General features: G+C 42.6%; 1 protein-coding gene, 1 long non-coding RNA gene and 1 other non-coding gene across 3 annotated transcripts; 1 reads left to right on the plus strand and 2 right to left on the minus strand.

The window, feature by feature from the left end:
* Nucleotides 1-89,679: 89,679 nt before the first annotated feature.
* Nucleotides 89,680-125,196, plus strand: LOC124795487. Its single transcript, XR_007016705.1, has 5 exons — nucleotides 89,680-89,787; nucleotides 107,256-107,306; nucleotides 118,968-118,991; nucleotides 121,995-122,084; nucleotides 124,974-125,196. It is a non-coding gene; the product is annotated as an uncharacterized LOC124795487 (long non-coding RNA).
* Nucleotides 125,197-158,754: 33,558 nt separating this feature from the next.
* On the minus strand, nucleotides 158,755-414,483 carry LOC124795629. Its single transcript, XM_047259700.1, has 5 exons — nucleotides 414,363-414,483; nucleotides 251,096-251,272; nucleotides 208,260-208,371; nucleotides 199,659-199,847; nucleotides 158,755-159,047 (listed from the first exon to the last, which is right to left on the minus strand). The coding sequence occupies exons 1-4, from the start codon at nucleotides 414,481-414,483 to the stop codon at nucleotides 199,715-199,717; spliced, it is 543 nt and encodes a 180-aa protein (XP_047115656.1). The 3' UTR covers nucleotides 158,755-159,047; nucleotides 199,659-199,714.
* Nucleotides 414,484-465,639: 51,156 nt separating this feature from the next.
* On the minus strand, nucleotides 465,640-465,712 carry Trnas-cga. The gene has a single exon. It is a non-coding gene; the product is annotated as a tRNA-Ser (tRNA).
* Nucleotides 465,713-576,716: the final 111,004 nt, after the last annotated feature.

Genomic DNA, 576,716 nt, shown 5'->3' on the forward strand with positions numbered 1-576,716 from the left:
AGATGGCAGCTATTTTTAAAATTCTCTGTTGCAACTGTTCAATGAAAACTGTGATGAAAAAAAATCGTTAAAGCACAGTGTGTTTCAAAAGCTGTTGTTCATTTCACACAAAGCCCCCGCCCCCCCCCCCCGCACCACCACCACACCGCCCTATCCAACTACCTATAAAAATATATAGCTGCTGCCGCAACTACTGGCACGGCCTAAGGCACCACCCCCAGAGCCTTGGGGCTGCCTCCGCCGATGCTGCTGAACCCAACGCCGGCGAATTAAACTGTCCAATACACTGAGAGACAGCCCAGGGTCCGTGGCTTATTGGGGCCCAATAAGCAGCTACTAGCACCCAACTGTGGGGGTCCGTATCTCAAAGTGTCTTATTGAAGTATGAAATAATAGTCTTGAAACGATGTCACTTATTCAGTAGTGTCTTACGTACCTGCTGAACTGCTTTGTCTACACATGCATACTATTATTTTAAAAACACATTAAGTAGGAAAAAGTCATTTATTGTTTTCCATTTTACAAGTAAGACTGATCGCACACCCAGCAATATGTATTTGTTTATAAAGAGAGCTACATGTGTGTGAGTTCTCTATAAAATACTCTGCATGCCAATGTCAGCCCATAGTCGACATCATGACTGAGTGGACGAAACATCCCTTTCACAAGAGTCTTGTAGTAACTGACTAGTCCATCAGTGATGATGCTGGAAACCGGAAGAAAAAGAAACAGTATGGATCATTACTTTCCGATAACATACGTGCTTTAATTATTGGACTTTGAGACTGTGGAAAGACAAATCTTGTTCTAACACTGTTAACACTTCCTGAGGGGATATGCTTCGAGCATGTATATATTTTTTCAGCCAGAATATCAGCTACCACAGGAGATTTTGCATGGCATTAAGGGAGCAGCTTAGCAGACCCTCAGGGCAAGTGGCGATATTCCACCGCCTGAAAAAGTAAAGCCAAACAGTGTATTTATATTTCATCATGTGGCAGTGGAAAATCAGAGCGAGATCTGCAAATATACTTGCTTTGGCCGCCATATACAAGTTCAAACATCTTATTTGAGCAGACATACTCAAGGACACAAAGGCAGTTGGTTCAGGATAATGTGAATGTTATTATTGCTTTCAAACAAGACAATCTGAATGAGATTTTCACTCTGCAGTGGAGTGTGTCCTGATATGAAACTTCCTGGCAGATTAAAACTGTGTGCCGGACCGAGACTCGAACTCGGGACCTTTGCCTTTCGCGGGCAAGTGCTCTACCAACTTTTTTTTTTTTTTTCGTTGCTGGTCGTTGTGTTTGGTCGTTGCGGACGTCATTTGACAACCGTTCAAGTTCGTTTTGTTGATCCTTCCACTCCGTTTTTTTTTATTACAGAGGCCAACCAGCTCTCTGCCCGAACACGCTGATCTTCCGTGCCGGCGACCAACTGAGTTACTCAAGCACGACTCACGTCCCGTCCTCACAACTTTACTTCCGCCAGTACCTCGTCTCCTACCTTCCAAACCTTACAGATGTAAAGTTGTGAGGACGGGGCGTGAGTTGTGCTTGGGTAGCTCAGGTGGTAGAGCACTAGCCCGCGAAAGGCAAAGGTCCTGAGTTCGAGTTTCGATCCAGCACACAGTTTTAATCTGCCAGGAAGTTTCAAGACAATCTGAATTTAAAGCATATGTACCAAGCTCACGTACGAACCGACATGTCATTGGATGAATTTGTTACCATGTGTGGAGACTGCTGGAATAACTCGCAGTACGGCTTTTTGGTTATTGATAAAACGAGGAAATTGGATGAAGACCGATATAAATGGAACTTCAACGAAATTCTGCATAAAAGGCAGCGAACTAAACGCAACTGTGTCAGTATATTGTAGGCTATCGATAAATTCGCACTTATGCGGTGTGCTCGTTCCAGTGGGATGAAGCAGAAGCGTTTATACATCAACAGAAAAATCGAGACAATCAACGCAAGATAAGTGGAATTCGATATCAGTGTCAAGGCGGCGGATGTGAAATGTGAATCTCAGCTGAATGATAGAATCCAACGAAGTGAGCAAGTAGTCAACACATAGTTAACGGATTTGGATAGCATTACCAATGCAGCAGTTACGAAAGTTTAATCTAAGGTGGAATAGTTGAATCCATATATGTGGGAGACATGTAGAGCCAAAGATTGAAGCAGTCAGCGGAAGTGTCAATGCTTTATTAATAGGTTTATCAAGAGAAAGTCTATGAAAGTCGAGTAGTATGAATCCATGATGGGGGAGGCGAATTAAAGAATCCGTCGACATGAGCCTGAGATAGGAGAGCTAAGAAGAGGTGTGGAAAGAAATTCGTTGTAAAATGCAAGTATTAAAACTGGGACAGCTGGCGTGTGAACAGTCTCTCTTTCAAACACTTAGACCCATAACAGAAAGTGTTCAACAGCTCTCATACACAGGACAAGAGAAGAAGCATATATCATCACCGATTTCATAAACTGTCACAGTGCTAGTCGAGATCAGCCGTATAATCTAGGGAAGCTTAACGGCCGACCGAAGTGGCCGTGCGGTTAAAGGCGCTGCAGTCTGGAACCGCAAGACCGCTCCGGTAGCAGATTCGAATCCTGCCTCGGGCATGGATGTTTGTGATGTCCTTAGGTTAGTTAGGTTTAACTAGTTCTAAGTTCTAGGGGACTAATGACCTCAGCAGTTGAGTCCCATAGTGCTCAGAGCCATTTGAACCATTTTTTTGAAGGTTAACGAGGAAAGCTTAACGAGGACACTCCACACGTTAGCGATAGGGAGTTTCAGTGGACACTGTTTTAGTGTGAAACGTCCCCTTTGAAAAATTATACATGACTGTGCTTAAACTGACACACAATATTTTTTAGCCCAACGCAATCTGACATTCAATAATCCCTACAAAAGAATGGCCCTGACTAAATTAACCTATACGTTTCACAAATCACTTACCTCACAAACATCTTCGTTACTCGAACTACTGCAATACAGCGAGCGCCACTACTGCCAGCTAAATAAAAGATTCAAACTACGGAAGGCACTAACTACTGATAGGCATAGTTAGCAAATGAAATATTTTAATAGAGAACAAACAATGTATTTACCTTAATAGTCATAATATATATAGCAGTTCATGACATCCATTCTTACAAATGTACTGTTTCTGATGGACACACCTCCAGATTATCCATTCTCAAAAATCCGCCATCTCACTTTCCCACATCCACCACTGCTGGCGGCTCGCCTCCAACTGCGCAACGCTACGCGCTGTTAACATCCAGCTGCCCAACACTACAATGGCAGACAACAATGCAAACTAGCCACAGACTGCACACAGCACAGCCAGTGATTTTCATACAGAGCACTACGTGGCGTTATCAATAAGAAAACCTAAACAGCCTACTTACATAGCCCCCATGCTCCCCACAAAAAATTTTACAAATTGTTTTGGGCAGTGGCCAATACAGATTTGAAAAAAATTTTCATAATTACGATAACAAAGATATCAAATGCGCACACTTATTGATACACTGCTGGTCAAAAGCTAAACTTTTCTCACAGGCCATAAAAACAGTCCTGCTCGTTCATCACAGTAAGATTACAGTGTTTTTTTTTTGTTTTTTTTTTCTTTCAAAGTCTGAGCAGTAAAAGAAAATGCACACGGAAGTAGTGGATTTCTATGCAGCCTTGAACAAGTAGTGTTGTCCTTCCAACAGAAAGACAGTGCTGACTCTTGACATGCAGACACGTAATGGGCCACAACAGAGCAAACCCACAGCAGAGTCAGTCGAAGTTTTGAAGATTATTGGTAGGTAGGTCATCACAGAGCAGACCCACTGTAGTCTCGGTAGAGATTACGGTATTGGTGGGCCACCAGAGGTGCAGTCCCAGTGCAGTCACTGTAGAAATAATGGTATTGGTGGGCCATCAAAGATGCAGACCCACTGAAGTCCTTGTAGAGACGGCCAGCAGTCATCTGTTGCGACTATGCAGGTGCACAATCACCGTCGAAGAGTCTTGCAGAGAATATAGCAAGTCCATAAAGCACCACTTGTGCACTCGCAAAGTTTTTGGACTTGTCCTTAGAACCAGCAATGCTGTTAACCAGTCCCTTGCTGAATTATTAACACACGTCCAAACACTAACAGTCCTCTTTTTTTCACATATTGCGCATGTACTATGACCAACAGAAATACACTCCTGGAAATGGAAAAAAGAACACATTGACACCGGTGTGTCAGACCCACCATACTTGCTCCGGACACTGCGAGAGGGCTGTACAAGCAATGATCACACGCACGGCACAGCGGACACACCAGGAACCGCGGTGTTGGCCGTCGAATGGCGCTAGCTGTGCAGCATTTGTGCACCGCCGCCGTCAGTGTCAACCAGTTTGCCGTGGCATACGGAGCTCCATCGCAGTCTTTAACACTGGTAGCATGCCGCGACAGCGTGGACGTGAACCGTATGTGCAGTTGACGGACTTTGAGCGAGGGCGTATAGTGGACATGTGGGAGGCCGGGTGGACGTACCGCCGAATTGCTCAACACGTGGGGCGTGAGGTCTCCACAGTACATCGATGTTGTCGTCAGTGGTCGGCGGAAGGTGCACGTGCCCGTCGACCTGGAACCGGACCGCAGCGAAGCACGGATGCACGCCAAGACCGTAGGATCCTACGCAGTGCCGTAGGGGACCGCACCGCCACTTTCCAGCAAATTAGGGACACTGTTGCTCCTGGGGTATCGGCGAGGACCATTCGTAACCGTCTTCATGAAGCTGGGCTACGGTCCCGCACACCGTTAGGCCGTCTTCCGCTCACGCCCCAACATCGTGCAGCCCGCCTCCAGTGGTGTCGCGACAGGCGTGAATGGAGGGACGAATGGAGACGTGTCGTCTTCAGCGATGAGAGTCGCTTCTGCCTTGGTGCCAATGATGGTCGTATGCGTGTTTGGCGCCGTGCAGGTGAGCGCCACAATCAGGACTGCATACGACCGAGGCACACAGGGCCAACACCCGGCATCATGGTGTGGGGAGCGATCTCCTACACTGGCCGTACACCACTGGTGATCGTTGAGGGGACACTGAATAGTGCACGGTACATCCAAACCGTCATCGAACCCATCGTTCTACCTTTCCTAGACCGGCAAGGGAACTTGCTGTTCCAACAGGACAATGCACGTCCGCATGTATCCCGTGCCACCCAACGTGCTCTAGAAGGTGTAAGTCAACTACCCTGGCCAGTAAGATCTCCGGATCTGTCCCCCATTGAGCATGTTTGGGACTGGATGAAGCGTCGTCTCACGCGGTCTGCACGTCCGGCACGAACGCTGGTCCAACTGAGGCGCCAGGTGGAAATGGCATGGCAAGCCGTTCCACAGGACTACATCCAGCATCTCTACGATCGTCTCCATGGGAGAATAGCAGCCTGCATTGCTGCGAAAGGCGGATGTACACTGTACTAGTGCCGACGTTGTGCATGCTCTGTTGCCTGTGTCTATGTGCCTGTGGTTCTGTCAGTGTGATCATGTGATGTATCTGACCCCAGGAATGTGTCAATAAAGTTTCCCCTTCCTGGGACAATGAGTTCACGGTGTTCTTATTTCAATTTTCAGGAGTGTATGTGCAGTGAAATGAATGCTTACAAGTTATTTAATTTGATGAACTGGTGTCAATTACAATATTATAACATGAGAATACAATAACAAAGGTACAAAATACATTATTCAAGAACATAACAATACAGATAACATTTGTGGTAATGCAGGCTTTACAAAAGAATCGAAATGACATATACATCAGTGTTACAGGTATTATGACATAAGTAAATACATAAAAGGTCAGAATAACTTTCGAAACATCAACTTCACACGTGAGCATTAAAACAAAACGGAATAAATAATGTCTAAGCATATTTACAAAGTAAATACCACATTATTAGGAAAATTCTACAACATATCTCTTATCAGAGAAACACATAAAGACAGGAAGAACACAAATACACAAGGGTACACAAACATATAGCGAAATGATACAAAAGGAAAGGACAGGGTTTGTTTTACTGCAGTATTTTGCATGGAGATCTCCCTTCGTTCATCATTATTCCCAGAAAGTCCTATCTAAGCCTGCTTTCTGTATTCTATTCATCCTCTTTCAAAATCCTTTTTTGGCCAACCATTTTCTTATAGCTTCTCAATGCATTTCTTCCAATTCATCATAACTCGTTCTCTTATATAGCCTACCCCATCTTAAGCTAACTTAAATCTACTGAGCTCAGATGCTAAACTAAGGGACGAGGTAATGCAGCAGTGCAAAACAATTAACACAAACAGCAATGATAAAAAATGCAAATTGGCAAAGCAAGCAGCATAAATTAGCAAAGCAAATGCAATATTACAACCAATATAAGGCAATGCGCAGCAAACAAAAAAAATATATCATTAGTAAAACTGGCTTAACAGAATACTACAAAGTCAAATTCAGTAACACTATGCCTGGCAAACAGCAGCAGCAAATGCAGTAACTTATACCTAAACATGACATAGCTCAAGCAGAAAAAATATTACACTAAAGACAACAATGCAGATAAGGGAAATGTCTATTCACATCTTAATGTCTATGTAATTAAAGTGGTGCACCACAACTTATTCTATGAGAAATATTACCAAGTAGTTGAAAACAAAATTATGTATGCAAGTCCTGTGAAGGCAAATGTCTTTTTGTGCTCCTTCGTTTTTTTTAAGTAGATCATAAAGTTATTATTTACTGGATCTGTAGGCATAAAATATCTATATTAGTACATCCATTAAATTTTATTGTAACCAATGCTGCAGTGCAGCTAGAAACTAGATATTAAACAAAATAGGCACATGTATATATAAAGCAGCAAATGAAAGGTCATTCACTAGGCAAATGGCGTCTCACAAGGCAAAAGAAATCTCTCAACTAGAAAGAAAATAGATGTAAAATGTTTCTCATCATTTCATTAGGCATTTCAGTAAATATCATAAATTAAGAGATCCACAGTGTAATTATATGTTTTCAAGTTTGAGCATGTCGTATTTGCGATACTTTCGACAAGGAAATGTCAATAGCGAGGATAATGGCCTCTTGTTTTTTCTCCACCTAATGGCTTTCTTTTGTCAGATGACTATCTCTCAGCTGGGCGCCCAAAACTCATTATGTCAAGGTCACTTACCTTACTTACCAAAATATTTATGACAGCAGTTTCTGCTACAGTCACAGTCTCATATAAAAAGAATTTCACAGGTCAAGAATTTGCGTTACAGATCTGTAGAAACAAAATCCTATAAATATAACAGTGTCCAAAAAATTTTCGCCGTCTTTGTGATACATTCACGCATGTACATACATTTCATAACTCTTAAAGTACGATTCTTGGTTTCCAACAACCTTTTTCACAAACCAGAGTCCCTAACCACTACTCATTATTCCTTACCTTATTACACATATACATATTCATCGACACTTCTTCAATATTTCATCATAACAAATACATAGCATAATCAAATTCCTCATATAGCATCAGCTTATTGATCATAAACATACCTCAACAGCATACTACACATTGTCATCATAATAATAACATCATAACACCTCAGTCAAATCTCAAAAAAGTTGTAGCTTTCTGCAATAACTTCAAAACCTAAAAAAATTCTCTACTCATTTCAATAGTGTCATCTACCTCATTCGTACTTTAAAAATCTTGATCCCATACCAAATACATCATTCAAAGCTCTCACAGCATCACAATGGTTCCAAAAAAATATGAACAGTTCACAAAGTACAGACAAAATACAGTTTCACAAGTGTGAAGTTATCCAACTGTGTAATTATGTAAACATCTGTCACTGATGTAGTAAAATAAATGTTTGTATCTCCCAGTTAAATGATCAGATAGCTGTGTAATTTATGTGTTAGAGAAATATGGTACCGATGTGTAAAGTTGCATAAGCAAATACCATATTAGCTAGGGCTCCTTGTGCTTGCCAAACACATGGTGCACAAAGTAAGCATGTACCCCCCTGAGGATTAATGGAATTATACCCTCAGGTGTTACAGATTACAGCAATGGAATGAAATGTATCATGGAAAACCTTTGTATCTTTGTAATTCAAAAATCTTTAAAAATAAATGTTTAAGTACAAAATTAATCACTCAAATACGTGTACTGTAACGCTAAACTGTGCGTCTTGATGTAAGATAATCTCTGTGGAAGTGTCGTAGTTATCGTCCTCTGTAAGCAAAGTTCTGCTCAAATCAATGTACTTCCCTCATCATAAACAAAAGTGAAATGCTTTGCGTATAGATATTGTAGTTATTACGTACCTTACCGTGATCAAGAAAGTACTATAATGTAACGTATTGTTGTGCTACGAAAAAGGCTGTCTCATTGTAGCTATACCACAAAAGTTACTGCTAAAACATGTTTTACTTTCCATAAAGAATTCAGAAAAACTGTGCAGATATAAAACAGAAACATCTCAAAAGCAACATTGTAAATGGTCACTCATTAGTATCGTCATGATATAATCGTGTAGCTGTCAAATAAACTAACCACTGTGTCATCTGGTATCTCTCAGAAAGTACTTTAAATCCAGAATGTATTTTCAAGTAAACCAAAATGTTGCATTAAAATCTCATTAGCAGTACCGGTATATGTTCTAAGTATGTGAGTCTTATAGTCGTTACGTAATCATGCAACTAACAAGCAAGAATGTACACACACAATAACACTGTGTCATCTGTTCACTATAACAATGCACTCATAAATACTGTCTAAATATGTTCCCTAGGTTCTAGACTGGATAGTTAACTTCAAAACATTGTTGCATGTTAACAGTTTCTAAGTGTGAAAACGTGTACTAGTAGCGTGAAGTGAAAAATTTTATGGCAAAGGCTAAGTTAAAAAGCAGATTATCTTTCAATAAACGGTTTTACATGTGAAGTGTGGTGCAATCCTTTACTCTTCCTAGTACGCAGAATTTCAACTTCAACGCAATTATCATGTGGTATACGCCGGATTTTGTAAGGTCCATTGTAAATCAGAAAGAATTTGTGACTCAAGTGTTTCTTCATGAAGATTCCAGGTTTGTATCCTGGCAGGGTCGCCATATGAAACGTCCCCTTTGAAAAATTATACATGACTATGCTTAAACTAGCACACAATATTTTTTAACACAACGCAATCTGACTTTCAATAATCCCTACAAAAGAATGGCCCTGACTAAATTAACCTATATGTTTCACAAATCACTTACCTCACAAAAATCTTCGTTACTCGAACTACTGCAATACAGCGAGCGCCACTACTGCCAGCTAAATAAAAGATTCAAACTACGGACGGCACTAACTACTGATAGGCATAGTTAGCAAATGAAAGATTTTAATAGAGAACAAACAATGCATTTACCTTAATAGTCATAATATATATAGCAGTTCATGACATCCATTCTTACAAATGTACTGTTTCTGATGGACACACCTCCAGATTATCCATTCTCAAAAATCCGCCATCTCACTTTCCCACATCCACCACTGCTGGCGGCTCGCCTCCAACTGCGCAACGCTACGCGCTGTTAACATCCAGCTGCCCAACACTACAATGGCAGACAACAATGCAAACTAGCCACAGACTGCACACAGCACAGCCAGTGATTTTTCATACAGAGCGCTACGTGGCGTTACCAATAAGAAAACCTAAACAGCCTACTTACAAGTGGAGCTAATATTCCGACAAACTTCGAAAGCCAAAAAGGATTTGCGGAAAGAAAAGAGATCATACACTGAAATACTGTGTATGACTAACGTACATAGACAGGACAAAGGTCCAAAAGGACGATTGAAAAACCCAAACAGTAAGAAATTCTTTAACATTATTAGACCTGTGTTAATAATTTACAAGTTCAATGTAGGCGATTTGGTGCGTGTTTCGAACTACAAAAGTCTTGAGTCGACAGAGTCTTGAGTCGACAGAGAACTTCATAGTGTCCAAAGTACAGAGGACAAACCTGATAGTTTGCATCTCCTAGGACAGTGACGGCGAAGAAATAGCAGAGGAATTACAGAAAAGTTCTGAGCTGGACGTGTTTCTTGAGTTGTGGGAACAGGAATTTAGTGAAGTGGTTCAGCTTTCCAGCATCACAAAACAGTTGGGTGAACACTCTCGATTTGGCATATAACGGTGTGTACAAACCTCAGACAGTGCAGTAGCATACCATGAGTGCTAGGAAGTGCATCAGAGGTCGTGATGGTTGTCTCCATCAATGGCCATTTGAACTTAATATTCCTGTATAAACTTTCTGTGGACTCTCAAACGAAACTGAAAAATCATTTGGCTCACGGTGATATGGGGTTTAATCTACCTGATGAGCTCTGCAAGAAGAAGGATTTATCATAAGCTGTAAATTAAGGTTTGTCAGATCGCCATGCTACAGATCCAATTTTAACAGATAAAGCTAAGCTTATACTTCAAAGAAATGACACTGGCATAGGGAAATGTATTGTGGCATTCAAATTTTATAAAGCACTCTCTGCTAAACTTAAATTGGGTGCTGGACTAAATTTCAAATTGTAGATCGTCTATAATAAAGAAGAACAAACCTATGGGGTGTTTCAAATTGTGTTCAGTGAGCGATGGTATCGGCTAAAAGCGTCTTGAAATCACTTAAGATGCCAGTGCTACCATTTCTGCGTTTCGATCGGATTGTTGAGACCTGGAACAACTATGCTAGCGTCTGGAGCAGTACTACGTCAAGGTTTAGATATCAGATGATGTCCGTTTTATTAGCATTGTAGACCCCACTGCATTTCAACTCCTTCTGAAAGTGTCATCTACATGCGAACCTATTACTCTCTCTTATTCTGATTTTAAAGAAATTATTGTGAAATGTTTTGATTCACAAGTCCATGTTGCGGCTGCCAGACACAGATTCTTTTTTTCACTCCTGACTCAAGGGCCTGACTAGGGAATGATGTTTATCACTTGGCACTACTACCCACTCATTGTGGATTTTTGGGTGTGACATGACACTGTTTGCATCTAAAATTTTTTCAGCAACTTTGTATTTTGATCATCTGATGACGGCCTTTGCCCGAAACGCGTATTGCAATAAAGGAAGTTCTCCTATCATCTTGTGACTGTTATTGGCGATCCACCAACAGTCATTATAATTTTTATGGAGCGAAAGGCTATTTATAATTTGTACAGAAACCAGATGGCAGTTATAAGAGTCGAGGGACATGAAATGGAAGCAGTGGTTGGGAAGAGGGAGAGAGACAGGATTGTAGCCTCTCCACGATGTTATTCAATCTGTATATTGAGCAAGCAGTAAAGGAAACAAAAGAAAAGTTCGGAGTAGGTGTTAAATTCCATGGAGAAGAAATAAAAACTTTGACATTCGCCGATGACATTGTAATTCTGTCAGAGACAGCAAAGAACTTGGAAGAGCAGTTGAACGGAATGGACAGTGTCTTGAAAGGAGGATATAAGATGAACATCAACAAAAGCAAAACGAGGATAATGGAATGAAGTCGAATTAAGTCGGGTGATGCTGAGGGAATTAGATTAGGAAATGAGACACTTAAAGTAGTAAAGGAGTTTTGCTATTTGGGGAGCAAAATAACTGATGATGGTCGAAGTGGAGAGGATATAAAATGTAGACTGGCAATGACAAGGAAAGAGTTTCTGAAGAAGAGAAATTTGTTAACAGCGAGTATTGATTTAAGTTTCAGGAAGTCGTTTCTGAAAGTATTTGTATGGAGTGTAGCCATGTATGGAAGTGAAACATGGACGATAAATAGTTTAGACAAGCAGAGAATAGAAGCTTTCGAAATGTGGTGCTACAGAAGAATGCTGCAGATTAGATGGGTAGATCATATAACTAATGAGGAGGTATTGAATAGAATTGTGCCACAAACTGACTGGAAGAAGGGATCGGTTGGTAGGACATGTTCTGAGGCATGAACGGATCACCAATTTATTACTGGAGGGCAGCGTGGAGGGTAAAAATCGTAGAGGGAGACCAAGAGATGAATACACTAAGCAGATTCAGAAGGATGTAGGCTGCAGCTTGCAAAGGATAGAGTAGCATGGAGAGCTGCATCAAACCAGTCTCAGGACTGAAGACCACAACAACAACATAGTCTCAAGCCACACACACAACGTTTTGTCTATTTGAAATTTAAATTTCATTTTGTTAATGACAAATGTACAAAATCTTACGCAGAATCTCTAATTCGCGATATGCTTATCACGCACTCAGCTGATGATAAATTGAAGAGGGAGCTGCTTAGTCAAAAAAATACATATTTTCAAACTGTGTGTCACTGATTTGTGCATATGTTGTTGTTGTGGTCTTCTGTCCAGAGACTGGTCTGATGTACAGGAGGTATTAGACGATGTTTACACTGGTAGATGGATCGTCACAAGTGGCCCTATTATTTGGCCCGCTTGGTCGCCTGATTTGCCATCGTGTGGGGATGTTGTTGTTGTGGTCTTCAGTCCAGAGAATGGTTTGATGCAGCCCTTCATGCTACTCGATCCTGTGCGAGCTTCTTCGTCTCCGAGTAACTACTGCAACCTACATCCTTCTGAATCTGCTGAGTGTATTCATATCTTGGTCTCCCTTCATGATTTTTGCCCTCCATTCTTCCCTCCAATACTAAATTGGTGATCCCTTGATGCCTCAGAAAGTGTCCTACCAATCGATCCCTTCTTTTAGTCAGCTTCTCTTCTCCCCAATTCTATTCAGTACTTCCTCATTAGTTACATGATATACCCATTTAATCTTCAGCATTCTTCTATAGCACGACATTTCGAAAGCTTCTATTCTCTTCTTGTCTAAACTATTTATCGTTCACGTTTCACTTCAATACATGGCTAAACTCCATAAAAATACTTTCAGAAAAGACTTCCTGACACCTAAATCTATACACGATGTTAGCAAATTTCTCTTTTTCTGAAACGCTTTTCTTGCCATAGCCAGTCTACATTTTGCATCCTCCCTACATCGACCATCATCAGTTATTTTGCTCCCCAAATAGCAAAACTCATCTACTACTTTAAGTATCTCATTTCCTAATCTAATTCCCTCAGCATCACCTGATTTAATTCGACTACATTCCATTATCCTCGTTTTGATTTTGTTGATGTCCATCTTACATACTATTTTCAAGACACTGTCCATTCCGTTCAACTGCTCTTCCAGGTCCTTTGCTGTCCCTGACAGAATTACAATGACATCGGTTTTTATTTCTTCCCCGTGAATTTTAATTCCTACTCCAAATTTTCCTTTTGTTTCCTTTACTGCTTGCTGAATATACAGCTTGAACAACATCGTGGATAGGCTACAACTCTGTCTTACTCCCTTCTCAACCACAGCTTCCCCTTCAGGGCCCTCGACTCCCGTAACTGCCGTCTGATTTCTGTACAAATTATAAATAGCCTTTTGTTCCCTGTGTTTTACCCCTGCCACATTCCGAATTTGAAAGAGAGTATTCCAATTAACATATTCAAAAGCCTTCTCTAAGTCACAAATGCTAGAGACGCAGGTTTATATTTCCTTAATCTATCTTCTAGGATAAGTCGTAGGATCAGTATTGCCTCCCGAGTTCAATCATTTCTACGGAATCCAAGCTGATGTTCCCCGAGGTCGTCTTCTTCCAGTAATTCTTCACGCAGTATCGTATCTCCCATTTCATCACCATCTACGTCCTCTTCCGGTTCCATAATATTGCCCTCAGGTACATCGCCCTTGTATAGACTCTCTATAAGCTCCTTCCACCTTTTTGTTTCCCTTCTTTGCTTAGAACCGGTTTTCCATCTGAGCTCTTGATATTCATACAGGTAATTCTCTTTTCTCCAAAGGTCTCTTTAATTTTCCTGTACGCAGTGATGTATGCCTCTACATGCTTACATTTATCCTCCAGCCATCCTTGATTAGCCATTTTGCACTTCGTGTCGATCTTATTTTTGAGGCATTTGTATTCCTTTTCACCTGCTTCATTAAGTGGACTTTTATATTTTCACCTTTCATCATTTAAATTCAATATCTCTTCTGTTACCCAAGGTTTTCTACTTGCCCTCGTCGTTTTACGTACTTGAACCTTCGTTCCCCTTATTATTCCATCTCTCAAAGTTTACTATTCTTCTTCTATTGTACTTCTTTCCCCTGTTCTTGTTAATCGTCCCTAATGGTCTCTGTGAAACGCTCTACAATCTCTGGTTCTTTCAGTTTATCCAGGTCCCACCTCCTTAAATTCCTACCTTTTTGCAGTTTTTTTCAGTTTTAATCTACGGTTCGTAACCAAAAAATTGTGGTCAGTGTTCACATGTGCCCCTGGAAATGTCTTAGAATTTAAAATCTAGTTCCTACATATCTGTCTTACCGTTATATAATCTGTCTGACACATTCTGGTGTCTCCAGGCCTCTTCCACGTATACAATCTGCTTTCATGATTATTAAACCAAGTGTTACCTATGATTAAGTTATGATCTGCGCAGCATTCTACCAGACGGCTTCCTCTTTCATTGGTTACCCCCAGTTCATATTCACCTGCTAATTTTTCTTCTCTTCCTTTCCCTACTATCGAATTCCAGTCCCCCATGACTATTAAATTTTCGTCTCCCTTAACTTTCTGAATAATTTCTTTTATCGCATAATACATTTCTTCAATCTCTTCATTATCTGCGGAGCTAGTTGGCATATAAACTTGTGCTGTTGTGGTAGACGTGAGTTTCGTGTCTATCCTGGCTACAATAATGCATTCACTATGCTGTTCGTAGTAGCTTATCCGCGCTCCCATTTTTTTTATTAATTTTTAAACCTACTCCTGCATTACCCCTATTTGATTTTGTATTTATAACCATGTATTCACCTGGCCAGAAGTCTTGTTTCTCTTGCCACCGAACTTCACTAATTCCCATTTCCCTTTGTAAATGTTCTAACCTACCTGCCCAATTATGGGATCTGACTTCCCTTACTCCGGTACGTAGAACACCAGTTTTCTTTCTCCTGATAACGACGTCCTCGTGAGTAGTCCCCGCCCGGAGATCCGAATGGGGGACTATTTTACCTCCGTAATATTTTACCCAAGAGGACGCCATCATCATTTAACCATACAGTAGAGTTGCATGCCCTCAGGAAAAATTATGGCTGTAGTTTACCCTTGCTTTCAGCCGTTCGCAGTACCAGCACAGCCAGGCCGTTTTGGTTAATGTTACAAAGCCAGATCAGTCTGTCATCCAGACTGTCGCCCCTGAAACTACTGAAAAGGCTGCTGCCCATCTTCAGGAGCCACACGTTTGTCTGGCCTCTCAACAGATACCCCTCTGTCGTGGTTGCACCTACGGTACGGCTATCTGCATCGATGAGGCACGCAAGCCTCCCCACCAACGGCAAGGTCAATGGTTCATGCCGGTTTCTCCTAAGGCAATAGAGTGCGAAGCCACTGACGTATTCACTTCACGTAAACAGCAGGCGTGGCCAAGTGACCAGCACAGCCAGACCCAAAAAACATAGGACACTCACACTAATCGACTGAAACAGTCAGTAAATATGTTTACGAATTCTAGCTTGTAATCTTGTTCGATCTATGGTGTAAGCCACGAAAGAGACAAAATTTTTGTTTGTTTTGTTAACGCACCTTGTAATTACTGTAGAAAGATTTGACTTACGGCTGACGAGTGAAAACAAAGCACAATCGGCAGACCAAGCGGACACTCAAACATACGACTGGGCTTAACAATAAAAATTTAAGTAATGTTCATAACGAACATGTACAAATTGAAAAACTTTCACGGACGAAACGTCACACGAATGCTATCTTTTCTGGGCATAACGAGTAGTAATCAGTAAATCTTCGTGTTAACAAAATGCCATTCACTTTTCAGATTCACATCGGATTGGCAATTTCAATCGTTAACCTACAGGCGTACGGAAAGCTTTTTTGTTTTCTTTTATCCTGAGTCATTAGACTTTTGGCTGGTTTGATGCGGCCAACCAAAAATTACTCTCCTGTGCTAACCTTTTCACCTCATAGTAAAAATTGCAAATTATTTGTTAGATGTACTCCAATCTCTGTCTTCCGCTAAAGCTTTTACCATCTACAGCTTCCTCTAATACGATGGCAGTTATTCCCTGATGTCTTAACATACGTCCTATCATTCTATCTCTTCCTCTTGTCAGTGTTTCCCCAAACATTTTTCCCATACTCTCCTTCCTTCGTCGATTTTGCGGAGAACCTCCTCATTCCTTATCACCCACCTAATTTTCAACGTTCTTCTGTAACACCACATCTCAAATGCTTCGAATCTCTTCTGTTCCGGTTTTCCCATAGTCCATACAATACTGTGCTCCAAACATACATTCTCAGAAATTTCTTCCTCAAATGAAGTCCTAAGTTCGATACTAGTAGACTTGTCTTGGTCAAGAATGCCCTCTTTGCAAGTTCTGAACTGCTTTTTATGTCCTTGCTCCGGCGTAATGGGTTATTTTGCTGCCCATGTAGTAGAACTTTGTTCACTTCGTGATCCCTTATTCTGATATTAAGTTTATCGGTGTTCTTACTACTTTCAACTTTCTTCGATTTACTCTCAGTCCGTATTCTGTACTCATTAGACTGTTCATTCCATTCAGCAGATACTGTAATTCTTCTCCACTTTCTCTGAGGATAAAAATGTCATCAACGAATTTTATCCTTGATATTGTTTCATCTTGAATTTTAAGCCCATTCTCGAACCTTTCTTTTGTTCTCGTCATTGCTTCTTCGATGTATATTTTGAACAGTATGGAGGAAAGACTACACCCCCGCTTTACATCCTTTTTAATCCGAGCATTTCGTTCTTGTTCCCTCCTGGTTTTTATACATATTATAGATCAACTGTCTTTCCATATGACTTACTCCTATTTTTCTCAGAATTTCGAAAACCTTGCATCATTTTATGTTGTCGAACGTTTTTTCCAGGAAGACAAATCTCATAAAGGTATCCTATCTTTCCCAGTCCTACTTTCACTAACAAGCGCTATATCAGAGCTGTCTCTTGGTGCCTTTAAGTTTCCCAAAGCCAAACTGATAATCATATAATGGATCCTAAATCTTCTTTTCCATTCTTCCGTGTACTATTCTTGTCAGCAGCTTGGATCCATGACAGGTTAAGTTGATAGGATAGTTCTCCCACTTATCTATCATTACTATCTTCAGTATTGAATGAATGATATATTACCAAAAGTCTGATGGCACATTGTCAGTCTCATAGATTTGCCCCAATGATTTTAGAAATTCCGATGGGAGAGTGTATATCCCTTCTACCTTATTTGATCTTAAGTCTTCCAAAGCTCTGTTAAATTCTCATTCTAATAGTGGATCCCCTATTGCTTCGCTAGCGACTCATGTTTCTTCTTCTTTCACGTCATCAGATAATTCCTCCCCCTCATAGAGGGGTTCATCGTACTCTTTCCACCTGTCTGCTCCCTCATCTGCATTTAACAGTGGAATTCCCATTGCACTCTTAATGTTACTGCTCATTCCTGTTTTGATTTTCTATATGCTGATGAGGAGAACAGGGCAAGTGCCATAAACCAATTTCTCGGAAACCTCGCGCAGTGGAAGAGCAGTCAAAATAAGTGAAGACTTTTCTCGGCTTCTCCGTAGATACTCGACTGTTTCTGTGGAAACGACGGTCAAAGTTTTCGACGTAATTTACATGTCTTTTAGCGGGCTATTATCTCAGCCAATTGATGGTAGAGTGGTAACGTTTACAGGTTCTCACTTTTTCGTCCCGCGTTCGAAATTTATTTGTTTTATTTTAATGTTTTCTGTTTTTCATTTATCTAACCTTGTCCGCAGAAGGTTACTACACCAATGTTTTTGATCAAGTTAGGGGATACAAGGGCGTTACATTAATTGTAAAATCACAACTAGGTTTTATAATACGTGTCATATATTTATTATATAATATACGAGTGTGTGGTATTTTCAGGGGTTAAAATCTTTTTAAATTCTCATAGTCTTATATTTCATTCTTACATCCATCCTTATATTAATTGGTATCTATTATTCTTGAATTTATTCGACAGGAAGATTTAGTGCATTCACTTGTATGCACGAGGAGCATCGCTCGGAGGCAGGTTCACTACAGTGACATTTCTTCGTATCAGTATTACTGGGGATGGATACGCCGTTAACATTGCTGAAGATTTCACTCGTTGGCAATAACTTCGCGGCAGTCTTTTGTGAAGTATCACTTTATCAAAAATTGGAGCTTCCAGTTAATTACGGATAAAGATACACTACAGATACATCAGCAAAAATAATTTCCAGTAATTTTATAATTTATTTATTGTTTTTTTTTTACATTTATTCATCAGCCATATAATTAGTACCCGGCCGATGTGGTCGAGTGGTTCTAGGCACTTCAGTCTGGAACCGTGCGAGTGTGTGTGATGTCCTTAGGTTAGTTAGGTTTAAGTAGTTCTAAGTTCTAGGGGACTAATGACCTCAGATATTAAGACTCATAGTGCTCAGAGCCATTTGAACCATATAATTAGTAGACGAATAAGGACAACATTATTTCAATATACATTGCGAAACATTCACAGAGAAATCTTCTGTTGATATGGGTAGATAAGTGAAAAACAAAGATAAAAATGGTAATCGAACTCGGGGCGCAAAAAGCATGAAGCTTCGACGCTAACGACTGTGCCACCGCTTCAGCTGATCTTTGTTGCTCACTTAAAGGCACGTAAAGTACTTGAAAACTTTGACCGTCATTTTCTCAGAAACGGTCGAGTGCCTATTGATAAGTTGAGACAGATGTTCGCTTATTTTGATCCCTCTTCCATTGAGCGAAGTTTCTAAAAAATTGGGTTATGACACTTGTCATGTTTTAGTCGTGAATCAGTCCTTCCAACAATTGTTTCTTTTTCGATTTCTTCAAATATTTTATGCAGTAATTTCACCTTAGCTTCCCTGCACTTCCTGTTTATTTCATTCCTAAAGGATTTATACTGCTGTATTCCTGTCTTGCCCTGAACATTTTTGTGCTTTCTTCTTTCGTCAAGTATTGGAATTATTTCTTCTGTTAATCAAGGTTTCTTCGCAGTTACCTTCATTGTACGTATGTTTGTCTGTCCAACATTTGTTATTTCCATTTTGAGAGATATCCACTCTTCTTCAAGTGAACTGCCTACTGATCTACTCATTATTGCAGTACCTGTAGCCTGAGAGAACTTAAAGCGTGTCTGTTCATACCATAGTACTTCCGAATCCCATTTCCTTGCGTACTGATTTTTCCTGACTAGCCTCTGAAACTTCAGCCTACACTTCGTCATTACTAGATTTTGATCTGTATCTGCTCTTGGTTGTGCTTTATAATCCAATAACTAATTTCGGGCTCTCTGACCGACCAAGAAGTAAGTTAACTGGAATCTTCCCGTCTCTCCCTCGTTCTTCCAAGTAAACCTCCTCCTCTTGTGATTCTTGAACAGAGTATTCGTTATTACTAGCTGGAATTGATGGGTGATCTCAGTCAGTCTTTCTCCTCTCCCATTCCTACTACCAAACCCGTATTCTCCCGTAACCCCTTCTTCTACGTCTTCTCTTTTTTTTCTTTTCAGATGCAGGCTAATTTTAAAACATGAAGCACATCTTCTTTACCTTTTGCTCGCCATAGTGTTTCACTGAATAGTAAATTTTGGCGAGAAGTGATGGGTATGCCTATGATCTTTTAGCGCTTTAAGTATATTTTAGACATTGCTTTATTAATTTTAATCTCCACAAAATGTGGTGACACTGTACTTTGCTTTTTACCAGGCAATTCGCACCTGATGATGCGGCTTTAGGCAGCGAAACCGGTTGTGTTTTAATAAACAACAATTTTACCATCTGTTAGCGGAGATCTTCGTAACATGATGCACTTTCCAAGCCGATCACCACTTGTTGGTAGTGGAATCTAATAAGAATCTGATCGCTTATTCAAACAAAGTGATCGAAATGAGGTAGCGCCTGATAGATCTGCAACTCACCTAACATATAGATAATGCGGTTACGAACTTAACTGACCAAGGCTCCTGGGAAAACTACACTACTGACCATGAAAATTGCTACACCAAGAAGAAATGCAGATGATAAACGGGTATTATTGGGCAAATATATTATACTAGAAATGACATGTGATTACATTTTCACGCAATTTGGGTGCATAGATCCTGAGAAATCAGTACCCAGAACAACAGCCTCTGGCCGTAATAACGACCTTGATACGCCTGGGAATTGAGTCAAACAGAGCTTGAATGGCGTGTACAGATACAGCTGCCCATGCAGCTTCATCACGATACCACAGTTCAACAAGAGTAGTGACTGGCGTATTGTGACGAGCCAGTTGCTCGGCCACCATTGACAAGACGTTTTCAATTGGTGAGAGATCTGGAGAATGTGCTGGCCAGGGCAGCAGTCGAACATTTTCTGTATCCAGAAAGGCCCGTACAGGACCTGCAACGTGCGGTCGTGCATTATCCTGCTGAAATGTAGGGTTTCGCAGGGATCGAATGAAGGGTAGAGCCACGGGTCGTAACACATCTGAAATGTGACGTTCACTGTTCAAAGTGCCGTCAATGCGAACAAGAGGTGACCGAGATGCGTAACCAATGGCACCCCATACCATCACGCAGGGTGATACGCCAGTATGGCTATGACGAATACACGCTTGCAATGTGCCTTCACCGTGATGTCGCCAAACACGGATGCGACCATCATGATGCTGTAAACAGAACCTGGATTCATCCCAAAAATTACGTTTTGCCATTCGTGCACCCAGGTTCGTCGTTTAGTACACCATCGCAGGCTCTCCTGTCTGTGATGCAGCGTCAAGGGTAACCGCAGCCATGGTCTCCGAGCTGATAGTCCATGCTGCTGCAATCGTCGTCGAACTATTCGTGCAGATGGTTGTTGTCTTGCAAACGTCCCCATCTGTTGACTCCGGGATCGAGACGTGGCTGCACGATCCGTTACAGCCATGTGGATAAGATGCCTGTCATCTCGACTGCTAGTGATACGAGGCCGTTGGGATCCCGCACGGCGTTCCATATTACCCTCCTGAACCCACCGATTCCATATTCTGCTAACAGTCACTGGATCTCGATCAACGCGAGCAGCAATGTCGCTATATGATAAAACGCAATCGCAATAGGCTACAATCCGACCTTTATCAAAGTCGGAAACATGATGGTACGCATTTCTCCTCCCTACACCAGGCATCGCAACAACGTTTTACCATGCAACGCCGGTCAACTGCTGTTTGTGTATGAGAAATCGGTTGGAAACTTTCCTCATGTCAGCACGTTGTAGGTGTCGCCACCGGCGTCAATCTAGTGTGAATGCTCTGAAAAGCTAATCATTTGCATATCACAGCATCTTCTTCCTGTTGGTTAAATTTCGCGTCTGTAGTACGTCATCTTCGTGGTGTAGCAATTTTAATGGCCAGTAGTGTATATTTTAGACATTGCTTTATTAATTTTAATCTCCACAAAATGTGGTGACACTGTACTTTGCTTTTTACCATGTAAATCGCACCTGATGATGCGGCTTTAGGTTACGCTTCAATAAACAACAATTTTACCAGCTATTAGCGGAGTTCTTCCTAACATATGCACTTTCTAGGCGGTTCACCATTTGTTTGTAGTGGAATATAATAAGAAGCTGATCGCTTACGCAAACAAAGTGATCGAAATGAGGTATCGCCTGATAGGTCTGCAACTCACCAAATATACAGATAACGCGTTTACCAACTTAACTGACCAAGGCTACTAGGAAAACTACCGTAGTCTAATCTTTCTTTTGACTGTCTACAGTAGCCTACGGTAATTTTACAGCTCCAGTCCTGCGGTATCAATTATTATGTCGTCTACAAAAAATTTTCACTACAGTTTCAAAAAATTTTTTGGAAGCCATTCATTGTTAACTAGCATTAACACAAAGCAGCTAACACAACAACATATGAATGCATGACGTCTATTCTTTCGGACATGTCAAATAGTGCAGATACCACACATTCATATAACTGATTCACCTCAATGAACTATGAATCTACCACATTCAGCACAGATGCACAATTACGTCCGACCTCAAAGTAGTGAGCATGGAAGACATGGATAGGGACTGCAGGTAGGTGGCGCTAGGTGGGAGTGCGGGTTAACTCAGGTGGGCGACAAGATAGTCCGACCAGTTGCGCAGTGGTTAAAGCAGCTGTCTTGTATACAAGAGATCCTGGATTCGAATCCCAGTCCGACATATATTTTCACTCTTAACCGCTGATACCGCACAAAGATCTGATGCAGCTGATATGATAGCCCCTTCCCTTTTTTTTCTTTCTTGCCCCTCCTCTTTCAATTTACACAACACAATAGTAGATCACGTGTACTATTGCCTGGGACTGAAGAGGATATTTGGACCAAAAAATACTGTTTCTACACAGACAGCTCAAAGTTTCGAACGGTGGGCGCTACTTCTGTCGAATTATGACTACTAAATTATATTCAGATTCAAATCACAACATGTGAAAGCGCCCAAAGGGTTTGACTGATGAGCTGATGTTTGTTTTTAAGTAGATATCAGTAGTGAAGACACTCTGGAAAATTTCCCAGTAAATGAAAATTTAATTGCCTAACATGGATAGAATACAAATGTAAGGATGTAGAAGCATATCTCACTAGGGGTAAGATATATACTTCCTACAGGAAAATTAAAGAGACTTTTGGAGAAAAGAGAACCACTTGTGTGAATATCAATAGCTCAGATGGAAACCAAGTTCTAAGCAAAGAAGAGAAAGCATAAAGGTGGAAGGAGTATATAGAGGGTCTATACAAGGGCGATGTACTTGAGGACAATATTATGAAAATGGAAGAGGATGTAGATGAAGATGAAATGGGAGATATGATACTACATGAAGAGTTTGACAGAGCACTGAAAGACCTAAGCCGAAACAAGGCCCTGGGAGTAGACAACATTCCATTAGAACACTGATAGCCTTAGGAGAGCCAACCCTGACAAAACTCTACCATCTGGTGAGCAAGATGTATGAGACAGGCGAAATACCCTCAGACTTCAAGAAGAATATAATAATTCCAATCCCAAAGAAAGCAAATGTTGACAGATGTGAAAATTACCGAACTATCTGTTTAATAAGCCATGGCTGCAAAATACTAACACGAATTCTTTACGAATGGAAAAATTGGTAGAAGCCGACCTCGGGGAAGATCGGTTTGGATTCCGTAGAAATGTTGGAACACGTGAGGCAATACTGGCCCTACGGCTTACCTTAGAAGATAGATTAAGGAAAGGCGTTTGTAGACATACAGAAAGCTTTTGACAATGTTGAATGGATTATTCTCTTCCAAATTCTGAAGGTGGCGTGGGTAAAATACAGGGAGCGTAAGGCTATTTATAATTTGTACAGAAACCAGATGACAGTTATAAGAGTCGAGGGACATGAAAGGGAAGCAGTTGTTGGGAAGGGAGTGAGACAGGGTTGTAGCATATCTTCGATGTTATGCAATCTGTATATTGAGCAAGCAGTAAAAGAAACAAAAGAAAAATTCGGAGTAGGAATTAAATTCCATGGAGAAGAAATAAAAACTTTGAGGTTCGCCGATGACATTGTAATTCTGTTAGAGACAGCAAAGGACTTGGAAGAGCAGCTGAACGGAATGGACAGTGTCTTGAAAGGAGGATATAAGATGAACATCAACAAAAGCAAAACGAGGACAATGGAATGTAGTCGAATTAAATCGGGTGATGCAAAGGGTATTAGATTAGGAAATGAGACGCTTAAAGTAGTAAGTGAGTTTTGCTGTTTGGGGAGCAAAATATCTGATGATGGTCGACGTAGAGAGGATATAAAATGTAGACTGGCAATGGCAAGGAAAGCGTTTCTGAAGAAGAGAAATTTATTAACATCGAGTATAGATTTAAGTGGCAGGAAGTTGTTTCTGAAAGTATTTGTATGGAGTGTGGCCATGTATTGAAGAGAAACGTGGACGGTATATAGTTTGGACAAGAAGAGAATAGAAGCTTTAGAAATGTGGTGCTACAGAAGAATGCTGAAGATTAGATGGGTAGATCACATAACTAATGAGGAGATATTGAATAGAATTGGGGAGAAGAGGAGTTTGTGGCACAACTTGACAAGAAGAAGCGACCGGTTGGTAGGACATGTTCTGAGGCATCAAGGGATCACCAATTTAGTATTGGAGGGCAGCGTGGAGGGCAAAAATCGTAGAGGGAGACCAAGATATGACTACACTAAGCAGATTCAGAAGGATGTAGGTTGCAGTAGGTACTGGGAGATGAAGAATCTTGCACAGGGTAGAGTAGCATGGAGAGCTGCATAAAACCATTCTCTGGACTGAAGACCACCACAACAACAACTTGTGCCTATCTACCCCGTATTGCCGGAGATGAAAAAGTATGTTTAGAGGGCGTGGAATAATGATAAGAAGTTAATTAATGAACAATAGATTAAGTGTTACTGGAATATGAGGCAAGGATTTACAGTGTACAGATGTGTAATTTGTGTAAACCTAGAATCAGGCAAGACATGAGTGATTATTACTGAGGTACTTACACCTAATCTACTACAGATGCTACATTAATGCCACAGGGGCAATGTTCGTATCAGACGCTTTGCTTGAGGGTGTAGTTACTCGACAAATATTTACAGAGACGTTGAAATGGTTAAGTGCCAGTTAAGTCAAAAACATCAGTCATCAACGCCTCGATAATATTTCCTGTGGCCACAGGCGTTATTAACCTGGTCACGTCCGCATACTGATTTTGCAGGAGCTTTCTCTGCAACCACTGGCTCTTCCTTATTGACCCCTTCTCCAAATTTCGATTTGTGATACAGATGTGGTAGACATTTCAACAAAGACTGGTCAGGCCTTATCAAAGGTTTTCTCTACTGAAGGACTGCCAAACTTTATTGTTACTGACAAACGAACACAACTTTCTTCTTAGGAATGGCATTTCACACTTTCAGGATTGCACCGTTTCAGCTAGAGACCAAGTGACTCGCTGAAAATTTGTACGGACTTTCGAATCGCACATGATGAAGCCAGTTCAGCAACACTGTAAAGATAATACTTTATTTGTCTTCTTCTCTCAGCACAGAGCGACTCCAAACGACGAACAATCTCTAGTGGAGAAATTCCGTGGAAGACGCCATCGAACATCAATGTATACTTAATAGCCGTTCATCTATCCACGGGCTGAGGTTCGACAATAGTCCAAACGAAAATATTTTAAGCTGAATGGTCAGGTACTCATTTCAGTGTAAAGGTATGGGAAAAAGATGTGGGTGCCAGGCATAGTCACAGAGAAGCTCAGCGATGTCATGTTAAATACTGAAGCTCAAATAGAGTCGCAAAGCACCATAAAAATCTAATCCGACAACACAGCGTTCAGATTCATATAGGCAGACCTCCTGGACCGTTTTCTTTTATAAAATCAGAATACCTGTTGTCTGTGGGACCTTCCGATGTAGCTGGGAGCTGCCACTGCCAGCGCATCCAGCAGTGGACCCCAGCTGCATCCAACCAACGAAGAACCGACGGAAGTGGACTTCTCACCTCGCATCTCAGACCAGAGAACAGACATCAAGATGACAAACGCTTGACCAGCTGCCCCTCACTGCAGTTTTGAGTGGGCTTCTCACGGTACTGCAGGTGAACGCCAGGGAGCAACATAACGCACCCACCAAATATGCACAATGGCAAGGAAGGATGTAGGACGCTGATGAAGGCAACCGGCTTCATCAGTTTTCTCCCGCCCCTCTAGCCTTGCCCCCCACCCCTCATTCCCCGCCAAGCGACGGATGATGTGTACCGGGCGCAATCGAACAGAGCCTCAAGATGGCGTTTACAAATTCGGACCAGATTCTGCTTCCACTCCGCATCCATCTTTACATCATACTCATCCGCAGACAGTGTTGCCAGCCGCCAAAGAGAGTGCTGTCCTCCATGGACAGAATCCTTCTGCCGAGCGGCAGAAAACACAACGCACCGCAGACACTTGCACAGTTTCCATTCAGCAGTCAGGCAGCACGGTTCAGTACCAGCTAGGCAGTTCAGTACAGCTCCTGCAATTACACTCCGAAGCACAGATTTACGACTTTCATTGAGAAGACAACATTCCTAGTTAGCAGTCGCTATTGATGGAGAACTATGAGAGTGTCCGCAAATTGCATTGAGTCATAGTGAGAATATCATGGGGTGTGTAGAGACAGCAGAATTATTTAGACGTCTAGGCACTACGAGGCACGTCCAATAGGTACTGCAACACAATTTTTTTTCTGCCAGTTTCGGGCGAAAAAATACTGAATATGTTACTGGACATAGTAGAATATTCCGCTTCAGTTCCAGTAGTTTCACGAAGTTTCGATAGGTGGTGGCGCTATACATAGGCTCCAAAATGACGTCTGTAATGGAGGTGAGTTAGAAGTAGAAAGCTGTCACTGAATTTCTTTTTGCGAAAAATCAGAGCATCGCAGACATTCATAGGAGCTTGCAGAATATCTATGGAGATATGGCAGTGAACAAAAGCATGGTGAGTCGTTGGGTGAGGAGTCTGTCTGATCTCCCGCATGCCGGACGGCCGCACACAGCTGTGACTCCTACAATCTTGGGACACGCGGTCACTCTCATTCGAGGTAGTTACGGTTCTTAAAGATATGCGAATCACAATCAATCATCTCGCTGCACAACTGGACGTCTCTGCTGGTAGTGGTGACACACTCATCCACCAGTTGGGGTACTGAAGGGTGTGTGCCCCCTGGGTTCCTCACCCCCTGAAGTAAGACTGTAAAGGGCAACGAAGAAGAATCCGTGCTTGCACATTACAGGGCTGATCATTACAATCTTTTGTCAAATGTCGTCACAGGTGATGAAACATAGGTTCATCATTTCGAACTGGAAACAAAATGGCAATCCATGGAGTGGAGCCACATTTATTCTCCTCTGAAGAAAAGGTTCAAAGCCGCACCCTCAGCCAGAAAAGTCATGGCGATGGTCTCCTGGAACTCTGAAGGGGTTATTCTGTTTGATGTCCTCCCTCGTGGTGCAACGATCAATGTGAAGTCTGTTGTACTACGCTTAGAAAATTGAAGATACCACTTCACCGTGTTCGTCACCACATAAAGCAAACTAACTTCTCCTTGTCCAAGCTAATGCAAGGCCTCACACAAGTCTACACACCCGAGAGGAGCTCACAAAATTTCATTGTACTGTTCAGTCTCAACCACCCTACATTCCGGATCTCGCATCTTCCTACTTCCATCTGTTTGGCCAATGAAGGATGCACTCTGTTGGAAGCAGTACACAAGTGACTGGGAGTTTTTCATGCAGCAAGATGTTGGTCCCAACGTCGACCAGTAGAGTGGTACCATGAGGGTATATAGGCCCTCTCAGTAAGGTGGCGTAAGGCCATCGCATTGAGCAGAGATTATGTTCAAAAATAGGATTTTGTAGCCAAAAGAGTGGGGAATAATATCGGGTATTGGAATCCTGAATAAAACCTACTTTCAGAAAAAAAGGTGTTGCTTTACATACTGAACGCCCCTCATAGGTTACCCTTCAATGGTCTCAACATACCCTCCAGACTCACCTTGACCAGTTTACCACTTTGTGCAAACAGTGGTTCCTTGATATTAACCCCTCCAAGACCCAGGCAAACATCATAGGCCACACCATCTGCCCCTTCTGTCTCCATGATTTCTACCTAACAATTTATGGTTGTCCAATCCAGCTCACCCCCACCCTGAGATATCTTGGCCTCACCCTCGACCGTCACCTCACCTGGACTCCTCATCTCCTGATCATCCAGCAGAAAGCTCATACCCGCCTCTGCCTCCTGAAACTCTTTCCATCTGGATATGGGGATTGCATACATCCACCATCCTCCACACCTACAAATCCCTCATCCTCCCTATCCTCTGTTATGCGAGCACTGCCTGGATCACACCCCCCCCCCCCCCCCACTTTTATAAGGCCCTCCAAATCCCAGAATGCCACACACTCCGCCTTGCCTTCCGTATCTGCCTTACATCCCCCACATGCCTTCTGTATGACCTCATCCCTTCCCTACCTCCTCCTTTTCCTCCAACATATCCACATCCTTTACACTGTCTGCAGGCTTGATCACCCACCCCCTGGTGCCCTCCTTCCTCTCCACCCCTGCCCATTGCCGCACCTCTATCGCTGTGTCCCTCCCTCTCTCCAACTCCACACCTTCCATCTCATTCATCAGGGAAATTTCCAGCACCTCCCCCTCCCAGACAATGAACTTTGCAATTACATCTATCCTTCCTACCAACTGTAGCGTGGCCTTGTTCCCCTCCTCCCAAGGGTCCACTCCATTTCCTCTCCCCTCCTTCCACCAAATCGGTTTTTCCTGCTTCTCCCCTCCCCCCTGAGTCTCTGCACCCCCTCCTCAGCTGTTTCCTCTCCTGTCTTTCCCTCACTGACCCTCTTCGTCGCGCTCCCTGCCCTGTCTTCCCTTCCCTTCTCCCCTCTAGCACTGTCCATTCCCTCCCTTTCTTCCCTTCTCCCTCGTATCCCTACCCCTGGCAGATCCTCCCACTTTGTTCTTCATTGTCACTGTGCTACATCAGTGTTGTGTCCACTACTGTTCTACAGTGAAGTCAAGTGCTGTGGTTTTAATTGTGTGCCTGCCTTGTCCAAAGTGTTGCTGTCCGTGATTGTTCTGTGATATGCCGCTCGTCGCAACTTTTATGCTCCGGCAATACTTCGCCTTGTGTTCTTTTAATCGACACAGGGTGTGGTTTCTTGTGTACACTACTTTTTTTTAGATTTTTATCTCCATTTTTACAGTCGCCCCCTCTTGTATGTGATCTTCCATTAAGTTCCCCCTTTTTTATATCTCTGTTTCGCCATGTTTTCTTGTTTATGTTCTTTTAAATGTCTCTATGTTCTGTAGTTAATTGTCTCTCGGCTGAATAGCGGCCTTGTTCCCCTCCTCCCAAGGGTCCACTCCATTTCCTCCATATGCCGCTCGTCGCAACTTTTATGCTCCGGCAATACTTCGCCTTGTGTTCTTTTAATCGACACAGGGTGTGGTTTTTTGTGTACACTACTTTTTTTTAGATTTTTATCTCCATTTTTACAGTCGCCCCCTCTTGTATGTGATCTTCCATTAAGTTCCCCCTTTTTTATATCTCTGTTTCGCCATGTTTTCTTGTTTATGTTCTTTTAAATGTCTCTATGTTCTGTAGTTAATTGTCTCTCGGCTGAATAGCGGCGCCTATGCTGCTGCCAGCCTGCCCCAGATGGGGAATTGAAATTTAATAAAGAAAAAAAAACTCCTAGCAGATTTAGGACATTAAGTGCCACACATCGAAATATACGAAAGTTCTGCATGGTATCATAGTTCTTAATAAATGTTTCTGGTTGTGTACTGCCACATTTCTGTTCTAGTGCCGCCCGTCAGCCGAATGTTTATGATCTTGGTCGTAGTGTGCAAGATGCTAGCGTTAAGGAACTACAGCAGTAAAGCACTCTACTGTTACTGTGGATGTTTGGACTGAATTAATAGTAACATTCAGTTGCAACATTCCCGACAGTGACGAAATTCTAGTAGTGGAGCGGACTTTATGTCTTTCGTGAATGATGGCCCTATGTGTGTTTCTTTGTAATCTTGAGGTCTAATCTTGAGTTCTCTTTATTATTTGTTTCTCCTATCGCCTTTGACGAGCTTTGACGTTATATTTAAAACGTGTGGCAACGTTTGGCAGTATGATGTTGATTCTTTTTGTGGTATTGGACACCTCGTGGCGAGAAACTTGTATTTTGTTAATAAAAAGCCCTTTTATCAGAGAGAACTCGATCTATGGACATATAGGATAACCACATGAATAATCTCATGGTAATAACGAACTCGGCCACCGCAAGTTGGCCTTTTCCTTTGTACATCCATAGCTTCCGACATAACAGCCTGACACTAGTTACACTGAGTACAATGAACCTTGACATGCACGGGGACACGTTCCTTGAACGGTTGCTAGGGGAATAATTAATTCTTAACAGGCATGCTAACTTGGAGCTTTCTTGTTCCTAGAGTGAATGATATCCCACGTCTCGTCGAGAGGTGTTTTCACTGATCCATTCAGTCGAAGTCTATTCGTGTGACATGGGACCATACTAACTCAAATTTATTCCTGATTATAAGGTTGTTTTTTATGTTGAACTGAAACTTTATATAATAAATATGAGATTTCTATGAGAATTAATCTTCAGTTTTTAGTTACCACTGCAAGACTCCCACTTTGTAGAGGCATCTGAGAAGTGCACTAAATTTAGAAATGTGAAATGAATGTCAATAGAGTAGTTCGTCACCAATATGGCCATACGGGATTTCAAACATTTCCTTTGCGTACCTTTGTCATGAAGATCATTAGAGCTTAATTTTTTAATCCGCCACGATTCAGTATAACCCTTGCAACTATGTTGGGCGACGTTTCCTCACCAATAGGAAAGGAGAGATTACGATTATCAGCGATCGATCTCAAATCCATTTCACACCACGTAGAATGAGACTCCCTAGAAGAAGGTGGTGGCACACTAAAGGAGAGTAAAGCCCAACGTTGCATGACTCTGCAGTTAATTATAAAAGGGGAGAGATAGGAACCATATTTATTGCCTCACAATTTTTGATAGCAAGGGCTTACAATTTTGATAAATAGCATACCACTGTTATGATAATGCAAAGAAACTTGTGCAAAAGGAAATATGTAAGACTGATTGCTCCCCTGTTTAACAAGTGGATGCATTTCAGAAACTGTATGCATGAAATGTAATCACAGTTGCGAATACGGACAACCATCAGCAGTCTAATGGAATGACAACAATGAAAATTTGTGCTGGACCAGGATTCGAACACGAATTTCCCGCTTGTCACTAGCGACTCACGATCAGACGCAAACTTCCATATGTTGTCAACCGTGAGTCTACAATGTGTACTAGTACATTCATCACGTTTTTTTCCGTACAGGGGAGACATTTTAATTGAAACTCGCTTGCACGGTGTCAGCGGATAAATACAATATTGCAATGCCTGTGTTCTTCCGAACTACGATGCAAAGTTCCCTGGGGAAATGCTAGCATGTTGCAAGGAACAGGCACTGCGGCAACTACGCTGTTAGGGGAAATACATTCACAGTTGCGAATAAAGACAACCATCAGTTTCATAAATGATAATAGCTGTAGTCGCGGCCGCGCCTATTTCTTCGAAAATTCATGCATGTCCTACGGAACTTTGCATCGTACTTCGTACGAACACAGACACTGCAATATCCTGTTTTAGAAACTGATTTTGTGATTCCAAGATGTATTTGTAAAAATATATCGAAAGTTTAGGAAATTCAGATAAGTGCAAAACCTAACGATCCTTTCTGTCTGAGCCCCTTTTCTGTTCTCTTTCCCCGCAAAGATGCAGCAATTGACAATTCATCTGATCAATATAATAGTCACCTAATTGTTGCAAGCAAAGGTGCTGGTGCAGTTCGTTTGGTACTCGGCTCCCTTTCTGTTAACAAAATGTCTGCTTCTGCCAGAATAAGATCACAGGGCATAAAAGACAACAGAGATTTTGTGGAATTAATTTTACTCACATATTGATCTGAGGATGCCTAACTGCCTAATCCCTTCTCAGTAGGACAAACGCTATTATAAGGCATTTATTTGAATGGGGAAGAATACCAATTTAATTTCCTCTCCGGATCAGATACTAGGTCCTGAAATAACGGAGAAACTACAAAGTTTTGTAAACGATTTAACGATTTGTTGCCAGCTTCGACTAGTCTTGTATATGATTTAGTGTTCTATGCTTTCCGGATGTAGAAAACAATTTGAAGAGATGTATTGGGAACTGTAGGTTGGAAGTGGTGAACAAATAACTACTGAGATTGACTTCTTGAATCTATGAGTCTGGAGAAACACCATCAGACTTTGCGAAAATACTATCCTGTTTATCTCAAAGAAAGTTAATTAGTTAGTTAGTCGTATGTTCCATGGGTCACTCTGCATGATAAATCGTATTGTCATTTTATCTTCGCAGCACAAATTAAGTGTTATGTGGTAGTTTTTTCCGAAACTATTCCTTGACCTGTTTAATAATTCAGAATGCAGTCAGTACGCAGACCGACTAGTAAGTCACGCCAAATCACTAATGCTGCATGAAAGCTGCAAGCAGTGATAGCTAATGCCAGCTATTGTACGCCTAATTAGCTCTGTCCCTTTTCGTTCTGGTACCGTGACAGATTATCGTAATGTGCTGCAGCCTGGAGCTTTTAGCTCGCTGGAAAAAAGTAAGAGTCATGAGAGGAATTGCATAAGTTGTAAAAATGTTTCTGCACAAGTTGTAAATGTTTCTGCTGAAAGCCAAGTCCCAATCAGGGACGTGTTGAGAAGAGAACTCTGCTGTCCGAAAGCAGTGGAGGCGACTGGCGAAAGCGGTCCAGCCCGTTATAAAGTTTCATTGTGTGCTAAGCATAAAAATGCCTTTTAGCAAAGATAAAGACCAGTGTTGGACCAGCCATTAGACCCAAAGGAGACCAACAAATTTTTGTTCAGTATTTGGTAAGGAAGTTCATGTTTGGCTCATAGCAATTATTTTTTTGCTGAAGGAGAGAAGTTGTGTACATGCACACATTGTTGGTCATTAACTAGATATCTGTCACATATTGGGGGGAGGTTTTCTGCCTTCTACTACAGACGAAGAAATGTGCTTCATTGGTTAGCCGTAACACAAACTGTAAGAGTAGGGAATTTGTTCGTATGTTTTTCAAATTATCATTGTTGAGAACTAACTATGTCTGTTGCAGTTACCAGTAAGATTCCGGTGTTGGCACAAACAGCTAAGGTTTGTAGAGGGGAGGAAGAGAGCATTTGCTCCACAGGCACCTTAGTGAATGCACCTTCTTAGGGCATCATAGAGGAGACTTCTCCGCAGGGCTAGAGACAGTATGCTCGTCATAGAGCTATAGAGTAAGATGTCTCCAGCTTGGAGCAGAATTCAAATGTTGGGGCTGAACTTAGAATTCTCAGCCATTATTGGAGCCACCCTCTGACATCTGCATCACTAAAGTGGTACATTTGGGTCATATTTGCATTACAGAGACAAGACGAACGTGAAGTCATTAGTCTTGCATCAAGATTTCTATTTACTTGTCTAATTTTCACAGCTTAGGCAAGAACACTGGAGTTTCCGGGACTTTTCTCTAGCTTAGTAACTTATTCATCAATGATTGGTCCTATTTACGAACACGATTTTTTTATCGTTTCTATCATGTACCAATCCACCCGTGCCAAGGCTGTTGTACATGTTTGCAATCACTAGTTCCCTCGTCAGTATTTTTCTCCAATGGATAAACATGTCTTTCAGCAACAATGTTGTCCCTTAGTTTCTTGTGGTAGATTGATAGCACCCATTATCAATATGTCTATATAGGAATCAGTATCTACAATTCATGGTCGACTGGGACACCCATGGTAATTTAATTAGACTACTGTTTTCCATTCCCTGACTTTATTTCTTTTAATTCAGATGATATTATGGGGAGCTATCTACCACTGTAAGTCACCAGGTAGAGATTCTGTAGCATCTAAGGGGTATGCTAAATGCTCAATCGACCTCCAACAGCAAGGGCAGATAAGTGCGAGAACTATCGCTCTATCGTCTTAACAGCTCATGCGTCCAAATTTCTGACTAGAATAACACACAGAAGGGTTGGAAAGAAAATTGAAGATCTCTCAGATGTCGATTAGTTTTGCTTTAGGAAAGGTAAAGGCACCAGAGGGCAAAGTTCTGACGTTGAACTTGATAATGGGAGGAATATTTGAGAAAAATCAAGACACGTTAACAATATTTGTCGACGTAGAAAAAGAGAATGCGTTGCAAATGTTCTAAATTCTGAGAAAAACAGGGTTGAGGTGTAGAAAAAGACGCTTAATACAAAATGGACAAGTGCCAATTTTTTCAATATTATGTGAAGATTGTGGGAGCGGACGTAAAACACTACTGCTCCACACCGAAGCTTGATGGTTATCTCAGGGTAAGTCCTTAACTTGAATATTCGAACGATGAGATGACTTACAAGCTTTTATGAATGATATTTCTTTTAAGTTAAAAGTTCATTTGATTGTTAACACAAGATTTATTGTTAGATATGTTTGAAAAAATTAATGAATTAAATCTATCTTTACAAGAAAAACTGACAATCCGTTTTCGATAATAATATCAAAATAAACAATTTTAGAAAAAAACTATATTTTTTATTGTTTGTGTTGGCAAGAGAGAACTAGAAATCTCTTTAACACTGAAAGTGTTCGTGGATGAGACAGCAGAATTACCGGAAGAAATATTTGAAAAATTGGTGTACTGTCTACGTTATATGCCCGCATCTTCCGATACGCATTTTTCTGAAGAGCAGAATACAAAACTGAAAATGAGTTCATGGGTTCACAGTCCTTTTGTACTTTTGCAGAGCCAGAAAATGTGTCAAGAGAAAGCTGTGAATCCATTTTGTATATGACGTCAGATCCATTTTTCAAAACAATGTCACTTGATTATTTTTGGTGCGGGTTTCCTAACGAATATACAAAACTTGCCACACAGCATTTGACTGTTCCTCTCCCCATCCAAACAACATGCTAATTAAAACGGGACTCACGCCATATGCAGCTACAAAGACAAAATACCGCATTAGACTGGATGGTGAACTTGCATACATCTTAAACTCTCTTCTGTCAAGACGTGTCATAACGAGTTCGTCAAAAATAAAAAACAACTTCCTACTTCCCGTTAAACGGAAACAATTTTATCAATCTACAGCGGAATCAATACAATATTGTTTTGTGTATTGTATTGTTAGATGTTGTTTTGTATATTTTTGTAGAAGTTAATATCGTATATGAACCTATTTTTGCATGGCTTTCATTAAATGATTAGAATTAAAGTATTAATATAATACTAAGTTTTGTTAATTTTAGGGCTTCGTAAAATAATTAGTATCTCAGAACGGTTCCTTTGCCAAAGATGCTTTCAAACGCTGGTCTACTGAGAACACAGTGTGGATGGAAAGCAAACCAAAGAAAGCGAAGGCTATGAGGAATAGCTGAAATGAGACTAGCACTAGACTTAGCATGGAAACTAGCAACCATGAAGCAGACTAAATGAAGGACGTCGTAGCAAAATAACACACGAAGGAGAGAGCAAAGAGGAGATAAAATATAGACTAATACTGGAAAAGAGGCCATTCTTGTACAGAAGAAGTCTGCTGGTATCAAGATAGGCCTTAATTTGAGGAAGAAATTTCTGATTTATTTCTTTAGGCCCGAAGACCATACAGCAAATGTTTCTCGTAATGAACAATTGGAGAATGGTATTGTACATAAGTGAAATATGGACTGTGGATAAACCAGAAACGAAGAGTATCAAAGTCTTTGAAAGGCGATGAAAGGAGTGTACTGGGGCACATTTGTATGCATAAAGTGATTTTATAAACGATGTATATCTTTGATAGGGTTTATATTGCTGACTGACTAAGACCGCAGACCCAGAGGTACTGCTCTGGTCAGAGATTATTATAGTGTTGGAGTAAGAGAGAGCATGACACTCAGTTGTAGGTAGCTATCTGTGAGGAAAAGACGATGGAGTAGGCAGTTTTGTGGTGTGCTGTGTGAAGTCACGAAGTTTAAGATTGATTTAGGTATATCAGTATTGTCTTCATCTATGCAAGGTAAAGATGTTAAATAATTCTGATTTTTGTTTTTTCCAGGGCTTTAGTATAGATGAGTTGGTTGATAATTTGTAATTGTTGAGTAACCCTAAAATGTATGTAAACGCTTTTGATAAAAGGCTAGTTAGATATTTCATTTTTGTAATACTTCTAAGATTTGTTAATGGAGTTACATGTAATTTGATGATTTGTATTTATACTGGCTTAATGAAATTAGATAATACTTGCTGTTTCAATCTCATTGTTTGTGAATCAAATGCGAGTAATTGTAACTTCAATTGTCAGATTGTTTTTGAAAAGTCAAACTTATCTTGCAATATAATTTTGCTAAAAAAACTCAGTGTTAGTAATTCACCATAATCAATACCGCCTCCCTGTCCAGGTCATATAATTTTCAAAGAAACTGGATTTTTTAAAATGTTTTCGGTTATCAGCCAAAAGAATTTCATGTGCATTTCAAAGTATTGGGGCCAGCATTGCACACTGCTGAGCCTGTACTTAATATAGTTTTGCGTTTCATGAGAGACTACAATATATCGCGTTGCTCCATTGCTGTTTTAGAAGTAAGACAATTTAATTTATTTGTTATGTGCACAGGGACCAAAGTTACCAGTTTTGAACAGGGCCAGATGATTCAGTCCCTAAGGGGCTGAATCTATTTTGCAGTGACTGTATTTCTTTATTGGTTTTGGGAGTTGCATTGCCTAATCAATTCGTTCAAAGTTTTTGCTAACCACTTACAGTTGCAACACGCTACACAATAATTCGAGTTCAGTACACTTTCCACAGTTCAGTCAGTCATTCAACGTAATCGTAAAGATTATTTTATTTATTTAAAAGAACGCTACAGAGGTGCAATGAAAGGATTTCGAAAATTGCGGCTTGTAAGTTAAGAAGTGAGGTGGTTTGCCGCAGAATCAATGAGAAGAGAAACTTGTGGAAAACCTTGTCAAGCAGAATGGATAGGATGAAAAGACATGTATTAGGAACTCAAAGAATTACGTCCTTTGTACATGAGAAAGCTATAGAAGAAACGTGAGATGACCCTGATGTGGAAGATGCCTTTCACTTCTTTCACTAAATATGAAAACGAAAACGAATATATTGAAAAGGAAGTTCCATTTGTTCCATAGTGTGTTTTTTTTGTATGTGGCAGTGTTCTTCAGTTATAAATTTCTGTGGAACGCTGTTATGTCATTTAAGAATTTTTAAGCTGTCGCTCGATTATGGCCTTACGTGCTCTTTACAGTTATTCTTGAAATTTCTACATGTATGCCGAACGGAAGCGGTAGAAACCAGCCCTACCTGAATTCAATTGCTTCACTCCTGCCGACAAATGTACATATCTCACACTAAAATATAACTGTATTTTCGTAAAAAGCATCCCAGTATGTGTAGCTCAAGAGATGCTTTAGCTCTGGGCTGTTTCTAGTATACAGGCATATGCTTGCAATGCAGTGCCTGCCTTGATATCTGAACCCCGCACCTGACATATTTGGCCCATACATGAGTAGAAGTTAAACGTTTTCTACGAATCCGTGCTCGGCTCAGAGTAACAAAAATGATTCTCTAGAGTTATATTCACCCAAATGACCGTGAAAGATTGTAGTGGTGACTGGGGTTTTGGGTTACTGACGACAAGTCGTAGTTTATCGTTGTTACCAAACATCACGAAAAGTTCTGGAAAGATTTACTTCAGATTTTTACACGATACTCTAATAAACGTTTGGGAAATTTTATGCGACACTGTAATAGACGATCGGACAGACATAGCCTACATATTTTTAAATATATACGGTATATAAGTATTTATGAAAAAATCTATAGTTCTAAATCAAGACATGTAATATTACGTTGTTACCAAAATATTTTGGAAGGTTCTTCATCGATGTACTTCAAATTTTTACGCGATACTCTAACAAAAATTTGAACGCACATAGGCTATATCGTTTTTAATATATGTAACATATAAATACGCATACCAAAAAGGGGAAACGTTGTTAGTAAGAATCTTGAGACGTTCTTGATCCTTTTACTTCAAATGTTTGCACAATACTCTAATGAACATCCAGTAACTCTATTTTTTTAACAAAACTGTACAGGTTTTATGTTAAAAACGACTGCGAGAAAAAATTGGTGTGAAAATGTGTGGTGTAGGTTTCCTTCTCGCAGTTAGTTTTGACTACTGTATCAGGACATTTGAACCATTTATTCTGTATATATTCGTACTCCTTATATTTGTAATTTTAAACAGAATTTGTACACACAACAATCCGCTGTTTCGTTTTGTTTCTCGCAGTCGGTTTTAACAAAGAAAAAGTACGATTAGAGCAATACTGGGGAACCTGAATCGTTCCAACCTTCGCAATCGTACCAATCGCAAATTAAAAATATGGTAAATACTGTCACTGAGGCTGCCATCCTGACAATCCAGCACCTGAAGAGATCCCCCGCATACCCCGTGTACCAGCCATCCCAGCAGATTTACCCAATCATTTTAAGAGACTTTAGTTTCCATTTCAGGGTTTCTTTGGATTCCTTCGCAACACAAATACACGAGGGTAAAAATAAGTAAAAAATAAAATAAAATAAAAATAAAAAATAAAAGGAGGAGGAGAGAGAGGGAAAAATGAACATAGAGTGGGAAAGGAAATGAAGAGATGGACAGAGGGAGGGGGTAAAGGAGTTCAGATTGTGCTGTATATCGAATTCGCGTACATATTTATCAGTTCGAAGCGTTTCCGGGTTCGGAAGCTAATTACAGTTTAATTTCTACTCGAAGGCGTCCTCTGTATAATAAATGAAGGGACTAGGAACGCCAGATGCAAGAACAAGTGAATTGTCACATATATATATTCGACAAAAAACAGTGTTATGGACCACAGCTACTACATACTTTACAAATCACTATAACTAACGAAATTAGATGACCACTAGTATAAGTAACGAAATAAAATAATAATATGCCCACTAGTAATAACATAGAACTGTCAAGGTAGTTACCAGGTTTTCAATCGTGGCTGCTGAGAGGCAAAACAGATCTGGCAGGCGGACTTTGATGAGTGTTGTACTGCAAGTAATTTACCGGGCGATGGTCAAGCCACTGGCGGTATCTCTGAGTGCACGCTGGGGTCGGCTGGCGACGTGGATGCGGAGGGTGGGGAGTGTCTTTCGGCAGCTGCTAGAACTGGATCTCCGGCCTCAGCGGCAGTGGCGCTTGGAAGCCAAGTCACACCAAGGCCGTCACCGATGTCCTTAGTCCGACCTCTGGAACAGTCTCTCCTATCGCATCTCGTCAGTCTCTGTCCGGCTCTTCCCAAGTCCCCCACTCACACCATCTTGGTATTCTGCAGAGAGCCCTTTCTGGGCGCGGCTGTCCAGCATTTGTTATTTTTCTGGCAAATCAGATTAATTTTCAACAACCTTCTTAGCTTGATGTGCTACCTACAATTCTCATGGCAGAAAGACCACACACAACAACCGGGCATATCCACGTATCGAAATTGGCATGTCGTCGGTTAAGTGCTGACGTTTCGTCTTTCATATCTGCCTTTGCATTTACAAACTTTGGCTTTCTCTCCAGCCTGACAACATGATTTCCCTCCACAACTTGTCCGATACTTGTTTGAACATAGAACAGAGGTTGGGGAAGGCCTCTAGGCGTCCCTCAAAGTGCGTCTCCAAACTTACATCGATGTGAAGTAGCTGTTGTATCGGGGCGGTGGGCTGAGCGTTTCATCTGCTCGATACATTACAAGTTTTAGTGAGTACTAAAGCACAGTCCTTCAAAATTTGATGCGATCATCATGGCAACATACAAAACAAACATATAAGAAAAATTACTTTTAATTTGCAGACTCGGAAAAACAGTCACCAAAAGCTTCCAATCCTAACAAGATGATTAAAATACAGGGTGTTCGGAAATTTGCGTTACAAACATCTAGGACTTGTACAGGGGAGTCAGTACATAATATTTTGAATAGGATCCAAATTTCGGAAACCTCATCCAACGACGCAACAGAGCTTCAAAGTTATAGGCGCCGGCGCCTGTGAATGTGTATCTACAGGGTGGTCGAAAATTCCTATTACAAACTTATAGGACTTGTAGAGGGGAATGATTACATAATATTTCGAACAGGAACGCTACGACGGTTTCATTTCAAATGCTTAATTCATCTATTTCTGTGTGAGGAACTGAAATATGGGTGACCCAATACAATTATTAGGTAGCAATCCGAAAACAAACATCTATTTATCAAAAAATGGTTCAAATGGCTCTGAGCGCTATGGGACTCAACTGCTGAGGTCATTAGTCCCCTAGAACTTAGAACTAGTTAAACCTAACTAACCTAAGGACATCACAAACATCCATGCCCGAGGCAGGATTCGAACCTGCGACCGTAGCGGTCTTGCGGTTCCAGACTGCAGCGCCTTTAACCACACGGCCACTTCGGCCGGCGCTATTTATCACTTAAACAAATTTGTTGGTATTAACACATAAGCATTACATTCTGTACGTACAGTATGCTGGGTTCTTTTTTGTTCTGGAGTGATGTAAACACGTAATGTTTAAGTGCTAACACAAACAAATGTGCTTAAGTGATAAATAGATGTTTCGTTATACGAGGGTTGCCCAGAAAGTATTGCACCGCATTTTTTTTCTCAGACAAAAACAATGCTACGAATGCGAAACTTAATGTATGTATTATTTGAAATCTCTTTGAGTGAGTGCGCCAAGTTCCCATCACTTCCGACAGATTGTGTAGCCGCAGGACAGTTTCAAAATGGCATCTGTAGGTGATGTACGTTACAAGCAACGTGCCGTCATTGAATTTCTCACTGCAGAGAAAGAAACTGTGGGTAATATTCACGAACGGTTGTGCAAAGTCTGTGGAGCACTTGCCGACAGAAGTACAGTTAGTCGCTGAGCACGGAGGGTGAGGCCATCAGAAGGCGGTTCAGCGGGGCTCTACGATTTGCAGCGGTCGGGGAGACCATCCAAGGTTGTCACACCTGACAGCCTTGACCTAGTCCTTTCGGACGTTCACTTGTTTGGGCCATTACACGATGCCATTCGTGGAAGACATTTTGAGGACGATGAGGAGGTGACACACACAGTGAAGCACTGGCTCCGCTACCAGGACAATGACTGGTAACGACAGGGCATACACGCCCTTGTTCCGCGCTGGAGGAAGGCCATAGAATGAGACGGAGATTACGTGGAAAAGCAGGATGTGTAGATAAAACACCATTCTTTCGTGTGTGTAATTCTCATTATGTTCAATAAAGAATTGTTGAAGAAAAAAATGCGTTAATTACTTTCTGGGCAACCCTCGTATTTACTTACGAAATGCGAACTAATAGTCGTGTTACGTTACGCTTAATACAGTTCCTCAGGCAGAAACGGGTAAGTTAAACATCAGAATTGAAACCGTCGTACACATGGGTTCCTGTTGAAAATTTTACATACTCACTACCCTCTACAAGTCCTAGAAGTTTGTGATGGGAATTTCTGAACACCCTGTGTAGTACCAACATACAATGACGAACCAAAACATTGAGACCACATGCTTAACAGCGTGTCTCTGGAATGCAAAACAGCAGCGATTCTGAGCGGAATTGTATTGACAGGTCCTTAAGTTTCTGGAGGTGTGTGGCAGCAGATGTTGACACACAGCTCACGCAGTTTCCGTAAATTATGGACCAGTGGTTTGTGGAAGAGTAGCTACGACTCTATAGCTTCCCAGATGTGTTCAGTCGGACTCAGATGAGGAGAATTTGGTGGCCAAGACGTCAACGTGAGTTCACTAGCGTGCCCACCAAACTATTGTACTATGATTTTCTGGACTTATGACACGGACAATTATCCTACTGGAAGAGCCACCATCACTAGCGATGGCATCAAGCATGAAGGGATGCAGGTGGTACGCCATAAAGATCATGTAAGCCACAAATGTCATCGTGTCTTCGATTACTACAAGTCCCATGGAAGTACCACGGTGAATGCCTCGCATAGCATAACAGTGGCCCAACCAGCCTCTTCCCCTGGCGCAGAGCTTGTTTCGAGCAAACGATCGATTGGGTGATTAGAGTACCCGGACAAGACTTTCATCCGACCAGGCCACACGTTTCTAATGATGCACGGTGCAGTCTCAATGATCCCGTGCCTATTACAGTCGTAGTTAACGATGCAGTTTGATATGCAAGGGAGATGTAGGGGTTTTCTGTCGTGAAGCCCCATGATTAGGTATGTACGGTGAGCAATGCGCTCCAGAACACTCTGCCGTTAGATCTGTTTTACAGAGTGGGCCAGGCTCGATTTCTACGTTCTGTGATGAGGCTTGGATGTCCAATACTATGTCGCCTACTCGCGGTTTCACTGTTCTCAAACACTTTCCACAGATGCTCACGGCAGTAGTATGCAAACAGCTGAGAATCTTCGCCGTTTGCAATTTGCTCGTTCGCTGGCCACGGACCATGATAATCTGCCATTTGTCGAATTCATTTACCTCAATCGATGTCTCCATTCGAGGCCCGTATTGTCCCTAGAATGAGTCCTCATTCGTCTCTGCTCCTCTTATATACACTCCTGGAAATGGAAAAAAGAACACATTGACACCGGTGTGTCAGACCCACCATACTTGCTCCGGACACTGCGAGAGGGCTCTACAAGCAATGATCACACGCACGGCACAGCGGACACACCAGGAACCGCGGTGTTGGCCGTCGAATGGCGCTAGCTGCGCAGCATTTGTGCACCGCCGCCGTCAGTGTCAGCCAGTTTGCCGTGGCATACGGAGCTCCATCGCAGCCTTTAACACTGGTAGCATGCCGCGACAGCGTGGACGTGAACCGTATGTGCAGTTGACGGACTTTGAGCGAGGGCGTATAGTGGGCATGCGGGAGGCCGGGTGGACGTACCGCCGAATTGCTCAACACGTGGGGTGTGAGGTCTCCACAGTACATCGATGTTGTCGCCAGTGGTCGGCGGAAGGTGCACGTGCCCGTCGACCTGGGACCGGACCGCAGCGACGCACGGATGCACGCCAAGACCGTAGGATCCTACGCAGTGCCGTAGGGGACCGCACCGCCACTTCCCAGCAAATTAGGGACGCTGTTGCTCCTGGGGTATCGGCGAGGACCATTCGCAACCGTCTCCATGAAGCTGGGCTACGGTCCCACACACCGTTAGGCCATCTTCCGCTCACGCCCCAACATCGTGCAGCCCGCCTCCAGTGGTGTCGCGACAGGCGTGAATGGAGGGGCGCATGGAGACGTGTCGTCTTCAGCGATGAGAGTCGCTTCTGCCTTGGTGTCAATGATGGTCGTATGCGTGTTTGGCGCCGTGCAGGTGAGCGCCACAATCAGGACTGCATACGACCGAGGCACACAGGGCCAACACCCGGCATCATGGTGTGGGGAGCGATCTCCTACACTGGCCGTACACCACTGGTGATCGTCGAGGGGACACTGAATAGTGCACGGTACATCCAAACCGTCATCGAACCCATCGTTCTACCATTCCTAGACCGGCAAGCGAACTTGCTGTTCCAACAGGACAATGCACGTCCGCATGTATCCCGTGCCACCCAACGTGCTCTAGAAGGTGTAAGTCAACTACCCTGGCCAGCAAGATCTCCGGATCTGTCCCCCATTGAGCATGTTTGGGACTGGATGAAGCGTCGTCTCACGCGGTCTGCACGTCCAGCACGAACGCTGGTCCAACTGAGGCGCCAGGTGGAAATGGCATGGCAAGCCGTTCCACAGGACTACATCCAGCATCTCTACGATCGTCTCCATGGGAGAATAGCAGCCTGCATTGCTGCGAAAGGTGGATATACACTGTACTAGTGCCGACATTGTGCATGCTCTGTTGCCTGTGTCTATGTGCCTGTGGTTCTGTCAGTGTGATCATGTGATGTATCTGACCCCAGGAATGTGTCAATAAAGTTTCCCCTTCCTGGGACAATGAATTCACGGTGTTCTTATTTCAATTTCCAGGAGTGTACTTCCCTTACCACCTCACGTTCCCTCAACGTGACCATCCGGTATTCTGTTTCGCCGTAGGCAGTGGTCATAATGATGCTGCTGATCATGTGTATAAATAAAAATTTGAGTGTTCGTTTGTTCAAAATCGTATGTATCCGAAAGTTATGCACAGGCTCCATTGAAATTTCGACACAACGTTGCATTCAAATACGAGCGTGTTTTTATATACCTACAGGAGCGCCATATGGTATCTAAATACATATTTAACAATAAAGATGATACGTTTTTAGCAAAAACTTCATGTTCGTTTGTTGAAAATCTTAAACCTCTGAAAGTTCTTTACCGATTGCTTTCACATTTTGACACAACGTAGCAATCAAATACGTACATGTTTATATATACCTACTGGAGCGTCACATGTAATACACATGTGCAATAATTATAGGCGAAATCTATACGAAAATGTAAATGTTCGTTCGTTCAAAATCTTAAGTACCCGAAAGTTCTTCACCGATTGCTTCTAAATTGTGACAAAACGTTGCATTTGAATATGTAAGTGTTCTTATAACGTATTTCTAGCATACACAATATACTGTAGAAATAAATAAGTAGTATGTAAAGGGGAAACGTTTTTACGAAAAATATCTAAAAGCTCCCGACCGATTTACTTCATATTGTTACATGTTTCTGCAGTAAACCTATGGACACATATAGCCTGTATTATATAGTGAAACACTGTTAGCGAACAGGAAAGTTTTATTTATGGTTTATTGGCTTATGATCGGAACCACTAAGCTGCGCTAACAATAAGCAAGGTTCACGGCCAGAGAGCAGGAGGAAATAGGAGATGGCCAGAGGGAAGGGAGGAAATAGACGTAGAAAAGGGAAAGGAGCAGATGGACAGAAAGAGAGGGAGGAGGTGACCGACAGAGAGAGGAGGATGGAGGAGGAGATGGACAAAGAGAGGAGGAGCAGGAGGAGACGGAGAGAGACAGGGGTGGGAGAAGAAGATTAGGACGTATACACAATGCCAGTTCACGTTAGAAAAGTGCGCCTTCTCTTTCCATTCTTTTCCATTTGACTACACTGAGCCTCAACTAGATGGGAACAGCTAGTTGTTTAATATTTGAATAAATCTTCATTCGTGGGAGCTCATTGTTTCAGAGCTCATTTTTTGTTTCTGTCTAATACTTCATTCTGAAGTTGCTGCTTTGGTCAGACATGAGTTACTGGTCAGTAATGTAAAAGTTTGCATTTACACTGACTAATGTGCATATTTTATGCAATTTACATTTGTCCTCTTCATGGTGTAAGTTGTTTAGAACCCAAAGAAAAAGAAGCTGATTCGTGTAGCCTCGAAAACATCGTACTCTATCCTACTTACAGGCGTGCATCAAACAGTCATTTGGTACAAAGATTAATAAGTATAAACCATCGAGATGTTGAGAGATGGCGATGCCTTCCATGCAGGCCACTGCCGTGGTGATACTCGTCAGCCACCTCCCCTTTCATTTTGTTCCGGTGATTATCATACAATTTCATTCGTCTTTGGTGTATCGAAATTTTCCCTGATTGATATTAATCTGATGGACTATTAGGGTTAGTGTAAACCACTGATTGATGTCACAGTACTTGCACGACTTGAGTAGCGGTAGTAGAGTTAAACTCGGCTATAGAGACAGATTTTTGGACGCTGGAGGTGACCATTGCGTTAGGGGCAGCTTTAGAACTTTCCCCGAGAAGCAAGCCAGTTCGTGGTTTCCTTTGGAGTCACCGAAACGGGCCGTGAGCCTGGCAGGGCAGTGGTTTTTGGGCCGCCATTCTGGTGGCCGGCCTTGTTCCGGTAATGGCCAAGCAAGAGGGGGGCAAAGTCGTGGCTGAATGCAAAGCGCCACTTCTTTAGAGACTGGCGGCGCTGGGCACCCTGGTGCCTATTAGTGAGTGGAAGTGGTGTGGGAGTCTGGTCTCCTTATTCCATGTGCGGGTCCAGGTAAAGTGCCGTCGGGCTGACGCCTGGCTAATGTGTTTATTACAAGAACAGCGTACCTTGGCACGACGAATGTCTCCGGATGTCGCGTTTCTTAGATGCCGCCGCTCCCCACCAAAACGGCGCCCACTAAATCGTTTTATGGACGAGACGGAGCTTGTTTTCACAAGGAAGCTTTCCTCATCTTGTGAAATGAGGTGGGGGTTTGGCTGCAGGATCTCCAGGAATTGTGTGCTGTTTTTCCAGAGAACAGAACGTCTACTGTACTGCAGTGATTGGTTGAGGAAGGTCGGGTCTACTTGCTAGAAAACATGATTGGCACGGTAACAACTGCTGGGCCATTATAGGTTTATTCGAGAACATCAGGGGGAACGGCTGTTTTATGGAAGGTTTTGAGCAAAAGAGAGAGGCGTGGGGCTTGCTTCTCGACCGTCGCGGAGTACAGTCGCCAGAGCTCTTCCGTTTCTACAGACAAAGCAGTTAGTTGTAAGGGTATCTGGACACCCGGGGGAAACTTTATATTTGCGCGGACATGAGACAATCACCGGCGGACGTGGAGTCATCTACTGCAGTACGACGCTTCGGCGGCGTCTTCCCGCAGACGACGGCGTCTCATCTTTCACCGGCTACATCGGTAACGTTGCGCAGCTTCGGCAAATTCAGAAGCCTATCAATCGTTTTCACGACCATCTTTTTTCATAGCAGCCTTGTACTCGCAGTAGTCACTCGCAGTGTCCATTGGATGCTTCATTGTATTTTGACGCGAGAGACCAATCAGTGGAACGATACAGCAGAGTGTGCCTGCCTAGGTTGGCATCCTTCCACTCACAGTAGCCAGTCTCATTTACACGTAAATTCCAGTTAGGTTCCCCAAATCTACTGCCAACCAACCTGAGTTAGTGTTAATGAAATGTTGCACCGTTAAAGTTTCTGTTTATATGTTTTTTCTCACTTGACCTTGACATTAGTTCAAAAATGGTTCAAATGGCTCTGAGCACTATGGGACTTAGTTTCTGAGGTCATCAGTCCCCTAGAACTTAGAACTATTTAAACCTAACTATCCTAAGGACATCACACACATCCACGCCCGAGGTAGGATTCGAACCTGCGACCGTAGCGGCCGCGCGGTTCCAAACTGTAGCGCCTAGAAGCGCTCGGCCACTTGACATTAGTTAAATAATCTCTTTGATACCGTTGGTCTTTGTTATTAATTTTTAAACAACACCCATTCTCATTCCCTATGATGTCATTTATTTTGTTGTGGGTTTGAAGGGATTAAATTAATTTTATGTCAAGTTAGCCAACTCAGGGGTGATCCACAGTGGGGCCACTAGTCAGATTTCCTTGCGCTATTGATAACCGTGGCACCTTTTGGGTCTGGTGGTTACGACTTTTTAGTCGTTTGGCAGACGGCGAACTGCTGTCACTACAGGCTATCTTGCAATGTTAGGTGAACACGAAGGGCCATAACACAGTTTCAGCACCTGAAAGAGCTTAAATTGGACTGGCTAATTGTAATGCACTGTACTCGAAAGATTTACAAAAAACAAAGCAAACAAGTATTTCGCACTGAAGTCGGAGGTAAAGAGTTTACTAGTAATGGTTATCAGGTTTCGTCAAGAGGAAAAATAGCACTCAGAAAAGGTTAGAAGATAAATGTCTTCTCATTTAACGAAAGCCACTGTAGGGGTGGAACGATGAGAATTCTGAAATGATAACTGTGAGCAATGAAAAGCGACAGTGAAACCTGACGGAGTGTTACCATCTTACCCAGCGGTCATCAAACAATAGCCCGTGGGCCGCATGTGGCCCGAGTGAAATATTCGTGTGGTACGCGGTTGTTAGCCGTATTTTATAATAATATGCATCTATCGACTGACAGCCGAATCCAGAAACGTCCACTAACGTCGACCCGTGGAAGCCATGCAATCGTTAGGTTGTCTTAATCTGTCTCTGCCTAAATTTCGGGTACGTGTTTACCTTCCGCAATCACAGTGGATAGCCGGCGCTTTGTCGACTGAAGAGAACAAGTCACGGTCGCGCGGTGAGTCTTCTGCCGTAGTTAATGAAACATTTACACCGGTGATGAGCTAGGGGCGCTATACTGCCATACGTTTATATGTTGTGGCCTAGTGAAAAAGTGCTACTTGACGCCTTCTTCTTTCGGGAGGTTTCTGCAGTCCAGACCTGGCTGTTAACTAAGAGAAGCGCCTTAAGCAGGAAGTTAGCCTGAATTTATCAGTTTTGGAAGAACTTGGAACTGTTACTTCAGGACGATCACAGAGGAAAAGATTATCTGTTAAGAATTTAATGCTAAAATTGTCTCTGCGGATCTCACCGGAAATTTGGCACCACTGTCACATCGGAGTGCCGCACTAGTCGGCCTAATAGAGCCCACCAATGAGGTCACTTTCAAACTCTGTCAGCTGCTGATAACACCGTCATCTCAAACGAGGATGTGGCATCACCGTGTTCTTTACAGTGATCACTCATTATCTGATGCTGTACTCGCCCTTCTATGCCCTACTAGACCTGGTAGCAGCACTAAATATGAACAACACTAATACACAGTGGTGTCCGTTCAACCTGTCGCAGAGAATTGTATCTCTAATCATTTATATACCTGCTGACGGTGTATAAGTGGACTATATTACATTGACGTCCAGTCATGCCTTCTTGGTGCTTCACTATTTTTATCAGGCAATGTATATTAAAATATGCACCCTTTTAGGTCTCTCTCTACTGAGTATTACACTGGAGTAACAAAAAATATGGGTTAGCGATATGCACAGAACAAATATGGTGGTAGCGTCGCGTCCATAAGGCATAAAAGGGCTGTGCATTTGCGGAGCTGTCATTTATACTCAGGCGAATCGTGTAAAAAGGTTTCCGACGTGATAACGGCCGCACGACGGGACTTTGAACGCAGAACGGTAGATGGAGCTACACGCATGGGACATTCCATTTCGGAAATGGTTCAGGAATTCAGTATTCTGAGATCCACAGTGTCAAGAGTGCGCCGAGAATACCAGATTCCAGGCATTACCTCTCACCGCGGACAATGATGCACTGGCCGCTGGTCTCCTGTTAACGACCGAGAGCAGACGCGTCTGCGTAGAGTTGTCCGTGCTAACAGGCGAGCAAGACTGCTTGAAAAACCGGAGAAATCAATGTGAGACGTACTATGAGCGTATTCGTTAGGACAGTGCTGCGAAATTGGGCTTTACTGGGCTACGGCAGCAGACGACCGATGCAAGTGCCTTTGCTAACAGTTAGACATCGCCTGCAGCGACTCTCCTGGGTTCGTGAGCATATCGGTTGGACCCTAGACGACTGGAAAACAGTGGTCTGCCAGATTCGTTCCGATTTCAGTTGGTAACAGCTGATGGTACGATTCGAGAGAGGTGCAGACCCCACGATCCCATGGACCTAACTTGTCAACAAGGCACTGTGCAAGGTGGTGGTGGCTACGTAATGGTGTGCGCTGTCTTTACGTGGAATTGACTGGGTCTTACATCTACATCTACATCTACACAGATACTCCGCAAGCCACCGTACAGAGCACGGTGGAGGGTACCACTAACAGTCAGTCATTTTCTTTCCTGTTCCACTCGCAAATAGAGCGAGGCAGAAACGATGCCTAAATGCCTCCATAAGAGGCCTAATTTCTCGTATCTTATCTTTGTGGTCCTTACGTGCAATGGACGTTGGCGGCAGTAGAATCGTTTGGCATTCAGCTTCAAATGCCGTTTCTCTAAATTTTCTCAATAGTGTTTCTCGAAAAGAACGTGACGTCGCCTTCTCTCCAGGGATTCCCATTTGAGAGCCCGAAGAATCTCTTGTAACATTTACGTGTTGTTCGAAATTCCCGGTAACAAATCTAGCAGCCTGGTTCTGAATTGATTCGATGTCTTCCTTCAATCTGATCTGGTACGGATCCCAAAGACTCTAGTAGTACTCAAGAACGGGTCGTACCAGTGACTTGGCTGTGTCAAGCAGGGCACTAGTAATACTGTATCTGAACATTACTGGTTATGTCTTCCTACTCATCCGCATTAACTTACATTCCTCCTCATTTAGGGCCAGCTGCAATTGATCACATGAATTGGAAATTTTGTGTACATCGTCTTGTATCTTCCTACAATCACTCAACTTCGACAACTTACTGTACGCCACGCCATGATCAGCAAACAACTTCAGATTGCTGCCCACCCTGTTAGCCAAATCATTTATGTATACAGAGAACAACAGCGGTCCTATCACAATGCCCTGGGGCACTCGTGACGATACACTTGTCCCTGATGAACGCTCGCCGACAAGGACAATTTATTGGGTTCTAGTATTTAAGAAGTCTTCGAGTCACTCGCATATCTGTGAACTCACTCCCTATGCTCCTGCCTTCGTTAACAGCCTGCAGTGGGGCACCGTGTCAAATGCTTTCCGGAAATCTAGAAGTATGGAATGCGCCTGTTTATCTTCATCCATAGTTCGCAGTATATCATGTAAGAAATGGGTAAGCTGAGTTTCGCACGAGCGATGCTTTCTAAGACCATGCTGATTCTTGGACATAAGCTTCTCAGTCTCAAGAATGTTTATTATATTCGAACTGAGAATACGTTCAAGGATTCTGCAGCAAACAGAAGTTAGGGATGTCGGTCTGTAATTTTGCGGATCCATTCTTTTACCTTTCTTATGTACTGGAGTCAGCTGCGCTTTTTTCCAGTCGCTTGAGATTTGTGATGGGCGAGGGATGCACGATAAATACAAGCTAATCAAGGGCCATTGCCATAGAGTACTTTGCAAAACTGAACTGGGATTCCATCCGGACGTGGTGATGTATTTGCTTTCAAATCTTTGAAATGTTCTCTAAGCCAGGTATGCTTATTACTATGTCGCCCACACTGGAGTCTGTCCGATAGTCAAATGGCGGCATGTTTGTACGATTATCTTGTGTCAACGATTTCTTGAACATGAAATTTGGAATTTCGGCATTCGTTTTGCTGTCTTCAACTGCCACAGCAGACTGGTCAAGAAGGGACTGAATGGAAGCTTTAGAACAGCTTAGCGATTTTACATAAGACCATAATTTTCTCCGGTTACTAAGGTGTGACGGTGGTAGTTGTTTGCTTACCGCATAGATCTTTCCACAGACGCAATCTTCGCTAGCCGTCATTTGTGCGTTTCCTCTTCAACTGAGAGTACAATAGCCTCTGCTTCCTCAGCATCTTCCGAATTTTGTTATTAAACCATTGTTTATATACTTTCTAGGCACATCACTCTCCATACTACGCCTTATACTCTTAAACTTTGCCCATTACTCTTTACATCCGTCTTAGTGGAACTAAGTGATGCAAATTCACTAAGTGAGATGCTAGTAACTGCTTATCTTCTCTATCTAGCAGAAACACTCTCCTAGCCTTCTTGATTGATTTATTAACTTTCGTAATCATAGTTGCTATAATGACATCATGATCGCTAATCCCCTTTTTTATACTGACATTGTCCATAAAGTCCGGCCTATTTGTAGCTACAGGGTGTAAGGTATTTCCATTGCGTGTGGGATGTCGAGCTAGCTGCTCAAGACAACTTTCAGAAAACGTTTTCAAAAGTATTTCTCATGTCTTTCTGTCTGTATCCCCCACAATGATTCCACAGACTTCCCAATCTGTACTCAGTAGGTTAAAGTCGGCTCCAGCTAGTACTGCATGATCTGGGCCTTTAAGCGCTGTTGAACGTATGCTTTTTTTGAATGACTCTAAAAAAACTGTCACAGCAGAATCAGATGACCAGTAAAAACATCCAACAGTTGACTTGGTTTCACCTACACCTGTTACACGCGACCAGATAACTTCACTGTCACACTCAACTTCGACCTCAACGGAGAGAATACTTCTGTCAACGGCAATGAATACTTCCGCTTCTATGGCCTCTAATCTGTCTTTCCGATATACGTTCCACGACTTGCTAGTGTCTGAGCTTTACTCTTCGGGCTTCAGCCAGCGCTCGGTCCCAAGAATGATTTCAGCGTGAGGACTTCCTGGAGGGAAGTAAATTCGGGAACTTCATTATGAATACCTCGACAGTTTACTGCTAAAATTATTACACTCGAAGTGTCTTTATTGTGAACGCAATCTGACTTCCCTTGCTGTGAATCTACTGGCGAGTGTTTATCAAAGAACCTCAACTGCTGTCTAGCCTAAAAAAAAACCTCATGTGGACTCCACAAGTACTCTGTGAGCCGTGCGCGGTTCTTGTTCATGCCATTTATTGTTTGTCATCTTCTTTTACGGTACTGCCACCTCGTTTCCTTCTCCATTTACTGGCGTCACTAACTTCTGCCTTACTTGACTGTGAGTGGCAGCAGCAGCGCTGTTCGATAAGTGCACTGTCGTACCATCTCTGGAGCTACCGAGGCCGCGCGGGATTAGCCGAGCGGTCTAGGTGCTGCAGTCATGCACTGTGCGGCTGGTCCCGGAAGAGGTTCGAGTCCTCCTTCGGGCATGGGTTTGTGTGTTTATCCTTAGGATAATTTGGGTTAAGTTGTGAGTAACTCTACCATCTGGTGAGCAAGATGTATGAGACAGGCGAAATACCCTGAGACTTCAAGAAGAATATCATAATTCCAATCCCAAAGAAAGCAGGTGTTGACAGATGTGAAAATTACCGAACTATCAGTTTAATAAGCCACAGCTGCAAAATACTAACGCGAATTCTTTACAGACGAATGGAAAAACTGATAGAAGCCAACCTCGGGGAAGATCAATTTGGATTCCGTAGAAATGTTGGAACACGTGAGGGAATACTGACCCTACGACTTATCTTAGAAGAAAGATTAAGGAAAGTCAAACCTACGTGTCTAGCTTTTGTAGACTTAGAGAAAGCTTTTGACAATGTTGACTGGAATTCTTTCAAATTCTGAAAGTGGCAGGGGTAAAATACAGGGAGCGAAAGGCTATTTGCAATTTGTACAGAAAGCAGATGGCAGTTATAAGATTCGAGGAACATGAAAGGGAAGCAGTGGTTGGGAAGGGAGTGAGACAGGGTTGTAGCCTATCCCCGATGTTATTCAATCTGTACATTGAGGAAGCAGTAAAGGAAACAAAAGAAAAGTTCGGAGTAGGTAATAAAATCCATGGAGAAGAAATAAAAACTTTGAGGTTCGCCGATGACATTGTAATGCTGTCAGAGATAGCAAAGGACTTGGAAGAGCAGTTGAAGGATTGGACAGTGTCTTGAAAGGAGGGTATAAGATGAACATCAACAAAAGCGAAACGAGGATAATGGAATGTAGTCGAATTAAGTCGGGTGACGCTGAGGGAATTAGATTAGCAAATGAGACACTTAAAGTAGTAAAGGAGTTTTGCTATTTGGGGAACAAAATGATGATGGCCGAAGTAGAGAGGATATAAAATGTAGACTGGCAATGGCAAGGAAAGCGTTTCTGAAGAAGAAAAATCTGTTAACATCGAATATAGATTTAAATGTCCGAATGTCGTTTCTGAAAGTATTTGTATGGAGTGTAGCCATGTGTGGAAGTGAAACGAGGACGATAAATAGTTTAGACAAGAAGAGAATAGAAGCTTTCGAGATATCGTGATACAGAAGAATGCCGAAGAGTAGATGGGTAGATCACATAACTAATGAGGAGGTATTGAATAGAATTGGGGAGATGAGGAGCTTGTGGCACAACCTGACTAGAAGAAGGGATCGGTTGGTAGGACATGTCCTGAGAGATCGAGGATCACTAATTTAGTATTGGAGGGGAGGGTAAAAATCGTAGAGGGTGACCAAGAGATGAATACACTAAGCAGATTCTGAAGGATGTAGGCTGCAGTAGGTACTGAGAGATGAAGAATCTTGCACAGGATAGAGTAGCATGGAGAGTTGCATCAAACCAGTCTCAGGACTGAAGACCACAACAACAGTGAGTAAGCTTAGGGACTGATGACCTTAGCAGTTAAGTCCCATAAGATTTCACACACATTTGAACATTTTTGAGCTACCGATAGTATGTCCGCGTCGTCGTGCGTCTGGAAGTCAGTTGGAGACGCACCAGCAGTGCAGTTGGGGACGGAGCAGCGATCGGCGACGAAGGAGCGTCAGGGACGGACCACCAGTGAGGTGCGGACAGCCAGTAATTGCCGACCACTGGCAACACACATGCACTGTCCGACTGGAGACTGGAGTGGGAACGACCATTGGTTGGTCGTTCGGTCAGTCGTCCCATCAGCCGACGTCTGTTTGGTCCTTTGACCGTTTCGATGTGTGGCAGTCGGTCGGTTGGCGCAGAGCAGCCAGGAGGTCCCTGTCGCTCGGAGTCGGGCCGGAGCCGCTGGTGGCGTGCACGCGTGGTTAGAGTTGTGAGGCGCTTCTTGCGAGGGTTACGAAGTTCGTCACCCGCTGATCTTGGACTCTAAAGTTGAGTGCTCACTTAACCTACTATTAAGCCTCGACTGCTATCACTTCTCTTCGTTTGATCCTGGTTATTGCTTTCTGTGAGAGTCCCGCGAGCAACAACGTGTGTGTATTGAAGCGGCTATAATTGCAGCTGTTTGCTTGGATGGGATTGAACTTCAATTTAATTCACTCCTTCATTAATGAAATGCACCAACGGTATCTTCTGCCTTGTGGCCATTAACGTTCCGGCTACCTGCCGTGGGCATTGACGTAGTTTTTGGCAGTGTATTTTCCTCGTCGTGTTGTTGCTGTCCAGCACGGCGTGTAGTTCGACAGCTGAGGTGTTGTTGGTAGTTTTGGGCGTTTATTCTGACTTGTCTGGATTGCGCACCAGTACGCAGAACGTTGTGCTATTGACGTCTTGTTGTCGTTTTGCTCGTCGGGTGGAGCAGAAGTGATTTTGTTGTTTGGTTTGTCGGCTGACCTTCGGTTGGGTTGCCTTTCGATTAAGACGTTGTCGGTCTGGCTGCCTGTCTCACCTAAACGTGCGTTAGTGTTATTTCCCTGGCCGATCCTTGGAACCTTCTGAGCGCCGCTCCTTGTGTTTTACATAGTGATTTCCTGTTAGCCTTAAGTTCTCTGGGTGGCCTTCAGCCGTGTTTTAGCGTATTAAAATTGTAAGCTTTTTCTTCCTAGGCCTTAAGCCTCAAAATTGATTTGGCATGGTGTGTGTTTTTCAGACGAGTTTTAAACTCTCTTAAATTAAAATTTTGTCTTGCCCTTAGGTCATAAGATTGGTGTTCTTTAGTATGTTGCCTTCAGCCGAGTTTAATCTCTCTTACATAGAAAATTCAAAATTTTGTATTGCGCTTAAGTCATAAGATTGTTTTTCTTTAGTATGTGGCCTTCCACCGAGTTTTAATCTCTCTTAAACTAAAATTTAAAATCTTGCTCTTGCCTTAAGTCATAACATTGTTATTCTTTAGTATGAGGCCTTCACCCGAGTTTGCATGAAATGTTTAAGCTAAGGTCCTCAGTCCGTTAAATTGAAAGCTCTTCATCCTAGGCTTTAAGCCGTTAAATTGCTTGGTTGATATACGGCCTTCAGCCGGGTTTCAGCCTATTCAGAATTAACACTGAAAATCTTTGTTTTGGCCTTAAGCCGAACACTGTTCTTGCTTAATGTGTGGCCTTCAGCCTATTTTTATTGAAATAAAAAAAAATGTATATATTTTTTAAAGAAGTGAAACTTCTAGAAGAACTCCTGTACCTCAATTCCTTGTTTAGGCCTTGGGCCCTGGATTTTCGTATGTGGCTTTCAGCCGATTTAAATCAAATCAAAAGAACTCTTTCATTAAAACCTTGAGAGTTTGTAATTTTTGCTTATGTTATTGTGTGTTTTGTTCAAAATGTTCAAATGTGTGTGAAATCTTATGGGACTTAACTGCTAAGGTCATCAGTCCCTAAGCTTACACACTACTTAACCTAAATTATCGTAAGGACAAACACGCACACCCATGCCCGAGGGAGGACTCGAACCTCCACCGGGACCAGCAGCACAGTCCACGACTGCAGCGCCTTAGACCGCTCGGCTAATCCCGCGCGGCTATTGTGTGTTTTAACTAATAAAATGTGTATGTTGAGTGTAACTGACAGCAACTTATTTTGGCCCCTTTCCACAAATATAACCTCACCCGCCCTGTCCTGCTAGTCCAGGGAGTTCACTCTGTTAACCGAGTAGCTGCTTCCATTGTGTAGCACACCCCTGACCTATCAAGGAGAGTCTTACAAATCCCCAATAGAGACCGCAGCTCTAAAAATCTGCAGCCAAGACCGTCACTGACTCGACGAATCCTTTGGTTGAGACCCACCACTCGGCTCCAAACCAAAGACCCCGATCAACTCTGGGAACAATGCTGCAAATTGCAAGCTCTGCTGACACCCCGCGCGCGAGACCAGCAGTCTTAACCACCTCCTCCAGCCGCCTGTACAAACTGAGGATCGCCTCAGAACCCATACGGCAGGCGTCGCTGGTACCGACGTGAGCTACCACTTGGAGACGACTGCACCCTGCACGCTCGATAGCCACAGGCACGGGCGCCTCCACATCTCAAATAAGGTTCCCAAACAGACACACCGAGTGCACATAGCCTTTCTTTCTAGCCCTCAACGCTATCTGCCTACGGGGCTCCAAAACGCGCCTAACATTCCCAGTAACTAGTAACCTCTAGCCACCGTGTGCCTGCTCGGACCATGCTGGAGGAGCGGCCACCTGTCCACTCACAGGATGAATGGGCTAGGCCAGCCGCCCAGTCTTCGCACTGGCCCTCCGCCTCGAGCATTACCCCCCGCCACTCACCCTGCTATGAGGGTGGATCTACCGTGTCGGGTGCACTAGAAGATGCCTCGGAAGCAGAGCACGTGGACGAAACAAGCGACACTAGAGGTGTGCCATGCGACGCGCCAGGTTCTCCGCCACCGCTACACCCCGAAACAGCGACCTGAAGGTTGACACATAGTAGCTAAAAGAGCATTCAGCTGTTGACGAACTGCGGCCAGCTCAGCACACAGCATGCACACATCCTAGCCGTCCTAGCAAGACTAACCGGGAGAAATGGCCCAAATGTTGACTCTCTCATTAGCATTTATACGTCTTCTGTTTCTTGTGTATAATGAAAAAACTGGACAGAATTCTAGATATGCATCTCGCTAACCTCCCGATGTGTCACCAATGGGCGCAGATTCATTAATGAGCTATGTAGCTGGCTGTCCAGCGAGGAGCAACTGTGCTACAGAATGAATGAATTTGCCCTTACAAAAACGCGGAATTAAACCTCCTCAGCAGAGAAAAGCGCATGAAATTTAATAAATATATCACGAGGGAAACACAGAAAAAATAAACATTTAACTCGACGCTCTGTAGTTTTATATCAGCTGAGAGCTAGAGCTTGACTGACTTTCTTCCTAAACAAAAGGATGGTTGCTGCGAAACCAAAACAAATGAGCAACAACTACAACGCCTCTGTTCCAAGTGAACCGGTCATTGACTGGAAAAGCTACCTGGAGACCATGTGCTGCAATTCATGAACTTCATGTTTCCGAACAAAGATGTTATCAGCCCACAATTGTTCGTGATTGGTTTGAACAACATTCTGGACAAATCGAGCGAATTATATGGCTACGCAGACGTGAATCCCATCGAACATTTATGAGGCATAATGGAGAGGTCAGTTCGTGCACGAAATCATACATCGGCAATACTTACGCAAATATGGACGGCTACAGAGGTACCATGGGTCAACACTTCTGCAGGAGACTTCCAACGACTTTTTGAGACCATGCCACGTTGAGTTACTGCACTACGCCGGGCAAAAGGAGACCTAAGACGTTAGCAGGAGGAATGCCATGACTATTGGTACCTCAGTGTATACTAAGTTGAAAACTACCAAGTGATAATATAGTTTAAGGTTTTTTAAATTTTTTTCTACTTCTTTAATGTCGAAGTAAGTTGTTTTGTACCACCAGTATCCGTCTACTTTTTATTCTGCTACTGCATGAGATGCGATATTTGTTTCTGTTTTTTTTTTTTCCCGATGCGACTAGTTAATTTTGTGCGACCGCGTGTATATTTGCACTAACTCTCCCAGGTGTTTATTAGCCGCCATCTCGGAGAAGTGTGTGAAGCCTGTCTGTTGGGGAGAGAAAAGTGATGACGCTGCTCGCTTCTCTGAAGAGGCGTGACCAGCAGTCGTTTGTTTGCGGAGACGCTCCCAGCGCCGCCTATAAAGGCCGCCAGCGCCGTGGCAAGCAGCATTCGCTGGCGCACCGCCATGGCCTTCGAGGTAAGACTGCACTGGCTACTAGTTCTGCGGCAGCGTACACACCAGGCTCCGATTCATCCGCTCTTGAGCTCCGTAGTGCATTTATACTCGTACACACACTGTTGACTGCTCGAACAGCTGAACGCGCAGTGCAATAGCTTGCCAGGATAGGAGGGGAGACAGGCCCGGGTAGGAGCCATCGAGATCTAGTCCAGATGCCAGTCTCAGTGTTGTATTAGGCAGTTTTCCCACCTTCTTTAGGCAAATGCTGGGATTGTTTGCAATTTACACCACAGAAAATACGATGCCCAAGCGGTTAACATACGACGAATGGCTCTGAGCACTATGGGACTTAATGTCTGAGGTCATCACTCCCCTAGAACTAAGAACTACTTAAACCTAACGACATCACACACATCCATGCCCGAGGCAGCATTCGAACCTGCGACCGTAACAGTCGCGCGGTTCCGGACTGAAGCGCCTAGAACCGCTCGGTCACAACGGCCGGCTTAACATACGACAAGTCATAGAATGAAGTTCATATGCATCACAGATAACGCTCACGACTCTCTCTGTACAGTAGGCTCATTACGTTTCCGAAGGTTTACTGTGGCGATAAGAAGTGCATCGGCTACAAAGTTAAAAATAAATTTGCCAAATTATGAAAACAACGGACCACCTATGACAGGATAAAAGCTAAGAAAGAGACACACTACATCTACATCTACATGATTGCTCTGCAATTTACACTTCAGTGTTCGACAAAAGGTCCACAGAAGCGCTTACAGATCATTTCTTCACATTTACAGTCTCGAATAGCACGCGAGAAAAATGAGCATCTAAATTTTTCCGGGTTAGCTCTGATTTCTCTTATTTTATAACAATGGTTATTTCTCCCTATCTAGCTGGGAGTCAAGAAAATATTTTGGCATTCGGAAGAGAAAGCTGGTGATTGAAATTACGTTAAAGGTCCCGCCACAATGGAAAACGCCTTCATTTTAGTGATTTCTACAACAGGCAGCTTATCATATCCCTGACACACTCTTCCATACTGATAATACAAAATGAGTTGCCCTTCTCTGAATGCTTTCCATGCCCTTCGTCAGTCCCACCTGGTAAGGATCCAGGACGAGTAGCAGTGCTCATAACAGAACGGACAAGCGTAGCGGTGGCTGCTTCTTTAGTAAATTTGTTGCATTATATAAGTGTTCTGTCAATAAAACGTAGTCTTTGTTTCGCCTTCCCACAATATTTTCTATGTGATAGTTTCAATTTAAGTAATTTGTGTTTGTAATCATCATTCAATTGAATCGACAATTCATAAATACCCGTGATGTATTGTGTAGCCAAATTTTAACAGAGTTTTTTTTTCAATACTACAGTGGAGATCACACACTTTTTCATGTTCAGATTCTATATGTGTTCGTGGGTACGCCGTACAATCCAATGTCTGATAATAGAATCTCTGTACATCTACATCTACATCATACTCCGCAAGCCACCTAATGCTGTGTGGTGGCTCTGAGCACTATGGGACATAACTTCTAAGGTCATCAGTCCCCTAGAACTTAGAACTACTTAAACCTAACTAACCTAAGGACATCGTACACAGCCATGCTCGAGGCAGGATTCGAACCTGCGACCGTAGCGGTCGCGCGGTTCCAGACTGTAGCGCCTAGAACCGCTCAGACACCCACGCCGGCTGCTGTGTGGTGTAGGGTACTTTCGGTACCACTATCTGATCCCTCCAACCCTGTTCCACTTGTGGACAGTGCGTGGCAACAATGATTGTCGGTAAGCCTATGTATTGGCTCTAATATCTCGAATTTTCTCCTCGTGGTCAATACGCGAGATGTATGTGGGGCGAAGTAATATGTTGACCGACTCCTCCTGAGAAGTGCTGTCCCGAAATTGCAATAGTACATCTCTCCGTGATGCACAACGCCTCTTTTGTAACGTCTGCAAGTGGAATTTGTATAGCATCTCCGTAACGCTCTCACGCCAGCTAAGCGATCCCGTGACGAAACGCGCCGCTCTTCGTTGGATCTCCGCTATCTCCTCTATCAGTCCTACCTGATAGGGATCCCAGATGATGAACAACACTCAAGATTCGGGCGAACAAGCGCCTTACAAGCCACTACTTTTGTGGATCAGCTATATTTCCTTGAGATTCTTCCGATAAATCTGAGTATGGTATCTGCGTTTCCCACTATCTGTTTTATGTGGTCATTCCACTTAAGGTCGCTCTGGATAGTTGCGACTAGATATTTTACGGCAAACGATGTCTCCAGCTGTTTGTTATCAATAGTGTAGCTGTACAGAAGTGGATTTCATTTCCTATGTGTGCGCAATATGTTACATTTATTTACGTTCAGGGTCAACTGCCAGAACCTACACCATTCATCAATTCTTTGCAGGTCGTTCTGCAAATTCTTACTATCTTCAGGCATTGCTACTTTGGTATAGGCGACTGCATCAACTGCGAATAGCTTTAAAGAGAATCTTATTCTTTCTACTAGATCATTTATATATATTATAAGCAGCAACGATCCTATCACACTTCCCTGTGGTACTCCGGATATTGTTCCGTTAAGAGCGAGTTATTGAGTGCTATCTGCAAGAAAGTCTTGAATCCGATTGCAAGTCTGCTCCGATACTCCGTAAGCTCGTATTTTTTCATCAAACGACAATGCGGGACGGCGTCAAATGCCTTAATGAAGTCAAGGAACACGGCATCAACCTGAGCGCCGTTGTCCATTGCGCTGTGGATCTCATTGAGGAACAGAGCGAGCTGAGTTTCGCAGAATCTCTGTTTTCGGAATCCATGATAATTTTTTAGCATAAAACATGTTTCATAATTCTACAACGGACTGACGTCAACGATATAGGTCTATAATTGTGTGGATCTGTCTTACGGCCTTTCTTAAAAACGGGAATGACCTGCGCTTTTTTCCAGTCGTTAGGTATCTTTCATTGCTCAAGCGATCTACGATAAATTACTACTAGAAGGGGAGCAAGTTCTTTCGCATAATCTTTATACAATCTTGTGGTTATGTCATCTGGTCCTGACGCCTGTCCACTACTAATTGATTGTAGCTGCTTTTCAATTCCACGGTCGGTTATCTCAATATCTGCCATTTCGACGCTCGTACGACGATTGAAAGGAGGGACAGTGCTACAATCTTCCGCGGTGAAACAGCTTCGGAAGACCGAATTCATTATTTCGGCCTTCTCTCTATTCTTCCGTTTCGGTGCCGGTCTTGATGCTGAGAATATGAATTGATGATTTTTACCCACTTTCTGATTTTACATACGACCAAATGTCTTAGGGTTTTTGCTCAGGTCGGTTGACAGCGTCTTAGTTTCAAAACCATTGAACGCTTTTCTCATTGCTCTCTGTCTGACCATGATGTAACCCAAATGAAATCTTCTGGGTCTCCAGCCTTATTCTAAGTATGTCTCCTCCGCTTGTGGTTTTTGAACAGTGAATTTGCCGTTAACAGACGAAAGTTATTGCGGAACTCATTCAGCCATTGTCCTCTCCCATTTACACTACCGAGTCTATATTCTTCCCTATATCACGTCCTAATCATCCACATGCCGTGTCTAGTACTACTAGGGGAAAAGCGCCGGTTCCAGAGTCATCTGCCACCGCCAGGGGTGTGCTGTGTACTATCGCGGTTAGCAGCTACACTACGAAGCAAATTGCTTGCCTATTGACTGATGGACAACATCAGTACGTTAACAGCCATCCAACTCAGCATCACTTCCTCACTGAGGATCAGAAGTCATGATGGTATACATTGGTAGGTCTGGATGATGGGGTACAAATAAGAATGCAATATGAGGCGATGCTGCTTTTAGGCTCGTGGTGGAGGTATTTATGTGTGGGTGATCTTCTCATGGGATGACACGTCTCTCACCGGCGAGAATTACCGAAACCTGCTGTTCATGCATGTGCACCTTTTTGTTCGTTTACAGTTCCTTACAGGGGGCCTGTAGTTTCAGTTAGACAGTGCTCCGTCACATCGTTCCCGAATTCTGGTTAGTTCTCCAAAGACGTGAATCTGCTTGTGTAACCCCAGGCCACCTGATGTCAGTCCTATTAACAACGTCATTATTGCGAAAGAGGTTTCTACATGAAATTTTCTGGCGGACTAAAACTGTGTGTCGACCTGGGCCGCGAACTTTGGTCCAAGTCACGGTACGAGAAGTACCCCTGAAACATCACAGAACCATTTCTGCTCTGAACTACAACCTTCATTCACTGCTGGTTAAACGCTTCATTGGCCCTTCGGTGCAAGCGACGCCCTGCATCATTTGACAAGAGATACATTCGCTACTCGTCGGGCCATACTGCGAGGAACGTTCTATAAGTAATCCAACACGTATTTTTTCTGAAAGCGGGTTGGTTTTATTCAGGGTTACAATCCGTCATATTATTCCCCTCTCTTTTGGCTACAAACCCGATTTTTCAACAAAATCTCCGTTAACTGCGAAGGCCTTACGCCAGCTCACTAGGAGAGCCTGTATGCCCGCAGAGTTCCATTCTTCTGGTCGACGTCTGAGCCAACGTCTTGTTGCATCAATAACCTCCCCACCGTCTACGTTTTGCTTCTCGTGGAGTGCAACCTATATTGGGCCAACAGATGGAAGTCGGAAGGTACGAGATCCGGCCTGCAGCTTGGATGAGGCAGAACAGTTCAATAAAGTTTTGTGAACTCCTCTCGGACACGAAGCCTTTTGTGAGGCCTCGTGTTGTCATGGAAAGTTCATACCTTTTTTTCTGGCGAGGAACACGCTGAAGTCGTGTCTTCAGTTTCCTGAAGATAGCGCAATACACTTCAGAGTTGATCGTTGCACCACGATGGACGACATCAAGTAGGTAACCCCATCAGAGTCCTAGATGAGTGTTGCCGTGGCTTTGCAGGCTGAGGGCAGGGCCTTGAACTTTTCCTTCAGAGAAGAGGTGGTGTAGCTCCACTCCACGAATGGGCGTTTTGTTTCTGGTTCGAAGTGATAAACCCATGTTTCATCGCCTGTGACAAAGTTCGACAAAAATTGTCAGGATCAGCTTCCTACAGCGCAAGCAATTCCGCACAGAAGGCCCTTCGTTGGCCTTTATGGCCTTGTATTAGGCCGCGAGAAATCCAGTGGGCACACACCTTTGAGTACCCCAAATGGTGGACGAGAGAGTCAGCACTACCAACAGAGATGTTCAGTTGTGCAGCGAGGTGTTTGATTGTGAGCTGTTAACCACCTCGAATGAGAGTGTCCGTACTTTCCAAATTTGCCGGAGTCGTAGCCGTTCGCGGCTGGCCGGCACGCGAGAAATCAAACAGGTTTCTATGACCTTGCTGTGACGATGACAGACGCCCTGCCCAATGACTCATGTGTTTTTGTTCACTGCCAGGTCTCCTTAGGCATTCTGCAAGCGCCTATGACTATCTGCAATGCTCTGGTTTTCCGCCAGACGAAACTTAATGACAGCTCTTTGCTTGGAACGTGTCTATGAGGGTTGTCCAGAAAGCAAGTTCCGATCGATTGCGAAATGGACATCACAGTGAAAACCCGATGAAGCTTTGTACAAATGTGTTGGGTAGCGTCTGTAGTATGACCGTCGATCGCATCAAGACGCTCTTTTCAGTTGTGAGCGAGTAAAGGTGTTTAGAACAACGATGTCTCCGGCCAAGGAGGAGGGCCCGATGAGAGGCTTCGCCATAATGAATGCAACCCACCCAACACAACTGCCACGCATTTCCTTCTTCATGGCAATTGAGGCATTGAGATCAAAAAGGGAATATGTCACTCAACTGATGTTATGAGATATGTTGTAAAAACTGTATAACTCTGAATAGCGTTATTCCCAAACCTTATAATTAGTCCCACAGACTTGTGAGGAAGAATACAATCTGCAGTCTTAAGATTAAGGCAATTAATAGAACACGGTAACAGAAGATGAATGACAAATTCCCTTTTTTATTTAAACAACAGATATTGTACTGAAATGTTGTATAACGAAACAAAATACCATATATACAAGCAAAATATTATTTTTAATCATTTCCACATGGTCATACACATGTAACATGGGAGAGTTAATTCCACATGTTTTACTTATTAAACAACCCTTTTTATATTGACAGAGATACATGTTCATAAATTTGTCACTCTTGGTCACTGTCCCAAACTTCAATTCCAGATTCATTGGCGTCCTCTCGACCAGTCAGTTTATTAATGTCGCATTGCCTTAGAGGGTTATCAAAATACTCACTGCAAAGGGATAACGTCAATCATGCGTGCAATATCATTCAGTTTCTTAGGTTTCAGTGGAATGACGTCCATGTATGTTCTCGGCACATTACGGAAATGAGAGACTGTCCCAGCATTAACCAGACGAAAATCATGTTTCATTATTGCACTGCTATTGGGTGAAACAGAGACACATTTTTGACTGGTCAGTGTACTCAAATAATTTGTAACGTGTAACAGCCCATTTATCTCCTTTCACAGTTACACACTTCTTAAAAAATGAATCTGGATATTTCTGATAGTCAAGAAATGCGTCTTGTGTGCATCGTTCAACATGCATGCGTTTCCTTGCTTTCTGAAGTACTGTGAACCATTGGTGGGGAGTATACACTGTGTCCTGTTTCCTTTTCCGTAATTCCAGACTTGTAAAATCCCTATCACAGGCATTGTAGGAATGCCCACGTGTTGGGAACATGTGGAAAACGTTGGAAAATCTACCAGTATGAACTAAAGTCTACCAAAATTGAACCATTGTGCGATTCCTATTCTGCCCTGTACAAGCATCTGAAAATGCATACAATTTTTTCACAGTAGAGGCCACATGTTAAGTTATCAAATCCATAAGAAGACAAACCACTGCATTAGGACCCTTCTTAGCGGTTACTTCATCAAACAAATAAATGAAAGCTTTGTTATCATAAAATCTATGAATATCAAATATAAATACCCATGGCTGCCACAAATAGAACATATCAGTTATCGGTATTTTTGTGGCGGCGTTCGTAGGGACAAACAATTCGCTGTAGAAACGGCTTACGAAGTCACCGCCACACTTTTAATAGCGGGCCGACCGGTCCGGTGGAACAGTGAACAGAAAGATGAAAACCCAAACACTCTGATTAAATAAAAGTCGGTACTTATCTTTATTAACGAAGATACAGAAACACAGTAGTGAACTCCGTGTCTACAGAGATCTGTCTAGTTCGAGTCAGAGCGGCTAGGTCAGCGTCGGCTGACGACAAACAACAACTCTGCTGCGATGAACACACAACTGACTAGCAAGTACACAATTCGGTGGCGAGTATACAACTGAGCGGCGAATACAGAACTGTCCTAGCGCTCGCGACTCCAGCGCTTAAGAAACCAGAAGCCAGCGGTGGCGCGCGCAGACTTGCGGCGATTTCCTGTCTCGCTGGCGCTGCTTATGCGGACGGCGTCCGGACTTTGATGCTGCCAACCTTTTGGCAGCGGGCTCGGGTGGCATTACTGGCTAGGATATAACACTCCTCCCCCCCCCCAAATCGCCGCACCGTCGTTGAATAATGACGTGGCGAGCGTCGACGGCGGGGGAGGGGTCTGGCCGCAGGCGTAGCGGACGAGACCGGGGCGGAGACTGTTGTCGGTGGCAGTCCCTGGTCCGCACCCCAGCATTGGCTGCGCGGGGCCTCGGGAAACACCGACTGAAAACCGAGGTCAGGGTGCACGCCTGTGACCACGGGCGCAGCTTCTGGTACTGGACGCGACGGGGCGTCGGGACCCACGAAGAGAGGCAGCGTCTCCTGACGCTGCGTCGACGGCTGCTGAGTGGGCGCCGGACAAGGCGCTGCGGTGTCGGACTACTTGGGGGTGCCCAAGGAAAGCGGCTGCAGGACAGGCTGCACAGCCACCGCTTGGGAAGGCGGCCCGGCTGAGGGGTCGACGTCCATCAGCTCCGAAGGCGGTGGCGACTGAAGAGGGACCGCAGGCGCCGGAGCGACCACCTGGGGCGCTCCCGGATGAAGCTGCGCGGGAGGCATCAACGGGACGGGCTGTCGGCGTGGTAGCGGCGACGGCTGCTGCTGCTGCCCTGGGGGCGGCAGCGAAGTCGGAAGGCGCGGCTGGAACCCGCCGCGGACCAAATCTGTGGACAAAGAACGAGCGGCAGAATCCGGGCGGCCAGCGCGGCGCAACTGGTTCTGATGACTCCTGTGCACCCCAGTAGCACCTTGAACAGTATAAAAACCGCGACCCTGGACGCTTATCACGGTACCACGTTCCCAACGACGGCGACCGTGATAAACTCTGAAAAAAACGGCGTCGTTGCGCTGAAAACGCGTGCGATGCTCAGAAGCGGCGGGTCGATCCGGGGGGTGCAACAACCGTAGTAGGGTGCGATGACGACGGCCGTGGAGAAGCTCCGCAGGCGAAGGGCAGTCGCGTGGCGTGGTCCGGTACGACGACAGGAACGTGATGAGGGCTTGCTGACGAGAGTGCGTAGCACGAAGGTGGTCCATATGATCCTTGAATGTGCGTACAAAACGTTCCGCTGCACCATTCGATTGAGGGTGGAACGGCGGAGTAAGAACATGGCGAATGCCATTGGCAGAACAAAAACTTTCAAATTCAGCAGAGGTAAATTGTGGACCATTGTCAGACACTAAAACTTCTGGAAGACCCTCAATACAAAAAATTGAAGTCAACGCCTGTATAGTTTGTGCAGACGTTGTAGACTGCATGGGCACAACAAACGGAAAATTACTAAATGCATCTATCACGATGAGCCAACGAGAATTCCAATATGGACCAGCGAAATCAATATGTACTCGCTGCCAGGGACCGGCAGGGCGTGCCCACTCAAAATAGCGTTGAGGCGGAGCAGCTTGGTGTTCGGCACACGTCGAACAATCGGTAGACATCTGCGTAATCTGCTTATCAATGCCGATCCATGTACAATGACGGCGGGCAAGCTGCTTGGTGCGGACCACTCCCCAATGACCTTGATGCAACAAGTCGAGGACCTTGGATTGGAGCACTTGGGGAACCACTACACGAAGCTGGTCATTCTCGGTGCGTAACAGCAAAACTCCGTGCGAAACAGACAACAGATGACGTTGCGGATAATAGCGACGAACCACAGGATCCGATATGTCCTTTGCCTTGGACGGCCAACCACGTTGAACAAAACGTAATAGTAAACTCAGATGAGGATCCGTAGCTGTCTCACGTGCCACCTGACGATAATCAATCGGAAAATCCCGGAGGGATTGATGCTCATCGGCGTCAATCTGATGGCAAGAGTCGTCAGAGGAATCGAAGACATCATCCGCAGCAATCGGCAATCTAGAAAGCACGTCAGCGTTTGCATGCTGAGCTGTAGGGCGATATAGTATCTCATACTGGTATTGTGATAACAAAAGAGCCCAACGTTGTAGTCTCTGAGCTGTCCGCTGAGGAACTGGTTTAGACGGATGAAACAGTGACGTCAGGGGCTTGTGATCTGTTACTAAATAGAATGGGCTACCATAGAGGTAGTGATGGAATTTTGTGACACCGAACACAATAGCCAACGCTTCCTTGTACGATTGGCTATAATTACACTAAGCTTTGTTTAGCAATTTAGATGCGAACGCAATAGGACGTTCGGTGTTACCGACTCGGTGAGACAACACAGCACCGAGGCCGAAAGAAGAGGCATCACAAGCTAACACCAGAGGCTTGTTAGGGTCGTAATGGACCAGACAACAATCATTCAATAAAGCCTCTTTAAGCTGCTGAAAGGCTGATTGGCAATCAGCTGACCACACAAACGGAACATTCTTACGGTGGAGACGATGCAACGGTGCAGCAATCTGTGATGCATTAGGTATAAACCTAATATAATATGTCAATTTGCCAAGAACTGCTTGCAATTCATGCAGATTGCGAGGGGCGGGCAAATCACGAATAGCTGCTAAATGTGACTGGGAGGGATGAATGCCTTGAGCATTAATAACATGTCCCAGATACTCCATCTCCGTAAGGAAAAATGAACATTTATCGATGTTGCAACGTAGGCCTGCCTGAGACAACACTGTAAACAAACACTCCAAATTACGGAAATGTTCAGCAGGCGTCCGACCGGACACAACAATATCGTCTAAATAGTTGCAACACGATGGCACATTAGCCAGAAGTTGTGACAAAAAACGCTGAAAAACAGCTGGAGCTGACGCACAACCAAAAGGCAAACGCAGAAAACGGAACAACCCCAACGACGTGTTTATGACAAAATACTGTTGTGATTGCTCGTCGAGGGGCAATTGCAAATATGCTTCACGGAGATCAATTTTGGAAAAGAAACGAGCTTCCCCTAACTTATCCATCAGCTCGTCCGGTCTAGGCAAAGGAAAAGTCTGAGGATTAACTGTCGACTTAAAATCAGCACACAAACGTAACTTGCCAGACGGTTTCTTTATAATAACTAAGGGAGAAGCCCACTGGCTCGCTGAAACGGGTTGAATAACACCGTTGTTTTGCCAACGACGAAGTTCATCTGCTACAGGTGCCCGGAGGGCGTGAGGCACTGGACGAGCACGAAAAAATCGAGGCTGAGCATTATCTTTTAACGTAATATGAGCGGCAAAGTTCGCAGCACAACCTAGTTCGTCTTTAAATATGTCACTGTATTGTTTACACAAATCGGTTATGCTGTCTTGAGGAACAACAACAGAATTAATTTGCAACACATTGTCTTGGATAGACAGGCCAAACAAGTCAAAACAGTCTAATCCGAAAATGTTTACACTGTCTGTAGCGCGGAGCACTGTGAATGAAACTGTTTTTGTATTGCCATGGAATGTGGCTGGCACGCTACATACACCTAACACAGGAATTTGTTCTCCACTATAAGTAGCCAAAGAATGTTTTGCCGCTGAAAGTTTAGGGCGGCCGATAGCCGCATACGTAGCACTATTTATGAGAGTCACAGACGCACCAGTGTCTAATTGAAAATTGAAGGTCTTATCCTGGATGCGTAGCTTCACAAATAGTTTATTACACTGTCTCTGGATCGGTGCAGTGGAGGCGGAAGACACAAAATCAGCGCGTTTAGCGCGTGTTCGCTGCTTACGACAACTCGTGGGTTGGGCGGGTGGAACAACAACTCCCGCTTCACTTGCAGTCTGTACATTACTTTTTACAGCGTTTGAATTACGCCTGGGTCGCATAGCAGAGGGCTGGGTGGGTGGCTTATTGCGAACAAGTTTATTACCCACACGAACCGCGGAAGAGTCTTTAAACGCGACCTTCTGGGCGGGCTGGCTTTGAAGAACATGAATATCCATGGGCTGGGCAGCACTAGAATTGTTCTTGCGTTTACGCAAACAAACAGTCTGGATGTGTCCTTTCCTTTGACAAAAGTGACAAACCGCGTTTCTCAACGGGCAACGTTCACGAGGATGAGCAAGAACACACTTAGGGCAAGACTTAACTATCATTTTGCACACGCGGCTGACGAATGTGTTTAACATGACGCGGCCGGCTAGTGATTACAGTCTGACTCTGCCGGTGGGGCCGCGGGCGTGACATAACTTGCTTAGCACAGGCAATTTGAGAAATACATGGCTGATCTAACTCACACTCAGCATAGTCAAAAGTATCTTGGGATTCAATGATGTTCATCACAGTCTCTAATGACGGGTCAGGCAACTTTAAGATAGCAGCACGAATACGAGAATCTGCAATGTTTTGAGTAATAGCGTCTCGTAACATGACATCACTGTAGGAAGCTCCACACACACAATTAAATCGGCACTGACGGGTGAGGCCCCGTAAATCTGTTAACCACTGTTTATTAGATTGATGTGGCAGTTTCTTTAATCTGAAGAACTTGAATCTGGCTGCTGCCACATGAACTCGCGACTCGAAATACTCAGCAAGCTTGTTAACAACAACGTCATAGTCTAAAGCTTCTGGCTTGGATTCCGGGAACAACTTACAAAGTAGTCGATAGACTTCCACGCCTGCAGTGGAAATTAAATAAAACTGCCGCTCAGTACCCGTGATTTTGTAGACTGTCATGTGCGCCTGCAACTGCGCGAAATATTCTCGCCATTCTTCTCGTGATGCATCAAAAGCACGGAAAGGTGGTGCTGCCTGTGCTTGTTCCTTTTGTGTTGGAGGATTAGCCGCTTGTTTGGCGATTGCTTCCACCAGACTTTGTATTTGCTGACTCTGTAACAAGATCAACTGTTGTAATTCGGCAGACATAGTGAACACAAATTAAACCAGCCCCCAAAATTTTATCGCTATAATTAGTATAACCAGAAACAAGTTGAACCAGCCCTGCACACGAGTTCGGAAGCCCTCGTCGCCAGTTTTGTGGCGGCGTTCGTAGGGACAAACAATTCGCTGTAGAAACGGCTTACGAAGTCACCGCCACACTTTTAATAGCGGGCCGACCGGTCCGCTGGAACAGTGAACAGAAAGATGAAAACCCAAACACTCTGATTAAATAAAAGTCGGTACTTATCTTTATTAACGAAGATACAGAAACACAGTAGTGAACTCCGTGTCTACAGAGATCTGTCTAGTTCGAGTCGGAGCGGCTAGGTCAGCGTCGGCTGCGATGAACACACAACTGACTAGCAAGTACACAATTCGGTGGCGAGTATACAACTGAGCGGCGAATACAGAACTGTCCTAGCGCTCGCGACTCCAGCGCTTAAGAAACCAGAAGCCAGCGGTGGCGCGCGCAGACTTGCGGCGATTTCCTGTCTCGCTGGCGCTGCTTATGCGGACGGCGTCCGGACTTTGATGCTGCCAACCTTTTGGCAGCGGGCTCGGGTGGCATTACTGGCTAGGATATAACAGGTATGTGTGGAACAGTCACGTTGTGCATGAAATCGAATGTGATCATTTCTGATTTTCCCACCTATTCTCCTTGTACAAGTTTTTCACAACGTGCCCTTGACCGTTTTTTGTTTAATCACATTCCTCTTCCACGATTGGGGGCGTCTTTTCTCGCTTCTAAATTCATGTAAATTGTCTTCTGACTCGTCTGACGGTTCCATCGCCGAAGCCGTTTTGAAATTTCACAGCTGATTACTGCAAACCGCTACAGTGCTGCCCTCACACCTCACGTTCTTTCGTGCAATATATGGCCTTGTCTTTGTGACAAGTCTTCTTTCTGCACGAAACGTAATTTCGACACTGGTTTTAACAGGGGAAAAAGCACTGAACAAGTCCCATTTTAGAACCAACAGATGCGGAATCGTGTGAAAATGCAAACTATAGTAATAACTCATACACCCGAAAAATGATGACAAGTCCCTTTTCTGATTTCAACGCCTCAATTCTCAGCCGCACTCTGCATGGCAGTGAAGACGCTCCAGCAGCCTTTTCGATGGGAAGTGTTCGATCACCCACAACACAGCCCTAATTGGCTCGTCCTGAGTACCATCTCTGTTCACATGAAACGCTGGATACGAAGACAACACTTGGGCGCAAGCTACGCGCTATAGACCAGCGTAGAGAATTATCGGAAAGCACAGGCGGCTGCCTTCTATGACGATGGTGTTGGAAATTTGGTATAACACTGTTACAAATGTATAAGTCGGAGAGTCGACTATGTAGAGAAGTATCTGGAAAGTGTAGCTAACGCTTGCAAATAAAATGTTTCTGATTTTCATTGTGGTTCCATTTAGCGACCGATCAGAACTTACTTTCTGGACAACCCTCGTATTAATATTTTCCTGTTTTCGATATCTTTTAATAATGCCATTTCATCACTGTCGTATAGTATACCGAAAATTCTAGGAAGCGCATTTAAAACGCCTACCGCTGTGTCCGGTATCGCCTTCCGCCGACAAATTTCTCCTCCTGTTTTGTGCACTTTTTGCTGGGTGATATAAAGACGTCTGTTCTGGTTGTAAGGTCGTTTTTATTCGTACTCGTATTTTTGGCGCCTCAAATAGTGTAAGGTACCTTTTTATTACTTACTGATTTTTCTTTTAGCTCATTTCTTCTTTTAAATTGTTCCTTAGACGTTACCGAAACGTCGTACGCGTCACGTACACGTGAATACTGAAATTCAACGGCATCGGTTTCGATCTGTTAATCATATAGAAAATCAATATGTTTTAAAGAACTTTTCTCGTGCATAGCTAGCCATTCTATGTTTGACTTTAGCCGGCCGCGGTGGTCTTGCGGTTCTAGGCGCTGCAGTCCGGAACCGCCGGAGGAAGGTTTATCTGTTTAGCAAGAGTAATAGAAGGCAGATTTCAGACTACCTAACAGATCAAAACGAAAATTTCTGTTCCGACACTGAAAATGTTGAGTGTTTATGGAAAAAGTTCAAGGCAATCGTAAAATGCGTTTTAGACAGGTACGTGCCGAGTAAAACTGTGAGGGACGGGAAAAATCCACCGTGGTACAACAACAAAGTTAGGAAACTACTGCGAAAGCAAAGAGAGCTTCACTCCAAGTTTAAACGCAGCCAGAACCTCTCAGACAAACAGAAGCTAAACGATGTCAAAGTTAGCGTAAGGAGGGCTATGCGAGAAGCGTTCAGTGAATTCGAAAGTAAAATTCTATGTACCGACTTGACAGAAAATCCTAGGAAGTTCTGGTCTTACGTTAAATCAGTAAGTGGCTCGAAACAGCATATCCAGACACTCCGGGATGATGATGGCATTGAAACAGAGGATGACACGCGTAAAGCTGAAATACTAAACACCTTTTTCCAAAGCTGTTTCACAGAGGAAGACCGCACTGCAGTTCCTTCTCTAAATCCTCGCACAAACGAAAAAATGGCTGACATCGAAATAAGTGTCCAAGGAATAGAAAAGCAACTGGAATCACTCAATGGAGCAAAGTCCACTGGACCTGACGGGATACCAATTCGATTCTACACAGAGTACGCGAAAGAACTTGCCCCCCTTCTAACAGCCGTGTACCGCAAGTCTCTAGAGGAACGGAGGGTTCCAAATGATTGGAAAAGAGCACAGGTAGTCCCAGTCTTCAAGAAGGGTCGTCGAGCAGATGCGCAAAACTATAGACCTGTATCTCTGACGTCGATCTGTTGTAGAATTTTAGAACATGTTTTTTGCTCGAGTATCATGTCGTTTTTGGAAACCCAGAATTTACTATGTAGGAATCAACATGGATTCCGGAAACAGCGATCGTGTGAGACCCAACTCGTTTTATTTGTTCATGAGACCCAGAAAATATTAGATACAGGCTCCCAGGTAGATGTTATTTTTCTTGACTTCCGGAAGGCGTTCGATACAGTTCCGCACTGTCGCCTGATAAACAAAGTAAGAGCCTACGGAACATCAGACCAGCTGTGGGGCTGGATTGAAGAGTTTTTAGCAAACAGAACACAGCATGTTGTTATCAATGGAGAGACGTCTACAGACGTTAAAGTAACCTCTGGCGTGCCACAGGGGAGTGTTATGGGACCATTGCTTTTCACAATATATATAAATGACCTAGTAGATAGTGTCGGAAGTTCCATGCGGCTTTTCGCGGATGATGCTGTAGTATACAGAGAAGTTGCAGCATTAGAAGATTGTAGCGAAATGCAGGAAGATCTACAGCGGATAGGCACTTGGTGCAGGGAGTGGCAACTGTCCCTTAACATAGACAAATGTAATGTATTGCGAATACATAGAAAGAAGGATCCTTTATTGTATGATTATATGATAGCGGAACAAACACTGGTAGCAGTTACTTCTGTAAAATATCTGGGAGTATGCGTGCGGAACGATTTGAAGTGGAATGATCATATAAAATTAATTGTTGGTAAGGCGGGTACCAGGTTGAGATTCATTGGGAGAGTGCTTAGAAAATGTAGTCCATCAACAAAGGAGGTGGCTTACAAAACACTCGTTCGACCTATACTTGAGTATTGCTCATCAGTGTGGGATCCGTACCAGATCGGTTTGACGGAGGAGATAGAGAAGATCCAAAGAAGAGCGGCGCGTTTCGTCACAGGGTTATTTGGTAACCGTATTTGCGTTACGGAGATGTTTAATAAACTCAAGTGGCAGACTCTGCAAGAGAGGCGCTCTGCATCGCTGTGTAGATTGCTCGCCAGGTTTCGAGAGGGTGCGTTTCTGGATGAGGTATCGAATATATTGCTTCCCCCTACTTATACCTCCCGAGGAGATCACGAATGTAAAATTAGAGAGATTAGAGCGCGCACGGAGGCTTTCAGACAGTCGTTCTTCCCGCGAACCATACGCGACTGGAACAGGAAAGGGAGGTAATGACAGTGGCACGTAAAGTGCCCTCCGCCACACACCGTTGGGTGGCTTGCGGAGTATAAATGTAGATGTAGATGTAGATGTACGGTCGCAGGTTCGAAGCCTGCCTCGGGCATGGATGTGTGTGATGTCCTTAGGTTAGTTAGGTTTAAGTAGTTCTAAGTTCTAGGGGACTGATGATGTTATGTTAAGTCTCATAGTGCTCAGAGCCGTTTATGTTTGACTTTGTTTCTGTTCTATCCTTAAAATTCATGCTTCATTTATTTTGTTCGCTCTCTTAAAACGTAATCCTGGAATGTGTGTAAGTTCAGCTCCCAAGTTGGTCGAATCCTTTATGTTTGTTGGCGGAGGTATCTAATATTGCATCTTACGCAAAGGTGATCCGAAAAGAATGTGGATACCATTTCCTTGCTAATATGATTATCTTATAAATTCGTTGTCTCGTGAACTCTATGGAATCCGCTTAGCGATCTGCCGCTGATGGAGGTGCGTTTAGCTGTAGTGGCATATTTAATTTCCTACATCACCATTTCATATTTTACGACTTTGCGAAGTTCTCTAGAGCAAACGAAATTTAAACGTCGGTCTTCTCTGCTTAACACGGAATTATAGTCATCGTCAATAAACACTTAAGCAAGGCTTCCTTTTTTATAAATATGCTATATCACTTTCTTTATCCTGTTGTCTCTCGCATTTATTATGATGACAGTAAAGGTTTCACAGCTAATTGTCCTCTTCAACCGTAAGAGACACATTTATAGTGACACTTTCCTCAACAAGAATCGTAGTGCCACAAGAGGAGTCAGGTTACAATTAAATATTCTTGCTAGTTTTCCTCCAAAAGGACTAAATGGGTGTCTAATGTAAACTTTCCTTCAACACAGCACAGCTAATTTCGCTATAAACCGTTTTATTATTTATATTTAGAGTACAAATAAATTTGTTTCACTGTATGCTGTGTTGTAGTCACACAGTGCAGTACTTTTTTTTATTGTTTTTAGTTGTTTGGTTCGAAATTTCGTTTCGTTTGTTTTAAATTTGCTTAACCTCTTCCATCTGCGTATTCCTTTTCTCTTGTTTCATCTTCCACATCTTCCACCCAAAACTGTACTCAGATTGCAAACCTTGCTGCCAAGATTAAGAAGTTCCGTGGCTACGATTCATTATTGGCCTTCCTTCCTGGTTTGATTAATATGCGAATATCACTGACAAACTTTCCCTGCTGAGAAATCATCGTGCCGTTGTTTCACCTTTTTTCCTCTGGCCTTTTGTTCTCCCGTCGTATTTCCGAATTTCTATTTTACTGCGGGATTTGTAAGTTTTGTCGCACAACGTACAAGCCTTCAGTTTTTATTTGACTTGGTTATTAAGCCAGAGATGATACTGTGGACTCTGCAGACAAGTTGGTGGGAAACGTTGGAAGCGGCGGGGGGGGGGGGGGGGGGTGTCACTAAACTGACTAAGGTGCACATAGGTATGTGGAAGAGATAGTTATTGTGGTAGAAGGTGCAGCATTTCCTGTTTTTTGAAGTTGGGAGCACAATTTCTCTGTTGTGAGGTTTTGTTCGTGACTCGGAGTTTTTCCGTAGGCCCCCTGGCTCGCGCTCCGATGCCTCGCGGCCCAAGGCTGCAGCAGCTAAGAGACTTGCATGCTAATTGCGGGACACGGAGGTGTCGATTCGTCTACAGTAAGGTGCGGAGTGTGTTTTCCGTTGCACTCAGCTTGTAGATGATACAGAGAATTACAATTCACGCAAGTATACCGCTGGTCGTCGCATCTTACTAAAGTATTAAGCCCACAAACATTTATGTACGATGGTACACGTTGCTATAACACTGTTTTGTATTATCTGACACCATTCAAAAGTAAGAACATTTGAAGCGCAGACCACCTCTCAGATAAATTTCAAATTAGTCTACCATGTAAAACAAAATTTATGATTGCGCCAGTAATTTTAACACTTTCAACACTGCCCTCTTTACATCCGGCACTTGGCTGTGAACTGTCACATTTAATGGATGTTTGAAATTAGATTGCAAAGAACAGAGAAATGATACGAATATGGTTCTTGCATCATTTAAAATGAAAAAGTAAGAGTTTTCAATGAACATGAGTTTATTTTCCAATATAAAATACAAATGACACAAAAAACGCCGATAAAAACTTTTTCATGATCTCTCTCTTGAGTAGTGTCATTATTACTGTATCTAAATTTAAAACAAAATATCACTGGACCGTCCAGCTGCAGGTACCTGTAAACTAGAGCATTTTAATAGTTCAGATGTAGTTAGCCTTTGTGTGACAATCCTGGAAACACTGTGGGAAGCAAAGGCCAATGCCACAGTCCTAGCACCACCATCTACTTTCCTTCTTGATGCGCTTACCCGTCTCTTTCTTCACCCTGTCTGAACATACTTTGCAATACCTTGTAGTATTCACCTTGTTTGCAGTGGTGGGACCTTCTCTGGAAAATGCCTTGCAAATGTCCTCTCAATTTGTGAGGATGAAGCAGCTTGTTGCTGAAAAATATTTCCGCTCTTCTGAGCCAATTTCTTTGCTTTATATAAAATAAAACTGTTGACAGTTGACACGATAAACAAGTGGAAAAACAGCTTTTACCACCACTTCAAAGTTTTTCGTGCAAACGGATAATAGCTGGAGAACTGATCTGCTCTGTCAACCCCAGCTTTATTTTTATTGTAATCAATAATAACGTCTAGATTTACAATTTCTACTATTCCACCTTTTGCCCTCACTTGAATACTAGTGCTGGTAGACTTATGCTTTGTGGAAAGACAAAAAACATCTCGTTTTGACTTCCACTTCACTGCCAAGAGACGGTGTTTCCTTTGAAAAACTATCTTTTTTTTATTTTAGTGCTCTGAATATTCGTCGCAAACCTTTCCTGTTTTTCATTACAGTTACCACTCCAAGAGCTTTATTTTCCCACAACATGTCCAAAAGAGATAGACTGGTGTAGTACCTATGCATATAAAAGCAATATCCTTTGCCAAAGTACTGTGAACACAACCTTTTTACAAGGCCCTGGATACTATTGTCAACACTGCCTGCAGAACCTGTATATACATCACAGTTTAGCATATAACCAGTTGATGAATCGCAGAGAGCATACAATATTATTCCATATTGGTTTGTTTTTCATGTATACTCTGAAGCTTGTTCTACCACGAAAGGGACACATTGCCTCATCTATTGTCAGATTCATGCCTGGACGAAAACTAATTTTGTTTTTATTCACAAAGAAATCAAACAAAGGCCTCACTTTGTGAAGTGGGTCGTGCTTTCCTTCCTCTCTGCTAATGAACGGAGCATTGTCATTCAAGTGTAATATCGACATTGTAGCGCAAAATCGCTCAGGACTCAACAATTTACTCGCAAATCCTGTCTGTGGAAACGAGTCTGTTGACCAATAATCACAGATTTTCGGCAATTTGACGACGCACATATGCAAAATAATACTGAGAGACCAGTAAATCTCTTACAATTTTACTGCGGACCACTTATGCCAAACAGAGTTTTTTTTCAGGCCACCTTTGCGTTTCATTGTCGTAATAACGTTATCAGCGTACAGATTCGTTTCACTTTTGATGAGCCGAATAAGGTCGTCATCAAAGAAATAACTAAAATATCGAAGCTCCTCAGTGGCATCTGAAAAATGCGATGCTACGCCGACTACATTCTCGAAAACCGGCAGTGCTGGCTGATGGTCTGGTTCCGACCAATCTTGCTCGTCGTGCTCAGTGAGGCACACATGACCAGGTACCACAGATGGTGACTGATGGTCTGTACCACTGTCTGCATAGAAAAAAATAGTGCTAAGATTGGTACTAAAAGGTACTAAATGCAAGTGAAGTAATGAACATTACTCACAATACAAAATGCGGTAATGAACTCTTCACTTTATGAACAATTGAGACATATACATACCTGAATCATCACTTGTACTTTCGTCTGGAGAGTACGAATCCTCTTTGTCAGAGTCGTCAGTTTCAGATCCTGCATCTCCATAAAGAATATCTAATATCTCTGCCTCCGTCAACTCGCTGCGCGATATTTTCACGATCGTAAACACCTGTGAATGAAGTGCAGGTAACTTCGTCTTTGCAGTGCTCACGGCCGCTCCCAGGATGAGGTAGCCGATAAGTGATTGCCTCTTGCGGAAGAAGAATGAAATACCTCCACATTAGTTGACTAAACTGCTTCGGAGACGCGCTAAACGCGCTTACGGAGCCAAATAAAGGCTCGGCCGTACGGTATACGGGCGGCCGCGCGGGATTAGCCGAGCTGTCTGGGGCGCTACAGTCATGGACTGTGCGGCTTGTCCCGGCGGAGGTTCGAGTCCTTCCTCGGGGATGGGTGTATGTGTGTTTGTCCTTAGGATAATTTAGGTTAAGTAGTGTGTAAGCTTAGGGACTGATGACCTTAGCAGTCAAGTCCCATAAGGTTTCACACACATTTGGTATACGGGCGCCGTCGCCAACGCCAGGATGGCCGCGCCCGTATGGCGTACGGGCACCGTGCTGTAATTGCTAAGGAGAATCTCGACAGTTCTTATGGTTCTTATTGCGAGCCCAGCAACTTACACAGTGCCTCAGCTACGACAGAGTTTTATACTCCCTGGGCACTTTTTCGCAATCGTGTTGTATAGTTCAGCACTGTCCAGCTGTCTTCACGTCTCCGGTATCCAATTTTCTGTTCCTTTTGCCATCTACCTTACCAGTTCTTGATCAAACGCAATTTTTAGCGTATCTTTGCTCTGTGAGAGGTAGAATGGCTACCCCGATGCATTAATGTTGAGCTTCCTGGTAGATTGAAATTGTTTGCCGGACCGAGATTCGAACTCGCGACCTCTGTCTTTCGCAGGCAGCTGCTCTACCGACTGAGCTAACCAGGCTCCACTCATGAACAGCTTTACTTTTCGGCGGTACCTCATCATCTACCTTCCAAATTTCACAGAAGTTCTCCTGTGGAACTTGCAGGACTAGCACTTCTGGAAGAAGGGACATAGCGGACACATGGCTTAGTCACAGAATGGGAGATCTTTCCAGAATTAATTTTTTACCTGTAGCTGCGATTCCAGAAAATCATTCTGCGATGTTTAGAAGTCAGGAGATGAGTGACAGAAGGAAGCTGTGAGGAGGCGTCGTGAGTCGTGCTCGCGTAGATTAGTCGGTATAGCACCTATGCGCCAATAGTGAAGTCCTGAGTTCGAGTCTCACTCTGGCATACTGTTGTAAACTGCCAGGAAGTTTCATACTTTGCACATTCAACTGCTGTGTGAGAATTTAGTTGTGGATGTATTAATGTTATTCGTGTTTAGTGTTGTTATCTGGCATAGCGGGGAACAAAAGTAGCGTAAACATCTACATCTACATCCATACTCCGGAAGCCACCTGACGGTGTGTGGCGTAGGGTACCTTGAGTACCTCTATCGGTTCTCCCTTCTATTCCAGTCTCGTATTGTTCGTGGAAAGAAGGATTGTAGGTATGCTTCTGTGTGGGCTCTAATCTCTCTGATTTTATCCTCATGGTCTCTTCGCGAGATATACGTAGGAGGGAGCAATATACTGCTCGACTCTTCGGTGAAGGTATGTTCTCGAAACTTTAACAAAAGCCCGTACCGAGCTACTGAGCGTCTCTCCTGCAGGGTCTTCCACTGGAGTTTATCTATCATCTTCGTAACGCTTTCGCGATTACTAAATGATCCTGTAACGAAGCGCGCTGCTCTCCGTTGGATCCTCTCTATCTCTTCTATCAAACCTATCTGGTACGGATCCCACACTGCTGAGCAGTATTCAAGCAGTGGGCGAACAAGCGTACTGTAACCTACTTCCTTTGTTTTCGGATTGCATTTCCTTAGGATTCTTCCAATGAATCTCAGTCTGGCATCTGCTTTACCGAGGATCAACTTTATATGATCATTCCATTTTAAATCACTCCTGATGCGTACTCACAGATAATTTATGGAATTAACTGCTTCCAGTTGCTGACCTGCAATTTTATAGCTAAATGATAAGGGATCCATCTTTTTATGTATTCGCACCACATTACACTTTTCTACATTGAGATTGAATTGCCATTCCCTGCACCATGCGTCAATTCGCTGCAGATGCTCCTGCATTTCAGTACAATTTTCCATTGTTACAACCTCTCAATACACCACTGCATCATGTGCAAAAAGCCTCAGTGAACTTCCGATGTCATCCACAAGGTCATTTATGTATATTGTGAATAGCAACGGTCCTATGACACTCACCTGCGGCACACCTGAAATCACTCTTCCTTCGGAAGACTTCTCTCCATTGAGAATGACATGCTGCGTTCTGTTTTCTAGGAACTCTTCAATCCAATCACACAATTGGTCTGATAGTCCATATGCTCTTACTTTGTTCATCAAACGACTGTGGGGAACTGTATCGAACGCCTTGCGGAAGTCAAGAAACACAGCATCTACCTGTGAACCCGTGTCTATGGCCCTCTGAGTCTCGTGGACGAATAGCGCGAGCTGGGCTTCACACGACCGTATTTTTCGAAACCCATGCTGATTCCTACAGAGTAGATTCCTAGTCTCCAGAAAAGTCATTATACTCGAACACAATATGTGTTCCAAAATTCTACAACTGATCGACGTTAGAGATATAGGTCTATAGTTCTGCACATCCGTTCGATGTCCCTTCTTGAAAACGGGGATGACCTGAGCCCTTTTCCAAGCCTTTGGAACGCTACGCTCTTCTAGAGACCTACGGTACACCGCTGCAAGAAGGGGGGCAAGTTCCTTCGCGTACTCTGTGTAAAATCGAACTGGTATCCCATCAGGTCCAGCGGCCTTTCCTCTTTTGAGCGATTTTAATTGTTTATCTATCCCTCTGTCGTCTATTTCGATATCTACCATTTTATCATCTGTGCGACAATCTAGAGAAGGAACTACAGTGCAGTCTTCCTCTGTGAAACAGCTTTGGAAAAAGACATTTAGTATTTCGGCCTTTAGTCTGTCATCCTCTGTTTCAGTACCATTTTGGTCACAGAGTGTCTGGACATTTTGTTTTGATCCCCCTACCGCTTTGACATAAGACCAAAATTTCTTAGGATTTTCTGCCATGTCAGTACATAGAACTTCACTTTCGAATTCATTGAACGCCTCTCGCATAGCCCTCCTCACACTACATTTCGCTTCGCGGAATTTTTGTTTGTCTGCAAGGCTTTGGCTATGTATATGTTTGCTGTGAAGTTCCCTTTGCTTCCGCAGCAGTTTTCTAACTCGGTTGTTGTACCACGGTGGCTCTTTTCCATCTCTCACGATCTTGCTTGGCACATACTCATCTAACGCATATTGTACGATGGTTCTGAACTTTGTCCACTGATCCTCAACACTATTTGTACTTGAGACAAAACTTTTCTGTTGAGCCGTCAGGTACTCTGTAATCTGCTTTTTGTCACTTTTGCTAAACAGAAAAATCTTCCTACCTTTTTTAATATTTCTATTTACGGCTGAAATCATCGATGCAGTAACCGCTTTGTGATCGCTGATTCCCTGTTCTGCGTTAACTGTTTCAAATACTTCGGGGCTGTTTGTCACCAGAAGGTCTAATATGTTATCGCCACGAGTCGGTTCTCTGTTTAACTGCTCAAGGTAGTTTTCAGATGAAGCATTTAAAAAAATTTCACTTGATTCTTTGTCCCTGCCACCCGTTATGAACGTTTGAGTCTCCCAGTCTATATCCGGCAAATTAAAATCTCCACCCTGAACTATAAGATGTGGGGAAATCTACTAGAAATATTTTCCAAATTATCCTTCAGATGCTCAGCCACAACAGTTGCAGAGCCAGGGGGCCTATAGAGACATCCAATTACCATGTTTGAGCCTGCTTTAACAGTGACCTTCACCCAAATTATTTCACATTTCGGATCTCCGTCAATTTCATTCGATACTATTGCACTTCTTATCGCTATAAACACGCCTCCCCCTTCACTGCCCAGCCTGTGTCTGCGGTATACATTCCAATCTGAGTTTAGGATTTCATTACTGTTTACGTCTGGTTTCAGCCAACTTTCTGTCCCTGGTTCTATATGGGCGTTGTGACCGTTTATTAATGAGAGCAGTTCTGGGACCTTTCTATAGACGCTCCTGCAGTTTACTATTAGAACATTAATATTGTTATTCCCTGTTGCATTTAGCCTACTCCTACCTCACCGCGTCTCAGGAGGCGTCTTGTCGGGCCTAGGGAGGGAATTCTCTAACCTAAAAAACCCCCATGTGCACTCCACACGTACTCCGTTACCCTTGTAGCCGCTTCCGGAGTGTAGTGCACGCCTGACCTATTCAAGGGGACCCTACATTTCTCCACCCGATAGCGGAGATCGAGAAATTTGCACCTAAGATCTCCGCAGAATCGTCTGAGCCTCTGGTTTAAGCCTTCCACTCGGCTCCAAACCAGAGGACCGCGATCGGTTCTGGGAACGATACTACAAATAGTTAGCAGTGTCAGATGTTGAGCGATCACGGTGAAGAACACGGAGATGCCGCCTTCTGATGTGACACAAGATTATCAGCAACTGACAGAATATGAAAAGGGTTCATTGTGGGTCTATATTAACCCGGCTGGTCGAATCGTGCAGTATCCATATTTGTAGGACGTTTGGATGCGACGATGGCCCGATGGCGGACTACATGAGAAAGTGAGGGCAGGTGTACTCGCCGCAAAGGGTCCGATCGACCACTTCTAACAACCCCAAATGAGGATCCCCGTGCTGTGCACCAAGCACATCGTAACCCCTTCGAAGATTCACACACCACCCGAGAACAAGTAAAGAATTCCCTGCAACATTCAATGTCATTCCACACCACCGATCGAAGAGTAGAAACTGCTGGATAGAGAATTACCGTCTCATACGTGGGTTGCCCCTGATACCACAAGACGAACGGCTACGTTTGGAGTGGTGCCAAGAGTAGGAACATGGACTACTGATGAGTGATGTATTGTGTTTAGTAATGAATCGTGCTTCTGTTTAGTAATGAATCGCGCTTCTACACTACCCCGATGATCATTGTCGGACTGTATGGCAACGACATTAGAGAGGTGCCATCCTCCCAGTGTTCCAGAGATGCACAGCAACGTTACCGCTGCCATTATCGTCCGGGGAATCATCTGGTATGTCACGGCTGGTAGTGACTGAGGGGAGTCTGATATCTCATCATGTTTTACCCTTCTTGCGGCAGTATCGTGGTACCATTCTGCAACAGGGTATTGCGCGCGCATACATGGCTCGCGTCTGTACGATGTCTGTGTGATACCTGATGTACCCCCCTGATCAGCAAGATCCGCAGATGTGTTCCTGTTAGAACATGTGGTGGGAGTAGTTTGGACCTGAACTCAGTCCGCGAGGACCAAATAACAGTAGTTGTGGGCAGCTTGCGTCAGGAAAGGATACGACGGCTTTGTGAGGTCTTTCCCAATTGCACCAGCGCATGCATCCAGGCCAGAGGGCGTGCAGTGTTATACGGATAGGTGGGCTTATACTGCCAAGTTTTTCGTGAATTTGGCTGGATTTTATAATCACTGAAATAACATCACGAACCTTGTCGATCCTTGAAGTTTCATATCGTTTCCTCCTCCACTTTCGGGTGGTCCACATTTTTTGTTAGGTACTGTTACTTGATGCTCAGTTTAATCTCCCATTTAAATGTGTTTATTCTACACCACAGAATAGAATATAATGCTACGCATAAAAAATTTTAAGCAATGACGTATAAGTTCGCTTAGTGGTAGCCAGAACGAGAACTGATTGCTGTAACAATATACATTTTTCATTATTCATCTTTGTTCATGGTACCGTTATAATTGCAGCAGGATAAATGGTGCCCCTTCTGGCTTCTTCCGTGTGTCCGTCGACCAACTGAAACACACTAAGAGCCTAAGAAACTGGTACACCTGCCTAATATCGTGTAGGGCCCCCGCGAGCAGGCAGAAGTGCCCCAACACGACTTGACATGGACTCGACCAGTGTCTGAAGTAGTGCTGGAGGGCTGTCCATAAATCCGTAAGAGTGCGAGGCGGTGAAGATCTCTTCTGAACAGTACGTTGCAAGGTATCCCAGATATGCTCAATAATGTTCATGTCTGGGGAGTCTGGTGGCCAGCGGAAGTGTTTAAACTCGGAAGAGTGTTCCTCGAGCCACTGTGTAGCAATTCTGGACGTATGGGGTATCGCATTGTCCTGCTGGAATTGCCCGAGTCCGTCGGAATTCACAGTGGACATGAATGGATGCAGGGATTAGACAGGATGCTTACGTACGTGTCACCTGTCAGAGTCGTATCTAGACGTATCAGGGATCCCATATCACTCCAACTGCACACGCCCCACACTATTACAAAGCCTCCACCAGCTTGAACAGTCCCCTGCTGACATGCATGGTCCATGGATTCATATCCCTGTGTTTGAATACGCATGCCTATAGTAGTTTCTTTGGCGACATAATATTCGGATCCCGCTGAAAGAACAACTGTCATCCCTTGTCCAAACACTGCGTCGTATATGTAATAAAAAACAGTAAAAATCTTTTAGATTTACTTTAGACAATTATTACTGTGAGTACTCATTAAAATTAACACAAAATGTATTAGATATTGTTCTTTTTCGTATATCGTATAGGCGGGCAAGTCTTCCGTGGTACAGCAAAAAAAGACACACATTCTACCCGAGCAGCAGCTAAGAGTATTTTAGCGGTACTTCTGAGCTTTCGACGTCTCATTCATACATTCGTCATACTGTAAAACGTGTGTAGTTTTGCTTCCAACATAATAGTATGAAAATATCATGTCACCTTACGCGCAAGCATCAAAACCCGACTAGCAGTGAATAGTTTCGTAGGCGACTGCAACATGAGGGAGCATCTAGTTTCAGTAGAAGTTTGCTGTGCAGTGATATCAAAATGACGAAACCACATAACCATAAAAGTCGATAGCAGTCGATAATGACGCGAGTAACATTAGTTTCTTCCATGGGTAAACTGACCCTCGGAAATCGCAAATATTTGAAAAAAGCTAAAAATTTGCGAATATAATTCTGCCTAACAAGATTCACGGAAATCGAGACATCTTCGAAAATAAAAAGCTAAATTTTTGTGACAAGCAAGAAAGCAAAAGTCATTTATGCTCGTTTCATTCGCAGAAATTTAATCTTTCGGTCTGTAATCAGAACACAAACGCAAAGGAGAGCAACAAAAACGAAACAAATAAAAAAAATTAAAATGCAGGACGCCTCCGTAACTCCACGTCTCTAACCTTTTTTTTTTCTTTCTCTTTCTTCGTCGTTTTTCTTCTACTGTTCTGTGTGGAGTTACATAACATGTCTCATATTTCTTCGATAGAAATTTTACTCTTTTATTTATTTTTTATTACAAAGGCTTGGAAGTCCCCTCACCGAATATGTTGATCTGCCATGCTGGCAAGCTCTCGATCACACTCAGTACATACTACAAAACAGGAGCTTTTTTCTTAGGTTCTCTGAAGGCTGTTACCGTCAGTATGTCATTAACCGACATTTAACTATAGCAAACTGTACCAAGAGTGGGCCGGCCGGTGTGGCCGTGTGCTTCTAGGCGCTTCAGTCTGGAACCGCGCGACCGCTACGGTCGCAGGTTCGAATCCTGCCTCGGGCATGGATGTGTGTGATGTCCTTAGGTTAGTTAGGTTTAAGTAGTTCTAAGTTCTAGGGGACTTATGATCTCAGATGTTAAGTCCCATAGTGCTCAGAGCCATTTGAACCAACCAAGAGTGGTGTGTTTGTAATAAATCTTCAATGTGCAATTGCCTTGCAGCAGCACACTGTCATAAAATGCAAATTAAAATGTGAAAACACTGTAGAACGACGAAATCCAGTATCTCCAAAGTTCTTCATTTTTCGATTGCTATCGACTTTTGCGGTAGCATCCTGGGACAGTTCATTTTGATGTCACTTCACAATAAGCTTCTAGTGTCATTAACTTGTTCCACAGTTGAGTTTCGTAACTCACTTGCCACCCCAAGTGCCATCTAGTGGCATTTTGCAAACCGGACAGATCGATCTGTCCAGTATAATCCGCTGCCTGTCGGGAAATATTTTAACTTTATGTATGCCGAACTGGACTTTCCATGTCCTGTGTTCACGCAAGTAGTGCCGAGCATCCGTTGACAGCGAACGCCTCATGTAGAGTCCACGCAGTGTACGATGCGCCGTGATCAATTTTCGTCCATAGTGCTGGGCGAGTTTATTTGTCCCTTCAGGAGAGACCTACACTGTTAGCCCGCTATCGGCCGGTCAGCTACGCCCTGCGATGACAGAATCGAGGCGCACGGCCTGCATACTCCCTCAAACTATTTTACAGAAACTATTCGCTAAAAAATTCATTTTTGCGTTAAATATACAGTTACATGTCAGCTTCATAATGATGTGCCCATCATTTCGTCAGTGGTTATTTTTCTTGAGGTATTTGCATTTAAGTAAAACACTGCGATAAATCTGAAATGGTTTGCAGTGAAAAATAGGGTTCGCTATGATTTTGCGTTTGGTGTGTACTACATAACATGTTGCTGCATATGAAATTTAGGTAAGACAATTGAAGTTTGGCTGAGGTCTGTATCTGATACCAGTCTCGAGAAAATTGATCTGATGTAGCAGACTCAATTGCAATCGCGAGCGTCAGCGATAAGCAATCCGCCTTGAGGCCACAAGTGGCCCATCGGGACCATCTGATCTCCGTATCATCCTAAACACTCTCCCAGTCGTTATGATGGTTTTCTGTGACCGGAACCACTACTATTCGGTCGAGTAGCTCCTCAAGTGGCATCACGAGGCTGAGCGCTTCCCTTAAAAATGGCAATAGCGTATGGCGGCCCAGACGGTCACCCATCCAAATGCTGACCGCGCCCGACAGAGCTTAACTTCGGTGATATGACAAAAATCGGTGTATCCACTGCGGCAAGGCCATTGCCGCCAGCGATGAAGCCATAGTAAAATATCCACAATATTCCTCATATTTCATAAATGGTTTGATATATCGAAATGAGATTTTGGTAAATAACATACAAAGAGGAGAGTATTTTTCCATATGGTTCTTACACGAAACTTCGTGATCTACCCTGCCATTCCACTAACTATAGTGTTTTCAGATGAAAGAATGTAATTTTTGAGAGCCGTCGATTGCTGATCAAACGAGAAATGCTCTGGGTTTTGCACAACATAAGTGAAGACATTACACGTTTATTTTTATACCGAGGATGTGCTTTTTCATAAGCTGTTGACCTTGCTTTTTCTTCGTTCCTCAATTAATAAACGTCTGTTTCAGTATTCTCTCGAAGTTGCATCTGCACAACACTTTAGTGAGGTGACATTGTATACACTCCACTGTATTACAGCAAAAGAAGTAAATTTTAACATGGCAACAAGAGAACTGTATGTTTCACTCAAAATTCCTTACTCATGACGCTTCTCTGAAAGTTACAAATGGTTAACAAGCATGGCGAAAATAAATCGTTACTTAATATTTACAAAACATGTGAGTGTAAGCTTCAGTTTAGCACAAAACTTCCCCTCCAGCAATCGGCATTTCTCCTACAGCCCTGCCTGCAACCCCCACGAGTGTTGCTCACCCACGTCTGCCCTGCCAATTGCGCAGCTACTTGCCACGGTATTCTGCATCCACTCTTGTCTGGAGACACTGTAGACAGCAGACGTATGTCTCGACCAGGCAAAGGCAACATATCGCGGGCCCTTGTAATGTATTACTAAATATCACCTTGTGCATTTGTAAGGTAATATGGAACAAAGTATTGCCACATAAAGATTGCGTTTCGTCACATCATCGTGGGGTGGAAATAATGGGAAGGCAGTGAGTCCTCTCGTACTACACTACTGGCCATTAAAATTGCTACACCACGAAGATGACGTGCTACAGACGCGAAATTCAACCGACAGGAAGGTGCTGTGATATGCAAATGATTAGCTTTTCAGAACATTCACACAATGTTGGCGCCGGTGGCGACACCTACAACGTGATGGCATGAGGAAAGTTTCCAACCGATTTCTCATACACAAACAGCAGTTGACCGTCGTTACCTGGTGAAGCGTTGTTGTGATGCCTCGTGTAAGGAAGAGAAATGCGTACCATCACGTTTCCGACTTTGATAAAGGTCGGATTGTAGCCTATCGCGATTGCGGTTTATCGTATCGCGACATTGCTGCTCGCGTTGGTCCAGGTCCAATGACTGTTAGCAGAATATGGAATCGGTGGGTTCAGGAGGGTAATACGGTACGCCGTGTTGGATCCCAACGGCCTCGTATCACTAGCAGTCGAGATGACAGGCATTTTATCCGCATGGCTGTAACGGATCGTGCAGCCACGTCTCGATTCCTGAGTCAACAGATGGGGACGTTTGCAAGACAACAACCATCTGCACGGTTCCACGACGTTTGCAACAGCATGGACTATCAGCTCGTAGACCATGGCTGCGGTTACCCTTGACGCTGCATCACAGACAGGAGCGCCTGCGATGGTGTGCTCAACGACGAACCTGGGTGCACGAATGGCAAAACGTAATTTTTTGGGATGAATACAGGTTCTGTTTACAGCATCATGATGGTCGTATCCGTGTTTGGCGACATCGCGGTGAACGCACATTGGAAGCGTGTATTCGTTATCGCCATACTGGCGTATCACCCGGCGTGATGGTATGGGGTGCCATTGGTTACACGTCTCGGTCACCTCTTGTTCGCATTGACGGCACTTTGAACAGTGGACGTTACATTTCAGATGTGTTACGAACCGTGGCTCTACCCTTCATTCGATCCCTGCGAAACCCTACATTTCAGCAGGATAATGCACGACCGCATATTGCAGGTCCTGTACGGGCCTTTCTGGACACAGAAAATGCTCGACCGCTGCCTTGGCCAGCACATTCTCCATATCTCTCACCAATTGAAAACGTCCGGTCAATGGTGGCCGAGCAACTGGCTCGTCACAATACGCCAGTCACTACTCTTGATGAAATGTGATATCGTGTTGAAGCTGCATGGGCAGCTCTATCTGCACACGCCATACAAGCTCTGTTTGACTCAATGCCCAGGCGTATCAAGGCTGTTATTACGACCAGAGGTGGTTGTTCTGGGTACTGATTTCTCAGGACCTAGGCACCCAAATTGCGTGAAAACGTAATCACATGTCAGTTCTAGTATAATATATTTGTCAAATGAATACCCGTTTATCATCTGCATTTCTTCTTGGTATAGCAATTTTAATGGCCAGTAATGTACACACTGCAAACATAAATGTGCCAGTACAGGACCAGAGGCCTGCAGGCGTCAACGCACTTTCCAGCTCTTCGGTTGCTGCATGCGTGGCTTGAGCTGGACAGGTAGATGGTCAGTCAGCTGTTCCTGTGTGTTTCAGAGGACTGCGTGGCTGCTAACTGCCGTGTTCCTGCTGGCCGCCGTCGCCTGCGCCCTTTCGCAGTAAGTACGCCGCCGCCTCCGCTGCGCAGTGCCTACAGTTATCCGGACACCTGCCGGACATACACTCTAAGCTTGCGATAGATCCATTCAGAACAACTCATTCTTAGCACGAGTTTGTCTTAGCCCTCTACATCTACAGGGCGAGTCAGCTAAGACGTACCACCCTCAATATACTCCAAGACAAGAAAAACAAAGCACCACAATTGGACGGAAATCGGTGGATGTGATCTACATGTTTAACCAAACACGTTATTACAATATCAAAAAAAAAACTGGATGATTTATTGAAGGGAAAGAACTTCACATAACGAGCAATTCAGTAACCTGTTGCTTCACCTCTTATGTTTTGCAAGCAGTTATTCGACTTTACATTGATTGATAGAGCTATTGGATGTCATCCTGATGATAATGTGCCAAAGTCTGTCCAATTGGCGCGTTAGATCGTCAAAATCACGAGGTGATTGGAGGGCCCTGCCCATAATACGTCAAACGTTCTCAGTTGGGGCCTCACAAGCGGCTTGTAATCAGATTGGCTGCTTACGGAATACTGTTTCAATTATGCGACTGGATTCGTGGTTTCCTGTCAGAGAGGCCACAGTTCGTAGTAGCTGACGGGAAGTCACCGAGTGCAACGTAAGCGATTTTTGGCGTTCCCCAAGTAGAACACTCTGCTGTTCTTTATCTATATAAACGATTTAGGAGACAATCTGAGTAGGCGTCTTGGGTTTTTCGGCGATAATGCTGTCGTTTATCGTCTAGTAAAATCATTAGAAGATCAAAACAAATTTCAAAACGATTTAGAAAACATACCTTTATGGTGCGAAAATTGGCAGTTGACCCTAAACAACGAAAAGTGTGAGGTTCAAAATGGTTCAAATGGCTCTGAGCACTACGGGACTTAACTTCTGAGGTCATCAGTCCCCTAGAACTTAGAACTACTTAAACCTAACTAACCTAAGGACATCACACACATCCATGCCCGAGGCAGGATTCGAACCTGCGACTGTAGCGGTCGCGCGGTTGTGAAGTGTGAGGTCATCCGCATTAGTGCTAAGAGGAATCCGTTAAATTTCGGTTGCCCGATAAATCAATCAGATCTGAAGGTTGTAAATTGAACTAAATACCTAGGAATTACAATTACGAACAACGTAAATTGGAAAGAACACACAGAAAATATTTCGAGAAAGCGAGCCAAATACTGTATTTCGTTGGCAGAACATTTAGCAGTTACAACAGATCTACTAAAGGGACTGCTTACACTACGCTTGTCCGTCCTATTTTGGAGTACTGCTGTGTGGTGATGGATACGTACCAGATAAAATTAACGGCGTACATCAAGAAATTTCAAAGAAAGGCAGCATGTTTTGTATTACCGAGAAACATGGGAGATAATGTCACGGACATGTTATAGAATTTGATGTGGACGTCATTTGAACAAATGCTTTTCTCGTTGCAGTGGGTTCTTCTTACGAAATTTCAATCAACAACTTTCTTCTCCAAATACGAAAATAGTTTGTTGAACCGACCTACAAGGGAAGAAACGATCCTTATAATAAAAGTAAGGGAGCTCAGGGTTCACACGGAAAGATACAGGTGACCCTTTTTTCCACGCGCTGTTCAGGAGTGGAATAACAGGGAATTATTGTGAAGGTAGTTCAATGAACCCTCTGCCAGCACTTACGTGTGATTTGCAGAGAAGCCGTGATTTGCAGAGTAGCCATGCACATGTAGATGTTGGTCTGGCCACCTTTCTGGCCAAGATACGGCAAGCTCGAAGATAAGCAGCAGAAGCCCTTGCCGTGTGCGGGCGGGCATTATTTTGCTGGAAGTCCAGCGTGGCTTGCCATGTAGGGCAACAAAACAGGGCACAGAATATCGTCGACGTACCGCTGTTCCGTAGGTGTACCGCGGTCACTAGGGCGTGGTTGTAAGCGGGTCTCATCACTGAAGACAATTCTACGTCGGTTAATGAGATTCAAGGCCAAAGAAGTGTCTGGAGACTCCTGGACAGCTATGGGATACTAACCTCATTGTCGCCTGTCACACAGCCCAACAAGCATGAGTGATCGCTCCGAGTGCCATTTCTTTTCGTAGTAAGACCTCCTTGGTTGACATACGCGGCACTGTTACAGCCTAGGGCAGGTCGACGATATTCTAGACCCCGTTTTGTTGCCCTTCATGACAAGCCATCCTGGGCTTACATTTCAGCAAGATAATGTCTGCCCGCAGACGGCGAGAGTTTCTAGTGCTTGTCAATCCTACCTTGGGCAGCAAGGTCGCCGGGTCTCTTCCCAATTGAGAACGTAGGGAGCGTTTTTGACGAGGCCTACCAAGCAGCTCGGAATTTTGAGGGCCTAAGGCGCCAGCTGGACAGAATCCGCCACGAGGATATCCAACGTCTGTGTCATTAAATGCCAAGTGGAATAACTGCTTGTATAAGGGTCAGAGGTGGACCAATACGTCATTGATTTGCCGAGTTTGTGAAGCTCTTTCTCTTTTTCTGAAATTGTAATCCTTTGTTTGTCTGTACACGTACGCCGCATCTACGGTTTCAGTCCAGTTCTGATGATATCTTCGTGGTGCGTCGTTTTTGTTCTTAGAATGTATGTCCAGAAGGAGTAAATATATCGAAATGTGATTTTCGCTAACATGTAGTGAAAAAATTGACAAATTTTACAGGAAAAGTGTATAGCTCCATTTTGAAAAGTAAGTGTCGTAGTTCGGCAGCTACAAACAATAATAATTAATTGGGTACATCAGGAAATTCATCACATATTTCACCATAACTTAACGAAAACGGCACCTCGCTATATTTACTTGTTTTGTGTATATTTTTAGTTGCCTTTTAATGCCACAGACTATTAATGACCACAGCATTCTGAAGATCAAACCTAGTGACCAATCAACAGGGCATCAATTGTCATCCCTAGCGTCTCTATATTATTTTATTTTGCCATAATTTATTTTACGTTCGTTATCTACTGAGGGTAGAAAAACTCTTTTTAGTAAAGATCGTTTCGGTGTTTACTATGCAGAACACAAATGTTTAAATGTTCACTACTGGCCACTAAAATTGCCACGAAGATGACGTGCTACAGACGCGAAATTTAACCGACAGGAAGAAGATGCTGTGATATGCAGATGATTAGCTTCTCAGAGCATTCACACAAAGTTGGCGCAGGTGGCGACACCTACAACGTGCTGACATGAGGAAAGTTTCCAACCGATTTCTCATACGCAAACACCAGTTGACCGGCGTTGCCTCGCGAAACGTTGTTGTGATGCCTCGTATAAGGAGGAGAAATGCGTACCATCACATTTTCGACTTTGATAAAGGTCGGATTGTAGCCTATCGCGATTGCAGTTTATCGTATCGCGACATTGCTGCTCGCGTTGATCGAGATCCAATGACTGTTAGCAGAAAATGGAATCGGTTGGTTCAGGAGGGCAATATGGAACACCGTGCTGGATCCCAACGGCCTCGTATCATTAGCAGTCGAGATGACAGGCATCTTATCCGCATGGCTGTAACGGATCGTGCAGCCACGTCTCGATTCCTGAGTCAACAGATGGGGACGTTTGCAAGACAACAACCATCTGCACGAACAGTTCGAGGACGTTTGCAGCAGTATGGACTATCAGCTCGGAGACCATGGCTGCGGTTACCCTTGACGCTGCATCACAGACAGGAGCGCCTGCGATGGTGTACTCAACGACGAACCTGGGTGCACGAATGGCAAAACGTAATTTTTTGTGATGAATACAGGTTCTGTTTACAGCATCATGATGGTCGTATCCGTGTTTGGCGACATCGCGGTGAACGCACATTGGAAGCGTGTATTCGTTATCGCCATACTGGCGTATCACCCGGCGTGATGGTATGGGATGCCATTGGTTACACGTCTCGGACACCTCTTGTTCGCATTGACGGCACTTTGAACAGTGGACGTTACATTTCAGATGTGTTACGAACCGTGGCTCTACCCTTCATTCGATCCCTGCGAAACCCTACATTTCGGCAGGATAATGCACGACCGCATGTTACAGGTCCTGTACGGGCCTTTCTGGATACAGAAAATGTTCGACTGCTGCCCTGGCCAGCACATTCTCTAGAGCTCTCACCAATTGAAAACGTCTGGTCAATGGTGGCTGAGCAACTGGCTCGTCACAATATGCCAGTCACTACTCTTGATGAACTGTGGTATCGTGTTGAAGCTGCATGGGCAGCTGTACATGTACACGCCATCCAAGCTCTGTTTGACTCAATGCCCAGGCGTATGAAGGCCGTTATTACGGCCAGAGGTGGTTGTTCTGGGTACTGATTTCTCAGGATCTGTGCACCCAAACTGCGTGAAAATGTAATCCCATGTCAGTTCTCGTATAATATATTTGTCCAATGAATACCCGTTTATCGTCTGCATTTCTTCTTGGTGTAACAATTTTAATGGCCAGTAGTGTAAATATGGGGGGCGTTCAATAAGTAATGCAACACTTTTTTTTCTCGTTAGGTTGGTTTTATTCAAGATTCCAATACATCATGTTATTCCCCATTCTTTTGGCTACAATATCATATTTTCAACATAATGTACTTTCAATGGAACGGTCTTACGCCACCTGACTGGGAGGACCTGTATGCCCGAATGACTCTACTGGTCGACGTTGGAGCCAAAGTCCTGCTGCATCAGTAGCCTCCCCATCTTCCACATAATGTATCTGGTGTGGTGTATCCCTCATCGGGCCAAACAGATGGAGTTCCAGGCTGTAGTATGGATGAGAAAGGGAAGTCGTGTGGTTTTGTGACGGTGTTAGACTAAAAATTATCACGATCAGCCTCGTAACGCCCAAGCAGTTCCCACAGATGGTCCTTCGCTGCTCTCTATGGTCTTCTGTTAGGCGCGAGGGTGCCAGCGGGCACACACCTATAAGTATTCTAAATGCTTGACGAGTGTGTCAGACTACCAACACAGACGTCCAGTTGTATAGCGAGATGTTTGATTGTGATCTGTCGATCACCTCGAATGAGAGTGTCCGCACGTTCCAACATTGCAGGAGTCACAGCTGTGTGTGGTCGGCCGGCACGCAGGAGATTGAACAGATTTGCTCGACGTTGTTGCGCTGATGACAGACGCCGACCCCAACGACTCACCAAGCTTTTGTTCGCTGCCTGGTCTCCGTAGAAATTCTACAAGCACCTATGAATATCTGCGATGCTCTAGCTTTTCGCCAGAAGAAACTCAATGACAGCTCTCTGCATGGATCGCACCTCCGCTACAGACGTCATTTTAAAGGCTTCGTATAGCGCAGCCACCTGTCGGATCTTTATGAAACTATAGGGGGTGAAGCGGGAATATTCCACGATGTCCCACAACTATTCAGCATTTCTTCAACCCAAACTAACCCAGAAAAATAAGTGTTGCATTACTTGTTCAACGTCCCTCGTGATTTAGGAGCGTAATAATGGTGTGTTTGCATCAAACATTATATAGTTATATAGGAGATCTAAGTGGTATCTCTGTGTTACTCTTATACATCATGTAACTAAGTGTGACATAAATATTCAACCAAGATGTGGCATTTGAATGAAAAATATGTTACTGCATGAATTTTCTATGCATCAGTAATTATAGTGACTAAGGAATGACAACAGTACAAGACAGTGAAGTTATAGTACACATCTAATATTTGCCAATAACAAAATCATTGTTTCTGTTACCTTCAATATTAATGGGAAAACTATTCAAAACTCTCTTTCTCATTTAAAACACAGTCTGCAATGGTAACTAAATGAAGTTTTCTCCAGTTTGTGTAATCTGAATTCCGTCAAACAACATATCAGAACAATAAAAGGAGCCACCTCTTCAATAAAGTAATGCGTAAAAGAAAACTAATCCTGAGATACCTACAGCCCTAGTTTCAATGTCAGTGAAGTGATAGTATAATTCTGGTAGATATTTCCTGTTTTTCATAATAACATAAGGAACTTTGTGTTGATTAACACTGTCAACGGTCTTGCCTCTTAATTCAGTTTTATCCACTTTAGTGTCCTCAACAGTTAGTCTCTTACCAATTGAAAATTTGTTAACCTGCAATTAGTAGATTCGGTCTTCTCTCTACTGCTTTGACAGTCAATGTTACTAGTATAATTAACTCATCCGTGTTGTCGGAAACATTAGTCAAAATCTTCCATTAGGTCAGTAGCATATTAATTACATCATAGACTTAACACGAAATCATGTATTTAATCACCATAGCGCTTGCAACTAGAAGCTACAATGTATCCCATGCAAACAATAGTACGACAGCACACTATGCGGATAGCTACCAAATAATCACATTTCCATATTTGTGTACTTAATCTCGTTTAATAAGATAAGCGTCAATTTCCATTTATACATACAAACCCATAAACAACAACATTTCATAACTTTAGGTAGTATTGGCCTGTGGTATTACGGTAAATGCTTCCGTCATGTAGTTGACTGTTTCATAGCCGAACAGAGACGCCTCCTCTGCTAGAAAGCTTTTCCATTTCATTTTGAAAATTCTAGAAAATATAAGGCAGGACGGTATCTCCCCAATTCCGGTGGTCTAATTTTCTTCCTCTTTCATTACGTGCAGGTAACAGGTTATTCATTATAAAGACTCGCAGGTGGTTGTTATATTCTGTGTCACTACAAAAGACTTTCGGTGTCCTTTTTACAGATAAAGGTGTTATATATTTATTTAATACAATTTTTAACGCTAGATTAATTGAAAATTCTAGTTTTGCACGAAATATTAATTGTTTGTGGAATAACTGGCTTGATTTCTTATTACTCGCGAAAATGTTAGCTTTGAATACCGGTATCTAAAGTGTACCAAAACAAATCGGACTTAGTCAAATTAAATGGCAAGCAGGTCCTGAATAATTACTACAATCCGTGTCTCTCTCAATGGCATAGCTGTAATGGCGGCTACACAGACATAGCTCAAGCCGGTTATTCAAGTTGATACAACACAACTCATCCATATTCTTACTTGGGAACCTGTCAATAACATATCAAAGAGATTAATGGTAATAAATAATAAGAAATGAGTCAATATTTGAACGAAAATAAATAATTATTCTCATTTATATGAGCTTACAATGATACATACATCTTAATAGATCGGAGTTGCGACCTACCAAAGCTACGGTTCGACAGTTTTGGTGCAGTACATAAATGACATAGTAAATGGTAGATTTACCTAACAGTATTGGTAGGAAAGGAAACGTTAATGAATGTGTAAGCTAGATACCGGGAACCGAAGACTTCTTTTCATTTTTTGTTTGCTTAGTTATTTGTTTGGAATATAATTAGAATTGCACATCATTCAGTGTTAGTCCGTTGTATATGTTATATCCCTGCAGAATATAAATTGCTTTTTATAAGTAATAGGAATTAGCTGATCGCGTAACGTCTGCGCTTTTATAGAACCAAATCAATTGCTTTTGATACAAGCACAGTTTACAGGCATACACATAAAAATATATATATAATTATTGTTGTTATTTAGTACTGAATAGAACGTGCTTCATCATAATCAAAGGCAAGAGTTTCCCATTATTATTTATAAATGCAGAAGTTATGAATAACATAAATATATTTTATATAAGTTCGACGAACTGCTGAAGTGAAGTTTGATATATTTGTGTTTGTGTTTTTTTATTTTATTCTTTTTTGAGGAAGTTATATTTTCTAGCTTTATATGGTTAATCCGTACTGTTTTATTTGACTTTACTAAAACGTTCCTTTGTTTCACGTTACAAATCAACAGTTTTCGAATAAAACCTCAGTTAAACATTGACGGTTTCAATTTTGCTATAAATAATGTACATTTTTACGTAACAGACAGGAGGATAACTATGTACAACAAAAAATTGTCCGTAGGTTACACGGCCCTTTGTATATCTTCACTGCTTTTCTAGACGATTCACACTCTCGGTTTCCAGAGGAACCTAGTAACACACGTGCCACATATCTAAAGAAAGTGGTCGCTATGAAGTAACACCTGATAGGCATGCTACACACCTAATATACAGGTAATGCAGGTACGACCTTAACAAAAGCTAACAGGAAAACAATCGCAGTCTACACTTAGTTGTGATAGTCTCCGGTAGCGTACGATAGTTTTACAACTCTATAACAACCAAAGCCACAAAGAGAAAAGATGATGAAGGAAGTAACAAAAGAAGAATGTCGGACAAATGACAAAGATTCCTTCACAAAGATCTTTTAATTTCGACCTATTCTTCTAAATTTTAAAACGCTTTGGATTCATGTTTTACTTATAAGACTTTTTCCTTTATCCTCAGTGCTGCAGTGCACAATTAGCTCATTACACGTAGAAAATGATGAAATAGTGAAGGCAGCAGAGGATCATGAACGAGATGGGGGCTAGTAGAAATTCTTGGTTAACAGAAGAGATATCGAATTTTAGTGATGAAAGGAGAAAATGTAAAAATGCAGTAAATGTAGCAGGCGAAAAGGAGTACAATGTCTCAAAACTCAGATCGACAGGAAGCGCAAAATGGCTAAGCAGGGATGACTAGGGGACAAATGTAGGGATGTAAAGGCGTATATCACTAGGGGTAAGATAGATGCTGCCTACAAGAAAATTAAAGAGACCTTTGGAGAAAAGAGACCTACCTGCATGAATATCAAGAGCTCAGATGGAAAACCAGTCCTAAGCAAAGAAGGGAAACCAGAAAAATGGTTCAATGGCTCTGAGCGCTATGGGACTTAACTTCTAAGGTCATCGGTCCCCTAGAACTTAGAACTATTTAAACCTAACTTTTCTAAGGACATCACACACATCCATGCCGGAGGCAGGATTCGAACCTGCGACCGTAGCAGTCGCGCGGTTCCGGACTGAGCGCCTAGAACCGCTCGGCCACCACGGCCGGCGGAAAGCAGAAAGTTGGAAGGAGCTTAAAGAGGGCCTATACAAGGTCGGTGTACTTGAGGGCAATATTATGAAAATTGAAGACGACGTAGATGAAGATGAAATGGGAGATATGATACTACGTGAAGAATTTGACAGAGCACTCAGACTTAAATCGAAACAAGGCCCCTGGAGTAGACAACATTCCATTACAACTACTGATAGCTTTTGGAGAGCCAGGTATGACAAAAGATGATGAGCAAGATGTATGAGACAGGCGAAATACCGGCAGACTTCAAGAAGAACATAGTAATTCCAATCCCAAAGGAAGCAGGTGCTGGCAGGCGTGAAAATTAGAGAACTATCAGTTTAATAAGTCACGGCTGCAAAATACTAACACGAATGCTTTACAGACGGATGAAAAAATGGGATTAGCCGACCTCGGGGAAGATCAGTTTGGATTCCGTAGAATAGTTGGAATTCGCGAGGAAATGCTGACTCTGTGACTTATCTTAGAAGGTAGATTAAGGAAAGGGAAACCTACGTTTCTAGCATTTGTAGACTTAGAGAAAGCGTTTGACAATGTTGACTGGAATACTCTCTTTCAAATTCTGAAGGTGACAGGGGTAAAATAAGGGAGCGAAAGGCTGTTTACAGTTTGTACAGAAACCAGATGGCAACAGTAAGAGTCGAGGGGCATGAGAGGGAAGCAGTGGTTAAGAAGGGAGTGAGACAGGTTTGTAGCCTACGCCCGATGTCATTCAATCTGTATATTGAGGAAACAGTAAAGGAAAGAAAAAAATGGAGTACGAATTAAAATTCACGGAGAAGAAATAAAACCTTTGGGATTTACCGATGACATTGTAATTCTGTCAGAGACAGCAAAGGACCAGGAAGACCAGTTGAACGGAATGGGCAGAGTCTTGAAAGGAGGATATAAGACGAAAATCAACAAAAGCAAAACGAGGATAATAGAATGTGGTCGAATTAAATCAGGTGATGCTGAGGGAATTAGATTAGGAAATGAGACACTTAAAGTAGTAGATGAGTTTTGCTGTTTAGGGAGTAAAATGACTGATGATGGACGAAATAGAGAAGATATAAAATGTAGACTGGCTATCGCAAGGAAAGCGTTTCTGAAGAAGAGAAATTTTTTCACATCGAGTATAGTGTCAGGAAGTCTTTTCTGAAAGTATTTATGTGGAGTGTAGCCATGTATGGAAGTGAAACATGGATGATAAATAGTTTAGACAAGAAGAGAATAGAAGCTTTCGATGTTCGGTGCTTCAGAAGAACTCTGAAGATTAGGTGGGTAGATCACGTAATCAGAGAACAGTGGAAGAAGAATGGGGAGATTTTAAGAGGGCTCTAGTTGAGGCAGCTGAGACTGTGTGCGGAAGAACTAGCACAAAGAGGAGAAATAGGGAAACCCCATGGTGGAACAACATATGTAAAGAGGCAGTACTTCGAAAGAACAAAGCCTTCAGAGAATGGTTCCAGACCCGAACAGAGGAAGCTAGAGTAAAATATAAGGAAAAAAAGAAAGCGGCACAGACCATAGTAAGGGCGGAGAAGAAGAAGTGGATGGAAAAATGGACAAGAATGTTAGAAGAGGACAGTGAAGGGAACAAAAAAGTACTTTACACCATGGTAAGAAATAAGAGGAACGACAGAAGCGAGTGCCTGAGGATCATGGATAATAATGGAAGAGTTGTGGAGGAAATGCATGAGCTCAAAAAGATTTGGAAGGAGTACTTTGAAGATCTGTTGAATGCCGCCAAGCGGGTAACTAACAGCGATGGAGAGCCTAAGGCAGCAGACGATTATAATAGTGGGGAAATTGATGATCTAACTTGGAATGAAGTGGAAGAAGCCATAAAGAGGATGAAAGGGGGCAAAGCACCAGGTTGGGACGAAGTAACAGTGGATATGATACGAGCAGCAGGAGAAGTAGGAACCCAGTGGCTATACAGAGTGCTGAGGGTGGTGTGGAAGGAGAACAGAATTCCTGAGGATTGGAAGAAAGAAATTATAGTCCCGATCTTAAAGAAAGGGGATAAAAGGAGATGTGAGAACTACAGAGGAATCACCCTGCTATGCCACTGTGGAAAAATCTATGAAAAGATCCTGGAGAAGAGAATAAGAAGCAGTATTGGAAGTAGACTGCAAGAGGAGCAGTACGGTTTCAGACCGGGAAGATCAACAACGGACCTCATATTTGCGGTAAGGCAACTGCAGGAAAGGCACTATGAGTACGGGAAGGACTTAATCATGGCCTTTTTAGATATTGAGAAGGCGTATGACAGTATCTGTAGGGACAAGCTCTGGGATGTGCTGAACGCAAAAGGGATAGATGAAGAGATAACACGAAAAGTCAGAAAAATGTATGAGGGAAGTGAGAGTTGTGTGAAAGTGGGGAGGGAACGTACTGCATGGTTCAAGCTGGAAAATGGGCTGCGACAGGGAAGTGCACTTTCGCCTTTATTGTTTATTATTGTTATGGATGAAATCCTACAGCAAGTATCAGATGCAATTGGAGATCATAAAATGAAAGCAGTGCTTTTTGCCGATGACCTGATGTTATGGGGAAATTGCGAGAAGGAGGTGCAAGAGCAGTTAGATGCATGGGAGGCAACGGCAGCACAATATGGAATGCATTTCTCTGCAAAGAAAAGTGAAATAATTGTCACAACAAGGAAGAAGAATAGGCCAAATGTGGATATAACTTGTGGAGGGGAAAAACTACAAGTGGTAGAGAACTTCAAGTACCTGGGAAGCGTGATTGAAAGTAAGGGGGGAAACGCAATGGAAATAAATGAAAGGTGCAGAAAAGCAGGGCAGTTCTACAAATGCATTAGGGGGCTTATTTGGAGCAAGGAGGTGCCACAGAAATCCAAGGGAATTATATACCAAACCTACTTTGTCCCCATATTGGCATACGGAAGTGAGACATGGGTAATGCACAAAAGCGACAAAAGTAGAATACAGGCTAGTGAAATGAAGTTCCAGAGGAGCAGGTTGGGTGTAACAAGGCGAGACAGATTGAGAAATGTGTATGTGAGGGAAAGACTAAAGGAGGAACCAGTACAGGACAGGATAGAAAAATCAAGACTGCAGTGGTATGGACACATGAAGAGAATGGATGAGGGAAGAATTCCAAAGAGGATGTTTGATCTGCAACTGGAGGGGAAGAGGCCCAGAGGAAGACCAAGAGATAGATGGGTGAAGGGAGTGAAGGAATGTGTGATGAGAAGAGGAGAGAACTGGACGAAGGTGGAAGAGGGGGAATGGTGGAAAGACAGAACACGATGGAGAGGCCTGTGTTCCCGACAGACCCAGCCAGTGGCTGGAAACTGTCCAAGATGATGATGATCACGTAACTAACAAGGAGGTACGGAATAGAATTGGGGAGAAGAGGAATTTGTGGCACAACTTGACTAGAATAAGGGAGCGGTTGGTAGGACACAGTTTGAGGCATCAAGGGATCACCAATTTAGTGTTGGAGGCAAGCGTGGAGGGTAAAAATCGTAAAGGGAGACCAAGAGATGAATACACTAAGCAGATTCAGAAGGATGTGGCTGCAGTAGTTACTCAGAGATGAAGAAGCTTGCACGGGATGGAGTGGCACGGAGAGCTGCATCAAACCACTCTCTCGACTGAAGACCACAACACTACAATGTAGAAAAAAATAATTTTGCTGGCAAGAAAAAAAGAAGAAAAAATAATAATACGTTGCTATAAATTCTACATACCCGCTTCCGTTCAGTCCAGTTTCTTATTTAATTAAGTTATTGTGGAGCAACACTACTGTTGAACGTGCTGGCAACGTTTCTTTTGGCTGGAAGGAACTAGGCCCCTATAACAGGCACTATTTCAAACACCCCACCGTACCCTTTGGAGTAGAGAATGTCCTTATCTGAGCTTTGTCTCTTACGCTAGATGTACAATGCACATCAAATGCATGCATCCTATCGAAGGCAATGACGGCTTCTAAGTTGTGTTGGCGTTATTATGGATTGTTGTTCTTTACTCGTGTCAAAAGCACACCATACATCAGTATGTATAAACAGGATGGAGAGAAACAAAGTGACAAGTTCAGGGCATGGTAGGGAGCGTCGAATCCAGCAAATGTTTTCCACATTACTGTAGGTAAAGAGCTACGGCCACAAAACGATATCCAATCAGCGACGAGTGCCCTGAAGTATGTACAGTTAAATGAACTCGACGCAGCTAATAACTGCTAAGGAGCGCAGCTAGTTATTAAGTAATTGAAGATAATAATTTCAGCTTAACAGTCAAAACGAAGAAAAACTTTAAAAGCTTTATTCATGACAAGATGAGAACTAGTTATTAAGTAATTGAAGATAATAGTTTCAGCTTAACAGTCAAAACGAAGAAAAACTTTAAAAGCTTTATTCATGACTACATGAGAATGTTCTGCGATGTTTCCTGCGAAAATCAACTACGCTGGAAGTTACATTATGTTATAATTTCTTAAGATATTAAACTGTACTTGAAAACATCACTGCAGTAAAATAACCGATATATGATACTGTAAACTGTAGTGTTGTTAATAATGAAGCCTAAAGGCCACATTTTTTAATGTTTGCCAATGTACGCATCAATGAACTTTTGTTCTAACAAGTACAACGGATCAGTCAGTGGCCAAAGACAACGGTGAAACAGAAAACAAAAATTAAATTTTAAACACTTCTTTTTCCTCAAATCACATTGATTGCAGCAAATGTTCAAAATTCCTTCGTCCAAAATCGCTATAAAGTTGACATCCTTTCGAAAGTTCCTGAAATGATACGAATGATTGTAGTGGCTTAAAATACCTTCACTTGTTGCTGGTTGACCGTCGTTTCATGCTCATAACGCCACCACGGTTGATTTCCAACCTATGGTAATATGGAAAATTTTGCCCGATTCGACGGCTCCTACACTGATATTACTGCGTCGACAAGAAGGCCTCGAACTTACATCACATATTGTGCTCAAACTGCCCGTTTCAGAGCCAAAAAACCCTTTCAGGATAGAAAGAACCACCTCGGACAGAATGTGATGCCGTATGTCATAAGCGAATGAAAAAATGCAAAGTAGGCTCATTTTCATGTTGGATTATCACTTACTGCAGGTACTGCTCTATTGGTAAATATAGCAGTATTCAGTTTTTGAACAACTCCTTGAACATGATCTTTCCATGACAGCTTGCATTTACCCTAACAAATAGGAATATGGATTGTCCAGGCTTACTCATCGTGTGCCTTTTCTCTGAAATAAAAAAATGGCAGTTTTAATTGAATTGTGTGTCAGGAATTAAAAACTGAGTCTTACTCTGATTTAGCAACAGTTTTTTTCCCATCTAGCCATGAAATTGCTTTGAACTGCAGTGTTTGCAAAACTGCCTGTGTTTTACTCAACGACCTTCACTACTATACTAATGTCATCAGAAAATAGAAATACTTTATCTCTTTCCCTGTCCATCTTCTCCCCCCCCCCCCCCCCACAATCTCTCTGTCCATCTCCACCTATCCCCTCTCTCTTTCCATCTCCTCCTCACCCCCTGTGCATCTCTTCCTCCCCCTCTACTGACAATCTCTCTCTCTCCCCTCTCTCTGTTCACACCACTCTCCCCCTTTCTCTGTCCATCTACGCCTCACCCCCTTCTCTCGCCATCTCTTCTTCACTTTCATCACTGATTCTCTCCTCCTCTCCTTGTTTCTCCCATCTCCTCCTCCCCAGCCCTCTGTCCATCTCCTCATCTCCCCTCTGTTCATCTACTCCTCCCCCTCTCTCTCTATCCCTCACCACCTTCCCCCTCTCTCTGTCCATTCCTTCACGCCCCCTCTGTCCATCCTGTCCTGCCCCCTCACTCCATATACATCTCTTCCTGCCCCCTACCTCTGTCCTTCCTCTGCTTTTACCTAACTCAATTCTCCCAGAGATGTGTCCATGCACACATGTTGCCCTTGCAAAACAGGCCAATAAAGGAGGTCAATACCACCTTGACAACACGCCTTTCATGCAGAGTACCCTGTAAGTCAGGGGTTTCAAAACCATTGTTTTGCCCCTGACTTATAGTCTGCCATGCAAAGCAGACTGATAAAGCATGCTGATGCTACTACAACACGGTACACCTGTCATGCAGAGCAGCTTACATGTTAGAGACTGGCAAACCATTTCTTGCATAGGGTGCCCTGAAAAGCAGGTTAATTAGGTAAGCCGACACTAATCACATACTATATGCCAGTCATACGGGGAAGCCTACACAGTAGGTGCTGAAAAATATATGTTTATGCTCTTATCTCTGCTCACATTGGAGCTAAGAGGTTACAAACCTTGTGGTTCACTGTTTCTGTGCCAAATTTGGCTGAAATTGATCCAGGGGTTTGGGAGGAGATCCTGGACATAGATGCAAACATACATTTTCCAGTACTGACCGTTGAGGCACTTCCCACATAACCATGCCCCTATCAGCTGCCACCTCATAGCCATTCTTATTACTGAGTAAATAATCTTTTTCTATCTGCTTTCCCAATGACATTTTTAAGCACTTCCCAATACTATTGATGATACAATTTTTCTCCTGTCAGTGTACAGTTGAATCACATTAGATGTTATTTCATGAATGGTTAGAGATATCGAAACGAGGTTTTCTGTGAATGGTTGATGGCAGAGGGGTATATAATTCTGTAACATGCTTAAATTCATGACTCTTGGATCAAACAAGACGCTAAACCAAGGAATTTATTTCTTAATAGAGCGTTTAGGAAGAAGAGTATGCTGAGATAACGCTTATTAATGTTGGTATTCAGATTTTTCACAAATTAATTTCATAATAGTTGAGCCAAAAGGCTGCCGCCATCCGTTATTGCGGTATGAACACCACCAAATGGGCCACTCATATCACACTCGACCGCTATATGCAGCAAGAAGTTTGAAGGTGTTTCCGCCACAATAGCGGATTTCGGACTCTTTATTTCTTTGTTTCCGTACAATTCTCAGATACTTTTGTTAAATAATTAACGGCCAACATTAACGAGCGTTATTGTCGTCTTTCAAGAGCTTTTGAATGCCATTAAAAACTTGTACAGTTACATCAAAAATATAAATTCGCTTCACTATCTAGGTCGATATAAGTGTTTAAACATGAACATGTGACAGTATGACGTGTACCTCTGTCTTCTGCCAGCTCCCGTAAACCTCATATCGATGTCCTGAACAGTTCAAGAAATGAAAACGGTGTTAACAATGCGACTGATCCTGTAAGAGAGCGATTTTATCGACGTTTAAAAGTCTCCGAAGCGACGTAGTTGACACTGAGAAAAGTTATGTAATACATATGGAGCCGCAAATGCGGGGAAATATCCCAAAAATGGTTGACAAATGTTGAACATGGGACGTCACCAGATGATGTACCTCCCACACGTGCAACGGTTATGTTTGTCGATTCTGCTCTCGCTGGTAGGGGCGGCGCTATACATAGCTTCACTAGGCTATTCTGTTTTTGTAAATGTAAACCGATTCATCACATCACATCGTATAATGTAAAAACGAAAACTGAGTACCCTAGCTGAGCGATATGTAGCATTGACCCCTACCGGTGAGGGTAGAATTGACAATCCCAACCGCTGTACGTGCAGTGAGGTACGTCATCTGGTAATGTCATATGTCCAACATTTGTCATCCAGTTTTGGGATATTCCCTGACCTTTGCGCCCAGAAGTGTCTTATATTACATTACATGCCTCAGCATCATCTACATCGCTTCGGCTTTTTTTTTTTTTTTTTTTTTTTTTTTTTTTTTTTTTTTTTTTTTACAGTCAGTGAGAATCATTCTGTATACAAAAATATGGTCGTACATGAGCGTGTATATATTACAGAATAACTCTGGAATGCCTGGAGAAATCTGTAACACATTTTTACTACCTGAAAAATATATTGTATTGAATGTAACAAAAAACAATACTTGTAACCGTAGAACTCCTAGGTTAACAAAATTTGCTTGATCTAAGACTTTTTAACTAGAAAGGGGGGGGGAGGGAGGCGTTGTCAGAGGTGTCAATGGATGGCACTAGGAAAAAATTTCTTGTCGAGGCTGTCGCAGGATGACACGCAGATTTCCAAAAACGTCCGATGTTATTGTCAAATCCATACTCTTTTTCTGTCGCTGGGGTGACTGGTGACAGTTCTGAAGGGTAAATTTAAACGAATAGAAGAATAGAACTCTGTCGAACCCGTTGGAGAGTTTTGTAGGAATTAATGCAACACATTGGAACCTTCGAGAATCGGCTAGATGTACACGGTATTATATACAAACGTGGCATTTATAAACAAACGTCGCTTTTCAGAAGAGAAAGGGAAGAGGGGGCAGAAGAGATAAATAAGCAAGCAGACAACGCCAGTTAATCATCTCATGAAAACCTTTGTCAAACTTCAGTTGAAAAAGCAGTAGATGCGTAATGAAAGGAATTTCTGTAGGAAGACGTGAACATAAATAATATAATAGTAGTAAAAGAAAGCTGTATAGCCGATGCTGAGGAACTGTCGCTCGTGTTACAGGGAGCGGCAAGATGGCGAGGAGAAATCACGACCCTCCACCATCAGACCCAGGTAAGCAGTAGCCCTAAGGTGGAACGTACATACTATATTGAACAAGAAGGCACCATTATTGTTGTGATGCGACTTGTCACACCCAAGTAATTTGAAATAGTTATGAATCACTGTAGTAACGGCACTGAGACCACTTTTCAAATAGTACTCGACTGGAAGGATTCTAAATGACGAAAACGACTTTGTCTACTAAGAGTAACTGGGCAAGCGTAGAATACCACGAAACAGATTATTTAAAATTTTCACACTACACAATCTATTTGTAAGTTATGATGTGGTTACTGAGTTTTCCACGACGGCAACAATGAAAATAATATTCTTGGTACTAAAACGCTAAAACAGTAACTCGAAGTTTTCAACACAATTACCACCAACCTCATAGGGACATGAGGACAGTGGTACGAGTCCCGGAAATTTAAGCTTCAAAACTAATTTTATGTGACCAATGAGGCGAGAATTTCATATTAATATTGTTTTCTTTTCTTTGTTTCATCAAGGAACTAGCTTGGAAATGTCTAATAGTTTGATGAGGAACAATCTCTACAGATTTCACATTATGTAAATTATCTCTAACAGCTTTACCGTTTATAATGCTGGAGTTAGTATCCTGCCTCACTCTAACCTGCCGAATATATTTTCTACAATGCATGTTGTCTGTAAACGTATTTGTAATAGTCAACGCCTTTTCCTGTAGTCTCTTAGTTTCATCAGAAGTACCGTTCGTATAAAGGGTGTGTGAATTTCTGTTCTAACCATAGGTCTTTCTCGTCTTCTCGCTCTATAGGTTATTCTGCTGTAAGACAGATGGGCAGACATAGCTTCAAAATTCAAATACACGTGGCACTATTGTTACATTGCTTAAACGTAATTTATCTAGAAAGAAAAAGCAGTGAGCCACTATAATGACTGCTGTGCTTACAGCCTTCTTTGGAGCCACGAAGTATGCTCCCCCATTGTCCAATTCCAGGTCTCCTATTACTTTACTTAAGGATCTGTGAGTGCGTGAGGTGGGGGAGTGGGGGTGGACGCTCGAATGCTCCCCCATTGTCCAATTCCAGGTTTCCTATTACTTTACTTAAGGATCTGTGAGTGCGTGAGGTGGGGGAGTGGGGGTGGACGCTCGAATGCTCCCCCATTGTCCAATTCCAGGTCTCCTATTACATTACTTAAGGATCTGAGTGTGTGAGGTGGGGGAGTGGGGGTGGACGCTCGAATGCTCCCCCATTGTCCAATTCCAGGTCTCCTATTACTTTACTTAAGGATCTGTGAGTGCGTGAGGTGGGGGAGTGGGAGTGGATGCTCGAACCACCCTGTGGCCTATATGATAGTGGCTAACACTTGACGGATAAGTAGATCATACCTAATTTTGTTGGATAAGAGAACATAAACTCACCGCTCAAAATACACAATCCAGTCACAACAACGTGACAACAGACGGCATGTGGCAGTACTAGCAGTGGAGGGTATACAAAACGTGTTTGGGAATAACGTGACACACAGTCTAGTCGTTGTAATACAGAAATGGAGCGATTTACCTGACTACCATGAGGGCATGATCGTTGGCTTTCGGGCCAAGGATGGGAGCATTTCCGAAACGGCTAAGTCTGTAAACTATTCATATGCCGCCTTGGTTAAACTATACCATGCATACCCAAATGGAGCCGAGACAACGGTGTTGCACCACAGTTCACTGCTGCGGAGATTTGTATGGGCGAATAGACGTGCAACTGTTTATCAACTAACCGCCCAGAAGATCCATGGGGGCTACCAGCAATGTCTCCTCATCGATCGGTCGGCGAATGTTGCTGCGTGTGGGCTTGCGCAGCAGGTGATTGGTTTACGCACCCATGCTGACTGTTCTTCATCAACGACGTCGATACTGCAGCTGGAAGTCCACTGAGTGCCTCTTCATATGAATCACGATCACGTTTTATGCTCCATCGGATACATGGTCGTTGGCGTGTACGGCATGAAACGCCTGAAAACAAACATCGTGCAGAAGTCGTCGGAAGGGTTCAGGCCTAAAGAGGAGCTATATGGACTGGAGAATGTTTTCATGGTATTTCTTGGACGACCTCTTCGTTGTGGTAGGCACAATGGATCAACACAGTTATGCGTCCATTCTTATGGATCATCTTCACCCCTACATGCAGTTTGGTTTTCCAGCACGATGGCATCTACCAGAAGGACAATGTAACTGTCAGCTGGCAGCGTACGTGCATGATTCTAAGAGCACCAGAATGAGTTTATTGTATTCTCCTGTTCACTAAACTCCTCGGATTTTAACCCAATCAAGAGACTCTGTGGGACCACCTCGATCAAGCTGTTCACGCCATGGATCGTGAACCAAGAAACCTAGTGCAGCTAGCCAAGGCACAGGAGTCGGCATGCCTCCACATCCCTGTCAGTACCTTCCAGAAATTCACTGACGCTCTTCCTGCTCGTCTTGCAGCTGCCCACGCTGCAAAATGTGGTTATTCAGGGTTTGGACAGGTGGTCACATTAATGTGACTGGACGGTGTATTAACACTCATGCTCATAAATTAAGGATAATTGCAGAATGCGGTGCCACACAACGTGGTACTACTCAAAACTGGCGCTAATAACATAGGCACATAGGGAACACACACAACACAGATCTGTAAGTCCACGGTATTGGTGATAAGTTGAGAAAACCGTCCCGAAACACATGTGCTACAAAGCGCCACTGTTTCCTGCGCATGTACCCCGACATGAATAAGGGATATGATCACCATGCACATGTACACAGGCCGCACAACGGGTTGGCATACTCTGGATCAGTTGGTCGAGCAGCTGTTGGGGTATATCGTCCCAGTCTTGCATCAGTGCCTGTCGGAGCTCCTGAAGTGTCCTATGGGTTTGAAGACATGCAGCAATATATCGACCGAGAGCATCCCAGACGTGCTCGATGTGTTTTAGGTCTGGAGAACAGGCAGGCCACGCCATTCGCCTAATATCTTCTGTTTCAAGGTACTCCACCACGATCCAAGCTCGGTGGGGCAGTGCATTATCATCCATCAGGAGGAAGGTGGGACCCACAGCACCCCTGAAAAGGCGGACATACTGGTGCAAAATGACGTCCCGATACACCTGACCTGTTACAGTTCCACTGTCAAAGACATGCAGGGGTGTACGTGCACCAATCACAATCCCACCCCACACCATCAAACCACGACCTCCATACAGGTCCCTTTCAAGGACATTAAGGGGTTGGTATCTGGTTCTTGGTTCACGCCAGATGAAAAGCCGGCGAGAATCACTGTTCAGACTAAACCTAGACTCGTCTGTGAACATAACATGGGACCACTGTTCTAATGACCATGTTCTGTGTTCTTGACACCAGGCTTTACGGGCTATCCTGTGACCAGGGGTCAGTGGAATGCACTTTGCAGGTCTCCAGGCGTTAAACCATGTCTGTTCAGTCGTCTGTAGACTGTTTGTTTGGAGACAACTGTTCCAGTGGCTGCGGTAAGGTCTCGAGCAAGGCTACCTGCAGTACTCCGGCCGTCTGCGGGCACTGATGGTGAGATATCGGTCTTCTTGTGGTGTTGTTCACTGTAGACGTACAGTACTGTAGCGCCTGGACACGTTTCCTGTCTGCTGGAATCGTTGCCATAATCTTGAGATCACACTATGTGGCACACGGAGGGCCCGTGCTACGACCTGGTGTGTTTGACCAGCCTCCAGTCGCTCTAGTATTCTACCTCTCCTAACGTCATCAATATCCGTTCTTTGAGCCATTTGCAACACACAGTCACCATTAGCACGTCAGAAAACGTCTGCACACTTACTCGCTGCACCGAACTCTGACAGGCACCAACATACATCTGCGTATGTGGACCACTGCCAGCGCCACCGTGCGACGACCGTGGGTCAAATGCACCCGCATGGTCATACCTCGAGGTGATTTAAACAACCCGCAAACCGCCCACCAGAGCGTTGTTTCACCATGTATCAGCATTATCCTTACTTTATGAGCATGAGTGTAGTTACCCCCTTAAAAGAGCACTGTCGTCACTTTGGAGCGTTGTAATTGGCAACCAGTCGGATACGCGACAGTCCATCATTGACGTAAATCATACCGCGCGTGATAGCCACGCGGTCTTGGGCGACTTGTCACGGTCCGCGCAGCTCCCCCCATCGGAGTTCGAGTCGTCCCTCGGGAATGGGTGTGTGTGTTGTCCATAGTGTAAGTTAGTTTAAGTTGTTCTACGTATAGCATACTTGAAGGAAATTGTAAGCGCTTTTCCTCGCTGTATTGAGACCGTTATGAATGTTGGAGGCGGTTTTTCACGGTTCTGGCGTGATGTCTCCTGTATTCAGCTAGGACCGATGACCTAAGCAGTTTGGTCCCATAAGATCTTACCACAAATTTAAAAAAAATTTACGTAAATCATGGCAGTGAAGTGATGGGTATCTGCCAGTCGGTTGTATTAATCAGTGCAGTTGTATCACTGGACGTAAGAACAGTGGATTTAAAAAGATCCTGAAAGGGACTGGAGGGGAATATCATGCCTTGTCAGTAACAATTGGTTTGGAACGGAAGAAGAGTTGCTGGTGTCAGGAAATAAAGGTCCATCTCAACCACTTTCCAAGCGAACTTTGAGAAGGGAACCACATGCAGTGAGTATGTGGAGTCGCGAATCTCTCAAAGGGCATTGCTTGCTGCGGCACATACAATTGCTAGTCTTGAATGGCGCATTGTGTCGATCAACGAGTCACGATTTTGCCTCTTTTCAAATGGCGCAAAACCTTCTATGATGTTTCGGAGCGTAATTTTTTATTATTATTATTATTATTATTTTTTTTTTTTTTGTGCGCCTTGATTTGGGCCCACTCGTTCAGGTTACCGTGAACATGAACCAGAATGTTAGTTTAAACATTCTCGGTGATCAGACGTTACTCATTCTTCTATATCTTCATGACGAGAAAGCTGTGAATATGCTGTGGACACTTTTATCTTCGACCGGACAGTGTGGCGCAAAGGTTAGCGCTCTTGATTCACACGGTTCAAATTCCCGTCTGGCCGTCTTGGTTTAGGTTTTCCACGGTTTCCCTAAATCGCTCCAGGCAAATATGGAGATGTGTCGTTAGGAATGGGCACGACCAATTTTCTTCCCCATTCTTTCGAAATCAGCGCTTATGCTCCATCTGTAACGACTGCGCTCTCAACACGATTTTAAACTTCCATCTTCCAAGATGACAACAGCTGTGTTCAGAAAGCCGCTCGCGTAGGTACGTGATCTGATGAACATTCAGGCATCCTCCCGAACCTCGGCTTGTCAACTATATCACCTGATCTTAATCCCGTAGACGTTGACATTTACTCTTTTGGACAGCGGATGAAATGCAGAAATTAGCATCCCTGCTCTTTGGTAGCTCTACGACATCTTGTCGTCAATGAGTGGCTTCAGCTGCATATAGCATACTTGAAGGAATTTGTAAACGCTCTTCATCTACATCTACATGGATACTCTGCAAATCACATTCAAGTGCCTGGCAGAGGGTTCACCACCTTCACGATTCTCTATTATTCCGATCTCGTATAGCGCGCGGAAAGAATGGACACCTATATCTTTCCGTGCGAGCTCTGATTTCCCTTATTTTATCTTGATGATCGTTCCTCCCTATGTAGGTAGGGGTCAACAAAATATTTTCGCATTCGGAGGATAAAGTTGGTGATTGGAATTTCGTGAGAAGATTCCGTCGGAACGAAAAATGCCTATCTTTTAATGTTTTCCAGCCCAAATCCTGTATCATTTCTGTGACACTCTCTCCTATATTTCGCGATAATACAAAACGTGTTGCCTTTCTTTGAACTTTTTCGATGTACTCCGTCAGTCCTATCTGATAAGGATCCCACACTGCGCTGCAGTATTCTAAAAGAGGACGGACAAGCGTAGTGTAGGCAGTCTCCTTAGTGGGTCTGTTACATTTTCTAAGTGTCCTGCCAATATAACGCAGTCTTTGGTTAGCCTTCCCCACAAAATTTTGAATGTGTTCCTTTCAATTTAAGTTTTTCGTAGTTGTAATACCTAGATATTTAGTTGAAATTACGGCTTTTAGAGTAGACTGATTTATCGCTTAACGAGTTCCTTTTAGCACTCATGTGGATGACCTCACACTTTTCGTTATTTAGGGTCAACTGCCACTTTTCGCACCATTCAGATATCTTTTCTAAATCGTTTTGCAGTTTGTTTTGATATTCTAATGACTTTATTAGTCGATAAACGACAGCGTCATCTGCAAACAACCGAAGACGGCTGCTCCAAATTCGCTTATATAGATAAGGAACGGTAGAGGTCCCATAACACTACATTGGGGAACGCCAGAAATCACTTCTATTTTGCTCGATGACTTTCCGTCAATTACTACGAACTGTGACCACTCTATAGGAAATCATAAACCCAGTCACATAACTCAGACGATATTCCACAAGCACGCAATTTCACTACGAGCCGCCTATGCAGTGCAGTGTCAAAAGCCTTCCCGATATCCAGAAACACGGAATCGATCTGAAATCCCTTGTCAATAGCACTCAACACTTCATGTGAATAAAGAGCTGTATTGAGGCCGTTATGGAGGTTGGAGGCAGTTTTTCACGGTTCTGGCGTGATGTCTCCTGGATTCACTAATTTTTCGCCTTGTGTGCTTATCGACATAACTGGCAATGAAATAGCTAATGCCCTTGAGAAGAAAGCCATTTACAATCTCAAGAAGGTCAACTAGTACCGTCAGGAAACTTCATACACAAAATAAAGCATCTCACCAGGAAGGGAATGAGAACCTTACAAGCTATAAGAAGAACAAACTACCCCAAGATAAGATCATGGTGTTGTGGACTTAGCTACTGGCGGTAAATCACAGGCAACACTGTCCATTCACAGTAATGTCACCGCCCGTCAAACGCCTGAATAACCATCTTTTGCAGCGTGGACCGCTGCTAGACTTGCTGGAAGGTCTGACAGGGATGTGGAGCCATGCCCGATACAGTGCCGTGGCGAGCTCGTTAGGTTTCTGGGTTGAGCATCCATGGCACAAAGAGCCCGATCGAGTCGGTCCCACAGATACTTGATTGGGCTTAAATGGGAGGAGTTCGGTGGCCAGAGGAATATGGTAAAGTCATCCCTGTGCTCTTCGAACCACGCACGTCCATTCCTTGCTGGGTGACGTGTCGCACTGTCATGCTGGCATATGCTATCCTGCTGAGACGCCCTGCTAAACCCACACGACAGGACAAGTAGTAGGAATTGTGGATGAGGGCCAGAACGGTAGGCTGTAAGTTACACTCCAAACATAACACTTTATTTAGTTGTCCAAACATTACAGCGCAACTTCTAAGCTTGACTATCGACTGAAAACGTCTTTAATTCTAAAATGGCTGAAGGCTCATGAATTAAATATAACTGCTATAATTTTTTTTCTTTTTAGAGGTAGAAGGTTCTAGGCTTTAACCCAAAATAGTATTTAAGCTCAAGCGATGTAAGACTTGACTAGTCAGACAGATTAAGTTTTTAAAAGCAGATGAAGGGCCATAAATTTAAAACAACAAAATTACTATAACTTTTGAACAGGCAGAAGGCCCAAGCTTTATGACCAATAAGAAACCTTACTTCAAAACGGCTGAAGATCATTGTTTAAAAAAAAAACTGCAACCAATTTTCCAAGGCAGAAGGCCAAAAGGTTTTTACTTTAAATAGCGTTTAAGCGCAAGTGATGTAAGACTTGATAAGTAAGAATCCAAAATTTTAAAGCGGCTGAAGGCCCATCATTTTAAGAACAGCACAATTACAATAAATTTTAACAGGCAGAAGGCCCACAGCTTATTTTGAAAGAATGTAATAATTGATACGTAACATCCTTAAAACTTAAAGTGGCTGAAGATCGACGCTTTTAAAAACAATACACTACAATGAATTTCCAACAGGCAGAAAGCACACAGCTTTATCTTCCAAAAAGTAATACTTGATAAGAAAGATTCTTAAAACTTAAAGTGGCTGAAGGCAAATGCTTTTAAAAAATGCCGCACGGGATTAGCCGAGCGGTCTGAGGCGCTGCAGTCATGGACTGTGCGGCTGGTCCCGGCTGAGGTTCGAGTCCTCCCTCGGGCATGGGTGTGTGTGTTTGTCCTTAGGATAATTTAGGTTAAGTAGTGTGTAAACTTAGGGACTGATGACCTTGGCAGTTAAGTCCCATAAGTTTTCACACACATTTGAACATTTTTTTAAAAAAACAATACAATAAATTTTCAACAGGCAGAAAGCTTTTGATTTTAAAAACACAATTACCAGCATACAAATTAAAACTATCGGCTATGAGCCATTAAAAACACACAATTAAAGGGATAATAAGAAAGGCAGTATAGGCAACGGCGTTCAGAAGTTTCCAGGGGGCTTGGTCTGCTCTTGAAATCTTAACGTTCGCTTAGGTGAGACAAGAAGTCGGCCCAACTATACTCGATCCGCCGGCAACACAACCAAGAGACAGTTAGGGACCCATCGACAAGACGACTTGCTAACCACCGACCAGTATCGAGGGTTCCAAAGCCAAAACGTTACAGACACCGCAGCCCACAACCAAATATACATTAAGCTGGCAAAAACTACACACCATGTTGGACAGCGACAACAGGTGCCTGAGTTTACGTCAGCGACCAGGGCAGGTAACCGGAACACTAACAGCCACAAGGCAGAAAATTCCGCTGGCGCACTTGAATTTCAAATCGACAAATATAGTTAATTCCACCACACGGCGGCTAAATCTTCACCAACTCGAACACTCGCTGTTGCTTCCAGGAATACCACCAACGGCGAACCACCAACCAACGGGACAACGTGAAAAGACGTGGTTTCGGTAATTAAATCACCACTCGACTTTCATGTCTTGGGTCGGTGAGCCACGAACCTCGCAGCACTCGGAACAGCCCCCACGCGCTCCGACACTGCCTAGAGACCACCAGCGGGCCCGGCCGACTGCGCTGCGCACAGACTTGGTTGCTGATCCGCTCCAACCGACCAACTGGTTGCACACCGCCAAGCCGGAACTATAAGCACCAGACCAAAGATGGTATACGGTGCAAATATCGATACACATCACTGCTGCCACACGTAGAAAGAGGAGGAACGACGGCACAACCGCAATAACCGCAGGAAACCAAACGCAGAGTAACAGCCGAGTTTTAAAGCAACGCGTAAGCTGGGTTCAGCACGACTCACCTCCCAAGGGAAAACAAACTATGTAGGGGTGTACATGGACCCCAAGTACAGATGCATACTTGTGTTGATACTTTGCGACTTTCAGAATGACAAGTTCACCCAGGGAATGCCACGAAAACATTCTCCAGAGCATAACGATCTCTCCTCCAGTCTGGACCCCTTTTCTTTCGTTCGTTTCACGCAATGTACACCAACAGGCACTTGTCCTATGCAGCATAAAACGTGATTTATCTGAAAATTCCCCCTGTCACAACTCAGTAGATGTACATTTGCGGTATTGTCCAGCCAGTTCCGGCCTCCATCGCCGATTACGACAGTCAGCATGGGTGAATGATTTAGGTGCCTGCAGCAGAGGCCCATAGGCAATAACATTCACTGAACGGTCGCTGATTAAGGCGCTCAGTCCGGAACCGCGCGACTGCTACGGTCGCAGGTTCGAATCCTGCCTCGGGCATGGATGTGTGTGATGTCCTTAGGTTAGTTAGGTTTAAGTAGTTCTAAGTTCTAGGGGACTGATGACCACAGAAGTTAAGTCCCATAGTACTCAGAGCCATTTGAACCATTTTATGATGGTCGCTGAGGAGACACCGTTGATAGTCTCTTGGCTCATCTGGGCGGTCAGTTGCTCAACACTTGCAGTTCTGTTAGCCCGTACACATCTCCGCAGCCGTCGTTCACCCCTGTCATCTGTGGTCAGTGGTACACCACAGTTGCCTTGGTGCCGGTTGTGGACAGTGCCGTTTTGTATGCGCAGTATACTGTAGTCATGGCGGCTCGCGAATTACTTACAAATTTGGCTATTTTGGATCTGCCTTCACTTTTGGCTCAAAAGCCAACTATCACGTCTTTTCGTACCTCAGAGAAATCGCTTCTTTTCCGCGTTACAACGACTGCACAATGTGTCCGCATCCACTCGATATGCTTTATATACTGTCCACTGCTAGTGCTGCCACCTGCCGTCTCTGAGTGGTTATTGCACACTGACTTCGAATATATGCAGTGGTCACATTAATGTGACTGGATTGTGTATATCATCCATGATGTTTAATTATGGTCGTTTCAAACAAAACTTACATCTCGTCAACATCATACGACCTCCTGTGTACAACTGCAGTGAAATAACTTTTTTTCCTGTGTCTGCAGGAAGTGCACAGCAACGGCCTTACAAAATAACATAAACTGTCTGAAAGATAATTTATCGCCCTCAGTCCATGTACTATCGCATCCGCCTCCCCTCCCCCACGCGGATCCTGTATGACCCCATTCCGCTCCCACACCTCCTCTTTTTCCTTGAATGGATACAGATCCTCTTCACCTCCCATAAACTTCATCCCCCTCACCCACTTGTCTCTCCCATCCACTCCCACCCCCGTCCACTGCTGCACCTGTATTCCTACGTCCCACCTGCTCTCCATCTCTCCACTCTCCATACCCTCGCCCAAGGTGGCTTCTGCCAACTCACCCTCCCTGATGATGCCCTCATTCCCTCCATCTATCCTCCTACCAACTTTGATCCTCCCCTTCCACCCCCTGTGTTTTTTCCCAAGGGCACCCTCTCTCCCTTCTCTCCCTCCTCCCTTCCTCCCTCCCTCCTCTCCCCCAGGCTTCCCCTACCCCCTACCTTCCTTCCTTCCCCTCCCATCTCCTCTGCCACTGGCATCTACGACCTCCCCTCTCCCTCTTCCCCCACCTTTTCCCCTTTGGCAGGTGCCTGGACTCCTACACGTACAGTGAACATTCACAGGCCAGAGATCGCCACCGAGTTTTTTTTGTGCAATTGTGTTAGTGCTCTAGTGTTTCACCACCCACGCTCCATCGCTCACGTGTACCATTTCAGTCATCTGTGTTCGTGTACCAGTGTTGAACGTTTTTTATTTTACTACACCTGTGAATGGCTCCATGTTTTTTACCTAGTGTGTCTACTGTTTTTTGTTCATCATTTTGTTTTGTTTTTCTATGTCTTCCTATATTGTACTATCTGTGGCCGAAGAGCGGCGTAGTATTGCCGCTGCCAGCCTACCTTGTATAAGGTGTTAAAATAACAATAAAGAAAAAAAGTACTGTTAGCATCATAACACATTTTAATGTACAGAGCATCATATTACCTTCTTAGTCGGCACCATCTTTCTGAAACATAAGGCAAAAATTTAATGTTGGAATCTTATTGTGACTATGCTTCACTTGTACACTAATCATTAAGCTTCTGCAATTATGTACTGATGATTATCATCATTGTATATTATGCATACCATAAGCGAATGAAATAGTAATAAAAAGCAAGTCCGGCAACGTGATCAGAGTGGAACCACTTCACTATTTGCGAAATAATTTTAAAGAAAGTTTTCCCTCTTAGATTAGGAGTAATGTTAGCAGTATGACAATACACGTCTTGCTGATTACGTAATTTGTGCACCATTTGTTGCAGGCCCGTCACTCCGGGTGGACCCAAGTAAGTCATCACCATGAAGCGCTGTGCCTTCAACATCGCTGCATCCACACCTTCACACCTTCTTGCAACTATCACAAATATGTGCATATGCATGTGTACTCAGCGGGAATTAAACCACTGCGAGAGCTGCGTTACAAGCTTGCTGTTTCAACCAGAATTAGAAATCATTTACCTTACATATACTTAACTTCCGCAATTTTTGCTATGCCTCTGATTGCTTATTTTGTTAACTAGATTACCAGATACTTAATTTCCTTTTTATATTTCCATTCATTAACGCCATATTCATATGCAAACTGTAACACAATTCTGTTCTTAGATTTAAGACATTCGTTACACAAAAATGTGATGTAAAGATTGTAACTCACGTAAATTCTTTCTCTGGTAGGCAACTCCAATCAACTAGAAGTACTAAATACAATTTCACAATGCGCCAGTCTTCAACGAAGAAGCTCATAAACGTTTGTTTACAATCTGAAACCAACTGCAGCTGTAATGTTGTTGTCACCTTGCCATAGCACGTAAATAGTGTTAAGGATGGGCCTTAAACGTTTCCTCCGTCACACTGTCACGTAAATTCATGCAAACAATAGTAAGCGTCACAACTTACCATTGTTTATTTGCTTCAATAATTATCACATTCACCTGCTCAACAACAATTTTGAAGCGCATTTGCGTTCAGGAACATATTCAGGATCTTTATCTGAGCCTCAGTTATCCACATCATCCTCGGATTTGCACAAATCGTCTCCGAAAAGTGTTTTCCTGGCAGGAATACCGCACACGTTACTACTACTGGCAGCATGGTTTTTGGCGCATACCGCTGTTTACATGCACTCATCCTGCCAAAGCTGCCGTTAGTGAGAATTAAAATTAGAGACAGAGCTGCCATTTCTCAGTTTTTGAAGGAACTATCAACTAATATGAATAAATAACACACACATTAATGTGACACAATAATTCTGTTTCTCTTCGACGGTACTTTACTATTGTTTACAGCTGAGACCTTCATCTTATCTATTTGGCTATTATAGATCCTTTGGAGAGCCAATCCTGACGAAACTCTACCACTTGGTCAGCGAGATGTATGAGACAGGTGAAATAGCCTCAGACTTCAAGAAGAATAAATAATTCCAATCCCAAAGAAAGCGGGCGTTGACAGATGTGAAAATTACCGAACTATCAGTTTAATGAGTCAGAGCTGCAAAATACTAACGCGAATTCTTTACCGACGAATGGAGAAATTGGTAGGAGCCGACCTTGGGGAAGATCAGATTGGATTCCGTAGAAATATTGGAACGCGTGAGGCAATATTGACTTTACGACTTATCTTAGAAGAAAGATTAAGGAAAGGCAAACCTATGTTTCTAGCATTTGTAGACTTAGAGAAAGCTTTTGACAATGTTGACTGGAATACTCTCTTTCAACTTCTGAAGGTGGTAGGGGTAAAATAGAGGGAGCGAAAGACTATTTACAACTTGTACAGAAACCAGAGGGCAGTTACAAGAGTCGAGGGGCATGAAAGGGAAGCAGGGGTTGGGAAGGGAGTGAGACAGGGTTGTAGCCTATCCCCGATGTTATTCAATCTGTATATAGAGCAAGCAGTAAAGGAAACAAAAGAAAAATTCGGAGTAGGTATTAAAATCCATGGAGAAGAAATAAAAACTTTGAGGTTCGCCGATGACATTGTAATTCTGTCAGAGACAGCAAAGAACTTGGAAGAGCAGTTGAACGGAATGGACACTGTCTTCAGAGGAGGATATAAGATGAACATCAACGAAAGCAAAACGAAGATAATGGAATGTAGTCGAATTAAGTCGGGTGATGCTGAGGGAATTAGATTAGGAAATGAGTAACTTAGGAGTTTTGCTGTTTGGGGAGCAAAATAACTGATGATGGTCGAAGTAGAGAGGATATAAAATGTAGACTAGCTATGGCAAGGAAAGCGTTTCTGAAGAAGAGAAATTTGTTAACATCGAGTATAGATTTAAGTGTCAGGAAGTCGTTTCTGAAAGTATTTGTATGGAGTGTAGCCATGTATGGAAGTGAAACATGGACGATAAATAGTTTGGGCAAGAAGAGAATAGAAGCTTTAGAAATGTGGTGCTACAGAAGAATGCTGAAGATTAGATGGGTAGATCACATAACTAATGAGGAGATATTGAATAGAATTAGGGAGAAGAGGAGTTTGTGGCACAACTTGACAAGAAGAAGGGACCGGTTGGTAGGACATGTTCTGAGGCATCAAGGGATCACCAATATAGTATTGGAGGGCAGCGTGGAGGGTAAAAATCGCAGAGGGAGACCAAGATGGTTGGTTGGTTGTTTCGGGGAAGGAGACCAGACAGCGAGGTCATCGGTCTCATCGGATTAGGGAAGGACGGGGAAGGAAGTCGGCCGTGCCCTTTGAAAGGAACCATACCGGCATTTGCCTGGAGCGATTTAGGGAAATCACGGAAAACCTAAATCGGGATGGCCGGACGCGGGATTGAACCGTCGTCCTCCCGAATGCGAATCCAGTGTCTAACCACTGCGCCACCTCGCTCGGTGGAGACCAAGAGATGAATACACTAAACAGATTCAGAAAGATGTAGGTCGCAGTAGGTACAGGGAGATGAAGAAGCTTGCACAGGATAGAATAACATGGAGAGCTGCGGCAAACCAGTCTCTGGACTGAAGACCACAACAACAACAATAGTGATAAACAGTTCAGGTATCTGTGTCTTTCGCACACCGTCTCTAGAAACTTTCTGTTGCTCTTACAATGGCTGCCGGACACTACTTTAGAATATAGCTGTATGTTTACTTGTGTGACTAGTATCATCATTATTATTAAGAATGACTAACCACTAGTGCTCTTAACGTAATGCGACAACCTTTTGACTCTAACAGGGGGTATGGTGCGATTTGTACAAGTGGTTAGTAGTCTGTCGTATATGGACCAGCGTTATTACTATAAAACATAAACAACACTATTAACTCGATACACTGCGTGTTTTTCAGGCTTCCGCCTCCCCGCCAGCAGAGGGACGTGCCGCCACCAGGGGGGCGTGAGCCCGCCTCCACCCCTAGGCCCGCCACCATCCGCCCCCGGTAAGCCGATCACACATTTATCTCTCTTACTTGGCTGCCTGTTGCCTCGTATTCGGCAACAGATACATCTTTCCCATGTCATAACTCCACTGTCGCTAGTTTAAAGCAGCAAGCGAAAAAAAAAAAGGAAAAAAGAAAACCGCAAATACTCACTTCATATATGCCTTACTCATTTTAGTAGTACCTGTTTAGAGCCGTAACACTTTAGTTATCAATGCTCACATCCTGCCGAGCCAATATCAACGCATCCCACCGACCCAACACCAACATTTTCTGTTGCCAATTATGCACAGTTTTCGTATTTTGGTATTGCGACTCGACGGGCGATTCTGGCCCTAGCGGGCTGAACTTAGTTGATATTTTAGACACCCATTGGGCGGCAGCTACGTAGCGTAAATTGTAGCCGCAGAGTGTTGTTAGCCAATCGGATTGCCCGAGCTGTACAATAGTAGCAACGTAAGTGCGAAAGTGCTTGTCTGTCTGCCCATCGGCATTACGATACGAGAAGCTCTCAGATAAAGGAAAAACTATAAAGCAGCCAGGTATTTTTTCTTTCAAGAAGATGATTTAAAAGTAGGTATTACGCAGGTTCATAACAAGATCAGAGCTGGAACTTTTTAACGGTTATTTAAAGTCGCCATTCGTCTTCGAAAATATTAAAAAGACTCCACACACCAGGTCTTGCCCAACACCCCCCTACAAACTACCGTACGGTCTCTCTTGAAAGTGGACTAGCTATCGCATCATTGTCCACTAAGAACAATGTTACTTTTCAATTGTCCATACTATCTCCATAGTTTCATACTAATATTATAAATGCGAAAGTAACTCTGTCTGTTACGCTTTCACGACTGACCGCTTAATCGATTTTGATAAAATACGGTATGGAGATAGCTTGAATGCTGAGGAAGAGAATAGGCTACTTTAAAGAGTGTTCTTCAATATATTTATTAATTTGAAGAATATAAAATATTTATTGAATTTGAAGAATGTAACTTGAAATACGGAACAATGATTCAAACGTTTTTTATTCCAGTCTTTGATCACAATATCAATTCTTTAGACGATGACCGGTTTCAGTCGGTAATGACTATCCTCATATCTCTTTTACACCATGTCCTACAATGAGGATGGTCATTACGGACTGAAACCGGTCATCGTCTAAAGAATTGATATTGTGATCAAAGACTGGAATAAAAAACATTTGACAGTATTGGATCACTGTTTGTACACGCGACTATGTCGCAGTTGGTGGAACAATAATTACTTAAATATGGAACAATAATTTCCCTTTGGAAAAGGAGTTTGCTCTTTGATTGTTGTGAAAATATTTTAGTTTGATGTGTTCTACGTAATATGATTCGACGTAATGAATATGTTTATACAATCCTCTGCTAGTTTAATCTAAACTTCCATGCTAATATTAGTCAAAAATCCGTCACATTTTATCCTCTGAGCGTCATGCGTCTTTATAATTTCTTTGTCGTCGTCAAATTTGCGCGAACAGCTCGCGGCCTAGCACTTAGCGTTGCTATTTCAGATTACACATTCTCGGGTTGAATTCCCACTTGGGTCGTTTTTTTCTGCTCGCGTCTGGATGTGTTCGTTGTTTTCATCATCGTGCATCGAAGTCAAGTAAAAGGACTTGCACCAAGCTCCCGAACATCCCAGCCGGGATGTCCGGTTCATTCAGCGTTCCGGCGGTGACAACGGTTATGAACGTACAAGCATTTCACATGTCCCATAGCTTGCCTCGCATTTAGCATTAACCTGCGATCTTGCAGTGTTACTTAAATATGTTACCTGGACAAATGTATTCGTAAAATTTCATTACTCTACATTACTTTTATCCAGTTTAATTGAAGACATTGAAATATCTCGAAATCTACACATCATATAAAAAAAGCTACAGTTACAAAATTCCGGTTTGTTTGCCTCGGAAGTGGATATCCAACGATACCGCACTCGACCTGCCGTTTTACCCCACGCATAGGTAGCGGCGTGGGGGGGCAGCTTTGAAATCTTGAATGGGAAGCCCCATATTTTATTGCAGACTACGATTTTACGGGTAAAGCTATTTAAAAGATAAGATCTACCAGTAAGTGCCAACACGACGTTATGACACAGTCGACCGCATCAGAAACGCCTTTGCTAACGTTCTCGCAGATATGCTTCTGCCCTGCGTACTGTCTTTTGAGAAGCGGATCACTAAATGTACTTAAGTTGGTGGTATTACGTTGGGGTACCTACTCTAACCGGGAAAGCAGAGTAGCTTTCGCCTTGAGCCTTGGCCACTGTGGCTCATCAAGTAGTCATCTGTTCGATATTTTGGAGGAATACAACGTTGCGAATGGGATTTCCAATTAGAAGTTATGAATTACTGGCATGTCCTACCCTCGCAGCGTGGAAGTATGGTCCCAGGTACCATTGGATATCCAAGGGCCATTGAGTAGCAAGTGGTAAGTTAGCATTGTTTACCTATTTGTATTCCTCCTATTACAGCGCCGTCTGTGGCGAAACGAAGAAAATGCTTCAGACAAAACGTATGTAGATTTTGCCGTCAAGTCGTAATCTGAAAAAAATAATATTAAAAAAAATTGGGGTTCCCATTGAAGATTTCAAAGTTTTCCCTCTCCCCCGCTACTCACGCTCGAGATCGGGTGACGGGTCGAGTCAAGTATTGTTGGATGTCCTCTTGCGGGACAAACGAATTGGAATTATAACGTTTTTTGATCTGATGCGTAGTTTTCGAGATATTTCAATGTCTTAAGTTAAAATGAACATTCTGTGTTATGTATAATTTAACTAACGTACTATATGTTTGGTGTTGTGTGTTGATCTAATAACCGAATGACAATGAAATTATTAATGTTATTGTTACGTTTGCAGGCCACCCGTCCAGAGACCTGGGCCATAAGTAGAAACAGCATCAGATCAGGAACGTAACACGTCTTCAAGTACTTATGCTACTATTAGAACCAATCTGTGTAACAGTTCAGCTTGTCAGCACATAATCTACCAAATGGTAAAATAAAAGCAGTGTGTTGGAAGATGCGTTATTTAGTGATATTAATAAAGACCTGCCTGCAATAAAAAATTATCTCCAAACATTTTTTTGTCGTTTCATTTGTCTCATGTTCTACATATTACTTTAAAACGTATTTTCGCTTGGCATTTAAGGCGATTTTAGTATAGGTTACACGACACTATGAAACATCACTGTAATTTTTCTGACAATTCCGTGACCTGTCCACTCATGAGATTTGTACTGTACTAAATTGCTATTGTTCCACTTCCACTAGGTCCCTTCACACTCAAGTTCTCTGGTATAGAGTGAGCGGAGCCGGACTAATCGTCTACAGAAGGATGCCAGCTATTGCCCTCAGTTCTTCTGCTCTCTCTGGATGGACAGGCCATTGTCCACCTGCAGAGGTATTGGGATCACTTCTAATTTTTACTGACTGCTACACTAACCTATCCCTGTCTGATGCAGCACTTCCCTCTCATTGCACGAGTTATATGGTGCAGAAAGTAAATTTTGAAAGAGAGCATTAAAACGCTGTCGAAGAACCAGCAAGAAGCAAAAGAAGAAATGCCAGTACTCCATATCTAAACATGTTATTCTAACCTTGAATCGTGGTCTAACCCACTGTCATCCAGTGAGTGGGTACCTTCAGGTTAGCAGTGTAGGAGTTCAACCAAAATTTACGCAATATTAGTGTCGTAGTTATTAGCAATTCAAATCCGACGGTATTTTCGTACACAATAAAGCATCACGAGAACAGCTGCTACGACGGGAAAAAATTGTGAACAACATCATACCATTCCTTGCCCCTGTTTGCTCAATTAGCAACTTCTTATTGCATTCATTGTTTCAACGATGTTGATTTCAGGCCGACTGGAGGGCGGTTTTTCGAACTTTTCTTGACTGGAAACAGGATAAGATGCGGAAAAGTCAGCACAGAGACTGTGGAAGGAAGAGAATCGCTGTTTCAGAACCGAGTAATGCTGCTACTACAAACGTGCTCTATGATTCACACCGAACATCTACAAAACTGGAAACTATCTCACTCCGATATGTGTTGTACGCTACGTCTAGTTCTTCATACATATATCTATATTTACACTCATCGAAAACACTGTGATGAGCAAGATAGAAGGTACCTTCCATTGTATTACGTATTAAAGTTTCCTCTCATTCCATTCACGTATGATTCCTTAAAGCCCTCTGTACCTGTTGCTACATCCCAAGAGTTTCTCACCTGGAGTGGCGTGGTAACGCTGCGTCAGCCACCATGGACTTAGTATCACGCAGCTTCTCTTTGTTTCCGAGGACAAAAAGAACTTGGTCATTAGAGGGAGTTCCTGACTGGCCTCACACAAGGGACAAAACCAGCAGAAGAAACCATGGAGGTGGAGCATCGATCACTGAAACATTCTACTCATGCAAGCAAAGTCACCACTCTAAGAGACAGGCTTCAAGCTCCACCAGCAGTGCAGCACAACAAAAAGCGTCGCAGAGGGGAGTTAGAACCCATCTGCAGCACTCAGCAGACGATGGCTTCCTGAAGCCCTGATGTAAGCACTCCGCCAAGGTATTTGTGATCGCCAAAGCCACTAAGGTCAACACCAACAACCGATTCTCCAACCTCACTGATAATGTAGGGGAAGCAAAGGAAGACCAACAGAGCAAGTCGCCACAGGACCAACTGATAGTCATTCAGTGGCCTAGTACCTTTAACTTCCACGAGAAGATTACGGCAGCAGTGAAAAGTAACTTCACCACTCGTATCTCAGTGCTGTATCAGTATTGATTTGCCAGTTACTATACTCATGACTACCATGAGATCAAGACTCTCATAACCAAGCAGGGCATCCACTGCTTCACCCATTCTTTGGAGCCAATGAACATTCAGATGGCAGTCTTCTGCAAACTTATGTTCAACATTGATCCTGGCCACCACAAGGAACTTCTCAAAGAGATGGGCTTTGGTGTACTCACCATGAAGCATATGGTGTACTCACCATGTTGCATACAAAGTCACCCAAGGTTAACTCTGACACACCACTCTCTTCCTCACTGTTCTTGTGGACAATGTAGAGCTACAGGAAGATTTTCCAGGTGAAGCAAGTGGCGGAGCTGCTTAAGACATGGGGACTAGTAGAATGCTTCATGTGCCAAGGTATCGATTACATCTCGCGCTTCTGCATGATCCTGCATACTGTGTGAAGTGTGCTGGTAACCACCACAACAAAGTGTGTCCACTCTGGAAGGTGCAACCATCACAGTGCCACAACAGCTCCAAAAAGCATATGGCAAACTGCAGTGGCTGCATTGCTTTCAAGTGTGCAACCGCATGTCAGTGCAGATGAACCATACCACCTGCATTATCCAAACCATAGCAGCCAGGGAGAAGCTACGATACTGCTGGAACGGGGTCAAGACCAGCTCAGCAGAAGCCTGCCACCCAAGCAGACACACCAGGGCATGGAGCACAGACGGAGTGTTCTGTACGTACCATGGCAGGTGTGCATGGTAGCAGACTGGAGACAGAGCACCCAGCACCAGACAGGGCTGGAGGTAGGAAAGGAAGTTAGAGAGAATGCCCAGTTCGAGTTCCAGGCCTAACAACTTTCCAAACTAGTCCAGCTAACAAAGAGCATTCCAAGATCACATCAGTCATCTGCACCACTTGACACAAAAGAACTGAAGTTGATATCACGTGAGGTTCAAGCTGCCCATCAAGCAGCATAATACAACAGTGCTGTGATTTAACTGATTGCTTATGGAATGCAAATAACATCAGGACCGAGGATGGCGAGTTTCAACTATTTCTGTGGGATGAGGCAGTGGATGTATGCATCACCAAAATTCACCTCAAGTCTTGCGTGAACATGCAGGTGGCAAACTACTTCTGCTACTGGACAGACTGTAAGATGGTGGGCGGTGGCATGGCAGTGTATGTGGAGACATCACAGAGCCATCAACACTTGCAAAATTCTGGAGACAGTTGTGATGGAAGTTACTGGCAGCACAGTCAGTACAGAGGTGAGCCAGATAAAGTTTTTGATGGTATATTAACCACCACAATGCCTTCTGTAAGCAAACGACCTCGATGTACTGCTGTCAATTTGTGACAACCTCTTCATCGGCAGCAACTTCAACATCAGATACCCGGACTGAAACTTCCACATCACCAATGCCAGTTTACACTGCCTGCTCTCAGTGGCCAACAACTATGATGCACTGCTGGTGTGGCCTTTTGATCCCACAATCTACCCAACTTGCAGCCTCTCTGATGTCCTTGAGATCGGAATCATCAAGGGGGACACCACAATGCTGTCACAACCACCTCCTGAGCACTGTCATCAGATCAACTGCCAGTGGTCATTGACAAGGAAACAGACAGGGCTTCGCCATTGGAGACCCACTGACAGCTGAAAGATGTTGACTAGGAGCAATTTAGATTACACATGCTGAGACCATCGCCACCATGCCAGGCATAGAGGGTGCAGTATCTGCACTTGCTGTATTCACACATCAGACCCTGGATGCAGCTGATGTAGCCATTGAACATCAACCACAGAAGCCAAATAACAACTCCCAACAACTTCTGCCAGACATTCTACTGACGTTAACCAAGAAGACTTGGATCCTTCATAAGTGGCAGATGAAGAGAAACCCCACCACCAAAAGGTTACTGAATCAGGTCCATTGTAACACCTTGGTGGCAGTCAGAAACCACCGGAATTGAGATTGGGCTGGCAAGATTGCCATGCTCAAGGCCGATGGCGACAGTACCTGGAGGATGACGAAGCAGTTCCTGAGGCGGAGCCAGTGCACTCTTCCAGTTCAAGTGGGGTGTGACGTCATCTTAGAGCCAAACACCAATGCCCACATCGTAGGTGACACATTTTCGGCAAACTATACGTACACTGACTGGTGTTCTGACGAACAATGATGACACCGAAGAAATCGAGGTGGAGGTGTAACAGCAGCTCAATCATCTGCATCCCATGAAAACAGGAGGGTTAAAATGGTTCAAATGGCTCTGAGTACTATGGGACTTAACACCAGAGGTCATCAGTCCCCTAGAACGTAGAACTACTTAAACCTAACTAACCTAAGAACATACACACACATCCATGCCCGAGGCAGGATTCGAACCTGCAACCGTGGTGGTCGCACGGTTCCAGACTGAAGCGCCTAGAACCGCTCGGCCACACCGACCGGCAAAACAGGAAGGTGTGACCCTGTGGACAACATGTGCTGAAGCAACTGCCACCAGACACAGTGTACATTCTGATGTCGATCTTCAACGGTATCCTCAGAACCTGCCACTATCCTTTTGTATGGAAAGATACATAAGTGGTAGCCACTCCAAAGGCAGGCAAGGACACTAGGCTGGAGCAGAGCTACAAGCCCATCAGCTTGCTGTCCATCCTCTCCAAGGCATTCTAGAAGCTCTACAATAAGAAGCTGAAGCGTCAAATCAGCAAGGAAGATCTACTTCCTGAAAAACAGTTTGCTTCTGCAGGGGACACTCTACACAGCATCAACTCCTGCAGCTGGTGGGGCACATTGATAGGGCTGACGAGTGTCACTTGCGCCTAGGGATGATGCGCATAGACATTTCCAGAGCCTTCAACTGCTGTGGCATGGAGCTTCCTGTATAAGATAGTTGTGCAGGGGGTACCTGAGTTGCATGCCTGCCTGCTGTAATCGTACCAAGAGGGACATGTATTTCAAGTACATGCTGCTGGTAGCACCTCAAGAGCATGGCACATCAGGGTAGGACTGCTGCAGGGATCTGTGCTCAGACCCCTCATGTACTCACTGAGCATTTGGGACAGATCCTGAATGTACAGAGCATCAGTGTGCACAGGATGCACAGATGCCTGCAATGAGCTTGGAGCTTGGACTACCAAAGGGCAGCTTAACGCAATCGAAATCTAGGTAGTGATCATCACCAGGAAAAAGGCCCAGCTGATCTAAGCCAGTACACATCATTGTAGGCTCCATCCTGAGGTTGCGCCCTGAAAAATTCGTCGGCATTATGCTGGGCTGAAGCATGATGTGGAAGATGCACATACAAGAGGTGAGGGCTAAACCACTGGGAATGCTTTCTGCTGTAACCCACAACAATGTTGCCCTCACGCTGCATCATCATACTATTTGTAGCAATTATCAGGTTGGGGGTTGAGCATATTGCCATGCTGGTTGGAAACGCAGTGGATACATAAGTGAATATGCTGCAAACGATGCAGAAAAAGGGCCTTATGTTGGCGCTGCACATTCCAAGGGCATTCACACAAGGCTGGCGCCGGTGACGACACCTACAACGTGCTGACAGGAGGAAATTTTCCAACCGATTTCTCATACACAGAGAGCAGTTGACCAGCGTTGCTGGTGAAATGTTGTTGTGATGCCTCGTGTAAGGAGGAAAAATGCGTACCATCATGTTTCCGACTTTGATAAAGGTCGGATTGTAGCCTATTGCGATTGCGGTTTATTGTATAGCAACATTGCTGCTCGCGTTGGTCGAGATCCAATGATTGTTAGCAGAAAATGGAATCGGTGGGTTCAGGAGGTCAATACGGAATGCCGTGCTGGATCCCAACGGCCTCGTACCACTAGCAGTCGAGATGACAGGCATCTTATCCGCATGGATGTAACGGATCGTGCATGGTCGCATCCGTGTTTGGCGACATCACGGTGAACGCACATTGGAAGCGTGTATTCGCCATTGCCATACTGGCGTATCACCCGGTGTGATGGTATGGGGTGCCATTGGTTGCACATCTCAGTCACCTCTTGTTCGCATTGACGGCACTTTGAACAGTGGATGTTACATTTCAGATGTGTTACGACCCGTGGCTCTACCCTGCATTTGATCCCTGTGAAATGCTACATTTCAGCAGGATAATGCACGACCGCATGTTGCAGGTCATGTACAGGCCTTTCTGGAAACAGAAAATGTTCGACTGCTGCCCTGGCCAGCACATTCTCCAGATCTCTCACCATGAAAACGTCTGGTCAGTGGTGGCCGAGCAACTGGCTCGTCACAATATGCCAGTCACTAGTCTTGATGAACTGTGATATCGTGTTGAAGCTGCATGGGCAGCTGTGCCTGTACACGCCATCCAAGCTCTGGCGTATCAAGGCCGTTATTACGGCCAGAGGTGGTTGTCCTGGGTACTGATTTCTCAGGACCTATGCACCCAAATTGCATGAAAATGTAATCACATGTCAGTTCCAGTATAATTGTCCAATGAATACCCATTAATCATCTGCATTTCTTCATGGTGTAGCAATTTTAATGGCCAGTAGTGTAACATGTGACAACGAGAGGAGGAAGTCAACACCGAAATGTCACATAATTCCAACAACACAGTACAGAAATAGGAACAGCAAACACTACTTGACCTGCAGTTTGGCAAGGTAGGGAGCCTCACAAAAGTCATGAGCGTGTGCCCTCCAGGAAGCATATGTGGACTGGATGAAGTGTTGTCAGCAGTATTTAGATGCAGAAGGAATGTGCTTTGAAGATTTTTAAGGTTTCGTACGATAAAAAGAAATAAAGCTCTATAAAAAAAATATTCTTGAAGCATTTGGGACAGATCCTGCATACTCCTCTTGTGCATTTTACAGGTAATTATCATTAGCCGGGTAATGGAAAGTCAGTCTTGGCGATAGTGGAGCAGCAGCACTATAGCTAGACTTAGTCAGGCGCCACCAGAAGCCACAGCGGGATCACATGGTATCACCGACAGCACCGTGGATCCAGGCACGCGGCCACAGCTCAGTCTACTGTAGAGTCAGCGCACAAATTGGTCCCAGACAGTTGTAGAGACAGCTACAATTTTCCTCTGCAGCCATTAGCACTTCTCAGTTGAAAACTGACAACAGTGTAGCGAGCTGTCAGATATCTACTCACGCCATCCCACTGCACGCACACAATTGTATCGTGCCTAGTTGCTATTCTGTTTTCAACCCTGCTTTGGACTAGGACATTATGGCTTATGTTCTTGGCGTTTGTTCAGTACTCTGCTCACGATAACTTTGGCTTTGTTTACAGGCCCTGCATTTTCATCATATTCAGACTCTTTAGTGACTATGAGTTCTTACCCCCTTGCGTCAACGGCGTTGTGTTCATGTTTAGTTCCTGTATTATGGACCCCAAGTTTATTGAACTATGGCAGCAACAGGTGTCACTGTAACAGAACAGAATACAGCTCACTTGCAGAAGCACAAAGAACAGCAAATCCCTCTCCTGCAGTTGGTGTCTCAGCAGCAACAACCACATGAGGCGGTGGCCATCACCATGCCCCCACTACCGTTCACTGCATTCAACGAGTTGGCAGTGGAGAGCTAGGAAATCTAACTTCATCCTTTCAAACTCCATTGTTTCACTTGTAACATCTATGATAGGAAGCAAAATGCTTTTCTTTTGTCTTCTGGCAGTCGTTTACATGAAGTCATGCAGAAATTGAAGCCACTCTCAAATTCAAGTGAATTGTCTTTCAGTGGCCTCTGTGCACTGTTAATCGAATACTGCAGTCAGCAGATACAAATAGTTGCTACTCAGCTCCACTTTAATCAGTATCAAAAATAACATGGAACATTGTACTCAGTATAGGCTGACAAGCTGCAGGATCTCACACGCAAGTGCAGTCTTACGTGCCAGAACTGTAAAGTTTTGTATGCGTAATCTTTGATTCAATTGAAATGTATGCCGACAGCCAAGGACAAAATATAGCCACTGAATTTCGGCGTACAAGTAGTCATAATTTTAGTTTTAACTGTACAATAAAACCAGGAGCAAAATTCAGTGCTGCTACATCAATGAGTCAAGAAAAAAATTTCCTCATTGAGCAAAAAGGACTTTTCCATCTTCCTGGTGGGATCAAATGATATAGCTAGGAACGAGAAAAACGATCTCTTAATCTCGCTAAAAAGAAAACTGTATGAGCTGAGAGGAACAAATGTTTTTGTTTTTTCAGTGCCACACCGTTACGACTTGATAGAATGGTCCTGTGTAAATAAAGAAATTGAAACTGCAAATAAAGAGATGCAAAATATTTGCAAGCGGTTTGAAAATGTAACATTTGTGAACATCAGTAATTTAGGGAAAAGATTTCACACAACACATGGTTCCCATCTAAATGTACTTGGAAAAAACATAATAGTAACAAAAATTTTAGAACTTGTAAATAAAATCTCAAATGTGCAGTGTGATGATAGAAAAGTCATACCTCTCATGGACAGGAAGTGTGTGTTACCTGTAGACTCCAATGTGAAATCTGCTGTCAGTGAAGCTACACCTCTCCAAGATAAATGTGAAATTTTATTAATGCAAGTGAACACTACAAATGTTAATAATTCACAGAAAGGCACAGCAGTTATGGAACAACAAACACCAGAAATAAGTGAAACAGCAGCAGCACCATCATTATCAGCAGAAGCAGCAACAGCAGCAGAACCAACAACAACTGGAGCAGCAACACAGCAATGCTTAAGGAGGAGCCAAAGGAAAAATACGTCTGTGTCATTCAGTGATAATTTTTTATGGTTTCAAGCCAAGAAGAAAATAAAAATGTGAAAAACCAGCCTGCTAACTCACAGATAAGTCACAACAACATCCTATTTTTAAACATTCAGGGTCTTGAAAACATAGTTGAAATTCTGGAGGAGTCATTGCCACAGAATAAGTATTCTTTCTTACGTCTATCAGAACATTGGCTTAAACCAGAACAAATACAATACTATGCACCAGAAGGTTATAAACATGGAAACAGTTTTTGCAGATCTCAGTACCGTAATGGTGGTACTGTTATCTATGTTTCAAATGAAATAGAGTGTAGACCACTAGATCTTAGTTGGGCATGTGCAGAGAAACACTTTGAAATTACCGGGACCATATGTGATATAATGAAACTTATCATAGTATGTATCTACCATTCCCCTGACTCAGATGATAAAACTTTTTTTAGATAATTTAGACAGTGTACTCTGCTACATAACGAAATGGAAACAGTATGTAACTGTAATTGGGGAAGACTTTAATTCAAGCTTTGATGTAACATGTAACAGACCCAGTGTAAATAAGTTACTGAATACGCTAAGGCAGCACAACTTTCATCATGTAAATTCAGAACCAACAAGGCTACAAGCATGCTTGGATAATGCTTTTGTCAACTGTGCTCGTGATATGTACTCCACCAAGGTAAAGGAATTTGTTTTGTCAGACCACTCCATGTTAACAGTAGAGTTAAGACATTTTATAAAAGGGGATGAGAACAAGGCTGCACAAAAGTTAACAAAATCTAATACCTTAATATTAATAATCTCATAAAACTAACACACCAGCTGAGCATAACAAACTGGTACAAATTATCTCAAAACTGTGATTCCAGTGCCCAAACAGTTTATGAAACATTCCACAATTACTTAACAGGTATTTTAAAAGCCCATCTTGTTCAAAAAAATACCATAAAACAAGAAAGGGTAAATTTTGGTACACCAAAGAACTGGAGCATCTAAAAAATAAGCTACTGCTGTTGAAGCTCCTTGCCAAAGTAAACAATTCTAATGAAATTAAGGATCTCGAAAAAATCACTAAGAAACTGTATAAGAAAGAGTTGCAATTGGCAAAACAAAGATACAACACAAATTTAATAAAAAATAGTAAAAACCAATGCAAAATGGCCTGGTCAGTAATTAATACTGTTAAAGGTGAAGTCAGAAACTTCGACAAGACAGTCCCAATACCAGCAGATACATTCAATAAATATTTTGTAAGCTGTGCTGATGATATCAAAAAGCTGATCAGTAAACCCAATGTAACATGTATAGATTATCTGAAGAGAGCAAACCTAAATCATAATAGGGTCAGATCATCATTGAAACACTTCAAAGAGGTATGCCAACATGAAGTTCTTAAAATAGTCAAAGGAATGAAAAATTCATACAATACAGATATTTTTAATATGTGAAACAATCTATTGAAAGAAATCATACATTACATTGCAGCACCATTAACATATTCTATAAACCAGTGTCTCATAGGAGGGTTTTTTCCTGATCCTCTCAAACTATCCAAGGTAACCCCAGTCTTTAAGAAGGGTGTCAAATCAGATCCTGCAAACTACAGACCAATTTCACTAATTCCAGTACTAGGAAAAGTCTTTGAAAGCATAATATATAAGCAGATGTATGAGTATCTAGAATTAAATGGTATGTTAAGTGCATCACAGTTTGGTTACAGAAAAGGAAGGTCAGCTATAAATGCCATAGAGCTCTTAATCAGAGACATTCTAGTAGCATTTGAGGACCATGTGCACACACAGGTAACCTTATGTGATCTGAGCAAAGCTTTTGACTGTGTTGACCACTCACTTCTGGTCTCTAAACTTGAATACTATGGAATATTTGATAAAAGTTTAAAACTCATCAAATCATACCTCAATAAAAGGAAACAGGTGGTGAGTTCAGGAAGTCATCTGTCAAACATACTCGAGGTTCAACATGGAGTGCCCCAGGGATCTAATTTGGGACCACTTCTTTTCCTTGTACACATAAATGACTTACCAGGAAATATAGATGTAAAGACATATATGTATGCAGATGACACAACTTTTCTATCTGTAAACCATGTACTTGGTAACCTTATAAGTGATATGAAATTGGCAAAAGAAAATGCAACATCATGGTTTAATGCCAATGGTCTGCTATTAAATGAGGAAAAGACCCAGAATATGTGGTTCAGTCTATCAAAGACTACCAAAATAGAAAAACAAAAGGCAAAGTTTTTAGGTATTGTACTTGACAATAGTCTAACATGGAACCCTCATGTTGATCACACGGAGGTTAGGTTGTCAAGAGTTATATATTTGTTGAAGAGACTGATGTGTTGTGTGACATTTGAGTACGTAAGGACAGCGTACTTTGCCTTTTTTTCAGTCTGTTTTAAGGTATGGGATAATACTCTGGGGAAACAGCAGAAAAATAAATGAAATTATGGTGATCCAGAAGAAAGCAATCAAAGTAATGGCTAAGGTAGATAATAGAACACATTGTAAACCATATAGAATTTTAACAGTAATTAATTTATATATTCTTGACAGTGTTAACTACATACTTGCTGAACTACATAATTTAAGTGTAACAAATGAAAGGCATGGTTACTATACAAGAACGTGTACTTCTCTGCTGTTACCACAAAATAGATTAGCTAAAACTAACAATAGTCATAAGTATATGGCAATTAAAATATATAACAAATTGTCTAAAAATGGGTCAATCAAGCCTGAAAAATTATTTAAAGACAATGTTCATAACTTTTTGTTAACTAATCCATTCTATTCATTAGAAGAATTTTTAGAAATGCCCAATATCAACTTAAATATGTAAAAATTTATTCTGTAAAATTAATAGGTTAAGTGAACTGATGAAGTCTATTGCATGTAATAATGCTGAATGACTAATAAAGAATCTGAATCTGAATACAGGGTGTTACAAAAAGGTACGGCCAAACTATCAGGAAACATTCCTCACACACAAATAAAGAAAAGATGTTATGTGGACATGTGTCCGGAAACGCTTAATTTCCATGTTAGAGCTAATTTTAGTTTCGTCAGTATGTACTGTACTTCCTCGATTCACCACCAGTTGGCCCAATTGAAGGAGGGTAATGTTGACTTCGGTGCTTGTGTTGACATGCGACTCATTGCTCTACAGTACTAGCATCAAGCACATCAGTACGTAGCATCAACAGGTTAGTGTTCATCGCGAACGTGGTTTTGCAGTCAGTGCAATGTTTACAAATGCAGAGTTGGCAGATGCCCATTTGATGTATGGACTAGCACGGGGCAATAGCCGTGGCGTGGTAAGTATGTATCGAGACAGATTTCCAGGATGAAGGTGTCCCGACAGGAAGACGTTCGAAGCAATTGATCAGCGTCTTAGGGAGCACGGAACATTCTAGCCTATGACTCGCGACTGGGGAAGACCTTGAACGACGAGGACACCTGCAATGGATGAGGCAATTCTTCGTGCAGTTGACGATAACCCTAACGTCAGCGTCAGAGAAGTTGCTGCTGTACAAGGTAAAGTTGACCACGTCACTGTATGGAGAGTGCTACGGGAGAACCAGTTGTTTCCGTACCATGTACAGCGTGTGCAGGCACTATCAGCAGCTGATTGGCCTCCACGGGTACACTTCTGCGAATGGTTCATCCAACAATGTGTCAATCCTCATTTCAGTGTAAATGTTCTCTTTATGGATGAGGCTTCATTCCAACGTAATCAAATTGTAAATTTTCACAATCAACATGTGTGGGCTGACGAGAATCCGCACGCAATTGTGCAATCACGTCATCAACACAGATTTTCTGTGAATGTTTGGGCAGGCATTGTTGGTGATGTCTCAATTGGGCCCCATGTTCTTCCACCTACGCTCAATGGAGCACGTTATCATGATTTCATACGGGATACTCTACCTGTGCTTCTAGAACATGTGCCTTTACAAGTACGACACAACATGTGGTTCATGCACGATGGAGCTCCTGCACATTTCAGTCGAAGTGTTCCTACACTTCTCAACAACAGATTCGGTGACCGATGGATTGGTAGAGGCGGACCAATTCCACGGCCTCCACGCTCTCCTGATCTAAACCCTCTTCACTTTCATTTATGGGGGCATTTGAAAGCTCTTGTCTATGCAACCCCGGTACCAAATGTAGAGACTCTTCGTGCTCGTATTGTGGACGGCTGTAATACAATATGCCATTCTCCAGGGCTGCATCAGCGCATCAGGGATTCCATGCAATGGAGGGTGGATGCATGTATCCTCACTAACGGAGGACATTTTGAACATTTCCTGTAACAAAGTGTTTGAAGTCACGCTGGTACGTTCTGTTGCTGTGTGTTTCCATTCCATGATTAATGTGATTTGAAGAGATGTAATAAATGAGCTCTAAGATGGAAAGTAAGCGTTTCTGGATACATGTCCACATAACATATTTTCTTTCTTTGTGTGTGAGGAATGTTTCCTGAAAGTTTGGCCGTACCTTTTTGTAACACCCTGTATATGATTTTGCATCTCACACCTGACAGGGAGCTTACAGCTAAAGCTTTGGTCAAGTCCGAACCCAGTCTCAGTGAACTGCTTAATATTGCTAAATCTGTCAAGGTTGCTTCAGCAGCTCAGCATGCTTTATAAATGACATTCCCGTTTCTCCAATTGTCAGTCCCCATCTTAAGCAGCGGTCATCATTTGATGATTCTCACTCATTGTCCTCTAATTCCACTTCTAAGTCTCATTTGAGTTCACGGGTATCTGGACCACTAGTATCCTCTGAGAGACTTTCATACTAAGTCTCCTTCACCCTCCTTCACCCCTCCCCCTCCCCCCCCCCCCCCGCCCCATCGCCACACGTCAGCATCACATTACCTTTTTTGTAATGTTATCCAGGGGGGTCCGAAACTCCCTCCCTCCTCAGCATTGCATCATCCATCATGCACATCACAGACATGTGGTCTTGTCCTGAGTGTGGCAATTGGCATTCCTCATGCCAGTGCACATTTTGTGCTGTGGTGTGCTGAATTTACAGAGAGGACAGTCATCTGGCTGTCGTGTGTCAACAGGTAATCTGCCGTCGGTATCCTATGCTGTGATAGGACAACCCTGCCACCAACTCTGTCACAGCTTTGCTGCTGGCAGTTTCTCTGCCGCTACAGAGGCTCATATTGGATCTGATGCTGTTCAGTCATTCTGTGGTATTCTAGCTGGACACCAGTGCTGCTGTGTCCTTAATCAGTGAGGACACATATTGTCAGCTTGGTTCATCTCCATTGCAAAAGGGCTCTAAATCGTTAAACTCTGCACAGCTCAACTATCCCAAACTGAGAAAGAGGCTTTAGCGATTATTTATGGCATCAAAAATTCTTTAGCGATTATTTATGGCTTCAAAAATTTTCATGTTACCATATTTGTATGGTGGCAAATTTCACTTGTTGACTGACGAAAAGCCTTTTATTTCCATGTTCCGGCATCAGTCTAAGCTCCCAGTTGAAACAGGACAGCTTTTGCAGAGATGGTCGCTACTTTTAGGTGGCTGTCATTAAAACATCGACTTTCATCCCATGGGCTGCTTGCCAATGCAGACACCCTGCCTGCCTCTCCATGGCCCAACACGGAGTTCGATCACCATGAAACTGTTTCCTCTTAATTTTTCTTTTTTTGCATTGTGTCAACAGCTGCAAACAACTCTAGACTAATTCTCACTAATGATGTGGAATTCATAATTATTTTGTGCTGTGCTACCAGCTCACTGCCTTGACATTGCCCATGGAGGGCTCTGACTGCAGAATCTTCATTCCCCCTACCCCCTCACTCCAGCCTCACAGCCTTCAGCTCTTCATGTGTCACATTGGGGGATAAAGGACTTGGAGACCTTGGCTTGGCAGCACATCTGTTCGCCCAGGATGAATACTGACATTGAACACACATGCTACTTCTGCTCCCTCAATCACGCGTTCCTTGTGCAATGTTTTTCTGTATGGACCCATCCTGACAGCCATAGGAAAGGGTCCACATTGATTTTCTTTGGACTATTTCAGGGAGCAGATAGACACATGACTATTTGTGGTGGATGGCATTTCCAATTTCCTATATGTGGTGTGCATATCATCCACTATCTCCCTTGCCACCATCTATGCTCTTGAGAGCATTTTGGCCACTGAGCAGGCACTTTATACTCTGGTGTCAGACAATAATACCTATGAACCGCATTTTTAAAATGTGACTATGCCTATTCAGACTGTTTTAGTTTTATTTCTAGACTATGCCCTCATAGACATATTACAGAATCAGGTTTATCTTCTGAAGAAGGCTCAATTACTTGGGCTGAAACCTAGGTAAAGGTTGGTTTCATTACCGCAATCAATGCTGATAGTTTCTTATATATCAGAAAATAGGCTCCAATTTACATTGACTGAGTTTAAGACCTTCTGTCACTGTAGTGGTATTGACCATCTGAGTACCGTCACTTTCCACTCTACCTTCAGTATGGAGGCTGAACTGATGGTCAGTACCTTCAAGACGCATATGTGGAAGGCCTTGCAGATATTGTTGACTGAGGATGCCTTGCACAGTTTCCTCGTGACATGTCGGTCCACTGAGAGAGATGGCATAGTGGCTAGCACACTAGACTCACATTCGGGAGGATGACGGTTCAATCCGGCATCCGGCCATCCTGATTTAGGTTTTCTGTGATTTCCCTAAATTGTTCCAGGCAAATGCCAGGATGGTTCCCTTGAAAGGGGATGGCCAACTCTCTTCCCTGTCCTTTCGTAATCCAATGTGACTGATGACCTCTGTTTGGTCTCCTCCCCCAAACAACCCAACCCAATCCAACATATCGGCCCACCCCCATCAAGCCGTTTGTCCAGCTAAAATTCTACAGGAGCATAGGCATCACACCCTGTTCGACCTCCTGTATCATAAGCTGCATTCCCATCCTGCCTATAGGCCAGCCTGTGCATGGGGCACCCAAGTCTGGGCTCGCATATTCATCTAGCATTCAGTGTGGATTCAAGATATTGTCATTGACCACAAGGGCCATCAGCTGTTTGACACTGAGGCTGTATCCACCCCCGGTAGCTGAGTGGTCAGAGTGACAGAATGTCAATCCTGAGGGCCCGGGTTCGATTCCCGGCTGGTCCGGAGATTTTCTCCACTCAGGGACTGGGTGCTGTGTTGTCCTAATCGTCATCATTTCATCCCCATTGACACGCAAGTTGCCAAAGTGGCGTGAAATCGAAAGACTTGCACCAGGCGAACGGTCTACCCAACGGGAAGCCCTAGTCACACATTATTTTTTATTTTACTGAGGCTGTGGGCATTCACCTGGTCCACCACCACAACCAGCTCTCACTGAAACTGCTGTTGTACTTGGCACTCTTTCCTCGGCCCCTCTTCTGTGTCACAGACCACACACTAGGGTCATTTCCAACCAGGTTTTGCACCCCTCTCCTACACCACAGTACAACTTCTACTTCTGTGCCCCCAGTCACACATGGGCAGGTGATATGGTCACAGTTTGGGAACCTATGCAAACAGAACCACTCCCTCTGCCCCAACCATTCCTCACCCAAATGTCACAGGAAGAGTCCCAAGGCATGAGTGCTGTGCCACCTCCTCTGTCCCGACACACTTTGGCTGAGCGTCCTGCCAGGATCATCCTTTAGCCAATGGTCCTTGATCCTCTGATGGTGAACAATACTTTTCCAATTCTGTCCCCACAGTCACTGCTTCTGTCTTGGTCATTTTTGGTCCTATATGTTATTTACGGAGGACAGGGTTTTAATATCCCATCCAACCAAGGTTAACAATAGCAAAGCAGAGGTACTACAGCTAGACTCAGTCAGGCACCACTGCAAAGTCACATGGTCTCACCCTATAGCAGCCTGGATCCAGTTGAGGGGCTGCATCTCAGTCTAGCATGCATTTAGTTCTATGATGGCTAGTTGCTATTTAGTATTGAGCCCTGCTTTTCACTTGGGCAGTCTGGTTTACATTCTTGGAGCTTGTTCAATACTCCACTCATGAAAACTTCGGCTTTATTTTCTTTTTGACCATTACTGCAACATGGAATACATCGTAATATGACATTTTATAATGAATTATTTCAGGCAAGCTGCAGATAGTTTAATTAAATGTGCTTCTGCCTTACTAGAAGCTTGTTTTGGCTATAACGCCATTCTCAAGTAAACACTGGTTTGCAATAAATGCCCATATGGCATCAGTGAGTACTCTGTCAACTGTCCATTTATTACTAGACTGTTATAAGTCATGTAATTTCTATTTGTGTAGAATTTTTTCATGAAATGCTTTTGACAGTCGTCAAAACTTTGGCTTTGTTTATGGATCCCTGGTTTGCATCAAGCATGGGCTCTTCACAGTTGTATGCTGAAATGATACAAAATTCATGTTACAATTGAACAATGGGTAATGGGTTTGTTATCTCATAATAAGGAATAGGGATTTTACATCATTCATTTCATGTGCTGCAGTGTTGCTGAAAGCTCTCAAGCTGTGTTTGCTTGTTTAGCAACTTGTATGAAGTAAACTATTACAGTCCTGGCATTATTCATCAGTAACCCTACATTCTTCTGTGTGCCATTGGAAACAACCTGATTTTTATGAACTTCAAGTAAATGAGAGAAAAATAGGATGACAGCACCATAAACCACAATCTGATGCTGTGCCATGTTACAGAGTATGTTTGATGGTGTAACATGAAGGAGATGACAATGGCAATTGGTAGCAGTAACAGCAGTCAGCTCGATCAATAGTCATTCATGACATGACAAAATTGCTTTATTGGCTAATTTAATAATTTATAGTAAGTATTGCAAACAGGCTCTGAAAGAAAGCCTTACTATAAGAATTTTGGGTTCAGTATCACTGTACATTGAGTGCATGTGCTGATTCTCCCCAAACCGGTATGTGGTTATATTTTTAAATACACCAGTTTTCAGATTTCTCAACTAACTGTCAAAGGATGGTAGAGGGTTGGGGGGAATGGAATTTCGCTTAACAAAAGGAGAGTTGGGGTCCTCCAGTGACACAAATTGGTAAAATGTAGTGTTGCTTAAAGTAATTTTTTGTAATTGTTTTGGAGTTCAGCGTAAAAAATGTGCATTAATAAATAATAAGACACCCATTTTAAGTTAAATGATACTTATTGGTTTATGTAGTACGCTATTTCCTGCTCTTATTCTTGTGTTACAATGTGTTTGAAATACATTGCAACCTATATTGTTACATAATTATTAAAAAAAATGATTGAATCTGTTGGAGTAATACATTCGCTCATTTCTGAAGTCATTTTACCCAGTGTAATATGATAATCCATAGGGGGGGGCTATAGCCCCTATAGCCCCCCCCCCCCCCCCCCCTTGCCACCGCTCCTGATGGAGGACCCACATAAGGAGTTGGAACAAGCCCCATGATTCCAAGCAGGTCCAAATGAAAAGAAGAAGAAGTTGTCTTGAAAACATAAAGCTACAGTTTTCGAGTTGCTTGTGTGAGTGCCAGGCCATGTGGATTTGCTTGCCACCTGACCAGAAATATTCCAGCCAGGTAAAGATGAACATTCATTGCTGTTCATACCTGATGTAAACAACAAATCCAACATGGTTTGTGTGTCCATGGTAGAACCATCAAACCCAGAATGTTGAGTGAGGGAAGACAGAAAGTGAAAGACACTACACTAAAACAGTAAAGGATCACACACACACACAGAGAGAGAGAGAGAGAGAGAGAGAGAGGGAGCAAGAGAGAGAGGGGGGGAGGGGGAGGGGGAGGGAGAGAGAGTGAGTGAGAGAGAGAGAGAGAGAGAGAGAGAGAGAGAGAGAGAGAGAGAGAGAGAGAGAGACTTCTTGAATATAGGTCGAAATGGCTGAAAGAAACAACATTCTCCTCGTTTACGTGCTCACACAACCTTACTCTGCAGATCAGATTTCACAATGGTCATGCCTAGTGAAATACTGATAATAGTGAGTACACATGATGATATTTTATAGTGTGTGAATGATGACATTGTGAAACTTGGGAGAGTTTGTTGCTATTACAGTTCTTAAATTAATTGCTTCACATTTGTACTTTTCAATTTTTTGACTGAATGTTTTTCAGATATTATATTTCTAGGAATTGCAATTTATTGGGTATATTGTAATGGTTATTAAAGTTAAGGGCTTCTGTGGGACATTAAAAGTGGAAGTTATTGTTGAAAAGTGGGTGGGGGGGGGGGGGGGAGGAGCAAGAGACATTAACAAAGTGTGACCCCTCCATCTCCATCCCCCTACTCACCAGAATGGAACTGCTGGATCCACACCTGGTCAAGTGTGAAAGCCTGTTCACAAATCAGTGACAAGGCAATTAGCAGTATTATGAATACAAAATCACATGATGACCATGCTATGATGTCATTGTTGTTGTAACTGCTAAACACACAATTAATGCCCAATGTGGATCAGAGCTATGACTCTGCACCTCAAGTGAGACAGCAGCATGCTCTCTTCAGATATGGCAGGTATACTACTGGAAAATATTCATGACCTCACCAACAAATCCTGGAGCAGGTGACACACTGCTTAATTCACTCAAATTGTAATCAAAAGGAATTAAGTTAAAATTCCCACTCTTTGGTTTCTCTATATGCTCTGGAGCAGATGCTATAGCAATATTTTAAAAATGGTCATGGACGTTTTTCTTGTATCTTTTTTCAGGCTGAGCTATATAGTACGTAGGGGAGAGAAGATTTTTAGCATTTAAAGTGGGCTTGGTGTAGCTGCTTTGCACAGCAACACCAAGGCACAATGCTGAAGTTTATAGCCCAGCATCGAACTTGGTGGGGAGAGTGGTCAGAGGGAATGATTTGTTCAGCCAAATGATGTCTCGGGGGGAGGGGGGGGGGGGGTAGCTACAAACTGTGCTCATGAATATTGAAGCCACCCTCAACTCCAGTCTCATTGCCCAAAATGAAGATGAAATGCTCTCTGTACCACTATTTCTTCTCAGAGAGACTCACAACATTGCCAAATGTAGAAGAAGAGGGCACCGTTTTCACTTTTTCTGCTGAGCCCAAGTCACACACAACTCATTTTTTGTGCAACGGAACCAAACAAGTAGTTGCATCAAGGAAAAAAAAAAAAATAAAACTATAATAGTAAGAGCCACCCTAGTGCTCATTCTCCCTGCCAATTTCATATTGTTAGTTTTCCAGTGTCCTCCGATAAGCACAATATTGAACAGAATGTCCCAACCAGTGGTTTATGACGATTACTGTGTCACACCATGCAATGGAGTGTGTTATGAAATTTTGTTCTGTCCATTAGTCTAAGGCCGGCCAGAGTGGCCGAGCGGTTCTAGGCGCTACAGTCTGGAACTGCGAGACTGCTACGGTCGCAGGTTTGAATCCTGCCTTGGGCATGGATGTGTGTGATGTCCTTAGGTTAGTTCAGTTTAAGTAGTTCTAAGTTCTAGGGGACTGATGACCGTAGAAGTTAAGTCCCATAGTGCTCAGAGCCATTTTAGCCATTAGTCTAAGCTCTATGTGTTTACAACAGTAAGAATTTTACAATTTCTAATAGCCTTTATAAGTCAGCACCTTAAATGGTGGCAACTGTGTGTTCTGCTAGAATGGTTACAAGGATGGTAAAAATCTGGAACAGTCTTATATTATTCTTCTCACTCAGTGGAAATAAGAGTAATAGCCTGTGGTCGCTTGGTAAGTTTCAGTGTGTACATAGCCTAAGTTAGTAGGGATCCAAAAATTTTATTTCAGTTCTGTGATGATAACCTTATTATATGTGGAAGTAAAATAACATGTTTCAAAAATAGAAGTACCTTTGTTGAAGATGGGTGCTGTGTTCATTAGCACTATGGGCCTGATATGATTTAAGAGCACATAGAATCATGCTCTTTACACACAGTGTAAGCAGTGAGATGGCAGAGCAACATTTTATCTTGTTAAACAAATGCAACAATCATGACACAATAACTGATTGGATTGTAGTGAATTTTTGTTCCCAAACCACTTTGTGTAACGTTCTCAAATCACTCCAGCTCCCTGAGAAACACCTATTCTATGATGTAGTTTGTAATTGTGAAGCACACACCATCTTGACAGTAGCCCAATTCATAAGGTGGGGGAGTAATAAACATCAATGCAAATGGGATTGCAAGTGCACCTTCACTCAGTACCATCCTGTAGCATAATAATCTGGGGCAACACAGCTGTTGACAGAAGAATTTGTTTTATGGAAGCATCCAGTAAAAATACTGTGTAAAGTTGATAAGTAAATATCTTGAAGGAGCCTCTTCAAAGACCTAGGGATTGTTTGACTAAAGTTCCAATACATGCACAGTGAAAATGACATAAGTTGCAACTATGCATGGAGAAAGAGCCTGCTGGAAGCAATCTGAGCCTTCCACAAACACTATTTTGTAGGGCAGGCAGCATATAAAACAAACAAGCATCAGTGTTTCTATGGCAGCATAGGTGACACAAGGAGGTATCATCTCATTAAAGAAATTTCATATAATTTAAATAGAGATATTGTTGCTACAAATTATGAAATACTCATACAAATCTACTGCTAACAATACTGTGTGCTAACTAAACCTGACTCAGGATTCTCTATGAAAAATGAAAGTTATATTGCATGTTTAGTACTTCCTAATGTAACCCCAGTTAACAATTAGTGTAAGGCATACAGTGCAATTCACAATCACAAGAGAATGGGTAGAATTTTTTAAGTATTTGTTTTTCTGCTAATATACATAAAGTTATTTGTTACTGATTCCCATGATTATCAATATGAGTAGCTTATCATGTGTCATAATCTGTTAGTATACTTTACAGGAATAGTCTGCAGTGACTGCTTCTGCATATTAATGTATAACTTGATTCATGCTACATCTCTGAAGGCTCTCATCCATGATGGCATTCAAAGAACACAGTATGCAAATGAATAAATGCAGTGAATGAAGGCATCACCTAGACATTCTCAGCTACATTTTTGGTGTAAAAATTAAAGAAGTTTTCACCAACTATTTTTAGTATGGGAGTGTGTTTTACCTTGACACTTTGCTGACTTTCACTTCTAGCTTCCACTTTCTATGTACTGCAATCTTTTTCTAAAATTCCAAAGTCACTCAGGAAATTAAGGTTTTTCCAAAGATAAAAGCTTGTTCCAAGGCCCACCATGGTCCTGTACCTAGGAAGAAACATTCTATGGCAATTTTGAAATGTTGCAATTGAGAAAATCTTGTCAATACTGTATTTAGTCGCCTGTCTGTAACATTATTATTGTTCTACACACCAAAAATCAGTAAGTGAAATCAAATTAAGCAGAAGTGTTACTCCACAACCAGTTACAAGTGAAATACATTTTGAAAGTGAAATTATGGGAAACTAAAACAAATATTCATTCACCAAACAGATAATATTGTTAAGAAATTAACAAAACTCAGACAATTTGAAAATATCCCAAACACCAAGGCAAAGTACCTTCTTCTGTTTCTAGATGTAAAATGGTGCATAACTGATGAAGTATAGCTTAACTGTCCACATGTTATGTAACTAGTTTTAAAATTTATATGAAATTTTACTCCCTATAAAGTTCTGTAACTCAAGAATTAACAATAAATGATATATTGTACAGCACTTAAATGCATAGCACTTGAAGTATTTGCAAATGCTGTACAAAATACGATCTCATGTCAGCACGAACAAAAATTGTAGAAAATGTCAGAAACTGTTTGGAGTTGTCTCTAGTGTACATTATTTCAAGTGATTCTAACCTCAGTCACTAGATTGAAGCACTGGCAAGAAAACATCAAGTGTTCCTAGCTATACTATTTTCTAGGTATAACACTCTTCCCTATATGTACATTAAGTGCAAAATACACAGTAACAGACAAATGTCTTCGAAAATAAAACTGCTTCAGTTTTAGTGAAAGTTTCTTTTCTGTTGACACAAACTCAAAGTTTTGCCCACTTAAAGACAAAAGTAACTTTCATGGGATGTGTCACTGTCAAGTAACATAGCACAATGAAACATGGACCATACATTGAGAGAACTTCTACAGTTTAGTACAGAATGTAGCCGAAAGAAATATGAAATGAGATGAACAGAAATGACACTTTTACTCAAAGGTAATAATTTCACATAAGTCATCACAATTCATAATGGTTCCCTGAACATTGCCAACAGTGATACATGGTTCTTAATAGTGTGTGTGATCACAATGGATGGCAATGCATGCTCTGCAATGTGCTCTAGTACTTGTGAAAATGTTGGTAATTAGTTCTTTTGGTAGGGCATTCCATTCTTCCATCAGTGTGCTTTACAACTGCTGGATGGTAGCTGGTGCATGTCAGTGTGCTGCAGTAAATCTCCCCAATGCATCCCACATGTGCTCGGTTTTATTTAAGTCAAGAAACACAGGCCAATCCATTTACTGGGTATCCTCTTGTTCCAGGAGGTCCTTTACCTCTGCTATTTGATGCAGTGCCACATTTTCATTCATAAAAACGAAGTCAGGGCCAAATGCACCAATGAAAGGATGCACATGGGGAAGGAGTACAGTGTCACAATAACATTGATTGGTGAGTTTATGGTGTTAAAAGATTTGGATGTCAGCATGCTCATACCACATTATGTCTCCCAACAACATAACACCTTGACCACCAACATGATCATGTTTGACAATGCTGGATGTATCCTTATATTGCGAGAGGTGGGAATACCTAATGCAGCAAGGAACACTGTTGAACGTGATCAGCCTCGTTGTCCAGTGTTGTGGTGTGAGGAGGCATAATGTTTCAGAACATACTGACCTTTAAATCTTTGAACAAGGTACACTAATCAGTCAATGTTATTATGGTGCTGTATTCCTACTTCTGCCATATTATTTCAGGGGTGAATCTGTCGCTCACTTCATTTTTATGGATAACAATGCATGACTGCATCAAACTCCACAGCTGGAGGAATTCTTGGAATGAAAGGACATTTAGCAAATAGACTGACCTGCCCCATCCCCCAATATAAATCCCATTGAGCACATGTTGGATATATTGTGGAGACATATTGCAGCACATCCACATGCACCAACAACCATTCACCAGTCATCAACGATGCTGGTGGAGGAATGGAATGCCCTACCAGAAGAATTCCATATCAACCTTGTTGCTAGCATGGGAGCCAGTACAGAGTAAGCATTATCATGTATGGTGATTGCACACCCTATTAAGAACCATTTCATGTCTTTTGTAATACCTAGGGAACTGCCATGAATCACGATAACTTCAGCGTAATTACTGTTTTTTAATAAAAGTGTCATTTCCATTCATATGATCACATATTTCTTTCAGTTACCTTCTGCATTAAACTGTAGCAGTTCTTTCTATGTATAGTCCCTGTATCATTGAGCTATGTTAACTGGTAGTGACACATCATGTGAAAGTTACTTTTGTCTCTACGTTTTTTGCACACTCATGTACAAGGTAATTATTAATTGGCTTCACATCAATGTAGTTTTAGGGGTATATACTGAGTGCATCTATAAGTGTATAAATTATGTTTCAAATGTTTTTAAGAAGTTCTTATTAAGTTTAAATGGAGGAAATGCTACATGAGTGTGCTTTTCTTCTGATAATCTCCTGGCCAAGGGTTCCAATCCTCAGACTTGATTTGAGAGGCAACTGAATTTTTTATTTTTATTTTTTCTTTAATTAATGAGTGAAACAGCAGCAGAATAAGGAGGCCATGTTTTGGTGCGTACATATCAAGAAGTAATGAAGGAAAGCATGTAGATGGAAGGAATGTAGAAGGAAATGTAGGAAAGTATACATATATGTTTCATTATTTCACAAATACAGCTCCAAAATTTCAACATATATGTCCAACATAAGATTTGAGGTTATAATTCTGGTTAAATGTTGCAAATTACATTGTTAATCTGAACTCTGATGTATACTGCCAGTTTCCTTAGATATGCTATAATAAACTACATGTCTGATTGTAGGAGGGGATGTTACTGGTCCATACCATTTATTGCAGTTGACCTGCTATCAGATGATCAAGTATCTTTAGCAAAGTTCAGTTTTTACTGTTTCGTAAGAGCACAGCTGTGGGACAAATGGGGTACAGTAAAATACGAGCTTCTTAACAATATTAACTGAAAGACAGTGTATTAATAGCAATTCCGATACAAATTCACAAAACCAACAAAAGTTATTCTCTAAGAATACTTGTTTCCAGATGATGTCTAATGTTACTCCAAAGGGTTCTATTTACAGCAAATAAAGCAGCATCCACAAGTCATTGGTATGTTTCCTTTTAGTATCTCAAAATTACAAGTGAGTTACAATTCTGGAGATGTATATTTAACATATAAATTAATGTACAGAGTCAGCACAGCATACATGATTTATATATGTATGGTCAGCTTATAAAATTCTGGTATTTTTGGACTGAATGTGAGTTTATTTTGAAAATTCAAGTAGAAAAACATCAGTTTTTCACAATTCATACTTGAAAATGATACTAGTTAAAAATTAAATATGTAGTTACTTACAAAGATAATAATGAAAAATAATTTTTAAAAATACACCATTGGTGAATGTATGAAATGATATTTCTAGGGAATGATGTTGGATACCTACCACTGACTATCCATTTCTATTTGTGATTTCCAAACATTCATAATTTAGTGTATATTCTGTATACAACTTTTTGCTGTTTTCAGGTTGCTTATGCTACTGTTATGACAATAAGAATAAAATAACATTACACTCAAGATTAGGGAAAGTGTCTCTGTAAGTTCACTAGTATTTAAAACTACAAAGAATACTCGTTTATTTTTTGTGAGGGCAGGGTAATTTGAGATTATAATGATCCCCTAGACTAAAGCTAGTAAATTGTCAGTCCACATTGGCAATTTTCTGTTGGAGGACTTGGTATTTAAGGTACAGCTGCAAAACAGGAGCCAACATTCATCATATATGTGAAACTAAGAATGTACTTTACAAAGATGATAGCTTATTTCATACTTAAATACAGCAATTCTTTTCTGCAAGTTTGCAAAGCTGATAGTACTGGTATTTTCTCTATGCTGTGATGTTAAAAGAGTGTTTTTGATGAGTATGGAGTTTATAAGGCAGTTTTATTATAAAATGAAGCTATATGGTTCCAGAGGCCTTTTCATGTATCAAACATTTATGATGCATATACTCAAACTGAAACAACAAATGAAATTTTGTGCTAAGGCCAGGAATCAAATCAGGTCTCCTGCTCAGAATGTGGATGTGTTAACCATTGCACCATCCTAGCACAGTGGCTTTTATTATTATCTCATCAGAGCAATATAATTAATTAGAATGCTTCACACGTAGTCTGCTATTTAGATTCTATGTGGATGGTATTTTGTCTGTTGTACTATTTCACACATCCTTATGTTAGGAATATTTGCAGTTAACAGAGTAACCTCACATAGTAGGCAAGGTCATTACTAATTAAAGATTAGTATTCTAAGAATGGTGCTGGAGGTAAAATCACAGCCTGGGTACTTCATCAAACCATCTACACTTGAGTTTAGCAGTATGAGGGGCAACTAATGGTCTCCATTAGGATATCAGCAGTCATGTGAGTAATACTATTGCACATCCTTTGATGGAAATGTTGTTCTGTATTCAGGTGGAGAAAACACTGAAACTATTAATATGTGATGTTCAGTATGAAAGGAATTCATCTTTAATGACCTAAGAAAATTATGCATAAAATAAAATAAGAACTTCTTTGAGAAGGAGGTGTGTCAAACTATAGTTCATAATAAAAAATATTAAAAGTATTATAATCTGAAAAGCGTAACAGAAGTCTACCTTCATTCATAAAAACACTTCAGCCTTTCACTTACCACTTCTCAGTCACTCTTTCCACAACTCATGTGCAAATGGATTGGCAAGAAATCATAATGTGTACCATCTGCCTTGTACTTCATAGCTGTTTACACAATATGTGTGTACAGGTAGGAATATGAAAAGTATTTTCATGTGAAATGTGTAAAAAAAATACTATACAGAAATCATAGAAGGAAATGAGAGAGAATATTTAACCACAAAAATTAAGCTCAGTTACAATAAGACATACACAAATAGAGGCAGACAGACAGAAATATAATAATGAGGAAGGTGCTATTTCATAAGCATGGGCTCTTATTCCATGCAGCAATATTCATCAAATGATCTAATTCTCTGACTGTAGTTATTAACATTTTTCCAGCTATAAAAAGTACAGCATACATAGAAAAAAAATCATTCAGAATGCAAGAATAGGGGAAAAAGCTTGCTAGACCTGAGATGAGAAGATAATAAGAATAATGTATGGAATGATACTAGCATTCAGATCTTAAGAAGTTACACAAATAAATTGAACATTTGCTTTGCCAAACTGGAGCTGACATCTAGAGACAGACAAAGAATAAGCAGAAAAAGAAGATGGTTTCCAGGATTATGGGAAATGAAGGAAAGGTGGAATGCAGAGGGATGTTGTAGTCATTGAAATTTTAAGTGCTAGTCGTTAGAGCAAATACCAAGGGATGTAGTGAAACAAGCAGTTACGTCTGTAATGTTATGTGACAAAGTATGTTCTGCAACAGGGTACATACATCACCAGTGTAATCATTAGTCTCATTCAGTCTAATGAACAGCTGCGTGATAACATAGGAAGCTGAATATCAGATAGAGATGATTTCATTTATGGGTTACATTTTAGAAATACAACTATCACAAAGGTAAGAGCCAATAAGAGATGTAAGAGTGGGAAAGAGTGGGGAGAGAGGAGAGGAGGGGGCTGGAGGCTCACAAAAACATTATGAAAGCTAAAAAGATAGTGAGTGGCTGCTGTGCATCTGTCTCAGGACATACTTCTGGGGGAGGGGGGGGGGGGGGGGGGGAAGGTCAGTTCTGATCATATGGGTAGCTGTAAAGTAGTTTGGGAAAGTAGCAGTGATGAGGAACAAGGTTTCTGTAGCATTCTAATGAATTTTGATAAAGTGTGGGCAAAGCCATGGTAAGTAACTGTAAGAAAATAATGCAGACAGAGTAGCTGTTGTAAGTTAAGGAAAATGTGACAGTTACCAAACTGTATACATTATTGGTTATTAATAACTTCAGTGTGAAAATCTATGTGGTGATGGCCACTATCAGTTGTAGATAAATGTCTATAATGATTAAATGTCTATAATGATGGCATGTGTACCACAGTAGGAAAAAGAAAAATATCACTTAGGATCCACACTCATGGAAAAAAAAATTAAAGTGACATTATTTTTCCTTTGTTATGGTGTATTTACCAATATTTACTAGACAACAATCAATACTGTCTAATGTTAGACTACAGACTTTTGTCTTGTATTGTACAGCTTAATAAACAAAAAGACTTGTTGTAGACCCCAGTTCCAAGAAATTACAAAAGAAAGATTTCATCAAGCAATCTGAGACAGATCAGGAGACTCACAGAAACATATTTCCTCATAACTCATGAACATATTAGTATGTGGAGGGTCCATAACAGTTCTCACGGAAGAATCTCTGGTACCTCTGTAAATGTGGCCTCTGAAAGTGAAAGCTACTGGTGTACAACAAGTTAGGTGTAGTTTGACTTTCAGTCACTCAGTGTAATTCATTATCAAGCTGCAATTGCAAAGTGCTTTTTTCCTTGCTTTCATTATTCTTTAACATCTCTTTAACTGTCATGCTATGTCGTGTCATCTTGGCTAATTTTGAATCTATGATAATTTGAATTTCTATGAGGAAAATAAATAATACATTCATGTACAGCTTAAAAATACAGTAAAATAAGAATATTGTTATGGAGGGATGAAGTGCTGATCAAGAGCAAGAAGAAAGACAATTCCCAAATTTATCAAACTACTTTAATTGCAAATAATAACTGGAGCAACAAACTACATTTAATTTACTGAATATTGTAAATCATTAATGGACTTCACAAAATGTTTATTCCCACATTAGCTATAAATGAATGTAAAACTACATGTAAATATGACTGGTAACATCATAAGAAATAATCTTGAACAAGGTATCCTTTGGGAGCAGGGAAATAAGATGCTTGATAATCATATATATCAAGTTATTTGTAGAGGGGGAGGTGGTTTCAATAGTGATGAACAACATAATCAGTTACGGTGGCACAGGCACTGTGCAATAGACAGTTCATGACAATACATTGCTGGTGTTAATGAATAATGACTTGGATAGATATTGTATGGAGGATGAAACCAGTAATGATTCAAAAACGCTGATGGTTAGATTTGTTAGTTTCATGAAGTCAATACAACAGTGGAATGAACCAGTTAGCAAGAACTGAAAGATGAGTGGAACATAGTGTGTAGTTTGGGAAATTGCTTATGGAATTCATAGTTTTTTTAGTTTTATGCAAATCTATGTGTGCTATGGCAATGGTTTTTTTAATGTACACAGTTAAGCAAACATGCCAGCATGCCAGAAAGCTGACAGAGTCCTTTTGCCTAAATTCTGGCACAGAAAATCCATAGTAGGAGAAGCTTTGTCAGCTGTGATTATATCAGTAGACTGTTTGCAGTAGACATACACTGTAGATTTTTCTGGGATCTAGAGCTCTCTCTGAGGTGTCTAAAAGTACAGATGCCATTAAGAACTCTTTAGCAGAGATAATTTGAATCCTTAGATTTCCACTTTCTACTGAGAGCTGTCTGTCTAGTTGTCAGGTAAGACAGACCTCATGTTCTACAATCCCTCTATGAATGTTTTACAGATATACATATTTTGTAGATTTGAAAATGGCATGCTGAGTTTTGCCTGGGACAACAAGAAACATATCATTTGACTGGACTTGTTAAGTTGCATACTGAGTTGTGAAGTATGTCACTGCATAGAGACAAGGAATGAAAAGGCTAAAGTGATCCATAAATTTTATGGATTTCATCTGCAATCAAACTTTGTGATCTGTTAAAACTTTGGACATAAACTGTTCAGTCATCTTTGGAGCAAGCCAAAATGTTAGCAGAACACAAAGCTAGGTTACAGCTGAATTACTGCAGTTTTATGGATCAAGAACTATGGCATGAGAAAATGAGGATTCAAAAAAGGTTAAGTATTTGACACTATTGCAGAGAGAAGTGTAGGAGAAGTAGTCAGGAAACTGCAGAATTTGTAATAATGACTTTGGAAGTCAGAAATTTGAAACAAGAGAAGAGTGGTTCATAGAGCATTGGAACAATGCCTCAATTAGTTTTTTATTTTCAGTTTCACTGTCATTTCTGGTAATTAACTCAAGTAAACAATGACTAACATAATGAGACCTTCTTACAAAATCCATTTAAGGGTTCACACCTCCATTTCTTATTTCCTTAGAAAAATTATGTGTCTTCCTTCTTCTCCTATTTTTAGTCCTCTATATTTTTTCCCATGGACTTTTCTTCCTTTTGAATTACATCTGCCTTTCTCCTTAAAAAAATGTTTCTCAAAAGTACAAGTGACATATTGTAACTATTATTGCATGGTGACCATACAGAGAGTCCAACTCTATTTCAGTCTATGCAGATATGTCCAGACAATCTCTAAAGTACATAAGTTATACAGTTATTTATCTAGGCTTTTTCTAAGCTGTGTCTACTGGTGCTCAGGTTAGAGGAAATTTCTCTGTTTATACCACAGCTAGATTGCTCTAGGTGTAGATGACAGCATCTAGCTAGATTTTTCCCTACAGTGTACACATACAGTGCCTTTAGGTATCCATGTGAGATGAGACCACTGGACAATACAGATATTTCATTGGAGGATAAGCTATTAGACCAGTGTGCTAGACGACCCCAGGTATTTTTCATATCTAAGGCAGACTATACATTATTGCAGAGTTTTAAAATCTTTTGTATTACTCGTTTCTTTCTTGTTGATAACAGGAAGTGGAGTTTTAAATTTTGTTCATGAGCTATGCTACAAATGTTACCAGATAACAGACAAGTTATAACAGCTGCGTAAATCTGGGACCGTGTCAGCAAGAACTCTACTGTCATCAATGTTTATCTTCTTGGGATAAATTTATCAAAAAAATATATTGTTGGAGTAAACCACATTAATGGAATCTGTGATTTTGATATTCCTATAAAGATTTTTATATGAAATCAGAAAGTTTGTTGTGATAGTTCATCTTGGGAATGATACAAATTCATTTAATTTAATAACGTCTTGAGCTTGCCAGTCACAGCCTTGCTTAGCGATGTTTAAATGTTTTGATAATAGCAGAAAAGACTGTAGCAGAGAACATACCAAGTAACTGCCACAGAAAAGAAATGCTGAAGCTTACATCAGTTTGATAAACAAATGCATTCTGTTACCTGTATCGAGTTATATACTTCTTGAAGGAAGTCATTTTCCTGTACAAGCTGAACTTTTATTTTGAAATAAACTCTTTATTATATTATTTACCATTTATTAATTTCACATGCTTTAGAATTATCAAGCTACATCACAATAAAAATTGTTATGCTTGCAGCACATTAAATTCCACACATCAATGATGGTGGGGGGTGAGGGAGGAAGCACAAGGTGATGGCATACTTAATAAGAGTTTTCCATGACTCTTCATTACATGAAGTCCATATTTAAAATTGAAAAAGTGCAACACATACACATGAAAATGATGCCCTTTGAAAAAAGTTTTCAGCAGCTGTGGACTTGTACCCACATAAAAAGAATATTCTGGTCCTATTCATTTTTTCTGTACAATTTAAGGAACCTTTACCCTTTTATTTGAAGCACCCATACAAAAAATTACTTCACACTGTGGTGCATCAGTCATGTAAGATAATTATTTAATTAGTTTTTTCATGTGCAGTTATGTCTAACTCTGATGCTATAGCCTGCTGTCATTCTCTGTCCTTGACGAGAATCTCTTGATTAAAAAGTCAGTAGACATTCTATCTACTTACATCATAGATTGGTGGCAGGGCATTTTGCTGAATACAATAATGTTATAAGGTTGAACCATCATTAACACATAATTAGTCTGACCATAATGTGGAATTATTTAAAGGCAGGTTGTACTTTAGTGACAAGGTATAATTGACAGAAGTATCACTGTTCATCCAAACTGGTAGAAAATGAGCAAAATGCTAACACAGATGCATTCATTGCCCTTCAAAGACACTTTTTGTAATGGAAAACAACATATATTTTGTGGATTTGGAGTGATTACAGAAACAAAATAAATTCACAAAATGTGAGAAAAATATTGCCAGGTATGCAGACTAAAATCCAAAGAAATTTTGGTATTAAATTATATTTTGTGCAATTTAAAATCTTCAGCTAATAGCTTTAGAAATTTAAGGCTATTTTCTTTGATGAATTTGAGCTTCCAGTGTTTTATTTGCAGATACTAAAAAATTAATAGAATTTTTTGTACTGTGAAGAAAACCAAATGTTGCTGCAGTCACATATTCAGTCTGCTGAGTGAATGAAGACAGTAGTAAGAAGTGGAAGAACTGTGTCATTTGCTGTATACAGTATGCTTATGAAGCTTAAATCTCACAAAATAGTGAAGGATATTTTAGGCATTAAGAAGCATTTGTACCTGGAATGAACGCAGGGACAGAAGAATTATGGAAGAAGAAGTTCTATGTGGATGGTAAAAATGTAAATCAGATTACTTATACAAACATCAGTATGAATAAATGTTGTATTTGAATAGATTGTGGTGACAATGGAATGCAGACATTGGCTGAGAACTGAAGCACTGTAGCAGCTTCTCCAATGTCCTCCTCTTTAAATTAGCCTCCTTCACCTTGCCACTAAATCCTTTTTTGATATCTATTTCTTTCACTCTGTGTTTGCAATTTTCAGTTTTTCTGCTACCTTCTACAATTATTTGTTTCATTTAGAATTCCCTGGAAGATGAAGGAAGACATGTGTTTCATGTCTTTTTAAGGATGAAGCCATTAAAGATGGCTTATAATCTGACAGAGAACAGCAAACTGATTTAATATTTTCAAATAAACCCTTTAATCACTTACCTGAAGCGATGGAGAAACCTAACTCTGAATAAGTAGATGGAAATCTGAATCTCATTTCTTCCAAATGTGAATTCAATGCCTTTGACTAGAGTGCCACCTGTATGGCCTTCTTATGATCTCTCTTGTAACAACTCCAGCACCCAGCAAACACTTACTTTTCATAACAAATGTGGAAACTAATGTCACTTTCTGTACGGGCTGGTGCTTATGCTGTAAGGTGACAGCAGTAGAGTGCTCACAATAACATTGCCATAATAACTGCATGACTGTTGATTTACAGTGGGTTAATACATTGTTTGTTGTTAGCCTATATAGTAACAATGTTCTGAATGAGTGCTACACATTCTGGTGTTCTTTCCATGCAGAAAGACATTCAAAACATGAAGCTTAGTTATTAGTAGGTACAGGTGCCAAATGTACTTAAAGTTCACAATAAATGAGAAATTAAACAAAAAACATAGTTTTATGTAGACTAAGGTGAATTCTGAAAGAACTGTTGATGTGTCACTTTCATCCAGCACCAAAGACTAAATCAATCAGGTCTATTGATTATGATAAAATGAGGATCCACATTTAATGATATTGTAGTATTCGGCTACCACTGATAAAATTATTCCATGTTAAGCCAGCACAGGCTGTGAATCAACCTTTTCTCTAACATTTTCAGTTAATAAAATATTTATCCGCTGTGAAACTGCTAGACATGCTATGCTATGGTTATCAACAGAGCTGTTTATTTTCTCAGGACACATATTCCTTTTCCTTCAACAAAAGAAATCTAAACACAGTTAAGGCAGTTATCAAAATAAATATTGATATAAAAGCTTGAATATATTCATGTCATCATCTTACAGAGTTAACATGGTTAAATGTATTTCAAAAACACATTTGCTGGTTACTCTGAGCTAAATATTTTGTGTTTAGTGTTGACAGCTTTTGAACTCTAAAAATAACATCTAATGTTAGAAATATATTGTTGTTTGGTCCACATTACTCATATGAATATATTTATATACACACACACATACATACAATTATGTAAAATATATTTTGTGCACAACACTTGTTGGTGGTTTGTGCATTTTTTAATTTTAGTGCAAGAGTAACTTGTGCACTTGATAGTTCATTAAGTGAGAGAGAGCTGCTTGGTGCTGCAGTGTGTGTTATTGTCCACATTATAGCAAAAGGCCTCCACTTTCTTCCTTATGTTCACCATACAAAACAGTCCACATTTCTCCTGTGTTGACATTAAGTACTTTTGGGAAGAGAGTTTTTATAGGATTTAATGAACCACTCAGCTCATGTTGCACAGTTGGACCTGTAACAAAAGATAAATATTATGGTACTTCAAGGCTTCCATACTTAAATATTGTGATAAAACAACTATTTTAAACAATCAGTTATGACAGTTAGCAATGGTTCATCCATAAATCATTAATAAAGAATTTCATGAATGGATATTACACATCCAAATTTAAAAAACTGAAAAATTAGTAATCAATATCCTGAGAGCTATTTTCAATATAGCTCTTTGGTTCAGTTATGGCATATGTGTAAGTATGAGGTGCTTTACCATCAGAAAATGTTTCTACCACAAGGCTACCTTTGGAATTTGTCAACATTCCAACATTCATTTGGTGCAGTTACCAGACAACAGATAAACTCAGAATCATTGAGACATCACACATTAAAACGTAATACTGACAATCTGATTAAACATTACACCCCATTTCTGCATATTTTGGACTAAGGATATATTTACAATAACATCTACATCTACATGGCTACTTTGCAAATCACACTTCATTGAACCACCTTCAGACTAATTCTCCATTATTCCACTCTCGAACAGTGTGCAGATAAAAAAAACACCTATATCTTTCTGTGCAAGCTCCAATTTCCCTTATTTTGTTACGATAATTGTATCTACCTACGTATGTTGGCGTCAACAAAATATTTTCACATTTAGGGGAGAAAGTTGGTGAATGAAATTTCATGACAAGACTTCACTGCAACAAAAAAAAAAAAAAAAAAACCTTTTTTTTAATGATTTCCACCACAAATCCTGCATCATGTCTGTGATATTCTCTCCACTATTTCTCAGTAATACAAAACATGCTGCCCTTCTTTGAACTTTCACAATGTACTCCATTAATCCTATCTGGTAAGAATCCGACATCACACAGAAGTACTCTGAAAGAGGATGGACAAGTGTAGTGTAGGCAGAAGGCCGCCAAGTGATCTTTGATAACATGTCTTGGGGGTGATGTAATTTATGTCAGTGTACCGAGGTATCTACAACACAACATAAAGGATTAATGTGTATTTTTTCCTACAAACAATAGGCAAAATCATTGCTTTGTATATTTTTGGCCTACACCCTAAATCTCATGGAAATTTCTCAGACATCAGTAGAAGTGGAATTACTTCCAAAAGGTGTTTCTTCTTTCCACTGAGAAAAACATACAGTAAGAGCTTTATTAAACAAGTACACGAAGATTATTTTGAGAATACTATTTGGCCCCAGATATCTTGTCAGATAACAGACAGCAATTTCACTCTAGCACGTGGAATTCATTCGTAGAAGAAGAGAAGATAAATCACATTGCTGTTTCTATAACCCACTGTCTAATCCTGCTAATTGTATCATGTGAGAGATAGGAAGATCATTCTGAGATTCTGAACATACTGCAGGATGAGACTTAAGCAATGAATTGTTTATCTCATGAAGGTAGTAAAATGTCTGATAATATTCCTGATAAAATCAGTGACTTTCTGCTGTGAAACAAGCCGACTGCCCAGAAATGACAGACAGCAGCATTACAGTAGTTGGAGAAGAAGGAACCAGGTAGAAAATTTAAACATCACATTTTAATGAAATTCATGGTACATAAAGTTGAAGATTTTGTGCTGATTTAATCACTTTTCAAATCTTTGAGGACAAAGAATGAAATCAAGAAACTTCAGCATTATTACTTGGGACCATTTATGATTAAAAAAGCAGCACATCCAAATAATGTCGAGTAGGAGAAGGTTAATGGTGAAAAATATTTTGGGCTTCATCACATGGAAAACATAAAGATGCACTATCAATGTACTGTGTTGGAGAATGAAAGTGAATAGCATTGTATCATCCAAATTTTCATATTGTGATTGTATTAGTATATAACAGACTGGTGGAGTATCTTTCCCAGTGATTTTAGCATGAGAGACTGGTTGAGCATATTACCTGTGAATAGGTTAAAGAACTTTGTATGATGCCAGTGAACTGATGTGTACAGGATGTTTATTTTAACTTGGAACAACTAAATAAATCAAAAAACATACATTGTACAAAAAATGTTCTACGTGAGAAGTTAATATTTTCAAACAGGACATCTATTTGTGTAAGAACTACCCCTCCCCCCCCCACCCCCCCCCATCGAACCCCCTCCTCCATGGGGTGAGTCAATTTTTAATTTTCAAATTGGAACACCAGTTTAGTGCAAGTTCAGAGTCTATGCCAAAAACTACATGTTTTAACCTAAACATTTTTTTTCAATTCATGGTAGATGGCACTGTAGTTGAAATGTTCAGTTTTTTCTGTTACTGCAATTACAAACCAACGCATTTGATACTATACAACATTTGCAATAAAATTGAAACGTTTTTGTTCTAAGTGGGTGAAATTTTATTTCAAAATTTGATTGTACAGTAAAACTTTTACAGTTAGACATTTAAATGTCCGGTTATTAAACTACTTTTAGTGTGACCCAGGAACAACGATGCTGACACAATAGTTTTCTGTTCCCATTATGGTGCTTGATTTCAGTGAGTCCCCTTGCCTCTCAACAGTGGGGTGCCTGATTTTGGTGAGTTCCATGCCTCCCACCATTACTGTAAATCACAACAAATGCTCAAACTGACGATCTTCCAGTTCAATAAATTTGTTAATTCATGCTTCAGATTCATGTACACAACTTATGGACATATCTGGTGTAATTTTTGTGTTTACATTTCTGATACATTCTCTCATGTTCTGTCATGTAGTTGTATTGTATCCACAAACAAAGTTGACACTCGGCGCGGTGGCTGCTGGGAGCGACCATAAAGGAATTTCCCATATACGGTCACTCCCATCAAACACTGTGCCAAGTGTCAACATTGTTTGCACCTTTAATACTTGTGTATGCACTTTGCCTTAAGATAACACTACAGGAAAAAATCCACTGATGTAAGGTCAGGCGATCTGGCAGGCAGCTTTACAGACCACCTCTATTGATTCAGTAACAATTGAAATTGTGACTTAAAGATTGTTCTTGTCTCCAAAACCATATGTTCTGTCAGACTATGAGGGATACATCTTCCAAAACAATCAGTAGCTCATCTTGTGATAGCTGACGAAATTTTTCTCTGCTCAAAGTACTGGTTCAAATGGCTCTGAGCGCTATGCGACTTAACTTCTGAGGTCATCAGTCACCTAGAACTTAGAACTAATTAAACCTAACTAACCTAAGGACATCACACACATCCATTCCCGAGGCAGGATTCGAACCTGCGACTGTAGCTGTCGCTCGGTTCCAGACTGTAGCACCTAGAACCGCACGGACACTCCGGCCGGCGCTCAAAGTACTCTAACAAAATAAGTGGCTGATTAGTTTGTCGCCTATGATACTGATACTGCATCAAATTTTAACAGACCAAGGACACTGATGATCAACTTCATGTATCCACTATGGGTTTTCCACCCACCAATAATGGAAGTTGTGATGATTAATGTTGCCATGGTTTGTAAAAGTTGACTTGCTGGAAAAGATTACTTGACAAAACAATCATGAGACTCTTTGTAAGAAGCATTTGATGCATGGAAATATGGTAGGGATGTGACATTTTAGGTTCACCCAAACACTTGAGTGGGCAATTCTTGACTGGTGAGATATTCCTTGGGTACCTACATGTGTATTATGAGCTAGTACTAAATTTCATTATTGCTGTTCCCTGTCACGGTTGCTCTACAATATTTTTAGGCATCACATTTCCTTCAGTAGTCAGCTGTTGTACAACATGATGACAAAAATTCATATGAGATCATGGCATTTCAGCAAAATGTTTGACATAAACTGCAACAGAAGTAGTCATACCAATATGACTACCAACCAGCTGTCCACTAGGTTGAACAGTCACCATCAAACTGTGGCCAAGAGCAAAGTAGACCAGCCTGTGGCACAACATGCAGCTGAGCATAGCATGCTTGATTTCAATGGCTGCATCACTACCCAAGCCATCTAGATTCTCCTCTCCACCACCAGCTTTTTTGAACTGTGCAAATGGGAGTTTTCCTACAGCACATTCTCTGTTTCTGTAATTATCCCAGCCTCAACCTACAGTAACATACTGTCTCCACACCCTCCACTCAATAGTTTCCACCCAATCTGTACTATCGTCCCCTCTTCATTCTTGTTTCCCAGCCTCTTTGTTTGCTGCCCTCTGCCAACATACCCATTCATCTTTCCTTGCTCCTCTCCTTGACACTGCACCTGTTGACATTCTAGTCCCTGCACACCCTGACACTGCACCTGTTGACATTCTAGTCCCTGCACACTCTACCAGGCAGTGTTCCTCTATTCCCTCCCCCCCCCCCCCCCCCCCAACTGTACACTACTATCCCTTTCTGTTCCCCAACCCCTCCAGATTGCTGTGGCCATCCCATGTTATAATTCAAGTCTGGCTTGAGCTGCTGGAGTTGGCAGACATGTGTGCATGAGATGTGTTTGCTTGTGTGTATGAACGGTGTATGTTTCTCTGTTTTCATATTGCTGATGAAGGCTGTGGCTGAATGCTTTGTGTAAGTGTCTTAATTGTGCCTGGAAGCAAGTTAATATGTCCTCTTCATGGAAAGTAACATTCTTGAATGAGATTTTGCATAGGGATAGGCTGGAGTTTGGTAAAGGCTGCCTTTTGCTGCAAAATATAGTACTACTTTCTTTATAATTCACATTAAACTCTCATTCCATTTTTCCCTTTGAACATTCGCATGAATATTCATACCAGATTTCACTCATCCAAACAATTTATAATTTTGTGTTAGTCAAGTAGTTCTAAGGAGTTCATCTAGTTATACTTAGAAAGTTAGATGTTGGTTGCTCTAAGAATACATACTCATGATAGGTCTAAAAAGCAGTCTGTGAATTTCACCTAATTTATTTTCACAGACGATGAAAATAAATTATTAAGTAAAGGCTTCAAATATAATATAGAACCTAGTTTGACTCCTCAAAATCTTCGGAAGTTGGTAGTGGATCTTAAGGTTGGCCTTGATAGCGGTAAAGTAGATAAAAGTATCCAAACGAGGCTTGCTTATGATGCTTGTAAAATAATACAAAAAGAGTGTCTAGGTAGTAATACGTTCACGAAAGATATGTGCAATGTTAAAAACATTAACGAAAAACTAAGAAATAATGAAGCCCTAATAACTAAGGCCGATAAGGGGAACACGATTATTGTTTCTACAAAAAAAAGAATATATTCAGAAAACGGAAATGTTCTTTGAAGAGAATGGCATCGTACTACTAGAGGTAGACCCAACGCCCGTCATACAGAGGGATATTAGAGCGAGTCTTAGCAATACTAAGTTGATCGGAGAATTTAGAGAAAAGGCATTGATAAATATGAACGCCAAGCCCCCGACACTAAGACATAACGAATCATGCAGACAACATTTCAAAACAAATGGCATTATGACACTGCCCTCTGTTTTACATTTATAATATCGTCTCATTTGTCAAGTCATACCTGTTAAACAATGACTGCACACTAAAATTCAATGGAGATATTCACAACTATGCAACAAGGCAGCAATCTGACCTACATATGATTCAGTCCAGAACTACCTGCTACCAAAAAAGTGTTTTAAATGTTGGGATACAAATGTATAATAATTTACCCAATGAAATCAAAGCAACAAAGAACCCAAGAGCCTTCACACATAAGTTAGAAAAATATCTCTTGGACCATTGCTTTTATGCTGTTGATCATTTTTTTGAAAGGGGTTAAAAATGTAAACAATACGATAAATGTTCAATTTGGTCTGAGCATTATATACTGTGCATGTCTTTGAAATATACTGGATTATTATACAGGGCTATTACAAATGACTGAAGCGATTTCATAAAATCACTGTAGCTCCATTCATTGACATATGGTCACAACACACTACAGATATGTAGAAAAACTCATAAAGTTTTGTTCAGCTGAAGCCGCACTTCAGGTTTCTGCCGCCAGAGCGCTCGAGAGCGCAGTGAGACAAAATGGCGACAGGAGCCGAGAAAGCGTATGTCGTGCTTGAAATGCACTCACATCAGCCAGTCATAACAGTGCAACGACACTTCAGGACGAAGTTCAACAAAGATCCACCAACTGCTAACCCCATTCGGCGATGGTATGCACAGTTTAAAGCTTCTGGATGCCTCTGTAAGTGGAAATCAACAGGTCGGCCTGCAGTGAGCGAAGAAACGGTTGAACGCGTGCGGGCAAGTTTCACGCGTAGCCCGTGGAAGTCGATGAATAAAGCAAGCAGGGAGCTAAACGTACCACAGCCGATGGTTTGGAAAATCTTACGGAAAAGGCTAAAGCAGAAGCCTTACCGTTTACAATTGCTACAAGCCCAGACACCTGATGACAAAGTCAAACGCTTTGAATTTTCGGCGCGGTTGCAATAGCTCATGGAAGAGGATGCGTTCAGTGCGAAACTTGTTTTCAGTGATGAAGCAACATCTTTTCTTAATGGTGAAGTGAACAGACACAATGTGCAAATCTGGGAGGTAGAGAATACTCACACATTCGTGCAGCAAATTCGCAATTCACCAAAAGTTAAAGTGTTTTGTGCAATCTCATGGTTTAAAGTTTACGGCCCCTTTTTCTTCTGTGGAGAAAACATTACAGGACATGTGTAACTGGACATGCTGGAAAATTGGCTCATGCCAAAACTGGAGACCGACAGTGCTGACTTCATCTTTCAACAGGATGGTGCTCCACCGCACTTCCATCATGATGTTCGGCATTTCTTAAACAGGAGATTGGAAAACCGATGGATCGGTCGTGGTGGAGATCATGATCAGCAATTCATGTCATGGCCTCTACGCTCTCCCGAGTTAACCCCATGTGATTTCTTTCTGTGGGGTTATGTGAAAGATTCAGTGTTTAAACCTCCTCTACCAAGAAACGTGCCAGAACTGCGAGCTCACATCAACGATGCTTTCGAACTCATTGATGGGGACATGCTGCGCTGAGTGTGGGAGGAACTTGATTATCGGCTTGATGTCTGCCGAATCACTAAAGGGGCACATATCGAACATTCGTGAATGCCTAAAAAAACTTTTGGATTTTTTGTATGTGTGTGCAAAGCATTGTGAAAATATCTCAAATAATAAAGTTATTGTAGAGGTGTGAAATCGCTTCAATCATTTGTAATAACCCTGTATACTGTGCAGGTCTATGAAATACACTGGACTACTTTACTATTACATTTGTATTGGCTGTTTGTATTTTAACATACAACATTTGTATTTACTGTTTTGTTAAAGATAGCTAACTTCCTCATTGCAAAATAATGTAAAATCAATTTATTAAATATTACTTGCAAATATGTTCCCTTGACCTGTCCAATATCGTATGTACAACCTTACAGTTCTATGATTTGTATTAACTGTTTTGTTTAAGATAGATAATTTCCTTGCTACAAAATAATGTAAAAATCAATTTGTAAAAATTAATTGTAAATAGCTCTCTTGACCTATCCAATATCATATGTACAGCTGTACAATACTATGATTGCCTGGATCAATAAAAATACAATACAATACAAGCTCCACAAAATTTCCCATCCGATCCGCCCTATTGTGGATAGCACCAATAGTGTTTATCATAAATTAGTGAGACATTTACATTATAAAATTAAAGAATGTTTCGTGTTCCAAAATAATTTTTCGATCAAAAATTCAGACTTAAAACCGTAACATGTTCCGAAAACACCAAATTGGTGTCATTTGACATCATTAGCTTGTACACAAACGTACCAGTGGATCAAACCTTGAACATTATAGAACAAAACTTAAGGGACCACAAAAAATTATCCACCATAGAAATTGATGAGCTAATGTTACTTCTTAGAATGACACTTAAATACAATTATTTTTCATTCAATAAAAAATTATATTCACAGCCCTGTGGCCTAGCTATGGGGAGCCCACATGCATGTATCATGTCTGAAATTTTTATAAATTCTCTGGAATTGGTTTTTTTCCAAAATTAGCCAGAATTAGTGAACATCATCCTTTATGTGAGATACATGGATGACATTCTTCTACTGGTTAATAATTCTCCAGAGGAAATAGAGCAAATTTTCGCAACGTTCAACAGTCTACATGAAAAAATAAAATTCACACAAGAACTGGAATCAGCTGATAGATCACTACATTATTTTGATTTAACGTTGACTATTAAAGATGCTAAAATAGAGTTCAACATCTTCTGGAAGGCAACTTATTCAGACATCATCATCCCTGCTGATTTAACCCACCCCCAAATGCATAAAATGGCATTTTTCTATTCTAGTATCCATCGGGCGATTTCTATTCCATTGTCAGATGTCAACCTGGAAAAAGAATTACAAATTCTCGAGAGTATTGCACAGAATAATGGTTATGATCCAAAGATAGTGAGGCAGTTACATCATAATAAAACGCGAAAAAGGACAACGACTTTAGGAAACACAAATACTCAAACACAAGATCAGACCAAGAAATGGTTGTCGGTTCCTTATACAGGTAATGTCTCCTACAACATATGGCACCTGTTGAAAAATTAAGGCTTTAAAATTTCCTACTCGACGAGTAATAGTTTAAAGAAAAATTTGGTTCATTCCCTTGAGAAAGACAGTGACAAGTCAGCGAAATCAGGCGTATATAAGATTATGTGTGATGATTGTCCATGTTATTACATAGGTCAAACAGCAGTAAGGTTTAAAGAACATCTTCCAATAAAGGGCGTAGGAACACGTGGGTCAGCCTTACTAGGTTAAATTAATTCATAATACATGTGACCTCACAGTTTCTATAATAACAGATCCTTTCCTACAGTTTCATACGAAATTTGTTGATCAGTTTATAAGGCTCTGTAGTAGAATGTAAAATGTAGTCATGCTGGATACTGTAATTAACTTACAATAGTAAAATATAAAATTAATTCATAGCAAAAAGGTTATCTGACGCGTGCGTAATAAGAGTTTAATTCTATACATCTCGCGCATGCGCACCGCCCTCTGTGAGGCAGACCGTGAAGCCCTCGTGGTCCGCAGTCTCTAGTCAATACAACGTGCTTAAAGTGAATCTGCTACAGCTGGTTTATTGAAGTGACAAAAGCTTATGGTTATGCGTCAAGTTTTATAAAGTTGACTTAGGACATGGCCTGTTTTAGGCAAATATTTAAATAATATTTTATGTAAGTACTACATGTTGCATCCTGTAGGATGACCGTATCTAATATAATTTACTAGCGCATTATAATCTTAACTTGTTGCAGGTTCTGAAGAAGACGTTATTACTAACGTTGAAACCTAGGTAAATGATAAAGTTAACCTGCAACTGTAGGCTGTATATTCTTATATAGATAGAGAGAACTTTTTTAAATGGCATCTGGATGTTTTTTAACAATAACAATCAAATGTACTCTTTATTCAAGTGCGTTTAAGTAGTTGATGATGAACTATTATTTACATAAATTTCCTTTTTTTTCAGTACATTTACTCTTCTACTGTCCATATATGACTATTAACTCATATTTATGAATATATAATCATTTATTTTGTACTTAGATATTCAATTTAGGGAACTGACAGAAAAGGGAAGGATCACCCTTACACTACAAATGTATGACTACGCAGCCTCACTCAACAATTTAAACAGGCTGTTCTGGGAGCCACTGAGGGAACAGGGTGCAGCCAGTTGCAAGTTGTGTTGCACATAGGAACAAATGATGCCTGTTGTCTGGGAGCTGAGTTCATACTTGGATCATTCCAATGAATTGTATAGAACAGAATGCAGAGCTAGAGCACTTGCCCATGAAAGGTAAAGGTCCCAAGTTTGAGTTTCAGCCTGGCACACAGATTTAATCTGCCATGAAGTTTCAAATCAGCACATTTTGGAAACATCCCCCAGGCTGTGGCTAAGCCATGTCTCCACAATATCCTTTCTTCCAGTGGTGCTAGTCTGGCAAGTTTTGGAGGAGAACTTCTGTAGAGATTGGAAGGTGGGAGACAAGGTACTGGCAGAGGTGAAATTGTGAGGATGGTTTGTGAGTAGTGCATGGATAGCTCAGTTGGTAGAGCACTTGCCCGTGAAAGGTAAAGGTCCTGAGTTTGAGTCTCGGTCTGGCACACAGTTTGAATCTGCCAGGAAGTTTCAAAGTTTCAATTGCATAGAAGGTGGAAAAGATTAGTCCTGCTTATGGAATTTTGATGAAGTTCACTGTTGTAAGCCTGGTTCTTCACCAACACAGGATTTATTAAACACCAATAAAGTACAAATAAATCACAAAAATAATAGATCCTCACTCTTCTTGCACCAAACAAAGACTTCTAGAGATTGATACCTCCTGGTAGTTAAAATACTCTGGAGATTTATGGTTTAACTCAGATGTTAGTTCTGGAGAAAACTAACTTTTTCAGGCTGGAAATTATTTTAAGATGAGCTGCTCTATCAATGCACACAGATGCATTTAGTGCTCTCATGGTAGGCACAACATGCATTGAATGGAGACTGGAGGCCACACTGCATTAAGAAAACATACATACCTGTGTGCATGCCAAGTGTTGATGGTCAGGAACAACAGAATTAAAACGAATGTCCACAAAATAACCAAGTATTGCAAAGTCACCATGAATAAGTTCACCAGAGAGCATGTAGTACAGATTAGCAAGTGGAGACAAGTGAGGCTGAGACTGTCCACAGCAATCATTAAATCCTGCAACCCGACTGGTTTTGAGTTGAGTAGAAGGCTTGAAACAGAGATTTTGAATGTTATGTGATAAACTAGGCTGTGGCTTCCTAGACTTGTGCCACAGAATTGAGACCTTTAGAGGCCTCTTAAATCACTCTGAGCTGTACATCACATCTGATGCTGGACGCAGGGTGTACCAAAGGGTTTTTATATCAGGCCTACTAGGTAAGGAAAGATGACTAAGAGCCAAAGAGAGATTTCTTGGGGGTAAATCTAAGTGTATATTGAAATGATAAGCTAATGGGAATTGAGCTGTTGTTATTCATGACCACAGATAAGATACTCAAATACATTGAGATATAAACTGAAGTTGCAAGTGATATCATTTGCTCAAGGCTCAATATCAAGGACAAGCATAAACTTATAATTGTGCTCTTTTAGAAAACACTAGATTCAGCCCCATGTGTAACTGAAAACTTTAGAGAAAATCTCAGTTCACTGATATACACATTACCTAATCACATACAGCCATCACTCAGAATAAACAGTTGGGAAGCCCATTAATAACAAAATATATAAGATCTAATGGCAACAAACAAACCTGACATCTTGGAGGGTGTCCACATAGAGACTGGTGTCAGCGAACAGGTAACAGTTGGAGCAATCAATTATCAAAGTAAAAAAAACTTTTCTCACATGACATCCCAAAAATAATGGATCAATGCCATCGGATGGATACAGTATTTATTGAGTTCTAAAATGTATCCGGGCAGCACACCACCAATACTTATTTACTGGGTATCAAACATATTTTGCAACTCAATTGAGAATTTTTTGGTACAGAGGATGCAGCATGTTATCTTGCATTAGGAGATAGCCATTGATTTAAAAGTAATTTCAGACATGCCCCAGGGAAGCATGTTGGGACAATTGTCATTCATGTTACTGAAAATGAAGAAGAAAAGACTGATGAATGTTCAGTCAAATCTCGATAAGATTTTAAACTGGTGTAAGGATTGGCAGCTTCTTTTAAATGTTCATAAACATAAAATCACACAATTCACAAAATTCAGAAAAGGCATACCCTGCATTGCATTAACAGCAATGCATAAATGGAATCAGTCAATTCATATAAACACCAGGGTGTAGTAACCAATTGTTGGGGGTATGAAATGGAATGATCACATACGGTCAGCCATAGGTAAAATGGGTGCATATTTCAGTTCAGTGGCAGGGTACTGGGAAAATGTAATCAGTCCAAAAGGGAGATTGGTTATGAAACACTCCTGCATCCCATGGAAGACTATTATTCAAGTGTGTGGAAGCCATACCAAATAGGACTAATGGGAGATATTCAATGCATGCAAAGAAGGGCAGCATGTTTTTTTGGCTAATGGTGAGCATCATGAAATGCCAAAACACCTGAATCGACAGATAATTGAAGACGAAGTCCAGCTTACCTGTGAATCCCTATTTACAATGTTTCCTATACCAGTATTAATCCTGCAATGGATGTGTGGTAGCATACAGTACTGAAAATTCAGTTTTCTTTCTGTAATAAGTTAGAACACAAAGTGCACAACAAAGGTGCTAGATATGCATTTATGACAAGTTTCACTATTGACACATTATAAAATCCTTCACAATAGCTGTGACTGATCTGCAAAGTAGAGAACTACACTGAGGTGGCACTGCATACAGCATGAACCTGGTAATGTAAGTGAATGTGGTGTAATTTGTACTGAATGTTTTGAAGATCAGATGCTATATTTTACAAAAACACTTCGAACAAATGATTATTTAATTACTGAAGATCAGTATTATACTTTTCCTACTGTCTTGAAGGTTTGCATGAAGAAAAGGATTGACACCAGATGAAATTGAGCGCCTTCTTCTGGAATTATCTGATGAAGAGGATTTTGCGGATTTCATTGACAGCGATGATGAAGCAGAAGTAACCGAGGCTGCAGATTATTCCAGTGTATCTGAGCAATCGTAAAATGGTGGGAATGAAGTGAATGAATTACCAAGTGATGAGTGCCATTTTTATATTGGTAAGGACAAGGAAACTTTATGGATAAATAATCCATTAGTGGTGGCAGATAAAACAAAATGTAAGAATATAATCAAGATCTTACCTGGCCAAAAATGCAATGTTTCAGGAACTAAAATTGAAATTGAAAGTTTTCTCAAATTTTTTGGCCCTGAGATAATTGTTTGTCTTGTTTTGAACACCAATAGATATATAAATAACAAGAGATCATCTGTGAATTACGCGAGGGACAGAGACTGCAGAAGTACTCCTGCTTCTGAAATAATGGCTCTATTAGGAGCATTGTTTCTCACTGCTGTACAAAAAGAAAGATGTACAAAGGTATTAGAGCTCTGGGCATCAAATTGCATGGGAATGATTATTCTCAGGGCAGCATTTAGCTACAAGCGCTTTCTGTTCTTGCTCCGGTCACTGACTTTTGATGATACTCCAACGAGAAAAGAGCAACTTGCAATTGATAAAATTGTTACCATCCACAATCTCCACTCTGAATTTTTGAACAACTGCAGAAATAACTACAGACCAGGGGAGTTCACAACCTTAGATGAAATGCTTGTTCGTTTTTGTGAACCTTGTGGTTTTGTGCAGTACATGCCCAGTAAACCTGCCAAGAATGGTTAGATGTTGTACATATTGTGCAATAGCAAGACTATTACACTTGTAACTCCAGCAGACAGAATCCTGGACCATATCTTGCATCTAACCAGCCTATGGATATTGTGAAGAGATAAGTTGAACCAATCAAGGGCACTCACAGGACTGCAACTTCAGACAAATATTGCAGTAGTTATCCTTTAGGACAGTATCTTCTAGAAATTGGGCTAACCTTCATAGGGACACTGAAAAAGAACAAGAAGGAAATTGCTCTGGAATCTTTGCCAAACAGGTTGCGAGAAACTGGAAACTGTCTTTTCAGATTTCAAGACAACTTCTGTTGTGTTTTGTGTCAAACAAAAAGAAACAAGCCTGTTCTTTTTCTACCATCAATGCATGAAACTGATGAAATAGGCACTTCTGCAGAAAAATCTGTTGTAAATATGGACTACAATGCAACCAAATGCGGTGTAAATACTGTTTATAGCATGTGAACTTCCTACTCGACTCAGAGGACAACAAGAAGATGGCCCTTGGTCTTGTTTCTCTGGTATTTGGATATTGCTGGAATTATTCTCAAGTGCTGTTCTTCACCAATAATCTAGGTTCAGAAAAAGAACATGCCTCACAAACCTTTCCTTGGCTCTAATGGAGAGCCAGTTGACCCTATTGGTCAATCCCATTAAGTAATGAAGAGGTTGTTAGAAAGTGTGGAATTTGCAGCCTTTGTGGTGGTAAAAAAAAAAAAAAAAGATGAAACTACTGTGACTCAACAGTTGCAAAAGAATTGTTTGCAAGCCACACAGCTACATCATTGTGACTTGTAATGACTGCAGGGCTTCTCCAGAGGAACAAAGTGTGTGATTTGTGATATGTGTTCATGATATTTTTTCTTAACTTGCTGTCTTGTTCTTTATTCTGAAAAGTTATCCATTTCTCACTATACATTTTTTGAAAGACTTGCTTTAATAAAAGGCTATAACAGCACTGAAATCTTTGGTTATAATGACCTTATCTGTAGCACAAAACCCCTTCTACAAATTCTGCCAGACAACTAAAAATGTTGTCAGTTAAATGATATTTGATGTTAGGCAGCACTGAGTGCCACACGCACCTGCTGGTGCAATTGTCTTCAGTGCACCTGCCGCAGATTTATGTAAATAATCAACAAATATCCTGCACTCTCCTACTTACTGGTCCCATAGCAATTGCAAAAAATAGATTAAACTAATCACAACATGCAGAGAGATGTGTAAACAATACTTCTCATGCTCTTCATGCAAGTGCATACACTCCACAGTGGTTTGCAGAGTATCAGCACACACATAGATGCAGAAAGCCCTTGTAAGCAGAATGAAGATTAACAATATTCTTTGTAAAAAGGCCATTTTTTTCTTATAGCATTTTTGTAACTGTTATCCTGTGATAATCACTGGTGTAATGTAAATATTAGAAAGTAGTAGCTAGTAAACAAACACCCTCAAACATATTTGTAGACATATAACATACATAAATATTAAGCAGTGAATCTGTTCATTTTGTTTTGTTTGTTTATAGCTTATGTGTGTTAGGGTGACAACTTTCTCATTTAAGCCCTGAAACAAGATCAAATATTCATTATTATCCCCTTCCATCTACCAATCACAAATGCTAATCATTATCTTTGCAACTACAGTTTCAAATTCTGGGATATTCACAGACTTAAACTTTACTAAAAGGTTCCCACATCTGTAATACTTTACACTGTGAAACATTTCCTAAATAATCCTACTCACTGTCATCAGAAAATCTACTCACCGTCATCAGATATCAGAGTCAGTTTCTTCATTAGCAACCACACAATAATAATAATCTTTGTTAGTCCATATTAACTTTACAGTCTTGGACTTCATCCCCCCCCCCCGCCCCCTCCTCTCTCTCTCTCTCTCTCTCTCTCTCTCTCTCTCTCTCTTTTTCAGGGAGCACACAAGACTACTTGCATCAAGCAGCCACTGACATATGTTCATTTTACACAGAGATGCAGAGCTGACAACCAACAAACAAGCAGAATGCATGAATGGACACACACAAACTGTTGTTCTCCTAACTCACTGACATCCATCTGCTGTAGAATCCTAGAACATGTTCTAAGCTGAACTATAATGACATATTTCTGACAGAATGAATACCTCTACGCCAACCATAATGATTTCAGAAAATATTGAGCAAGCAAAACGAAACATGCACTTCTCTCACAAGACGTCCTGAAAGTTATGGATCAAGGCAATCAGGGAGATGTAGCAATCCTTGACTTCTGAAAAACATTTCACGTGGTATCACATCAATAATTATTAACAAAATTATGGTTGTATGGAGCATGAAAGAAACATTGACTGTACTGGTGATTTATTGGTATGGAGGGTACAGTATATTATCATGGATGGTGAGTCATTGGAAGGAGTGTACCTTCAGGCATGCCCCAGGGAAGTGTGTTGGAAGCATTGTTGTTCATTTTGTTTATTAATGAGCTGAAACACAGTATTAACAGCAATCTCAGACTTTTCACAGATGATGCACTTGTCTATAATGAATTACTGTCTAAAAACATGCAGAAATATTTAATCACATTTGGCTAAGATTCAAAAGTGGTGCAACAATTCGTAACTTGTTTTCAATATACAGAAAAGTAAAACTAGATACCTCATAAAATGTATTGTCCTATGAGAATAAAATCAATGATTCACAGTTCCATTCAGTCAACTCATACAAATACATGGGTGTGAGAATTTGTAGGGATATTAAACTGAATGGTCATCTAGGCTCATGCACGGGTAAGGCAGGTGGAAGACTTTGGTTCATTGGAAGAATATTAAGATAATTAGTTCAGTTTACAGAGGAGACTGCTTGCAAATCATTTGTGTGTCTCTTCTTGGAACACTGCTTAAATGTGTGGAACCCTTATTAAATAGTAATGACAAGACATATTGAATGTGCACAAATAAAACTGGCAGACACAAGTTTATTTGACTCATGGGAGAATGTCACACTTAAATTGGCAAACTCCTGAAGATATATGTAAATTGTTCTGCAAAAGCCTACTTACAAAATTCCTGGATATTTAGAGATATTCCTCAGCAATTTGTTTCTTGTTCTCATGAGAACTGTGAAGGCAAAATTGCACTAACTACAACATACGTGAAACATGTAAGCAGTCATTCATCCTATACTATATACATGACTAGAGTAGCAAGAAACTCTAAAATGCAGTACTTTGCTAAGTGTTTTCTTCCATTCACTTCACAGTGGTTTGCAGAGGCTGTCTGTAGATATATATGGCATGAATTCAGGATTTGCAGGGGGGTGGGGGAGGTCACAGGCTTCTATTGCATTTCCAAGTGCTGCCTCACCTACCCCCTGTAATGGGACATCCTCCTCTGACATTATCTTTCCTTTATAGAAGTAGGCAATACAAAAAGTATTTTGAATTTTGTATAGGTGAAAATTATCTCAGCTGTTTAACTGAAAGAATTTCATATGATTTTGTATACAATGCATTACATTTCAGGCTAAAAAAAAAAAAAAAAAAGTTACAATCGATATGTACGTACAGCTAAAACTACTCTTCTTTCACAAATATTTGAAATTACAAAATATCTAGCATATTTAAAATTCATACTATTAATTGCACAATATAATACTAACTATTAAATGTATTTCTGGATTTATTTTTAAAATAATGGTATAAATTCGTGAAGATTCTTCACGTGTAAAGAAAGTTTGTAAACTCTTTGGAATATGGTGAGTACTGTGGACTGTAAATAGTAGTGGGCATGCCTCTGATGGAATCAAATGTATTTTTAATTTTGTAAATAACAATGAAATTTATGGTGTTATAGAAGTGGAAATTGTAAAGACAGTGTGATATTGAAAACTGTGACAAAAAAATAAAAATCAAGAGTAAAACCTGCAAATCTTAAAACATCATCTGGTCATCTGGAACCCACTAAGTCAAAATTTCAGCCTCAAGAATGTACCCCGAAGTACGAGAACTGCAACCAACAACAAAAGAAAATGAAGATAAGTAAAAAGTTTTTCTTTCGTATATCTTATACCTTTTCAAGCTTTCAAAAAGTTTGCAGAGACAGAGAGATTTAATGGTGATGTGTGGGAGGGTAAGATTACACCCACACACCCTCCTCCCCTCCCCCCCACACACGATTCAGTACATGTAACCCACAGTTAACATGCGACAGATACTTTGGATTTTAATAATAATAATAACATAAATAATATGTTTTAATATAATCATAATTATTTGTTTATATCAGTGGTTACTGTAATGCTTTTGCTTTCTTTTCCCAGTAGCCATTTGCTGAGTGCACTCTGCACAACTGAGTGTTTACTAGGCACATGGGTGATCCGGATGCTCCCAAATAGTACCAACTTTTTCTGCTGCCATTCTGAACTCAATCTATGTTAGTCTCCTCCTCCTCCTCCAGACTTTGAACCCCCGTTAGGATTCAGATACATGTTTTGCATTTTGCTAGAAAAGAGGTATCAATGATCGGCCCATTCTTTCCAACCTTCGCCAAATACTTCCTCTTTCTTCCATTAGTAATCATCATCAGTAAGGAACTAACAGTACTGACAGCTTCTTTTCTATGTATCTATTGACAGTCTTCATAATTTTATATTGAAGGTTATTACTAGCCATCTCTTCTGTCATCTTATAATTTAATGGTTTTCTCGTGTGAACTTTCCTTTTAGTACTATAAAACAGACAATAAGTATCATGCCTACTGTCATGTTTACCTACTGATATGAGTTAAACTTCAGCCCACTTGATGTAATCAAACACAAGGGTTATTTGAAAAGTTCTCAGAATGGAATAGAAAAAAAGTACTTACATCACTGAAACCTCTTTCATTTTTCAGTGTAGTCTCCTTGTAGTTTAATGCACTCGGTCCAATAATGTCCCAGTGCCTTGATACCATCTTGAAAATGAGTTTCCTCCAGGCCTGCAAAATAGTTGTCAACTCCGGCTACCAATTTTTCATTTGAAGTGAATCGCCATTTGAAGTGAATCTTTGTCCACCAAAATGGGAAGAGACAGAAGTCTGACAGAGCCATATCAGGTGAATAAGGCAGCTGTGGCAACAATTCATACCTCAGTTCATGTAATTTTGCCATGGCAACGGCACATGTCTGCTGGCACGCATTGTCTTGATGGAAGATGACTTTCTTCCTTGCTAAACCTGGCCTTTTTTCATGTATATTTTGTTGCAATTTGTCCAGGAGGTTAGCATAGTATTCTCCAGTAATTGTTTGTCCAGTGGGGAAATAACCGACAAACAGAATCCCCTCCTCATCCCAGAACAATGATGTCTCAACATAAATATTCTACAGTTCGGTCCTGCATTATTGAATGCCTGTGCTGTCCTCCTGCTGAAGCAATTCATTATATCATGCATTATGTACAGCTGCAGGATAGGATCTCATCTCAGTTGAGGAGCCATCTCCACTTGACATTTTGTTGTGAACCCAGTTGGTTAAACTGCCACCTGATCTTCAACTACATCTCCTATCTCACTAGGATGATGTTTTAGAAAAGAAATTCTGTCTCACTGACCACTCCAACAGTATTATCCCACATTGACAGGTCCTTCCCTCTGGTACCTCCCCCATGGATTCAAAGGTTATCAGCACTCCTCCTCCCTCAGTCCATGTGCCTCCTGGCCCAGTAGATGTCATGTGTGTGCCATGTGCTTCCAGCAGCTACCTCCAGTGCCCTATGGTGGTCAACTTCCCACACCACCTGTGACACCAGCACCCACCTCCCACTCTTCTCCTGTACAAAGTGGGCACACAGTGTGCCAAGCAGCTCTGGTGATGCACAGCAGTGCCACATCATGTGTACCAATTATGTTGGTACCATGTAACTTTCAGTGACTCCACATGATATTATTGTGCACCATTTGCATACCCAAACTTATCTGTGGGTCTGCCTGGGCACCATGACTTGTGGCCACATTGTAGGGCACCACCCCCCTACTCAGTTGTCCAACATGCTAAATCCTCCAACATGCTAAATCCTACATTTTTGACCCTGCTAGCACTCACCATTTCCTCATCAGTACCAGAGCTAATCCCAGCATCATGCCACAATTGTATGCTCCTTTGAGTCTTCTTTCTGTATCACTGTTCCACCATGTAGCCAACAAGTCTGACATACCGGTCCATGGCTTGATGGACCTTCAGGTACAACTCACAGCAGACCTGGTATATTCGTGAACCTTCCAGGTTACTAACATCAACTGCTCTGCCTCAGGACTGACTTTCTTAAACATTTCAGTCTCTCACCAGAACCGAGTGCTCAAGTATGACAGCAGATCTCATCATCTTGACGGCCCAGCTTACTACTCATTGCCAAGAGATCATCGACGTCTGTACTGACAACACAACCACCATCAGCTGATCACCAATGTGTCAGCCAACTTGGCACATATGTGTGACCAGTGTCATTTTCCTGGGCCGTACCATCTCTGCTGACAGTATTTGCCCCATGTCTGACTGCGTTGCATTCATCTGCAGTTTGCCATTGCTTGAGATGTTTCGTGACCTCTGTCAGTTCCGGCCGGCCAGTGTGGCCGTGCGGTTCTAGGCGCTTCAGTCTGGAACCGCGTGACCGCTACGGTCGCAGGTTCGAATCCTGCCTCGGGCATGGATGAGTGTGATGTCCTTAGGTTAGTTAGGTTTAAGTAGTTCTAAGTTCTAGGGGACTGATGACCATAGATGTTAAGTCCCATAGTGCTCAGAGCCATTTGAACCATCTGTCAGTTCCTCGGAATGAACAATATTTTCTGGTGTCACATTTCTCACACTGTATCTCTACAAGCTCCTCTGAATGATGCTTTGACAGGCAAGAACAATTCTAGCACACAATGTACATTGGTCTGATAACATGCAGCATGTTTTTGATGTACTCAAAACTGCGGTGGCCAATGCTTTCATGCTCACTCACTCACATTTCTGTCGCCAATGATGTGAGCAAGTCTTTGATAAGCACCATGCTACAACAGCACAAAGATGACTTGAAGCAAGCTCTTCATTTCTTTTCCAAGGAACTCTCTTCTTGACAACATGAGTGGTCTGCCTTCGATAGGGAACTGTTGGTGGTATAAGAGGTGGTATGCCATTTTAATGAGTTCATAGAAGGCCAGTCTGTAACTATCTATACAGATCACGAACCATAAGGTGGTATGCCATTTTAATGAGTTCATAGAAGGCCAGTCTGTAACTATCTATACAGATCACAAACCATTCACATGTGCCCATCTGTTATCCTGCTAATTACTTGCACCTTGACACTTTCATTACATAGACCTCATTTGCCAGTACACCACTTATGTGTGTTATATAAAAGGTTCCAAGAACACCATCACTGACTGTATGTCTTGTACACATCATTTCTTCACTGATGCACTTGGATAGACTGGGGCAGCTCCAACAGGATGATTCAGATATAGGCTATTTATTAAGAGATGAGAATACCTCATTGGTTATTAAGCCATGTCACCCCCTATGTTCTTTGCATTTGGTGCTATGTGATGCCTCCACAAATACTTTCTGCCCCTCTCATCCCTTCATCCCTGCCCCCCCCCTTCCCCCCCTGTGTTGCAAAGTCTTCTCCTGTAGGCACTCCCTTGTCCATTACATGGAGCTGTCTGCAAAATGTCGCTCAGCCAACAACTAGCCATAGCTCATGGGTGAACCTCTATCCTCGTGGAGTAATACGTTGCTGCCCCTTAGTGGGGTGTCCGATCCACAAATACCAGGCAATGGGTCAAAGATATTATGCCAGAGTGGCAGGTAAAAATAAAATCTTTCACATGCCTCAGTTCGTATATCTGAAACATATGATGGTTGTATAAACACTAGCATTCTGGAATATTGAAAGTTTGTATAAATAAGTGCACTCACTGTCATGACAATATCAGCCAAAATGTTGATACTTTTATGGCGTATGATGTGGTCAAACATCCAGAAAAATTTTATTGAAATGGACTCTGCCCTCAAAGGCAGAAATACTGTGTAGTTGTTACAATTTAATATTTCCAAATATGGATGCCATCTGCTCCCTTACAATGCTCATGCCTCTTGCCATGCATGCTGCTGCCATGATGTGCAACCAATTGATTCCTGTCTCCCACACTGACTGCCCTCTCTACCCTTCAGCATGACATGAACACTATGTTGTGCTGGCCCTACACTGCTCCATGCCTGCCTACACAATGAGAAACAGTCCAGCCGCATCCCACTTGGGCCAGCCAAGATACAGATGGTCAGGCGACCTTGCCACACACATCACCCAACACTGATCAACCACCATGTCACCTCATTGACTTCAGCTCCACTACCTCACTTCCTCCACCAAACTTTGATCTGCTGGGAGGGGGGCAAGGGGGGAGGGGCATTCTGAGATGATAACCAACATCAAACGTGTGGTTATCAACTTTTAGAAGAACTACTTTGATTCATAATTTTATGACCTATGGGTCAGTCTTGTATGAACGTCCATTATGTGTGCTTGCTTGTATCAGTGTGTGTTGTTAAAAGTAACAAAGTGCTTCATCTCCATGTCTGACTGTGTATTGATCTCATCTGCCTAACAATTTGCCTTGGGAATAGGAATTGCCACAGATATAATGTTAAGCTTTCAGGCAGATACTTTGTCAATAAAACAGTTTGTAATTTTTGTTGATCAGAATGCTAAACATTTTATTTCTTGAGAATCCTTTTGAAAAAAAGGGGTAAGTCTTATAACAGGGTCGTCTTATACCTGGGCAAGTATTGTATGTGGAAACTAGTTGAAGGGCATTGAAACAATGAATAAGTGGTAATGAGACAATGCATAAGTGGTAAGGAGTTGGGTGTTCACACCTAGTTATGGAATGTGGAGGTCAAAGGCTTGCTCACTTGCTAAGGCAGGCTAGGTGGCAATCTGTGGCAGAACTGATGATAAGTATAGTGGTAGTTCACGTACAAGTGTTTTGGAGCACATCATTCAGCGTACATTGTTGAACACTGCACTCCACAGCAGACAATCCCTAGACCAACATCATCATCAGATGTGACTGAAAAGGGCACTGGATCATCAAGATTGTATTGTGGGTCAATGAAAAAGTGTTGTCTGGTTGGATAAATCACATTTCTTGTTATACCAGCTTGATGGTAGTGTCCAGCTACACCATCATCCAGGTGAATGACTGCTTGAAATATGCACAATGCCATGGACTTTTGCCAGTAGTAGTAGTATTATGCTGTGGGGGATTTTTGCCTGGTCTTCCATGGCACCTGTGACTAATTGGGAGGAATCATGACAGATGTGGACTATGTGAATATCATTACACATCACTTCATGCTTTAGGTATTACCTGATTTTCCACCAGAAAAGCTGTCCATCTCCTGTGCCCAGAATTGTGCAACAATGGTTTCGTAGACATGACCATGAAATGACAGTGATGTCATGACCACCAAATTTGCCTGATCTGAACCCAATGGAATCAATCTGGGACACTATCCATCTCCAGTTCTACACTCAGGTAGCACCAGCTCGTAATTAATGGGAAATGTGTGACCTGCTTTGCATAATCGTTTGATGCCACATACCTCTGGAAACCTATCACGGACTTACTGAACCTATGTCTTGCTGAACTGCTGCTGTATTGTTTGACAAAGGTCACCCAGCCTGTTATTAAGCAGGTGGTCAATATTTTGGTTCATCAGTATGTGTCATTTAATTTATAGTATACTAGGTGAGTATCCTCCATCATTGCCTGAATATGTATTTATTCCAATTCCATAAATTCATCTCCCCCTGCTCTCTGACCATCTCCCCCTGTCCCTTACTTTGCCCATCTGCTACTGTCCCCTCTCTCTGTCCATCTGCTCCTCACCCCTCTGTCAATCTGCCTCTTCCCCCATTGTCAATCTCCTCCTCTTGCATCTACATCCATCTCCTCCTGCCTCCACTATCTCCTCCTCACTCCCATTAAATTCATCTCCTCCTTCTCCTCTCTCTCCTTGTACATGTCCTTCTTTACCCACTCTCTGTCCATGTCCTTCTCTTTCCTTCCTTCATCCATCTCCTTCTCCCCCTCTCTCTGTCCATCTCCTCCCCTTCCCTTTCTCTATCTATTTACCCCTTCCCCAATATCTTGTGTCCATCTTCTCCTTCTCCATCTCTATCTGTCCAGCTCTTCCTCTCTCCACATTATCACCACCACATCAGCAGAAGTTTACTGGTCCTTAACCCCACAGTATTTCTATCCAGACATTAACTAATATCTGTACTAAGTTTGGGTAAAATTGATCCAGTGGTTTATAAGGAGACATGGAAGATACATACATACATAAGCTTTTATGATATATATGGCTGTCATATTTCTGCTGAATCAATCATGTTTAATTGCTCCAAACATGTGACACTCAGTAAATCATCAACTGGTATTAAAAGGGCTCTTATATTGGAACAGATATTTAAATGAAATTTCCTGAACCATACTCCACTGCAGAGCGAAAATTCTTTCTAGATATTTACATATACAATGATCACATAAAAATGAAATTTAAATTATAAAATATCATATTTTGAGGTCTTCTGTTATTTACATAGGACATTTGAGTGCATATACCAATGTTCAGTAGTAGGAGATAAACAGAACGTAAGAAACAAAACTCAGAAAGTTATAAAATTTTTCAAGGAACTAATTCCCTGCTGATTTTATGTTGAATCAGCCCTCTGTAAACACAAATAGCACACAGTAGTATAAAGATGGTGTACTGTTAATAAAGCATACAGAATTAGTTTTTAAGACTGTTTCAATTTGTTAACATATACCTTGACACATTACACAAAGATGAAGATTCTATGATCTATGGCACATGGTGAACAAGTGAAATAAAATAGAAAACTACGTGTTGTGAAGGTTATTAAATTGTTTTAACAAGATGACTTCTTTAAGCATTGCGTACAATGTCTGCAAGTGATGAGCACTCTAACACATCACTAAAGATTGGTCATTGGCACTTGGCAGGTTGAGTGGTGGAGATGGTGGTTGTGGTGGTGGTGGCAGTGATGGTGGTGGTGATAGGCCGGTGAGGCCCAGTGACACATTGATGACTTAGAGAAATATTTTCCTAGCTTCAGACATACACCACATTGTTAACAATGTAAGTAACAAGTGCTCCACTCGGGTGAACCAGGCTGGCAAAGGCTCACAGGTGGCTGCTTTCGCCCTGGAAAGGAAATACTTGCGTAGGCACCCCATGATGCTGACATCAGGGTGAGCAACAGCTGGCCCATCACTGGGCCACAGCCTTGACATCAGTGGTACACACTGTGTTGTGCTGCAGCTGCATTCTGAAGTAGCAGATACCTGCACTTAGGTGACTCAGGACTGGTTTGAAATCCAATGCTGGGCAGAGGGAAGACTGTTGTGCATGGGTCTTGATCCAATGCCCTCTAGGCCCTCTAGCAGGAGATGGATGGCAGCAGCGTAGATGGTAGGTCAGCGATAGTGCTGTGGCACCAAGTCCTGCAAGCATACACAGTGCAGGAGGCAGCTGCCTGACCCAGTCTTGAATCCGTGACTGAAGTTGGCAGTGTCCCGTCTCCTCATCATCTGGTGTGGAACTTGCATATTGGTGATGCTGCTGGACTCCAAATGAATCTGCCTCAAATTCCACCGCTGTTTATATGGCTCTGTGGCACATTTGTTGCACTAAATTACTGCACCCAGGCAAGTAGCTCACAACAATTCATGCCCTGGTGTGGTGACATGATTCCTCCTGCTATGGCTATTACCATTGCATGGTGCAATTTTCAGCTGAGTACTGCTAACTCATCTTGCAACCCTTTTGCATACATGTTATTCAAACACATGTGAAATCACACAGCACTTACCAAACAGCAGTTGCTACTGCAATACTTCGTGGTGGCTTCTTCCATATTGCTCTAAATTCTACTAAAACTGGGTATTGACACTATGATTGGAAAACAATGCTTGTTCAGTTTTGTACTGTATGAACTGAAACACCTTTAGTCTACACTCCTGGAAATTGAAATAAGAACACCGTGAATTCATTGTCCCAGGAAGGGGAAACTTTATTGACACATTCCTGGGGTCAGATACATCACATGATCACACTGACAGAACCACAGGCACATAGACACAGGCAACAGAGCATGCACAATGTCGGCACTAGTACAGTGTATATCCACCTTTCGCAGCAATGAAGGCTGCTATTCTCCCATGGAGACGATCGTAGAGATGCTGGATGTAGTCCTGTGGAACGGCTTGCCATGCTATTTCCACCTGGCACCTCAGTTGGACCAGCGTTCGTGCTGGACGTGCAGAGCGCGTGAGATGACGCTTCATCCAGTCCCAAACATGCTCAATGGGGGACAGATCCGGAGATCTTGCTGGCCAGGATAGTTGACTTACACCTTCTAGAGCAAGTTGGGTGGCACGGGATACATGCGGACGTGCATTGTCCTGTTGGAACAGCAAGTTCCCTTGCCGGTCTAGGAATGGTAGAACGATGGGTTCGATGACGGTTTGGATGTACCGTGCACTATTCAGTGTCCCCTCGACGATCACCAGTGGTGTACGGCCAGTGTAGGAGATCGCTCCCCACACCATGATGCCGGGTGTTGGCCCTGTGTGCCTCGGTCGTATGCAGTCCTGATTGTGGCGCTCACCTGCACGGCGCCAAACACGCATACCACCATCATTGGCACCAAGGCAGAAGCGACTCTCATCGCTGAAGACGACACGTCTCCATTCGTCCCTCCATTCACGCCTGTCGCGACACCACTGGAGGCGAGCTGCACGATGTTGGGGCGTGAGCGGAAGACGGCCTAACGGTGTGCGTGACCGCAGCCCAGCTTCATGGAGACGGTTGCGAATGGTCCTCGCCGATACCCCAGGAGCAACAGTGTCCCTAATTTGCTGGGAAGTGGCGGTGCGGTCCCCTACGGCACTGCGTAGGATCCTAAGGTCTTGGCGTGCATCCGTGCGTCGCTGCGGTCCGGTCCCAGGTCGACGGGCACGTGCACCTTCCGCCGACCACTGGCGACAACATCGATGTACTGTGGAGACCTCACGCCCCACGTGTTGAGCAATTCGGCGGTACGTCCACCCGGCCTCCCGCATGCCCAGTATACGCCCTCGCTCAAAGGCCGTCAACTGCACATACGGTTCATGTCCACGCTGTCGCGGCATGCTACCAGTGTTAAAGACTGCGATGGAGCTCCGTATGCCACGGCAAACTGGCTGACACTGACGGCGGCGGTGCACAAATGCTGCGCAGCTAGCGCCATTCGACGGCCAACACCGCAGTTCCTGGTGTGTCCGCTGTGCCGTGCGTGTGATCATTGCTTGTACAGCCCTCTCGCAGTGTCCGGAGCAAGTATGGTGGTTCTGACACACCGGTGTCAATGTGTTCTTTTTTCCATTTCCAGGAGTGTATGTGGTGTGCCAACGGATAACAGCAAACTGATTAGAATGCATCAAGTTTATGAGCATATATACTGGTGGAATCGTGACTGCAAAAATCTTATAATACACCTGCGAAAACGTTTAGGTTTATCTGGTTTTGCTGTAGAAATAATTGCTCTGCCTAATTTCATTCTTCCTATGAGATAATATTTTGGTGTTACAGCTCTCTTAACAAGAAACTATTCATTGCACATGTAGCTGGTCAGGAGTGCAATGACTGCTCATGGATGGTGGGTGCCATCTTAATGTATGTCAGGAGATGCTTAACTCCCATCTGTGGCAGCCTGGGTTCACGTGATAGCAAGGAAAACAGATTGTTGTAGCAGGCTGTAGAGAAACAATCAATGAACAAAACAATTCTTTATTAATCTAACTGATTTGGACAATTATATGAGTGCATGCTCATCTCAGGAAATGCTTGATATTGTCTCTTGATATTTCCTCTCAATATGACAGGTGAGGTACATATAGTAAACAACCTACAGCATATGCATGCTGCCCAGGAGGTGGTGTTTCAGGTCAGCATTGGTGACATGTTAGGCTTTGAGTGATTGGCAGCAGACACAGTTCTTAGCAGCCAGTGGCAAGGCAGCAAAGGCATCTTACACTGTAGCCAGAAGTGTCCCTATGGCATGATGGCAGGCAGTGCTGCCAGGGAGATGAATTGTGGACTGTGTTGTTGCATTACAATCAAGGCATAGATTCCAGTGCTGCATCCAACAAATACTGGATGCTACAACATTGCCCAGTTGTTTGGAATTTATGATGAGCTTGTCCTAGTGGTTTAAACAGCACTTCCTGATACTGAGTGTGTGGAAGAAGCCATGTTTCTGCACCACACAGAATTGTCTCAAACATAAGCCATTGCCCAAGGTCTGGCTGCTGCTATATGGTAGTGGGTTGAGCCACAGATACTTCCTGGATGATGGTTGCTGTTTTAGGCCATAGACTTAAGGGAGTTTGATGGCATGGGAGCAGCTGCTTCTGCTGAGTTGATGCATTGACAGGTTGTTGACTGGTGGAGAAAGTTGTGAATGTCATAGACTCAGGCGATGGGGGGCTGGATTGTGTGCTTCAACAATACAGACTGATGTACCATGGGTAAAACCACATTGGAGGCTATTTGTAGAGAGGTTTGACTATTGTATGGTTCCTGAAGAGAGGCAGTGATTACTGTGCAACAGTGTGAATGACTAACTAATCTGACATTGTAAAATTAACCATCATCATCTTACTCTCTTGATACTGTGAATAGTTCAGATAAAGGGATAATTATGGCCACTGCATTTCCCAAGGACATACAGGCCTACTGTATGGTTTAATGATAATGTAATCATTTGTGGTAACATATTCTGGAAGTAAAGTAGTTTCATATTTGTATCTCTGGCTGGGGCTATTCTAAAGGACATTGTCACCCCTTAATTGTATACATAGGTTAGAGTTTATACATATATAAGAAAAACTTTGAAAAAAGAAATGGATAGGTCGAAGTTAGATATCATGGGATATAATAGGAATTAACAGAGTGCAGCGGCAGGAAGAACAGGACTTCAGATCAGGTGATTACAGGTTTATCAACACAAAATTAAATATGGAGAAATACAGGAGATGGTCTGGTAATGAATGAGAAAGTAGGAATATGGGTAGGTTGCTATGAACACAATGCTGAACATATTACTGTAGCTGATCCAGGGACAAAGCCAACACTCACCATTGCAGTAAAAGTTTATATGCCTACTAGATCCACAGATGGAGAAGATAACGAAAGAATGTATGATATGGTAAAAGCAACAACTCAGATATGTTAAGGGATATAAAAGAGAGAACATGCCCAGGGGGGAAGTAATGAAATGGGAAGGAAGCCATCTAGTATAATTTTGCACTGAACACAACTGAATCATTTTGAATCATTGTTAACACTTGGTTGAGTATCATGAAAGAAGTCTGTATGTAAGGAAAAGACTGAGATACTACAATATTTCAGCTAATTTGTATAATGGTAAAACAGAGATTTATAAACTACATTTTAACTGAAAAACTTTTCCAGGTGCATGTGTGAAGAACCACAAAAGTGCCCCACTTGTGACAGGATACTTTCCGGGACTGGATCAGACTCTGAATGTGGCTCTCCAGCAGGGATACGACTTCCTCAAATTCTGCCCTGAAATGAGATCCATCCTTCATGAAATCCTCCCCACTCCACCAAGAGTGTCTTTCTGCCGTCCACCTAACCTTTGTAACCTGTTAGTTCATCCCTATGAAATCCCCAGACGATTTTCCCTACCCTCTGGTTGCTACCCTTGTACCGCCCCCACTGCAAAACGTGTCCCATGCACCCTCCCACCACCACCTGCTCCAGTCCTGTAAGCCGGAAGGTGTACACGATCAAAGGCAGAGCCACGTGTGAAAGCACCCACGTGATTTACCAACTGACCTGCCTACACTGTGAAGCTTTCTATATGGGAATGACCAGCAACAAATGTCCATTTGCATGAATGAACACAGGCAGACAGTGTTTGTTGGTAATGAGGATCACCCTGTGGCTAAACATGCCTTGGTGCACAGCCAGCACATCTTGGCACAGTGTTACACCTTCCGGGTTATCTGGATACTTCCCACTAACACCAACCTGTCAGAACTCCGGAGATGGGAACTTGCCCTTCAGTATATCCTCTCCTCTCGTTATCCACCAGGCCTCAACCTCCACTAATTTCAAGTTGCCGCCGCTCATACCTCACCTGTCTTTCAACATCTCTGCCTCTGAACTTCCGCCTCGACTGACATCTCTGCCCGAACTCTTTGCCTTTACAAATGTCTGCTCATGTCTGTGTATATGCGGATGGATATGTGTGTGTGTGCGAGTGTATACCTGTCCTTTTTTCCCCCCAAGGTAAGTCTTTCCACTCCCGGGACTGGAATGACTCCTTACCCTCTCCCCTAAAACCCACATCCTTTCATCTTTCTCTCTCCTTCCCTCTTTCCTGACAAAGCAACCGTTGGGTGCGAAAGCTAGAATTTTGTGTGTATGTTTGTGTTTGTTTGTCTATCGACCTGCCAGTACTTTCGTTTGGTAAGTCACATCATCTTTGTTTTTTATATATGTTTGTGTTTGTTTGTCTATCGACCTGCCAGCACTTTCGTTTGGTAAGTCACATCATCTTTGTTTTTTATATATATAGAAAAACAAAGATGATGTGACTTACCAAATGAAAGTGCTGGCAAGTCGACAGACACACAAACAAACACAAACATACACACAAAATTCTAGCTTTTTTAACCAACGGTTGCTTCATCAGGAAAGAGGGAAGGAGAGGGAAAGACGAAAGGATGTGGGTTTTAAGAGAGAGGGTAAGGAGTCATCAAAATCCTGGGAGCGGAAAGACTTACCTTAAGGGGAAAAAAGGACAGGTATACACTCACGCACACACACACATATCCATCCGCACATACACAGACACAAGCAACACAACCACCTAATCCTTGTGCACATCGTTGTCTACCAACCCAAGTTCACCACAGGATAAACATAGCCCAGCTATAACCAACACTTTTTCGCCTGTTTTCACACCAGATCTCCAGTTGCTTTCTAGTTCACCTTTATCTCTCCCCATATATTTTTATTTTCATTTTCATTTCAGCCTCATGTTACACTTTCCACCTCCTAATACCATGTCACCCTCACAACATCCCCACAACGACCCCGTTAAGTTTTATTTACATTCCCTCCGCATACATGCCTTCGCCCTAGCCAGATTACACTCCCATATTTTATTTTCTCAGGCTTGTCTGACATTTGGCATTACCCCCAAAGGCCTCACACTTAGAGTTCCCATCTCTGGCTGTAACCTTTTTTTAAAAAGACTTGTGTCTGTGTATGTGCGGATGGATATGTGTGTGTGTGTGTGTGCGAGTGTATAACTGTCCTTTTTTTCCCTTAAGGTAAGTCTTTCCGCTCCCGAGACTGGGATGACTCCTTACCCTCTCCCTTAAAACCCACATCCTTTCGTCTTTCCCTCTTCTTCCCTCTGTCCTGATGAAGCAACCGTTGGTTGCGAAAGCTAGAATTTTGTGTGTATGTTTGTGTTTGTTTGTGTGTCTATCAATCTCCCAGCAATTTCGTTTGGTAAGTCACATCATCTTTGTTTTTAGATAAATTTTTCCCATGTGGAATGTTTCCCTTTATATATATACAAAGATGATGAGACTTACCAAACAAAAGCGCTGGCAGGTCGATAGACACACAAACATACACACAAAATTCAAGCTCTCGCAACAAACGGTTGCTTCATCAGGAAAGAGGGAAAGATGAAAGGATGTGGTCTCTAAGGGAGAGGATAAGGAGTCATTTCAATCCTGGGAGCGGAAAGACCCACCCTAAGGGGAAAAAGGGACAGGGACACACTCGCACAAACACACACATCCATCCGTACATATACAGACACAAGTAGACACATGTAAAGGCAAAGAGTTTGGGCTTTTGTTTGGTAAGTTACGTCATCTTGGTGATGTAACTTACCAAAAGAAAGCGTTGGTATGTTGATAGAGACACTAACACACACACACACACACACACACACACACACACACACACACACACACACACACACACACACACAAAATTCAAGCTTTCGCAATATATGTGCGGATGGACACGTGCGTGTGCACAAGGGCACACCTGTCCCCTCCCCTCCATGAGGCAAGGCCAGACATACCAACAATTAAAGGGAACAGCCATGGGTACCAGGATGGCCCCCTCGTACGCCAACCTATTCATGGGTCGCTTAGAGGAAGCCTTCTAGGTTACCCAGGCCTGCAAATCAAAAGTTTGGTACAGATTTATTGATGACATCTTCATGATCTGGACTCACAGTGAAGAAGAACTCCAGAATTTCCTCTCCAACCTCAACTCCTTTGGTTCCATCAGATTCACCTGGCCCTACTCCAGATCTCATGCCACTTTCCTTGACGTTGACCTCCATCTGTCCAATGACCAGCTTCACACGTCCGTCCACATCAAACCCACCAACAAGCAACAGTACCTCCATTATGACAACTGCCACCCATTCCACATCAAACGGTCCCTTCCCTACAGCCTAGATCTTCGTGGCAAACGAATGTGCTCCAGTCCTGAATCCCTGAACCATTACACCAACAACCTGAAAACAGCTTTCGCATCCCGTAACTACCCTCCCGACCTGGCACAGAAGCAACTAACCAGAGCCACTTCTTCATCCCCTCAAACCCAGAACCTCCCACAGAAGAACCACAAAAGTGCCCCACTTGTGACAGGATACTTTCCGGGACTGGATCAGACTCTGAATGTGGCTCTCCAGCAGGGATACGACTTCCTCAAATCCTGCCCTGAAATGAGATCCATCCTTCATGAAATCCTCCCCACTCCACCAAGAGTGTCTTTCCGCCATCCACCTAACCTTTGTAACCTCTTAGGTCATCCCTATGAAATCACCAAACCTCCTTCCCTACCCTCTGGCTCCTTTCCTTCCAGCCCTCGCAACCAACGGCCGCCCCACCAGGAAAGAGGGAAGGAGAGGGAAAGACAAAAGGATGCGGACTCCAAGGGAGAGGGCAAGGAGCCACCCCAATCCCGGGAGTGGAAAGACCCACCTTAGGGTGAAAAAAGGACAGGCACACACTCCTACACATGGACACATCCATCCGCACATACACAGACACAAGCAGACATTTGTAAAGGCAAAGAGTTTGGGCAGAGATGTCAGTCGAGGCGGAAGTACAGAGGCAAAGAAGTTGTTGAAAGACAGGTGAGGTATGAGCGGCGGCAAATTGAAATTAGCGGAGATTGAGGCCTGGCGGGTAATGAGAAGAGAGGATATACTGAAGGGCAAGTTCCCATCTCTGGAGTTCTGACAGGTCGGTGTTAGTGGGAAGTATCCAGATAACCCGGACGGTGTAACACTGTGCCAAGATGTGCTGGCTGTGCACCAAGGCATGTTTAGCCACAGGGTGATCCTCATTACCAACAAACACTGTCTGCCTGTGTCCATTCATGTGAATGGACAGTTTGTTACTGGTCATTCCCACATAGAATGCATCACAGTGTAGGCAGGTCAGTTGGTAAATCACGTGGGTGCTTTCACACGTGGCTCTGCCTTTGATCGTGTACACCTTCCGGGTTACAGGACTGGAGTAGGTGGTGGTGGGAGGGTAAATGGGACAGGTTTTACACCGGGGGCAGTTACAAGGGTAGGAGTCAGAGGGTAGGGAAGGTGGTTTGGGGATTTCATAGGGATGAACTAAGAGGTTACGAAGGTTAGGTGGATGGTGGAAAGACACTCTTGGTGGAGTGGGGAGGATTTCATGAAGGATGGATCTCATTTCAGGGCAGGACTTGAGGAAGTCATATCCCTGCTGGAGAGCCACATTCAGAGTCTGATCCAGTCCCAGAAAGTATCCTGTCACAAGTGGGGCACTGCTGGGGTTCTTCTGTGGGAGGTTCTGGGTTTGAAGGGATGAGGAAGTGGCTCTGGTTATTTGCTTCTGTACCAGGTCGGGAGGGTAGTTGCGGGATGCGAAAGCTGTTTTCAGGTTGTTGGTGTAATGGTACAGGGATTCCAGACTGGAGCAGATTCGTTTGCCACTAAGACCTAGGCTGTAGGGAAGGGACCGTTTGATGTGGAATGGGTGGCAGCTGTCATAATGGAGGTACTGTTGCTTGTTGGTGGGTTTGATGTGGACGGACGTGTGAAGCTGGCCATTGGACAGATGGAGGTCAACGTCAAGGAAAGTGGCATGGGATTTAGAGTAGGACCAGGTGAATCTGATGGAACCAAAGGAGTTGAGGTTGGAGAGGAAATTCTGGAGTTCTTCTTCACTGTGAGTCCAGATCATGAAGATGTAATCAATAAATCTGTACCAAACTTTGGGTTTGCGGGTTTGGGTAACCAAGAAGGCTTCCTCTAAGCGACCCATGAATAGGTTGGCGTACGAGGGGGCCATCCTGGTACCCATGGCTGTTGCCTTTAATAGTTGGTATGTCTGGCCTTCAAAAGTGAAGAAGTTGTGGGTCAGGATGAAGCTGGCTAAGGTAATGAGGAAAGAGGTTTTAGGTAGGGTGGCAGGTGATCGGCGTGAAAGGAAGTGCTCCATCGCAGCGAGGCCCTGGACGTGCGGAATATTTGTGTATAAGGAAGTGGCATGAATGGTTACAGTGGATGGTTTCCGGGGGTAACAGACTGGGTTCAAGAAAGTGGTTGGTGTCTTTGATGAAGGATGGGAGACTGCATGTAATGGGTTGAAGGTGTTGATCTACGTAGGCAGAGATACGTTCTGTGGGGGCTTGGTAACCAGCTACAGTGGGGCGGCCGGGATGATTGGGTTTGTGAATTTTAGGTAGAAGGTAGAAGGTATGGGTGCGGGGTGTTGGTGGGGTCAGGAGGTTGATGGAGTCAGGTGAAAGGTTTTGTAGGGGGCCTAAGGTTCTGAGGATTCCTTGAAGCTCCGCCTGGGCATCAGGAATGGGATTACCTTGGCAAACTTTGTATGTGGTGTTGTCTGAAAGCTGACGCAGTCTCTCAGCCACATACTCCCGATGATCAAGTACCACGGTCGTGGAACCCTTGTCCGCCGGAAGAATGATGATGGACTGGTCAGCCTTCAGATCACGGATAGCCTGGGCTTCAGTAGTGGTGATGTTGGGAGTAGGATTAAGGTTTTTTAAGAAGGATTGAGAGGCAAGGCTGGAAGTCAGAATATCCTGGAAGGTTTGGAGAGGGTGATTTTGAGGAAGAGGAGGTGGGTCCCACTGTGACGGTGGACGGAACTGTTCCAGGCAGGGTTCAATTTGGATAGTGTCTTGGGGAGTTGGACCATTAGGAGTAGGATTAGGATCATTTTTCTTCGTGGCAAAGTGATATTTCCAGCAGAGATTACGGGTGTAGGACAGTAAATCTTTGACAAGGGCTTTTTGGTTGAATCTGGGAGTGGGGCTGAAGGTGAGGCCTTTAGATAGGACAGAGGTTTCGGATTGGGAGAGAGGTTTGGAGGAAAGGTTAACTACTGAATTAGGTTGTTGTGGTTCCAGATTGTGTTGATTGAAATTTTGAGGTTTTGGGGGGAGTGGAGATGGAAGTGGGAGATTGAGTGGATGGGAGAGACTGGGTCTGTGTGCAATGAGAGGAGGTTGAGGTTTGCTGGAAAGGTTAGGAAGGGTGAGTGAGTTGCCTTTCCGGAGGTGGGAAACCAGGAGATTGGATAGTTTCTTGAGGTGGAGGGTGGCTTGCTGTTCTAATTTGCGATTGGCCTGTAGGAGGATGCTCTGAATAGCCGGTGTGGATGTGGGAAGGAAAGATTGAGGACTTTTATTAAGGATAGGAGTTGACGGGTGTGTTCATTGGCTGAGTTGATGTGTAGGTGAAGGATTAGGTGGGTGAGGGCAATGGATTGTTCAGTTTGGAACTGGTATAGGGACTGATGGAAAGAAGGATTACAGCCAGAGATGGGAACTTTAAGTGTGAGGCCTTTGGGGTAATGCCAAATGTCAGACAAGCCTGAGAAAATAAAATAAGGGAGTGTAATCTGGCTAGGGCGAAAGCAAAGATGATGTGACTTACAGTGCGGGGGCGCTGGCAGGTCGATGGAGGCATGGGCAGGCACATGCATGCACACGTGTTTCTGGCCTTCACGACCAATGGTTGCTTCATCGGGGGGGAGGGGTGAGGGGAGGGGGGGGGACGGGGGAGGTGGGGGGGAGGGTGGGACGGGGGGAAGTGGGTTTTAAGGGAGAGGCAAACTCTTTGCCTTTACAAATGTCTGCTTGTGTCTGTGTATGTGTGGATGGATATGTGTGTGTGTGCGAGTGTATACCTGTCCTTTTTTCCCCCTAAGGTAAGTCTTTCCGCTCCCGGAATTGGAATGACTCCTTACCCTCTCCCTTAAAACCCACATCCTTTCATCTTTCCCTCTCCTTCCCTCTTTCCTGACGAAGCAACCATTGGTTGCGAAAGCTAGAATTTCATGTGTATGTTTGAGTTTGTTTGTGTGTCTATCGACCTGCCAGCACTTTCGTTCGGTAAGTCACATCATATATATATATATATATATATATATATATATATATATATATATATATAAAAACAAAGATGATGTGACTTACCAAATGAAAGTGCTGGCAGGTCATTTGGTAAGTCACATCATCTTTGTTTTTAGATATATATTTCCTACGTGGAATGTTTCCCTCTATTATAACTATATATATATATATATATATATATATATATATATATATATATATATATATATATATATATAAAAACAAAGATGATGTGACTTACCGAACGAAAGCGCTGGCAGGATGCAAAATTCTAGTTTTCGCAACAAATGGTTGCTTCGTCAGGAAAGAGGGAAGGAGAGGGAAAGACGAAAGGAAGTGGGTTTTAAGGGAGAGGGTAAGGAGTCATTCCAATCCCAGGAGCAGAAGGACTTACCTTAGGGGGAAAAAAGGACGGGTATACACTCGCACACACACACATATCCATCCGCACATACACAGACACAAGCAGACATTTGTATATATATATAGCAAGAAACATTCCACATTGAAATATATATTAAAAACAAAGATTCCATGACTTACCAAATGGGGAAGCGCTGGTAGATAGGCACAATAAAAAAACACACAAAATTTCAATAATAGGTGTAAAGCAAAATGTAGGCCTATAGATAGAGAGATACTGAATGAAATGTGTTTGGCTGCCAAGAGGGCAATGCATGAAGCCTTCAATGACTACCGTAGCAGAATATAGTCAGGTTATCTTTCACATAACTCAAATAAATTATGGCCATATGAAAAGGCTGTTAGTGGCACCAAAATCAGTGTCCAGTTCCTAATGAATGTGACAGGAACTGAAATTGGGGGTAGCAAAGCAAAAGCTTAAATGTGGTCCCAGGATAATAATCGATTGTATTTATATCGGGTTTCTATCCAAAACAGATCATCATCTGGACACAGTATTTTGGTTGTCCACCTGGCTGCCATCTTAAGCTGAGTAGGCCATCGCACTATCTCACTGGAACTGAAATCAAACACGATGCAGCGAATCCTTACTGAAGGACATTAAATGTTGTATGGTGAGACACAAGTGGTTGCCCCCGTTTTGTGGTATTGGGACTGTTTAGTGAAAGAAGCCACTGAAATCTGGCTATCTGACAATATTAATTGTATAAACAGAGATAAGGGGTATCCTTTAAATAAGAATAGCAAACCTGCTCTGTTTGACATTAAGAAACAACAGTTCTTGTTTCGGTCTTCAAAAACCATCAGTAGTGTTTGATATCAATTTATCATTCCCACAAGCTTTCACTACTTGTGCACTGTTGTGCCTGTCACCAGAGGGCAGTTATGTTCACACACATGGGGTGAACCCATGGTCAGTGTATAAAGGAGCTGCTGAGGCATTTAATTTCAGTTCCAGTGATACAGTGCGATGGCCTACTCACCTGGAGATGGTGGCTAGGTGGACTGCCGAAATATTGTGTTTAGATGATGATATGTTTTGACTGGAGACCCAATATGAATACAACCAAAAGCTGAAATGCTTAATTCCATTTTCAAATATTCTTTTATAAAGGAAAACCTAGGAGAATTGCCTCAATTTAATCCTCGTACCACTGAAAAGATGAATGAAATAGTTTAGTGTCAGCGGTGTTAAGAAACAGCTGAAATAATTAAAACTGAAAAAAATCTCCATTCCCCAATGGAATGCCTGTCAGATTCTATACTGAATTTGTGGTTGAGTTAGCCCCTCCTCTAACTATACTCTATTGTGGATCCCTCGAACAAAAAACCATGCCCACTTCTTGGAAAAAGGCACAGTTCACACCCGTCTACAAGAAGGGTAGTAGAATTGATCCACAAACTACTGTCCAATATCCTTGACATCTATTTGTTGTAGAATCTTAGAACATATTCTGAGTTCGAACATAATGAGGTATCTTGAACAGAATCACCTTCTCAGTGCCAACCACCATGGATTTCAAAAACATTGTTCATATGAAACCCAACTCCACTTTTCTTACATGACATACTGAAAGCCTTGGATTAAGGCAACCACATAGATGCAGTATTTCTTGATTTCCAAAATGCATTTGACTCAGTACCACACCTACACTTACTGCCAAAAGTATGATCATATGGGGTATCAAGTGAAATTTGTGACTGCATTGAGGACTTTTTTGGCAGGGAGGACACAACATGTTATCTTGGATGGAGAGCCACTGTCAGATGTAGAAGTAACTTTGGGTGCAACCCATGAAAGTATGATGGGACCTTTGATGTTCATGTTGTATACTAATGATGTTGCAGACAATATTAACAGTAAAATAAGGCTTTTCTGAGATGAGGCATTTATCTATAACAAAGTACTATCTAAAAGAAGCTGCATAAATATTCAGTTAGATCTTCATAAGATTTCAATGTGGTGCAGAGGTTGCCAACTTATTCTAAATGTTCAGAAATGTAAAATTTTGCACTTCACAAAATGAAAAACATAGTATCCTATGACTATAATATCAATGTCACTCTTGGAATTGGCCAACTCATACAAATACCTGCGTGTAACACTTTGTAGGGATATGAATGGAATGATCACATAGGTTCGTTGTGGGTAAAGCAGATGACAGACTTCAGTTCATTGGTAGAATACTGGGGAAGTGCAATCAGTGTACACAGGAGATTACATACAAATCACTTGTGTGACCAGTTCTAGAATAATACTCAAGTTTGTGGTACCCGCAGCAGATAGGACTAACAGCAGATATTCAACATATACAGAAAAGGGCAGCACAAGTGATCACAGGTTTCTTTAATCCGTGGGAGAGTGTCACTGAGATACTGGAAGACTCTGGAAGATAGGCATAAACTATCCGAAGAAAGTCTGTTAACATAGTTTAAAGAACTATAGTAATGTTCTATAACCCCCTATACATTGCCTACACAGGGATCATGGGGATAAACTTAGGATAATTACTACAAGCACAGAGGCATTCAAACAGTCATTCTCCCGATGCTCCATACGTGAATGGAACAGGAAGAAACCCTAATAACTGGTACAATGGGGTGTACCCTCTGCCATGCACATCATGGTGGTTTGCAGAGTATAGATGTAGATGTAGATAGAGGTAGATGCTAAAAACGAGGAAACCAGATAAAACAGTCCTCCTATGTCACTAGGTAAAACATGTTGGTGGATGCTCCTTAAGAAGGATATCGCTAAAGTGTGCCCTGAAATTTTCACTGCTATTTCAGTTCAGATTGCAGAATGTAGATAGTTTTAAGTTAGAATGGGCTAGGACCAGACAGGCAGCTCTAAAAGATTTTATGACAGACATTAGTATTGCTGGTACCAAGCATTAGGCTTTAAGTAAATATTGTCACTGTCAGGTGATGGCAGCTGCTTTCAGTTTGCAACTGTAACTCGGGAATGATGGATGCACCAGCTTGATGTTTTATTTTTTATGTTTTGTAGTTTGAGTTGACAATACATGTGTATGCCTTCTTTTTAAGTTGTGATGAGGCCCAAAGGCATAAATTTCTTTAAAAAAATAGGTTATAACTCAACAGTCTGTTATCCTTACATGTCTGTTGGTATAAGGAGGACTGTTTTATCTGGTTTCCTTACTTTTGGCACTTGAAAATAGGATAATGTTGTCCCAAACATGTGGCAAGAATCACACAATTGACAATTGGGCTGAATATCCTCAATATTGCTGGAATGACAATTGTGTGATGTCTTCACATCAGTTAATCTGTGGGGAAGTGTTATGGAATTGCTGAAGAAACGGAACTGGCAGACTTTTGAAGATAGATTTAAATTATTACGGGAAAGCTCACTTACAAAGTTTCAAGAAATGGATTTAAATGATGACTCTAACAGTATACTACAACCCCCTAAGTATCATTTCTGTAGGGATCGTGAGGTCACTATTAGATTCATTGCACCATACATAGAAGCATTTAAACAGTTATTCATCCTTTGCCCCATGCATGAATGGAATGGAGAAATACCCTAATAACTGGTACAATGGAGTGTAACCTTGCCATGCACTTCACAGTGATTTGCAGAATTAATGTAGAAGGAATGACGAGGTACTAAACTTAGTTGGAAAGAATAGGTTTTTATGGCACAATTTGATTAAAAGAAGGTATTGATTTACAAGACAAGCGTGACCAGGGAGTGAGATAGTAAAAACTGCAGAGGAAGTTCAAGTCTTGACTTTAGGGGGCAAGTTCAAAGGGATATAAGTTGCAGTATTTACTCAGGGGTGAAGAGACTTGCACAGGATATACTAGCTTGGAGAGCTGTGTCTTTGGAATGAAGACCACAGCAACAATCTGAAATATATATAGCTAATAAACTTGCTGTACATATGTGTACAACTGATATTCCATCTGTCAGCTGTTTTATGTTTCTTAAAGTTCTAGGTGTTGCCATTAGACTTATCTCAATGACAACTTAATTGATAATGGCTCCTGGAAGAGTTAAAGCGTGAAAGCTACAACAAAATTTCAATTTGGATGCTCGCTTCTGAGAGTCCATGTTTATCAATGTGCCACACTAATTCAAGTATATCAACGCACAGATTTCTCCACAAGAGTTCAATCATGACATGGTTGCTGAGTAGATATGTATGATGCCCTTGTCTCAGAAATATATGTGTAACTCTGTAGTTTCAATGAAACAACATTGCGCCATCCTAAGATTAAAAAAAAAAAAAAAAAAAAAAAATTACTTACCTTTTGGAAGATAGTAGTTCCAACTGATGTGTTGGTGTACTGGTGAGGGCTCACTATTATCTGAAAGTCGTGATGACGAATGTAAGAATGGATGAAACCATAAGCACTATAGGCAATGATGTCATTGCCACTGGTGCCACATTGCAAGCATCAGCATCATCACAGCTCTGAAGGCAACCACGGACGTAGCTGAAACACAATGGATACACTTTGTTTATTCATTAATTCAAACAGTCATCAATAATTTTTTGAATTCTCGTCAATATTTTAAAATCAAGTGCCACCAGTGGTACAAACAAGTTCTTCTGAAGTTCATCTAATGATTTGGTATTCCGCTGTTTATTAACAGGTGTAACATTTCCTGTTGTTATGAGGAAGCAGTTACTGGGGTTGGTGCACAGTGATTTCATTAAGCCTTATAGATAAGGATATGTGTCTAATCAAGACACTGGGTACCAGAAACTGGTTGAGTACATTGTAATAGCAACTATACAGCAGTGTACTTTTGTTCTTAAACAAGAAGGAATGAATATAATTGTGTTAATGGGAAATAACTACTTACAAAAAGGTGCTGATTCATCAGTTATACTGAATAACTGTTAATACTCTGCTCACTGGGGTCTTTATGTTTTTCAGAAAATTAAAATTTATCACTGTTATAAGTACAGCTGTAGGCTGATAAATAGAGCCAGAGTAAGTTAGTGCTTATCGGGGCTCCAGACCCCAGCCTCCAGGTGGACAGAGGGTCTCCACTCTGACTGAGTTCTTAACTGGCTGTCTGAGAAGAACCATTCACGATACAGTCATCATCATTGGATAAAATATGACCAAAAATATGAAACAAATTTCTTCCTTTATTATATCCACTATCTTAATAAATTAACATAAATCAGTTTTAAAAAAGAAGATTGAATGTAATGCATGATAATTGTGATTTATATTTTCTTGTTGAACAGAAGTGTTCTGCAGTCTTGTGTAGTTACTGAATACCTAGTCCCAATACAGCAAAAAATTGCCACTGTGTAGTTGTGCAGTAGGATGTATTCCTTTCATGACAAGTTCCAACTATTTATAAACTCTGTATGCATGGAGCTGGGTAGAAGTTTTGACCACAACAATAGGCGGGTTACTTCGAACACTTTTGTGCACTCTGAGATACATTCTCCACTCCCCTCCTCCTTCTTCTGTTCGCTGTTGTTATCACTTGTTAATTGTTTTAGAACTGAACTGTTAATTCATGTGACAGTATTGTTTGGACTGTTGCAATGTGCATTATATGAGGTCTGTTCAGAAAATTCCGGAAGATTCACAATTTCACGCCAGTAGTGTGTTGGAGTGAAGTGTGGTTGGTATCCCTACACACAACTGTTTAATGTATAACTGCCTGAACTTTCATTGTTGTATTTATTTTAGCTTTTGTTCAGTGCTGTATTGAGTAGAATGCTGTCTCACACAGTTTACAAATTTCAAAATGGCACAGTTATAGGAGCAAAATGTCTGCATTAAATTTAGTGTGAAACTCAAGAAAACCTTTCCAGGGACACACCAAATGATGCAGGAGGTCTATGGGGATGAGTGTTAAGCCATACTCAATGTTACAAGTGGTTCACATGGTTTAAAAATAGCCAGATGAAGTTAAAGGTGACCCTTGTTCAGGATACCCTCCAACGTCTACTGACAATGCTCATGTCAGAAATGTCAACGAAGTTGTGTGTGCCAGTCAAAGACTGAATATCTGAGAGGTTGCAGAAGAATGTAACATTTCAGATGGATGATGTCATGAAATCCTGATGTGGCATCTTGGAATGTGTCACATTGCCACAAAGTTTATCCTGTGGTTCATGAGTCAAGACCAAAAAATCTGTGAAGAGCTTTTAGAGCATACAAATGAGAACAAGATGTTCTGTAAGAGAATCATAACTGGTGATGGGATGTGGGTCTATGATTATGATGTTGAGACCAAGGTTCAGTCTTCACAATGAGTCAGGAAAGGTTCTACAAGACCAAAAAATGCTCACCTGGTCAGGTCAAGTGTCAAAGACATGCTGATAGTTATCTTTGACTTTTACAGATTAGTTCTTCATAAATTCATGCCACAGGGATAAACTGTCAGTCAATGGTACTATCAAAATGTGTTGGGATGCCTTTGAGAAAATGACAGAAGAAAATGGCCTGAAATATGGCAAGACAATTAATGGCTCTTGCATCATGATAATGCACCTGCACTCTCATCCCTGTTGGTGGGTAACTATTGCACAAAATATAAAGTTACTGTGCTGCCTCAGCCTCTGTACCTCCCAGGCCTGAGCTCTGCAGACTTTTTTTATTTCCAAAGTTGAAAAACTCATTGAAAGGATGAAGATTTGCAACAACAGATGAGATAAAAGAAAATTCACACAATCCAGCAAGAGGCATAACAAGACTGCTTCCAGAAGTGGAAATGGCATTGGGAGTGTATCAATTGTGGAGTAGAGTATTCCAAAGCAGACCATGCACAATAAGTAAAAAGTAAAAGCATAGAAAAATTTTGCAGACAAAGTTCCAGAATTTTTTGAACAGACCTCATATTTGCAGATTTGCTGTTGTTAGTGCAAGGGGTGACATTGCTTATTCTAATCAGTTAGTGTGTAACTCATATTTGAGTTTTATGTCTGGTTTTCAGAACCTGAAATGGACTCTCATCATGTGAGAGAGTTTTCCAGCAGTGCCAGCAAAAGAAAAGCACAGAAACAAGAAGCTAAATTTGTGAAGAAATAGCCAAGACTGACTTCACAAAGAAATATTACTCCATTGGTAACGTAAGTGAAATTTGTACTGAACCAGAACCTGCTGCACCTATGCTTTCTTCTTCTAAGAAGTGTGTGACAAGATACAGTGAACCTGAAATTGTTGTGGAACAGTATTTTGTAAGTGACACAGTGATGAATGCGAATGTTGAACTAGGTAATAATAAAACTGAATCCACTAACAGTACCGACTGTGAATTAGTGAAGTCCCCAACATTGGAGAAAGATGCTGCAAAATGGAAAAAAAAGTTGTGGAACTTTGTTTAGCAAAAGGCTTAGACTATTTTATGAACAATTTACACAATCAAAATAAATCTGAATGTGCCTACATATCAAAAAAAGATACACATCCAAAACACTGTTCAATAGAAAACTACTAAATGGAGACCACAATGAAAGAAAGTGGCTGTTGTGTTCTGAATCTACAGGAAATGTATTTTGTACTTTCTGTAATTTATTCAGTGACAGCATGGACTTAGACAACATGTGGAGCCTACTTCATTTCCAGCCTGTGGATTTTATGAAGTAGGGGGAAGAAAGAGTGGTGTCTCATGGAAACAGCACTAATCATTGCAAAAATTCAGTGATGTGGCTCCCTTGTTTATTAGGTGGCTGGTGAAAACATCCAATAATTAACTTAGTTTCACCTACACCTGTTACACGTGACCAGATGACTTCACTGTCACACTCATCATCAACCTCAATAGAAACAATATTTTTGTCAACTGCAAGAAAAACTCCCCTTTCTATTGCCTCTAGTGTGTCTTTCTGATATACGTTCCATGACTCAGTAAATATCTCAGAGCTATCCACTTCGGGTTTCAGACAGCTCTGTCCCAAGAATAATTTGAGTATAATAACTTTCCTGGAGGGCAGTAAATTTGGGAATTTTACTACAAATACTTTGACAGTTTACTAATAAAATTGCACTGTCAGAGTGTCTTTATTCTGAATGCCATTGCACTTCCCTTGCTGTGAATCGACTGCTGAGTGTTCATCAGAGCACCTCTAACTACCGCCTAGCCTAAAAAACCCTCATGTGCACCCCACAAGTACTCTGTTACCTGAGTAGCTGTTTCCTTTGTGTAGCGCATCCCTGACCTATCAAGGGAAGTTCTACAAATTCCAACATGGTAATGCAGGTCCAGAAATCTACAGCTAAGACTGTCACAGAAGTGACAAAGCCTTTGATTGAGACCCGCCACTTGGCTCCAAACCACATCTCAATCATCTCTTCCCTGGTTGACAGATCATACAAGAGAGTCCAGTTGAATGGCCTGCTCATTCACAGGATCTCAACCTGTGTGATTTCTGGTTATGGGGCTATTTCAAAAATATCATGTATGCTGAGCCCATTCCAGATGTGGAGACACTGTAGCAGCTTATTAACGCTGCCTTTGACACTGTTCAGATCTAGCCTGGCTGATGTGATTTGAGTATGATAACTTTCATGGAGGGCAGTAAATTTGGGAATTTTACTACAAGTACTTCAACAGTTTACTGATAAAATTGCACAGTCAAAGTGTCTTTATTCTGAACGCCATTTCACTTCCCTTGCTGTGAATCGACTGCTGAGTGTTGATCAGAGAACAGCTACAGCATGTACACGGATGTGTTGAGGCACTTGGAAGCCATTTTCAGCATGTACTGTAACTGTGGCTGCATGGTACAATGATTATTAGACTGCTGACTCTGTAGCAAAGTATGACTGAATAAATGGTCTCTAGCATGGAAACCATGCATTTATAGACAAAAGTTCATCAGACCTTGTTTGTTCCATATTCTGTCACTGATAAATCCCTAGAGTTTGTGTATAGTGGAAAAAATCACCCTATATAATGTCTTTCTATGCAGTTATTGATAATTTTAGCGAATACCTTGCACATTTTGGAGAGGAATCTGAGAACTTAGAGCTTTTGTTGACTTGTCTGTCCTTGTTCTTGAGAAGAGAATGACAGTTTTGTTGAATAGTCTTCTTTTGTAGACATTTCATAAGTAATTTTGCCAATCCAGCTACAAACATTTCTCCTGAAACACCATAATCTCCAGATGTCTTTCCTTTCTTGGCAATTTAGACAGTTGTACACACCTCATCTGAAATTACTTCCAGTACCTTGTTATATGAATTATTATTTATCAGTATTTCTGAGGCACCTCTAGGTGATGTTTTCCAACCAAACTACAAGAAACAAAGTATTTTTCCAGTAGGAATTGCCTTTTTGTCTAGGGATCAAAGTGGAGATCTTTCTTCTGGTGTAAGGATCTTCAACATGATTCCTCCAAACAGAAAAGAGCAAACTGGTAGACTCCACTGTTGATCCTGCTACTAGTGTGTGTGAGTGTGAGTGTGCCAAACATGGTGTCACTGTGTGTGTGTGTGTGCCTGAATCAGCTGCCAACGGCTTAGCTCTGGACAAGGTTGTGCAGCAGAAGGCTTTACTCTGTGAAAACCCCCAATTGGCAGAAGTTTTGTAAATAGCACAATCTTTAGCAGTAGTGTCACAAGATGTATCCACTAGGACAACACATACTTTGTATGGGGAAGTGGTAGCGGCAGTGGTGAACATGCAGATCCATCTCCGGGCAGACTGAGGCCCACCCAAGCAGCCACAACTGCCACAGCATCAGTATGAGTGTTCTTTGTTTCTGTCTCATCCTTTCTGTTTAGTCCAGCATGAACATTTGATGTGCCCTAAGTGCTGGACTACTTGTAATGCTTGCCACAAGAAAGGCCACATCGCCTATGTCATCACCAAATGTTTCTCATGATATGGACATGGACATAAACTGTAATGCTTGTGACTTTTTCCAAGTTTTTATCAAGTTAAGTGTTTTTTGCCAAGTGATCTGGCTACAGGTCAACACAGGTTCTGTAGTGACATTATTGACATTTTTAGAGCAACTGACTATACCTGTCATGGGTTGCATTAATTATCTGAAATGATACTATTGTCATGGGCTCTTCCATGTCGGATCATTTAAAAAAAATTGTCCACTTTGTTTTCTATCTTCAGTCTGCAGGCTTATGGTATAATTTCACAAAATCAGTTTTTCCGAACTTCTATTATTTATTTGCAGTTCGAGGTCTTGCAGGATGGGGCTCACCGACTGCCAGACCACATCTCTGTTGTTATGTCTATGCCTCCCCCTCATCCACAAAGGAGCTTGATGCCTTCCTAGGGAAGATAGCCTACTACCATAAATTCCTACTGAGGGCAGCCACATTGGCCCATGCATGCCGTGTTACGCAAGAATGTACCTTTCTGCTAATGTGCTTTTCCAATGTTGAATTCCAAACTACTCTCAGCCCCTTATTTAGCTATTTTATCTTCAGAGCAGCACGTAGTTTTGGTGACTGATGCTTCACATTACTGCCTTGGCACAATCTCTGAGTGACCTGTTGCCTTTGCCTCGAAATCTCTCACTCCAGCCCAGCAGCATTACTCTCACATGGGCTCTTGTCATAGTCTATGGTCTCCAAAAATTTCATGTTTCTTTGTATGGCTCCAAGTTTCACCTCATTACTGACAATAAACCCTTGGTTTCCTTGTTTGACCCTCACACTTCCTGCCTGACAAGGCAGTACAGCATCCACATTGCTAGGCACTGCTCTTGCTCACTACAATTACGAAATCCATTTTTGACCTAAGCCTAAATACACCACTGCAGACGCCTTGTCCAGCCTTCCTGTGGGTCCTGATACTGACTTTGATTGTGAAGAATTTCTTTACTTCCATTTTGATATTGGAATGCAGGCCATGGATGTGGGTTTCCCAGTTATGAGCTCCTGCATGGCAGCTGCCAATCCAGTTCTCCATCAGGTGGTTTGGTTTGTTCAACAGAGCTGGCTAGATAAATTACTGGGTCGGGCTTTGGACCCCTGTGCAACTTTCTTCCTAATGTTATTGCCTCTCTGTTTTTGACAGTGTTTTGCTGTTGTCCACTGAGGACATCTCTTTCAAAGTAGTCACTTCCACTGCATCACAGTGCAAGGTTTTACACCTGCGCTACCCGGCCCATTGGGGAGTTTTGCACACTAAATTATTAGCTAGAAGACATGTCTTTTGGCCAGAGATTGATGGCGAAATTTCCCATTTTGTTGCAGCTACTGACCAGTGTTGACAACAACAGGCAACTCCCAGAGCACCCCTGTCCCCCTGGCCTGCTCCCCACCAGCCATGGGAATGCATTTGAGTAGACTTTGTGGGTCCCTTCTTGAATTCTTATTGGCCCTTGATTGTGGATGCATTTTCCCAGTTTTCTTACATTCTCTGGTGGTGTTGATGTTGGCTGATGTCATGATTTGTACACTTTCGAGGGTTTCTTCTATTGAGGGATTGCCTTGTACCCTAGTTTCTGAGAATGGGCTCCAGTTCATTTCTCACACCTTTCAATTGTTTTATTCCCATCATTCATCATGTTAAGCTCTGCCATTCTACCCTCAATCACATCATGAGGCAGAATGACTAGTTCAGTTTACAAGTGAAAAAGCTTATTGTGGATTCTTCACCTTATGATGCCATTCTCCAGTTTCTGACATCTATCGCTTCACATTTATGGGGAAGTGAAGCCTGGCAGAGTTGCTTCACAGCTGGCAAACAACAAGCTCCTCCACCTTCTGTGGCCTGTGTCGCACCTGCTGTAGTTGTGTTTGTCAGAGCTCTTCACATCAGGATTGCTGGTGTAAGCATGAGGGTTTAGTTGCCAGCCCAACTGGATACCGGCCACTTTTGTCTGTCACCAGGGACACCATCACTGTGATGTCCATATGGCTGACAGACTGATGGCATGCCAGTTTGATCACAAGTGTCCCCACTCACCGTGGGAAGCTATCAGTTTACAGGTGTGACCCCATTCACCATAGCCCAGCCCATCACCCTCCACCTTGAGCCTATTGTCACTTGTTGTAAAGGCACCCCCCCCCCACCCTTCTGCATGGTGCCCTGAGGTTCCAGCTTCCTGGTACTGGGCACAGATCTGTCTCCAGACTAGGGTCCATTGCTGCAGTCTGCTGTTCTGATTGGGCCAGCTCTGCTAGCCCACTTGCCATCACTGCCTTAGCTGTCATCACTGGTGGGAACAGTACTGTGTCCTGCACACTGGGACCTGCCTGCTTTGGCAATGCAGAGATGTTGGTGGCACCCTAATCTCCAGCACTGTTGTTGGGCACTGCATGGACCCTCTCTGCCTTTAGGCATGAGCATGCCCCCGCACGTTCTGACTCTATGCTCCAGTGCCTGTGCCCACCCAGCATATTGTCTCACCCTTGCTGTCAGCACCACCTACTGCCACTGCAGATCTGATGGATGTGTCTCTCAACAGATGCCAGCATCTCCTCTATCTCCTGGGTGCCCACTTTACACGACGGAGAGGTGTTGTTCTGTGTCTTGTGATAAATGAAGTCATGAGATGCTTATTTCTTTTATTGTTTGTAGGTTATGAATGGAGCCATATTTGTGTTACTTGGTTACTACATCCACAAATTGAAAACAAAATTAAGAAAAATATTAGAAGGCACAGTGGCTCCATGTAGAATCTGCTGGCTGGTGTTCTGGGCACCCTGAATGTCATTCTTAGGCAGTTTCCCACATCCAACTAGACGAATACTGGGCTGGTATCCACATCCCATGTCATTTACACAATTGGCACAGAATCATAAAATGTTTGAACACTTTCATGTGGGATGACACTTAATGCAGATCCATCCAGGGGGAAAGGTGTGGTGACAGGAATCTTCAAAACTGAGAATAAAACACTTATTGATAACAAATATCAGTCTCACACAGAGAGATGATGTCAGATGAATTGCACTTACCCGCCATCGAAGTAGAAACCTCCACAATGAGACATGCGGATGATTTCAGTGTCAGTAGTGAGTGTACCACTGTCCAGGGCACATGTGCGAACTGTGATACGTGTTCCATTATCTGCAACATACAAGTCATGTGTGGATGATCTCTACTTCAACCAAACACACACACACACACACACACACATACACACACACACACACACACACACACACACACACACACACACACACACACACACACACACACACTCTTTACATAAGTGTTTATTATACACTATTAGGTACATAGCAATCAAATACTATTTAAAGTTGCATGTCCTGCAACTTGATTAAGGAATTCATTTGTCAACATAAAAATCAATGTCATATGTGCATATGTGGGGAATGAGTATTAGAGAAATGCTAGAATGTCCTGTTCATGGATTTAGTGAAAGTTGTTGACTGTTTTCTTTCTTCTGTCTGTTACAAAGTGTCCAGTATCATGTGGATGACTGTAATGAATGTCTGTGCAGTGCTGTGCTGTCTATGCATTGTTACAATTGAGAATGGATTGAAAGCAAGAATGAAGGTGTAACTAAGCTAACTAATTTTTCACTTTCCCTAACTAACTGGAGGCCCTCCACAGTTCCTATCCACTAACTTAAGTCAGACATCTCCATCCAGTTATTAGATCATCATCAAAAGAATTACTCACTGAGATACTGAAATGAGGTTTAGTATTTAAATCTGCAACATTGTCATATAGTAACGTGATAGGCAGCTTTGTACTAATCGCTTTGCTTGAATTTCTGATCAGATATGGGCATGAAAATGAATTGCGTAATCAAAATTCAAACTGCCTATCTCTGGGTCAATTGTCACTCCATTGATGTGGTTTTAGTATCTCGGATACAAACACAACAAGATGTAGCAAAATGAAACAGCTCAATTTGCTACAGTTCTACTCCTAAATAAATATTTTTTTTTGTTTTCTATTACTATCTTATGATGCCATGATTAGGGCCTACACAAAATTGACAAAATTTTATTCATGCAGTATTTCAGCAAACTTTATTGTCCACAGGATAGGTTACAGACTACTGATAACAACAGTGTAACAGGTTCATACAGAATCACTTTATTTACAGAAATATTCTAAATTTACAATATCTGAATATCACATGTACATCAAAATTCACTCCTGCTAATAACTGTTTGTTTCGTGATTGATGTAGCTTATTTGAAAGCCCTCATTTTCCTATTTCAAACAAATTTTTTACTTTTCCCAAAAACTTAAGGTTTCAAAATTCACTTAGTCTATAATCCTCAAGTTTTATACAATAACAAAAACAATACATTATTGACAAATTTATTTAATTGGATAGTTAAGATATCTACTCACCAAGCACCAGCAGAACACACACATAAAAGATGGTTGCAATGGGCAAGCTTTTGGAGGCAGTGGCTGCTTCTTCAGGCAGGACGGTTGGAGGGGAAGGAAAAGGGGTGAAGGGAACCAGAAATGTGTGTAAAATTATTCAGGTATACCTTCTCATGATGGTAACACAAAGTTTCCTCATCATCAATTTGTAATCCTGTGCAAACAACCAATAGGTGTTTTGTCTCATCACTATAGTCACACATATGTTTGAGTCCCCTCCCCAGCATCTTCCACCCACTCCTCTACCTCTGATCCTTCGCTCCCACTCCCCCAGCCTGTCACTGCATCTCCAGCTATGGTGGTGGCCCGTCAGCCCACTGCCCTTGCCCAGCTCTCCCCATCGCCTTCGCCATCACTGTCATCGCCGTCACCATCACCTTCACCATTGCCGTCTCCAGCGCCAACTACTGCATCCACGCCGGGACCTGCCACTTCTCGCCACCTTCCTGTAGCTCCTGTCCCTCATATCACCACTCACCCTTCCACCGCCCTTAAACGACCTAGTGGCACCAGTACCTAATCTGCTTCCATAAAGGCCCCGCCCCATCCTCCTTCCCCCCCCACAGGATGCCATGGATGTCTCCCCGCCTGGCCCTGTTCCCTCTGCCTCCTCCTCCTCCTCCCCTCCCTCTTCCTACAAATACCTCCTCTCACATCCCGATCCTCCCCTCCTCGAGGCCTGGAACCTCTCAAACCTTCTCCGCCAACACTTTCCTAGAGCCTCATCTCCCTCCTCACTCGCAGAAGAGACTCAGTTCTCTTCTCCTCCCCCAGCCCCACCCTCCATACTGACGTCCTCTCCCACATCCCCATCACCCGTTTTGACCCTAATGCCTCCCTCACCCCTGCTCCTTCCCCATCTCCTACCCGCCAACCCCAACCCCCACGTCGCCCGCCGACCGTCACCGCCGTGATCACTCAGCTTAGTCCGACGATCACGGAGGAGGAGGAGATGTTGGCGGAGCTCAAGGCGCATCCCTCGCTGGAGGTGCGGGCGGTCCGCTGCATCTTTAACTCTGCCGGCCCCACTCGCCTTATGCAGGTTTTCTCAGAGGACGCCCCCTCCATTGACCACCTTCTGAAGGAGGGTGCCCTCCTATTCCACCAGAGATACAAGGCTGACCCCTCCCATTCCCCTCCTCAATCCTTCCGCTGCCAGAGGTGTCTGCGCTACAGTGCGCACACAACAGCTGAGTGTCATGAGGCCGCCACATGCCCACATTGTAAGCAAGCACACTTCCTCCGGCAGTGCCCTAACCTTCAGTCCCCTCCCTCCTGTAATACCTGCAATCTCCCGCATCCCACCTACTCCCAAAAATGTAAGGCCCGACCCCCTCTGACCACTCTTGAACTCACCGTCCCTGTCCGCCCTCTGGACGCCCCCACCTTTCCTTCCTGGCAATTCCCTTCGTCCCCCTCCCACCGTTGAGGACATCATCAAGTTCCTCACCATTGTACTGCAAAATGTCCACCCATTCCTGCGCCCTCACACCCTCCAACAGATATCCCTCACTGCCCGTTCCGTCTTTCACCTAAAAATGTATGCCACCTACTCCCACAACCAGGCCTATTTCACCTTCTCCTGTCTCGACACCCTCGTCTAAATCCCTGTCATGGAGCGACAGCACCATATCCTGTTCAACAACGTCTGTTCCCTTCCCGCCAACAAGAACCTCTTCATGCACACCCTTGCCACCCACTGCATTGATGCCTTCCTCCTCAATGAAACCTTTCTTCAGCCCCACCACACCCTCCACACTTTGCCCTACCTCCTTCACCACTCCGATAATCCCTTCCCGATAGCGCGTGGCGGAGTTGCCATTGGTCATCACTGCCAAATCCCAGTTCGGCTCCAACCTCTCCTTCCCGGCCCCACCGAACACCTGATCCATAGTCTCTTCTTCCCTGGCCTTACCATCACCTGCGCCACCATCTATGTCCGCCCTAACACCCTTATTCCTTTTGACTTCCTCTCCCACATTGACCGTACCTTCTCCTGCTACGTGATCGCCGCCGAGCTCAACATCCATAGTCATTCCGCCACCCAGTTATGGCAGTGGCATCAGTTCCTCTCCTCCCTCCAAGGTGACCTCATCCCCATTCCTCAGCACACCTGCCCCGAATCCAACTCCACTCCTGATGTCGTCCTCTCCTCCCCTAACCTCCTTGGCTGCATAACGGTGGATGTCCTGGACCCCATTGGTAGTGACCATCTCTCTGTCCTCCTCACCATTTCAGACAGTCGTTGCCCCCTGCCCGACCGCCGTCATGACCCTCCCCCAAAGTAGGTCCATGATTATTCCTGTGCCGACTGGAATGCCTACCGGGATACCCTCTCCACCCAGGTCGAAGGCCACCCCTTCACCTACCACCACCCTGACAATGTTACCCATGGCGCCTCCTTTCTCCAGCAGACCTTGTCTGAGGCCGTGGAGTCCCATGTCCCTTCTATCGCCATCCACCCCCACCGTCCCACCTTACCCCCACAGGCTGTCCTCCTCCTCCGTGAATCCCGCTGTCTCTACTGTGCATTCCTCTGCATGCATGACCCGGACACACTACGACGCCACCGGCAACTCCAGAGACACATCCGTAACTTGCTTGCAGCTAAGAAACGCCGGGACTGGCGACAGACATGCATCCGTTTAAATGCTACCCTTCCTATCAACTCATCCAAGTACTGGTCCGCCTTCCGCCGCCTTACTGGATCTAAGCCTCCCCCCCCCCCCTACTATCCTCTCCTTCATGACAACCAACCCTTCTTTGACGCCATTAGTAAGGCCAATCACTTTGCCTCCTACCTCTTCGATGTCTTTACCATTCCTGACGATCCCCAGTTCGATTACTCCCTCTTTCCAGATGTCCGCGATCAAACTGACTCTTCTGTCCCTCCCCTCACACCCGGTTTCCAGTACTTGGACAACATTGCACACACAGGACTCAATGCCCCTATCACTACACAGGATCTCATCGCTACACTCCGCACGAAACGCAACACCGCTCCTGGTCGCGATCATGTCACCTATCCTCACCTTCGTGAAGCTCCTGCCTCTTTCCTCTCCACCCTGGCCAGGCTCTACAATGTAGTCCTGTCCACTGGCTACTATCCTGACCTGTGGAAAACCTCTCGTATCCTGATGTTCCTTAAACCTGGTAAACCGCCATCGGTCGTCTCCTCCTACCATTCCATCAGCCTTACCTCGGTCTTCAGCAAGGTCCTGGAATCCGTCCTCACCTGAAGCATCCACCAGCATCTCTGCCAGCACCGCCTCCTTCCCGCAGCTTTTGGCTGTCCTTCTCTTCTGATGACCTTCTCCTTCACCTCACTCATCTCCTCTTCGAACAGCTTAATTCCCGTCGTTCCGCTATCTTTCTCTCCCTTGACCTTGAACGAGCCTATGACCACGTGTGGCATTCCAGTCTCCTCTTCAAGCTCCAAACCTTCGTCCTTTCTATTAACTACGTCTGTCTGATCGGCTCCTTTCTTTCCCACCGTCCTTCCTACGTCACCATCCACAACATGGATTCCTACACCTTTTTCCCTCCGCCGGTGTGCCCCAGGGCTCCGTCCTCTCCTCTGTTTTGTACATCTTGTATACGGCAAACATGCTGCCGCCTTCACCCCCCCCATTCACCTTCTCCAGTATGCTGATAACACTACCTTCCTTGCCCTTGCCCCCACCCTGCAGCGCTCCCAACACCTTCTCCAATCCCATCTTGACCGGTTCACCGCTTGGTGCAACCAGTGGTTGCTTAAGGTCAATCTTGCCAAATCCCAGGCGATCATAGTAGGCAATACCACTCCTTCCTTCCGCCTCCTCGATTTCTACATCATCATCTATGGCCGTCCTATCGCCCTCACCCCTGCCCTTAAGTACCTTGGTGTCACCCTTGACCGTCACCTCTCCTCGACCCCCCACCTCCGGACGATCCAAGCCAAGGCACACTCCAGCCTCTGTCTCCTCAAACTCCTCTCCAGCCATACGTGGGGTCTGGACCCCTCTACCATCCTCCATACCTATAAATCCCTCATTTGCCCTATCCTTTGCTATGCCCACACTGCCTGGATCTCCGCTTCCCCCACCTTTTACAAATCCCTTCAGATCCTGGAACGTCATGCTCTTTGTCTTGCCTATCGCATCCATCTCCCCTCCCCCACGCGGATCCTGTATGACATAATTCCCTTCCCCCACCTCCTCCTTTTCCTCGAACAGATACGGATCCTCTACACCTCCCGCAAACTCGATCCTCCTCACCCGTTGGTCTCTCCCATCCTTTCCCGCCCCCATCCGCTGCTGCACCTGTACTTCCATGTCACGCCTGCTCTCCATCTCTCCACTCTCCACACCCTCTCTCAAGGTGGCTTTCGCCAGCTCCCCCTCCCTGATGATGCCCTCCTCCCCTCCATCTACCCCTCCTACCAACTTTGATCCTCCCTCCCTCCTCCTGTGTTTGTTTCCTTTGGGCACCCTCTCTCCCTTCTCTCCCCCTTCCCTCCCTCCTCCCTTTCTCCCCACTCCTCCCCCGGGCTTCCCCTACCCTCGTCCCTCTACTCCTCCTCCCCTCTCCTCTGCCATTGGCATCTTTGCTCTCCCCTCTCCCTCCCCCTCACCCTTCTTCCCCTCTTGGCAGGTCCCTGGACTCGCACACGTTACTTGGACATTCGCGCGCTGGAGATTATCGCCATCAGTGTCTCGTGTGTGTGCCGTTGTCTTTTGTGTTCAGTGATCACCGTCACGCTCCATCGTTCCCATGTGTCATCGCAATCATCGATATTTGTGCGTCGTGTCAACAGCTTGTGGTGTGATTTCTCGTCGAGTGTGAGCGGCTCCATGTTTTGTATTTTATGTCTACTGTTTTTTACCCACCATTTTGTCATCTCTGAGTATTGTTTCTGTCTTTTATCATTGTCTCCTCTAAGGCTGAAGAGCGGCGTAGAATGCTGCTGCCAGCCTACCTGTTGTATGTGCAGGTATAAAATAACAATAAAGGAAAAGAAAAGTGTAATGTACCGTGCATCAAAACACATAGTTCCGAAGGAAAGCTTTTCGAAAGAAGTTCAATAAATTCAAGTTCCTGTTTTTATTTTATTTTTTGTACGTATTAGTGGATATATGATGATCAGCTGTCACTGCTGCGAAGAGTGGCAGCTTGTTTTCCAGAGCAGATCTCCGTGAGTCGTAAAACTCACTGAAATTGCTTGTTAAATCGCTCGCTTGTGATAGAGTCGAAGAGAGCGAACAGCGATCTGTCGCTCATATGTGAGGTAACAGGTTGATGTAGAAGCTCGTTGTATCGACTATTTTTAGATTCCTCTTCCTCTTGGCAGTCTTTATTAGCACTGAAATGACAGAGTAATGTGGACTTAGTTCTATCTCTCTGTCAAGGCCACGTTAATGCTTTTTTTCCCTTGGGAACTGTTAGAAGTTATTTATCGTAACAATCAGCCTTTCCTTAAGGTTTTTTCATCTGGAGTGATCAAAGACCAACATTTTCCACATCTCATTAAAAATAAAAAATAAACTAATTTATTTGTTGCAGTCTTACGGAAGTGCGCCGTATAATCGTTAAGAATAAAAGTTACGCTGTAAACGTTGTTTGTAAGTTACCGAGAAGTCGCGTAGAAAAGTAGAGGCTGCTGGAATTATTGACCCTGCGTTCATACGTGAAGTATATCTGCCTTACTTGATACGGCCCCGGAAATTTGGCGTCTAGCCAATTTGGCACGTACAAACTCATTTTCCGAATGGAGTGTTTCCGCATGTTACTTGCGTGCAGTTCTCTCTTAATAATGTCGACCTGCTCGTGAATTATTATCGGCATACGACTGGATGCATGTCGAAATTCACCAGCTCATAAATTCTCGGTGTTTAACGTACGTAATTCTGGCATAGTGCTTCGCGTTCTCTTTGAGGAAAAATTCCCGTTTTGTAAGATGAAATGGTTTTACTGTTCTTACTGGGGCGTTTCTTAAAGTGGTAAGGATATTGCGATTCTTCAAAGAATATTGAGCAAAGTGTACTCAGTAGTGCATGTTGACGGAGAGTGTGAATGCGTTGAGCACGGGACCGTACAGATGCCATCGCATTTGTGGCTGTCACAGCCGTTCTGTGCATACGGCTAACGGCAAATCGACAATCCCCCACCCCTCTCCCTCCCACCATGCTCCGCTGACAGTCACTTTGTTATCCTGAACAGGGAACGCTGCCGTTTTATTTTTTGATCCCTTTTTCACCACCTAAAAGCCCTGCCCTTCCTCATTCTAGCTCCACCAGTTCAGAAAGTGGTAAACACTTGTATATTCCACTGAGCGACGCCAGGTACGTATAAATATGTGTCATGATTCTGTATTATAAATTTTAAATGAACTGAAGAGGTAGAGGAACACAGTGGTTCTCTGGCAGGAAGGACTTGGGCAGAAGAAGACAGTGGCTTTCCGGGAGGAAGGTCTTGTATCGATAATGTCTGCAGTACTAGACAGGTGACTGACAAGAGACTGGCGCATAACTTGGAGACACACATGATTTTTATAGATTCGCAGAAGGCCTATGACCCTGTACCACTTTCTAGGATGTGTATTCAGATAATACTTGTGTTAAAGTTGGGAGGTTACTACTATAGAAACTTAAGGATAGCAAAAGACTGGGACAAAGACGCTGTTTAGCACCTACGCCCTTTGAAACATTTTTTGTACGAAAGAATCAAAAATTGGAAAAGGAACTGCAAGAACATGAGAGTTATAGCAGGTGATGACGTCCTGTTCTCTCTAAATTTCGTCGACGGTCGGGTTTCTTCGCCTTGGAAGAAGAGGATGTGTATTATATGTTAAGAAACCTTAAGGAAGAATATGATCCGTGGGGCATGAAAATTAACTTTGGAAACATTGATTACTTGATTGTCGGAAGTATAGTAAGGGATCTTGTTATGGGTGACGGATATATTGCAAAGTGTTGCCGTTCATATAAATATTTAGTGATTATCATTTCGCGTAAAGGTGGAAGTAATGAGGAACTCAAGCACAGAACAGGAAAGGGAAATGTGGTAATTAAGCAGTTATAGTCCATTATTTAGAATAAAATGGTCAAAAATTTGAAAAGATGGATATATGAGAATCTATGGTTGAGAGCAATTCTCCAGGGTCAATGAGAAGAAATTAAAATCAATCAGAATGCAGTTTTTGAGACGAACTTCTGAAGGAACAAGCAGAGGCCAAATAAGAAATGAAGTGCTACGAGACCAGATGGGAGTTACAAAAAATCTTATAGGCACAATTGAAACGGCCGACATGGTATGGACACCCTTTGAAGAATGCCAGAGGAAAGATGGCCCTCTAAAATATGGCACTGGAGACTTCCACGACACTGAAAAAGAGGAAGACCGCGGCAGCACTGGAATGATGGAGTGAGGCGTGCGATGCAGGACAAGGCCATGCGAGAAGAGGACTGGCAGAATAGAAGCAGGTGGAAACTTGGATACGAGGGATGCCGCATGATGTAGAAAACACGCAGAGAAAAAGTTTTACTGTCTTAAAAATGGTGTGTTTGTTATTTGTTCCATGTTCAACGCTACTGGAGTCCAATCGACTACCAGTTGGTGGCAGCCAACATGGAAGACATTGTCGAGACCTGTATATTGATTATTAAAAAGTCTTGGTAATAAAATGATATGATGAATTTGTGCTGAGTTTTGTATCTGATATTACAATGTGAACATTAAAATTTATGTTGTGTCAGATATGTGTCTACTGATAATTATCGTAAACAATATCGATTATTGAGATACCTGTAGTCCAGAAGCGACGGATGATTTAATATGGTGCTGTATAATACTTTGGGACCTATTTTCAAAAAACGATTTATCATCCAAAATTAATGGAAGTTCTTAGAGCTCGTATGAAGTGTAGGAGAGTTTTAAGTGAATGATAAGGAAATTAAAGGTTTTCACACCATTGCCTGTGATCTAAAGTGATAAATTATCTCTGATGTTCATTCTGAATGAAGTTGATTGATTAACTGGACTTTCAGTGAAGTATTTGGAACTGTCTAACTCAGTTAACAGTACAATTGTAAAACTATTGTAGGTTACTGCAGACTATCATAAGCACGTGTAGACTAGGGTACTTTCCCTAGTAACCTCGCTCAGTTAAGATCGTAACAGCGTTACCTGTGCACTAGGGCCGGGTGGAGTGGCTGAGCGGTTCTAAGCGCTTCAGTCTGGAACGCGCGACCGCTACGGTCGCGGGTTCGAATCCTGCCTCGAGCATGGATGTGTGTGATGTCCTTAGGTTAGTTAGGTTTAAGTAGTTCCAAGTTCTAGGGGACTGATGACCTCAGAAGTTAAGTCCCATAATGCTCAGAGACATATGAACCATTTGTAACTAGGTGAGTTGCAGATTTATCAGGCGCTACCTCATTTCGACCACTTTGTTTGCATACGGGATCAGTGTGTTACTAGATTCCCCTAGAAATTAGAAATGATGGACCATGTAGAAATTGAGTAGGGTTATATAAAGGGCCAGTTTACCTACTGAATATTTTTGTCCTACATAGTTATCCTCCTGACTATTGCTTGAAAATGAAGAGTATTTATAAGAAAATTGAAACTATCATTGTTGAATTCAAGTTTTATTCTAAAACTGTTCATTTGTAACGTGAAACAGACGGATGTCATAGTAAAAATAAAAGAGATACATATTTATCATACAGCTCTAGAAAACGCAATTTACTCAAAAAAAGGTCAAATGAAATACGAAAAACAAAGACATATCAAACATTGCTTCAGTACTTCGTCTAGCGTACATAAAACATGTTTCTGATATTCATAAACATTTTCCACACTTATTAATAGTAACAGAAAACTCTTGCCTTTGATCATGCTGAAGAACGTTCTACTGAGTACAAAATAACAACAATAATTATAAAGATTGTTTTATGTTTGTACACATAAACTGCACTTGCATCAAAAGTAATTGCTTTGGTTACATAAAAGGGCAGAAGTTACTCGATGAAAAATTTTTTATTACTTATAAAATGCAGTTTATGTTTGGAAGAATATAAAACATACAGTGAACTAACACTGAACAGTATGCGGCTCCATTATGTGCAAAACAAACTAACAAAAAAAAAAAAAAAAAAAAAAAAGAAGTCGTCGGCTCCCAGTTTATCTTTCACAAATTTATTTGCGTTCCTTTCCCTGTCAACGCTAACAATACAACTGGTAACCCTACCATTTACTACGTCATTTATGTGTTGTACCAAAACTACCAAAGAGTAGTGGTTAGAGCGAAGATCTAATGAATAGTCATTCGCTATTTCATGGGCAACAACGAGAAATATTAAAATTCAGTAATTCAGTTTTTGTCAATTTTGGGGCGAGCGATCCGAAGTTGAGCTATTAATGTCATGTGACTCGGATAAGGATTTACAGAGTCTAACCGCGAATGCTACAGGTTTATTGCAGTGAATGTAATCCCTCACTGACAAATAATGATGTGAAATTTGTGTATGCTCATTTACGATTCTTGGTGGGTGTGTTGCCTCTCAGTGCGTTTCGTACTTGGTTTGAACATCAATTATTAACCTATATTAACGCAGTTTGTAGTGTGAAAGTTAACAGATACAGTTATTTAAGGGTTTCTGTACTCTGGAAAGGCTTATCATAAGAATTTATCATTATAAATGTAACTGAGAGAAGAAAATCCGCTGTTTTGTTTGAACATCGATTTATTGAGACTTCATTTGTTTCACTAAACTGTAAACATTTTGCACACGAAGGGAGTCCAGCATTCAACTTCCAAAATTTTCCTGGTTCTATCTCTTGTTAGCGTAAAGGCTCTGCTGCTCAAGATTTGGACTTAATGGAAGGACAATTAATTGCGTGAAGATTAACTTATTCATGTGTAAATCATGAAATTCTGCTAGACAAGCTCAAGTATTGTGGCATGAGTGGGACAGTGCACAAATGGTTTAATTCGTACCTAACTGGAAGAGTGCAGAAAGTTGAAATAAGTAGTTCTCGTAACATGCAAAGATCAGCACATTCCTCAAACTGGGGAACTATCAAGAATGGGGTTCCACAAGGGTCAGTCTTGGGTCCTTTGTTGTTCTTATTATATATTAATGACTTGCCATTCTATATTCATGAAGAGGCAAAGTTAGTTCTCTTTGCTGATGATACAAGTATAGTAATCACACCTGAGAAACAAGAATTAACTGATGAAATTGTCAATACTGTCTTTCAGAAAATTACTAAGTGGTTCCTTGTAAACGGACTCTCACTGAATTTTGATAAGACACAGTACATACAGTTCCGTAGAGGGAATGGTATGACGCCACTAATAAATATAGACCTTAATCAGAAGCATATAGCTAAGGTAGAATATTCCAAATTTTTAGGTGTGTCCATTGATGAGAGATTAAATTGGAAGAAACACATTGATGATCTGCTGAAACGTTTGAGTTCAGCTACTTATGCAATAAGGGTCATTGCAAATTTTGGTGATAAACATCTTAGTAAATTAGCTTACTACGCCTATTTTCACTCATTGCTTTCATATGGCATCATATTTTGGGGTAATTCATCACTGAGGAATAAAGTATTTATTGCACAGAAGCGTGTAATCAGAATAATAGCTGGAGTCCACCCAAGATCATCCTGCAGACATTTATTTAAGGATCTAGGGATATTCACAGTAGCTTCTCAGTATATATACTCTCTTATGAAATTTGTTATTAACAACCAAACCCAATTCAAAAGTAATAGCAGTGTGCATAACTACAATACTAGGAGAAAGGATGATCTTCACTACTCAAGATTAAATCTAACTTTGGTACAGAAAGGGGTGAATTATACTGGCACTAAAGTCTTTGGTCACTTACCAAATAGTATCAAAAGTCTGACAGATAACCAACAAGTATTTAAGAAGAAATTAAAGGAATTTCTGAATGACAACTCCTTCTACTCCATAGAGGAATTTTTAGATATAAATTAAGAAAAAAAAAGAAAAAAGAAAAAAATATTTAAAAAATAAAAAAAATAAAAATAAAAAATAAAGAAAAACAAAAAAACACAAAAAAATAAAGTTGTTATATTAACTTAAGTATGTTGTTAAATTAACCTAATTATGTCATGTATTAGAAAATTCGACTCGTTCCACATCATTACGAAATATCGTATTCATGATCCATGGAACTAGTATTAATCTAATCTAATCTAATCTAATCTGTAGCTGAAATCACTACCGAGAAGGAAAATCGCATCTGGTAGAAACATAGACCCATACTGTCCTCCTAAATTCGTGCCTGGTAATATGCTTTTCTTAACGTACTCATCATAAAAATTAGTACCTCTGGCATCTTTCACAAAGCCCTTCTACTTATGCAGCTCTATTAGTCATTATTAATCTCCGTCATCCTGGTTCTGCCACTAACCAAGCGATGAGCTTACTTTAAAGTTTCTGCTTCCCTGGCTAAATCGTATTACTCTTTGACAATAAATTCATGCCAGCAATCGCAGCACTATCTGATAAAGATTTTATATGTTTCTTTTCGTACTCCTATCTGAGAGTACCACTAAGGAACCAGTTATTCCCCTCCAATCCTCCACATCTGCTCTTAATAGTTTCCAGTCCCTACCGGATTGACGTACATCATCTCGCCTATGTCGATGAATTTTCTTCGCCCCCACAAAATACACTGCTCGCAAACACTCAGTCTAGAAGCTCAGCACTGCCACCAACCTATCCTCCAAAAACATGAACCCACAGAGAAGTCGCAGTAAACTCAAAAAACATCACCTTTAGCCCCATACACAACTTTTACCATACAACATTCGTAAACGAAATGTTTCCGTTTACACGTTATATGCAGTTCCAGTTTCTCTTCAACTGTGACTCACTTCCTCTTCCTTTCACTAAGCTGGACGCTACCAACTTTTCAGGAATCCGTCAATTATAACTATCTTCCACCTTCATTCTTCAAACCCTTCCATATTCAGTCAAGCGTCTTAGCCATGGAATGAACAGTTTTTCACGACCTTAACTGCAATCACGATGCTACCATTCTTCTGTACCATGTTAACAACCAGCAGTGAATGTGTGACTGACAGTTTCCTGACGCTTTCCGACATCTCTGTTTACAGAGAGCAGAACTACGACCCCATCCTAGATGTTCAATATGGCCTCAAATGGTTCAAATGGCTCTGAGCACTATGGGACTTAACAGCTGTGGTCATCAGTCCCCTAGAACTTAGAACTACTTAAACCTAACTAACCTAAGGACATCACACACAGCCATGCCCGAGGCAGGATTCGAACCTGCGACCGTAGCAGTCGCACGGTTCCGGACTGCGCGCCTAGAACCGCGAGACCACCGCGGCCGGGAATACGGCCTCAGATTACTCCGCGTCATTATGGCTATCCTAAAACCGATCATCTGAATCCACATCCCTCCTAACAACACCGATACACTCAAATTTCATCTGAGCGAAAACTTCGACAAACCCAACTAGACAGGTATATCTCCTAATCATCCCAATATTTATTATACTATATCTATCAGATAAAATCAGTAGCACTACAAGATTATTCGCTGATGATGATGTTGTCCACAGGAACGTGACGTCATTGGACGTTCTCTAAGGAAATGCAGAAAACTTGGTGAACATGTTCACTTGGTGTAATGGATAGCAGCTTTATTTAAATGTAGATAAATCACAATGTAATGCCTGACAGTATCCGGTTACAAGAGTAGTGGTGAAGAGCTTGAGCACTTAATATCTTATAAATATTTAGGCATAATACCAAGGAGCGTTACGAAATGCGACTGTCACCAAAAATCAGTATTAGTGAAGGCGAATGAAAAACTTAGATTTCTTGGAAGGGTCCTGGGAAAGTGTAGAACATCTGACGCAGGAGACGCGTCGTTATCGGAGGAGCCGGCGCACATGCGCTACTAAAGCTACAGGGACTGTGCTTAAGAAGAATAAAGTGAAATCGAACGGTGTTTGATCTTTCAGTGCTCTGGGTCGACTTTGTGTTTTCGTTGGAGCCGTAGTGAATATTAGTATTAATAAAGCCGATACTTTTCCACGTGGAAACCAGTAAGATCAGTTATTGGAATTTATGTTTATAGACTAAAGCGGCGAGTAAAGTTAAGCGCTGCCGAGCGCTGTTGGCAAGCGGGGTGCACTCAGTCCTAGTGAGGCAAACTGAGGAGCTGCTTGATTGAGGAGTAGCGGCTCCAGTCACGTAAACTGAGAGCGGTGTGCTGACCACATGCCCGTCCATATCCGCATCCAGTGACGCCTGTGGGCTGAGGATGACACGGCGGCCGGTCGGTACCGTTGGACCTCCATGGCCTGTTCGGACGGAGAGTTATACACGAACGGAACTGCCGAGGCTCTCTATGTTTTGGAACAGCACCTCACCGTCGAACGTAAATGGGAGGATTCAGTCTGAAACCTGGGTGCAGGTACTTATAGAAACTGAATTACATAATTTCAGAGACTTTACTGATCTTATAAACTTATGATTTTTTTGTGTATAGACTGAAGCTTATGCCATTTTATATTGTCGAACACTTCTTCCAGGTGCAAGCTGTTCGAGATTCTGAAAAAAGTAGGGGTAAGCTATAGGGAGAGACGGGTCATATACAATATGTACAACAACCAAGAGGGAATAATAAGAGTGGACGATCAAGAACGAAGTGCTCGTATAAAGAAGGGTGTAAGACAAGGCTGTAGCCTTTCGCCCCTACTCTTCAATCTGTACATCGAGGAAGCAATGATGGAAATAAAAGAAAGGTTCAGGAGTGGAATTAAAATACAAGGTGAAAGTATATCAATGATACGATTCGCTGATGACATTGCTATCCTGAGTGAACGTGAAGAAGAATTAAATGATCTGCTGATCGGAATGAACAGTCTAATGAGTACACAGTATGGTTTGAGAGTAAATCGGAGAAAGACGAAGGTAATGAGAAATAGCAGAAATGAGAACAGCGAGGAACTTAACATCAGGATTGATGGTCACGAAGTCAATGAAGTTAAGGAATTCTGCTACCTAGGCAGTAAAATAACCAATGACGGACGGAGCAAGGAGGACATCAAAAGCAGACTCACTATGGCAAAAAAGGCATTTCTGGCCAAGAGAAGTCTACTAATATCAAATACCGACCTTAATTTGAGGAAGAAATTTCTGAGGATGTACGTCTGGAGTACAGCATTTAATGCGTTGGTCTGCAATTCCAGCTCACACTGCAAGTCCCTAATTATGGAGCTCCATTCGCATTGTTTTGGTGCTGACAGGGTTCGCGAGCGCTACATTCAGTTCTACAGTAACTTTCGCAGCTGCTGTCTTTCTGCTTTCCGTCACAGTCCTCTCCAATGACGGACTGTCCCGATCATTCAACATAGACTTTTGTTCGCGTTGTGACGTTAAACATGGACTGTGGGAAAACCGGAACAGAAGAGAATCGAAGCATTTGAGATGTGGTGCTATAGACGAATGTTGAAAATTAGGTGGACTGATAAGGTAAAGAATGAGGAGGTTCTACGCAGAATCGGAGAGGAAAGGAATATGTGGAAAACACTGATAAGGAGAAGGGACAGGATGACTGGACATCTGCTAAGACATGAGGGAATGACTTCCATGGTACTAGAGGGAGCTGTAGAGGGCAAAAACTGTAGAGGAAGACAGAGATTGAAATACGTCAAACAAATAATTGAGAACGTAGGTTGCAAGTGCTACTCTGAGATGAAGAGGTTAGCACAGGAAAGGAATTCGTGGCGGGTCCCAGTCAGTAGACTGAAAAAAAAAAAAAAAAAAAAAGACTGAAGCGGCGAGTGAAAATTTGTACCAAGGCAAGTGCTTATCAGTCAGGTGCATTAGCCATTAAGCCACCTTGTCACAGTGTAAGTAGGCTGTTCAGCCAACTGTACGGATTACCGCGGCATTCCTCTCCTCGATGCAAATTCACACCGCCGCCGCAGTCAACTTCACTCGCTGCCTCAATCTATATACATAAAATCATATTTGTATGAGACCAGTGAAGTCCCTGAAATTGTGTCATTTATATTTATATAACTACCTGCAACTGGGTTTCAGGCTGAATCCCCATTTAAGTTCGATGCTGAGGTGCTGTTCCAGAATATGGAGAGCCTCGGAAATTCTGTCCGTGTGTAAGGAGGAATTTTTAAAGTAGACTGGGGCGGCAGTAGAATTTGGATCGAGGAGAGAGGTGTGCCAGGGCAATCCGTGCAAGTGTGTGAAGTGCTGTGCCAAGGTGACTTATTGGCTAGCGCACCTGCCTAGATCTGGGATCGATTCCCGGCCTTGGTACAAATTTTCGCTCGCCGCTTCAATCTATAGACATAAAAATCATGTCTGTATGAGACCAGTGAAGTCCCTGAAATCGTGTCATTTCAGTTATTCATTTATTTTTTTGCACTGGGTGTTCCGCTGTTTGAATATGCAGGGGTTGGGCAAAAATATGGAAACACAGCGAGAAATGCATGGTTGAACATAAACGCAGATGCTAGCCAAGACAACAGATTGCCCCGTTGTATTTGACAATGAAAGGCACCTGTGCAATGTCCTCAAAATCCTGCAGGTGTCAGTCGTGGTGAAAACAGTATTCTGTGTAGCCGTGAGTGCATTATGTCGGAGCTAAGTGAATTCCAACATGGGAAAATTATTGGTCCTTCTATGGTGGGTGCCTCCGTAATCAAGGTAGCTGAAGTGTTTGATGTTTCGAGAGCCGCCATATCGAAGATTTATACCGCATACAGGGAAAGCGGAAGAACGTCATTCATTACATCACAGCGCGAACAAAATTTTACGTTGAATGATCGGGACAGTCCGTCATTGGAGAGGACTGTGACGGAAAACAGAAAGACAGCAGCTGCAAAAGTTACTGTAGAACTGAATGTAGCGCTTGCGAACCCTGTCAGCACCAAAACAATGCGAATGGAGCTCCGTAATTAGGGACTTGCAGTGTGAGCTGGAATTGCAGACCAGCGCATAAATGGTGGAAATGCCTGTAACAAGAATAACATGGTGCCGAAGCCATAAAACCTGGGCTGTGGAACAATGGAAGGCTGTTATCTACTCTGATGAGTCTCGCATCATATTTTTTACAACTTATGAGCGAGTTCGCGTCCCAAGAGTCAAAAATGGTGGAAGTTCGGTTATGATTTGGGATGTCGTATCTTGGTGTTCCATTGGTCTCTTTGTTACTCTGCAAGGTCGCATTTCTGTGAAGGATTATCTACATCTACATTTATACTCCGCAAGCCACCCAACCGTGTGTGGCGGAGGGCACTTTACATGCCACTGTCATTACCTCCCTTTCCTGTTCTAATCGCGTATGGTTCGCGGGAAGAACGACTACAGGAAAGCCTCCGTGCGCGCTCGAATCTCTCTAATTTTATATTCGTGATCTCCTCGGGAGGTATAAATAAGGGGAAGCAATATATTCGATACCTCATCCAGAAACGCACCCTCTCGAAACCTGGACAGCAAGCTACACCGCAATGCAGAGCGCCTCTCTTGCAGAGTCTGCCACTTGAGTTTGCTAAACATCTCCGTAACGCTATCACGCTTACCAAATAACCCTGTGACGAAACGCGCCGCTCTTCTTCGGATCTTCTCTATCTCCTCCGTCAACCCGATCTGGTACGGATCCCACACTGATGACCAATGCTCAAGTATAGGTCGAACGAGTGTTTTGTAAGCCACCTCCTTGGTTGATGGACTACATTTTCTAAGGACCCTTCCAATGAATCTCAACTTGGTACTACCAGTGTTTGTTCCGCTATCATATAATCATACAATAAAGGATTATGTGACCATTTTGGCCGGTCGGCGTGGCCGAGTGGTTCTAGGCGCTTCAGTCTGGAACCACGCGACCGTACGGTCGCAGGTTCGAATCCTGCCTCGGGCATGGATGTGTGTGATGTCCTTAGATTAGTTAGGTTTAAGTAGTTCTAAGTTCTAGGGGACTGATGATCTCAGATGTTAAGTCCCATAGTGCTCAGAGCCATTTGAACCATTAACCATTTTGGCTGATAAGCTACATCGCATGGAAACATGATTGTTCCCCAATGGTGATGTTCGTATTCCAAGACGATAGAGCCCCTGTCATAGCTCCCATAGTCATGGAATGTTTTTATGTTCACGAGGATGAGCTGTCGCATCTCCCCTGGCCACCATAGTCACCAGATGTCAATATTATTGAGCCTCTGTGGTCTACTGTACTGTATAAGATTTCAAAAATGGTTCAAATGGCTCTGAGCACTATTGGACTCAACTGCTGTGGTCATCAGTCCCCTAGAACTCAGAACTACTTAAACCTAACTAACCTAAGGACATCACACACACCCATGCCCGAAGCAGGATTCGAACCTGCGACCGTAGCAGCAGCGCGGCTCCGGACTGGAGCCCCCAGAACTGCTCGGCCACCGCGGCCGGCGTATAAGATTTCCTTGAAAACATACAGCACTCGTGTTTATCCACTCCGAGACGACTGGAATCTGTTTTGAATGCTAACGGTTTTCGTACGCCGTTCTAGCCGGTGGTGGTGGTGGTGGTGGTGGTTAGTGTTTAACGTCCCGTCGACAACGAGGTCATTAGAGACGGAGCGCAAGCTCGGGTTAGGGAAGGATTGGGAAGGAAATCGGCCGTGCCCTTTCAAAGGAACCATCCCGGCATTTGCCTGAAACGATTTAGGGAAATCACGGAAAACCTAAATCAGGATGGCTGGAGACGGGATTGAACCGTCGTCCTCCCGAATGCGAGTCCAGTGTGCTAACCACTGCGCCACCTCGCTCGGTCGTTCTAGGCATGGAAATATGTTATGTTTGTGGTTTTTCCATATTTTTGCCTACGCCCTGTGTATGATACAGGACATATGCAGCTATACTCTGCAAGCCTCTATTAAGTAGATGGCAGAAGGTTCGTCCCATTGTACCAGTTATTAGGGCTTCTTCCTGTTCCATTCACGAATGGAGTTCGGCGAGAATGATTTCTTAAATGTCCCTGGGCGCGGTGTCATTAGTCTATGGGGGTTGTATGTAGGTGACTGTAATATATTCCTAGATTTATCACTTAAAGTTGGTTGTATAATCTGTCTAAGTAGATCTTCGTGGGATAGTTTGTGCGTCTTCAAACATCTGACTGTTTAGTTCTTTCTGCGTCTTAATGACACTCTACCGTAGGTCCAAATATGGGTAAACATTTGTGCTGTACTTAGTATTCCTTCATTAGCCGTCGTTACTGCAATTTGGTACGGATCCCTTTCACGTGAACAATATTGTAGGATGGCTCGCACGAGTGTTTTGTATGCAGTCTCCCTGGTACAGTGGTTGCATTTGCCTGATATTCAGCCTGGTTTTCTGCCAGTAAACCGCAGTCTGCCAGCTACTTTGCCTACGTCTGAGACCAGGCGATCGTTCCATTTTATATCCCAAAAAGCTATTGAACCAAGGTATTTGTATAAGTTAACCGATTCCACCTGTAACTCACTGAGCTATAGTCATAGGATACTACGTTTTTTCTCGTTTTGCGAAGTACACAGTATTATATTTCTGAACATTTAAAGCAAATTTTCACTCTTTGCACTACTTTGAAATCTTATCAAGATCTGACTGGATATTTGTGCAGATTCTTTCAGACAGTGCTCCGGCATAGATGACTGCATTACTTGCGAAAAGTCTGAGGTTACGATCAGTATTGTCCACGGCATCATTAAAATACGACATGAACAATACGTGACCCAACACACTTCTCTGGGACGCACCTGAAGTTACTTTTACATCTGTCGATGGCTTGTTGCCTCTTGTTACATGTAAAGAGCTGCACTCTAAAGTAGTTTATTTGACTGATCAGTGCTCGAATGTATAGCTCACCATCAGCGGCGTATATTGTGAATGTCTACATCAAACGATGTGTCTGTCAAATATTAGACCTTTATAATTGTTATTTTATATTAGAGATACCCGTTGTTTGATGTAGACATGCAGAATATGTGCTACTGATGAAGGACCTTAGGCCCTAATACCAGCCTTGGAAACTAATACTTTTGAAGCGCAGCTCATGGTGTACAACAAGATGGCGCTTATCATTCTACATTATTGGTCCAATGTTTGGAGGCCTTAGCAAGTACCCGTTACGAGGCATCGAACGAATCAGAAGTGTGTTGTTAGGATCGTAACAGGTCAGTATATGGCAAAGAAGTGCCCAGAGAGCTTAAATGTAAATTATTGGAGGAAATACGACGTACTTCTAATGATACCGTGTTGAGTAAATTAAGTGAAGCTGTATTCGACGACGACTGTGCAAGTAACCCTCAGACGAAAAGCTGTACTGCTATGTGGTTGCTGTCATTGTGGGAACAGCCCAGCGTAGAGTCGTTCTGTCGCTCTCCCACTGTGTTCATTGAACTCATATAAAAGGTGGATCTCGGCCAACTGTTTATCAGTAGGAATTACAGCTATGTATCACCGTTGACGTACAACTAACAGTGCCAGAAGAACAAACCCAAGACGGAACAGAGCAGTACTGGATGCAAACTTGAAGGTAAAGAGCAAAATGGGTGCGACTGTTATCAACTGCAGATACCGTGAGCGAATGGAAACAACACACAGTGCATAACGTCGACATCTGCACTGTTGTGAATTATTTTAAATGCAACATGAATATGAAGGTAACTGGAGCAAGAAACCAAACGAAATTCAGTAACTCCTTAACGAGCCACAGGAAACTGTAGCTTTCGGGTATGAAAATACTGAAAAGGTGTCCCTGAATAACCTTTGGAAGTTTGTCCAGGTTCTGTTTCACCCTGTGTATGTAGGTGTTCCGGGCTCAGTGGGAGCTGCACATCAATCGCTGTGCCAGACTGATGGAGTGATAATCAACTGTACTATTGTTGCTGGTGTGTAAGTAAACAGCCACGTGTTCGATCAAGGTGCTGGAAATAAAGTTTTGTCGTTTTGCACTTGTTAGGAGCATGTGAAGAGCTTATGCTTTTCTCTGGCTTGTATTTTGACTCCACTAATAAGTTTTGCTGCTGCGGAGAATTTTTTAGCACTGATGCAGTATATCAAAACCTTCAGATCTCCTAACATCATTGCTAAATGAGCCATCAGATTTTTTTTTCTTTATTGTGATTTCATTCCCCTGCCCCATATGGGCAGGGGAGGGCTGTCAGCGGCACAATCCGCCGCTCTTCAGCCGAGTGACACGACAACTAAAACAAGAATAAAATGATACATACATAAGGAGAAGAGCCATCAGACTAGGAACTGTATTATCAATAGTGACTGATGTATCACTATGCACAAGAAGGAAGATTTGGATGGGTAAGTCAAGAATAATAGAAAGACAATAGACAGTGACCTTAAAGATTCAAGAATGACCCCATTACGCATTGTGTTAAGGGTGAAATTTGCCATGTAATTTATTTGTGTACACTAACTGATCATAAGTATTTGGAGAAAACTACGTATTGTGGAATTGGCCTCTAGATGTCACGAGAGGCAGACCTGACACTATAAAAGGCGGCAGGCAGTAATAGCAGAATGGGTCGGTCAGGAAAGCTCAGTGGTTTAGAACGTGAACTCGTCGCTGGATGTAACCTGAGTAACAAATGAGGTACAGTTAAGCACTTCTAAAGCTGTGTAGTCGACTATTGGTGATGTGATTGTGAAGTGGAAATGCAAAGAACAACCCAAAGAGATTCTGGTCATATGTAAAGTACACTCACGGCAAAAAAACACCCAATACCATCACTGCGCGATAGCGATGGAAATGTTACCGATGATGGTGTCACTAAAGTGGAGTTAATAAACACAGTTTTCCGTAATCCCTTCATGAAAGAAGACGAAGTAAATATTCCAGAATTCGAAACCAGTACAGCTGTTAGCATGAGTGACATAAAAGTTGTTATATCCTAGCCAGTAATGCCAACCGAGCCCGCTGCCAAAAGGTTGGCAGCATCAAAGTCTGGACGCCGTCCGCATAAGCAGAGCCAGCGATACAGGAAATCGCCGCAAGTCTGCGCGTGCCACCGCTGGCTTCTGGCTTCTTAAGCGCTGGAGTCGCGAGCGCTAGGACAGTTCTGTATTCGCCGCTCAGTTGTATACTCGCCACCGAATTGTGTACTTGCTAGTCAGTTGTGTGTTCATCGCAGCAGAGTTGTTTGTCGTCAGCCGACGCTGACCTAGCCGCTCCGACTCGAACTAGACAGATTTCTGTAGACACGGAGTTCACTACTGTGATTCTGTATCTTCGTTAATAAAGATAAGTACCGACTTTTATTTAATCAGAGTGTTTGGGTTTTCATCTTTCTGTTCACTGTTCCAGCGGACCGGTCGGCCCGCTATTAAAAGTGTGGCGGTGACTTCGTAAGCTGTTTCTACAGCGAATTGTTTGTCGCTACGAACGCCGCCACAAAACTGGCGACGAGGACTTCCGAACTCGTGTGCAGGGCTGGTTCAACTTGTTTCTGGTTATACTAATTATAGCGATAAAATTTTGGGGGCTGGTTTAATTTGTGTTCACTATGTCTGCCGACTTACAACAGTTGATCTTGTTACAGAGTCAGCAAATACAAAGTCTGGTGGAAGCAATCGCCAAACAAGCGGCTAATCCTCCAACACAAAAGGAACAAGCACAGGCAGCACCACCTTTCCGTGCTTTTGATGCATCAAGAGAAGAATGGCGAGAATATTTCGCGCAGTTGCAGGCGCACATGACAGTCTACAAAATCACAGGTACTGAGCGGCAGCTTTATTTAATTTCCACTGCAGGCGTGGAGGTCTATCGACTACTTTGTAAGTTGTTCCCGGAATCCAAGCCAGAAGCTTTAGACTATGATGTTGTTGTTAACAAGCTTGCTGAGTATTTCGAGTCGCGAGTTCATGTGGCAGCAGCCAGATTCAAGTTCTTCAGATTAAAGAAACTGCCACATCAATCTAATAAACAGCGGTTAACAGATTTACGGGGCCTCACCCGTCAGTGCCGATTTAATTGTGTGTGTGGAGCTTCCTACAGTGATGTCATGTTACGAGACGCTATTACTCAAAACATTGCAGATTCTCGTATTCGTGCTGCTATCTTAAAGTTGCCTGACCCGTCATTAGAGACTGTGATGAACATCATTGAAGCCCAAGATACTTTTGACTATGCTGAGTGTGCGTTAGATCAGCCATGTATTTCTCAAATTGCCTGCGCTAAGCAAGTTATGTCACGCCCGCGGCCCCACCGGCAGAGTCAGACTGTAAACACTAGCCGGCCGCGTCATGTTAAACACATTCGTCAGCCGCGTGTGCAAAATGATAGAGTTAAGTCTTGCCCTAAGTGTGTTCTTGCTCATCCTCGTGAACGTTGCCCGTTAAGAAACGCGGTTTGTCACTTTTGTCAAAGGAAAGGACACATCCAGATTGTTTGTTTGCGTAAACGCAAGAACACTTCTAGTGCTGCCCAGCCCATGGATATTCATGTTCTTCAAAGCCAGCCCGCCCAGAAGGTCGCGTTTAAAGACTCTTCCACGGTTCGTGTGGGTAATAAACTTGTTCGCAATAAGCCACCCACCCAGCCCTCTGCTATGCGTCCCAAGCGTAATTCAAACGCTGTAAAAAGTAATGTACAGACTGCAAGTGAAGCGGGAGTTGTTGTTCCACCCGCCCACCCCACGAGTTGTCGTAAGCAGCGAACACGCGCTAAACGCGCTGATTTTGTGTCTTCCGCCTCCACTGCACCGATCCAGAGACAATGTAATAAACTATTCGTGAAGCTACGCATCCAGGATAAGACCTTCAATTTTCAGTTAGACACTGGTGCGTCTGTGACTTTCATAAATAGTGCTACGTATGCGGCTATCGGCCGCCCTAAACTTTCAGCGGCAAAACATTCTTTGGCTACTTATAGTGGAGAACAAATTCCTGTGTTAGGTGTATGTAGCGTGCCAGCCACATTCCGTGGCAATACAAAAACAGTTTCATTCACAGTGCTCCGCGCTACAGACAGTGTAAACATTTTCGGATTAGACTGTTTTGACTTGTTTGGCCTGTCTATCCAAGACAATGTGTTGCAAATTAATTCTGTTGTTGTTCCTCAAGACAGCATAACCGATTTGTGTAAACGATACAGTGACATATTTAAAGACGAACTAGGTTGTGCTGCGAACTTTGCCGCTCATATTACGTTAAAAGATAATGCTCAGCCTCGATTTTGTCGTGCTCGTCCAGTGCTCACGCCCTCCGGGCACCTGTAGAAGATGAACTTCGTCGTTGGCAAAACAACGGTGTTATTCAACCCGTTTCAGCGAGCCAGTGGGCTTCTCCCTTAGTTATTATAAAGAAACCGTCTGGAAAGTTACGTTTGTGTGCCGATTTTAAGTCGACAGTTAATCCTCAGACTGTCATTGATTCTTTTCCTTTGCCTAGACCTGACGAGCTGATGGATAAGTTAGGGGAAGCTCGTTTCTTTTCCAAAATTGATCTCCGTGAAGCATATTTGCAATTGCCCCTCGACGAGCAATCACAACAGTATTTTGTCATAAACACGTCGTTGGGGTTGTTCCGTTTTCTGCGTTTGCCTTTTGGTTGTGCGTCAGCTCCAGCTGTTTTTCAGCGTTTTTTGTCACAACTTCTGGCTAATGTGCCATCGTGTTGCAACTATTTAGACGATATTGTTGTGTCCGGTCGGACGCCTGCTGAACATTTCCGTAATTTGGAGTGTTTGTTTAAAGTGTTGTCTCAGGCAGGCCTACGTTGCAACATCGATAAATGTTCATTTTTCCTTACGGAGCTGGAGTATCTGGGACATGTTATTAATGCTCAAGGCATTCATCCCTCCCAGTCACACTTAGCAGCTATTCGTGATTTGCTCGCCCCTCGCAATCTGCATGAATTGCAAGCAGTTCTTGGCAAATTGACGTATTATGTTAGGTTTATACCTAATGCATCACAGATTGCTGCACTGTTGCATCGTCTCCGCCGTAAGAATGTTCCGTTTGTGTGGTCAGCTGATTGCCAATCAGCCTCTCAGCAGCTTAAAGAGGCTTTATTGAATGATCGTTGTCTGGTCCATTACGACCCTAACAAGCCTCTGGTGTTAGCTTGTGATGCCTCTTCTTTCGGCCTCGGTGCTGTGTTGTCTCACCGAGTCGGTAACACCGAACGTCCTATTGCGTTCGCATCTAAATTGCTAAACAAAGCTCAGAGTAATTATAGCCAATTGGACAAGGAAGCGTTGGCTATTGTGTTCGGTGTCACAAAATTCCATCACCACCTCTATGGTAGACCATTCTATTTAGTAACAGATCACAAGCCCCTGACGTCACTGTTTCATCCGTCTAAACCAGTTCCTCAGCGGACAGCTCAGAGACTACAACGTTGGGCTCTTTTGTTATCACAATACCAGTATGAGATACTGTATCGCCCTACAGCTCAGCATGCAAACGCTGACGCGCTTTCTAGATTGCCGATTGCTGCGGATGATGTCTTCGATTCCTCTGAAGACTCTTGCCATCAGATTGACGCCGATGAGCATCAATCCCTCCGGGATTTTCCGATTGATTATCGTCAGGTGGCACGTGAGACAGCTACGGATCCTCATCTGAGTTTACTATTACGTTTTGTTCAACGTGGTTGGCCGTCCAAGGCAAAGGACATATCGGATCCTGTGGTTCGTCGCTATTATCTGCAACGTCATCTGTTGTCTGTTTCGCACGGAGTTTTGCTGTTGCGCACCGAGAATGACCAGCTTCGTGTAGTGGTTCCCCAAGTGCTCCAATCCAAGGTCCTCGACTTGTTGCATCAAGGTCATTGGGGAGTGGTCCGCACCAAGCAGCTTGCCCGCCGTCATTGTACATGGATCGGCATTGATAAGCAGATTACGCAGATGTCTACAGATTGTTCGACGTGTGCCGAACACCAAGCTGCTCCGCCTCAACGCTATTTTGAGTGGGCACGCCCTGCCGGTCCCTGGCAGCGAGTACATATTGATTTCGCTGGTCCATATTGGAATTCTCGTTGGCTTATCGTGATAGATGCATTTAGTAATTTTCCGTTTGTTGTGCCCATGCAGTCTACAACGTCTGCACAAACTATACAGGCGTTGACTTCAATTTTTTGTATTGAGGGTCTTCCAGAAGTTTTAGTGTCTGACAATGGTCCACAATTTACCTCTGCTGAATTTGAAAGTTTTTGTTCTGCCAATGGCATTCGCCATGTTCTTACTCCGCCGTTCCACCCTCAATCGAATGGTGCAGCGGAACGTTTTGTACGTACATTCAAGGATCATATGGACCGCCTTCGTGCTACGCACTCTCGTCAGCAGGCCCTCATCACGTTCCTGTCGTCGTACCGGACCACGCCACGTGACGGCCCTTCGCCTGCGGAGCTTCTCCACGGCCGTCGTCATCGCACCCTACTACGGTTGTTGCACCCCCCGGATCGACCCGCCGCTTCTGAGCATCGCACGCGTTTTCAGCGCAACGACGCCGTTTTTTTCAGAGTTTATCACGGTCGCCGTCGTTGGGAACGTGGTACCGTGATAAGTGTCCAGGGTCGCGGTTTTTATACTGTTCAAGGTGCTACTGGGGTGCACAGGAGGCATCAGAACCAGTTGCGCCGCGCTGGCCGCCCGGATTCTGCCGCTCGTTCTTTGTCCACAGATTTGGTCCGCGGCGGGTTCCAGCCGCGCCTTCCGACTTCGCTGCCGCCCCCAGGGCAGCAGCAGCAGCCGTCGCCGCTACCACGCCGACAGCCCGTCCCGTTGATGCCTCCCGCGCAGCTTCATCCGGGAGCGCCCCAGGTGGTCGCTCCGGCGCCTGCGGTCCCTCTTCAGTCGCCACCGCCTTCGGAGCTGATGGACGTCGACCCCTCAGCCGGGCCGCCTTCCCAAGCGGTGGCTGTGCAGCCTGTCCTGCAGCCGCTTTCCTTGGGCACCCCCAAGGAGTCTGACACCGCAGCGCCTTGTCCGGCGCCCACTCAGCAGCCGTCGACGCAGCGTCAGGAGACGCTGCCTCTCTTCGTGGGTCCCGACGCCCCGTCGCGTCCAGTACCAGAAGCTGCGCCTGTGGTCACAGGCGTGCACCCTGACCTCGGTTTTCAGTCGGTGTTTCCCGAGGCCCCGCGCAGCCAATGCTGGGGTGCGGACCGGGGACTGCCACCGACAACAGTCTCCGCCCCGGTCTCTTCTGCTACGCCTGCGGCTAGACCCCTCCCCCGCCGTCGACGCTCGCCACGTCATTACTCAACGACGGTGCGGTGATTTGGGGGGGAGGAGTGTTATATCCTAGCCAGTAATGCCAACCGAGCCCGCTGCCACAAGGTTGGCAGCATCAAAGTCCGGACGCCGTCCGCATAAGCAGCGCCAGCGACACAGGAAATCGCCGCAAGTCTGCGCGCGCCACCGCTGGCTTCTGGCTTCTTAAGCGCTGGAGTCGCGAGCGCTAGGACAGTTCTGTATTCGCCGCTCAGTTGTATACTCGCCACCGAATTGTGTACTTGCTAGTCAGTTGTGTGTTTATCGCAGCAGACTTGTTGTTTGTCGTCAGCCGACGCTGACCTAGCCGCTCCGACTCGAACTAGACAGATTTCTGTAGACACGGAGTTCACTACTGTGATTCTGTATCTTCGTTAATAAAGATAAGTACCGACTTTTATTTAATCAGAGTGTTTGGGTTTTCATCTTTCTGTTCACTGTTCCAGCGGACCGGTCGGCCCGCTATTAAAAGTGTGGCGGTGACTTCGTAAGCCGTTTCTACAGTGAATTGTTTGTCGCTACGAACGCCGCCACAAAAAAAGTAGATATCTTAGGTGTTGCGAAACAAATCAAATCACTTAAGAACGGCAAGTCTTCCGGTCCAGACAGTATACCAGTCAGGTTCCTTTCAGAGTATGAGACACAATAGCGCCTTTCTTAGCGATCATAAACAACCGCTCACTTGACGAAAAGTCTGTTCCTAAAGACTGGAAAGTAGCACAGGTCACACCAATATTCAAGAAAATAAAATAGGAGTAACCCATTGAATTACAGACCCATATTACTGACCTCAATTTGCAGTAGGATTTTGCAGCATATACTATACTCGAACATTCTGAATCACCTTGAAGAAAATGACTTGTTGATACATAACCAACATGGATTCAGAAAGTATCGTTCTCGTGCAACACAGCTAGCTCTTTATTCCCATGAAGTAATGAGTGCTGTCTACAAGGGCTCTCAGATCGATTCCATATTCCTAGATTTCCAGAAGGCTTTTGATACCATTCCTCACAAGCGACTATTAAACAAATTGCGTGCATATGGAGTATCATCTCAGTTGTGTGGCTGGCTGGATTCGTGATTTCCTCTCAGAGAGGTCGCAGTTGGTAGTGATAGACGGTAAATCATCAAGTAGAACGGAAGTGATATCGGGCGTTCTGCATGGTAGTGTCATAGGCCTTCTGCTGATTCTGATTTACAGAATTGGTCTAGGTGATAATATGAGCACCCCCCTTAGATTGTTTTCAGATGATGCTGTAATTTACCGTCTAGTAATATCATCAGATGGTCAATTACAATTACAAAATGATCTAGAGAGAATATCTGTATGGTGTGAAAGGTGGCAATTGGCACTAAACAAAGATAAGTGCGAGGTCATCCACATGGGTACCAAAAGAACTCCGATAAATTTTGGGTATACGATAAATCGCACAAATGTAAGGGCTGTCAATTCGATTAAATACCTAGGAATTACAATTACGAGCAACTTAAATTAGAAAGACAACATAGATAATATGGTGGGGAAGGTGAAACAATGACTGTGCTTTGTTGGCAGAACACTTAGAAGATGCGACAAACCCACTAAAGAGACAGCCTACATTACACTTGTCCGTACTCTGTTGGAATATGGCTGTGCGGTGTGGGATTCTTACCAGGTAAGATTGACGGAGGACATCGAAGAAGTGCAAAGAGGGGCAGCTCGTTCCGTGTTATCGCGCAATAGGGGTGATAGTGTCACTGATAGGATACGCGAGCTGGGGTGGCAGTCACTGAAACAAAGGCGGTTTTCTTTGTGGCGAGATCTATTTACGAAATTTGAATCACCAACTTTGTCTTCCGAATGAGAAAATATTTTGTTGACACCCACCTACGTAGGGAGAAATAATCATCATAATAAAATAAGAGAAATCAGAGCTCAGACGGAAAGATTTAAGTGTTCCTTTTCCTACGCGCCATTCGAGAGTGGAATGGTAGAGAAGTAGTATGAAAATGGTTCGATGAACCCTCTGCCAAGCACTTAAGTGTGAATTGCAGAGTAACCATATAGATGTAGGTGTAGATGTAGAACTAAATCAAGATCAGGCAGACCTCAACTACTGACAGACAGGGGCCATTGAAGGAATCACTCATGAAGGAATCACACAAACCACCTAACACAATGAGTCTGCATAGTCGATTAAAAAGGATGGGGTGCAATGGTCGAGTGGATCATCATAAGCTACAGATTTCTGTAGTCAGTGCTAAACGTTTTGTAAAGGGCGACAGCACTGCACCATCAATGGCTGGAAATGAGTGATATGGCGTGAGGAATTCTGCTATACTAGTAGTAGGACTGAACAGGTTCTACCTCAGTGGGCCTACCATTCTCGTTATGTAACCAAACTGGTCACTTGGCCATGCCCATTATCACACATGTGTAAACAAACTAGACAGTTGGCTGTGGCCCTTGTGTAAGCAAAATGCCTACCAGATGCTTTTAGACTTATATTAATTACTATAATTTATGACACAATATAGTCATCATTATCATAACATGGCTGCCTCTCTATTTAGTGACTCTAATCTAATTTGTAACCCATATTGTCTTTGGTTGCTATTGTTTATGATCCAAAATGGTCACTGGATGTTTATCCCAATTACCATTATCTTAATTAGTATAATATATGACCAAAAAAATGGCCGTCTTCCCCATCCTCCACGCACTTTCCATGTCTGCCTCCCTTCTCCCCACTGCTCTAGGCCAACTCACTGACAATTTGCAGTAGAATATTGCATCGAATGACATTTCTACAAGCAGTTCAGTGTACAATAACCTTCCATTGCTGTTTATAATTTTGGAGCAATTTGTTATAGTTTTGGTTAAAACCTTGGCAATGCCCTTATAGTATTCCAAATACCCACTTTCAACTACTTTTCAAGACTGTCATCCAATGACAAGTAGATTATCATAAATATGAGGCTTCCAATGTTTAATAGTCACCACAGTGCATTATTTAAACAAAGACACTCTTGTTGTGTACACATTACACTATGGTTTCATGTACACAATTATTACAGTACGTTATTTAGACAAATAAACTTCTACTACATACCAAGTCTACCATTAAATAACTGAAGACATCACCATATTACGCTGATATTCCACATTTAAACAATTTCTCACACGTGTGCTGTTACTGCCACCAGTGGATAGGATAGGAACAGTAATGACATATTTACTAGAAAGAAATAAAATGTGGAAAGGTCTCACCCATGGGCGACTGCCACTCATGCCGCAAGGACCCAGACTGCAGCTGCCACAGCCTTCAGCTGGGCCATCGTTTTGAAGACAGCTTCACATGCATGTCTTGTACTTATTATTGCTGCTTTGCATCCGAGGGATGCAACCAGTAGCCACCACCTCAGAGATCAAGTGTGGAATGATTTTAAGAGCACGATGAGAGTGTGGGCTAGCTGATCACTACCAGGACCCCTGTTTAAACAGGCCACACCATCCAGCAGCAACAAAATCAGATATGCCTTTGTTCTTCTTCACCAAACTGTTCACTGCAATGAGGGACTACCAGGCCAGTGCAATGTAAGTAATGACCGCCTGTTTAATAATTATATAACTGCCCTCACGCATACAGATTTATTTTGCCTGTAAAAGGATTTTTATACTTCCTCCAAATACTTTCCAGTGCTTCCCAGTATTCCTTTTGCTGTCACATTCTCCTTCCCATGTTGAAGAAATGCTGTTTTTTGCGTTTATGCTGTTTTTTGCAGAGACATACTTGGACATCTAACCCACTCTCTCCAGTTAAACAATTTCACTAGGCTCTCAGAACAGACATTACAGTTAGAGCAGGTGGCTTTCTTCGTTTAACTTCCACAATGCTGGCAGTACTGTAGTGATCAGAGATACAGGCTGCCTCTCATAAGACTTGTCAAGTGTATTTTCTTGGGTGTTTTGGTAGACTTGCAATTTCGTTTTAGCAATTTATAGCTGGAATGAGCCCAAACAAATCCACTCATCATGTTTTTCATGTGACGTCCAAAGTCAATGGAAAGTGCCAGTTTGTTTCCTGTTATGAACAAAATGATTTTATAAACCCATTAGATAAAGCAGTCCGAAATTAGTCCAGTGTGATATTTCTTTAATCAGTATGTATTGACATGAAGAGAAGCCAGTACTTCACTAGAGCAAACTGCAGCACACAAGCTTAGATATTAGCACTCCAAAATACTAATCTATCCATGTCAGCTAAGTACCAAGTGAGACTGGATGTGTAATACAGTAGTCATCCAATTCATTAAGAGCCAGACTCCAGTCATAGTGTATTGTATAAGAAATTAAGTTAGAGTATTGCTGTGTGCTGCTACCTTTCCCTATATTCTTACCATTAACAAATGTTCTATTAAAAGTGATACATACCATGTATAAATTCCATCTTCCTGATTTTGAAATGCAATTTCCTTATTGTCATCAGCACTTGTGTTTCTGTAATTGTAATTTACATCGCAATTTGGCAATTGTCCAACAATGTTATTTTATACAGTGATAAACTCCTTCCACAACTAAGAAATTGATGGGTTCCTATGACGTCTGCATGACAGCGAAGAACCAATATATATTATCAAAGTTCATTCAGATTCAAGAGTGGCTTCCATACCACCACCAAATTCTCCCTCACTTAAGTTCCAAAATGCTGACACTATTGTGGCAATCAGAGATTTATGATCAAACTAGTGTATTACGACAAGCGAGCTACATGTGTTTTGTAGGAATCTAAATGGGATTCCATGGAGGAAACGCAACAGCTCTCCAAGACAATGCCACTGTCTATACTAAAATTAGATGTGTGCTGGAGAGTACTTTCATCAGTTCACTGTCATTTGTACACCTTAAATTCTGTGTATATGTGATCATATTCACCTTCAGATATGCAGTCATCCTATTCAATGCCCACATGAACTTTATGTCACATAATACATTCCAACACATCGCTTAAGGCTTTTTTTTTACAATATCGGTGAACTGGCATGTTCTGTCTATGGCAAAATACACAGCACCATGTACACTTTATCTGTCTGAAACACTTTGTTTTTCTAAAAATGTAGTCTCATGGTCCAGTAATTTCAGTGCTGTACGACCAAACACTGTTACTGTTGAGATGGTAATATGACCTCCGCTGCTGTTGCTGGCAGTGGTGGTGCCTCTGCTGGAGAAAACTTTGATTGGCACCTTCGTGTGGGTTTTATTCTGTGGTGAGTTGACTGTCGATGTACAGCTGATTTTAACATAAGTGCTTCCACTCTGTTTGACTGAACTGAACATTTCAACATTTTTATATACTCTCTAGTTCAACTATGATGGCAAACACTAGGTCTGCCGCTTTTCCAATATCGATGCATTTACATCTGCAATCTGGAAAATAAAATGTACTTATGAACATCACTTTGGCAGCTAACTAGATGGTTTAACTAGTGGGTTTATATACACACAGCCATTTCTAACACTGGCTGCTGTCTACCAATCGTGGGCTGGCCGGTGTGGCCATGCGGTTCTACGCGCTACAGTCTGGAACCGCGCGGCCGCTACGGTCGCAGGTTCGAATCCTGCCTCGGGCATGGATGTGTGTGATGTCCTTAGGTTAGTTAGGTTTAAGTAGTTCTAAGTTCTAGGGGACTGATGACCTAAGATGTTGAGTCCCATAGTGCTCAGAGCCATTTTTTACCAATCGTGGTAAACCGCTTCAGTCAGGAGTGTCAGGAAGGCCTATCAAGTCGAAACCAATTGTTCCATGGTGGGCAGGTTTGGAGCATGTAAAAGCCTGTTGACCTTGGGTGATGGGATGTGGATACCTAGTTGAAACCAATCGGTCCAGGGTGTACGAATTGGGTGAAATGATGTGGAGGGCTACTATTTTGAATTACCTGGATAGAGGTCAAGCTACAGGAAAAAAAGTAGGTCATAGACTAAAAATAGATTTTACGGAAGGTGATGAACTGTTTTTATAAGCAAGGGAAACAGTGGGATGGGGGCAATACTCTGTCAATACTGAAGTGAGTGTCGTTTAACTCGATTCTGGTAAAGAAAGGGATTTTTGCAGTATACTTTTTCCTTTAATCTTCTACATAGCCTGAAAACGGATCTGTGACCCAGAATTGCACACAACATGCCTTTTGTTCAAATGGTTCAAATGGCTCTGAGCACAATGGGACTCAACTGCTGTGGTCATCAGTCCCCTAGAACTTAGAACTTAACCTAAGGTCATCACACACATCCATGCCCGAGTCAGGATTCGAACCTGCGACCGTAGCAGTCGCACGGTTCCTGACTGCGCGCCTAGAACCGCGAGACCACAGCGGCCGGCTCATGCCTTTTGTGATAAGGTCATTGTCCAGCCTGGGGGTGCTTTAACAGTCAGTAAATGACTCCTGTATGGGATTACAATCATCAGAAGCGTTGCAATAAGATGGGTGGTTTGCCGTACTTATTATTTTATTCCCTAGTATAGCTGCTGCTAGTCTGTGACCAGTGGTTCAGGATGACAAAGAATGTTGCAGGAATTCCATTACTTGTTCTTGGATGGCAGGCATAGTTGTGAAGAGGTTATTATGTGATTGGTACACAGTACGATAATCCTGCTTGTTGGTAGTCAGACATGGTCGACTTGTAACACCTATTTTAGACTTATTTTTGTATTTGTATCGACATTTATATGTCAATTTGTGGTGTTGCTTATGTAGAGAGTTGTATATGTCACGGAAATTCTTTGGCTATGTAAACATATTTCAGTTATGTGAATTTTTTGAACGATGTCGTTTAAAATGTGCTTGTGAATTTCAATAAATACTGGAATGATTGTTATATAGTGTACTATAAATGACTTGGTCCATAGTTATGGAAGCGTAGGGTTGAATGTAAAAGATGTGGGGAAGCCCCGCAGCTACGGAAGTAGCCTGGCGGAGTGGAAAAGGTGTGGTTGTCGCGCAAGTGGCAACTCGTCCTTTGTGACGGGTAAGGAGTCTGGGCTGAACACCGCTGTGGTTAACACCTCGCTAGCAGTAGCGGATCATTGTTGTTCATATTCTTGGAGTTTTGAGGCAAGAGGACCTTAAGAGCAGTATTTATAGGCCACAGATGCTGCATTTGTTGATAATACTATCATGGCATGGTTTTTGGCCCTATAAAAATATAATTCCGACGCCAAGAAGATCTGTAACAGGGCGAGACCAATAGTACTGCCATGACTGTATCACCGCCATATTAGCAGCCACTGAAAATTACGCCAGCCTTCCACTAAATGGTGACAGTTGTTGATTTTAAAAACAATCGTGGTCTTGCTAAAAACCCTATCTTACACCCGGAATTCTGGGTGCCTCACGTTTTTATTTTGTCAGGCAGCGTATTTCCCTGGGTTGCGTGCATTCCAGTACCATCTTGCTGTGCAACTTAAATGTCATCAACATGTAGAACCAGTGGCAGACATTCAAGTAACTTTGGTATGTCGTCGCCCAAGAACCTTTGGCAGGAAGTTCCAGACAATCGCTTTGGAAAGATGTGTGAACAGGATATGAGTAGTGAGGGGCAAGAGTTTGAAAAAAGCGTCTGCTGAAAGAGGGACAAACGTACTGCGCATGGGTCGATGTGTGCCCACATGTACTCACGGTGGCCGTTGTCGAGCGTTTGTGTCTTGAAAGATGTTCCGTTGGTGCACAGCACAGTATCGTCAAAAACTGGGACTTGATGGATTTCACCATGAAAACACCAAACAGAAGGACGAAATCAGCTGATGGTGTTAGCTGTAGAGACTTCTGACTAATAAGTACCTCCTAATGAGGGAACAGTGATGTCGCTTGACATAAAAAACGTTCATGGAGAAAAAAGAAATGAAACGATTTGTAGATGGAGTGAGAAATCATGGAGTCCTACAACGAATAAACGAGAGTAAAACAACTAGACTACAGTAAGTCACAGTGGTTAGGCCAATATTGGGATAAATGTAGTTGCAGAAAATTGTAGTTGAAGGGATGGCGGAAGGGGAGAACCGCGAGGTAGGCCTAGATTTGAATGTATAAGGGACATTATTGGTGATGTGGGATGAAGACAGCAGAGATGAGATTTCTAAGGAAGGCAAAGAACTGCACAAGAACAGACATGATTAGAATTGAAGATATTAGAACACAATTAAATATTTTCAATATGAATGAACAAATTCACAAATATCGTGAAGGTTGGTGACAACACCTCATGAGAATGAAAGGTCACACATACCGGACTACAAGTCGAACTGGAAAAAGAGAGACATTGGAAGCCCCAGGAAAACATGGAAATGATTTTGTTTGTGGTTTCAGAATGGCAATCCTTGAAACGACGAGGATAATAATGATGATGATAGTGACGATGAGTATCCTGGTTAGGGCTGCCTCACAATAAATGTGTCCGTGCCTCATATCTTAAATAAAACATAGCATTATTGGTCATTGTTGTCTAGTTAGCGATACTTAGTACTAAGTTAAGAATCACCTAAGGCATGCTGCGGAATATGCACTACTTGTCGTAGAGTAGCAAGTGGTTGTGGTGGTAATATTATGTCATAGTAACTGCAGACATGGTAGAATTATTGTGTGTGATCTAACCAACATGATTACGGATGATTTTGATGATAATGAACTTGTGTGGACTGTCCGTTTGTGCTGCGTTGTGTTGGTTATTTTAGTGTGTGTGGCGGTGCGTGTTGATCGGCAGTTTTTTGAGACATTGCAAATTCGTTATTAGGACTTTAAGAACGCCGTGAATCAGTGACTGCATTACGGTATTGAAAGCAGTCGTTTTCGGTGTTTTAGGCAAATGTGGTTCCAGTAGTTAGGCTTAGATAAAGAGGACCGCTGCAAGCAACAGAAATGGAAACTGCATCAAACCAACCTTAAGGGTGATTGCAGGAATGTTTCCGACTTATATTACTGGCCATTAAAAATAAAAATAACAAAATTTTACTTATTACGCGTTTACAATATAGTAGGAAGAATGCAATAATAATATAATTTGGGGGTATATACGGTGTGGAACGTACACAGAGTAGCACTCTCTGCAACAAGAATGATTCTATCCCTATTGAGCATCGAGTCGTATTGGATGACAGGGTGTGTTATTCGTTGCCGCTTTAACTCTGTGCCACAGTCCAATCACCTGATGGTCATACTCCTTTCAGAAGATTTTCTGGATGTTCCCATTTCCTCTCCTACATTCTTAGCACTTCGCCAATGAAATATATATCTGTGCTATTCTATGGGAAGCGTGCCCCCACAAGAATACAATCTCCCACTGCACTGTCTGCACTAAGGGAGATCTGAGGCCTCCACCATTGTAAACTGCCGCCTCCTCGCTCTCCCCTCACTCAGAGCAGTAAATGCCCGCCCCTGCAGAATACGATAAGTCTCTTCCCAGCCCTTTTTTAGCTGATAGAAGCTTCTGCCCCCTATGAACGATGGACCTTGCCGGTGGTGGGGAGGCTTGCGTGCCTCAGCGATAGAGATGGCCGTACTGTAGGTGCAACCACAACGGAGGGGTATCTGTTGAGAGGCCAGACAAACGGGTGGTTCTTGAAGAGGGGCAGCAGCCTTTTCAGTAGGTGCAGGGGAAACAGTCTGGTTGATTGACTGATCTGGCCTCGTAATATTCACCAAAACTGCGTTGCTGTGCTGGTACTGCATGGTTGATTTGGGGAGGGGACCAAACTGCGAGGTCATCGGCCCCATCAGATTATGGAAGGATAGGGAAGGAAGTCGGCCGTGCCCTTTCAAAGGAACCATGCCGTCATTTGCCAGAAGCGATTTAGGGAAATCACGGAAAACCTAAATCAGGGTGACCGGACGCGGGTTTGAACCTCGTCCTCCCGAATGCGAGTCGAGTGTGCAACCATGCGCCACCTCGCTCGGTGCTGGTACTACGAACGGCTTTGAAAGCAAAGGGAAACTACAGCCGTAATTTTTCCCGAGGGCATGCAGCTTTACTGTATCGTTAAATGATGATGACATCCTCTTAAGTAAAATATTCCGGAGGTATAATAGTCCCCCATTCGGATCTCCTTGCGAGGACTGCTGAGGAGGACGTCGTTATCAGGAGAAAACTGGCGTTCTACTGATCGGAGGTTGGAATGTCAGATCCCTTTATCGGACAGGTTCAAAAATTCAAATGGCTCTGAGCACTATGGGACTTAACATCTGAGTTCATCAGTCCCCTATAACTTAGAACTACTTAAACCTAACCAACCTAAGGACATCACACACATCCATGCCCGAGGCAGGATTAGAAACTGCGACCGTAGCAGTCGCGCGGTTCTGGACTGAAGCGCCTAGAAAATCTCGGCCACTGCGGCCGGCGGATAGGTAGGTTAGGAAATTTAAAAAAGGAAATGGATAAGTTAAAGTTAGATATAGTGGGAATTAGTGAAGTCCGGTGGCAGGAGGAACAAGACTTCTGGTCAGGTAAATACAGGGTTATAAATACAAAATCAAATAGGGGTAATGCAGGAGTAGATATAATAACGAATAAAAAAATAGGAGCGCCGGTCAGCTACTACGAACAGCATAGTGACCCCATTATTGGAAACAAGATAGACACGAAGCCCACGCCTACGACAGTAGTACAACTTCATATGCCAACTAGCTCCGCAGATGACGAAGAGATTGATGAAATGTATGATGAGATAAAAGAAATTATTCAGATAGTGAAGGGAATCGAAAATTTAATAGTCATGGGGGACTGGAATTTGATAGTAGGAAAGGGAAGAGAAGGAAACGTAGTAGGTGAATTTGGAATGGGAATAAGGAGTGAAAGAGGAAGTCGCTTGGTAGAATTTTGCACAGAACATAACTTAATCATAACTAACACTTGGTTTAAGAATCATGAAAGAAGGTTGTATACGTGGAACACGCCTGACCACAATCTATTGGTTATGAAATGTAGATCAAAACTGAAGAAACTGCAAAAAGGTGGGAATATAATGAGATGGGACCTGGATAAACGGAAAGAACCAGGGGTTGTAGAGAGTTTCAGAGAGAGTATTAGGGAACGATTGATAGGAACAGGGGAAAGAAATACCGTAGAAAGAGAATGAGTAGCTTTGAGAGATGAAATAATGAAGGCAGCAGAGGATCAAGTGGGTAAAAAGACGAGGGCTAGTAGAAATCCTTGGTTAACGGAAGAAATATTGAATTTAATTGATGAAAGGAGAAAATATAGAAATGCAGCAAATGCTGCAGGCAAAAAGGAATACAAACGTCTCAAAAATGAAATCGACAGGAAGTGCAAAATGGCTAAGCAGGGATGGCTAGAGGACAAATGTAGGGATGTAGACGCATATATCACTAGGGGTAAGAGAGATACTGCCTACAGGAAAGTTAGAGACCTTTAGAGGAAAGCGAACCACTTGTATGAATATCAAGAGCTCATATGGAAACCCAGTTCCATGCAAAAAGGGAAAGCAGAAAGGTGGAAGAAGTATATAGAGGGTTTATAAAAGGGCGATGTACTTGAAGGCAATATTATGGAAATGGAAGAGGACGTAGGTGAAAATGAAATGGGAGATATGATACTGCGTGAAGAATTTGATAGAGCACTGAAAGACCTAAGTCGAAACAAGGCCCCGGGAGTAGACAACATTCCATTAGAGCTACTGATAGCCTTGGGAGAGCCAGCCATGACAAAACTCTATCATCTGGGGAGCAAGATGTATGTGACAGGCGAAATAACATCAGAGTTCAAGGAGAATATAATAATTCCAATTCTAAAGAAAGAAGGTGTTGACAGGTGTGAAAATTACGGAACTGTCAGCTTAATAAGTCACGGCTGCAAAATACTGACACGAATTCTCTACAGACGATTGGAAAAAAATGGAGAAGCCGATCTTGGGGAAGATCAATTAGGATTCCGTAGAAATGCTGGAACACGTAGGGCAATATTGATCCTACAACTTATCTTAGGAGATAGGTTAAAGGGAGGCAAACCTACGTTTCCATCATTTGTAGACTTAGTGAAAGCTTTTGACAATGTTGACTGGAATACTCTCTTTCAGATTCTGAAGGTGGCAGCGGTAAAATTCAAGGAGCGAAAGGCTATTTACAATTTGTAAAGAAACCAGATAGCAGTTATAAGAGTCGAGGGACATGAAAGGGAAGCAGTTGTTGGGAATGGAGTGAGACAGGTTTGTACCCTATCCCCGATGTTATTCAATCTGTATATTGAGCAAGCAGTAAAGGAAACAAAAGAAAAATTTGGAATTAAAATCCATGGAGAAGAAATAAAAACGTTGATGTTTCCCGATGACATAGTAATCCTGTCAGAGACAACAAAGGACCTGGAAGTTGAACGGAATGGACAGTGTCTTGAAAGGAGGATATAAGATGAACATCAACAAAAGCAAAACGAGGATAATGGAATGTAGTCTAATTAAATCAGGTGATGCTGAGGGAAGTAGATTAGGAAATGAGACACTTAAAGTAGTAAATGAGTTTTGCTATTTGGGGAACAAAATAACTAATGATGGTCGAAGAAGAGAGGATATAAAATATAGACTGGCAATGACAAAAAAAGCGTTTCTGAAATAGAAAAATTAGTTAACATCGAGTATAGATTTAAGTGTCAGGAAGTCTTTTCTGAAAGTATTTGTATGGAGTGTAGCCATGTATGGATTGAAACATGGACGATAAATAGTTTAGACAAGAAGAGAATAGAAGCTTTTGAGAAGTGTGCTTCAGAAGAGTGCTGAAGATTAGATGGGTAGATCACATAACTAATGAGAAAGTACTGAATAGAATTGGGAAGAAGAGGAATTTGTCGCATAACTTGACCCGAAGGAGGGATTGGTTGGTAGGACATGTACTGAGTCATCAAGGGATTACCAATTTAGTATTGGAGGGTAGCTTCGAGTGTAAAAATCGTAGAGGGAGACCAAGAGATGAATACACTAAGCAGATTCAGAAGCATGTAGGGTGCAGAAGTCACTTGGAGATGAAGACGCTTCAACAGGATGGAGTAGCATGGAGAGCTGCAGCAGACCAGTCTCTGGACTGAAGATCACAACAACAACAACAACAACAACAACAACAACTTCTGACTAATGCATGGGCAAAGTCGATGTTTCTATCAGTGCTCAGCTTCAATTAACTCCTGGGCATGTAGTACTATAGAAATTGTTAGTACATAGTGCTAGCCAGTATCCGCAATGAAATGCTTAATAATCCAGTAGTGCATCGTAAACAGTGATCTAATATAAAAATGAATCGAAAAGAATATACAGAATACAAAATGTATGGTACCAAAATTTTGCCCCCTTACAGCCTACGTACATGAGCCAAAACATTACGACCATCTGCTTAACAGAGTGATAAAATTTCCTCGGGCTTCCAGCCGTATACTGTGGTTTAAAATCCACGATTTTAAACCACTGGACACGGCTGGAGGCCTGAGAAAATTTTATCAGTATATATCGCCGCTAAACTATGCGTTCGTATATTGCTTAGTAGACTATTTGTCCGTTTTGGAACGCAATACATCACTGATTCTGCTTATCAGGGATTCGATAGTTTGTTGGTAGGTTTGTGGAGGTATGTGGCATTAGATGCCTACGCATAGATTCAAATGGCTCAAACGGCTCTGAGCGCTATGGGACTCAACATCTTAGGTCATAAGTCCCCTAGAACTTAGAACTACTTAAACCTAACTAACCTAAGGACATCACACACACCCATGCCCGAGGCAGGATTCGAACCTGCGACCGTAGCAGTCCCTCGGTTCCGGACTGCAGCGCCAGAACCGCACGGCCACCGCGGCCGGCCTACGCACAGGTAAATCGCGTAAATAACGGGCCTCTGATTTGCGTACACGGTGATGGCGCCCGATAGCGATCCAGATGGGTTCCATAGGACTTTTATCAGGCGAATGTGGTCACCGAAATATCAACGTGAGTTGACTGTAATGCCCCTAATACCACTATAGCATGGTCCTGGCTCCGAGATATGGACAATTAGAATGCTGAATGAAGGCAACGCCGATGGGGGAAGACATCTAGTGTCAAGGAGGTGCGTGTGGTGTGAATGTGTCTTTGATTACTATCACAGGTCCCACGTAAGCCCAGGAGAACGTCTCCCATAGCAAATTACTGCTCCCACCAGCCTGCGTCCGTGGCGCGCTGCATATTTCGAGCCGCCGTTTACCTCGATTAAGGCGTTTGTGGAAACGACTAACGACCTCTTGTAGCAAAAATATGATTCACCCGAAGAGCCGACACGTTTCCATTGACTGACGGTCGAATTCCGATGGTCCCGTGCTAACTGCAGTCGTAACTGACGATGTCGTTGAGTCAACATCTGAACAAGCAGTGGTTGTGTGCTGCGGAGCTCCATGTTCAACAACGTACGACGAATGGTGTGCTCCGAAACACTTGTGCCCCTACCAGTACTGTGCTCTTTCGGCAAAGATGCCACAGATCACCATCTACTTTAAAGTGGGGACAAGCCCCCGAACCCCCGATCTGTGAAGTTACTGAGGACGTCCAACCATTTAGCGCTTAGTAGTAGTTTCACTGTTCTACCTCTTTCCGTAGATGCTCACGACAGTAGCACGTGAACATTCGACCAGCTTGGTCATTTTCGAGATACTCGTTCTCAGACTCTGTGTAATGGTAAAGCACCCTTTGTGAAAGTCACTTATCGCCATGGATTTCCAGTTTACAGCCCGTATCTTCGCTAGGGTGATCCCTCGTCGGTGACTGCTCCGCTTATCTTTTTTACCGCGTCAAGTGCCCACAAAGCTAAAGGCGCCATCCAACGTCGCCGTGGGCTGTGGTCATAATGTTTAGGCTTATCAGTGTGCGAGAAATAACAGAAAAACGAACAACACTTGTCACTAAGTGCAGCGTCAGCTGGCCATGGATGTCGATGTGAGGCTGGCCTGTCGCTGTCCACCTCACTTGCGATAAAATAACTATCAGTGGTTGTCGGTGATGATGTCAGGAATAGCTGTCAGACACGTGATTTAAGTCCTTCTCAGTGTCGCCCCTGGGTCGATCGGAATCACTACTTTCCGGCAAAAAAGTTGCAGCTGATGAGTCCTGCCGATCTGAAGGCGGCAGAAAGAGGCAAGTGAGGAACGCAGCTTACCGAAGACGCCGACGAGCTTGATGCAGGCGGTGGCGGGGAAGACGCCGTTGCGGCCCTTGCGGCCGCCCATGCAGGGTGCCTCCAGGATGCTGTCCGAGTAGTTGTTGTGGAAGGGGTCGTCGCACGGCCGGTAGCTGCCGTTCACCGACACGCACTTGAAGCAGTCGATGGCCGCCGCTGCAACACAGGCGTCCGTGCAGCTCAGTTCACACGTCATGCTGTATCTCGGAGCTCTATGAAAAGAGAGAGTTGTGCGCGGAAGCTGCCGACAACACAGCCTAAGCAGCGTTATTAATTCACTACTGAAGATGCAATAAATGGTTCAAATGGCTCTAAGTACTATGGGACTTATCATCTGAGGCCATCAGTCCCCTAGACTTAGAACTACTTAAACCTAACTAACCTAAGGACAACACACATATCCATGCCCGAGGCAGGATTCGAACCTGCGACCGTAGCAGCAGCGCGGTTTCGGACTGAAGCGCCTAGAACCGCTCGGCCACAGCGGCCGGCTGCAATAAATATTCCAGAATTTAAAACAAGAACAGATTTCAAGATGCACAATTTAGAAGTGTATGCCCTCGGCGTATCTAAGCAACTTTAAGTCACTCCAAGTCCTCTGGGTGATGCTGAATACCAGTTGGTTTATTTTCGGAGTATGTTGATGTAATAACCCCATAATTAACAATCGTATACAACAGCTCGTTCTACGAAAGATCCAAACCGATACCTAAGAAATGGGAAGATCCACAGGTAACACCAATATACAAGAAAGGAAACAGAAATAACCCACTTAACTGTACACCCATCTCACTGGCATCAATTTGCAGTAAGATTCTGGAAAATATACTGTGTTTGAACATTAGGAATTACCTCAAAGAAAACGATCTATTGTAACCAGCAGAGATTCAGAAAATACCGCTCTCATTGAATGCAACTGGCTTTTTATTCACACGAAGTAATGGATGCTATGGACAAGAGATCTAATGATGCTTCCATATGTCTAGATTTCCAGAATGCTTTTGGCACCGTGCCTTACAAGCGATTTCTTAACAAACAGCGTGCTTCTACAGCATCGTTTCAGTTGTGCAACTGGGTTTCCTGTCAGAAAGATCCCAGATCGTAGTAACTGAAAGGAAGGCATCGAATGAAACGGAAGCAAGATCTGGGATTCCCCAAGGAGTCTGTAGATGCTCTGCTGGTATTATTCTGTATAAACGATTTAGAAGACAATCTGAGCATCCCTCTTAGATTCTTTGTAGATGAGGATGTCGTTTACCGTTTAGTATACTTGTCAGAAGATAAATGCTAATAGCAAAATGAGTTATGAACGATATCTGTATGGCACAAAAAGTACCAATTGACCATTAGCAATAGGCAGAGTAAGGTGCCCCACCACGATAAAATATACTGTTTGTACTGTTTTTAAGGTTGGCGATTCAATTAGAAACCTAGGATTACAATTACGAACAACTTAAACTCTAATCAACACACAGAGAATCCTGCGAGAAGGCTAATCAAAGAACACTGAGAAATCGCAACAGGCCTGCAAAGAGACTTATTAACTACGCTTGCCCTTCCTCTTCTGCAGTATTGCTGCGGCATATAGGATCGTTACCCGATAGCTATTTATTTATTTCACGGGGTAACCATTTTGAATTTACATCCATTTTCATGTGTAAGTTGAAATGTCACAAGATGTTCTAAGAGTCTAAATGACATGTCGTCGTAGAAATGACACATATCTGCTATTATAAATCAGTCGTCGCATTACGGGATATAAGTAGTATCAAGGATATATAATATGGCTGACATTGTGCACAATGATAAACATTAACAAATTGTACTACGTATCTGGAAGTTATTACACTAATGTGACCTGTACTCATCGCGTCCGTACATCAACTGGTCAACTGACACTAACATATACGGGATGAACCACACAAAATTTGCATAACTGATTACGGAAATGGATTCGTAGTCAGCGGCTCGTATTGTTAGCTAATAAACTGTTTGTAATAACAGAAAGCCTATTTTTGTGCAAACATACACTTTTTTAAACGTAACCATGCCAATTGACATTAACATACTGAAAGTATGGTAAATTATAATGTTAATGGAGTTTATTGCAGGAGTCTAGTGCGAGTCGCTTACGAGGTATCTTATTTTGAAAAGTTCTCACACTGGCACTTGTACAGTACTTGTAGTAGCACTCACTAAAGAACAACTCACGTGCATACACTGGTTACGTGGATTCTGATCAGTAACGAGACAACTGACCATCACAGGTTGTCTTCAAAATGGCGATCAGCAGCGGCAATATGCGCTTCCAGTCTGGTACGGAAAGACTGGTCCAGACGAGCTAGCATTTCAGCCGACATGTCCGAGCAGGCTACAGTAACAACTCGTTGCATATCATCGAGTTTAGTTGGTATGTCTTTGTAGACAGCATCTTTTAGCTTTTTCAGCAGAAAAAAATCTACAGACATCAAATCCGAGGAAAGGGCCGGCCAAGATGTAGGTCCTCTGCCTACAGACATCAAATCTGGGGAAAGGACCAGCCAAAGTGTAAGTCCTCTGCGTCCAATCAAGCGATTTGGAATCAATTTGTGAAGACATGCTGTAGTATTTCGCGCACTCTGGGCTACACCAGCCATCATGTTGGTACAACAGGTTCGCCCTACTCTGCACACGAACCTCTGGCATCCATGGAAGATGGTATGTTAGAAGGTTGTGATACCTGTGAGCATTCAGTGTTCCATTTATCGAAAACGGGCCTATGTGCTAATGGTGCACTATCCCACGTCGCACGTTTATACTTCATGGACGCTGATGTTCCACCTGACGAAGCCAACGGGGATTTTCAACAGATCAATAGTGTTTGTTTCGGCGGTTTATCTTGCCATGATGGGCAAATGTGGCTTCATCACTAAACAAAATACATGGAGTATTCTGTCTTTATGCTCATGTACAGAAGTTAACAAGATTCTTAAAATCGTTTCCACGTTATGGAACCTATGTTGATGGAGAATGCATAGGACACTTGCCTGACTCTTGCCATTTCCTCGTGTGACTGCGCGAGGGCTAACGTGTGGATCAACTGCAGTAGCATCAAGAACTTTAATTTCCCCCTCTTCTGTCGTCACTTGCTTTCTTAATTTAAATTGTCTAGGTGTTACACTACAATCTTACGTAACTGTTTTAAGAGGCTTATAAGTAATTACTGAGATGGTTGACGTCTGTTGGTAGACCTTGCCGCATATTCCGTACAAGAACTTACTGCATTCTTCCAACACTCTCCATACACCATGAGCATGTCGGCTTTTTCTGCATTGGTAAATCCCATCGTCCGAGAACGGTCTACTGCCTGGACTGTCAAATAGTAACTGATTAGCAAGCCGCAATGCATTCAAGGAACACACAAGCACACTGTAAGCAAATATAACAACATCGTACCTAGCCATTAAGCAGGCAGAATGGCACAAACAAGTGTCGATGTGAAAATTATACGAAATACGATACCTCGTAAACGAATCGCACTAAAATCCTGCAACGAACGCCATTGATATTCTAATTTACCCTACGCCTTGTCTGTTATTGCCAATAGGCATTGTTCCATTTAAAAACATACACTTTCTAAGTATAATTAGAATCTGTTTCTTAGCTAAAAATGTGAGCCCCTAGTTACCAATTCATTATGTGAAAACCGCACATCAACAGCACACTGAATTTTTACAATATTTGCGGTACAAATTTTAGGTGATTCACCCGTGTATGTTAACGTCAGCTGATCAGTTGATGTGTGGACATGATAAATGCAGGTCACAGCAATGTATTGGTTGCCAAATATGCATTACTTTTTGTTAACGTTTACTCGCTGTGTACAATGTCAACCTTGTTATATGTAGGCCCATCTTTGATACGTACTCATTTCCTGTAATGCGACGACTGGTTTGTGAGACCGGATAGATAGTATTTCTAGGATGATTTGTCATTTAGGTGTGTCGGAAGTTTGTCACATTTCAGCTTGCCCTTGAGAATGACTATAACGCCGGAATTATGATATTCTGAAATAAACGAGTAGTAATTTTACATGACTTCTGTCCACGAAGATAAAATCATTTCTAGATAGAATTGACGGAAGACATTCAAAAAGTTCAGAGATCTCGTTTGTATTGTGGTGAAATACACTCCTGGAAATTGAAATAAGAACACCGTGAATTCATTGTCCCAGGAAGGGGAAACTTTATTGACACATTCCTGGGGTCAGATACATCACATGATCACACTGACAGAACCACAGGCACATAGACACAGGCAACAGAGCATGCACAATGTCGGCACTAGTACAGTGTATATCCACCTTTCGCAGCAATGCAGGCTGCTCTTCTCCCATGGAGACGATCGTAGAGATGCTGGATGTAGTCCTGTGGAACGGCTTGCCATGCTATTTCCACCTGGCGCCTCAGTTGGACCAGCGTTCGTGCTGGACGTGCAGACCGCGTGAGACGACGCTTCATCCAGTCCCAAACATGCTCAATGGGGGACAGATCCGGAGATCTTGCTGGCCAGGGTAGTTGACTTACACCTTCTAGAGCACGTTGGGTGGCACGGGATACATGCGGACGTGCATTGTCCTGTTGGAACAGCAAGTTCCCTTGCCGGTCTAGGAATGGTAGAACGATGGGTTCGATGACGGTTTGGATGTACCGTGCACTATTCAGTGTCCCCTCGACGATCACCAGTGGTGTACGGCCAGTGTAGGAGATCGCTCCCCACACCATGATGCCGGGTGTTGGCCCTGTGTGCCTCGGTCGTATGTAGTCCTGATTGTGGCGCTCACCTGCACGGCGCCAAACACGCATACGACCATCATTGGCACCAAGGCAGAAGCGACTCTCATCGCTGAAGACGACACGTCTCCATTCGTCCCTCCATTCACGCCTGTCGCGACACCACTGGAGGCGGGCTGCACGATGTTGGGGCGTGAGCGGAAGACGGCCTAACGGTGAGCGGGACCGTAGCCCAGCTTCATGGAGACGGTTGCGAATGGTCCTCGCCGATACTTAAGGAGCAACAGTGTCCCTAATTTGCTGGGAAGTGGCGGTGCGTTCCCCTACGGCACTGCGTAGGATCCTACGGTCTTGGCGTGCATCCGTGCGTCGCTGCGGTCCGGTCCCAGGTCGACGGGCACGTGCACCTTCCGCCGACCACTGGCGACAACATCGATGTACTGTGGAGACCTCACGCCCCACGTGTTGAGCAATTCGGCGGTACGTCCACCCGGCCTCCCGCATGCCCACTATACGCCCTCGCTCAAAGTCCGTCAACTGCACATACGGTTCATGTCCACGCTGTCGCGGCATGCTACCAGTGTTAAAGACTGCGATGGAGCTCCGTATGCCACGGCAAACTGGCTGACACTGACGGCGGCGGTGCACAAATGCTGCGCAGCTAGCGCCATTCGACGGCCAACACCGCGGTTCCTGGTGTGTCCGCTGTGCCGTGCGTGTGATCATTGCTTGTACAGCCCTCTCGCAGTGTCCGGAGCAAGTATGGTGGGTCTGACACACCGGTGTCAATGTGTTCTTTTTTCCATTTCCAGGAGTGTAGTATGGAGAGAGTCACGGATATGATAAGCGAGTTGGGGTGGCAGTCATTAAAGCGAAGGTGTTTTTCGTTGCGGCGAGATCTTGTTACGAAATTTGACTCATTCCTTTCGCTGCCGAATTTGGAAATATTTTGTTGATTACCAGTTAGAAAGATGGAAACCATCGTGATAAAATAGAGACATCAGAGCTGGCATGGAAATATTTAAGTGTTCTTATTTCTCACGCGCTATTTGAGAAATAGTCTGAAAGTGGTTCGATGAAACCTATGACAGACGCTTAAGTTTCACATGTATCGTGTCTGTACTCTTCCACGTCTGAAGGAACAAATACCATTCTCTGTATACGAAATTAATCAGTCGAAACAAAGACAATAAATACCAGTGGGCTCTGAAACAACTCGATGAGGAAAACTGAAAATTTGTGCCGGCCTGGAACTCGAATCGGGTTTTAACTTCTTCGGCCACCGCAACATGATCTGTGATCGACTCAAATTTTCAACGTATCCTCACACTAGTCATGTAGAACCCCCTATATATTATTCTCAAAACTCACAGAGTATCGCTGATTCCTGTACGACGTCGAGTGTATGTGTACGTCTGCACGGACGGAATCATAGCCGTCTTGCCTTATTTACTTAAACATACGGTGTCCTTTCTCTTCAGACATGTCACAAACAACAGACACTATAGTTATGCTGCAGCCATTACATTAAATGAATGAAACGAAACAAAGACAGTAGCTACGAGTGGACAATGAAACAAGTCAGTGCGCTGTATGTCGGTGGTGGGTGGATAAGTAAAACTTTGAATCGGTCAGGGACCTTGTCCTGATTGCCAAAGCGGCAGTCTGCCTTTGGCGGGGCAGTGGTTCAGACGTAGCTGCGATAGCACGCGCACAGTGTTGTTGTGGTTTACAGCCATCTTTGTGCAGATTACTTCCTTTCACATTCCATGACATTTCCGCAGTGAAAGCCAACACTAAAGTTCAGTTTTACGACCAAGTACGTGCAACTAAAGGCGTTGGAAATTAAACAGTTTTTACGAGATGTTGTTCGCATCAGTTATCGTAACTATACGAGACTGACTTCTGTACTGGGAGCAGCGTTGTCTATATGAAACTGGTGAATGATGCAGCTTGAGAAAGGATTTTAAAAAAGACGAGTGACCTTCAGTTCAGACTTTCAGATGGACAGGTTGGTCCTGTGAAAGTGGAACGGGCATATCTTGGTCAGAACACGGTCGGTGTGCTCGAATTGCCGTTTGAAGTGACAGCAGAGATGGTGATTTTAGCGTTGAGATGCTAGGGCACTGTGACAAACCGTAATGTGGACAAAAGGGCACACTTTACCACTTATCCAGTTTTCAATGGGGCGCGTCAGGCATGTGGTAACATACGCTACGTGGGTGCCATTAGGAAAGAAGAAACTTTATCTGCTTAGGTCACATAATGTGAAAGTAGCGCTCTCAACAAACTACAACAGAAACTAGTCCTGACCTTAAACAACAAAAAATAAATTCCCAGAGTCGAGAATGAACAAAATAACATGTAAAACTTGCTCAAGCTACTACATAGGATGTAAGGATTTTCAAATTAGATACAGTGAACACATCAAATGTTCCACACATAATCAGTTTACAAAATCAGCAATAGCAACACTCATACAAAACACTGGAGACCCATTCGAAAACGTAGAAGAAGATCTTAAGATACTCCACCGCTTCCAAAACTCTCATGAAATGGATGTAATGGAGGAACTTGATATTTTTGTACATTACAAAAGGCAAGGAGAAAAACTTGTCAATGATAAGCTACATAGTGAATCAGTTAATTTCTTCAAATGTTTCTCCTTTATATGATTGTAACAAATTTCATAAATATGTATATTTCCTTATTAAAAATCAATTTAGTAGCAAATAATGGTAAAAATATGCACAACAAAAAAAGTTTTGCATCACCCTGTTTCCAAGAGCTCCTGAAAATAGACGTTGATTGTGGATATTGTATCACAACACAGTGCCTTTGACTGTTCAGAGATGTCACTAAACCCTCCCGAAGGCGTAAACAACCACGCATGAGCGGCACCTATTAGACGGATGGGGTCCGACAGCCGATCAGTTCCAATCATTCCACCAGGAAGGAGGTATACGGCTCGTGTTGTCTGTAGTTCAACCATGCCTAGACGGTCCGGGCGCTAAAGACTACACTGTTGAGCGCCCATAACACCATATCCATCCATCCATCCATCCTAGACGGTCAATATCGCGGTTCGATCGCGTCCGCGTTGTTACTTTGTGCCAGGAAGGGCTCTCAACAACAGAAGTGTCCAGGCGTCTCGCAGTGAACCAAAGAGATGTTGTTCGGACATGGAGGAGATACAGAGAGACAGAACGTGTCGATGACATGCCTCGCTCAGGCCGCCCAAGGGCTACAATTGCAGTGGATGACCGCTACGTACGGATTATGGCTCGGAGTAACCCTGACAGCAAAGCCATCACGTTGAATAATGCTTTTCGTGCAGTCATAGGACGTCCTGTTACGACTCAAACATTGCGCAATAGGTTTCATGATGCGCAACTTCACTCCCGACGTCCATGGCGACGCGCATCTTTACAACCACGACACCATGCAGCGCGGTACAGATGGGCCCAACGACATGCCGAACGGACCGCTCAGGATTGGCATCAAGTTCTCTTCACAGATGAGTGTCGCATACGCCTTCAACCAGACAATCGTTGGAGACAACCCGGTCAGGCTGAACGCCTTAGACACACTGTGCAGCGATTGCAGCAAGGTAGAGGTTCCCTGCTGTTTTGGGGTGGCATTATGTGGAGCCGACGTACGCTGCTGGTGGTCACGGAAGGCGCTATAATGACTGTACGATACGTGAATACCTTCCTACGACCGATAGTGCAACCATATCGGCAGCATATTGGCGAGGCATTCGTCTTCATGTACGCCCCCATCGTCATCTTGTGAATGACTTCCTTCAGGATAACGGCATCGCTCGACTAGAGTGGCCAGCATGTTCTCCGGACACGAACCCTATCGAATACGCCTGGGATAGATTGAAAAGGGCTGTTTATGGACGACGTGACCCACCAACTACTATGAGGGAACTACGGCGAATCGCCATTGAGGAGTGGGACAATCTGGACCAACAGGGCCTTGATGAACTTGTGGATTGTATGCCACGACGAATACAGGTATGCATCAATGCAAGAGGACGTGCTACTGGGTGTACAGCAGTCTGGACCACCACCTCTGAAGGTCTCACTGTATGGTAGTACAACATGCATGGTGCGGTTTTCATGAGCAATAAAAAGGGCGGAAACGATATTTATGTTGATCTCTGTTCCAATTTTCTTTACACGTTCCGGAACTCTCGGAACGGAGGTGATGCAAAACTTTTTTTGATGTGTGTACATCTTACAATTTGCAACCTTATATATGTAATCCAAAAACACTGTAACAACTCTGTGTAAAAAGTCTTAGTGAAACCGTAGTGTCGTAATGTCTTTGTAGCATGTTTTGTAAAACAGTGTAAGTGATGATTTGCATGTGTGTGACATTCTGTATAATGGAGGAGAGACCTGTAAGTAGACAAACCAAATACAATTTTTAACATTAGCGTTTAAAAACACTCAATAATTAATTTTTTCCGATCTTCCAATTGCAGTCTAACTTCCAAGAGACGTAAGTGAGTCAGAAAACCACCAAACATATTAATGTAAATACGTGCGCAAATACACTAGAAAACGAGAATAAATTCTCGAAACGCGTTGTGCTAAGTATCAAGAAGTAATTAACTGGTGCAATTTTCATTATTTAAATCATGAATGACACAGTTGGAAGCTTTCCTGGAACAACTAATAAGATGAACGAAATTACGTTAACTTTGAGTTTAACATTCCGTCGGTCACGACGATGTAAGAAACAGGGTACAATCAGTGACTGAGTAAGGAAGGGGTCAGAGTCTTTTGAAGGTCGATTTAGCGGAGGAGTTAGAGAAGTCAGAACGGTAGTTCTTAGTCAGTGAGGGAGAGTTATGTGAGCGCTAAGCAATAGCCAGTGATAGATAGTACAATAAAGAAATTGTCCGTGGTGTAGGTACAGTCCTTCACAACATTATTTTCCAATGGGCCGTTACGTTCTTCTGCCAGCCGCAGTTTAAGCAAGGCCGAGGTTTAGTCACCGTCTGTTGTCACTTCGTTGCGAGGGGGGCAGCACGGGGCAGGCAAGCGGACGCGTGTTCTTTTCTCGCCTGTGCGGACTTTCGAAGGAGTACATAATACTCCCTCTGCGCCGTTCTCTTGGGTCGATTTTTGTTCAGGGCTGCCACTCGTAATCCGGTCTAGCTGCTTGCTGAATTATGGACTACCTGTCAGGTTGGCTGCATCGGCAACGTGATCGATCGCGGCATCAGAATGTCGATACTATTCGCAACTCTTGGCAACGCTCCTTATTCCGGGAAAGGAGGTTCACAGATCTGCTTCACTTTCCTGCAAGTAACACACCGCTGGCTTCATCGAGTCGCGAGAACATATCCAGGGAGCACAAGACCTCTAGAAACTGATGTCATTCGCGCCCTTTTATGCTTGAGCTTCTAGAAGTGAATAGCCGTTCCATGTTTACAAATTCTTGCATCCCTCCTGACATGAAATACTCACTGATCTACGTACATTTCGTTAAAGAGATGCTCTGGGTTTTAAGGTATGAAATCGCACTTGAATAACTGCGCATTACCTTCTGTTCGCAGGATTCTAGAACATGTTCTAAGCTCGACTTTTATGACATTCCTGGCGGAAACCAAATTTTTTTCAGAGCTTCAGTGCGGATTCGGGAAAAACCACCCGTGGGAAACAAAGTGTTGTTTATTCACATACATCTTGCAAACAATAGGTCTTCCTAGATTTCCGAAAGGCGTACCGCACTGTACCGCTTCACCGACGACTAATCACGACACTATCATAGGGAGTATCTTTGCAAGCATATCTACATCTACGTGATTACTCTGCAATTCACTGCTAAGTGCCTGACAAAGAGTCATCGAACCATCTTTAAGCTACTTCTCTACCGTTCCAATCTCGAACAGCGGGCATGGAAAACGAATGCCTAAATAATTCCGCGCGAGCTCTGATTTTTCTTATTTTATTATGATGATAATTTCTCCCTATGTAGGTGGGAGCAAAAAAATATTTTCACACTCTGAGGAGAAAATCGGTGATTGAAATTTCACGCCTTTGCTATAATGACTGCCACCCCAATTCGTGTATCATATACTTTGTACTCTGTCCCTTATTCGCGTCAATTAATCATCCAAATTTTCTGAGTTTATGATCATTTGTTTGTCTGTATCTGTTCATCAAATCTACCGAGATCCGCCCAGTCGTAGAATGTATTTAGGGGTAATACTAAGAGGCGATATGAAACAGGACGATCACGTAATACCTGTATTAAGAAATGTGACTGGAATGATTAGATTTTCATGTATTCAGGTCTGTGTCACAGTCGAGTATAATTTATTTGTGGTGAGTAGTTTCGAAAGTTAACGTTCACTCTAACACTATTGCCTACAGAAGTTACAATATTATTACAGACAAAGAAAGCAAAGTATTACAACAGTTATCAATGTACGTGTGCACACCTAGTAGAAGTGCTAATTTCGAATAAGGCATTGTTGCATTTCAAGTGTTTGTTAGAGAGTAATTCCACCGATACACTTACAAGACATATTCATAGAACAGATCTGCATGTTGAAGATGGTAAGACCATAGTTCAGAAGTGATACATTCAAGTAAGTAGCGCATGAATTCATGACAAGCCACTATTGACATATATCGAATCTGTGTAAACACATTTGTAGCGCTGACCTTCCGTATAAGATAGTCTAATTTTTAAACTTCAGAAACCACCTGATGGTTCTCCTGTTCCTTCAACTTAAAAAGTATGCATTTACAGGTGCGGCTGCCCAACAAGGAGAACTCTTTATAAGTTAGTTTCTTGATTGTACCATTCTTGCGCGACGGTCATAAAACATCTGTCATGCAGATTTGTTTTATGAAGATGTCTTGTAAGTGTATCAGTTGAATCATGGTCTGACAAACGGGCATGTCTTATTCGATATCAGCATACTACCATTTATGCACAACGTATATTGATAACTGTTGTCTTATTTTGCGTTATTTGTCTGCAATTATTCTGTAACTTCTGTAGGCGATAGTTTGAGAATGAACGTTAACGTTAGGAGCTAGTCACTAACAAGAAATTGTACGCAGTGGTGGACAGGAACCTGAATAGATAATAATCAAATCTGAGTTATTGGTCGATTTAAAAATGAAATGTAATTGCATAAATACTTAGATTTGTTGGAAGAGTTCTGGTAAAATCAAAGGCATCTACAAAAGGAATCGCCTTCAAGACCTATTCTAGAGCATTGTTTCAGTGTTTTGAGTTCTTCTCAAACAGGCATCACTGCCGACATCGACATTAAAAAGGGGATTCCGGGGAAGAAAAGTTCTCGCGAAACCCTGTTGGGAGAATTTAGAGAACACTGCGAGACCATCATTGTTCTACCATCATTGTATATCTCATGTAAGGATAGTGAGAATAAAGGCACACACGGAGGCATATAGACGGTAAATTTCCCTTGCTCACTACGCGAATGGAACAGGAAAGAAAATTGGTAATCTTGCTGCGATGTACCCTCCACCATGCACTGCACAGTGGCTTGCGGAGTGTGTACGCGGTTCTGAATACGTAGTTGTCAGGATGATAGGAAATACGTGGAGACCAAAACTGAAACGGAAGGTGCTAGAATTCTTGGCGAAGTCTAGGAAACAAGAAGAGTTCAACTTTATTCGCTGCCATGTAGCGATGTATATACATTTAGTGATGAGGATGAGTTGTCTTCCAGTGGATAGTGCATCACTTGTCAGGTGAACACTATAGGCCGAGACCCCGGGATACCGGCAAGGTAGAAGCAATCAGATGAAGAGCGATATTAGTGACTGCAGTGATCTGGCCTGCTGAAGTCTTTACCAGAGGCCATCGGCAGTTTTGTAATTGCTATAGTGTTGTAGCAGTTGGCTGGCTTTAGGCCGGAAAAAGTTTCACGAATGTTACGAGCAAAGAGATAAATACCACAGAGATGCAACACCGCGACCAGCGTGAAGAAAATTGAACAACAGTTTTCCATGTTTTGGGAAGTCAAAATGGCGGGACTTGGCACATCATTGTGTGTAAGGAAACACTAAACATAGGATAAAATAATGGATTAGCATATTCATATAAAGTAAAACATGTCAATGTTCTTTATGGGCTGGTGTGTAACAGAACTGTACAATACTATTACCAGATAATATTTTTAACAGTACTCGTAATTTTATTGCTTTTGTTCATGCCCTTATACGATGCACAAATGTTAGGCGCTATTTCGAAATTAAATTCGGCAATATGTTACCTTGAAAGTTCGCACGTGCACTGTTTTATTTTCAGAACAACCACAAATGACTTCCGAAAATATGGCGTATAACAGTACAGCTTAAAGGAGCGTTAGATAACATGCCACAGCCTCTCTGTATATACACGATCTGTATGGTTGCGATTGACAAAGCGCGTAACGCTAGTAGAGAGAAATACCGTTAAGAGGCGTTTCCCTAGGGGTAGGAATTTTGCGCAGCGCGAACAGGACAGGGCGATTTGCGTCGGCAGGGACGTAAAACTTTAATACATTACGCATTTTGTGTTTTACCTGAATATGAAACCGCAAGCGCATTAACTATACAGTTCGCACCAGTAAACCCCTTATTCTTTCAAACGGCTTCTTGATTACTTTAAAATTTTTTTAGCGTGTTAAATGTTTGATGTTAAGTATGTAGCGAGAAAAAAGTTTAGAAAAGATTTGCAACTGGGTTCTAAGTTTGTCGGAAGTCGCTAAGTACTTTCTGTTGTAACCGCGACCGGAACGGCCGCGGGATTGCCTTGTAGGTAAGCGCGGTGGGACCCACGGAGCGGCCCGCGAATTACAACACAAACGGGAGAGGACGGACACGAACAACAAGAAGATACAAACAACAGAGTCATAAGTAAACCTAACTAATCAACCACGTCCACTCATACAGGGAACAAAGAACGAAAATACGCTGTCTGAGGCGAGGTGTCGATGGATGCACGCCAAGATTAGACTGACTGGCTGAGCTTTTTCTTTTTTTTTTCTTTATTGCGATTTCATTCCCCTGCCCCACATGGGCAGGGGAGGGCTGTCAGCGGCACAATCCGCCGCTCTTCAGCCGAGTGACAGGACAAGTAATACAAGAATAAAATGTTACATGTAGAAGGCGAAAAAAAGGGGAACATAAAACAGAGTGAGGGGAGATAATAGAGGTAAAAATACGCAGATATGGAGACGTTCATGGGGGGACGATTAAAAAAGGTCGAATAAAGTTAAAAAAACACAGTTGGCGATTCCTAAAACACAAAGAAGACACTGAAGGCACACACACAGGTTAAAAGTCGGCCACAGTATTAAGAACACTCCAGAACAACACACTTAAAGCCCACTTCGACCACAGCCAATGAATAATAAAACTGCCAGGTGGGACCTGCCGAGGGAGAGGCTGGAGAGGATGGAAAAGCAGAGGAGAGGAAGGGGGAGTAGGGGAGGCGGCAGGATGAAAAGAGCAGGCACGTTGGCACGTAATAAGGCAGGAGACTGGTGGGGCAGGAGATGAAGAGGGAAGACAAGGTGGGAGTGCAGAGACTCTGAAGATGAGCACAAGGGAGGGAGGGGGAGTAGGAGGGGAAAGCCACTCAGAAGGGAGGGGGACGAGAGGGAGCCCTGAAGAGGAGGCAGGAGGAAGATGGGGTTGGTAGGATGGGTAGATGTCAGGGTGAAGCTCATCGTCCGGGAGGGGTAGGTGGTGGAAGTTGCGTTGGGAAAGGAGGCAGAGGGTGTGGAGATGGAGAGAGGGTGGGACACAATGGTAAAGGTGTGGTAACAGGCTGGGAGTGGAGAGGAAGGGAGACACCAGGGGGTGAGGGGGATCAGTGTGGCAGACAATATATAGTGTGCTGATGTGTTTAAGAAAAAAGGAGAAGGTGGGCGAAGGGGATGAGGTCGTAAAGGATGCGAGTGGGGGATGGAAGGTGGATGTTGAAGGCGAGGTGGAGCACATGGTGTTTGAGGATTCAGAGGGATTTATAGAACCTGGGAGGGGCAGAAATCCAAGCCACGCTGGCATAACAGAGGATGGGATGGCTCAAGAATTTGTAGGTGTTAAGGATGGTGGAAGGATGCAGACCCTATGCCCAGCCAGACAGGAGTTTTGGGAGGCGAAGTCTGTTGTGAGCTTTGTTTTGGATGGTAAGGAGATGGGGAGTCCAGGTGAGGTGGCGGTCGAGGGTAAGGCCAAGGTATTTAAGGGTAGGAGTGAGGTGGATAGGATGGCCATAAATGGTGAGGTATAAATCATGGAGACAGAAGGAGCGGGTGGTGCAGCCTATGATCATTGCCTAGGTCTTGGAGGGGTTGATACGGAGGAACCACTGGTTGCACCAAGTGGTGAATTGGTCATGGTTGGTTTGGAGAGTACGTTGGGACCATTGAAGGGTAGGATAAAGGGCTAGGAAGGCGGTGTCATCAGCAAACTGGAGGAGATGAACAGGCGGGGGATGTTTGGGCATATCAGTAGTGTACAGGAGATAGAGGAGAGGGGAAAGGATGGAGCCTTGGGGCATGTCAGCAGAGGGATAGAAAGTACGGGAGTTGGAATTGTGGATAGTCATACAGGGGGACAATGGGAGAGGAAGGAAGCAACGAGATAGACGAAGTTGATGGGGAGAGAATAGGTCTGGAGTTTGAAGTGTAGCCCAGGATGCCAGACACAGTCACAGGCATTCTGGAGATCAAGGGAAACAAAGATAGCAGAGCGACGGGAGTTAAGTTGGAGGGAAAGAAGATTGGTAAGGTTAAGGAGCTGGTCGTCAGCAGAGAAGGAAGGCCAGAAGCCACATTGTGTAAGGTGGCGGTGAATACGGTGAGAGAGGATAGTCTTGAAGACCTTACTGAACACGGAGGTGAGGCAGATAGGATGATAGGAAGGGGTATCAGAGGTGGGTTTGTTGGGTTAAGGGAACAGCAGGATATGGGAAGTCTTCCACAGGTCAGGTTAAAATCCAGTGGAGAGTAGGACATTGTACAGGTTAGCAAGGACAGTCAGGAAGGATGGGCGGGGATTCCTTGAGGTGGCAGTAGGTGACACCATCATGACCAGGGGCAGTGTAGCGTTTGGAGTGGAGGACAAGTGTGATGTCATGTGTGGTGATGGGAGTGTTGATGTCTGAGGGGGGTGACCAATCCAAGTACTGGAAGCTAGGGGTGAGCAGAGGGACAGAGGTGTCAGTGCAGTCAAGGATGGTGGGGAAGAGGGAGCAATCAAAATGGGGATTGCCAGGAATGGAGAAGACCTCGGAGAGCTGGGAAGCTGAATGGTTAGCCTGACTGAGGTTGTCAGAAAAGGGTCGATTGTCATGGAGGATTGGGTTATGCAGGGTGAGATGGCTAGCAATAAGGCAGTGGAAGGCTGACCAGTACTTGGAGGAGTTGGCAGGGAGGGTGGAGTTGAGGTATGTGCATGTCTGGCACCAGTCCCGGCATTTCTTTGATGTAAGGGGGTTCCAGATGTGTCGCTGTAATTGCCGGTGGCAGATGAGTGTATCCCAGTCACGGGTGTGCAGGGAGGAGAGGTAGAGCCTGCAGGATTCACACAGAAGAAGGATGGTCTGTGGAGGAAGTGTAGGGCAATGAGGGTGGATGAGTTTGTTAGGGACATGATTCTCCACAGCATCAGTGATGATCTGCTGAAGGATGGAAGAGGCATGAGTGATGTGAGCAGGATGGTAAAAGGTGAGGGGGTGGCTTTCGACCTGTAAGGTAATGGATTCCTGGTAGGCATCCCACTCAGCACAGCGGTAGTCACAGACAGACTTGGGAGGGGCAGCTGGGTGGGTGGCGGCTGGGGTGGGATGGGCAGAGGAGATGATGAGAAGGACAGGGAGATGGTCACTACCAACGGGATCGAGGATGTCAATGGCAATGCAACCAAGGAGGTTGGGGGAAGCGAAGATAACATCGGGGGTGGAGTTACTTTCAGGATGGGTGTGCTGTGGGAGAGGAACAAGGTCACCATGGAGGGTGGCCAGGAACTGACGCCACCGCTGAAGGGTGGCAGGGTCACGGCTGTGGATGCTGAGGTCAGTGGCAATCACATAGGTGGAGAAGGTATGGTCAGCATGGGGTGGATATAGATAGTGGTGCAGGTGATGGTGAGAGAGGGAAAAAAATATGCTGAGGAGAAGGTGTTCAGTCGGGTCATTGAGGAGGGGTTGTGGCCAGACAGGGAGATGCTTGAGGTGGCCTATAGCGACCCCACCTCGAGCTAGGGGTAGGAGATTGTCAGTGCAGTGAAGGAGAGAGGGGGAGGTGTGGACAATATGGTAGGGTTGGAGGAAGGTTTCATTAAGGATAAAGGAGTCAACCTGGTGCTGGGATAGGGTATGCACAAAGAGGTATTTGTTGGCAGGGAGGGAGTGAATGTTGAGGGCGGTGGTTTCTCAGATGAGGGGGTGGAGGAGAGGTCGCCACTGGGGCGTTTGGAAGATTTTTTGGAGGGTGTGGCCTGGGAGGAGGGATGAGGGACTGGATGGATGGGGAAGTGGTGGGAAGCAGGGCCCTCCTGTGGGGCAGTGGCACTGGTCAAGCGGATAGGGCGCTCTTTGGTGGCAACTGCGGCGCGGCGGGTAGTTACTCGAGTGGGGGAAGCAGGGGTAGTTACAGGGGGGAGGGTGGGGAGGGGGGAAAGTCGTCTTGGTGGGCGACAGGAGTGGGAGGGGGGGGGGCAGAAGCAGGGGCAGGAGCAGGAACAAGGGCTGGGCCAGGGGCGGGGGAAGGAGTGACATAAAGGTGGGGATACATGGATGAGGAGGAGATGGAAGGTTAGGAGACCGTGAGTAGGGGAGGTGGATGAGACGGGTTAATCCCTAAGGAAGCACTCCACGATGTTACAGTGGGGGCACAGGAAGGGGAGGTGTAGATGACGGTGGTAGTGGGGGTGTCCATGATTGCAGGCAGTGTCCACGGACGACAGGAGTAGCAAAGGAACTAAAACGAGGGGGCAGCGACGAGCACTGGGCGGCGGCGAGCACCGGGAGGCGGCGACCAGGCGGCGGCGGCGGTGGCGGCGGCGAGCTCCGGGCGGCGGCGGCGGCGACCGGACGGCGGGCAGCAGTGACGGCGTGCAGACGGGCGACAATGCGACAGGTACGGTTGCGGCTCTTCCAAGACGAAGATACACCCTGAGTGTAGCCCAGGCAGTGTGAGTCCTCGATTAAAAAGTGAGGGAATCCAACTCTCGAATGTTCACTGGCTGAGCGAGGGGCAGGCGCTTAAATACACGATCGGGGATGGCGCAATTGCCCGTAGGGACCATGTGTTCCACTGTGGCGCCCTCAAATTAAACGTGGACCAGAAGGAGCGCACCGCGACGGCTTACGGCGCGATGGTGCAGAGACCTCTAGGGGTTTTCGACGTCCATGCCATCTGGCGTGGATTCAAAATCCGTGGCGTGCGGTACCAGACTTTCAACCTCAAATACTGGACGAATTAGTCCTGGTATTTGTATGCTGTAAGTTACATTGTGTCAAGACATACACTGACGAGCCAAAACGTTATGACCACGTGCTTAATAGCTTGTTTGTCCGTCTTTAAAACGAAATACACCACTGATTCTTATAGTTTGTTGGTAGGTTTGTGGAGGTCTGTGGCACTAGATATCTACGCGCAGGTCGTGTATTCGTGATCTGCGAGTGCGGTGATGGTGCCCGTTTGCGACCTAGATGAGTTCCATAGGATTTATCTCAGGCGAGTTTTGTGCCCAAGACATCAATGTGAATTCACTATAATGATCCTCAAACCACTGTAGCACGGTTATGGCTCCGAGACACAAACGATTGTACTGTGAAAGGTGGCATCGCCGTTGGTTGAGACAGCAAGCATGAACGGATGCAGGAGGTTGACAGCTATCAGCGTGTCTCCGATTGCTACCACAGGTGTCATGCAAGTGCTGGAGATTGCGTCCCATAGCATAATATTGTTCCCACCAGCCTGTGTCCGTGACGCGCAGCACATTCCGAGCCGCCGTTCACCTCCATGACGGCGTTTTCGGAGACGACCATAGGCTTAATGAAACAAAAATGTGATTAACCCGGAGAGCCGACTCGTTTCCATTGATTGACGGTCGAATTGCGATGGTCCTGTGCCCACTGTAATCGTAACTGATGACGCCATTGGGTCAACATGTGAGCACGTAGTTAACATCTTCATCTACATATATACTCTGCTAACCACGAAGCGGTGTGTGGCGGAGGGCACAATTCGCTCCAAAGTCACATTTCCCCCTCTCTGTTCCACTCGCGGATCGTGCGAGGGAAAAACGACTGTCTGAACGCCTCAGTACGAGCTCTTATTTCCCTTACCTTTGAATGATGATCATTGCGCGATTTGAAAGTTGGTGGTAATAATATATGCTCTACATCCTCGGCGAAGATCGGATTTCGGAATTTAGTGAGGAGCCCCTTCCGTTTAGCGCCTCGTCTATCTGAAAGTGTATCCCACTTCAAACTTTCTATGAGATTTGTAACGCTCTCGCGATGGCTAAATGTACCAGTCACGAATCTTGCCACTCTACTTTGGACCTTCTCAATCTCTTGAAACAGACCCAACTCGTAAAGGTCCGAAACAGACGAACAATACTCTAATACTGGATGAATTAACGTATTGTAAGCATTTTCCATTGTTGAAGGTCTGCATCGCTTCAGGATTCTACCAATAAACCGCAATCTAGAGTTCGCCTTGCCCGTTAATTGTGAAATCTGACCATTCCATTTGAGCTCATTTCGAATAGTCACACCCAGATACTTGACGGATGTTACCGCTTCCAAAGACTGGGCATTTATTTTGTACTCGTAGATTAATTAGAAGATTAAGAAGAGGCAAACCTACGTTTCTAGCATTTGTAGACTTAGAGAAAGCTTTTGACAACGTTAACTGGAATACTCTCTTTCAAATTCTGAAGGTGGCAGGGGTGAAATACAGGGAGCGAAAAGCTATTTACAATTTGTACAGAAACCAGATGGCAGTTATAAGAGTCGAGGGGCATGAAAGGGAAGCAGTGGTTGGGAAAGGAGTGAGACAGGGTTGTAGCCTCTCCCCGATGTTATTCAATCTGTATATTGAGCAAGCAGTAAAGGAAACAAAAGAAAAATTCGGAGTAGGTATTAAAATTCATGGAGAAGAAGTAAAAACTTTGAGGTTCGCCGATGACATTGTAATTCTGTCAGAGACAGCAAAGGACATGGAAGAGCAGTTGAACGGAATGGACAGTGTCTTGAAAGGAGGATATAAGATGAACATCAACAAAAGCAAAACGAGGATAATGGAATGTAGTCAAATTTAGTCGGGCGATGCTGAGGGAATTAGACTAGGAAATGAGACACTTAAAGTAGTAAAGGAGTTTTGCTATTTAGGGAGTAAAATAACTGATGATGGTCGAAGTAGAGAGGATATAAAATGTAGACTGGCAATGGCAAGGAAAGCGTTTCCCAAGAAGCGAAATTTGTTAACATCGAATATAGATTTAAGTGTCAGGAAGTCGTTTCTGAAAGTATTTGTATGGAGTGTAGCCATGTATGGAAGTGAAACATGGACGATAACTAGTTTGGACAAGAAGAGAATAGAAGTTTTCGAAATGTGGTGCTACAGAAGAATGCTGAAGATAAGGTGGGTAGATCACGTAACTAATGAGGAGGTATTGAATAGGATTGGGGAGAAAAGAAGTTTGTGGCACAACTTGACTAGAAGAAGGGATCGGTTGGTAGGACATGTTTTGAGGCATCAAGGGATCACAAATTTAGCATTGGAGGGCAGCGTGGAGGGTAAAAATCGTAGAGGGAGACCAAGAGATGAATACACTAAGCAGATTCAGAAGGATGTAGGTTGCAGTAGGTACTGGGAGATGAAGAAGCTTGCACAGGATAGAGTAGCATGGAGAGCTGCATCAAACCAGTCTCAGGACTGAAGACCACAACAACAACACAACAGATTAATTAGATTACTGAGGATTTTCGCCTTCCATGGACCTTGCCGTTGGTGGGGAGGCTTTCGTGCCTCAGCGATACAGATGGCCGTACCGTAGGTGCAACCACAACGGAGGGGTATCTGTTGAGAGGCCAGACAAACATGTGGTTCCTGAAGAGGGGGAAGCAGCCTTTCCAGTAGTTGCAGGGGGAACAGTCTGGATGATTGACTGATCTGGCCATGTAACATTAACCAAAACGGCCTTGCTGTGCTGGTACTGCGAACGGCTGAAAGCAAGGGGAAACTACAGCCGTATTTTTTCCCGAGGGCATGCAGCTTTACTGTATGATTAAATGATGATGGCGTCCTCTTTGGTAAAATATTCCGGAGGTAAAATAGTCCCCCATTCGGATCTCCGGGCGGGGACTACTGAAGAGGACGTCGTTATCAGGAGAAAGAAAACTGGCGTTCGACAGATCGGAGCGTGGAATGTCAGATCCCTTAATCGGGCAGGTAGATTAGAAAATCTAAGAAGGGAAATGGATAGGTTAAAGTTAGATATAGCGGGAATTAGTGAAGTTTGGTGGCAGGAGGAACAAGACTTTTGGTCAGGTGATTACAGGGTTGTAAATGCAGAAACAAATAGGGGTAATGCAGGAGTAGGTTTAATAATGAATAAAAAAATAGGCGTGCGGGTTAGCTACTACAAACAGCATAGTGAACGCATTATTGTGGCCAAGATAGACACAAAGCCCATGCCTACTACAGTAGTACAAGTTTATATGCCAACTAGCTCTGCAGATGACGAAGAAATTGAAGAAATGTATGACGAGATAAAAGAAATTATTCAGGTAGTGAAGGGAGACGAAAATTTAATAGTCATGGGTGACTGGAATTCGTCAGTAGGAAAAGGGAGAGAAGGAAACATAGTAGGTGAATATGGATTGGGGGGAAGAAATGAAAGAGGAAGCCGCCTTGTACAATTTTGCACAGAGCATAACTTAATCATAGCTAACACTTGGTTCAAGAATCATAAAAGAAGGTTGTATACCTGGAAGAATCCTGGAGATACTAAAAGGTATCAGATAGATTATATAATGGTAAGACGAGGATTTAGGAACCAGGTTTTAAATTGTAAGACATTTCCAGGGGCAGATGTGGATTCTGACCACAATCTATTGGTTATGAACTGCAGATTGAAACTGAAGAAACTGCAAAAAGGTGAGAATTTAAGGAGATGGGACCTGGATAAACTGAAAGAACCAGAAGTTGTAGAGAGTTTCAGGGAGAGCATAAGGGAACAATTGACAGGAATGGGGGAAAGAAATACAGTAGAAGAAGAATGGGTAGCTCTGAGGGATGAATTAGTGAAGGCAGCAGACGATCAAGTAGGTAAAAAGACGAGGGCTAATAGAAATCCTTGGGTAACAGAAGAAATATTGAATTTAATTGATGAAAGGAGAAAATATAAAAATGTAGTAAATGAAGCAGGCAAAAAGGAATACAAACGTCTCAAAAATGAGATCGACAGGAAGTGCAAAATGGCTAAGCAGGGATGGCTAGAGGAAAAATGTAAGGATGTAGAGGCCTGTCTCACTAGGGGTAAGATAGATACTGCCTACAGGAAAATTAAAGAGACCTTTGGAGAGAAGAGAATCACTTGTATGAATATCAATAGCTCAGATGGCAACCCAGTTCTAAGCAAAGAAGGGAATGCAGAAAGGTGGAAGGAGTATATAGAGGGTTTATACAAGGGCGATGTACTTGAGGACAATATTATGGAAATGGAAGAGGATGTAGATGAAGACGAAATGGGACATAAGATACCGCGTGAAGAGTTTGACAGAGCACTGAAAGACCTGAGTCGAAACAAGGCCCCGGGAGTAGACAACATTCCATTAGAACTACTGATGGCCTTGGGAGAGCCAGTCATGACAAAACTCTACCATCTGGTGAGCAAGATGTATGAGACAGGCGAAATACCCTCAGACTTCAAGAAGAATATAATAATTCCAATCCCAAAGAAAGCAGGTGTTGACAGATGTGAAAATTACCGAACTATCAGTTTAATAAGTCACAGTTGCAAAATACTAACGTGAATTCTTTACAGACGAATGGAAAAACTGGTAGAAGCGGACCTCGGGGAATATCAGTTTGGATTCCGTAGAAATGTTGGAACACGTGAGGCAATACTAACCTTACGACTTATCTTAGAAGAAAGATTAAGAAAAGGCAAACCTACGTTTCTAGCATTTGTAGACTTAGAGAAAGCTTTTGACAATGTTAACTGGAATACTCTCTTTCAAATTCTGAGGGTGGCAGGGGTAAAATACAGGGAGCGGAAGGCTATTTACAATTTGTACAGAAACCAGATGGCAGTTATAAGAGTCGAGGGGCATGAAAGGAAGCAGTGGTTGGGAAAGGAGTGAGACAGGGTTGTAGCCTCTCCCCGATGTCATTCACTCTGTATATTGAGCAAGCAGTAAAGGAAACAAAAGAAAAATTCGGAGTAGGTATTGAAATTCATGGGGAAGAAGTAAAAACTTTGAGGTTTGCCGATGTCATTGTAATTCTATCAGAGACAGCAAATGACTTGGAAGAGCAGTTGAACGGAATGGACAGTGTCTTGAAAGGAGGATATAAGATGAACATCAACAAAAACAAAACGAGGATAATGGAATGTAATCAAATTAAATCTGGTGATGCTGAGGGAATTAGATTAGGAAATGAGACACTTAAAGTAGTAAAGGAGTTTTGCTATTTAGGGAGTAAAATAACTGATGATGGTCGAGGTAGAGAGGATATAAAATGTAGACTGGCAATGGCAAGGAAATCGTTTCTGAAGAAGAGAAATTTGTTAACATCGAGTATAGATTTAAGTGTCAGGAAGTCGTTTCTGAAAGTATTTGTATGGAGTGTAGCCATGTATGGAAGTGAAACATGGACGATAACTAGTTTGGACAAGAAGAGAATAGAAGCTTTCGAAATGTGCTACAGAAGAACGCTGAAGTTAAGGTGGGTAGATCACATAACTAATGAGGAGGTATTGAATAGGATTGGGGAGAAGAGAAGTTTGTGGCACAACTTGACTAGAAGAAGGGATCGGTTGGTAGGACATGTTTTGAGGCATCAAGGGATCACAAATTTATCATTGGAGGGCAGCGTGGAGGGTAAAAATCGTAGAGGGAGACCAAGAGATGAATACACTAAGCAGATTCAGAAGGATGTAGGTTGCAGTAGGTACTGGGAGATGAAGAAGCTTGCACAGGATAGAGTAACATGGAGAGCTGCATCAAACCAGTCTCAGGACTGAAGACCACAACAACAACAACATACGCAGTAGGTTACACTTACTGATATTGAGAGAACTACCAGTCATTACACCATGCATTTTTTTCTGCAAATCCTCGTTGACTTGTTCACAACTTTCGTGTGATACTTTCCTGTAGACCACAGCATCATCGGCAAACAGTCTAATGCCGCTGTCAATATCCGTTCACCCCGAATTTTAACTCCACTCTTTAACTTTTCCTTTATTTCTATCATTGCCTCTTTGATGAACAGGTTGAACAGTAGAGGTAAAAGACTACATCCGTGTCTTACACCGTTTTCAATGTGAGCACTTTGTTCTTGATCTTCCTCTTTCATCGTCCCCTCTTGGTTCTTGCACATACTGTATATTACCCGTCTTTGTCTATACCTTAACCCTATTTTTCTCAGAATTTCGAACATCTTGCATCATTTTACATTATCGAACGCTTTTTCCAGGTCGACAAATCCTATGAAGGTCTCTTGTTTCCATTATCAAGCACAATATCAGAACTGATTGTCTGGTGCCTCTACCTTTCCTAAAGCCAAACTGATCGTCAGTTAACAAATCCTCAGTTTCCTCTTCCATTCTCATGTATATCATTGTAAGCTATGTAAGGTCATATGCCGACAGAGGAGGAAACAAACGTAAGGGTCGGCGAGAATTTCGTCCTTGTTATGGCTTGACCTACTTGCAACCATACCTGCCACCTATAAATCGGGCGAGCACGCAAACTGTGGGAACCTAGCGCGGCTGCGGGCCTCACAACTAGCGGGCGAGAAATACTTGTTCGGTCAGAGGGCAGCTTCTTGCACGTACGAACTCCGCTTATCTTCGGGTATCAAGAAACTATAGAAAACGTGAAAGTTTTCCCTAACGATAACGATATCCGCTACTTCTTGATATCCGACAGTAACCAGAATTGCGTTTGTAAGATGGTACACTCTAACAGAGCCTGTATTTCCTATGTTTTATGTCGAAATTAACAAAATCCTCGCGTGCGCAACTAAGTCAAAGGAATTCATTTTGCAACGACGTTAGCGTGAGCTTCCGTTTGTCAACTACGCACTCTTATGGTCTCCGCCAGGAGCCCACACTTGGAAGGCTAAAGCACTTTGTTATAAGTCATCATTTTACGATGATTCAGTTAGTGAATGTTCACATAGTACACGAAGTTCTGTAACATTTCTCCCCTCTTCGAAGTACCTGCTTTGGCTGATTGTAAGTATTAGTAGGTCCGGAAGAGTAATCTGAGAATATCATCCATATGCGAAACATTTTATATCGTTGAAATCCCATGGTTACACACAATTGTGTTACTCCAAAATTCATTACAGAATAGGTTTCAGTTGTTAACACCACATTTTATGGTATACTTTGAAATGGTAATCATCACAAAGCATCGTGTCACAAGCCAGTCTCTCCATTAAATTCAAATATATATCTGCTTTTGTATTTGTTTTTAATGGAGAATTTGGCTTGTGCCTTGATGATTGTGTCGCCAGCCTAGGTGTCCGAGTGGTTCTAGGCGCTACAGTCTGGAACCGCGCGACCGCTACGGTCGCAGGTTCGAAGCCTGCCTCGGGCATGGATGTGTGTGATGTCCTTTAGGTTAGTTAGCTTTAAGTAGTTCTAGGCTCTAGGGGACTGATGACATCAGATGTTAAGTCCCATAGTGTTCAGAGCCATTTGAACCATTAATTGTGTCACATGTAGTAACGATTTCAAACTACACCAGAAGATAGTCTGTTAAGGCCGGGTTCTCATTCAAATGAGCAAAAAATAGGCGAATTTTGGAATTTTTTTTTTTTGAGTCAATGAGAAGAGTTAAAAAGGATCTGTTGGGGATTGCGACTGATCATACTATGAACTTTATTTTAGATTTTCAATAGAAAAACAGAAAACGAAATGGTGCCCGTGATTATGATTTGATCAAGGGCCTGTGAGTCTGAAGTACGCAGACAGCATGCAGTGTAGGCCCTCAGGAGTTATCTGAATTGAAATGGATATCATCAGCCGATTTATGGGAGCTGATAACTAACCACGTCGAAATAACCTTAAATTTAACTATATGGTGCTAATTCGAGCTTTGAGTTCGATTTTTGATGGTTTGTTTCACTCTTTATAGCTTTACAAAAAATAATTAATATTAACAAATTTCATATATTATTGGTATAAGCTCTCAAGAAAAGTGTTCACTTTTCTGGTCAAAAGCAGAAGTTATTTAAGTTGAAACGTTTTTATTTATGCTGAACGCAGTTTCGCAAAATCGCTTCTCGAGAGAAACCTGTTTAAAGTGTAGGGAAAACTTTTGTATGTATAATTAGTTAAATTTTGCGTACATTACGTGTTATTATACATTTTTGATGTCGCTGAACACGAATGCGAATTTAGATTTTCAGAACTGAAAATGGCTAATCCAATATGGCGGACAAAAATTGTATTTTCAACAATTTTGAACAAAATTTGACCAAAATTAATATTTTTGCTACAGACGTTTTGTCTGTAATTCCAAGACCGTATATAAACCCTTCCTCTAACTCGATTTGTTCCTGGAGGGCAATTTCCTCGTCCTTTTTGGTGAGAAAAGCCGATCTGACTGAGCTGGATATGCTGCGTTCGGCAGTCTGCACACGTTGTCCGTCAGCTTTTTCGGCAAATGTGTTTGCATGCATACTGCAATATAAATCATTTTCTGAACGTGCGACACGGCATAGCAAGTTTTGTACTTGAGCCGAGCGTCTCCGGCTCAGAACGTCCCACGGCGGCCATGACATTGCTTCGAACAATGGGCTGTAGATACTTTTGTAATACACCGATGAAAAAACTTATGCGTCCCAACATTTAATGCAATTACATAAAAAGAATCCAATTTTTGATCATTTTTATTGAGAAACTGACCTTAAGGACTGAAATTGATGGTGTAATACACTACCGGCCATTAAAATTGCTACACCACGAAGCTGACGTCCTACAGACGCGAAATTTAACCGACGGGAACAAGATGCTGTGATATGCAAACGATTTTCTTTTCAGAGCATTCACACAAGGTTGGCGCCGGTAGCGACAACTACAACGTCCTGACATGAGGAAATTTCCAACCGTTTTCTCATACACAAACAGCAGTTGACCGGCTTTGCCTGTTGAAACGTTGTTGTGATGCCTCGTGTAAGGAGGAAAAATGCGTACCATCACATTTCCGACTTTGATAAAAGTCTGATTGAAGCCTATCGCGATTGCGGTTTATCGCATCGGAACATTGCTGCTCGCGTTTGTCGAGATCCAATGACTGTTAGCAGAATATGGAATCGGTGGGTTCAGGAGGGTAATACGGAACGTCGTGATAGATCCCAAAGGCCTCGCATCACTAGCAGTCGAGATGACAAGCATCTTATCCTCATGGCTGTAACGGATCGTCTCGATCCCTGTGTCAACAGATGGGGACGTTTGCAAGACAACAACCAACTGCACGACCAGTTCGACGACGTTTGCAGCAGCATTGACTATCAGCTCGGAGACCTCGGTTACCCTTGACGCTGCATCACAGACAGGAGCGTCTGCGACGGTGTACTCAACGACGAACCTGGGTGCACGAACGGCAAAATGTCATTTTTTCGGATGAACCCAAGTTCTGTTTACAGAATCATGATGGTCGCATCCGTGCTTGGCGACATCGCGGTGAACGCACACTGGAAGCGTGTATTCGACATCGCCATACTGGCGTATCACCTGGCGTGATGGTATGGGGTGCCATTGGTTACACGTCTCGGTCACCTCTTGTTCGCATTTCAGATGTGTTACGACCCGTGGCTCTACCCTTAATTAGATCCCTTCGAAACCCTACATTTCAGCAGGATAATGCACGACCGCATGTTGCAGGTCCTGTACGGGCCTTTCTGGATACAGAATATGTTCGACTGCTGCCCTGGCCAGCACATTCTCCAGATCTCTCACCAAGTGAAAACATCTGGTCAATGGTGGCCGAGGAACTTGCTCGTCTCAATACGCCAGTCACTATTCTTGACGAGCTGTGGTATCGTGTTGAAGCTGCATGGGCAGCCGTACCTGTACACGCCATCTAAGCTCTGTCTGACTCAATGCCCAGTCGTATCAAGGCCTTTATTACGGCCAGAGGTGGTTGTTCTGGGTACTGATTTCTCAGGATCTATGCACCCAAATTGCGTGAAAATGTAATCACATGTCAATTCTAGTATAATATATGTGTCCAATGAATACCCGTTTATCATCTGCATTTCTTCTTGGTGTAGCAATTTTAATGGCCAGTAGTGTAAAATTTCAAGTACACTCCTGGAAATGGAAAAAAGAACACATTGACACCGGTGTGTCAGACCCACCATACTTGCTCCGGACACTGCGAGAGGGCTGTACAAGCAATGATCACACGCACGGCACAGCGGACACACCAGGAACCGCGGTGTTGGCCGTCGAATGGCGCTAGCTGCGCAGCATTTGTGCACCGCCGCCGTCAGTGTCAGCCAGTTTGCCGTGGCATACGAAGCTCCATCGCAGTCTTTAACACTGGTAGCATGCCGCGACAGCGTGGACGTGAACCGTATGTGCAGTTGACGGACTTTGAGCGAGGGCGTATAGTGGGCATGCGGGAGGCCGGGTGGACGTACCGCCGAATTGCTCAACACGTGGGGCGTGAGGTCTCCACAGTACATCGATGTTGTCGCCAGCGGTCGGCGGAAGGTGCACGTGCCCGTCGACCTGGGACCGGACCGCAGCGACGCACGGATGCACGCCAAGACCGTAGGATCCTACGCAGTGCCGTAGGGGACCGCACCGCCACTTCCCAGCAAATTAGGGACACTGTTGCTCCTGGGGTATCGGCGAGGACCATTCGCAACCGTCTCCATGAAGCTGGGCTACGGTCCCGCACACCGTTAGGCCGTCTTCCGCTCACGCCCCAACATCGTGCAGCCCGCCTCCAGTGGTGTCGCGACAGGCGTGAATGGAGGGACGAATGGAGACGTGTCGTCTTCAGCGATGAGAGTCGCTTCTGCCTTGGTGCCAATGATGGTCGTATGCGTGTTTGGCGCCGTGCAGGTGAGCGCCACAATCAGGACTGCATACGACCGAGGCACACAGGGCCAACACCCGGCATCATGGTGTGGGGAGCGATCTCCTACACTGGCCGTACACCACTGGTGATCGTCGAGGGGACACTGAATAGTGCACGGTACATCCAAACCGTCATCGAACCCATCGTTCTACCATTCCTAGACCGGCAAGGGAACTTGCTGTTCCAACAGGACAATGCACGTCCGCATGTATCCCGTGCCACCCAACGTGCTCTAGAAGGTGTAAGGCAACTACCCTGGCCAGCAAGATCTCCGGATCTGTCCCCCATTGAGCATGTTTGGGACTGGATGAAGCGTCGTCTCACGCGGTCTGCACGTCCAGCACGAACGCTGGTCCAACTGAGGCGCCAGGTGGAAATGGCATGGCAAGCCGTTCCGCAGGACTACATCCAGCATCTCTACGATCGTCTCCATGGGAGAATAGCAGCCTGCATTGCTGCGAAAGGTGGATATACACTGTACTAGTGCCGACATTGTGCATGCTCTGTTGCCTGTGTCTATGTGCCTGTGGTTCTGTCAGTGTGATCATGTGATGTATCTGACCCCAGGAATGTGTCAATAAAGTTTCCCCTTCCTGGGACAATGAATTCACGGTGTTCTTATTTCAATTTCCAGGAGTGTATTTCAATGACATGCAATCGCGAGTTTTAAACATTCCCTAACAGCTATAAAGCAGCACCTTCCTAATACAGTTAATATCGAATTGCATTTCTTGCAGCAACCGACTGACGCAGGACTAGTGTTAGAGGTACGCTATGCCTACTAGAGGTCGGTGAGTGGGCGAGTAAATCACACCCTGATACTACAGGAAGAGGGTCCATAGACTCTATAAAGTAAGTGCTGTTTATGTCAACTCTTAGTACATGATGATGTAAATATGAAGTTGCAAATTGAATGAAGTGGAACGAAGAACGATGACTGCCATCGAGTAAATTAAGTCTTTTTTTTTCGTTTAAGTCTCACTGAAGTGGAAATGAATGTCTGGAATTATTGCAGACGGAGTGCTGGTGGGGTTCTGGGAGAATGGCAGGAGGTCGCCAGCCGCTGCGCTGTGAAATGTCAGCAACGGCGGTGGCAGTGCGGCCTTAGCGGTTGGGCAAACAGTCGTCCGCATTGTCACAGCGCTGCTGAAAGCGAGTTTTGTTGGCAACATTCCACAGCATGAGGCGCGTGGCGGAGAGTAGCTTACTGCCTCTGACTGAGTCAAGGGCTTTGTGGTCTGCAGCGGCCAATATCTACAACACCTTGATGTATAAAAGGGCAACGAATTTTAGCTAGCATCTTAAAATTGCTACCTTAAAAACGAAATATTAAAACTGACATCTTAAAACGGACGTCTTAAATGTACGTACTGACAGATCTTAAAGTAATTGGAACAATTAAAAGTAGTTGATACTCTGTAGAGAAAAGTAAAATATGATGGGACTTTACCAGTATGAGTAGCTTGTACTACCGTTCTATACGCTTCCATTAAATTTCCAGTTTGTTTTAGATTTTATTAACCTTTTCTAAATGCTTTTATCGATTTATTCTTTCATGTTCTCCATGTATTCTAACTGGTGTTGAAACTTCGTTAGAACTCACCTTTTAAGCAGTTAAGCATCTGGTTTCTTGGAAGACAAAATAAATGAATATAATCTGCTTTCATTTATAACTACATCTGATTTCTCATTTTTTCTAAAGGGTCTACGGGGTTGATCCTTTAAGTTTTCGTAAATTATGTATTTTCTTCGTCTACTTTATGTACACAATGTGATCAAAAGTATCCGGCACCTGGCTGAAAATCACTTACAAGTTCTTGGCGCCCTCCATCGGTAATCCTCGATTTCAGTATGGTGTCGGCCCACCCTTAGCCTTGATCACAGCTTCCACTCTCACAAGCATACGTTCAATCAGGTGCTGGAAGGTTTCTTGGAGAATGGCAGCCCATTCTTCACTGAGTGCTGCACTAGGAGAGGTATCCATGTCGGTCGGTGAGGCCTGGCACGAATTCGGTGTAACAAAATATCCCAAAGGTGTCCTGCAGGATTCAGGTCAGGACTCGGTGCTGGCCAGTTCATTACAGGGATGTTATTGTCATGTAACCACTCCGCCACAGGCCGTGCATTATGAACAGGTGCTCGATTGTGTTGAAATGTGCAGTTGCCATCCCCGAATTGCTCTTCAAAAGTGGGAAGCAAGAAGGTGCTTGAAACATCACTATAGGCCTGTCATAGTGACACTCAAAACAACACGGGGTGCAAACCCCCTCCATAAAAAAACACGACCACACCATAACACCATCGCGTTTGCACTACACATACTGGCAGATGACGTTCACCGGGCATTCGCCATTCCCACACCCTGCCATCGGATCGCCAGATTGTGTACCGTGATTCGTTACTCCACATAACGTTTTTCCATTGTTCAGTCGTGCAACGTTTACGCTCCTTACACCACGCAAGGCGTCGTTTGGCATTTACCGGCGTGATGTGTGATTTATGAGCAGCCGCTCGACCATGAAATCCAAGTTTTCTCAGCTCCCACCTAAGTGCCATAGTACTTGCAGTGGATCCAGATGCAGTTTGGAATTCCTGTGTGATGGTCTAGATAGATGACTGCCTATTACACATTGCGATACTCTTCAACTGTCGGCAGTCTCCGTCGGTCAACAGACGAGGTCGGCCTGTACGCTTTTGTACGTGTCCCTTCAAGTTCCCACTTCATTATCACATCGTAAACAGTTGACCTAGGGACGTTTAGTAGTGTGGAAATCTTGCATACAGACGTATGACACAAGTGACACCCAATCACTTGACTACGTTCGAAGTCCTTCCACGGAGCGCCCCATTCTGCTATCTGACGATGTATAATGACTATTGAGGTCGCTGATACGGAGTACCTGGCAGAAGGTGGCAGCAAAATGCCCCTAATATGAAAAACGTATGTTTTGGGTGATGTCCGGATACTTTTGATCAGATAGTGTATAATTACCGGTATTTTCATACTCCGTATTTTCTGCTACATTTTTAACTTTGAACCGTGCATTACTTTCTTTGTCAGTTTTTTCCGTCTATGGATAAGTGACGTGAATAGGCAGTTGCTCATAAACTTAAATAACTGATACGGGTTTTTAGTGCCAATGAAGAATGCTGCAGATTTAATGTAATGTAATGTCATGTGACTAGGTCCTCCCGTCGTGTAGACCGGTCGCCGGGTGCAAGTCTTTCGATTTGACTCCGCTTCGGCGACTTGCGCGGCTCAAATGATGATGATTAGGACAACACAACACCCATTCCCTGAGTGGAGAAAGCCGGGAATGGAACACGGGCCCTTAGAATTGACATTCTGTCGCGCTGACCACTCAGCTGCCGGGGGCGGACAATGCTGAAGATTAGATGGATATATCGCTAACTTATGAGGAGGTTCTGTATTAAATTGGGAGAAAAGAAATTTGTGGCACAACATGACTAGAAGAAGGGATCGGTTGACAGCACACATTCTGAGACGTCAAGGGTTCCCAAATTTAGTATTGGAGAGAAGTGTAGGGACCAGGGGGGGGGGGGTAACTGTAAAGGAAACCAAGGGATGAATACGGTAACTAGATTCAGAAGGATGTAAATTGCAGTAGTCATTCGGAGATGAAGGGGATTGCACAGGATAGAGTCACACGGAGAGCTGCATCAAACCAGTCTTCGGACTGAAGACCACAGCAACAACTATGATTTTGTGAAACCAAGCGAACTTGAGCTTAGTAAACAGATTAAAGGTGTTAAGTTTTAAGCTGCAGATAAAGCCTATGATAAGCAAGTTAATTGCATATCGAGCTATGAGTATACATTACTTGGCAGATAGCTTAAATTTTTGAGAAAAGTACTTTGAGGGATTTAAGGACAGAGAAAAATGTCTTCTTAATGTAGCAAGGTGTGAAGAACACCGAAAGTGGAAAATAAGAAAAATGAGATTTTGTAATAGAAACAATTAATTTTTACCTAATAAAATAGTAACCAAAATAGTGAAACAAATTACTGGCAATAAGCCATCTATAAAGTAAATGGCCAACGAAGAGTGTGTGAAAGCCACAGCAGAGAAAAACCAGAATTTTTTAAAGGGCATCGTATTCGCCGTTGACTGCAGAAGTTAATTATTTCACAATTGCAATTTCGGCCTTTGGGCCAATTTAGTGCGGTACTGCAAAATACTTTGCTTCAGCGCATGTTACATTTTGAAATCCTCCAACATGTATTGATGTCATCGTGAGAAATAAGATTTTTCACAATGTTAACATCCTTCGAATAAATCGCTAGCGCCGGCCGGTGTGGCCGAGCGGTTCTACGCTCTTCAGTCTGGAACTGCGCGACTGCAACGGTCGCAGGTTCGAATCCTGCCTCGGGCATGAATGTGTGTGCTCTCCTTAGGTTAGTCAGGTTTAAGTAATTCTAAGTTCTAGGGGACTGATGACCTCAGATGTTAAGTCCCATAGTGCTCAGAGCCATTTGAATTTTGAAATCGCTACCAGTGTCGTCGTAACTGCCGTCTGTGTCACGTCTGCTGTGCAGCGAACTACGTTAATTTAAGTATTAACTGTATATTTCTTACTTGTCACTTCTTCTTCCGGGTGTTTTTGCTTTTAGGAAGCTTTAATTGTCGAGTGTTAGTAATAGTGTTGCATAAATTTCGTGTTTGTTTTGAATACAGTCAGAGAAAGTCCCTTTAGTCAGCCACAGTGCCAGTAGTGCTAGTGTTTGTTTTGAATACAGTCCAGAGACAGGTAGTGCTATTTTCATTGTTTTCTACAAGAAGTGTCTAGTAACCACAGTTTAGTCAACTATCAGCCGTCTTTAGTGAATTAGCAGTCTAGTTAAAAGTTGATTAACTCTCTACAGTAAATTGATTTCTTAGGATGGATAGGATGTGTGACTGCTGTGTTCGGACGCAGGAGGAGCTGGCCACTATTCGCGAACGGCTGAGCGTGTTGATGGCCGCGGTCAGCCGTCTTCAGGCTGCTGCCTCGGAGTGTAGCGGCAGTGGGGAGTCTGGTGCGTCGCAAGGTACACCCCAGGAGTTACATGCTTCACTCACTGTCCCTGCTGTCGAGACATCTTCGCGGGTACCGGGCGCGTTTGGGCCACCCTCTCCCCAAGGGGAGTGGCGGGTTCAGCGGCGTTCGCGGCGCACGAGGCAGAGGGTCAATGTGGAGGCTGGCCGTGTGGCATCTCCCGCTCTGACTGTGAGTGGACATGTGGCCGCCCCTTCAGCAAGGTCCCAGCAGGCACACGGGGGGAGGGGTTTATTAGTGATTGGGAGCTCCAACGTTAGGCGGGTGATGGAGCCCCTTAGGGAAATGGCGGTAAGGTCGGGGACTCTGTGTGCTTGCCGGGGGGCCTCATCCGAGATGTGGAGAAGGCCCTGCCGGTGGCGACAGAGAGCACTGGGTGCACCCGACTGCAAATTGTTGCTAATGTCGGCACCAATGACTCCTGCCGTCTGGGTTCAGAGGTCATCCTCAGTTCATTCAGGCGGTTGGCGGAGTTGGTGAAGGCGGAAAGCCTCGCCCGCGGGGTGGAATCTGAGCTAACTATTTTAGTATCGTTCCCAGAACCGATCGCGGTCCTCTGGTTTGGAGCCGAGCGGAAGGCTTAAACCAGAGGGTCAGACGATTCTGCGGAGATCTGGGGCGCAAATTTCTCGACCTCCGCTATCGGGTGGAGAAATGTAGGGTCCCCCTGAATAGATCAGGCGTGCACTACACGCCGGAAGCGGCTACAAGGGTGGCGGAGTACGTGTGGAGTACACATGTGGGTTTTTTAGTTTAGAGAATTCCCTCCCTAGGCCCGACAAGACGCCTCCTGAGACGCGGCAGGGTAGGAGTAGGCAAAATGCAACACGGAATAACAATATTAATCTGCTAATAGTAAACTGCAGGAGCGTCTATAGAAAGGTCCCAGAATTGCTCTCATTTATAAACGGTCACAATGCCCACATAGTACTAGGGACAGAAAGTTGGCTGAAACCAGATGTAAACAGTAATGAAATTCTCAACTCAGATTGGAATGTATACCACAGAGATATGTTGGACAGTGAACGTGGAGGCGTGTTTATAGCGATAAGAAGTGCAATAGTACCGAAGGAAATTGACGGAGATCCGAAATGTGAAATAATTTGGGTGAGGGTCACGGTTAAAGCAGGCTCAGACACGGTAATTGGATGTCTCTATAGGCCCCCTGGCTCAGCAGCTGTTGTGGCTGAGCACCTGAAGGATAATTTGGAAAATATTTCGAGTAGATTTCCCCACCATGTTATAGTTCTGGGTGGAGATTTTAATTTGCCGGATGTAGACTGGGAGACTGAAACGTTCATAGCGGGTGGCAGGGACAAAGAATCCAGTGAAATTTTTTTAAGTGCTTTATCTGAAAACTATTATGAGCAGTTAAACAGAGAACCGACTCGTGGCGATAACATATTTGGCCTTCTGGTGACAAACAGACCCGAACTATTTGAAACTGTTAGCGCAGAACAGGGAATCAGCGATCATAAAGCGGTTACTGCATCGATGGTTTCAGCCGTAAATAGAAATATTACAAAATGTAGGAAGATTTTTCTGTTTAGCAAAAGTGACAAAAAGCAGATTTCAGATTACCTGATGGCTCAACACAAAAGTTTTGTCTCAAGTACAGATAGTGTTGAGGATCAATGGACAAAGTTCAAAACCATCGCACAATATGTGTTAGATGAGTATGTGCCAAGCAAGATCGTAAGAGATGGAAAAGAGCCACCGTGGTACAACAACCGAGTTAGAAAACTGCTGCGGAAGCAAAGCGAACTTCACAGCAAACATAAACATAGCCAAAGCCTTGCAGACAAAATAAAAATTACGCGAAGCGAAATGTAGTTCAAAATGGCTCTCAGCACTATGGGACTTAACATCTGAGGCCATCAGTCCCCTAGAACTTAGAACTACTTAAACCTCACTAACCTAAGGACATCACACACATCCATGCCCGAGGCAGGATTCGAACCTGCGACCGTAGCTGTCGCGCGTTTCCAGACTGAAGCGCCTAGAACCGCTCGGCCACACTGCGAAATGTAGTGAGAGGAGGGCTACGCGAGAGGCGTTCGACGAATTCGAAAGTAAAGTTCTATGTACTGACTTGGCAGAAAATCCTAAGAAATTTTGGTCTTATGTCGAAGTGGTAGGTGGATCAAAACAAAATGTCCAGACACTCTGTGACCAAAATCGTACAGAGGATGACAGACTGAAAGCCGAAATACTAAATGTCTTTTTCCAAAGCTGTTTCACAGAGGAAGATTGCACTGTAGTTCCTTCTCTAGATTGTCGCACAGATGACAAAATGGTAGATATCGAAATAGACGACAGAGTGATGGATAAACAATTAAAATCGCTCAAAAGAGGAAAGGCCGCTGGACATGATGGGATACCAGTTCGATTTTACACAGAGTACGCGAAGGAACTTGCCCCCCTTCTTGCAGCGGTGTACCGTAGGTCTCTAGAAGAGCGTAGCCTTACAAAGGATTGGAAGGGGGCGCAGGTCATCCCCGTTTTCAGGAGGGGACGTCAAACGGATGTGCAGAACTATAGACCTACATCTCTGACGTCAATCAGTTGTAGAATTTTGGAATAGGTATTTTGTTCGAGTATAATGACTTTTCTGGAGACTAGAAATCTACTCTGTAGGAATCAGCATGGGTTTCGAAAAAGACGGTCGTGTGAAACCCAGCTCGCGCTATTCGTCCACGAGACTCAGAGGGCTATAGACACTGGTTCACAGGTAGATGCCGTGTTTCTTGACTTCCGCAAGGCGTTCGATACAGTTCCCCACAGTCGTTAAATGAACAAAGTAAGAGCATATGGACTATCATACCAATTGTGTGATTGGATTGAAGAGTTCCTAGATAACAGAACGCAGCATGTCATTCTCAATGGAGAGAAGTCTTCCGAAGTAAGAGTGATTTCAGGTGTGCCGCAGGGGAGTGTCGTAGGACCGTTGTTATTCACATTATACATAAATGACCTTGTGGATGACATCGGAAGTTCACTCAGGCTTTTTGCGGATGATGCTGTGGTATATCGAGAGGTTGTAACAATGGAAAATTGTACTGAAATGCAGGAGGATCTGCAGCGAATTGACACATGGTGCAGGGAATGGCAATTGAATCTCAATGTAAACAAGTGTAATGTGCTGCGAATACATAGAAAGATAGATCCCCTATCATTTAGCTACAAAATAGCAGGTCAGCAACTGGAAGCAGTTAATTCCATAAATTATCTGGGAGTAGGCATTAGGAGTGATTTAAAATGGAGTGATCATATAAAGTTGATCGTTGGTGAAGCAGATGCCAGACTGAGATTCATTGGAAGAATCCTAAGGAAATGCAATCCGAAAACAAAGGAAGTAGGTTACAGTACGCTTGTTCGCCCACTGCCCACAGCTTGAATACTGCTCAGCACTGTGGGATCCGTACCAGATAGGGGTTGATAGAAGAGATAGAGAAGATCCAACGGAGAGCAGCGCACTTCGTTACAGGATCATTTAGTAATCGCGAAAGCGTTACGGAGATGATAGATAAACTCCAGTGGAAGACTCTGCAGGAGAGACGCTCAGGAGCTCGGTACGGGCTTTTGTTGAAGTTTCGAGAACATACCTTCACCGAGGAGTCAAGCAGTATCTTGCTCCATCCTACGTATATCTCGCGAAGAGACCATGAGGATAAAATCAGAGAGATTAGAGCCCACACAGAGGCTTACAGACAATCCTTCTTTCCACGAACAATACGAGACTGGAATAGAAGGGAGAACCGATAGTGGTACTCAAGGTACCCTCCTCCACACACCGTCAGGTGGCTTGCGGAGTATGGATGTAGATGTAGATGTAGAATCAATGATCTAACACCCTGTTTACATGTGAACTCAGGCTGCGTAAACAGTGTAGGATTTTAACATTCTGAAAAGGCTTATTTTTGTCGATGAGATGTATACATGACAGAAGATTTTAAAATGTGACATGGGACGAACTAAAATCTTTTGCAGTACCATTCTGAAATTTCCCAAAGCCCGAAATTAGAATTGAGAAATAAATAATTTGTGCAGTCAACGGCGAATATAACGCCCTTTAAAAAATTGTACATGAATGTGAACACTAGCAGTAAAAAGCAGTCTGGATGGCTGACTAGTGCGATAAGGATATCACGTGAAACAAAGCGGGAATTATATCAAAATGTTAGAAGTAGTCACAATCAAGCTACAGGAGCCCATGACAAACAGTACTGTAAGGTGCTTAAAATGTTATTAGGAAGGCAAGAGTATGTGATACGCAAATAGAGTAGCTAATTCACATAATCAAATTGTAACCATTGGGTTAGTTGTGAAGTAAGTGTCTGGTCAGCTGCACAAGGTCGACGATATAAAGTCAGTTCGCAGTAAAAATATTTCTGTTACTGATAAATCAGGTGTATGTACAGTTTTTAACAATCATTTTCTGAGCATTGCTGGTGAGATAAACGAAAACTTAGTTTCTACAGGGAATCAGATAACTCTCTTGGAAAATGCTTTTCCGAGACTGATGTCTGAAATACTCCTCTGTGATACAGACAAGGGGGAGATTGAGTCAATAATTAAATTACTGATGACTAAGGTCTCTCATGGATATGATGGACTGCCTAGCAGAATATTACTGTGCTGCACATGTCAGCCCTGTACTTAGCCATATTTGTGATTCTTCCTTTAAGATTGGTCAGTTTCCTGAACAGTTAAAGTACTCAGCAGTAAAGCCGCTTTATAAAACGGGAGAAAGAGATAATGTAAAAAATTTTAGACCTGTTTGTATGCCATCAGGGTTTTTGCTAAAGTTATTGAAAAGGCTGTCTATTCGAGGATAATTGATCATTTTATATCACATAATTTGCTACCAAATGTACAGTTCAGCCTTAGAAGTCGTTTGACAACTGAAAATTTTATATTCTTTTTCTCTGTGAGTTACTGGATGAATTAAACCAAAGGTTTGGAAAGCAGCCATATTTTTTTGATTTAACTAAAGCGTTTGATTGTATTGATCACAAAATATTGCTCCAGAAGTTGGATCATTACGGAATACGGGAAGCAGCTCGTAATTGGTTCACCTCTTACTTTAACAACAGACAGCAAAAGGTCATTCTTCACAGTATTGTGAATAGCTACGATGTGGGGTCCGAGTGGGGGACGGTTAAATGGGGTACCCCAGATATCAGTGTTGGGGCCACTCCTGTTCCTCATTTATATAAACGATGTGCCCTCTAGTATTACGGGTAATTCTAAAATATTTGTTTGCTGATGACACTAGCTTGGTAGTAAAGGACGTTGTGTGCAACATTGGCTCTGTTTCAAATAGTGCAGTTCATGACGTAAGTTCATGGCTTGTAGAAAATAAACTAACGCTAACTCACAGTAAGACTCAGTTTTTACAGTTTCTAACACACAGTTCAACAAATCCTGATGTTTTAATTTCACAGAAGGAGAATATGATTAGTGAAACTGTACAGTTCGAATTTCTACGTGTTCAGATAGATAATAAACTGTCGTGGAAAGCCCACGTTCAGGATCTTGTTCAAAGATTTTATGCTGCCATTTTTACTATTCGGACGGTATCTGAAGTAAGTGATCGTTCGACACGAAAATTAGTCTACTTTGCTTATTTTCTTTCTCTCATGTCGTGTGGTATTATATTTTGGGGTAACTCTTCCTATTCTATAAGGATATTTTTGGCTCAGAAACGGGCAGTTCGGGCAATAAGTGGTGTAAGTTCGCGAACCTCTTATCAACCTCTGTTCACTAGTGTGGGTAGTTTGACATTGCCCTCTCGATATATATATTCTTTAGTGTCGTTTCTTGTTACCAGTATCATCTTATTCCCAAGAATTAGCAGCTTTCACTTAGTTAATACTCGGCAGAAATCCAATCTGCATTTGGATCGCACTTCCTTAATTCTTGCGCAGAAAGGTGTGCAATATACTGCTGCATCCATTTTCAATAAGCCACCAAAAGAATTCAAATATCTCTGCGGTAATCTGCGTGTTTTCAAATCCAAACTGAAGAGTTTCCTCATTTGACACTCCTTCTTTTCTGTTGAGGAGTACCATGAAAAATTAATCTGATTCTTATGTTATATCGTTGATTGCGTTTACTTAAACTTATGACTCGATTATTTTTTGGTTCGTAGAAATTTATTTTTATCTGTTATTACTTTTATGTTGTAATTTCATGTACTGACACGTTTCGTGACCTTGGAGATTTGCTCCTCAATTTGGTCCTACGGTATTAGACGTGTAAATAAATAACCGACCATGAGAAGGTAAATAACCAGAAATGGCTAATGAGTACCGTTAACAATCTACAGCACTATCAAAACAAAAACAGACTAACGAAATGTTACTGTCGTCCGCAGCTAGCTTCAGACATAAAACTAACAACAACAACAACTCATTTAGTAGCCAAATAACACACAAGCACAGCTCAAAATAGACTAACTGATGAGCCAGAACATTGGGACCACTACCGACCGCAAGGCAAAATGCCTCCAAGTGGTGTTAAGGGCACGTGACGCAGTAAGGAAAGAATTTAAGCGGAAGAGAGACGAATGGACAACGAAATGCGTCATATGTCAGAATTTTTAAAACTTAAGTTTTGAGGTTGTATTTTAGGCAAAAATTTCACTACAGACGTTGCCTTAACATCCCTGTGTTGCAGATGACTTGCTGTGTTAACAGACTTGTGGCTAATTTCGTTTCGCTGCCACAGGACACATATGACGTAACGAAAAGTAAAGTCGAACTGACATCTGTAATCCAAGCAATAGTAAAACTCTGATGTTAACATATTGACAATCATAATCTACATAATTAATAAAAATCGTAAATACACTCCTGGAAATTGAAATAAGAACACCGTGAATTCATTGTCCCAGGAAGGGGAAACTTTATTGACACATTCCTGGGGTCAGATACATCACATGATCACACTGACAGAACCACAGGCACATAGACACAGGCAACAGAGCATGCACAATGTCGGCACTAGTACAGTGTATATCCAACTTTCGCAGCAATGCAGGCTGCTATTCTCCCATGGAGACGATTGTAGAGATGCTGGATGTAGTCCTGTGTAACGGCTTGCCATGCCATTTCCACCTGGCGCCTCAGTTGGACCAGCGTTCGTGCTGGACGTGCAGACCGCGTGAGACGACGCTTCATCCAGTCCCAAACATGCTCAATGGGGGACAGATCCGGAGATCTTGCTGGCCAGGGTAGTTGACTTACACCTTCTAGAGCACGTTGGGTGGCACGGGATACATGCGGACGTGCATTGTCCTGTTGGAACAGCAAGTTCCCTTGCCGGTCTAGGAATGGTAGAACGATGGGTTCGATGACGGTTTGGATGTACCGTGCACAATTCAGTGTCCCCTCGACGATCACCAGTGGTGTACGGCCAGTGTAGGAGGTCACTCCCCACACCATGATGCCGAGTGTTGGCCCTGTGTGCCTCGGTCGTATGCAGTCCTGATTGTGGCGCTCACCTGCACGGCGCCAAACACGCATACGACCATCATTGGCACCAAGGCAGAAGCGACTCTCATCGCTGAAGACGACACGTCTCTATTCGTCCCTCCATTCACGCCTGTCGCGACACCACTGGAGGCGGGCTGCACCATGTTGGGGCGTGAGCGGAAGAGGGCCTAACGGTGTGCGGGACCGTAGCCCAGCTTCATGGAGACGGTTGCGAATGGTCCTCGCCGATACCCCAGGAGCAACAGTGTCCCTAATTTGCTGGGAAGTGGCGGTGCGGTCCCCTACGGCACTGCGTAGGATCCTACGGTCTTGGCGTGCATCCGTGCGTCGCTGCGGTCCGGTCCCAGGTCGACGGGCACGTGCACCTTCCGCCGACCACTGGCGACAACATCGATGTACTGTGGAGACCTCACGCCCCACGTGTTGAGCAATTCGGCGGTACGTCCACCCGGCCTCCCGAATGCCCACTATACGCCCTCGCTCAAAGTCCGTCAACTGCACATACGGTTCACGTCCACGCTGTCGCGGCATGCTACCAGTGTTAAAGACTGCGATGGAGCTCCGTATGCCACGGCAAACTGGCTTACACTGACGGCGGCGGTGCACAAATGCTGCGCAGCTAGCGCCATTCGACGGCCGACACCGCAGTTCCTGGTGTGTCCGCTGTGCCGTGCGTGTGATCATTGCTTGTACAGCCCTCTCGCAGTGTTCGGAGCAAGTATGGTGGGTCTGACACACCGGTGTCAATGTGTTCTTTTTTCCATTTCCAGGAGTGTACATCTTCAGAAGCAATAAAAGAGGATCCACGGTAGTTGCCGCAACTGCAGTGAAAGATGTTTGGTAAATAAAACAAAATTGTGTTCTTGCAAGAGAGCAGATTATTTCAAAGTATTATTCTATAGAGGCTGGAGATGGATGGCCTCTATGATGGATGGTGCAGCTGGGTTGTCGGAGATTAGGAAGTTATTTCATGCTACCGTAAGAATGTTGCCTTGTAAGCTGTTGTAAATAATTTTATGGTGCCTGAAGATGATCAGAAGATTGAAACCAGTATTAAATAACGAATTAAATTGTCAGTAGCTCTTGGCTGTTTCGAAATACGATAGTTTTCAAATATTTACGAGCTGTGGCGAGCACCTGCAGAACATCTCTACTCCTTTGAAAACAATGTCATCGTTCACCAGTTTTATTACTAGGCCAGCAGCACGGACTCAAGTGCTTTGGTATGGATGACACTCCACCATGAGCTACCTCTGAAGCACTGAATCTAACAGAAGGATATTTTAGCGTCATGCACTACTCAGCGGTGGGAGAAACGACACATTCTCCTTTTTCGTCGACTGCAGCACCGTCCGTGGCGAAGGCAGCGAACTGTGACACCTGCGAAGAACAGGGTATCTCTCGTATGTGCCACCACTGAGCCTGTTAGTTTGATATTCCCTGTGATCTCGGCCACAAAAGGCAGGACATTGCACAGAGAGGCATAGATGTTGTTATTCCCTGTTCGACCGGTCCTGAGAGCTCTGCAAACATCACTCTGGGTTACGTGAAGCAAACAGTACTATGTACGCTAAAAAAAATCAGGTTGCATACTTGCGCATATTCCATTTAGAAATTTAGGTGATTGTAACTGCTTGTAAAAACTGGATATTTAAACATAAGGACATCGTAAAAAACTTTAGCCATCCCAAGGAGACTCTACACTAATACCGCGTAAGTCCTCCGCAAGACTCGATAATGTCCTCATCTCGGCTAACAAACGAGTCCAGAAGTTTCTGCATTTATGGCACATCCACCTGGAGACAATCATTGTAGCCTGTAGAGATACGAAAATGTGGAAATGTTGATTGCTACGTTTCACCTGCGATTCCAAAAAGTCCCGGTTATTTTTTATGGGATTAAGATAGGATGGCCTGTGGGCCAAACGAAGTGCAATAAAGTGTGTTAACTTTCTTCAAACCAGGAACTTATGTATGCAGCCCTGTTGTTATCTTGGAAGAGCGTCGACGGGATGTTTATCCTGAAGAGGTAATAGGAAGGGCAACACTTGCCCACCGAGAATATTGAAATAAACATGCTGGAAAACAGCCGATAAGTACATGAAAGATATCAAGAACACATTCAGTTATAATTTCATCTCCGATTGATTTTATAGGCTACTGCTCTCGGCGATACACCATCATCATGGCTGATGTTCACGGTAGCCAAAGTATGTGGGCTCAAGTCACCGTACGAAAAATAGCCAAAAGACTTCAAGGAACCACCTCACGCATGAACTATACCCCACCCAGCAGGTATACGCCTAGTTGGACAGTAGGTGCGCTCCGCGCCTTACATCGTTTGCAGAGAGGTAAAATTTCCACTCGTCAGATCACATCACGCCCCTCCAGCCAGCTACTGTACAGTTTCCGTGTTCTTTGGCCATTCAAAACTACAAATGTCCATTGTATGCAGGTCCATTCCCAATGCCCACTCGCAAATGGTTGGGTTGGATCTGCATTCACTGGCTTCAGCAACTCCTGTCGGGCTTGAAACTGATTGCTATGGACGAGGATCACATTCATCTCCGGCCGCTGTTGATTATGGTCTTATGGCTACGATTGTTCTTATGGCGTGTTGTTCAACGTGACTTGCAGACACGTTCTATAGTCCGCGTTGATGTACCAACAAATAGGGGCAGTGTCATTCATCGTTTGTCGACGGGCGCGGCCAAACTTGCTTGTTCCTTTCCGCCGTTGTGTCGTGTCTCCACTTCGACGTACTTTACTGCGCTGAATTCCATACAGCTGAATGGCACAAACACAGCAGTTCATTGCCTTGAGCTACGTCAGTGGTGGACGGTCACATAATGAGCTGGTATGAGTTATACAGCGCTCCACTGCGACTACTAGGCTCTTTAAGGAGGGACTAACATTGTGTACAGCGAACTAACCACCAAGCGTAGGGCATGGTTGTTTTCGAACTAATCATCAGGGCTGATGCCACCTTCATTTAAGCAGCTTCTCAGCACAGATATACAGTTATCTTGTTACATATTTCGTCGATGTAGTAGATACGTTTAACACTTACGTTCTAAAATTTTTCTTAGTATTATTTTATTTTTATTCGCGTTTACGATGAACTACTGTCTGGTAAATCGGATGAGCATTTTGCCTGAGGCCGTTGCGCAACAATTATGTATGCCAGCAGGTGACGAACAGACCGAGGTGTCTGTTTACTTTGTCTGATAGGTCGGTTATGCGTACAGCGTTTCAAAAGTCACAGAATAATTTTACGATGAACTACTGTCTGGTAAATCGGGTGAGCGTTTTGCATGAGGCCGTTGCGCAACAAGTATGTATGCCAATAGGTGACGAACAGACTGAGGTGTCTGTTTACTTTGTCTGATAGGTCGGTTATGTGTACAGCGTTTCAAAAGTTACAGAATACTTAGAGATATTGCAGTTGGTGACCGAAGGATCAAATTGTGGATGGGAACCCATATACCGAAAACTCATCCATGTCTACTGGGAGATTTTAATGACCAAACTGTGTCACAAATGGTTAAAATGGCTCTGAGCACTAGGGGACTAACATCTGAGATCATCAGTCCCCTAGAACTTAGAACTACTTAAACCTAACTAAACTAAGGACATCACACACATCGATGCCAGAGGCAGGATTCGAGCCTAAGACCGTAGCGGTCACGTGGTTCCAGACTGAAGCACCTAGAACCGCTCGGCCACAGTGGCCGGCAAAATGTGTGACAACTAGTGGAACTTGGTGGGCTGTATAGTTTTCTATAGTCACCCACTTTACACCGTTAAATTTGTTATTTTTTTCCTCAGTATGATCCCATTGTGTTTCCTGTAAAACTTATCGCTAAGCAGTTTCTTTGTAGCTTTTGCCCGAGGGTTTATTGAGAGCAAGTAGTTACGTTTCGATATTTTTTCCCCATTTTTGGAAATATGAAACTGAAACGGCTACATAGAGGGAAGAGTCCATTTCGGTAAATTCTTCTGGATGTTTGACGGCGTCGTGGCTTCGTGGCTGATATTGTCATGTCGGAGAGAGTACTTATTTATATAAACATGGAATATTTCAGAATGCTAGTGCTTATACAACCATCGAATTTTTCAGATATACTGAGGCATGCGAAAACCTTTATTGATACCTGCCGTTCTGGTGTAACATCTTTGGCCCGTCGCCTGCTAACTGGGGATCCGGGATCCCGCTAAGGGGCAGCAGCGTAGAGCTTCGCGAGGATAGAGGCTCGCCCATGAGCTACGGCTGGTTGTTGGTTGAGCGTTTACTGCAGTACTGCGACTTGTGGGCGACATTTTGCTGACGGCTCTGTGTAGAGGCCAAGCGAGTGGCCAGAGGAACATTGAGGCGGACGTATTGGTAGTTAACGTAGCAGCCACGCTTTTGGAAATAGCTGTTTGCTTCCTGCTTGGGCAGCGGAGAATCGCGCATGGACTGCGAGTCCATGAATATGTCGCCGTGCCAACAGGCAGGGATACCCGAGCCGCAGATACTAATGAGCTGAGATGTTCTGCCGTAGTGACAGGTATCGATGAAGGCTCTCTCCTCAGAGGCAAGGCGGGAGATGCCTAGCAGTAATGCGAGCCTCTAGATATTTGTATTTTTTGCTACAGGGGGATAGTGAATCACTTGAAAAATTATGACCAGAGACGTTACGCCAGAGCAGCGGTTATCGATAAATACTCTCACCAAGCAGGCAAGGCGGGAGATGCCTAACAGAACGCAAGCCTCTAGATGTTTCTGTTTTTTTGTTAGATGGGGATAGTGAATCACTTGAAAAACTGATTGTGAGAAGAAACTCCGTATTAACCTAATCTGTTTAGTGAAACGATGAAGTCTCAGAAGAATATCGCCCTTTCTACAATAAGAAACCTTAGAAGTTTGGACACAGTGCGATTCTGTGTAGTTGCAAAGCAATCTATCGAAATTAGGAACACGTGTCAGGAACGTCATTCCCTTCCCCTGTATTTTCCGTTAATACTTCTAGTCACCACCTGGGCTAGAATAAGCACTGTCCAGTGTCCGACAAAGAAAAAAATCAGGGGTTCCGTCACCCAGTGATTACTTAATGGTGAAGTAGCGGAAGATATTTTAACAAATACAGATCTCAGCTTTTACTATTACACCACCTGTCTCACTTCTGATAAAAAGTATGCGTCTCAAGAAAGCAGGTATTGTTTAGTTTCCATGATCACGGAGACTGACTCCCCAGGGAACGTCAGATGATAAACGATGTGGACAGCAGCCTTCATAAAATGGAAGTAGTGTGTCTGCATCTCAACTGATATTCACTACTCCAAGAAAAACAAATGGTTTGAAAAGCCTTCTCTAAGAAAACGCACCTAGAAAATTCTGTAGAAAACTCCTACATCAGATGGCGATGGCTTCAGAACAGAGCAACCAGCAAGGTCTAGGACACTCTCCTTTATATTCATAATTAGGAAGAGAGAGTAAATCTAAATCTCACAACTACATTTGTCCTTACAATTGAGTCAAATAGAAACAGGAAAACTTGAAGTTCTAATGGTTCAAATGGCTCTGAGCACTATGGGACTTAACAGCTGAGGTCATCAGTCCCCTAGAAGTTAGAACTACTTAAACCTAACTAACCTAAGGACATTACACACATTCAAGCCCGAGGCAGGATTCGAAGCTGCGACCGTAGTGGTCGCGCGGTTCCAGACCGAAGCGCCTAGAACCACTCGGCCACACCGGCCTGCACTTCAAGTTCCTAGCAGAGAAAAGACTCTTAAGAGGAATTGCTAAACGATGGTAATCTCTACAAAAAGGGCCACCTTGATGGCAACTTTCTCGAAGTGCGGTCATTGTGTTTGCTAATCATACGTACCATTCTTCGTAAGTCACATCCTACACCAAGTAACAAGTAGTTCTCGTCCAAGCATGTGGTTCACCGACGCTTATAGTGCAATGACTTTTCAACTGCAAGAACCTCTGGACGTAGAAATTATCAGATGCCTTAGTAGGCCATTTCCTCATCCATTCTTCTTCTTAAGAGATCTCAGTTCACGTAAGATTCTATGAAACTATATCAATCCAACATTTCGTGTACTAGTTGTAGTGGTTTTCTCTATTAAAATAAGAGCACACCACGAAGAGAATCGTATCAGTCACTGATTTCTCGTTCTGCTTGTTGTGACTAGCGTAACGATTTGGATTCCAATACTAGTTTCTCAATATGGATTCGCTTGCCTTGTAGAGCAGTGTCGAGAACGAGGCGTCGTCGTCTTGAATGGATGCTTAGTAGGTAAGCGGGAATGCTGTATACACAGTTGGTTGTGTTTAAACATCGTTTCAGTGTCCGGAAGTCCAGACCATTGTGGATCACAGCGCTGGTGTGATTTACCAAGCTGCAGAAACCACCCACCCCAAAATCTTTCAGCCAGCTTAGGAAATGGTCTGTTCCGTGATTAAGCAATGAATGGCTCTCTGCTGTTGGCTTTTGGCGGAAAATGTAGCAGATCTTGATGTAACGAAAAGAAAACCCTGCAGTGTAATCAAGGTAATGAGGAGGAAATCGTGGAGGAACGTTCTGAATTCAGTGATTATAACACATAATTTTAAAGCATGGGACACCATTGGAAATATTTCTTGTAAAGGCACATCAACGCCTGTTGTCGCAACTCTCCCGGGAAAAGATTAGTGTGAAGGTCTTTCTTTCGATGTGTAATATCCTATTTACCCTCCTCACAACTGTCTCCCACTGGAGAATGAAGGAAATGTCTCAGTAGGAGCAGGGCTCATGAAGATACGAAATAACAAATTAAGCATATTAAGCGTATTACAAGGTCCTACAGAACATCCTTCCATCCACTGAGATGGGAAGGAGCCAACCTAAGTAGACTGAGACTAGAGTATCTACTCGTAGCTCGTAACTGTCTTCTACAAGACGATTCACAAATTTGCGGAGCGTCTGAAGAACTGGTATCAGTATTCTACATCTACATCTACATCCATACTCCGCAAGCCACCTGACGGTGTGTGGCGGAGTGTTACCTGAGTACCTCTATCGGTTCTCCCTTCTATTCCAGTCTCGTATTGTTCGTGGAAAGAAGGATTGTCGGTATGCTTCTGTGTGGGCTCTAATCTCTCTGATTTTATCCTCATGGTCTCTTCGCGAGATATACGTAGGAGGGAGCAATATACTGCTTGACTCCTCGGTGAAGGTATGTTCTCGAAACTTCAACAAAAGCCCGTACCGAGCTACTGAGCGTCTCTCCTGCAGAGTCTTCCACTGGAGTTTATCTATCATCTCCGTAACGCTTTCGCGGTTACTAAATGATCCTGTAACGAAGCGCGCTGCTCTCCGTTGGACCTTCTCTATCTCTTCTATCAACCCTATCTGGTACGGATCCCACACTGCTGAGCAGTATTCAAGCTGTGGGCAGTGGGCGAACAAGCGTACTGTAACCTACTTCCTTTGTTTTCGGATTGCATTTCCTTGGGGTTCTTCCAATGAATCTCAGTCTGGCATCTGCTTTACCGACGATCAACTGTATCTGATCATTCCATTTTAAATCACTCCTAATGCGTACTCCCAGATAATTTATGGAATTAACTGCTTCCAGTTGCTGACCTGCTATTTTGTAGCTAAATGATAAGGGATCTATCTTTCTATGTATTCGCAGCACATTACACTTTTCTACATTGAGATTCATTTGCCATTCCCTGCACGATGCGTCAATTCGCTGCAGATCCTCCTGCATTTCAGTACAATTTTCCATTGTTACGACCTCTCAATACACCACAGCATCATATGCAAAAAGCCTCAGTGAATTTCCGATGTCATCCACAAGGTCATTTATGTATATTGTGAATAGCAACGGTCCTATAACACTCCCCTGCGGCACACCTGAAATCACTCTTACTTCGGAAGACTTCTCTCCATTGAGAATGAAATGCTGCTTTCTGTTATCTAGGAACTCTTCAATCCCATTACACAATTGGTCTGATAGTCCATATGCTCTTACTTTGTTCATTAAACGACTGTGGGGAACTGTATCGAACGCCTTGCGGAAGTCAAGAAACACGGCATCTACCTGTGAACCCGTGTCTATGGCCCTCTGAGTCTCGTGGACGAATAGCGCGAGCTGGGCTTCACACGACCGTCTTTTTCGAAACCCATGCTGATTCTTACAGAGTAGATTTCTAGTCTCCAGATAAGTCATTATACTTGAACATAATACCTATTCCAAAATTCTACAACTGATCGACGTCAGAGATATAGGTCTATAGTTCTGCACATCCGTTTAACGTCCCCTCCTGAAAACGGGGATGACCTGCGCCCCCTTCCAACCCTTTGGAACGCTACGCTCTTCTAGAGACCTACGGTACACCGCTGCAAGAAGGGGGGCAAGTTCCTTCGCGTACTCTGTGATATTTTATCTAACAGTGTTTCTTACAGATACAAAAGGATGTGCAACTTCTATTTTACATGACAGTGCGTCTAGTGGGGCGAAAATTTTGAAGATCTTTCTTGGGCCAGAATCGTTCCCAAACTGATAGTAAGGAGATATTGGTATGTTGCACAGTGGCTGGTTCATGTATTTTTTTTATTTAAGAAGCCACATATGACAGTTTTGGTTTTAGATTATCTTTACGTCTATTTGATCCTTTTACAGAAATAAATCTGTTGCTACATTGTGTTTTATGTATTCTGTGTATATGGGGGAGCAGGGGAGAGATTGTGTGGGTTACTTTGAAAATGTCTCTCAGATAATGATACAACACGATGTCAATTTCATATGAATACACTGGAGGCAACCAGCCACGCAACCGACCGACGAAACCTCAGCGGAATTTTACGAGGAAAGATGTTTTTCATGTGAGGCAGCAAGCGCTTTCCAAAACACAAATTATCCAGCTCCATATTATACCCGACTGTTTTTTTTCTGTTCGGTTCATTATGACCATTGACAGTCTGTACGCAATTTCATTTTCGATGTTGCTTATAGTGCTGCACCAGCCTAACAAATCACTGTACCTTCCATGATGTATAACATACGCGAAATGTACGACAGTAATATTTTTCGAAATTTTCATGCTATGGGAATACTGAAAGACGAACGATGTTCACGATTTAACAAGTAGCGATTCTGAGCTTCAGTTTCAATTATTTAATTATACCACTTCCACAAAATGTTTCATTCAAGGCGTAAAGAGTAAAATGTTAGACTTTTGAGGTTTTATCATATTACTGAGACAGAACAGCTGCACCAGCAGGAGAGATTCATATCGTGCTTCTATTAGGGGCAGAAGCACATATTTTATTGACGTTGCCGCCTTCCGACTGTGACGCAGTCAGAATAATTGCCTTTAATTGCCACAAATGTTCCGTTTAATTAATTCCAAAATTGTACTGCTTTCTCTTTGAAACGGATGCGGCTGTTGTGTAGGGCAATTACATATGTGAACAGCGCTTCTCCGATTGTAATCTCTGCACTGTTGTGTGCAGGGGAAGTGGGAATGACTTGCTGTTATTTCAGTAAAGGGATTTGTATTTACGAAATAATTAATTGTATCGACAAGAGCAGCCGTTCTACAAATTGAAAAATTACTCATATATGTCCCGAAAAAACTCTGCATTTCGAAGAAATAAAGCTAATTTTACGTGAATAATTTTTTTTTTTTTACACTCGATCCATCAGTAACACTTGCAGCTTCTGCTATTGATGAATTTCTGTTGAAGAATACTTCCTGTTAAACGATTACTGTTCATCGATGTAACTTATACCTTTACAAAAGGACAGCAACAATTCTATCGGGTGATCGACGCTGTATTTCATCTGACTTTGTGACGAATATGTATATTCTACAAAATTCTGCTACTTTTGAATCGTTCCTGGCATTTCAGGAAAGAGATATTAATGTGTTTTCACGGCTGATGACTCATCCATTTCCTTTGAAGAGAAGGGTGCTTAAACGCTATCACTTTGCATCATCCTTACCTGAACTTACCACTATTTTCCAGGAAGAAAGGCATACGATTTAAAATTACAGCTTCCGGTACATACAGTAGGCCATACCGGACATGTATTTATCTATTCCGAGGTGACAGTAAGTTATTTTGAGTGCCATCTGTATTAGGCATGGTAATGTATTGAGTTTCTGGCATGTCCACATTTTTATTCACCCAATGTATCTGGCTTGTTCAATCCTTGATCATATAGCAGCCTGCTATTCATCTCTGTGCTTACATATTGATAGGTCGTTGTGTCGCACGTGCGCCTACTCCAGTACAGTGAATCACCTGAGGCTCGAGAAAGCCAGACCGCTATGCGTTGCAACAGAGCCTGAGTTCCACTAAGATCAAAGTTTGGGCCAATACTTGACCTGCTAAAATGTTAACCATCTTAAGACGCATAAAAGTCTGCAAGAAAAAAAAAAAATATCTGTGCTATTCCGAAGTGGGTCAAACTTTGCAACGAAATGATGTGAAATTCATTTGAAAGTTTGTGGTAAACTGCTGAGGTCATCGGTCCCTAGACTTACACACTACTTAGTAGTGCAGTGGTTTCCATTGCCTTCTGCAGCCTCATGCCGTTGATCATCGCTGATTCTTCCGCCTTTAGGGGCAGTTTCCGAACCCTAGGACGAGAGAGTGCCCTGAACCTCTGTCCGCTCCTCCGCCCTCTTTGACAAGGCCGTTGGCAGAATGAGGGTGACTTCTTATGCCGGAAGTCTTCAGCCGCCAATGCTGATTGTTAATCAAAACTTAAGCAGCGGCAGGATTCGAAACCGGGACCGAAAACGTTTTGATTAGGGTTACATACTACTGAATATAACTTAAACCAACTTACTCTAAGGACAAGACCACACACACACACACACACACACACACACACACACACACACACACACACATGCTCGAGGGAGGACTGGAACCTCCGACGGGGGCGGGGGGCGGGGGGCGGGGGGCGGGGGGGGGAGGGAGACGTGCGAACCGTGACAAGGCGCCTAGACCCCACGGCTACCCCTCACCGCGTGAAGTTATTGTAATATAACTGATAATCTATATACGGAGATAAAATGATTTATCGAAGGAGATATTTTAAATAAATTAAAATTTTCTCTTGACAGCTCTACGAGTTCCAAGAACGAATTCGGAGTGTATTTGTGCAGTCGCAGATCAACCGATGTCCTGCGTTCTAATATTGATTGTGAATATGGTTTTATGTACCTATGTTGCGATAATCTTTTCGTGTCTACATGTCTACGGTATGTAACATCCTTCTTAATTCTATTTTGCATAATCTCACCGAAGTTAATAATTTTAATTAACATGGTTGGAAGTGTCAGCGATCTTACTTGTGATGATTACTTATGAAGAAGCAGTCACGATCGCAAAATATTTATTTAAAATGATAGTAAGCCATCTTCAGATTGATTACACCAATTGCTGCAGTTATCGTCTTGAAAAAACGTAGCTGCTCAGCACATTGCCACCTCCACCAAATGGTGCAGTCAGTCTGAAGATGGACTGCTGTATGTGCTGAAACCAGTCATTTAAAATAAATATTTTGCGAGTCGTGACTGTTTTTGAAGTTAATTATTATGCAATAACAAATGTCCCACTGATCTGTTTGTAACTTTTCCCGTTTATTATTTTTAGTGAACTCCTTTCCTAACCTGATATTTTTAATGTATCTTATTTATGTACTTCATCTATGTTCGTGTTTTTTAACATTATACTTCATATGTCTACTTCATTTTTGACGTCCTTGTCAAATGTTTCAGACATGCATTATCAGAAATTAGCTTTTCAACCCCAAATTATCGGAAATTACCTTTCAATCCCAGAACAGTATTTGGCACTTTTCCTTAGCCTGCACCCATCCGTATCCTTACGTTCCTTGCTACAATCCTCATTTGTACATTCATATTAAAAAACGACTAGAGACAGGACATTCGTATTCACAGCACATGAACGTTAGTATGTTTTGCAGAAGTGATTAGAATTTCAGTCACCCCGATTCATCATGTGTCCTGCTACCTGGTAGGCACAGGGTCCACCATGGAGCCTGGTAACTTCTTCCATGCGTGATGGCATCGACGCGTTAAGGCGTGAATGGTGACCTGTAGTACGGCCATTCACGCTGCTGTCACCTGGTTCCAAAGTTCATCCATGGTGGTTGGCACTGGGCCACAGGGCTGCACCCATCGTTTCACCATATGCCACACATTTTCGATTAGCGACAAGTCTGGTGATCTGGCGGGCCAGTGCAAAAGGTTGACATCCTATGACACCAAGAAGGCACGCGTTCCTATAGCAATATGTCGTAGTGCATTGTCTTGCTGGAAAGTGGTGTCTGGGGTGTTGTGCAGAAAGGGCATGCCTACGGGTCGCAGGATGACACTTCACATAGGTCACACTGGTCGCAGCGCCCTGGACACGCACTACCTTGATTTATGATTGTACCCAATAGAAGCCCTCGCCATAAGACCTTGAGCTGGCGTTGCATGTCTTGTGCGAATGCAGTCGCTGTGATGCCGCTCCCCCTGTCTGCGGCGAACCAAAATGCGGCCATCATTTTCAAACAAACGTAACCTGGATCCGCTCAAAAACATTATCTGAGGTCATTCCTGTCCCCAGTGACGTCGTTCCATACAGCACTGCCGCGTAGCACGTTTCTGCACATTCGCCAGACGGAGAAGTGGACATCGCGCACAAAACCCATGCCATAATAAACTGCGACGAACTGTCGCCACTGATAGTGTACGATGTGTTCAACTGTTCCATTGTTGCGCCAGCACTGAGGAAAAAGTCAAATGGATCTAAGCACTATGGGACTTTGAGGTCATCAGTCCCCTAGGCTTAAAAATTGCTACAGACGTGACATTTAACCGACACGAAAAAGGTGCTGTGATATGCAAATGATTAGGTTTTCAGAGCATTCACACAAGATTGGCGCTGGTGGCGACACCTACAACGTGATGACGTGAGGAAAGTTACCAACAGATTTCTCATACACAAACAGCAGTTGACCGGCGTTGCCTGGTGAAATGTTGTTGTGATGCCTCGTGTAAGGAGGAGAAATGCGTACCATCACGTTTCCGACTTTGATAAAGGTCGGATTGTAGCCTTTCGCGATTGCGGTTTATCATGTCGTTACATTGCTGCTTGCGTTGGTCGAGTTCCAATGAGTGTTAGCAGAATATGGAATCGGTGGCTTCAGGATGGTAATACGGAACGCCGTGCTGGATCCCAACGGCCTCGTATCACTAGCAGTCGAGATGACAGGCACCTTATCCGCATGGTTGTAACGAATCGTGCAGCCACGTCTCGATCCCTGAGTCAACAGATGGGGACGTTTGCAAGACAACAACCATCTGCACGAACAGTTCGACGACGTTTGCAGCAGCGTGGACTATCAGCTCGGAGTCCCGGCATTTGCCTTGACCATCACAGACAGGATCGTCTGCGATGGTGTACTCAACGACGAACCTGGGTGCACGAATGGCAAAACGTCATTTTTTCGGATGAATCCAGGTCCTGTTTACAGCATCATGATGGTCGCATCCGTGTTTGGCGACATCGCGGTGAACGCACATTGGAAGCGTGTATTCGTCATGGCCATACTGGCGTATCACCCAGCGTGATGGTATGGGGTGCCATTGGTTACACGTCTCGGTCACCTCTTGTTCGCATTGACGGCACTTTGAACAGTGGACGTTATATTTCAGATGTGTTATGACCCGTGGTTCTACCCTTCATTCGATCCCTGTGGAACCCTACATTTCAGCAGGATAATGCACGACCACATGTTGCAGGTCCTGTTCGACTGCTGCCCTGGCCAGCACAGTCTCCAGATCTCTCACAAAGTGAAAACGTCTGGTCAATGGGGGCCGAGCAAATGGCTCGTCACAATACGCCAGTCACTACTATTGATGAACTGTGGTATCGTGTTGAAGCTGCATGGACAGCTGTACCTGTACACGCCATCCAACGCTTGTTTGGCTCAATGCCCAGGTGTATCAAGGCCGTTATTACGGCCAGAGGTGGTTGTTCTGGGTACTAATTTCTCAGCATCTATGCACCCAAATTGCGTGAAAATGTAATCACATGTCAGTTCTAGTATAATATATTTGTCAAATGTATACCCGGTTATCACCCGCATTTCTTCTTGGTGTAGCAATTTTAATGGCCAGTAGTGTACTTAAAATTAACTAACCTAAGGAGATCACATAAATCCACGCCAAAGAAGGATTCGAACCTGCGACCGTAGCAGCGGCGTGGAGCACTGAGGAGGAAGTAGATCTGTCCTGCAGTGCCATTCGGATGAGGTGTCGATCTTCTCGTGGAACCTGACCCATCTCGTCGTGTTCTACGGCCTTCCGTGAAACATTCCGTTGCAGTGCCGAAATACTTCGTCCCACTCAAGCAGCAATTTCCTCGACGGGTGCATCACATTCTCTCATGCGAATAATGCACCGTCTTTCAAAGTCACTGATTTGACGGTACGTTTCGCCGGCCGCAGTGGCCGAGCGGTTCCAGGCGCTTCATTCCGAAACCACGCGACTGCTACGGTCGCAGGTTCGAATCCTGCCTCTGGCATATATGTGTGTGTTGTCCTTAGGTTAGTTAGGTTTAAGTAGTTCTAAGTTCTAGGGGACTGATGACCTCAGATGTTAAGTGCTATAGTGCTCAGAGTCATTTGAACGGTACGGTTCGCGCATATATTTGTGAGGCATCCTGCACGGCTACCCAAGTCACACTGATCCACTACCTTAGGTTTATAGCGACAGGGAGAGCCACAGGCGCATTTTACGGATAGCCGATGTTGCGCCGCGATATCTATGTTGACCTTGAACCCGCGGGTCGACATCGTTCAAACGCTAATCATTTCTACGTACTAACGTACATGTCCTGTGACTGTGAGTATGAATGTCTTATCTTCAATCGTTCAAGGTGTTCTTCTAACTGAACGTAAGTGTATTTCGTAGATAGAATTCCTCCTTTTCGTTTTCTACGTCTTATTATACCCTGTCATCTCAAATTATATAAATTTTACCATTTCAGCATTTCTGTGGTATTCGTATTTTGATTTAATGATAGCTAGGCGATGGTGTGTGTACGAAATCCATAGGCGCGGATTTTACATTTGTCCTTTATCGGGACAACTTTATAAAATTTCAATGGATACACGACATTCTAATCGGTACTCAGAATATTATGCCAACAGACCTCATTAGTTAGCGGTCTTACAGGAAGATCATCTCCCCGTCATATGCAGGAAGACGCTGCGGTGCGTTGCTGGCGGAAGTTTAGTTATCGCCAACGGAAACGAAAAGACTGTTACATTTTGGGTACTTACAGTGCACTGCCCCATGGAATCCATGAAACATCCGTTCTGATGACGTACATTTTCAGGTTACACGTACAATACACCGTACTTAGATGCAATTGGTTTTATACTTATTCGTAATAAGAAATACGAATGTAAATACAAAGAATATGAATGTGATAGATGTCATCACTTTGTCGCATCTTGACGTTTGGTCTGAAATGCATGTATTAGAGAACAAATATTTGCAGACGTAGGTAACAGATGTAAGTGAAACTTGCTAGCTGTGTACGTGTTCTTGAGTTGGCAGTATACTTGTAATATGGATTAAGAATATACACAAAAGATAAATAGAGTACATATTTTACTATGTTATTAAAGAGTGGATGAGTTACTATCGTATGCGGTAGAGTTTTTCTTTGTGTGGTCACGGTAATATAAACAATGAAAGCAAAACTATCATGAGTAAACACACAGAATACCATATTTGTATATGAGTGAGAGAATAACAGTTTATGCAGGAAGATGTATATATCTTATTACTGCCTTTTTCGGTGTTTAGGTGCCAGAATATCTTGAAAATTCTGGAAGAAAAAAAAATCTATGTTGATTCGGTTTGTGCATTAAGGACTTTTTGAGGTTATTCTAGCTTGTAAAATCTGCTTTATTCAGAGATTTCCATTAGGTCTGGTGTTTTTCCTTATGTGATCCTCAGCTACCTTTTGTATTTCATCTCTCAAAGCCGTCAATTAATTTTCCGTTCATTCCTTTCCTCCGTTTTACTCCAACATTTCCTAATGCTCCCACTGAAACTCAATAACCTCTGGTTTATCCAGGTCCCGTCTCCTTGATCTCTAACTGTATGAGGAGATCTTGTTTTGGAATTTGGGAATTTGTGGTAAGTTCCTATGGGATCAAACTACTAAGGTCATCGGTGCCTAGGCTTACACACTATTTAATCTAACTTAAAATAATTTACGCTAAGGACACCCCCATGCCAGAGGGACAACTTGAACCTCCGACGGAGGGAGCCGCCCGAACCGTGTCAAGGCGCCTGAGACCGCTCGGCTACACCGCGCAGGAGATCCTTCCGTAAGGCTTTGTCGCCAATGTGTAGCACAGAAAGATTGTCATTGATAACATCGAAAAAGACAGTAAGACCTATTCATCTTCCTGCATACACTGTTATCCTCTTAATAAATAATTATTTTCCTAATCAAGAAAAAATGTGGCCCTGTGACTGTTGACGCATAACTGTTTTGGTCTCTATTTATGTTATCGTGACCACAGGAAGAAAATATCGGTGACATTTGATAGTAACTCATTCACTCTTTAATTACGTGGTCAATATTTTGCTCTATTTGTTCATCATTTGTGTGAATTTTTAATCCTGATTAAACGTATATTGCCAATGTAAGTTTCACTTGCAGCTACTTGTAAATATTTATTCTGTAATACAATAGTCCCAAGTGTGACGTCTGCCATATTCATATTCTTTGTGTTTACATTTTGTGATTACTTACTGTGAATAAAGAGTAGTACTAAGTGTCATTAAATTCTGTGTACATGTGTGTGTGTATAACCTGAAAATGTACATTATCAGCATGAATTCGCCATGATTCTACGAAGTAATGCATTGTCAGTGTCCGAAACGTAACAAACTTTTCGTCTCATCAACTTTTCGTTGCCGACAACTGAATTTCCGCGATTTCCACCAGCACCACGACTACAGCGTCTAGTTGCATACGGTCCAGAAGGTAATCTTCCTGTAACACCTCCACCTGATGATGAGCTTGCACTGACTCGAAAGCTAGTTAATGGTACAGATAACAAATCATTACAAAAAGAGCAAAAAGGGACTGCTTACATATGTATATCTAAATAAGTCGCCACTTTAAATCACACACGCAAGTCATCATCCATGATGGATGTACACTGATGAGCCACAACATTATGACCAGTTGATTAATAGATTGTTTGTCACTGTTTCTGCGTATTAGGGAACCAACAGTTGGTTGGTAGGTTTGTGGTGGTATGTGGTATTAGATGACGATGCACAGGTCAAGTAATTCGCGTAAATGATGGGCCGCTGTCCTGCGTACTCGGCGATGGCGCCCGATAGCGGTCCAGATGGGTGCAAAAGGATTTACATGGGGCGAATTTAGTGGCCGAGACACAAATGTGAGTTCACTATAATGTTCCACAAACCACTGTAGCACGGTTCTGGCTCCGAGACGTGGGCAATTATACTGCTGAAGGATGGTATTGCCGATGGGGAAGACATCAAGTATGAAGGGATGCAGGTGTTTTGAGTTCTGTTTGTTTATCATGTATGTGAATTGTGAACGTGTCTTCGATTACCATCACAGGTCACATGTAAGAGCAGGAGAGTGTCTCCCATAGCATAATACTGCTCCCACCAGCGTGTGTCCGTGGCGCGCTGCACGTTCTGGGCCGCCGTTCACCTCGATGAGGTGATCATCGACCTAGTGCAGCGAAACTGTGATTAAGCCGAAGAGCTGACACTTTTCCATTGTTCGATGGTCGAGTCCTGATGGTCCCGTTCCCACTGCAATCCTAACTGACGATGAGTTCGGTCAACATGTGAACACTTTGGGGAGGTCTGCGAAGGAGTTCATTGTTAAACAACGTACGATGAAAGATGTGCTCCGTAACACTTGTGCGTGCACGTGCATTAAGCTCTTTCCACCGGGATGCTACATGTTACATATCTACATCTACATATATACTCCGCTAGCCACCAAGCGGTGTGTAGCGGAGGGCACAATTCGCGCCAAAGTCATATTCCCCCCCCCCCCCCCCCCTCACCCTCTGTTCCACTCGCGGATCGCGCGAGGGAAAAACGACTGTCAGAACTCCTCAGTCCGTGCTCTTTTTTCCCTTATCTTTGAATGGTGATCACTGAGCGATTTGAAACTTGATGGTAATAATGTATGCTCTACATCCTCGGTGAAGATCGGATTTCGGAATTCAGTGACCAGCCTTTCCTGTTTAGCGCGCCGTCTACGTGCAAGTGTATCCAACTTCAAACTTTCTATGAGTTTTGTAACCCTCTCGCTGGGGCTAAATGTACCAGTCACGAATCTTGCCGCTCTTCTTTGGACCTTCTCAATCTCTTTAATCAGACCCAACTGGTAAGGGACCCATACAGACGAACAATACTCCAAGACTGGACGAACTAGCGTATTGTAAGCTATTTCCTTTGTTGAAGGACTGCATCGCTTCTGGATTCTACCAATAAACCGCAATTAGAGTTCGCCTTGCTCGTTACTTGTGAAATCTGATCATACCGCTTCCAAAGACTGGGAATTTATTTTGTACTCGTACGATAATGGGGATTTTCGCCTTGTTATACGCAGTAGGTTACACTTGCTAATATTGAGAGATAACTGCCAGTCGATACGCCACGCATTTATTTTCTGCAAATTCTCATTGATTTGTTCACAACTTTCGTCTGATACTACTTTCCTGTAGAGTACAGCATCATTGGAAAACAGATTAAGGCCGCTGTCAATACCATTCATCAGATCGTTTATGTAAATCGTAAAAAGCAGAGGACCTATTACGCTGCCCTGGGGAACGCCTGAAGTTACGCTTGTTTCTGTTGAAGTCACCCCGTTCAGGACGACATAACTGCTCCCTGTCTGTTAGAAAACTTTTTATCCAACCGCATATGTCATCGGATAGACCGTAAGCGCGCACTTTTTGTAGCAAGCGACAGTGCGGAACTGAGTAGAACGCCTTTCGAAAGTCGAGAAATATGGCATCAATCTGGGAGCCGGTATCTAGAGCCCGTTGTATATCATGAGCAAAGAGGACCAGCTGTGTCTCGCATGACCGCTGTTTCCTAAAACCACGCTCGTTTCCTCAGATGAGCTTCTCAGAGTCTAGAAAGGTCATTATCTCTGAACACAAAATATGTTCCATGATTCTACAACAAACAGGTGTTAGTGAAATTGGCCGGTAATTATGTGCATCCCATTTTCTACCCTTTTTATTGATTGCTATGACCTGGGCCTTCTCCCAGTCCCGTGGAACTTTCCACTGTTCCAATGATTTCTGATGGATGATGGATAAGAATGGTACTATATTTGTAGGATAGTCAACATAAAATCTTACGGGTATACCGTCTGGGCCAGAAGAAGAGCTGTGGATGACCAACCATTTAGTGCGTAGTGTTAGTTTCACTGTCCTGCCTCTTTCTGTAGATTCTCAGTAACACGTGAATATTCGACCAGCTTCGCCGTTTTCGAGATACTCGTTCATAATCACTGCGTAATAATAATCGGCCCTTTGTCGATGTCACCTATCTCAATGGATTTCCCCATTTGCAGTCCATGTGTTCACTTAGGTGATCCCCCATCCGCGACTGCTCCGTTTACATCCTTTTGTTACCGCGTCACGTGTCTGCAAAGCCACCAGATGGCATCCGACGTCGCGGTACGCAGTGATCATAAAGTTTTGGCTTATCAATGTGTTCATTATGAGAGTATTTCTTGTAAAGGACTCAGAAGTACAATAATGGGGAGATACGAGAGTGGAAAGTAAAGACCTACAAAGATATCAAAAGAAATGTCGTGAAAAGTGGAGGTGATGTTAACCATACTGTTGCCGGCTAGGCTGTAACTGTGCGATCCACGAACGGAATACCAGAGCAAGAACGGGACGCCTGAACTTTAATGCGGCAACGCTGCCGTATGCAGACGCATCTGCGCGCAAGAGCACAAAATACAGAGAACCCTCACCGTCTCCCCCACGCTGCCCGCTGGTTCCGAGGTCCCAGCCGTCTACGCAGCATAGTTTCTCGGTCGCAGCTGAGGCAGAAATCCGGCGATGCAAATGAGCGCCTGCTAATGCGCTTGTTTGCATAGGAGGACCGCTGGATCGGCCCTCAGGATTGGCCGTTAATATTTTACGCCCTCTGCGCAGACTCGTGGCGCTTAGTACGCAGCGGCTCGGCGCCGGTTTGCCGCCGAAGCTAACGGCTGAGCGCTTTCGTCTGCGCCTCGCGCTTCTGCGATTTGCCATTCGATCTGCTCGCACGTAAAGAGAGGTAGCAAGCAGTTAAAAACTAGCAGCTACCTGTAGACTGCAAGGGCGACGAGAAGAATCTGTCTCAGGCAACGCCAGCAGCCACACACGGAAGGCCTATCATAATTTACGGCGAACACTGAGACGGGTGAAAGTACACGATAACGAATAACGTATTAAAATTAAAGCAATAACAGCCCTCGGTCGCAAAAAAGAAGTCTTTTGACCTAAGTTTCGGCACTACTATGAGTGCCTTCATCAGAAGTAAAACACTCATACAGGCCTATAACATACGTAAAAAAATATTAAAAAAATTTTTTTTTAAGCATACGTACTAACAGTACAAGACAGTCACGTATAAAATAAATATCAAGCGATAAAGCTTTAGTCACAAAATTTTTGAAATATAATACATGGAAGGCAAGCCACTATGGGCTGCTGAAACATGTAGAGCTACAGGTAGCATCAGATTGAGGCGCCCACGTTAACAATAGAGGGCAGGCGAACATTACACCAAGAGTGCCAACTATCAGCCACTAATACGAACAGCCTACTTAACATTAACAAAGTATAAGAAAAATATAAAAAAATATAACTTAACAAGATACAGACAGATGGCTATTATGATGAACATTATTTTATGCATGAATTAAAAGGCAATATTTAATCTGACAGCAGCGGACATGGTAACATTTTGTCTACATAAGAGCTTAGAAGCACAGTTTAAAGGCTGAAAATGCCCTTACAGAATTACAAAAGGAGCTGAATAACCCAGGGAGTAGAAAAACGGTATAACATGAAATGCAGCCATTGTAAACCATATAATAAACAAAAAATCATGAGTCGATTTAGATGGAAAAAATATATCGGTGACTGCACGAGGGAACACGAAATCAAATATTAAGTAACGACTTTATACCGTTGAAGAAGCTTTTATTACGTAATTGTAGCGGCTCATTAAGAATGAGGCCATCATTTCGAGAAAGAAGTTTAAAAATTTCTAATTCTTCGAGAACATTTATTTATTTATTTATTTATTTATTTATTGTTCCGTGGGACCACATTAAGGAGAAGTCTCCATGGTCATGGAACGAGTCAATACATGAAATTATAACACGATTGTAGGAACAGATAAAATGAAATATAAGAAACATATTCAGGCGACAAGTCGTAAGTTTAAATAAAGGAAATCAACAATGTAACACTGGAATTTGCTTAATTTTTTAGCTCTTCCAGGAGCTCCTCGACAGAATAGAAGGAGTGAGCCATGAGGAAACTTTTCAGTTTAGACTTAAAAGTGTTTGGGCTACTGCTAAGATTTTTGAGTTCTTGTCGTAGCTTATTGAAAATGGATGAAGCAGAATACTGCACTCCTTTCTGCACAAGAGTCAATGAAGTGCATTCCACATGCAGATTTGATTTCTTCCTAGTATTAACTGAATGAAAGCTGCTAACTCTTGGGAATAAGCTAATATTGCTAACAACAAATGACATTAAAGAAAATATATACTGCGAGGGCAATGTCAAAATTCCCAGACTATTGAATAGGCGTCGACAAGGGGTTTTCGAACTTACACCACACATAGCTCGAACAGCCCGTTTTTGAGCCAAAAATACCCTTTTTGAATCAGAAGAATTATCCCAAAAAATAATACCATATGACATAAGCGTATGAAAATATGTGAAGTAGACTACTTTTCGTGTTGAGATGTCACTCATTTCAGATCCTGTTCTAATGGTAAATAAAGCAGCATTTAGTTTCTCAACAAGATCCTGAACATGGGCTTTCCACAACAGCTTACTATCTATCCCAACGCCTAGGAACTTGAACTGTTTCGTCTCGCTTATAATATGCCCATTGTGTCTGATCAAAATATCAGTTCTTGTTGAATTGTGAGTTAGAAACTGTAAAAACTGAGTCTTGCTGTGATTTGGCATCAAATTATTTTCCACAAGCCACGAACTTATTTCATGAACTTCATTATTTGATAATGTTTCAATATTACACAGAAGATCCTTCACTACCAAGCTGGTGTCATCAGCAAACAGAAATATTTTTGAATCACCTGTAATACTGGAAGACATATCATTTATATAAATAAGAAACAGCAGTGGCCCCAGCACCGACCCTTGGGGAACGCCCCACTTAACAGTGCCCCATTGGGACTGAACATCACTACCACTCTCAATATTGCGGAGAATTACCTTCTGCTTTCTGTTCTTAAAGTAAGAGGCGAACCAATTGTAAGCTACTCCCCTTACTCCATAGTGGTCCAACTTCTGCAGTAATATTTTGTGGTCAACACTCAAAAGCCTTCGTTAAATCAAAGAAAACACCTAACGCTCGCAACCTTTTATTTAATCCGTCCAAAACCTCACAGAGAAAAGAGAATATAGCATTTTCAGTTGCAAAGCCATTTTTAAAACAAAACTGTACATTTGACAGCAAATTATGTGAATTTAAATGCTCCAGTAACCTTGTATATACAACCCTCTCGATAACTTTAGCAAACACCGATGGCATAGAAATAGGTCTATAATTGTCAACATTATCCCTGTCTCCCTTTTTATGAAGTGGCTTCACTACCGAGTACTTTAATCGGTCAGGAAACCGACCACTCCTAAAGGAAAAGTTACAGATATGGCTAAGTACTGGGCTAACATACATAGAACAATACTTCAGTATTCAGCTAGATACCCTGTCATATCCATGAGAGTTCTTGTTCTTTAGTGATTTAATTATTAACTCAATCTCCCTCTTGTTAGTATCATGGAGGAGCATTTCAGGTAACAGTCTCGGAAACTTTTTTCTACGAGCGCTATATGATTCCCTGTTGGACTAGGTTTCTATTTAATTCACCTGCTATATTCAGAAAGTGATTATTAAATACTGTACATATATGCGACTTATCAGTAACACGGACGTTCCCACTACGCACTGATTCTATATCCTCGACCTGTCTCTGCAGACCAGCCACTTCCTTTACGACTTACCATATGGTTTTAATTTTATCCTGAGACTTAGCTATTCTATCTGCATACCACATACTTTTTGCCTTCCTAATAACTTTTTTAAGCACCTTACAATACTGTTTGTAATGGGCTGCATTGGTTTGTGACTGTTTCTAACGTTTTGATATAACTGCCACTTTGTTCCCTTTAGTCAGCCACCCAGGCTGCCTGTTTGTGCTAGTACCCTGTTTTGAACGTTCTAACGGAAAGCAATTTTCAAAGAGCATGAGAAAAGTCTTGAGGAAACCATTATACTTATCGTCTACTGTATCAGCACTATAAACATCTTGCCACTCTTGTTCCTTGATGAGGTTTACAAAGGTCTCTACAGCAACTGGATCAGCTTTCCTAAAATGTTGATAACTATATTTAACATGTGTTGCAGCACAAAAATCTTTTAGAGTTAAGATTTCTGCATCATGATCTGAAAGGCCAGTCACCTTTTTGCTAACAGAATGCCGTTCTAGTAATGAGGAATGAACAAAAATATTGTCTGTGATTGTTCTACTGTTCCCTTGCACTCTCGTTGAAAAGAATACGGTTTGCATAAGATTATATGAATTAAGGAGGTCTACCAGCATCCTTTTCCTTGCACAATCACTTATACAATTAATATTGAAGTCACCACGTATAACTAACTTTTTGTATTTCCTATAAAGTGAACCAAGAACCTCCTCTAGCTTTAGCAAAAATGTTGTGAAATCGGAGTCTGGGGATCTGTAAATAACAACAGTAAGAAGTTTAGCTCCACTAAATTTAACCACACCTGCACAACATTCAAATACCTTTTCAGTGCAGTACTTTGAAACATCAATTGACTCAAATGGGATACCGTTTTTCACATACGTGGCTACTCCCCCACACCGCAAAGAGCTTCTAGAAAAGCTGCCAGCCAACCTGTATCCTGGTAAAGGAAGCCTGTGAATTATCTCCTTAGTTTCTTTTGAAACGTCCCCTTTGAACAATTTTATACTCGAGACTTCCCCTTTAGAACAATTATACACGACTGTGCTTAACCTGACACACAATATTTTGTTAGCGCAACGCAATCTGACTTTTAAAATTCCCTACAAAAGAATGTCCCTGACTAACATTAAACTATACCTTTCACAAATCACTTACCTCACAAAAATCTTCGCTGCTCAAGCTACTGCAATACAGCGAGCGCCACTACTGCCAGCTAAATAAAAGATTCAAACTATGGAAGGCACTAATTACTGATAGGGATAGTTAGCAAATGAAAGATACTAATAGAGAACAAACAATGTATTTACCTTAATATCATCACAAGTCATAATATATATATCAGTTCATGACAAATTGCAAACCTCCGCCATCTCTCTCCCCACATCCACCACTGCTGGCGGCTCACCTCCAACTGCCCAACGCTATGCGCTGTTCACAGCCAGCTGCCTAACACTACAATGGCGAGTATTACAACAATGCAAAGCAGCCACAGACTGCACACAGCACAGCCAGTGATTTTCATATTGAGCGTTACGTAACGTTGCCAATAAGAAAACATAAACAGCCTACTTATATAGAGAAAACATAAACAGCCTACTTACATAGCCCCCATGCTCCCCACAAAAATTTTTACAAATAGGATTGGGCAGTGGCCAATACAGAATTGAAAAAATTTTTCATAGTTACAATAACAAAGATATCAAATGCACACACTTATTGATACAACGTTGGTCAAAAGCTAAAATTTTGTCACAGTCCATAAAGACAGTCCTGATCATTCATTACGGTAATCACAGGTTTTTTTTTTTTCACAAAGTCTCATTAGTAAAAGAAATTGCACACAGAAGTAGTGGATTTCCATGCAGTCTTGAAGAAGTAGTGTTGTCCTTCCAACAGAAAGACAGTGCTGACTCTCGACATGCTGACAGGTAATGGGCCACCATGGAGCAAACCCACTGCAGAGTCAGTCGAAGTTTTGATGAATATTGGTAGGTAAGTCATCACAGAGCAGACCCACTGGAGTCCTGGTAGAGATTGTGGTATTGGTGGGCCACCAGAGGTGCAAACCCACTGCAGTCCTTGTAGAAATAATGGCATGGTGGGTCATCATAGATGCAGACCCACTGTAGTCCTTGTAGAAATGGCCAGCAGCCATCTGTTGCGACTGTGCAGGTGCACAATCACCATCGAAGAGTCTTGCAGAGAATATAGCAAGTCCATAAAACACCACTTGTGCACTCACAAAGTTTTTGGAATTGTCCTTAGAACCAGCAATGCTGTTATCCAGTCCCTTGCAGAATCATTAACACACATGCAAACACTATCAGTCCCTACTTCTCACATATTGTCCATGTACTATGACCAACAGAAACGTGTGTTGTGAAATGTAACTAACAAGTTAATAATATCATGAACTGGTGACAATTACAATTTTATAACATAAGAATGCAATAACAAAGGTACAAAATACATCATTAAAAACATAATAATACAGATAACATTTGTAGTAAAACAGGCTTTACAAAAGAATAGAAATAAACATATACATCAATGTTACAGGAATTATAAGATAAGTAGATACATAAAATATCAGAATAACTTTTGGAACATCAACTTTATACATGAGCACTTAAACAGAATGAATAATGTCTAACATCTTTACAAAGTAAATAACATATTATTAATGCCAATTATATTTGAGGATAACAGTATTCCTCATCATAGTGAATGTAGCTTAATATTAAAAGAAGAAAAAATTCTATGAAACTACACAGAGACAGGAAGAAAACAAATACACAAGGGTACACACACACATAGTGGGATAACACCAATAGGAAAGGACAGGGTTCGTTTTCAGTGTAACATTTGGTACTGCAGTCCATCCCAAAACTTCATTCTATAGATCTTTTGTCTTATTTCAACCTTTGCTTCCACCAAAAAAAAATCTTATCCAAGCATGCTTTCTGTATTCTGTTCATATTTCTTTCAAAATAATTATTTCTGATTGTACAATACTCATTTGGGCCCAAATCCTTTTCATATAACTTTGCAATGCATTCTTTACCTATTCTCCATAGTCAGTTTCTCATATAGTCTACCCCCTCTTAAGCTAACTTAAATCTACTGAGCTCAGATGCTAAACTAAGGGACGAGGCAATGCAGCAGCACGTAAAACAATTATTATAAACAGCAATGAAAAAAAATGGAAAATTGCAAAGCAAGCTACAGTATAAATTAGCAAAAGTCAAATTCAATAACACTATGCCTGGCAAACAGCAGCAACTTATACCTAAACATGACATAGCGCAAGCAGAAAAAATATTACACTAAAATGGCCATGTCTAATACCTATGTCACATCTCAACATTAGAGTGATGCATCACAATTTATTCTACAAAAGAAATTACCATGACAAATTACAAATCTCCGCCATCTCTCTCTCCATTCCAAGAGCTCCTTTTTCGAAGAATGTGGATCAGAAAATAATTATTTAATAAATCTGTTGACAGAAAGTGTTCACATTAGCAAATGCATTTAATTTTATTTTATGAAACCAATGCTGCAACACAGCTGGAAAACAGATGTCAAATGAAATAAGCAATTACACAAACCAAAGCATAAAAACATCATTCAATAGCTATGTGGCATTTCGTAAGTTAGTAGAAATTCTCTCAACTCTCTTAGAAAGACGCTTGTCATAATCAGGTGTGCAGATGTACGAATATTTCCCATCAATTCATAAGCATTTCAGTAATTAGCACAAAGTGCGAGTAATCATATGTTTTCAAGTAATGAGGGTGTCGCATTAGCGATGAAAGGCACACCCTAATGGCTTGTTCTCCAGGTGTTTGACACGTCCCACGTCCCCTTTTTTTTTTTTACCTGTGCCGCTGAAAAGGGCTCGCAATAATGGCTTTTTCTCCAGGCGTCTGACACAGCTGGGTGCCCACGACGCATTACGTGCAGGTGGTCACTTAACTTTCTTACGGAAATATTTACCGCTACAGTGACAGCCTCACATAAAAATATTTCACAGGTCAAGAATTAGCGTTGCAAATCTGTAGAAACAAAATCCTATGAATATAACAGTGTCCAAAAAAATTTTCAGTGGCATTGTGATACATTCACACATGATTCACACATGTCATAACTCTTAAAGTACGATTCTTGGTTTCCAACATCCTTTTTCACAAATCAAGAGTCCCTACCCACTATTCATTACTCCTTACCTTATTATACATATACATATTCGTCGACACTTCTTCAATATTTCATCATGAGAAATACGTAGCATAATAAACATTCCTCAACAACATAATACACATCGTCGTCGTAATAATAACATCATAACACCTCAGTCAAATCTCAAAATCGTCGTAACTTCCTCCAATAATTTCTAAGCCTAAAAAAATTCTCTGCTCATGTCAAAAGTGTCAGCTGCCTCAAACGTACTTTAAAAATCATGATCTCATACCAAATACATCATTCAAAGCTCTCATAGTATCACAATGATTCCAAAAAAAATATGAACAGTTTTCAAAGTACAGACAAAATACAGTTTCATAAGTGTGAAGTTATCCAACTGTATAATTGCGTAAACATGTGTCACTGATGTAGTAAAATAAATGTTTGTCTCTCTCAGTTAAATAATCAGATAGCTGTGTAATTTGTGTGTTAGAGAAATAAGGTACCGATGTGCAAAGTTGTATAAGCAAATACCATATTAGCTAGGGTTCTTTGTGGTTGCCACACACATGGTACACAAAGTAGGCGTGTACCCCCCTGAGGATTTATGTAATTATACCCTCAGGTGTTACAGATTACAGCAATGAAATGAAATATATCACGGAAAACTTTCTTTGTAATTCAAAAATCTTTAAAATTAAATGTTTTAAGTATAAAATTGATCACTGAAATGCGTGTCCTGTAGCGCTAAATGTGCATCTTGTTGTAAGATAATCTCTATGGAAGTGTCGTAGTTATTTTCCTCCGAAAGCTAAGTTCTGCAGAAGCCAATGTACTTACCTCATGATAAACAAAAGTGAAATGCTTTGCGTATAGATATCGTAGTTATTATGCTTATTGGCGTGATGAAGAAAGTACTGTACAGTAACGTATTGTTGTGCCACGAAAAAGCTGTCTCATTGTTGCTATACCACAAAAGTTACTACTAAAACATGTTTTTCTTTCCAGAAGAATTCAGAAAACTGTGCAGATATAAAACAGATACACCGCAAAAGTAACATTGTAAATTGTCACTCATTAGTAGCGTCGTGATAAAAATCGTGTAGCTGTCACATAAACTAACCTCTGTGTCATCTGGTATCTCTCAGAAAGCACATTAAACCCAGAATGTATTTTCAAGTAAACCAAAATGTTGCATTAAAATCTCACTAGCAGTACCAGTATGTGTCCTAAGTATGTAAGCCTGATAGTCATTACGTAATCGTGCAACTAACAAGCAAGAATGTACAAATACAACACATGTCGTCTGTTCACTATAACAATGCATTCGTCATTTCTGTTTCAATAAGTTCTCTTGGTTCTTCACTGGATATTTAACTTCAAACATTGTTGCATGTTAACAGTTTCTTAAGTCTAACACAGCATACTAGTAATGTAAAGGGAAAAGTTATATGGCAAAGACAAAGTTAAAAAGCAGATTATCTTTCAATAAACGGTTTTACATGTGAAATGTGGTGTAAACCTTTACTCTTCCTAGTGCACAGAGTTTCAACTTCAAAGCAATTATCATGTTGTATACATCGGTAAAGAATGCTAAAATTTTTCTCCAGGCTAGCGTCTTATGTTATTTTTCTCGGAGCCAGCGGGCGCACGCGGCTGCCTGCTGTGCGAGTCATTGTCTGTCTCTTTGTTGGCGCGCGCCGTTATTGGGATTAGGAGACCTAACTTCTACAAATTCACGTTGTCGAAAGAGCCCTGCTCTGTTTGAATCCCGCCAGTTCTGATGAAATTCAGGTCTGTCGTTATGATTATCTCGTCTGTCGTCATGTCGGTAGATGCCATAGTTTCTTTCTTGTCGGTCACGTGGTGGAGAATTTCTCCCTGAATCGAAACTGCGCGCTAGACCGTTGCGTCTAAAGTTATTCTGTCTCCCTTGATAGTATTTATTTTGGTTCCCATATTGTCTGTTTCTCTTATTGTCTCTGTGATAGTCATTACCACGGAGAGGTGATCTTTCCCTGTAGTTATTACTACTCTGCCAACGGTTGTCATACGGGTGGTGTCTGTTTTGGTCACGATTTGTGTTGTGAGAATAGCCTTGTCGTGTCCAGTTATTACTTCTTTCATCGCGGATTTGCGACGGATGTGACCTGTAATTGTTGTGTTCCTGGTTTCGCGTTCCGCGATTGTCAGTGTCAATTTCTAATTCTTGTAACAGTCCCTGAAAAGCTTCAATGTCGTCTTTGCAACGTCCTGCTAAAATAATATATCGTAAATGTTTAGGCATTTTGATTAAGCAAATGCGGATGAGTTCTGAGGGGCTGTATGGGTTTGACAGGTATTGATTCTTGTGCAACATGTCTTCAAAATATTTCACAAGACTGGAAAATTCAGATTGTTCGAAATGTTTCATCATTATGATGCTATGTTTTACGCGGTCTTGTGTGGCTTGAGACCAATATGCTGAGAGGAAGGCATGGTAAAATTCTCCTTCACTGTGGCAATCGTGAATGACCGATCGCATTCTTACAGCTGGTTCATTCTCTAAATAGCCACACATAAATTCTAATCTGTGTTCCAACGACCAGTTGGGAGGAAAACAATGAGAGAATTGATGGAGCCATGCTTGTGGATGAATGTCGTTGCCAGAATTCTTAAATGTTTTGAATTTACGTGTAGTAATGAACAGCTTATAGTCAAAATCATCATGTCGGCGAGTCGCATATCGGTCATTGTTAGGTCGTGTCGGCCGTTCCATCTCAAAATTCGGTGTACGTTGCCAATTTCTTTCATAACTTCCGAAATGCCCTGTGTTATTATTTTGCGGCTTTTCCGTATTTCTAAGTCCCTCTTCCCGTGTTGGAGCGCGAGTGTCCTCTGAAATGCGTAATTCTTGTACTACTTGTGCCAACTGATCTTGTACTTCCCGGATTTCTCTTTGGTGTTGCGTATTAATTTGATTCAGATTTTGTTTCAGTTTCTTAATTTGTTCGCACTCTTCTGTGTCATTAAAGACTACCGGTTTTGTGTCATTCAGATTATCATCTACCTTCGTAGATAAGTTAGTGACCTGATCCGAAAGTTCGGCTACTTTCTCTGATAATGAACTAATTTCCTCCATGCGTCTTTCTGAACCAATTTTCAGGGTATCTACTGTGTCCTTTAAGTTTTCCTGAGTTCTTGCAAGTTGCGTAACCGAATCGGTAAATGCAACTGAGTCAATTTTAGCCCACAAGGTCTCATGATTTTCATGAACAATACTTTGCAGTTCTTTTATGGCTGCTTCGTGATTCTGTAATGCATTTTCATGCTGCGAAAAAATAGGCTGAAAATGCTCACAAATTTGTGTTTTTACGTCATTACACACTTTTTGACATTTCGATTCAATGTTATGTAACTCAGTAGTTAAATCTTCACGTGTTTGTTCAAGTGTGGTGTCTAACTTCCGAAGATTTTGTTCCATTGTGTCTAACTGTTGCAGCTTTTGCTGTGTTTGTCTCTAATTTTGTTCCACTGTGTCTAACTGTTGCTGTGTTTGTCTCTGATTTTGTTCCATTTGTTGCATTAGTTGTAATAACAATGCATTAGCGTCTGGAATCTGTTCCTCTACTCTTTTCGGCAGTGCATTTGCACCGGCAACATTCACATTTTGACAAGCTGAAAATGTGTCTTGACTTATTTGAGAAAACGGTGAGGACGCAAAACCTGAATCTACAGTATTTGCAAAATTGTGTCTTGTCATTTCGGATTCCTGAGGCGAGCTGTTGCCAACCGATCGATCGATAATGCTTCCCTGTTCACTACCTGTTTCACTGTCTACACCATTATTTGACGCCCGCTCCATTTCCCTGTGCACAGTTACCAAATTACTACTTTGAACATTAGTTATTTCATTACTCGGCGGCGCCGATAAGCTACGCTCGTCGTCACTATTATTTCTCAATTTAGTTTGGAGCCTAGTGTTACGTTTTTCACACGCCATTATTGTCACAATATTTCACACGATAACACAGAAAATCACAATTTGAATAGCAAAAATAAGAGAACACATTAATATAGCACTGAAAATAATATCTAGTTAATTGCAGCTGCGAAATACTTGGTGCAAATCTACATGCATGCCACAACTGTTTTACAGTACAACAATGAAAGACTGCAACTACAAAGGAGATTCTCTCTACAGTTACGCGCTAGCAATAAACAAAAGCTACACTAAATACACAAACTACAAGAAAAAAATCAGAAGATTCCAGTGAGGTATCCTAGGCTAAGGGTCGACATATGAAACGTCCCCTTTGAACAATTTTATACTCGAGACTTCCCCTTTAGAACAATTATACACGACTGTGCTTAACCTGACACACAATATTTTGTTAGCGCAACGCAATCTGACTTTTAAAATTCCCTACAAAAGAATGTCCCTGACTAACATTAAACTGTACCTTTCACAAATCACTTACCTCACAAAAATCTTCGCTGCTCAAGCTACTGCAATACAGCGAGCGCCACTACTGCCAGCTAAATAAAAGATTCAAACTATGGAAGGCACTAATTACTGATAGGGATAGTTAGCAAATGAAAGATACTAATAGAGAACAAACAATGTATTTACCTTAATATCATCACAAGTCATAATATATATATCAGTTCATGACAAATTGCAAACCTCCGCCATCTCTCTCCCCACATCCACCACTGCTGGCGGCTCACCTCCAACTGCCCAACGCTACGCGCTGTTCACAGCCAGCTGCCTAACACTACAATGGCGAGTATTACAACAATGCAAAGCAGCCACAGACTGCACACAGCACAGCCAGTGATTTTCATATTGAGCGTTACGTAACGTTGCCAATAAGAAAACATAAACAGCCTACTTATATAGAGAAAACATAAACAGCCTACTTACACTTTTCAGTGTTCAAATGGTTCAAATGGCTCTAAGCACTATGGAACGTAACATCTGAGGTCATCAGTCCGCTATAACTTAGAAGTACTTGAACCTAACTAACCTAAGCACATCACACACATCCATGCCCGAATCAGGATTCGAACCTGCGACCGTAGCAGCTGCGCGGTTCCGGACAGAAGCGCCTAGAACCTCCCGGCCACAGCGGCCGGCCTTCTCCTCAGTGTGCAAAATAATTTTGTACTTAGGTTGTAGGCCAGTTTGAGGGTTTTACTTCTGATGAAGGCACTCATAGTAGTGCCGAAACGTAGGTCAAAAGACTTATTCTTTAGCACCAAGGGCTGTTATTGCTTTAATTTTACTTTGTAAAGGGTCGCTGACCACGCAGCCATGTTCAAAACTTTACGAATAACGTATTCTCTCAAACACACCCGGTTGAACTCGTAATCTGTTGCTGTATACTTTATTTTTGAGACGCGCCGAGATAAAAATATTCTGTGGGTTGAAGTCACGTGATCTAGGAGGCCAAAGCGGAACGTCCTTAAGCAATGGTGGAACATCCCGTTGCAGAAAGCGAAGAAACCTTCATCCATCAAGTTTTCTTGCACGGATTTGTGCCCCAAGGAGACTCTCACATAATACTCCCAGCCACACAGTCAATGAAAAGCGCTGCTAATGTGGTGATTCGTAAACAGTACTGTATGTGGTTTCACGTCAGATTTGATCTCAGTTACTACATTACGACCTAACTGGAAAGCTTAAATTTCAAAAAAAATTGTACTAACTAGGACAATATATAGGATTGGTGGTCAAGGGAAGGCAGGATTCGGTTACGATTGTGGACGGGGCCGTAATCAATTACTGTTGGTTGCCTTTTACAGTTACACACAATTTATTTTAAGGGGGGTAGGATGTCAAATGGGCCGACCTGGAGCAGGAGAGGCACCACAGGACATTTTAATTTCCACTGTCTATACTTTTACAAATAAATTCATAAAACTTTGTCAGCATAACCAGGAAGGATCCAGGATTCATACTCACAGCAGTGGAAGCTCAAAGACGTAACAAAACATATTTTTTTACATGTGAAATTTCATCATTTTTTCACTTACTACTGGCTGCATTTGTTGCTATAGGTACCCTTTTATTCCTACGTAAAAGAGATTCTTTAATGACTTTTGTACAGCATACAAACTATAGTTACAGGTTTAATTTATGAAAAAGTGAATGAACTGTTACATTTTAAACTTCATGTTTAGAAAAATCTCAAGTTTTATAGTCAATTATCTGAATTTTTTCCGCAGTTTTCTAATAGATTTGGAAAATTCTAGAGTTTCATACACCTGTAACTACTGTTTGTATGCTATGAAAAATTCATCGAAGAATCTCTCTTACTTAGGAAGAAAAGTCTACCTATAGCAACAAATGCAGCCAGTAATAAGTGAAAAAATGATGAAATTTCACATGCAAAGAAAGGTATTTTGCTACGTTTTTGAACTTCCACTGCGATGAGTGTGAGTCCTCAATCCTTCCTGGTCATGGTGACAAAGTTTTATGAATTTATTTGTAAAAGTGTAGACACTGGAAATGAAAATGCCCTGTGGTGACTCTCCCGCTCCAAGTCGGCCTGTTTGACGTCCTACCGCCCTTAAACTAGTAATTCCAGACGCAACAATAAATAAAATACCACACGTTATTAATGAAGGAATAAACACCTGTGTAATTAATAGTGTTTTCAGTGAGCTACAAGTTAGGAAATCACCATTAAATACAGATATAACAGATAATGTTTTAAAAACAAGCCACTGTAATCTGGGCAGAAGGCCTTACACGCCAGGAATGGCAATAAATTAAGAATTGCTTAAAACTTGCTGCAACTTACAAATTACAGGTACTGAAATATTAAAGGCAAGTCGCCACAAGCAGAAGACATCAGCGCCAGGAATGGCAGTAAATAAGGTTTTAAGGCTTACTGCTAAAATACAAATACGAAATTAGAATTTTTAAGGCAAATGACCACAATCACGGCTGAAGGCCTTACACGCCAGGAATGGCAATAATATAAAAATTTAGAAACCTTCTGTTTTACAGCAAATGCAATAGCGAAGGTTAATTGAAAAACAAGCAATTGATCACCAAACGGGTGAAATAAGATGATGGTAAACTTTGTAAGACAAGGGGCCACAGACGGTGCTCCATGAATCGGCCTCTGAGAAGGTCCGGCAACAAACACTTTCGCGAGCGATGAGATAGGCAGCCAAGAGCTGCATTCACTTCACAAGGTGGTAACTCATACTAGTGGCAGAAACGGGTGAAATAAGATGATGGTAAACTTTGTAAGACAAGGGGCCACAGACGGTGCTCCATAAATCGGCCTCTGAGAAGGTCCGGCAACAAACACTTTCGCGAGCGATGAGATAGGCAGCCAAGAGTTGCATTCACTTCACAAGGTGGTAACTCAGAGTAGTGGCAGTCTAACGAATGACTAACGATAATCTTACTGAAGATACCTGACGTTCGATAAACCAAATGCAACGACGGAACAATACGCCAAAGCCGGCACCGGCGGTCCATGCTACGACCCCAGAATACTGTGTTTATAGCGCCCGGAACGAGAAAGGAACCACTATCACCAGAGTAGAAAGCACTCCACACGCTGCTCTTCGCTTCGGGGACACTACGAACAACAACACGAACCCGAGTCACTGGAGAGTCACGAGATATCACAATGGTGGAGGTTTCTCTACTTGGATTGAAATGCACTCATCTTAAGTCTTGCTGGATCCGGTTTACGACGAGATCGTGCACCCTCGTGACCACAGCCCTTCAATTTGGCAGTCTATGCGTGCCGCCAGCGGTCCTGGCGTGTTCTCACACTGTGCAGACCTGGTTCCTCCTGAGTACCCAACCGAACTCGCCAGTCACACTACCTGGCAAAACAACCACGTCTCCACAAAGATGGGGGCAACCGTTACTAAATATGGATAACCGCCGCTGCTGCCACTAGCGGACAGGCAACGCTTGCGAAACAGAGTGACGCCAGTCAACACGAGAAGAAAACAAACAACCACAACCATGCCATCTGAACGATACCGTCTGGCCTCCAACAGAGGGCGGAAACCTACAAACAGCACCAAGGCGAGCCGCAGTAGGGCTCAAGCATGTTTGCGACAGTGTTTACTAAAACGATTTTGATCGTATTATCGTATAATATCATCCGTGTTAATTTCCACTATTACGCTGTCCAGTCGCATTAATGTGACGACCTCTCAGTAGCCTGAATAACCACTTCTCACAGCACGGACCACTGAGGGAACTGCATGAAGAGAGTCAATGAGGTTCTGGAAGGTAGGGATAAGAATGTGTAGCCATGCTGATTCCAGTCCCATGGCGAACTGCGCTAGGTTTCACGGTTGAGGATCCATGGTGGGCACACCCGATCGAAGTGGTCCCGCAGATTATCGACTGGGCTTGAATCCGGGGTGTTTGATGGTCAGCGGAGTACGGTAAAACTCATCCTGGTGCTCTTTGAACCAAGCACGTACACTGCGGGCTGTATGACACAAAGCACAGTCCTGCTGATAGATGCCACAGTGCCGAGGAAAACAAACTGTATGTAAGGGTGGACATGGTCTCCACTCACGAAGCTACCTTGGCGTGTCTGGTGGAGGGTACTTCTATTGCTTCGTGGGGCAGCCGTCACGGTTGGCGCGGCTCCCCTCCCCCCCCCCCCCCCCCCCCTCACCCCCATTGGAGGTTCGAGTCCTTCCTCGGGCATGGGAGTGTGTGTTGTCCTCAGCATAAGTTAGTGTAAGTTAGATTAAGTAGTGCATAAGCCTAGGGACCAATGACCTCAGCACTTTGGTCCCATAGTCCGTACCACAAATTTCCAATTTCTATTGTACGACCACTATCAAGCCTTTGTCGATGTGATGGACATGTAATTTTGGGGATCGCATCACAATTTTAATAAAGGAAGGGGCCTTGAGAGAATTCGTAAAGGAAGAGTACCGTGTGGCTGAAGCACATTTAAAAGTTAAAGAATAGTGAATGATGAGCCTTAGCCAATGTAATTGTAGCCACCAAACTACTATGTCGTAACACCAGCTTCACCTCAAGTAAGACTCAACCACTTCAGATTCAGCAACGTAAGAGACTTAAGCAACGTAACAGAGTTACCAGTGTGGCAGAACTATTTTTAGTAAGACTCAACCATTTCAGAGTCAGCAACTTAAGAGACTTAAGCAACGTAAGAGAATTACCAGTGTGGCAGAACTATTTTTGGGCAATATTAAAGCTGCGCTAGTATTAGTATTAGTCGTAGGAAAGGGGAATTTTGTTAAAAAATTCAGTAAAGGCGCGATTGAGGGATGAAGTCTGGGGCCGCTGGCAGTGTGTGGGAATAGTCGACAGCCAGTAGGCCACGCAGAGTAAACGTGGCGCGGAACTGCAGCGGCGTGTTGCACGTACGATTCGTTTGGAGTGGAGCAACAGCGAGGCAGGTAGCTGCAGCGTTGCTTTCACTTATTGCAATGTATGGGGAGAGGCAATAGGCCAGAGCCGGGAGTGGCGATGTGTAATTGGCTGACGTATGGGAATTTACCCCTGCCATAGTTTCTACCTCTCTCTGAGACTACGTCAGAAGCAAGGGGAAAATCAGTAAAATAGTCAGCCACTTTTAGCTTGAGAGGGTGTGTGCCAGGTCAGTTGAGAGTCAGGTCAGACCTGTGCTGGTATACGCTTATAGGGGCCAGTCTGGGAGAGATGTAAATATTCTGTGTAAACCTGTACTTTGTTTCTATGTACTTGTTCGGGCTGTATTCCACCTCCAGGGACGCAACACCGGTGCAGGACGGAACGGCAGCCAGGTACTTGGAGATTGCACGGTCTGACTGAAGGAGGGCAGTGACAGCGGTCTGCAGCGGGTCCATAACGGGCCACGTTCGCTTCCCACCTGGCAAACCGGGGTCCGGACGAGGCGTACTCTGCAGGAGGCGCAGCAGCGCTGAAACAGCGTAGGGTGGGCGGCGGGTGTCGCCATCCGGCAAGCACCACTAGCGGCAAGTTGCGGCACCGCATCCAGGAGGGCGCGGGTTCGAGTCCGGTCCTGTCCTGGGAGCAGCGGCGGCCTGAGGACCATGGGTGACCAGTACACCCACCTTCGTTCCATGGTCGGACAAAGCAGGGCAAACAGGTTGGAGAGCGGCGAGGACGAGGGACTGTAGCAGTCTCCGGAATCGCGGGCGACTACAAGGCGAAAGACGCGACGCGGCGAGCGCGGCTGACTTCCACCGTCGGGCAGCCTTGATGACCACAGCAGCAGTGTCGGCAGTCCAGGAGCGCTGAGACGGCCGGACTCGTGGAACAGTGCGCGGGCGGAGCACCGACAGTACGCTTCTGTAAACTAGCTGAATAAAGGAATACTTCCGAATACCACTGCATCAGTCTGCACTGCCCCTTGACGCTACTGAACTTGCTCAACCTCCTGACGAGAAACGGCGCGATGGGCCCCAGCTTCAGCTCTGCCAACTGGAGTCCCGGGTTCGACCATCGACGGTCCGCAACATTAATCCTAATACGATGATAATTATTTACCTAAGCCATTGTTACCATAATCAGTGTCCGTATCGAATCATCCTAACAGCTGTTGTGAAAAAAAGAAATACTTCAAAACAAAAATGTTACATGTGCCAGGAACTTAAGCTAAGATTTTTCTCTTACTCTGAAAAGACCATTCTGCCTTGTCAAACAAATTTATTATGGGCATATTGAACTACAGCTATATTAATTACTTATTTGGCAGCGAGATTCATTAAATGTTAGAAACACATGATTTAGAAACACTGAATTTAGAAACACTAAATCTGGTAGACTACAGTAATTTCATATTCCTATTTAAGTATATTTTTCAATTTTGTGTGTTTAGTAATTTCATGTAGAGATCTTTTGGCTGCCTTATTTCGGCGTCGCTTTTGCTTTTATTTCTGAGATCATTCATCTTTAAATATAATATTTTTGGTAATGCAATACTATTATTTGGAAAGAGTGATAGAGAACGTTACTGTGAGGTCACACAGCGAAATTACTACCAGTTTGGTGCGACAATAAGTTGGCCAATTTTTATTTCAAATACTTCTAAAGTATTGAATACAGTGGTAAATGACCGACATAATTCTGTTATACCTTGTATATTCAGTTGAGCTCCTGCATAATTAACGACGGTTGTCACCCATGTACGTATCAATTATTGTTATTGAAGTTCAAATTCAGTACACCTAAATCATATCGACAACTGTTGTCTACTTGAGAACTGGCTATCATCTTAGATATTTCAGTCTATAGTTAAACTTTCACTAACTGCAGTTCCGTAGTAAGTAACAAATTTGACTTGCTGATCAAAATTAATCTTTTTAGTTCCGAATATTTGCACCTGATGGTTATTAGGGCATCAGAGTAACGATTAGTTGTATGCTTTCACACATCATTTCGTTGCAACTTCTTCGGAATTAATGACTTTAGCAGTAACTGGGATTACTTACTCATGATGAATTACATTACTACCTAAGGTTGCATGAGGCTTACAACCTGAACTACTTCATTACTGATAATTCGGCCATTTGTAGAATTTAATGAAAGTGTTGTTCCCGAAATTGACAAACTATTTTTCTGAATTTTTGTTTAGTGATCCTTATGTTGCTGTACCTCAGATCTGACCGTGTAGCTTAATATTTAGTGACCTAGTTTGCAAGATAAACGTGTGAGACAGACCCAGATAGAGTTCATGCAGCAGATTAATGATTGTTGGGCTGGTACACCAGTCACACTAAATGGGGTTTTCAGCTGGTTTTTCATGCTCTTTTAAGTAAGTGCTGAGATGGTTCCCAATCACCATCTCAGAAAATATTATACACAGACACTCAAAATACGATAAAACAAAGAGCAAAGTTAACAGGATTCCAGTCAAGTGGCGCACACGCCTTCCTGTCTTTAGGTTAGCTGTTGTGGCGACAGGAAGGAAATTCTTCCACAGAAACCTAAATAAGCGGATCCGTCCTGCAGAGTTGACAATAAATGTGAGAGTGAAATGTTGCCCATCTAGTGAACTTGGTTATGATACTTTAATCATCAGAAAAAATCATTGCTTACATTATGTAAGGTGACAGGTGCGGTCCCAGTATTGAACCCTGTGGAACACCAGTAGTGATTTGTCCCCACTCAGAAGAAGATGTATTCTGAAAACTGGATCCACATCTAGATTCACATGCATACTCCGCAAGCTACAGAGCGGTGCTTGTACCACTACTAGTCATTTCGTGTACTGTTCCATTCGCAGATAGAGCGAGGGAAAAACTACTGTCTACATGCTTTTGTACAAATCCCGATTTCTCTTATTTCATCCTCGTGGTCCTTACTTGAAGTGTACGTTGGCTGCAGTAGAAACGTTGCGCAGTCAGCTTCAAATGTCGGTTCTCCAAATTTCTTTGTATAGTATTACTGTGTTCCAGCTTATTTACATCCCAGTTGTGCCCAAGTTTACTGTGCTGTTTATTTACATGTACATTCTTTATTTCCTGCAACGAAACAAGGACGAGTCGACTAATTACCTGAAAGTCATGGTGCAGGTTTTGTTTAGTTACTTGTCCATAAGGTGGTTCTGTTGTAACGTATTTACACTGTACCATGACAGAACGTGCTATTGATGAACGATAGACCCATTCATTACTCAGAGCTATTCAGAGACGTACAGTACAATACGATGCAGCAGTACCGGTACAGTATTTCCTGGTCCCGGACTGGAAGAGGAGGTCTTATTCCATGGCCTCCTAGGTCACCTGACCTGAATATTGCCAGAATTGTAGCTGCCATCGATGTGATTCGAAACTGCGTCAGAAGCATGTTCGCCGATGTCACGCTTGCCTCACGGTTGATGGCCGTCAGTTTCAGCATATTTTGTAAGATATAGTACAAATGGCACGTTGATTGTATCGCTGACGGTGTCTGCAGTTAACGTGTGTAAATCAAAAAGTACACGGTGATGTGATTTTATTCCTATTATCTCCTTAAGCTTGCTTCTCTGGTCCCCGGTTTCCTACTTCAAATTGTTCAGGAGAGCATCCTCTAAGTTCCGTTAAATTTTTGCACGCTCTTACGGAAACACCCCGCATATGCGGTCTCCTTTACAGATGAATCACACTTTCCTACAATTCTCCCAATAAACCGAAGTCGACCATTCGCCTTCTCCACTAAAATCCTTACGTGTTTGTTCCATTTCGTATCATTTTGCAGCTTTACGCCTAGATATGTAATCGAATAGACTGTGTGAAGCAGTCGTTTTTCTTACTCATCTGCGCTAACTTACTTTTTCTATATTCTGAGCTAGCTGCCATTCATCACACCAACTAGAAACTTCTTTACAGTTACCTTTCCTCCTCCTACAGTCACTCAATGAAGCTACCTTTTCCCTTACACGTCAGCATCATCATCAAAGAGACGCAGGTTGCTGCTGACCCTGTCCATTAGTTCATTTATGTATTTAGGGAATAACAGCGGTCATATCAGACTTCCATGGGACACTCCTGACGATACCCTTGTTTCTGGTGAACATTCGCGGTCGAGCACGCCGTACTAGGTTCTGTTATTTAAGAAGTCTTCGAGTCACTCACATATTTAGGAACCTATTCCACTTAATAGTCTGCGGTGGGCCACTATGTCAGACGCTTTTGATGTGTACTTAACGCCGTTGCTTGGTTTCCTCTCAGTTAGACATCTAGTGGAAGACTCATTCATTACAATCTGAAAGTCAAGAAAATTAAGTTGCAGTAATTACTCTTTAGGGTGTACTGCAACCAGCCACAAGTTTTTTTAAATGATTTTATTATACCATGAGTAATTTAGAGGCTGAGCCCGTCGTCAGATGGTAGCGTTGACTTCTTTGCAAGTTTTACATTTGTGTCCAACAAAGTTTTTGCTGGTTGATTTATTTGGGATAAGGGACAAAATAGCAAGGTCATCGGTCCCATCGTAATAGGGGAGGATGGGCAAGGAAGCCGCCCTGCCCTTTCAAATGAACCATCCCGGCATTTGCCTGAAGCGATTTTGGGAAATCACGGAAAATTTAAATCAGGATGGCCGGACGTGAGTTTGAACCATCGTCCGCCCCCTAATGCGAGTCCAGTGTGCTATCCACTGCGCCACTTCGCTCTGTAACGTTTTTGTGACTACGTAGTTCTGCTCTTATACATGCTCTGTACATTGTACTTACTTCATGAAAAGCTCTCCTTCATATTTTGTAAGAGAGAGGTTTGATTTTATTTTAAACTCCATGCTGATCAATGAAGTGAACTAAGTACAAAATGGCGGATACATTTCCTTACATCTGCTGCTGATTTGATATGCCAAAGAACGTGATATGTGTACAGATATGGTACACTAATGGAGTTATTGCAAAGATACTTCTTCATAGTAGAGATAATTTTATACAGTTTGACATTTAATTATTTAGGTTTGAAAGATGCTGGTAATGGCCAATCAAGAATGGATGCTCTCAGGCTCAACATCTAAATAAGTAAGCTTCCGCTACTCACTTGTCCCAACATGGAAAAACAGAGATAAGCATCGAAGGAAACTTAGACATATTACAGTTTACCGAAAAATGAGTACAGATGTATTTGTTAGAAGAATTAGAAATACACAACCATATTGATAATCAACAAGACTTAATACCGAATGAACAACTAGAATTAAAAAAGCAAATGTATCTCCAACATTTCATACATCTCCTATAATTTATTATCAGTGGACAGAGAGAAAATTCTTCATTGGCCATTACCAGCATCTTTCAAAGTTAAATAGTTAAATGTCTAGCTTTAAAAGTACCTTTATTGTGAAGAATCTATCTTTGCGGTAACTCCAGAAGTGTGCCACATCTGTACACATATCATATTCTTTGGCACATCATATCAGCAGCCGATATAAAACAAATGTATCCGCTGTCAGTTCGGTTCATTGATCAGCATGGATTGTAAAAGAAAATAAACCTCTGTCTTATAATGTGTAAAGGAGGGCATTCATGAAGTACATACAGGGTGAACCATTTTAATCAGTAATGGGGAATAGCTCGGGGATGGAGGTGAGATAGTGCAAAATATTTTAGATAAAAGTTGCACACGCAAAGAAGGTCACTATTTGCTACTAATGGCTGTGATCTTGAACGTGATTTTCATAGTGAGTTGCAGGGGAAAGTGATTTTTTTAAATGGGGACTCTAATATTTGATTCAGGATTTGAAAAGATCGGCAAATTTTACGCTTAAGTGATACATTATTCAAGGTCATGGCTGGCTCAGTGAAGGTCAAATAAGCAAATGTTTTTAGTTCTAGTAGGGATTACTTTCAATAGAGGAGGGATACGGATACAAGTTGGAATGGGCATCCCTAGGGATGAGGGGCGAGGGATCTGATTCCACGATTTGTAAATCAATGATCAACATTTTATTTATGTTTGTTGTTTTTTTGTGATAAGTTCCTACTGGACCAAACAGCTGAGGTCATCGGTCCCTACACTTACACACTACTTCTAACTTAAAGTAACTTACGCTAAGGACAACACACATACATCGATGCCCGAGGGAGGACTCGAACCTCCGACTGAGGATAGCCGCGCGGACCGTCACAAGGCGCCCCAGACTCCGTGGCTACCTCGCGCGGCTATGTTTGTTCTGTCTTGCAAATGCCACAGTAACATTTATACACTGTGATGTCTTTATTCCCCCCCCCCTCCCTCAAAAAAAAACGCGTTAATTAATACTTAATGCTCAGATCACTGTTCGGTCTTCCCAAATCCAACTCATAAATAAAACTCGACCTTCGAAAGACCTTCGGTAATTACCTTTAAAATCATGGTTATTGGTAGTGACACTTGACCTCTTATGCCCCAGTCAGTTTGCTTCTAACATTGTAATTTTCTGTATACCTCCTCTATTTCGAGTTAATCCCCACTAGGACTAAAAACATATTTGCTAATTTGATCTTGATTAAACCTTGCCATGACCTTCAATAATGTATCACTACGTAAAATTTGTCACTCTTTTCAAATCTTGAATCAAATATTACGGTTCCCATTTTGAAAAATCACTCTAACTTCCAAATCACTTTGAAAATAACATTTAAGGTCATGACCGTTAGTACGAGGTGCATTCAAGTTCTAAGGCCTCCGATTTTTTTTATCCAGACTGGAAAGAGATAGAAACATGTGCATTGTTTTAAAATGAGGCCGCGTTCATTGTCAATACCCTCCAGAGATGGCAGCACCGTACGGCAGATGGAATTTTACCACCAGCGGCGAGAATGAGAACTGTTTTAAATACTTAAAATGGCGACGTTTTCCTTACTTGAACAGCGTGCAATCATTCGTTTTCTGAATTTTCGTGGTGTGAAACCAATTGAAATTCATCGACAGTTGAAGGAGACATGTGGTGATGGAGTTATGGATGTGTTGAAAGTGTGTTCGTGGGTGTGACAGTTTAATGAAGGCAGAAAATCGTGTGACAACAAACCAAAACCTCAGGCTCGCACAAGCCGGTCTGACGATATGATCGAGAAAGTGGAGAGAATTGTTTTGGGGGATCGCCGAATGACTGTTGAGCAGATCGCCTCCAGAGTTGGCATTTCTGTGGGTTCTGTGCACACAATCCTGCATGACGACCTGAAAATGCGAAAAGTGTCATCCAGGTGGGTGCCACGAATGCTGACGGGCGACCACACGGCTGCCCGTGTGGCATGTTGCGAAGCAATGTTGACGCGCAACGACAGCATGAATGGGACTTTCTTTTCGTCGGTTGTGACAACGGATGAGACGTGGATGCCATTTTTCAATCCAGAAAGAAAGCGCCAGTCAGCTCAATGGAAGCGCACAGATTCACCGCCACCAAAAAAATTTCTGGTTACCGCCAGTGCTGAAAAAATGATGGTGTCCATGTTCTGGGACAGCGAGGGCGTAATCCTTACCCATTGAGTTCCAAAGGGCACTACGATAGCAGGTGCATCCTACGAAAATGTTTTGAAGAACAAATTCCTTCCTGCACTGCAACAAAAACGTCCGGGAAGGGCTGCGCGTGTGCTATTTCACCAAGACAACGCACCCGCACATCGAGCTAACGTTACGCAACAGTTTCTTCGTGATAACAACTTTGAAGTGATTCCTCATGCTCCCTACTCACCTGACCTGGCTCCTAGTGACTTTTGGCTTTTTCCAACAATGAAAGACACTCTCCGTGGCCGCACATTCACCAGCCGTGCTGCTATTGCCTCAGCGATTTTCCAGTGGTCAAAACAGGCTCCTAAAGAAGCTTTCGCCGCTGCCATGGAATCATGGCGTCAGCGTTGTGAAAAATGTGTACGTCTGCAGGGCGATTAGGTCGAGAAGTAACGCCAGTTTCATCGATTTCGGGTGAGTAGTTAATTAGAAAAAAAATCGGAGGTCTTAGAACTTGAATGCATCTCGTAGCACTTCTTGACCCTCTTTGTGGCTGCAACTCATATCTAAAACATTTTGCTGTATCTCATCTCTGTCCCAGTTTATTCCCTATTACGGATTAAAACAGTCCACCCTGTGTAAGTGTGAAGCTATTTAATCACAGGAACTTTGTTATGTTTTACGACACAATTGTTAAACGTTTTGTAAACTGTGAAATCATCTAAACTTTGTTATATTTTAGGACACAAATGTAAAACTTGCAAAGAAGCCAGCATTACCATCTGACGACGGGATCAGGCTCGAAACTTGCAATGGTACAATAAAATTGATGTGTTGGCAAATGTGCCAACACCTTGTAGATAGAGGAGGCCGAAATGCACGCTATCTAACGCAGACGGGCGTGAATTCTGGAACAGGATAAGTATTTAATGCTAATAAGAAAAGGATGCAGCTCCTCGAATACTTAACTTTTATTCCTTCATGTGAATACAGCATTCTTGATGAGACATTTCATACGATAACTATCAAACTATGTAAGGCTAATGGCGCCTTGCTAGGTCGTAGCCATTGACTTAGCTGAAGGCTATTCTAACTATCTGCTCGGCTAATGAGCGATGCTTCGTCCGTGTAGTCGCTAGCAAAGTCGTCCGTACAACTGGGGCGAGTGCTCTTCCGTATCTCGAGACCTGCCTTGTGGTGGCGCTCGGTCTGCGATCACTCAGTGGCGACACGCGGGTCCGACATGTACTAAATGGACCGCGGCCGATTTAAGCTACCACCTAGCAAGTGTGGTGTCTGGCGGTGACACCACAAAAATCATTTCACAAAACGCTGTGGCTGGTTGCAGTATATCCTACAGTGTAGTTCACGAAAATAGATGAAGTGTTCTTTGACCAAAACGGATAAAATACAGTTTACATTTCTCTAAACGGATGTTGTCATGAGTACAAATGAAAGCCTTAGAAATATCAGAAGGTGAAATTACATCATGAGGGGTAAGTCCGTTATGCTAAGACTGTCACAGTACTCTGGACGCAACCGTCCACTCCATTCTCGTGATTGTCCGCGGCCAGCACTTTCAGAGTGGATTTGGCGGCAGCACTCGTCTTGGCCCGCCGTCTGCCCGGGCAAGGATCAGCCGCGGCGCAGCGCGGCCACTATCGGAAAAAAACGCGGAGAGGCAGCCGTGACGTCTGACAGCCGGGCTCAGATATGGTGGGCCGGATCAGCGGCTCCTGGGCGAAGTCAGCCGGCGGGCACTAACAGGCCGAGATCTAGAATCGACACTTGTCAGCAGCCAGCACTGTTTCCTGGAGTTAAGAAGTCACAACATGAGGCTTCACATAATACGAGGGCTATCCACAAAGTACATTACGTTTTGGAATTAAAAATAAATAAAGTATTGGAAATTTTTTTTATTAGATACAGATGAAAGCCACACTTAAATACTACTTTTCTACATAGTTGCCATTTAAATTAAGGCACTTATCGTTGTGATGAACGAGCTTGGAAATTCCTTCGTCGTAAAATTCGGCCGCCTGCGCCTTCAACCACGTGGTTGCCTCTTTTGGGACAGAAAAGGTGTGATTTTTGTGGATTTCCTGGAAAGAGGCACTACAATAAACTCTCAAAGGTATTGCCAAACTCTGCACAACCTCAGAAGAGCAATACAAAACAAGCGCAGGGGAAAGTTGGGCTCAAAGATCTTGCTGATTCACGACAACGCCCGGGCCCACACGGCAAATGCCACTCGTGAAGTTCTCGAATCTTTTAAGAGGGAGTTGTTTCCTCATCCGCCGTACAGTCCCTATCTGGCACTGAGCGACTTCCACTTATTCCCATCAATGAAGAAGTGGTTGGCTATGCAGCGTTTTGATGACGACGCACAGCTTCAAGAAGAGGTAATCACGTGGTTGAAGGCGCAGGCGGCCGAATTTTACGACGAAGGAATTTCCAAGCTCGTCCATCGCTACGATAAGTGCCTTAATTTAAATGGCATCTATGTGGAAAAGTAGTATTTAAGTGTGGCTTTCATCCGTACATAAAAAAATTTCCAATACTTTATTTATTTTTAATTCCAAAACGTAATGTACTTTGTGGATAGCCCTCGTATTACATCTAGGAATAACCCTGCTGATGAAAGCTGAAAATTCACACACAATTATATAATCTGAGCTTTACATCCTCACCACCCGTCCAGCAAGTCGTGTGGATGAAAAGTATCAAGTCTGCTACTTTACTGTAGAATGATTTCTTCACCTATGCTCGTCTATAAGGGGCAATCAAATGAAAACGAGACAGATGGAAACAAGTATGTAAATGGTTTATTATTTCAAAAGTAATCTCCATATCTGTTAATACATGTATCCCGCTGTCAGACAAGACGGTCAATGCCTGCATAGCAAATGTTCACGGTTGCCTACAGATTAATGGTTGCATGCAGTGAAACGTCTCCGTGAAGTCGTTCCATAAGACGCTTGTCGAATTCGATAAAACTTATTCAATTTACTATCTTTCTTCCAGAAAGACTGAGCACTCAGACAAGGCCTATTGAATATTATACGTGTGTTTTAATGTGGGGTTTCGGTATTGTTTTGTGGGAAACGCTCAGTTGGTCATCGTCTGCTGGGAGCAGACGATGTTGCTTCTCGTTCGGAGAGCACAGGATGACCAACTTAGGTTTCTAATACCTGAACAGAGAGGTTTACGCATCTTAGTCGAAGGCTGTTTTTGTGTGTGAGGTTGGTGACGGTGGGCTACCCCTCTGGTAGCTTTCTCCGCTGCACGGGGAGGTAAGTAATCTCGAAAGAGAAAGCGGCATTCTTCGGTGAACGCTTGGTGAGACGGATCGTAGCTCTTAAGGGGGTTTCAGGTGATAGGAAGCAGGTTGAGTTAGGACTTCGTTATGTTTAACTGTTGAAATACTTGCAAACTTCAGGTTAACTGAAGTGTGTGAAGCGAGTTATTTTTCCGAATGTGCCATAATTATATTGTTTTAAATACGTGATTTTTGGGTGTTTGAGTTAAAAGTGTGGAAGTTACTTTGTTCATTTTGAACAAAGATGAAGTAGAATTTCAAACGGTAAATCTGATTAGGAAAAGCTTGTTCGGATCGCTTCAACCGTGCTTGAGTGTAATACGGTGTTGAAGCGAGTATGATTTTTAATGATTTTTAATCTTATATTTTGTGGAAGTTGCTTTTGTCTTTGTGTGTCGATTTTGTGCCACGTATTTGGTAATCAGTGACCCTTCTGGTCAACCACGGCACCGCAATAGGCTTTAACAGTTTGCTTGTTTAATGAGCTATAATTTCTGCAAGAATATCTGTTCTTTCGTGCTCTTTCTACAAAGCAGCACAGCAGTTTGATTCGGAATGCACCAAGTGCTCTAGTTCGGCCGTTTGCAAGCAGCAGACGCAGTTAGTATGTCGAATAATTATCGCACAACCTCGTGCATTGGTTAAACCTCTGCCCAGAATAGTGCAAGCGTAGAATCGTAATGCGAATCTCACTGAGATATTTTTATGGTTTGAATGCAAAGGAGGTGATAGTATAATTGTCTCCCACCCCCGTTTTCTGTGTTTCTTCTTGCTGTAGTTATATTGTGCTCTCTTATATTCTCACGTAATTCTTGTTTAAATATTTCTAGTCAGGCACCAGTTATGTGTAGTTAGGATGTGCAACCAAATACTTAGATACAATAAATAATCTACGTGAAAGATAAATTCTGTGGTGTTGATCTTACCCAATCCTGAATTAATCAAGTTGCTTTATGCATGACATGGAGTGCTATTTATCTGGCTACTTAAAGAAATTTGCATACTTGTAGTTAAATTATTAAAGTAATTAAACTAATAATTTTTCAGCTCCGTTTTTTTTCTAAATGGTTAGGAAGGGCTTGGGCTGGTGTCGACCCTGAATTTCTGAATTTCTATCATTATTTGTGTGAGAGAAGCAGCTAGAAATGCGAGATAACATATATGGCTCGATGAGAAACGTCGTAAAGGTAGTAATACGTTACACCAGGTGTGCACCTCTTCATCCGAAGCAAATTTACTGCCACAAATGTCTTTCTTAAGGGCTCCAAAACTATGAAAATAGCATGGGGGAGGTCGGAACTATATGCAGTATTTGTAAAGCCCTCCCAGCATAGTCGAAGCAACATTCACACCCGTGCCGGGAAAGAAATGATGACCTTTTCCTTTGACAGAAAGGGCCAAGTGCTCAATGACTTTCTGGAACACGGCGCCGCAATTAACATACAGCGGTACGACGACCGTTTGCAAAAACTGAAGCGCGCCGTCAAGTCCAGACGGCAAGGAATGTTGACGGACGGCATCACTCTAGTGCAGGATAGTGCCCCTCCACATGTTGCCAAGGATGCTTCGACTATACTGCAGAAGTTTCGCTCGGAAGCCCATACACATACTCGATACTGTCCCGGTATCTCCCCAGGCGATTTCCACATATTTGGAGTTCTGAAGAAAGACATTCGTAGCTGTCGACTTGCTTCGGATGACGAGGTGCACGCCTGGGTACAACGTTCCCGTAGGCGAATGCAAACATTTTTCCATGAAGGCATTGACCATCTTGTCTCACAGTGCGATAGATGTATTAACAGTTACTGCGACTAGCTTTGAAATAATAAACAGTTTATTTATTCTTTCTTACCGTCTCGTTTTTACACTGAAGAGCCAAAGAAACTGGTACACCTTCCTAATATCATGTAGGGTCCCCGCAAGCACGCAGAAGTGCCGCAACACGACGTGGCATGGACTCGACTAACACCATGAATCTTGCTGGGCTGTCCAGAAATCCGTAAGAGTACAAGAGGGTCGTGATCTCTTCTGAACAGCACGTTGCAAGGCATCCCAGATATGCACAGTAGTGTTCAAGTCATGGGAGTTTGGTAGACAGAGGCAGTATATAAACTCAGAAGAGTGTTCCTGGAGCAACTCTGTACCAATTCTGGACTTGTGGGGTGTCGCATTCTTCTGCTGGAATTGCCCAAGTCCGTCGGGTTGCACAATGGACATGAATGGATGCAGGTGATCAGACAGGATGCTTACGCACGTGTCACCTGTCAGAGTCGTATTTAGACGTATCAGGGGTCCCATATAACACCAGCTATACACGCCCCCTATCATTATAGAAAAGCTTGAACAGTCCCCTGCTGATTCATGAGGTTGTCTCCTTACCCGTGCACGTCCATACACTCGATACAATTTGAAACGAGACTCGTTCGACCAGGCAACATATTTCCAGTTATCAACAGTCCACTGTCGGTGTTGACGGGCCCAGGCGAGGCGTAAAGCTTTGTGTCGTGCAGTCATCAAGGGTACACGAGTGGGCCTTCGGCTCCGAAAGACCATATCTATGATGTTTCGTTGAATTGTTCGGACGCTGACACTTGTTGACGGCCCATCACTGAAATCTGCAGCAATCTGCGGAAGGGTCGCACTTCTCTCACGTTCAACGATTCTCTTCATTCGCCGTTGGTCCCGTTCCTGCAGTATCTTTTTCCGGCCGCAGCGATGTCGGAGATTTGATGTTTTACCGGTTTCCTGATATTCACGGTACAGTCGTGAAATGGTCGTACGGGAAAGTCTCCACTTCATTGCTAATTCGGAGATGCTGCGTCGCATCTCTCCTGCGCAGACTATAACACCACGGTCAGACCAACTTAAATCTTGCTAACCTGCCACTGTAGCAGCTGTAACCGATCTAACAACTGCACCAGAAACGTGTTGTCGTATAAAGATGCTGCCGACCGCACCGCCGTATTCTGTCTGTTTAGATACATCTGTATTTGAATATGAGTATATTTACCAGTTTCTTTGGCGCTTCAGTGTATTTGAAACCCACTTATACCAATATTTTCCTTATCGGTAAAACAATATCAGGTCTTCTGGGCAAATGGGAGAAAAATTCACGAGAGGTGGCATCATATGCACTATGTGATCAAAAGTATCCGGACTCCCCCAAAAACATACCTTTTTAATATTAGTGCTGCCAGGTACTCCATATCAGCGACCTCAGTAGTTATTAGACATCGTGAGACAGCAGAATGCGGCGCTCCGCGGAACTCACGGACTTCGAACGTGGTCAGGTGATTAGGTGTCACTTGTGTTGTACGTCTGTACGGGAGACTTCCACGCTCCTAAACATCCCTAGGTCCATTGTTTCCGATGTGATAGTGAAGTGGAAACGTGAAGGGACACGTACAGCACAAAATCATACAGGCGGACCTCGTCTGCTGACTGACAGAGACCGCCGACAGTTGGAGAGGGTCGTAATGTGTAATAAGAGTCATCGATCCAGACCATCACACAGGAATTCCAAACTCCATCAGGATCCACAGCAAGTACTATGACAGTTAGGCGTGGCTTTCGTGGTCGAGCGGCTGCTCATAAGCCACACCTCACGCCAGTAAATGCCAAACGACGCCTCACTTGGTGTAAGGAGCGGAAACTGGACGATTGAACAGTGAAAAAACGCTGTGTGGAGTGACGAATCACGGTACCGATCCGATGGTAGGGTGTGTGTATGCCGAAGGCCCGGTAAACGTCGTCTGCCAGCTTGTGTAGTGTCAACAGTACAATTCGGAGGCGGTGGTTTATGTTGTGATCGTGTTTTTCATGGAGCATGATTGCACCCCATGTTATTTTGCGTGGCACTATGACAGCACAGGCCTACATCGATGTTTTAAGCACCTTCTTGCTTCCCGCTGTTGAAAAGCAATTCGGGGATGACGATTGCCTTTTTCAGCACGATCGTTCATAATGCACGGCCTGTGGTGAAGTGGTTATATGACAATAACATCCCTCTAATGGCCCGGCCTGGTCAGAGTGCTGACCTGATTCCTATAGAACACCTTTGGGATGTTTCGGAACGCCGACTTCGTGCCAGGCCTCACCGACCGACATCGATACCTCTCCTCGGTGCAGCATTGCGTGAAGAATGGGCTGTCATTCCCCAAGAAACCTTCCAGCACCTGATTGGACGTATGCCTGCTAGAGTGGAAGCTGTCGCCAACGCTAAGGGTGGGGCAGCACTCTATTGAATTCCAGCATTAACGATGGAGGGCGCCACGAACGTGTAATTCATTATCAGCCAGGTGTCCGGATACTTTTGATCACATAGTGTTCACCATGATAACGAAAGGTGCTTTTGCTATGGGAATCCTTGTGTGTTTGAAATACGAATTGTTCGAAAACCCAAGGTATTCGCCACATTTCCTCTTTATATATACAGCCTTTTCGAAACTGCAGGGAAATTTGTCATTAAAACTTTTTGGTATCGATGAAGGCGTCGTGGCACTTTAATTGATCACTGTTTCCTGATTAGTCCGCCTTCATATTCAAATGGTTAGTGTCGCTGTTTTCGGTGCGGATGACCCAGTTCGATTTCCGCTACCTCTTTAGATTTTTTGTATGGTAGGGAGATCAGGAACAGAGGCCCTTCAGCCTTGTGTGGTAAAATAAGGAGCTGTTTGAGTCCATAAGCAGCGGCGCCATGAGGATTCGTCTATTGGTAATAACGGCTGCAGTCCCACAATCAAAGATCGCTGTTCTTACTGGCTTGTAGGCAGGAGTATTATCTGAATTACAGATTTATGTTTAAAGCTGCGTCCACCTAAAAAGCATTATTTACGTTATAATGTACTTCAGTGCTCTAACGATATCAGCCACTGACACAGAATGGAGGAACAAATGTTTGAAAGTAGAGAACAAAACTGGTTGAAAGTGAAAGACGGGCCTTCGTAAATAAGGAAAGGATAAAATCGTGCTAGCAAGGGAAATGTGGTACGAATATTAAAAGTTAAGCGGACTGAAAAAGTACGAAATGAAATAGTAGCCAGCTGAACAGAACAGCTTAGGACAGACGTATATGGTAAGCATTCTGGAACAAGTTAGACGGACATCTGCTATGTTAACATTGATAGTTAACTTGATTATGTCCGGAAGAACAGACACCACGCATTCATATAGCTGAATCGTCTCGATGGGTAATGGATCCATCACATTCACTGCGGATGACAATTACGTCCGACTTCATCGACTTCATTCGGGAATCTCTGAGTAGCAACCGTGGAGGATATGGACAGGGACTGCTGATAGGTGGCGCTAGGTGGGAATGTGGCTTTCTTGAGAGGCGTGCCGAGATAGTCCGTGCAGTTATGATAAATTCTGTGTCCTGGTGGCGTAGTGGTTAACTCTACTGTCCAGTAAGCAGGAAATCCCGGGTTCGAATTCCGGTCTGGCACACATTTTCATTCGTCACCGCTGGTACCGCACCTAGTCCTGATGCAACTGATAACACCAGCCCTTTCTCTTTTACACTGGATTCGCATTCGGGAGGACGACGGTTCAATCCTGCGTCCGGCCGTCCTCATTTAGGTTTTCCGTGATTTCCCTAAATCGCTCCAGGCAAATGCCGGGATGATTCCTTTGAAAGGGCACAGCCGACTTCCTTCCCTGTCCTTCCTTAATCCGATGAGACCGATCACCCCGTAGTTTGGTCTCTTCCCCGAAACAACCCAACCCCAACCCCTTCTCTTTTCGTTTCTTTCTCCCCCTCTTCCTTCAATTTGCTTAGTTGACTTGACCCTGCAAGGGATAATAAAGGGGACAAAGGCGGGCAAATTTTAGACTACATGTTATAGAAGATATTTGGTGTATTAGTTACGTAGAGATGCAGAGAACAGCATAAGATAGGAGAAGATAGAACACAACCAGTCGTCTCGAAAGACCGCCTTAAAAGGTGATTAATAAGGAGGTTCCTATTTGCATCGTAGAAAACAGTAACCACACACATTCTGGCAGCTGACTCACATTTAGCAGTCTTTTTGCAGGATCAGTTGCTTCTACGCATTCCTTTGACTCTCGTTTAATTTATAGTTCGAAGTCGACGACTTACGTCTCCTAACAGTGACGGATGGTTGCAAAATATCAGTTGCATCATGTTTAAATATTCGTTTTCGTATTTATTTTGAGACCACATTTAGCAAATGACCATTCAAGTAAATCGTGCAATAGGTTTTTTACTTCAAATGTAACTGACGACTTAACATGTTTTGTACACGTAACAGCATAATATAAACAGGTGGTGAGCCTTTCACCTCTGCCGTGTATTATATTTCACAAAGCTACCCGTGATTCTACTTATTTCAACTCCCGAATAGAGATCTGGACCTATTACTTTACGTTCACAATCTAAATATTTAGGATGCGTCCACGTCCATTCTACAAGCTGCACCACTTACAGTGCCTATTACCGAGAACTGCTGGACATTCATCCGCTCCAGCATTTCTTTCAGTCGCTGGGGCTTTCAGAAGGGCGACAGTTTCGAAGTGTTATCTGCTCACAGGATCTGTAGACTCGTAATAATATCGCTCGTGTAACTCTCAGTATCTTTAGGATCGTCAGTTTTATTATTTCGCAGGACAGTATAATGGAAAATAGTTATATTGTGATACTGTTCATGCAGATTATTAGTCTACGACACAATATACAGTAAAAGCACTACGGTGGTCCCCGTTATGCATCTGTAAGCATCTCTCGTCGTCCAACAAGATAGCTATCTACTCCAGCCCTTTTACAACAGAATATCTTTGATAGAAGAAACTCTGAGAGGCTACTCGAAGGCAAATAACTCTCTCTGGGGCTCATTCACTGTGAAAGGTATCGCTGATGATGTCCCTTGCTACCAGAGGTTTCGCCTGTGGAAAAGAAATCAGTAGCGGTGTCAAACTGGCTGATATTTGCAAAGCACGGCTATCTCTGGAGAAGGGTTATATATGGCTCAGAGGGAGAAAACACAGAGAAATGAGAAATAAAAGAGGAGCAGCGGCCTAGCTCATATCCTGTGCAGCGATCGAAGTGGCGATGACATGGCCTGAGATACGGCGGCCGTAAAGCGGGCCCCTATAACCAAGCCTACCCGCCTTACGCGACTGCTGGAAGGGTTGCCTGCAAGAAAGGCGCAGACTAGAGAGACGGAGCGTAAGCCTCGCCCTCGGTGGCTCCAGAGGGCGCTTCTCCCTTCTCCTGTGGTACCACAGCATGGATGCATACTCAGACGCTGCTAGATTGAACTGACTTGACGCAGTATGTGATCAAGGGTGAACGAAATGAATGATATTAGAACAAATAAGCCCTCTGTCACAAATATTAAGTCAAAATTGACCAGATTTCGACGCTATTATGAGCGTCGCCTACAGAATTAAACTAACTGTTCCAAAACATATTAGGTATATAATACATTAATAAAATTAAAGTTTGTACTGACTGGAGACAGATGCAGTACTTACAAGTCACATATTAAAAAATCTAAGCCGGAAAGGCGACGTCATGAATAGTTATAAATAAGATGGCGATTCGCTAAGGGCTGCTCGTACTTGAGTGAACAAGGGTTAAAATGTTTTTTAAGTACTGCATCTCTTTCCAGTCAGTACAAACTTAAATTTTATTAATGTATTATATACATAATATGTTTTAGAACAGTTAGTTTAATTCTGAAGACGACGCTGATAGTAGCGTCGAAACCTGGTTAATTTTGACTTAATATTTGAGACCTGGGGCTTATTTGTTCTAATATAATTCTGACACGGTCACTGAACCTTAGCAGCTATGTTCAAAGAAATGAATGATTTGCAATCGTTCTCTCTCTCTCTCTCTCTCTCTCTCTCTCTCTCTCTGCCGGCTGGAGTGGTCGAGCGGTTCTAGGCGCTACAATCTGGAACCGCGCGACCGCTACGGTCGCAGGTTCGAATCCTGCCTCGGGATGGATGTGTGTGATGTCCTTAGATTAGTTAGGTTTAAGTAGTTCTGAGTTCTAGTGGACTGATGACCTCAGAAGTTAAGTCCCATAGTGCTCAGAGCCATTTTGAAAATCTGTCTCTCTCTCTCTCTATCTCTCTCTCTCGAGGACACGTAACTAAGTTGATCTAATTGTCTGCATGCTTTGAGTCTAATGAGCTTCTATGGATGTGGAAGGGGACTGAAGTAGACAGAGGACTCTGTTGTGTTACTCTTGTCAATAAGTACTACTGAGAGGCATACACTTTGATCTACAGAAGGCTCTGAGCCTTGTATCCCAGTTGTCAGACACTGGATTTTCCGTCGGAGGGATAACTGCTCAAATGCCTGTCCACTACACAGATTTAGGTTCCACATGAGATCTCCAAATCATTTGAGGTAATTGCCACAACGTTTCCTTTGAAATGGTCATGTAGCATTCCTTCCAAATATTTCCCCACTCCGAGGCTGTGTTCTATCTCTAATGACCGCATTGTTGACTGTACATTAAATACTAAACTTCTTTCCTTTCTGATGTAGAGAACGGATCACAGAGAACAGTTTGCTGTACATTCTCAGTTACTATGGGTTGCAGAGTAGCAAACTCGTTCCTCCTAAATCTGCTGTCTAGACACCACCATAAACTATCGAAGAGAAGATTCTTGTAATTGTAGTATATAGGGTGCTAGGGGCGTAATTGCAAATAGTTTTATTGGTGACTGAGGGCGATGTACTGAACAATATTACATCAGTATTTTCTTCATTTGCAGACTAATAATTATATGAGTTTTACGTTTTTAGGTTGGTTAGTAACTCCAAGTATACGTAGCAATTTTATCCTGGGCAGCAGTTCAGATGTAGAAGTGTGGATGCATGGATACAAAACAGTTAATTTGTACCAACAGGCGTAGTTAGTGGTGCAGCTGTGACCGGGCAGAAAACATCAGACAGTAAATTATGTGCAATGCCGGAAACCTATTAGATGCAGAGAAAATACCACTAACGCACTGAAATGGGTACATATTAATGTATGAATTGCCACAGTATCTGCAATTTTAGCGATAACACATTGTATATTGAGATTTGCCGGCCGCTGTGGTTGAGAGGTTCTAGGCACTTTAGTCTGGAAATGCGCTGCTGCTACAGTCGCAGGTTCGAATCCTGCCTCTAGCATGAATCTGTGTGATGTCCTTAGGTTAGTTAGGCTTAAGTAGTTCTAAGTTCTAGGGGACTGATGACCTCAGAAGTTAATTCCCATAGTGCTCAGAGCCATTTTAACCATATTGAGATTTCCACCGTTCCATTCCAGACTGAATGCGATAGTTTCGTTCTTGCGTGATTCTCTGTCAACTGTTAGTTGTGTAATTTTAATGTCAAGCTCTCTATAAAAGAGATACATATGGAACTGAAGAATACTGACAAATGGTTATCGTAACTTTCTAAAAATGTTTTCGCTAGATAAACATACTCTTCGAATGTTTCTCGAATAAAACCTATAGTAATTTATGTTGTGCTCTGCCATTTGTGAATATTCGTGGTTCCCTTCTTTCTATACACTAGCTGAAAAAAAAAATTGTCCTATGGCCAGTGCTTACCTCAAATTCTTTTCCTTGCCTGTTCTTCAAAGGAATTCTTCATATCTTATCGTACCAGTCGACTTAATTTCCAGCGCCCTTGTTCCGTTTCTGATCTTTTCCAGTTTTCCCATATTCCTGTTATTTTAGTTCTAAGGTAGTAGTATTCCTTCAACTAATACGTGGGCTCCTGTCTTGAAGCAAAGTTTATCTGTAATCTAACTTCTGCTACTCCTCGTTACTTTCATCTTTGATTTACACTCAGGTCCACAATGTGTGTTTATTAGATAGTTGATTCCATTCAGCTGGTCCCACAATTCTTCCTGGCCTACACTGATGACCAGAATGTCTTAAGAAAACCTTACCGTGGGTTGCCATTCATGCTGAATAATAATCCCTTTCCTTAATATTTCTTATAATGATATCATTGCATCTTCGATATATTGGTAGACCAGTAGAGGACAAAGACTAAATACTTGCCATTTTTATTCCGAACACATCTCTCTTGGTGTGCGGTTCTTAACTTTCTCGTTCGTTTCTTGTACGTATTATATATCACCCACCTTACAATACAGCTTATACTGATTTTTCTAATACCTCAAATATTTTGCCCCCTCTTATGTTACCGAACATATCAGTCCTACGATCTATGAACTTTCGCAATCTCCATCGGAACTTAATGAAAATTAACTTCTACAGAATTTACGCTTCATTGCTATATTAAATTTCTTATTCTGCGTGTAAAGAGTGTGTTAATTCAGTCACTAATTCTTTTCTCTCTGAAGTTATAAATATGTCAGTATTAAAATGTGGCGTTTGGCGATAATTATGTGGTGATTGGATTGTTACTGTTTCATTGGGGCCACAGCGTTTTTTAAAGTTTTTGTGCGAAACATTTTAAGAATTAAGTCATATTTATGAGAAATTGCCGCTGCAGTCTGTATTAAATAAAAGGTTCTCATTATCTATTCGGTATTTATTACACTACAATCAAACGTAAAGGACTCCTATGGCCTTCAGATAGAAACTGTAACTACACAGAGAAATGATGTAAGTAACGTGTAGCACTTCTATCGATTTCTAGTTATTTTTGAAATATGTTTATAGTACGAGGAAATGGCTCCATGACCCACAAACGTATTGATAGTGTGATATTATTCTGTTATATCCCTTTAGTATTGCTTACGATCACTGTTAATTTTCGCTTGCCTTGTGTAGCTGCGATCGTTGGTATCCCTCTTTCGTTTACAATACTTTTTGAATACAACCAGCCATCTTTTAAAGTGTGAATTCCGTACTCCATTGCAAAACATAGTGTTGTTAAATAGAACAACGAACACGAGCGAGTCTCACTAATCACGACTGTCCGTCAATATTTAACTGAGTTGAGAGCCTAAGGACACTCTACTCTAATGGTGCAGTTCATTAAAACGACAAATCTTTCTCGCTATTGGCGTTTATTCACGACTTCGCTGGAGTCAGTTGTGAATCTCAAGTAAACTGTAATGGTGTCAGCTTTGCAGTTTTGCTATCATTTTATGCAGACAGAGATCTGGAAATAAGTACTTATTTGACAGAAGAAAGGCACAAATTTGGGACTTTTTCCCCCCTTTCATTCCTCCAGACAGCCACGGAAAAAGAAGATGAATTCGAAAGCGACCGACCTTTCCCTCAAAAATCATTTGGAACTTATGACCGCGATGAAAAAGATTTTACTTTGGTACAATCAGAACATGGTTTTTTCGAGTATTTTTCGGATGTCACTTCAACAATATGTTCTGTCACTGTTGGAGGCAAGTGTCGTATTGTACCCGAATAATTAGGAAATCAAGCACGAACAGAAAAAGAGCGGCAAACATCACTAGACAAGAGACATGGACAACAATCAAGGCCATCAATCAACAGTATCCTCTGGTTTCATCCTGCCATTGCATCACCACATCCTCTATCTTCGGAGTTCATAACAGATTGATTCCGTGTTCGTTGGCTTCCGGAAGACATTCGATAAAATTTTGCCTACCGCCTTGTGAGTAATATACAAAATCACAGAGCAGCAACCAAGTCTGTGACTGATTTCAAAAAGCATCGGCAAATAAAAAAAAAAAAAAAAAAACGCATCATTCTTAACCGGCCTAAATCACAGATGTAAAAGCAATTTCGGGCGTATCGAATAGTTTCATACGACCGTTACAGCTCATTACACATATTTATGAGAACTTGTTATTGAATTGTCCATAGCCAACAGAGAGGTTCCCCTTAGTTCACCCAACCCATGTCCAGTTTGTAAGGAAGAAGAGGAAAGATTACGGCTTAATGAGACTTCCAATCTGGGTCATTAGAAACAGCATGTACAATCAGACCCAGCATCAACTACAAAGGAGAACTGAAAGCAGATGTTCAATCATTGAAGAATAACATGACTGTAGGGGAAGATGATATAGTGGCTGAACTGTTGAAGCGTGAAGATAACAAACTCACATAAATTCGAACCTTGTTCGCTTAGATTTGGTACACCGAGACAATCCCAGAAGAATGAAAAGTTCCACTTATCCACCCAGAGCACAAAAACGGTGACAAGATTGATGTTAATAAATACCGAAGGATCAGTCTGCTGGAAGTAATCCATAAAATTCTTTCTTAAGTCCTGCTAAAAAATATGGAAGGCACAAAGGATAACTCTATACATGAATATCAGGCAGGTTTCCGATCAGGAAGTTCAGGACTGGAGCAGATGCTGGGCCTAAAACTTCTACTCAAGTGTAGACAACTTACCTACAAACTATGGGTGTGTACCTTCTTGGAATTAAAAAAAATCACATTATTCAGTCGATTGCATCACACATTTTAGGGTGCAGTACGAATTCGGCATCTATAGTTAGACCATCAGCTTCATCAAATAAACACTCACCGACACTGGAGAGAGACATGCGAGAGACTTCAGAACCTTACGTCTGTATAAGTGATGTCAACGCAGTAGCTACGGTGGTGGCTTGAAGTGAGAACTGTAAAGTACAAACCAGTCAATTGTGAGCAGGCGGTGTTTTTGTGAAACAATTCGTAATGGAGCAACATCTCTAAACCAGTTGATCAAGACATTCTCTAAAATGTTTTGATGAAGACAAAAGCGTATGCAAAGGACACTTCTACTTCAACTAAAACCATGAGCCGAGGACGCCAACCGCGACTTGATTGAACTGCAAAACGTGGACAGTTCTCCTCTGGAAAAAATCATCACGCTTAACGAGGCTTGTGTTGTCAATACGAATCAGCCACGAAACGACAAAGTGCAGAAATTCACAAGAGGGGTCAACGCTTTCACTACATCACCTATATTCAAGCCAATGTGACGTGTGAATTGATCAACATTCTAAAGGAGAATTTTTGATAATTTCAAATGGAGGAAAGCGGTATCGACAGGAAGGTCATTCACCGTATATTACTAACATTGCCAAATCCATAATTAACATGCCGACCCCGTGAACATACGGGATAAAGGCCAGGTAAGAGAAAAAGGCAAACACGTGTCAAAGGGTGCAGGGTATCGAACACGGTTACAAACAGGGACGAGACACGAAACAATATCTCATGGCCGAAACGGCGCCTGGCTTTCGGCACAGACAAAAGCCTAGCCATTATCATCAGCCGACGGAACATCCTGGCGAAACTACAATCCGATCACATTCATAGAAATCCAGCGCAACGAAACAAACTATGCGTTACATCCGCGTCACAATGGTCGTTCTGTTATCTTTGCAGGCGTATTGTCGTTTCGACGTAACCTTATCTTTGAACATTTAATGCTACGCACTCGTACAGTTGAGTGCGACTGTGCAATTTCGCCGCTTGTTTAACATTGTCGTCAACTACGCAATGGAAATGTAGGTCAGGATGAGTCAGAGTGCTAACGGACACAGCAAACAAGCACTTCAAAAAGTGATTTTAATGTGGTTACAGGAGTAAACTTGAACACATTGCTATAATTTTCCGAATAAATGTCGATCTTTGACAGCCCATACGTCTGGTAGCACTGTACCATGAACGAATTCCTTTTTCTCTTAATGAGACACATCAACACCTCACCGACAACTAACTGGTTGCAGAAGCAATTCCTAAACTGTCACGTATTATGGATGTTCTACCGCACCTGCTAGGGCCGTGACTCGCAGTCAACTTTTTCCCTCCTTGACAAGCAGTGACATTGTGACTTATGACAGGAACGTTAGTCGAGAGAGCCCACTAATTTGCCTTACTCATGGTGCTAGCCATCCCATGACATCACGAAACTGCAGCGACGAGTCGCTTTGGGCAGTTATTCGTGAAGAAGACCTGCCCGAATCATGAACTTGATGACAGAAATCTTCAGACGCTGTGGAAGCTGCTGTCAGCAAATGACGACAGTCCACCCTCTTTGACAAGCTATGTCATCTAAGTCCACTAATTTGCCTCACTCATGGTGCTAGCCATGTCAGTGTACATTTACGAGTGACATATTAAAAGTAACAAGGTGTTTCTAATCCAGCTTTGGGAAAAGTTAGGACTTAAATCTAGGTAATTTTTTTGTGTCGTTTGTCCGTTATTTTCAGGAGGACTCTTATGGTAACGTAGAGTTAGTTGTATGTGGGGAGAAAATATGAATGTGCGTATTTTACTATCATTATTTCTGTTTATAATTATGTTGAATTTCAAAGCACATACGTTTAAATCACAACTGTTCATCAATCACATTTCTTAATTGTCTTAGAAAACGTAGAGAAACTATTTTCAATCATTAAGGAAAGGGAGACATATCTTATGACATAGCAATTAAAATCTTATGTAAAGTTAAATATTTTTGTTACATCTCAGTGAGCAGAACGCAAGTCCCGCTTAAAGTATATTAGCTTTCTGTTTATTTCTTTGTACATACACTTCTTCTTTAGAGTGACTGAAGCTTTGTCACTAGATTTTCCTCATTTTTTAACCTGGTTAATGCCAATTATTTTAAATTACTTGTGCTATTATTTGTGAATTACATATTCTGTGTCCCTTTTATGTACGTAATTATGCCATTTGTATGGATGAGGACTGGATGTTAGTGAGAAATCTGAATGCTTTATTTACAGATGAATGGAAATCTGAAAGAGTGAATGCACTTAAGTTGGCCGTCGTCATTGTGAAAGAGAGAGTGTATGTGGTTTAATATAATATTAAAATTCGTATGCCATTAGTATGAAAGAGAGGTGTTTAGCAATTTTTGTTTCTTAAGGAGTGAGTGGGACATGTGAGCTGGTTTCATCCCTTATTTTATTTGTGCAACGTGAAATAAAGTCTTCAGTGTGCCGCAGTAATTAGAATGAGTGTGTATGATGATTCCTTATTTGAGTGAGTGAAGTGTCCATAGTGCAAATTATTATATGGGTGAGGAACGGCTTCCGATTTTTCATAACCATTTGTTCATGGTAATTTGGGAGACTCTTGTAAAATAAAAATTGCTTGTTGTTTTCGTCACACTAGTGTGTATGAATGTTACACCAACGGTGCAACTTTTTTCACTGATTTTGAATGTGAGGAACGCGTCAATCTGTTTTGGACCGACTAGTCTCATTCCCTTTTCATTTCCTTAAGTAATTTTCTCAGCTGAGGGATTATGGTACCATTAAATATACTAATGCTGATTATGAGCAGCTCCAGTGATTGCAACGATTAAGCCATAATTTCGCGTTTCACATTCAGTTACATGTTTCCCATATGTTAAAGATCGACGCGGAAAAAAAAGAAAAGAAAAGGAAAAAAAAGGGAAAAAAATATGATGACGAAATACACAGAGCTGAGCCAATTAGAAATGGCTAAGCGTCAAATGTTCGAAACTCTCATAGTACTTATAATAGCTGGAGTCGTTTCTACATTACATTTATCACCTTTTTTACAAAAATATTTCGATTTTTTACACGTTATTTGTATATTAGTCACCCTGGCAGTTATTGGCAAATCAGTATTCTTCAGACTGAAGAAGTGTGAACTGTCTTGCTTTTATCTTGTGTTTACTGGTTTTGTGTTGCCTACATTTAACTTTATTTCACACAAAAGAGAAAGTGATTAGGTAATGGGTAATAAAGAATGCAAATTTTCTGGAGAGTCCTTATTCTCCCAGTTGCAAATAATAGCACCCAGTATTAATTGTGAGTTTTTTTAAGGGGTCTAGGATGTCAAACAGGCCGACTGGGACCAGGAGAAGCAACACAGGACATTTTAATTTCCACTGCCCTGAAAATACACGTTTGAGTTCCATAGTGACGTGTTATAGAAGAATGCTGTGTGAAGGTGTGGCACCGCATTTTGGCACACTTAAGACCGTATATATGTCTTACATTTCCTCGAACATATATGTTTTGCATATCAAACTCTTAAGAAAGGTGTGCGCCACAAATGAACATATATACATTTTTTTAAATCTTATGGGAGTAACTACTAAGGTCATCAGTCCCTAATCGTACACATTACTTCACCTAAATTATCCTAAGGGCAAATACACACACACCCATGCCCGAGGGAGGACTCGAACCTCCACCAGGACCAGCCACACAGTCCATGACTGCAGCGCCTAAGACCGCTCGGCTAATCCCGCGCGGCGAACATATTTTTGAAAAATCGATTAAAAAAAAAACACCTGACATTGTATCTCACTATCTCAAACGCTCGGGAGGGATGGGAGGGGGGGAGGGAGGGAGGAGGGCACTATCAAGTCTCTGCCCCGATTTCGAAATGTAGATCTGGGGCTGATCTTAAATAAGAGTTATGAATTGTTCGGTAGACGCGTGATGTTGACTACTTTCTAACATTATGCGTGGTGTCTGTTGTTCTATGTCGTGTCTCCCTACCACTTTCGCGCAACGACGCTCTGAGCGTGTTTTTTAGGGAATTGACTAGTTTGAACCTGGGACCTGTTGCTGGTAAGGAGACGCCAGACCACACATGACATGTAGAGTTCAGAAGAGTTCAGTGAGACTAGTGATGATATAACCAAATACTTAATGATTTCAGAGTCAGCTCCAATGCACTCCCTGTAAAAGAATCTTAATACTAACTAAATTTAGTGGAAGGGGTTCGAGGCTTTCCTATTTTTAGTTAGCTGGAAAAATAACGTCTAAAAAGCAGTTAAGTTTACCATTGGAAATTTTATTCTACTCACAAAACATTGTTTATAAATTGCACTGTTGATAAAAGGAAATGTTTTAATACAGGATGATAAAAACCAACTGCGTTCAACAAAAATGTGAACGAATATTCCCTGAATGGGTTTCCAAGTTCTACAATGGATCGAAGGATGACCTATGCCATATCACATCTATAATTTTGGTTTAAATTAAGTTTCACAAAAGAGAAAACTCTCAAAATGGTCTACAGTGACCCTCAATTATCTTTAATTACTTATCTGACTTGTCGTAAATTACAGTGGCTGATGTGGCTTCTCAATAACTATACAACAGAGAAATCGTCGCATTTGAGATTTTAACTTACATAGCAAATGTGAATACCATGAGATTTAATTGATGATCGACACTAGTATTACATGAAAAGTGGACGTAACAGATGAGACTTCTGCAGTTCTGAGTGAAGTCTTATGCACTCAAAAATGCGGCATCGCGTGCGTTCATTACCTTGTCGGTGTTCGTCAGGGGGCGGCGACCGGCACAGCTCCACGCCTCTCGCCGTCTCGGAAGCAACTCTTTTTTAACTTCTCCTTACTACAATTTACCGAAGTTGGTTTAAGAAAAACTATCTGGCTGTGTTTTCATCTGACCAATCAGGGTCTCAATGTTAACCTTAAGCTTCGCCTACAAAAATTCTGTCTATCCAGTGAGAAACGTTATACTTTTCGTGGTGGGGCAATGTTTTTAACGTTTGCAACATAACGGAGAACCGAAAAAGTCTCACGCTAAAACTTGCAGCTAGTGTGGCCCTTTTTGTATTATCATAAGATCTATACTGTTCTTCTGGAGTGCTCTATCTTTTAAGATGGGCTGGGGGTTGGTCCTAGCCGTTACTCTTCGTGGTGGGGCAGTTGTTTTTAGGTTTGCAACGTAACAGAGACGCGAAAAAGTCTCACGCTAAAACTTGCAGCTGGTGTGGCCCTTTTAGTGTTATCGTAAGATCTATACTGTTCTTCTGGAGGGCTCTAGCTTTTAACATGGGTTGTGGGGTGGTCCTGGTGGTTAGCTGGCGACGTGGGTGTCCGTCCCTTATCGTAGGTCCTTCTAACACGGTTCTGCTTTCGGCTTCTGTTCTCGTTTCTCCCATCGGAACTGCGTCTGTCTCACGGTGGGAAGGTATGATATGCATTTCGGCATTCTTGTGTTGGTCTGTGGTATTCCATTTGCTCACTCGTTACTCGTATTACTTTGGTTTATCTAATGTCACGATTTATTCAGAGCTATGTGACACACTACTGGATTTGCTTATCATGTCAGGGTTTTCATGGAAGGTGTTGGATTTGCCTGACACCTTACATGTCACCACCCTTCGAACTTAATTTTTGCACTGAATTTAGGCAATGATTGAATCGTCTAAGTCAGTCAAAAATTATTCCTTTATCTAAATTTTCTTGCCTACTGTTCAGCCACGTTATTCTGCTTCTATGCTAGTTTGTATTACTAATTTATATTTTTATATTCTTCCACATTATTCTCAAAAATATGTTTATATTGACAAGAGAACATTTTTATTGTATTATAATTATTATTTTTGAATTATTTTCTTTCTTTATTTAAGCGTGAAGTTTGTTTCTTAAGAAGTTTGTTATCGAAAGTGAGGAGTCTTTCACATCGATTTTCTTAGAAATATTTTTTTTATATAAATGTAGTAATTAAGTAAAATCTATTCCTAACATATTTTCTAAATATCATGTACAAGTAGAATGTTTTTGTTTCTAGACACTCATTTCAACATTGTTACACTAACAAATAAGAATTATTTCCAATAATTGCTTTGACAAAGAAATATACATACCCAAGTATAGAGATATTATCCTAACAAATGGTACAAATGTTAAAAAAAAGGGAAAACATCCAACAAGATAATTTTTTATTCTTTGCTTTTATAAGGAGAAAATAAGTAAAATATAGTTATTCTTTTATTTTTATGAGGAGAAAATAAGTGGCATATAGTTTTAGTGTTTATTATGCCTTACTTTTGTTCTTTATATACTGTCCATTTCAGAACGAATGACTTTTTTTTATCGATAGTCTATTTTTTACTTAAGTCCATAGTCAATGACTGTTATTTTGTAGTTTATTAGCTGTCTGGCGTGCTTAACTTATTTAGTTTTTCACATGTTTCTTTTGCACAATTCCAATATCGCATAATTTGATTTCACACATTCACACAATCCTATGAATGTTTAAGCATGAGGTTGGTGAATGTTTTTGCGCGAAGGTGATGGACTTGAGCGAGATGGATGTGGGCAAGTATTTGATGTACAGCTTCGTTCGTCGTTCCTTGTTGCCTTTGTAAGTGCGTGTTGCTGTTGTGGAGGTCCCATAATGGAATGGAGCTGTGAGTGCAGAATCTCGTGGTTTACTGGTTTTGTATGCGTGAAAGTCATCATTATGTGTCGCTGAAAACGTTCGTTTTTTGTAGTAATACTTCGCAGGCGACTAGTTTACAATAGGATAGGGATTTGGGAAGGTATCTCGTCTATTCTTCACCCATCTTCTTTCTTGGTCTCAATCTTGCAAATCTTCAACTTCTGTTCTTCCTGCTTTTTCTCTGCTTCTTACTTGCTTCTTGGTTCTTCTCTGGGCAGGATATGGAAATATTTATTGATAACTATTCGCTTTGAAGTTCTCCTCTTAGTAACAGTTTGATTAATTGTTTGGACATGTCATCTCTACTTTGTGGACGTTTTCTTCAGTTTCGTACATCAGCGTGCTGTTTAATAGCAGTAGTGTGACTTTTACACATATTTTTTGCCAGTGGTGGCTTGCCCAAGCCGTCTTCTTGTCGGGCCGTTTTTTGCTTGCTCCACTGAGTCGGGGCGTCCCAAGACCCTCTTGGCTTTCCGTGTTCTGTCACAGCAGGGTTCTGCTTAGCGGGCAGATTTACTGCCCACAACAGATACAAGGGCCCTCTGTTGGTCTTGCTGTCCTTTCCCTTCCCTCGATGCTTCTGCCTTGTAGGAATCGTGTCTTGCTAATTGCGTCCTTTTCTTTCTTGATACATCTCGCGTTGCAACTTGTGGGTCGTTGCATTTGGTCTTTGCTGGAGTTTTTTACAATGGTTCCTACAAAAAGTTTTACTTACAATCATCTAACATATGTCTAGTACCTACATTGTTTTACGCCTTTTTAAAAAGCTTTACAAATTTCGGCGCCCTTTGCATGTTACAATTCTAAGATATTTTGAGTCTTAACTTCTAGAAGAATCCCCAATTCGTTTTTTATTTTTGTGTAGTGTCGTGGTGTATAGCATTTTAGTATTTCATGCTGTTAGACTATCTACACTTTATCCCTTCACCTTAATCTGTGCTACTATTGGTGTTATTGTTGTTTTTGATTTTATTGAAACTACTTTCTTTTTCCCACCTTCCTCTCTCTTCATTCTTCTTTCTCCTGATGATCTTATCTGCAACATAATCTTGAAATATTGTGCTAATTATTTACAAGTAATAAAATTAATCTTCAAACTTTTTGATATGGCTCACATGGTGAAGTCCTGAGGTTTTGCCTGATTTTGGGTTCATTAGTTCCACAGCATTATCATGAGCAATTCAGCTAATTATGACAGGTCCTTTGTATGAAGCGTAAAACTTACGTATTTTGTGTTTCTGTTTGCTGGAGAGATGGTGTGTTTTTACAAATACTTTCTGGCCTACTGAGAATGTTCTTTTAATTGCTGTTCTATCTCCTCTTTCTTTTCATTTAATGGCTGCCTTTCTGATGTTGGAGAGTGCTGTTGCTATGACTTGTTTGTGCTGTCTATGTGGTACAATAGGAATTGTAACATTTTCTCTGGTTATGTTTGGGGGTTCAATATTTTTAAGTACAGTAACTAGTGGTTGTAGTGTAGTGCTATGTGGCATTTCATTTATTACTTCTTGAAAATCTGTAAGGTATATATCCCAAGTGTTGTGTCTCTTGCCTGCATATAATCGGCATAAAGTGCCTATATCCTTCATAGCTCATTCTGCTGGATTTACGCTATGCTTGTACTTAGATATGTAGATGGGTTTTATTTTGTGTTGTTTTAAGGTGTTCTGCCATTCCACTGATTTGTATTGTGGGCCATTATCCGAAATTATTCGTTCCACTTGATCTACTGTCTGAGAAAATCTTGTCTAAATGCTTTACGTATAGTAATACCTGTTGCCCGTTTTAATGGTGTCAAGGTAACATATTTAGAAGTAAGTTCCAAAACGACAAATATGAAAATATATCCATTTTTTGTGCGTGGGAAGGGCCCCATAAAATCTGTTGCAGCTATTTGTTTTAATTTTTTAGGGATTATTGGAAACATAGGTGGTTTGGTTTGGAAAGTGGCGTGTTTAGCTCTCATACATTTTTTGCATTTGACTAATACTGTTCTAATTCGTCTTTCCATATTAGGAAAATGGCTTGTTTGTTTTATTTTTAAAAAGCATTTCTTTGGTCCAAAGTGGCCATTACTTAAATGTGTATACCATATGAACTTATTAATTAGTTCATCTGGGGTATAAATTAACCATTCATTCCTTGCAACATTTCGTCTAAAAAATAAAACATTGTTTTTTACGAGATAGTGCTGTCGAATGTCTGGAAAATCCTTACTTCTCCACTTGTGTTTGATTTCTAGTATTTCGGGATCCTTGTCCTGTTCTTTGCCTATGTTTTTCAATGCTGTGGTAATGTAGTTTTCGAAAGGTACTTGTTTCATATAGTACAGTGTAAACTGGTCTGCTGCTTCCAAATCTATGTTGTTGGATGCACCCTGTGGACATCGTGATAAAGCATCTGCTAATACATTCGCTGGTCCTGGTATGTGTGTAATAGTGAAGTCAAATTCTTGTTGTATTAACATCCATCTGGCTAACCTCCCATGAGTTAGTTTGGCGGATAACAGAAATTCTAATGGTTTGTGGTCAGTGTATACTTTTGTTTTTCTTCCGAATAGGAAGTATCGAAAACATTGGAAGCCCCATACAATGGCCAATGCTTCCAGCTCCGTGACTGAATAGTTTTTCTCGCTTTTTGTGAGTACCCGACTGGGAAATGCCACAGTTCTATGTGATCTTAGCCCTGCCTGTTCGTATTCTTGGAATAAAACAACTCCTAAACCTGTTTTCGCGCTATCAGTGGCCATACAAAAATTTTGTGTTAGATCAGGATGTGCTAAAATCGGTGCTGTTGTTAGTGCGTTTATCACTTTTCAAAATTCTTCATTGGCTTGTTGATCCCATACCCATGGCGTGTTTTTTCCAGTCAATGCACATAGGCGTGGTGTTGCGAGAGAGTCGATCCAAATAAATTTTTTATAGAATCCGGCGAGACCTAGAAATCCTCTGAGAGTTTTCTTATTATATGGAGTACAGAAATCTTTGATTGCCGTTAGTTTATCTGGGTCGGGCATTACCCCTTTCTCTGAAATTATGTGTCCTAGAAATCTGACCTCTTGCCTTCCAAATTTGGATTTTGTTATATTTACTGTGGCCCCATGCTCTTTCATGATCTGTAAAAACTGATATAATGTGTCGTTGTGATGTTCCCAAGAGGGTTCTGCTATAATCACATCATCAACATAACAAGTAATTTTTTGTAAAATTTCAGAACTAAGTAAAGTATTAAGTCCCCTAATAAACGCTGCTGATGATATGTTTAAACCAAATGGCAATCGTTTAAACTGGTAACATCTACCGAATACAATAAATGCTGTAAATTTTCTACATTCTGGGGCCAATTCTATTTGCCAGAAATTTCTCCGTAAATCAATTGATGAAAATATCTTAGCACTATGGAAGTTTTGTATCAATTCCTCTAATTTTTCTGGGCGATCTGTCTCAGTGATTATGATTGTGTTGATCTGTCTGTAATGAAGCACTAAGCTGATGCTCCCATCTCGTTTTTGTACCATATGGAGCGGGCTGTTATATGTGGAGGTAGCTGGCTCAATAATATCATCATCTAACATTTTAGATATCTCCTGGAATACTTTATTCCTGTAGCTTAATGGGATCGTATAGTGTGGCACTCTAAATTGTTTGTGCTGTTTTACTTCAAACTTATACTGAAAGTGTTTAATACTGCCCGTCTTAGGTAAAAATACCTCTGCTTTATCTCGTAAAATACCCTCTAATTGTCTTTTACTGTGTTCCGAAATACCTTGAACTTCTTGCAATTTTTCGTCGATTTCTTTATGGACTTCTAACATGAGTTGAGGCGATTCCCCCTTTTGTGCATACCATTCTGATTCTTCATCCTCTTTATCTCGCATCATTCTTAATTGTTTGTTTATAACTGGTATTTCTTCTAATTTTAGCTTTTGCTGAAAGAGAAGTGTGACATTTCCGAATGTTACGCTACCTTTCCCCATATCTATTATCGCTCGTCTCTCATTTAAAAAATCTGCACCTATGATCAAATCTACAGTTAGTTTAGGTATAATCACGAAGTTGGCTTTGATCTTTTGACCTTGACACCAAAGAGTTAACGTTGTTTGTCTCGTAACTTCCGCAGCATTGTTTCTAATAGGACCTCTTACTTTAATCTTACGTGTTTTCAGAACTGGCAATTCCTCATTGGCATTACACTGCATGAATAAATTTTCTGAGATCGCAGTCAGTTCACTTCTGCTATTAATTACAATATTGACAGGGATATGCTTTACCATGGCCTTCACATTTGGGTGAATTTGAAAGGGTTGGTTCTGTTCTTCTTCTTCTTGCATCAACGAATCCTCCACTGAATCATACATGTGTCTTTTCAGGAATTTCCCTTGTGAATTCGAACTTTCTGTAGGATAAGCTTCGACTGCTACTTCTCTCTCTTTTATTTCCTCTTCTCTATTTCTTCCTCCATTTACGCTTTCTTCAACATCCTGTACTTTTCTCTCATCCTCGTCTATCTTCTCCTTCTTCGTCGCTACTTCCATATAATCGCATCTAAATGCTCTAATTATCGCTTCATAACTTCCTTCATTATATACGTTGGGTTGTGTGCCCACTAGTAACTTATTTTCAACTTCTGTCGACTGCGCATTATCCTCATTGAATTCGCTTTCCCTGGTTTCCATCTCAAATAGCTCTGCAATACTCATTACTTCGTCCTTTCCTCCTACATTCGTTGTGCATGCCTCTGGTAATTCATCTTCCTCGTCAGTATTCTCCCAATTAATTTCGTCCTAACGCGATATTGTTATTTTCCTGTCTTCGTTTTCATCTGGTCCCTGCGGTTTTGTTTCTTCCTTCTTCTCTTCTCGTGATAAGGTATTTACTTCTCTGTTCAAGGTGCTGCAATTGTCCTGTGTCGGTGCGTCATTCTCTTTAGCATGGGCGCTTAGCTGTCAATTCGAACGTTTATCGGGGTTTGGTGGTCTTACCTCCACCTCTTCTATCTGTATTCTCTTTTCTTGCTCCGCTTGTTGATATTGGTTTCTTTGTTGATAATTTGTCGGTATATTGGCGCTCCAATACCCGTTCCGGTTGTCGTTATTCCCTCTGTAATTATAATTATAATTATTGCCATATTCTCTTCTAAATCCATAACCGGTTCTTTGTTGAAATCTATTGTCGTTTCTTGGTGCGAAGTTATCACGTGGTTCGTAATTATTGTTTCTTCGTACTGTGTCTTGTGGATGCCACTGCTTTTTTGCTTTCGTTTTTACGTGCGCTTCGTCTTTTTCTTGCGTCATCTTCCGAAAATATGAACTCTAGTTCCCTTGGAATACCTTTAAATGCTTCTACGTCATTGCCTCCGCGACCTACTAATGATTGCTGGTATTTCAATGGTAACTTCATCGAGCATAATTTAAACAATTCTCCGTCACTGTATGATACATCTAAGCATTGATTTTTCTTTGCCATTAATTCGAAAAATTTCACGGGACTCTTCTCTCCTGAATTTTCAAAATATGGGTTCTGTAATAATTCGTACTTCACTCTGTTCCGTGCTTCGCTGGAACAATATCATGAGAGAACCTTCTCTCTGAAATCTTCGTACGATCGGCATGTCGCTGCAACATTCTGCATGCTTTCTGCGACTGTTCCTGACATGTGTGCACATATAAAGTCTAATTTGTGTGCTAGCGTCCAGTGTTCTGGTAATCCTACTCGGAATTGATCAATAAAAGTTCGTTGATGTAATGAGTTTCCTTCTCGAAAGTGTTGAAATTTTCTGACTGTGAGGAAATGATGGTTGTCGTACTTCGTCCTAGTTCCACATGAAATTCGCGATTCTTCGCCACTTTTGTTTCTGATCATTTCTCCCGTCGTTCTTTCAGGTTGTGGTAGATCCATTGGATATCGTTCACTGTAACTTTCACGTACCCTTGCGTAGTATCGTTGGAGTGGTACGCAATAATTTTCCTTCATCGGTTGTGAACGTGTAGCTGAATGCATTGCACTGTACTCTTCGCGACCTGGCATTCTATTGTCACGTATTGGTTCGGAATCTTGTCTGGCTAACCTTGTCGCTTAATTGCACGATCCAGACTGTCTTGAAACATACATTTGTGGTTCTGCATGTGTTTTTGGTGCCGTTTGTTCATCAAGAATTTCGAAACGTGTTTGTTGCGGTGCAGGCTGTCTGATTTCACGTATGTTATTTTCCGCCTGTGATTGGAATCGAAAATTCATGGTATATTCGTTAATTTCTTGTTTTTCCGGTGCTGTTACAGATACGGATATGGTTGCAGACTCAGTGCTTGTTCGATCTTGTTCACTACGCTCATCAATGGTTTGCAACAACTCTGTTCGCAATTTCTGAAATTGTCGCTTCGTTTACGCTTGTATTTTGACTATGCGGTTATCATATCTTTTCAGCGCTGCTTTTGTGATACGTTTGTGTAACACACTGTTTTCAACAATTTCACGCGCTGTACCTGCTGCTTGTCCGGTAATTACTTTTATCTGTTTCTCTAGTTTCTTGACTTCTCCCTGGGTATTGTTACGTAATGTTTTGATCTCGTCCTGAGTGTCATTACGCAATGTTTGTACGTCCACTTGTACCTTGGCAATGTCTGTTCTCAATTGATTGTGACCTGTTATTAAGTTTCCTATCACTTCTCGAGATTCTTTTGCCTCGTCTTCAATATGACTTAGGTATAACGGCATTTTTTTGTTTTGTTCTTTGATCTCACGCATTTGTCTCGTGATTTCTGCAATTTGGTTCGTCGTTTCTGCATTCTGAATTTTAATTTGGTTCGCAATTTCTTTATTTTGTCTTGTCATGGTTTCCGTCATTAATTGTAATAATTCTGCCAGATTGGTGGGTCCTATTGCGTTTTCTTCCGACGTCCTACGCTTTGTGTTTTCGCCCAAGTGTTGGTTTGCAACCGATTGCATTGAACTGTGCGGTGACACTATTCTGCTCGAATTTCTTGTACTCTGTGGCGAGGGAGCCCTGATTACTTGTACTATGGGTTCTACGCAATCAAGACGCAAGTTAGAATCTTCATCGGCTGTCTCTCTACTTTCCTGCTCCTCTGTCGTATGCTGACTTACGTTTTCTATGCCTTGACGTACATTATCCTCGATATGGTGCGTCATCTGGCCTATTTCTCGCGATACTGCATCGTCTGTTGTACTGTCCTCTATTCTCTGTCCGTCTTCATGCTGGGTCTCTACCTCAATTCGGGTAATGTCTCGATCTGCCATTGCTAATCTTTCCGAATCTCTTATTTTCTGTTTTAAAAGTAATTCACGCGCCCTACTTCGCGTCAACATGCGCTCATACGATCTCACGCGTTTCATAAAATTTTTGCACACACGACTTGACAATCAATTCACTTACTTGTTGGGTCAGAACCAACTTGTCAACGATATATCCGCCACCTGTGCGCTTGCATTGGAGAGAAAACTTAATTCTAACAATATTAAAATTCATAATTATGCTATTGTCTCTGCTAGAATGTCTCACTTTCTATTGAATACTTCCTTACTATCTATCGCTGCAGCTACTGTTTTCAACTATGTATAACTTCAAGAAAAAAAAAATTTGTTACAAAAATTTTTCAACAAGTTATTTTTCTGACCTAGTTAGGCATGTGGTCGACCTTCAATCATGATATTTTACCATCCTGACAGGGTCGCCAGTCTCTAACATTCCGCATGGTGTCTGTTGTTCTATGTCGTGTCTCCCTACCACTTTCGTGCAATGACGCTCTGAGTGTGTTTTTTAGGGAATTGACTAGTTTGAACCTGGGACCTGTTGCTGGTAAGGAGACGCCAGACCACACATGACATGTAGAGTTCAGAAGAGTTCAGTGAGACTAGCAATGATATAACCAAATACTTAATGATTTCAGTGTCAGCTCCACTGCACTCCCTGTTAAAGAATCTTAATATTAACTAAATTTAGTGGAAGGGGTTCAAGGCTTTCCTATTTTTAGTTAGCTGGTAAAATAACATCGAAAAAGCAGTTAAGTTTACCATTGGAAATCTTATTCTACTCACAGAACATTGTTTATAAATTTCACTATTGATAAAAGGAAATGTTTTAATACAGGATGATTAAAACCAACTGTGTTCAACAAAAATGTGAACGAATATTCCCTGAATGGGTTTCCAAGTTCTACAATGGATCGAAGGATGACCTATGCCATATCACATCTATAATTTTGGTTTGAATTAAGTTTCACAAAAGAGAAAACTATCAAAATGGTATACAGTGACCCTCAATTATCTTTAATTACTTATCTAACTTGTCGTAAATTACAGTGGCTGATGTGGCTTCTCAATAACTATACAACAGAGAAATCGTCGCATTTGAGATTTTAACTTATGTAGCAAATGTGAATACCATGAGATTTAATTGACGATCGACACTAGTATTACATAAAAAGTGGATGTAACAGATGAGACTTCTGCAGTTCTGAGTGAAGCCTTATGCGCTCAAAAATGCGGCATCGCGTGCGTTCATTACCTTGTCGGGGTTCGTCAGGGAGCGGCAGCCGGCGCAGCTCCACGCCTCTCGCCATCTCGGAAGCAACTCTTTTTTAACTTCTCCTTACTACAATTTACCGAAGTTAGTTTAAGAAAAACTATCTGGCTGTGTTTTCATCTGACCAGTCAGGGTCTCAATGTTAACTTTAAGCTTCGCCTACAAAAATTCTGTCTATCCAATGAGAAACGTTATACTTTTCGTGGTGGGGCAATGTTTTTAAAGTTTGCAACGTAACCTAGACGCGAAAAAGTCTCACGCTAAAACTTGCAGCTGGTGTGGCCCTTTTAGTGTTATCGCAAGATCTATACTGTTCTTCTGGAGGGCTCTATCTTTTAACATGGGGTGGGGGGTGGTCCTGCTGGTTAGCTGGCGACGTGGGTGTCCGTCCCTTATCGTAGGGCCTTCTAACTCAACACGGTTCTGCTCTCGGCTTCTGTTCTCGTTTCTCCCGTCGGTACTGCGTCTGTCTCACGGTGGGAAGGTATGACATGCATTTAGGCATTCTTGTGTTAGTCTGTGGTATTCCATTTGCTCACTCGTTACTCGTATTACTTTGGTTAATTTAATGTCACGATTTATTCAGAGCTATGTGACATACTACTGGATTTGCCTATCATGTCAGGGTTTTCATGGAAGGTGTTGGATTTGCCAGCACCTTACAACTTGGAAACTACTCCGTAGTTTCGAATTAACTGTGACTGTAGCCCCAATGGAAAGGACGACTAATTGCTGTTGTCCATCATATTGCAAGTTCTATCACAATCGTTGAGTGCATTCCACGTTCCTAATGGAAGGTAATTTGAATGATGTGTAAGTTACTAAAATGTAAACTTTCACGGCCGACAGTTATTCACTTCTTCCTTATTCCCCACAGCCTTTGTGAAGTGAATGAATTATTAGTTTCATTTGCTCACTATTTATTAAGTTTACTTGTGTTATTTGCTATGAATGTTAATCCTCTCTGTTTTAAGTTAGTCTGAGAATTCCTGTTGCTTTTTGCCACAGAAATTTAGTAATAAAATGGGTTCGAATTTGATCAGTATTTTATTTCAGTAAAACTTATCAGACGTGGGTATTACGAAGCAGACGATGTTAAGGAATGCTGCTATCTGGGCAGCAAAATAACCCATGATGGACGGAGTAAGGAGGACACAGAAAGGAGACTAGTACTGCCAAAAAGGATATTCCCAACCAACAGGCGTCTGCAAGTATCAAATATAGGTCTTAATTCGAGGAAAAAATTTTGAGGCTATAAGTTTGAAGCCCAGCATTTTACGTTAGCTGAACATGGACTTTGGGGATACACGAGCAGAAGAGAGTCGAAGCAGTTAAGATGTTGTGCTACAGACAAATGTTGAAAATTTGGTGTACTGATAAGGAAAAGAATGAGGAGGTTCTTCGCAGAATCGATGAGAAAAGTAATATGTAGAAATCATGAACAAGAAGCAGGGAAGGATGGTATGACAGCTGTTAAGATATCACGGAATAACTTCCACGATACTAGAGGGAGCTGTAGTGGATACAAACTGCAGAGGAAGACAAAGATTGGAATACACCTAGCAAATAACTGAAGACGCAGGTTGCAGGTGCTACTCTGTGATGAGGAGGTTGACACATGAGAGGAGTTTGTGGCGGGCCACATGAAACCAGTGAGAAGAGTGATGTTGGTAAAGAGACGGACCACTATTTCCTGAAAGGAACTGAAAGGAAACTGTACGAAATAAAGCAAGTTTTATATGTAATTTTGTAAATAAGTTTCCCACGAGTAATGAATAGTAAGTAATGTAATGGGTTTTCAAATATGACGGTAGCTCGTATGTTTTTGGCATTATTTGTGAATTTTGGTTATCGGCGCAGTCTTGGGTCAGCTTCAACGTGGATAATGTAGAGCTTGCTGTACCTTCATTTCTGTTAAAGATGTCTCTGGAAAAGGGATAACCTCTTTTTGAAATACTCTGCATTCAATGTCATCTGAAATTTTTGTGACTGACTTGGTGAATGCACAGTTAACGTTTTCCGCAGCTATTCTTAGTATAGCTCTGTTGCTATGGACAGCTAATGTTTAGAGGGTCCATAGGTACGTGATTTGCAGCCGCTTATTCCTACTGCGATCTCCACTCATTTCGATTTTATTGTGGAGGGGGGGGGGGGGGCGCTTTCTGTAATGCGTTTTCACGCGAAGAGCATTCATTTTTTATTCAGTCTGCATTATCCTTCCAGGGTCTTGTCTGTTCGCGGCTATTTTCGGACCCTTTTTAATTGGACTAGGGGTGAGATGAGAGAGAGAGAGAGAGAGAGAGAGAGAGAGAGAGAGAGAGTCAGAGTCAGGAGGGGGGAGAGGAATGTTTGCGCTTGCACCTGGTCCTCATTAGGCACGAGGTGCGCATAAATTAACATCGGCACTTTGTGCCGGTGGAGCGTTCTTTGGCACGGGTAATAACAGAGACAGGTTTTAACGAGTCGGCTGCAGGCGTGCAGCGGACCGGCCGTATATTGCGTGGTCGCCCTCCTCCGGCTCCCCTGTCACATCCATACCGTGCCTTATTTGTGATGATAATCCTCTGTTATCCCCTTCTACAGTCTCCAGCGTAGCAGCCGCAGCATCGCGAGGAAACACAGAACTGCAGTCAGAATCGCCTCTCTGGGGCGCCTTTGTAGTATTCGACAGAGCCAACTGTAGCTGCAGCTGGAACTAACATGCCACGCCGACCTACGTGCCAGCTCAGTGTAGCTGCGGAGCAGTCTTGGGAACTGGTCTTCATCTACATCTACATCTATTCTCCGCAAGCCACCCGACGGTGTGTGGCGGAGGGTACCTTTAGTATCTCTATCGGTTCTTCCTTCTATTTCAGTCTCATATTGTTCCTGAAAAAAAAAAAGATTGTCGGTATGCCTCTGTGTGCGCTCTAATCTCTCTGATTTTATCCTCATGGTCTCTTCGCGAGATATACGTAGGACGGAGCAACATGCTGCTTGACTCCTCGGTGAAGTTATGTCCTCGAAACTTCAACAAAAGCGCTTACCGAGCTACGGAGCGTCTCTCTTGCAGAGTCTTCCACTGGAGTCTATCTATCATCTCCGTAACGCTTTCGCGATTTCTAAATGATCCTGTAACGAAGCGCGCTGCTCTCCGTTGGGTTTTCTTTATCTCTTCTATCAACCCTATCTGGTACGGATCCCACACTGGTGAGCAATATTCAAGCAGTCGGCGAACAAGTGCACTGTTACCTACTTCCTTTGTTTTCGGATTCCATTTCCTTAGAATTCTTCCAATAAATCTGTCTGGCATCTGTTTTACCGACGATTAATTTTATATGGTTATTCCGTTTTAAATCACTCCTGATGCCTACTCCCAGACAATTTATAGAATTAACTGCTTCCAGTTGCTGATCTGCTATATTGTAGCTAAATGATAAATGATCTTTCTTTCTAAGTATTCGCAGCACATTAAACTTGTCTATATTAACTTTCAATTGCCATTCCCTGCACCATGCGTCAATTCGTTGCAGATCGTCCTGCATTTCAGTACAGTTTTCCATTGTTACAACCTCTCGATATACTACAGCATCATCCGCAAAATGCCTCAGTGAACTTCCGATGTCTTCCACAAGGTCATTTATATATGTGTCTTTCTGGGTACGCACGACTGCTCGCCATCTCGTGGTCGTGCGGTAGCGTTCTCGCTTCCCACGCCCGGGTTCCCGGGTTCGATTCCCGGCGGGGTCAGGGATTTTCTCTGCCTCGTGATGGCTGGGTGTTGTGTGCTGTCCTTAGGTTAGTTAGGTTTAAGTAGTTCTAAGTTCTAGGGGACTTATGACCACAGCAGTTGAGTCCCATAGTGCTCAGAGCCATTTTTGAACGACTGCTCGCCATTAGTATCACTGAATTTACTGATGTAATAAAAGCAGAGTAGTGCGACATACGTATACATACAAGAAATGTTGGTAATAAGGTCAGACTATGATGGCATAGGTCAGAAATGAACCGATGGGCAATTACGGCCATAAAAGGACAGCCTATCATCGACGAGTACGGGGAAGTTTATTAATTTAAACTAATTTGGTGTGCAAAACTCAAGTAAGTTTCACTGCAACATAACATAGCTAAGTTGAACTTGGACCATACATATAAAGAACTGCTACACTCCACTAAAAAGAAGAATAAATAAAACAAAAGCACACAGTGGGGCGAATTGAATGACATTTTAGTCAAAGACAGTGCAAAAAGCGGGGCATTGGTCTTTACAGGGTATGTGATCACCAGGACAGCAACGCATGCTCTGCAAGGAGCTCCTACAAGCTTGGAGAACGGTTCTAGTGTAGGACATTCCACTCCTCTTGATAACTACTGGATGGTTGTTTTTGGACTTACAGGATTTATTCGAATTTAGCTACACGAGGTAAACATGCCTTCTAGTATCTGCTTTCCTCTCTGAACTGAGAACTAATTCGTATCTCGTGCCATATGAGGGTCCGCCCAGCATTGTCTAAGATGCTTGTTTTAGTGGTCCAGACTGTTTGGTGTGGTGCGTCATTATGTTGCATGGGCGTACTGAGTTCCAAATCATTGAACATGGTATACTAACTGGTCAAAGACGCTCCTTTCCAATGTGCATCGTTTCAGGGGTATATTAGGCTCTCACTTCATTTTTATGGACGACAGTGCGCAACCGCAGAGAACGTGGCAGGTGGAGGAGCTACGAAAGAGAGGGTATTCAATAACTTTATCTTGAAATTCATCCATTTGGTCCGCGCTTGCATAGAAAAACAGCAATATGTGAATTATGAGTCCGCCTTGATGCAAAACGCTTTCTTGTTGGTTTACTTATTTATTCCCCAAACCTCTTAAACCAGAAAACTACACTCAAGAACTAAATATAATCGAACAAACTGCTGTTGAAAGCGGCCATCATAAACAAACTCAACAACAAGGTAAAAATGAAACATAAAAATATCAGACACCCACTCAAGAGCACAAAAAAATGGATCTGAAAACCTTGAGGCAGAACACACAGACAACAGAGCACACCAGACCACACCAGGAAAAAGAAACAGGTGGTACACATTATCATACAATAACAAAATTTCGTATAGAATTGGAAACATCTTGGAAAAGCAAAGGATCCCTGTAGCATTCAGAATAAACAACACAGTTCAAAAAAGGCTAAGACCAGACAAAAAAAAGTCAGACAAATTCAGCAACGCTGGAATATACCAGCTCACATGTAACTCCTGTCATGCCCAATACACAGCAAAAATGAGCATAAATTTCCGAACGAGGTGCACAGAGCACATGAGAGCTGTAAAGAGTGACAGCATTTTCAGAACACCTAATGAACAAACACCATAAACGATTTACACAGTCTGAAACACAGCAACAGTCTATACCGACAACTAACAGCAGAAGAATATTCCTACCCACAAAAATCTATAGTGGAAAGGAAAAGTGTAATAAACGAAAACACGACTGACACAGGACATAAACAGAAAGCACACACACGCAAAAGAACCACTTTCCCATCAAACACAGAAACATAAATAAGGAAATGAAGTCGTTAGAACTCCCGGTACAGTTTTCATAGCCTTCTCGCAGCATGCGATACATCTCTCGCGACACAAGCGAACAGCAAGATGGCGTATTGTTCTGGACCTTAAACAAAGTGCGAAAGTTTTGCTTTTCTGTGTACAGAATCAGCTACATGCCACCCGGCGATCGTGAGTACATTAATAACTACGTAACGGCCCAGTACACACCAAAACTGTGTCCACAACACTACCACAACCCGAAGTGTGTAACGCTGACACGCATAACTTCACCTTTTAGTAGTTGTTTAATAACAGCCGCTCATACGGTTGCAGATGACACGATATACACTGAGAAAAAACGGCAACAGAAAAAGCACAGAAAATATGCCGCAAACAGCGACAAAAATTCTTAAAAACATGCCATAACATACAACAAATAAGGCAGCATGAAAGTACATACAGAAAACTATATTTGAAAAAAGAACAGTAAAAATGTAATAATGTGTTACAGTGTTTGTATAGCTGTACTATTTTCTGCATGTTTAAGATTTAAAGAACCCACTGACGATGGCGGTATATATCGCCGAAACTAGTTTGGGGAATAAATAAGTAAACAAATAACAAAGTGTTTTGCATCAAGGAGGACTCACAATTCCCATATTTTTGAGAGGATATTCGGCGACTGGACTACCATTTCCGCTCTCCCTATACAAATCCTGTGGAGCAAGAGTCGGAAGCATTGGTTAGACATATTGCAGCACGTCCACATGAACCAATAACCATCCAGTGGTTGTCAACAGCGCTGATGGAGGAATAAAGCGCAGCATCACATAAAATCCTTACAAACTTTGTGGCCAGCATGGGAGCACGTTGCATTCATTATCGACCGTGGTGATCATACACACTATTGAGAACCGTATCCCGCCGTTTGTAATGTCCAGGGGACCATCATGAGTAACTATCGTCTTTGAATAAAAGTGTCATTATTGTTCGCTGAGTAATTCTTTCAGTTATCTTCTGCACTATATTGTAGTAGTTCCTTCTAAATATTATTCAACGTTCATCGAGCTATGTTACTTGGCAGTGACCCATAATCTGTAAGTTACTTTCTTCCTTAAACTTTGCAAAACAGTGTATACTGAACTCTTCTAGGAGGTTCATTTTGCAACCCTTGTCAAGTGTTTGCGAAATATCCATATGAAGCAAAAGTAAATGAGGAAGAGTGTCTTCCTCGACTTTGAGTTAGTCTGTGAAACTTGTCTTATATGAATTTTCTCTGTTTTTATTGAGCAAGGTCTCACGAAAGCGAATCCTAAATATGTGTCTGCCCTACACATGTCCTACATACGTATGTTCCTTGCTATCAGCACAAATTGACTATGTACATGTGTTTCATTCACTGTCACTCATCAAAATGTATTTACAATTATTACATACAATATGTACAGCCGTGCTCAAAAGTATCCGAACGACCTGAATTGCATTTCGCCTGATTCACATGCAACCCACATAACGCAGCTGTCTAGCAGGTCCTCTAACCGCTCCTTGGAACAGTCGTTTGACTGTTGAAAATGGCTCCAACAAGTCACCACTACAAAACTCGCCTCTGTATCGCAATAACTCAAGATGTAAAGTAATACCACGATACTACAAATATCAGGGAACACCTTATCACAGATAAGACTGTCCTTAAGGCTTGTAAGCTCACATTTATTGCAATAAATGACATACCTGAAATGTTACCACTCCCATTATTACGTCAGATAGGTAATGCACATAGTAAGTTCGTCGTATTCGTGATTTCCTCTTCAAAGTAACATACCGTGCTTGTTATTTAACACAACATGGCATTAAAAATTTAAGTTATTCACGAGCAGCTAGTTGAGAATATGTATGAACTTCAAATGACACGACGAACCGTCTCGTTCTGCATTTGGATTCAAACCCAGGTCATGCATGCTAAGATTTCGTGACTGACGGAAACTAACAGTCATTCCTGACTAGGCATACAGAGAGTGATATACCTCGATTTTAGACAGTATCAGTTAGCAAATATCAACTTTAAATTACATAACGGAAACATTTTTAACGGACGCGAATTCCTACCCAGCATCTACTGTCGCTGTTAACGAACTACGAGAGATGTTAAATATTGCTTCTTCACAAGTAACTTACTTGAAATGCCGTGATGTAAAGTTTTGTGTTGGACAGGGATTCGAGCCCAGAACCTAAACGGATTGTTATCGAAGCACAATCAACTGTGACATATCGGATTTTCTCGGCAGTAGCTAGATGTTTTAACTGAAATGACGAGACGAAACATTAATTTTTTCCTTCCGAGGACTCCAACCCGGAACCTATCTCTGTTATTTATTAGAGAAAACGAACATTAAATGTGGGTTTGTTACATCAGCAGCGACAGGTGAGCATGTTTGAACTAGAAATAATATGACGAAGAGTTCAATGCTGACTGGGAATCGAACCCCGCACATACCGTTGTTGACTACACACAAAGAGACCTTCGTATCCGTTCTCTTGTTCTGTATCACTTTGCCACTATGCAGGTACTACTGTGGTATTTGAATAGCATTAAAATTAAGGATCTCTCGTTTGTGCCTGCGTTGGCACACGCGTGTCTCTTAGGAGTCCTTACTTTTGGGTTTACCCTAGTATACGTGTGTGTAAACGCCTTCCGATGCCCACTGAAGGAAGCCAACGATACACAGTCTAGCTTCAATATTATAAATACGCCTCAGTTTGTGGACGAACTCAGACTTAGGTTGATAATCATTTTGAATAATTAGCAGTGCTGTACCCACTGGTGTTAAACTAGTTTTCAGCCAATGATTCCCACAGCTACAGGAACACTACTTGTGATACCTCTTAGACAAAATACTTACGCAGTGCTATCAGACGAAAAGATCGACCTGACACAAACTGTGGGAAGTTTGTTTTACAACCTTCGTACCTGGATAAAGAGCTTTTCGTATTTGAGATATCTATGAACGTTGCTGCATAAGACGATTTAAGAAGAAACTAAATTCCTTCAACTATGCCAATGTTTAAAGAAATCGTCTTAACGGCACTAGATCGTGGTTTGTGAATCGTTTACCGGCCGTACTCTGCCGCATTTCGCTGGTTGGAAGGCAAAAAGCTTACTGACAAATTTCACACGAGGAAAAGGGGAACGCAATGTCTCCCACTGGAAGGTCATGTTGTTTTATTTAAATGATTACAAAATCAGGTAAAACGAATAGTGGGGTGGTCAGTATAAGCACATTACTGTTGTCAGTATGATGTTGCACCGCCCAGGGCCTGTAATGATAAAGGGCCCGTTTAGGTCAGTCATATTGTACACAGAAGTGGAAGAGAGAGCACCACTGAATTCTACAAATCCGTATGCATTGCATACACACAGAAATTACTGTTACAGTGTACTAATGGAGCCCAATGAGTCAATTGCATATTTTCCGATGAGAAAGAGCACTGGGAAACAGTCTTCGCTACATTAGGTTACTTAAACTGGTGTCACTCTGAGCTAGAATTTACGGTCAGCGACTAAGTGCAAGGACAATGAGTCGGATGCGGGTTTTGAAACAGTGAAATACTTTCCTACGTTATAGAAGCGAATATTAAATTTGAACTAATATTCCGAAAATTTTGGACTTGGATAGCTTAGAATGAAAATCTTTCTGTTTGTTGCAAAGGAATACAATTGATTTTCTAAAACATTCTCTGTCATACTCAACTTGAAACAGGTCAAGTCGACCAAATCATATGGAAGAACTGACAGCGACGTATTTCGGAAGGCATTCAGATCCCTTGGCTTTTGGTTTGGCAGTATTCGACAGCCATTTCTAGCCGCAAGTAAATGAAGAAACGCAGCGCGTTTTTATTATCAAGTAACTTCTTCATCAATTACTTTAGTTTTAATGTAATCTACGAGTAATTGCTGATGTTTGATATTAACATGAGAAGGATTCCGTAGACAGGGAAAGAACCTGTTCTTGGGCAACTACTTCCATAATGACCAAAAGGCATTAAACGATCTTCAAGCACATGTGTTCCAGCAGCAGTATGAAGAAAATGATAGTAATAAGTACGGTAATAATTGATTTATCCAGTAACTTCACAGTTCACAGTGGATTTTCTCGAACTAAGATATTTCCTGAATTAGTGAAAATTTCAAAATAGCTTCACATCAAAGCTATGATGCCTAGAAGAGTCTTTACATAGTGCTGACGTGAGAATAGCATAATCTCCGCGTCAGAAGCTTCCTTCTACTTAACCATTTAATAGTCTCGCATTTTTTCCACCGTGACTAATTTTGTAAGCTAAGCACATCATCCGTTACAGCACACTCCTGGGGCTGGGAAATGTGGTCTGGTGGAACGAACTATCACAAGTGCAATGCGTGGGTACAAACATTTACTTTTAAGAGGCACCAGAGATTTACTTTACCTCTGGTAACCTCAAGAGAAAGGCGTTATAATCCAGAATCCGCATTAAACATCACGTTCCTTCATTCCCAATTGGACAGAGCTGGTTTGCTTTGGGAAATGACGTAGGCGGAGGTCACTGTAAACAGAAATACTGTCGCCAGTAAACTTACTTACATTACAAAATTTTATTTTATTGGATGAACCGATAGCCATTTAAAGGAACAGGGCTTTTATTTAACTTGTACTTGATTGAACTAGAGACGTTGAAAAATTTGGTGCTGGACTATGATTCGAATTCGTATCTCCTCTTTCGAGGATCTGAATCTCTCGGAACAGGATAGTTCAATAATTTCGTTCCTTTTTCCAAGACTGCAATCTTCTCTGGGTCACCTCCAAAGGTAAGTATGTGGGTCCGATTACTGATCCAGTACAAAAATATTCATAATTTTATTTCAAGCCGTATCACGTGCACACCGACCTGATAGTGAAAATTAAAGTGTATTTTTAATGTCTGTTCATGTGTTGCCAACAATTTCTGGTCAAACACGCACACATCTTACTGTTGGTGAGCAAGCAATTGATAATTTAGCTATATTCGTGGACCATAAAGAAGAGCGATAGGAGTGCGGTTCGATTGTCGCCCAGACACAAACATTTGTATCCTTATTTTAGATTCAAACACCCAGCAGCTGGTAAGAAAAACCGATACGTAACATTTGATTTTACTTAGTTAATAATCCGATTACGTGTTGGGTTCGTACCTCCGTCACAGAACTTCACATCATGCACTTCATCTTTAAATGCATACACGCTTTGTTACTTCTGAATGGAGGTATATGAGACATCTTTCGTGATCAGTCAACAGGGATGAAAGGGTCTTGATAGGAGTCCCGGTTTATTACAAAAACTGTCGTCTTTTATTTTCAAGTTTAGATTTGGTTACTGATATTGGCGAAAATTTCGGTAATTCATGACTCTTCACGGCTAGTCAGCAATATGATTGATTAGATTAGATTAAATTAATACTTGTTCAATAGATTATGAATACGACACTTTGTAATGATGAGGAAAGTGTTATTTTAATGAAAGATTTCTTTACATACCGGTATTCAATTTCTTTACAACAATTTTATACCCTCTCTTTCATTCTTCTTTATCTTTATTTCTCTCTCTCTCTCTCTCTCTCTCTCTCTCAAACACACACACACACACACACACACACACACACACACACACACACACACACACACACACACATTCTTTTTTTCATTTCTATTTGTTTGGTGTGCTCGACTTTCGGCGAGGCACGAAAACGTCCGTGAATGAGTTTCTTAGGTTTGAGTACAGTTACGAACGAAATATAAAAACAACTATGAGAGTTACTGATTTATGATGCTTAGTTTGCAGTCAGTTCTGAGAATTATTAGTAACTACGCTCCAGTCCCTAAACCTGGTTACAGAAATGCGAATCAGACGCATTACGTATTCCAGGCCGCAGCAGCCGCGCTTTTGGAAGGACAGCTGTGGTCACTTCCCAGTCCCTCTGTACGATCACATCGGTTCGTCTTCTTCCTGCTAGAACCACTTAAACCTAACTAACCTAAGGACATCATACACATCCATGCCCGAGGCAGGATTTGAACCTGCGACCGTAGCGGTCGCGCCGTTCGAGACTGAAGCGCCTAAAACCGCTTGGCCACAACGGCCGGCTGGGCTTCTGTGATGAAGAACTTGACATCTACTAAATCAATATTAAGTAAGTTTTTGTTATACACTTTCTATACTTTACATTCATGCATGGCCAATTTATGATGATGTATAATACCACAAATTTTGTAGACTTCTGAAAACGACAGCTCAATCTGTTGAAACTGGCGAAGCGAAATAATTTCCTAATTTTACAACTGAGAGCCGGCTGGGGTGGCCGAGCGGTTCTAGGCGCTACAGTCTGGAACCGCGCGACCGCTACGGTCGCAGGTTCGAATACTGCCTCGGGCATGGATGTGTGATATGTTCTTTGGTTAATTAGGTAAGTAGTTCTAAGGTCTAAGGGACTGATGACCTCAGAAGTTAAGTCCCATAGTGCTCAGAGCCATTTGAACCATTTTTTTTACGACTCATAATTGAATTTTATTCTGAAACATTGACCACATTTACTGAGAAAGCAACAGTTAAGAATAAAACACGAGAATTTATCTAATTTGTCATCTGACGGCATCTTTGGAAACTAAAAATCGATTTACGACACAATTAAAAATTGAGAAAATTAAAATGAAATGTCATATGGCGTTGTTGGCCGGGAAAACCATCAGGGGTTGTTCAGTTACATGGTGCAAGTCATTTTATTTTATGACACTTTGGCGACTTGGTCGTCGAAGATGATGACAGTTCGCAGTCCCCGAGCTGATAAAATCCGACACAGCCAGCAATCGAACCTGGGACCCCTTAATGATCAAGTGGCTGCAACGCCAACCACTAGTGCACGAGATCTGGGATGAAAACTAAAAGCTTTGTGTTCTTTAAAGCAGCGACGAAAGGACTCATTAACATATTTTTCTGACTTCAGCGTAAAGTCCTGCTGCCTGTTACGTCGTTAAGGAGTAAAGATGGTTCAAATCGACCTAGACTTCGTGATAATTCGGTATGACAGGAGTAAAAGTGGTATTCGGTGGTGAAATGGTTAAAGGAATTGTAATTTCACCTCAAGTGGTTTGGGCAGCCAACCTAACTCTAAATGACGCCGACCTGATGCCATTTGAATCTCACCTCTACGCGAATACGACTGCAGTGCCTTAAACATTCTAACTAATCACTAGACACGATTCTCAAAAAATGTCGTGTGTCTAGGGCCTCCAGTCAGTTCTTTTGGTTAAAACTGCCATTGCAATGTAGTATAGATCAGTGGAATTATCAGTTTAAAATTAGGAAGCCATTAATGAAATTTTCTACCTTCGGAACTGCACTAGTGTTCTAGAAGCTACATTTGGAAACAACAAAAATGGTTCAAATGGCTCTGAGCACTCTGGGACTCAACTGCTGAGGTCATTAGTCCCCTAGAACTTAGAACTAGTTAAACCTAACTAACCTAAGAACATCACAAACATCCATGCCCGAGGCAGGATTCGAACCTGCGACCGTAGCGGGCTTGCGGTTCCAGACTGCAGCGCCTTTAACCGCACGGCCACTTCGGCCGGCTTGGAAACAACACATTACAGCAGTTGGAAACTGTTCATTTGGCGTCGATGTTTAGTTCATGAGTATACTGGTCAAATGTTTTGAGACGGCTGACGTATGGAGGGCAGAATTGACGCTCACGGTGCACGACCGCAGTTCGATGCTGCATTTGCGGGTTGCGGGTTTCCGCATTATAAACCGCGTACTTAATGTCTGTGCGCACGTTCCAACACTATAACGACGTAGCGGAAGGCACGAGACAGCACTGCTAGCTACCTACTAAAAGCTGAAACCACAACAAAAAGGATGTATCACAATCATCTGACGCTACCAATCGACACATCGGCTTCGCCAGTAATGTCACGAATTTGGAGAAAAAAGAAAAATCTTCAAAATAATTTGGACAGGTAAGATATGACAAAGCAAAATTATGGGATTAGTACGTCAAATATCGTTTGTGATACCATCGTCAGTTTATGGAAAACTGCAACACTATCTTTTTTTTTTTGGCAGTGCTCATTTTAATTGCAGTTACGTAGGATTCATGCCCATTGTAGTAACATGTTATACTAAAGCAAGTACGGAAATTATATAATTTTCCAAATTATTTCACAACAGATTGAAATATCGTTTGTTTCTTTCAAAGCAGAAGTTTTTTTCACAAAAATTAGTTGTAGATTTCACTTTACATGAATTACAACATTTGCCACATGGTTGAAATATTTTTCCAAATGTAATTTACGTCTTACTTCATGGAAATTTGTTGTTCACTAAATAAATAATGAATAAAAAATTATTATTATGTTTTAAAAATGAACGTAGCATATTTCAGAATCCCAAAACTTTTATTTTGCAACTTTACAACGTAACTTTAAAATTATTTTATTCACTTTGAATTTCACAAGAGTAAAAGAAATAAGTTTACACACAGTTGTTAATAACATAAAAAACCAGATGTCATGTAATCATTAATTTGAATAATACAGCTTCTAGAACACACTAGATGTTCATGTTTTAGTGTATAGAACTGAATACGCGCCAAATTATCAGTCGACAGTTGGCAGTCAGCTCGCCTACAGCATGTCTTTTGGCTCATAAAGGTGCGACTAAAAAACGCTCTTTAGCGCAGAAAAAACTAAATCGTATATTTTTACTGTTGTGGCAAGTTAAAATGTGAAAAAGTGACTTCCCTTTATCAGTAAAAATCCCACGGCCTGAGATCATCTTCCAGCAAAACGACAAGCATCGTATTAAGGACAAAAAATATGTGTACATATTTCTTTATATTATTATTCCCAGAACTTTTTAGTAAATGATTTTTCTTTCCTTGAACTTTGAAAATGAACTACACTGACAAATTTTGATGTTAGAAGAGTACATAATTTGGATACAAAACTGCAAGACTTGTTTCTCGTGTTTTGCAAGGACCAATGAAAATAGACCGACGTGTAGTAAGTGTACATCTACATCCATACTCCGCAAGCCACCTGACGGTGTGTTAGAAGCTTTCTTTGCATTAAGTTATGTAATATTGAGAAAGGCTAATGCTCCAGTTTTCATTCATTTCATACTCCCAGTCACCGCAATGACTGCAGGCACACTATGCGTACATTGTTCACAACAGTACACGCACTGTTAAGCAGGCCGTTGTGACCGAGCGGTTCTAGGCGCTTCAGTTCGGAACCGCGTGACTGCTACGGTCGCAGGTTTGAATCCTGCCTCGAGCATGGATATGAGTGATGTCCTTAGGTTAGTTAGGTTTAAGTAGTTCTAAGTTCTAGGGGACTAATGACCTCAGGTGTTAAGTCCCATAGTGCTCTGAACCATTTGAACGCACTGTTAGCTGACGTCAGGACGATTCCTCATTTGCTAACCTGCAAACTGAGTCAGCATTCCTCTGTAACGATTGTGATACTGAGCTCAGAAAGAGGATAGGGCATTAGTATTATAAACTGCGTAGCTTTGGGAGTAAGTTTCTTCCGTAACAGAAAAAGAAGAAAATAAATAGAGTGCAAGTGTATTATTGAATGATAAATGTTTTTATCACCGTTATTATTATTTATTTCTGTTAGATTTTTTTTTTACCAAACCCCTATTCTGTGTTACCTAAGTAATTCTTCAGTTTATACAGGGTGTTACAAAAAGGTACGGCCAAACTTTCAGGAAACATTCCTCACACACAAATAAAGAAAAGATGTTATGTGGACATGTGTCCGGAAACGCTTGATTTCCATGTTAGAGCTCATTTTAGTTTCGTCAGTATGTACTGTACTTCCTCGATTCACCGCCAGTTGGCCCAATTGAAGGAAGGTAATGTTTACTTCGGTGCTTGTGTTGACATGCGACTCATTGCTCTACAGTACTAGCATCAAGTACATCAGTACGTAGCATCAACAGGTTAGTGTTCATCACGAACGTGGTTTTGCACTCAGTGCAATGTTTACAAATGCGGAGTTGGCAGATGCCCATTTGATGTATGGATGGATTAGCACGGGGCAATAGCCGTGGCGCGGTACGTTTGTATCGAGACAGATTTCCAGAACGAAGGTGTTCCGACAGGAAGACGTTCGAAGCAATTGATCGGCGTCTTAGGCAGCACGGAACATTCCAGCCTATGACTCACGACTGGGGAAGACCTAGAACGACGAGGACACCTGCAATGGACGAGGCAATTCTTCGTGCAGTAGGCGATAACCCTAATGTCAGCGTCAGAGACGTTACTGCTGTACAAGGTAACGTTGACCACGTCACTGTATGGAGAGTGCTACGGGAGAACCAGTTGTTTCCGTACCATGTACAGCGTGTGCAGGCACTATCAGCAGCTGATTTGCCTCCACGAGTACACTTCTGCGAATGGTTCATCCAACAATTTGTCAATACTCATTTCAGTGCAAATGTTCTCTTTACGGATGAGGCTTCATTCCAACGTGATCAAATTGTAAATTTTCATATCAACATGTGTGGGCTGACGAGAATCCTCACGAAATTGTGCAATCACGTCATCAACACAGATTTTCTGTGAACGTTTGGGCAGGCATTGTTGATGATGTCTTGATTGGACCCTATGTTCTTCCACCTACGCTCAATGGAGCACGTTATCATGATTTCATACGGGATACTCTACCTGTGCTGCTAGAACATGTGCCTTTACAAGTACGACACAACATGTGGTTCATGCACGATGGAGCTCCTGCATATTTCACATTTCAGTCGAAGTGTTCGTACCCTTCTCAACAACATATTCGGTAACCGATGGATTGGTAGAGACGGACCAATGCCATGGCCTCCACGCTCTCCTGACCTCAACCCTCTTGACTTTCATTTATGGGGGAATTTGAAAGCTCTTGTCTACGCAACCCCGGTACCAAATGTAGAGACTCTTCGTGCTCGTATTGTGGACGGCTGTGATACAATACGCCATTCTCCAGGGCTGCATCAGCGCATCAGGGATTCCATGCGGCGGAGGGTGGATGCATGTATCCTCGCTAACGGAGGACATTTTGAACATTTCCTGTAACAAAGTGTTTGAAGTCACGCTGGTACGTTCTGTTGCTGTGTGTTTCCATTCCATGATTAATGTGATTTGAAGAGAAGTAATAAAATGAGCTCTAAGATGGAAAGTAAGCGTTTCCGGATACATGTCCACGTAACATATTTTCTTTCTTTGTGTGTGAGGAATGATTCCTGAAAGTTTGGCCGTACCTTTTTGTAACACCCTGTAGAATGTGTTAATTAACAGGAAATTTCTAAATGCCTTTTAAAATAAGTTTGATTTAGCAAATCAGTCAAATGCTAACTGCTACAAGTTGCACTACACTGGTAGCCATTAGAATTGCATCATAGAGTCACGTGAATAACGATCTTTTATTTATTGTGTAAAAACAGTACATTAGGAGGCATGCATGGATTCATATTGTAGCTGATTTGGGAGTGTACAGGGTATGACAGGATTTGTCGACCTGAAAAAAGTATTCGACAGTGCAAAATCGTCGAGGAAGTTGGGGTAAGTTATAGAGAAAGACGGATAATTTACAGTATGTACAAGAACCAAGAGGGAACAACAGAAGTGGAAGTCGAAGGAAGAAGTGCATGGATTAAAAATGGTGTAAGACAGGGAGCTAGTCTTTCGCCCTTACTGTTCAGTCTGTGAATCGAGGAAGCAATGACGGAAATAAAAGGAAGATTCAAGAATGGAATTAAAAATCAAAGTGAAAGGATAGCACTGATAAGATTCGCTGTTGACATTGCTGTCCTCAGTAAGAGTGAAAAGGTATTACAGGTTCTGTTGAATGATATGAATAGTCTACTGAGTACAGAATGTGCATTGAGGGTAAACTGAAGAAAGGGGAAACAAATTAGAAGTAGGAGATATGACAACACCGAGAAACTTAACATCAGGATGGGTGACAACAAAGTAGATGAAGTTAGGGAATTCTGCTACCTAGGCAGCAATCTAACCAATGACGGATGGAGCGAGGAGTATATAAAAAGCAGACCAGCAGTGGCAAAAAAGCACTCCTGGCCTTGCATCAAACATAGGCCGTAATATGAGGAAGAAACTTCTGAGAGTCAACATTTGGAGCACAGCACCGTATAGTAGTGAAACACGGACTGTGGGAAAAATGGAAAAGAAGATAATTGATGTATTTGAGATGTAGTGCTACAAAATAATGTTTATAATTAGGTGGACTGATAAAGTAAGAAATGAGGAGGTTCTGTGCAGAATCGGTGAGGAAAGGAATTTGTGGAAAACACTGACAAGAAGAAAGGACGGGATGATAGGACACATGTTAAGACACCAGGGAATGACTTCCATGGTACTAGATGGAGCTGTAGAGGGCAAAAACTGTAGAGGAAAACAGAGATTGGAGTACATGCAGCAGATAATTGAAGACGTAGACTGCAAGTGGTGCTCTGAGATGAAGAAGTTGGCACAAGAGAGGAATTCGTGACGGGTCAAGAAAAGGGAAAGATATGATTTCAGTAGACAGTATCTCAGTATCTCTGGCAACAAGCCGGATAGGTGTGGAGCTGAAATGATCTTGAATGAAACATAAGTGTACGTCGTTCGATGGTACTTCAGCGTAGCCCAGAGTTCATCAAGAGTAGTTGCTGACAGATGGTGGGGTACCAGTCATATGGAACCCAGTCACGATATGTTTCCACTGAGTGAGAGACCTATAGAACTTGTTGCATAGTGCAACAGCTGAACGTACTTCGTATCGAGGTAAATCAAGTTGATTGGCTTAGAAAGGAGAGGAACGGACCAAACTACTCTGTCATCGGTCCCTAAATCAGGAAGGCACGGGCAACACACTTTCTTGCGTTATCGTGTGGAGAGAGAATCTTACAGAGACCCCGAAGATGGAGAGCAGTCACTGGTCCTAAAATCAGAAATTTAAAGGATGGTGGTCAAATTATCGGCTATGGGAGCAAGAGCTGATCGTGTTGTGTATGCAATGGCACTACACAGCATTACGCCAGGTGCTCGACTTGTATGAGTGACGACGTTCACTCTCCTCGGAGCCTGTCCACTTGGCTGCGTGATGGTGTACACGGAACTGGGAGCTGTCTGGTACCACTCCTCTATCCAGTGTTGTCGTTGTGTGAAACGATGCCATTAATCATCTCTCTGGTGATGCGACACAGGTAGCCGCTACAGTGGTCGCCATACTAATTGTCAGTGGTGACAAAGGCATCGTCTTATTGTCCGTGTTCTTGTTTTGCTGTAAACAATTCTATTTTCTGACATAAGCTGCGTGATGTGGCACCGCCGAGCGAAAAGTATGTCTGTCCTTTCGGGCTCTAGTCGTGTGGGGCCATTTTACGGTGTTTAGCATGGCCCTTCTGAGGCCACTGATGACATATGTGAAATTGTTTGCACGTCATGTGCTTATGAGTTAAACGAGCAGCGGTATATGCGTATATACTCTGATACGTTAATTTCAAGGGGACGTAGAGGAACACCCAGAAGAACTTTTTGTGTTTTAGCTATTAAAAACACAAAAATTTACAGATGTACATTCCTTATAAAATTTTTGAAACATTTCTTGACAGAGTAATAATATACATAAATTCAGAGTGCGGGAGGTAGAGTTCTGTTTACAAAAGACCACTGTTAAAAATGAAATGGGGTAAGAAAACGAAATATAAGCTACAACAACCTCACTATAGGAAAAAAACTTCCGCTTAACACTGAGGAAGCTTAAGCGATAAGAAAAATGGGAAAGCAGTGGGGGCTATATACATGCGCGTAAGTTCTGCGTCTTGCTGGCGTTAAGTAGCATAATTTTATATTTAAGCAATATTACAATTTCTTAAAGAAGGCCACTAACAAATGCTACAATTTTAGAGGTTTACATGAAATATACAGGGTGGTCCATTGATCGTGACCGGGCCAAATATCTCACGAAATAAGCGTCAAACGAAAAAACTACAAAGTACGAAACTTCTCTAGCTTGAAGGGGGAAACCAGATGGCGCTATGGTTAGCCCGCTAGATGGCGCTGGCATAGGTCAAACGGATATCAACGGTTTTTAAAATAGGAACCCCCCTTTTTTATGGCATATTCGTGTAGTACGTAAAGTAATATGAATATTTTAGTTGTACCACTTTTTTCACTTTGTGATAGATGGCGCTGTAATAGTCACAAATATATGGCTCACAATTTTAGACGAACAGTTGGTAACAGGCAGGTTTTTTAAATTAAAATACAGAACGTAGGCACGTTTGAACATTTCATTTCGTTGGTTGCAATGTGATACATGTACCTTTCTGAACTTTTCATTTCTGAGAACGCATGCTGTTACAGCGTGATTACCTGTAAATACCACATTAATGCAATAAATGCTCAAAACGATGTCCGTCAACCTCAGTGCATTTGGCAATACGTGTAACGATATTCCTCACAGCAGCGAGTATTTCGCCTTCCGTAATGTTCGCACATGCATTGACAATGCGCTGACGCATGTTGTCAGACGTTGTCGGTGGATCACGATAGCAAATATCCTTCAACTTTCCCCACAGAGAGAAATCCGGGTACGTCAGATCCGGTGAACGTGCGGGCCATTGTATGGTGCTTCGACGACCAATCCACCTGTCATGAAATATGCTATTCAACACCGCTTCAACCGCAAGCGAGCTATGTGCCGGACATCCATCATGTTGTAACTACATTGCCATTCTGTCATACAGTGAAACATCTTGTATTAACATCGGTAGAACATTACGTAGGAAATCAGCATACACTGCACCATTTAGATTGCCATCGACAAAATGGGGGCCAATTATCCTTCCTCCCATAATGCCGCACCATACATTAACCCACCAACGTCGCTGATGTTCCACTTGTCGCACCCATCGTGGATTTTCTGTTGCCCAATAGCGCATATTATGCCGGTTTACGTTACCGCTGTTGGTAAACGACGCTTCGTCGCTAAATAGAACGCGTGCAAAAAATCTGTCATCGTCCCGCAATTTCTCTTGTGCCTAGTGACAGAACTGCACCCGACCTTCAAAGTCGTCGCCATGCAATTCCTGGTGCATAGATATATGGTACGGGTGCAATCGATGTTAATGTAGCTTTCTCAACACCAACGTTTTTGAGATTCGCGATTCTCGCGCAATTTGTCAGCTACTGATGTGCGGATTAGCCGAGACAGCAGCTAAAACACCTACTTGGGCATCATCATTTGTTGCAGGTCGTGGTTGACGTTTCACATGTGGCTGAACACTTCCTGTTTCCTTAAGTAACGTAACTATCCGGCGAACGGTCCGGACGCTTGGATGATGCCGTTCAGGATGGCGAGCAGCGTACATAGCACACGCCCGTTGGGCATTTTGATCACGATAGCCATACATCAACACGATATCGATCTTTTCCGCAATTGATAAACGGACCATTTTAATACGGGTTATGTATCACGATGCAAATACCGTCCGCACTGGCGGAATGTTACGTGATACCACGTATTTATACGTTTGTGACTATTACAGCGCATCTATCACAAAATGGAAAAAGTGGTCCAACTAAAACATTTATATTTCTTTACGTACTACACGAACATGTAATAAAAATGGAGGTTCCTATAAAAAAAAAAAAAAAACAAACGCAGCTGATATCCGTTTGACCTATGGCAGCGCCATCTAGCGGGCCAACTATAGCGCCATCTGGTTTCCCCTTAAAGGTAGACGAGTTTCGTTCTTTGTAGTTTTTTCGTTTGACGCTTATTTCGTGAGATATTTGGCCCGGTCACTATCAATGGACCACCCTGTGTAATCTGTAATACCCTTCTGTAGCACAGTGATACTGCGGTTAGCTTTAGTGTGCAGAAGATAACAGATATCAAAGCTTACTTCTGTTACCAAGAGGTCTTCTATTCATAAATCGTTAATTTTACGATTTTCGTTTCTTAGTTACTTTTAAGTCTATAAGTTTTTGAAGCTGCAATATTATTAATCTTTATTAAAAATAAAGAATAGTTCATGGTTCAGAGTAGTTTCAGGGGAAGACAAGGCTGCAAACTGTCTCCACTGTTGTTTATATTATTTATGGATCATATGTTGAAAACAATAGACTGGCTGGGTGAGATTAAGACATGTGAACACAAAATAAGCAATCAAGCATATGCGGATGACTTAATTGTGATGGCAGATTCAATTGAAAGTTTGCAAAGTAATATTTCAGAGCTAGATCAGAAATGTAAGGACTATGGTATGAAGATTAGCATCTCCAAAACGAAAGTAATGTCAGTGGGAAAGAGATATAAACGGATTGAGTGCCACGTAGGAGGAACAAGGTTAGAACAGGTGGACGGTTTCAAGTACTTAGGATGCATATTCTCACAGGATGGCAACATAATGAAAGAACTGGAAGCGAGGTTTAGCAAAGCTAATGCAGTGAGCGCTCAACTACGATCTACTCTCTTCTGCAAGAAGGAAGTCAGTACCAAGACTAAGTTATCTGTGCACCGTTCAATCTTTCGACCAACTTTGTTGTATGGGAGCGAAAGCTGGGTGGATTCAGGTTACCTTATCAGTAAGGTTGAATTTAAGGATATGATGATTGCAAGTACTAGTAGATGGGAACAGTGGCAGAAGGGTGTCCACAATGAGAAAATCAGAGAAACACTGGGAATGAACTCTATAGATGTAGCAGTCAGGGCGAACAGGCTTAGAGGGTGGGGTCATGTTACACGCATGGGAGAAGCAAGGTTACACAAGACACTCATGGGTTCAGCCGTAGAGGGTAGGAGGAGCCGGGGTAGACCAAGGAGAAGGTACCTGGATTCGGTTAAGAAAGATTTTGAAGTAATAGGCTTAACATCAGAAGAGGCACCAATGTTAGCACTGAATAGGGGATCATGGAGGAATTTTATAAGGGGGACTATGCTCCAGACTGAACGCTGAATGGCATAATCAGTCTTAAATGATGATGATGATGATGATGGGGAATAGTAAATAAGTTTCGCATTCTGTACGTATACAATTTCATATTTGAAAATTGGAGCAAATGAATGGACTGGAGGACGGCCTTGTAGCGGCTGAAGCGTGACAGCCCGGAGTGGCGACAGTGTTAGTGGTGAGTGTGTAACGCCGGAACTGCATATCCTCCTAATTCCATCTATTGTACTATAATTTTTTTCCTTGTTTTGTTACCTCAAGATATGACATTTCTGTGTCTTTATATATTGTAATTGTTTTACTAATATTTATGCATTTATGTCGATGTATAATTGGTTTGTTTTGTAATTATTATTTGTATTTTTACGCTGGGTCTTACCTAGGGAAAGCTATGCTATCGAACGAATACATCGATAGGTCGTGTGGAGAACCAAAGTGTTTAGGATCTTTGGTAGTGTTAACTCTGCCACGTGGAGCGCGGACAGGGCAGAGTCTGGCTGGAGTAGTGCGGTTGAGCAGGGGTGTTGAGTGACGCTCCCGCGAGTTGCCGCGCTTTCGGGGTTTGGCAGCATGTAATTGCGCTCGACTTGCTATGATAGTTTCTGACACGGTGTCGCAGACGGGAAGCATTAGCTGGCGCACATCAAGAGCCCGTTTCGCCTGGTGACAGTGTCGAGAAGAAGAGCGCGCCAACATCCAGCTTCTGCAACAGCGACGGCCGACAATGAGTGACTGTCGCCACCTCCTCGACCGACGACTTCAAACCTTCAATCAACCAACAAGGAAGACTGGAAGCACGTAAAGTTTTAGAACTGAATGACAGATCTCAGCTTTTAAAATTGTTGCATCACAAAATTACAGCAACTTAGCACGAACCTTTGTTGCTCATTGTCCCAATTGCATTACCAAGCAGGGTCCCTTCCTTTTCCGAAATGAACCCGAGTGTCGTTGAAATTCAGACGCCAGCATTAAAGTAATATAATTCCATTTCACTGCTTCAATTTCAAAGTTCAGTTAAAGTATTCATAGCTGGCTACAATATTTAGATTACAGAAGCAGAAATTAAGGGTGCGAGTTTTGTTACCATATTTTAGCTTACCTGTGACTGCAGCTCAGCTTGGTACGTACTAAATTTTACTATTGTTAATTGTTCAGAATCATTTAATTCAAGTTCAAAGTTAAATCTCTTATTTCTAAATTGCGTAGATTCAAGTAAATTTTGAAATGATTGTTGAGGTAGCCGAAGACTAACGTTATTTTACTGAATTTCGTAGTGCTTCAGAAACAAATCTCACTATTAATTTCGGTCACTAAATTAACTTTCAATTTTCCGGTTTTATTAATTCTTTTGCTAAATTAAGTCAAAGTCTAGCGAAATTTATTACTTCTGACAAACTTTCAGTTTTCACACAACACGTGTCAACCTTCAGTTGCCACGCTTTTAGTGCTAATTATATGTGCATTAATATTTCATTTTCAGTTATTATAGTAGTTGTCCATAGGACTGGCGAGCGTAATTTTCCCCAAATCTCAAATATCTAATAAACGCCAATTAATTGTTAACGTAACGACCGCACATTTACTTTCTTTATTAACTTTATTCCTTTTCAAAATTAATTTCTACCAATTTCATTTGCATTTTTCCTTTCATTTAGATGTAACCCTTTCCTCCCTCTTTACCGACAAATTAACTTCGGTGACGATTGCTTTTCCCAAATTTCCATTAGGTGCACGCGGTTTAATTGTTCACTGTCATTAAGGTCGATAAGTGAGGGGGAGGTTACAAGTGGTTGGCGGCAAACGGCGGTCGTCCCGGGATCGAGAACTGGCGCGAGCAGCGGTGGCGGCCGGTGGTCGGTGTGAGGGCGGCGCTGTGGGGACGCCGCCGCTTGCGCCGCCCCCAGGGAAATCTGCGCCGCTCCTCGGACCCAGTGTCCGCGCCCGCCGGCCGGAGGGACGCCGCCGCCCCGGCCCGCGGTCGATACGCGGACAACACGCAGGCAGCGTGTATGATTGGCTCCGCCGGGGACCGCCGCGAATAATGGACTGCCTGTCCGCCGAGGCGACGCCGGCCGCCGACCACCGGGCAGGGGTCACCAACGCCGACACTGTCCCAGGGCGGCGACTGGCTGCTCACTGTCCACTGCGTTCTCTAGGCTCGCCACAGCACGCGGTTTTACTGCCTCCCCGAGGAGAATACATCGTGCACGTCGACGAAGGCGATGCGGGGAGTGAGCACTTTTTTCTGATCGCAGAGGGGACCGGGCGGTAGCGGTGACGGCTTCAGGGGGACCCTCTACAGTGACCCAACAGTCTAGACGCCGCAATAGTCGGAAGGTCATACTACTTCCGGTTCACTTGCAATGGTCGTCGTAGCGGGTGATCCTTCTGTGGAGGCCGCCTGGAAAAGTGTATTTAATGTCATAATAATCTTCTGCAATTTGTGTTTACTTCTTATTTCTAGCTCTCACTCTTCCTCTCCTGCGACAGTTCTTCTACATCTACATCGATACTCTGCAAATCACATTTAAGACTTTGGCAGAGGGTTCATCGAACCACCTTCACAATTCTCTATTATTCCAATCTCATATAGCGCGCGGAAAGAATGAACACCTATATCTTTCCGTATTTCATCGTGGTGATCGTTCCGCCCTATGTAGGTCGGTGTCAACAAATTATTTCCGCATTCGGAGGAGAAAGTTGGTGATTGGAATTTCGTGAGAAGATTCCGTCGCAACGAAAAACGCCTTTCTTTTAATGATTTCCAGCCGAAATCCTGTATCATTTCTGTGACACTCTCTCCCGTATTTCGCGATAATACAAAACGTGCTGCCTTTCTTTGAACTTTTTCGATGCACTCCGTCAGTCCTACCTCGTAAGGATCCCACACCGCGCAGCAGTATTCTAAAAGAGGACGGACAAGCGCAGTGTAGGCAGTATCCTTACTAGGTCTGTTACATTTTCTAGAGTGTCCTGCCAATAAAACGCAACCTTTCGTTAGCCTTCCCCACAACATTTTCTATGTGTTCTTTCCAATGTAAGTAGTAATACCTAGGTATTTAGTTGAATTTACGGCTTTTAGATTAGACTGATTTATCGTGTGACCGAAGTTTAACGAGTTCCTGTTAGCACTCACGTGGATGACCTCACACTTTTCGTTATTTAGGGTCAACTGCCGCTTTTCGCACCATTTAGATATTTTCTCTAAATCGTTTTGCAGTTTGTTTTGATCTTCTGATGACAGCGTCATCTGCAAACAACCGAAGGCGGCTACTCAGATTGTCTCCCAAATCGTTTATATAGGTAAAGAGCAGAAAAGGGCCTATAACACTACCTTGAGGAACGCCTGGAATCATTTCTGTTTTACTTGATGACTTTCCGTCAAGTAGTACGAACTGTGATCTCTGTGACAGGAAATCGCAAATCCAGTCACATAACTGAGACGATATTCCATAAGCACGCAATTTTACTACGAGCCGCTTGTGTGGTACAGTGTCAAAGCCTTCCGGAAATCCAGGAATACGGAATCGATCTAAAATCCCTTGTCAATAGCTATCAGCACTTCATGTGAACAAAGAGCTAGTTGTGTTTCACAGGAACGATGTTTTCTAAACCCATGTTCACTAGGTGTCAATAGACCGTTTCCTTCGAGGTAATTCATAATGTTCGAACACAATATATGGTCTAAAATCCTGCTGCATATCGACGTTAACTATACGGGCCTGTAATTTAGTGGATTACTCTTACTACCATTCTTGAATATTGATGTGACCTGTGCAACTTTCCAGTCTTTGGGTACGGATCTTTCGTCGAGCGAACGGTTGTATATGATTGTTAAGTAGGGAGATAATGCATCAGCATACTCCGAAAGGAGCATAAATGGTATAAAGTCTGGACCAGGAGACTTGCCTTTATTAAGTGATTTAAGTTGCTTCACTACTCCGAGGGTATTTACTTCTACGTTACTCATGTTGGCAGCTGTTCTCGATTCGAATTCTGGGATATTTACTTCGTCTTCTTTTGTGAAGGCATTTCTTCATGTGCGAATGGCACCTGCACTGAGCATCCTCGATTATTTATTGTACGGGGGTTGCCCAGAAAGTAATGCACCACATTTTTTTCTTCAACAGCTCTTTATTGAACATAATGAGAATTACTCACACGAAAGAATGATGTTTTATCTACACATCCTGTTTTTCCACGTAATCTCCAACCCGTTCTTTGGCCTTCCTCCAGCGCCAAACGAGGGCGTGTATGCCCTGTCGGTACCAATCCTTGTCCTGGTGGCGGAGCCAGTACTTCACTGTGCGAATCACCTCCCCATCGTTCTCAAAATGTCTTCCGCGAATGGCTTCCTGTAACGGCCCAAACAAGTAGAAGTCTGAGGTTGCTAGGTCAGGGTTGTCAGGTGTGACAGCCGTGGATGGTCTCCCCGACCGCTGCAAATCATGGAGCTCCGCCGAACCGCCTTCTGATGATCTCACCCTCCTTGTCTAGCTACTAACTATACTTCTGTCGACAGCAAATGCTCTATAGACTTCGCACAAGCGTTTGTGAATATTCCCCACAGCTTCTTTCTCTGTAGTAAGAAGTTCAATGGCGGCGTGTTGCCTGTAACGTACATCACCTATAGGTACGTATGATAAATTCTGGATTGTTATTATACACTTACCTATAGACCTATAGACCATGTTGACTGGAATACTCTCTTTCAAATTCTAAAGGTGGCAGGGGTAAAATACAGGGAGCGAAAGGCTGTTTACAATTTGTACAGAAACCATTTGGGGAGCAAAATAACTGATGATGGTCGAAGTAGAGAGGATATAAAACGTAGACTGGCAATGGCAAGGAAAGCGTTTCTGAAGAGGAGAAATTTGTTAACATCGAGTATAGATTTAAGTGCCAGGAAGTCATTTCTGAAAGTATTTGTATGGAGTGTAGCAATGTATGAAAGTGGACGATAAATAGTTTAGACAAGAAGAGAATAGAAGCTTTCGAAATGTGGTGCTACAGAAGAATGCTGAAGATTAGATGGGTAGATCACATAACTAATGAGGAAGTATTGAATAGGATTGGGGAGAAGAGAAGTTTGTGGCACAGCTTGACCAGAAGAAGGGATCGGTTGGTAGGACATGTTCTGAGGCATCAAGGGATCACCAATTTGGTATTAGAGGGCAGCGTGGCGGGTAAAAATCGTAGAGGGAGACCAAGAGATGAATACACTAAGCAGATTCAGAAGGATGTAGGTTGCAGTAGGTACTGGGAGATGAAGAAGCTTGCACAGGATAGAGTAGCATGGAGAGCTGCATCAGACCAGTCTCAGGACTGAAGACTACAACAACATAGACCATTCTGCAGCTACGCTATCTGTCGGAAGTGACGGAAACGTGGCGCGCTCACAGAGGAGATACGGTTAATACATACGAAACGTTTCGCATACACAGCATTGTTTTCGTCTGAGAAAAAAAAACAAAAAAAACAATGGGGTACATTGCTTTTTGGGAAACTCTCGTCTGTATGCCGATCGTCGTCTTCCCTTACAGTTTTTACCTTCTACGGTTCCTTCTAGTATTAAGATTATTCCATGACCAGGAAAACTGTGCCAAACTTTCGCACTTTTATAGTTTTAAATAATTACAATATTTGGAATAAGTGTAGTAATTGGGATAGTGGCAGTTGTGGGAATGAAGAGAAGAAATCTTTAAAAATGAAGCGAACGACGTGAAATAATAATCCAGAATTTATGATACATCCTTGTATATAAATAATCCTGGGTAATTGCTTTTGATTTCTAACTTTCGACCGTAATATTTATATTTACCTGTTCCTCAAGAGAAGCTTAATGAGGAATACGAATACAAAATGCAAAGAAGTAAATAAATTGGAAATGTGTAGGTTAGAATGCACTGTTTGCTTCTTGCCTGTTATATCGCTAAGACCACAATAACCTGTAAGTGTATTTGTTGGCGGTTCTAGGCGCTTCAGTCTGGCCCCGCGCGAGGCGAATCCTGCCTCGGGCATGGATGAGTTTGATGTCCTTAGGTTAGTTAGGTTTAAGTAGTTCTAAGTTCTAGGGGACTGATGACCTCAGATGGTAAGTCCCATACTGCTCAGAGCCGTTTGAACCATTTTGTATTTGTTGTTGTGGTCCAGAAACTGGCTTGATGCAGCTCTCCATACTACTGTATCCAGTGCAAACTTCTTCATCTCCCAGTACCTAGTGCAACCTACATTCTTCTGAATCTGTTTAGTGTATTTATCTCTTGGTCTCCCTCTACGATTTTTACCCTCCACGCTGCCCTCCAATGCTAAATTGATGATCCCTTGATACCTCAGAATATGCCGTCCCAACCGATCCCCTCTTCTAGTCAAGTTGTGCCACAATTTTTTTTCTCCGCAATTCTATTCCATACCTCTTCATTAGTTATGTAATCTACCCATCTAATCTTCAGCAGTCTTCTGTAGCATCACATTTCGAAAGTTTCTATTCTCTTCTTGTCTAAACTATTTATCGTCCACGTTTCACTTCCATACATGGCTACACTCCATACAACTACTTTCAGAAACGACTTCCTGACACTTAAATCTATACTCGATGTTAACAAATTTCTTTTCTTCAAACACGCTTTCCTTGCTATTGCCAGTCGGCATTTTATATCCTCTCTACTTCGACCATCATCAGTTATTTTGCTCCCCAAATAGCAAATTCATCTACTCCTTTAAGTGTCTTACTGTCTAATCTAATTCCCGCAGCATCACCCTATTTAATTCGACTACATTCCATTACCTCGTTTTGCTTTTGTTGATGTTCGTCTTATATTCTCTTTTCAAGACACTGTCCATTCCGTTCAGCAGCTCTTCCAGGTCCTTTTGCTGTCTCTGACAGAATTACAGTGTCATGGGCGAATCTCTCGTACTTTATGTAAGCACGTTATGCAGTGGTAGCGACAGGTAAATCGCAATTCAGCGCGACAATGACGAATATGTTTGTCGTTTCGGAAAGTATATTCGTTTAGGAAAGTCAACTTGTACGACGGGCAGAGATAACGAACTACCACAATGGTCACGATTATTGTATATTACAATGCTGTGTACAAATTATCCAGTTAATAAGTACTTTAGAACAAATAAAATGGTGTTTGTAATAAAATAATATGCGAAGATAGTCTCTTATTTTTGATTAATAAGTTAGCTTCGTAAAATATATGTATGAAACTGGGCTACCATAACGTCCCTTTGCCTGTGATAGTTAAAAGTCTCTTTTATATCAAAACTTTCCACAAATAGTAAGTTTTAGCGCAAAATATGTTTGCAGTGTCAGAGTCAGGTTAAAAATCCTTTCTAACGATACCTCAGTCATTGCTGTACGATTAGTACATTTCGATAAAAACGAATTATACAACATAGGATGTCTCAATACATGTTACGTCATCGGGTTGCTTCTTCTAGTCACTGTTTTCCATATTTTGCTTTCCCCGCCTATTCTGCTTGGAGCCTTCTCATCTTTAATCAGCCCACTTGATATTCAGCATCCTTAACTAACATCCTAAACGTTTCGATTTTTCTCCGATTTTATCACAGTCCACAGTCGAAGTCCATACACTGCTGTTCTCCGGACGTACGTTTTCAGAAATTTTTTCCTCTGCTTAAGGTGCATCTTTTCCAAAAGCAGTTTTCTTTTGGCGAGGAATGCCGTTCTTACGTGTGAGATATCTGTACAGTGGTTACTGTTAGCGGGCCAAGCTACTTTCGTTATTTTGATGTTAAGGCAGCACAGTTCCTTCGTCTACTACGTGGGTGCAAATGTTGCTGTTAAGTTTATCACTAATCTCACCTGCGCTACTTCTCTTTCAGTTCACAGACTGTTCACTCCATTCAATGTGTCCTGTAATTCTCCTTCACTTTCTCTGAGAATAAAATCTTATCACATCCTCTCACTCTGTATTATCTACTCCAGAACCTTCCTTTTATTTCTGCTGTCAGTTAGATGAACGGATGGAACGATAGTGAGGGAACACTGGAGCTTGCCTTATAAAATTTTATATCCGAACACTTGTTGCTTGGATAAGAAGTTGTATAACTCGCCAGCTCGAATTCCGATAACATTCCAATTTTTCAATGACTGCTTCCATCATCGTGATTAGGAGCAGGGTGGAGAAGCAAGGACTGAAATTACTGGAGAAAAATGGAAAGTTGGTTGTTTCTCTGGCCGACAAGGGGAATGTTACGATTTCCTCAACGCAACAGATCATCTTAACGAAGTGTGTCTATTATTGGAATATTGCATTTATCCGATTCTTAAATTTGGTTCTACATAGGCACTTAGCAGGAAAAGAGAAGAACTACTCAAGAGCTCTGGCCCCTCTGACGAACTTGTGAAAAATTTAAGGCCAGGGTCACCAAGGCCACTCAGATTGTATGGTCTACGTGAAACACACAGGGATGGCATATCACTTAGAACAATACTGAATACCATTGTCTCCTCTAGACACAGGGCACAAAGTATCTATCTCAATTATTGGCACCTATATTCATCCACTGTAGTCACCATATTAAAACTCTCAAATGTTTGTGTTACAGAACAGATGAAGATACACTAAGTGAAACCATGGTTAGCTTCGATGCGGTCTCGCTTTTTACAGAAGTATTGATAGGAGATACATTTCACCCCTTATGTATTAAAACTGTTTCAACACAACCTGACGCCCAAATATTTTTTGTATAGTGTACATTACTGTCACCAACCATAGCTAGTTTCTTAATGGAGGATTTCGATGAACGAGTGTTGAACAATGCTGTCCTCCGTCCAGCCTGCTTTGTAGCAACAACAACGTTATACTATTGTACATATAATAAATTTTGCTTCTGTTTTTCGATAAATTAGTATAATCGATGTTCTGATTTCATTTCTTTTTTGTTTCATGTCATTGTGTTGAGGAAACTATAAACAATTTTCGATGTAAATATTAATGTTTATGTCAAATTGCAAGCAATATTATAACGAAATTGAAATGCAAGAAATGTTGAAACTGTTGTAAGATATTAAAGTTGTAATTGTGCGCCTGGTCCATACGTAGGCAATGTATTAGGATATGTAGAATGCAAAACCTCGGGTGAATACCCTGTCTGTAGGGGAGCGGTAAAAGGTGGATGGTAGGCGAGCGCGGGAAAATGCACACGGGCACTGTACGGCATAACGGGCTCAGCAGTAGTAGTCGGAGTTGGGCATCGGTCTGAGAAACACGCTCTGGATCGAGGAGGCTCTCCTGGAAGACGTAGTTTCATTGAGCCTCGGATGCGCCGTTTCCGACGACTATACAGCATGGCAAAATTCCACAGGCACTAAATGGAAAAATATTGCGACGCTATGAAGAAGTAAAGTGCCGATACGTCAAGAGCCATAGCTGTGATTGTATGTGTGCTCTGCGCCTCGCCATCTCGCCGCCCGCCAACCGCCGCATCGATACGAACAGGTTGAAACTTTTAGTACTGTATTCGTGTGGATCAGTGTTACTTTTGTTCCTTACTGTTCAATAACAACTTATCTTTTACCAGAACTGTCCTATCATTTAATTATCCTCATCACTAACCTAGACAGGGTCCTTTCCACATGTTGTGCAATCCGAGTGTCCCGAGATGAAGATTTAAAGTTTATGTTAATAATAATTACCTGCAGACCTATCTATGTTAGAATGATGTTTAAAGAACTTTGTTGTTAATGAATATATAGGTAAATAATATAGGTCTGACAAAGTTGGAAGATAATGTTGAAATTGGTTTAGTAATGAAGGCTAATTAATTTGAGACAAAAATAATCGTAGTTAAATGAGCAAGAAATAAGACAAAAAGAGTAGTAACTCATATATTGGAAATCTTGAGTGCTTAACGATTTCGATAATCAAAAATTTCAGTACAGTGATCATAACAGTTTCAGGCCCCCCCCCTTTTCTTTTCTATTCATTTAAATTCTAAAGTGTACTGAACTGATTTGACAGCAAAGTTAAAGTCAATATAAAACCAAAATTTATTAGTGTTTTACCTTTTTCAAAATTGACATTGCATGTGTGTTTCGAAAGTGCTATTTCTAGGGTAACCTATGCCCGATTTTAATCAGATCCATAGACAGCACGAAGTTTGTAGTAAACATTATTGTGTATTGTTGTGTATTTATGGCTTGTCGGTATTAGTACAGAAAGTGAAATTATTAGTTCAGTAGATTTTCTGGTTCTAAAATTTACCATATTATGCAGTGTTATTACGTGTTGTTATGCATACACGTACTTCAACTTGTACAGGGAAGAAACTCAATTAATGCCTAATTAGACTGGCGACCGTTTTATTAACAAATTGGTAGCATCTGATGTGTTGTTTCTTGTCCGTCATAACGTGTAGTTGCACTTCAGGCTTGCTTGACGTATTATTGTTGTTACTGAGTAGGTGAAAGTCTGATTTTGCCTCCATTCAGGTACACGCGGTCAACATATATATCAAAATCCTTTCTTATAAGGTGAAGCCCGTCAACTTACCATAGTACAGGCTTTAATAAGTATCGTGCGCGATAGCGTAGGGTTACAGCTTATTCAGATATGTTGACGCTACATTTTTAATTTTTCTGCACGGTAGTGAGGGATTCAGCAGTTCATCGATGGTGTCAAAGGTATACATCCTAACATGAGATTTATAGCGGAGATGGAGGAGAACAGTAATAGGCCTTTCTCATATGTGTTGATCAAACGGAAAGCATCTACATCTCTTCTCCGTAATTCTGGTCTAAGTGCTTGACAGCGGGTTCACAGATCGACTTTTAGATTGTATCTCTACAGTTACACTAACAAATAGCACGCATGAAAAATGAGCACCTATATCTTTCCGTATGAGCACTGATCTCTCTCTCTATCTCTCACTCTTTTTTTTTGTTTTTTTGTTTTTTTTAATAGCCGAGAAATCCTACGAATGTGTCTTTATTTTTCTGACGCCTTGCTTCTAACGTCAAGCACAACGTCATAACTGGCACTGGTATCTTTACCTTACGTAAAACTAGACTAATGGTAATTAAAATGTCGACAATTTTCTTATCCATTCTTTTGTATTTAGATCATGTCAGCATCTTGGATGAATCAGATGTTAAGCTGATTGTGCGAAAGTTCTCGCGTTTGTCACTCCTTGTTGTCTCCGGGGTTGTGTGAATGATATTTTACGAAAGTCTGATGGTACGCTTCCAGTCTCGCGGATTCTAAATTCTTTCTTGAATAGTATTTCAGTTGCCACGTCCTCCGATGATTTTAGAACTCTCTAAGGAAAATTATCTATCACTTCTACCTTATTTGATTTCAAGCCTTCGAAAGATTTATTAAACTCAGTGCCTAATACTGGATCCTTAACGCCTTCCATATCGATTCAAATCTTTTCACCTGTCACATCATCAGATATTTCCCCTGTGTCGTGGAGACGCATGATTCCACCTACCCGCTCTGTCCTCTGCGTTTAACAATGGTGTTACTCTTACGCTCTTACTGTTGAGACCTTTGCTTTTAATTTCATAGGCTGTTGTTTAGTTTTTTCTGAATGTTGAATCAGACTTTCCGGCGAACATTTCTTTTTCTTACGTTTTATTACATTGTGGGAGTGAATAGTGATCAAAGTGTTACAAATATTTACTATCAAAAACACTCTTGATCACAATTTATTTATTACGGTGACCGGTTTCGACCACTACTGTGGTCATCTTCAGACCAATGAGTAAGGACCTCCTTCTGCTGGAGAATCACTACTCCAGCAGAAGGAGGTCCTTACTGATTGGTCTGAAGATGACCGCAGTAGTGGTCGAAACCGGTCACCGTAGTAAATAATTTGTGATCAAGACTGTTCTTGATAGTAATTTCTTTTTCTACCTCCTCGTATTTGTATAGCCATTTTGCATTAGCCTTCCTGCTCTTTCTATTTGTTTCATTCTTATGTGACTTATATACTATACTCCTGTCTTTTCGTGAGCACTTTTGTGCTTGCATTGGTGCGTAAAACTTAAGATCGGAAGTAACTTTAGATGTGTCACAGTTCGATGAAACTTGGACCACACATAGAACTGCTACAAAATAGTGCAGAAGGTACATGAAAGAAATACCTAATGGAACGAACAGAAACAACAATTTCATTTAAGACAACAATTACACAGAAGTCGCCGTTATTTCTGATGCTCGCCTGTTCGTTAGACAAGGCGGAACATGATTCTCAACAGCGTGTGTGATAACCTATGGCAGCAGTGTATGCTCTGCAAAGTACTTAAATGCTGGGCACGAGGTTGGTAAGGAGTTCTTGTGGTAGGGCATTCCATTCCTCAACCAGCACTGTTGACAACGGCTGGATCGTCATTGGTTCATATGCACGTGGTGCAGTAAGCTTCCCCAACTCATCTCACACATGCTCGGTGGGATTCAATGCGGTAGAACGGGGAGACCAGTCCATTCGCCGAATATCCTTTTTCCCTGAAAAGATGCTCATAGTGGAGGAGTACAGTGTTACAATGACGGTAATCGGTGAATATACCGTGTTCAAATATTTGGAAGTCATTACGTGTATGCAACATTATGCTTTCCAGACCACAACACCGGAACCACGGAAAAGATCGTGTTCGATAATGATCCTGGGTGAATTACATACCCTCACGTGGTGAGAAGTGAGATGAAACATTGTGGAGCATTATCATTTTGTTGCTCGAGGTATTATGGTTTGTGAGGCATGATGTCACATGGTCGTACTGACCTATAAATCTTTGAACACGGGACATTTACCGGACAAAGTTTCTATGACACTCCACATATTCACGACGATCGTCTTTTCAGGAGTGCCTTCGGGCTGACTTCATTTTTATGGACGGCAATGGGCGACCGCATCGAACAACGGTGGTGGAGAGAGGGTAGTCGGCGAATGGACTGGCCTTCCCGTTTCGCTACTTAAATCCATTACAGCACGTCCACATGCCCCAATGGTCATCCAGCACTTGTGAGCAGCGCTGATGGAGGAATGAAACGTCCCAAGACGAGAACTCTTTACCAATCTTTTGGCCAGCATGCGAGCATGTTGCACAGCGTGCACTGATGTCCTTGGTGATCGCACACACTACCGGGAACCCTGTTACGCCTTTTGTAATGTCCAGAGGGTCACCATGAATTGTGGAGTCTTCAGCGTGATTATTGTCTTTGATCAAAAGTGTGGGACCCTGCCCACTCGTGTAATATAGGGTGCCTAGGAAGCTGTTTTCTCGGATAGCAGGACACGGCAGCAGCAAAACTACGCCGCTCTTCGGCCACAGACATGACGATTAGTACAAATGAAGATAGAGGAAAGTAAAAAAACAAAATGAATGATAACAAACAGTACAGAGTAAAAACACATCGAGCCGTTCACAGATGTAGCGAAATAAAAAAGAAGGTTCAGCACTGATACACAAACACAGGTGACAGAACCGACACACGTGAATGAGGAGCACGGATCGTGAAACACTAAGGCACTAACACAATGGCACACAAAAAACCGATGGCGATGATCTCCAGTGCACGAATGTTCACTGGTCGTGTACGAGTCCAGGGACCTGCCAAAGGGGAAAAGGAAGGGGAGTAGGGAGAGGGGAGGGTGGAGATGCCAGTGGCAGAGGGGACGGGAGGGGGAGGAAATAATGTAGGGGGGTAGGGGAAGCCTGGGGGAGAGAAGGGAGGGAGGAAGGGAGAAGGGAGAAGGGAGAAGGGAGAGAGGGTGCCCTGGGAAAAAGACACAGGGGGTGGAAGGGGAGGATCAGAGTTGCTAGGAGGGGTAGATGGAGGGGATGAGGCCATCATCAGGGAGGGGGAGTTGGCGGAAGCCACCTTGGGCGAGGGTATGGAGAGTGGAGAGATGGAGAGCAGGTGGGATGTGGGAATACAGGTGCAGCAGCGGACAGTGGTGGGAGAGGATGGGAGTGACAAGCAGGTGAGGGGGGTCAAGTTTAAAGGAGGTGTAGAGGATCCGTATCTGTTCGAGGAAAAGGAGGAGGTGGGGGAATGGAAAGAGGTCATACAGGATCTGTGTGGGATACAATAGGCGAGGCGGAGTGCATGGTGTTCTAGGATTTGAATGAATTTGTAAAAGGTAGGAGGGGCGGAGGCCCAGGTGGGGTAGGCATAGCAGAGGATAGGGCGGATGAGGGATTTATAGATGGGGAGGATGGTGGAGGGGTCCAGACCCCATCTGGGGGCAGAAAGGAGCTTGAAGAGAAGGAGTCGGGAGTGTGCCTTGGCTTGGATTCTCCAGTGATGGGGGGTCCAGGAGAGGCGACGCTCAAGGGTGACACCAAGGTATTGAGGTTGGGGGTGAGGGTGATAGGACGGCCATAAATGGTGATACAGAAGTCGAGGAGATGGAAGGAGGGGGTGGTTTTGGCTACAATGATCGCTAGGTCTTGGAAGGATTGACCTTGGGCAACCACCGGTTACACCAAGTGGTGAACCGGTCAAGATGGGATTGGAGAATCTGTTGGGAGCGTTGGAGGGTGGGGGCGAGTGCAAGGAAGGCGGTGTTATAGGCGTACTGGAGAAGGTGGGCAGGGGGTGAAGGCTGCGGCATGTCCGCCGTATACAAAAGGTACAGAAGGGGGGGAGAGGACGGAACCTTGGGGCACACCGGGGGAGGGGTAGAAGGTGTAGGAATCCGTGTTATGGATGATGAAATAGGGAGGACGTTGGGAAAAAAGGACCCGATCAGACGGACGTAGTTGATAGGAAGGGCGAAGGTTTGGAGCTTGAAGAGGAGACCAGAATGCCATACACGGTGGTAAGAACGTTCAAGATCGAGGGAGAGGAAGATGGCGGAGCGATGGAAGTTGTGCTGTTTGGAGAGGAGATGAGATGAGATGAGATAAGTGAGGTGAAGGAGAAGGTCAGCGCCAGAGAAGGACGGTCGAAAGCTACACTGGGTAGTGGGACAAGACAACATACAAGCAAATCAAATAAATGGAATTTATTTCAGAAACTGAATTGAGAATACTTAACTTGCAGTTCTAGTGTCGTAAGCATTTGGAGACGTGCAAATAATCAATGTCCTGCGTTATATATAATTTCATTGCAAGCACTTAACATAAGGCACGAGTCTCAGCTAAACAGCTAAGATGATGGCTCGTCTTCTCGTGTGGCTCTGCTAGTGCGGCTCTTCTAGTGCGGTCGAGGCTAGCTGGCGTGGCGCTTATGTTCTATTCGGACAGAGGCCGCTCCCATCGTGGTGCGGTCCTAGTCACCGTACTGTTGGCTGACGTCGTCTTAAAGCCTTCTCTGCTGTTACGTTCCATGCCGACGTGCCGGTGTTCGATGTTAGGCCGGAACAAAAAGTGTCATTTCAGTCCGTCTCATTGCGTATTTCTTTCAGTTACTTTCTGTACTATGGTGTAGCAATTCTATGTGAAGTCCAAGTTTCATCGAGCTATGTTGCCTGCCAGTGACACATGATGGGAAAGCTACTTTCCATCTAAAGATCTGCGCGCCGGGGGCACTTCTTTCGTTGATCTATTGAAGAATTTCTTCTGTTTTTTCTAGGTAACTTCTCAGTTACCGCCTCAACCAAATGTACAAAAATTGTTCGGTGTTGTAGGAGTCAAAGAAAGGCCACAAAAATCGTGTACAAAGCAGGTAAGCGTTTAAGAAAATGAGCGTGATTCTTCAGCATACAGTCTCAACTTTCAAATTAAAAATGTTAACTCTGTTGGATTGAAGTAGAACCGATTACATGATGGAGAACAAAAGCGGAATAGTAGGATCAGGTATGAAAATTCTGTACATGCATTTTCTTTTCAAATATAGCATCATCTTGAGAGGTCACATAGATGTAGGAGCAGAGCGTGCTGTCAATGCTTCTCACCTAAAGTGACGATTCACCCTTTTCGTGGCTCTTTCGTGGAACATTTCGTTTCGTCCACAAGAAATGCGAGACAGAACTCTAGATAGCCCCTCGTTACTGCTTTTGCAGGGCAAATCCCACTTAGTGTGAATTGTCCTGAAGTGTTGCCAACATGGAGGGTGCCACACAGAAGCAGATCCCCATACCCCCGTCCCTCCCCTCTATGTTTCCATCCCTGTTTGAGGGTGATTTGAATTATTACATTATTTATTGATCACTTTTTATAACTAGGTTGTATGCACGTGGCCACAATGTAAAGAAGCAAAGATCGCTTGGTATTTTGATGGGAATGGAAGAGATGATGGTCCATTCGTATTGACACTGATTCGCAACCTATGACCCCCTTTGGCGCGTTTCCCCTTATTGAGAGGGTGGTTGAACGAAAAGGGGGCGGTAAGAGTGCGATGTAAATAAGAAGCAGCACTGGCGATGGTGTGCTGCAGAGGACTTTCTGTGCTTGCTTCGTTGATTGTTTTCAGGCTATTAACAGACAAAAATATACGTGAATATATTTACCGTATATCAGTGTGATACTTGAAACCAACACCATTGGTTGATATATATTTCTTTCCAGAGTTATTTTACATACGACACTAGAATAATATTAAGGCGTGTAAGTACCAAAAAATTTTTAAAATATTTACTAAAATCAGTACTTTAACTTTCCGAAGCCGCTGTAATTTCAACAGTTTTTTCCTCTTTGCATCTGTACGTGCTCATTAAATGGACGAGCCCGAAGTGCGGTGAAACTCCGACAGCTGAATACCGTTGACCGTCCCTTTAACAGTAGTGAAGCACTGGTATTGGAAGCTGCATCAGTAACGAGACTGCGTGATATTTTGAGTCTGTATTCGGTGGAGCACGGCGAAAGTCTGTGTAATCTACTTAATGACATGTATCCTGAAAGCAAAAAGTGGTTCAAATGGCTCTGAGCACTATGGGACTTAACTTCTAAGGTCATCAGTCCCCTAGAACTTAGAACTACTTAAACCTAACTAACCTAAGGACATCACACATATCCATGCCCGAGGCAGGATTCGAACCTGCGACCGTAGCGGTCACGCGGTTCCAGACTGTAGCGCCTAGAACCGATCGGCCACTCCGGCCGGCTATCCTGAAAGCACATTTTTGAAAATAGTTGGGTAAAAGAAGTGCCACCTATATTCCAATGAAGACTTCCAATGGGGATTTATCCCTTCGTCTATAAATCGACTATACTAAGCTTCATTTGGGAAAATGCTTTTTCACGAGAACGGGAGTGTGCAGAGGAGAGGAGGTACTCACCATTTAAAAGTAGGGAGGGGATGTTGAACTGAGGAAGGTTAAGAACCTATGGTGTAGAACAGGGGTAGCCTTTAACCTTTGGGCGCCACAAACTGATTATAAGCGAGCCGCACATTGTATAGTTAAAATTAAGGAAGAAACAGTTTTTAATACTACCTGCATAACATGTGTATACCGAAAATCATTTGATACTAAATATTCCCATCCTTCGACAGGCGTGAAATTAGGGCATGTCGTCAGAGCATTTTTAAAAGCCTTCAAGCACTTGTTACTTAGCTATCATACATAGTGCCCCATCGGTAGCAACACTGGCAATATTCCCTGTACGCACTGAAGTTCTCACTAAAGGCCTATCTACGGGTTGTTTAATGTCACACTCTCGAGTAGAATCCTTCAATGTAACCAGATCTAACAGTTCTTCTTTCACCTCGGAGTCATCTGATACATAACACAACAAGTTGAAGTGGATCTATGGTGTCTGTAGGCTTGTCTAAAGCCAGAATCATTGCTGCACACTCATTAAAAATGTTTTGCAAGTAATTTACAACACAGCTGATAATCCAGAATGAGATTTTCACTCTGCAGCGGAGTGTGCGCTGATATGAAACTTCCTGGCAGATTAAAACTGTGTGCCCGACCGAGACTCGAACTCGGGACCTTTGCCTTTCGCGGACAACACAGGCGAAAGGCAAAGGTCCCGAGTTCGAGTCTCGGTCAGGCACACAGTTTTAATCTGCCAGGAAGTTTCATAGCTGATAATAATAGAAACTCCCTTTTCTGTAGTAGCGGGCATTTATTTTTATTTTTATTTTTTTTTTTTTTTTTACAGTTCCTAATTTTCGGTGTCTATCCTCTTTGCGATAAAGTTATTTGATTTTAAAATATTAAAAGCCAAATATGTTTCATTTGAAACATTAATATCCCTGTGACCTCGAAGGATGTCCTTCAGTGCAAAAGAATTCAGTTACATTTCGAAGCTGAAATCGTAAGTATGTGCATATACAGAATCTGCATACCGGATCCTGCGATCCCGCTTTTGTTCTCCATCATACATTCGGTTCTATTTGCTATCTGACTCCAACAGAACTGACATTTTCCATTTCAAAGTTGAGACTGACTGCTGAAGAATCACTCTCATTTCCTTATGCACTTATCTGATATTGTCTCGATTTTGATGGCTTCTCTTTTGAATCCAGCAAAAGCGCAGGTTTTTTTATAAATTTCGATAAGGCGGATGCTTTCTTCCTGCTTGATAGGTACAACGAAGGTAACTAAGAAAACCACTAGAAAAATACTTCGATAGATCGAGTAAAGAAGTTTATTGGTGCGCAAATCTTAAGGTGGAAAGTAACTTTCTCATGATGGGTCACTACCAAGTAACGTAGCTCGAAGAAACTTGGAACATATATAGGACTGCCACAGTACAGTACAGAAAGTAACCCCTTACGAACCATGTGGGGCATGGGATCACGTTTAAGAGCATGCATTGCTGCCCACGTGATTACACGCCCTATTGAGAATCATATTTTGTAACGTACAGGGTACAATCAGAAATCGCCGTGATCTCTGTTTTGTTGTCTTTAAATGAAAGTGTTACTTCCGTTCGTCTCATTGCATACTTCTTTCAGTTACCTTCTGTGACATACTGTAAAAGTCCTGTCTATGTTCTAAGCTTCATCGAGCTGTTTTATTTGGCAGTGACACATCAAGTGAAAATTACTTATTTCCTAGCACTTGTTTTAACATATCCTGTCGGTCACAAAGATTGGGTACTACTTCTGTTAACGTTTAATTGCCTTGCTGACGGATTTTGTCTGATTACCGAGGCTCCAGAGGCAATCGTGATAAAACGTTTCTTTTTTCTTTTACTTTTATGTACAATATCTTCGCTTACCTGATGTGCGAGGGTCTTATCGAACCAACATTAAATGAATGAGTAAGCCCTAGTTAATTTGGCGATAAAGATATTAAGTCATATAATGGTCAGAACGCTTGGGATTTTCTACGACCGTATGTTTTCATTTCTCTCACTAATTAGCAATATATTACTTGAATACGCTTATTATCAGCGAGGTCTCTTTTGGAATGTAATTTCATAATACTTTAACACACGATCCACAACTAGGAGTGGAAACCGTCAAAAAGGTGAATGAACTATGAATCAGTTCCAGCAATTGAAAATTTGTTGCATAAAATTCCCTCTCCACATCGAGAAGATTCATTACATCACGAACAAACATAAGTCCTCTAAGGTCCTTATACAAGGAAGTATTTGTCTAATGAATTAAAGGAAGAGTAGGAATGGTGGAATTTTATGCTTTGGAAGTTAATACAAGTAATTGGGTCGATTCATCCCGGTCATCAATTACACAAAGGATGGAGGCATAAAAAATTCGTCACACCTAGCAAAACCCGATTGTTTCAATAAAATCTGTATCAGGGAACGATTATCATGTAAACGGGGATTATATATACCCGTGCAATTTGTACCATGCAATTAAAGAGGGAACCTACCGGAACACGAGGGAAGGACAAAGCCACACCACGAAGTAAAACACACTGATTCCTATAAGGTCGATTTATCGAGAATCGTAAGCATGCACATGAGTAGTCCGCTCTCCGATAGAAAGAATCTTTAACTACAAAATCCAGATTGGAAAACACGTGCTCGACACTGCCATACAAAATGTGGGCTCTACCCACTGGAATTACAATATGTGGACAAGAAACCAAAACGACAGCGCTTGAATATAACGAGGGAAGATCGCCGAAGACAATTAGGCGAAACAATAATAAGTGCAAATCTGGACTGCAAGAGGACGATATGATGAACCATCACTCATGACGCACACAAAAAAAAAAAAAAAATATCCGGTGTATCGGAAAAACTTTTTATTCACGTTGCATGCCACGACAATTTAACACTCCACGAAGGTGCTGGCAATGGACCGTCGAATCGAAACATGAAATATTGAAGTCAATAACATCTAACATCCTACGCTCACATGGACGGTAACGGTCTAAGGCCAAAGAGTGTAAGCAAGTTCACATGCAATACGCGAATTTCGATAGAATGAAAGCGCGAACCACAATCAGAACTAATAATTGGTAGCTCGGCATGTAGGCTTTGATCAGCGCGCGGCTGAAGGCTCTTGAATGAGGAGTCCACCTGGTTCTGCCAACAGCTTGTCAAAGAAAGAGGAGGAGCGGACAGAGTTTCAGGACAATCTGTTGCCCTTGTTGTGAAAAACTGCCCCTATAACAAAACTATCAATGGCATGAGGAGGCAGAAGGCAATGGAAACCACTGTAGTTAATGGGCATGGTGTGTATCCACAGTACACGTTGCCTGTAATTAAAAAATGTCACAATGTTGTTCCTCTGGCAAAAAAGTATTCCGGATAACTTCCCATTCTAATTTCTATGGGGAAACCGTCAAGGAGGAAATGACCATAAAAAAGAAACTGCATAACGAACTAAAGATAACTTACTACGAGTCTGATAGTAGAATGTCAGGTATTTGAACGTGGTAGGGAGGCTAGAAATCTGAAGAGGGAAAGGCAAAGGCTCAGTCTAAATGTAGCGAGAATCAGTGGAGTGACACGGAAAGTAAATAAAACACCGTCACAGGTTTTTTCGACTTAGAAAAAGCTTTCTACAATGTAACATGATGCGAGAAATTCGAAATCTTGGGTACCTACGTGTAAACTTTAAGGAAACCCGTAATGTAGAACCATGTGCAATAATCGAAACTACAAATCGATGCCGGCCGGAGTGGCCGAGCGGTTCTAGGCGCTTCAGTCTGGAACCGCGCGACCACTACGGTCGCAGGTTCGAATACTGCTTCGGGCATGGATGTCTGTGCTGTCGTTAGGTTAGTTAGGTTTAAGCAGTTCTAAGTTCTAGGGGACTGATGACCTCCGATGTTAAGTCCCATAGTGCTCAGAGCCATTTGAACTTTTTTTTTTTTTTTGGCAATGCGGTGATACTTTTCCCGGCGTATTTCTAACCTGTAGAATTCTCGGGTGTCCGCACAAGTCATGTCGTAAGTTCTACTGATGGTTCCTGATGATTTCTGCTTCGTACGCACGCAGCGTAATTACTAGATTTACCATTTACTTTTGTGGAAGATAATGTCATACGGCTCTGCCCTCGGAAATATCTTTTGATGAGTTTTGAAAACTTCGACTGCAGTTCGCTTAGGTAGTTCTAGCGTGGTTTTATGTCCTGCTTCAAAACTTTCATAATTAGAGGTCTGTTTAGTTGTATACTTTCCTCAAGCGCTCTGTTCTTGTGCCCATGCGACAGCGTTAGCCCAGTCCCATGAAGTGGGCGAAGCGTTGACGCTCTCTTGAGATGGGCACCCAATATTTCTTCGAGGTTGTGTCCAGGCAGTGGCGAGTATAGTAGTTTCTCTCTCTTTTGTTCAACATATAGTAAAATTTCTTCTAAATGGTAATTCTGAAAATGAAATACCATGCCCAAATTAGATGTATCAGACTTGTATTATTCTAATGCAAACAGTTCAAGAACCTGCCCAGCACATCAAAGAGATGAATCACGCGCCTCATTTATCTGCCTAGTTATAACGATTTCAATCATTCTGAGGGCAATCTGAAATGCAAGAAACACATTAAACTCCACATGAAATCCTGAAAATAGTCGAAACATTCGGAGGTAAAAACTAAAGGCTGGATATGGTGGAAATGAACAGTGATAATGTTTTTAGCTCTGTCAGTTTAACATCAGTTTCAAGAAACAGGTAAAAGTTGAGGGGCAATCTATAGCTTGGATAAGCATGAGATGCGCTACAACCAGAGAAGATAAAACACACACACAAGCGCTCGCGCGCACACGCACAGAATACAGTGATGATGAATGAAGTGAAACACTATGAAGTGAGTTTCACTTAATGAATAAAGGTTCAGACAGCTGAGCTTCGCGACACTGCCCAGTACCTCAATTATCCCAGGGAAAAACCTCTTGTGAGTGTAGATAAGAAACAAGTAAAGTCCATCCTCTGCTTCGTTCCCTCTATTAATCACGATTTTTACCAACTACTACACAGAGTCATGAAGATTCCAGTGATGACGGAATACCAGAAGATCAGTGAGAATCAGTAAATTTCTTCTTAAAATGGTCCCTTAATAAATAGAACACAAAATATTCCCTACATTAATAAAACATGACTGTTTTATCGGTAATAAGTGTGTTGAGATGGTTTTGTTCAATTTTTATTGCACTTACCTGTAAGGACCATAATTTTTCTGGCCTGTAAAGTGCGTGATTTGTTTGAAAAGCAAATAAATAATACTGAATATATGTTTGTACTATCCTCAATATCCTAACTGATTTTCTTTTCTGTAGTGGAACCTTAGAGTTGAATATATTGAAACAGCCAGTTTGTTGTTGGAGAACTGTGGTATGTGACCCTTCATTTTTCCTATGGTCTGTTTAGGCGTAGAACAGTCAAGAAATAGTCCGAAAGTGGTTCTGTGAAACCTCTGCGAAGCACATAAGTGTGAGTTGCAGAGTAGCCATGTAGATGTAGATGTCGATGTAGTGACCTGTTAGTGAGTTCCACCGTAGTGTCATTCTTCTCCAGGGCGCCATTAAAGGACTCCATGGAACTGATAAACCATCGAGACTAACGGAGACGAGACTCTTCGAGTTTGTGCCCACTTCAATTTACTTCTTGTTCGATGGAAATAATTATGAACAGACGGACGGTGTCGCTATAGGGCATCGTCTGTCAACGGTTGTTGCGAATTCAGTCATGGAAGATATCGAGGAGGAGGAACTGGAGGAAGCCCAAATAATTTGTCCCTACCGTTACGTGGATGACACGTTAGTCGTTTGACCGCGTGGAAGGGATGGCTTAAATGAATCACTTCACCTGGCTACACTCCAATATACAGTTTACCATACAGTTGGCGCCCTCCCGTTTCTTGAGGTCCTGGCGATAAGGAAACAAGATGGCAGACTGGGACACAGGTTCTGCACTGATCAGTATTTGTATGCCGCTATTAGTCACCACAACTCGTAGACTTGTTTTCAAGGCACGATTCACCTGTGGCCAAGACAGCCTTCCCGCTGAGCTGAAGCACCTAGAGGCGACAGGCACATAAGGCTTCGAAGATGTGCAGCACAGCCCTGGACGGGAAGTCAGGAACTGAAAAGTTTCTTCGACTACGCTCACACTGCCCGGAGGACTCATCAGATTTGGAATTGCGGGTTGCATAAAACGACACTGGCAGGGGCAGCAGATTCATCCTATACACCCCGGCTTGTAGCCATGTAAATAATTTTTCACAGAGTGCATGTTTTACTCTGTTCCGGTAATAATTCCACACGTTAACATGTATCGGGAATGTGATCTTCGGATCATGCAACTAACTACGTAACTAAGCCGTTTGGAGGCCACTCACCTGGACACAGTGTTGCCAAGAGGACGGCGGCGAGCAGCAACATCCGCCGGCAGGAAGACGCCCCAAGCCCCGGGCCGGATCCCGCCCCCGGCGGCGGCGGCGGCGGCGGTGGAGTCGGCATAGCGGCGCTCTCCTGCAACAGTGGGGGCCGCGTGTCACAACTTGGCGTCACTTTGCAACTTCCACTCCCCGCAAACCTATTGGCGAGCGCCACAGGAATAACCGTTGGATATACCGGCTGCCTTTGCAAACGACTGCAATATGAAGTATGTCAGGGCAAAAAACGATATTTATAACTTAATCATTAATTGACAAAAGAATCTAATCTATATGAAGCAGTCTATATTCCGAAAATATCCGCATATCGTATGAAACTGCAGCAAGCGGGAAGTGCTGTAGATTTTGGGGTGAAGATTTCGCAACGGTGGGTGGTTGCTTCGGCTAATGGTCTTGTGGGATTAACTGAAGATGCTGCGTGCCTTCCTTGCGAGCGTCACACCATTAATCCCTTCTTAGTGGTCTATCGTGAAGTAATTTTGATCAGATTGTATAGAGGGGTCTGAACCTACTGTGACTCGCTGCATGGCGTGCATTGGAGTTCGCACAGAAGGCTGCAGCAGTGAAGGAGTCTACCCCTCATCCCTCTTTCTCTCTCTCTTTTTTTTATCAGTAGTCTTCTGACTAGTTTGATGCGACACACTACGAATTCCTCTCCTGTGCCCACCTCTTCATCTCAGAGCAGCACTTTCAGTTTACAGTGGTGGAAATATTTATTGCATCACCATGAATTTTTTGTCTTTTGCAGCAGTTTGCTTCAGGTTATACCAGTCCCATTGTTGTTGAACTTCGTTGGCATATTCTTGTCTTAATACTCTGACTTCTTCAGGCATGTTTTCCAACAATAGACAACTCTTTGTTGGGTCATTTGGTTTTACATTGAAACCAGTGTTTATACTGCCATTTAGAGTTGAGACTTTGCAGTGAGAAGATGGGCAGGCCAGTTGAACTAACACCAGAAAAGAAAGCTGCTATCCTTGCTTATTCGTCTGTTGGTCTCAACATCAGAGAGATACCCTCTAAGACAGGATTTAATCAGTCTACGATTTCGAGGTTACTGAAAAAATACAGAGAAAAAGGAAATGTTGATAATGAGGAAGGAAGAGATCAGAAAGGGCGTCTACTGCCAAACAGGGCAAGGTATTGAAAAGGCTTTCACTGAACGATCGTCGCCTGTCATCAACTGAAATAAAGCGAGACTGGGAAGAAATGTGCGACATCTCAGTACCCAGTAGAACTGTAAGAAATAGACTACTGGAGGCTGGACTCTCAGCCCGTCGTCCTAGAAGGCAATCTTTATTGACCAAGATAATATGACAACAGCGACTACAATGGGCAAAATACATGCGACATGGACAGTAGACATGTGGAACAAAGTAGTCTTTTCAGACGAGTCCAAATTTAATTTGCATGGCTCAGATGGAAAAGTTCTCGTGCGTCGAAGAAGAGGTGAAGAATTTTTGCCATCATGCATAACACATACAGTCAAACACCCACAAGGACAGATGGTCTGGGGGTGCGTTTCCAGTCACGGAGTAGGTTGTCTGGACGTCATCAATGGCACTGTCAATGCATATGCCTACATAAGCATCCTTGAAAGGCAGCTTATGCCAACCATTACAGATCAGTTTGGGGATGTTTCCAATTGAATTTTTCAGGATGACTCCACTCCTTGCCATAGAGCTTTGAAGGTGAGTCCTATGACTAATATTTGTACCAAACACGAAGCAGGTTACTTTCTTGGTTAATTATCACGTACTTCTATATTTCAGGTATAATCTTTACTTTGACAAAATGGGATTCGAGTATTAGATTGTCCTGGAAACAGCCCTGATCTCAGTCCTATTGAGAACTGTTGGAAGGTTATGGGAAATGCTATCACCAAAAAGAAGCCATGGAATAAACGGGAGCTGTTGATGACCCTTGTGTGTGAGGAGTACATTAAAAAGTTAATTCTTTCAATGCCTTCACGATGCCAAGCGGTGATTAAGGCGCGTGGTAGAGCAACAAAGTATTAAATGCAACAGTGTGCTCATATGAGGCAATACAAACACTAAAAATCCATCACTGTTATCTTACAACATTAATATGCAGTGTTTCTTTCAACATTAGTATTCATATTTCAGAATAACAAACAGAACAGCTGACGTATTCACCTACACTCATTTTTCAACAAAGTGTTAAATTATAAAAAACAAAGATTTTTATAAAAACAAAAATTAAGGAAAAGACAAATTGACAAAAATTATTGTGTATATTCATTTCTGATAGAAATCAAGAGAAATCAAACAAATTTAGCTCAGGTATTCAATGATTGTAACAAATATTGTTAATTGTAAGAGGTGATGCAATAAATATTTCCATCACAGTTTGTCTTCAATTATTTGCTGGATATACATCAATCTCCGTCTTCTTCTATAGTTTTTACCCTCTGTAGCTCCCTCTAGGACTACGGAAGATGTTTCCTGATACCTTAACAGATGATAGGATGTATGTTATCAGGGAACAGCTTCCACCGCCCTAGAGGGAGCTTCAGAGGGTTAAAGCTATAGAGGAAGACAGATATTGAAATACAAATGGTTCAAATGGCTCTGAGCACTATGGGACTTAACTTCTGAGGTCATCAGTCCCCTAGAACTTAGAACTACTTAAACCTAACTAACCTAAGGACATGCCACGCATCCATGCCCGAGGCAGGATTCGAACCTGCGACCGTAGTGGTCGCGCGGTTCCAGACTGAAGCGCGTGGAACCGCTCGGCCACCCCGGCCGGCTATTGAAATACATCCAGTAAATCAAGTTCCTTTTTCTTTTCAATGTTTTCCACATGTTCCTTCTGCGGAGAAACTCCTTATTCATCTACATGTACATCACACTCCGCAAGCCACCTAATGGTGTATGGCGGAGAGTGCTTTCGGTATCACTACCTGAACCCTCCAACCCTGTTCCACTCGCGAATAGTGCAGGGGGAGAACGATCGTCGGTAAGCCTCTGTATTGGCTCTAATTTCTCGAATTTTCTCCTCGTGGTCAATACGCGAGATGTATGCAGGGGGAAGTAATATGTTGTCCGACTTCTCCTGAAAAGTGCTGTCCCGAAATTTCAATAGTAATTTCTCCGTGGTGTACAACGCCTCTCTTGTAACGTCTGTCAGTGCAGTTTGTTTAACACATCCGTAACGCTCTCCCGCCAGCTAAACGGTCCCGTGACGAAGCGCGCCGCTCTTCGTTGGAGCTTCTCTATCTCATCTATCAGTCCTACCTGATAGGGATCCCAGATGATGAACAATACTCAAGAATCGGGCGAACAAGCGCCTTATGAGGCACTTCTTTCGTGAATGAGTTACATTTCCTTACGATTCTCACGATGATTCTGAGTCTGGTGTCTGCTTTTCCCACTATCTGTTTTATGTGGTCATTCTACTTAAGGTCGCTTTGTATTGTTACGCCTAGATATTTTACGGCAGACGCTGTCTCCAGCTGTCTGTCATCAATAGTGTAGCTGTACAGTAGTGGGTTTCTTTTCTCATGTATGCGCAATTTGTTACATTTATTTACCTTCAGTCGTCAACTGCCAGAGCCTGCACCATTCATCAATTCTCTGCAGGTCTTCTGCAAATTCTTACTATCTTTTGGCGTTGCTACTTTGGTTAGAGACAACTGCGAATACACTTAAAGAGCTTCCGACGCTTTGTACTAGATCATTTATACACTATACATTGCAAACAGCAACGGTCCTATCACACTTCCCTGTGGTACACCGGATATTATCTTTACATCTGTCGATTTTGCTCCGTTAAGAGCAACATGCTGAGATCTGCCTGCAAGAAAGTCTTGAATCCAATCGCAAGTCTGCTCCGATACTCCGTAAGCTCGAATTTTTTTCATTAAACTGCAATGCGGGACGGTGTCAAATGGCTTACTGAAATCAAGGAACACGGCATCAGCCGAAGCGTCGTTGTCCACTGCGCTGTGGATCTCGTGGAGGAACAGAGCGAGCTGAGTTTCGCAGGAAATGTGAAATCCATGTTAATTTTTATAGAGGAGATGTTTATTTTTCAAAAACATCGTAAGTCTTGAGCAAAAACATGATCCGTAATTTTACAACAGCTGGACGTCAACAATATAGGTCCACAATTGTGTGGATCTGTCTTACAGCCTCTCTTAAAAATAGGAATGACTTGCGCTTTTTTTTCCAGTCGTCGGGTACCTTTCGATGCTTAAGATATCTACGAGAAATTACTGCTAGAAGGGGAGCAAGTTATTTTGCATAATCTTTATAGAATATTGTAGGTATCTCATCTGGTCCTGATGCCTTTCCACTATTAAGCGAGTGTAGCTGCTTTTCATTTCCGCGATCGGTTATCTCTATATCTGCCATTTCGACGTTCGTACGACGATTGAAAGGAGGGACAGTGTTACGATCTTCCGCGGTGAAACAACTTCGGAAGACCGAATTCAGTATTTCGTCCTTCTCTCTGTTATCTTCCGTTTCGGTGCCCGTGTGGTCGCTGAGAGAATGAGTAGATGATTTTGACCCACTTACTGATTTTACGTACGACCAAAATGTCCTAGGGTTTTTCTCAGGTCGATTGACTTCGTCTTACTTTCAAAATCATTGAACGCTTCTCTCATTGCTCTCCTTACGCTTATCTTCGCTCAGTGCAGCTTTTGTTTGTCGGCTACGTTTTTACTTCTCTTGAATGTGAGATGAAGTGCTCTTTGTTTAAGTAGCACTTTAATAACACGGTTATTAAACCATGGTGGATCTTTCCCATCCCTTAAAACCTTACTCGGAACATACTTGTCTAGGGCATATTGAACGACGCCTTTGAATTTTTTCCATTTGTTCTCCACATCTTTGTTCTCATCACAGAATATTTGATGCTGACTGCTGAGATATTCTGAAATTTGTATTCTGTCACCCTTGTTGAGCAAACATATCTGCCTAGGTTTCTTAACATTTCTTGTAGGACCCGTCGTCATCGATGCTGTCACAGCCTTATGATCACCGATACCTTCCTCTACATTAATTGATTCTATAAATCCAGGTCTGTTTGTTGCCAGGAGGTCTAAGACGTTACCCTTACGAGTTGATTCTCTAACGTTTGGCTCAAGGTAATTTTCGGAAAAGACATCCAGAACAATGCCACACGAATCCCTGTCTCTGGCACCAGCTTTGATGGCATAACACCCCCATATCTACACTTGGTAAGTTGAAATAACTCCCTATTACAACGACTTGATCAGGAAAACTACTGTTGATATTTCTGCCTGAATCGCTCTACAACTACAGGTCGTGACCCACGTGGTCTATAAAAGCATCCGGTCACCATTTTTGACCGTTCTTTGATACTCAATTTCACCCAGATTAATTCACATTTGGAAGCCGTGATAACCTCGCTAGATTTTATCGAATTTTTTACTACAATAAACACGCCGCTACCATTGGCGACTAACCTATCCCTACGATAAGTATTCCAATCTGAACATAGGATTTCGTTGTCATTGACGACTGGTTTCAACCAGCTTTCTGTTCCCAATATTATCTGTGCATTATAACCTTCAGTAAGCGATACTAATTGTGCAACCTTTCCTTGGATGCTCGTACAGTCTTCTAAAATCGTATTAATTTTTTCTGTCTCTTATCAGCGAAGACCAAGGTTTTGTGAGGTCACCGTCGCTGATTTGACAGGCAATTCGTCTTTGATTCCAAGGGAATTGTTCTCTAAACTAAAAAAGCTCCATGTGCACGCCTCACTTATTCTGCTATCCTAGTAGCCACTTACTGCGTGTAGTACACGCCTGACCTTCTAAGGGAAACCCTACATTTCTGCACCCGATAGCGGAGGTCGAGAAAGTCTCATACGATATCGCCGCAGAGTCGTCTAATCCTCTGGTTTAGAGTTTCCACTCTGCTCCAAACAGGAGGACCGCTATCAACCCTGGGTACGATTCTACAAATAGACAGCTTAGCCTACAGCCCGCAGGAGTCTTCGCCCATAAACACTCCTCCCCCAATCCCCCGCCCAACGATGCATTTTCGTGAAGGCTCATCGGGAAGGCAGGACGCCTCCAAGAGAAAATGAATAATCATGGTGACCTTTTGTAGTCTTTGGCGAAGCTGATGGTAATGGGTCTAGCATTGAATTGATTCAAGATTCAAGACTAGCTCTAGTGACAGCCTTTTAAAGAAAGGTGGGGCACCTAAAGTCACTACTTTCCGACACTGAACGAGGGGCCGCTGGCAAATCATTTACAGCCGGTAGTGGTAAGTCCTTAGAAATGGCTTAATATTCTTGTAGACAGAATAGTAGATCGAAGTGCGTAACGAAACGATTATATTCCATTTTTTGTTACAGATTTAATAAATTGTCAGTTTTGCAAAACTTTATATGACTTCTTAACGCCCATCGAGCAAGTAAAACGAAGTATATAGTTATCAGAAACAGGGAACGAGCTAGGAATGAGAGGACATTTGTCTTTAGCGAATTGAGGAAATGAAGGAATGATTCCTATCTGAATGGTCTGAGGGAGATTTGAACCATAGTTCTTCCGAATACGTCTGAACGAATGAGAGGAACAAAACATGTTTAGAAGCTATGATGGAGAGCGTGCGGTATGGTACACAGAAATCTGTTCTGCAGACAGCGATATTGAGTCAGCGGGGCCATCGATTCCGTTGGACGCAAGGGGTTCAGATTCAGAAGGTCATCAGCAATCAGCGGTAACATGTTTACTCCGGAATCGAATTCCCAATACAGGAAATCACCGCTAGAGCGACGCCACCGGCAGACGCAGTCGAAGATGCACTTGGATCTTCCTGTCTATTCTAAAACCAAGAAAGTATTGTAACGGCTAATCCATTACTGCTCACAGCCAATTTCAAACTGTTACAACAGTCTTCATGTTGTGTAATGTCACAGAAGAACGATCACTTGCACGTAAGAAATAATTGCTTGAAACCTGTTCGCTTTTGAAATGGACGTATTTGTAACAAAAAAAGAAAAGAAAAGCTTCACTCTATTCCTCCAGATCTTCAAATACTGGCCTGCTTCACTTATCTGTCTTTACAGAGTGCACATGACTTTATATACACTGGTGTCCAAAATTATAACAAGAAACGGAAATTTTGCAAGGTTACGTTTACTTTGCCACAAAACAGTGTAAACAGGTGATAGGAAAGTAATAACAATGTAAAGAATACAGAACGTCAACAACTGCAACATGCATAACAGTAGACGGAAATGTTCTTCGTTTCTTCCAACTTAACAGATTTGCACACACATTGCGACAACTGGTTAATGTGCTCACTATGGGGTATGAGCACCTCTGACAGCAATACAGGCCTGACAACGACGGAGGGTGCTGTGAATAATGTCATCAATGTGCTAATGAGGCAATAACGCCCATTCTTTCTGCGGAGCTGCTCGCGAGTCTTGGACAGTGGTTGGTGGATGTTGATTTGATGCAACCCGTCTCCCTAGTGTATCCCTGACATGCTCTATGGGATTCAAATTGAGAGAGCCAGCAGTCCACGCCATGCATGCAGTGTCTTCCGTTTCCAAGAAAACATCAACCATTGATAATGTAACCTCTCATTTGAGGGCTTGCAAGCGACATTTCAACTAATTATTACTTACTGTTTCGGGATTTTTCCTGTCTGCATTTATGTTTTAATTGTTTTCAACTTCGCAGGTAGCCCCTACATTACACTGGTCAATAGTGGTTTTGTTCCCAATTAATTGACGGTGAATTTATGGCAACTTTATGGCCCTGAATTCGAATACGTCAATCGTTTTGCCAGATTGGCTCTATTTGTTTGGTAATGTACAATATGTAGATAAACAAACAAACAAAAATTCAAAATATTGAAGTACATTGAGCACACAGTCAAATGCAAATCAGAAAAGCATATGAAAAGGATCACAAAAAAGCAGTTTCATTTATGATTCAGCATGTAATAGAAGAAGAAAGGAATAAACAGAGAGTCTTTTAAAAACATTACAATTAGCATACGGAAAAACTCCGCCTGTGTGATTTTCTCTTGTGCTGGTCGTCAGGACGGTCACGCACCATGTGCTTGTCCCCTCTACCTTGATATCGTTCTTCCATCATCCGAAAACCATGATGGAATCTTTCACCTTCTTCCTCCTGTAGTCACCAAGATTGTCCGGAAATCTACGAAGATGGCTGTGGTGGTAATGAATCTTAGCGCTCAAATTAGCCCCCAAGCTTTTGGAGTTTCTGAGAATGTTTTGCACCAGTTCTTCATAATTAATTGCTTTGTGGTTACCCAAGAAATTCTTGACAACAGGAACAAAACTGCTCCAGGTAGATGCTTCAATGCAATTCATAACTTTAATGAATTCCAAATCATATATAAGCTTCGGAATTTGGGGACGATCAAATATAGCAGCTTTTAATTTTTCATTACTGAGTCTAGGGAATTATTTGCATATATATTTGAAACAGTCACTATTTTTGTCCGATGCTTTCACAAATTACTTCTTTAGACCAAGAATGATTGTGTCCCTGTCAACTAATGGTTCTTTTAGGATAGACCTATTAGCTGCTCCTACAGTAAAGCTGTCTCTTGGTGGCCATGAAACTTTTTCCCAGTGATCATACTTGCATTGCTGTCCCACATCCAAATAAAGCAAGTGGATTTTGTGTATTCACTTTGCTGTCCAAGCAAAAAGTTAACCATTTTTAAATCAACACAGTTAGGCCATTGGTGTTGACTATAACTAACTTCTGGAGAAACATCTGGATACTTTCGTATTCCTCATGAAGTTAAGTCGAGTGGCCAATTGGAACGGATTCATAGGAGTTACCACTATGTAGCAACACACATTTTATGAACCTGGTTGAGGAATTGGTAAAAAGCCTCCAGTCTTGTGGTTGATATTTTAGGTGTCTCACTTTTAGAAGTAAACCAGGGATGCCACTGCAGTAAACTAGTGCATCATCTTGACTGAAGCATGGAAGCAGATCTTCTTCTCTTGTCCGGTAAGCTGTGGTTTAGTTTCTGGTTATAGACAATTCTTATCTTTAGTCTAGACGTCAAAGGTTCAAAAGACAGTTTAGAAAGACCGAGGTCTCTTATCAAATAATTAAGCTCTTCCTGACTCAAGAGCTGATGTCTTGTGGAACTTCCTTCGTATTCAGATTCACTACTACTAGTGTTCAAGTCCTACAAATCATAATCATCTGAAGGAAGTAGTTTTGGCAGAGTGGTGAACACTGGCACAAGAAAGTCATCGCTATGCAGCACATGTCGCCTTGCTGATTCTAATTGGGGATATCCCCACTTATGCTTCTTGTAGCGATTGAAACCTTTTACATTGTCAATGAAAAAATAACACTCATTATGGCGGTTTTTTGGCTCTCATCACACCATTGGCACTCCAAAGTTTAAACCCCTTTGTTTACCATTAGTCCACAGTCGCAAAGACTCGACACAGATTTTGCAAACTTTATGAGGAGCTCAATGTCTCACAGTTTAATCCCAAAATTCGCAAGATAGATCTGTTTCACAAAGTCAGTGATGTTCTTCCGTTGTTCTTGCGGAATGTATTCTCCATAAATGTATCAAAGAATATCAGGTGAGTTCAAACAACCCCTACGCGAACAACTCATATTTATCCATGAAAAGAATAAAATAAAAATTATATTTGCAAAAATATATTATTATAAATATGATACGGTGGAACTAATAAGACAATGTATATATTAAAATATGATCTGTTACTTACATTTAACTAAAAATTATGTAATAACTGCTCGTGACGTACCGTTTTCTTCATTCAGTGAACGAGAAGTGCTTTACTAACAAAAACTTTTCACAGCTATTACGCAAATCGCGTCCTTTCAGAAGTTCGTTCCTCGCTCGACTGCCACTCTGAGCACAAACAAGGGGGTGGGCGACCCTGGCCTTCAATGCAGCAGTGCGACCAACTGACCATCACTGAAACTGAGAGACACAAGAGGGTGTCTCAAATTACTAGCACATCCCATAATCTCATCCTGTCCTCTATAACATGTAATATGTAAATATTACATTTGTACATACGCAGTCATAAAGTATAAAGTGAGTAGGCATACAGAATTATGGAATTCACAACCGATTTACTGATAATTTAACGATTAAAAGCTACACGCCAGGGACAGCCTGTATCTAAGAAATTAGAGCCAATTGGAGAAATCCGTATTCTGATTCAGCATACCAAATATTCCCAGTGTACGTTCAAATATCTCTAGGAACAAGAAATTTTGTTGTTGTTATAGAGCTGTGCTATCTTTCATCAGAATAAGCAGAGAAGGGATATTTATATAATGAAAATGCGACTGAAAACAGAAAATCTGCTTGACTATTCATGGTTCTGTTCCGCTAACACCGTCTTTTGTCTGAGATGACGCTAGTGAAGAGAGGGAAACAGACCTGAAATCTGAACCACACTGAGACGGTACTTTTCACAATATGAGGTATGCCAGGGGTGCGGGTTGTTTTTAGTGCTATTGACAAACGTTGGAACTAGTTGGCGACTTAATACTTTAGGATTGCTGTTCTGCCAGTAAAAGAAGTGGACTATTAACAGTAGAATAATAAAATAAGGGAACTACATATAAATTGCTCTTCATTAGCCACTATATGTAAACAGTGCTGGGCGGAAACATTATTATCACTTGATTAACCATTTCGCTGCTGAAGATGTGCTCTCTGTACTCCGTGCTGAGCGCGGCTTTATTGTGGCTGTACTGTTCGCCTAATGCAGAAACCTGTGCTAAGAGATGGCGCTCCGGCTGCTATGGAACATTTATCATCACATTTTAAGGAAACTACCAGGCCAAAAAAAAATAAAAAAAAATGCATTTCACACATGTTAGAGTCTGATATCTTCGCTCTATAAAGGAGTGAATTTCTTTCCATTATTTATCGCAGTTAGCGCACTGCATCAAATTAAATAAAACATTGCACGAAATTATAAAAAGTTTGCAGAGGTAAAACCGCATTACGTACTTTGCATATGGTTGATTTTAGCTCATACACTGCAGCGTATGAAATGCAGATGAGATAATGAGATCTTACTTAAAATTGAGGGGAGAACGATATCTCATTTTGTTGTAGAGTTACTGAATTTTTCCACAATATTATCGTCCAGGGCAGTGAGGTCGCTTCGGTCGGTTATCGTGAGTTTCTATTGCGGTATTTCACGAGGACACTATTAGTCACTTGATAGTACGTATATGCACAACTTCGTTGAAATAATTCACAATGTGATGCGTTTTCCTTTAGTCACAAATATCCTTATTTACTGTAACGTCAACAGGTGTTTCCGATAACGTCCACAAGGGACTAAGTGCAATAACATCGCAGTCGGCTAGTACATACGACAAAAGAATTGCAGATCATGTGGTCAACACAATCGTCATACTTCCTAAACGGTTCAGGGGATCGAAACGAGGTTTTTGCAGATGATGGTTCATACGACTCTAAGCACTATGGGACTTAACATCTGAGGTCATCAGTCCCCTAGACTTAGAACTACTAAAACGTAACTAACCTAAGGACATCACACGCATCCAAGCCCGAAGCAGGATTCAAACCTGCGACCGTAGCATCAGCGTGGTTCCGGACTGAAGCGCCTAGAGCTGCTCGGTCACAACGGCCGGCTTTTACAGATGAAAGCGTGCAAAGAGGCACGTATGCTGTATGATAAATAACCGAATTATTTTTATTGACCAATATATGGAGGTAATTCGTGCGCAGTAGTGAGTGGTTGACGGAACGGGACGTGTAAAAACGTCGACAGTGCTTCAGGGCAACACAGGGACCGCGTTTGAACACTTCCTCAGCACCTGGGGAGCGCCGGTGCACGACGAGGTAACTCGTCCACAGCAGTTAAAGTATAGCATGTTGGCTTACTTCTAGAACTCAAAACAGCATATATTCTGCGTGACAGGGATTTAACAAGTTCTTTGTAGGTTTTCGGTGGTATATGGAACGAAATGTTGTACGCATCGATCACTTAGTTCCCGTAAATTATGGGTCAGTGATTTGTGGGCGCTGAGTTGGCGCTCGAATGCATCCCGGACGTGTTCCATAGGTTTCTGATAAGGGAGATATGGTGGCTGAGACATCAGCATTAGTTCACTATCAGTTTTCACTGTAGCACGGTTGTGGCTTTGTGACACGGTTATTATCCTGCTGGAAGATGCAATCACCATCGAGGAAGAGATCAAGCAGGAAGGGCTGCAGGTGGTCCACAATACAGTTCATACACCACTAGCCATTAAAATTGCTACACGACGAAGATGACGTGTTACAGACGCGAAAGTTAACCGACAGGAAGAAGATGCTGTGATATGCAAATTATTAGCTTTTCAGAGCATTTACACAAGGTTGGCGCCGGTGGCGACACCTACAACGTGCTGACATGAGGAAAGTTCTCATACACAAACAGCAGTTAACCGGCGTTGCCTGGTGAAACGTTGTTGTGATGCTTCGTGTAAGGAGGAGAAATGCGTACCATCACGTTTCCTACTTTGATTAAGGTCGGAATGTAACCCATCGTGATTGCGGTTTAACGTATCGCGACATTGCTGCTCGCGTTGGTCGACATCCAATGCCTGTTAGCAGAATATGGAATCGGTGGGTTCAGGAGGGTAATACGGAACGCCGTGCTGGATCCCAACGGCCTCGTATCACTAGCAGTCGAGATGACAGGCATCTTATTCGCATGGCTGTAACGGATCGTGCAGCCACGTCTCGATTCCTGAGTCAACAGATGGGGGCGTTTGCAAGACAACAACCGTCTGCACGAACAGTTCGACGACGTGAGCAGCAGCATGGACTATTAGCTTGGAGACCACGGCTGCGGTTACCCTTGACGCTGTATCACAGACAGGAGCGCCTGCGGTGGTGTACTCAATGACAAACCTCGGTGCACGAATGGCAAAACATCATTTTTTCGGATGAATCCAGGTTCCGTTTACAGCATCATGATGGTCGCATCCGTGTTTTGCGACATCGTGGTGAACATACATTGGAAGCGTGTATTCGTCATCGCCATACTGGCGTATCACCCGGCGTGATGGTATGGGGTGCCATTGGTTACACGTCTCGGTCACCTCTTGTTCGCATTGATGGCACTTTGAACAGTGGTCGTTTCATTTCAGATGTGTTACGACCCATGGCTCTACCCTTCATTCGATCCCTGCGAAACCCTACATTTCAGCAGGATAATGCACGACCGCACGTTGCAGGTCCTGTACGGGCCTTTCTGCATACAGAAAATGTTCGACTGCTGCCCTGTCCAGCACATTCTCCAGATCTCTCACCAATTCAAAACGTCTGGTCAATGGCGGCCGAGCAACTGGCTCGTCACAATACGCCAGTCACTACTCCTGATGAAGTGTGGTATCGTGTTGAAGCTGCAGGGGCAGCTGTACCTGTACATGCCATCCAAGCTCTGTTTGACTCAATGTCCAGGCGTATTGAAGCCGTTGTTACGGTCAGAGGTGATTGTTCTGGGTACTGATTTCTCAAGATCTATGCACACAAATTGCGTGAAAATGTAGTCACATTTCAGTTCTTGTATAATATATTTGTCCAGTGAATACCAGTTTATCATCTGCATTTCTTCTTGGTGTATCAATTTTAATGGGCAGTAGTGTATAATCCACAGGTGCCATGGTGTCTTCGATTACTACCACAGGCGCATGGTAGCCCAAGAGAATGTCTCTCACCAGCAAGCATCTGTAGTGCGGTACATATTTCGATTAACGGTTCGTCGGAATGACGGTATATCCGGACACGAACATCAAGCTGGTATAACAAGAAAAGTTATTCATCCGAGAATGAAAGATGTTGCCAGCGATCCCTGGTCCAATTTGGATGATCCCGTGCATACTGCAAACGTAATTAACGTTGTCGTTGGGTCGACTTGGGTCACATAGGGATCGGGTGCAGTGGAGCCTCAGGATCAGCAGTGTGCACTGAAGAGTGTGTTCCGGAGCATTTGTGACTGCACGAGCATTGTACTCCGTTGTCAGATCTGCCATACAGTGCTGCCTTCTTTTGCTTTACAGAGCGGGGACAATTCCAATCTCCATTTTTTTGTGGTAAGGTGTGGAAGCCCAACACCTTGTCACTTACTCGTGATTTCACCGTTCTTAAACCACTTTCTATAATGTTCACGACAATAACCGCCGATTAGCTTCACCGCATCTGGTTCCGAGGCGCTCGGCTGTAGAAACCTAGAAACCTACACTTTGCTGAAGAGACATTCTATGAGGGTTGTCCAGAAAGTAAATTCCGATCGGAAATGGAAACCACTGGGAAAATCCGGTAAAGCTTTGCACATATGTGTTGGGCAGTGTCTCTAGTATGACCATCGATCGTGTCGCGTCACTCTTTCCAGTTCTGAGTGAACAGTGAGCACATAAAGATGCGTAGTGAATAGCGTCACCCGCCAAGTGTGAGGGCCTGGTTAGAGACTTCGCCTGTTGCATGCAGCCCACATAACATAACTGTCGGGCAGTTCCTTCGTCATCCCAATTCTCGGCCTCACACTGCAGGGGCAATGAAGACGCTCCTGCAGTGTTTCCGATTCGAAGTGTTTCATCACCCACAACACAGTCCGTAACTGGCTCCTTCTGAGTCTCATCTCTGCTCATAAGAACCGCGGGCTATGAGGACAAAATTTTTCCACAGACAACGAGCTGCAGACCAGTGCAGATAACGGGCCGAAAGCACAAGCGGCTGCTTTCTGTGACGAGGATATTGGAAAGTTGATACAACACTACGACAACACTCGATATTGGAGCGGCGACTATGTAGAGAAGTAGGTGGAACGTGTACCTAACTGTTGCAAATAAGACGTTCCTGGTTTTCACTGTGGTTTCCATTTAGCGACCGATCGGATCTTACTTACTGGACAACCCTCTTATTTGCCGGCCGTATTGTCGCTAGAATGATGTCCCCTTCATCTCTGCTCCACTTGTATGGTTTCCTTGTCGTTTCACATACGCGCCACTCCACCAGATGGGATTTGGTCTCGTGGTGGCCAGTCGATATACAGGTTGATTCAAAGTCCTTGCAGGGAACGACTGCGGCTGGTAGATAACCTCATGGAGAACAACTTTCATTAAAGGCAAAAAATGTTCGCTGACGCTTCACTGAGACGCTAGGCGCCTTTTATTGAATTCGTCTGCACTGGAACGACGAGATTTCTCCGAACTAGCAGAGTCTACTAAGTGTGCTGCATCTGCATACTACTCTCTCCATTAAACTGATACTTATTTTCTACAAGAAAAACTTAAGGATGAGTGTCTGTAGGCGGGGAAAGATGTTTTAGATGCGAACCAGTAACTATATTTTATCCCTAACGAAAGTTGTTCTCCACGATATGATCTGACGCAACGACTTCGAAACACTCTGCATATACGTATTGTGTGTGTATGAGTGTTTCCCAGAATAGTACTGGAACGCCTGGAGAAGTTAACCAAACTGGAGCGATTGTGCTTTACAACGTGAAATATATATATATATATATATATATATATATATATATATATATATATATATATATGGGGAGAAGAGAAGTTTGTGGCACAACTTGACCAGAAGAAGGGATCGGTTGGTAGGACATGTTCTGAGGCATCAAGGGATCAACAATTTAGTATTGGAGAGCAGCGTGGAGGGTAAAAATCGTAGAGGGAGACCAAGAGATGAATACACTAAGCAGATTCAGAAGGATGTAGGTTGCAGTAGGTACTGGGAGATGAAAAAGCTTGCACAGGATAGAGTAGCATGGAGAGCTGCATCAAACCAGTCTCAGGACTGAAGACCACAACAACAATATATATATATATATATATATATATATATATATATATATATATATATATATATATAGGGTGGTCCAAAAGTCCGGAAACACCCTGATAAAATTAAAATGGAGTAGCAAACAAGGAAACAAAGTCCCTACACACGAGGAACGGGAAGGGGAAACTTTATAGGCTATACCACTAACATGGCGGCCATCTTGAAAGCCGCCATCTTGGATTCAACTCCAAAATTTCAAATGGGAATGTGGTCATGTGACATATCAAACGGAAAGAGAATTTCACCAGAAAAACAATGCTGTTGTTATTTTCAACATAGCTTTATTCATTCTCGGGTTATAGCCAGTTACTTGCGGCAGCAGTGGGACGCTCGGCAGCGTGAGTATTACGTACTGAGAAGTCATAAAATGGAGTCTGAAACGGTGCAAAGTGAATATCCCATGCCTGATATGTTACATGTGTTTAACTGTTAGGTATCATTTACTCGTGCTAACGTTTTAATCATTGTTTCCTTGTTTGCAGGTTACAAAATGTCCTTAACAAGTGAAGAACGCATTGAAACCATCTTGATATCAGGAGAAAGAAGCACAAGGGGCATTGCTGAGGCTTTCAACAGTTGTCACTCAACCAGACAGCCCATCACTCACAGCGCAGTTGCCAAGCTTTTGGCCAAATTCCGAGCAACAGGTTCTATCGCAGATAAACCTAAGGCTGGAAGACCAAAATCCGCCACCAATGAAGCAACAACAGTGAGCGTGTTGGCATCATTTAACAAGAGTCCGCAACGGAGTACTCGTCGGCTGTCACAAGAATGTGGGGTTAGTCGTACCTCCATACTGCGAATTTTATCGCTGCACAAATGGCACCCGTACAAAATTCAGCTGCTCCAACACCTGAACGAGGTTGACCCAGACCGTCGCGTACAGTTCGCAGGATGGGTGACACAGCAGCTGCAGATAAACCCACGTTTTCCCTGTCAGGTGCTGTTCAGTGATGAAGCCAATTTCTTTATCAATGGTGAAGTGAACAACCATAATCACAGATACTGGTCCGACACAAATCCACACTGGATTGATGCTTTCAAAACGGTCGACTCACAAAAAGTGATGGTTTGGTGTGGTGTGTGGGGTACCAATGTCGTTGGACCTTTTTTTATTGATGGTACGTTAACAGCCAACAGTTATCTGAGGTTATTGGATGAAGTGTTTCCCTCGTTGTTAACGGAGGACGAGACATTTCCGGAATTCTTCCAGCATGATGGAGCCCCACAACATTATGGGCACAATGTGCGAGCATACCTGGATGTACAGTTCCCTCAAAAGTGGATTGGTCATAGAGTTGCTGTGGAGTGGCCACCACGTTCACCAGATTTGACTCCATTGGCTCTTTATCTTTTGGGTCATGTCAAAGCACTGGTTTATTCTGTGAAAATACGGGATTTGCATCATCTAAAAGAGCGCATTGTTGAGGCGTGTGGTTAAATTCAGCCAGATGTGTTGGTCAAAGTTCATCAGGACTGGGTTCGGAGGATAGCATTAACATTCCAACATGATAGACAACATATCAAGCCATACCTATGACTGTTGGTGGTGTCTCGGAACTGTGTAACATCGGCGTAATGTCTCTTCGGCACATAACACACATGCTGCCGAGCGTCCCACCGCTGCCGCATGTAACTGGCTATAACTCGAGAATAAATAAAGCTTTGTTTAAAATAACAACGGCACTGTTTTTCTGGTGAAATTCTCTATCTGTCTGATATGTCACATGACCACATTCCAATTTGAAATTTTGGATTTGAATCCAAGATGGTGGCTTTCAAGATGGCCGCCATGTTGGTGGCATAGCCTATAAAGTTTGCTACACCATTTGAATTTTATGAGGGTGTTTCCGGACTTTTGGACCACCCTATATATATATATATATATATATATATATATATATATATATATATATATATATATATTAACCAAATTTATCTTTACAACCTAGATATAGCTGACCTTTCTTTTTAATACATAATTGTGGTTAGTAATTAGAAAAAGTTGAGTAAACGGCTAAAATAGTTTAAAAAGACTATTATTGTTTCCATTTGGCCGTGAAGGTTCCCTTCCTTTACGGATTTATGGATTTGGAAATTTTCCTCATTCCATATTTTTTTACTGCCTGCAGAAGATGGGCTTTAAGCTGACCGTCCTACTACGTTCTATACAGGGCGAATCAGGAAGAAAGGAGGGTGCTTTGAGTTGTGATAGTATGAGTGATTTTGAACAAAAAGCTTCTTATGGACAAATGCCTAGTTCCGAATGGTTTCGGAGATACAACACATGTAGTGTACGTTGTTATCTATTTTCTGTATTATTCAAACATTTACATTGTTTACAGTTGTAAGTAGGCTGTTTAGGTTTTTATGTTGGTAGCGCCATGTAGTGCTCTATATGAAAATCACTGACTGTGCTGTGTGAAGTCTGTGGCTGGGTGGCATTGTTGGAATAGACGCTATTGTAGTGTTGGGCAGTTGGATGTGAACAGCGCATAGCGTTGCGCAGTTGGAGGTGAGCCGCCAGCAGTGGTGGATGTGGGGAGAGAGATGGCGGAGTTTTGAGAGCGGATGATCTGGACGTGTGTCCATCAGATACAGTAAATTTGTAAGACCGGATGTCACGAACTGATATATATATATTATGACTTTTGAACACTATTAAGGTAAATACATTGTTTGTTCTTTATCAAAATCTTTCATTTGCTAACTATGCCTATCAACAGTTAGTGACTTGAGTAGTTAGAATCTTTCATTTAGCTGGCAGTATTAGCGCTCGCTGTATTCCAGTAGTTCGAGTAACGAAGATTTTTGTGAGGTAAGTGATTTGTGAAAAGTATAGGTTATTCTTAGTCAGGGCCATTCTTTTGTAGGGATTATTGAAAGTCAGATTGCGTTGCATTAAAAATATTGTGTGTCAGTTTAAGCACAGTCATTTATAATTTTTCTAAGTGGAGTTTTCACAGTGAACCACAGTAATGCAGAGGAAGCTGGTACGAACAATGCAATACAGGACATTTGCAGTCTATCAAATCTGGAAACTACCTCAAACTGGTCTACAAAAACTACCTAAGCTACAGCAAATGCCCGTCACTTGAGAATTTTCAGTATTCTCACTTTCTCTTCGCGCAACCTATTAGTCCTAGAGAAAATATGAATAGGATCTTGAATGAAATTTTCACTCTGCAGCGGTGTGTGCGCTGGTATGAAACTTCCTAGCAGATTAAAACTGTGTACCGGACAGAGAATCGAGCTCGGGACTTTTGCCCTCCGTGGGCAAGTACTCTAGCGACTTTTCTTTTTGCAGCTTGTTCGTTATTGTTCGCTGCATTTGTTCGTAGCGGATGTCACGTAACACCCGTTGAATTTCAACGTTGATCCCTACACCTAACACGCTGAGCTACCTTGCCGGTTTTTCAAATTGCATAGAAGCTCTCCTGCGAACCTTGCCTGCGAAAGGCAAAGCTCCCGAGTTCAAGTCTTGGTCCAGAACACAGTTTTGATCAGACAGGGAGTTTGAACACGAATTTTTTTTGTAGGAAATTTAACATAGTTTCATTTTGTACTGCACGCGAGTTGCTTTGAGGGTGAGTTTTTCGAGTTACTCAAGAAAACCGTACAAAAGTGATATTAAATATGTTCTATATAGGAAACCATTCGGAATAGAACATAGGGACTTTTTTGTCAGAATCACTAATACTATCTCCCATCAAAGCATGTACCCTTCTTCCTGTACCTTGTATTTTAAACAAATTTTCTTTTTGTCTATGGGTCAGCAGTCCTTTGACTGGTTCGGCATTCTTTCCTGCGGCAACCTCTTCGTCTCAGAGCAGCACTCACAGCCAATGTCCTCAGTTACCTGCCGGATGTATTCCAATCTCTGTCTTCCCCTACATTTCTTAGCCATCTAATACTACGGAGGTTACTCACTGGTGTCTCAACAAACGTCCTACTATCCTGTTCCTGCTTCAAAGTTTCCCGCATATTTCTGTGCTTGCTGATTCTTCAGATAATCTCGTCATTTCTTGTCTTGTCAGTCCACCCAATAGTCAGCAACCTACTACAGCACCACATCTCAGACGTTTCGATACCCTCTTTTCCGGCACCCAAAAGCCCGTGATTCATTTCTCTGCAATGCTGTGCTTCAGACATACATTCTCAGGAATTTCTTCCCCAACTTAAGGTGGACTGGTATAATTTCTTTGCCTGTGGTAGTCTGCTTTTTCGTCTTCCTTGCTTCGTCATTCATATGTTATTTTGCTTCCTATAAAGCGGAAATCCTCCAATTAGGCTACTTCATAGTCCCCTATATTGATATTAAGTCTCTCGCTGTTCTAATTTTTGCTTCTCCACATTTCTTTCTTTATTCGGTTTATTACGCGCCTAGTTGACTGTTGATTCCATTCAGTACGTCCTTCAGTGCTTCCTTGCTTTCACTGAGCATAACAATGTCATCAGCAAATCTTATCATTGATATTTCTCTCCTTGAGTTTTAGTCCCACATTTGAACCTATCTCTTGCGTTTGTCATTGCTTCTTCGGTGTACAGATTGAGGAACACGGGAGAAAGACTGCATTCCAGTCTATGCTCATACTGATACGAGCAATCGTTCTTTGTCTTGCACTGTACTATTTCGTTCTTGGCTCTTGTATACATTGTAGATTATGTGCATCTCCATAAAGCTTACTCCTATTTTTCCGAGAATTTCAAACATCTTGCATCATTTTACAGTGTCGAGTGTTTTTCCGAAATCGGCTAACGCTTTGAAGGTGTCGTAATTTTTCTTAAACCTTACTTCCATTGACAAGCGCAATATCATAACTTTCTCTCTGGTGCCAAAATGATAGTCATCTAATAAATCCACAGTTTTCTGTTCCATTTTTCTATACATTACTTTTGTAAGAAAGTTAGTTTCATGGCTTGATAAGATCATTGTGCCATCATTCTTGTTCTTATCTACTCTTCCTATATTCAACATTATGTGGATAATATCTTTCGGAAGTGTGATGGTATGTTTCCAGATTCATGAATTCTGAACATCAATTGAATAGTCGTTTGGTTCACACATGTCCCACTGGTTTTAGAAATTCCGGTTACCTGGACATTCTGCCTCACATGATCTGATATGTTTCATGGCTCTGTCAAACTGGCTCTCTCAAATGTGTCCCTTTTGTCTTCCCAATCGACTTCCATTTCTTCTTTTTCTATCGCGTCAGCAGACGTTGCCCCCCCCCCCTCCCCCCACCCTTCCCCCAAAAGACCTTCACATTATTTCCTCCTCTCTTCGTCATTGATTTGACTTTTCTAAATGCAGAATGTATGAATCTGTCCGTCCGACAACCATTTATTTTGCGATATCTTCACATTTCTCCTGCATCCAATTTGGCTCAGTTTCCTGCCCTTCCTATTTACTCCACCTAAGTTATACTGACGTATTCCTGTTTCTATCTGAACATTCTTGTGTTTCCTTCGCTCGTCGGTCAGTTAAAATATTTCTTCTATTACCTTAGTGTTTCTTCGTAGTTACCTTCCTCCTAACTATATTTACCTTCCTAACCTCTGTTATTGCCCTTTCTGGAAATGTACATTCCTCTTCAACTGAACTGTCTGCTGTGGTATTCTCTATAGCAATATCTACAGCCTTAGAGAACTTCAAACGCAACTCTTCGTTCCTTAGTATTTGAATATCCAACTTCTTAACCTCCTTAAACTTTTGCCTACCGTTCATTACCAGTTTGTGATTTTTGACTCTATCTGCTTCTGGGCCCATCTTAGGATCCAGTATATGATTTCGGAATATCTGCCCGACCATGACGTAAACCATCCGCTCCTCTTCTTAAGACTTTTGAACTTTGTCTTCGCTATTACCGGCTGAATTTTTTTGCAGAACTCAGTCAGTCTCTCTCCTCTCTTGTTCCTACTAACGAGCCCATATTCTCCAATAATAACATCTTCTATTGCTTCCCTTACGTTCACATTCCATTAACGCATTTTATTGTATTACTATCTCCCTTTGAAATCTGAATTACTCGTCAATGTCCTCATGTAGTTACCTGCCTCAAATTCAGTGTTATGCAATCGGGAATTATTTAGTTGTGGGTGAGGATGGAGGGTATGGGGGGAGGGGTACAAGGGCGGGCGAGTGCTCAAATAAATTCGCCAACAGGTAAACACGGTTAGATACAAGCCACTACCAGTTAGTTTTGAATACAGTTTTATTATTCATGTCAATTCACATAGATAATATTATGTGCAAGCGTTAAGCTCAGTAATTCAGACGAATAAAATATGCAAATGTAGTCACTATTCATTTTACATGCATTTATCTACAACAGTTCCATTTGGCAGTCGCACTCGTCAGCATTGCCGCACTGCTATTGTCACTGTGCTAATGCCAATCTGGAATTTTAGCCATGAAACTCTAATGGAAATCTGTGCTACCATGTAAAGACAAGGCGTTGTTTAACGTTGGATGTTCTCCTGCGTGATATCGTGCCAACTGGGGCGTTAGACTGTCAAACGCCCGAGTTGTTTGGATGGTCTTGGTTCAAATGGCCCTGAGCACTATGGGACTCAACTTCTGTGGTCATCAGTCCCCTAGAACTTAGAACTACTTAAACCTAACTAACCTAAGGACATCACACACATCCATGCCCGAGGCAGGATTTGAACCTGCGACCGTAGCGGTCGCGCGGTTCCAGACTGTAGCGCCTAGAACTGCTCGGCCACCTCGGCCGGCTTGGATGGTCTTACCCGTAATACTTCAAATGTTTCGATATGAGGAGAGATCTGCCGACCTCGCTGGCCATTTCATAGCAAGACCGCTTTGCTTGTCATCCGCAGCAGCCTTATATCACAAGAACACGTCGACGATATTTTACGCCCCGTTTAGTTGCCCATCATGACAAGCCATTCTGGGCTTGTATTTCAGCAAGATAATGCCACCCCGCATACGGCGAGAGTTTCTACTGCTTGTCTTTGTACTTGCCAAATCCTGCCTTGGCCAGAAAGGTCGACAGATCTCCACCCAAATGAAAACATTTGAAGAATTATGGGCAGCGCCCTCGAAGCAACTCGGAATTTTGACGACCAAACGCGCCAATTGGACAATATTTGGCGCGATATCCTTGAGGAGGACATCCAGAGACTCTGTCAGCCAAAGCCAAATCGATTAACAGCTTACATAAGCGCTAGAGGTGGACCATCGATTTATAGACTTGATCAATTTGTGAGGCTCTTCCTCTTGGATTTTTCAGAAATTGTAACCTTTTTTGTCTGTACATGTCCCATTTGGATAGTTCCTTGCTAGTGTACTTTTTTTAAATTTGTTTTTCATAGAGTGCATACTACACAGTGTGTTCGGGAATGACCGTTACAAATTTATAGGACCTATATAGGGAAGTGAGTATGTAATATTTTAAATATTAACACAAGTCCGGAGCCATACCGTTTCCGTGCTACAGCCGTTTGAAAACATGTTTGCTATTTAGGTGAGCAACAGGGTAAGCACGGTGGGGACTGGCTACGTCGGATCGGCTGAGTCATTTGACGTCTATCCATCCTATCTGACGTGGTTCGAACCTTATTCACCTGTCTGTGAGTCTTAAAACAACGTGATTAAGTAAACGTTTGCAGAATTCACCGACAGGATCCTTCTGAATGGCGAAGCAGCCGGTAATGGAAGAGCTGCTCTTAGGGTCTATCAAGATCGTTTTCCATAATGTACGACTCAATCTCATACCCTGCTCTCCACAATTACGCAACGGCTTCGAGAAATGGTTATCATCATCGTCAGCGTGCGTTACTGTGGTGCTCCAAGGAGACGCCGCACACCCGAATTTGAAAGTTCTGTACTGCATCACATTGAAGAGAACCCGCCAACGGGAACAGTAACAGTTTCTTTTGCTGTTAATAGTGGAATTGTAAAACAAATGTTGTACTGGGTCTCACCTAATCAGTTACTTGTAAAAATGGTCACTTTACCAACATGTTTTCGAAAGGTTGTAGTACGGAAACGGAAAAGGTACGTTATATATATATTCACTCCCCTCTAAAAGTCCTAGGAGTCTGTAACGATAATTTTAGAACACGCTTTATGAGGGGGAAAGATCGTTAGCAAAAATCTCGAAAAGTTCTTGACCGATTTACTTCAAACTTGTATACGATACTCTAATAAATATTCGGACAGGTACAAGACAAGTGTTTTCTTCAAACAACAATTTAAGGGTTTTCCATTAAAACCGACCGCAAGAAAGAAAATTCTGTGTTATGCTATGAAAATGTACAGTTTTTTCATATTTCTGGCGGTCAGTTTCAACTACGACGCCAGGACGTTTAAAGCATAAGACAAATTGTTTCGCCCAAATATGTTCTTCCCATTATACATAATTTTGAACAAAGATTGTATGCGCAACAATGTACTGTATCGTTTTTCTTTCTTGAATTCCTATATGACAGAAAGCAGGAAGTTTTACTTATGTCTGATTTACTTATGTCTGATTTACTTATGTCTGTATGTTACGATTAGAATACTACAGAATCTGAATCATTCGCAGTTTTGTAATACTACCCGTTCGCAGATTAAAACTATGTGAAATACTGACATTGAATATGTTGTCCTCACAGATTCAGTTCTTGAAAAGTGTCTGAAGCGTCTTTCATACCCCGAATACCAGTCATCCCAGTCGCTTTCCCTTCGGAAACTGGTGTTTGTCTGATATAGTAAATTTGGAAATATTTGGTAAAGTCTTATGGGACCAAACTGCTGAGGTCATCGGTCACTAAACTTACGCACTACTTACTCTAACTTAAACTAACGTACGATAAGGACAACACACAAACCCATGTCCGAGGGAGGACTCGAACCTCCGACGGGGGAAGCCGCCCGGGCCGTGACAAGTCGCCTCAGAGCAAGCGGCGACTCCACGAGGCTGTCTGATATAGAAAAGACTCATTATTCACTGCTGCCACAATGAAGGACAGATTGCAAAAGACATTTCACAAACACACATTTTCCTTCTCTCGTGCATCAGAGTTATTGGTCCGCTTTGAAATGAGGTGGAACGGCTACAGGACACCAAAACACCACAGTATGATACTGAGGTTACCAGGCCATCAGGTCGTCAGATGACCGTCGGATTCATTCCAGAGCTACACAATTTATAGCGACTAAGCACACCACACAGCTCTCCACGCACTGCTCCACGAATCAATGAGAGATTTAAAGGATAGAAGAAAGATGGTTTAACGCCCTGTCGACGAGGAAGTCATTAGGGCGCAGCACAAGCACTGATTGTGAGATGATGGGGAAGGACATGGTCGTATTCTTATAAATGAACCGTTCCGGCATTTGCTTTAAGTGATCTATGGGAATAACAGAAGACCTGAATCTGGATGAGTGGACGGCGGTTTGTACCACTGACTTCCCGAATATCAGCCCAGAGTCTTACCACTGCACCGTCTCGTTCAGTGACGACAGAATTATCTGCGTTGCATATCATATTACGTTGGTCATATTCCATGAATCCTGATGAAGGGTGTCTCTCGGACGCGGAAGGAGTCAAAGATGTACGTTTTAGTTCAGTGTTATAGAATGATCCCAACGTTAATTACAGAAGACACTAAAACATTAATTTCGAGAGTTTCTGTGAACATTTCAGTGAGGTACGTCTCGAACAGAAAAAAACTGTATGTCATTAGGCTCCACCATACCTCCCAAATTACCTGATCAAAAGTGTCACGGACATTAGTATGTAATGCAAAACAGGCTACTAAATGTCATGAGGGATGGACTCGCCAGTATAAAATGAGGCAGGAAGTATTTATTTGTCAGTAAAGCAGAATGGGCCAGTCAGATGGAGTCAGTGATTTCGAATGTGCCCGGGTTATTGGATGTCACCTTCTTAACAAATCCATCAGTGAGATTTCAGGCCTTGTAAAGCTGCCCAAGTCGATTACTGGTGATGTAACTGCGAAGCGGAAACGCAAAGGAACAGCCATAGCTAACCCAAGACAATGCAGACCACATGTACTAACGGACGTGGACAGCAGAATATTGCAGAGGATGTCTGTAAAAAATCGAATGAAGTCAGTGGAAGGACTTACGCGTGACAGCAGAGTCTTCTTGGCTTTACGGCCGCGGTCCATGAAGCTTTTCCGTACCTGAAGTTTCGTCGAGAGCTGAGGTACAAATATTCAGGGGTGCTCCTGGTTCCGATAAGTCATGAATGAACAAGACGGCAGCGGATCCAAGAACACCTCTGAAGACGTCCAGCGCAGCTCTGAACGGAACGTTAGGAATGGAATAGTTTCATGGACCACGGTTGCACAAACTGGAAGACTCAGCAGCTAAGACATCTGTCGTGAAAGCTTTCGTTGCAGAACACTCGTGACTTCCGATGCGCTACCAGCAGTTCAACTAACATAATAACTGTGCGTAGGGAGATAAAAGGTCAATGATAAGTGACGCTTGAGGTGGTGTAAAGAGTGACGACACTGGAGAGTGGATGATGGGGATGATGAATATACGCTGTGGAAAACTGTTGGAAGAATGCAGAACTTTACCTGCCACAATGTTTTGTGTGAACAGCGAAGTACGGAAGAGATAGTTACGGTATGAGGCTGATTTTTGTGGTTACGATGTAGTACCTTTACTACGTTGAAGAAAACACTAATTGTGGAAGAGACGAACACACGGTTGAAGAACAATTCGGAGGAGTGAACTGTATCGGCATGACAATGCACACTGCTATAAATCGGAATCTTTGACGCAATGGTTTTTGGACAATAACATTACTGAAACGCACTAGCCTGCCCAGAGTCCAGATTTGAACCCAATGGAACTCCTCTGTAATGTAATAAAATGGAACACCTGAAGCTTTATTTAAGATGTCATTTATTATACGGCTACCAATTTCGGTGCATCAATATACCATTATGAGGCCTTAACTGACGCTGAGGGGGTTAACTCCAATCGTATACACAATTAATCAGTGGCTGACAGTTATGAAACGATTTTCGCAGAGTACCTATAACCATCAACTACCAACTACCTTTGGAATGAATTAGAACGTTGATTTCCCTCCAGGTCCTAGTGATCAACATCACTACTTTCTCTTGTTTCTGCTGTTAAGGAAAAAGTGGCTGCTATTCATACACAGACATTCAGACACCTCTCTCAAAGCATCCCCAGCAGAGTCCAAGCGAAGGTTAACACATCCGTTATTAACGTCCACTAATAACTGCCCAGAAACTTTTGATCACATAGTGTATTTAATGAGATATGGCAGGTTCTTGAATACGTGGTTCCTCTTGTATCTGACTACTTCTGAACTAATGTTAATCCCTGCAACCATTTGCAGATGTTTATTTTGGTCATAGTGTTAAATTAATGCTTTGCTACCTTTTTTTTAGAAAAGAAAAATATTACTAACGACTAAAGAAGTTAATACATATATACAGGACGTATAGCGAAAACTGACTCGAGGAACAGTATACGATGTTAAAAACATGAACGATCTAGTAAATATCGGTCAGCAAATGAGCCGTTTGCAAGATAAATGGGAAAGTGTGGTTACAAATCGCCGCGGATATGATGTAGCGTCGTAGTAGTTGGTGTTGTGTCTCGGCTACTCGCCAACCGAACATACACCAGCGTCTAGCGGGTGGCGTACATAGCGAGGTGCAGGGGCCGCATAAGTAACCTGCAGTATACGTAGAAGTTTCAAGTGTCCGACGGGCCAGCAGGCGGCAGTAAGAGCGTCACAAGAGGTCGCCGACCTCGCAGACCTACTTGCTTCCGTGGACTGCATTAGTTCTGACATACACTGGTGCAGTCACCGTATTTATGCCGGCGCGCGGCGGGGACAACGGGAACTTGAGGACAACTCACACACGGCGTGGTGGCAGAAATCTCAGACTTTAACTTCCGCCGACAATTGCAATTGAGGTAAGAAGCAGTCCCGTCATTCAATAGGTCGACAACCAGGCCAGTTCATTCCCGACGACATCCCTGGGAAAATGCGCTGACAGCTGCAGTGATTCTTCAATTCAGAGATTCTGCTACAGCCACTCTGGAACCTGCTGTGATTCTTTGCTAGGTGGAGTAGCCAGTAGCCGTCTTCCAGCTACTCCGAGACTTGACTTCCGCAGTGTGAAGAATTGTGGAAATCGGTATTTGAACCATAACAGTTTTTTCATATCTTCCAATACCCATTGAATAGAGAACGTTGACACTAACGCTTGTCGTTCAGTTTTTAATCTTTTGGCAGTTAATTGTATATTGTCTTTCTTTGCTGATATCCAGACCACACAGTGAACTTTCAATTGTTGCGTAAACCAAATTCCCAAAAGTAAATCTGAGATTAGGTTCAACCCATATCATTGTGCTAGTGCAGTTAGGTCAAGTGACTCTGTTAATCTGACATAAATAAACTGTGTCCTCTGCAAAATTCGTTAGCTGCAAAACTAAACAAGACTCACAACTAATTCTTGTTTATTCCATTAAAGTGTGCATTAAATCAGGTGACAAATATTGACAGTCTCGAACTATTACCTTGACAAATCTGTGTAAAAGGTCAGGGGCTGAATCTGATAATCGCATCTCGGTGTAAAACAATAATATTCGCCAAGTCGTACGGTGACTGATGGAATACTTGTATAGAAAAGCAGAAAGTGCTACAGAAGGATATGCATTTGTAGCTGTGGCTAGAGTTGAAAGCATATTGATTGTAAAATCTGCAAGCAAGTCTTCGGAGTGAAGCTTGAAAATTACTAAAATTCTCTAAGAATGATCTGAGTGTTCCAACAAATGAAGTCTCTGTTGCGGCTAGATATCACCACGTTTTTGCAGTGTTTGGGCCCAGCGGTGTTCCATACCCTCAAAGTTGGCATATGAGTGCTCACTCCACGTTTAGATCGTATCCCCTCGTAACGCCGGAAATGCGTATCCGCCTATTTCCATCTATTGTACTATAAATTTTTTCCTTATTTTGTTACCTGAAGATATGACATTTCTGTGTCTGTATATATTGTAATTGTTTTAATGTCGATGTAGAATTGGTTTGTTTTATAAATATTATTCGTATTTTTACGTTGGGTCTTGCCTAGGGAAAACTATGCTATCGAACGATTACATCGATATGTCGTGGCGAAACAAAGTGTTTAGGATCTTTGGTAGTGTTAACTCTGCCGCGTGGAGCGCGGGAAGAGCAGAGCCTGGCGGTGGAGCAGGTGTGTTGAGTGACGCTCCTGCGAGTTGCCGCGCTTTCGGTGTTTGGCAGCATGTAATTGCGCTCGACTTGCTATGATAGTTCCTGACAAGGGAATGGTCAGACTTCTGATGTCGAAATCTGTGTTGCTTTTTTTACCACTGTGAGTTAACATTGCAAGAAGTCTGTATGCAGAATTTTAGCTGCTGACATGACCTGGAATTCTGTAAACAATTTTATGAAGTAAGACATTGTCGCATGGTTTCCGCGCTTATAACTGCCTCTTGTACAACCCTGACCTCTCTCGCTACGTTATACCGACGCCATCTAGGGACAAGGTGGCGTTAGCTACGCGCCGCTCTCTTGCCACAGCAGTGAGAGAGCTGATTCCCCCAGTGAAAGCAATCGTATGATAATTGTACATTCGTTGACAAGTATGGCTGATATGTTATCTACAACATTCTTTCCAAATAGCTATGAAATAGACACAAATAAATATACGACTTAGAACACGTCCAAATTTTATGTCTTGTAATTACCGCAAAAATGCGAAATATTGATACAATGTTCAAAACATAGGTTTTTTTGTGCACCAAGAACATACAAGCAAAGACCACATATGACAGCCCTGAGAATCATTGACGTTGTTAGATGTCCGTAGACAAAACTGGGCTGGTGTTAGGAATGAATCAGGCCTAGTATCAGTATATTTCGAGGAGTGCCACGCATATTTAATCAAATTCTGAAACCGTGGGGAGGAAAATTGATAAAGTACTACTGGATGCAACTTGAGAATATTGTCACGGTGATAGACAGGAAATTTCAGTGATCTGCACACAATAACTTTCTCTGTTAGTTTTCTGTAAAATGCCTTCCACTGACGGAAAAATTCTCTGTGTAAAGGTTGAATTACGTTTGTCGTGCCCGGTGGAATCTGAAGTATCTCTACTTCTTTGTCAGGGTGGGCTCGAAATACAGCTTTTAATTAATCAGACCTTTTATGACCTCACCATGAATCTAGAAGGAGAAGAGATTTGTTCCCGCAGAACGGAAGAAAAGCATGACGCATGAAAAGTGTAACGTTTTCATTTCCCATTTTTCCAGACTTCGATGCGTCTACCACAAGATTGTTTGCGTAGAACATCGTTCTTTTGACACGTGGTCCAAAACTTCTGGTTGGTTCTTGAAGACACACATATAGTTTAGGCAGCAATGAACCATCCAGACTAATTATGGGCATTATAGTGTATGAATGGGTGAGCGCAGTCGTAGACTGCGCAATCGCCTCAATATGTTTTTCCCCTTTGAATGACAGTGTTCTTTTCGCACGCATTTCTTTTTGAAAACCTGACTGATCTGCATTGTACGCGTACGATTCACTAAAACTAGCGATCTTATTTTTTGCATTCGTAAGAAAAGCTTCTATCATTTCGATTTGTGTTACTTCATTTTCCGACCTGTTTCTCGATACAAATTTTGTTATTTTTCTTGCCACAATTTTATGTGATCTTTTGAAGCGACTAATCCAACTTTGAGAAGCTGTAAATTATTTAGCGCCTATCGCGTTGGCAATCTCTAACGCCCAATCACGCAAAGTTGTATCGCTGACACTTAATGACTTGTCTGGCATCGGTAAATAGCTCAAAAAGTCGCGCGTTTATCTCCGTCACAATTTCCAGTCGACTCTTACGTCGTCCAGCGACTTCCTTTTTCCATCTATACAATTCACGTTCAGAACGGACAAAGCGATACTTATTTTGAACAGTACTGACACGTAGGCGTTTCTTACCACTTTCGTTCAACCAATACGTCACCGCTTTTTCTTTGTCTGATAAGGTAATTGTAGTTGCTGGTGTTCCTTTCGGAGATAATTGATGATGGTACGTGGCACTATCACTCGAAGAGTCTTCATGAGTGCATCTTTCGTCGGTGTCTTCGCCGTCTGTAGATTCACAGTCTGCAATATCGAGTGTTTCAGTTGTTTCTAGCCACATGTCTGCGCCATTTACATGCTTGTCTAGAAGTTTAAAAACCATGTCGCACAACACATAGTCTTCACGCGTGTTTTCTGTTGATTGCTTCATTTGGCGTCTGCGGTATATCTCCATGGCAAGCAGCAAAACATTTACAGGGTTCGCCATCACCTGTGAGGGGAGATTGAATGTTCGCCGTAAAGTGGCTTGTGGAGTATAGATGAACATGTACAGAACATCTTTCACATCTCTAACCAGTTTCAGGACGGTATGTTTCGAAATACGTACCAGAAATTAAAAGGACGTGCATGCCACAGAAACGAATATTCGCTTCCGCTTTCCACCAAAACCGTGCAGCGATATTACTCTTTAGTGAACGCTGCGATAAGACGGCCGCACTTCCCGACCATGCGCACAACGCCCGCAACTCGCCATTTCCAGGGGTGGCCAGCCGTCACTGCAAGCGCCAAGCAGGAAACACAGCCATGTTCGAGATTTTTTTAGGTGGCTTCCAGTTCATGACAGCAGCTACAGTTTTGCATACGGACCTTTTGCACAGTTAAATAACAGTGCTAAAAAAAGCAATACATCTTCAATAAAATTCTTCAGGGTATCAGACCGCATCGTCATAATTTAAAATGCGCCAACGTTTCGGCCAGCGTTGCAGCTAGCCTTCATCAGGGCCTTACGTTAACTGCTAAATGAACACACTTGGTTCCTTAACTAGCTGCACGAGAAAACCGTGTCGTTACTTGATTGGCTATAAAAGGAGGAGGAGGAGGGGTGAAAGGTATGCTTTATTGGTGTTTCCTTTATTATCTGTCATTGGCTGAAATAGCTGTTTTCTATTGGTCTTTATATTAATCCACCCCATTGGAGGAGACGGACGAATAGCGAACAGGTGATGGCTGTGACGTCACACTGTTTCCATGCTGTCCAGAAGCCGGCTGCGGCGTGCCATTGCTTTGTGTGCTCGCGACCACTACTGCGGCTCTCCGCGTGTCTGCATGGGCCGCCACGGCTCTGCCGCCGCTCCGTAGCCCTGCTATTGCAGGCAGCCAAGACCTCGGAAGCTTGTACCCGTCGTCTCTATTCATGTTGGCGGGTCTTTTGGCTATTTCTATCGCCTCTCTAATCTTTCTTTTGAAAGTGAGAGGCTGTTTCGCCAGGACGCGGGCTTCTTGAAAAAATATTGGTTTCCCGCACTCGCCTCGGTGTTCCGCCACTGCTGACTTAGTGTGTTGTTTCAGGCGGATATATCTTTCATGTTCCGAGAGCCTTGTGCTAATCGGACGTCCCGTCTCACCTATGTAGACTAATCCACACGCACAACCAATTTCATACACGCCAGCTGTGTGTAGTTTGTCAACTGCATCCTTGGTAGAACCGAGCATGTCTGATATTTTGTTTCTGCTTCGGAAAATTGGTTTGATGTCGGCTTTTCGTAGAATTTTGCCATGTTACCAAATGTACAAGGGGTCACCGAACGTATTGGCAAAATTCTACGAAAAGCCGAGATCAAACCAATTTTCCGAAGCAGAAACAAAATATCAGACATGCTCGGTTCTACCAAGGATGCAGTTGACAAACTACACACAGCTGGCGTGTATGAAATTGGTTGTGCGTGTGGATTAGTCTACATAGGTGAGACGGGACGACCGATTAGCACAAGGCTCTCGGAACATGAAAGATATACCCGCCTGAAACAACACACTAAGTCAGCAGTGGCGGAACACCGAGACGAGTGCGGGAAACCAATATTTTTTCAAGAAGCCCGCGTCCTGGCGAAACAGCCTCTCACTTTCAAAAGAAAGATTAGAGAGGCGATAGAAATAGCCAAAAGACCCGCCAACATGAATAGAGACGACGGGTACAAGCTTCCGAGGACTTGGCTGCCTGCAATAGCAGGGCTACGGAGCGGCGGCAGAGCCGTGGCGGCCCATGCAGACACGCGGAGAGCCGCAGTAGTGGTCGCGAGCACACAAAGCAATGGCACGCCGCAGCCGGCTTCTGGACAGCATGGAAACAGTGTGACGTCACAGCCATCACCTGTTCGCTATTCGTCCGTCTCCTCCAATGGGGTGGATTAATATAAAGACCAATAGAAAACAGCTATTTCAGCCAATGACAGATAATAAAGGAAACACCATTAAAGCATACCTTTCACCCCTCCTCCTCCTTTTACAGCCAATCAAGTAACGACACGGTTTTCTCGTGCAGCTATTTAAGGAACCAAGTGTGTTCATTTAGCAGTTAACGTAAGGCCCTGATGAAGGCTAGCTGCAACGCTGGCCGAAACGTTGGCGCATTTTAAATTATGACGATGCGGTCTGAAACCCTGAAGAATTTTATTGAAGAAGACAACGGCCGCGGAAGCCTACGCTTACAAAGCAATACATGTTTCGGCATGACAAGTCTGACCATTCCATTGTGACACGATGTCGCGGATGGGAAACATTAGCTGGCACACATCAAGAGCCCGTTTCGCCTGGTGACCGTGTCGAGAAGAAGGCGCACCAACATCCAGCTTCTGCAACAGTGACGGCCGACAATAAGTGATTATCGCCACCTCCTCGATCGACGACTTCAAACGTTCAATCAACCAACAAGGAAGACTGAAAGCGCGTAAAGTTTTAGAACTTTATGGCAGACTCAGCTTCTCAAACTGTTCCATTTGCATCACTAAAATACAGCAACTTAGCATGAATCTTTGTTGCTCATTGTCCCAATTGCATTACCAAGCAAGGTCCCTTCCTTTTCCGAAATGAACCCGAGTGTCGTTGAAATTCAAACGCCAGCATTAAAGTAATATCATTCCATTTCACTGATTTAATTTCAAAGTTCAGTAAAGTATTCATAGCCGGCTACAATAAACAACCATATTTAGGTTGCACAAGCACAAATTAAGAGTGCGAATTTTGTTACCATGTTTTAGCTTACCTGTGACTGCAGCTCAGCTTGGTACGTACTAAATTTTACTATTGTTAGTTGTTCAAAATCATTTAATTCAAGTTCAAAGTTAAATCCCTTATTTCTGAATTGCGTAGATTCAAGTTGCTTTTGAGATGATTGTTGAGGTAGCTCAAGACTAACCTTATTTTATTTAATTTCGTAGTGCTTCAGAAACAAAGTTCACTATTAATTTCAGTCACTAAGTTAACTTTCAATTTTCCGGTTTTATTAATTCTTTTGCTAAATTAAGACAGGGTGTAGCGAAATTTATTACTTTATTACTTCTGATAAACATTCAGTTTTCATACAACACGTGTCAACCTTCAGTTGCCACGCTTTCAGTGCTAATTATGTGTGCATTAACTTTTCTTTTTCAGTTATTATAGTAGTTGTTCATAGGACTGGCGACCGTAATTTTCCCCAAATCTCAAATATGTGATTAACGCCAGTTAATTGTTAACGTAACGACCACACACTTACTTTCTTTATTAACTGCACCCTTTTTCAAAATTAAGTCCCACCAGTTTCATTTGCATTTTTCCTTTCATTTAGATGCAACCCTTCCTCCCTCTTTGCCGACAGATTAACTTCGGTGACGATTGCTTTTTCCAAATTTCCATTAGGTACACGCGGTTTAATTTTTCACTGTCATTAAGGTCGATAAATGAGGGGGAGGTTTAGCCCTGCGGGAAGTGTATTTCGAAGAAAGCCATGTTTTCTACGTTTTGTTCACAACAGACCTCGCCCAAAACGGCATTCCAGCTCCAACTTGTAAACAGACACTGCTGGTGGTCCTGGACTGTGGGTGGTCGTATCTGCATTGTGGCTTCAGTGACCAGCGCCCAAAGGAACGGAAGATGACCAAGTGGCGTTGACCTAAGCGGCTGCTGGAAGGCGTTTTAGAGGAATTCTCCCTGGGGTGGACCCCTCCCTTGGTGGCGTACTTGACCTGATGCTCGCGCACTCATCTGCAGCTCTACTTATTGCACTACCAGAGTGGCGTCTTATTTAGATGAACCTGCAATTTCATATAAAAATATTAATTATGACAATTACATACTGACAATCACTGACATCTCTTTAGTCGGTGGAAATTTATAATTCTGATATGATTAGTCTTTTTAATTATGGTTTTACATTAGTTACAGGAAAGGTTTGGAGAAACAGATCGCATAACAATTGCCTACAAACTGAGAAGCTTTTTTTGTGTGTTTTCCAATAAACATTTCCAATAAACATGCTATTCATTGTTCACCTGAGCTTTAATTACTGTGCACCTCCGTAGCAGTGGGACACTGCAGTTAAATACAAATCTACTTGAGATGGAAACATTTGGATTATATCCTCATCAAAATGGGTTCAAATTACACTCATGGCTTATGGTTGGTAAGTGTGGTAGATGTATGATGGGGTACTGACGTATTTTGCAGGTGATGTAAGCGCCAATATCGTCCTAGATTGATAGCTCAAGCAGTACCTGACCTGTATATACTAGATATTTCTGTCTCGATTCGCCTCAGAATCGATACAATCACCGATAAGACTGAACAACTGGGGTAGCGAAATGTGCAGCTTGTCGAAATCTGCGAGATGATTCTGGGTTTTTGAAAGAACTCTTAACTCACACCCAAGAAGATGATGTGTGGACCACTTCCTTTAAGCAGTAAATTGTATGTAATGTGTTGAGACAGTAACACGTTTCTCGACAAGGTAGGTCATGGGTGATATAAACGGTCCAGTCACATTAATGTGGCTACCGTCTATGTTCCGCGTTAATGTGCAATAACCACTCACAGACGGCAGTGGTAGCATTGGCAGTGGAGAGTATATAAAGCGTATGAGGGGAACGCTGAAAACAGTGCAGTCGGTGTAGTAATGACGTCCAAACAGGAAGGATCATTGGCTTTCGAACCAAGGATGGGAGTGATGTGGGTTACCAACACAAGTACAAGGATAGCGTACCAATAGGGACAAGAAAGGAGGCATGGAGAGCGCCAAAACAGAAATAACAATCATCCATTTATTGCACCATTACACACGCACATCATGATATATGAGACATTATATAGCCATACTGAATCAATAAACGATATGTATCACAAAGGGCACACACAATGGAGTTTAATAAATTACAATGGCACTTCAATTCCGCTATGACAAACAGTGTGCATAATGAAGGCCAAACAATTTTACCAATGTAAGAAATAAAAAGATACTAGCATATAATTAACTGAAATGCCTTGAAGGAAATGTTTATGAGAAGAGCACGACGGGGCCGCAAGGGACTCAGGTGCACCAAAACAAACAACGGACACCAGGCCGAGCCAACAACGGGAGCGAGGTGGCGCAGTGGTTAGACACTGGACTCGCATTCGGGAGGACGACGGTTCAATCCCGCGTCCGGCCATCCTGATTTAGGTTTTCCGTGATTTCCCTAAATCACTCCAGGCAAATGCCGGGATGGTTCCTCTGAAAGGGCACGGCCGACTTCCTTCCCCATCCTTCCCTAATCCGATGAGACCGATGCCCACGCTGTCTGGTCTCCTTCTCCAAAACAACCCCAACCCCCCCCCCCCCCTCCCAACAACCCCAACCCCAACACCGGACACGTAAGGCACTCAACTACTCTCTCCGTTGCGGTTCCGGGCGTTCCACCCAAGTAATAGCTACCAGAAACCTTTTAATACTTGGAACAGTACACCAGTGACCAGCAAATTAACAAAAAACAATAACATGACATAAAAATACAATAATTTAAGAAAATCACATCATATGACTATGAACTTAAAGTCTTCCGGTAATTAACAGATTAAATTTCTCAGAACCCAAGTTTGCAATTAACGCAACAAGAATTAAATCATGTAAGTGATAATGTTACTTTAAAATAATATACAGCAGAGGACCAAGAATGGCCCGATCAGTACTCCCCAGTGAAGCAGTTCACACAAATGGTACTCAACGGCTCCGAGCACACAGCCCCATACCAAATGTAACACAACCACAGCGACCCGTCGTACTACCAGAACCACCAGGCAGTAAGCCAAAACCGTAGGAAGCCAAAACATGGACCGACCTTTATAATGAGACCTAGTCCGGGCCGGACAACAGACCAAATCCCGGGAAATCCATAAGAAACCTCAGCCAACTTAATACCAAAACAACAATTTATGTACACTATGCAAAACACAAGACCTCTCAGTCCAAAGGCTTACGTTTAGTCGCGAAGGTGGCTCCGACCCGCCTGCTGAGGTGCCAAGCGTCGTACGGAGTGCCGAATCAAGCTTAACCTTCGTTGACGGAAAGCGGAAGCACCACAAGACAAAATAAACTGCAATCTAACTGCGCAAGGCAAACTCTAAGGAGTGCCACTCGAAGACTATGCACTTGAAGATCAAACATAAAGCACCCAGACTAACGTGCCGCTGAACGACGCACTTCCATCACCAGCGTCTAGTAGAATACGGAGAGCAGCGTAGCCCATCGATATACATCCATGGGACGGTAAACGAGGATAGCAATCCCAGCGACGGAGAGACAGGAGGACGAAATGATATCCCGCCGCTCATAGAAGGTATTTCAAATTCAGGCTCGACAAACTACAACAGGCGAGATTTTGTTCCCCTTGCGAATCAAGCTAAACGGCACACCACGCCGCTGTCCACACTATTAACCGTAAAATCACGGCCCGGTCTTCCCATCGGGCCCCACTCGGCGTCCAGACGCAAACAATCCCAGCCGAGACGAACTGTCTTCACGCCAAGGCAGACCCCTCCTTCATCCTCACACGCCTCCAGCTAAGCTCCTGCCAGCGATCACACACGGAAACTACCGCCTAACGCCAAAGCGCCGCCTGAGTGAAAACTCAGCACTAAGATCGATAGGGACTTGGAACTAAGCGAGCACCATAACAGGGAGCATTTCCGAAATAGCGAAGTTTGTAAACTGCTCGAGTGCCATCACGGTTACATTCGCAGCAAAATGGTGCTGGCGCCAAGGGTGCAAATGGAAACTTCGAACATGCCAAAATGCAACACTTTTTGAAGCTAAAGCATTCCATTGCTCTAAATATATAGAATTGTACAGTGTTTATGATCACGGGACGCCTAGTTTCTCAGAATGTCACTAGGCCTTAACTTTGCAAAACCACCTAACTTTTACCTTTTTGCTATGAGACATAGCTTCTCTATCGTACAATGTAAGTTATACAGAGTGAAACACCTAAAACTTGCACCGTAAATATTGTGAAATGGAAACTATTATTGACGTGCAGTTTTAAGAGAATGGGCTCATATCGTTAACCAGTCAACAGACTGAATTAATTCTTAGAACACTATTTTTTGTGCAAACACGCGCTTTTTTAAATGGAACAATGCCTAATGAGATTGATAAACTAAAAGTAAGGTAAATTAGGATGTCAGTGGTGTTTCCTGTAGTACGAGTCGTTTACAAGGTATCGTACTTTAAAAAGTTCCCACATCGACACTTTTACAATAACTGTGGTAAAACACACTAGAGAACAACACAAGTTTAAACACTAGGTACATGGATTCTAACCAGTAACGAGACAACTCACCATCACAGGTTGTATTCAGAATGACCACTGGTAGCAGCAACACACGCTCCCAGTCTGGTATGGAACGACTGCTGCCCACGTGCTAGCGTTCCAGGCTCTAGTGAAACGTCGTTGCATATCATCGGGTGTAGTAGGTATAGCCTTGTACACAGCGTCTTTAAGCTTTACCCACAGAAAGAACTATACAGGCGTCAAATCCAGGGAATGGGTCGGCCAAGGTACAGGTCCTCTGCGTCCAGTCCAAAGATTTGAAGAAAATTCGTGAAGACATGCTGTTGTACCTCGTCCACTATGGTCTGGACAGTCATCATGTTGGTACCATAGGTTCCTCCTAGTCTACAGAGGAATTGCTTCTAATATCCGTGGAAGACGGTCTGTTAGGAGGCTGCCGTTCTTGTCCGCATTCAGTGTTTCGTCTATCAAAAACGGGCCTATGAGCTGATGTCTCGCTATCCCACACAACACATGGACGCTGACGTTTCACCTGCCGAAGCCTACAGAGATTGTCAGCAGACCAATAATGCACGTTTCGGCGGTTTACCTGGCCATGATTGGTATGTCTGGCTTCATCATTGAAGAAGATATATGACACATCTGGAGTATCCTGTCTTCATGCGCATGTACAGAAGTTAACACGATTCTCATACTCGTTTCCATGCAGCCCTTGATGGAGAGAGGTGTGATAGGGGTGAACCTATGTCGATGGAGAATGCGTAGAACACTTGCATGACTTATATTACTTCCTCGTGGGACTGCGCGGGAGCTAACGTATGGATCAACTGCACCAGCAGCAAGAGTATTAATTTCCCCCTCTCCTGTCGTTACTTGTTTGCTTCTGTTCCGTTGCCCTACCATTGTCACGTAACTGATTGTAGAGGTTGGCAAATAACTGTCGAGATGGTCGCAGTCTATTGGGATATCTTGCCGCACATACCATACGAGAACGGACTGCATTATTTTTGCACTCACCATGTGCCTTGAGCATGTCGGCTTTTTCTGCATTGGTAAATTCCATCGTCCACTCAAGACCTACCGCTTAGACAGTCGCACGCTAACTGACTGGCAATTCGCAGTACACTCAAGGATCACACAAGTACACTGTAAGCAAATATAACACCATCGTACCTAGCAACTACGCAGGTAGATAGATGCCGTGTGACAACGGGTAGACCGTTCGCCGGGTGCAAGTCATTCGATTTGAGGCCTCTTCGGCGATTTGCGCGCCGATGGAGGTGAAATGATGATGATTAGGACAACATCCTATCCCTGAGCGGAGAAAATCTTCGACCCAGCCGGGAATCGAACCCGGACAGTTAGGACTGACATTCTGTCGCGCTGACCACTCAGCTAGCGGGGGCGGACGCTACGCAGGTTGAATGGCACAACCAAGTATCAGTGTGGAAACTTTTGAAAATATATTATCTCGTAAACGACTCGCGCTAGAATCCTACAGCAAACACCAGTGGCATTCTAATTTACCCTACTTTTGGTTTGTTAATGTCAATAGGTATTGTTCCCCGTTAAAAAAGGGTATGCTTGCAAAAAAGAAACATTTTCTAAGTACCATCACAGTCTGTAAATTGGCTAACAATACGAGCCTCAGACTGCCACTCTACTCTGTGAAAACCGCACTTCAACAGCACTTTCCATTTCCGCAACATTTGCGGTGCAAGTTTTAGGTGGTACACCCAGTATATTCTTTCTGCTCTTATACCGTGAATATCTAAACATTTTTCATATCCAATTATGTAAAACATTTGCATATACAACTGGCTATATATTAATAGTGGCAGCTCCAGATCCACTTGGAAATGGCTTGGTACAAAGGTTGAAAATGCTCTTGGAGTAAGAAGCTCTTATTAGTAACTTGAGTGTCGTTTCATTAATTGAAGACGTGTGTTACGCTAACCGTCTTACAGACTCTTGGACGAACAGCCCATTGACAAGAAATGCCCTTTTAGTATATTGTCTCAAGATTTTTGGTAGTGTATCGGAAGCTTCAACCGTATCCACGTGGATACGGTAGAAGCTTCCGATACGTAGACTCGCTCTGAGCAGGAACTCAACCGGCGGCTTCGCGACGACGTACGCGGACGTTGTGATACCAGAGAGCTGTCGGGGGTGGGAGGGGGTGGGGGGGTGGGGGAAGGGGTTGACTCACGTGTTGCCTTAGAGACGGCCCTCGGCTAACCACCCGGGGCCGCATGAATAATTCAGTCGCCGCCGCCGGTGTATCTCTGCTGCGTTAGCGCCACTTACGGCGGAACAAGCTGCATTTACCGGCCCGCGCCTTGCACGAACGCTCGGATTTCCAAGACGACGATGATCGCTACATTTCGCCTTCTTTTCAGCTGTGGGAACGGCAGGTCCATTCAGAGTAATACCAGCTAACCCCAACAGGGAGCGGAGGTAACTGTGCAGCGCCCAACGCGTACAGCCAAGACACCTTAGCAACGTTTGGAGGATAATACTACGATACTTCGGGGACATTGAGCACTAGGCACAAAACATATAACACATCGGAAATCGCAGAAGAGGGAACTATTATCTGAGATTTTCCGGGCCATTTTTTCGGATTCTCTGCCGGGTTTAATCGTCTGTTCCGAAAGGAAGTAGCTACGAAAATCGCAAAGGAAACTGCGACCACGTGCAACAGTGACGTCATGGTTATATGGGTTGCCTTCCTAGAAGTACATGGTGGTCATAAATAAACTTTCCCCGTCTTGGAAGGGCCCTCATGAGAAACGTGTGATAGTAGGACAATGAAACTTTGTCGAAACATTTATAAGGAAACGCGGAAGAAAAATAACGAATAAACCATTCAAAGAAAGGTACAGGTATCTCCATAAGAGTGGATAACATTTGTTTACTGCTTCGTTTCAGGTTACAAATGTTGCTCATTTTGACGACCATCTGCATTCACTACAGCCCGGAACCGCGCTGGAGATTGTTCTATTTGTGCCCGAAACACCACAGTAGGAATGTCGGTCATGTCCCTCGCCATGCTCATCTTCAGCCTCCAACGTGGGTTAATATCCTATTGATAAACCCTGTTCTGTATGTAACCACAACCAGAAATCACACGGATTCATATTTAGTGATATTGGTGGCCACACAGTTTGGAACGATCGGTCAATGATTCAGTTTATCCAAATGTAACCGAGTTAACTCACAAGCAATGCTCTGATACTGCAACTGTAATGCATACTGATGCTTGTCCTTCAACCCTATGTCGCCTTACCAGTACAGGCAGGACACCAACACTACGAGTTGGTTCAAATGTCTCTGAGCACTATGGGATCAACATCTGAGGTCATCAGTCCCCTAGAACTTAGAACATCACACACATCCATGCTCGAGGCAGGATTCGAACCTGCGACCTTTGCGGTGGCGCGGTTCCAGACTGAAGCGCTTAGAAACGCTTGGCCACACCGGCCTGCAACACTACGAGTACTAACGACACAAATCCTGCAGCGCACAGTCTGAACATAATTCCTACAAAGATACAATAAACAGTTTTCCGTCTCCACTGGCTCTCGTAGCGAAAGTTTAATTGTAATCACCTCGTACATGCGGATCGCATACCACTGCGACGTATTGGAAGTGACATCGGGACGCCGAGACATGAGAGGGGACTACTGAGTTCACACCATACAGGAAACTGAGACCACTTCGCTTTTTTCGAAAAACATTTTGGCAGCTGACGATGACTTTCGACGAAGTATCTTTATTCACCAGGAAACCATAATACACACCAAATGGAAATTTGCAGTCATGGTAGCAACACTAGCCGTCTTTGTGGTCAGCTCGACAAAATTTTGATGACAGCTACAATGAAAGGAAGATCTGCTGGTCCTGAGATGCCCCTTACAACGTTTTTTATCATCAACCTTCTGAATGGTTTGGTGCGCTGCAGGAAAGTAGTACAGAGTCAACAACTTAAACCGAGAAGAGTTTTAAATTAAAGCAGGAAACGACACTCCACTGCGGCCAATGTACTATACGATTCACGTGAAAGCGCTACCTTCTCTCGTACTTGCACTATCCATTGGGTGCAGATGGGTTTATTTTGCAGCAGTGTACGTAAAGAGGATTGCTGAGACAGTTAGCGCATAGCACCAATATTCAAGTAAGGAAATAGTACCCCACTGAATTACAGACCCATATCACTGACCTCAATTTGCAGTAGGATTTTGGAGCATATACTGTACTCGAACATCATGAATCACCTTGGAGAAAATGACTTATTGATACGTAACCAACACGGATTCAGAAAATATCGGTTTTGTGCAACACAGCTAACTCTTAATTCCCATGAAATAACGAGTGCTGTCGACAAGAGATCTCAGATGGATTGCATATTCCTAGATTTCCAGAAGGCTTTTGATACAGTTCCTCACAAGCGACTATTAATCAAATTGCGTGCATATGGAGTAGTGTCTCAGTCGTGTGGCTGGATTCGTGATTTCCTCTCAGAGAGGCCGCAGTCCGTAGTGATAGACGGTAAATCATCGAGTAGAACAGAAGTGATATCTGGCGTTCCGCAAGGTAGTGTCATAGGCCCTCTGCTGTTCCTGATTAACATAAATGATCTAGGTGATAATCTGATCAGCCCCCTTAGATTGTTTGCAGATGACGCTGTAATTTACCGTCTAGTAAAATCATCAGACGATCAATTCCAATTACAAAATGAGAGAATTTCTGTATGGTGCGAAAAGTGGCAATTGGCACTAAACAAAGTAAAGTGCGCAGTCATCCACATGGGTACTAAAAGAAACCCGATAAGTTTTCGGTATACGATAAATCGCACAAATCTAAGGGCTGTCAATTCGACTAAATACCTAGGAATTACAATTACGAGCAACTTAAATTGAAAAGACCACATAGATAATATTGTGGGGAAGGCGACACAAAGACTGCGCTTTGTTGGCAGAACACTTAGAAGATGCGACAAACCCACTAAAAAGACTACATTACACTTGTACGTCCTCTGCTGGAACATTGCTCCGCGGTATGGGATCCTTACCAGGCACGATTGACGGAGGACATCGAAAAACTGCAAATAATGGCAGCTCGTTTCGTGTTATCGCGCAATGGGGGTGAGAGTGCCACTGATATGATACGCAAGTTGGGGTGGCAGTCACTGAAACAAAGGTGGGTTTCTTTGCGGCGAGATCTATTTACGAAATTTCAATCGCCAACTTTCCCTTCCAAATGCGAAAATATTTTGTTGGCACCCATCTACGTAGGGAGAAATGATCATCACAATAAAAAAAGAGAAATCATAGCTCGAAAGGAAAGATGTAGGTGTTCCTTTTTCCCACACGCTATTCTAGAGTGGAATGTAGAGAAGTAATATGAAAATGGTTCGATGAACCCTCTGCCAGGCACTTAAGTGTGAATTGCAGAGTAGCTATGTAGATGTGGACAGATTTCTGGACAAAATAGTACCACAATTACAATCAAGAACTCTATACCATGAGCATACAGCGACGAAAATATTGTAATACTGTAGAGGGGAACGCAAAATTCGATATACTTTCTCTGCTGCCTATAATTTGTCGATAACTTCATTGGTGTTCAGGAAATAATATGTTCTCGGACTGATGACTGAGAAAGCCAATTTTATGCTGTTTAGTATTACATGAAGGGGGAAGTGACCATGAGAGAAAGGGGGAATAACCACCGAAACGATAATATTTTACGAGCCGGAGCGTGAAATATCAGGAGCTTGAACGTGGTCGGAAAGCTAGAAAATCTGAGAAGGGAAATGCACAGTAGATACTCTGGATGTCAGAAAAGTGAAATGGAAAGACCGTAAGGATTGCTGGTCAAACTAATAAAGCGTAATATCAGCAACAGCAGAAAATCGTATGACGAGAGTAGGATTCGTTATGAAGGTGAGGCAGAGAGTGAGATGCTGTGAACAGTTCAGTGATATGGCTGCTCCCATCAGATTTGGTAGCAAACCACCGCTGACTGAGAAGAAAGACGAAAGTAATGAGAAGTAGCAGAAACGAGAATACCGAGAAAACGTCAAGACTGGTGATCACAAACTAGGCGAAGTTAAGGAATTCTGCTATCTCGTAAGGAAAATAACCCGTGACGGACGTAGTAAGGACGACGTAAGAAGCATACTAACACAGAGAAAGCCGGTATTCTAAGTCTGTTAGTATCCAATATAGGCCTTAAGTTGAGGAAGAAATTTCTGATCACAGCGATATACGGTAGTGAATCATGGATTGTAGGAAAACCGGAACAGAAGAGACTCGAAACCTTTGAGATGTGGTGCTAGAGAAGAATGTTGAAAACCAGATGTTCTGTCAAGGTAAATAATGAGGAGATTCTTGTCAGAAGCGGCGAAGAAAGGAAAGTATGCAAAACAGTGACAAGAGGAGGGAACAGGATGACAGGACATGTGTTAATATTTCAGGAAATGGCTACCATGGTACTAGAGGGACCTGTGTAGGTAAAAACCCTAGAGGTAGATGGAGATGAATACATTCAGCAAATAATTACGGTCGTAGGATGTAGGTGTTACTATGAGATGAAGAGGTTGGCACGGGAGAGGAATTCGTGAATTTGTGGCGATCCCGCATCAAACCGGTGAGAAAAAAAAAAAAGACATCTAATAGTATTCCGACGTCAACGAATGGGGTGGCACGGTGGTGTGCACAGCGGAAACGATTTCTGGAAGATGGCATTTGAAACCTCCGTCCGGCCACACATTTAGATTTTCTATGTTTCCCTATAAGTAACTAAAATACGGGATAGGTTTTATGAACTTCTGACCCATGTTCCCCGTAATTTGAGCAAGTGCTCTATCTTCAGACACAGCGCCGGCACGGTAGCTCAGCGTGCTCGGTCAGAGAGCCGGTTGGCCTCTGTAATAATAATAATAATAATAATAATAATAATAATAATAAACTGAGTGGAAGGATCAACAAACGAACTGGAAGGGATGTCATGTGACTTCCGCAACGACCAAACACAACGATCAACAACGAACAAAATGAGGAGGAAAAAAAAAAACACCTCATCTTCGATGGGATGGTAAACCTTCACACTTATTTCTCCATTCGTACCAACTATCAGCAATAAATGACATTTTGCTATTGAGTATGAAAAACGAGACGCCAGGAATTCGCTCTCAGATCGTAGGTGCTTATTATGTCATACGACGTACTTCTCATAATCGTGAGATATGCTTGTCACCGGCATATCATAAAGCACAACTGTCACGAATGGATAAAGACATCAGCAACTGGCACTGTCGAAAGGCGACTTCACGCGTTTGGTTCTTAGCTTCAAATGCCAAATGAAGCAGATCATTTGCGAAGCGTTATTTGATGCAGCACTGACGTTATTTCCGAGCGCCTTACGGACCGCACCAGTCGATGGGCGCAGTATAAATGCAGATACTCTGCGGTATTAGACCCTGCTATCCGTCGTATACACTGGATCCAGCGCAACAGACTGCTGAATCTTTATTTCTTTACCATACAATGCACGCATCTCAGTCTTGGATTGTCCGTCCGTGCGCTAATCATGCTAAAACCCCGCCACTGTAATCGCACTCCGCAAGTGGATTTGTCATATTGTGCAGGTCGTCAACCGCTATCTTATGGAGTCGCTGCAAATGACAGATCGCCACCAGCCTCCGACAGGCGTCGCTCCTCAGTGTACATACGTGTCAGACTAGGGGTGTCATCCCATCGGCGCTCTAAATGGCGACATGCAATCTCAAAAGACCTATGTCACTCTGCTACCATAAAGACCACTTCAGATTTTTAACGAGGGTGAAATGGACAAGTCGCAATGCTTTTCTCTCTCCCTCCATATGACCACGTCAGGACAACTTCTGAAACTATGATTGTCGAACTGGAGCAGATTAGCTGGCGGGCACCTTGCAACATCTTAATAACCGAGCACGTCATGGCAAAAGCCAGTCGCTTCCAGGCACATACAATAATTTTGAAGTGGTTGGTGATGGAGCATGAGGAGATGATGTTTCACGTAACGAGGCCGAGTAGCTACACTACTGGTCATTAACACTGTAACACCAAGACAGATAGCTACTAACGGAATTTTACTTACAGGAAGAGTACAGTCCAACGCGATGCTGTACGCAGAATCAAGTTTTATAACACAGAGCAGTCATCTCTGTCAAAGCCATTAACCAGACTAACCATTTAGTCAAACTAAGCGGTGAATATATGGGTTCGTCAATTCATAACGTTTTAGCTCTGCGCTGTCAGTCACTGTTTCTATCAATGGTGAAAAGACAGTCTGTTCACGACTCATGACAAAATGTTTTGCCGACCGTGGTGGCCGTGCGGTTCTAGGCGCTTCAGTCCGGAACCGCGAGACTGCTACGGTCGCAGGTTTGAATCCGGCCTCGGGCATGGATGTGTGTGATGTCCTTAGGTTAGTTAGGTTTAAGTAGTTCTAAGTTCTAGGGGACTGATGACCTCAGATGTTAAGTCCCATAGTGCTCAGAACCATTTGAACCATTTGAACAAAATGTTTCCAACCGGTGAGACATCTGGAGAACGTGATTAACTCCGTAGAGACGTCGGAGGAAGGGCATAATCACCAGTCTCAGCACTTCAGAAAAGTAATGGCTGCTGTTCAAGTATACGGGCCAAGGTGATGGCATTGTGCACCTAGTGCCACCCCATACTATCACGCCAGGTGCTAAACCCATGTGACGCACTGTAGCATATCACTTTGGCCCACGTATCTGAGATTTCTTTTGTACATTTACAATTCCTGGAAAGGAAACAGTATGTGTAAACTGTATAGCACTTCCTGCGATTTTTTCTTCATTCCATTTGGGCAGAAAGTGTAGGTTGAAGATGAATGGAGATTAGTGGCATTACAAGACTGTGACTCACAAGGAGGGCCATGACGTTGGGATCACGGAATTACTTCAAACTTTGCACACCTTTAGTAGGCAATTAAAACAACATTTTGTGCAAGTAGTAAGGTGCACTACTCTGGCAATTCAGAGAAAATCTCAAGAGAAGTTTTATGCGTCTATTATGTAACTGATGTACCTGGGCGTAGGTACCGCACGTTAGAGAGTTCGAGCTTCGTATAACGAACTTGTATAAGGCGACGGCTCTACTCCAGCTGAAAACTACATTTTTTTTAGTACAGGTATAAATCTGTGATATTCAAAAAATCTGCGCCTGCACTATTCGTTCTTGCAACATTAGCAACGTCTCACCGCTACGCAGGTTAACTACCAAATGTAAGCTGCCTCTGTGTCTGCAGCTCGAAGAGTCGAGGGCAAAATAGTTCCAGATTGCATGTATAAGGGATTTCGCAAATCACGATAGGCATATGTTTTAAGGAAACTCTACACGTTTCTTGATTTACTTGTCAATGGTTATAAACATAAAGTTAACTAAAATGGTATGTAGTCAAATAACATGAAATTCACTAAAATTCGTGCAGATACCCGTGTTTTTTAATTATATTTCCTCTCAAATGTCATTTAAGTTAAATAATATGAGCATAGATGAAAAAAATATAGATTAAAAATTAAGTCTAGCCTTCGTCTCATACACTTTGCTTACGCACCTCGAATGCTAACTGCTTGACAACCATGAGCTCTAACGTTCTGCGCCTACGTACAGACACATCAGCTACGTAATGGACGTGTAAAAATCCTCGCTGATTTTCTCGGAGCTGCCAGAGTAATACACCTTACTACTTGCAGATAATGTTGTTTCAGTGGTCTACTAAAGATGTACAAAGTTTGAAGTAAATCCGCGATCCTAACGTCGTGGCCACCGCCATAACGAACAATAGTCCATAACTCACCTACATTACTTTTGTATATAATTTAAAGGTGGTGGGTTAATGATAAATATTGTTCAGTAACTAAATGACAGAAATATGACCAATGTAAGACTAAACAGCTAGGATAAGCAAGAAAAAGTTATTTGTCTTTTAACACCAGCGGAGTTTTACTGCCAAAGTATGTGGAAAAAATTAAATCAACGTATGGCCAAGGTCCATCAGTAACTCAAATCAGTCAGATGCGAATCCATTTTAAAATATAAATGAAAATGTTTTGTATTTTTTTTGTCAGTGAAATAATAAAAATGAAACTTTTTTTGTGCAATCAATGATACTGTGATATCTATGAAGCAAAGATAATTTGAGGCTAGCGGCACATTAAAAATTGTTGTTGTCCACCGTGGGACTGGACATTATTCAAGTTAAAATTGTAATCTAGAAACAATGACTAAAATGATTCGGCGTCGGTGATAGTTTCGATGGCTGTGGTTAGTACAAGGAAATACTGCATTGGGCGTCTCTCATCAGAGAAGCAATAAAAAACTGGGTATCCTATTTCCTTCTTGATGCTTATAAAATCAAGAAAAGTAGAATAAAAGAAGCTTTACGTACAGTAAACAGGGATAAAGCTAAGGGTAGTATCAATTTACTTCATCAAAATATCAGGGGAATAAAAAATAATCTAGATGAGCTGTTAGCGTGTTCAGATGGTCTCAAAAATATGAACGAGGCTGACATAGTCTGCTTGTCTGAACACCATGTAACTATGGGGATGGAAAGGGTCAGCATCAATGGGTATAATTTAGCTTCTTACACTAGCAGATCTAGCATGGATAAAGGAGGAGTGGCCATTTATACAAAAGAAGGGCATAAATACAAAACTGTAGAAGTAAGCAAATTTTGTGTTGATCAGCACTTTGAAGTTTGTGCATGTGAACTACTGGTAGATAATGTAGTGTTGATATTAGCAACAGTGTAGAGGTCCACATTAGGAGATTGGGAGCTATTCATAAATAGTTTGACTCCCTATTATGTCGTCTGTCAGACAAAAAAAGAAGTTATTAATCTGTGGTGATTTCAATGTATACTTTCAAACCAATTCTGTTGAGAAAAGTGGACTGGAAGTGTTATTAATGACATGTAACTTAGAATCAGTGATCAATTTTCCTACAAGTATAGCTCAAGACAGTAGACTCTAATTAATAATGAATTTGGACGGCAAGAGGATGTGTAACACATGGTTTCCCTGTGATAAATAGATTAAAAGACCATGATGCACGATTGATTAACTTACAAAAGCTAGCAGGATTTACAGTTCAGAAACAAGTAAAAGTGGAAGGTTGCTCAACCCGGTATCTGTACAGAACTTAATTGAGGAGATGTATACAATGAGACAAATGCTAATGATAAATGCAACCTATTTCTTGATAAATTTATGTCCCTTTCTGAACGCTGTTGTCCAAAAAAAAATACTAAATGTAACACCAAATAGTTTTCAAAGAAACCATGGATTAATACTGGTATTAAGGATCTTCAGAAAGAAAAAGAAAACTGAATGAGACAGCAAGATTGAGTAAAGACCCATAAGTAATTTTACACTATAAAAATTATTGCAACATACTGAGAAAAACTGTCACAAAATCAAGAAATATTTGTGTTAGAGATGAAATTAACAACTAAGGCAATAAAATCAAATCAATATGGAATGTTGTTAGAAGGGAGACAGGAAAGTAACCACTGGGGTAGGTAATGTTACTATTAAAGATAAGGAGTTCATCTTAACCAACACTATACAAGTAGCTAATGTATTTAACAACCATTTCTTAAGTTCAGGTGAAATAATTGGTGAGACTAGTTCAAAAGAAAAAGCCAAGCAGTGCATGGAAGAATCAGTTTTGAGAAATTTTAGCCAGATTAATTTTCACCTGACAACCTCTTGTGGAATAAGGAAAAATCATTAAATCTTTGAAAAATAAATGTTCTGTAGCAGTAGATGACATCTGTAACAAGATATTACAACAATGTGGAGCAGTTACAAGTAATGTTCTGACTCACATATGTAATGTATCACTAACTCAAGGTATTTTCCCAGACAGGTTAAAATATGCCATTGTCAAGTCTCTCTACAAACAAGGTTACATCACAAATGTCTATAATCACCAGCCAGTACCCTTGTTTACAGCATTTTCAAAAAACGTCGACAAAGTAATGTAGTCAAAAGTTGTTAGCCGTCTCAAAAGTAATCGGATACTTAGAAAATGACAGTTCGGATTTCAAAAATGCTGTTCCACTGAGACATCATTATACAGTTTTACTGACTACAGAATAGAGTCTTTAAATAGTAAAATGTCATTAATAGAAATTCTCTGTGAATTATCCAAAGCATCTGATTGTGTGAACCATGACATTACGTTACAGAAATTACAATTCTATGGTATAAATGTAAAAGCAGAAAAGCATTGAGTGGTTTAAGTCATATCCACGTAACAAGAAGAAGAAAGTTTTTTATAAGGTTTAAGTGATTTAAGAAAGTATTCCAATTCATCTAACTGGGGTGAACTTACATTAGATGCTCCACAGGAATCGAGCAGGGGTCCCCTTCTGTTATGGATATGTGTGAATGACCTCCCTTATTATGTGAAACAATAAGCTAAATGAAACTGTTTGCTGAAGATACAAGCATAATTATCAACGCAGTAAAAGAAATTCCGATAGAAAATGATACAAATAATGTATTTTGAAAACCAGAATGAGATTTTCACTCTGCAGCGGAGCGTGCGCTGATATGAAACTTCCTGGCAGATTAAATCTGTGTGCTCGGCCGAGACTCGAACTCGGGACCTTTGCTTTTCGAGGGCAAGTGCTCTACCAACTGAGCTACCCAAGCCCGACTCACACCCTGTCCTCACAGCTTACTAATTTCTATATCTTCAAAACTGGCAATTATTCTGATTGCAAAAGTTGCTGAAACTAGTCTCTTTAGGAGATCCAAAATATGAATATTCCAATTATGATTTTCATCTATATGTACATCCAAAAACTTAACATATTTTCACTCTCTGATGTCATGCGGAAAAAATTTTGGAGTAACTCAAGACTTAGGGAAAAAGTGCTCACTGCCCAAACGAAAGTGGTTAGAATAGCATGTGGGGTTCATAGTTGCACGTCTTGTAGACTTCTGTTTAAAAGGTTAGGAATTCTTACAACAGCCTTATAGTACGTTACTAGGTAATGAAGTTTGTTCTCAACAACATGGACCAGTTTAAAAACAAAGGTGACATTCATGATTATAATACCAGAAGAAGGGAAGACTTACACTATCCTCTACTTAACCTATCTTTGGCGTAGAAAGGGGTAAAATATGCTGCTGCAAAACTTCTCGAAAATTACTGTATGACATAAAATGTCTGACAGACAGCAGTAATAGTTTCAAAAATAAAGCGAAATCATATCTCAACAAACGTCTCAAAAATGATATCGACAGGAAGTGCAAAATGGCTAAGCAGGGATGGCTAGAGGACAAATGTAAGGATGTAGAAGCTTATCTCACTAGGGGTAAGATAGATACTGCCTACAGGAAAATTAAAGAGACCTTTGGAGAACAGAGAACCACTTGTATGAATATCAAGAGCTCAGATGGAAACCCAGTTCTAAGCAAAGAAAGGAAAGCAGAAAGGTGAAGGAGTATATAGAGGGTCTATACAAGGGCAGTGTACTTGAGGACAATATTATGGAAATGGAAGAGGATGTAGATGAAGATGAAATCGGAGATACGATACTGCGTGAAGAGTTTGACAGAGCAATGAAAGACCTGAGTCGAAACCTGGTCCCGGGAGTAGACAACATTCCATTAGAACTACTGACGGCCTTGGGAGAGCCAGTCCTGACAAAACTGTACCATCTGGTGAGCAAGGTGTATGAGACAGGCGAAATACCCTCAGACTTCAAGAAGAATATAATAATTCCAATCCCAAAGAAAGCAGGTGTTGACAGATGTGAAAATTACCGAACAATCAGTTTAATAAGTCACGGATGCAAAGTACTAACGCGAATTCTTTACAGATGAATGGAAAAACTGGTAGAAGCTGACCTCGGGGAAGATCAGTTTGGATTCCGTAGAAATATTGGAACACGTGTGGCAATACTGACCCTACGACTTATCTTAGAAGCTAGATTAAGGAAAGGCAAACCCACATTTCTAGCATTTGTAGACTTAGAGAAGCTTTTGACAATGTTGACTGGAATACTCTCTTTCAAATTCTGAAGTTGGCAGGGGTAAAATACAAAGAGCGAAAGGCTATTTGCAATTTGTACAGAAACCAGATGGCAGTTATAAGAGTCAAGCGGCATGAAAGGGATGCAGTGGTTGGGAAGGGAGTGAGAGAGGGTTGTAGCCTATTCCCGATGTTATTCAATATGTATGTTGAGAAAGCAGTGAAGGAAACAAAAGAAAATTTCGGAGTAGGTATTAAAATCCATGGAGAAGAAATAAAAACTTTGAGGTTTGCCGATGACATTGTAATTCTGTCAGAGACAGCAAATGACTTGGAAGAGCAGTTGAACGGAATGGACAGTGTCATGAAAGGAGGGTATAAGATGAACATCAACAAAAGCAAAACGAGGATAATGGAATGTAGTCGAATTAAGGCGGGTGATGCTGAGGGAATTAGATTAGGAAATGAGACACTTAAAGTAGTAAAGGAGTTTTGCTATCTGGGGAGTAAAATAACGTATGATGGTCGAAGTAGAGAGGATATCAATTGTATACTGGCAATGGAAAGGAAATCGTTTCTGAAGAAGAGAAATTTGTTAACATCGAGTATAGATTTAAGTGTCAGGAAGTCGTTTCTGAAAGTATTTGTATGGAGTGTAGCCATGTATGGAAGTGAAACATGGACGATAACTAGTTTGGACAAGAAGAGAATAGAAGCTTTCGAAATGTGGTGCTACAGAAGAATGCTGAAGATTAGATGGGTAGAACATATAACTAATGAGGAGGTATTGAGTAGGACTGGGGAGAAGAGAAGTCTGTGGCACAACTTGACTAGAAGAAGTGATCGGTTGGTAGGACATGTTCTGAGGCATCAAGGGATCACCAGTTTAGTATTGGAGGGGAGCGTGGAGGATAAAAATCGTAGAGAGAGACCAAGAGATGAATACACTAAGCAGATTCAGAAGGATTTAGGTTGCAGTAGGTACTGGGAGATGAAGAAGCTTGCACAGGATAGAGTAGCATGGAGAGCTGCATCAAACCAGTCTGAGGACTGAAGACCACAACAACAACAACACATCTCCCTGACAACTCCTTTTATACCATAGATGGATACTTGAATAGGAATAAATAAATGTATATTTACCGGTACAATATATGAATTTTGTGCGATTTTTGGACGTAAGGGAATGGTGTAGGCAATAAAAATTTCAATCTTTTTTTAAAAAAAATTTAATAGAAAAAACCTTGATCCACGTGTGCGTTTCCTACGCGCTTGACACGTTCCACATCATAGCGGTTACAGTGATATTGATCAATGGGAAAAATAACAACTAACTAACTAACTAACTAACAATGACCAAAAATTGTCATCAGTGTCTAACGATCTCTGCAACAAGGCGACGTAAAACCTTACATTTTCTTCCTTATAGGCGTCACACAGGAGCATAAACGAAAAGAACTATTGATCACTATAACCCCACTATGTGCACTTTCAGGACGAAATGAATGAACATCGCAGCTGCCTTACAGGTATATAGTAACTTTCACATGACACGTGGTCGAAAAGGTGAGATGTTCATTGCACATTTTGTGTTTCAACAGAGAATCATTTTGATGTGCATTGAACAAAAAAAAGAAAGAGTAGATTGAAAAACATTCACAGACGCATTGATTATAACATTTAGACATTTGCCTGTAATCTGGCTAAATTAATGGAAGCTAAGAAAAAAAACAGGTTTTTAATCCCACTAGCTTTGAGTCTGTTTCGATGAGTTTAGCAATTAAGCATTATTCGCACAGTGCACCTTTTTTGCGTAATCCAGTAACCTACGTAGGCGGTCATTTTGTTCCTGATTAATGGAGCGCATTTGTGGCTTGGCTGTCCGTCTCTTTGTGGGCGAATCACCGAAAAAAATATTCTTCTGGATTTTAATTTTAATGATTCACGCATATATGGACGAGGCAGTCGAGCGTGTGAATGGAAAGCAAAAACGGAAAAAGCGGAAACCCGGTGTGCCTGCAGAACGCGTGTGAGTCTGCGGACATAGTATTCCCACCTGCGCATTCAGAAATATTCAACCACTTTTTTACGTGAGAACTGTCTGTGCAGTTGTTGAACGTTTTGGTATGGACATATCGGTGTGTATTTTGGATGAAAGAGAGAATAATTTTATGCATTTCTTATACAATTAACTCATTCACTGTAAATGATAAAAATTGTCGTATAGTGCACATCAGAGATGAATGAACCAACTTCAGTATGCGTTGATACTGGGTTCTTGGTGTCTGAAACATAGTTTTAGGAGGCACATAATGGGGGATGGAGGCGCATCATTTCGTATCTCCTGCGCAACCTGCTTCCTTTTATTTTCGGTTTATCTTTTCCGTTCAAGCAGAGTGGGATTAGTCAGCCAACACGTATGGTACTGTGGCTGGCAAAGAGATCGAGTGTCTCTTACTAAATTGCGGAGATTACGTGGTCTAGCAGAACAATAATACTATACACTCGGAACGTTATGAGGAAAAATACGAGTATTATATTTTTTTCTTTATTTGCGCACTAAGGCTATAAAATCCACCGCACGTAAAGAAATAACGTTGACAAAGAGAATTACTAACAAAACAAAAATTTATGTATTTACCAGTTCCATATTTAGGAACGATATCTGACACAATTAACGCATTACTGAAATATACTAACGTAAGATTTGCATTCCAGACACATGCATCACATTAAACGGACATTGATATACAGTGTGTCGTCAAAAATTCCAGCTACTAAACAGTAGCACTAGTACACTATACTCTTGCTAAATGGAATTTTTCACGAGTTATTGCTCACGGATGTACTCTCAGTATAATGTGTTGACTTTTTTGTAGTCGTTAGTAGAGTTTTGTGCTCTGTACGATTGCTACTTCTCATTTGCGTCTTTTCATATGACTGATTCTATCGATGGCTTAATCCTAAACGCGTAAAATCAATGAAATGAAGCGATCAAGACAGAGTATTACATTGTCTAACACAAAATTGTGCCTCACCCTCTCAGATATTCACGTTGGCTGTTGCATAATGAGGCAGCCTGCTACAGACTACTTAATTTTTGATGTTTTCTAATGTTTTATCAGAAACATTTTCTGTACCTCTACATTAAAAAAGTAGTGAATTTCGACGATTACGCCGGCCACGGCTCACTACATAGTTAGATGAAAATAATAGTATTTGTTGTTGAGTTGGTCACGGATGGTCATTCCTAAATGGGGTGGTGGAAGGTCGTCTTTCGCCCACAATAATTGCCAACACATGTAGAATGTACGTTAAATAACGGGTGTCATTCAACTTTGGTGGTTCCAAATAAGGTCTTGGTTGGATGCGATCATTTCATCTGTGTAGAAGTGGAATTTAGTTCGCGTAGGGTAATTGTACAGTTCTGAGAAATCTTGCTGCCTTATTTACCAAAGCTCCCTCCGGTAAAGTAAGATTTTCGAGGTCTAATGCTCATGTGGTTGACTTGTCCGCTCTATCGTTACTTTGTTTCATTTCATTTTTTAGAGCGCTTAAATAACATCCCAGCGGTTTTTTATGTATTTTTTTGAGGATGTAATCCAGAGTAACGTGTCCAGGAGATTAATCTTTTCAGTTTCACAGTGATAATAAGCAAATACATGAGTGGAGCAGCCTTCAGCTACGATAATAACAATTTTAAACTTGTTTAAAATTTTGTCGATTTCTTTTCTTTTTAGGGAAAATGAAGACTTTTACAGACTAATATATCGCTCTCTAGCATTCTAGTTTTAAGTATACGGGCGCTTTGCATGCTGTAGGGCTAGACGAAACATTATTATTGTAAAGAAATACTTACCATTATTAAAATAATATGATTCTGTATACATGGTGAACATTAATAAAACCTACTAACTGCAGGGACTGGTTCCTGAGTGTAAATGGAAGAAAAAAGATTCTATGAACTTGTGTCCAGAAACGGACGGTGTGCGTGCAACGACAACGAATCGTCACGGAACACTTTATAATGCCGCATCGCATCCACGTCAGAACATGTGGTTAAAGTGGCCTCCATGGGATTACAGGTGACAGAGATAGCGGCGGTTGTCATGCAGGATACACATAATCGTATTTTGGCTTGCTTTTACCATGCCGGCGACCCACTTGCACTAGAGTTCGTCCAAATATCTTGTAGAATACGATCCCCTAGTGTTATGATATGTCATGTTATGTTAACTTGGGACCTAGAAACGACGGAGAGGCTCCGTCCCCGCCGCAGCCGCAGTGGTCCGCAACCTCACGACGACTGCCGCTGTCCACTTCACTACTCCGCCGCCCCACACCGAACCCAGGGTTATTGTGCGGTTCGGCTCCCGGTGGACCCCCCCCAGGGAACGTCTCACACCAGACGAGTGTAACCCCTATGTTTGCATGGTAGAGTAATGGTGGTGTACGCGTACGTGGAGAACTTGTTTGCGCAGCAATCGCCGACATAGTGTAGCTGAGGCGGAATAAGGGGAACCAGCCCGAATTTGCCGAGGCAGATGGAAAACCGCCTAAAAACCATCCACAGACTGGCCGGCTCACCGGACCTCGACACAAGTCCGCCGGGCGGATTCGTGCCGGGACCGCCGCTCCTTCCCGCCCGGAAAGCCGTGCATTAGACCGCACGGCCAAACGGGCGGGCATCCTCCAGTTTACTCACAGATCACGGTCTCCCTCCACATTCGTCTCTCTGAAAGGACTCATGATTACACAAACGCCGAAAAAGTGTTCGAAATGTTGTCTGACGTGGTTGGTGTCCGAGAGGGTACTTCTTTAGGTATAGTCGCGCTGCCTCTAGACCGTTCCTATCTGTTAGGCTACACACGAACACCATGTCGGCTTGTTCCCGACATGAATACCGGACCTTTCAGCTGCTTACAATATGTTGCGTCAGTCACACAGCTTGCAACGCACAAGGAACACACGGAACATGGTCAAATGTTATTGGTCGGCGTCTTCTATCGTGACAAAGGTGCATTTCCAAAAACATGTTCATAGGACATTTTTACTCCATTTTCAGTCAGGAATCGGTCCCTTCAGTTTGTTTGTTTTATTAATGTTCACACTAAGTTTTGTTCTCCAGTCACAAATACGACGGATCACGACCTAAAAGAAATTCTGCAGTCCTTAAGTTTTAACACTAGCAAAAAGTACATCTACATCTACATTTATACTCCGCAAGCCACCCAACAGTGTGAGGCGGAGAGCACTTTGCGTGCCACTGTCATTACCTCCCTTTTCTGTTCCAGTCGCGTATGGTTCGCGGGAAGAACGACTTCCAGAAAGCCTCCGTGCTCGCTCGAATCTCTCTAATCTCCTCGGGAGGTATAAGTAGGGGAAAGCAATATATTCGATACCTCATCCCGAAACGCACCCTCTCGAAACCTGGACAGCAAGCTACACCGCGATGCAGAGCGCCTCTCTTGCAGTCTGCCACTTGAGTTTGCTGAACATCTCCGTAACGCTATCACGCTTACCAAATAACCCTGTGACGAAACGTGCCGCTCTTCTTTGCATCTTCTCTATCTCCTCTGTCAACCCGACCTGGTACGGATCCCACACTGATGAGCAATACTCAAGTATAGGTCGAACGAGTGTTTTGTAAGCCACCTCGTTTGTTGATGGACTACAGTTTCTAAGGACTCTCCCAATGAATCTCAACCTGGCACCCTCCTTACCAACAATTAATTTTATATGATCATTCCACTTCAAATGGTTCCGTACGCATACTCCCAGATTTTTTACAGAAGTAACTGCTACCAGTGTTTGTTCCGCTATCATATAATCATACAATAAAGGATCCTTCTTTCTATGTGTTCGTAATACATTACATTTGTCTATGTTAAGGGTCAGTTGCCACTCCCTGCACCAAGCGCCTATCCGCTGCAGATCTTCCTGCATTTCGCTGCAATTTTCTAATGCTGCAACTTCTCTGTATACTACAGCATCATCCGCGAAAAGCCGCATGGAACTTCCGACACTATCTACTAGGTCATTTATATATATCGTGAAAAGCAATGGTCCCATAACACTCCCCTGTGGCACGCCAGAGGTTACTGTAACGTCTGTAGACGTCTCTCCATTGAGAACAACATGCTGTGTTCTGTCTGCTAAAAACTCTTCAATCCAGCCACACAGCTGGTCTGATATTCCGTAGGTTCTTACTTTGTTTATCAGGCGACAGTGCGGAACTGTATCGAACGCCTTCCGGAAGTCAAGGAAAATGGGATCTATCTGGGAGCCTGTATCTAATACGGAGCCAGACCGGGTATTTCCTGCCAAAAAGAAAGCGACGACAACGAGACAACACGGGAAAATATGGAAGTCCGATTGCCCTCATGCAGAATAGGAACCCAGCAACGAGGAACATGAGACTGCCAAGCCGCCACCACTAGTCTCGACCATCCTCGAGTTACTCTGAGTGGAATTCAGAATGTGTTGTGACGTCCTCATTCCGGTCTCATGAAAGCGCCTGCTTTCCGCCTGGCGACAGCCTGGGAAACAGACATTCGTCGAGCATTCCTCCGAGTGGAGAATTTACTCGAGCGCGCACGGAGTTATAGAGGGCGACATCTCAGACGCGCCAGCTGCGACCGCCCGCCCCTGTCCGCGACTTGTCAGGAAGTATTGCCGGCGGCGTCTGGGCGGCGCGGCGCGGCGCCTGCAGAAGACCTCCCAGGCGGTGGACGTCACTACGCGAGGGTGTGAGTGTGGTGGCAGCTTGGAGTTGCGGTCGATCCACGCTGCGCGTCAACGAAACCTCGCGGAATTGAACGTCACAATTTCATTTCTAACGTTCCTTTTTCGCAACTGCCGACCAAATGTACGTTCGACACTTTTAATTCAAGCTTTTATTATGTTTTGAAGAGTGCTGAAGGTAAAGATCAATGCGGAGTAATGACATTTTGGTAACTAGAACACAGGTTAGTGTAAGCGCTAAGTAATCTATTGGAAATGTGAAATGCTGGTACACTAGTAACCGGTGTAACCGCCTGAGTGTGGAATGCAAGCATGCAAACGTGCGTACACTGTGTTGTACAGGTTCTGGATGTCGGTTTGTGGGATGGAGTAAATACAGGGCGGTTAATGCTGTTTGTGAATGACGCTGGGTTGTCGTCCTCGACAAGATACAAATTTGTTGATCGGGTAGCCTAAGGCAACATGTCGACACGCTGCAGAGTGTGTTGGGTTACAGTAGTGGTATTTGGGGAGCGTTATCCTCTTGGAAAACACCCTCTTGGAATGCTGTTCATGAATGACAGCACAACAGGTCGAAACACCATATAAAGTTTCAGCAGGTCGCGAGGGATAACCACGAGAGTGCTTTAAAAATGAGCACAAACAGTCTGGATCGCAATAAATAAATATTTTATGGTAAGCGTTTTCGGTCAGTTTTTGACCATGTTCAGACTTCATACCATGATGGAACCCGGTGGTGGTTATACACCGAATACCCAAAGAAACTGGTACACCTGCCTAATATCGTGTAAGGCCACCGTGAGCACGCAGAAGTATCTCAACACGGCGTGGCATGGGCTCGACTATTGTCTGAAAAAGTGCTGGACGGATTTGACACCATGAATCCCGCAAGGCCGTCCATAAATTCGTAAGAGTACGAGGGGATGGAGATCTCTTCTGAATAGCACTTTGCAAGGCAACCCAGATATGTTCAATAATGTTCATGTCTGGAGAGTTTGGCGGCCACCAGAAGTGTTTATACTCAAAAGAGTGTTGCTGGAGCCAGTTCGTAGCAATTTTGGACGTGTCGGGTGTCGTATTGTCCTGCTGGAATAGTCCAAGTCCGTCGGAGTGCACAATGGACGTGAATGGATGTAGGTGATGAGACAGGATGCTTACGTACGTATCATCTGTCAGAGCCGTATCTGGACGTATGACGGGTCCCGTACCACTCCAACTGCACTCGCTCCACACCACTACAGAGCCTCCACAAGCTTGAATAGCCCCCGGCTGATATGCGGGGTCCATGGATTCATGAGCTTGTCTCCATACCCGTATACGTCTATCAGCTCGATACAATTTGAAACGACACTCGTCAGACCAGGCAACATGTTTCCAGTCATAAACAGTCAGATATCGGTATTGACTGGCCCAGGTGAGGCGTAAAGCTTTGTGTCGTGCAGTCACAGGGGTATACGAGTGAGCCTACGCTTCCGAGAGCCCATATCGATGATGTATCGTTGAATGATTCGCAGGCTGATACTTGTTGATGGCCCAGCGTTGAAATCTGCAGCGTTGAAATTGCATTTCTGTCACATCGAACGATTCTCTGCAGTAGCCATTTGTCCTGTACTTGCATGTTCTTTTCCCGGCCGCGGCGATGACGAAGATTTTATGTTTTACCGGATTCCTGAAATTCTCGATACACTCGTGAAATGGTCGTACGGGAAAATCCTCACTTCATCGCTACCTGGGAGATGCTGTGTCCCCCCGCCCGTGCGCCGACTATAGCGCGACGTTCAGACAGACTTAAATCTTGATAACTTGCCATTGTAGCAGCAGTAACTGATCTAACAACTGCGCTAGACGTATGTTGTTTTATATAGGCGCCGTATTCTGCCTGTTTACGTATCTCTGTATTTGAATACGCATGCCTGTTCCATTTTCTTTGGCGCTTCAGTGTAGCTCTACGAACATTCGCCACTTCCTACCATCATGGTATGATGTCTGAAGATGGTCAAAAGCCGACCGAAACCGGTTGCCACAAAATAAATGTTTTAAAAAGTCGAGACTGTTTGTCCTCAGTTTTAAAGTACTTTTTACCAGACCACTGCTCTCCACGATTTATGTTCTGAAAATATTACTGCCCAGGAGAGTGCTCCTACTGCCATTCGAAATAGCACCCCGGACCATAACATCAGGTGTAGGTCCAGGTTGTGTGCAGGTCCTCACCTGGCGTCATTATAACCAACACACGGCCTTCCTGGCGCCGAGGCAGATCCAACTTTCATCAGGAAACACTGCAGACCTCCACACTGCATTTCAATGAGCTCTCGCTTGACACTTCCGAAGTCATGAATGGCGGTGATTTGGGGTCAGTGTAATGCAGGCTACAGAGCCTCCAGCTCGGAGATACCTTTGAAGTAATCGATTAGTAGCAGTTCTTTGTGCCACTGTGGCGCCAGCTGTTGCTCAAACTGCTGCTGCATAAGCAGTACGATGCACCAGAACCATACGCTTCGCGCGATGGTCTTTCCTCTCGGAAGTGTCATGTGGCCGTCCGGAGAACGGTCTTTCCGACCGTACTTTCTCGTGAACACCGCTGCCTCCACACAGTGGCGCCACTCTTCTACGACTGGCGAGAAATTTGAATAGACGTGTAGAAACATCTCTACCAACTTATGTTTGTATCAGACAACTCCTTGTCTTGCTATTTTTTCCGTCATTGTATATATCTTGTGTTAGTACAAAAGTTGAATTTTTCTCATTTTATGTAATCGCTGATCACGGGGATAATGTGTGACGTCTCTGAAGACGAGCCACGTTGCCGAATAGCTGGTCACAAGCCGGAACGTGCGATCGTCGTCGTCTCTCAGAGCAAAAATCACAATTATTTGTTCCTGTTTTTCGGTGAGTGTTGGATAATTTTTGGTCAGTTACTATCGAGGTCGTTTTCAGATTTTGCAGCTTAATTTTGAAGATAATAAAAGTTAAAGTTGATGTTAAACAAGAGTTGTTTATTGAATTCGAATTATACAAGATGTTCTAGGAGGAATGGTCAATATTCAAGGATATGACAGGAACGATCATTCGGAGCTAAAAAGTCTAGTGAACATTGTCTCTAAAATACATTTCTTACAGCCTATGAGCACTTTTTCATCTTCGATACTGTAACACAGATGTTTCCTACTGCAAGCTCTTTAAAATTTTAGACAACATAGTTGAGTGGAGATAACAGCGATTAATTTACTTATAATCAATTATTCAAAATGGCAGTCACAATCGCAGGCAGGGTGACGACTCCAGCGAGCGACCAAATGGTGTAAATTGCCCTGAAGATGACCCCATCGCCGGTTGAAACCGGTTGGCGGCAAAATAAATAATGTGATTGTGACTGTCATTTTGAATAATTGATTGCAAGCTCTTTGCTTTCTACACGCATCAAAAAAGTTTTGCATCACCACGGTTCCCAGAGCTAATGAAGATAGACGTTGATTGTAGTTATTGTATCACAGACACAGTCCCTTTGACTGTTCAGAGATGTCACTAAACCCGCCAAAAGATGTAAACAACCATGCATGGTTCAAATGGCGCTGAGCACTATGGGACTCAACTGCTGTGGTCATAAGTCCCCCAAAAACTTAGAACTACTTAAACCAAACTAACCTAAGAACATCACACACATCCATGCCCGAGGCAGGATTCGAACCTGCGACCGTAGTGGTCGTGCGGTTCCAGACTGTAGCGCCTTTAACCGCTCGGCCACTTCGGCCGGCCAACCATGCATGGCCAGCGCCTATTAGACTGAGGGGGTCCGATAGCCGATCAGTTCCAATCATTCCACCAGGAAGGAGGTACACGGGTCGTGTTGTCTGTAGTTCAACCATGCCTAGACAGACAATACTGCGGTTCGATCGCTTCCGCATTGTTACTTTGTGTCCAGGCGTCTCGAAGTGAACCGAAGCGATGTTGTTCGGACATGGAGAAGATACAGAGAGACAGGAACTGTCGATGACGTACCTCGCTCAGGTAGCCCAAGGGCTACTACTGCAGTGGATGACCGCTACCTACCGGATTATGGTTCGGAGGAACCCTGATAGCAACGCCACCATGCTGAATAATGCTTTTTGTGCAGCCACAGGACGTCGTGTTACGACTCAATCTGTGCGTAATAGGCTGCATGATGCGCAATTTCACTCCCGACGTCCATGGCGAGGTCCATCTTTGCAGCCACGTCACCATGCAGCGCGGTCCAAATGGGCCCAACAACATGCCGAATGGACCGCTGAGTATTGGCATCACGTTCTCTTCACCGATAAATGTCGCATATGCCTTCAACCAGGCAATTATCAGAGACGTGTTTGGAGGCAACCCGGTCAGGCTGAACGCCTTGGACACACTGTCCAGCGAGTGCTGTTTTGGGGTGGCATTGTATGGGGCCGATGTACGCCGCTGGTGGTCATCTAAGGCGCCGTAATGGCTGTACGATACGTGAATGCCATCCTCCGACCGATAGTGCAACCATATCCGCAGCATATTGGCGAGGCATTCGTCTTCATGGACGACAGTTCGCGCCCCCATCGTGCAGATCTTGTGAATGACTTCCTTCAGGATAACGACATCGCTCGACTGGAGTGGCCAGACATGAACTCTATCGAACATGACTGGGATATATTGCAAAGGACTGTTTATGTACGACGTGACCCACCAACCAGTCTGAGGGATCTACGCCGAATCGCCGTTGAGGATTGGGACAATCTGGACCAACAGTACCTTGATGAACTTTTGGATAGTATGTCACGATGAATATAGGCATGCGTCAATTCAAGAGGACGTGCTACTAGGTATTAGAGGTACCGGTATGTACAGCAATCTGGACCACCACCTCTGAAGGTCTCGCTGTATTGTGGTACAACACACAAAGTGTGGATTTCATGAGCAATAAAAAGGGTGGAAATTAGGTTTGTGTTGATCTCTATTCCAGTTTTCTGTACAGGTCCCGGTTCTCTCTGAACTGAGGAGATGTAAAACTTTTTTGATGTGTGTATATTCTGGTAGGAGGTAGTATGGACCAAAACAAGAAAAAAATATACGGTAAATGTTGGCCCCAAAATGTTTACCTTGCGATCTATGACCACTTGCTCGGTAGAAAAGATGTGATCCACAGTCTCGAAGGTGAAGAAGTGCTAACAGGTCTTATGGTATGCATTTTGGAGTCCATGTTTACCAGACTTGTTTTACTTCGAACGATCGTATCATATCCTTAAATATCGACTATTCCTCCTGAGGCATTCTATACATTAATGGAGAGTAACGATCTAATTTATGAAGGTGAAGTTTAATTTTGTCAAGAAATACATTTTATTTTTACAATATGAGAAGACAGAAAGAGTAGTTACAGAATATTTTAAACCGAAAGTCATCTTTTATAAAAAATGTTTACTGTGGTCTCTGTTGCCTGAGACTGCAGTCATGTGTGTGTCAGTTGCGTTTGCGTGCGTGAGTATGTCGCCTATCTGCGACTCAGCATCTCGGCTATAAGGTGAGTAGCAACTTTCCTTCCCATAATATTGTTAAATATACATCACTTGAGAGAAGAATTTGATATATTACATTCGAACTGCGTGTGGAAGTTTCGTGCTGCTCAACGGCGGTTTAATGAAAAATATTGAGAGCAGATGTATTACATGTTTATCACAGTCGTCGTCCCTGCTCTATATATCCTATTATCTTCTCCTTCTCACAGTGCACAGAGCCGAAGCGGCAGTCTGAAAATGGAAAGCGATAACATGAGTTAACTAAGAATTTTGGTACACAGCAGAGAATATGGAGCTTTGATTGCGATTCTTTGATAACTGGTTTGTGATGAGGTATTCAAAAAACTTGGAGGAATTATGTAAATTTTATTAAAATCATTATCTGGGCATTACCGAAAAGTAGAAAATTCTGATTACTTGTTTCAACCGGGTAAACGGCCAATCCCAGGTAAGGATGGCTGGTTCAAATGGCTCTGAGCACTATGGGACTCAACTGTTGAGGTCATTAGTCCCCTAGAACTTAAAACTAGTTAAACCTAACCAACCTAAGGACATCACAAACATCCATGCCCGATGCAGGATTCGAACCTGCGACCGTAGCGGTCTTGCGGTTCCAGACTGCAGCGCCTTTAACCGCACGGCCACTTCGGCCGGCAGGTATGAATGAAAACATGCTTTGTGTAAATCAAGACGACAGGTATGACATTTTTGTCAGTATTCTCTTAACATTCTTAAGGAAATGTGAATTTACAGTCGTATTTAAAATATACACATCATACAGTATGCTTGACATTTCCTTAGGGATATTACGTATTCGCCTGATTTAGTCACCGCATGTTTGTATCCTAATCTGAAGATAAACGTTTAAGCAGCTGAATATAGTAATCACTGCATATTGCGATCTCGGCCAAATAAAGATTTAAATAAAATCTGTGCCATTTAAGTGTGCAGATCGCTGTCTCCATCCTGACTATGTCGGGTAGTTACAAAACTTCGGGAACATAAAATATAATAATTAAAAACTGCGGCACGACGCCGCAACTCCACAAAATGTACGTCACCGTCAAATGGTGGAGTGTTCACACTAGACGGAACAACACGAAATCACGTCTCCTACCTCATTACTATACAACTAAAGTGAGGCTATCAGATTCAGACCGCCCTGAAAAATATACAGAATTACAGAGATGTTGGGGTGAATCAATAATCACGTGCGTTATCAATAAAGTAGCAATGATAGCACAGATTAGTGTTTAACTTCCCGCCGCCAACCGGATTCTTAGGGACGAAGGATTAGTTCAGATGGAGGAAGTGTGAAGATGGTAGTGTCTTTTCAAAGGAACGATCCAGGCAATTGCCTTTAGCGACTTACAGAAATTACGGACAGCCTAAGCCTGAATGGTGAAAGGGCACAGCTAGAAACTGATTTAATAAAACGACGAGCGGTGAAATGGGAATGTCACGGAGAAAGCGCTTGCGATCTATTAGAGGCCGGCCACTAGGTTGGGAATTTCCATACAATTTATCATCATTTGTTGCATAACAATAGTAGGGCTTTGCAACGCTAATGAAAGACGGCAGCGTGTTCAAACGAGGAAATCTGGACGGAAAGGGCCAAGACTAGTTTGGCGATAGAAACAGGGTCCAAGAGCCGACCGAACGAGGAATCTGGTAGCCCAACGGTATATAACCTGACTCAGCACTGCTTGGTGGTCGAAGATACAATGAGTACAAAATTACGGGCAATTTCTCAATTTTTTGAAGAGCAACCGACCGCCACAGAACAGACTGGACACTGGCCAGAACAGCCTAACATTGTTCCTGAACGAGGGAGAGCTTATACGTCCCACATGCGGTTAGGTACAGGCAAGGTACTTCGAAGAAAACTTGGAAAATAGACGAGAGGTGGAAGTACAAAAATGTTCGGGGAAATAGGCAGGATTTACAGGGCAGTCAACATGAAATGGCTTCTTGAAGAATGTGAAGAAATCGGAAAAGAAATAATATTTTGAAGGACTAACTCAGTGTATAGGAAGGTCAAAACAATTTTCGGCGAAACTAATTACAAGGACGGTAACTTTAAGAGTGCAATGGGAATTGTTGTTGTTGTTGTGGTCTTCAGTCCTGAGACTGGTTTGATGCAGCTCTCCATGCTACTCTATCCTGTGCAAGCTTCTTCATCTCCCAGTACCTACTGCAACCTACATCTTTCTGAATTTGCTTAGTGTATTCATCTCTTGGTCTCCCTCTACGATTTTTACCCTCCACACTGCCTTCCAATACTAAATTGGTGATCCCTTGATGCCTCAACACATGTCCTACCAACCCAATGGGAATTACAGTGTTAAATGAGAGAAAGAGTGGACAGGTGGAAAAAGTACACTGAAGGCATGATAAAAAGGACTCATCTGATTATAGAAAAAGAAACTAGAGTTGATAATTAAGACGTAGGGAATCCAGTATTAGAATCTGAGTTTAAAAGAGCTGATATGAGATATGGCAGAACGGATAGATGACATTCCATTGGAATTCCTAAACTCATTGGAGGATATAGCAACCAAATGGCTATTCAAGTTAGTGTGTAGAATCTATGAGACTGGCGACATACGACCAGATTTCCGAAAAAATATCATCCACACAATTTTGAAGGTAGCAAGGGGGATATGTCCGAAAACTATCGTACCATCACCTTAACGTCTCACGCATACAAGCTGCTCATGAGATAAATATACAGAAGAATGGAGAAGAAAGTTGAAGAACAGTAAGATATCACTTTGGCTTTAGGAAAGGTAATTGCACCAGAATCGCAGATCTGTTTTTGGGTTTGATGATGGAAACAAAACTAAAGAAAGATAAAAATACGCTGCTAGCATTTGCCGATCTAGAACAAGGTTCAACAATGTGAAATACCGGAAGGTATTCTAAATTATGAGAAAAATAGGAGTAAGCTATAGAGGAAGAAGAATACTACGCAAATGTAACTAGGGGGAACAGTTACACAGGAAGACCGCGAACGAAGTACTCGGATTAAAAGGGGTATCAGACAGGGATGTAGTCTTTCGCACCTACTGTTCAGTGCATCGAAGAAGCAATGACGGATAGGAAAGAAAGGTTCAGAAGAGAAATTAAAACTTAGGGTTAAAGGATATCAAGGATAAGATTCGAAGATGATAATGCTGTTGATGTTGTTGTGGTCTTCAGTCCAGAGACTGGTTTGATGCAGCTCTCCATGCTAGTCTATCCTGTGCAAGTTTCTCCATCTCCAAGTAACTATTGAATCCTACAATCGTTAGAATTTGCTTAGTGTATTCATCTCTTGGTCTCCCTCTATGATTTTTACCCTCCACGCTACCCTCCAATACTAACTTGGTGATCCCTTGATGCCTCAGGACATTTCCTACCAATCGATCCCTTCTTCTGGTGAGGTTGTGCCACAAATTCCTCTTCTCCCCTATTCTATTCAGTACCTCCTCATTATTTACGTGATCTACCCATCTAATCTTGAGCGTTTTTCTGTAGCACCACACTTCGAAAGCTTCTATTCTCTTCTTGTCTAAATTATTTATCGTCCATGTTTCACATCCATAAATAGCTATAGTCCATGCAAATACTTTTAGAAAAGACTTCCTGACACTTAAAACTATACTCGATGTTAACAAATTTCTCTTCTTCAGAAACGCTTTCGTTTTGCATTGCTAGTCTACATTTTATATCCTCTCTACTTCGACCATCATAAGTTACTTGGCTCCCCAAATAGCAAAACTCAACTACTACTTTAAGTGTCTCATTTCTTAGTCTAAGTCCCTCAGCATCACCTGATTTAATTCGATTACATTCCATTATCCTCGTTTTGCTTATGTTGATGTTCGTCTTATATCCTCCTTACAAGTCACTGTCTGTTCCGTTCAACTGCTTCATGGATTTGAATACCTGCTCCGAATTTTTCTTTTGTTTCCCTTACTTCTTGCTCAGTATACAGATTGAATAACATCTGGGATAGGCTACAACCCTGTCTCACTCCCTTCCCTACCACTGCTTCCCTTTCATGCCCCTCGAGTCTTGTAACTGCCATCTGGTTTCTGTACAAATTGTAAATATCCTTACGCTCCCTGTACTTGACCCCTGCCACCTTCAGAATTTGAAAGAGAGTGTTCCAGTCAACATTGTCAAAAGCTTTCTCTGAGTCTACAAATGCGAGAAAGGTGGGTTTCCTTTTCTTAATCTACCTTCTAAGATAAGTCGTAGGGTCAGTATCGCCTCACGTGTTCCAACATTTCTATGAAATCCGAACCGATCATTCCCAAGGTCGGCTACTATCGGTTTTTCCATTCGTCTGTAAAGAATTCGTTTATGTATTTTGCAGTTGTGTCATATTAAACTGATAGTTCGGTAATTTTCACACCTGTCACACCTGCTTTCTTTGGGATTGGATTTATTACTTTCTTCTTGAAGTCTGAGGGCATTTCGCCTGTCTCATACATCTTGCTCACCAGATGGTAGAGTTTTGTCAAGGCTGCCTCTCCCAAGGCTATCAGTAGCTCTAATGGAATGTTGTCTACTCCCGGGGCCTTCTTTCGACTTAGGTCTTTCACTGCTCTGTCTACTTCTTCACGCAGTTCCGTAACTACCATTTCATTTTCACCTGCGTACTCTTCCATTTTCAAAATATTGTCTTCAAGTACATCGCCCTTGTATGGGCCTTCTATATAGTCCTTCAACCTTTCTGTTTTCCCTTCTTTGCTTAGAACTGGTTTTCCATCTGAGCTCTTGATATTCGTACAAGTGGTTCTCTTTTCTCCAAAGGTCTCTTTAATTTTCCAGTATCTATCTTATCCCTAGTGATATATGCCTCTACGTCCTTACATTTGTCCTCTAGCCATCCCTGTTTAGCCGTTTTGCACTTCCCGTCGCTCTCATTTTTGAGACGTTTGTATTCCTTTTGCCTGCTTCATGTAATGTTTTTTTTTATATTTTCTCCTTTCATCAATTAAATTCAACATCTCTTCTGTTACTCAATGTTTTCTACTACTCCTCGTCTTTTTACCTACTTGATCCTCGGCTGCCTTCGCTATTTCATGTCTCAAAGATACCCATTCTCCTTCTACTGTATTTCTTTCCCCTATTCCTGTCAATCGTTCCCTAATGCTCCCTCTGACACTCTCATGATAATGCTATAATGCTATCCTCACTAAAAGTGAAGAAGAATGATAGGACCTGTTGAATGGAATGAACAGTTAATGAGTACCGAGTATGGATTGATAGTAAACAGCTAAACGGTATGTGCCAGTAGTTTGAATAGCGGGAAACTTAATATCAAAACTGGTTGTCACGAAGTAAACGAAATTAAAGGATTCTACTGCCTTAAAAGCAGAATAACCCATGATGGAAGGTGCAAGGAGGAGCCAGTTTCTACCGCGCTGCAATTCTTCTCTTTGCAGGAGGCAGCTCTTCCGCTTCTCGCTCAGGCGTAGTGGCCTGGACCCGGGGTATAAAGGACCCGCTGATTCCAATATTGAATTATTTATGGCCTGATTGTGTACTCACCGATCACACGTGAAATTGGCGGTCATATAGGTTACTGAAGTATCGTATAGCGAATACCACGAAATCGGGCAGCATACCTGTGAAGAGCTTACACTGTCAGTAATGTGACTGGAACGGGGCTCTTACGTACGATGATCAAATGCTCTACCTTCTCACCCATGCGAAATCGGTCGTACAATCACAGATACCCTTTTCATGTTCTCTGTTCTCCGTAACTGTGGTGATACTTTTAGTTACCGTTTATGCATTTTCTAGTGGACGACAGCACACAGCACGAACGGAATCGGTGTTTTGGTTCGTACTCTATCTACATAGAACGTTTGGAATCGATCTGAGTGTCTGACATCTGGGGGCTTGGGTGTAAGGCCACTGCTATTGTCAGAGATATTCTTTCGTCGACTCTGTTATAGCGACGAGTCTTAGTAGCATACATGGGTTATCATATGCGTTTGGTATTAAGTGGCTCGCCAATTTGTATCAACTATTTGATGGTCTTATGCAAACACACAGCTGACGGTGATGTTCCTAAAGTCCATAGCCTTCAATATAGCGTCATTTATGTACTGTGAAGATATGAAAAGCCTGAACTAACATTCGACCACTTGGTTTGAAATGATAAGTTGCCCATCACTATCGTGCATTTGATTTGTAAAATATTGTTCATCTTGACTAATAGAATTTACAGACAGAGTTTGGTAAAGGCCTGCTGGTGCTGCCGTATGCTAACATGTCTGGTTTTATGTGAGAGCGGGAATATTAGCCTACGACTGTGGCCCATCAATGGTAGGCATATGAATTTTAACCAGTACTATCACTTCTCCAGCACGAACGCCAGAAAACTCCCACTTTATAAGTGGACTCGACACTCGTCACTGACAGTGTTCAAGCAGTAGTGGACACCAAAAGATACTGAGGAAGATCGCAGCAGAGGGGTCGAAACGTCGAACATTACAGGAGAAACATGACGCTGCCTAATAACCCAGAAGATTTTAACTTCCATGTCTGGTTTTGCCGGTTATCTTGTAGATGAACCGTTGCGTAAACCAGAGGCCAAAGACAGATGCAGGCGGAGAGGTATTGTTCAAAATGTTCAAATGTGTGTGAATTCCTAAGTGACCAAACTGCTGAGGTCATCTGTCCCTAGACATACCGGGTGATCAAAAAGTCAGTATAAACCGCGGAATAATGTAGAGAGGTAAAAATTGACACACATGCTTGGAATGACATGGGGTTTTATTAGAACAAAAAAAAAACAAAGTTCCCAAAATGTCCGACAGATCGCGCTGGACAGCAAAACGTCAGTGCTACCGTGACGAGTGCGAGGTACGCCGATATGCTACAGAATCGCATCATCCCCAACTTGGCTGATGAACACCTGCTGGAACGTACGATGTTTATGCAGGATGGCGCTCCACCCCATATTGCTAGACGCGTGAAAGATCTCTTGCGTGCGTGGTTTGGTGATGATCGTGTGCTCAGTCGCCACTTTCGTCATGCTTGGCCTCCCAGGTCCCCAGACTGAAGTCCGTGTGATTATTGGCTTTGGGGTTTCATGAAGTCGCAAGTGTATCGTGATCGACCGACATCTCTAGGGATGCTGAAAGACAACATCCGACGCCAATGCCTCACCATAACTCCGGACATGCTTTACAGTGCTGTTCACAACATTATTCCTCGACTACAGCCATTGTTGAGGAGTGAAGGTGGACATATTGAGCATTTCCTGTAAAGAATATCATCTTTGCTTTGTCTTACTTTGTTATGCTAATTATTGCTATTCTGATCAGATGAAGCACCATCTGTCGGACATTCATGAAGTCGCAAGTGTATCGTGATCGACCGACATCTCTAGGGATGCTGAAAGACAACATCCGACGCCAATGCCTCACCATAACTCCGGACATGCTTTACAGTGCTGTTCACAACATTATTCCTCGACTACAGCCATTGTTGAGGAGTGAAGGTGGACATATTGAGCATTTCCTGTAAAGAATATCATCTTTGCTTTGTCTTACTTTGTTATGCTAATTATTGCTATTCTGATCAGATGAAGCACCATCTGTCGGACATTTTTTGAACTTTTGTATTTTTTTTTTTTTTTTTTTTTTTTTTTTTTTGTTCTAATAAAACCCCATGTCATTCCAAGCATGTGTGTCAATTTGTACCTCTATATCTACATTATTCCGTGATTTATTCAGTTTTCAAATTTATACTGACTGTTTGATCACCTGGTACACACTACTTAAACTAACTTATGCTAAGAACAACACACACACCCATGCCCGAGGATGGACTCGAACCCCCGGCGGGAGAGGCCGCGCAGTCCGTGGTATGGCTCCTCAAACCTCGCGGCTACTCCTCGCGGCGGAGGTATTGTGTGAGGTGACAGCCGGCCGAAGTGGCCGTGCGGTTAAAGGCGCTGCAGTCTGGAACCGGAAGACCGCTACGGTCGCAGGTTCGAATCCTGCCTCGGGCATGGATGTTTGTGATGTCCTTAGGTTAGTTAGGTTTAACTAGTTCTAAGTTCTAGGGGACTAATGACCTCAGCAGTTGAGTCCCATAGTGCTCAGAGCCATTTGAACCATTTTGTGAGGTGACCTAGAGGCAATGAAAACAATACATGGATCAAATAATAAGCCGCTACTACCGCGCTGTGGCCGGAAGGGAATGCGCACTGCTGTTCACACGCTAGCACATGCCTTCCAGTTCTCGCCTAAAGAGATCTGACTGCCGAAATTTGATTCCTATTGGGACAACACTATGCCAATAAGCTGCACTCACTTCCTTTTTATCAGTCTAAAACCATGTTAACTACAGCATCTAGGAGGTACTGGTAGTCAGAAATTCTTTTGTGAAGTCCGGTATCGAATTATAGAACAATTGGAAGTGGCACTCTCCTATTTACACTGTCTCGTCGGAGAGGAGAATTCATCGTTGTTGTCGGTTACTGAGAATGTGTCAGGATGGGCAGGGGAGCTGTACACACACAGAACTGTGTGTGTGTGTGTGTGTGTGTGTGTGTGTGTGGGCAGTGGACGGCGCCTCTGGCCGCGCCTGCCACCGCCAGCACTTTGTGCGGATGGGCGGCGGTGTTTGCGGTGGCCGCTACAAAACGTCTGCAAATACGGGCGCTGTCCGCTCCGCTCGATAGCCGAGAGTGTGGGTGGCGGTCCCTGGGGAAGAGAAAGGAAGCGGAAGGGAAAGGCCAGAGAAAGGAAAGAGACGACAGAGTAGCAGATCAACGCCCTCAGCCGCCGTCACCACGGCGCGCACAAGAAACGCGGCAATGCTTGTGTCTGCAGAGGACCAAACGGGTAGATAGCAGAAGCAGTTAGTAACGATATCTTAGAAGCAGAAAAGCTGCTTCATCCTCTTACAATCCGCATACTACCGAATTAATTATTTCCCGCAGGTCGGAACTTATACAGGGCGAGTCAAAAGTCCTTGGACACCTGCATAAGTTGGAAGATTAAAGGGAAATGTGATGATGGGAACATAGGTTTGACGTGGGGCCGCAGCTTTTGGAGTGAATCTCATTCATGGCCTCCATCTTTAAATCCGCCATTTTGGATTCAAGTCATTTTTTTTTAAATGGGAAGGGGGGTGTATGGCACATCAGATAACACTCGCTTGAGCTCAGGAATTTAGTGGTGTAATTTTCTTTCGTCTATCTTGTACTGTTTAGAAGTCAGAGTAGTTGTGGGACTACAGTTGTGCATTGCACGGGATGGACAACACGTAGAACACATGTTATAGCAGTCGGTATGAAGGTAATTTCCCAACTTTGAATATTAACAACCTCTAAACTGTACAAGATAGACAAAAAGAAATTTCACCACTAAATTCCAGAGCTCAAGCAAGTGTTATTTGATGTGTCATACATCCCCCTTCCCATTTAAAAAAAATGACTTGAATCCAAAATGGAGGATTTCAAGAAGGCGGCCATGAATGAGATTCACTCCAAAAGTTGCGGCCCCACATCAAATCTATGTTCCCGTCATCACATTTCAATTTTCCCTTTAATCTTCCAACTTATGATGGTGTCCAAGGACTTTTGATTCGCCCTGTATAATCATAAAACAGTATGGAGTTGAATTATTGCACTGCCGTCCCGTCAGTTTACAGAACTCTAAATGACAGTCTATCCTACGGCTGTGTTGCTCATTTCGGCACAGGAATTTACGAGACCTGCTGACGTGAAAGGACTTTATCGTGTTATGAAATGTACAATTTGGTTCCTTACTGTTGTAGCTAATGCAAAATAACCTGACCAGATGATCCGTGCGTGGCTCATGTTCATGCCACATCTCATTTGACATCCTGGTTGGTTGGTTTGTGGGATTAAAGGGACCAGTCTGCTACGGTCATTGGCCCCTTGACATCCTGTTTTTACTGTACGACCACCTCGTTATGTTAATTTCAATTAATAGTGTCACTGAGTTGACGCCTTGCCTGCCCATGAGCGGCAGCAACGGCGCTTATCGATATAAGCCCTGGCGCATTATCTTTGCTGACTGCTATTACTTCCCGGGTGTCGTGTGTTCGGAGTTAGTTCGGATCTGCCAGTGGGTTGGAACGTGCTAGCAGTGCAGTTCGGACCTGGCAGTGTTTGACTTAGGACGCGGCAGAAGTTCAGTCGGGGCGCGGCTGCAGTGAGGTCCGGTCAGCCCTGATTCGCCCGACGGTTGCCGATACATATCACTTGAGTGCGCACCACCTTGGTTGGTCGTCGGTCGGTCGTCTTGTCGGACGACGTGAACGTTGGCCGGTGATCGCTTATGGGTTGCCTGCGTGTGTCGACTCGTGATTCGTCCTTGTTATTGCACAGTCGCTGCCGTTAGTATTGTCTAGTCCTTCGTGCAAGTGTTCGTGAAACTGTGTGTAGCTTGTGATGTTGACTGCTCAGTTTTTTTAGTGCCGTCTCCGTGCTGATGTGTGGCAGTCGGTCGGTTGGCGTGGAGAAGCGAGGAAATCTCCGCAGGGCGTAGTATGGCCGGGCCCACTGGGGGTCTCTACGCAGTGTCGGAGTGTGTGGGGCTGTTCCCATCGCTATGATGTCCGTGGCTCACCGACCCTGGACACGAAGGTTGAGTTTGGATTTAATTTATCAGCTAGTCAAGACTGTTCGCATTGTGCCGTCCGGTTCTCGTTGTTCGCTGTTGGGACATTCCCGCGAGCAATAACGTGTGTGATCGAGTTGGTGAAGGTTTAGCCACCGTCCGGTGAAGTCTAACTGTATTTGGTTATTTGCAATTGAAGTGCACCAGCGGAATTTTCTGCCTTGTGGCTGTTATTCCGGTTACCTGCCCTGGCCGTTGACGTCAATTCAGGCAGTGTCCTTTCCTCGACATGTTGTCACTTTCCAGCACCGTGTGTAGTTTGACAGCTTAATGTGTGTTTGGTTGTGGGCCTCCATGCCTTTTAAGTTTTGCATTGAAGGCCGGCCGATGTGGCCGATAGGTTCTAGGCGCTTCAGTCTGGAACAGGCTCGAATCCTGCCTCGGGCATGGATGTGTGTGATGTCCTCATGTTAGTAAGGCTTAAGTAGTTCTACGTTCTAGGGGACTGATGACCTCACATGTTAAGTCCCATAGAGCCATTTGAGCCATCTGCATAGAACTCCCGGTTGTGTGCTGGTCGAGTGGAGCGCAAGTTATCTTGTCAGTGGGTCCATGGATTGTCTGTTGGTTGGGTTGTCGTCGGATCGAGAATGGTTGGGCCGACTTCCTGTCTCACCTAAGATATCGTTCGTATTTCAAGTGCTGGCCGACCCCCGAACCTTCTGAGCGCCGTTAGCTGCACTGCCTTTTCTTATTTTCTGTTGTGTGCATTTGTATGGCTCATAGCCGATGGTTTCGCATTAAAGGTGAATTGTTTTTAGTGGTGTTTTAAGTCATGGGCCTTCAGCCATTTTAAAATTAAAGTTCCTTGCTTGTCAAGTGTTTGATTGTTTGGGACTTCAGCCTGATTAAATATTGTTTAAAGATAAAGGGCCTTCCGTCTTATAAAAATTATTTTAGTTGTGTTTTAAGTCATGGGCCTTCAGCCGTTTTCAAATTAAAGTTCCTTGCTTGTCCAGTGTTAGATTGTTTAGAGCCTTCAGACTAAGAGATTTTTGTTTAGGTAACGTCCTTGCCGCAGTGGACACACCGGTTCCCGTGAGATCACCGAAGTTAAGCGCTGTCGGAGGTGGCCGGCACTTGGATGGGTGACCATCCAGCCAGCATGCGCTTTTGCCATTTTTCGGGGTGCAATCAGCCTCGTGATGCCAATTGAGGAGCTATTCTACCGAATAGTAGTGGCTCCGGTCAAAGAAAACCATCATAACGACCAGGAGAGCGGTGTGCTGACCACTCGCCCTTCCTATCCGCATCCTCAACCGTGGATGACACGGCGGTCGGATGGTCCCGATAGGTCACTTGTGGCCTGAAGACGGAGTGCTTTTTTGAATGCTTTGTTGATTAAATTTATTTTATTATGAGTGTTAAGTCATGGGGCCTTCAGCCGTTTTTAAATTAAGAATCTTTGTCTTTCGAGCATCAGACTGTTTGAGGCCTTCAGCCTAATTGAAGATACGGCCTTCTGCCTTGTGTTTTTTAATTTAATTTTACCTTGAGTCTTAAATCATCGGCCTTCAGCCGCCTTTAAATTACGGTTATTGATTTTCAAGTGTTTGATTTTTGGTCCTTCAGCCAAATTATAGATTTTACTTATTGTGAGGCCTCCTGCCTCCTAAATATTCTTTTTGGCGTTTGAATTTTGAGTTAATGACTTCTAGCCATTTTTTTTAAATTAACGTGGTTGTACCCTTATGGCATAACAAAGTGTGGCGTATACAGCCGATAACTAAGTTCAAGAATTTGTACTGTAATGTTTGGTCAAATGAATAAAGTTACATGTGTTCGAGTGTAACTGACAACCGCTCATTTTGGCCCCTTTCCACATTTCCAACTACCTGTCCTGCCCTGCAGGTTTAGCAGGGCGTCTCAGCAGGTACTATTATTAAAATAATTAAATAACCTAACCAAATATGATTATTATACACTCTCCAGTCACGTTGATGTGAAAACCTGTAAGAAGCCCGGTTAACCACCTTTTACAGCGCGGACTTCCGCAAGACGTGCAGATAGTCAGTGTGGCTATGGAAGGTACGGACACAGATGTGAAGCCATACCTACTCCAGTGTCGTGGACAGCCGTGCTAGGATTCTCTGTTGAGGGTCCACGGCGCAAACAGTTCGATCGCGTTGGTCCCACAGATATCAATTGGGTTTAAATCTAGGGAGTCTGGTAACCAGGAGACTACGGTAGACTCATCCTGGTGCTCTTAGAACCGCCCATGTACACAGCGACCCGTGTGACAAGTTGCATTTTAGTGCTCGCAGATGGTATCGTGCCGAGGAAAAACAAACTGCATGCAGGAGGACACGATCCCCAAAGGTAGATAAATACATGTGTGATCCACTGTGCTTTCCACAGTGACGAGATCACCCAGGGAATACCAGAAAAACACACCCCAGACAATAACATTTCCTTCTCCGTCCTGAATCGTTCCGACTTTCGTAGCAGGGTGTTTTACACCGTACAGGCCAACGGCCATCTGTTCGATAGAGCATGAAACATGATTCATTTGGAATGACCACTTGTCGCCAATCAGTGGACGTTTAGTTGCAGCACTGTCATGCTGATTCCATCCTTTTTCACCGATGAGCAGCAGTCAGCATGGATGCATGAACCAGGCATCTGATGCAGCGTCCCATAAGCAGCAACGGCCATTGAGGAGGCACTGTTGGTAGCCCCATAGTTCACCAGGGCGATCACTTGCTCAACGGTTGCACAACAGTTCGCCCACAGACATCTCTGCAGCCGTCATTGACCTCTGTCATCTATCGCCCGTGGCGCATCGCAGTTTCCTAGGCGCCGGGTTTGGATAGCATCATATTGCCATCCACGGTACACTAGAACCACGACGGTACGCGAACGGTGTACAGATTTAACATCTTCAGCAATGCTTCCAGCCTTGGCCTGAAACCCAATGATCTTGCCCTTTAAGACATCAGATAAGTTTAAGAGTTTTTAACACGGTGCAGCCCTGTCAGCAGCTGTGATAACTGAACATGTAACGCGTCAGCCTCAGTTGCAAATAGAAACCAAACTTTACCCAGGTTTCAGCCAAAATAATTTGGCCTTCTTCAGAAGCGAGTGACACTAAACTACTGCATGCCAAAATTTGACCATGTCAAGTATACGGCCAAACTTTGGCAGGCAGTAGTTTAGCGTCACTCGGTTCTGAAGAAGGCCAAATTATTTGGCCTGAAACGTGGGTAAAGTTTGGTTTCTATTTGCAACTGAGGCTGACGTGTTACATGTTCGTCAGATAAGTCACTCCGTTTCCGCATTACGAGAACATTTCCTCTTTTCTGTATGCTAAATTTGCCCTCCCAAAGGAAATCTTGTTTATGATTTCTTCACCTTTTTCCCTGCATCCAATTCTTTTTAATGTCTAACTTTCCTATTAATTTTGTTTCTACTTTTCACATTTCGGGATTTCTTCCTTTTTATGAATATTTTTGTATGTCTTTGTTTCTTTGATTCGCTGAATATTTGTTTGTCCAAATTTGTTTGTGCAGCTCCTATGATAATTTTTAGAGAGATCAGTTTCCGTCAGATTAATACGCACATCTATAAATATTAAATACATTATATATAGCCTCAGAGAACTTCAAAGCATATCATATTTCCTCAGTATTTCAGCATTGAAGACTGTTAATGAAGGTACGAGGATACGAAGTAGGTTCCCAGATATGTGAGCGGCTAGAGGACTGCTCAATAGCGATGGAAAAAATCGACCAGTTAATACCGATACCAGTACTTTAGTTCGCAATAACCTAATCTTTTAACTGATTTGACAAGGGCTCACTAACCAAGAACAAGCCTCCACGCAGAAAAACAACAAAAGACACTTCAGTGACAATTACGTAAGTTAGACATTTCTCACTAAACCAAGGTCATTGAACGTGGTTCATGGTAAACTGCTGGCAACTCTCCAGCGATCCAAAAGCGGTGGTGTCAAAGCTGTTGTGTCGGCTTCAATTGGCTTGGCTGTATCCGTGCAGTGCCGTAAACACAGTCTCCATCAGACACAATAGCGCACGAACAACGTGCAGCCGCATCGTATCGCAGATAAAAGTAGGTCTGAGAAAGCTGCAACTCTTAAAGGTGACGTGGACGCCGTCCGTTTACAGAGTGGGCGCCACTGGTCGTAAAGGCAGCTGCCAGAGTTTCTCAGCACAAGAAGCCATTCTTTTTGTTGTTCTTCGGATCTATCTTTTTTTTTTCTACATAGGACTCTGGCGCCTACAATGCCGTTCGGTCACCTGCTTCACTGGCCTCTTATGCAGGTGGACTTCATGTTCTAACACAGCGTTCCTGACTGTACCGGAGGAGAGATGGTTGACCAGCTCGACGTCTCGTAGTCCGCATCGATAGCTGCGGGCAGCGAAGTCTCTGGGTCCTCGCTGTCGATGCGCATGGCCAGGGGCGTCAGTAGTGGTGTAGGCTCCTTTGTAAAAAACGGAGCTGTGCTGACCACATGGCTTTCCTTCCTACGGGGATTGCTGCTGCTGCTGTGGTTGGTGGAGCTCGAACATAGGACTTGGGAAGTCTGGAAAAGAGACACTGGTACAGTCAGCGTTTGAAACGCTCAAGGCCCTGTGAGGGCGCAGCAGTGATTGGTCCTGAAGTGGGTCTCCAGCACAGGTCAGCCGAGAAGTTGGGTAATGCGAGCCACCGCCCTGCGATGCTTGCCCCATGATGCGAAGACGAAGCCTCAGAGACTGGAGGTTGTGCGCTACAGGCGTCACGATGAAGAGCTAACAGAGCTAGCGGTAGCTACGAGTATGTAGGCTCTTTGCAGGGCCTGCAGAATCTGGCAGAGTAGAACAATATGATGCCAAGAATATAGTGAGAGAATCATCAATCTTGTTGTCCTTGTGTACTTTCACCATTTGGAAGCTGAAAGTCCTAACGGTGCGTTCTGCTCTTCCACAATACTGGCAAAGGTCTAGGGACATAAACCGAGGTCCTTTGTTAGTTGCAATGGTTTCTGGAAGGTCTTCAATGGCAAAGATCTTCGTCAGCAGTCTTTTTCTTAGGGCTGTAATTGTCGAGTGCCTGCGATAAACATTCGGGAATTTACTCCCCACATCTAGTAGTACGGACCAATGGGATCCCAAGAATGCAGCTGAAAAGTCAAGATGGAGCCTGAAGAATGATTAAATTGCTTGTGGTCACGGGAAGTATTTGCATGCTAGAGCTGACACTGCTGGCAAGTTACGACCATATGTTCAGTTTCTTTGTCAAAATGGTTCAAATGGCTCTGAGCACTATGGGACTTAACATCTAAGGTCATCAGTCCCCTAGAACTTAGAACTACTTAAACCTAACTAATCTAAGGAAATCACACACATCCATGCCCGAGGCAGGATTCGAACCTGCGACCGCAGCGGTCGCGCGGTTCCAGACTGAAGCGACTACAACCGCTCGGCCACAACGGCCGGCCTTTGTCAAAACTTTTCCAGAACACTTGTTCACTGGTTATCCGTTTTGTGAAGGCCTTGTTGAAGTGAGATTAAAAGTGGTGCTGTAGGTCTTTTCGGATGACGATCACAGTCTTCCTGTTTTTTTTCTGCGGAGCAGGAGAGCTGCGTTTGACACCAATAGTTCATGGCGCCGATGTCAATAGGCAAACACTTTTTGGTTTTGAGGATTTTTTTATCTGCTGGCTAACCGTACTGTACATACTGCATGATGTCTCGAAGAACGCAGTGCATTGTCGAAGTTCGTGTCTTCTACTAGGAGTCGAGAATGTGGTCTGCGTCGGCATGCCGCGTCGTGGATCGCTGGATAAATGTATTCCAGTAAGACCAATGCTGGAGTCGTTTTGCCATTTTGATAGGTGTGCTCGCTCTTGCGTTGAACTAGAAGTGGATTGCAGTCTTTGAGGAGAGTAAATCATTATCCATATACATGATCATGTAATTTATTTAAAATGAATATAACAGCCACATCTTCTTTTTGAATTTGGCTACAACAGAGCTGCCCGGGCGTCAATGTTCTTGATGCAAAAGCAATACGTCGATCTACTCCAGGTACCTTATGGGAGAGAACCGGTCCTTGACCATAGTCTGTTGCGTGACCCACCACAATTAGTAATTTGCTCGGGGCGCAGGTCACTAACAAGTTGGTTGCCGGAGATCCCGCTTTGAATCTTGGAGGCCCTTTTTACAGCTGGCTGACCGCTTTCACTGGCCATGTTGATGCGGCAGGTTGTGTAACAGTTCCGTGATAGCGGCTGCGTGAGTGATGAATTTGCGGTACTAACTGAGCTGTTCCAGTCCTGATTTTAACTGTTCGGTGTCCTGCGGCGCTGGCAACTCTTAGATTGCTCCCAGATGCTGTGGCGTGAGGCAGATTCCGGGAAGCGCTAAAAATATGGTCTAAACATTTGACCTGAGGTACAAAAATACGTACTTACGTTTGTTACATTTCAGGCTGGCTCTTTTAAAACACGATAGAGAGCATCTAAATTCGTGGCGAGGTTCCTCGTGGTCTTTCCCCATGACGAGAATATCATGTAAATAATTACCAGTTCCTGGAACCTGCTGAGTTAACGATCCCAGGTAACATCAGAAAATAGCTGGCCCAGTGGATATTCTAAAAGTTAGGTGGTTATATGAAACAGATGATGTTTTCTTCATGAATTTGGATTACTCGTAGAGTAGTAATCCGGAGATGGATTTTCAGGAAAATCATGCCTCCTTATACCTTTTCCTGGCAATACCCTTTCAAAGCTCTCGAACGTTACTGTTTATTTAATGCTGTGAGTAGCCGTATCTGTCCACAAGGCCATACTGTTCCCAAACAATTACTGGTGTCGAAATTACCTACTGGGGAACTCGAGTCTGGTATGCAATATGACACGGTTGCTCGGGACGCAAAAGTGACGACTGTGTGTCAGGGGATGGCCTGAAGGTGTTACTGTGAGGCGAAACCTGTAGCCAGAAGCAAAACAAAATATTTCAACTTTGGAATTAAACATATATTTTTTGTGATTGTGTTAAGTCACTGCTGCAACAGTACGTCAGGAATACGGGACATCTTCGTCACGTTCGCGGTAACTTTAATGAGTGGGCGCAAATCATGGTACGAAAAACACTTCCAAAACATCACGGAACCATTTCGTATCCGAACTGTACCCTGCACAATTTACGGGTTAATCACCTCATCCGATCGTCAGTGTACTCGACCTTTTCGTCACTTGAAAATCGGAAAATGTCCACTCGTTGGACGACGCTTCACGCCTCCAGTCGTCTACTGGCCAAATTTATGTGTTATTTGCTCTATCGAGAACGTGTTGTTTTAATGGCAGCCGTAGGCTATAGATGATAGGTCACAAGAGTACACTGAAAGTCTCTTTCTGGGGGAGGCTTGGGTGGCGACGTAATGAGAAGGAACGGGAGTCGACAGGAGAGAGACAGGGGATCCAGTATTAGAATCCACAATTTAAAAGAACTTTTGGCGGCTTAACATCAAATAAGGCACAAGGAATAAATAATATAACTTCTAAAATCAGTGGGGGAAGTGGCAAAAAGACGACTATTCACCTTAGTGTGTATAATGTATACCGTCAGACTTTGGGGAAATAAATCATCTGCAGAATTCCGTAGCTAGCAAGACCCGACAAATGCGATAATTACTATACGATCTGCTTAACATCGACACCTGTGACAGTAATGCTATACAGAAGAATGGAAAAGAAAACCTAAGGATCTTTTACATGACGGACCAGTTCGACTTTAGGAAAGGTGAAAGCACCAGAGAGACAGTTCTGACGTTGCGGCTGATAATGAAAGCAACACTGAAGTAAAATCAAGACATGATCATAGCGTTTTTCGGCCTGGAGAAAGCGTTAGACAATGTAAAATGATGCAAGATGTTCGAAATTCAAAGAAAAATAGGGATGAACGATAGGGGTAGACGAGTAACATACAATATGTACAAGAACCAAGATGGGGCAATTAGACTGGAAGTGCTCGGATTATCAAGGATATAAAACAGGAATGTAGTCATTCGTCGCAGCCGCTCAATCAATCCATTGGAAAACTAATGGGATAAATAAAACAAGAGTGGGATTAAAATTGAGAGTGAAAAGATATCAATGATAAGACTCGCAGATGACATCGCTACTCTCAGTGAAACTGAAGAAGAGTTACTGGTTCTGCTAAATGGAATGAGCAGTCTAATGAGTACAGAAAATGGATTGAGAGTAAACAGAAGAAAGACGAAAGTAATGAGAAGTAGTAGAAATGAGAACAGCAAGGAACTTAACATTAGGATTGATGGTCACGAGTTCTACTGTCTACGCAGCAAGATAACCAACGATCGGGCAACGAGGACATCAAAAGTAGACTAGCACTGGCAAAAAGGGCATTCCTGGGCAACAGAAGCCTACTAGTATCAAACATAATGAAAGAAAGAGCCGGCCGCTGTGACCGAGCGTTTCTAGGCTCTTCCGTCCGGAACTGTGCTGCTGCTACTGTTGCGGGTTCGAATCCTGCCTCGGCCATGGATGATTGTAATGTCCTTAGGTTGGTTAGGTTTAAGTAGTTCTAAGTCTGGGGAACTGATGACCTCAGATGTGAAGTCCCTTAGTGCTCACAGCCATTTGAACCATTTTTTGAAAGAAAGACCTTAATTTGAGGAACAAATTTCTGAAAATGTCATTTTGGAGCACAGCACTGTATGATAGTGAAACATGGACTGTCGGACAACCTGAACAAAAGAGAATCGAAGCATTTGAGATGAGGTGCTACAGACGAATGTTGAAAATTAGGTGGACTGATAAAGTAAGGAATGAGGAGGTTCTGCGCACAATCGGAGGGAAAAAGAATATGCGGAAAAACTGACAATGAGAAGGGACAGGAAGATAAGACGTCTGTTAAGACATCAGGGAATGATTTCCATGGTATTAGAGGGGGCTGTAGAGGGCAAAAACTGTAATGGAAGACAGAGATTGAAATACACTACTGGCCATTAAAATTGCTACACCACGAAGATGACGTGCTACAGACGAGAAATTTAATCGACAGGAAGAAGATGCTGTGATATACAAATGATTAGCTTTTGACAGCATTGACACAAGGTTGGCGCCGGTGGCGACACCTACAAGGTGCTGACATGAGGGAAGTTTCCAACCGATTTCTCATACACAAACAGTAGTTGACCGGCGTTGCCTGGTTAAACGTTGTTGTGATGCCTCGTGTAAGGGGGAGAAATGCGTACGATCACGTTTCCGACTTTGATAAATGTCGGATTGTAGCCTATCGCGATTGCGGTTTATCGTATCGCGACATTGCTGCTCGCGTTGGTCGTGATCCAATGACTTGTTAGCAGAATATGGAATCGGTGGGTTCAGGAGGGTAATATGGAACGCCGTGCTGGATCCCAATGGCCCCGTATCACTAGCAGTCGAGATGACAGGCATCTTATCCGTATGGCTGTAACGGATCGTGTAGCCACGTCTCGATCCCTGAGTCAACAGATGGGGACGTTTGCAAGACAACAACCATCTGCACGAACAGTTCGACGACGTTTGCAGCAGCATGGACTATCAGCTCGGAGACCATGGCTGCGGTTACCCTTGACTCTGCATCACAGACAGGAGCGCCTGCGATGGTGTACTCAACGACGAACCTGCGTGCACGAATGGCGAAACGTCATTTTTTCGGTTGAATCCAGGTTCTGTTTACAGCATCATGATGGTCGCATTCCTGTTTGGCGACATCGCGGTGAACGCACATTGGAAGCGGGTATTCGTTATCGCCATAGTGGCGTATCACCCGGTGTGATGGTATGGGGTACCATTGGTTACACGTCTTGGTCACCTCTTGTTCGCATTGACGACACTTTGAACAGTGGACATTACATTCCAGATGTGTTACGACCTGTGGCTCTACTCTTCATTCGATCCCTGCGAAACCCTACATTTCAGCAGGATAATGCACGACCGCATGTTGCAGGTCCTGTACGGGCCTTTCCGGATACAGAAGATGTTGGACTGTGGCCCTGGACAGCACATTCGCTAGATCCCTCACCAATTGAAAACGTCTGGTCAATGGTGGCCGAGCAACTGACTCGTCACAGGACGCCAGTCACTACTCTTGATGAACTGTGGTATCGTGTTGACGCTGCATGGGCAGCTGTACCTATACGCTCCATCAAAGCTCTGTTTGACTCGATGACAAGGCGTATCAAGGCCGTTATTGCGGACAGAGGTGGTTGTTCTGGGTACTGATTTGTCAGGATCTGTACGCAAAATTGCGTGAAAATGTAATCACATATCAGTGCTAGTATAATATATTTGTCCAATGAATGCCCGTTTATCATCTGCATTTCTTCTGGCCAGTAGTGTACATCCAGCAAGTAATTGAGGACGTAGTTTGCAAACGCTACTCTGAGATGAAGAGGTTGGCACAGGAGAGAGACTCGTGGCGGGCCGCATCAAACCATTCAGAAGGCTGATGACTGAAAAAAAACAAGCGATAGTATTTTGCAATGTATCTGACCCTGAATGTCCATTCCGTGCAGTTCCCTTCACATTTGGCGCGTGGAAGCTGGGTTAGATCGTCCTGCGAGGACAGAAATTGTTTGTCATTGGAAAGGCGTGGTAGTCCACTCCGCTACCAGTCCCAGTTTGCAACCAGTTGAGTGGAACACCATTGTTTGCAGACACGTTTTGGTACACCAACAATTGAGGCCATTTCTTTCACGGTGTGGTCACGGGCGTGTCCAGAAACGACAGCTCCTTCCTGCGGTTCTGTCACGTATCGACAACGATACACCTCTTTGCGCTGTTTCCTTGCAACCGACAGGTACATACATACCCTCTGTAGCCAAGCCGTACGTCAGCGTTGAAGGGCCACACGACGAACTGACGACAGGTTGTCACCCTCAGCAGTGTACCGAAGCTTCTAGTCTGTTCTTTCAACGGGTGCGTAATATGTTGGCCGGTGAGTTGATTTTTATAAGTACAGGTTTTTCTGATTATGTCAAATGCATCTGACCCAGACAAAAAAGAGATTTGATGCTTTTTGTGTGCTTACATTAAAGTTCCGTGCTGAGAAAATTTTTATTAGTAACACTCCCGCCTGAATGTATGATGCATGTAAGATGAAAACTCCCAGTGTTATGGCAGAATCAGACATTTTTGGGTACGCTCTGTGAACCAGACATTGTGAACCTGATACGTGGACTGTGAGGTTATCAGGAAGCAAACGACCAAAGTATTTATCAGGATGTGAGGTGCTCGTCATTATCGTCTGGTCCTAGTGACCGAACATAAAAATTCATTTTGGTTAGTCCCTTATATCGTATTGCCCCATGGTGTTATACATCACTGCAAAAGTTCTCTCGCCATTCTACGAATACACAATACTTTTACCGTTTCTATCCAAACTGTGAGAAACAGTGCCAGAGGACTATTTGGGGAAAACAATACCAAAGCAACTACAATCGTTCAAATGGCTCTAATCACTATGGGACTTAACATCTGAGGTCATCAGTCCCCTAGACTTAGAACTACTTAAACCTAACTAACCTAAGGACATCATACACATCCACGCCCGAGGCAGGATTCGAACCTGCGACCGTAGTGGTTCCGGACTGAAGCACCTAGAACCACTCGGCCACAGCGGCCGGCAAAGCAGCTAAAAGCAGAGTAGTGCACTGTAGTACATTTATTTAAATTTACGTACAAAATAATGCATGCATGTCCATTACATCGTAATTCAGAATAACGCAAGCACTGCAATATCGTACCAACAGTCCTTCCTGCGCATCCTTCGCGACTGTAAAAGGAAAGGAGGGAATGTACCCTCCATCATTCATCGAAAGGTGTGTTGTAGAGTTAGTTGTAGGTAAAGATCTATACAAAAACTAACTTGAAGAGTGGACAGGGTACGTATTACGATACCGTGGATTAACTTCCATATTACTTAGGAGTCGTAGAGAGCAAAAACTATAGGAGAAGATAGTCAATAGAATGGCCTCAGATAAGAGGAAACTGTGGTCGGCTTGATCAAGCCACCCGTCTGATGATCGTCACTATCCTTTTTCCTCGCGTGGCTCTCACATCAATATACTGGCACAATGTTGCACTCGCCGTCACTTACATTGATATGATTTGGTAGATGTATGAATAAAGCGCACTTTCCCCACAGAATAAAGTTCACCATGAAATAAAAGAAGACGTTCTTCAGAACAGTTTTTCACAGTAGCATCCTGGCCCGTCCAGCGCTCACCTGGGCCCGCCACCGGCGCGCCGGCCCGTCACAGCTTATGGCTCCTCCAGCCTCTCCTTCACTGCGCCTACCCACTATCCACCTCTCCGCCTCTCCCATCCATCCCGGCCCATTACTTATTTAGCTTTATCGGTCAGTTACAACTTCATCTGGCGCGCTCTATTCTCCTGGCAGGCCTCCTGCCCGGATTATGGCACGGCTTGCAATTTCCTCCTGCGTTAGCACACAATGGACGGGCACTGCCGTTTCTCCCTTACAAGCGTCGCGCAACGCGCGTGCGTCATTCGCATCACGGGCAGGATTTATACCACGTACTCTGCCTCCTGTAATCCTACCAGAGTGTCAGAGTACTCGCCTTAACTGGCGTAACAAGAATGCTACAGTCAATTAATGGTACATTTTTCCCTTTTGAATCAACGTATCTGTTCAGACAGCTGTACTGACGAATAAGGTTTTGGCATTTACAGATTGTAGGGAAGATACTGAAGAAGTAAAAAAGCAACACATTGCTAGGAGCTGCTAACAAATCTGTGCAGTTACTGCCAAATACGTTAAGTAACTTATTTCAAACCACACAAAATTGTGAAATGAGATCAGACAAAATATATGAGTAACTTACAGTGGATATTCAAGATTTTTGGCTGTTAGTCGATGTACATATCACTATGCAAATGGGGCGTATTCCATTTCGTATTTATAGAAGGAAGGTCATCGGCCTGTGTAGCTCTCAGTTGACAACTTGTGTGACTTCTGTGCAGAAGACCAGAGTTCGATTCCCGCTACTGCCAGCGAATTTTCTCTCAATAGGAAGACTGGAACAGGATGCACTCAGCCTGGTGGTTCCATTGGATGAGCTACCTGAGTGAGAAATGGCGGTTCAAACGTCTTTGGAGTAGACCTCATGCCCTTCTAGACAACATCCGAATGTCGCCATTGACAGACTATGTAACGGCGGCCAACTACTACTGAATACACCGGCAGTGCCAGTAGACCGAGTTTCAACAGAAACATGGAGGATCGAAAGGATTTTGCTAGTATTAACTATGGTCTAGACCGAGGCTGCAAAAAACTTTTCCTCAGTTTTAAGCGAAATGGCTGGGTTTGGTGATACTATAGCCGCTTGTTTCAGTTTCTTTTTGCTTTCCTTTCCGTTAGTTTGGTGATACTATAGCCGCTTGTTTCAGTTTCTTTTTGCTTTCCTTTGCGTTAGAGGGATAGATAAATACGTATTTATATTAATCATGCAATTAACTTTATAAGAAAACATCGTGATATTTTAGAAACAGGGCTGTTTACTGAACCACCACGTGATTACATTAAGTTTTACCGATATTTTACTGCACATAGGCTACCCTATATGGCCCTGCAAATACGTCATACGTAAAGTGTGTTATATTTCTTAATATTTTTATTCTTCAGAACGTCTCCCCTCGATTGCTCTGTACAGTGTCACACGATTATTACCCAAAATGCTCCAGCACATATTTACACTATGATGGAAGTTCCCTGTAGACAGCTTCCTTTAACAAATCCAACATTCCTGTATTCGTGCTCTAATTTCTAAACATCCGTAACACTATCTTTTAAATATTTATAGTTCCTTCCGCATCCGCAATAATTCTGCGGCGTCCCTGCTCTACACTACCCATTTGACAGAAAAGGCGATAAGACTATTGAAAAAAATTGAAAATATGAATAGTCATGAAGCTGTCGCATTTCTTGGTATATGTAGATCAGTATCTTCTTTAGAACTGCAGGACCTATTACCAACGGTTTTTCCAGACATCATATGCAATCTGGAATAGGGTTCCTGACCTGTCTATGAATAGACAACTATGCAAATCGGAAATCCTGTGCTCCAACATCCTGGAGAGCTGTATTTCCGGTATATTTCTAATGCTCCTGATTACAGGTATAGTCGATTTAAAAACGAAGAACTAGTTTAGTTGCATTTATACCTCCCTTAACTAAAAATATAATTATTTTAGAGGAAATGTGGTTTAAAGAGATAATGTTTTCAGTATACAGAGGCTAAACAGACACGAAGCCAACAACCACCGCATTAATACCAATTTACACGCCGAACAGTTCAGCTGGTGAAGAGTCAGAAGAATAAAAGATATTATTTTTATAGTTTAGGAAGACGAAAATTTAATTATGATGAAGCCCTTGGATTTGATTGTAGGAAAAGGAAGAGAAGGAAAAATAGTAGGCGGATATGAATTGGGGGAAAGGGTAGAATTTTGCACGGAGCATAATTTAATCATCACCATCAGTGTAAGAGTCATGAAAGAAAACTGTACGTGGAAGAGATCTGGAGACAACGGAAGATTTGAAATTGTTTATATAACGGCAGGACAGAGATTTCTGAACCAGATTTTAGACAGAGAGATATTTCCAGGGGCAAATGTGGACTCTGACCACAATTTATTGGTAATTAAAGCGGAATCACTTGCAAAAAAGGTTGGTAGCTGAGATGGAACCTGAATAAATTGAAAGAATCAGAGTTCGTTGAGAGTTTCATGCAACGATTGACTACAATAGGCGAAAGGAGTGCAGTAGAAGATGAATGGATAGCTCTGAGAGATGCAACAGTGAAGGCAGCAAAGGAACAAATAGGTAAAAAGACAGTGTAAGAACAAAACAGTGCCTCATATATTTTACAGTCACTTCATTCTTCGATTTTGTAAGCATTTATTTGTAATTATATGGATTTTTGAGTACTGTCAGTATGAAACACAAGACAATAGAAGGGCAATTAAGAAATAATTATATTAGAGCTTTGTAGTAAACACGCTGTGAATGCCAGGGAAATTCATGCTGTACGGAGCTTAAATAATATCTTTTATTGTAACAATAACATGATTGGCGTGAGCGCATGCAGTCGTAGTATTGAAGGCAAAGTAGAGAGCTTCGAATCGCCTGTGACGGCACACGGACGTTAATTGATGGCGCACTAATGTCGAATTGAGATTGTTTTGGATTTGGTTTTGTAACATGTGGTAAGACAGAATACACAAATGAACGAGCACGTGTACGGGTACGGTGTGTGATTAAAAGAAGATTTGATCATTGTGGAAGATTACTGTGTGGCCGGAAATTAGTGAAGGTGCTCTCTAAGCAAGAACAGCCTGTTGCCACACGCAACTGGTCGCAAAGTAAGGACAAGCCAGTTATTTTGTAAGTGTGGTAATTGTGTACAAGGATTGACAGCATAATAGTTAATTTTTTTAGCATTATAGTGTTGCTTAGTCAAATCATAAACATAGTCTGTGAAGCTACCTGACCCAAGCTATTGACCATCAGCAGGGTCCCATCCTTTCACCAAATCTTCCGAAAAAGTCACAAGTGAAAGAAATAATTAAAAGAAAATAAATCCAATTAATTTTGCAGTTAACTTTCATTCATATAATTATTGGAATCAGAGACAGTATTAATTATAGTTCTTCATACAGCGCTGAACTACTACTGCAGACAATCAGTCGAAGCAAAAGCTATTCAAAACCAATGTATACTACACTGACAAAAGTATGTTGACGCTATTGGAGCCAAAGTTTTTTATGATTTTGTATCGTGGTTTACAAATGATTTCATTTACTTATGTCCTCATAACATTGGCATTCTCAAATGGGTATTACTAGAAATGAAAATACTAACGACATAAATTTTAGAAGCAAACATTAAAGAACACTAATTAAATTTGGTCATGGTTTTGCTAATTGTCAAACAGATAACATTACTGTGAGTTATTTACTTCGGTACGGTTTCCGTAAAGCGTTGCTGGCAATAACCTATTGCTGGTGTTCGTGACTATAAATATTATCAGTATAGCCCAAATTAACATAATTTTGTTCGTGTTACACGTGTATTTAACATGTAAGCTCGAGTGAGTACGTTTTTTTCAGTTGCTCCATTATTATTCATTTCCACATATCACATGATTTCACTGTCACGTCAATCATCAATCAGACTTACCCGTTGTCGAGCTTGCGACCGTAATTATTCTTCAATCTCAATTTGTTTTTCTATTTAACTATTCAAAATTATTAGTATCTACAGTGAATCATTAACTTATTGTTATTTTTGTGTTTCGATCATTATGTACTTAAGAAAACACCGTGCAGTAACGGTCGGGTACAAGTACCCGTATTCTTTCGTTAAACATTGTTCTTGTTTCCGTTAACTGCGGAACCTTAGTTACACGTGTCACAAAATATTTTACACAACGGAGATTATATATACGTTATAACAAGACCTAGCAGAAATCCGTGGAAATGGCAGGAGATATTGTTTTTAACTGATGAAAGGACAAAATATGGAAGTGGAGCAAATGAAGCAGGCGAATGACAATACAGGGTGAGTCACCTAACGTTACCGCTGGATATATTTCGTAAACCACATCAAATACTGACGAACCGATTCCACAGACCGAACGTGAGGAGAGGGGCTAGTGTAATTGTTTAATACAAACCATATAAAAATGTACGGAAGTATGTTTTTTAACACAAACCTACGTTTTTTTAAAAATGGAATCACGTTAGTTTTGTTAGCACATCTGAACATATAAACAAATACGTAATCAGTGCCGTTTGTTGCATTGTAAAATGTTAATTACATCCGGAGATATTGTAACCTAAAGTTGACGCTTGAGTACCACTCCTCCGCTGTTCGATCGTAGGTATTGGAGAGCACCGAATTACGTAGGGATCCAAAGGGAACAGTGATGGACCTTAGGTACAGAAGTATGTGGTGTCAGCATGATGGTGCACCTGCACATTCCGCAATTAACACCAGGCTGACCCTTGACAGGATGTTCGACGGGCGCTTCATAGGACGTGGAGAACGCATAAATTAGCCAGCCCGTTCTCCTGATCTTACACCTCTGGACTTCTTTCTGTGGGGTATGTTAAAGGAGAATGTGTACCGTGATGTGCCTACAACCCCAGAGGATCTGAAACAACAGTATTGTGGCAGCCTGCGGCGACATTACACCAGATGTACTGCGGCGTGTACGACATTCATTACGCCAGAGATTGCAATTGTGTGCAGCAAATGATGGCCACCACATTGAGCATCTATTGGCCTGACATGTCGGGACACACTCTATTCCACTCCGTAATTGAAAACGGAAACCACGTGTATACGTGTACCTCACCCCTCATGGTAATGTTCATGTGCGTCAGTGAAAAAGACCAATAACAAGGTGTTAGCATGTGGACGTAATGTGCTGTTCCAGTTTCTTCTGTACCTAAGGTCCATCACCGTTCCCTTTGGATCCCGACGTAATTCGGTGCTCTCCGATACACACGATCGAACAGCGGAGGAGCGGTACTCAAGCGTCAACTTTAGGTTACAATATCTCCGGATGTAATTAACATTTTACTATGTGTAACGTTCCCTGGCAGCACACACACTATTAATCAAAGGAAATGACATTTGATTGTACTATGTACGCTATGAAGCAATTCGTATGTACTGTAATTGTTTAACAAAAAAAAATATTATTTAATTTCGTATAAAGGACATTCCTTATTATTGTAATATTTTCTGTAATAATATTCTCGATGTATTTATGATTGTAATATTTCTATACTCATAATGTAATTACGAAATATGTCAATATCTGCGATAAGAAAAATGTAAAATACAGCCACAGAGGGGAGTAATGTTGTAAGATTGCAAAGAGACATTAACGGTCGGCAGTGGTATAAATAGGAATACATAATGTGCATTCTTTTTCGTCTTCCTCGAGAGCTGAGAGAGAGAGGAACCTGTGACGTACCATTTTATGAATGAGTAGACTTCTTTTGTCTGTATCTATCTTTAGCCGCCATTAGAGGAGAAATTACAAACGAATGTAAGTTGAATTATTGTTGTGGTCTAAATACATTATACTTTATCAAAATTGTGTATTACTAATGTAAATTAGCTTGCCCATGTCATCTATAATATTTCTTTAAAGAATTTTCAGCATTTTAGCAATTATCGCTGGTGTTGCTGGGCTGTGCCGCGACCGAAGGATTTGCAGCGGCGGCACATTTAAAAAATTGTTCCACTAAGAAAAATTAACCAAACTCGTAAATCGGGAGCAGATAAAATTAGCAGTGGATTACGAAAATATTTTTCTTTTACAGCAATCCTGAGACTGACGGAATTTATTATTGGTTTCACATTTGTGCATTTATAGGCGGATAGTTAACGTTGAAGTTTAACAATCTGTTGGTTCTTTCAATTTCTAAAGCAAATAACTTAAACGTATAGTGAAGTGTGTTTTATCAATGATAATTAAACGTTCAGGTCGGCTTGGCAATATTTAACCATTTTCTGCTAACAGAGACAGTCTTGTGTTCCATAGCTAACGCCGGGAAAGAATTCAGTAACTATTTAAAAAACCACTGCATTTAGAAAATGTGTGCCAAGGCCGAAATACGTAAAAAGTTTAATTTATACAATTTTCAACTAAATGTTCTTAATCAGTTAATATGAATTTATCAGCATGAGAGGATTGACTAAGGTTCACGTAATTTTAAATGTGCTTAATTCTGTCTAAATGAATTTTTATTACCACACGTAAATAAGGGGTTCTACAACAAAATTCGTACTGAAAGAAAAAATAACAAAAATATATAAAGCAACATTTCCATCCCCAACATTTTCAAATCAATTCATTTTATTTTTATTTTATTTCATTAAATTTGCGCCCAACGTGGGGCCCGAATAAGCAGTGGCCACAAAATACCCATGAGATAACTAGGGAATTATTGTAATCGAACTTTGTTTCAGAACAATTAATAATTTTTTCATGTATTGTATGTATTGCCTAACTAATATTGTGTGGTAATACCTGTATATGATTTTTTGCATGAGAACACTATATACCCAGAGGCAATCTGAAGAAGAGAGCTCATTATATCAAAAAATTAATTACCTACCACAATACCAAGGGGCAGCTGCACCCAAGATAGATCACCAAAAGGTAAAGCTACAGTGTAGTTGTCCTGTGGGTAGTAAAGTAGCCTCAGTGCAGTGTTCTCGGATCATTAGTGGTGTGCTTGTTGTTAGTGTTCTTTTTTTTTTTAAATAACAGGACATTTGAGTAGTTAGTCATCGTAGTATATAATAAGTGTGTTTCAACAAATGACCATTTCTTGTGTGATTATGTCAGTGAAACCTGAGTGTTAGGATATTTAGTTCAGATTTTGTTTCTTTTGTTGACTATGGTTAGACTGCGTAGTCAGAAAAATATAAACATGGATAATGAACAACAGTTAGCAAGCAGTGATACCGAGTTAGAAAGTGGGGCACAAAGTGATGTTAGTGGCGTAGTTCAGGAAGTACAATGTGAGAATCTGGGGGCAGAAGGGTAAGAAATGTTGCCACTGCCAGCCAGTGATTCAGTTGAAATCACACTTGCCGATACACGTAAAGGAAAAACTTATACACATACCGGAGAATGACATGGAACATTTCTTGTCTGTTCTGGACTCAATTGACCTGATTCAGGAGGATGTTAAGGCAGCCTCTGAACAGGCTAGAAGTAACGGAAACGGTTACAGAAATGGTCGAAATAACACGCCTCCACCAAATAATGGAAACGGCGGAAGTAACAATAGGAGACAAGATTATGTACAAAACGGGAATAGAGGTAGAGACCGGAACGGCAATAGTCCGCCGGTGAATAATGACCGGAAAAGGAGGTCCGATGACCGGTATGAAACAGGCCCACCAAGCAATAGTAGATGGAAAAATGCCAGGGGGCCGTGGAACACTAATACCTATAATGATGCAAACCGAACTTGGCCACAGAACCAGAGGCCCAGTCCGGACCGGCAAAACAGTGAAAGATATGACAATAACCGACCGCCACCACAAAATGCGCCAATTGCGCAACCGTGGCGGCCGACGCAACACAACTTACACATAGTGGAGGTCAGCGACATAGAGCAGCCACACCCATCCACCAGTAATAATCCACAAACTAGATTCAGCCGAGATACGCTCTCCATCGTCGGCTGAGGTTTGGAGTGAGAGCAGCCCGACACAGAACAAAACATCGAGAATCTGTATCCTCAGGTATAATGACGGGGTACAGATGGGACATGAATTAGTAACTGAACCACCCACGTGCATAAAGGAGCACAAAGATGAAGTACAAGCGATAATAGAGATCAAAATTAACAATATTGAAGTGCAAGCAATCGTAGATACAGGTGCTACTGTCAGTGTCATGGTATCGACTTATTCAGAGTACTGGGGAAAGAAAAGCGTATGCTGACTTTTCCTGTGAACAATTGCAAAGTCACTGGAGCTATCAGTGCACAGCGACAAATAATTAAACTCCAAGTGCGGGTAGAGATGTATATAGGGGGAGAAGCCATAGCGTGCTCGTTCCTGGTAGTAAAGGGTTTAAAGGTAGCCTGCATTTTGGGGGTAGATTCTTTGAGAGAAAGGGACGCAGTAATTGACCTTTCTCGAGGAAAATTAAGTTTGATGAACGCGGGTAGGAGGATAGAATTGTTCATGCTCAGATCTGAAGAGGTACCTGTGCCTAATTGTAATGCTATTAACATAAAATGTAGGAATCAGTGGATACTACATTTAGACAATCATTCTCTAGGACAAAATCTCTATTATCCAGACGTACAAAGTGATCAATTAAAAGCAAATGTGGACGCACTTGTGAACAAAGTATCACAGTCCGAAAATTTGAACTCAATGCAACAGCAGGATTTGGTACAGTTATTATCTAACTATGCAAATGTATTTTCAGAACGACCAGGTATTGTTAAGGGATATCAATACAATATCGAGGTGAAGCCTCACAAAACCTACTGTCGAGACTCATACTCCACACCTTGGTCCAAGAAGGAAATAGTAGCTATCTTTTAGCAGATTCTATCTTTTAGCAGATACTCTTCAGTACGGGGACTGTATCCGCGTAAGGATGTGAAAATATTCCTACAGTAAATGACTAATAGTCCTATGTGTTATGTGCAAAAAGGTACACCATTCTTTTGAAAATGAATGAACATTAATGATGTGTGATATGTAGAGATAATGTACTAGTGTAGAAGTATTTAGTTATAAGAATATGATTGACTTTCTCTTTTGTTTATGATTTTTTGTGTTATGTCTTCTTTTTAATCAGTGTTGGCTTAAGCATGCTCTAAATGTCTGCACAGATAACCTGATTAGTGCAATTACTTGTAGTGTTAAATTGTGACAGAGATCAGTCAGGAGGAACATTTTAGTAGTGATTAGTTTGTGTATTGCTTGATATTCTATATGTGTGTCAAACTTGAAATATTTCTTGGTACAGTCTTCTCTATTACATGTATATATATATATGTGTGTAGCTGTCAGATTGACAGGTTAGAACCCAGAATAATATTAATAATATGAGACCCTGAGAACTTTATTTTCAAACCAGTATTATCAAATAGAGTAATGTACCCAGTAGTGACCGAGGGCACCATGGGAGGCAAACTTATTGCAGATTTAAGTAACGCAAAGTTACGCACAAAGAAGCTCCAATTGAAGCATGTGCAGATCGAATCAGTAAAAAGAGCTAGCCCGATACAGTCCAAGTCAATTTTAGCCTACAGAGACTACACTGTAGTTACGTAGGACCTTGCAAGTAAAGTGAGACATAATTTCAAAGGAGTTATTGAACAATATGCCTGAATCCGGCTGGAATGACAAATAAAATCTACTCGAACATAAATATAGATGATTTTTGGGCAAACTAATACGAAATTTTAATATTTGTTACCATGTACGCAATTATCACACACATTGGTAAAGAGCGAACAAAGAAGTTACGAATGTGCTGTTACAAAAAATTTCACAACGGACATTGTAACTGACAAAACTTAAACAAAAGTGCAGTATTGTGTGGCAGAGACAGACAGTGACTGTTAAACCTGCAGCAATACGTCACGAGGTTGTTTTGAACAAGCAATAAGAAACTGTATCATCGCCGTGTGTGCAAGTGCACAAGGAACTAGCACGACACGAACAGTGAGCCGATAACAGACGGTGGACCAAGCTAGTGTCAAACTATAACTCTTTGTGTGTCAAGGGACGCCAGGAAAGCGCATTAACTACAGAGATATATTTTGTCCTAAGGTTAAAACTTGCGTGTGACAAATGACAAATCATGACATGGTGAAAAAATATTGTGTGCCCATAAAACGTGTTATTGTGACAACGAAACATTGTGCAAACCAGACTAGTGAAGGCCTATTGAATAATAACTGCCAATAACTGTGTGCGTTCTTTCCCGCAGCAGGAAAAATGCCCATAAGAATAGTACACTGTTTGTGAACTTGTTGCATGTTTGCTGGAGCAGTGCAAGAAGATGTCACACGGGCGAGCTGATATACAACGCGCATCCGGCTACTTCAGCCACGCAGCGGTCGCAGCAGCCCGTAGCAGACCAGACAGCCACACGCCTCTCCGCGCCGTAGCTGTCAACACCGGGGGCGGTGACCTACACGGAGCCGACGCGCCGCTCCGAGCGCCGCTCAACAATCACTCCGCACCGCTCACCAACTACAGCATTATTGACACATTCCAAAATATTTACACAAACTGCATAACATGTCAATGGACTCGCTTTTTGGCAAACATTGAACACTTATTATGTATACCCGTAAATTGACGAGAGAAAATGAACACTAACAAGTGTAGGAGATGGATTTGTAACACGTAGGTAGTGGGAACATTATAAAAAGTGACATTGTGCTAAATGATTTCAAAAAAACTAAGTGATATATCTTAGGACAAGTGACCTTGCAGTATATCGCAAAAATGATAATTACGAGTTGTTAATCACACACAACAAACTTTCGTTGAACTGTATGTGACTGTGATATTATGTAGCCGTTGATGACAAACTGCTAAATCAATTCAAAAGAATGACTGTTAAAGAGACAAGATTAATCATGAACCAACTGGGATGGCTGGGCTCCGGCACAGTTTTGCCCAGGTTTCCTGTCTGCCTTCGCCCAAATGGGGGAGCCATGAACATATATAACCCTGGGGATAATTAAAAGAGCCATTCCATAAAAAAATACACAATTGTAAAGAACGTTACTGGCACCATTGTGTCAAAGTATAGAAACTCTTTGCCAAATGCTGCCAGGGGGCAATGTAACGTTCCCTGGCAGCACACACACTATTAATCAAAGGAAATGACATTTGATTGTACTATGTACGCTATGAAGCAATTCGTATGTACTGTAATTGTTTAACAAAAAAAAATTTAATTTAATTTTGTATAAAGGACATTCGTTATTATTGTAATATTATCTGTAATAATATTCTCGATGTATTTATGATTGTAATATTTCTATACTCATAATGTAATTACGAAATATGTCAATATCTGCGATAAGAAAAATGTAAAATACAGCCACAGAGGGGAGTAATGTTGTAAGATTGCAAAGAGACATTAACGGTCGGCAGTGGTATAAATAGGAATACATAATGTGCATTCTTTTTCGTCTTCCTCGAGAGCTGAGAGAGAGAGGAACCTGTGACGTACCATTTTATGAATGAGTAGACTTCTTTTGTCTGTATCTATCTTTAGCCGCCATTAGAGGAGAAATTACAAACGAATGTAAGTTGAATTATTGTTGTGGTCTAAATACATTATACTTTATCAAAATTGTGTATTACTAATGTAAATTAGCTTGCCCATGTCATCTATAATATTTCTTTAAAGAATTTTCAGCATTTTAGCAATTATCGCTGGTGTTGCTGGGCTGTGCCGCGACCGAAGGATTTGCAGCGGCGGCACATTTAAAAAATTGTTCCACTAAGAAAAATTAACCAAACTCGTAAATCGGGAGCAGATAAAATTAGCAGTGGATTACGAAAATATTTTTCTTTTACAGCAATCCTGAGACTGACGGAATTTATTATTGGTTTCACATTTGTGCATTTATAGGCGGATAGTTAACGTTGAAGTTTAACAATCTGTTGGTTCTTTCAATTTCTAAAGCAAATAACTTAAACGTATAGTGAAGTGTGTTTTATCAATGATAATTAAACGTTCAGGTCGGCTTGGCAATATTTAACCATTTTCTGCTAACAGAGACAGTCTTGTGTTCCATAGCTAACGCCGGGAAAGAATTCAGTAACTATTTAAAAAACCACTGCATTTAGAAAATGTGTGCCAAGGCCGAAATACGTAAAAAGTTTAATTTATACAATTTTCAACTAAATGTTCTTAATCAGTTAATATGAATTTATCAGCATGAGAGGGTTGACTAAGGTTCACGTAATTTTAAATGTGCTTAATTCTGTCTAAATGAATTTTTATTACCACACGTAAATAAGGGGTTCTACAACAAAATTCGTACTGAAAGAAAAAATAACAAAAATATATAAAGCAACATTTCCATCCCCAACATTTTCAAATCAATTCATTTTATTTTTATTTTATTTCATTAAATTTGCGCCCAACGTGGGGCCCGAATAAGCAGTGGCCACAAAATACCCATGAGATAACTAGGGAATTATTGTAATCGAACTTTGTTTCAGAACAATTAATAATTTTTTCATGTATTGTATGTATTGCCTAACTAATATTGTGTGGTAATACCTGTATATGATTTTTTGCATGAGAACACTATATACCCAGAGGCAATCTGAAGAAGAGAGCTCATTATATCAAAAAATTAATTACCTACCACAATACCAAGGGGCAGCTGCACCCAAGATAGATCACCAAAAGGTAAAGCTACAGTGTAGTTGTCCTGTGGGTAGTAAAGTAGCCTCAGTGCAGTGTTCTCGGATCATTAGTGGTGTGCTTGTTGTTAGTGTTCTTTTTTTTTTTAAATAACAGGACATTTGAGTAGTTAGTCATCGTAGTATATAATAAGTGTGTTTCAACAAATGACCATTTCTTGTGTGATTATGTCAGTGAAACCTGAGTGTTAGGATATTTAGTTCAGATTTTGTTTCTTTTGTTGACTATGGTTAGACTGCGTAGTCAGAAAAATATAAACATGGATAATGAACAACAGTTAGCAAGCAGTGATACCGAGTTAGAAAGTGGGGCACAAAGTGATGTTAGTGGCGTAGTTCAGGAAGTACAATGTGAGAATCTGGGGGCAGAAGGGTAAGAAATGTTGCCACTGCCAGCCAGTGATTCAGTTGAAATCACACTTGCCGATACACGTAAAGGAAAAACTTATACACATACCGGAGAATGACATGGAACATTTCTTGTCTGTTCTGGACTCAATTGACCTGATTCAGGAGGATGTTAAGGCAGCCTCTGAACAGGCTAGAAGTAACGGAAACGGTTACAGAAATGGTCGAAATAACACGCCTCCACCAAATAATGGAAACGGCGGAAGTAACAATAGGAGACAAGATTATGTACAAAACGGGAATAGAGGTAGAGACCGGAACGGCAATAGTCCGCCGGTGAATAATGACCGGAAAAGGAGGTCCGATGACCGGTATGAAACAGGCCCACCAAGCAATAGTAGATGGAAAAATGCCAGGGGGCCGTGGAACACTAATACCTATAATGATGCAAACCGAACTTGGCCACAGAACCAGAGGCCCAGTCCGGACCGGCAAAACAGTGAAAGATATGACAATAACCGACCGCCACCACAAAATGCGCCAATTGCGCAACCGTGGCGGCCGACGCAACACAACTTACACATAGTGGAGGTCAGCGACATAGAGCAGCCACACCCATCCACCAGTAATAATCCACAAACTAGATTCAGCCGAGATACGCTCTCCATCGTCGGCTGAGGTTTGGAGTGAGAGCAGCCCGACACAGAACAAAACATCGAGAATCTGTATCCTCAGGTATAATGACGGGGTACAGATGGGACATGAATTAGTAACTGAACCACCCACGTGCATAAAGGAGCACAAAGATGAAGTACAAGCGATAATAGAGATCAAAATTAACAATATTGAAGTGCAAGCAATCGTAGATACAGGTGCTACTGTCAGTGTCATGGTATCGACTTATTCAGAGTACTGGGGAAAGAAAAGCGTATGCTGACTTTTCCTGTGAACAATTGCAAAGTCACTGGAGCTATCAGTGCACAGCGACAAATAATTAAACTCCAAGTGCGGGTAGAGATGTATATAGGGGGAGAAGCCATAGCGTGCTCGTTCCTGGTAGTAAAGGGTTTAAAGGTAGCCTGCATTTTGGGGGTAGATTCTTTGAGAGAAAGGGACGCAGTAATTGACCTTTCTCGAGGAAAATTAAGTTTGATGAACGCGGGTAGGAGGATAGAATTGTTCATGCTCAGATCTGAAGAGGTACCTGTGCCTAATTGTAATGCTATTAACATAAAATGTAGGAATCAGTGGATACTACATTTAGACAATCATTCTCTAGGACAAAATCTCTATTATCCAGACGTACAAAGTGATCAATTAAAAGCAAATGTGGACGCACTTGTGAACAAAGTATCACAGTCCGAAAATTTGAACTCAATGCAACAGCAGGATTTGGTACAGTTATTATCTAACTATGCAAATGTATTTTCAGAACGACCAGGTATTGTTAAGGGATATCAATACAATATCGAGGTGAAGCCTCACAAAACCTACTGTCGAGACTCATACTCCACACCTTGGTCCAAGAAGGAAATAGTAGCTATCTTTTAGCAGATTCTATCTTTTAGCAGATACTCTTCAGTACGGGGACTGTATCCGCGTAAGGATGTGAAAATATTCCTACAGTAAATGACTAATAGTCCTATGTGTTATGTGCAAAAAGGTACACCATTCTTTTGAAAATGAATGAACATTAATGATGTGTGATATGTAGAGATAATGTACTAGTGTAGAAGTATTTAGTTATAAGAATATGATTGACTTTCTCTTTTGTTTATGATTTTTTGTGTTATGTCTTCTTTTTAATCAGTGTTGGCTTAAGCATGCTCTAAATGTCTGCACAGATAACCTGATTAGTGCAATTACTTGTAGTGTTAAATTGTGACAGAGATCAGTCAGGAGGAACATTTTAGTAGTGATTAGTTTGTGTATTGCTTGATATTCTATATGTGTGTCAAACTTGAAATATTTCTTGGTACAGTCTTCTCTATTACATGTATATATATATATGTGTGTAGCTGTCAGATTGACAGGTTAGAACCCAGAATAATATTAATAATATGAGACCCTGAGAACTTTATTTTCAAACCAGTATTATCAAATAGAGTAATGTACCCAGTAGTGACCGAGGGCACCATGGGAGGCAAACTTATTGCAGATTTAAGTAACGCAAAGTTACGCACAAAGAAGCTCCAATTGAAGCATGTGCAGATCGAATCAGTAAAAAGAGCTAGCCCGATACAGTCCAAGTCAATTTTAGCCTACAGAGACTACACTGTAGTTACGTAGGACCTTGCAAGTAAAGTGAGACATAATTTCAAAGGAGTTATTGAACAATATGCCTGAATCCGGCTGGAATGACAAATAAAATCTACTCGAACATAAATATAGATGATTTTTGGGCAAACTAATACGAAATTTTAATATTTGTTACCATGTACGCAATTATCACACACATTGGTAAAGAGCGAACAAAGAAGTTACGAATGTGCTGTTACAAAAAATTTCACAACGGACATTGTAACTGACAAAACTTAAACAAAAGTGCAGTATTGTGTGGCAGAGACAGACAGTGACTGTTAAACCTGCAGCAATACGTCACGAGGTTGTTTTGAACAAGCAATAAGAAACTGTATCATCGCCGTGTGTGCAAGTGCACAAGGAACTAGCACGACACGAACAGTGAGCCGATAACAGACGGTGGACCAAGCTAGTGTCAAACTATAACTCTTTGTGTGTCAAGGGACGCCAGGAAAGCGCATTAACTACAGAGATATATTTTGTCCTAAGGTTAAAACTTGCGTGTGACAAATGACAAATCATGACATGGTGAAAAAATATTGTGTGCCCATAAAACGTGTTATTGTGACAACGAAACATTGTGCAAACCAGACTAGTGAAGGCCTACTGAATAATAACTGCCAATAACTGTGTGCGTTCTTTCCCGCAGCAGGAAAAATGCCCATAAGAATAGTACACTGTTTGTGAACTTGTTGCATGTTTGCTGGAGCAGTGCAAGAAGATGTCACACGGGCGAGCTGATATACAACGCGCATCCGGCTACTTCAGCCACGCAGCGGTCGCAGCAGCCCGTAGCAGACCAGACAGCCACACGCCTCTCCGCGCCGTAGCTGTCAACACCGGGGGCGGTGACCTACACGGAGCCGACGCGCCGCTCCGAGCGCCGCTCAACAATCACTCCGCACCGCTCACCAACTACAGCATTATTGACACATTCCAAAATATTTACACAAACTGCATAACATGTCAATGGACTCGCTTTTTGGCAAACATTGAACACTTATTATGTATACCCGTAAATTGACGAGAGAAAATGAACACTAACAAGTGTAGGAGATGGATTTGTAACACGTAGGTAGTGGGAACATTATAAAAAGTGACATTGTGCTAAATGATTTCAAAAAAACTAAGTGATATATCTTAGGACAAGTGACCTTGCAGTATATCGCAAAAATGATAATTACGAGTTGTTAATCACACACAACAAACTTTCGTTGAACTGTATGTGACTGTGATATTATGTAGCCGTTGATGACAAACTGCTAAATCAATTCAAAAGAATGACTGTTAAAGAGACAAGATTAATCATGAACCAACTGGGATGGCTGGGCTCCGGCACAGTTTTGCCCAGGTTTCCTGTCTGCCTTCGCCCAAATGGGGGAGCCATGAACATATATAACCCTGGGGATAATTAAAAGAGCCATTCCATAAAAAAATACACAATTGTAAAGAACGTTACTGGCACCATTGTGTCAAAGTATAGAAACTCTTTGCCAAATGCTGCCAGGGGGCAATGTAACGTTCCCTGGCAGCACACACACTATTAATCAAAGGAAATGACATTTGATTGTACTATGTACGCTATGAAGCAATTCGTATGTACTGTAATTGTTTAACAAAAAAAAATTTAATTTAATTTTGTATAAAGGACATTCGTTATTATTGTAATATTATCTGTAATAATATTCTCGATGTATTTATGATTGTAATATTTCTATACTCATAATGTAATTACGAAATATGTCAATATCTGCGATAAGAAAAATGTAAAATACAGCCACAGAGGGGAGTAATGTTGTAAGATTGCAAAGAGACATTAACGGTCGGCAGTGGTATAAATAGGAATACATAATGTGCATTCTTTTTCGTCTTCCTCGAGAGCTGAGAGAGAGAGGAACCTGTGACGTACCATTTTATGAATGAGTAGACTTCTTTTGTCTGTATCTATCTTTAGCCGCCATTAGAGGAGAAATTACAAACGAATGTAAGTTGAATTATTGTTGTGGTCTAAATACATTATACTTTATCAAAATTGTGTATTACTAATGTAAATTAGCTTGCCCATGTCATCTATAATATTTCTTTAAAGAATTTTCAGCATTTTAGCAATTATCGCTGGTGTTGCTGGGCTGTGCCGCGACCGAACGATTTGCAGTGGCGGCACATTTAAAAAATTGTTCCACTAAGAAAAATTAACCAAACTCGTAAATCGGGAGCAGATAAAATTAGCAGTGGATTACGAAAATATTTTTCTTTTACAGCAATCCTGAGACTGACGGAATTTATTATTGGTTTCACATTTGTGCATTTATAGGCGGATAGTTAACGTTGAAGTTTAACAATCTGTTGGTTCTTTCAATTTCTAAAGCAAATAACTTAAACGTATAGTGAAGTGTGTTTTATCAATGATAATTAAACGTTCAGGTCGGCTTGGCAATATTTAACCATTTTCTGCTAACAGAGACAGTCTTGTGTTCCATAGCTAACGCCGGGAAAGAATTCAGTAACTATTTAAAAAACCACTGCATTTAGAAAATGTGTGCCAAGGCCGAAATACGTAAAAAGTTTAATTTATACAATTTTCAACTAAATGTTCTTAATCAGTTAATATGAATTTATCAGCATGAGAGGATTGACTAAGGTTCACGTAATTTTAAATGTGCTTAATTCTGTCTAAATGAATTTTTATTACCACACGTAAATAAGGGGTTCTACAACAAAATTCGTACTGAAAGAAAAAATAACAAAAATATATAAAGCAACATTTCCATCCCCAACATTTTCAAATCAATTCATTTTATTTTTATTTTATTTCATTAAATTTGCGCCCAACGTGGGGCCCGAATAAGCAGTGGCCACAAAATACCCATGAGATAACTAGGGAATTATTGTAATCGAACTTTGTTTCAGAACAATTAATAATTTTTTCATGTATTGTATGTATTGCCTAACTAATATTGTGTGGTAATACCTGTATATGATTTTTTGCATGAGAACACTATATACCCAGAGGCAATCTGAAGAAGAGAGCTCATTATATCAAAAAATTAATTACCTACCACAATACCAAGGGGCAGCTGCACCCAAGATAGATCACCAAAAGGTAAAGCTACAGTGTAGTTGTCCTGTGGGTAGTAAAGTAGCCTCAGTGCAGTGTTCTCGGATCATTAGTGGTGTGCTTGTTGTTAGTGTTCTTTTTTTTTTTAAATAACAGGACATTTGAGTAGTTAGTCATCGTAGTATATAATAAGTGTGTTTCAACAAATGACCATTTCTTGTGTGATTATGTCAGTGAAACCTGAGTGTTAGGATATTTAGTTCAGATTTTGTTTCTTTTGTTGACTATGGTTAGACTGCGTAGTCAGAAAAATATAAACATGGATAATGAACAACAGTTAGCAAGCAGTGATACCGAGTTAGAAAGTGGGGCACAAAGTGATGTTAGTGGCGTAGTTCAGGAAGTACAATGTGAGAATCTGGGGGCAGAAGGGTAAGAAATGTTGCCACTGCCAGCCAGTGATTCAGTTGAAATCACACTTGCCGATACACGTAAAGGAAAAACTTATACACATACCGGAGAATGACATGGAACATTTCTTGTCTGTTCTGGACTCAATTGACCTGATTCAGGAGGATGTTAAGGCAGCCTCTGAACAGGCTAGAAGTAACGGAAACGGTTACAGAAATGGTCGAAATAACACGCCTCCACCAAATAATGGAAACGGCGGAAGTAACAATAGGAGACAAGATTATGTACAAAACGGGAATAGAGGTAGAGACCGGAACGGCAATAGTCCGCCGGTGAATAATGACCGGAAAAGGAGGTCCGATGACCGGTATGAAACAGGCCCACCAAGCAATAGTAGATGGAAAAATGCCAGGGGGCCGTGGAACACTAATACCTATAATGATGCAAACCGAACTTGGCCACAGAACCAGAGGCCCAGTCCGGACCGGCAAAACAGTGAAAGATATGACAATAACCGACCGCCACCACAAAATGCGCCAATTGCGCAACCGTGGCGGCCGACGCAACACAACTTACACATAGTGGAGGTCAGCGACATAGAGCAGCCACACCCATCCACCAGTAATAATCCACAAACTAGATTCAGCCGAGATACGCTCTCCATCGTCGGCTGAGGTTTGGAGTGAGAGCAGCCCGACACAGAACAAAACATCGAGAATCTGTATCCTCAGGTATAATGACGGGGTACAGATGGGACATGAATTAGTAACTGAACCACCCACGTGCATAAAGGAGCACAAAGATGAAGTACAAGCGATAATAGAGATCAAAATTAACAATATTGAAGTGCAAGCAATCGTAGATACAGGTGCTACTGTCAGTGTCATGGTATCGACTTATTCAGAGTACTGGGGAAAGAAAAGCGTATGCTGACTTTTCCTGTGAACAATTGCAAAGTCACTGGAGCTATCAGTGCACAGCGACAAATAATTAAACTCCAAGTGCGGGTAGAGATGTATATAGGGGGAGAAGCCATAGCGTGCTCGTTCCTGGTAGTAAAGGGTTTAAAGGTAGCCTGCATTTTGGGGGTAGATTCTTTGAGAGAAAGGGACGCAGTAATTGACCTTTCTCGAGGAAAATTAAGTTTGATGAACGCGGGTAGGAGGATAGAATTGTTCATGCTCAGATCTGAAGAGGTACCTGTGCCTAATTGTAATGCTATTAACATAAAATGTAGGAATCAGTGGATACTACATTTAGACAATCATTCTCTAGGACAAAATCTCTATTATCCAGACGTACAAAGTGATCAATTAAAAGCAAATGTGGACGCACTTGTGAACAAAGTATCACAGTCCGAAAATTTGAACTCAATGCAACAGCAGGATTTGGTACAGTTATTATCTAACTATGCAAATGTATTTTCAGAACGACCAGGTATTGTTAAGGGATATCAATACAATATCGAGGTGAAGCCTCACAAAACCTACTGTCGAGACTCATACTCCACACCTTGGTCCAAGAAGGAAATAGTAGCTATCTTTTAGCAGATTCTATCTTTTAGCAGATACTCTTCAGTACGGGGACTGTATCCGCGTAAGGATGTGAAAATATTCCTACAGTAAATGACTAATAGTCCTATGTGTTATGTGCAAAAAGGTACACCATTCTTTTGAAAATGAATGAACATTAATGATGTGTGATATGTAGAGATAATGTACTAGTGTAGAAGTATTTAGTTATAAGAATATGATTGACTTTCTCTTTTGTTTATGATTTTTTGTGTTATGTCTTCTTTTTAATCAGTGTTGGCTTAAGCATGCTCTAAATGTCTGCACAGATAACCTGATTAGTGCAATTACTTGTAGTGTTAAATTGTGACAGAGATCAGTCAGGAGGAACATTTTAGTAGTGATTAGTTTGTGTATTGCTTGATATTCTATATGTGTGTCAAACTTGAAATATTTCTTGGTACAGTCTTCTCTATTACATGTATATATATATATGTGTGTAGCTGTCAGATTGACAGGTTAGAACCCAGAATAATATTAATAATATGAGACCCTGAGAACTTTATTTTCAAACCAGTATTATCAAATAGAGTAATGTACCCAGTAGTGACCGAGGGCACCATGGGAGGCAAACTTATTGCAGATTTAAGTAACGCAAAGTTACGCACAAAGAAGCTCCAATTGAAGCATGTGCAGATCGAATCAGTAAAAAGAGCTAGCCCGATACAGTCCAAGTCAATTTTAGCCTACAGAGACTACACTGTAGTTACGTAGGACCTTGCAAGTAAAGTGAGACATAATTTCAAAGGAGTTATTGAACAATATGCCTGAATCCGGCTGGAATGACAAATAAAATCTACTCGAACATAAATATAGATGATTTTTGGGCAAACTAATACGAAATTTTAATATTTGTTACCATGTACGCAATTATCACACACATTGGTAAAGAGCGAACAAAGAAGTTACGAATGTGCTGTTACAAAAAATTTCACAACGGACATTGTAACTGACAAAACTTAAACAAAAGTGCAGTATTGTGTGGCAGAGACAGACAGTGACTGTTAAACCTGCAGCAATACGTCACGAGGTTGTTTTGAACAAGCAATAAGCAACTGTATCATCGCCGTGTGTGCAAGTGCACAAGGAACTAGCACGACACGAACAGTGAGCCGATAACAGACGGTGGACCAAGCTAGTGTCAAACTATAACTCTTTGTGTGTCAAGGGACGCCAGGAAAGCGCATTAACTACAGAGATATATTTTGTCCTAAGGTTAAAACTTGCGTGTGACAAATGACAAATCATGACATGGTGAAAAAATATTGTGTGCCCATAAAACGTGTTATTGTGACAACGAAACATTGTGCAAACCAGACTAGTGAAGGCCTACTGAATAATAACTGCCAATAACTGTGTGCGTTCTTTCCCGCAGCAGGAAAAATGCCCATAAGAATAGTACACTGTTTGTGAACTTGTTGCATGTTTGCTGGAGCAGTGCAAGAAGATGTCACACGGGCGAGCTGATATACAACGCGCATCCGGCTACTTCAGCCACGCAGCGGTCGCAGCAGCCCGTAGCAGACCAGACAGCCACACGCCTCTCCGCGCCGTAGCTGTCAACACCGGGGGCGGTGACCTACACGGAGCCGACGCGCCGCTCCGAGCGCCGCTCAACAATCACTCCGCACCGCTCACCAACTACAGCATTATTGACACATTCCAAAATATTTACACAAACTGCATAACATGTCAATGGACTCGCTTTTTGGCAAACATTGAACACTTATTATGTATACCCGTAAATTGACGAGAGAAAATGAACACTAACAAGTGTAGGAGATGGATTTGTAACACGTAGGTAGTGGGAACATTATAAAAAGTGACATTGTGCTAAATGATTTCAAAAAAACTAAGTGATATATCTTAGGACAAGTGACCTTGCAGTATATCGCAAAAATGATAATTACGAGTTGTTAATCACACACAACAAACTTTCGTTGAACTGTATGTGACTGTGATATTATGTAGCCGTTGATGACAAACTGCTAAATCAATTCAAAAGAATGACTGTTAAAGAGACAAGATTAATCATGAACCAACTGGGATGGCTGGGCTCCGGCACAGTTTTGCCCAGGTTTCCTGTCTGCCTTCGCCCAAATGGGGGAGCCATGAACATATATAACCCTGGGGATAATTAAAAGAGCCATTCCATAAAAAAATACACAATTGTAAAGAACGTTACTGGCACCATTGTGTCAAAGTATAGAAACTCTTTGCCAAATGCTGCCAGGGGGCAATGTAACGTTCCCTGGCAGCACACACACTATTAATCAAAGGAAATGACATTTGATTGTACTATGTACGCTATGAAGCAATTCGTATGTACTGTAATTGTTTAACAAAAAAAAATTTAATTTAATTTTGTATAAAGGACATTCGTTATTATTGTAATATTATCTGTAATAATATTCTCGATGTATTTATGATTGTAATATTTCTATACTCATAATGTAATTACGAAATATGTCAATATCTGCGATAAGAAAAATGTAAAATACAGCCACAGAGGGGAGTAATGTTGTAAGATTGCAAAGAGACATTAACGGTCGGCAGTGGTATAAGTAGGAATACATAATGTGCATTCTTTGTCGTCTTCCTCGAGAGCTGAGAGAGAGAGGAACCTGTGACGTGCCATTTTGTGTATGAGTAGACTTCTTTTGTCTGTATCTATCTTTAGCCGCCATTAGAGGAGAAATTACAGACTAATGTAAGTTGAATTATTGTTGTGGTCTAAAAACATTATAATTTATCAAAATTGTGTATTACTAATGTAAATTAGCTTGCCCATGTCATCTATAATAGTTCTTTAAAGAATTTTCAGCATTTTTAGCAATTATCGCTGGTGTTGCTGGGCTGTGCCGCGACCGAACGATTTGCAGTGGCGGCACATTTAAAAAATTGTTCCGCTAAGAAAAATTAACCAAACCCGTAAATCGGGAGCAGATAAAATTAGCAGTGAATTACGAAAATATTTTTCTTTTACAGCAATCCTGAGACTGACGGAATTTATTATTGGTTTCACATTTGTGCATTCATAGGCGGATAGCGAACGTTGAAGTTTAACAATCTGTTGGTTCTTTCAATTTCTAAAGCAAATAACTTAAACGTATAGTGAAGTGTGTTTTATCAATGATAATTAAACGTTCAGGTCGGCTTGGCAATATTTAAGCATTTTCTGCTAACAGAGACAGTCTTGTGTTCCATAGCTAACGCCGGGAAAGAATTCAGTAACTATTTAAAAAACCACTGCATTTAGAAAATGTGTGCCAAGGCCGAAATACGTAAAAAATTTAATTTATACAATTTTCAACTAAATGTTCTTAATCAGTTAATATGAATTTATCAGCATGAGAGGGTTGACTAAGGTTCACGTAATTTTAAATGTGCTTAATTCTGTCTAAATGAATTTTTATTACCACACGTAAATAAGGGGTTCTACAACAAAGTTCGTACTGAAAGAAAAAATAACAAAAATATATAAAGCAACATTTCCATCCCCAACATTTTCAAATCAATTCATTTTTTTTTATTTCATTAAAAATGCAACAAACGGCACTGATTACGTATTTGTTTATATTTTCGGATGTGCTAACAAAACTAAAGGGTTTCCATTTAAAAAAAACGTAGTTTTGTGTTAAAAAACATACTTCCGTGCATTTTTGTATGGTTTGTCTTAACCAATTACACTAGCCCCTCTCCTCATGTTCGGTCTGTGGAATCGATTCGTCAGTATTTGATGTGGTTTACGAAATATATCCAGCGGTAATGTTAGGTGACTCACCCTGTATAAACATCCAAAAATTAGACTGACAGGAAGTGCAGAAATGCAAAACAGGAACCGCTAGAAGACAAATGTAAAAAATAAAGAAGCGAATATCACAAGGGGAAAGACAGATATCGCCTACAGAAAAATTAAAGAGGCCTTGGGAGAAGAGAGAGGCAGCTGTATAAATATCAGGAGCTCAGATGGAACGCCAGTACCAAGAAAAGAAGGACAAACTGAAAGGTGGAAGGAGTACAGGGCTAAGTACAAGGGGGATGAACTTGAAGGCAGTATTATAGAAAAGGAAGAGGACGTAGATGACGATGAGATGGGAGATACGATACTGCTAGAGGAATCTTACAAAACACCGAAAGACTTAGGTCGAAAGAAAGCCGCTGGAGTAGACGATATTTCATTAGAACTATTGATATCCTTGGGAGATCCAGCCATGGCAAAATTATTCCATCGGGTGTGCAAGATACATGAGACAGGTGAAATACTCTCAGACCGCAAGAAGAATACAATAATTTCTATTCTAATGAAAGCAGACGCTGACAGATGTGAATGCTACCAAACTATCAGTTTCATAAATCACAGTTGCAAAATTCAAACACGAATTACTTACACAAGAATAGAAAAAACTGGTAGGTGCATATCTCGAGGAAGATGTTTGGATTGTGGAGAAATGTTGGCACACGTGACCCTACTACTTCCCTTAAAGGATAGGTTAAGGGAAGCTAAACCAACGTTAATAGCATTTGCAGACTTTAAGAAAGCTTTTGACAGTGTTGACTGGAACAATCCGAAGTTCCGAGGGTAGCAGGTGTCAAATGCAGGAAGCGAAAGACTGTTCACAACTTGTACAGAAAGCAGAGGGCAATTATAAGAGCTGAGGGGCATGAAGGGAAGCAGTTGCTGAGGAAGGAGTGAAACAGGGTTGTAGCCTATCCCGAACGGTATTCAATCTGTTACATTGAGTAAGTCGTACAGGAAACCAAAGAAAAATTTCGATTGGGAATAAAAGTACGAGCAGAAGAAATAAAAACTTGAGGTTTGCCAATTACGCTATAATTATAACAGAGACAACAAAGGACTTGGAAGAGCAGTTGAACGGACTGGACAGCGTCTTATAAGGAAAATTTCAGATGAACATCGACAAAAGCAGAACAAAGATAATGGAAAGTAGTCGAATTGCAGTTGAACGGAATGGACAGCGTCTTATAAGGAAAATTTCAGATGAACATCGACAAAAGCAGAAAGAAGATAATGGAAAGTAGTCGAATTAAATCAGGTGATGTTGGGGGAATTAGATTAGGAAACGAGTTACAGTACACGAGTTTTGCTGTTTGAGTATGGAATTAACTGATGATGGCCGAAATAGAATGATTGTAAAATGTAGATTGGCAGTGACAGGGAAAGCGTTTCTGAGGAAGAGAAATTTGTTGACATCGAATATAGATTTAAGTATTAGGTAGTATTTTCTGAAGGAACGTATCTGGAGTGTAGCCATGTATGGAAGTGAAACACGGACGATAAACTGCGTAGACAGGAAGAGAACCCTTCGAAATCTGGTGCTACAGAATAATGCTGAAGATTGGATGGATAGATCGTGTAATAAATGAGGAGGTACTGAATAGAACTGAGGAAAAAATAAATTTGTGGCATAACTTGACTAAATAATGAATCGGTTGATAGAACACTTACTGAGATTTCAAGGTATCGCCAATTTAGTATTGGTGGGGAGTAGGAGGAGGGGGGCGGGCAAAAATCGTAGAAGGAAACCAAAAAATGAATACAGTAATCAGATTCAAAAGATGTATGTTGCAGTAGTTATTCGGAGAGGAAGAGAATTGCACAGGATAAAGTAACATGGAAACAAACTAAAGACCTCAACAACAGGACTTGCAACTATCATACTGAAAGTTTTTACAAAATAAGTCATGAAATTGTAACCACATAGGGCAACTCTGCTGAAGCACCGCAGTTTCATTCCTTCACTACGTAAATATTACAATACGGAGCTTGTACTTTTACTTGCTGGCGTTGCTGCAGGATACACGCAACCTAGCACGACTCCGATACGGGTATAAAAGCATCGACCTGTAAGCAAGGAATCAGTATTGCATTCATGTCTTTCCGACGTGCGTGCAATAAGTACTGGAACGTCAGCTATGGCGACGTTATTACCAAATGCGTCCAACCATGACCAACGTGCTGTTATTCTTTTCTTGGCTGTCGAGCATGGGGCAGCATCTCAGTCGAAAACCACTGTTGGAATGGTACGCCAAGTTCCGTGCTGGTCGCGATTCGACACAAGACACCGTTCGATATGGAAGGCGAGCCTCATCACGAAACCAGCTGCCACCACTGGGAACCAGAGTCGAAAGTGTCGACAGTGCAGAGGTGTCATCCATCGTCTCGTCATACCAAGAAGTTCAAGAGCCAGCCATCTGCTGGAAACGTGATGCTCACCCTGTTCTTTGATTACCGGGCTCCATTGCTTATTGATTTAAAAGAACCTGAGGTATCCATAATTGAGAACGCTACTGCGCAACGCTCGAGAAATTGCAATGTGCAGTTAACGGGTAACGGCCGGGAAAACTGCACCAAGTAGCTGCAGTGTGGAGGGGAGATATCACACGAGTCGGCAGTTTAGCGTTTGACCTTGAGGTCCGAGATATTCGCCTAATTATTTATACGCATAAAAGTAATAATTATAATTTCGCGTTGCTCAACGACACGATGCAGGTTTTTCTATTGGCCGCCACTTTGGCGATTTGCGTGTTGTTAACCTATCCCTGGTATCCAACCGCCGAGACGGGACGTACAGCTTAACGTGGAATACATACGACGTGTTGTTTCAGGTGACTCCTGACATCTTTGAGAGGTGAAATCTAGGTTAAAACGAAGACTGAAAAACACGTGATCCGACAGTGGTTCGATCCTGCTGCCTCTCGGTTTCCAGACATAGGCTTTTTTCCTTGTTGTATGAACACACCGCCATTCGAGTGTATTTTTGTTTTCAGTGTCAATAAACTTCACCAACAGCCGTATAGATATTTTATTTTATTCTGAAAGCAACCAGTTTCCTCAATTCATTTTTCCATCTTCAGGCCCCATACGCTTTTATCCAAATAAACGAACTTATCGTATAGAGCCATAAAACACTGGATATCGTGAATTCCAGTCGTTATCCAAATGCGTGATTTTTTCATAATGCGGGGCCACAGTCATAATAGATTTCTTTAAAGTCAGTACCGCCAGTACACTGTTGTTTATTTACAGTGTTCAAAAATGGTTCAAATGGCTCTGAGCACAATGGGACTTAACTTCTGAGTTCATCAGTCCCCTAGAACTTAGAACTACTTAAACCTAACTAACCTAAGGACGTCATACATACCCATGCCCGAGGCAGGATTCGAACCTGCGACCGTAGCGGTAGCGCGGTTCCAGGCTATAGCGCCTAGAACCGCTCGGACACCCCGGCCGGCATTTACAGTGTTACATTTACACTTACACAATCATGATTTCGGCTTTAAAGTGCCATTATCAAGTGCTTTAAGTGTTATAACACTTAAAACACTTGATAATGTGTTATAACACTTAAGCCGAAATCATGATTGTGTAATTGTAAATGTAACACTGTAAATAAACAACAGTCTAATAGCGGTGCTGACTTTAAAGGAATTATACAAATGAATTTTTTATGGCGCTATGCGACCAGTTCTTTTATTTGGATAAAAGCGTATATGGCCTGAAGATGGTAAAATTAATTGCCGTTACTGGTTGCTTTCAGAATAAAATAAAATATCTTAAAGTATATGGCTGTTGGTGAATTTATTGACATTGAAAAATACTTATCAGCTGATGTCCCCTGGCCGTGATGGACCAACAAAGAGTTGAGTGTATTGTTCTTTATTTAATTGCGATCTAGGTTTCGGTCTTTTATGCCATTTTCAAGTGACTGAGTTTGTCCTTAACATATACTGCAGGACATCAAGCTCAAAACTGGCAATGAATTAAGAAAAATATTCGCCCCCTACGAAATGCCCAGCTTGATGTCCTGAATATGTGGTGACGCAATCACTTGAAAATGGCGTCAAAGACAGAAACCTGGGTCGTAATTAAATAAACAACAGTAGAGCCAAATGACGGTGTGTTCATTTAAAAAATATTGTATGACTGTTGATCAGCAACAATAAAAACGGTTTACAGGCTTTTCTCCTACACTCACAGCCCGATATTACGTATTCGATGTACAGGTTCAACAGTAGGGAAAGAGGACTGCATCTCTGCTGTTCTCCGTTTTCAGTCCGAACGTTTCTTTCTTGAATTTTCATGCTTATTGTTTCCTTTTGGTTCTTGAACATATTGCGAATTAATTTTTTTCCTCTAGCTTACTGCTCGCATTCTGAGAACTCCAAACGTCAGCCACAAATTTACGCTAACACTTTTTCTATTTCGAAAAATCTCCTGAAAGCGTCTCTATTATTCCCAAGTCTTTCCTCCATTACCAGGCGATATGTTCGTCTAACAGATCTTCAGTATTATTTTCTGTTCTTCCTTATATTCTTATTGTCAGCAATTTGGCCGCATGAGCTGTTAAGCTGGTTGTGTGATGATTCTTGTATTTGGGTTTCTGTGGGTAATATTCTTCAGAAGGTCTGACGGTAAGTCCCGTTTAAAAAATTCTACACGTTAGCCTGAATAATCTTTGGTTGCTTCTTCCGGAAAGAGTCTATGAATTCCGAAGGAATGTTATCTATGCGATCAACATTGTTTGATCGTAAGTCTCCGAAAGCTATGTCACATTCGAACATGGCACCTACTTTCAGATTACTGCATACAGAGAGGAATGCTCACAGCAGTTCATCCCTTGCCCAGTACTTGAACGGAAGGTAACAGGAAATTGCTAATACTGATATTACGTTGCTTCTACCAAGCTACACACACTATCTTGATGAGTGTGTAATACGAGTATGTAGATGTATATATCGATCTGTGAATTTTCCTTTGTAACTTTGAAGATTTCCTCTCTCTTATGGTATCGAAATTTCTATTTTGCAGTTTAAGTTGAAAACCTTTTGTTGTGAGTTTCATTCCTTGGTCTCCCTAGTTTTATGATCTACGATCTGGCAGCACATTACCGACTGGCGAAGATTTTCTTGGCTTCTGTTCCACTACTTTTCGTAGTTCAGCAAGCAGGAGGAATAACTCTTAAGGAATCGGTCAAATACTGGGCATAAAGCTCACCAAGGTACGCGGGAAGTTTAAAAATGAAATCGCTGCCTGTATTAGACCGAAGAATATATCTACAGTGAAGCAGTTGCCCCAGTTTTTTTTTCGTAGGTGCTAATTCACTATTTTTGGGAACGAGGTTCTCTCTGGAGTGTAACAACAATACGTTGCCTCGAAGCGATCGCTTTTAAATTGTCTCATTGTGAGCCGAACGCGGTCCACACCCAATAACCGGCGAGGCTTCTGTGCGACCTCTACGGTACGCCGCGTGCATTATGGAGCAGCAGCGTCCACCGTGCTAACAGCCCACGTGGCGTGGGCGCCGATTGTGCGTGGCGGCTTTTGTTTCGGCGGCGAGTCTGTCCACCTGCTAATACACTTGCCAAATACCGCACGCCAGCAGACAACTCAGGGCGTTGGCATCCAATAATGGCTGCCGCCGAGTTTCCGCGCTTTTGTGGTCTGCCGCACTGTTAGCAACTCGTGGGCGGAGGCACGAACCCTTCTCACGTGCGAACATTCCTCGTGTTGTTGGCTGTAGTTAGGTACGCTTGGAGAATGAATAGAGTAATTATCGGCTGGATAGAGGCGATTATCCGCAGCAGGAAACATCACTTTTACGTCTCTTTGTAAGCCTCCGTCAGAGTCATTATCGTGACTTGATTGTAATAAACTACAATTCTATTTACCCTAGTAGTGTGTCTCACAAACGTTCGTGGCTCTGGTAATAAAATGTGTGGGACCTGAGTGTAAGCGCTTAAATGTAGGTTGGCTCCACTACTTAACAGTCGACGCACACACAGGGAGTTCTCTCAAAATATAGCAGTTTCAGGAATAATCGTTTATTATGATAGAATCTCAAGGAGTGTAAAAATACCAATAAAGCATCTGATTAGATACAATTTAGTATAACATATTGCGTATTAGCTTCTGTCTCGGTGTTTTCAACTGACGTATGTTTAAAGCCTTTCCTGACGTTTAGCCAGTGCGAGTGGCTGGTATTGTCAAATATTCACCCTCACTTTCTGATGGGTATAGTTGTAAATCTACCTTAGGTTCCGTAGTCTATCATACCTAAATAATACAATAGTTTGCTGGCCGCGGTGGCCGAGCGGTTATAGGCGCTTCAGTCCGGAACCGCGCGACTGCTACGGTCGCAGGTTCGAATCCTGCCTCGGGCATGGACGTGTGTGATGTCCTTAGGTTAGTTAGGTTTATGTAGTTCTAAGTTCTAGGGGACTGACAACCTCAGATGTCAAGTCCCATAGTTTTCAGAGGCATTTGGTTTGAACTAAAGTAGTTTCCCTACCAACCATGGTAAGTTCAAATCGTAACCACGATACCTGTACGTTGGGTGTGTTGCAGGCCAATCAGGTGTTACCTGATTTCGATCACTTTGTTGTGTGCGATCAGTGTCTTACTGGATTCCCCTAGAAACCGGAAATGGTGAACTGTCTAGAAAGTGAATGAGGATATATAGCCTATGGAACAGTTTTGTTATACATAGTTATGTATTTATAAAAAAAAACTGAAATTGTCAACGTGTAATTCAGGTTTTATTCGAAAATTATTGATATGTAAAATTAAACAGAGGGAAAATTCAAATTTATCAATAGTTCTAGAAAACGCAATTTACTTAAGAAAAGGTAAAATTAAAAAAAAATAGCAAAATGAAAACCTATCAAACATCACTTCAACATCGCGTCAAGCTTATGTAAACCATGTTACTGTTATTCATAAACAGCGTCACACTTATCAATAATAACAGGAAACTCTTAATTTTGATAATGATGAATAGCGTTCTACTGAGTTCAAAATGGCTCAAATGGCTCTAAACACTATGGGACTTAACATCTGTGGTCGTCAGTCCCCTAGACTTAGGATTACTTAAACCTGACTAACCTAGGGACAACATACCCATCCATGCCCAAGGTAGGATTCGAACCTGCCGCCGTAGCAGCCTCGTGGTTCCGGACTGAGGCGCCTAGAACCGCTCGGACACAGCAGGCCGGCCTACTGAGCACATATAGTTCTTTTTTTTAATGTTTGTATATGTAACTGTAATTGCATCAAAAGTTGGTTAGGCGATCAACTAATTTTTGTTACTTATGAAGTGCAATTTATATTCGGTAAAGATATGAAATACACACCGGATTAACACTGAACGATGTCCGATTCTAATTATGTGCAAAACGAACAGAAAAAAAAACAGATAGAAGTCGAGGGCTCCGAGTTTCTGTCAGGTACATTCATTTATGTTTCTTTCCCTGCTAATGCAACCAATACTACGTGCAATCCTACCGTTAACACGTCATTTATGTATTGTACCGAAACTACCGGAACGTAGTTTTGGTAGAGCACAACGCTCCTGGTGGCAGAGTCGAGCCCGTGTCCAGAGAATATATTTACCTGTAGCTTCAAAGACCGAGGACTTTCCCTGATCATTACCGGTGTGGTTCACCCCTTGTTATCTGTAACAGTCGTTCGTTGCAGGACGGGAATCCGGGATTCGTTTACGTTGAGACATTTTCTTTCTCATTGAAACTATAGTCATGTCCGTGCATTTCTATGTGTTCCCTGGACAAACCTGAATGGTATGTTTTCTAAACAGCAGGAAATTGCGTGTCGGCGAACTTTAGGGTGTGGTCGGTCTCACATAGCGCTTGTTCCGCCAGGGCCGATTTCTCCACCTGTTCTAACCAGCAATACCGTTTACTTTCCATGATCCTTGAATTGAGCGATTGTCGTACGATTCTAGCATACACTTTTTGACATGTACCGGTATGAGTTATACGCTGAGGCGACAGAAGTCTCCAAATATCGTATCGTACCTCCCTTTGCCCGGCGTAGTGCAGGTAATCCACATGGCATGGACTCAACAAGTCGTCAGAAGTCCCCAGCAGAAATATTGAGCCATGTCGTCTCTATAGAAGTCCATAACTGCGAAAATGTTGCCGCTGCAGGATTTTGTGTACGAATTGACCTCTAGATCATATCCCATAAATGTTCTATGGGATTCCAATACTCAAATCGTTCAAATGGCTCTAAGCACTATGGGACTTAACATTTGAGGTCATCAGTCCCCTAGACTTACAACTACTTAAACCTAACTAACCTAAGGACATCACACATATCCATGCCCGAGGCAGGATTCGAACCTGCGACCGTAGCCCCCTTTTTCCTCACCCCTCCTTCTCCCAGAGCGGATTTTCCTTCTCCACTCCCTAAGTCCCTGCACCCTCTCTTCTGCTGTTCTCTTCTCCCATCCCTTCCCTTCCCAGCCCACCTTCGGCGCCCCCCCCCCCCCCCCGCGTCGCCCTTTCTCTCCCCTCTCCTTGCCTCCTTCCCCTTCTTCCCATTTCCATTGTCCACCCCCCTCCCATGCAGATCCTCCCAGGTTTTTATTCGGTATCAGTGTATAGGCATTAGTGTTGTGTTTCAGTGCCATTCTACAGTGTCATCTAGTGATGTAGGTTTTAATTGTGTGCTCGACCTGTTTATTGTCCATGACAGTTCCTTGCTACGACGTCCGACATGTGGCTGTTTTACTAGTTCTACAGACTTTTATGCTCCGGCTGTACTTTACCTGGTGCCTTTTAATGTAGTGTGTGGTTTTTTGTTTAACATACTTTGTTAGATTTTTATCTCCGATTTACAGCCACCGCTTTGTATGTCTTATTTACTTCTGTTCCGCCTTTTTTGTTTCTATATTCCGCCATGTTATCTCTTTTATATTGTTTTTAAATATCTTCCTGTCTGTTTAAGTCTCTTGGTTGAAGAGCTGTGCTTATGCTGCTGCCAGCCTGCCCCTGATGGGGAATGGAAATGACAATAAAGGAAAAAAAAGATTCGTTCAAATTTACAAAAAAAAGAAGGGACCGCAACCAGCCCCTTTTTACCACTTATAGAGCCAATAACGATACACAGGTTTCTAGCTGTCTGTTTGTTACATTAAGCTTCACCTGCATGTGCACTACGACAGGTGCCGTTTTCGTAAACTGCTAAAAATAAATCATGTACAGTCGTCTAACTGCAGGCGAATTAATTAAGGATTGGACGATGATTTAGGACCTATCAGCTGGATATGGTTGCAACATAACAAGCTACTGGTGAAAAAAGTTTTCACAAGAGATTATATTACGAATCTCAGCATGGATCACTATTGTGCTGGCAACTCGTAGAAATAATTTACATTCATGGTGCGATACTGAATGTGGATAAGGTGTCTGTAAGAAAATACGAATGATAATAAATAAAAGTTTCGCATTGAAACATCCCACTTGTGATACCTAGGGAAAAAATTGGAAAGGAGACGCACGTGGCCATCTCGCTCAGCTGATGGTATGTTACAATCTTACCCAATGTAAGGAAAAAAAATTAATTTTTTAATTGACGTCCAGCAAACTGGAATCAGAGATAATCTCAAACTGGGTAAATATGGCTGTCGAGCGTTACAACGTTGCTTTAGCATGTACTGTGGCCCCAGGTCGGAAGCTCTATGCGATCCAAGTATCGTTATACGGTATGAAGGTACCTGCCATCCAGAAAGTCGCAGCTGTATCTCTGAGTGAACTTAGTGACCTGTTTCCACCAATCGCTAAACTAAGTTGGGTATTCTTAGCCCAGAAACATGCAGTCATAGCGATCTGTGGTGTCCCTGAGCAATGTGCAGACTGTTGGCCAAGCATCTCTGAACTTCAACTCTGCCATCCCCTGTGCATGTACTCCGTGAAAGGTTTGTGTTTAGTAATATGGACTTATTCACAAGCAGCCGCTGTGGCAAGGCGCCTCAGATCGCGGGACTACCCCGAGCGGCTCCTTGTGAATGATTCCATATTACTAAACACAGATCCTTTCACGGAGTACATGTACAGGGGATGGCAAAGTTGACTTTCAGAGATACTCTGCCAACAGTCTGCACATTGCTCAGGGACACCACAGATCGCTATGACTGCACGTTTCTGGGCTAAGAGAGTTTAGAGTTCTTCCTCGGGCATATGTGTGTGTGAGAGTGAGTGTGTGTGTGTGTGTGTGTGTGTGTGTGTGTTTTGTCCTCAGCCTACGTTAATTTGAGCTAGATTAAGTAGTGTGTAAGCCTACGGACCGATGACCTCAGTAGTTTGATCCCATAGAAACTTACACCATTCACAAGGAATTGACAACAGATGGAAATAACATTTTCGATTCGGTGACATTTCTTTAGTGATCTGTAGTACTGCAGGGCAAAAACACTCATTTACAGTTGCAAATTGCCTAATTGATCCCAGGAGCAACAAAAATCTGATTAATTTTAAATGCGGACATGGAACAAAAAGGTTTACTGTTACCAGTCGCTATTCGTCTCCACGACGCATTTCAAAGATTTTAACCTCCCGTATCAAGTATATTTACATATGTTAGAGTGACATATGTGTGTGTTCTGTTATGATTTATGGAGTAACTTCTGACACTGTCTCCAGTGGTCACAGGTTCCTTTCAGGGTCGTAACCCATGACATGTATATTGTTATCTAAGTTCACTTGATGATGGAGGTTTAAACGCTTGAAACGCGTCGTGGAGATAAATAGACAGTGACTGATAACAGTAAAATTGCTGTTTCATTCGAAAAATTCTATTTTCAGTATTTCCAATAATTACTGGCCGAATTTAAAAATTTTCCTTGCTGTTACGATCTATTCATTAAGAGGTATGACCTCTCAATAATAAGTCAGTTATTACAGTTTAAAACAGTGAATACACCTTGAGGCAGTACGCAGACTACATTCATCCAGTATTTGAGAATGAGAGCACTTAGCGACTTCGGAAAAACTTTAAACATAGTTTCAAATCTTTTCAAAATTATTCTAGTCGACAATCTCCAAAAACTAATGAAAGAAAAAGGTTTACCGCCTTGCTAAACTTTTACGGTTCATGTAGTAAAACTTCAGCATGAGGCACATGTTTTAATATATTACTTCTTTACTGCTAATTCTATTTGCAATGCCTTTTGTAAGCAGAATCCAAATATGCCCCTGAATGCAAATCCCTGCAACATTATATCACCGTACAACTCATAGTTCATAAACATAGAGACGCATAAAAAACTACTTTTTTAAAATTGGAATTTAATAATTTTGTTTTCGTAAGTAATTTTTGCTGAGGTCAAACCAGAAATAAACACTTTGACTCTGCACACTCTCCAGCAAAAATGTCTTACATGAACATACAATGAGGTTATCACTTTTTAGGTTTATTAGTTTTTCTTTTGACTTTGTCATTAGGCCTTCGTTGAACAAACTTGATCTAATAAAACCATGGTAATTAGCGTTTTGTGTCTTCAGTTGTAAAATTTTCTCCTGATTAATGTCAAATGTTTACCACGTTAACAAATTTGGGATGTAGTCAGAAGTTTAAAGCAGTTTGATGTGTGCAAGTTCAGGAGATGGGTGTTTCCGATTGTCTGGAAAAGTGTACGCTCCTCACCAAGTTTAATTTTCAGAAGATTTCCAACGGAAACTTTCAGCAACATAACCCATATTTTGAAATCTAATTTGAAATTCTTACTTGTAACCTATTATTATGTGCAGAAATTGCTGTTGTTTAGACTCTTCAAATGTACGTTTCGTTGCATATACCCTATACTAATTATTTTCTTGCTTTTATTTTAATTTTTTCAATGTTACGTGTCGGGTTTTAAATTTTATGAAACTTCCCGGCAGATTAAAATTGTGTGCCGGACCGAGACTCGAACTCAGGACCTTTGCCTTTCGCGGGCAAGTGCGCTACCAGCTGAGCTACCCAAGCACGATTCACGATCCGCCCTCACAGTTTCAATTCTGCCAGAAGAGCTTCTGTGAAATTTGGAAAGTAGGAGACGAGGTACTGACAGAACTGAAGCTGTGAAGACGGGTCGTGAGTCGTGCTTGGGTAGCTCAGATGGTAGAGCACTTGCCCGCGAAAGGCAAAGGTCCCGAGCTCGAGTCTCGGTCCGGCACACAGTTTTAATCTACCAGGAAGTTTCATATCAGCGCATACTCTGCTGCAAAGTGAAAATCTCATTCTTTAAATTTTATGATAAGTTCTCAGTAAATTATATAGGGACTGGTTATAGTGAAATAACATCGACTCGCAAGGTCCCACGGAAGCTGATGCCTTATTATAGGAGCCGATCTGTTAGCATTCGGCTAAGCGCCTGGATGTGAAAGTTGTGCTAAAAGGTTTCTTTGAAAAGTGCTCTTCACTTATGTTATGTCTGAAGTGAGTTTTTAGAACCCAATAAATATTAAGGCAAAAGTAACGTGACTATATCGTGATATTTTCAGAGAAGAGTTATACTTATTTGTTTCTTTTTTCTATTTTTTAATCTTTTCACAGCTCTGAACACAGTAATGTACACGTTTGATTTTCCCAGACAGCGAGAGTGCCGAAGAGGCCATCCGGAGGAAGCAGCGAGGCCGCAGCCGGTCACAGACGTAATCTTGCGAGATCACAGACTCCCACGAAACTCGTCTTCAGGCCGTCGTCTTGTTTTCTGGTGTTACAGTAGTCGTGTTTTCTCATCTGCCTCCGCCGCGACCGCTGCTACAAAGTCGCCCGCGGAGGAGGGGGGGGGGGGGGGGAGGGAGCGGCTTGCTTCTTGAGCGAGTATAATTGTTGAAATGGCGGCTCGTGGAGTCCCATAAAAAGACAGCAGGCGCGCATTAAGCGTTTCGCCGTCAAAGGAGTCGCTTAAAAGCAAAGTTGTTCCGGATTAAAGCAGCGCCGGAATTCGCGAGTGGCTGGGCGCGCAGCGGTGGCGCTTTGCGGCGGACGCGTCTAAATAAGTCTCTCAGGGCAGCCCCACACGGGGGCGGCGGGGTGTGTTTGTCGCCTCGTGGTCGCCGCGTTCTGCAGAGCACGATTCGAAATTTTCTCAGCTAACCACTGCGCCCTGCATCCATCTCGTCCCCAAACTTTAAACTCCAAACGCAAATGACATATAATCTTGTTTACGCGCGGGTCCACAGCCTCCAAATGTTTCGTAAAAGAAAATATTGTCCGTTGTGGTCTTTATATTCATATTTGATTTCTGAAGTTTGACGCCATACGGCAGCGGTTCCCAACAAAATTTTCTCGAGGGGATCCCTCATCGAGCATGATTAGTACCTTCTCATATCACAGTATCAAGTACCTAAAAAAGCCAAATTAAGATTCTTTTTATAAATTCTCTAATTTTGGTACTTAGAAAAATCACTGACCTATTCATTATTGAAAAAATATTGAGCTTAAAACTTTTTCAATTTAGCTATCATTGTTATTGTTAAATTTCTGATTGTTGCTCAAAATCTTTGTCTTCAAATCTGGGTGTTTAGTATAACAAACTCCTTAAAAAAATATAAATTGAGTATGAATGGAAAATGACAGGAAAAAATTAAAACTGCATGTATCGGCCTTCCAAGTGTAATACACTTGAGATTAAACTGAGCATACATGACTGAAAAATAAGTAAACATTAATTTCATACAAGGTATTATTTATTTGAAAAAATACAGTTACAGCAGAGTACTCCATCAGTATACAGTTAGTTTTCGTTTTCTGTTCTTACTGAGATGAGTTCAATCTGACCTTTGAGTCCTTTATTTCCGAAATATTAGGTTCCAAACTTGAAACTTTCAGTCTGAAATCCGACCGCATGTCGAGCCGATTCCTATATTTGTTTTCCATGAAACACCGATACTTGGTCGCAAATGGAAGCATCTTTTTCATTGCCATATCTACAAGTTTCTTGTAGTCCTTGCGTGCTGATGCCCAGAAGTCTGTGATTGTATCACCGATGAAAATGTTTATCATCGTACCATAGCTGGACAGATCCACAGGTTGATATTGGTCTTCTTAAGTGAGGCCTTGGATTTTGTCTATTTCTTTACAGCTGTGGTCAGATTCAGGTTCAGGGAAATACGCTCTAGAAGTGGTGGCTAGGCTGCGTAGATGCTCGGCTACATTGATCTTGCTATGGTCAGGCAAACTCTCCTCTTATGACTCCAATAATTGTTTTAAAGTAGAAAAGTTTGTTAGTGACTCGTTTTCTATCCTTGAAGCCCAGATCTGACACTTTTTGACCATAGCACTAATCTTATCCTCAACTTTGAACATGTCTACATTTTTTTCCTTGTAAGCTCAAGTTTAACACAGAAGTGTTCAACCACATCAACTAATTACCCAACTGCTCATGCAGGAAGCGGCCAAAACAAAACTAAAATCTGTTATCATACGAAATATATTTAATATATTTTTTATTCTAATAGCATCGTGCGGACCCATCTGGCATACCTCGCAGACCCCCTGGGGGTCTGCGGCCCACCTGATGGGAACCAGTGCCGTAGGGAAACAGTTATGCCCAGCGGCCATATAATTTCAAGCACTGAAGGGCACATCAATCAAACCGAAATGATATTTATTGCACATCTATATCGGTCACTGTGTTTCCATCTTCAGTGCTAAAAACGTGTGAAGAACCAGTTACAATAAGGTAACATGTTTCGCGTAGTCCCCACCGTTCTTTTGACTGTATACGTAGTTTATATGGCATGATATTTTAATTAACTGTATATTGCTTATTGTTGCGAACAAAACAGATAAAATGCGATTCTCACTATTGGTTCCTGCAGTTGAAAATCTTTTAACTTTGTGCACCTTGATCTATTACTTGGGGATTCGCGCAACAATAAAACATTTCCTGCTGCACGTATGATCTTTAATTTGCAAAATATTTTTATATAACCTTGATCTGGCTTGTTAGAAATGGAACACGATATCGTTACTGTAACACATTATGAAATTAAACATGTCCTTCGCTACTTTCATCTCTGAATTGCACTGAAAATTACTCTTATTATACGTACAGAAGTTACAGTGTGCTATGTTCGCTAAACGTAAAAGCTGCAGTGGATTTTTTAACATATGAACAATATTGACTACCACGACTAACACGAGAGCATGAAACTAAAAACGAAAGTTAGTTTTTGTATTATTAGCCAGAACAGGTTTCATCACAGCAGTCTTTGATATCACACAAGTAAAATTTTGTTGCACTGGCTTACTTAAATTACTTACGTTACTGATATTGTAATAGCAGTTGTCCATGTCCACCTGAAAATGACATAATAAAATCCACCATTCACCTCTGAGGTCTCCGGGAAGCCGAAAGAAATAATTTTAGTGTAGTGTTAACTGTCCGCTTAATTACAGGAAAACTGCTTTCATTCAGTTTCATTTGAATTTGCCGCGGCAGCGGCTCTCGCGATCGCTGCACACCTCTGCGCCATGAATTATTCTAAATATACTGAAAATAGTTAAAAATGTGGAATGAACTAATGGGAAAGCTAGCAATAAATTATTAAAAGTATTTTTAACAATCTCAGAAATCAACATAAATTTAAAGTACGTTTTACATTCATCAGCCTCCAATGGCGCTTTTCTCGAACAAGGAATAAACGAAAGCTAACCAAGCATTCAATCGAGCGTTACAGGCTCTTACAACTTTGACGACTGCAAGAAGACAGAGAGAGTAATGGGTGTTAATCTCCGCTATTTATACGCAATTTAATATGCATCTTTGTTATCTTTTTTAATTATCATTGTCTGTTTCGATTTCTACACTCATCGACTACAGGCGTTATTTGCAAAATATAGATCCATAATTGTTGTACAAACATAAAAATGAAAAAAGGTAACTTCTTTTTTACAGAGTCTGCATAATCGACTACCGTTCATGCAGAAATGAAATAATAATAATAATAATAATAATATAAGAAGAAGAAGAAGAATACCGATAAATGTTCCTTTTTTTCACATATATTACAACGGTTTTGTGAATGTCTTGCCAGGAGACGTCACACATGCATGCCTTATTAAATGTAGTGTTCCATAAGTTTTAAATGTAAGTCAATTATAAAGTATGTAGCAGTAAATGAAAGTTCAAACATTAAAAAACGCTTTTGTGTGTACATAGCCCCAGCTGGATTATTCATGTCAGAGGTTGAGTTCACACTGAGGCCACTGTTTACAGTTACAACACAGCTGACTTCAGCATATGTCATACCAATCTACAGTGCTCTCCTTACCTGTGTGATACATTGGCAACTTGTGTTAACTTTATAGTACCTTCACTATTCGTCCATTAAATGGTGTCACACGAGACAACGCCTGATGGCAGAAGATTTCACCCTCCTCCACAGGTCCATACGTCTTCCCTTCGCGCATTGGTGGAGCATCCTTATATGTGAGGACAGAACTGAAATATTATATCCACTATCAAGTAAGTGCGCAGTCAAGTTAGATTCGTCAGCCGCATTATTACGATGTTGTTAACCTTAGAAATATTTTTCATTGTATATAGTCCTGGTTTTTGCCATGTGGTTGAAAAATGCTTAACGTAATAAATAAAACGATAAAACGTGCGAATTGCGAAGGTAAAATGAAGCTAATACACGTTGCCACGCATCATACATGTAAGGAGCTCGCTGTGGATTGGCATGACATACACTTAAGCCAGCTTTCTAATCGTAAACAGCGACCTCATTGTGAATTCAATCTCTGAATGCACAGTCCATTTGCGGCTAAATGAATTTAAAAGTGTTTATAATGTTTTAACTTACGTTTACTGGCTCGTATTTAATGACTAACTTAGATTTAAAGCTTATGCAACCTGTACATTTCATAAGGCATACATGTTACCTTGTTGTAATTGGTTCTCCACATCTTTTTTAACACTGAAGATGGCCAAAAAATGACCGAAATCTATGCAATAAACATCATTTGAGACTGACTGCTGTGCACCTGACCACTTGTCATCTATTTGTGGCGGTATTAGCAAATTTCTATATATCTTTGTCAAGCACCTGTAAAAAGAACATCCCAACATAAAAGTGTAATACGTAACTTGTTCGCAGCCTAAAGAACTCAAAACATAATAGTGGTGGAGTCTTAATTTCGGCGTAAGTTATCCTCCATAACTTAATATACACATTAACGGTATGCACCATGTCACACGTGATGTGGCAAGTAAATTAAATTACCAATCGACATGTGAAGCTACATGGGAACAACATATGCTCTGAATCGAATAAAAATGAAAGGGCAATAAAATGTGTGAAAGATCAGAATACACTATAATTTGAGGTCGAAGATCCCGTCTTTTCATTGCAGCACCACAACGTATCATGTACGAACCACTACCAATTTACTTGTAACATTAGAGTATGGAATGAAGTCGTAATTAGCTGTTCTCAACTCTGCCAAAGACATAGTCAAACATATGTCTACTGATAGTGTATTTCGATACATATTACACAATTTGCTGGTGTGCCAATTGGTGATACCTAAATCTTACATTTAAAACACACTATAGGTAACTTTTGTTACGACGTATAAATGGTACAAATCTAATTACATGGATGTGAAAAGTAAATATAGTAAGAAAACTGCGATATTTGTACACTACCATTAAGCAACCTTAATTCTGGACAGTTCAGCAACGATAGAGCAAATACGTATTATTATATTAGTCTGACCAAGGATCAGATGGTAAACAAGAGGGATAGGATATTATCAAACAGCTTGTCCCGGTTATATGCATGTAACATTGTCACAAAGATTTATCAGTTCTATCTTAGTAATCTAGATGTGAAGTGTGTCTGTTAAAAACGCTTACATATCTGATTTACTTGCCTGTGAAGTAGAATTATGACATACTCACGATAGACTCCCAATTGCAGTGACCAGATTCGATTAAAACACACACTGACGGATCTAAAATACACAGAAAAAAGGTGTGTTACACTGTGAAGACCTTCACCGATCGCTGAAAAACAAACAGTCCAGTATTTTTCTCTTTATTGTTACCTCATGCCCCCCGCCACGTATGAGCGGAGCTTGGACTCTTAGGGATACAAAATTCAGCTCTTCAGCCAAGAGCCTTAAAAATATATACAAGATGAAAACAAATATTATTAAAAGATGAAGAGGTTACAGGTGATTTTAAAACTATAAAAAGGATTAGTTTTGTTGACGTTAACTTAAAAGCATTAACTGAGGTTGCTGATTCGAGGCATGATATTTCGTGACGTTAGGTCCACAACTATATAGCACAGAGGAAATTTGTTAATTTTTTTTATTTTGACTTTCTCAGTTACATGAATTCTCAAACCACACACCATGTTATTAACCGTAACTAGTCATACAGTATGGTGCGAAAAAGCACGAATAGTTTCTGTAAAGAAAGTCCAGCTGTGGGCAACAAGTAATCTCATTGATAAGTGAGCCTGTGTATAACGTAGGCTAACTTATCAATGAAAGAGCCTACTAGCTTAAGATATTTGCGTTTGTGTTTATGTCTCCACACAAAATTATGCTGAATTTTTTAGTTAAAAACTTTTTCTCTAATTTCCTTTAATTTATTGAAAAAAAAAAAAAGAGTCCACTAGTTCCAGTGGGTGATCGAAACACACACACACACACACACACACACACACACACACACACACACAATGATCAATTTTTTGTTAGTTTCAAGCTCTGTTAACTCAATAGCAGGCATTTAAAAGTGTTTGTCTTCACTTATAGTACTAATGTCATGTCCGGATTTGAACTACATTCCTTTGTTCATGAGTTGAAACTTGCGGGTACCATTTATAGTGATATAAACTGAAACAATTCTGACTGGCGCATCGACCATTGCCAGGATCATACAGCTTGCGGTAATCAACTGGCACAACAGTTCGTCACTGCGGCCGCCTTCGGTACACTGGTACGACCACTAGGGGTGTTACCGAAATCCACCGCAATGTTGCGACAGGGCAGCTACCTGACAGTTAGAGCTTCTGGATGTCAATCTGCCTGACCCTCTCACGTATCCAACAGGCATGTTGCATTGAACCGGGGACCGCTGTGGAGCAAGCTACATCCGTGTGGGCTGGAGAAGCGTCGTCGTTGTACTATCGTCCGCAGGTGCAGCCAGTGCCTCTGGCATTCTTCAAGGCCGCCTACCTTATGGTGCAGCAACAGCTCTGATGGACCGAGGTTCTAACTAGGACCCTTATAGGCACTGACCTACTTGTCATCTACCGCCGCTGCTGCCACCAACCATAAGTGGGAGGCTGCGTTTCACTCCCTGGATGCCATCTCTTCTATTACCAGCTGTTACTGGGACAGGCGATTGCCACGCCCTGATCGTAGCATGCCCGTGCCGGTCTGCGATGCCAACAACTAACGCAGCTCTGCCGACAACCGGGCATGCCTACCGTGAAAGATCACTCCCAGCCCACGCTCGAGCCGCGGTGGCAGCAGATGAGAATTCGACGACACATCGCCACTGAGGACTATATGTCCGGTATCCATCTCCCTAGCTACTGGGCGTGGCACTGACGGCTGAAACCAATAAATCAATAAATAAATCAATCAACTATTTTCAAGCTGCAATTGGATTTGCTCCCTGCCCGCTCATTAGAGAACCCAGCACCGCTACAAAATCCGTGGTACTCCACCATTTAAAGTAACCCTACAGCAAATGTTTGTTCTTTCATACAACAATGTTTTTCTGTGTATCTGAACCAGAACTTAGTGACATAAACTAATGAGCATTTCAAAGGCTGAAGTTGAACTTCAAAGTCGTGTAATTTTTATTAACTGCATATTCTGATGAGGACCTTAAGATTAGGATGGTTTCTTTCTCTTTATGACATGTAGAACGTGTGCCGTTTGGTGTGCTAAAATCTGTGTGTGAGTTTATTATGCATCCAGAAACTAAGGGAAGGAGAAAGTGAAATTTTCTAAGTCCAGGCAGTACAGCCCTGCTGAAGTATACACTAGTCAACCGCTAGGCGTAAACATTACGGCACGGTTAGTCGGTCACCAAGAGAGGCTCTATGTTAGTGCGAGTGAGCTCAGTAGAAAAGGGTTAGACGAGTGCAGACTAACCTGCCGCCGTTACTCTCGTAAAATTCTACGTCTACATTTATAATCCGCAAGCCATCCAACGGTGTGTGGCGGAGGGCACTTTACGTGCCACTGTCATTACCTCCCTTTCCTGTTCCAGTCGCGTATGGTTCGCGGGAAGAACGACTGCCGGAAAGACTCCGCGCCCGCTCGAATCTCTCTGATTTTTCATTCGTGATCTCCTAGGGAGGTATAAGTAGGGGGAAGCAATATATTCGATACCTCATCCAGAAACGCACCCTCTCGAAACCTCGACAGCAAGCTACACCGCGATGCAGAGCGCCTCTCTTGCGGAGTCTGCCACTTGAGTTTGCTAAACATCTCCGTAACGCTATCACGTTTACCAAATAACCCTGTGACGAAACGCGCCGCTTTTCTTTGGATCTCCTCTACCTCCTCTGTCAACCCGACCTGGTACGGATCCCACTCTGATGAGCAATACTCAAGTATAGGTGGAACGAGTGTTTTGTAAGCCACCTCCTTTCTTCATGGACTACATTTTCTAAGGACTCTCCCAATGAATCTCATCCTGGCACCTGCCTTACCAACAATTAATTTTATATGATCATTCCACTTCAAATCGTTCCGTACGCATACTCCCAGATATTTTACAGAAGTAACTGCTACCAGTGTTTGTTCCGCTATCATATAATCATACAATAAAGGATCCTTCTTTCTATGTATTCGCAATACATTACATTTGCCTATGTTGAGGGTGAGTTGCCACTCCCTGCACCAAGTGCCTATCCGCTGCAGATCTTCCTGCATTTCGCTGCAATTTTCTAATGCTTCAACTTCTTTGTATACTACAGCATCATCCGCGAAAAGCCGCATGGAACTTATGTAAGAGGCGGAAAGGAGTTTGCAAAAGCAGTTACGACACTGTTTCAGTGTTGGTTAAGCAAATGTATCAGTTCGGAAGACGCCAACAACTCGTAACCAAGAGAACCGATTTGTTATGGCGAATGATTTTGGTATGACGAATGACTTTAAAAAGCAGAGGTTCTACTGGACGCTATAAATACTCCACTTCTCTAGTCTAGAGTCAGTCGACCAGTTGGACTGATGACGTTCGTGTCGTTCGCACTCAGTTCTCTGATTATGATATTTTAACATGTTCCAGTACAGGTCTTACTCCTGCCACTTTACGAGACGACCACAGATTCATAGCCTTGGATGATAGAAGCCAGGCTTCAGTAACAGCCGCCACTGATGGGTAGGCCAGAGTTCTACCAACATCGTTTAGTAAGGTGGTCTACCGAACCAAGGGCCAGGCCAGTGACCTAGGAGGGACAGATTACTCCCTGAACGGCGTGTGGGATACAACAAACATGTGCCTAAGTCGCCGCTATCTCCGGGAGGAGCTTGCTAACAAGGGAACCTCGCCATCGCACCCCCCTCAGAAAAAATGGTTCAAATGGCTCTGAGCACTATGGGACTCAACTGCTGTGGTCATAAGTCCCCTAGAACTTAGAACTACTTAAACCTAACTAACCTAAGGACATCACACACATCCATGCCCGAGGCAGGATTCGAACCTGCGACCGTAGCGGTCGTGCGGTTCCAGACTGTAGCGCCTTTAACCGCTCGGCCACTCCGGCCGGCGCACCCCCCTCCGATTTAGTTATAAGTTGGCACAGTGCATAGGCCTTGAAAAACTGAACACAGATCAATCGAGAAAACAGGAAGAAGTTGTGTGGAACTATGAAAAAAATAAGCAAAATGTATAAACTGAGTTGTCCATGCGCAGGATAGGCAACATCAATGATAATGTGAGCTCAAGAGCACCGTGGTCCCGTGGTTAGCATGAGCACCTGCGGAACGAGAGGTTTTTGGTTCAAGTCTACCCTCGAGTGAAAAGTTTAATTTTTTGTTTTCAGACAATTATCAAAGTTCAGGCACTCACACATAATCAACTTCGCTCTCAAAAATTCCAGGACATGTTCAGATTTGCTGGGACATATGCAGGATTTGACGGTCTACACACGGAAAAATTTGAAAACGTTAAAAACATATGTTTTGACAGAGCACAGGGAAAACTGTGCGACTGTGAAACTTGCATTCATTTGTTGCAGTTTATGTGAGACTCTTATGTTTTCATCACTTTTTTGGGAGTGATTATCACATCCACAAGAAAACCTAAAACGGGCAAGATAGAAGAATCTTTTTACCCATTCGCCAAGTGTACAAGTTAGGTGGGTCGACAACATATTCCTGTCGTGTGAAGCACATGCCGTCACCAGTGTCGTATAGAATATATCAGACGTGTTTTCCTGTGGAGGAATCGGTTGACCTATGACCTTTCGATCAAATGTTTTCGGTTCCCATTGGAGAGGAACGTCCTTTCGTCTACTAATCGCACGGTTTTGCGGTGCGGTCGCAAAACGCAGACACTAAACTTATTACAGTGAACAGAGACGTCAAGGAACGAACGGACAGATCATAACTTTGCGAAAATAAAGAAACTAAAATTTTCACTCGAGGGAAGAGTTGAAGCAAGGACCTCTCGATCCGCAGGTGCTAACGCTAACCACGGGACCACGGCGCTCCTGAGCTGATGTTGCCTATCTTGCGCATGGACTACTCAGTTTGTAATTTTGCTTATTTTTTTCATAGTTCCACACAACTTCTTCCTGTTTTCTCTATTGATCTGTGTTCAGTTTTTCAAGGCCTATTCACTGTGCCAACTTATAACTAAATCTGAGGGGGTGCGATGGGGAGGTTCCCTTGTAAGGGGCGCGCCTTCCACTCTACAGGCGGCAACCCGCTTAACAGAATTCACGTGCCGGAGGATAGGGCTGGTGCAGTGAGATACGGCTGCCTCAGTCAGTCACTGGTTTCACCATATTCCTCGCCGCCTTCCTAAGCCATCAGCCGCCTCCGAATGTTTAGAGAAATAAATAAAGTAATATGTAATCCTGTTGAGTTTGCTGGCGACGCGACACAGATTCCTTGACCTACATCCTGACAAACAGCAGGGGTTTCCAGTCCTGGAGTGGACGACTCCTACAGCTGACTGCGGAATTTTTCAAAGTACTGGAGATACCCTTTAGGCAGGCGAACCTGTTATCATGATTTATCCTAAAAATGACTTGCTTGTCCTATCCATCAGAACAAATATTTGACAATGTACGGCCCAAGATTCATCCACTGTCTTTCGATAAATCAGCTGTACCTATCTTTCCGTCCCAGTCCTAAGATGTAGGTCGTCAGGCATTCGGGCAAGAATAATGTGACAGCAAATTTTAAAAATTAAGTGGTCAGGTAAAATACCAAAATGGGCAAATACTAAAAAGAAGAGATACGGAAAAATGTCTATAAACGACCATGATCAGAAGAAGCAAGAGGGAGGGCACTTTGTGCCAATCTTCTGAAAAATAGTATAATCTAGTCACTTTATTTTTAAAATTTTGGAAAAGATGTTTATCTTTCTAATGAATTATTCTACCACATTTCGTATAAGTCTTAAACTAATCAGCTGGTTTTAACACAAAAATTTAAGTTTTAATAGTGAATGTCTCTTTCCTCAATGAACGTCGTATTCAATATCTCCAGGTTTACGATCTTACTGACACGTACATATCTCTTTAAAAAGTGTGTTACGATTAAAAGTCAACAGCTATGAAAAAAATTTGGATTTTTAAAATTTTCTTCGGGTGTCATAATATCAGTAGTGCACGTATTGAAAGTGCGTTGATATTGCTAAGAGTGTGCAAAAAGGTATTTCCAGTTTCTGGAACCTAGTTAAAAGTATGTTTCTAATGTAACTGAACAACAATAAAAAAATTTCTTTTTCTTTTTTCTTTTAGAGTGAGCATAGAGTACGCCCCAATGTAAAGCGCGTTGTGGAAAATGCCTTGGTACTGTGGTACTGCTAGGGTAAATGGGACATCTGCTATGACATGCAGTTAAAGTTAATTTGCCACTGGAAGGAGCAGCGGAGGGAAACAGCTGAGAGAGAGAGTAGCAGTTATGTAGAAATAATAAGTAAAAAAAAAAAATGAAATGGACTGCTAGTGGTATTAGAAATCTTCATCTTAGATTCCGTCTACATTGGTACTGTCACAGGGACGCTACATAAAAAACCCGGTTTCGATTTCAGTTTCGTTACTTCTGGGTATGCCGCTAGCATCTCAACTGAAGCACATTCCGTTTGCACTTCTTAACTGTCTTCTTCTTCAGCCGAAAGAGGAAAAAATATTTGCCTGTAAGAAATACTTCCACTGTACCCTGTTTCTCCAGTCCAGAAGTGACAGCGAAACAGTTCACAAACATCCCAAAAATATGTAAGACTAATCGCTCGGAGTGGCCTAAAGTCTAGCGACGAAATAAAACCTGTTGTAGAAAAAGACGATCCCAACTTTCATTGCAAGAACCACAAGGAAACGTAAATTATCCAGGAAAGTAGTAGTTTAGAAGACACTCGTGCGGTACAACTTAAGGCGTCTTGAAGAGTATTTATAAAGATATGGTTAAGGGAATGGGAGAAGTTTTTGTAGGCTGGTCGACATAGATTACATTATTGTGAATCACATTTAAAAGTTATTAGAGAACAGACGGCAGAATTCGAAATGTCTTCCATGTGAAAAAGCAGGTAAAACAGTCGTTCAGAGAGGAGGTCAACCACCAGCATAAAGCTGCAGAAACTCTTTCGATATGGTCATTGTGCGTGTACACGTTTAGATAGGGCAAACAGCGAACCCGTCAGTACACAGATGCTTTCGTTGTCTGTTTGTTCGCGAAAGTTAACATTGCACAGAGCATGCCAGCTCCGTCCCTGGGGATAAACGACAAGTGAAGCGTAGTTGTGCCTCTTCCCTGAACACAGAACATAATGTACAGCCATCAGAGAAACAACACACCGATAGAATGAAATGCACGCAGTTGAAATTATAGCATAGTCTTCTAAGTACGAATCTTTAGGTATCGACCTCGTTTAATGATGGCATATATATAAACAATATTTTCTACCTATGCTTGCAAAAGAAAAGGTTTGTTAGTATGTAATAGCCCATTAACATAAATAACATACTCCAGGACGGCATATACGCACTAACAAGATCACAAATCATAAGTGGAAACAAACGAAAAGTTCCCACCTAACAACAAGAGAATAACAGAAAACATACTTTAGTAACAAATCTGTATTTATAATACAACAGAATTATTACATAAAAAAGCATAGATTTCGGGCCCCTGAGGATGCTTCACGTATAAAAGGAAGCGAAAAGAGTATGGCGCAATACTACCTTCCATTTAACTGCACTAGAGGAATCACATAACGAAGAATTTAAAGACAACTGAGGATCTACGAAAAATATAAAAACTGTCATTTTATTACGTCTATAGATTTTGTTAACTTGACAGACAATGACTGCATGCATAGTAGTAAATCTTTTAGATGATATATTGTAAAGCTTGTCTGCAACGGCAGCACCTAACACACACAGCTTGTTTTACTTAAGGCAGCCTGTATCACTAAACACTAGCACTAGTCCTGGGCAATCATGTAAGCCAGAACTTGCTATGAAACTCTGTTTATAGATGTCCTCTTGGTATGGCAAGCCTCGTTTTCATATACAGGGTGACATTAAAGTAGATATCTTAGGTATTGCGAAACAACTCAAATCACTAAAGAAAGGCAAGTCTTCCGGTTCAGATGGTATACCAATCAGTTTCCTTTCAGAATATGCAGACACAATAGCGCCTTTCTCAGCAATCATGTACAACCGCTCACTTGATGAAAGGTCTGTTCCTAAAGACTGGAAAGTAGCACAGGTCACACCAATATTCAAGACAGGAAATAAGAGCAACCCACTGAATTACAGACCCATATCACTGACCTCAATTTGCAGTAAGATTTTGGAGCATATACTGTACTCGAACAATATGAATCACCTTGAAGAAAATAAATTGATCATAACCAATACGGATTTAGAAAATATCGTTCTTGTGCACCACAGCTAGCTCTTTATTCCCATGAAGTAATGAGTTCTGTCGACAAGGGATCTCAAAAATGGCTCTGAGCACTATGGGACTTAACATCTATGGTCATCAGTCCCCTAGAACTTAGAACTACTTAAACCTAACTAACCTAAGGACAGCACACAACATCCAGCCATCACTAGGCAGAGAAAATCCCTGACCCCGCCGGGAATCGAACCCGGGAACCCGGGCGTGGGAAGCGAGAACGCTACCGCACGACCACGAGATGCGGGCAAGGGATCTCAGATCCATTCCATATTCCTAGATTTCCAGAAGGGCTTAGATACCGTTCCTCACAAGCGACTATTAATCAAATTGCGTGCATATATATTATCGTCTCAGTTGTGTGACTGGATTCGTGATTTCCTCTCAGAGAGGTCACAGTTCGTAGTGATAGACGGTAAATCATTGAGTAGAACACAAGTGATATCTGGCGTTCCGCAAGGTAGTGTCATAGGCCCTCTGCTGTTCCTGATTTATATAAGTGATCTAGGTGATAATCTGAGCAGCCCTCTTAGACTGTTTCCAGATGACGCTGTAATTTACCGTCTAGTAAAATCATCAGACGATCAATTCCAACTACAAAATGATCTAGAGAGAATTTCTGTATGGTGCGAAAAGTGGCAATTGGCGCTAAACAAAGAAAAGTGCGAGGTCAGCCACATGGGTACTAAATGAAATCCGATAAGTTTTGGGTATAAGATAAATAGCAAAAATCTAAGGGCTGTCAATTCCACTAAATACCTAGGAATTACAATTACGAGCAACTTAAACTGGAAAGACCACATAGATAATATTGTGGGGAAGGCGAAACAAAGACTGCGCTTTGTTGGCAGAACACTTAGAAGATGCGGCAAATCCACAAGAGAGAGAGCCTACATTACACCTGTCCGTCCTCTGCTGGAATATTGCTGCGCGGTATCGGATTCTTACCAGGTAGAATTGACAGAGGTCATCGAAAAAGTGCAAAGAAGGGCAGCTCGTTTCGAGTTCAAAATGTTCAAATGTGTGTGAAATGTTATGAGACTTAACTGCTAAGGTCATCAGTCCCTAAGCTCACACACTGCCTAACCTAATTTATCCTAACGGCAAATATACACACCCATGCCCGAGGGAGGACTCGAACCTCCGCTGGGACCAGCCGCACAGTCCATGACTGTAGCGCCTGAGACCGATCGGCTAATCCCGCGCGGCTCGTTTCGAGTTATCGCGCAATAGGGGTGAGAGTGTCACTGGTATGATACGCAAGTTGGGATGGCAGTCACTGAAAGAAAGGCGGTTTTCTTTGCGGCGAGATGTATTTACGAAATTTCAATCACCAACTTTCTCTTCCGGATGCGAAAATATTTTGGTGACACCCACCTGCATAGGAAGAAATGATCATCATAATAAAATAAGAGAAATCAGAGCTCGAACAGAAAGATTCAGGTGTTCCTTTTCCCACGCGCCATTCGAGAGTGAAATGGTAGAGATGTAGGAAGAAAATATTCGATGATCCCTCTGCCAGACACTTAACTGTGAATTGCAGAGTAACCATGTAGATGTAGATGTATATGTAGGTGTGTCTTCCCTAAGAGTCGTCAGGCGCATTTTCTGTGGCGCTTTGGCAGATATTTGCAATTTAGTTTTCGCAATGTGTACCTGGAATCAGCCCAAAAGAATACTGCTCATCACGTCTTTCATGCAACGGCTAGTTTTAACGGAAAGCGTCGGCATGTTTCTCGTTACATACCAAATGACTTTTAAAGCACAATTTTACGCACCCACTCAATAGAGCGGTCCCAAATTAGTCTAGTGCGATATTATTTTTAGCAATGCGTGTTAATAGTAAAACGCGAAGGATAACCAGTACTCCAAAAGCGACCGAGTAGCACCGCTGCATGGTAGTAGGAGACAGAATGTGGGCAAGGCGGACGCGAGTCGCTGCTGGGGTAGTGATTGTCCTTCGTGTTTTACTGTCGCTGTCAACAGACGTCAATAAAACGAACATCGTACTTGACAAATACGAGACCGCTTTATCGAATGGGCACGTAAAATAACGCTTTAAATATAATTACGTTTGCAGTAGTAAACAAGCTGCCACTTTCCATTGATAACGGGGCCTTTGCTGTTTCTTATCTATATAAACGATTTTGGAGACAATCTGAGCAGCCGTCAGCAGAAGATCAAAACAAACTGCAAAACGATTTAGAAAAGAAAGTGAATGGTGCGAAAAGTGGCAGTTGACCCTAAATAACGAAAAGTGTGAGGTCATTACGAACAACTTAAATTGGAAGGAACACATAGAAAATGTTGTGGGGAAGGCTAAACAAAAACTGTGTTTTATTGGTAGTACACTTAGAAAATGTAACAGACCTACTAAGGAGACTGCCTACACTACGCTTGTCCGTCCTCTTTTAGAATACTGCTGCGCGGTGTGGGATCCTTACCAGATAGGACTGACGGAGTACATCGAAAAAGTTCAAAGAAAGGCAGAACGTCTTGTGTTATCGCGAAATAGGGGAGAGAGTGTCACAGAAATGATACAGTATTTGGGCTGGACATCATTAAAAGAAAGGCGTTTTTCGTTGCGACGGAATCTTTTCACAAAATTCCGATCACCAACATTCTCCTCCGAATGCGAGAATATTTTGTTGACACCGATCTACATAGGAAGAAACGATCACCACGATAAAGTAAGGGAAATCAGAGCTCGTACGGAAAGATATAGGTGTTAGTTCTTTCCGCGCGCTATACGAGACTGGAATAATAGAAAATTGTGAAGGTGGTTCGATGAACCCTCTACCAGGCACTTGAATGTGATTTGCAGAGTATCCATGTAGATGTAGATGTAGATGGGCATCGTATAATATACGTGATCAGCATTATTTGTTTGGGCTGACTGTATCTGCACTTTGCAAAAACTAAATTTCAGCTCTCTGAAGAAACTTCAGAGAAAATGGATCGACGGCTCTTAGGGGAGAGAGAGAGAGAGAGAGAGAGAGAGAGAGAGAGAGAGAGAGAGAGAGAGAGAAGCAAAGGAAATATTCCTATGGGACAGAAAACGGTGATGTGCTGTACGTATGGGAGCAAACGATAACGATTGATGGTTTATTGAAGTGAAAGAGCTTCACAAACTGAGCAAGTCAATAACGCGTTGGTACACCTCTGTCCCTTATGCAAGCAGTTATTCGGCTTGTTGATTGACAGAGTTACTGGACGCCCTTCTGAGGGATATCGTCCCACATTCTGTCCGACTGGCGCGTTAAATCTCAAAATCCGGAGCTGGTTGGGAGCAAACACGAAGAAAACATTAGAAACTCTCGCCGTGTGATTGGGCAATAAATTATTGAAATATAAGGCCAGCATGGATTGCCATGGATGACGATAAAACGTAGCGTACAATATCGTAGACTTATGGCTGTGCTGTAAGTGTGCCTCAGGTGTCAACCAAGGGGGTCCTGCTATGAAAAGAAATGGCACCCGACGTCATCACTCCTGGTTGCTCCACAGTATGGCGACTGACAGGTTGGCAATCCCCACCGTTGTCCGGGGCGTATCCAGACACGTCTTCGGCCTGTAGTCACGTTGACTGGAGTAGAATTGTCTTCATAATGAATCACGCTTCGTGCTGAGCCCCGTTGACAGCGGCCTCTGTTCTGTAAGATAGCTTAATTTTTGTATTTTTATCTGATAGAGTCTGAAGATGGCTTAAGACCGAAACGCATAAAGCGCTGTACAATAAAAAAGCGTTCAAGATGGAGTACTACACTCTCTGGGAAAAATGGATTTGCCACGAAAAGTTCGACAAAATTTGTTTCCCTCCGTTGGTTCGATGCAGATGGCGTAGACGTAAGTGTTTTTAAGGCTCGGAGAGAAAATGAAAGGATGAAAAAGTTGGAATGAAGCGGTTCGGAATTAACACTCTTGACTTCTGCGCCAGCAAAGTTCCAGCGGTTACAACGAGGCTGAAACGCCAGTACTGCAGTTTCACAACGGCCGGACGAGTGCTGCTGTCGGCACCACTGTGTGGGCGCGGCGCGCATTACGCACACCGCACGCAGCCGCAGAGCTCGCCACTCGAGTACAGCAGCAGCGGTGCGTCGCGCCTGGTGCCGCTACAGCTCTCTGGCTGGAGGGCCCTCCATACAGCGCCGCAGCAGCCGAAGCGAAAGTTGCTGGCTCCTTGTACAACATTGCAAATGCTGATGCAAGTGGCCTACCATTAGCTCCTACACTGCTCTCTGGCAGAACCTCGAAAAAACAACAAACAGCAGAGCCAGCAGAATAACAATTGGTATACGAATTGCGTCGCTCACGCGAAATGTTCTCCGTTTCATCTACAGCACTATATTCCGTCCACAAGGTCGCGAACGAGGGCTACTAGTTCTGAATCGGCTGAAGCCGGTACATTTCGGTCGACATCGGGTGACGAGTGTTTTGTGGCCGTCCACCGCCAACCTTGGCGACCTAAAAATACAGTACCACCGAGTACAACAGCCATTGCGAAGTGATTGTTGTGCGTTACTGTGACGAATGAGTAAGCACATATGCAGTGTGAAGAGGGCAGTTGCTTCCTTCTGTACCACCACTCGCCCTTCGTTTGTCATTGTTGGGCTTTTGTAGGGGAAGCGTTCCTTACACATCTTGAACATTCGGTCAAGAGTTCTTGAATAAAGTGTACTCATCAGCTGTTGCGGACGAGACGCACTGTTTTCTGTGAAAAGGACGGCAGTTGGAAATCCATTTTATTTTTGCCCATTGTTATTACATTCGCGAACGGTGCGCGGGAAGAAAGATTGTCAATAAAACCAGTACGATCTCTAATTTCTCCGAGTTTTCTCGGGTGGTCATTTCGCGAGACTTACGTAGGAGGAAGTTCGTTGATCTGCTATTTTTGAAACGTACACTCTCGGAATTCCACCAGTAAAGCGCTGAATGATGCATAACGTCTCTCGTGTAGTGTCTCCCACTGGAGTTTGTTGAGGGAAGGAAGGGGGAAAGATTAAAATTTAGTGTCCCGTTGTCAACGAGGTCATTAGAAACGGAATAAAAACTAGGATTACGGAACGATGAGGATGGCGAACGACTGAACCCTTTTTTACAGCAACCATCCCGCCTTACCCCGTTACCGCATCAGGGAGATTACGCAAAACGTAGATACGGATGGCCGGACGGGTATTCGAACGAGCACAAGCGTAACCCTCTCACGATTATTACACCTTCGCCCAGAACTACATCCACATGATTACTCTCAATTGAAAATTAAGTGCCGGCCGGTGTGGCCGTGCGGTTCTAGGCGCTTCAGTCTGGAACCGCGTGACCGCTACGGTCACAAGTTCGAATCCTGCCTCGGGCATGGATGTGTGTGATGTCCTTAGGTTAGTTAGGTTTAAGTAGTTCTAAGTTCTAGAGGACTGATGACCACAGATGTTAAGTCCCATAGTGCTCAGAGCGATTTGAACCATGTTTGAAAATTAAGTGGCTGGCAAAGGGTTTATAGAATCACCCCCAAGCTATTTCTCAACCAGTTGAGAGAAACCGCAGCTAAAGTAATCCGTGTTTCTGAAATAAACCGCTTTCAAATTACATCTTCATTTGACATCACTAAACTGGTCATGTTCCTGTAAAATTACGGCTGAAAATGGTTTATTTGAAAAACTTGGATTACTTCAGCTGCCGGTGTCGACGAAAGAAAACTATTTGTAACGGACTGCCTCCCTAGGCTAACAAGGCTTTGTTTCTTCTCGATCTGAAGATGTGATTTGACGTCACGGAAAATATTGTGTTCCTCTATAAGTTCATATACGGCTGAAAGCGGTTTATTTCAGAAAAATATTTTCTGTGGTTCCACTCGGGAACACCGCACGGGAAAGGCAATCGCTTAAATCTTCCGTGCGAGCTGTTATATCTCTTATTTTATTATGATGAACATTTTACCCTAGGTGAGCGCCAGCAGAATATTTTATCTCTCTTCTAGGAGAAAGTTGATGATTGAAATGTCATGAGAAGACCCTGTCGCAACTAAAAACACTGTCGTTTTAACTCAACCAAATAATTAAGGATCACATTTACAAATAAAAAATTGGAACGATCACGTAGATAATATTGTGGGGAAAGCAAACCAAAGACTGCGATTTATTGCAGAACACTTAGAAAGTGTAAGAGGCGTACTGAAGAGACTGTTTACACCCCGTTTATCCGCCCTCTTCTGGAGTATTGCTGTGCGGTGTGGGATCCGCATGAGATAGGATTGAAGGAGGACATGGGAAAAGTACAAAGAAGGGCAGCTCGTTTTTTGTTATTGGGAAATAAAGGAGTGCCACGGATATGATATACGAATTGCGGTGTCAGTAGCTAAAACAAAGGCTTTTCCGCTGCGGCGGGACCTTCTCATGAAATTTCACTCACCGACTTTCTCTACAGAGAACGAAAATATTAAGTTGGCGCCCACCTACATAGGGAGAAATAATCGTCATAAGAGAAGAAGAGAAAGCAGAGATCGCACGGAAATGTTTTCGTTTTCGGTTTTCTAGCGTGCCGTTCTAGAGTGGAACGGCAGAGAAGTAACTTAAAGGTAGTTCGATGAACCATCGGCAGGCCCTTATTTGCGAATTGCAGAGTAATCATGTGTATGTAGATGTAGATGATAATGACTGCCACCTCAAGTCTCGCATAATATCCGTGGACCCCTATCCCCTATTTCGCAATAATACAAAACGAGCCACCCTTCTTTGTTTTTAGATGTCCTCCGTCAATCCTATCTGTGCGGATCTCTAACCGCGCAGCAGTACTCCAAGCGTTGTGTAGGAGTCTCTTTAGTAGATCTCTTGCTGTGGTGTCACCGCCAGACACCACGCTTGCTAGGTGGTAGCTTAAATCGGCCGCGGTCCATTTAGTACATGTCGGACCCACGTGTCGCCACTGTGTGATCGCAGATCGAACGCCACCACAAGGCAGGTCTCGAGATACGGAACAGCACTCGCCCCAGTTGTACGACGACTTTGCTAGCGACTACACTGACGAAGCCTTTCTCTCATTTGCCGAGAGACAGCTAGAATAGCCTTCAGCTAAGTCCATGGCTACGACCTAGCAAGGCGCCATTAGCCTTACATAGTTTGATAGTTATCGTGTGAAATGTCTCATCAAGAACGATGTATACAACAAGGAAAAAATAAAAGTTAAGTATTCCAGCAGCTACATACTTTTCTTTATAACATTAATAAGTATCCTGTTTCAGACCTCTATCTAGCCTACTTGAGATTACGCGTGCCTTTCGGCTACTTCAGTGTGGCGTAGCTGTCTTGTTACGCCACAACACTTGCATTTTCTGTTACGCCAATAAATAGCTGTCTTTGGTTTGCTTTTCCCAAAACATTATCGATGTTACCGTTCCAGTTTACTTATTCGTAATTTTAATCCCTTCGTACCTAACTGCATTCACAGACTTTAGATTTGTGTGGAAGACTTCACACTTTCCATTATTTGGAATCAATTACCGTTTTTTCGCATCGTATATATGAAGGAATCCGTTAAACTTCGGTTACACGATAAATCACACAAATCTAATGTGTGTGAATGCAGCTAGGTACGAAGGGATTAAAATTACGAATAAGTAAACTGGAACGATAACATCGATAATGTTTTGGGGAAAGCAAACAAAAGACAGCTAATTATTGGCGTAACAGAAAATGCAATATATATATTCGGAGTCATTAAGTCATTTTGCGATTGGTTCTGATCTTGTAATGGCTTTACCAGATAGTAAATGACAGCGTCATCTGCAAAGAATCCAAGAGGGCTGCTCAGATTGTCTCCTAAACAGTTTATGTAGGTCAGGAGTAGCAGAGGACGTATAACACTTTTTCACGGTACGCCAGATACTAAACCTGTTTTATTCGATGACTTTCCGTCAGTTACGAAGTGCTGTGATCTTTCCGACAGAATATCACGAATCCAGTCACAGAACTGAGGCGATACTCGATTACTCGATTGGCACGCAATTTGATTAGAACTGTCTTGTGAGGAAACGTGTCACGAGCTTTCTGGAAATCTGGAAGTATGTAATCAATTTGACATCTGCTGTCGATAGCACTCATTACTTCTTGGGAATAAAGAGCTGTCTTTCACAAGAACGACGATTTCCGAATCAGTGTTGACTATTTATAAATTAATCGTTTTCTTCGAGTTAATTCATGATGTTTGATCACATTACATGTTCCTAAATCCTACTGCAAATAGACGTCAGTGATATGAGTCAGCCGCGCGGGGTAGTCATGTGGTCTAAGGGCGCCTTGCCACGGTTCGCGCGGCTTCTCCCGTCGGAGGTTCGAGTCGTCCCTTGGGCATGGCAAGGGCGTGTTTAACCTATATTAAGTAGTGTGTAAGCCTAGGGACTGATGACCTCAGCAGTTTGGTCCCATAGAACTTACCACAAATTCCCATTTGATTTCGGTATGTAATTCAGCGGATTACTCCTATATCCTTCCTCGAGTGTTGGTGTAACCTGTGCGACTTAGCAGTCTTTGGTTCAAATGGTTCAAATGTCTCTGAGCACTATGGGACTCAACTACTGTGGTCATCAGTCCCCTAGAACGTATAATTAGTTAAACCTACCTAACCTAAGGACATCACACACATCCATGACCGAGGCAGGATTCGAAGCTGCGACCGTCGCGGTCGCGCGGTTCCAGACTGTAGCGCCTAGAACCGCTTGGCCACTCAGGTCGGCAGCAGTCTTTATCCACGGTTGCATGTGAGTGCGAAGTGTTGACTAACATATAGCATAAGTAACTGATCTCATGATGAAACGTGCCGCTCTTCGTTGGGACTTTTCTATCTCTTCTGTTTATCCAACTTGGTTAGGATACCAGTACTCAGAAATCGGTTTTACCTTTTTTCTGAAAAACAACTCGTACGTAGGTGAATTTCATTTCCTTCAGTTTTTTCCAGTGAGTGTCAGCCTCGCGTCCGTTTTTCCAACAGTTACGTTTTTGAAGTTATTTCAATTTAGTTTCGCAACTCTTACAGTTGTTACTGTTTCGAGTGACGTTTTGTTAACATCTCAAACGAAAAGTCCTGGATCTTTTCACATATTTGTGCGGATTTCACTCCATTTATTTAGGTTAAAGGTGAGCTGTTACTCTCTGCACCAGTCGTCGATATTCCGCAGCCCGTCCTGCATTTCACTCCAGCGTTCCGGCGTTGTAACATCGCTGTAGACAGCAGCATTTCTGCAAAATTTAGTAAACAGTAACGTCCCTACAAGACTCTCTTGGGTTGCTCTCCAAATTACGAGGGCATACTGAAAAACAATGCTTCCGAATTATTTTATGTGGAAACTCTAAAAGTTTTTAAAATAAAACAATGTTATCAACATTTTAAATCATTGTTCCTCATGTCTACATATTCAATTCTCAACTTAATCACCCTGGCGGCGAACACATTTCTGCAAGTGAGAGAGAAATTTGTTGATACCGTCACTATAGAATGTTTGCCGAAGGTGCTATAACCTCACCTCTGTTTGCACAGCTTCATCACTGGCAAACTGAAGTCCTCGAAAGTATTCCTTTAAGTTCTGGAAACCGATGGAAGTCGAATGGGCCCACGTCTGGACTGCATGGAGGATGATCGATGACAGTGAACCCAAGGCGTCGGATTGTTGCAGATGTCGCCTGGCGTCGTTATGTTGTAACAGTGGGTGCTCCATGTGTGGACTATATCTTGGAATCAATGCTTTCAGAAACTCGATTACAGTACACTGTGTCTCATGAACCGACATAGTTACTTTACACAACGCCATGTTACATGCTATAGTCGGGAGCCCTCTAGCGGCAGAGAGCGGCAATATGTAGACATGAAGAATAAAGATGTAGAATGCGAATAACATTTGTTTTCATTCCATGTAGGCTTTCACGGCCGGCGTCTTTATCAGTAAACTCTTCCGGGCTAAGTTGCCGTGGTCGATCTGTAGAACTTCTTCTCCCTGACGTTTCGTTCTCAACTGCGGAGAACATCTTCCGAGGTGAGTCGACGACTGGCTGTTAGGAGCTGGGGCCGCCGCTTATATAGAGATCGTAGGGGGCGCCACCACACGTCACATGGCGTCGATGTGCAGCTATCTCTGGCTATCGTCTGTTCTCTCGATTGCAGGCAATCGATTGTCACGTGATTGATGCAACGTCGACCGCCATATCTTATCCAATTTTAATCCTTCTTCTTTACGATTAAAATTGTATTGATGTTTGTGGATTTCAATTGCCTCTCTATACATACGTGTATAATAGTGCGACGTCCTCGCTAGCACGCTTGTTTCACCAAATTTTATGTCGTGATCTCCGTCCTTAAAAACATGTTCCGCTTCTGCCGATTTGTCGATATGTCCCACGCGACAGTTTCTTTTGTGCTCCGTCAACCGTGTATTGATGCTTCTTTTGGTAGTTCCTATGTAAACCCTGCCGCAACTACACGGAATTTTATATACCCCTGGGGTGGCTAGGGGGTGACGAGCATCTTTTGTTGATCTTAGGCATTCACTAATTTTCTTAGTAGGTCTAAAAATGGTCTCTACCTGAAATTTGGCTAGTACTTTTCCAATGCGATCCGTGATATTATGGATGAACGGAAGAAATACTTTTCCAGCTGATGGTTGTTGCTGTCTCCTATTTTTAGGCATTTTTCTATTTGGGTGAAGTGCTCGATTAATCTCGTTTTTTGTATAACCATTTTTCGCAAAGGCCATTCGTAAATGATTTAGTTCTTCTTGTAAGTAGCCTGGTTCACAAATATTATTGGCCCTATCCACTAGTGTTTTTATGACCCCCCTCTTTTGCCTAGGGTGGTGGTTTGAGTTCTTATGGAGGTAGCGATCGGTATGTGTACCTTTCCTGTATACCTTATGGCCTAAGGTCCCATCCGCCCGTTTGATAACTGATACATCCAAGAAGTTAAGTTGTCCATTCTTCTCCTTCTCCATAGTAAATTTAATCTTTGGGTTGATGCTATTTAAGTGTACCAGAAAATCATTCAAGTCTTCTTCCTCATGATTCCATATTACAAAGGTATCATCCACATACCGATACCACTTCGAGGGGCTTTTTTTGGCCGACTGCAATGCTTGTTGTTCAAAATATTCCATGAATAAATTCGCAATTGCGGGACTTAGGGGACTTCCCATGGCTACCCCATCGATCTGTTCATAAAATTCACCATTATACTGAAAATAGGTTGAGGATAGACAGTGTTGGAACAAGGCTACTATATCGGAAGATGTTCTCCGCAGTTGAGAACGAAACGTCAGGGAGAAGAAGTTCTACAGATCGACCACGGCAACTTAGCCCGGAAGAGTTTACTGATAAACATTTGTTTTATTTAAAAAGATTTAAGAGTTTTCAAATAAAAAATTCGAATGCATTGATTTACAGCATGCCCTCGTACCTCTACATCTGTCGATTTCAAAAAATGGTTCAAATGGCTCTGAGCACTATGGGACTGAACATCCTAGGTCATCAGCCCCCTAGAACTTAGAACTACTTAAACCTAACCAACCTAAGGACATCACACACATCCATGCCCAAGGCAGGACTCGAACCTGCGACCGTAGCAGTCCCGCCGTTCCAGACTGCAGCGCCTAGAACCGCACGGCCACCGCGGCCGGCTGTCGATTTCATTCCCTAAGTACAGTACATAAGTGATGTCAGTTATAATGCTCTCAACCCCTTCAAAAATCTGGGCCGACAGTCCGTTTCTATGCTGTTCTACAAACGGCCAAGCTAAACTGCGCCAATTAACAAGTTACCTGTTGGTATCTGTTTCGGGTTCCTCCGTGGACGTCTGTTTGATAATTTTTTTGACCTTTTGGCAACACGATGGCTGGTGGCGGAGCGTCAAGCTCTGAAATGCCGGCCACTCGTGCTGGCGAAACTTGATAAAAATCGTCAACCAAATGTCGGCCGAAGAATCCGAGAGGGGCGTGAGCAATGTGATCGTGTGTACGAGATCTCAAGAACGCAGATCATTGATAAAAGATATTTACGAGCGTGGAAGTTAAAGGAATGGCAGGCAACCTGATTCGGACACTGGGAGCACTGCAAGGCATGTTTATAGCGTATTCCCAAGCGTCAGGAACAGGCTCAGATTGCAAGATATTGCGCCCACTCTAGGTATGGTGCACCTATTTACAGGTCACAGTGCATACCCCAAACACCTGCATCGAGTTTGATGTAGAAACACACCAATTTGTGAAGAGGAAGGTTCCGCTGATCATGTCGTTCTCAGATGCCCCTTTTCTCAGGTAGAGAGAGACTGCAGACAATTAGACTGCGATCTGCGAACAATTGTAAGAGGCCAAAACTTGTGGACTAAAACCAATATGATAGCACACCGAATATCTAAAAGGCAATTGCTTAACTTTGTCCATAACGTCAAGTGGACACTCTCAGTATCAAAATACTGTCGTCACAAGAAGCGTTTCCCCAGTTATAGATAATGATAGGCACATACACATTTAATTAAGAGAAACTTCAAATACATATACAAATAAGAAGGAAAAAAGAAAATAAAAAGGAAAGAAGGATGCTATGGCCACCCACACGGGTATGCATAGATCTGAGGATTGTCGAGGCACGCACATACCAGAGTGGGTGAATAGTGTAGCAGTAACAGGTATAGAAATAGTTGTAGTCAGTCGGCAAACCTCGAGGTCTTCCGAGGCTGCCAGTAACGTATCTAGTAATGTAATGTGGAAGTTATTCACCTGTTACTTGAGTTAATTCCTTTTATTTATTTTTTTAAATTGATTCTTACATTTAAAAATATTCTGTTTTACTTTTACATTAATATTACCAGTGGATGGTTTTAATATGATTGACTGCTAGATACATAACATAAAACATTGTACGTCACCATGATCAACAACTACACTACTGGCCATTAAAATTGCTACACCACGAAGATGACGTGCTACAGAAGCGAAATTTAACCGACAGGAAGAAGATGCTGTGATATGCAAATGATTGGCTTTTCAGAGCATTCACACAAGGTTGGCGCCGGTGGCGACACCTACAAGGTGCTGACATGAGGGAAGTTTCCAACCGATTTCTCATACACAAACAGTAGTTGACCGGCGTTGCCTGGTTAAACGTTGTTGTGATGCCTCGTGTAAGGAGGAGAAATGCGTACGATCACGTTTCCGACTTTGATAAATCTCGGATTGTAGCCTATCGCGATTGCGGTTTATCGTATCGCGACATTGCTGCTCGCGTTGGTCGAGATCCAATGACTGTTAGCAGAATATGGAATCGGTGGGTTGAGGAGGGTAATACGGAACGTCGTGCTGGATCCCAACGGCCTCGAATCACTAGCAGTCGAGATGACAGGCATCTTATCCGAATGGCCGTAACGGATCGTGCAGCCACGTCTCGATACCTGAGTCAGCAGATGGGGACGTCTGCAAGACAAGAACCATCTACACGGACAGTTCGACGACGTTTGCAGCAGCATGGATTATCAACTCGGAGACCATGGCTGCGGTTACCCTTGACGCTGCATCACAGACAGGCAACTGTACCTGTACACACCACCCAAGGTCTGTTTGACTCAATGCCCAGGCGAGTCAAGGCCGTTATTACGGCCAGAGGTGTTTATTGTGGGTACTGTGTATGTACGACTTGTTTAGAGTTTCCAGATAACAGGTCTAAAATTCGTAGCAATAAATTGAATAAAATTGAACTGAAACCCGAAGGACAGATTTGTCAACGAATGACCACAGAAGCATAAACAATTTTGTATAATTCAACTTCGACCGTTGTCTTTCAGGCTGAAGGACTCCATAGAGTCATTTTGACTGGAATAACGCATTGGAGGTGCGAGGGGGAGGTCAGTTTGGGCACGTGATTTTCGTGAGCACCGCCTTGAGCAAGTTCGTGGGAAAGGCGGGTCGCAGGGTGAATAAATGTCAGCATGCGGAACCAGCAAGGTCTGCCGGAGGCCAACACTCGCCGTGGAGGGAACGGTGGGCAAGCCTGCGGCACGTCTCATGGGACCGGACTGGTGCAGCAGCCGAGGTGTCCGTAAAGGCGGTTTCTGTACGGAGACGAACAGGTCAGTTCTGTAGAGCTGTGAGCGAGGGACTCGAGAATCTGCTGTCCTGCAGTTCTGTCAGCCGGGTGTCACCACAAGTTTGGGGCATCGCTGTGTGGACTCAACAGCCTGGTGGAGATTTAGGTGTCTTTTCCTGGCTGGGCGGAGAGCGATTCCAGTCGAAGGGGGAGAAAGGGGCTTAAGCTGATCGAGAGCAGCACTACCTGAGTGCTTTTGCAGATGATGGTTGCAAGCTGGTGGTTTTATTGTTCTGTAGCGGCACCACAATTTAAGATAGGGAAGTTAGGTTTGGTGCAATATTTCGGAGGGCTCAAGTTACAGCCAGGTTTGGGCCGGATTGCAGTGAGTTACGCTGACCAGCGGTTGCGAAGTGGAATGGAGGCCACAGGGGCCATCAAACCGCTGAAAAGAGTAAACGCAGCGGTTTGCATGTCGCAAGCTATAGGCGGGAGGGGCCACTGGCCCAACCGGGGTGTGGGGCGTACGTGACTCGGAGCGATGCGTTAGCAACACAGAGGTGCGCAGTCGAGTATAAATAGGTGTTGTTTTCTAACGAGATTCATTCAAGTGTGGCAGCTCTCCTGGATGGCGGTGGGTGTCACACTGCTGGCGACACACGGCAACAGATGGGCGACAGCGTCCCAGTCCATGGCGTGTCGTTGGTTCGACCCTCTGAGGCCGACGCAGGGTCCGCAGCCAGCTAGGCCGGGCCACTCTTCGGCTCGCTACCGCGGGCAGTCGTCTCGGCTCCCGACACACGCTGGAGACTCCAGAGACGAGTGCCGCAAATTTGGACGCTGGACAGTGGAGGCGGTCGTTGCCGCCGCGTTCCCAGCTATGCCAGCCGAGGAAGAAGCAGCAGTGGGGCCGGCCTACGGCTCCCGGCGGAGCAGCGCGGAGTCAACGGGGACGGTGGCCGCTGAGTCGGTTGCTGGCGCAGCCATCCTGACGTATTCGTAACTCTACAGCTGGCGAACAAGGCCGGCACGACACAGCGTTGCGTTGCACAGGTCGCTGGGGCAGTGGCTTCAGCAATGCGGGACCTGTGACACGGACCGAGGTGGACGAAGCTCTGCGGTGGAAGCAAATAAATCATTTGAAAAGCTCGAACCAGTTTTAATACGGTAACTCCTGGCACCCATCGATTACAGTTGGTGTCAATATGCCGCATTTTGCGTCTGATACCACTACAGTTCGTGCAATGCACAGTGTGTTAGATGAGCAGTACTTTGGTCGTGTTTGCTGGTCACAAATACTGCACGACAAAACTCCTTGATTGTAGGGTGAAAAGTTGTGGTTGTTTACTGAGGGAACACAGGACTAAGTACTGACTGTTTGCCAGTTGAGACGCACTTTCGACCACTTCTTTTTTTTTTTTGAGTTGTTAGTTCTGATTGGTCTGACATTGGCCACCACGAATTTCTCTCCTGTGCCAGCCTCTTTATCTCAGAGAAGCACTTGGGACCTACGTCCTCAATTATTTGCTGGATATATTCCAATCTCTGTCTTCCTCTAAGTTTTTGCTCTCTACAGCTCCGTCTATTACCATAAAGCCATTCCTTGGTGTCTTAATATCCTATCATCCTGTCCCTTTTTCTTATCAGTGTTTTCCACACATTTCTTTACTCTCTGATTCTTCGCAGAGCCTCCTCATTCCTTACCTTATCACTCTACCTAATTTTCAACATTCGTCTGTTGTACCATATCTCAAATGCTTCGATTCTCTTCTGTTCCAGTTTCCACACTGTCAATATTTCACTACCATACATTGCTGTGCTCCAAAGTACATTCTCAGAAGTTTCTTATTCAAATTATTGCCTATGTTTGATATTCTTAAACCTCTCTTGGGCAGGAATTCCGCTTTTGCCAGTGCTAGTCTGCTTTTGATGTCCTCCTTGCGCCATCCGTAACTGGATATTTTGTTGACTACGTAGTAGAATTCTTGAACTTCCTCTCCTTCATGACCATCAGTCCTGATGTTAAGTTTTTCGTTGTTCTCATTTCTGCTTCTTCCCATTACTTTCGTCTTTTCTTGATTTACTCTCAGTCCATATCCTGTACTCAGTACACTGTTCATTCCATTCAGGAGTGATCTAATTCCTCTTCTGTGTCACTCAGGATACCAATGTCATCAGCGAATACTATCATTGATATTCTTTCACTTTAAATTTTCATTCCACTCCTGAACCTTTCTTTTATTTCCATCATAGCTTCTTCGATGTACAACTTGAGCAATAGAGGACTAGAGACCATGTCGCTGTCCTACACCCTTTTCGGTCTGAGCACCTCGTTCTTGGTCGTCCACTCTTATTACTTCCTCTTGGAGCTTGTACATATTCTATAGAACCCGTCTCTCCCTGTAGCTTACCCCTATTTTGCTAAGAATTTCGAACATCTTGCATCATTTTTCATTGTCAAAAGCTTTCTCCAGATCGAGAAATCCTATGAACGTGTTTTGATTTTTCTTTAGTCTTGCTTCCATTATCGACCACAACGTCAGAATTGCAATTCTCGAAGACCATTGGAATGTTGCAATCCAGATTAGTTTCCCGAAACAGTGAAATCACTGGTGCTGCACCGACTATTGTTGCAAGGGCCACGACAGATTTCCACACTGACAGTGGCAGTAGTGGTTTAAGGTGTGTGACTGGTAGCGGCGCGTATGCACAAGAGTCAAGACGCTGCAGACTGTAAGTACGGGTCATTTCTATAATAAAAATATTCCCAGTCAAGACGACGGGGCTGAGACATATGCGGACGCCACATGAACCTGCCAGCAGAGGTAAGTGGTTAGAAGCTGCGGCAGGGCAACAGTTTCATGCATTGAGTCCCTTCCCGGACTTTGTGCCATGGCGTGGCTGACCACACTAAGTCATCTCCAGCAGCTCGGCTGACTCTTGCTCAGGAATCGCTTCTCCTGCACGCGAGCTGCCATCCCCCTCCGTAGGACGGACGTCCCAGCACGGTGTGCCACCGGACGGCTCGTGGGGTCGTAGCGGCACAACAACGTCGAGTTCACACACCACTGGCACAGTGGTCGTGCAGCCGGCTTACGAAACGTGGCCACCGGTGCGGTGTAGGACCGCGTCGGCAACGCGAATCGTGCAGGGGGCCAGCCGAGCAAAATTCAGCGGCCATCGTTCCACTGAACCGGTGTATCAAGCAGCAATAAAAGAACTTGTTACTTCTGCAACTGACATTCTCAGGAGCGACATGGTTTCCCACCCAGCCTATACCATCCGCTCACACTACCCTGGCTTACGACCGCACCACCCTGCAGCGTGGGACGTTGCACTACTGATTTGTAATTTTATATTGAAAGGCATACAGTTCGTTTCAAAAATGATTCTCATATTTCTAAAGGATATACTACCAATCAGAACTGGCAAAAAGAGCCCTACAAACAAGTGTTTTGTAATCAGTCCATGCATGACAGTGCACAATACCAATACGTTCGAAAAAGCCGCTGACGGAAATGAGTTTTATCAGGAGGTCATATCACAAAGATAAGAGTAAAGTGTTGTGGATGTTATCGGGGTCGACGGAGTATTTAATGTTTATTTAACAAAGATATTCGTCAAACAGCCGTGCAAATTGAGATTTTATTTTATTTTCAATGCCAGTTTCGGTAATTCAGTATCCCATCTTCAGGCCCCTATGCACTTCTAAAAAATTATCGATATTGGCATACTGGGGCCATCTGTTTCTGGATGTTGTGAATCGTCAGATCTTCGAAGGAAGCACCTGAGAATTCACAACAGCCGGAAACAGATTGCCCCGTTATGCCAATATCGATAATTTTTGAGAGGTGCAAATGGGGCTAGAAGATGGCATATGAATTTCTAAAACTAATAGCGGAAAAAAAATAAAAGAATAGAACACGCGCAACTGGCGGAAGTAAAGCTATGAGGAGGGGTCATGAGTCGTGCTTGGTTAGCTCAGTTGGTAGAGCACTTGCTCGCGTAGGGCAAAGGTCCCGAGTTCGAACCTCGTTCCGGCACACAGTTTTAATCAAATGGTTCAAATGGCTCTGAGCACTATGGGACTTAACATCTATGGTCAGCAGTCCCCTAGAACTTAGAACTACTTAAACCTAACTAACCTAAGGACACCACACAACACCCAGTCATCACGAGGCAGAGAAAATCCCTGACCCCGCCGGGAATCGAACCCGGGAACCCGGGCCTGGGAAGCGAGAACGCTACCACACGACCACGAGCTGTGGACACAGTTTTAATTGCCAGAAAGTTTCGAAATAAAATAACTTGTTAATTTGCATTGCAGTTTGGCAAATTTCTTTGATAAATATTTGACAAGCTACTGTCCCACGTCCACAATGGATCGACACAGAGTATTTAACGGGTTCGGGCTGCGTCAAATCGTCAGTGAACACTGTAAAGAACCACGGAGAGCGCAGCATTCTCGCATGGAACAACGCTACGAACATTTGAAAGAGAGTGAGTCTTCATGCGACCAGATGGTAGATTCGTACAGCGTACGTCAACAGAAACCAGACGTATTGTCAAGATTCTGATCGACTAAGTATGATCACACCATGACAGGGTGATAATATTGAGTGTCAAGCACATCGGAACCCCTTTGGATCTGTGTCACCCAGCCTGGCACGTCTAATTGACTCATGATAAGGTCCAGTATAATCCGCAAATTTGGTCGGAGACTGCCAGGCTACTCAAACAATGTTTAGTGAGGAGTATACTACTAACAATAGAATATACACATAGGAGAGCAAAGACTACTGAATTGCGCCGTATAATTTTCTGTGATAAATCTCGATTCTGCCCAACATCGTGTAACTTGTCTGTTGGTACGTCTGCAACGAAGGGAGAGGACACGTTCTGCCAAAGTTAGACAACGGTGTTACCTCTAGCGTCAAGATGTGGGAAGCCATCGGGTACGATTTCAGGGCACTTCAGTAATCCATAGACGTCTTTCTTCATTACGCGTTATTTCCAGATAGTACTTTGATTCAACGTTTCATTAGGACAACGACTGTTTACAGTGTCCTGTATATCTACGTAATGGTTGTGTTATGTTGAGATACTGCTTTGGCTATCAGTGCGGGAACTCAGACATCAACTACGCCACAGTGTGAATTCCAGGCCACCGAGGGATAGTTACGATAGTTGTGGGCCCACATAGACCACCTCATGGGACGATCCATGGCTGTGTGATGGCCTGCCAAATCCAATTAGTTCCTGCATTTAGGCTCAAGCGGGTACAACATCGCATTAAGAAAGTGCCAGCAACTGTTTCATTTTGTTATCATGGAATTAAACCACATAACCCCTAGACGGTGAAATATAATCCGCTTCCTTTAAACACGGACCATATTTTTCGGGTCATCGTCGTCCGACTGATGTGAAGCGGTTCGCCAAGAATCCCTCTTCTACGTCAACCTTTCCATCTCAGAATTGCACTTGCATCCAGCGTCCACAGTTGTATGTTAGATATATTCCATCTGTCTTACCTTGTATTTTCTACCGTCTACAGCTCTCTCAGCTACTGTTTAAGTTACTCCTTGATGTCTTAACGTATGTACGAGGCGTGTTTTTTAAGTAAGGTCCGTTTGAATATAAGTACACAACGAAAGGTTTTTTCAAAAAAGTAAATTTATTTTCGGAAAGTGCATACTTCACTGTATTTTTCGACATAGATGTCAAGTTCGTTCAAACACGTATCATACCTCTCAACCAATTTTAAATTACCCTCTCCATAAAAACTTTCCGCCTGCTTCGATAACCAAGAGTTAACTGCCGTTTTCATGTCGTCGTCATCATTGTAACTGTTGCCACTGAGGTGTTGTTTGGGGTGAAGGAACAGGTGGTAATCGCTCGGCGCAATATCAGGACTATAGGGTGGGTGGTCTAAAACTTCCCAGCCAAAACTGTCCAATAAATCGCGGGTTTGACCTGCAGTGTTATGTCTTGCATTGTCATGGACAAGGACAATTCCCTTTGTCAGCATGCCACGTCTTTTGTTTTGAATCGCTCTGTGTAGCTTTCTCAGGGTTTGGCAGTATGCTTCTGCACTGATAGGGGTTCCTCGTTGCATGAAGTCGACCAACAAAACACCATGCCTATCCCAAAACACCGACACCACGATTTTGCGCTGGGACAGAGTCTATTTGGCCTTCACCTTTACAGGCGAGTGTGTGTATCTCCATTCCATGCTCTGTTGCTTCCATTCGAGCGTGATATGCGAAACCCATGTTTCGTTTCCAGTTAAGATCTGACTCAAGAAGCCGTGACCTTCTTCGTGATAACCAGTCAAGAACTTCATCGCACACTCAAATCTTTGGTTTTTGTTGTCCTCTCTTAGGAGTTTCGGGACCCAACTGGAGCGCAGTTTTCTAAACTTTAGGTGTTCAGAAACAGTGTTGTAAAGCACTGATCTAGACACGTCAGGAAATTCGTTTGAGAGACCTGTGCCGGCCGAAGTGGCCGTGCGGTTAAAGGCGCTGCAGTCTGGAACCGCAAGACCGCTACGGTCGCAGGTTCGAATCCTGCCTCGGGCATGGATGTTTGTGATGTCCTTAGGTTAGTTAGGTTTAACTAGTTCTAAGTTCTAGGGGACTAATGACCTCAGCAGTTGAGCCCCCTAGTGCTCAGAGCCATTTGAACCATTTTTTTGAGAGACCTGTTATTGTGAAGCGCCTGTTCTTACGAATCCTCGCTTCAACTGAAGCCACCAAATCATCTGTAATCAAAGAAGGGCGACCGGAGCGGTCCTCATAATGGACGTTGTCATGGCCATCTATTAATGCTCGTACCCACCTACACAGCTTTCACTCATAACAGTATCACCGTACACTTCGAAAATCTGTCGTTGAATTTCTGCAGCAGACAGGTTCCTTGCTGACAAAAACCGCATCACTGAGCGAACCTCTCACGCGGCGGACGAGTTGATAGTCTTAAACAATCTGAAAGCACAGAATAGAACCGTACAGATTAGCTACAGAGCTGAAATTGAGCACATTGTTCCTGAGGCATGCCGGTACACGACACACGCGCCCATTGCGGTATGCGCGCCAACTACTAGTGTCTACAACAAAACGGACCTTACTTAAAAAACACTTCTCGTACTTCACCTAATTTCGAAAATTTTCTGTAGCGTCATTGCTCTAATCCTTCGATTCTCTTCTTTTCTGGTTTTCCACATGTTTCATCTTGCCCCGATACAAACTGTATTGAGAGCACTTACGGAAGAGAAAGAGAGTCGCCTGCAAAACCACAGTACTACTATCCTGCCAGACTGTTCCGCTGTAGTTGGTACACTTGTGTGGGAAGTGTCGCATGCACAGTGGCTCAGGCGACAGTCGCTTGTTTGTTTACGGGTCGCTCCGCCTGGTCTGGAATAACGCAGCCGATCCCGCACAGGTGTCTGACTCGCACGGTTGCCTATGTCTACAGGAGCTCGGTTCAAATAAACAGTGGCAGTCCTGACTACAAGGGAGGTCCTCAGGTCTCATTCCAAGACACAGTTTGCAATGCTAACAGTTCTGTACTTCTCAGAAAGTGTTGTCTTCTTCATCTGACTTTCAGAATACCTTCTACCAGATACAGATCGAGAAATGCTTATTATTATTATTATTATTATTATTATAACAACGAAGAATACAGCAAAATGATATCGCTATGATGGATTTCGTATTTTATCACTAGGTGGTTACTTCCCAACGCTCTAGAATTGAGTGATGTGTCGGCGGAGATTCATGCAGATACGAGTGAAGTGGATTTTTTTTTTTTTAGTTGGCAGATGAAAATTTTACTAGTGTGTATGCCGTTCAAATGCCCATTAAGATACAGGGCACAGCTACCAGCATGCCGAGGAACATTGGGACCACTTACATTGGTTTACGCAAGAGTCACTGTATTTCGATTTTCACGTCTTCGTGTGTGATTTTCCAATTGTTTCTCGTCGATTCAGCTATCGCCTGGGATGTCAATGTGAATGACCCACAGTCCCCTTTTCCCCACAGTTGAAATGTTCGATGTATTGTGTGCCACCATTAGATCTGTCTGAAGTTGTATGTCCCACTATGGCTAGATTAGTTTTCTGAATTTTTTTCTGCCTCATAGTTTCACAAGTTCTCTACCACCAGTAAATTATAATATTGTCGAAAATTCACATAGGATCATTTGTGCCGCAGCGATTAGTTCTCGTTTTGTAATCAGTGTGAGCTGGTTCGCAACAGTTTTTCCGAAATTGCTCCGTAACCGCATTAATAGCCCACTACTCAAATTGGACTACCAAATCAATTCAAATTCCTAGCGACGCATTGAAAGTATGGATTCAACTGAAGCATCAACGAATGTGAATTTAATAAGTACTTTTTCATTTCATTTCTGTAAGATGAAGAATCGTGTGATGTTTTTCTGTAAGCTGAGTCCGCTGGCTAACTGTGGAAGCTGAGAATTGGAGGGGTACAGCTCCAAGCGAGTCCTGGGTATGTACACACTGGAAAGATGGGACTTGTCAGAGACAGTATCCCACGTTCGGATACAACTCCGTTTTTAAATTAAAATGTTCAATAGTTCGCGTTTCGCGAATTTGCCTTAATATTTCACGTGATTTTACGGGGAGCGATGTGTTCACAGTAAAGGTCGCCGAGTTAAGATCTCATTTTTATCACAGTGGTATGCTAAATGCTCTATAGTCTCACAAAGCGATCTTTTTCCAACATCTCAAGATGTGGTCCATTGTTTCCTCAGCTTCCTTTCAGAATCTAGATCTTCTACCGATTTCTCAATTCTGGATTTGACGGCGTTAGTTCTAATTGCTCGTTCTTACGCAGCAAAAATCAGTCCTCGAGTTTCCTTCTTTTGTATTCCGTTCGTCAGCCAAGACCAGATCGTACAAAATCTATTTGATTTTCAGGTTCCTCCAAAAACAGTCTGCACATGTAATGCTTTCTTGCGCAAGCTACCAAGCTATCAATCTGCTACTGGAGGCTATATTTCCGCTATCGATTCTCGGTTGGCTGTACTTGGAAAAGCTTTCTGTTGTTCATTTCAGTCAGAGCCGATTATTGGCTATCTTTCACTTACTCTACAAATGTATGCCTCTCTTCTTCCAAATTTTGCTTCATATGCTTACTTTCTATACCTACCGCAATATTTAGTCACTATGGTTATCTGTTAATAATTAGCATTGGCGGCCGAAGACTTCCGGCGTAAGAAGTCAGCCTCATACTGCTAACGTCCCTGTCAAAGAGGGCGGAGGAGCGGACATAGCCTCAGGGCACTCGGTTGTCCTTCAGGGCACTCTGTTGTCCTTGCAGTGGGAAACTGTCCCTAAAGGCGGAAGATTCAGCAATAATCAACGGCGTGAGGATGCAGAAGGCAATGGAAACTACTGCTCTGAAGACAGCCGGCCGATGTGGCCGAGCGATTCTAGGCGCTTCAGTCTGGAACCGTGCTACGTCCACGGTCGCAGGTTCGAATCCTGCCTCGGCATGGATATGTGTGATGTCCTTAGGTTAGTTAGGTTTAAGTAGTTCTAAGTTCTAGGGGACTGATGAACTCAGATGTTAAGTCCCACAGTGCTCAGAGCCACTTGAACCATTTTTGTTCTGAATACACATAACGTGTACCCACAGGACATGCGGCCTGTAATTGAAAAAGTGTCATGATGATCTCTCCATTGGCAAAAGATTTCGGAATAGTCCCTCATTCGCATCTCCGAGAGCTGATTGCCAAGGGGGAGGTCACCACGAGAAAAAAGTTGAATAATCAGCGAAAGGATGACGTTCTAAGACTCGGGGAGTGGAATGTCATAAGCTTGAATGTGGTAGGGAAGCTAGAAAATCTGAAAAGGGTAATGCGAACGTTTGGTCTTGGTTTGTGGGGCGCTCAACTGCGCGGTTGTCAGCGGTAATGCAAAGGCTCAATCTGGATATAGTAGGGTTCAGTGAAGTGAAATGAAAAAAAAAAAAAAAAAAAGGATTTTTGGTCAGATGAGTGTAGGATAATATTAACAGCAGCAGGAAATGGTATAACGGAAGTTGGAATCGTTATGAATAGGAAGGT

This window comes from Schistocerca piceifrons, chromosome 4 (genome assembly GCF_021461385.2).
Source record: "Schistocerca piceifrons isolate TAMUIC-IGC-003096 chromosome 4, iqSchPice1.1, whole genome shotgun sequence".
NCBI lineage: Eukaryota > Metazoa > Arthropoda > Insecta > Orthoptera > Acrididae > Schistocerca > Schistocerca piceifrons.

Excerpts from the sequence above, each read along its gene's own strand:
- LOC124795629 (XM_047259700.1), bottom strand. The coding sequence starts at position 414,483 with ATGCCGACTCCACCGCCGCCGCCGCCGCCGCCGGGGGCGGGATCCGGC. Across the intron at positions 208,372-251,095 it reads CAAGCTCGTCGGCGTCTTCG|ATAATGGAACACGTATCACA; the intron begins GTAAGCTGCGTT and ends TGTATGTTGCAG. Across the intron at positions 199,848-208,259 it reads GGTTTCTACTTCGATGGCGG|CTACGTCCGTGGTTGCCTTC; the intron begins GTAAGTGCAATT and ends ATTGTGTTTCAG.